Genomic DNA, 545000 nt, shown 5'->3' with positions numbered 1-545000 from the left:
CGTGTTTCCTTCCGTTTTTCTATTTTTTAACATCGTAAAAAATGCATGACATGAGGTCTGCCTTTTTAATACATTTTCAGGTGTACAATACAGTATTTTTAGCTGGTTGCACATTGTTGTACAGCAAATCTCTAGAACCTTTTCTTGGTCCTGCATGAATGTAACTCCCTACCCATTGAACATTTTCCCTCCCCCCAGGCCCTGTAACTACTATTCTGCTTTTCACTTCTATGAGTTTGACTATTTTAGGTACCTCATTTAAGTGGATTCATGCAGTTTTTCTCCTTCTGTGACTTATTTTACTTTGCATAATGCCCTCAAAGTGAATCCATGTTGTAGCATATGAAAGGATTTCCTTCTTTTTAAAGGCTGAATAATATACCACTGTATGTATGGACCAAATTTTCTTATCTATTTGTCAATTGATGGACATTTTGGTTGTTTCTACCTCTTGGCTGTGGGGAATAATACTGCATCTACACTCATCAGGAATATTGGCCTTAGTTTCCTTTTCATAGAATATCTTTGTCTGAATTTGGGATCAGAGAAATTCTGGCCTCATAAAATAGGTTTGGAAGTATTCCCTTCTCTTCACTTTTTTCGGGGGAAAAGTTTGAGAAGGATTGGCATTAATTCTTCTTTGAAGTTTGGTAGAATTCTCCAGTAAAGCCATCTGGGTTTTTCTCTGTTGGGAGGTTTTGATTACTAATTTAATCTCTATACTAGTTTGGGGTCTGTTCAGATTTTCTATTTCCTCATCATTCAGTTTTGGTAGGTGGCATGTTTCAAGGCTTTATTCATTTTTTTAGGTTGTCCAATTTGTTGGTGTATAATTGTTCATAGGAGTCTCTTGTAACCCATTTTATTTTTATGCTGTAGTTGTCATCTTCCCCCTCTCATTTCTGGTTTATTTGAATCTTCTCTTTCTTTTCCTCGTCTAGTTATAAAGGTTTGTCAGTTTTGCTGATCTTTTTCAAAAAACAACTCTTAGTTTTATTTTTCTATTTTTACTTCATGTATTTACCACTTTTATTGTTTCTATGCTCCTGCCAACGTTAGCTTCAGTTCAATCCTCTTGTTCTAAGTTCTTAAGTTGTAAAGGTAAGTTGTGTGAAGTCTTTGCCCCCCCCTTTTTTTTAATGAAAGCATTCACTGCTAAAAACTTTATCACTGCTTTTGCTGTATCCCATAAGTTTTGTGATGGTTTCATTTATTTCAGAACATCTTCTGATTTCTTCTTTGATCTATTTTTTTTGTTCCAAGGTGTTAATTTTATATATTTGTGAATTTTCTGAAATCCTTCTATTACTGATTTCTAGTTTCCTTCTACAGGGGTCAGAAAAGTGCTCAGAGCAATTTCTGTCATAGTTGATAAGACTTGTTTTATGAACTAGCGTGTGCTTTCTCCACGCGTGCTTGAGGAGGACGCACGCTCTGCTGTGGTCGGGGCGGGGGGGAGCGCTCCCTGTGTCCCTTCAGTCCATTCGTCAATAGTGTCACTCGGGCCCTCTGTTTCCTTATAGATTCTCTGTCTGGATATTCATTAACAGTGAGATCCTGAAATCTCTTACTAGTATTATGTTGCTGATTATTTCTGTCTTTAATTCTGTCAACATTTGTGTCGTATGTTTAGATGCTCTGATGTTGGGTGCATATGTATCTATAATCATTATAATTTTCTATGAATTGCCAGTTATGTATCGTGCTCTTAGTCTCTTGTGATCACTTCTGATGTAAAGTCTATTTTGTTGGATGTAAGTGCAGGTGCCCTGCTCTCTTTTGGTTGTTAATAGCATAGAATATTTTTCCCCCTCTTCTCACTTTTAGCATATGGCCCTTAAGTCTCAAGTGACCCTCCAAGAATAGCAGATTGTTGGGTATTGTTGGGTTTTATTTGTAAAAATTTATTCAGTTACTCTTTATCTTTTGATAGGAGAGTTTATTCCATTTACATTTACAGTAATTACTAATAGGAAAGGACTACCGTTGCCATTTTGTTATTTTTTCCTGTCCTGTAGTTTTTTGCCTTTATTTTTTCTTGCTGCCATTGTTGTATTTTATATATATGTATATATGTATGACAATGTACATTTAGTGATATATATAGTATATATATATATTTTGATTTCTTTCTCATTTTATTTTATAGGTATTTTCTTTGTGGTTACTATGAGACTTATATAAAGCATCCTTTAGTTATAATACTTTATTTATTTATTTTTTGGTGGGTCTGGGGATGGAACCCAGGGGCATTTGACCTCCGAGCTACACCCCCTGCCCCTATTTTTTTTTATTCTTTATTTTGAAACCAGGTCTCACTGGGTTGCGGAGGGCCTCACTATGTAGCGAACCGCGATCCTCTGGTCTCAGCCTCCTGAATGCTGGGATTACAAGTGTGCGCCACCATGCCCGGTTTATAATAATCTATTTAGCTGACAATAGCTTAGCTTGAATTACATACAAAAATTCTACTTTGTTACTTCTCCCTCTAATTTATGTTATCGGTGCCACAGTTTACATCTTTTTAATAAGGTATACTCAAAGCTAGATTTATAGTTATAATTATTTTTATATATATTTTGAAATTCTATACTAGTTTTAAAAGTGATTCATGCACTACAATTACAGTAGTACAATATCCTGAGCTTATCTATATATTAACCTTTAACCGAGAACCTTAAACTTTTGTGCACTTTTGCATTGCTGCTTAAGGACCTTTCATTTCAACTTGAAAAACTCAGTTTATCTGTTTTTTTTTTCTCTTCCTTCTCCTTCTCTTCCTCCTCCTCTTCCTTTTCCTCCTAATTCTTTTTTTTTTTTTTTTTTTTTTTTTTGGTGGTACTGGGGTTCCTGGAAGCCCTTCTACCTCCAGGCTACACTCCCAGACCTATTCTTACATTTTATACTTGGAAACAGGGTCTTCTAAGCCAGCGCGCGTGGCTGGCTTCGAACCTGCGCGATCCTCCTGTCTCTGCCTCCCAAGCGCGGGGATTATAAGCGTGCGCCACCAGGCCTGGCTTCCTCCTAATTTTTTATTTGTGGTACTGGGGATGGAACCCAGGGGTGTTCTGCTTCAGAATCACTCCCAATCCTATTTTATTTTTTATTTTGAAACAGGGTCTCACTAAATTACTGAGGGCCTCACTAAGTTGCTGAAGCTGACCTAAAACCGGTCATCCTCTTGTCTCAGCTTCCCAAATATTGGTACCACAGGTGTGTGTCATCACACCCATCTCAATATACGTTTGTTATAAGGTAGGTCTAGTGATGATGAACTTGCTTTTCTGAGAAAAATCTTCATTTTCCCTTCATTTTCAAAGGACAGTTTTGCCAGATACAGTATTCTTGGTTGACACTTTTTTTCCTATCAGAACTTTGAACATAACATCTTATTCTCTTTTGGCCTGTAAGGTTTCTGCCGAGAAATCTGCTAACTGTCTCATTTTGATTCCCTTGTATGTGGCAAGTAGCTCTTTTCTTGCTGTTTCAAGAGACTGTATTTACCTTTGACTCTTGACAATTTGATTATATCTCCGCATGGACTTCTTTGGATTCATCTTACCTGGAGCCCTTTAGGCTTCTTGAAGCTGGGTATCTATTTCTGCCCCATATTTGTCTATTATTTCTTCTTTTTTTATTGGATTTTAGTCTTTATTCTCTATTTTAAAATATTAAGGGCTATTATCCCATCATCTGTGATACAGCTCACAAGTATTTCCTCTCATTTGGGCCAACTATGTTGATTTTGTTTTTAATGATTTTTGCTCTTCGAACTTCTTTATTTTATATAATCCATATTTAATCAATATTTTATTCTACTGGCTGGGTTTTGAGTCATAGATAGAAATCCTATCCACACTGAAAAGTTAAAGTGAAGAATTCAGCTATATTTCCCTTTAGTTCATGTATAATTTAAGCTTGACATCTATATACGTGTTCTATTTATTTTTCATTTATTTATTTATTATTTTTTTGTGGTACTGGGGATGGGACCCAGAGGCTTTCTATCTCTGGATTATACTCCCAGTCCTATTTTATATTTTATTTGGAAACAGGGTCTCACTAAGTTGCCGAGAGCCTCACTAATTAGCCGAGGCTGGCTTTGAATCCGTGCGATCCTCCTGTCTCAGTCTCCTAAGCGTGGGGATTACAAGCGTGCACCACCACGCCTGGCTTACCTGTTCTATTTAAAGATCATTGTTTTGTACGGTACGAAGTGCAGTACTAGTTTTATCTTTTTAAAACAACTACTCAATATCACTTGTTGACTTGCCAAAATTTGCCCTCACAATGTGAGAACTTTCATCATACATTCAAGTTTCAAACATGCATAGACTTGTTTCTGAAATTCTTATTTCATTCTACTTGTTATTAGCTATTCATGTAACACTATTATGTCATCTTAATTACAGAGGATTTATAGTGTGTTTTCGTGTCTGGTAGGACTAGTACCTTTGCGTTGTTTTCTTCTACAGTGTTTTTCTAAGTATTATTTCACGTTTTTTTCCCCCCTATATAAAGTTCAATGTCAACTTGTTTAGCTCAGAATTCATTGGTATCTTTATTGGGGTTGTATTATATCTCTACATCAACTTTAGGAGAACTTACATCTGTATGATATTGACACATCCTATCCAAGACAGGAACTTCTGTCCACTTATTCCAAGCCTACTTTTCTGTATTCCAGGAGTATTTTAAAGTTTCCTCATAGGGCTTCTGCACATTTCTTGCTAAGTTTATGCCAAGTACTCAAACTTCTGTGTTGCTATTATTTTTCCTCTTCATTATGTCCTTCAACTGGTTATTATTTGTGCATATGAATGGTATTGGTTTCTATTATCTTAATCTCATATCCTGTGACTTTATTGTACTCTATTTTATTGAGTTGGTTTTTATCATAGATTCTCTAGGGTTTTCCAGGTATGATGTCATATAATCTACAATAGGATTTTTTTTTGGTGGTACTGGGGTTCCTGGAAGCCCTTCTACCTCCGGGCTACACTCCCAGACCTATTTTTATACTTTTTAAAATTTGGAAACAGGGTCTCTTAAGCCAGGGTGGCTGGCTTCGAACCTGCACGATCCTCCTGTCTCCGCCTCCCAAGCGTGGGGATTACAAGCGTGCCCCACCACGCCCGGTACAATAGGATTGTTTTACTACTTCTTTAGCAGGCTCTTTGCCTGCAAAAGTTCATTTTGGCTCACAGTTTGGGGGGTTTCGGTCCATGGTTAGTTGGCCCCATTGTTTTTAGGTCTATGAGTGGAAGGGGTCAGGATCCCAATAACCCCTCCGAGGGCACACCTCCAGTGACTTAACTCCTTCCCACCAGGCTCCACCTCTTAAGGGTACCTCCCAGGAGTGTGACAGGCTGCAAAGCAAAGCTCCAACACAGGGGCCTTTCAGAAGGGGGACACTTCTGAAAACCGTAGCAGAGATCACTTGCAGCCTGGACCCAGCAGGCCAGTAGCTATCAGTCCTGTTGCTTAGAAATGACTGGATGCTCAAGGGATTAGGGGATGGAGTGGAGGGACTTCTGGGGAGGCTGCTCGGCTCTGAGAAGTGGTGCTTCCAGACCTGCCATTTGTCAGCGGCTCTGCTTCCTTGACAGTCTCCTCCGCAGGGGGACGCTCTCCTGGACTGGCTAGTAGTGTGCCCTCACTCCTCCACTGAGTCTTCCTCTCAGTCCTTGGGCTTTTACTCACCCACCCCTGTCAGTTGTGGTCTGTCTGGAAAGCTCATCTCCACCTTCATTTAGGTCCAAGATTAGCTTTCAAATCACTTACAGCAGTGATTCCTTCAAAGTGGGCACGTTTTACTGCATGGCCTTATGTAGATGCAAAATGGTTAATATTCACAAATGGTTTTGCATAGGAACCTTGAGGATTTAATGATTATGTGAATGACTCAGGGTCAAATGAAGGAGCTCTGAGACCCCCTTTTTTGGCTCAGGATAAATTTCTCTTATGCAGCCCCTTAAGGGATTAAGTTAACATGTCCACATGGCCAATTGCATGATTAGTCACTTGGCAGCTGGATGTATACATGTGTCTTTAGGTGAATTTTCTTTACAATGAGATCATGAGTTCATATCTCACTTAGCTCCTTGTGATTTTAACAAGTTATAACACCCCTGGAACATAACTTTGTTCCCTGGACCAAGGCATCCCTGTAGCACATTTACATTTCTTGGAAGTATGGTTCTATAATTTGCCTTATTTTAATATCATATTTATCCTTCTAAACCTTCTCCAAGAAATATTTGATGGCCAAGTGTTACTTACCTAAGCATTTCAACCTTTCAGTCTCAGATTTCTAATCTGTAAAAAGGAAAACATTAGACCTTAAAGGGCCCGTGGAGGTCTCAGCTGGATTTGTCTGCGTGCGGCCTGGTCGCGGGCCCTCCTCACATCACAGGCATGGCGGCTGGATAGTGTCCCATCCCTCCTCTGCTCTCCGCCCAGGTGTGTGCACGGGTAGCTCTACTCAGCACATTGTGACCTTCGATGGGCAGAACTTCAAGCTGACTGGCAGCTGTTCCTACGTCTTGTTTCAAAACAAGGAGCAGGATCTGGAGGTGATTCTCCACAATGGCGCCTGCAGCCCTGGGGCGAGGCCGGCTTGCATGAAATCCATCGAGGTGAAGCATGACGGGCTCTCGGTGGAACTCCACAGTGACATGGAGGTGAGAGGTGCTTCTGGTGGGTCCCAGGCAAAGCGGCTACAGAGCTTCAGGGAAGCCACAAGGGACTGGTGGCGGCTGGTGTCAGCTGGTGCTGCTGCTGGGGACTCAACCTCCTGCCAGGCTAGCAGAGAACCACCTTCTTCGAAGGGGCTTATTGCTATCTCCCTCTTCTTGGCGTGCTCTCATATTGTTCTGGGCCCAGATTTGGAGGAGAGAATCAATTTTAGATAGCGTTAAATTATGAATTTAGTGCCAGTTTCTGGCACTGGTAGAAAACTGGGGTTGGCACCAGGTCTGTTTATCCAGTAGGCATTATGAGCCCAGTGCCTAAGGCCTGTGAGCTTTCCAAAGGGAAATATTTAGGGCCTGAATCAGGGCCTTTGAAAATATTTAGGTCCTAAACAAAATCTATGGCTCCAAAATTTGAAAAGGAAACTGCCAAACTGATATAAATACATGTTTGATTAAATGTTTACAAAAGGTTACATGATGCCAACTTCTTTACTTGTTCATTTGGAAATCATAAATATTTCATTGCGTGAAAACAACTCACAGGCTAGATTTTTCTCACTTTGCAAGAATTTCTGCACATGAACAATAATTGCTGAAAAATCATAGCTAGTCATATATTAAACGAGTAACTCATAGCCAAAAAATTTTAAAATCAAAGCGATAAAAAGCCCTTCCAAAATTTTTATAGCAAAAAATCATATTCATCGCTGGGTGTGAGTACATTTTAATATGTTTGATATGATACATGGTGGGGCCTCCAAAGAGCTTCTAGTGACGCACATACACACAAAGAGGACTTGAAGACATCCTGTTAGATGATCCTGGAGACTGCCTTGACAGGCCCGGAAAAAATGGTGACTTTGCAACCTATCTCCAGGGGGTTGCTCTTCCCAGTTGCACCACACAGACTCAAGGTTCTCTTTGACCCCTAGGTGGTCCAGGGCCAGGTGCTTGGCTTCTGTACTCAATTATAACAATCTGCCCTGCCAAGCTCTGCAAAGACACTTTGTTTCAGAAGAGCTCCTACAGATATCAGGGTCTATGGTCAACACTGCACTTGTGCCCAGTCTCTTGGTAACTCCAGGAAGAAGCCGGGACTGAGATTCTAGGATTCCTTGTTGCTGGATGGTCGATGAGCTTTTTCTTTTGCAGGTGGCAGTGAACGGGAGACTGGTCCCTGTCCCTTACGTAGGTGGGAACATGGAGGTCAGAATCTATGGTGCCATCATGCATGAGGTCAGATTCCACCGTCTCGGCCACATATTCACTTTCACTCCACAAAACAATGAGTTCCAGCTGCAGCTTAGTCCTAAGACCTCTGCTTCCAAGATGTATGGTCTCTGCGGTAAGAGCCCTTTCGCCATCCACTCTCCCTCCACTCCCCATGTTGGTGGGCCTCACTTGTACTCTCAGGGCCCTCAGATGCACTTCTGGGTCCAGTAACAGGCGCCCAGCAACAAAGTACAGACCCTGGTGGGCGCTGATGGAGGACGGCCCGGTCTCTGGCATTGGTGGGTTTTCAGCACCTGGGGCTGCCAACCTTGTCTTTTCTTGTTTCTCTAGGGATCTGTGATGAGAACGGGGCCAATGACTTCATGCTGAGGGACGGCACAGTCACCACAGACTGGAAGACGCTTGTCCAGGAGTGGACGGTGCAGCAGCCGGGGCGGCCATGCCAGCCTGTGCCCGAGGAGCACTGTCCCGTCTCCAACAGCTCCCACTGCCAGCTCCTCCTCTCGGGTCTGTTTGCTGAGTGCCACAAGCTCCTGGCCCCGGCCACCTTCTATGCCATCTGCCAGCAGGACAGTTGCCACCAGGAGCGAGTGTGTGACGTGATCGCCTCCTATGCCCACCTCTGTCGGACCAGTGGGGTCTGTGTGGATTGGAGGACAGCTGATTTCTGCGGTGAGTCCCCATAGGTGCCCCTAAAAATCCAGAAGCCAACTAACTGTAGGCTCTCTCAATCTCTATGGGCCTCAGATTCTGTTTCTGTCCAGTGAAAATCATAATCCCCACACCTCCTATTACTTGGGGTTCCAGTTACAACCAAATAAAATGGCAGACATGTACGTACCTTGACTGTAGAATTCTATGCGAATCCGAGCATGATCCTTTAGACTTTCTACAATCCAAACGAATGTGAGTTCAACGTATTAAACACACATGAACATCAGCAAGTGTGACTGTATAACCAGTCATACTGATTTAGAAATTCCACCAAACCATAGCAAAAACTTGCAGAACAGGCTGCACCTGAGCGGGGTTTTGAAGTGTGAGTGGCATTTTGTTGTGTGATGATGAAGAAGCTGCTTGGTTATGGATACCACAGGGTTACTCTGTAGATATTTTCCCCGCAAAGCCAGATCCCTTAGTTGGCTATAGCATTTATTTGTGGTATTTATTTGTCATTTAAAATGTGAAAGATATCAAGTGGATCTGAGATGAATCCTGCCCTCAAGGAGTGCTGGGTGAAAAGATCACTGGACCCGAGCCGGCTCAGTCCATCTCAGATCCCTCCTTCCACCCTCCCTCCGATCCTTCCTGGAGGTCAGTCTGTACGAGCACGCTGGGATCTCAGTTTATTATCCCAGACCTGTCAGCAGCCCTGACCTGGGCTGGAGGACTCGGGCATCCTGGTCTCAGCCCATCTGGACCTTGTCTGTCCCTTTGCTCTCTCTGGACCTCAGTTTCTGCGAGGTAGAATGAGAGCTGGGTGAGAAACTCCTGGGTTCCTTTGAGTCCATGTGGGTGCCCTGGTGCCTCCTCTCAATCTACCTGCACACCTAGGAGCATGTGACGGTGTCCAAGTGGCTGAAGGCACCTTTTCAATGTACTAATTAATCTGTGCGCATTCTGGCTATTTATTATGCATAAAGAGAAAACCCCTGTGCTCCCAATCCTTGGTGACCTCTTTGGGGCACTGTGAGAGTGTGAGGGAGTGATTAACAGGGTCCCAACCAGGGAAATAACCACATGGTTTATCTCCCAAAACCTTGCTTCATTGCTATAGATTTCTTATTTACTTCTAAGAGGATTTTTTTTTTTTTTTTTTTTTTTTTTTTGCGGGTCTGGGGATGGAACCTAGGGGCATTTGACCTCCGAGCTACACCCCCTGCCCTTTTTTTTATTCTTTATTTTGAAACCAGGTCTCACTGAGTTACAGAGGGCCTCACTAAGTAGCTGAGGCTGTCCGCAAACCTCGATCCTCCGGTCTCAGCCTCCCGAATGCTGGGATTACAAGCGTGTGCCACCACGCCCGGCTTCTAAGAGGATTTTTAAAAGCATCAAATATATCTGTATTCCCAAGAGAGGACCACAAAGCTTGCTAAGGCACACAAATTCACACAATTAGTTAGGAATCAATTCGGCTGTACGTAGCTGAGAAATAGACTCCTCGGTCCTGTGGACGATCCGAGGGAGGCGAGACCAGCTGGTGACAGCCCTCACTTGGGTAGGATCTTTTCCCTGGTGCCTTGAGATGGATCTAAAGTTATCCCTTGCCTGTTCATGGGGAAGGAGAGAAAAGAAACAAAGGCAATACACAGCTTTCATTTTTGTTATTTTTTTTTACACAACAACATCTCCTTATTTATTTACTTATTAGTGCATTGTAGTGATACATCATAGCCAGGTTCAGTGTCACACACAGGTCTTGGTGGGCGACCCTGCAGGCTCACCCTGCTGCCCACCGCTCCCAGTGCACAACAGTGAGACGCACAGTCACCCTCCATACCTGGCATGGCATGATTTCAGTGTTTCATCCGTCAGTTCTCCCTTGCCCCACCCACCCTTCCTGTCTCTTCTCATAATTCATCTGGTTTCTCTGCTCAATTATTGGACGTCCCTTGTGTTTCCCATTTTCTCTTTGGCTTCAATGTATGAGACGAAACATGACCTTTGACTTTCTGGGCCTGGACGAAACATGACCTTTGACCTTTCTGTTATGCTAGGGAAGTCGCCTAGCATAACACTCTCTACTTCCATCCTTATTTTTTCTGCGAATGACATGATCTCGTTCATCCTTCTAAGAAAAATGCCATTGTGTGTGTATACCACATTTTTGTTATTTATTCTTCTGTTGACAGACACCGTTGGTTCCATAATTTGGCAATTTGGATTATGCTGCTATGAACATGGATATTCATGTGTCACGACAGCATTCTGACCTTAATTCTTTTGGACTTTAATTTTTTTAAACATTTTTGGACTTTAATTTTTTTAAACGTTTTTGGACTTTAATTTTTTCTGACTTTAATTCTTTTGGAAGGATACTGAGGGGTAGTATAACTGGGTCATATGGTGATTCTGCTTCTAGTCTCTTGAAGAGCCTCCATACTGATCTTCAGAGTGGTTGTATCAATTTGTATCCCACCAATGGTGTGTAAGAGCTCTTACTGCCCCATCCTCATCAGAATTTATTATTGTTTGTATTCTTTTTTTTTTTCTTTGCGGATCTAGGGATGGAACCCAGGGGTATTCTACCTCTGAGCTACATGCCCAGCCCTATTTTTTATTCTTTATTTTGAAACAGGGTCTCATTGAGTTGCAAAGGGCCTCACTAAGTAGCTGAGGCTGTCCGCAAACCGCAATCCTCCTGTCTCAGCCTTCCAAATGCTGAGATTAAAAGCGTGTGCCACCCCTCCCGGCCTTGTCTGTATTCTTGATGATTGCCATTAAACATTCCTAGAGGTTGCCAGTAGGATATTATACTCCTTTAACAGTTCATTTGCTGGAACTTAGTCACATGACCACACTTAGTTGCAAAGGAAGTTGGGTGCGGCAGACTGGCTCAGCCAGGCACAATAAATCTGGCACTGAGTCCGCTCGAGACCGAGTTTCTCAGAAAGATGGGCAAAGGCTTGGGTACAGTTCTGCAGCCACTTATCTGCAGCGATTTTTTCCCTTTTTATGAAATAAAATCCTTTAAGTTCCTATTCATGGCGCTAAAAGTGGAGATTCCTTTCCGGGAAAAAATCTGACATGGACAAATGCCTCTAGTACAATTGACACTTTATTACAAGAACCCAGGAAAATTTATATCCTTCACTAGTGAGATTAATAGTAAAAAAAAAAAGAAGTGTGATCACCACAAAACAATAGTGAAGGACATGTAAACAAAGTAAAAAGACACTAGTCCGGCATTCAAGATTAGCTCTGGATCTTGTGACCAAATCCAGCCCCCTGTCCTTGATCCCACTGCCCTTGCAGGCAGGCGGCTCCAAAGGGCAAATTCCAGAAGGCACAGGCACGCCCAGGGCTTGGAGAATAGGCCTCTTATGGAATCTCCTTTAACTCTTTTTGGAACTTTCCGTTTCTAGGGCTTAGTCCATATGGCAGGCATGGGGAGATATGGCGATCCAAGGGGATGCGATGGAGGTCTCCCAGGTTTTGTCCGCATTGCCATCCAAAGTCTGAAAGCTTAAACAAGCTCACAAAACAGTTTAGCAGATAAACACCAAAAAGTAACATGAAGTTTTTAGATTTAGTTGTCAGATGTACTTCTCTAGCTGCTGAACACTTTTCTTCAAATGACAGGCTTATTAGAAGCCTATTCCTCTTTTAATAATTCATTTTCCTATCACAAACCCTCTGCATCTTCCTTTTATTTTCTGATTACCCTGATTCTCTTTCCCATTTGGGACAATCTTAGGATAAGCTCTTCTTCATACAAAAAATGCTTTCTTATTCTCACCATATTTCCTTTCTTTCACACTTATGCATTTATTATATCTGTCCTTTGTTCTGACATATTCATTTCTTAGCCATGTGGCACCTCCCTGTTTCGGGAAGTGCTCATACTGGGTGTAAAGTTCAAGAATCTTCCTGGCCTTTGGCTCTATTGTATTGGGCAGTATTAGCTGCTCATCAACTAGGCTGCTTTGATGTCACACACAAAGTTTATCTTCTCTGTATCTAGGCTGGATCACAAGGAGAGGGGTAAACAGAGGCACCAGTTGCCTCCCTTACAAGTTTTTAGGGCTAATGGTTAGCTGACTCTTAAGGCTTTTACTATAGGTTAATAATTAGAATGAAGGTCAGAGATAGAGGGGAAATCTGTGTTTGTAATTGCTGCAACTAGAATGCTTCCACAGCATCTGAATTCTGACTAGATTTTATTACCATTTGAGCAAAGCCGAGGGCGTTTAGAGGCTTAGACAAATTACTAGAAAATTTATTTTCCACGGGCTCAGTTTCTCTCATAGTCCTGATCTTACATCACCGGAGCAATTCGTGTGGAAAGTTAAAAGAATCATTACCAAAAGAATAATAGTTATGAAAGAATATCTAAGAGTGGGGGAGTACTTTGGCCAGAGACAACACTCTCCCTCGGGGCTCTGCTTTCCTTAAGCTTAGCCAGTTTCTTGCATGGGAATCACACGCAGATGCCGAAGAAGAGGCGGCAGTTGGGAAATGTAGTTTTTTTTCCTGCGTGGTTGTGAGCCCTGCTAAGAGTGCTGTTTCTGTGGAAGATGGAGAGGATGAGACATTGGTGAGAACTTGTCATCTCTGCTCTAGCAAGTTTGTCAGAGGATGGGCCGCCTTGAGTCAGCCATGGAGGGTCACCGAAAGTGACTTCTTCTTCCTTCCGCAGCAATGTTGTGCCCACAGCCTCTGGAGTACAACCACTGCCAGCATGGCTGCCCCCGGTACTGTGACGGCAACACGAGCTCCTGCGGGGACCACCCCTCGGAAGGCTGCTTCTGCCCCCCACACGACGTCATGCTGGATGGCAGCTGTGTCCCCGAGGAGGCCTGCACTCAGTGCGTTGGGGAGGACGGCATCAGGCACCAGGTAGGACCTCTGGCCTTCCATCTCCCATGGGATGGCTTCCTTGGCCCTTTCCAGCTTCCTCAGCAAGACCCTGCTGAAGGGGATCATTGAGGGGTGGAGAGACCGTATTGCATAATGGTTTTGGATTCAGATACGTGGTGGTTGAAATCAGTGTCTGTCAAATGCTATCTCTGCAGCCAAACATCCAAGTGTTATTACCGCACGATTGCGCTTATTTTCATTCTTGTATTCATGTGTATATACTGATTAGGAACTCAGGGGAAAAAAAGAAAATAATATTTTGTATGGTGTTTCAATCAGTATTCTCACTTCCCGTGAAATTTAGAGAAAGGATGGTTTATGGATCTGGAGATTTCAGACGTCACATAGATAGTCCACGTTATGTCAGCTTCCGTTCAGGAGCCAGGACTGAAGGTTCTCAGCGCATCCTGGTGGGGAGCAGAGAGAAAAGAGAGGCCAGAGAGACAGGTGCACTGCAGCTAGGCAGGCTGGGGCACACACCGTGCCTGGGCAGGCCCCCCGTGGCCGCCACCAAGTCCAACATGGCTGCCTTGCCTACCACGTGAAATCCAGGGACATTGTAAATCCAAATGATCACACAGGTGAAGTCTACCATTATTCAGAAATATTGTGCACCTCGGTTTTGCTTACTACCCGCTCTATATTAATTTTCTCAACGTGTTTCAAAGGTGTGCTTTGCAGATTCTTACCAGTTATTTGTGACCAACTTAAGTTTAAAGAACACTTAGCTAAACGTAGTTTAACAAGTCTCTTTATTGCAGGATTTTTTGGCAAATAAGGTATACTGCAGATATTTGAGAGGAGTTTTGCTTTTCCAACTTAATCGACTGTGGAAATTGTGTGTGTGTGTGTGTGTGTGTGTGTGTGTGTGTGTGTGTGTGTGAGAGAGAGAGAGAGAGAGAGAGAGAGAGAGAAATAGAGAGATATCTTGTGGATTAGAATTTCGTATGATAGCCGGGCGTGGTGGCGCACGCTTGTAATCCCCGCGCTTGGGAGGCGGAGACAGGAGGATCGCGCAGGTTCGAAGCCAGCCACGCTGGCGTAAGAGACCCTGTTTCAAAAATATAAAATAGGTCTGGGAGTGTAGCCCGGAGGAAGGAGGGCTTCCAGGAACCCCAGTACCACCAAAAAAAAAAAAAAAAAGAATTTCGTATAATACACTAGGATATCATATATTACTTATAAATATTCACAGTAGCCCTTTAAAGAACCAAGACTTAAAGAGCTTAGCAACTTGCCCATGAACACAGTCTGTAAGTGATGGAATTGAGAGCTGAACTCAGAATTTGAAGTTCTGTCTGACTTCAAAGATCTTGTTCTTTCCATTGGTCAAAATTGCCCATTTTGGGGGGCTGATTTGTTTGGGGTTCATTGAATCATCAACTATTTTAGCATTTTAGGAATTAATTAGTACACTTTGAAAGGTCACTCTCCAAATGTCCCCATCTTGATCTAAAATGGCAGGCATATCTCTTCCGAGTCGACATGATGGATATTTCTTGGATATTTGTAGGATGGATATTTGGGGCAGGGTGTGTCTGTGCGTGTATGGATGTAAATAGCAGCCCTGTCCTTTACCCTCAACAGTGATACTGCCAAGCAAGGTAGAGGTAGGAGCCCATTTGGCTTTTAGGAAAGAAGAATGAGTTCTGTGATCATGGTCTGCATCCAAGACCTAACTTTTCTATACTCACCAAAAGCAGTATCACTAAGTAGACCAGGTACGGCGACTGACCTCTGGCTTTAATCACAACAAGGAGAAGTTGAGGTAAAGCTGCCGGCCGGTGATAAAAACAGTGACCCCAGCAACTACATGGTTCTGCTCCTGACACTGCGGGCCAGAAATGGATCATTTTATTTAATTCTTCCCCAAGCTGGGTAGGATCCTTATCCTATGCCCTGTCGAGTGGATGTGAAGACCGAGGCTCAGATGGCACGAGGTGTAAAGCTGGATTCCTGTGGATAGGAACAGGTCAGCCCACAGAGATCCGCCAATGATCTCGGTAGAACCGCGAGTTAAACGCTCAGCTACCTGGGCATTCATGTACGCCCGGGCATCTGTCAGAGTTGCTGTTTGGATGGGTCTCCTCTCCTCTGGCTTAGATGCCGAGCTGCTCCTTCCTAGTGGACCCCATTCTTAATCACTGTGGAACAGACGAGCCAGGAGGGAAGCCCCATCATAGTCTCCCGCCAGATTTCAAATTGCCAAGCTAAATTACAGCCCCAGAGCACCTACAGAACTGCGCATTCTTCTCGCTGGTTTGCGCAGCTCCCAACGTCCCACAGGGTGCAAACGATGTGTAGCGTTTACCTACGGTGCTAGGGCTCAGTGGCGATTCGGGACTGTTTTTGCTGGTAGTGGTGAAGTGCTTGCTCTCTGAAGAAGGCAGGACAGGCCTCTCCTGTTCCCCTGGCAACGTGTGCTGAGAAGTAAGCTCATTTGCTAAGTGTTTGCGGGTCCATGAGTGTCAGATGTGGTCCAGGTCCGAGAGCTGGAAGCTTGAGGATTTTATCTTAATGTCATAGCATCTCCAACCCCCTTCCTCGGATCTTGTCCCTCCTCATCCCACTTTCAGTCCAACATTTCAGAACAGGCATTTGAGTTGCATAAGGAATCCACCCAAACAATGCACCATCTTGGATAAAGAAAGTCTTACAAATATATTTTTAAGATCAAGTAATATAACATTAGTCAAAAACTTTGTAGAAAACACAATCAGTTTTAGTCTTTCAGATAATATAGTTTAAGTGGGCCCCCCCCAAAAAAACCCTTATCCAACCACCTGCACGTTCAAAATAAAAATCTGATACAAAGAACATTTCCATTAAGTGAACTTTTTAAATGAAAAATAAAGCCCAGAAAGTCTCCTTCAGGAAAATGAACTGGGGCATACACCTATGATGTAACTTTTTTTGTGTGTGTGGTGCTGGGGATTGAACCCAGGGGCATTTTTACCCTGAGCTACACCCCCAGCCTGATTTTTTATTCTTTATTTTTGAAACAGGGTCTCACTGAGTTGTGGAGGCTGGCTGCGAACCTAGATCCTCCTGTCTCAGCCTCCCAGGTACTGGGATTACAAGCCTGCACCACCATGCCAGCTTATGATGTTACTTTGAAAGGTCAAACTGTTTTCATTTCTATATCTCTTATTTATCTTGTAAAATGCGCTCCAAAAATAGGAGCTTTTTGTAGGCTGGAGCTACTCTCCGTGTTACCTCTCACAGGGAGCTGCCGCTGGTGGGACACCAAGCTGGCAGGCCCTCCTTCAACTCGGGAAGGCCTGCGTCCTTCACGCAGAAGCCCGTTCTGCAGCAGGGATCCAGGATGACACTTCGTTTGCATCTTCTGTCAAATCCTCAGCTGCTGGCGGGTGGTGCCTGACTCCCTTGCATTCTGACCTTTCCCTGACTTTGCACTTTGAAGACTCTAGGTTTTTTTCCCACCATATTCCAGGCAGGCCATTCTTGTGGCATCTTTTTAAGTCTTGAGCTTCAGCCTGCTGTCATACCTGTTCTGACCCGATGGGTGGTAGCCACATGTGGCCTGGAGCCTGCAGGGGGACGGTCTGTGAGCCTTTGGCCTGGGCCGGTGCAGGCGCGCCCTCTGCTGGCCTCTTGCTGCATAGCTGGCCAGGCCTGCAGAGATACCTCTGGTGTGTTTAAACGTTTATTCATAGCTTTTTCAGGGGCCGTTACTCCTGTGCCCTGCCTTGGGCAGGCTTCATTAAAGCTCCCTGGGAAGATAGGGATTCCTGGTCGAACACCTGCTTTTGGCTATCTATGGTGGAATTGCACGGTATAAGGATAGCTGGAAAGTTATTCTTTAATTTAGATATCCGTGGTCCACTTTAGTGTGTGTGTGTGTGTGTGTGTGTGTGTGTGTGTGTGTGTGTGTATGTGTGATACAGAAAGAAAGAAAATAAAACCGAAACGTACAGAACAGAATCTCCTTTCTCATCTCTTTTCTTTCACCATTTTGACTTGCCGCCCAGCCCGCTGAGGCCAGCCTCCTGCGCTCCTGGCCCCGGGTCGTCCTTGCCTGGGGTCGTCCCAGCCGGTGGTCTTTTTGTTTTTCTGGTTCTAGTCCTTCCCTTCGCTTTCCTGCTCATGGTCACCAGCTTTGTTCTTACTTAGCATGCTTCTACTGAGGCAGGGTCCTGTTGCAAACCGTCAGGGCAGCACCTTGCCTACCAAGTGAAGTGCCAACTCCTATGGAGGCCAGGCAGGTGACAGGGCTGTCTTCAACCTGCCCACGACGCCCCGCCCACTGGCCCCGCCCACGCCCCAGGATGCTCTGCCCCATCACGCCCTGCCCACTGGCTCCACCCACACCCATGATGCTCTGTCCAACCCCGCCCCGCCCACCAGCACCGCCCACCCACGATGCCCCACCCACGCCCTCACGATGCCCCGCCCATACCGCACCTATGCCCCGCCCACTGTATACTCCTTCCTTTGACCCTCACCTCACTCCTTCCTGCCGGGCGTTCCTCTCCTCTTGCCCACTCCTCCCAGAGCTTGTTAGGTGCATCTTCGTGAGAACCGGGCACCCAGCTGTTGCGAAATCTCCCCTTGCACGCAATTGGCTCTTTTGCTTTTCATTTTTGGAAACAGCTCTATTGAGGGGTGACGTACACAGGACAAACAGCGTGGACTTACAGCCACAGGCTGACGAATTTTGACACAGATGTGCGTCTACCAAACCATCATCATAATCAAGAGGCTGAATGCACCACCCACAAAAGTTTCCATATGCGTTCTTTAAAATACATCCCCAGCCTCAGACAACTATAGATTCATTTGCATTTTCGGGAATTTTATATAAATAGAACCAGACAGTATGTATTTCTTTTTTTGGCCTAGCAGCCTTTATTCTTCATGCTTTTATAGTCATCCACGTTGTGTTTTGTTAGTTGATTATTTTTTATCACCAAGTAGTATTCCACAATATGCATGTATCACAGTTTGTTATTCAACTTTGCATAAATAAACCTTATTCCCTCAACTTGATAATTGGCTGTCTGGGGGCCAAGAAAGTGTGCTCAAACCTGCCCAGGTTAGGCACTGTGGCTATGAGTGAGAGGTAGGCACAGCACAGATGCTAAGACCATGATGTCTGGGACCAGAATGCTGGGTTCAAATCCCGGATGTGGTACCTGGTCAAGTAATTCTCAGTGCCTTGATTTCATCATTGTTAAAAAATAAAAAGAGAGAGAGAATACTAGTACTTACTCCATAGGGTCACTGTAAGGAAAATAAAGTAATTAATGTCAAGTCCTTAGGGAAGTGCCTCGAACACATTCAGTGGTATTACTGGAAGGTGCAGACATGGCAGTTAAAAACACAAATTGAATTCTGGGTTCAAATTCTCATTTTGTTGCTTAGACCACATAGCCGGAGCAAGCGCCCTGGCTTTCTTATTTGATAGTGAGGATAACAGGGCTCTGGTGAGAGTTACAGGAGTCATTTATATGAAGCTCTTGGAACAGTGGGCTTTATGTAAAACATTGCAGCTGCTGTCCTTAGTAGCAGATGCTCTTGAAACGTTAGCTGTGACTGTCTGCTGAGCAGAGGTGATGGAGCAGGCTTTGAGGACTTCATCCTGAAAGAGGCAGGGCACATTGGAGAAAGGCGTTCCACCTGGTCATCTCCGTGGGAAGAACAGCCAGGCTTGCTTGACCCGGGGGCTTTTCAGAGGCCTTTGAGCTACTGGATAAGGATGTGTTTATTCAGGGGCAATGTAGCTTGAATTTAATTTTAAGTTTAACCCGTGGCTGAGGACAGGAGACGGAGTCCTAGCTCTGCATCCCCGTTTGTAGAGCTGGTTGCTCTGCACCAAGCCCTGAGCTAATCCGGGGTCCCTGTCCTCACCACTGCCCTGGGAGGCAGGCCGGGCGCTCTCATCTTGTGGGCGAGGAAACTGAGGCAGGGGATGCAGCCCACACTGCAGGGCCCGTGCCGGTGACAGAGTTGCTCCACCCGCTGGCGGACCGCAGCTTAAGATTTTTCCTGCCTGGTGCCAGCAGCCCGATGACTGCAAGAGTCTTGCTGACTGCTTAGAAATCTCTTCAACTCTTCCTACCCTCGTCTTATTTCCAGAGATCTCTCCCCAGGCTACATCCCAGCTTCTCCTTTGGCCTGGGCAATGCCTGGCAGCGAGACACACATTTTCTTGCTTGGCGTGGATTTAGAGAAAGTCTTAAGGAAAGCTCCAGAGTTTTCTATACCTGTAGTTTTTCAGTCCTCCGGGTTTACAAAGCAGCCTGGCAGGGGGCCTTTCTCAGGGCCCCGGGCTTCTCCAGCTCTCCTCCCAGGGTCTCTCTGCTCACAGCTGTCCTGGCAGAGGGCTGGGTCAGGAGTTGGTCCTCACGATGGGGAAACTGAGTCAGAGGCAGGGGAAGCTGACTTCCTTGATGCCAGGCTTTGTACCCTGGAGCGCCCTGGGCCCCTTCTGAGCCTCATCTCCCCCTCAGCTGCTGGAGACCTGGGTCGCAGACCATCAGCCCTGTCAGATCTGCACGTGTCTGAGCGGGAGGAAGGTCAAGTGTACCTCGCAGCCCTGCCCCACAGCCAAAGGTAAGCCAGTCCTCCCTGCCTGGTGCTCCTGGAGGAAGGAGTGCTCCTGTGGGGGCCTCCAGCCACCCCGTCTCAGACATGGGAGACCAGATCTAAACGTGGAAGCACGGGGTTGGTTTCTCTGACCAGTCTGCCCTTTCCCTTCCTGGGCTGGAGGCCGGATCTGCGCCCAGGGTGGACACGCTCAGACCTAAGCCTGGCCACCTGCTCCCGTCTTAATGTCAGGCTTCAAGACACGGGAGCATGGATTTGGGGTGTCAGCAGGGCACCTCAGGGAGTTTTATTTTGTCCTGATGCCAGGGTGGGAACGTGCCAGTCTCCCACCAAGGGCTTGTGCTGGCGTCCAGCAAACAAGAACAGTAAGAACAGCACGTTGTCAGTTTCTCTGACTTTCACAGTCTTCCTCCTCCTCCAGCTCCCGCCTGTGGCCCGTGTGAAGTGGCCCGTCTCCAGCAGGACGCCGGCCAGTGCTGCCCGGAGTACGAGTGTGGTACGTGTCCAGCTTCCCCAGGTGGACGATGTCCTGGGTGCAGAAAGATGGACAGGTTCTCAGCACAGGCTGTGAGAAATGCAGGGGTGAGGGCCGGCTGCATTAAACAAACAAGCCAACGAACAAAACACCCCTGGGAGCCAGGCGTGGTGGCTCAGGCCTTAATCCCCATGCTGGGGAGGCTGAGGCAGCAGGCTGGCAGGTTTGAGGTCAGGGGGAAGTAGCTTAGGGAGACCTTGTTTCCAAATAAAAAATAAAAAATGGGGCTGGAGGTGTAGCTCAGAGATAGAGCGCACTGGGTTCAATCCTCAGCCCCACAAAATAAACACACACAAAACAAAAAAATCTCTGGAAAGTAGGATTTTTTTTCCTAGAAAAATCCTATAGTAGGGTATTAAATGCCAGATTCAAGAGCATTAATAAAAGAGTGGGGGTGATAACTGGGTGCTTCAGAGATTTACTAAAGAAAAAGCCTTACTGAAGTTACCATTTTCCTTTTCAAAAAGATTTTGCGAGCACGGGATAGAGGGAAGGCCGTACCCGGGGCCCTTTGATTTGGGCGAGGCGTTAGAGATTCCCACGGTAGGCTTGCACACTACAAAGTGCATGATGGGTTGAATAATGAACTCAGGGAATTTAGAGCGGTGGGGCGCTGGCTAGCACAGCGGGAATCCAGCCTCTCATCCCTGACCGGCCAAATGTGCTTATTAATCATATGCAGCAAGACCCAAAGCGTGGGCTCAGAGCGTCTACGGTGGTGCAGAACTCTGAGGGAGAGCAGGGAGATCAAGGGCAAGTCCAGGGCTCTAGAAAAAGAATTCAGCAATCTAAGAACGCGTTCACATTGACGCACTTTATCATGAACGACTAGACGTCTGGCAGGGGAGGGAGATCTGACTTGAGAGTGGTTTTTGTAAAATAGTTCTTAGAATGTTAGCAGCAGAGCAAGCTGGCGGGCCCCTTAGCTCACGCCCCCCATCTTACTGACGTGATTAAGCTCCTACAGCAAGCGTGCCAGGCGCTTGGCTTTCATTTTTCCATAAAATCCTCAGACTAACCCAGTTAGGTGGAGTTCCCAGCTTGCAGAAAGGGAAACTGAGGTACGAAGGGTTCCGACTTGGCTGAGATCTAGAAGTTATGTGTGTGTGTGCATCTAGCCATCTCTATCTCACGTGGCACCCCGTCTCTACCTCCATCTCCATCCCCATGTCTATCTGCGGTCACCATCTACCTAAAACAGAAAAAGAATGGTAGAACCTCAAGCAGTCTATGTGAGTATGAATGTGGGTGCCACCACGCACTAATACAGGAGCATCCTTACCACCTCACCTCACCTCACCTCATCCTCATCCTCATCCTCATCCGCATCCTCATCCTCATCCTCATCCTCATCTGCATCCGCATCCGCATCCTCATCCTCACTAAGCTCTGTGTCCTCTTCCCGGCCCTCAGCGTGTGATCTGGAGAGCTGCCACCTGCCGCCAGTGCCTACGTGTGAAGCAGGGCTCCAGCCGACGCTGACCAACCCCGGCGAGTGCAGACCCAACTTCACGTGTGGTGAGGCCTGTGTGTGTGTGTGTGTGTGTGTGTGTGTGTGTGTGTATGTGTGTGTGGTGTGGCTGTGTCTGCTGGCCCAGGGAAGCTGCCTTGTTTCCTGGTTTCCTGGGGACCATGTCCAGAGTATGGCCTGTCCCGTTTTCTGGCTAGCTGAATGTGGGTCTGAGTATGCTTAGAAGTGAGGGATGAAAGTCATACCGAGTTGAATCCTGTGGAAGTCTTCCCAGCTGCACGCAGCGGCAGGCGTCTCAGGTGTGGGTACAGCCGTGGCACGTTCTCCGCGGTTAGGTAAAGAAGCCGTGGGGCAGAGGGAGGGAGGCTCCAACCCAATCTGTCTTTACTCCTGTCTCCCATGTCCAGGGAGGGGAGGTTCCCTTGGCTGGTTTCCATCACTGAATCTTCTTCCCAAATCTAATAATTCTTTTCCCTCTCCATAGGTTTATACAAATACTCTAGTTTCAAGCATTAGTGTTGGGCTAAAGTTAAGACATGGCCTTCTGTATTTAGCTCCTGAGGGCACCCACTTTATTTAGGTAAAGTGGAGTTCTCATCCTGCCAATTTGGAATCTCACTTGAGGTCCTCCATAGAAAACTCTGTGTGTGTGTGTGTGTGTGTGTGTGTGTGTGTGTGTGTGTGGCACATTGTACCTGGAGGAAGCTGGCAGTAGGCACAGAACACGGGCTGGGGTTGGGCATTCATGAACGGACACTGTGATCTGACAATTGCTGACAGTCTTTCCTCACGCAGTGTTGGGGGACCTCAAGCACAGGGCGTCAACACAGGAGCCAGAGGAGGGGCTAGGAGCGTGCGCCCAGCTGGCCCTGGGCCTTGGCGATTCTATGTTCTGATGTCTCTGGGAATCGATACGTGGGGGCACCCTAATGTTTCTAGATGTTCACTGGAGGTTGGTTGATAGGGATGCGTGAGCAGCCTTCCCTCCTTTTCCATGAGAACCCCCAGCTTCACGTTCTTCCCTTCGATGCGCTTATTTATCTGCAGACGAACTGCTTTTGGGTATAACCCATCTCCCGTGGCCCCTGAACTGGGTGCACATGTGTCTGACTTCATCTCTCAGGTCTAGGGTCCCTGGGACCTCCGGTCATAGTTGAATACTTATACAGCTGGGCTGAGGGTACCACTCTGTGTTGCCCTCAGCCTGCAGGAAGGAGGAGTGCAGAAGAGAGCCCCCGCCTTCCTGCCCCCCACACCGGACACCGGTCCTGAGGAAGACCCAGTGTTGTGACGAGTACGTCTGTGAGTGCAACTGTGCCAACTCCACGGTGAGCTGCCCACTCGGCTACCTGGCCTCCGTGGTCACCAACGACTGTGGCTGCACCACAACCACCTGCCTGCCTGACAAGGTAGGGGCTGCTCCTGCGATGATGGCCCAACCCTGCTCCTCATTAAGATCCGCACCTACCCAGCCCGCCCCTCCTGCCAAGCCAAGCGCTACCCGGCCATCAGCATTCCACCCAGGCAAAATGGGCACTCAGCTAAATCAAGAGGCGTTTATAGCGAGCCTTCTGAGCATCCATCATGGCTAGGCGCCGAGGTGGCAGTGTAGGATTCCTCCCTTGAAAGAACTTATGTGTAGGTTGTTTAAGGAAATAACAAGATTGCACAGATTATTATTATTTAGAGATTATTATTATTATTATTATTATTATTTATAAATCCATTACTAATTCACTCATTTGCAATTGCTGTCAATACATGCATGCATCTATCCTCCCATCCTTCCATACTTCCATCTGTTCAATATTTTCAGGGCAACTACTGTGTGGTAACAGAACCAGTGCTGTGTTAAATACTATGGGAGAAATGTAAGACGCAGTCCCTACTCCCGATCCTTTTAGTACGTATGATGGTAGTGTATAAAGCAAGCACAATAAAGCGCAAATAGCAGTTTCTCGGGTGTCATAAAAGATGGGTGAGTGGGGAGGAGGATGGAGAGGAGGAGGTTCAGGGGTGCATCGAAGTGGGGCTTGAAGTGAACCTGAATCGCAGCAGGGAGACCCGAGCTTAGCCACAGCTACTGGGGTGCGGGTGAATGACAAGTGGTAGCTTTAGCTACCTCTCCTTGGAGTCCATCAGGACTGGACCAGAAGCTCATGTTCCTGGTACGCCCTCAACCTCAGTTCCTCTGTGGATGCCCTTAAAACTCAGCGTGTACAGGTTTGAAGCCAGCCTTGCTGGCTTAAGAGACCCTGTTTCCAAATAAAAATATAAAATAGGTCTGGGAGTGTAGCCCAGAGATAGAAGGGTTCCATCCCCAGTACCACCAAAAAAAAAAAAAAGAAAAAAGAAAAAAAAACACCAACAAAAAAAACAACAACCCCCCCAAACCATAAAACAAACAAACAACAAAAATAACAACAACAAAACTCAGTGTGTCACAGCACACAGTTTCTGGAGAAGTAGGAGAAAGTCCAGGAGGCAACCGTTGCTGCCTCTGTGTCTCTGCCTCTTGCTCCTCTTCCTGCCCCTCCCATCTTGCCTGTCTTCTGTTGAACTTTCTTACGTCTTTTTAGCCTATAGCAACCCCACTCCCATTTTTTTTTTTATACCTTTAGCTGATTGGAGAAGCTGGATCATGTATCTTAGAGAATGTCTCACATTCCCCATCTGGCCCAAAGCTTCCATATGGTGTTGCTTAGTGTGTTCCTCTGTCCCCTGTATTTTCAGTAAACCAGAAGGTAAGCCCAGGAAATGATTTACGTGCAAGCTCAATTTTGATGGGGCAAGAACAGGTGACAGATGATGCTGTGTGTTTTCAGTGGCATCATATCATTGTACCAAATGTACGTAATGTCCCACTCTAAACGAGAAGACGGGGTAGTGCCAACCTGTTTCTGCATCACAAGGTTTATCCCGTCAAAACTTTACCTAATAGTTTTAATACTTATTGCTATTTGTTGCATAAGTATCAGTACATCATCGGGACTTGCAAACTTGTGACTTTTCTCTACTTCTCTCATTCTTGTATGTTTTTCAGCTAAAATTACTCCATAAGAGAATTTTCACCCATCTGCTTTTGTTTATCCTGAAACAGAATTAACTTTAGGAAAGGCAGGATAAAGGCCCAGTTTTCTCCTTTACCAATTTTCAGAGTAGTGAGTTGATGCCCTAATCAAGGATGACCAAAGAGCTCTGCTTGTTTTAGTGTCCTGCGAGCACCCGGACGCTATGGATTTGATGTGTCGTGATTCTTTGCGATAGTAACTGGTTTTAATAGTCAACTTGTCCTATCCGGGGTAAATGGGGCCCCCTTGGAGCTGGTCCCGGAGCCCCCTCATATGTCACAAAAGCTTTCCTGTCTTCTGAGACAAGGGTACCAGGCCTGAAGGGGCATTTCCTGCCTAGTCCTTGGCTCACCCATTTCACCTTTTAGTAAAAACAGTATTCAGACAATACACTCTGGGCATCAGGAATGCTTTTTCACTCCTGGGTTGGCACTGCCTCCAGATATTTTTGGTGAACAGAGCTTAGAAATACATGTTTTTGAAGAGAATGAAAACTCCTAAGTTCATAGTAATATTTCTGATTTAAATTTAATTACAGGGTTTTGCTTAATTTATTTGATTTTATACTTGTATTATTTATCTTCTAAGTTGAAAGTTGTGGTTTTCCAGTGTGGTGAACATAAGTACTTATTTGTATTATACTACAACATAACTATAATAGTTAAAAAATAGCTGCTGATATTTATATTGCTAATTCACAACTACTGAAAGTGATTTAAAATTTCTTTGAGATTCTCCTTATCTTAAAAATATAGTTCATTAAGAATATACAGGTGAAAGCCTAGGCTTGAAAATCATTTGAAATAATCGCTTTCCCTGTGAGATGGTGTCCTGACGTGATATCCAGCAGATCTGATATTTCAATTTGCTTTTGATTTTTAGGGATTGCTATTTTTTTCTTTTTGCTTTAATATTTCATGATAAAACACTTAAAAAATTCTAATATCCAAAATACCAGAAGTCTTACTTCTGTTTCCCGTGCATTGTTCTCCCCTCCCATAATTTACAATAGTTTCTCTTTCCTTCCCTCTCCTCCCCGCCCTCCCCTCCCACTGTCTCCCCTCCCTTCGCTTCTATTCCTGTTCCTCATTTTTCCTTATTTCTTATAGCAGGGATTGAACTCAGGTGCATTCTGTACTAAAGTTACACCCCCACACTTTTTAAACATTAAAAAAATTTTTGAAACAGGGTCTTGCTGGGTTGCCAAGAGTCTTGCTAAGTTGCTGAGGCTGCCCTTAAATCTGTACTCCTCCTTTCTCATCCCTCCAAGTACTGAGGTTACAGGCATGCACCACCATGGGGCAGTTAAAAAAAACAATAATTAAAACCTACATATTTCCGTTTCTTCTCATGTATCACAGAAAGCATGGCATGTTATACATTCTGTTTCAAAATTTTCTTTTTTTTTCATTTAACAATACATAATGGAGATTACCCTATATCACTGTAAGAGATCAGCTGTATTCCTCGTGGTTGCATAGTATTCCATCACATAGATGCACCTTGGCTTACTCAACAAGTCCTCCGTTGATGGACTCTTGAGTTGCTTCAGTTGCTATTCCTAACTACACATGAACAAATAGCCGTGTGCATCTGTTATTGCGTGTTTTTGTTAATATCTCTTTGGGATACATCCTAAGAAGTGAGATTCTGGGTCAGATAGCAAACGCCCATGTACTTTTACTGAATAGTACTTCAGTCTTCTCCATAGGGATGGTAACATTTTGTAATAGGCGTCTTAATAGAAGAACAAGGTTTCTTTTTCAACAATTTCATCAAACGGATGCTAGAAGACCGAGCAGATATATGATAATGTTTTTTAAACATTTGCACTGCTTTTAAGTAAATGGGGGTGAGGATCTGTTCTGAGCAGCTTTGGAGGGCATGCTTCTGATTAACTTCAAAACCATCATTAAGTCTCCCCATCAGACAGCTCCTTCAGCACCTCATTCCTGCAAAACACTGTCTTGAGTGTTGTATGTGGCATGCCCCCGGGCATCATGCTTTTCAATTCCAGCCAGCCTGGGCAGTCCCATTTCCCACATCTCTTCCCCAACCAGGCACTTCAAGATAGGATCCAGGGCCTCGGACCCATCCCGCACTCTGTCTTTGCTTTTTACGCTCCTTGACGCTTGTGGTCCTCAAGAGCCACACATTCCTTGCACCTGCCTAAGCCCCTTCTACCGCCACTTTGCTCCTGAGCGCAGGAGGGCTGGGTTTGGATGTTCCACGTCCCAGGGCATACCTGGGTCTGAGGACTTGCACACAGCATTTGGGTGCCACAGTGCAGAGTCAAATGCATTTAAGGTAGTGGTGAGACCAGGTCAAGGCTGCCAGGGTATGATACCTCATCCTTTGGACCATGAAGGACTCACAAGGGGCCACAAGTTTGCCAGGATAAACTGCAGGTTACTTTTCTAAGGCCGGTGGGCAGGGAAAAGAAGAGGATGAAGCCTCCTATTAACATCTCTCTGTGTAGACAGGGACCCTCCTGGCTTTACTGATCGCCATTTCCCCAGCATCAGCGCACGCAGCTCTCATACACCCAGTGCTAACCGACCTCTTGCAAAACCTTGTGTTTGCAGGTTTGTGTCCACCGAGGTACCATCTACCCCGTGGGCCAGTTCTGGGAGGAGGGGTGCGACGTGTGCACCTGTACGGACATGGAGGATGCAGTGATGGGCCTGCGCGTGGCCCAGTGCTCTCAGAAGCCCTGCGAAGACAGCTGTCGGCCGGTGAGCAGGCAGCGGGCTGGGTAGTGTGCGGAGCTACAGGGGTCGGGAAGTGGGGCAGGGGATCACAGGAAGTGGTGACAAAGGCCCCTTAGTAACTGCTGGTTCAAGGGTTGCAAGAAGGAGGAAGGTAGGTCTGGGTAAAAAAGAGAAGCATCACTTTTGGTAGAATGGCCATTTTGATGTTATTTTTTCTGCCTGTCCAAGCAAGGGAGATCTTGCCATCTTCCAAAGTCTTCTTCAGTTTCTCTCTTTAATGTTTTATAATTCTCATTGTAGAGGCCTTTTGTGTCTTTGGTTAGTTTTATTCCTAGGTATTTTATTGGTTGTGTCCCAGTACTCCCTGTATTTCCTTCTTTCTGCCCATCTTCTTCAGCTTGTCATTGAAGGAATTCTTCTACACAAAAGAAAAATGTACTTTCTTATAAATCTCATTTGAACATGGCTTTATGGAATCTGGCTTCAGCCCTACCTGGCTTTTCAGGTCCCGGGCTTACTCCTGTTCAATCTGACTTACTCAGCCTTTGGCTGTCATGGACCAATTTCTCAAGAAGAGATGTGATGGGCTCGGGTCAGCTCACAGCTGGGCTGCTCTGTCCAGTCATCGTTGGGGCGTGGTGTGGTTAGAAACCTGGCTGTCTAGAGGCTGTGGTGCTAGAGAATCTCTGAAAAGAAGACAGGTCCAGAGGTCAGCAGAGTGAGTGGAGGAGGAAAGAGGACTGGCATGTTTGGGCCTCAGATGCTCCTTTTGAATCAGTATCCAATAATCTTATTGGATCACTATCCAGTGATGCAGGCTGTTGTTGTGAAATGTCAGCAGGGGCGCATGAGTGCATTTATTCATACTTGGGGCATTTCTCAGAAGCAGGAAGAGGGAGGGCTGTTCTTCTTGTCAGATAGAAGACAAAGATCTAGCTCAAGGTGTGGAGCTGGCCACAGTTCGGCAGCTTGTGTGATGCCAGGAGAAACTGGAGCATGCAGACTCTGAGCCTGCGCCTGTCCCTTTAGGTTAGTATAGCCGGCAACTCCAGTGTTGCAAGGGCCAGCATAGTCCAGGGAAGAGGGAGGAGGTCTTCAAACTTCAAACTCAGGTCGCCTCTGCAGGGGCCAAGCGGCCTGAGCTCCCTGTGTCCAGCCTCCCTGTCAGGTATGGCCATTGTACCACAAGGACCGTACTGAAAACTAAAGATTTTTTCCCCCAGTGGTGTGTATCTTCAGATTGGGTTGCTGTTAGACTGACTTAGTTGCATAATTAGTTGGGAAACCAGGGAAAATGAGAAGAGAGTAAAGAGAAGGGCCTGAGATGGGTATCCTGAGGTGGCACTGAATACTCACATAAGCTGGACAGTTAGAAGGAGGAAGGTAAAATAAAAAAAGAATGACAATATAGGATGAGCCCTGGCTGTACAGGAAGAAAATAGGGTTTCGGGGTGTATGTGGAGGGGAGTTTTGGAAAGATGGAAAGTTGTTGGCAGGGTCAGGGCATCTGAGCATAAGAGGTTAATGCGGTCTTTGGGATCAAGCTCTCTGATCCGGCAATTGTCGTATGGACAGTGCACTTGCCCACGGTGAGATGGAGCAGAAGACAGAAAGCACGCACACATCCACAGCACGCAGCACTTTCAGAGGCTTACAGAGGGACGCTAGGTCCCTAAAGCTATTAATCACTCTCTGCAGGTTCCCTGGGGTCTCTGTTTCTTTTACGGCATTTTGTATGTTCTGCCTTATGGTGTAGGGTGTGGGGATTGTATAATCCTAATTTGTTGGCCCTGGTATCTCATCAGTGCACCGTAAGTGGCTAGGATCTCAGCTGATAAAAGGCTGGGGACAGCTCACTGCGCGCTGCGGTGACGTGGGTAGGGATGTCGGTAGGTCCCTGGAGGTGGCGTGAACTTGAGCCCGGTCTCTGGAGTGGTTGCGCTGTCCCCAGGGAGGCAGTGTCGTGCGCCTCTTCTGATTTGGCCCTGCTCGTGAGTGTGCCTGGGGCGCCAGGCAGGCTTCACATCCACACACATCCTGCAGCTGTGGCTGCTCCTTCTCGCTAAGGACGCAGCTCCAAGCCGAGGCCTTCTTCCGGATTCTTTGCTCTTGGCTGCTGGGACGACCACACTGTCATGGTCTTGCCTGTTCTTTGCACGTGGCTTTTCAGAGGAGGGTTTCCATCCACATTCCTAATTGTTTGGCCAGATGGGAGGGCCTGTGTGAGGCAAGATGGGCCGACACACTCCCAGGATGCTGGACTCCCAGCCAGGTGTTCTGGGGAAGGCTGGTCTCTATTGCTCGTCCAGTAAGGAATACTGTACCCCTTAAACCACTAGGTAAATGCCAAGTCACTTGTGGAGGAAGTCCGCCTCTGCACAGTGGTGTGTTAAGTCAGCTTTCTGTTGCTGTGACACAGTACCCAAGAAAAATAACTTAAAAGGAGATTCATGGTTGGCTGGCTTACTTTGGGGCCTGTGGTGAGGCAGAGCGTTGTGGCAGAGAGTGGTGAAGCCGCTCACCTCATGGCAGCTGGGGAGGAGAAGGGGAGGGAGACAGAGAGTGAGAGAGAGGGAGGAAGGAGCTGGGGACCCAGTATCTCCTTCAAGGCCACACCCCAGTGACCTAACTTCCTCTCACTAAGCCCCACCTCCTAAAGCTTCTGCCATCTTTCAGAAGCACCACAGGCTGGTGACCAAGCCTTCAACACATGAACCTCTGGGGAACATTAAAGATCTGATACAGGTGGCCAGCGCTGTTAGGGTGGAGCCTAGATCCCAGGCATCCTGAGCCTTCTCCCCAGTCAACAATGTGCCCTTGATATGGCCACATTCAAGTTACTTAGCTGCTGCTAAGTGAACTCTGGACTGTCTTAACGCCCCTGTGCACTAGATCTTGGTCTTTTTATTGTTGTTGTTACTAAGGATTGAACACAGGGGCATTCTATCTCCAAGCCAAACCTCAGCCCTTTTTATTTTATGTTTTGTTCAAAACAAGGTCTTGCTAAGTTGCTGAGGTTGGTCCTGAAACTGTGATCCTCCAGTTTCCCAAGTACTAGGATTACAGACATCTGCCACAGCACCTGACCTAGATTTGGGATTTATAGTGGGATCCTTATAAGGGGAAGGATAGTCTTTTAATTGGTGTAAGACTGAACTTCATGACCCAGTGATGCTTTCTGACTACTCCTTGGCATGGTCCTGAGGCTGCTGGACAACCACCGATGGGAACGTCCAGCCCTGCTGTCTGTGTACTGAGGGCTCAGTACCCATGAGGATCAGGTAAGAACACAGGTGTCCCAGCCGCCGGCCCATCCTGACTCTGCTCTTCCTCTCTTCCAGGGCTCCACCTATGTCCTCCATGACAGCGAGTGCTGTGGGAGGTGCCTGCCCTCTGCCTGTGAGGTGGTGACGGGCTCGCCGCGGGGAGACTCCCAGTCCTACTGGAAGAGTGTAGGTCCAGGCCTGGGATGTGGGAAGGAGGGTGCTGATTGGCCGGCCTCGGAGCCCATCCTGCCATCCAGTGTTGGCCTCAGTTCATCTCACTCTCTGCCATTTGCTTTCCCCACAGGGAGCTTTACCAGCTGTTGGTATTATTCAGATGCCAGCTGGGATTTCCTTACCTCTTAGGAACTAGTTAAGGCTGCCTCCGACTTCCACTGTGTGGATTGGGGTGGGGGAGCCTGATGCCCTCCCTGACAGTTCCATGAACTCCTAGCAGACACATGCTGTCCTGGGAATCTGAGGTCATTGTCCTGGGAATCTGAGGTCATGTATCCCCGGAGTGGTTGGTTTAGGGGTGGTCTCCCCATCCTGTACAGCTTGTGTACCTGCTTCCCTCCAGAATGTCACAGCCTCTAAGTGCTGAAGTGCACAACATGGACACAGACCCCACACCCCTTCATCGACTTCCATCGAACCCCCTGGTGGTTTTAGGGAGGTGAAGAAATTTGGAACTAGGACAGTCGGTCTAGTCCCAAAGGCCCTTCCTTGGCTGTTTCTGCAGGGCGGGCATGGTATCTTGCCATGCGGCTGGCCCTCCCACAGCCCACTCGGGTCCTCACGCAGAGCAGCTTAGCTGTCTCCTCTGTGGACCCAGCTCCACATTTCACCCTGGGGCTGCTGATCAAGCCATTTTCCTAGTTCAGGATTATCTCCTAGGGAGGTTTGAGTCTTGATGCCAGAATAAGAACAATTAATTTCCTCCCATCAGAAGGCTGGATTGGGTAGTGCTGAGCCCCGGCAGCTTAGAGGGCAGAGCCCGGGACAATATGAGTCACCTGTATGTGTTTTCCCCTCTGTCTCCTTCCAGCAAGACATTTTGTTTAATCTCTCATGTCCTCTGTCCTCCCGAGGCTCACACAGCTCAAAACAATGCAGCCTGAGCCTGTCTCCTCCAACACGAGCCTCTATCTTACCCATAAGACTTGGGTGTCAGCAATGGCTTTGCTGTTGGGAATATGCCAGGGACCAGTGCAGGTGGGTGGGACAGGATCTCTGGCCAAGGCGCAGTAAGTGGCCCGTAGAGAAGGTGTCATGGCGAGTCAGATTGGGAGGCGAAGGGAATGGCTATGGCACCTGGCACTCATCTGGAAGAAGCGCGTGAGCAGGAGGCAAGGAAGTGGGTCAGGGCTGAGGAGGGCCGGGTACAGCTGTTCACACATCTGGATGCTGCCTGACACACAGACGGCACCCACCGCAGCACATGTCCAGGTAGAACGTCTTGGCGGCTTTTCTGAATATGGTCTTGGGCCCTTTAAGTTTGCTTTGCAGTGGAGTGGACCTCTGAGGCCAGGGCACCCAAGGGCACCCATCTGCAGGCCCAGATGCCTCGGAAACAGATCTCAGAGACCTGGGTGTCTGAAGCCAGTTCTCCCAGTCTCTTACCATCTTCTTTCTCCCCATATGAATGCGAGTAGCACTGGCTGGGACATGGTTGAACTTCCCTTCCTCTCTTCTCAGCCTACTCTGCTGCTGCTTGGCCAGAATGCCCTGGATCCCTGAGCTCAGCTCAAAGCCGAGCATGGCAGAGAGTGCCGCCTGGCTCCCCATGGAGCTCCTGAGCTCGTAGATGGTGGCTGCAGGAGACACAGGAGCCTGGCTAGCGTCACAATCAGGGTGACTTTGACCTAGACTGAGGGGCCGTCCTTGGGATGAACCCCGCTCATCCCTCTTACCCTGTGGATGGGACCTGGATGTTGAACTGGGGCTCACCTCTAGGACCAACCAGCTCCCTGTGAACATTATGCTGCCGGTGGGCCCTTGCACCCCAACCTTGCTGGGGTGCTTGACCACCTCTGCCCTGCAGGTCGGCTCTCACTGGACCTCCCCTGAAGACCCCTGCCTCATCAATGAGTGTGTCCGAGTGAAGGAGGAGGTCTTTGTGCAACAAAGGAACGTCTCCTGTCCCCAGCTGGATGTCCCCACCTGCCCCACGGGCTTCCAGCTGAGCTGTAAGACCTCTGCGTGCTGCCCCAGCTGTCGCTGTGGTAAGGCCCGCTGGACAGGGCCGGGGCTGGGCCTGGACCCGCCTTCAAGCCTCTCTTTCCTCCTCTGGCTCCTGAATTCTTCGATCTATTAGCAACTCAGGGAAATGGGCAGGATCAAACTCTTTCCATCCAACGTGTTTGTGAGAGCAGCTAAGAACAGCAAAAGACACACTTTCCTGAAGGTCACCGTGTGCCCTGGGTGGGGTTTCCATCTTCCCCATTACAGTCCTCAGGGTGTTCCTGAGTGTAGGGCTGGGACTCCACCCCGGCCCGCTGACTCCAAGGATAATTTCTCAGGTTGTACTGCCTCGCAGCCCAGGGAAGGTGTTCCAATGGCCGCCCCTTCACCCTGCCAGCAGATAAACAATTCAGCAGCCACCCAAAACACCTCTCTCCGCTGCCCTGCTCTCTCCCTTGGGAGAGTTTCTCTCAGGACTGAAAGTTCCAAGAGTAGAATTTCATTCTTTGATAAACCCAAACATCTTCCCGCTCATCCTTTAAATGTAAATTCACTTAAACAAGCCCCGCCCCCTCTAGTATGCAGGGTCGGGGAGAGGAGGCCATGACGGGCTCTGGCAGTAGGCCCCCCAGTTCCCTGGGGTTGGGCAGTGAAGGAGCAGCAGACTGCGGAGATCCGGGGCCTTGGGGCCAAGAGCTGAGTGAGCGGCACAGCCCGCCTGGCGTGGAGGGTGTTGCCACTCACACTCTGCTCTCTCCCACAGAGCCCGTGGAGGCCTGCCTGCTCAATGGCACCATCATCGGGGTGAGCTGCTGCCCTCTCCTTTGGAGCAAGAGCTGGGGACAGGGAAGGGGGCTCTGGGAAAGGCGGGTAGCCCAGTGATTCTAGGGTGGAATCGGAAGGTGCCCACGGGGCCTATTCCACTGCCAATAGGGCCCTGGGCCTCCTGCAGCCGGGCTAGGACAGTGCCCCACACTCCGGCCTGGCCTGCTGCCCCAGGCAGCACTCTGAAGTCACAAGCACATGTCCACGAGTCCCCATCTCCTGGCATCCTGGCTACCTCTTGGGCATGAAAATCCTCACTCTTAGTATCTCTGTACTTAAATGTGGGAGGGTAGGAGGGATGGGGCCACCAGAGGTAAGAGGAACACATGCAAAGGCTCCTGGGAAACACAGGAGGGGGCAGGCGATAGTAAAGGGACAGGGTGGGCAGAGGGTCAGGGTCAAAGAACATCGGGGAGGACTGACCCGGGTTCCTCTGCCTCCAGCCCGGGAAGAGCGTGATGGTGGACGTGTGCACGACCTGCCTCTGCACCATGCAGGTGGGGGCCATTTCTGGATTCAAGCTGGAGTGCAGGAAGACCACCTGCGAGGCCTGTCCCCCGGTAAGGCAGGGTGGGCAGGGACCAGGGATGCAGGGGACCCAGGCAATGGGAACCTATTGGGCTCTTTAAATGAGCCTTGTCTTATTTTTTGATTATGGACAACATTTGGCAACTATAAAGAAGAGACCACAAGCGGCTGGGGTGTGGCTCTGTGGCAGAGAACTCACCTAGCAGGAACGGGCCCTGCGTTCCGCCCCCAGCACCGTCAAGAAAACAAAACAAAGCCCAGAGACTAAATGCCATCCACCCGGTTGCATCTCTGGAAAATAATTATAAGTTGGTCTTATATGTTTTAGATATTTTCCCTATGATTTTAATATAAACACTACATTTGTGAGGCATATGACACTTGGGTTTACAGTTTCCTATCTTTTTTTTTTTTTTTGCTCTACTAGGGGCATGTACCCAGGGGCATTGTACCTCTGAGCCACACCTCCAGCCCTATTTTATTATTTATTTTGAAACAGGGTCTCACTTAGTTGCGGAGGGCCTAAGTACCTGAGGCTGGCTACGAACCTTCGATCCTCCTGTCTCAGCCTCCCAAGTACAGGGATTGCAAGCCTGTGCCACCACACCCAGCCTATAGCTCCTTATCTTTTAAAACATATTTTAAGCCGGGCATGGTGGTGCACCTTGTAATCCCCGTGCTTGGAAGGAAGAGACAGGAGGATCGCGCAGGTTCGAAGCCAGCCGCGCGCGCTGGCTTAGGAGACCCTGTTTCCAAATAAAAATGTAAAAATAGGTCTGGGAGTGTAGCCCGAGGTAGGAGGGCTTCCAGGAACCCCAGTACCACCCAAAATAAATAAATAAATAAATAAATAAATAAATAAATAAATAAATAAATATAAAACACATTTTAAGAATATCACTATTCTTTGAAAACATTAAAATTAGTCAATAAGTGCTTATCAGACATTTGTGATGGACGAGACTCTATACAATATTTGTTGACTGGCTGCATCTCAACAACCCACCTTTAATTCCTGACATTTAGGAAGTTTAGTTTATCCCATCCTGCTTTTTCCCAAGTCATGACTGTGCTTGTTCTGAATACTTTTATCAGGTGGATTCTGAGTGGCCCTTCGTCATTTCTGGTTTGGTATTTTTAAACCATCATTTTTTTTTTTTTTTGGTGGTACTGGGGTTCCTGGAAGCCCTTCTACCTCCGGGCTACACTCCCAGACCTCTTTTTACATTTTATATTTGGAAACAGGGTCTCCTAAGCCAGCGCGCGCGCGGCTGGCTTCGAACCTGCGCGATCCTCCTGTCTCCGCCTCCCAAGCGCGGGGATTACAAGCTTGCGCCACCCGCCCGGCTAAACCATCATTTTAAAGTATGTATCATCACTTAAAAAGTATATCTTAAAGCTGGGCGTGGTGGCGCACGCTTGTAATCCCAGCATTCAGGAGGCTGAGACTGGAGAATTGTGGTTTGCAGACAGCCTCAGCTACTTAGGCCCTCTGCAACTCAGTGAGACCATGTTTCAAAATAAAAGAATAAAAAATGGGGCAGGGGATATAGCTCGGAGGTCAAATGCCCCTGGGTTCCATTCCCAAACCCACACACAAAAAAGTATATCTTAGTTTATTTGTTTATAATTTTAAGGTCATTTTTAATTGAAACCTAAATATTATACATATTCCTGGGGTGCCATGTGATGTCACCTTTTTTCTATTTTTTATTATTTATTATTTTTTGTAATCATACATCACTTTGGAATACAAGACCTGAAAGGATATATAAGCACATATCATCCAATAAGCCCTCATCCAATCCCCATCGCATTCCCTCCCCTCCCTCGATCCCATGCTTAATTGGTGATTATCTTTGATATAATTGTTTGCGTACCTCATGAGTTTTAAAGAGATTCCATCCTCCTCATCCCCTCCCCTCTGATTGGTCACCTTAATTGCTTCTCCTTTTTAATTTTTACTTTTAATACCACCCCACTGGAATGTTATAAGCCTGGTGGAGGCAGCCGAGCTTCTCCCTCCAGCTTCCCTCTGTGTTTTGGGTTTCATCTATTTAATTAATTAAATTAATTAATTAATTAATTTATTTATTTATTTTTTGTGGCACTGGGGTTCCTGGAAGCCCTTCTACCTCCGGGCTCCACTCCCAGACACCTATTTGTATTTTTATTTGGAAACAGGGTCTCTTAAGCCAGAGCATGCGCCTGGCTTCGAACCTGCGCGATCCTCCTGTCTCTGCCTCCCAAGCGCGAGGATTACAAGCGTGCGCCACCACGCCCGGCCGGGTTTCATCTATTTTAATACATTGGTGAGTCAGGTAGAGTGGTCCATGCCTGTAATCCCAGTATTTGGGAGGCTGAGACAGGAGGATTGCGGGTTCATCAACTTAGTGAGATCCCCAGCAACTTAGTGACACCCTGTCTCAAAGTAAAAACTAAGGTCTGGGAGTGTAGCTTGAAGGTGGAAAGCCCCTGGGTTCAATCCCCAGTACCAAATAAATATGTAAGTAAAAAGAAAAGGAAATTCCTTAGGGAGATGAGTCCCCTGTGATCTAGATGCATGAAATACGGCAATAACTCATCCAGTGGGGACTTTTCCGGCTCAGCCTGGGGAAGCAGCAGGTAGGGCTGGCGGTGGGGGGTCGGGAGGTGGCCCTCACAAGCAAAGAGGCCCAGAGCAGGAGGGGACTTCTGGAGGGACCAGGACTGGGCGAGGGGCGGTGGGGGGGAGCTAGGAGCTTATGCGGGTGTTTTCTGCTGTTATGAGGACAAGGGGCATGTGTGCTCTCCCCAGCACTTAATAATGTCACACTCAAACTAAAATGCTCAAATTAAAAAAAAAAAGTATGTAGACTGCATGGGTCTATAGAAGATGTAGCTATTGCTTTTCATTTTTAAAAAAATTTTAAATATTTTTTTGGTACTGGGGTTTTTGGAAGCCCTTCTACCTCTGGGCTACACTCCCAGACCTATTTAATATATATTTTTATTTGGAAACAGGGTCTCCTTAAGCCAGCAAGGCTGGCTCCGAACCAGCACGATCCTCCTGTCTTTGCCTCCCAAACGCAGGGATTACAAGCGTGTGTCACCATGCCCGGCGTAGCTATTGCTTTTTAAAAAATAGTTTTTACTGGTGCTTTGTAATTATACATGGAAGTGAGATTCACACTGATATGTTCATATATGCACGTGTCATTATCTGGGATGCTCCCTCTTTCCCTCCCCCTGCGTGATCGAGAGGTTCATGGTGACACTGGATGCACCTGACATTCTATGGAGACACGGCTATTTCTGTAGCCTGGCTCAGAGAGAGCATTGCCTTGATTAGGAAGCCCATTATGTTCACAGGTCTGTATCATTTTAATCACATCTTCAGAAACATGGCACTCTTCTTTGAAATGCTTTTACAGAGAATTTCTTTTCATTCTTTGAAAAAAAAACTTGATGTTTTGGGATCTGAGGTTGAATGCATGTGTGTGTGTGTGTGTGTGTGTGTGTGTGTAAAACAATCCCCTAGCATACATCTGGGCTTTGATATGGAATAAAATAATGAAATGCTACTGTCCGGGACCATATGGCAGCACTTTCACCCTGGTTGTCTGTTGAACAAGGATCAAGGCAGTGACGAGACACAGACATCCACACCTGGCTGGCCAGAGGGGAGGGCCTGCTGGTGCCCACAGCACCCCCTGGTGCTTTCTACCTCCGGGCTATATTCCCAGACCTATTTAAAATATTTTTTTTGGGAACAGGGTCTCACTGAGTTGCTGAGAGCCTCACTAAGTAGCTGAGGCTGGCTTAGAACCTGCGTGATCTCCTGTCTCAGCCTCCTAAGCACGGGGATTACAAGCATGCACCATCACGCCTGGCCCCCAATGCTATTTCTTTATTTATTTACTTATTTATTTATTTTTTTATTTTTTGCGATACTGGGGACCTCCTCCTGTCACGGTGTGGCCCACTGAGGCTGCCTCATGGGGCAGCAGATACACCAGAGGGTCGGTTCCCCTCACTTCCCTTCTCGGCTGCTTCTCCCTTCCCTTCCCAGAGCCCCCATTCCCTGAAACCTATGGCTCTTCTCGTTTTTCTGTTCTTTCTTTTCTCATAACTGCTCCACTGTCTTAATCTTTTTTTTTTTTTTTTAATACTGGTGACTGAACTCAGGGTCATTATACTTGTGAACTACACCCTTACTCCTTTTTTTTTTTTTTTTTTTTTCCGGGCCTGGGGATGGAACCCAGGGGCATTTGACCTCCGAACTACACCTCCTGCCCTAGTTCTTATTCTTTAGTTTGAAACAGGGTCTCATTGAGTTGCGAAGGGCCTCACTAAGTAGCTGAGGCTGTCTGCGAACACGATCCTCCGGTGTCGGCCTCACAAATGCTGGGATTACAAGCGTGCGCTGCCACGCCCAGCTTCCTTTTTTAAATATATTTTTAAATTTTGATACTGAGTTTCTGAGGCTGGCCTTGGACCTGTCATCCTCCTGCCTCAGCCTCCCAAGGACTAGAATTACAGGTGTGCGCCGCTGTGCCCAGCTCTTTGCCTGTTCCACGTTGCGGTCCTTCTCCATTAGCCTCGGCCTTCTCACTTTCGTAAAGGTTTTCTATTTTCTTCCCCTCAGGCCCACAGGGGGTGAGGGGCCTTGCCTAGTCTCTTCTTGCACTCACTAAAAATGCCCAAATCCAGGCTCCCATGACATCTGGCCTGATTGAAGCTGGATTTTGTTTCTCTCTAACCACTCACATTTGTTCAGTGGTAACTCCATCTCCGTTCTCGTCCTCCCATTCCCCTCGGCCACTCGCCTTCCGTGCAGTTTGTAAAACACAGTTTCAAGCTCACAGGGGAAACGCGGCCCCACGGCCCGCACACTCCAGTGGTCTCCTTTGCAAGTGGCACACTTGGCCCGGGCCCAGTCTCCCCGCTTTTGTGCCGAGCTCCATCCTCCTGGATTCCTCTAACTGCCAACTCCCCGAAGACATGTCAGGCTCAGAGCTTGATTTACGAGGGGAGAAGTGTCTGAATTCTCTGCTGAGCAAAATTACTGACGCCTGCCCTTGATCTTGGGGTGCGTCTCCTGCCTGGAGGCTAGAGCTGAAGGTTCTCATTGGAAAGGCCTCAGGACCCTGTGGTGCCCTGGAGCTGATTGCTCTGCGTAGCCTAAGGAAAACAGGGATGAAAAGACAGCTGGGCGTCTGCAGATATAAACGTATTCTTTCAAAATGGGTGGAAGTAGAGAATATCAGGCTAAGTGAGACCAGCCGGTCTCAGAAAGAGAAGGGTGGTAAGTCTTCTCTCCTACATGGAAGCTCTAGGGATCACCTTTCTCTATTCAGATAGACGTTTGTTTTTCTTTCTGTGTTCTACCGTATTTCACTTAACACAATGCCCCTTAACTTCATTCATCTTGCTGCAAGTGACAGGATTTCATTCTTCTTACGAGCTGTATTTTGTGTATATTTCGTGCTTTGACAGGTGTCTTGGTTGGCTTAATATCTCAGCTACTGTGAACAGTGCTGTGGTAAATATGGCAGTGTCTCCTTGGTGTGCTGACTCCTTTTCTTTGGGGTCTGCACCCATAGTGGGATAGCTGGATCAGCTCATACGTCTATTTTTAGTTCTTTTTTGGTACTGGGATTGGAACCCAGGGATATTCTACTACTGAGCGATACTCTCAGCCCTTTAGAATTTTGTTTTTATTTTGAAGCAGGGTTTTAGTGTATTACTGTGTGCTGGCCTCGACAAGGACTGTCTTAGCCTCCCAAGTACTGGCATTACAGGCGTGTGTGTGCCACTATGCCTGGCTTATTTTTAGTTTTTCAAGGAACTTCCATACTGCTCTGTATAATAGCTGAGTTATAGTTTTCCTAACAGTTCACAAGAGTTCCTTTTGACACATTCTTGCCAGCATTTGTTATTATTTTGATTATTGATATTACCTATTTTATTTTTTTTTGCAAGTCTGGGGATGGGAAACAGGGGCATTCGACCTCCGAGCTATACCCCCTGCCCTATATTTTATTCTTTATTTTGAAACAGGGTCTCACTGAGTTGCAGAGGGCCTCACTAAGTAGCTGAGGCTGTCTGCGAACCACGATCCTCCAGTCTCAGCCTCTTAAATGCTGGGATTACAAGTGTGCACCCGGCTTGATATTCTAACTAATATCTCATTATTTACTCAGAGTATTGATTTACTCTTAGTACTTTATCTGTTATATCTTTCTCCTTTTATTTTCATCCTACTTGTCTATTCAAATGAAAAGCGTGTCTCTTGAGCCGGGCGTGGTGGCGCACGCTTGTAATCCCAGCATTCGGGAGGCTGAGACAGGAGGATCGCAGTTCACAGACAGCCTCAGCTACTTAGGGAGGCCCTCTGCAACCCAGTGAGACCTGGTTTTAAAATAAATAAAAAATAGGGCAGGGGGTGTAGCTTGGAGGTCAAATGTCCCTGGGTTATATCCCCAGACCCGCAAAAAAAAAAAAGTGTTTCTCTTTTAAATAGTAAATTAATTGGGTTCTGCTTTTTATTTTTTATTTTTATACTGGGGATTGAGCTCAGGTGCATTTTTACCTCTGAACTACACCCTCAGTCCTTTTTATTTTGAAACAGTCTAAGTTGCTGACCAAGTACTGGGATTATAGGCATAGACTACCATACCCGGCTGGGTTTTACTTTTTAATCCAAGTTTTGACAATATTCATTTTAATTGAGATTTTGTTTTATTCACTTGCATTTAGTATAATTTTTTGATATGATGGGATTTAAACCTACCATTTCGCTCTATCATTTTATCTCTATCTTTTTTGTTACTTATTCTACTAATTATTTTTTGTCTTTGGTTGAGTTTTTGCTTTTCAGTATTTTATGCTTACTATTCCTGTTTATTCATATTATTATTTTATTTTTTCTTATTTTTTTTATTGGTGCGATGTATTCATACATCATAATGGTATAATCATATTATTATTTTAGTGGTTACTCTCGAGATGACAGTATCCATCCTTGACTTAACGAGTAAATCCTTTCATTCTCCTATACCATGTTCAACTGTTATTATGTAGTTTATGTCTACCTAAGAGATTCGTTCCAGAAGGCATTTTTATAATTTTGCTTTAAACAGTAAATTGTCTTTTATAGAATTTGAGAAGAAAACTAAAAATGACTTTTTGTACTTATCTACATATTTTAAAATTTTGAGTTCTCTTTTTTTCTACATATCTGAATTTCCATGTTATTTCCTTTCTGCTTAAAGAAGAACTCTTAGAACTTCTTTTCATGTGGTCTAAATAGCAGTATATTCCTTAGATTTTATCTGAAACTGTCTTAATTTTGCTTCCATCCACTGCTGATAGAATTCTAGGTTGGGCTTTTAAAAAATTATGTTGTTCCATTGTCTTCTGGGTTGTATTGTTTCTGATGACAAGTCAGCTGACATATTTATTGTTCTCCTGTTTGTATTTCCCTCCTTCATATCAGAGTATTTACAGTTTTTCTTGGTTTTCCAAAGTTTGGGCATATATTGAAATTGTTTTGATTTATGGTACTGTGTTTTCTGGTTTTAGGATTTCCAGTTGATTATTTTTCTTAAAGTTTCTAGGTTTCTTCTGAAATTTTTATCCTTTTTTTTCCTAGCCATCATTTCTTTTAGATTCTTTATAGTTATTTAAACATTCCTGCCTGCTAATAGCAATATCAGGATCATTTATGCCCCTGTTTCTATTGAGTGATATTTCTCTTGGTGTGGATCAAGTCTTTCTATTTCTTTGCATGGGATTTTTTTTGCTATGTATTAGACATTGGTAATGTCTAATACAAAAATGTATTGAAAAGGATCTTAATTCTACTGTTTTTCCATAATGAATGTTAAGTTTGGTTTTAGCAGGTGGTTAGATTTTTTAATGGTTTACTTAATTTTTTATTTGATTTACAAACTACATTAGGAAAGACCTATGCCAGTATTTCTCTTAGTCCTAGGGTGAATATTTTAGTTCTCAGACATGATCTTTACTCCTTTGCCTTGGCCATTTATGGAATTCTGATGGACACCTGAGGTGTTATCCAGTCCCTCTAACTTGCCAGGGTTCCGACTCCAAGCTTTGTCTCTCCTGTGATGTATGGAAGCTGCAATTGCTGCTCAGACATTTAGCTTGTTCCAGTCATTGTTTTGTTCCTGGCTTCTTGCAGCTTTCTATGTACAGATGTTACTAAATGGGCCAACCAAAAATTTGGGAGAAGTTTATGTTTTAATCAGATTTTTCACAGTGTAACCCAAATGCCTAGTAAGAACGACTTAGAGGAGGAAAAACTTATTATGGCTCATGGTTTTAGTGTGGGTTTCTCGATTCTGAGGCAGACACATCATGGCAAAAGGGCATGGTTTTAGAATGCTGCTCAGTTTATGGCATCCAGGAAACAGGGAGAGAGGAGGAGTGGGTGCCAGGGACAAGATATGGTCCCCAAGGGCACACCCCCACTGACCTGCTTCCTTTAACATGCCCTGCCTGCCAATAGTTTCTGTGTCTTCCCAGTAGGTCATTCAAATCTTAATACATCAAATGGATTAGTCCACGGATAAAGTTAGAGTTCTCATGATCTATTTGCTTCCCAAAGCGCCACTGCAGGAATCTGCTGCACCGGGGACCAAGAGTCCAACACATGGGCCTTTGGGGGACACTCCAGGCTCATACCGTAACAGTTTACATGCAGATTTGGATGTTTCCTCTTTGAGACTGCCTTTTTCCTGAGGCTTTCCTCTTTAGTTTCCAGCTCTTCTAGCAGTTGCAAGCTGTCCTCTGAGTCTTGAGGCAAACACAAGTATAATTTTCTGTTTGAATTCCAGCTTTCTAGTACTCCACAGACTTCCCTGATGGGAAAAGCCATATGGTTCTCCTGTTTCGAAGATCAAAAAGCCTATAATTTATCCCTGATTTTGGTCATCCTCCAGGGTCTCTAATCAGTTGTTTTAATTGATCATGTATAATTGTGATCTGCAGGATGATCAGTTCAACACAAGCTACTAGAACCAGAACTCTACCCCAAGGCTTCTGAGCAGGAGAGTGACTTGACTAGACATATCGTGAGGCCGTCATTCTATGAGTGCATAGTAGCCTATAGTAGTGGGGCAAGCATGAAGGCAGGAAGACAAAATAAGACTCTTACCAGAGACAGTGGAATAGGATGACTCAGACTAGATGATGATGGGGAATACTGGTTACAACAAGCAGTGGGTGAGTTCGAGGTACATTTTTGGATAAGAGTTGGTGATAACTGGGGTGGGGGCAGATAAGAATAGTTTGAGCCACTAGCTCATGACACTGGCTTTTAGGATAAGGAAGACTGGAAAAAGGAAGCTATTTGGAGCCAAAATGAGACTTCATTTTGGATATAAGTCTCAAGATAATGACAAGATCAGTGATTGTCCAGTAAATAATTGAATTTATAAGCCCGAAGCAGGGGAGAGGTCAGATTTAATAGGTAGCATTGCTAGCTTGAACAAGATGTTCTTAAATGAACAAAAGACATGCTGTCTGTAAGAACTGGCAGAAGCTAGTTAGAGCTGGGAATTGTCTTTCTGGAGCTGTGGGATAGGAGAGAGGCCAGGGATGTTCTGGGGAGGTCAACTGTGGCTGCCTTCTTTCCCGGCTACAGGGTTATGTGGAAGAGAAGAACCAAGGTGAATGTTGTGGGAGATGCCTGCCTATGGCCTGCACTATTCAGCTAAGGGGAGGGCAGACCGTGACGCTGAAGGTAAGAGCAAACCAAACTTGGGTGTCCCCCCTTCAGGTCACCAAGGCTTTCTCTTTGGTGCTCTTTCTTCAAGAAAGAGGGACTAATATTGATATATTGGCTTCTTTTTTCTACTCTGTTTTGATTTCCTAAAGACAAGACATATGATTTGTAGGAGGCACAGGGCTTTACTTTGAACTCTTTGTTGCTCTCCTTGACCAGCATGCAGTTGGTGGGTGGCCTCATGATTTGGAGTTGATAGACTTTTAGGATTTTTCCCTAGCCTGGAGAGTCTGTGGGACTACATGGGCAAGTAGGGTGAATTCCCGGTGGGCATGAGGGTTGGTGACCCTGGCTCACCTTTCATTTCATCATTGATTGGCCAGTGTACTCTTGTTTATCTCCATCTTTTAAAGACCTACATGGTGGTCAGAATAGGGTTCTCTACGGTTGTAAAACTGAGACTCCCTTGCTATTCAGTATATTGAGCATGGGGCTTGTATACACTCGGTCTTATCCTTGTTCTATGGCTCTACAAATGGTCTCAGCAGCTCCAAGGAGTCAAGGCCACAGTTCGAAGTAGCATTGTAAGTAACCCAGACACTGAATCTGCTCTCTTCTCTCCCCCTCTTTCCTTTCAGCGTGACGAGACTCTCCAGGATGGCTGTGACAGTCACTTCTGCAAGGTCAACGAGAGAGGAGAGTACATCTGGGAGAAGAGGGTCACAGGCTGCCCGCCCTTCGATGAACACAGCTGTCTGGCCGGGGGAGTGAGTGACTGCAGCTCAGACCCGATTTTCTCTCGATTGTCTCAATCTTGACCTCCCCAAGTGCCAGCTCCCAGAGTAGAGTTTTTCTGAACAGCACACAGCCCGGTTTGTACATGATCCTCCCAGCCTCCAAGGCAGACCGCTGACCTAGCTTAAGAATCAACACAACTTCCAAATGCAAGACTGACAGAGGAAAAAATATTCTCCATAGTACTGGATGCTTGCTCATTTATTCATTTATTTATTTTTTCATCTTCCCGCGGTTCCCACCCTATCTCCTCCTTCCCCGTACATGGTATTGAGATTGGCACTGATAACTTTTTAAATGTTCATTGTGTCCACTGAAGTATTTTGTCCATCAAATATCCTCCCCCATCCGCCCTTTTCCCTTATACCCCCCTCCATTCTGCTGGGGTGACTCTTCTTTTCTCTGAATTCCCGTTTGTGTCCCAGTTTCTTCCTACCCTCCACATATGAGGGAAAACATCTGACCCTTCCTTTTTTGTGCTTATCTCACTTAAAATAATAGTCTCTAGTTCCAGCCATTTTCCTGCAAATGACATAATTTTGTTCTTCTACATGGCTGAGTAGAATTCCATTGTGTGTATATCCCATAATTTCATAATCCATCTGTCGAAAGGCACCTTTTTATAAAAGTCTGTCACTTGATGGAAGCTGAGTCTGTGATCTCTAAATAGGGAGAGATGAAACTGACTTCATTTTCCCCAGGAATGAGCATCCTGCTATCTCATTCTGGAAGAAAATTAAAAATGACCCAAACTGTTTCATCCTGGTCAGGTAGGGCAGTCGGCCCCCATTTGTCATGGGAGAGCACAGTTTACATCTGTGACTTCAAGCTCAGGGGTGTGAGTACAGTGCCAGGAACTGACCCAAGTGACCAGAAAACTGTCCACTATGAACTAACTGTGTCTAATGTGAGACTCTGCTGTTTTCTTAGGGGAAAATCATGAAAATTCCAGGCACCTGCTGCAACACATGTGAGTACACTATTAAAAGTCTTTCCTGGAATCCCATTAGACCAAGTCCAGGCACTCTGGAGTAAGCTTTAGTCTAGAAAGATATTTCAACATTTACAGTTGCCTGGCAGTCGTTATGCTCAACCCTGCAGGGAACTAGCTCACCTCGAGTATAGACTGCCCCTCCCTGCCTAATCCCCTTTTAGGTGCTCACAGAGCAATTTCTTCCCATCTCCCTTCCCAGCTCCTTAGCCTTTTATCTGCCTTTGCTACCCTAGAGTCTGTGGTACTCATAGACCCCCTGCCAGGCTCCCTGAAGACAGGCGCTCTCCATCCATGTTCTTGGCTGAGCGGGTACTGAGCCCACATCTCCTCACTGCATCCCACACCACCTTGGGGAGTCAGCCTTCTCACCGCTGGGGTCTGACCCAAAACTTAGAGAAGGAAATGTTTGCTGGGGCTCATGGTTTCAGAGATTCCAGTTCATGGGGCTGGCTCTGAAGCATAAATGGCAGCTGCAGCAGTGGACTGGTTGCCTGGAGGAAGGGATGCTGCCCTCACATCGTGGAGGGAAGCAGAGAGAGAGAGAGAGAGAGACAGACAGACAGACAGACAGACAGACACTGACCAAGGCCACACTCCCAACAACTTGCACCTTTCATCATTGCCCACCTGCCTATGTTACCACTCAGTACATCCATACAAATATTGATTTATCCACCGATGAGGTCAAAATCCTCATGATCCAATTATCGCACCTCTGGACATTTTTGCATTGCCAATACACGAGCTTTTCAGGGGACATTCTGCATCTAAACCGCAACAAAGAGAAAGGGAAGCCGGCAGCTGGCTAATGAGAACCCCCTGCGTGTCTCGGAGGCTGCAGAGAACACAGAGTGTGCTCTCGAGGGCCCGCGAGGCTGGCCCAAGTGTGCTGCTTCCTTTCCTAGTGTCACCCTTGGTTCACCTTGTGCAGATGTCACACTGGTTGGTTCTAATCATTCCCGGCAGCAGTTCTAGAGACTCATATTCTTCCCGCACATTCTTGTGTTCATGAGCACAAGTAACTTTGAACTACTTGTCTGGATTAGCATTTTTAGGTTTTGTTTTATTTTGGGTTCATGCTTATTTCCAAGCAGAGGAAAGGCAGTGCAAACACGAATACCTTCAGTGTTCGGTTGTTCCTTTCTCTCTTGATGGCTAACTCTGATGACCCCAGAAATTGCTGTGCCCAAAGCACAGGTTGAGGGAAGACATTCCGAAGGCATTTCTTTCTATAATTCCCCCCTGAATGGTTTAAGAATGTGGAGCCAGAGAAGATGGATTCTCTCTAGACATGCTGCACATGGAATTTGGTTAAGAAACTGTTACCTACAAGACTAGCAACAGGGGCCTTTGTGGATCCCTGTGTTCAGGAAGCTTGAGACCTTTCATTAGGAAAACAACCAGGCCTGGGAATTCCAATCTACAAGCAAAAGAATATCACATGTTGGCTTTAGTATGTTTTCCTTACTCATCCTCTTAATGTGGTTGTCAGGCTAATACATAGAGTTGTTGTATATTTATTTGGAGCTATCGCAGAATGGAAACCTCCCATTTTCTGATGGGAAGGGTGAACTGGTATTATATCTTTGAATGCTTGGTGGGACAAGAAGAGCTTCAGATCTGAATGCAACTAACTCTTGTATATAAGAAAACCCAAGTCGGCAAACTCAAGATACCAATATCTTGAGAGGATTCCATGGAGGTGCCTGCGCCATTGCCTCCTCTCTTACCCAAAGGCAAGGGGTGGATTTAATATCAATTTCTCAATTAATACCATTCTACTTATTGGCTATTTTATTATCCATGTCTTGTGGATCTACTTGGCGCGTGAGAGTATTTCTCTAGTTGTGTTTTTGGTGTCTACAATTATATAAAAGCAAGTCTCCTCCATCAGCATCAGCGAAGCGTAGTGTATCTAGGCTCCTTCTGGAATTAAGTTGTATCATTAAGTGAGTTAAATTCAGCATTAACTATATCTCTGGATTTGAAGGGCCAGGAGTGGCTGAGGTGAGTCAGGCCAACTTAATCCCCCTCCCTGCAGCTGGCTTGGGGTCTTTGTTGACTGTGAAATGGGCTCATTTCCAGCCAGGTGAGGGCCCGGGGCTGCAGAGCATCCCACAGAAGCCCAGCCAATCCCCGGTTGCATCTCTCACCTGTCTACAGGTGAGGAGCCCGACTGCAAAGACATCATCGCCAGGCTGCAGTATGTCAAAGTGGGAGACTGTAAGTCCCAAGAGGAGGTGGACATCCATTACTGCCAGGTAAGGCTCCCGGACTTTACTGAGGCCTGGCGGGAGGGCTCAGTGTCCTTGTTCGGACAAGAACATGTACTCGGACGTGTCTCTTCAGTTACATCCTAGAAGAATCTGGAAAATTTGCAAGGGGGAGAGGGGAAAGAACAGAAATTATTTCTTAAGTAAATATTTTATTAAAGTAAGAACTTCTTTTAAAATCTTTTCTTGGTACGTTGTAATCATACATCTTACTGGGGTACAAGATGGTGGAGGCATACATGCACACTTCACCTAGCCCTTCCCCAATTCCCACCCCATTCCCTACTCCTGCCTCCTTCTCATGTTTGGCTTGGTGGCTGACTTTGATATGTTTGTGAATGTAAGAAGAAAGATCCAACAAACATTTTAAAGAGAACAGAGAGATTTGGGGGAGTTACTTTTTTATGGAATCTGGGACTACGTTCCCTGAGTACCAGCCAGACGTGCATAGACGCTGCAGCTGGAGGGATTGGGGGTGTGTATAATAACCACAGACTAGAGGAAATATCATCCTTCCCTGAGAGCGCCCTTTTTAGATCACCTGGCTGTCCTGGGTGTGTCTGTGCAGAACAGCCTGCCTTGCTTGGAGGGCTGGGGAGGATGCAGGCCGCCCCAGAGTTCTGATACCCCGAGCTTCTCCAGCCTTGCCGGGTCCCACCTCTCTCTGCTCCATTTCAGGGCAAGTGTGCCAGCAAAGCCGTGTACTCCATCGACACTGAGAGCGTGCAGGACCAGTGCTCCTGCTGCTCGCCGACGCGGACGGAGCCCATGCAGGTGCCCCTGCTCTGCACCAACGGCACCGTCGTGCACCACGAGGTCCTCAACGCCATGCAGTGCAGATGCTCCCCCCGGAAGTGCAGCAAGTGAGGCCCGCCGCTGTCAAGGTGCCGCTCAGCCCCGCCAAGTCCTGCTCCTGCCCTCCCGGGCCCCTAATAAAGGCCAAGCTCTTATCTTGCAAAAGGCTGGTGGTGTATCATGTCTTAAACCTCGACCGGCAACTGTAGGCTGGGACTGAGTCCTGAGATGGTCTCGGGAAAGAGCAGACCCCTTCTATGCACACAGTCCAGCTCCAGTGTCTCCGGGAATGTGTGGGTCCCTGCATCCATGTGTGACGAGGACAAACCATACTGCAGGCCTCTCCTGAAACTCAGCCCAGTGGCCCGAAGTAAAACTGACTTGTGTAGAAACACGAAGTTCTCAGAGATGTGAGTTGAGAGTTGTGTGTGTAGCGGAGGGGTGAGCCCTGGAGCCAGGCTCCTGCCAAGATAGACATGGCTGTGGTCAGTGTGGCTGACATCAGAAGAAGGTGTTTGACCAGAGGTGACAAAGTTCCTGGGTGTCCGTAGTGGCCGCTGTGGGAGGGAGCCCCTGAGGACTGAGAGCCTGGAAACGGGGTGCTGGCAGGTGTGGGAGCGTGGTTCCACCAGCGGCTCAGCCACAGTAGTTGAGTCCCAGACGGGGCAGACCCGGGCTTCCCGCGTGGCCCTTGCTCAATAAGCCTGTTGCTGGCTCTCAAACTCAGTTTCCTCATCTGGAAAACTGTTATGGTAGTCTCACCCATGGAGTTGTGTGCGGATAAATAGACTCTGCCTAAAATAAAGCCTGAAAGTCCTTAGGGAACCATAAATTGCTCTGATCTAAGAAGGGACATGCATACACGTGGACAAGTCATCTCAAAAGGAGAATAAGTGACTCTAATGCTGACAGCTAAGCATTGGGATTTCCTTTTTCCTGAGAACCGCAGACGCTGAGTTTTGGGGCTTTATGTTAGATGCCAGGGTCCCACCACTCCAGATATGCTTAGTCGGGACAGCTGTAGATAACACCAAATATCCCCGAGGCCCCAAACCACAAGCTGGTATTGTCACACTCAGCTAGAGATTAATTCTCCTTAGAATGTATGAAAATCATTTACCTGCACACACTGGCAAGATGGTGGAGACTCTAGGTATGGAGAGAACACCCACGAGATGAAGGGGCGTCCTGAGCGTGCCACAGAGAGTTGACGGAAAGTCGACTTTCCTTCCAAATGCTGTGTTAAGACACAGGAGTGATTCAATTCCTCAAAGCACCAAATGATGGGGCTAGAAAAGGCTTAGATATCATCTCCCCATATCACCTCCCCAGGATGAAAGAAGCTCAGAGAACTCAAGTGACTTGTCAGAAGTCACACAGCTGCTGAGTGGCAGGCCCAGGTTCCCAGCCAGCGTGGGATGACATCTAGATGTGAACCCCAGGGCCACTCCGCCAGAGCCCCACAATTCATCCAGACCCCTGTGCTTACAGGTCCTGGCCTCGCTATCCTGGGGTCTAGTAACTGCTGCGTTTCTAGGATCCTGTCACTTCTGTACTGCCCACCAGAGCCCCACAATTCATCCAGACCCCTGTGCTTACAGGTCCTGGCCTCGCTATCCTGGGGTCTAGTAACTGCTGCGTTTCTAGGATCCTGTCACTTCTGTACTGCCGGGGACCAACCTCCAGAGGCCCCGCCTCACAGGAGCATGGTGTCTGTTGTGCTGAGGAGGTTTTCTGGGGAATCTGATGGGGTGGAGGGAAGGAAGAATGGCTAGAAATTTTATATAACTATTCAATAATTCAAAGGTTGTCATCTCTCCATCCAACTTTGAGAAGCCTCTAAGGTCTCTCTGGAGGAAACCAGATCCAAGGACAGGGAATTAACTGTCACTCTCCTGACTGATCGCCTAACACTCTGCCTGGGGACAAGGTGTTGCTGGAGGCCGGAGGCTGCCCCTCAGCTCAGGTGCCCAGTTCTCAGCAGCCTGTGCTTCGGTGGCCCAAAATTCTCATAGGTGTTAACCTGACATTTCATGATCAAGAAAAAAGCCAAAGCAGGCTTTAAAACAAAACAAACAACAGTAAACAATGACAAAATAGTGCTAGAGAGTTGGTAAAAGTTTGCAGGAAGAGGCAAATGTGTGGGAAAGTGTCTTCCTTTAACTTTTGTGTACAGATATTCCTAGGTTAGGGTCTGGCTCTAGGAACAAGGACCCCCCTTTTATGCTCACTCTTGGACTGTATGAGGCAGAATCCCCAAAATGAGTGTTTTAGGGGGGAGCCTCAAGGAAGGAGTACAGGGACTAGAGAGAGAGGGTAAAGGGATTGTTAAAGGGAGCAATAGTGGGAAATTTTCCAAACCTTTTGAGAGACAAGGAAGAATCCTAGAGGAGGAGAGGAAGAGGGGGCTGGCTCAGGATGGGGAGAGAAGTTGAACAGAAATGTTTGGAGCACAGCAGGCTGCCTGCTTTGGAACTCGGGTCATCTCTGAGAGGCAAGTCGCTTAACCTTAACACTGCAGTCTTCACATCTGTAAAATGGGCCCACTGCAGTTGTTATCATATAGAAGTATTTTAGGATTAAAATAAGTACTGTAAAGTAAAGCATTGAGAAGACTAACCAGCAAAGACAAAGTCCCACATAAACACCAGCTGTTATTACTTGCAGTGGAGGAATTAAACCCCTGGGCTGGGACACGATGCTCTCGGTTTCCCTCAGTTTTCTGTTGTTGGACATGTACTTTGCCTGCTGGTTCCTCATCCACCAAATGAAACACCCTCTTCCTGAGCCCAGCTTATCAGTGCAGGAGAGAAAGTTCCTGGGATTTATTGTCAGTGAACACAGACTACTAGACCTTAAAGAAATCCCTTTCACTGCAGGGCCCGTGGTATTATTGAACTTGTTTCTTTCTGTGCGTCTCCTAGACTTGTAATCTAGAAGAGACCTTTGGCGCCTCCTCTTCCATCCTCTGCTCATGAGCAGATACCGGAACTGAACTAGGGAAATAGCTCCTCTTGTTCTCTGAGGATGCAGCTCCCATAATCCACCTCCTGGACCCGGCTGGACCCTCCTAAACCCTGTGCTCCCCTCCCCACCCTCTTCTTCCTAATGGCCCAGTTACACCTGCCCTTTTCCGTCACCTTTTCTTCCTTCTTTAATCTAGAGCAAAGTGAATACAGCTGGTGGAGAGGTGGGGCAAAGCCCCATGTGTAGTGGAGCCCCACTGACCAGGGCACAGCGCCCAAACCTGCCTGCTGCCCAGGGCTATCCCTGGACAGCAGATGACCCTTCAGGGTGCAGGAAGGAGGCTTTGCTGGCAGGATTGGAAACTAATCAGCCAGACGGTTCATGGGCTAATCCGGCTGAATTTTCACACGCAAACCAGGTTGTGTGTGAGGTGCCTCCAGGGGTCCAGAGCGCAGGCAGCACTTAGGGTCCTGTAGCTGGGCTTCATTCCTCCAGCTGTCCCAGACTCAACAGGGTAGCAGTGTGCGCTCTTTGCTCGTGCTCCCAGGGCACAGCGGGGAGGGCTCAGCTGGGCCTCCTGCTGCAGGGCCTGGCTGCCCGGGGAGGGATGGAGGGGGAGGAGGCAGCGGCAGCAGGCAAGGGGCGGGCACGTCCAGACGGAGCTGAGCCGGGATGGAATTAGCCCCACAGCAGTCTAAGCCTGTGCAGAAGCCAGCAGGGCTGCGGGGCAGTTGTTGGAGCTTTGAGTCCCATGCACCCGCACCATGGCTACCCCCGGGCTGCCCGGTGAGTTTCCCCCGCCCATAGGACCCTGGTCCTGAGCAAGCAACCAGTTGTAGGAGGCATGGGGCAAGGAGATGCTATCTAACACCTATCCTGGGGGACTGAGGGCCCCAAGTGAACCTGAACCTGGTGCCAGAAGCCAACCCCCTCTGGTAGGGAAGCGGAGGGACACCTGAGGAATTCCAGAGGCTTATGAGAATCAGCAAGCAGGAAGGGAGGAGGAGTGGCCGCTCCTCAGTGGTTGGTTACTGATTCCTTTCTCCCTGGATCCTGTCTGTCTCTGTTACAAGTTCTTGGGATTAGAGTTGGGGGCGGGGAGTAAACAACTGGCCGGGCTTCAACTGAGTTAGTCACTACGGGACAGAACATGGTTGGCCTGGTGTCACAGATCCAGAGTTTCGTCTAGTCCTTACCTCACATCTCCCTTGGGGAAGGGCTCTGACATCAGTCATTTTATTGCAGGTACAGAAAATCCAGGGATTCCTGGCCCAGGGACCTTTCTTGGATGGAAAGCAAACTGAGGTGGAATTTCAGAGGGAAGGATGTTACCCTGCACCTGCCAAATGATACCGAGTAGGCAGATGTGTTTGGATGGGCTGGCCTTGCCCGGAATGGGATTTGGTTGGGTGTCTTCTTTCTGGTAGTTCTTGAGAGAGCCATGAAGTGGGGAGGTGCCGCTCTTGGCAGGGACAGTGGTCAGAGGGGACTGGGAGTGAAGTGTCAGTCATAGTCCTGATTCTTTGTGAGCAGATGTGATGTTCCCAGGGACCATGTGGACCCTGGCCTAGCCCAGGAGGTTCCTGTGAACAAGGTCAGCTCTCAGCCCAAAGGCAAGTGTGGCAGGTGGAGGCAGGATCTCAAATGAGGTAGGCGGGCTCTTCCAGGTGACTGCCACATTCTTGGTCCTTCCACCTCTCTGAATTTTGTCCTTGGGACCGGACCCTGGAACCCTTGCCTAGCCTTGTCCCCTGTCCAGGCTGCTAGACATCCAGGGACATCTCATGTTCTTACCATGCATTTTGAGAGCTAAGGCCCTAATAAGGTACTTTCTAGCAACCTCTTCTACTCTCTAAGTTTCCTTTGAACAATTCTGGGGCCATTTTGTTGGCTAACTGAGGAGGCTGTGGTATGAGGGGTAGATATGGCTTCCAAACACTGACTCAAGTTTGAGTCCAGTTTCTCTGTATGTCTTCCTTTACGTGGTAAGACTGGAGAACACGAGAAATGGGGGCTTAGAGTTATGTTTGCCATTTTCGCTAATGAGAACCTGACTTTCTGGAAATCCACCCATTTCGTGGATTCTTTTTCTGCTGGCTAAGAGAAGCTCATCTCAGCTTGTGCCGACATTCCTAGAAAACTCTTGGAGAGCATAAAGCTGGCTGCAAGGGGTGGGGATCCAGTATGAAACTGAAGTGACCTCTGTTTGTGATCAGGCTATGAGTCTTCTCGAAGGAGATGAGCTTGAGTGGAAATTGCATTAGGTGAAGGAATAGGTATTTAGGCGGCTGGAGGGTGATATAGCAAAGCAGAAAGATGTCATAGCAAGAAAGTGCTTGGGCTGTCCAAGTGGGAGGCCAAGAGGCCGGGGCAGTGACCCAGAGGGAGCAAGGGAGACTACACATGGTTTTGCAGTGTGGTCAAGGCTATTATTGCAGTGTGGTCAAGGCTATTATAAAGTCAAGGCTATTATTTATTAAGCAGCTCCTGTATACCAGCCACTGCTAGGTGATTTGCTTCACAGTAACATTGGGAATGAATATCATTCAATGTTAGAGACGCCTGATGTTCAGAGAGGTTGAGAAGGTGGCACACGCTTGTACGCCCAGCAGTCGGGAGGCTGAGACTGGAGCATTGCGTTCACGGACAGCCTCAGCTACTTGGGCCCTTCGCAACTCAATGAGACTCTGTTTCAAGCATAAAAAACAAAAACAAAAACAAAAACAAAAACAAACTAAAAAATAGGGATGGGGTGTAGCTTGTAGGTATAATATCCCTGGGTTCCATATCCAGTATCACACACACACAAAGAAGAATTGTGCCTCTTATTACGTGTTAACCCCTGGAGGATAAAGCCAGAATCCACACTTGGATCTGACCTTGGACTTCATATAATCCTGGACCAATTCACCTTGTTGCTTTTGTTTTGTTTCTAAGAAATCATTAGGAGGAAGCCTAGCGCCTGTATTTGAGAGTGGGAAATGTGGGTGGAGCTGGGGCCTTACGGGCGATACTAGTTTTGCAAGACCATTGGTTAAACATTGGGGCTCTATTCTAGGTGAGGGCCATGCCTTGATACTATTTCCAACCAGAAATCATCATCGTTTATTCATTTAGTGAGATCAAGCCCAAGCAGTCTTGGGAATTACACCAAAAAACTAGACTAAACTAGACTGGTTATTATACCAGGATAACTAGACTAAAAATCGCTACTGCAATTGAGCAAAAACTTACTTGTGAGCTTTCTGACAGGTCAGAAAGGAAATAGTAAAAAATTTACATGGCTCTCGTCTAATAAAAGGAGACTAGTTCGTCAATGTTAAAGTTTATAAAAGAATGTTATAGTGGTATTTATGTAAGACTTGGCTAACATAATGGGCTATAGTTTTATTAACAGAGTTTTAAAAAGAGCACTATCGATGGGTATTTATCATGTTGCTTCTTATTTTAAAAAGAGAGGCATTTCTTTTTCATTCTTTTCTGGTCCATTCTGCCCTGTTATATTTTTTAAAAATGCTATTTGCAGAGTTTTAAAAAGAGCACTATTTATCAGTGGATATTTATTATGTTGCTTCTTATTTTTAAAAAGAGAGACATTTCTTTTTCATTCTTTTCTGGTCCATTCTGCCCTGTTATATTTTTAAAAATGCTATTTGCAGATCTTTAGTTAATGAGTTAAACCTCTAATTGGAAAAGAAGTAACTTATGGACTAGAAAAGATTCCACTTAAGTACTCGCCCACTTGAGTCACTGCTTCTCACTCCATTTCCATGACTCTTGACCAGAAACTCTTCTTACTCAAGTCCCACCTGGTAGTAGCAATTCCCTGCAGTCAAGGAACATCATCCTTTAGCATTTCTTGAGGGGAATTTTTGCTGGTGACAAATTCTTTCAATTTGTATTTTTCTGAAATGTGTCTTTATTTCACCGTTATATTTTGTGTTAGTGGGGGCTTAAACTCCAGGGGCATTCTAATTCTGAGCTACACCCCCCACCACTGCCATTTTTATTTTTTGTTTCAAAACAGGATCTCAGTAGATTGCTGAGAACCTTGTACTATGTTGCTGAGGCTGGCCTCGAACCTGTGCTCCTCCTGTCTCAGCATTCTAAGTACTGGGATTTATCGGCATGTGCCACCACATCCTCATTTTGAAGGCTATTTATCTTGGGTTCAGATTAATGGTTTTGTAGGGCTTTGTTGTTGCTGTTTGTTTTTCATTTAGCACTCTTGGCACCACTCAGCTGTTCTCCATTGTTTTGCTAAGAGGCTAATATTAATTCCTATTTTAAATTTATTCACTATTTTACTCCCGTGTAATCTTTCCCAGTAGCGCTCAAGCTTTTATCTTGGTTTTCAGTTTTTGGTAGTTCAGCTATGATGCACCTGGGTATGGCTTTCTTTCTTTGTTCTCAAGCTTGTGGAACTTCTTGAATCTGGAAGTTATTGGATTTTGTTCGATTTCAGCCAATCTTTCTTCAACCATTCTTTTCGGTCCTGTTTTCATTCTCCTCTTTTCCTGGAACTCCAGTCACAAGTGTGTTAGCCTGTCTGATATGGTCCCAGTGCTTCCCGCGGCTCTGTGAAGTTATTTCCGCTCTGTTCTCTAGATTAGATCATTTCTATTGATCTGTCTTCGGCTTCACTGCTCATTTTTCTGCCGTCTCCAGTTTACTGTTAAGTCCGACCAACGAAGGTTTCGGTTAGCTATTGTAATTTTCTGTTCTAGGAATTCCATTTTTTAAGGTAACAGTTCAAGTATCAAAAACTTCGCCTGTTTAATGTATGATCCAGTAGTTTTTAGTATAGTCACAGAGTTGTGCAATTATCACCACAATCTAATGTTAGACCATTTTCATCATCCTAAAAGAAAATTTATACCTATTGGCAGTCATTCCCTTTTCCTCCCTCCCCTTAGTCCCCGGCAACCACCAATCTACTTTCTGTCCTATGGATTTGCCTATTCTGGACATTTTATATAAGTGGAACCATATGCTAGATGACATTTTGTGCTTAGGGTCTTCTACTTAGAAAAGGCCTTTAAAGTCCAGCATCAGAACGTATATCCATCCTTCATGCCTTCTCATGGCCGAATGATACGCCCTCGCCAGACTACACTGCGTTTTTTTTTTATCCATTTATCAGATGGTGGACATTTGTGTTTCCACTTTTTGGCTGCTGTGAATGATGTTAGAAACGCTCATGCACGTTCTTTTTTGTACACATGTTTGTATTTCTCTTGGGTCTATGCTTAGAAAAGAACTGCTGGGTCATACGGTAACTGCATGTTTAGCTTTCTTAGGACATGTTAAAGTACTTTTCAAAGTGGCTGTGCCATTTTACCCTGCTAACACTTTTTGAGGGTTCCGATTCCTCCACACACTGAAAAATACTTGCTATTGTTCATCTTTTGGATTTGAACTATCCTCATAGGTGCGAAGTAGGATATTATTGTGGTTTTGCGTGAATCCAGAAATAAAAGAAGCCTGTTACTGGTGATAGGAAAAGTGCCATGCTTAGCGCCCCATGAGCATGCGTTGGCCCCTGGCTACAGACATGGTGTGGACCTCAACCAAGGTTGCCTTCCATTGGGCTCCTTAATTTATAAAACATGCTTTGGGGTCTTGATCTCAGCACCAACTTAGGAATCAGAGGAGATAGGAATGGGTTCTAAACAACCCAAATAAAAGCAAATGCTGAGTCACAACATGTAGTTAATTTCTATCTCAGTGACTTGACACTGTTTATAGAGAAACTGGAGGCATGTTTATCTGTCATAACAAATAAGAAGGCAAGTATCTTCCTTCAAATTGATAGCATAGATGGGTGGCATTCCAGGAAGAGCCGTAAGAAGCAACAAAATTTTTTGGCCCCCTATTATTCCCCAAGTTCACCATTTTTATTTGTCAGCTTGCTGGTGCTATAACAAAGTGTCTGGGATAATCAAATTATAAAAACAAAAGGTATATTTTGCCTCATGGTTTTGGAGATTACAGTCCATAACCAGATGGTCCTATTACTTTGGAGTGGATGGCAGAGCAAAACCGATCACTTAGCCGGGCGTGGTGGCACATGCTTATAATCCCAGCATTTGGGAGGCTGCGACAGGAGGATCCGGGTTCGAGACCAGCCTCAGCTACTTAGTGAGGCCCTTTGCAACTCAGTGAGACCCTGTTTCAAAAATAAAGAATAAAATATAGGGCTGGGGTGGAGTTGTAGCTCCGAGGTAGAATACCCCTAGGTTCCATCCTCAGTACCATGGGGGCGGGGGAAGAAACCCTGTATACTGTTAATGGGAGTATAGATTGGCGCAGCCATTGTAGAAGAGAGTATGGCGAGCCAGGTGTGGTGTTACACACTTGTAATCCCAGTACTTGGGAGGCTGAGACAGGAGGATTGCAGGTTCACAGCCCACCTTGGCTACTTAGTGACCCTCTCAGCAACTTAATGAGACCCTGTTTCAGAATAAAGAATAATAAATAGCACTGGGGGTGTAGCTTGGAGGTAGCTGCCCTTTGGTTCAATCCATATATATATTGCAATGCTAAGGATTGAACCCAACACTGTTTTAAAGAAAAGTTTAGGCCTATCTACAAGTACATAGTCTACCTCTCCCTCAGGACCAGAATTAAGGTTGGGATCTTAGCTTCTCTTTAAAAATAACTAAATAACAGTAGTTCATTTCTAAAGCATGGGATCAATTGTTTCTTTCTTTCTGGTCCTGTGGGTCAAACCCAGGGCTGCATGCCTGCTAGGCAAGCACTCTACCACAGAGCTACATCCCCAGCCAAGAGTATCAGCTTTGAATTGATTCTAGAGAGGACTATCATTATTTCTGGCCCTTGCCAATTACCCACACCCAAAACTCTTTGCTCACAAAATGCCTTGTGATTATCTGGGCATGGTTCTGCACACCTGTCATTTCAGTACCTAAGAGGCTGAGAAAAGGAGGATCATAGATTCATGGCCAACCTCAAAAACTTAGTGCGAGCCGGGCGTGGTGGCGCACGCTTGTAATCCCCGCGCTTGGGAGGCGGAGACAGGAGGATCGCGCAGGTTCGAAGCCAGCCGCGCGCTGGCTTAGGAGACCCTGTTTCCAAATAGAAATGTAAAAATAGGTCTGGGAGTGTAGCCCGGAGGTAGAAAGGCTTCCAGGAACCCCAGTACCACCAAAAATAAAAATAAAAAAAACTTAGTGAGCTACTACACAACTTAGTGAGACCTTGTTTCGAAGAAATAAAATGTAGGGCTGGCTGGGAGTATAGCTTCAGAGGTAGAGTGCCTCCAGGCTTAATTTCCAGTAACTAACACACACACACACACATGCACACACGCACACATGTACACACACACAACAACAACAACAATAAACAACAACAATAACAACAAAAAATCTTGTGATTATAAACCCAGCTAGCAAGAACTTGTGCTTCCAGGAACGACGGACATTAGCTTGTGCAGGTAGGCATTCTGCCATAAACGACAAAACTGGACAATATGGACAAGTCTCTCATTTTTCAGTCACCAAACAACCATGGAAGTACAATCCTGAGAGAATAGAAACTCACAAATTTGGCCCCATGAAGACAGGGCATTGAATACAGCTCAGAAATCTGCAGTCCAGGTAGAGGAAGGACGTCCTACTGGATCGAGAGGTCAGAATTTGGAATAGCACAATGGCTGGAAATTATGGGACTGGGCATAAGAAACGAGGAATCTCGGTCAATGATGGACCCCACAGGTCTGTATAGGGGATCGTTCGCGAGCTCTTGGCTAAGAGTAAGGCTTCAAAATGCATAGGATGGCCTGGCGTGGTGGCGCACGCTTGTAATCCCAGCGTTTGGGAGGCTGAGACAGGAGGATCGTGGTTCACGGACAGCCTCAGCTACTTAGTGAGGCCCTCCGCAACTCAGTGAGACCCTGTTTCAAAATAAAGAATAAAAAAGAGGGCAGGGGGTGTAGCTTGGAGGTCAAATGACCCTGGGTTTCATCCCCAGAATGAAAAAAAAGATGCATAGGATGAGATATATGGGGTCTGTCAAAGAGAAGCTTCTATAGGAGACATCAGAACAGATACCGTAGAGGCCCAATGATACTGCGAGTTATTGCAAATTTCAAACACCCCAGCAGCGTGGTGAGATCTGGCTAATGTGCTTCATCACTCCAGACATGCAGCTGAGACCTCGGGGCCCCATTTTAGGAGCAAGAACCATGCACTAGAGACAAATTTACTCTAGATTGCCCCCCTAAAAACCAGCACCATCAACACCACCACCAACATCAACAACAATAAAACCCCAATAAGGCCAAGCCCTATAAAGATCAAAAAGGAGGAGAGAGTTTAGAGTTGAACCCTGCCAAATTAGAGTCTTAGGAAATATTTTGAATTTTCTACCAGATAAGCTCAAAGCTATCAGCCAGTAATTGCGTTTTTGCCTAGAAATTAAAAAAAATTTATTTTGACCTGCCTGATATAAAAAGAATATTATGTCGTTCACAATGACTGGCATACCACACAACTTACTAGACATGCGAAGAAACGGAGAAATGATCCGTGAAATAGATACAAAGGAAACAACAGAGGGCCAGGGGTATAGATTGGGGGTAGAACGCCCTTGGGTTCAATTTGTCACTGCAGCTTTGCGTTTGTTCATTTAAAGAAGGTAGAATTCCAAGGGGGCATGGAATAATTTTTTTCTGAAAAGGGGGTTATAAGCCAAATAAGTGGGAATTTATGTCTCTGTGAATAAGTCAGACAGAGAAAGAGAAATACTAAGTGACCTCACTTGTATTTGGAATCTAAAACAAATAATGAGATATGGTGCATGCAAGAGGACTAGAAAAGTGGGCACTGAGGTGGGGGGCAGTGGGGAAATGGGGAGCAATAGATTAAGGGCGTGGTGGTGCATGCTTGTAATCCCAGCATTTGGGAGGCTGAGACCGGAGGACCGCGGTTCGCGCACAGCCTCAGCTACTTAGTGTGGCCCGCTGCAACTCAGTGAGACTGGTTTCAAAATAAAGAATAAAATAAAAAATAGGGCTGGGGGTGTAGCTTGGAGGTCGAATGCCCCTGGGTTCAATTTGGGGTGAATAAATCTGGAAATCTATTGTGCAATTTAAGGATTACAGTTAACAATATTGTTTTACACGTTGGATATTTGCTGAGAGAGTAGATCTTAGGTACTCTGCTGAATCTTTCTCTAATCCCCAGCATCTCACCCAGATCCAAAAGCCTCTGTAGCCTGAGGGCGGGAGCTATGATTAGAAGAACCATCCTGGGGTTTAACCTCAGAGCCAGTCCATTTGGGGAAGACAGAAACTTGTCTTACCTTTGGAGAGATGAGAGTCAGAAAGAGACCGTCAGCCCTGGCGACGCTGAGGAGGAAGAGACGGTCAGAAATGGGAAATGTTCATGAGTGGCATGAGGCACCTTGAGAGAGCTCAGAGTATATTTAAGAGAGAAGTCAATCAACCTCACTAAAGTGGAGTGTGTGTGTGTGTGTGTGTGTGTGTGTGTGTGTGTGTGTGTTGCACATGCGGTCAGGGGCTGGGGAAAGGATTACACTTTCTCACCACTGCATCACCAAATTCTTTCATGTCCTTGAAATAGCAGAGAGAGCAAACCTGTTCAAAACAGGTTAGCGTCGATGAGGTAATAGACCACTTTTGATCAATTATGTTGTAGGAAGGCTATTTTCTCATGGCACACAGGAGGGACACCTCAACCATAATCTCATCAGTCACACTCCAAAGTCTAGGATGGGCTGCCGGTGAGTAGCTTCATGTGGGCAGCTCCTGCAAGTCTCAATCAGTGAGTTTTGTCGCTGAGTGAAGCACTTCCTGAAATGAGTGTTTTATTTTTTTCTCATCCCTGGTCTTAACTTTTAGGACCTTTGGCCTGAATGTCGACCACAAATGTTATTTGTAAGTGTGTGTAGCATAATTTGGTCAGTCTCTTTGGCTAATCGTTCCCTTTTCCCTCCTGATCTTCATCTTCTACTAGTCTCCCTTCTTTTTTTTTCATGAGATCCTTTGTAAAAGGCCTATTTAATTAATTAATTTATTTATTTATTAATTTATTTATTTATTTTGGTGCTGGGGATGGAACCCAGGGTCTTTCTACCTCCGGGCTACACCACCAGACCTATTTTCTATTTTATTTGGAAACAGGGTCTCACTAAGTTGCTGAGAGCCTCGCTAAGTAGCTAAGGCTGGCTTCGAACCTGTGCGATCCTCCTGTCTCAGCCTCTCAAGTGCTGGAATTGCAAGCGTGCACCACCATGCCTGGCTAAAAGGCCTTTTTCAAGGAGTGAGACATGTTAAGAATGTCCAGTCAGGAAGGGATTTACCAAGCTGTCTTGGCCCTCCCTGTTCCTTGTGCACAGTGCCATTCACTGGTGTGGCTGAAAGTGTGAACGTGAGAATTGCTGGTGGTCTTGGAATCTTACCTGTAATGTTGTTACAAATTGTGAACTCCACATGTTAACAGTGGGAGTTGGGGTGGCTATAGGATCAGAGAGAGCTGTTTAGATGAGCCTCAAGCACATGTCCTCTGGGGCCCTGCCTGACAGCTGTAGGCAGAGGGGAGGGCTTCAGCTTCTTCAGGTCCTCCAACCTCAGCTGCCCTCCCATCCTCCAAATCACCTCCTGATTGGTCTGCCTGCCTTCCTCATTAGTCTTCCTTCCTGGTGAGCACCTAGGACTTGGTGGAAAGGACCATATTCTGTATATCCACATATTCCCAATAATTTGTACAATGATTGGCAGGTTAAATGGCTCTGGAATGAATGCACAGAGTTGTGAAAGATTCTCTAGAGCATCCCCACCCTCCAGGGAACGGCTGGGTGTGCCCAGAGTGGGGCGTGCTGGTGTGAGCAATGCAGGGAGGGCAGAGTGGATGATGTTGAGAGATGAAGCCGCTTAGACAGGCAGGCAGGATCCGGCTCATGTAAGGCCCTGCGTGCCCTGTTAGACAATCTGATCCTCATCCCCAGAAGAGTGGAAAGCCATTGAATGGGACTAACTTGGTCAGATTGCTTCAAAATGCTAACTACAGCTGCAGAGTGAGCCAGAATGGGAGGGAGGCAAGACTATGGATGGTTGGCTTCTCTCCAGGTACAAGGTAAGCTTGCAAAGCCTGGGATGTCATCACCAGCAAAGGATGTGGGGTGCCACGGGGCTATTTTTGAGCAAAGGCTTCATGATGGCGGGACTAAGGAGGCAGACTTGCAAATGGTTCATTTTGTGTGGAGAGAACTGAGGGGTTGCCCTTCTCTTACTTGGGCTGATACAGAAGCTAAGGAAGGTTCTGTCCAGCAGAACCTAGGGGCAAAGGGTGGGGTGAGCAGTAGGGCCACTGGACCCCAATTGTGAGCTTGGAGCCTCAAATTTTGGCTGCTCTGGGTTAAATTCACTTAGGAAAGTAGGGTGAAACCTTAGCATAATTTTAACTGAAATGAAATCCATCCATCCTAAGGCACAGGTGGGCCAGGCGGGATTACAGTTCCAGTAGATCCACTGTAAGTTGAAGATATTCTAAGTAAAAAATACACTTACTCCGGGTGTGGTGGCGCACGCTTGTAATCCCCGCGCTTGGGAGGCAGAGACAGGAGGATCGCGCAGGTTCGAAGCCAGCCGCGCGCGCTGGTTTAGGAGACCCTGTTTCCAAAATGAAAATGTAAAAAGTAGGTCTGGGAGTGTAGCCCAGAGGTAGAAAGGCTTCCAGGAACCCCAGTACCACCAAAAAAAAAAAAAAAAATACACTTACTGCGCCTAACTTACCACATATCCGGGCTTAGCTCTGCCTCCCTCACCACGCTCAGAGTACTTATATCAGCTTACAATTGAGCAAAATCATGTAGCACATACCCTACTTTATGATAAAGCATAGAATATCTCATGCAATTTGCTGAATACTGTGTTTTTTATATTTTTTTAATTGGGGCCTTGTAATCATACATCTTAATGGGTACGAGATGGTAAAGGCATATATGCACACATCACCCATTAGCCTTTCCCCAATCCCCACCCCATCCCCTCCCCCTCCCTCCCTCTCATGTTTGGCTTAGTGACCGATTTTGGTATGTTTGTGAATGTACATCATGTGCATTTGAGATTTTCCCTCTACCCCTCTCCCATCCTTCTCAATCAGGTTGCCTTATTTATTAATCTTAAGGTTTCTTCTTCTTTGTCTAGAGCCCCTCCTATGATGCATTTTAAGAATACTATATTAAAAATGAAAAAAGAAAAACCCAGAATGGTTGTATGGGTAATGCTTCAACATCATTAGGTTGAGATATTGTTGATTATTATGCATCTGTGCATGAGGAAGGTTCCAGGCTGAGGCCTTCAAATCTGAGCATGCCCAGGTCTCTCTGGGCCTCTCAGGGGCTGCCTGTCAGTAGGACATCGCTGCCTGGGGGCTTGTTTGTAGCCTAGGAGAGTGTGGATGCTCTGTCTCCCCCGGGGCAGCAGCAGCAGCAGCCTTGAGATGCTGCTGATGGAACCTGCTTTTCCTTGCTTGGCCCTTTACACTTCACCCATCAGTAATGAGACAGTAACGATGCCAAGAGGAGAGCTTCGAGGAAAACCCGCTGCCTGAAAGTCTGGCTCCCTCTGGGAACCACCTCCCGGGGTTCTCTCTGGAAGGCTCTGGAAGCCTCTTACGGCCTTGTTGACTCACCGCACCTTCCTCCCTCGGCGCCTGGTGAACTCACTCCCTGCTCTGTCTCTGCCCAGCACGGCCCTGCCTCGCTCCTGCCTGTCTCTAGTCTCTTTTGCTTCAGTTTGTCTGCCGTATGAACTGCCTGAGCTTTTCTTACTTGAACTGGTCCTCCGTTCCTTCTCCCCTGTTGAGAAGGCCCTTTGACCTCTAATCTTACGCGGTGACCTTGACGATTCCTACCAGGCCGGCTGAGGGATGCTGTATGAGTTGAAGGGTTCAGATGGAACTCCTGCCTCCAGGGTCTCCCCTCTCCCCTCCACCGTGCACCAGGGCTCGGGTATTCCAACTGCGACCTCTGTCCCTATGAGCATGTGGGGCCAGCTTTTCACTTACATTATCTGAGGGTGTCAGCACGGCCTTTTTGTGTTTTGGTATAAATTTGCCTATTGGCCAAGATAGCCAGCAGTTAAATGAAGGAATAGGTTTAGGGTGACCCTCATGGAAGATGGGAAATTGGAGGTTATTAAAATAAGGGAACCAGAGCTGAGGAGGGGCCTGGCCGAGCCCAGAGAAGGCAATTCAAGGGTGGGCAGTGAGAGGTCTTTGAAAACTGGCACTGTTTTTTCATTTAGATCTGTGTCTCTGTCTGTCTGTAGCCTGTGTTTCTTTTCTTTCTTTTTTTTGCAGTGGGGATTAAATGTTTATCAGGAGTGTTCTACCTCTGAGCTACACAGCCAGCCCTATTTTATTATTTTTATTTTGAAACAGGGCCTTGCTAAGTCACTGAGCATCTTGCTGAGATCCTGAGGCTGGCCTTGAACTTGTGGTCCTCCCATCTCAAGTACTGGGATTATAGGTGTGTGCCACCACATCTGGCTTAACCTCTTTTTTTTTTTTTTTTCAAAATCTCTGATCCTGTTCCTTCTTCATGTGCCTCGGTTGAGGAATCTAAGGTACCTGCAGCCCTACTAGGTTGAAGGTTGAAGTTGTTACCAAGTAGAAGGGACAGAGTTCTTCCCTGGGTCCAAATGATCTGAAATAGCTAAAATTGGACCTAGAGGATAAAAATGTGTGCGGTGGCATCAAGTGAGCAAATAAGTCAATTTCTTTGGACTGATGGGTGGGATAGATAGTGGGTGCTGCTGCTACCCGGTCTGGGAACTTCAAGGAAGAAGTGGATGCTAGGAAGGCAGGTGGTGGAAGAGACAGGGAACAGCAGGGACCTGGAGCAGAACAGCCAGATGAAGCAGAGACATCAGGGTGGGAAAAAGTGGATGAAGGGGCAGGCACTGGAGCCCTGAAGAAGGATCCATAACCATCCCTTGCATTTTCCATAGCTCATGTACTACTAAGAAATCTAAATATTTTCTCTTGCTCTATCATCATACTTACTCTACAAAGAAAATATATAATAATGATCCCACCCCATAATCGTTCAACAATGGGATTAAACCTAAGCTCAGAGCCAGGTGTGGTGGTGCACGCTTGTTATCCCAGTACTTGGGAAGCTGAGACAGGAGGATCGCAGGTTTGAGGACAGCCTTGACCACATAGTGAGACTCAGAAACCTAGTGAGACCCTGTTTTAAACTGAATAAAATAAAAATAAAACAAAATAAAATAAAATAGGACTGGGGGTGTGGCTCAAAGGTAGAACTCCCCTGGGTTCAATCCTCAGTACCTAAAAATAAAAAAAATAAAAACTAAGCTCAGAGAAAATATATCCTTCTTCCAAAATTGTAGCAATGTCATGACTAGGAGCCCAAGGTGTCCGAGGATGAGCATGGCGCTTGCTTGTGGCACAGGGTGCTGGTGGTTAGTCCAGGGAGGCTGATAGATGGGAAGGGAGAATACAATGGTGAAACTGGTCTTTTTTTTCTCCACTGGCAAGTGTTACTCCCATGCAATCCCAAATTAGTCTGGAATTTACAGGTTGCTTTATTGGCTTGATGAAGACTGTGCACTGTGGTCCTGGACCACTCTGAGATGAGCTTCGGGTAGCTCCAACCAGTCAGCCATGACTACAACATCGCCTCTTCATTCCCTTCATTTCCTCCCCAACCTCGAAAATTGCAGACTCCCTTTGCCAAGTACCTCTGTGGATCCATGATGCTTCCCGGTTTCCATAAACCCAGCTGGTAAGAATGTTCAGGTCACTTTAGTTTCAAAGAGATGGGGAAGGGAAGGCAGGCAGGTGGGAAGAGGATTTGAAAATGCAGTTGTCCCTTGGTGTCTAGAAGGGATTGGTTCCAGGATCTCCCACAGATGCCCCAATCCATGGATGCTCAAGTCTGTTATGTAAAATAGTGTTAATATTTGCATATGTCCTCTTTATACTTGAAATCATCTCTTGATACTTATAATACATAGAACAATGTAAATGCTGTATAAATAGTTGCCAGACCGCATTGTTTCAGTAATGATGAGGAGAGAGAGAGAAAGAGAGAGAGAGAGAGAGAGAGCAAGGAGAGAGAGACCATGTTCAGTACAGATACAGGTCTTTTTCTCCCCAATTTTTGATCTGTGATTGGTTGAGTCTAAGGATGTGGACCCTACATCCACTGTATATAAACTGCCTTTTAGTTCAGGGTGAAGACATTAAACTCTGGCAGTGAGGAAGTGGATTAAAAGCTGTATAATTTTGAAAGGGCTCTCTGAGGGTGGCGAGGGAGGATAGACTGGGGGCATATGTAGATGTGGGGAGCTGCTGCCACCAAGGTGCATCTGCCCCTCTGTGTGTACTCAGAGGGAGGTCTTTGGTCACTTAATCTGGTCATTACTAAACTAGATAGAGGCTCTCTCCGTTCCTCTCACCATAATGTTCTAGGAGACTTCTGAGGGTCCTGAGCAATTGAAAGAAGGGCTAGTCACATATGGGGTGATTGGTTGGGAAGCTGGACAAAAGCTTGGGGTAGAAGAGTCCCTTTGAATGGACAACCAATGATCATCTTCACTCAGTGATGCCAGGCCTCCCTCTGGCAACTTTACCTATGTCCTTGTGGTCCTATACCTCCTCCTAATCCAGGACCACAGCTTGGGGAGCTTTATAGCTGTGACTAAGTTGGAAGAAAATTAGCTCTGTGAATAGCGTCTGAATATTCCTGATTTATACCTTATTCAGCAGCTTTTGGAAACAAAAAATGTATTACTTTTGATTTTCTGGGTCTTCAATAACCAGAACGGTAGTAGGTGGACCACAACTACACGAAGAGTATTGGGAGAATGTTTTCTAGGCAAAGAGATGAACACATGCATGATGTGAGCCAGGGGAGAGCAGGGCTTGGGCAAGTGGAGCTGGAAGCAGGGACCCAGCAGGACCCAGGGAGTGATGAGGTAGAGCTGAGGGCAGGGCCTGGCATGCAGGCTCTCACAGCTGGAGAGCAATGGGAGCCGCAGATGGCTCTGTACGTGATGGCGTCTTGGCCAGACTGGCAGGTTATCGGGACTCCCTGGCTGGCTTGGGGTGGAGGGATAGGGGTGGGGCAGAGAGCAAGAAGGCAGCTGGAAGGCTCGTTAGGAAGGCAGTGAAAAACAGATGGATTTTGCTGAAGTTTCAGAAGTAAAATTCATAGGATTGTTGATACCTGGACACAGAGTACCAGGGGAGAAAGCCTTTAAAGCTGCTCCTAGATTTCTGGCTTGCAGACGGAGAGAAGGGCGGGGCGTTGACAGGGGTGGGGACATTGATAATGAATCCTGTTGGGAGAAGACCAACAGTGTGGTCTGGGGCATGCTGACTGTGAAGAACACTGAGACATCCACGCAGGCAGGACAATGCGTGCATCTGAGCCTCACGAAGAGGAAGGGCTGCAGGTAAAATTTAGGAGTCACCAGTAACAGGTGGTGATGATAGTCTTGAGGCAGGCAAGAGTGATCAGGGCAAGAGGCAGAGTGGGGTGAAAGGGTCAGGTCTAAGCCTTGGGGAAATCCATCTAATGATGCAGAGATGTGTAAGCCACGCCCTCTGCCCTCACAGTACCCAGTCAGGAACACCCATCGATCTGCTGTTCAAGACAGTATGTGCCAAGAGCCAAGGCAGTGGTGAATGAAACAAAGGTGATTTCTAAATCGGACACCACATCCCATAGGCTGTATAAGGTGGCCTTGATTCTCACTGACCTCAACTCAGCTCTTCGAAGCTTCTTAAGGGGTCCTCTAGGGACATGTCCACCTCACCCATCCTTCCTGATGACCAGATTTGACCCAGATCCCCTCAGCTTTCATCTCAGGGTGCGAGCCATCCTTCTTGTGTCTCCCCACCTCTGTGCCATTTTTGTGCCAGGGAGTAGGGAGGTTGGCGTGAAAGCAGAGCCTGGCAGCTGCAGTGTGACAGAGAGCAAGCAGAGGGAGCCGGAAGGATGGCTAGAGGGGTCCTGGCAGTCAGCCTCAAGCCCCAGGTGGCCCCTTTAGTGCAGTCTATCCAAAGCTTTGGGTTGCCTGGGACTCTGAGCTAGCCTGGAGCACAGTTATAGATCGGAAGACAGCTGCTGAGGAAGGGTGGTCCTGGAGCCAGAGTCATCCTTAGCATCTGCCCAGTTGCATATCTGGAAGGTCTTGGGCTTTTCAGACTAGAGATTTGGTGGCTTCCTCTGGGGTGGTGTTCTTTTCTCTGGGGTAGAGCCCAAGGCCTGTCCTGGGTTGCTGAGGGAGAGGCATGTGGAGACACAAGAGAAGACACCTCTCTCTTAGTGTCTGGAGCTGGAGGTCCCCTGAGGCTCTGCCCAAATGCATGGCACCGCTGCCCTGCTGTGTTCTCTCCCATGGCTATTTGAGCCCATCCACCCTTCAAGACCCAGCTCCAGGCCTGATACCTCTGACTTGGACTTCTCAGCCTTCCCGATCTTCCACAACTTAGCCTGGAGCCTACACTATAGAAATAAGTTAGGAAAGCTTTACCCTTCTGGCTCCTGGTTGTGAGTCCAGTATGCAGCTCTAGCTTAATAAAGAGATTTTGTTTCTCAAGTGCAAGGACCAACTGTTCCAGGCTCCCAGCTACTGTCCAGCAGAGAGCTGAGCACATAAGGGGTAAAATGGTAACTGAAAGTTAGTGTTCTCACAGCTGTGATCCAAACGCCCTACCTAGTGGAAAGATTATTATTTGCATCTGGATATTTGAGTCTGTATACATGTGTATATACATATACATGTATGCATATACATATATACATACACACATACACACCTACCCACATGCACAGCCACATGCATTCCATTTTACACCAGCTGCTGACCAAGCAGAAGTTGGGGCTACAGGTCTTTAGGGCATGATGGTAGGGAACGGGGTTAGGTCTAAGTCCTGCAGCTGGGTGGGGCTGGAACACACACTGTACTTGGTCATGCCTCCAGGGACCCATCTCTGAACACGGTGGCCCCCAGTAAATGAGGTCCAGTAGTCATTTTAAATCCAAACTATAGCTGGGCGTGGTGGTGCACGCTTGTAATCCCTGCGCTTGGAAGACGGAGACAGGAGGATCGCGCAGGTTTGAAGCCAGCCACGCTGGCTTAAGAGACCTTGTTTCCAAATAAAAATATAAAATAGGTCTGGGAGTGTAGCCCGATGTAGAAGGGTTTCCAGGAACCCCAGTACCACCAAAAAAAAAAAAAAAAGAAAAAAGAAATCCAAACTATAACAGTAAGTGATGTACAAATGTTTCAAGAGAACCTTCAGAAGCGTCATTCATCCATCCATGTAGCAGGTGCTTAGGACTGAGCTGGAAGATTGAGATGTTGTTTGTGCTCATGTAGAACTTAAGATGAAAATAGGAAGAATTATCCTAACCACCACCTTCTGTTGCATGTCCAGAGGCTAACCCCTACTTTGGGGTGCTTGCAATGCATTCTTTTCCTGTTCTCACTTTAATCCTGCAAGTTTGGGATTTTCTTCATTTTACATCTGAAGAGATAGGCTCAAAGAGGTCACCCTGCTGGCGAGGACTGGCAGGCAGAGCTGAGGTTTAAGCCCAGTGCACTGGAGTCCTGCTTGGCACGAGTGCCTCTCAGAGGTGGGACTAGATTGAGCTGTGGGGCTTTGACAGCTCGTGGTCCTTTCTGTGTAAAGTGGAGCTGGAGAATCTGATCTCTTGTACCCTCTGATTCTTACATCCTGCAATTCTATCACTTACAGGGGCTCTTTCTCTCCAGGGGACACCATCTGGACTTTTCTGAAAAAGGGCAATACGCCTGCTGTGGGTTGTTGGAAGGTCTGCCTGGGGAGGCTGGGAAAGGGCTCTGGGATTCTGAGGGCTTCACTTGGGCAGCAGGTGCATGAAGACCCCCACAAGGGCTTTGGAGGGGTCCTGCTCAGAGGACACCTCTGCCCTCAGTAGGCCCATCCGGAGCCTGCCCTTCCTTCCTCTCTGGGGGGAATGGGGCTGGCCAGGGTGCCTGCTGGCCTTGCTGCCCCAGGAAAGGCCCTGAAGCCCAAGCCTTTAGCACTAGTTCAAGACATCTCGCCAGACAGTCACACACCCGCCCTGGCTTCCCTGATCAGCCACCTGCCTCTCCCCCCACCCTTTTTTTTTTTTTTTTAGGTACTGGGGATGGAATTCAGGGGCATTCTACCTCTGAGACACACACCCCAGCCCTATTTTTTAGTCTTTTTATTTTTGAAACAGGATCTCACTGAGTTGCTGGGATTACAAGCCTGTGCCACCACCTGCCTCTCCTTTTGCCCCACGCAGCAGGCACCCTGGCCAGCCCCCATGTTCCCAAGGAGAAATCAAGGACAGGTAAATGGTGGCTCAGTGGTGGAGTGCTTATCACTAAGGTTTGATTTTTTTTCATGCACATGTGGTTTGCCCTGTGCATCATACACACACACACACACACACACACACACACACACATACACATGCACACACATGCACAAAGAGATTAAGAGATCCTGATGTGAGCTCCAGGTCCGTGTGTGTATGAATGTGTGTGTGTGTGCGTGTGCGTGTGTTGGGGGTAGGGGGGCTTCCCACTTCCTTTCATTCCCCTGTGGCCAGTATGGCCTTGGCTAACTAGGGCTGCAGGAAACACGGGCCGTTTCCTTAGCCCCGCAGAGCTTCCCTCCACGTGCCTCGGTTTCTCTGCATTGAGGTCTGCCCTCATCTGAAGGTGCGTTTTCTTCCTTTGTTTTTCCCTCCCACAGATATCCCTCTGCTCCCTGGCTCTCCACGCCGGCTGAGCCCTCGGACAGTAGCCAGAGGGGGCCGGGGCCCCCCACATGGACAGCAATACCTCAAGGTGCCAGGACCCCGGGCCCCAAGTCCACGGGGAGGTTTCAGCAGAGACTCTGGCCAGGTTCCCAGTAGAGAGAGGCCCCGCAGCAGCTTGGTGAGTACTGGTGGTGATGGGGCTGCCCCGACAGAGGCCCCAGGGGAGCCTCTGGTCGGGGTTATGTGTGTGTATGTGTGTGAAGCCTTGGATTTTTACTTAGGGCTTATTTCTCTTCTCTCTCCAGGTCAAGGAACTTCCCAGAAATGCTGGTTCTCCTGGTCAGAGGAGGGTCCAGAAGGAAGAAGACAGGAGCAGCCAGGTGATGGATCCCACCTGTTGGTCCACAGACTCCCCGGCTGTCCTCCCGCAGGCCCCAGGAACCTGGCTCCTCTGCCTCTGTGGCTCTGCACCTCTCCCCTGTGCCTGGCACTTCATCTGGTTGCCCGGGTGACCTCTCAGGTGGCTGCAGAGGCAGCTGGGTATCAAACCAGTGAAAACAGAGAAACGCCCAAGGGAGGGAGGTGGGTCTCTGCCCCGCCCGCTCCATTCCCTCGGCTCGCTTCCCATCCGGAGTGGAAGACAGCAGGAGCTAGTTCTCCCAGCTGCTGTCACAGGCAGGGTCCTCACCAGTCGCTGGAGAGGAGGAGGAGGAGGAGGAGGATGTGGGACTGTAAGAAGCCGAGCCTTGATTAGATTCCCGTGGGTGGGCCAGGTGCTGGAAATTGGCCTTTGTTCCAATGGACCCAGAGAGCCTGCCTGTGAGTATTCTCTGTGTGTCCCTATATAGAGTGTTTGCAGACCTGCGTGCAGATTTGCAAGGTGAGTGTGTGGGTGTGTCACGGGGCACGTGGAGGGTTGTGTGTGTGTGTGTGTGTGTGTGTGTGTGAGGAAGCATGTACTTGGGAGGATACATGGGTGCACAGACACCTTCACACGTGTGCAGAAGTGTGGGTGCAGGAGACACGGGTGGAGGTGACTGTGTGTGCATTTGCAGGTGCTGTGCACACACATGTGCAGGAGTGGGCGAGGGGCTCCCTCCGGGGGCAGCCAGTGTGACTGTGCAGGGGTTTGCTGCTGTGTGTATACCATATGTGCATGAGCTTGTATGTGTGAAAGATGTCAGAGAGTGTTGCAGGCACCAAGGTCCACACTGAAGGCCGACTTTAGGCTGCTCCGTTTTTTTCCCCGGGGCAGTCAGGGCCTCTGGAACCGAGGTGCATGCTTCCTGATCTACTTCCTGGTCCCCTTCCGGCTCAAGGGCAGCCATCTATCCCTCATCCCTCACTCACTGGACCTCAAGCACCCTGTCCTATTCTCTCTGGCCAGGTCATCAATAACTACCTGGACACCAATGAGCCCGTGTCCTCAGAGGCCCGTCTGAGCCGCATGCACTTCCACGACAACCAGAGGAAGGTGGACTACGTGCTTGCCTACCACTACCGGAAACGCGGGGCGCATCTGTCCCCCGGCCACTCACTGGCTGTCGTCTCCAATGGAGAAACGGGCAAGGAGCGTCCCGGTGACATTGAGCTGGGGCGGCTCGATGCCCTGGAGGAGGAGAGGAGGGAGCAGCGGGAGGAGTTTGAGCACAACCTGATGGCGGCTGGGCTGGAGCTGGAGAAGGACTTGGAGGTGAGGCTGTCCAGGGTAGGGTCTCAGGGCGGGACGGGCTGCTGGCGGCTAGTGCAGGGGGCCTTGGCTTTGAAAATCAGACATTCTTGCCCAAGGACTTGAGGGAGAGTCTTGGTATTGCTGGTGCTTCAGCCAAAGTGATTCCAGGTGTGGTGGTGGTGATGCTTCAGTGAGCTCCATGGGATTTGGCCTGGTTAGAGTGAAGGCCGGACATTTCTTCTCTCCTAAAAGTTCTTCTCTATCACAGTTCTTTTGAGATGAAAACCTGGTTTGCACAGTGAACTTCAGCTCTGAATTCCTCTGTGGGGATATGGGGATCTCCTGTGCTAAGGAATGTGCTTGCTCAGTCCCCTAAAGACATTGACTTGGGACACTCTGGGGGAGCTGATTGGAACTTTTTTTTGGCTTGAGTGTGTCCCCTGCAATACTGAGACAATGCTTATATTAAAATTTTATTTACTATCGATCTGACATATTTTATCAAGTTGCAAGCTATATATAGTCTCACCTAGGGTCAATAGACAGTCTCAAAGAAACCATGGGAATCCATCCATCCATCCATCCACCCATCCATTATCCATCACTCATCCATCCATCCATTATCCATTATCCATCCATCCATCCATCCTACCATCCATCCAACCATCCATCCATCCTACCATCCACCCATTTATCCACCACCCATCCATCCTTCCATTCACCCATCCATTCTTTTTTCATCTTTCCTTCTTTCTGTTCATCCATGTATCCACCCACTCATCCTTCCATCTAGTGTCTATTCTTCCATACATCCATCCATTTCTCTATTCACATATACCACACTGATCCTTTAAAAGTAGTCAGTCCTGGCCATTTCTTCCACACTCATATAGACCCCTGTTACCCTCCCACACTCTCTCCTATCCCAGGCCACCAGACGTATCTCAGTTGTGGCACGATCTCCCTTGTCTTGTTTCTGTGTTGGTGTCCCCTTTGTCCTGGGTACCCTTCCCCAGATCTGCCTGAGCTTATCCACCACTTCAGGCCTCTGCTCCAATCTTACCTCCTTCCAGACATCTTCCCTGACCATCCTTGACAATGCCCTCACCCCATCATCCTCTGTCCCTTGCTTTACTTTTCTTCACCCACTTAGCACCTCTACTTAAAGTCACATGATAAATTTATTTGTTTTTATCTGTGCCCCCACTCGCTCCATGAAAGCAGGGATCATGTTTAATCTACTGCTGTGTTCTAAGCACCTAGGACAGAATCTGACACATAATAGGTACTTCATAAATGTTAGTCGAGTAAATAAATAAGTAGTCTCTCTAAATCTCAGGCCCCTTATCTGCAAAATAATAGATGTCTTGCTGGATCGTGGTTTTACATATCCCACCATTAGATGGAGCAATGAAAACATCTTGCACAATGTCTAGCACAGAGTAGGCACTCAATAAGTGCCCACTATGGTTATTTTGAGGAGCATGCTGAAGTTTGGGTGCCATTCTCATCTGAGATCTATTTTGTAAGACTGATATTAATGTTGTCCTTAACCTGGAAGGGACTCTTAGAGGTCATTCCTTCCTTCCTCTGTCCCCTGGTGGGATGGCATGTGTCTTGGCTCCCGGGCTTGTGGTGCCGACCTGTTACTTAACCAGATCCCTTAGGTGGGAGATGCTCCTCTTGGGTTAGGCTTCCAACTGGCGTGGAGAGAGTGGGCTCTCTTGGGGCCACTTTGGGCTTCATTTTTGTGGGAGAGTTTATTTTCACTTTTTGAAACCCAATGTGTATATGGGCCTCTGTTTGGAGTGTGATGAGATGGGATCTCCAAGGTAGTGGTGTGTTCTGAGAGGGGGCTCATGGTGCTCATTGCCATAGGAGCTACAGCTCACACCCTTGTTGCTGGGTCTTGGGGAGCAGAGGCCAGGGCTTTGCTCAGGGCTCAGTTGGGAAATAATATATACCATGTTCAAGAGGTAGGCTCCAAGGCATGATGAGATCTGTTCCCATCTGTCTCAGTTAGCAGTCTCACTGCTGTGACCCCAATACCTGACAGCCACAACTTAGAGCAAGAAAGATTTGTGTGCTCACAGTTCTGGAGTTTTCAGAGGTTTTAGTCCATGTTAGGTGGGGGATTTGTCTGTGGATCTCAGGGCATGGTGGTGGGAAGCTGAGAGTGCCCAAGGGGAGAGGGTCAGGGATATATATGGATATGTGTTATCTATCTATCTATCTATCTATCTATCTATCTATCTATCTATGCAGTTCTGAAGACCACAGTGACCCATCTCTGCCAGACACACCCTACCTGCCTACCTTGACAACCAATAAATTATTTAATTCCTCAATGGATTTATCCACTGATGAGATTAGAATCCTAATGATCCAGTCATTCCATCCCTGAGCATTTTTGCATTGCCAATACATGAGCTCTTTCAGGGTACATACATTCTATATCCAAACCATTACAATGTCACTATGCCTGGCTTCCACTAGTCTCAGGGCCTCTGACAGATTACTTGGATCCTTTTGAATCAAAGTTGCTTATCTATAAAAGTGAAACAATACGTCCTCCACTGGGTTTCTATAAAGAGGAGATAAGACAACTAAATAAAGTACTTAGATAACAAGACAACTAAATTAAGGATTTGGTAACAGTGAGTGTTACTGCTATTATTATTATTACCATCATTTAGACTTTCCAGGTTTAGCAAATAAAATGCAGGATACATAGTTAAATTTGAATGTCAGAACAAAAATAAATAACTTTTGTTTTGGCATCAGTATGCCCCATGCAATACTGGGGACACGCTTATACTAAAAACTTATTTGCTGTAGATCTGAGATTCAAGTGTAACTATCCTGGCTGCTGTTACTGGTACTGCTAGTGTCCCTGACCATACCTTTGCTGACCTCTAGCACATCTTGGTCTGGCTGCTCTTGGATATTCCTGGCTTTGGCAGGAATCAGGAAGGCAAGGAGAGGTTCCCTGTTCCATGGTCACGAAGCGCTTTGAACTTAACTCTTCACATGTGAGGTCCTGACAGAATCATAATTGTTACCTTTAGAAGAGAGAGAGAAAGAGAGAGAGAGAAAGAGAGAGAGAGAGAGAGAGAGAGAGAGAGAGAGAGAGAGAGAGAGAGAGAGATAAACCTGCAAGACAGTAGGTCTCAGCTATCTTTGTTTAAAATAGTTCGCCATTAGCTCTTGGATTGACTGGTGTTGGATGGACCATAGTTCATGGCCTGGATTGTTGTCCCTGATGTAGAACCACTGAAAGTCCCTCCCCCTGATCCCCCTCCCTGGCTTCAAGGCCCTCTAGCTGTTCCCCTTTAGGAAGACTCCAGATTTCTCAGCCTCCTCCAGTCCCCTCTGTCATTCTAGCCTTCACCACTCATGGGGCCACTGTGACCTACAGCCTTGCAGGATTCTCTCTCTGTTTTCTAAAAAGTGATGGTTATGATTGTGTTGGGGCCTCCCGTGGCACAGGGGCCTCCTGGGTCTGTGAAGGGACTTCTTGTTCCTTCTATTACCACCCCTCACTCCTCCATGCCTGCTCCACCCACAGGCAATCTTTCCAGTGCATCATGGTTCTGGAAGATGTATAGTGTTGTTCTTGCTGCGTGCAATTTTGTGTTCATTTTAAAAATAGACTTTATTGTTTCAAATGGTTTCAGATTTGCAGAAAAAATAAAACAGCACAGAGAGTTCACTTACACCTACCCTGTACCCGGTTTCCCCTATTATCAACATCTTACATGAATGGGGGCCATTTGTTACAACTAATGAAGCAATACTGATACATTATCATTAACTAAAAAGCCATGCTTTATTCAGATTTCCCCAGGTTTTAGAATTGTCCTTTATTCTAGAGCCCCTGCCAGGGTACCTCAGTACATTTAGTTGCCAGAGCTCCTTAGGCTTCCCTTGGTGGTGACAGTTTCTCAGAACTACGAGCATTTAAAATTTACATAAAAGGCAGTCTGTTCTATAGCTCATTCTGTTCCTTACTTTTTTACTCTTAGCCTTGTAACTTTTCCTTCCTTCCTTCCTTCCTTTCCTTCCCTACACCCCCAGCCCTCATTTCTAATGTTCATGTCATCATGCCCGGCTCATTCCATAATTCCTCCCCCAACCATCTTGGTTCTGAACACTGGTAAGTGATTCATCAGCTGGGGCCTATGAGGTTCTGAACAGTTCTCCATGTCCAGGTGCTCAGCCATGGCATTGAAGAGCATCCAGAGCAGGTGCCACCCAGGAGAGGGACCTTGTCTGCCTGTAGCTGGCGACAGTTTCTTCCAGGAACAGGAGCCCCACCTGCTCATCTGTCCCTGTCTCTCTGTGCTGGGCTGTCTTTTAGACTCTAGTTTCAGTTCGTATTTAAGGCCAGTGGAGAGGAAATGGGTTTCTACCTGGAGCCCATGAAAACACTAGCCACTTAGCTCTTCAGATCAAAAGAACTTGGCATGCCGGGCGTGGTGGCGCACGCTTGTAATCCCCGAACTTGGGAGGCGGAGACAGGAGGATCGCGCAGGTTCGAAGCCTGCTGCGCTGGTTTAAGAGACCCTGTTTCCAAATAATATAAAATAGGTAGAAGAGCTTCCAGGAACCCCAGTACCACCACCACCAAAAAAAAAAAAAAAAAAAAAAAAAAAAAAAAGAACTTGGCATCCACCAGATTCGAATTGATTGACTCTCATAGAACTCATTCCCCAGCCTAGCTGATATCTGGGCCTGCTTTGAAGGCTGATCATTGGTGTACATGTTCTGTACGCTGACATTGCTGAGTTCATATTTTAAGGATGAGTCTGCAGTTTACCAGGTTACAATACTGTGGTTTGCCTCTATATTTTCTTTGTGTTGGCCTTTGACTAGAATTTCATCTTGAGACATCCTTTGGAGATGCCGATGGGTAACTGTGACACTTGTGCCCTCCTCCTACTTCATATAATTGAGGGCTCCCCCTTTGAGACAGGAGCCCTTCTAAATGGAAGGCTAATCTAACAAGCTCAGGGGGTGTGCCAGGTGTGAGCTTACAGAGCAAGTTTCCTCTAGTCCTGGGAGGCTGTCAGGTAGGGGAGAAGAACAAGGCCTTTTCAACAGCTCTGGGAGATCCTACCTGCCCAATTCCTCTCACTCTTTCCAGAACCTTCTGCCTTGACCCAAAGAACCGGCAGGATAGAGGCAGACGCTTACATGAATGGGGATCACCGGGGTATCTGGTGGGAAATGGAGCCCCAGAGCTGGGTGCTGTGCAATGCATATGGAGGCCAAGCGAGCATGTCTCACACTTTGATGCAAGACCTTCTGTTACCCTGCAGGTCCTGCGATCCCAGTAGACATGGCCCACCACCCCATCTTTTTGGGCAGTGAGATCTTTGGGACTGGGAATGCAGGAGAGAGCATTGATAGGGAGGCCAGCTACACCCTTGCTCAGGGTCACCTTTCCTGGGATGAAGGCATCAGAGATCTGATAGCGGAGCTGGCATTCTTTGGGATGGTCTGGTATCTCCCACAGGCCTGAGGGCATCCTTGGCAGAGGGCAGTGCTGGTGGGAAAGCCCCAAGACCACAGCCTCACTCAGGAGTCTAAGTTCTCCTCCCACTTGGAATCAGGTGGGAACCAAGGAACAACCAAAATGCTTCTCTGTCTGCAGAAAGGCGACCCCTCCTCCAAGCCATAGAAAGTCTATGACCACTGACTCGCTAGACCTGGCGGACCTGGACATCTGACCTCTCAACTCAAGTTACTGCACCAAGGAGACATTGGGCTGTCATGTGTGACAGCACAATCTCCCAACAGGGCTAATTTAGGAGAGAGGACTGAATATTTTCAGGACACTGGAATATTTTTTCCTTCCTTCCTTCCTTTTTTCTTTTTGTGGAACTGAAGATTGAACCCAGGGCTCTCCTACATCTGAGATATACCCTCTAGCTCTGTTTTACTTTTTTATTTTGAAACGGGGTCTTGCTAAGTTGCTGAGGGCCTTGCTGCATTGCTGAGGCTGGTCTCAAACCTGCCATCCTCCTGTCTCCGCCTCCTAAATCCTGGGATCACAGCTTTGTGACACCACACCTGGCTTTTCTCACTTTCTCAAAACCAGCTGCTACTGTTTCTTGACTTCTGTTATCATTCCCTTCCCCGCCTCCTTTTCAGGAAGCCATTTTAACACCTGATTAATAGTCAATAGGAGACCATCTGTCCTCCAGGGCCTTTGGAAGAAGGTGGAGGTCACTTTGGGGAAAACCTTTGTCTTCAGAGTTTGAGGAACCTATGGTTTTAGGAAAGATAACTAGCTTCATCAGTGTCTTCTGTGTGCTTCTGCTTTTACACGGTCTTCATGAATACCCTAGCAGCGCGATTAGTCCCATCCTTCTAAAGAGATGAGCCCCAGAGAGGCTGAGTGAGTTGGCCAAGGAAACCTTGCTTCTGGGGGTCCTGCTGGGCCTGAAGCCCCATCTAAGCTTCAGATCTTCCAGGATCCTTGTCATCCAAGGAAGAATTGCCAAACACTTTAGAGAGCTTTTCTTTTCTCCCCTCCCCAGAATTCACAGAGCTTTTCTGTAGGGTCCAAAAGTTATATTTCCAAATTAGGAGGGACAAAGAGAAGGGACATACGGTGTCAGAACAGCAAGCCACCAGACCCTGGGCTCTTTGCCTCCCTGGAGGCTGCTGTGACCTCTAAAGTCCCAGGCCAGCCTGGGTGAACATCCCTCCCTACATGGCCTAATCTACTCTCCTAGATGAAACGCTGAGACTTGTCGCTCTCTTTCATATTCTTAAAGACCTTCATGTCGCGCCAGCTTCTCCTTTTAGATTCTTGCATTGGCTTTGTCTTTCTGGGGAAACGAGGACTTTGAGTCCCTAGGAAAACCTTGCCGTTTGGGTTTCTAGGGTGACAGTGTCCTCTGGAGCCTTCTTGCCCATTGCTCTGCCTCTGGCACCCAGAGAGGGCAGGCTTTTGGGTCCTGGAGTGAGGGGAACTTCTATAGGATGAGGGGGTAGCATCTTTAGGAAGGGCTGCAGCACCCGCAGGGAAGAACTGATGTGGGTTTTAATGATGCCCCGGTCCACCCTGCTCCTGGCGACAGCTCATTCAGGAGTGTGGGCAGCCATTGTGCCGCTGTTAACTCACACTAATGACTGGGGAGGGCGTGTTGATTTCCCCCTGGACTTGGGCGTGTTCCTGTCCCACTAACCCTCCCTCCCCACAAGAAGTAGGCTGGAACCTTGGGCTTCTCAACGGCCTCTCTTACCAGCCCCTGGGGGATCTTCAGCAACACAACAAAGGTGGCCCCAGTAGCCCTACCCTGGGGACTTCACAGCTGAGAGCTGAGCCACAGATGAGCAGGCAGGCTGGGACCTCAGAGCTGGGCAGACCTGGGGCAGCCTGTGGGCGGGATGCAGAGAAAAGCCAAGGTGGGTCAAGCTGCCCCAAACCCAGGTAGATAATTCATCTTCTAAGGAGTTCATAATGAAAAAAGTGAACATCCCATCTTTTCACCTGATGTTGGCTCCAACAACTGCACTGAGGCAGACAGAACAACTGTTGTTCCTTCTGATGGACCAGGGCATAGGCAGCACTGTCTACAGCTGGGAAGTAGAGAGCTGGACCTTGGACATAGGTCTTCCATCCACAGCTCCTCCTGTTCATTCTCTCTCTCTTTCCCTTTCTGTGGTCCTGGGGAGTGAACCCAGGGGTGTTTTGCCTCTGCGTCTACAACCCTGGCTCGATTTTATTTTGAAACAGGGTCTCACTAAGTTGCTGAGGCCCTTGCTATGTTGCTGAAGCTGGCCTTGAACCTGCGATTCTCCTGTTTCAGCCTCCCAAGTACTAATATTACAGACGTGTGCACAATTATGCCTGCTTTCCCATTCTCTGAAAATGATTCACCTTGGGGGGGGGGTCATGTCATGTTCCTCCTGTAAGAAATAAAGTGCGGCGGGTCCCATCGGCACACAGATACACGCGCGGGTTCCATTGGTGCACAGATGCACACGGGAGTCCGATATAAGTATGCCAAAAGCCTTTATTCGTGGAGAATCAGCCGCCAGCGGGGGCTAGTGGGGAAGAGCGTGCCTCTCTGTCTCTGTCTGCGTGTCTCTATCCGGCTTCTGTGTCCCTGAGGTGGCAGCATCTACCTTAAATGGAGGGGAGTGGTCTCTTCTGCGGAGTTCTGCCTCCTAGCTTCCGGCCCCGCCCCCTGCGGGGCAGCGGCTCAGACCTTTCACCTCCCTTCCATTGCAGCCTATGGAATTTACACTTAGCTCATCCACAGGCTGCCAGAGAATATGGGCTCCTCAGGCTTCTAAGGGGGGGTCTGCAGGATTTAGCACCTTTTCAGAAATGGGAAGTCGGGAGGGATTTGATGGGTATGCTCTTCTGTTGTGGTTTCTCCTGTCAGGTGCAGATAGAGGAACCCCCAAAGGGTCCAGAGTGGGAGCCCAGGGGCCCTTGGAGTTAATGTGGGTTTACTGTTGACTCCTGCACAAGCTGTCCATCCATGGTTACGGCATTGCGTGTGTTGCTTTGCACTGTGGAGTTGGGAAGGACAAATTCAGTCTAACCCCAGCCAGGGCTTGTGCGCAGGGTCTGAGTGTCCCAGATCTGCTTGCCAAATGAGTAGAAAAATCAGTGGTCATTTGGGGAGGTGACTTCTGCCCTTCCACACCTGAACTTCACAGCAGTGTGATGCAGCAGGAAGAACTCTGGCTGTGGAGAATGAAAGGCCAGCTTCGCTGATGCGTGTCTTTGTGCAAGGCTCCTAGCCACACTGGGTCTATTTGCTCATCTGGGATCTGTAGCCAACACCCTCTGTTTTAGTCCACTTATCTGTTGCTAGAACCAAAATACTTGACAAGTGCAAGTTAGAAGAGGAAATCTTTATTGGGGATCATGGTTTCAGAGATTTCAGAGGTTGCAGTTCATAGTCGGCTGACCCCAAAGCAGACATCATGGCAGTATGGTGTGGTGGAGGAAATCTGAGTTAAAACTCATAGGCAGCTGGAGGCAGAAAGTGACCAGAGACAGCTACACTCTCAGTGATCTGCTTCCTCCAGCCATCCCCCACCTGCCTAAGTCACCACCCTGCAAATCCATTCAAATCACAAATCGTTCAGTAGATTTATCTACAGATGAGATTATAGCACTGATTCAGTTGTTTCACCTCTGAACATTTTTGCTGGGTGGTATGTGAGCTTTTCCAGGGGAACATTCTATATTTAACTTATGCCGGTATTGCAAAATTGCTTTAATATTAATTTCAAAATATAAAAAGTAGTCAGGGCCTAGGTGCTGCACAGGCACTCAGGCAGGGAGGGGAGGCAGTTGTTAAAATGCAGAGTTCCCCTCACCGGAAGTGATTACCAAGTACACAAAAGGGTGGTAGCCCAGGGCCTTCATATTTTAAAGACAAGTTCACATAATAAATAACTTTTAGCAGATAGAGATAAAAAAGGCTAGAACTCCCCAAGGACATGGGAGGATGGCATAGGCCTTCACCAAGGAGGATATATACCATGTGACCTCTGGCTTTGTTCTTAAATGGGAGGATCTACACCCGCATCAGGGTCAGGATCAGATAGAAAGACTATCGGTCAAGCAGGATGGGAGATAATGCATCTTTATAAAAACTGTTCTTGTTCAGAAACTTCAGTGTCTTATTTTTAAGGCACTCCACTGTGTCCCTCTGATGCAGTGTTTTATTATTCTGTCCCTTCTTTCTACTTTTGTAATAATAAAATTTGCTTAAGCTTGTAGCAGTATAGTTCTGGCTATTTTTTTTTTTAAACTAGCTAAGAACAAGAACCCCAACATCGGGACACCGTTACACAACCCATAACACCCTCCAAGGCTGAAATGCTTCACAGACTGTAAAAGGTTGGAAACTAGACGCAAGCTGGCTCTTTCATTCTATTTCCTACCCCAGAAGCTGAGCTGATTTTCCTTTGCATTGTCTGAATGAATGATTTGACCCAAGGTGTGAATTAGGCTTCCTTAAGAGTGTCCAGGTGGGAAACAGGGAGAGCTCACTATTTAGGCAATGTGGTCTGATGGCTTCTTTTTTCTGGGATTCCTGAACAAAAGGATGCACAATTTTCAGTTGGTTAGATACCATGACTGTGATTTGGAATACCACTGCTTACTAGTTTTCATGATGCTACAGCATAGCTGTTTACTATCTGTCCTGTTATTTACTGAATAATTTTGTTAGATTGTTTCACTTTTGAAACTTACATGTGCTTTAAAAGAAAAATACTGTGTTGCTGTCAGCAATGGAGAGCCTCCCTATCACTTGATAACAAATACAGAGTAACTATGAAGATAAACACAACAGAAATAAAAACAACATCATGATGTCTAGCCGGGTTTTATTGGCTCCTGAGGGCCTGAGGCTGGAGCCTGCTCCTTCTTTGTTAAAGAAGTTTAGCTAGGGCCCGGCGTGGTGGTGCATGCTGTAATCCCCGCGCTTGGGAGGCGGAGACAGGAGGATCACTCAGGTTCGAAGCCAGCAGCGCTGGCTTACGAGACCCTGTTCCAAACAAAAAGTATAAAATAGGTTTTGGAGTGTAACCTGGAGGTAGAAGGGCTTCCAGGAACCCCAGTACCACCACCAAAAAAAAAAAAAAAAAAAAAAAAAAAGTTTACAGGGTAATTGTAAAGGGACTTTCTCATTATTGTAAAAGCATTATTTTATGCTATGTTGTACCTGTCCATAATCTGACACCCCTCGTTTCGTACTTAGGCAACGTTCCCCAAACATTTAGTACATCTTCTAGCGCTATGTTTGCGTCTGGATAGATTGGAGACTTGAGGGAAGAGATTGTATTGTATTCATTGTTTTTGGAACAGCATTTGCCATGTAGTGGGTGCCTAGTGATGCTTGTTGAGTTGACTCAAATCCTAACCCCTAGCAAAGACAATTCACTGTGGAGTTGTGCAGGGAGGGGAAGATCCCAGGGAGGGGGTTGTGGGCCAATTCTCTGATTACTGCTGTCAGGGCCTTGATGATTTCTGTGTTCAGGCTGATCTAAGATCTCTGATCTAATTATACAATCTTTTAGCAAAAGCTGGGTGTGATGGCACATGCATATAATCCCAATACTTGGGAGGCCGAGAAAGGAGAATTGCAGGTTTGTGGCCAGCCTCAGCTACTTAGTGAGGCCCTCCACAACTTAGTGAGACCCAGCTTTAAAATAAAGGGTAAAAACAATAGGGCTGGGGGTGTAACTCAGAGGTAGAATGCCCCTGAGTTCAATCCCCAGTACCACATACACACAAAAAAAATCTTTTAGAAAAAAAAAACAAAACAAGAAAGAAGTGCAGAAACTGATTCATGGGTTTCCCACTTTTTAAAAAATTGCTATGACACAGATTTATTTATATTGGTGCTTGGGACTCCTTCCTTCCTTTCATTCCTTCCTTCCTCTCTCCCTTTCTCCCTCATTTCCTTTCTTTTTCCATTCATTTTGATACTAGGTCTCACTAAGTTTCCCAAACTGGCCTCAAACCTGCATTCCTCCTGGTTCAGCCTCCTGTGTAGCTATCAGTTATCAAGGATGTGTACCACTGCACCTGGCTCAGGATCGAATTTTCACCATCCAGTTACCAGCAATCTCATTTTTTGTTATCGCTGGGACTGCTTGCTCTCCCTCTCCCCCTGGGGCCTCAGGGCCTTGGATGCCCCCTTTCTCATGTTCTTACTGCTGCTTTGAAGACATCAGTGATGACAAGAAGTATGTCAGCTGTGCTAGGCACATAAAGTAACTCATTTAATCCCCATAACAACCCCATACAGTATTTGCTACAACGGCCCCTATTTTGCAGATAAGAGAACTACAGAAACACAGCTTGGTTAGGGTCAAATCAAGGGCTCCAGAGCCCAGCCTGAGCTCTCAAGCATGAAATGTCCTGCTTTTCCAGGGCCAGTGCTCCTGCTGTCTGCCCTTGCGATGGGGAAGGGCGGCTCTAGTTTCCAGAACTGGGGTTTTCAGCTATTTCAGAAGGCTCGGGAGAGTAGGGTAAGGTGGTACAGGCCTGTGATCCCAGACACTTGGGAGGCTGGGACAGGAGGATTGCAGGTTTGAGGCCTTAGAAACTTAGTGAGGCCCTTAGCAATTTAGTGAGATCTTTCTCAAAACAGAAAAGAAAAACAGAGAAGAAAAAAAAAAAAAAAGAAATAGGGCTGGGAGTATAGATCAGAGGTAGAAGGCCCCTGGGTTCAGTCTCCAGGAAAACACACACACACACACACACACACACACACACACACACACACACACACAGTGTTTAGGAGAGGAGAAAAGAGCCTCCTTGAATACTTGAGAGTATTCTTTTATTTTGTTGTTGTTTCTATGAACCCTGCCTTCTTTGCAATGAGCCCAGGTGAGACTTGGTGAGCCGAGGAACTGCTGTCTCTCTGCAAATACCCTTTAGTCACTGGGGACAGTGTTTGTGGTGAGTCTCACTCTGCTCAGGACTGCTCAGGACTGCACCTGAGCCAGGGAGTGAATCTGGAGCAGGAGGCAGCTGGGAGAGGCTAGGGATGACACCTCAAGAATTGTCAAGAATGCCGGGCCTGGCAGCGCATGCTTGTAGCCCCAGCATTTGGGAGGCTGAGACAGGAGGATCGTGGTTCGCAGACAGCCTCAGCTACTTAGTGAGGCCCTTTGCAACTCAGTGAGACCCTGTTTCTAAAATAAAGAATAAAAATAGGGCTGGGAGTGTAGCTCAGAGGTAAAATGCCCCTGGGTTTTATCCCCAGTACTGCAATAAATAAATAAATTAATAAATAAATAATAAAAATAATTGCTGAGAGTGCCAGGTACTGTGACTACCAGGAGTCGGGGTGTGGGAGGCTTCCTAGGGCTCTGGCAGGGAGGCCACGGGAGCCAGTGTGAATCGTCAGCGCCATGCATCCTGGAGGAAGCAGGCTGGGACGATCATCAGATGTGTGCCCTGCACATCCTGCCCCTGCGCATCAGGAGCGATGGTGGTGGATGCTGGGACATCGATCCTGTGCACACTCAGCTTTCTTCTTCTGTGGCTCCCCCTTCAAATGCACTCTCCAGCCTCTCCTTCAGCCCCTCAGTATGGCTCTGCTTTGCTGCAGCTGCATTTTCAACAGGGATCAAAGCTTTAGTTAATGGTGATGTGTCAGGCACTGGCAGGTGGAGCAGAGCCCTAGAAACCACAACACATTGACTGTTTCCCTTTTAAAGGGCCCTGGCTGTGAACCCCCCCCCCCCTTTCCATAACCGGGCTTTCATAAGCTGCTTATATTGGAGCCTAATGCTATATGGACCAGACAGCATTTGGGGTGGAGCATCCCGTAAGCACATAGACCCACATGGGCCCCGGGATGAAGGATGAAGGATGAAAGATGAAGGATGAAGGATGAAGGATGAGGACTTGCCTGGCATATTTGGGAAGGTCAGCATTTAATGAAGAAAACAGAAGGTAGTAAGTTGTCCAGGGCCGCACAGGGTGACCCATGTCGACGTGCAGGCTCATCCACGCGGGGGCTAATTACTAAGGGTGCCTAATCTGCTCATCGCCGCCTTGGATTCTGGGTCATTCCCTCCTGTGGCTAGGATGCTCAGGAAATGGAAGCTAATTCAGTCATTAATCCGAGCCTAAGCCCAGTGGGATTACACAGATAGGCTGGGATCTCCCTCCCCCAAATGCAGAGTGTAATTCCCTCCAGGTCGTGGGGTATCTACTGTACTGTCGCCTCTAGCAGTTTGGCTGATTGCACACGGTGTGCACAGACCTATCTGTTTCTGCATCTCCATCTCATCTCTGTCTCTCTATAGCATCTCTAGCTGTATGTCTACGTACCCCCCGACCGTCTCACTGTAATGTCTGGAATCCGGACTGGTAGGGCGGGGAGGTTTCAGAAAGAGAAAGCTCTGGTGGAAAGCCACGTTGGAATGCCAGATTGAATCCGAATCCCAGCTCAACCGCTAAGTGACGTGTAACCTTGGACAGATCGTACGCTATCTCCTACTCCTGCGGTTTTCTCAACTGGAAAAATAATCGGGCCGACTTGTTTTGAGGAAGACTGGCACATCACAGAGTGGGAACTTAATATCTGCCAAGGGAACCACAGACGAGATGGTGTTTGTCACAGAGCCTAGCGCGGTGCCTGGCATACGTTAGAAGCTCCCTGTTAGCTGCGCTTCTCGTTTCTTAGTTTCAGATCCAAAGATCTTTCAAATACTTGTGTCTGTTTTCTGGCCTCCTGGTGACCTGCCTGTCAGATAGACATGCTCTCTTTTCCTGATCACTCCTTGTTCCTCTCTGGCTTGGCTTTTCGAACCCGGCTGAGACTCTGGCATCCACGGATGGTTCAGATTCCCTGGAACAGCCCCCCACCCCTTCAGCAAGACAGTGGCTTTTTCCCTTTCTTCTTTCTAGAGTCTCTGGAAACCTCTCCTAAGAGTAAGAACCGGTGTCAGACACCTCCCCAGGAGGCTGATGGTCCCCAGAATGTCTCACCTGGAGTCCCAGAGACCTTTGCACCCCTGGCCCACAAATAAATTCTTCCTTGTTATGCCTTTGTTGAGCTAAAAGAGTAGCCTGTTACCCTGACCATCATTTAAAAGACTCACATCAACATTTAAGTAGTGAATTCTTTTTAAAGTGAAAAATCAACCAGATTTATCTATTTTTTTTTTCCAGGTGTGGTAGCACATGCTTGTAATCCCAGTACTTGGGAGGCTGAGACAGAAGGATCACAGGTTCGTGGCCAGCCTCGGCTACTTAGTGAGGCCCTCTGCAACTTAGTGAGACCCTGTTTCAAAATAAAGGATAAAAAATAGGGCTGGGGATATAGCTCCGAAGTAGAATGCTCAGAGGTTCCATCCTCAGTACTGCAAAAAACAAATTATCTATGTTTTAAAAGCTGGGCTTTCAGGTATCACATTTGTTTGAAATGAGCCATATATGCAACTGCCTTACTTTGCTTAAATTGAAGAGATTACATCACTGAATACAAGTGCAGTAAGCACAGCCTATCCTATGAAACCTCTTCGAGCAAGAGAGATTTTATTTATTTATTTATTTTTGGTGGTACTGGGGTTCCTGGAAGCCCTTCTACCTCCGGGCTACACTCCCAGACCTATTTTATACTTTTTTATATTTGGAAACAGGATCTCTTAAGCCAGTGCGGCTGGCTTCGAACCTGTACGATCCTCCTGTCTCCGCCTCCCAAGCGCGGGGATTACAAGGGTGCGCCACCACTCCCGGCACAAGAAAGATTTTAAACCACCTCTTTTGGTTACTCATGCAGTAGCTCCGAAACTCAGGAGGGAAGTTCTTCTTAAGGTCTAACCTAAGTCCCCCCAGAGCAACCCTACGATGGAGAAGACGCAGGTCAGAGGCATGCATTTGATTGGCCCCACTGGGTTTAATGTACGTGGGGAGATGTCCTGGGAGTCTCATTTTAAGGCTCCCATGTCCCAGGCAATATAGCAATAAGAGGACTGGAAAAAATGTCTTTCTTATTGGCCCGGGGAGGGGGAGGCCTGGTCATCTGCACACTTTTTTCTCAGCTTTGTCTTTTACACAGGACAGTCCGTGTGACTTCCTCCAGATCTTGAAATTCAGTGTTTTCAAATGTTTTGGTTTGGGTTCCCCTACCGCCTGTCTCCTGCAGGCATCTGGAAGCCGGTCAACGCCCCACACCCTGCAGAATGGCACAGTCCTGGGGTGTCCGTCTGCAGGTATCTCGCCCAGGATCCACTTCTGGAACCGGCTGTCCCTGTGCTGGGCCTTCAGTTATCCTTGCCATCATCCCAGATCAAGTCTCCTGTGTTTTCTAGAATCTGACCAGGATCTCTCTTCTGCCATCTTGGCCCCTGGTCCACTTAGTTCTGGCCTCCAGGGAGGCCAGGAACAGCTGCTTGGCCCCAGCCTCGCCCCGGTCTTCTTTCCTTGGGTATCCCTTCCTGTGTCCAGCTCCTGAATCCCCCAGCAATTTCTTTGTCACCAGATCACATTGCAAACCCCTGTCCAAATGCTGTCTGGCCGCTTCCTGTTCCAGGCATCTCCCTCCCACCTGAGTATTTGTGTTTCTGATTATTTATCCCCAGATGCAACAGCCGCATTTTTCCAGGTTGAATTCGCTCCTTGTTACTTCCTGCCTGGGTTCTGCTCACATCTCCACGGCCCTTTTGTGGCCACCGATGGAGCCTTGCTCCATGGCGTGAAAACATGGATTTCTAGCACTTGGAAAGCAAACCTTCAGCCTGAGATGGGGAGAGCCAGTTACCCTGCTGAGAGGGCCCCGCCCCATCCAAAGTCAAGGCCCTCCCCGGGAGAATGTCTGAATTGATGAATACAGAAAGCCATCAAAGTGCTTCCAGCAGGGGAGTGACCTAGACAGAGGCCTGTCCCAGCTGCTCAGCTGTCTCTGGCTCTCCTGAGCAGAGAACAAGGAGAACGCCTTCCTGCCCTCTTGGCCTTGCAAACAGCCATCACCAGCTCTAATTAAATGCTCAGAGGATGGAGTGACCCGTGCCAGAAGAGGCAGTGGGGGAATGTACTATGTGCTTGTCCACTTCCCGCCCAGATCTCATCCCTGGGAAGACGGTTGTGCCAGGAGGGCAGGGGCCACAGTTGTATGCAGAATTAAAATGTAGGCCTCCCCCCTTTTCTTTAAAAGGGCGAGTTTATTTTAGCCATCCCCCCATTTAATTTTATTGTAAGCCCTTCATGACTCAGAATGTCAGAGTTGGAAGAGACCTCCGAGAGTCTTTAATTCGGGTCTCATTTTACAGATGGAGCCTGTTGAAGTTCAGTAACTTAACAAAAGCATTTTAAATTGTTCTCTGCTGTCTAGCGGGGTGCTAAGTACTAGGTGGCACGGAAAGTCGAGTCTCTTGTGATGGGGAGGGGCTCTGAAGTGGATCCTGGTCCAGGCCACTCTTTCTTCAAGGGGGCAGGTCTCCATCTATCCGTGTCTTCCTCATCCTGAATCGGAGCTAGAAGGAGAGGTTGGATGTGGGGGTCCCTCTTGGGCCCCCTCCCCACAGTGCTCTCGGTTGGCCTTGATTAAATTGAGATCCAGGGCTGTGATGTGGGGACAGAAGAAATGGTACAGTCCCACCTCCTCTGCCCCTTCACATCCTCTTCTTGCTCACCATGGCTTCCCGGTATGTTGCTCGTTAGCAGGGTGCCTCTGAAGATGCTGATGAATTTGCAGTGATTTTAAAATTCACCCAGGGACATAAACAGCTGCAGCCTGAAACCCAGACGCACACACTTGTGCGGCTCTGTCCACCCCCACCCCGCCCATCCTGCTTCCCTGGTCTGGGAAAAGTGCATCCACCCCGATCACGGAGCAGCACAGAGACCCGTGTGAATGCTCTGAACGAGCGGTCTGCAGAGGAAGAGGGATTAGCCGTCCCGTAGACTGGCAGATTCCACGCCAGGAGACGCCATGGTCTTAGCGGCACCAGAGTGAAATCTGAGGGACCTTCGCGCTCCATGTTTGCAGAACTCTTTGCGGAAACAGAAAACAGAGCTACTTCTCTCTTTTAAGAGCCTCTACGTCCCTGGGGAAGAAGGAGGAGAAAAGGAACACACATTTGCTGGTCACCTGAGTCCACGCCAGACTTATGTTTGTCATGAAGTAGAAATTATTATTAAATCGTTATTCCCTCTTTATAGAAATCGAGGCCTTTGGAGCTTACGCTGGGGCTCCAGTTCAGAGCTAAGTACTTTCTGTAACCCGTGCCTTCTTAATCCCCTGGTGCTATGAATTTAGCTGACTGAGGACCTCAGATAGATCCATGCTCTTTGAGAGGCCATGTGATTTTGGTGGTGGGGGCAGCCGCTAACCCACCGTTTCTGTTTCTGCTTTGAAGCTGGAAATCATACAAATGCAAATTGGCTATTTGGGTTGTTATTTATTTATTTATTTATTTATTTTTGGTACAAAGGATTGAAGTCAGGGGTGGTCTTTCTCCAAGTTATTTCACTCTCAGCCCTTTAAAAAAGTTTTTTTTTTTTTTTGTGGTACTGGGGTTCCTGGAAGCCCTTCTACCTCCGGGCTACACTCCCAGACCTATTTTTACATTTTTATTTGGAAACAGGGTCTCCTAAGCCAGCGCTCGCGGCTGGCTTTGAACCTGTGTGATCCTCCTGTCTCTGCCTCCCAAGCACGGGGATTACAAGCGTGCACCACCATGCCCGGCTAAAAAAGTTTTTTTTTTTTTTTTTTTTTTTTTTTTTTTTAATACAATCTTGAACAGAGTCTCACCAAATTGTTCAGGATCTCGCTAAGTTGCTGATCCTGGCCTTGAGCCTGCGATCCTCCTGGCTCAGCCTTCCAAGTACTAGGATTGCAGGTGTGTGCCACCACGCCAGACTAGAACTCTTAATAAGATGAGGTCTTTTGTCCTTTGAGATGTTATTAGAAATGACTATTTAAAGAGAGATTTGCTAGCCCACTGATCTGGAAGCATTGTCCAGAAACAGTCATTTCAATTGATGAGTTTGCTGAGCGCTTACTAGGCGCGGCCGCTGTGCTGGGAAGATCTGCTAAGTCTCAGCTCAAGCAGACGATGGGGGCGACGTTTTTTGGGGGCTGCACCTTAGCTTTGTTCAATCGGTTTTTAAAACCTCTCATCCAACTCTGTTACTCCTCTAGGTAAGGCTTGCTCACCTCTCCTTCATAGCTAGACTTTTTATTTATTTATTTTTATTTATTTTATTTTATCTTTTTTTTGTGTGGATCTGGGGATGGAACCCAGAGGCATTTGACCTCCAAGCTAGATCCCCTGCCCTATCTTTTATTCTTTATTTTTGAAACAGGGTCTCACTAAGTTGCTGAGAGCCTCACTAAGTAGCTGAGGCTGTCTGCGAACCGCGATCCTCCTGTCTCCACCTCCCAAGCGCGGGGATTGCAAGCGTGCGCCACCACGCCCGGCTAGACTTTTTAAAAACTAAACTTTTATTGAAGTATATCATATATCAGAAAAGTGCACAGACTATAAGCATATGGCTTGGTAAATATCACTAAGTGGTCACACATGTGTAACTACTGCCAAGATGAAAAAATAAATCATTTGTATTTCTCCAGAATTCTCCGTGGGCCTCCTCCCAGTCATGACCCCCAGCCCAAAGGTCACAGCTGACCTGACTTCCAGCATCACAGATGGATTTTACATGTTTTGAACTTTGCATAAATAGACAATAGTCTATATTTTGTGACTTTATTCGCTCAGTATGACGTATGTGAAATTCAACTACATTGTGTGTAGTGGACATTTATTCATTACTATATGGCATTTAATTCTTTGAATGTGCCACGTTGTACTTACCTGTTCCGCTGTCGATGGGCCCTGGGGTTGTTCTCTGTCTTAGGCGATTATGAATATTGTTGCCATGACCCTTCTTTTGTTGTATGTCTTTGGGTGAATGCCTTTCTGAAAGGGCAACCCTAAGCGTGGAATTGCTGGGTCATACGGTAAATGTGTGTGTGTTCAGCTTACTCGACACTACTAAAGGGGTTTCAAAGTGTTTGTACCGATTTATTTATTTTTTAGTTATATTTTGGTGGTACTGGGGTTCCTGGAAACCCTTCTACCTCCGGGCTACACTCCCAGACTCCTATTTTTTATATTTTTATTTGGAAACAGGGTCTCTTAAGCCATCACAGCTGGCTTCGAACCCGTGTGATCCTCCTGTCTCCGCCTTCCAAGCGTGGGGATTACAAGCGTGTGCTACCACGCCTGGCTTGTACCTAGTTTGAGTTTTCCTACATCTGTCAACACTTAATATTGTCAGTTACTCTAATTTTACCCATTCTGGCATATGGGTAGTGATATTTCTGATGGCTAATGAGATGAAAACCTTCTCTTTTCTTTCTTTCTTTTTTGATTTCTCTTCTTTTGTGAAGTGCCTGTTTGCATTTTTTGATCAGTTAAATACATGGATTCTTGCCGGGCATGGTGGCGCATGCTTGTAATCCCCGTGCTTGGGAGGCTGAGACAGGAGGATCGCGCAGGTTCGAAGCCAGCTCTACTGGCTTAAGAGACCCTGTTTCCAAATAAAAAGTATAAACTAGGTCTGGGAGTATAGCCTGGAGGTAGAAGGGCTTCCAGGAACCCCAGTACAGCCAATAAATAAATAAATAAATAAAATAAATACATGGATTCTTTGGCTTTTCCTTATTGGTTTGAAGGCGTTCTTCATGTATTCTTGGCTCAAGTCTTTTGTTGAATACATACTTTGCAGTACCTTTCTTCCATTCTGCAGTTTTCCTTTTTCATTTATTGTGTCTTTTTGTGGACAGAGATTCTTAATTTTATTTAGTTCAATTTGTTGGTCTTTTTCTTCATGATTAACACTTCCCGTGGGCTGCTTAAGAAATCATCACCTACCCAAATCACAAATATATTCTTTCTCTTCCATAACATTTATTGGCTAATCTTTTACCTTTTGATCTGTAAACCACATAGAATTGGCTTTTCTTTCTGGTTGTGTGTGTGCATGGCATGTACGTCAAGGTTATTTTTTATTCCTCTTGGATATTAGGTTGATCTAACATCACTTATTGAAAAGCCCATTCTTCCTCATTGCTGGGCAGGGTTACTTTTGGTACAAATCAGGTGTCTATGTGTCGGTCTACTTCTAGACTTTATTTCATTTCCAGTGGGGTGTGTGTATGTGTGTGTGTGTGTGTGTGTGTGTGTGTGTGCGTGCACACACACACATCCTCGTGCCTACACCTCATTGTCTTCATTACTGCATTTTATAATAAGTATTTATAGCTCACAGATTGTTTTCAAAAGTGATATCTAGTCGTGATTCCCATTGCTTTATCTCTTACTCAGCCAATTCCAATCTACCTCCTGTTGCTACCACGGTGACGCAAGGGCTCATGTATAGATGACCAGGATCCTGCAGTAGATTCTAAATCGCACAGAAACTTTAGTTCTGAGTTTCTGCGAGTTTTTGGCCTTGTCTCGAATACAGACCATCCTTTTGTGTTTTGGGAACTCTATCTTTGCCGACGCTATGCTTTCTTGACCCTCCCCTGCCTTTTCTCCAGCTGAGTGCTCTAGTCATTGGCTCTGATTTCTAAATGTTGGACTTCTTTAGCGCTGATTCCTATGCTCCCTTCTTTTCTCATTTTGCAGTCACTCTTGTAGTGATTTTTATTTTCTACATTTCTATTGCTCTCTTTATGGTAAGAGACTTCCCCAATTTATATTTCCAATTTGAATTTTCCCTAGAGCTCTCAACCTTGGATTATTTCTTTTAGACTTTTTCTTCAGTGGTCTCTTACTGAATCATCTTTTCTATCCATAGTTTTAAAACCTTCTTGTCTCTTCTCTGAGCATCCAGATCCCAGACAACCGGCATGTCAGACAAGGAATTTCATTTCTTTGGGATTCTGTTGCTAAAAATGTATTGTTAATAGTTTCATAATAATGATAATTAATTGTTAGTAAAACTGTTAATAATAATTGTTAATAAAATAATTTTAATAATAATAATAGAGGGAATGCTTTCTTTCCTTTAAAGGGTAATTGAAGAGATGAGTTATTCTTGTATTTCTTTACTGTCTTTAGAGAAAGGTAATAGCCCTACAAAATGTTAGCTATCATCTTAAGTTCCTATTCATCATCCATCATCTCCAGTGACACCTGTCACCATTTTACTAACCATCTAGAATAGTGGGGCTTAAAAAGAAGGGAAAACAGCCAGGCATGGTGACGCACGCTTGTAATCCCAGCATTTTGGGAGGCTGAGACAGGAGGATCTGGGTTCACAGATAGCCTCAGCTAATTAGTGAGGCCCTTTGCAACTCAGTGAGACCCTGTTTTAAATAAAAAAATTTAAAAAATGGGGAATGGAGCTGAGGCTGTAGCTCAGAGGCAGAATGCCCCTTGGTTCTATCCCCAGTACCTCAAAAAAAAAAAAAAAAAAAAGAAAGAAACAAAAGGGGAACTAAAGGCAAGAAATACCAAGCAAAACTGTCCCACAGCAACTGGTGCTCAGACTTGGATAGTAAACCCCTCCATTTATTTTCCATTAAGGTCCCCTCACAAAGAACATTACTCCTCAGAAACCCAGAGGTGCCAATGTGGAATCTCCAGCCTTGATGTTCTGACCAGAGGAGGGCAAGGGCACTGGACAGCAGGTCTGTCTGGGCTTTCTGATTTCCCCAGTCCTCATCAGAATCACTCTTGACATGCTCTAGGCCAGGGTTATCCATCCTATCTCATCAAGATGGAGTTTCAATGTCACAAGTGAATATGAATTTGGATTTTAATGAAATTTAAAATTCTGCATTCTGGAGGTCCATACGTTCTCAAATTTGAGCCTAATAAAAATTGCCTGGAGAACTTGATTATGATTATATCTCTATAATTTTATTAGTACTTGCCTTAGGGACTACTAGGGATACATTTATTTTTCACAGTCTTAGAACAAACGCTTATCTACTTCCGGTAGTGTTTAAAACTTACCATCTGATAAGTCCCTTTACTCTCCCCACTTTGTGTTGTAGTTGTAGCATATCTTATAATTATATAAGTCAAACATTCTTTCAGAATATATATATGTATATATATATTGTATAATACTTTTTGCTTTTAATTGTCAAACAAATTTTAAAGAAATAAAGAGCCAGGCACAGTGGTACAAACCTGTCATCCTAATACTTGGAAAGCTGAGACAGGAGGACAGAAGGTTAGAGGCCAGCCTCAGTCAGCAGTTCAGTGAGGCCCCATTTCAAAGTAAAAAATAAAAAGATGAGAAATTGGTAGTCGTTCTAATCATTGTTTCCTTATAAACAATGGGACATTCTACCTCTGAGCTGCACCCCCAGCCCAATTTTTTATTCTTTAAACAGAGTCTCACTAAGTTGTGGGCTTCACTAAGTAGCTGAGGCTGTCCTTGAACAAGGATCCTCTGGTCTCAGCCTCCCAAATGCTGGGATTACAAACTTGTGCCACCATGCCTGGCTCCTGGCTACTTTTTTTTTTTTTTTTGGTGGTACTGGGGGTGGAACCCAGAGGCTTTCTACCTCCGGGCTATACTCCCAGACCTATTTTATATTTCATTTGGAAACAGGGTCTCACTAAGTTGCTGAGAGCCTCACTAAGTAGCTGAGGCTGGCTTCGAACCTGTGCGATCCTCCTGTCTCAGCCTCCCAAGCGCGGGGATTACAAGCGTGCACCACCACGCCCGGCCTCTGGCTACTTTCAAGATACTTTTTTCTTTGTCTTTAATCTTTTAACAGTTTGATTATCTCCAGGTATACATTTCTTTGAGTTTAACCTGTTGTTGAACTTCCTAAATCTGTAGTTTAGGTCTTTCACTAATTTGGAAAGTTTTTAGCGTGTGTGTGTGTGTGTGTGTGTGTGTGTGTGTGTGTATGTGTGTGTGTGTGTACAGCATATATATCCATACATAAATATCCATTCATCCATAATACATACACATGTATAAAGCATATATATCCAATATACACAATATATCCATATGTATGTATATGTAATGTATGTGTACATATATATATATAAATGCATATACACATATGCATAAAGGTGGAGAGTGTGAGGTATGAGGAGGTCCAAATGCAATGAAAAAGGCAAACATGTCCAATGAGGTGCGTCTGGGAGGCCCAAGTTCTGCCTGAGCTGATACCACGTGCTGAAGGCAAACGGTGCCCTGTGGGTCACAGCAAGAAGGGTCAGCGGATGCCCAAGCCTGGGGGTGAATAGTGGGTATCTCATGCTGAGAGGAAGGCGGTCAGTGGAGGAAAGCAAGCGTGTGCTCAGCTTTGTGTATGAAGCCGTGTGAGATACTGTCTACCGGGAATGGACCCGATCGCGTGTCAATTCAGAGGCACCTCTGTGGATTCTTCCCCTGCTGCCTCCTCTGGATGCACCTGTTTCCTACGCCCTTTGCCTTTATTATGGGCCTCAGTGAATTGCACTGTAACCAAACGGCATGTTGTTCTCTATCCTGTGGATGGGGACTTTGTCTTTTCGGTACTGATCCCTAGTCCCTAATGCAGGGCTTGGTAAGCAATTGCTGGGTCAAATTATTTTCTATCCCACATTTTGACGTGTGCCTCTGTGAAAATCCTGGAAGACAGGGTGGCCAATAATCAGCTATTTATAAAGGCAAAGAGGTCTTTTGCTCTAATCTGACACGTCTACTTCTGAACTGTGGGTGAAAAGGCCTCTTCTAATGGGGTCCTAAAGGCCTATAGATAGTTGATCTTATCTCAGTGTGACAACTTGTTCTGCTGTGGCCCCTGGATTGGCATCGAGGTTGCCGGCATCTTAGAGTGGCTGCATAGTAGAGGAATGAACTTTGTGGCCATGGGAGGCCTAGCTTCCTTCCCTGAACCCCTGGGGAAAATTTTCCATACTCCCAAGGACTCATCACTGGAGGGAATTATCACTCCAGGGCAGACCTGGTATTCCCAAAATGCATGTCTAGGCAGAAAAGAAAAAGAAAGAATGGAATTTTAAGCTCCAGGGGCCGCAAACCAGAGAAGACCTAATGACTCCTATTTTCCATCTGGGTACTTGTGTTTGCTGGTCTGCAGTCAGATGTCTTTCCTTTCTTAACCTTAAAGGCCCTGCACCATTTGCCCAACTGCTATGAGTCCTCCAGGCCACCAGGAGGTGGCAAAAGCCTTCGAGAGGAATCTCACTAAGGGAAAGTATGCAAGGAGTCAAAGATCAATACCTCCTTTTTTTTTTTTTTTTTTTTTTTTTTTCGGTACTGCGAATAGAACCCAGGGGCATTCTACCTCCAAGCTACACCCTCAGCCAGATTTTTTATTCTTTATTTTGAAACAGGACTCACTGAGTTGCAGAGGGCCTCACTAAGTAGCTGAGGCTGTTTGCGAACCACGATCCTCCTGTTTCAACCTCCCAAATGCTGGGTTTACAAGCGTGCGCCACCATGCCCGACTAATACCTCCTTTTAAGAAAGGGTTTACTTCCGATAATTGGGAGGCTGAGACAGGAGGATTACAGATTTGAGAATTTAACAAGGCCCTCAACAATGTAGTAAGATCCTATTTAAAAAAAAAAATAGGTTTGGGGGTGTAGCTCAAAAGTAGAATGCCCTGGGAAAACACACACACACACATTCATGCACACACATGGATAACTTCTCAGTCACACAATGACTTAATTCTTTTTTTTTTTTTTTCATTTTCCCTCTACCCGGGAATCCTGCGTTTTCATTCCTAGGTTAATCGCCCACCAGGTGGCCGGCACCTCAGGACTCTCACTGTTACTGGGAGCTGTGTGAAGCAGAGGAATCGGATTCTGGCCCCCACTGTTTACTGAGAGGCACAGTCTGGGCAAGGAGACAGTGGAGTGTGAGTTAAGTGTGAACTGCATCTTTGTGGAGCTGCCTTGACTCCCGCCTGGGCTCCTGAGCACGCCTTACACCGACCCACGTTTTAGCAAGTGTCTTGTTATGTGATCACTTGTGTTACTGAATCGGGCTGATTTTGCTCACCGCGTAATATGCCAAATCACAGACGTGATGCATTTTGCAAAAGAAAGTTTATTGGCAAAGTGGCCAAGCCCGGAAACAGGAGGGTGAATCTCAAATCATCCTTCCAAGTACAGAGCTCAGGGGTACTTACGGAATAAAGAAATAGGGTGTCCTGAGATGTAGGAGAAGGTGATTGGAATTAAGGAGTGAGGTAATAAATGGTCTACGTCTGTGTAAACAAGCTTCATGGCTCTGCAGAGGACGCAGGTAATACTTGTTGGGGAAATGGCTGGGCTAACACGATTTGTTGGGGTTTTGACCCTCTGACGTCGAAAGTCACCTGTCAGACACTTGACAGACTCCAAAGATCAATATCATCAACCAGTTTGACCTAGACTAGCCCACCTCCACGTTTCTGAAAAACAGCTACAGGAGCCATTACCCGTGTGATCACACGTCAGGCGTCATCTATAGCAAAGCTAGCCAGGTTTCAATATTGCATTTTTTTATTTTAATTTTTTATGGGTGCATTGTAGCCATACATCTTAATGGGGTACAAGATGGTAGAGAAACACCTATGAGTATCACTCATTTAAACCTTCTCCAATTTCCACCCCCTTCCCTCTCCCCTCCCTCCTTTTCATGTTTGACTTAGTGATCGACTTTGATTGCGTTATTTTAACTGATTAAGTTTTAAAAGTAGTGGTGAGACCAAGTAACGAGAAGCGTTGGAAGCTTAAGGTTTATTCAGGTTATGCCCAGCCCTCCCCAGCCGCCTGTGAGCTCCGCGAGGGCCGGGATCGTGGCCAATCAACTCTGCACCTTTGGGTGTCGGCCATGGCGAATCAATCGCGTTAAACATTCATGCTTTATGGGCAGATGGACTTGGATTCACTTCCCTGCACAACAATCAAAAGTTTTCCTCAGGTCTCTTATAAGATTTTGCATTTTTCTTAAAAAAAAAGAAAAGACATACTGGTAGCATCTACCCCACAGAGCATATATAATGGTAATACATGTAAGCACCTTGGAGCTGAACCTGGCATATTGCTGAGTAATCCTTCCTTCCTTCCTTCCTTCCTTCCTTCCTTCCTTCCTTCCTTCTCCCCTCCCTCCCTCCTTCCCTCCCTTTTTTCCTTCTTGGGATTGAACCTAGGGACATTTTATCTTTGAGCTACACCCCCATCCCTTTTAGGGTCTTGCTAAGTTGCGGAGGCTGGTCTCAAACCTGCAATCCTCCTATTACAGCCTCCCAAACATTGGGGTTATGGGCATGTGCCACCATGCCTGACACCCATATTACAAGTACTAAAAAAAAAAACAAAAAAGCTCTTTTGCCTTTATCCCAAGAATCTCCATCCTTCTTCCTTTTCCTCCTTCGTTTGCAGGGACTCACACAGTGCTCAAAACAGCTAACTTCAAAACAATAGTTGTATGACTAAGAAAACAAATGAAGGGAGAGAACGACTTGTGCCCAGTGAGACAGCAGGTTGCGCCTCCCCAGCACAGTCCCCGTTTATGATTGGCATTATTGACTTGGCTCTGCTGTGGGGCAGGGAGGGCACAGCCCCGGGGACCAAATTCCCCTTTGTGAGCGATCTGGAGTCATACATTTTTTACTGAGGGCGCTGCTGCGGCAGGTCGGGTTACTTACTTAAATAATTGAATATTGGAAGATTTCACTTTCACTTTCTCCTATTTCTGTGAATCTGTCATTACACGTCTTTGGGGTTTAAGGTTGTTTTCTTTCTATGGATCTTATTAATTTCTCGCTCCTCTCTGTTCTTTTTTACAAAGATCCAAGCCTAAGTTTTAGGTATTATTACAGTGGAGACATAACAGTTACTCTGTGTATCTTCTTAAATGATGGTTAAATACATATCATAAGTTGGCCATTTTATTTTATTTTTTGTGGTACTGAGGATGGAACCCAGGGGCGTTCTATCTCTGAGCTACACCCCCAACCTTAGTTTTTATTCTTTATTTTGAAACAGGGTCTCACTGAGTTGCAAAGGGCCTCACTAGGTAGCTGAGGCTGTCTTCGAACGGTGATCCTCCTGTCTCAGCCTCCCAAGTGCTGGGATTGCAAGTGTGTACCATCATGCCTAGCAATAAGTCGGCCATTTTAGCTACTCTACAAGGCGCACTTCTGTAGCATTAAGCACAAGCACATAGCTATGCGGCCACCACTACCATCTATCCCCAGAAGGTTTCCTTCTTCTCCACGTGAATCTCTGTTCCCGTTAATCACTGCCTCCCTGCCCCTCTCACCATCCCAGCCCTGGCGCCACATTCTACGCCCGGCCTCTGGGGCTCTGTGTACTCCAGGTGCCACATATCAGCAGAATCATGCTGGGTCTCTTCTGTCATGTCCTTTTATTTTACTTAGTACAATGTCTTCAAAGTTCACGGCACAAGTTATAGCAAGTGTCAGAATTCCCTTTCATAGAAAACCACTTTATTGGGGGTCTAATTGCTGTACAGAGGAAGGGGCACATCCAATATGTGCAGTTTGATGAGTTCAAACATACGCAAACACCACCACCATATAATCATAATCCATGGAGGGAAACACGTCCAGCACCTCCCAAAGATTCTTTGTGTTCTTTTGCTTGTTTTATTTTGCTAATAAGAACACTTCACACAAGATCTACTCTCCATTTATTTTTATTTTTTTTTTTTGTGGTACGGGGGATTGAACCCAGGGGCATACTCCCTCCCAGCTATACTCCTAGCCCCAGCCCTATTTTACTTTTTATTTTGAGTCAGGTTCTCACTAAGTGGCAGAGAGTCTTACTAAGTTGCTGAGGCTGGCCTTCAACCTATGATCCTCCTGTCTCAGCCTTGTAAGTACTGAGATTACAGGTAAGCACCACCACGCTTCTTAAGAGGGATCTACCCTTTGAAGAAAATTTGAAGTGTACACACCATCTTGTTAACCATAGGCACTATGTTGTACAGTGGCCCTCTAGAACTTACTAATCTAACATGAGTGAAACTTTATACCCATCGAGTAACAACTCCCCATTTCCCCTACCCCTCAGCTCCCAGCAACCACTCTTGTATCTCCCCGCTTCTGAGTAAGCGAATCATGCAGTGTTTCTCCTTCTGCGATTGGCTTGCATCACTAAGCATAAGGCCCAACAGTTCAGTGCTGCTGGGAACGGCAGGATCGTGTTCCTTCCTGAGTCGTGTTGTGCCACGGTTTATGTCTCTGCTCCCCCATCCTAGACACTTACTTTGCGCCCACATTTTGGCTATTGTGAATAACCCTGCTGTGGACATGGGTGCTCCGATATCTGTTTCAATGCCTGCTCCTCCTTTCTGCTTCTAAACCTCTGTGGGAAGGTCAGGGCAACTGAGATTCACAGGCTGGGTCTCGATACCCTTCTCCTGGCCCGTTCCAGACTCCTGGGCACCTTGATACCATGACTATTCTTGTCATTGCTGCTTCTAGAGTGAGGAAGTGGCTCCAGTCTTCAGACAGACAGACAAACAGGCAGACAGACATACAAGAAAAAGCTTGCTTTGGCTTCGGATGGAGTTCGCCGTGATGGACCATTTCTTGAATACACATAGATGTGTGGCCAGGCCCTGTCATCCCGCTGGAGGCAGGAAGGGCTCGGGGACCCTTAGCCTTGGGAGGTCCTCAAATCATCCCCACCATGGCTCATTCAAGATTGAGTGGTGCTAAGGGGCATTACTGAGAAATCAGGGCACGATGTCCTCATGTTGCCCAGTGTTGAGGGGCCTAGGCTCTGGATTTAGACACCTCGCTTCACATCTTGGCTCTGCCACTTACTGATTGATATTCTGAGCAAGTCACCAAGTATTTTTTAGGTCTACTCCAGCCATCCCCCCCAAAAAAAATCTGTAAAGTAGGAGAAAAGAATATCATCTATTTGCTGAGTTCATGGGGAGAATTCAGTGGGATAATGCATTAAAAACTTTTAGTACAGTGGCTTGCTTATGGTATGTTGCTCATTAAACAGTAGCTGTTATTATTATCATCAATTTGGATCCTTACAGCCCCCTGCTTTGCCCACCCTCTGCCATCAGTTCATGAGCAGACAAGGGCTGGCTGTGTCTTTGGTGTATTTTCCATTCCAATGTTCTCTCTGTGATCCCCTGAGCTCAGCTGGGCAAAAGCTTCGACACCTTGTAAAGCCTCTCTTTCCTAATAACTTTCTAGATGAGTCAGGGGCCACCCTGGCTGTTTACACTTCCGGAGCCCTGGGGTGGAGAAGGGGTGGTGACTGCCACCGACTTTGTAAGCTTCCAGGCAGCCAGGCCAACTGAGAGGTCGACCCCACCAAAGGAACTTCCGTCCGACTTCCATGGAATCGGAATATTAATCTGACATGAGGCCAGAGCTGGCTGGACCAGAGGGAGATGAAATAGTAGAGCAAGAATGCAGCACTTGCTGGTAGAATCAGGCAGCTCAGGCTGCAGCAAATCGGAAGCAGATTGTTGGACATGGCTGTGATGGCGATGCTGGCCTCTAGTCTCTATTAGCAGACCTGCTCACCCCTTCACCAAGTGGTGGGAGAGAGTGGGGCTGCACATCTGCCTGCTGGCTTCCTTTCATGTTTGTTTCATTGTGTGTGTATGTGTGTGTATGTTTGTATATGTGTGTATATATGTATGTGTGTATATGTGTGTATGTATATTTGTATGTGTGAATATGTGTATATGTATGTATGTGCATGTGTGAATATGTGTGTATGTGTGTGTCTATATGTAAATATATGTGTATGTGTGTAGGCGTGTATGTATGTGTATATATGCATGTGCATATATGTGAATATGTATGTATATGTATATGTATATGTGTGTATGTGTGCATATGTATGTGTGTATGTATGTATATGGATATGCATATATGCATGCATGTGTGTATGTATGTGCATGCATGTGTGTATGAATGTATTGTGTATATGTGTATGCATGTATGCATGTGCATGTGTATATGTTTTGTATATGCATATGTGAATATATTTATGTGCATATATGCATACATGTGCATATATGTGCATGCATGTGCGTATGTGTGTATGTATATATGTGTATGTGTGTATATATGTATCTGTGTGTATGTATTTGCATGTGTGTATGTGTTTGCATGTTTGTATGTGTGTGTATATATGTGTATATATGTGTACATGTGTGTATGTGTGTGTGTGTTTTAGTTATTGGAGATTGAGTCCAGGGGTGTTCTACCTCTCACCTCCACCCCCAGCCCTTTTTATGTACTTTTAAAATTTTGAAACAGGTACTTCTCAATCTGCTGAGGCTGGCTTTGGTCTATAACCCTCCTGCCTCAGCCTCCCAGCACTAGGACTGCATGCATGCACCACCATGTCTGGCATGTGGAAGCCGTTTCCCATCCAGATGATCTAATAAATCCTTCTGAAGGCCAGCATGTTGCCCTGGGGCAGAGTTGGCGATGAGGACCTAGGTGGTCACTGTTTTCTTCCAGAGCGTGCTATGCAGTCCAACCTCTCTTGGAAAGGGTTAGCACATGAGGCCATCCTGGGCCAGTACAAAGATGGCCTCAAAGCCCCAGTATCGGACCTCCCCTTTGGGCCACTGAGCCAGTGGGCAAAGATTACTTTTCAGTAGGAGCCATTTTTCTTGCTAGCAGCAGTGAGGAGGGGTGGGGACACAGGAGAAAAGACAGGCCTTCAGGTGTGAAGCTGGCCTTCATATCAGCCTGCATATGAGGCTGGTCAGGTGCCCAGGATGAGCATAACACCTCTGAAACTGAGCTGCCCTTGTGCTCTGAATGGAGGCTGGTCATTTCATCCTCTTCGCTCATGAATTTACAATGTCCTGTGGTGGCAGCTAGAATCACTGCCCACACTGACTGTCATGTGGGATTGCCTTGCACCTTGGCTGGTGAGAGACCCAGATTCACAATGTCCTTCCCTTTATTTACTGCTGGGGAGGGCGCCAGGTAGTATAATATCGACATGTGCCGGGTCTGGAGGTGGATGGTCTGGGTCTCCCATCTCCATTATTTACTACCTGTGTGAATTTAGGGTACATTTAAATTTTTTTGTGTGCCTGGCTTTCTTTATCTGTAAAATGGGGCTTTTAAAATATGCCTAACAGGTCTGGTGTTGGGATTAAGTTAGATATTGCATGAGAAGGACCTAGAGAAGTGTCTGCCACACAAAGGGCAAACAATTAGTCTTTGTTATTATAGTTATGAATACATGGCACAGTTTAAAGTGTATTAAATAAAATCTAATATGTCAGCGTTAGAAAGGTCGTACCAGATCAGTCATCTGGCCCAAACTCATTTCACAGACACAGAAACCAAGGCCTAGAAAGGCAACCTATCTTTTTGTGTTGTCGTTCCATGACTATAGCAACACGTCTGAGATAATTAACTGACAAAGAGAAAAAGGTTTATTTTGGAGCATAGTTTGGAGGTTCTAGTCTGTGACTTGAGTGACCTTTTTGCCATCAGATCCATGGCAAAGCAGTGCACCATGTCAGGAGTGAGACAGAGCAACCCCTACCCCAAGCCAGGGAGCAAAAGGAGACAGCATCTCACATTCCCTTTGAAAGACACGCCCCCTGTAACCAAAGGGCTTTCCTGCTAGGCCCTGCCTCTTAAAGACCCACAGCACCTTCAGTAGCACCATTCTGGGACCAAGCCTTCAACACACGGATCTTTGAGGGATACTCTCCAACCACAGCGCTCTCCAACCCTTGCTTCCAGGCCCTGGAGGAGCAGGGACTTGAAGTGCAGTTGTGGGTTCCCAGCCTAGAGCTCTTTCCACACGCTCTTCACTGGGGGCTGGCCTTTCCAACCCTGAAGGGAGTTGTGCAGATTGTCCAGTGGTCCAGGCAGCTGAGCACACATCAAGTTCCTAGACATGCATGAACCCACTCAAGCATTTGTGCTATTTTCAACTGACTGAACAAGAGAAAGTTACCGAGGATACGTGGTAAATAGTAAAGTGACACTTCCAAGAGTGTTTATACAGAGTGGTTGTAAATTTGTGGGTAAATGTTGGGACGGAAGGCGTCTCTAGGTCTGGTTCAGCAAAAGGGTAGGTAGACCCTCCCCTGGGGGATAGGAGTGTCTCAATCTGGGTGAACCTCAGCTTTGGTGAAGTGCACGTAACCCCTGTACTTGAGCCTCAGGCATTTAATTGATCTAAGTCTTCAGTACCCAAGAGGGGACTAACTAGAGGCCAAGAAAGGGAAAACAGAGTCACTAATGAGATTTCAGGCTGGCATACACTGTGTGTGTTAGGGGCATTAAGGAATTTCCAATGGGCACATGGTGGGTAATTAACACTGTCCAGTGATCCGGGGAAGGGGGTGGGTGTGACCCTAGCAGGAGAGTGTCCCTGTCCACATGACAGCCTTATTTGCTCTCCTCTCTCCATACCCAGTCCTGAACCTTATCTACATCTTTAGAATGTCCCCTCCTGGCCAGCGTCTCTCCCTGGGGCAGCCCCGTGTGGTTTCATTGGCTCCAGAGGGGCCCCAGCAATGCCTCCTGGCTCCAGTTTGATCAAGGTCTCTACCTTTTCTCTCGGGGCCTCAGTCTGTTGCTGTAGACCTTGAATCAGGAAAACAAAGACGGCCCTGTATGGGGACGTGGGCGATGTGGCTCTGTCTTTTTCTCCTCCCTAATTGATCTCTCAGACCACCCAGCTAACGCCTCTTCCATCTTTGATGTTGGATTCCTCCAAACTGGGAAAAGAAGACCTGTCACATGACTCTAGTCCTTTGGCCAGGAGTCCCTCTGATGTCTGACCAAGCTGTAGATGTCCTCTGTCTAGCCAACAGGTCAGGGACCTGCAGCTGGCACTGTCCCTATTCCATGTGTCTGAGGAGAAGGGCAGAGCCTGGTCTTTCTGGTTTAAGGTACCATTAAGGTCTATGCTCTCAAGAAGTAGAGAGGCTAGAGCAGGTAGAAGTATCTTAAGGATAGAGTGTGAGGATGTGGAGAAGTGGGAACTCTAATACATTGTTGGTGGGATTGAGAATTAGTGCAACCACTTTGGCAAACAGTATGGAGGATCCTCAGAAGAATGGGAATGAACTTACCATATGATCCAGTGATGCCACTTCTGGGTATCTATTCAAAAGAATGGAACCCAAACTACCAAACCTACCTACCTATGTGCCTATCTATGTTCATAGCGGCATAATTCACAATGGCCAAACTATGGAATCAGCCAAGATGTCCATCAATAGATGAATGGATTACAAAACCATGGGATATGTATGCAATGGAATCTTGCTCAGCCATAAAGAAAAACACAATTAAGGGAAATGGATGGAACTGAAGAACATTATGCTAAGTGAGATTAGTCAGTCACAAAAAATAAGAAATCGGATGTTATCCTTAATATGCAGAAGCTGGGGAGAAAATGGGTCATAGGAGAAACTCTAGACAAAGAAGGAAATACTACAGATGAGCAAATAAGGTGACCCAACTGAGGGGGATTGCAGGGAGGAAGAGGGAAATTCCCTAATGTACATGATGTACATTCACAAACATATCAACGTCAATCACTAAGGCAAATAAGAGAAGGAGGGAAGGGAGAGGAAATGGGTCAGGAATTGGGTAAGGGCTAATTGGATGATGTGTGCATGTATGCCTATACCATCTTGTACTCTACTAAGATGTATGACTACAATGCACCAATAAAAAAAATTAAAAAAGGACAGAGTCTCATCTCAGGAAATCTCTCCAAACTTGAATTGCCCACCTGTAACCTGATGGCAGAAGCCTCTACTCAGTGTCTGCCTCCTCCTGGGGCTCATGGGTTCCTGATGAGGAATCATGTTAGAGACTGGAGCATTGTATCTTTTAGATCATAGGTAACAACTGCAATGACCACAAGGACACAGGTCAGACAAAATCTCAGCCTAAATCTAGCCTGCCTTTCCTTTGCCTTCCCATTCTTCAAAACCCTTGAAGAAGCTGGGCGTGGTGGCATTCGGGAGACCAGAGGATCGCACTTTGTGGAAAGCCTCAGCTACTTAGTGAGGCCCTCTGCAACTCAGTGAGACCCAGTTTCAAAATAAAGAATAAAAAATAGGGCAGGGGCTGTAGCTTGGAGGTAGAATGCCCCTGGGTTCCATCCCCAGACCCTCAAAAAACAAAAATAAAAACAAAACAAAACAAAAGCTCTTGAAGAAAGAGATTTCTTGTCCATTTTCAGTGCCACTCACCCTTCATCTTTCTCTTTCAATAGCTATTTGCAGTTTTGAATCCTCTTTCTCTGCCTTTTCTCAGCATCACCCCACCCCTCATCTGCCACCAAAGCCTGAAAGAGTTAATTCAGTTCTCCTGCCCTGGCCAGGGAGTTGCTATCTGCTAGTGGGGTCGGTCCAGGATGAACATTATTGAAATGGCTAATTTATCTCTATAGCTTCAGCCTTCAGCCTGGATGGAACAAGAACATCAAAAGTGTTCCAGACACATTGTTTGTTTAACAAAGGAACATTCTTTTAGATGAACTGTATGGCCGTTGGGTTTTCTGATTTGATTGGTTAATCTTCATAAAGGGTTTGGATTTCTCCTGTTAGAGCGGGAGGGAGGGAGGAGTCTGGGGGACCCAGGAGCCTCTTTAATTGTTATATCAATACCTTCTCGACTCTGATCTATTACTTCGTCAAAAGGTTTGACTTCTGTAACCTTGCGACTGCATCCAGAGAAACGGTTAAGGGTATAAATCTCACGCACAAAAAAGTGTGCTCTGGAGCCCTGGGAGAAGTTACAGGATTGCCCCTTCTGAATTTCAATCCTTTTGGCTTTGAGAGGGCTGTTGATTTTATTATTGATCATTGAGTTTGATCTGATGCGTTTCACAGAGACTTGGCTCCAGGGTCGTGCTGTTGGGCTGTTGGCTCTCGGGGAAGCTGTGATGCTCATGATGAGTTTTTCCATTCCCCCCGCCAGGAGGCAAGAGGTGGTAGGGTACACATACACTTATTCCTCCCTTCCTTCTGGAAAGTCTGATTTGGGTGTTTGCATATGTGGGGTTCTTTGGATTAGATGGTTTGTTTTACAAATTGCTCTTGACATCCTGCCAGAGGCAGGGGGACAGATGTGGTGACCTTTGGAAGACCTTTCTTGGTAAAATTGTAATAAAATGTTTTTTTTTTTGCATTTCTGAGGCCTGGACATTGCTCTTATATGCACATATATGTCGAATACTATATCACGTAGTCTGAAAGGGATGTTCTGAAGTCACCTTTGCTGATCTCTCTGTTCTGGATAGAATCATGACAAACCCAACCCATGATGCAGATAGTGGGATCTATATATGGTAGTTAGTCAATCTGGAAGCCTGCCCATCCATCCATCCATCCATCCATCCATCCATCCATCCATCCATCCATCCATCCCCAAATGCCTGCTAAATTCTAGGAGCTGTGCTAATTTTCTCCCTATTACTTAATTTCTTCTGGTCTTTTTATTGATTGAGGATAGAAACTCTTTCCAATCCTTTCTTTCCTCTATCTTTTGCTTTTGACACAGCTGACCACTCCTTCCTACTTGTTCATTTCTTTTCCTCAGGACTCCTGGATCTTTATCACAATTCTTCCCTAAATTTCCTCTGCCTTTATGGGCCTCCTTATTCTCTCTTGTGTGTTTTTCCCCCCTTACTCGCCATTGAAACATTTGTGTCCTATCTTCAGCATTCTTATCTCTTCCACTTTCCTTTTATTTTCCTTACACAGAAGTCACCCATATCTCCGGCTTGAGTTATTATCCACCTACACTTGGCGATTCTCAAATGCTCTCACTTGCCCTGCACTTATGCAGTGTGCTGTCACTGTATCTGTCTGTCTTCAGGCTCTTACCTCTGTCTCCTGAACAGAAATCCCTGGGTGTCCAGCAACATTTAAAACTCAGCCCGCTCATCAGTGAACTCAGAATCTTCTCTGTCAACCTTGCACCTTCCTTGTTCCCTGTCTTGGTGGCGGTCCTAACTGTTCTGTCATCTACACCAGAATCTGGCATCCTCCCTAGATGTCTCCCCCTCTCACATCCCGTTGGGCATCAGTCATGTCACCAAATCATGTCTGTGCCATTTCCCATATCTAACTCTACCTCTCCTTCTCCATTGCCCCCCTTCTAATTCCAGCTCTTATTGGATTTCCTTGAATATTGCAATTCCTCTTCCTTTTCCACTCCCTCTCTTTCCCCCCTCCTCTTTTCTGTGGTGCTGGGGATCTGAGCCAGGGCTTCACGCATGTTAGGGGAGAGCACTCCACCACCAGTCAATGCTCTAGCTCTTATTGCAATATGTTTTAACTGGTCCTATATATTTGCCCTTGGAGCCATCTTCATGTTGTGCTAGAGTGATTATTGTAGATGCCAATCTGAACCAGTTACGCCTAAAAGAGAGCTCACACTCCTTAAGCCCGCAGTGCTAGATTTTCATGATTTATCTCTCGCCCACCTCTGTCTTCATCTGAAAAGTGTCTCTCTTCTCCTGGACTTGCCCCAGAGGCTCCTGTCTCACCAACCACCTTGTGAGGCTTCTTCTCGCCGTCTGTTTCCCATGCTCGGCCTCCACCTGGAACACTCTTAATGTGTTGGTCTCAGCATCGTCCCTCCTACCCCCTACCCACCTTTATGCCATTCTGCAAATGTTGTCCTAATTTTTCTCCTTTTCCCTGCTAGATGGTGAGCTCTTTGAGGGCAGGGTTGGTGTCTTTTATCCCCATGACCAAGAGCTTCACACAGGTCTTGTACTTATAGGGGGCTCAGTATATGTGCTAGAGTATACAAACCCCCATTTATTTTTTCCCCCTTCTGATCTCTATCTGAGCCACACGAACACATCTGTTTAGACTATTGTCTCTGATCTCAACACATGTCAGACACCCACCAGAAAAGAGGAGGACTTCTAAGACTGGCTTTGTTTCTGGTATTTGGGTACAGTCGGCTCCTGCTACCCGCAGCTTCCCCTGCTGTTTTGAGTAATAGAAGACACATTGGTAACATGGATTTAGCTTCCCCTGGCTCCTTAGCCCTGTCCTCATGGCTGCTTCTCCTCCCTGGGCTCTCATCCCCATACCCAGGGAGCAGGGGCTGTGCACAGCTTGCTCTGAGTGCAGAGGATGAAGAAACATAGTCAAGTTCTTGCAAAACTTTCATGTTTGGAGCTGTTCCCCAGTGCCACTGTTAGTTACGATTGCTCATGTTCAATTCTGCTGCCTCTCTTTTAACTAAATATTAAGCCACGATAGAACACGATGAGAAATCTACTGCAAAATAAAAGTGTAAAAGTAATGCCTTTGTCCCCTGCTCCACTTCCCCCTGGAAAACTAAACTCTAAGGAAGCTGTTGGACAGTGTGGTTGTTAGGGGAATACCTAATCTCATGTCAGACACCCACCAGAAAACAGGTCTTCTAAAACTGGCTTTGTTTCTGGTGTTTGGGTGCAGTCGGCTCTTACTGTACCCAAACACCAGAAATCTCAGCACCATCCTCTCTACTTCTGTAAGTAACAGCATCCCGTTTTCAGCAAGTTTATATGTCCACATAGTATGCTCGTAGATAAATGTGGGGACATAATGCTCATCATAATTGTTGGCACACGTAGGGATCAATGGTAGATGGCTTACATTTTGATCAGTGATCTATTGGTTTTTACTGGATTCTCATTTCTACACTGAATCCAGCTTTAAAAAAATCCATATCAATAATCTTAGGGGCATGTATACTATAATTAGTGAATCCATTAATTAATAAATTTAAGAACTTGAGGCATACTTACTCTGACCCAGACATTGTGGTAGGGATGGCAGTACAATGGAGAACAGAATTGGGCAGCATAGTGTTACAGAAAGGCACTAAAGTCGGGCAGATCTGAGTGAGGATCTTGAGTTCATCATTTGTACTGTGTGATCTTGGTTAAGTTATCTAGTTTGTCTGTCCTTACTTCCTCCCTCCCTCTTTCTTTCTTTCCTTCTTTCTTTCTTTCTTTCTTTCTTTCTTTTCTTTTCTTTCTTTCTTTCTTTCTCTTCTTCCTTCCTTCTATCTTTCCTTCTCTCTATCTTCCTTTTCTGTGGTACTGGAGATTGAACCCAGGGCCATCTTACCTCTGAGCTATATCCCTATCCATTTTTATTTTTTAATCTGAAACAGAGTCATATTTAGTTAAAGTATGCTGGACTCAACCTATGATCCTTCTGTTTCTGCCTCCCAAGTACTGGGGTTGAAGTATGTGTCGTCGCAGCCAGCTTGTTATTCAACTTCTCCGAGCTCAATTTTTTTTTTTGTGTGTGTGTAAATGCAGATTATTTTTATTTCCCTTACAGTATTATTGTAAGAATTAGATAATACAGCAAAAATTATCTGGTTGATATACTGTCTCACACTTAGTAGACAGAGAGGGTCATAGTTATTGTTCACCATCACAGCAGATATTGTGATAAAATATAAAACTAGAACTCTTTGGTCGGCTTTAGCTTACATGGATACCTAACATTTACATTGCTGCATTCCCTGATACAATAGTATTATGGGTTGAATTTGAAAACTTCCCCAAAACTTCATGTATGGACCGTGCAGCCAGGTTTGGAGGTGGGGCATGGGATGGAGGGGGTGGTCCCTGGAGGTGTGGCCTTGGGGACTGTATCTGTCCTTTTTGTCTTTCCTTCTGGCCTTTTCTGTCTCTGCGTATGGCTGCTATGATGTGAAAATTGAGACCTTCCGCCATGCTTTGCTGTTACGGTTTCTGCCTTGGAGCTGCCGACTATGGATTGAACCTCTGAGATTATGAGTCTGAATAAACTTTTCCTCCTCTAAGTTGTGATAGTCAGGTGTTTTGTTTGCAGTGACAGAAATGCTGAATAAAATAAGTAGATGCTTTTATTATTTTGTAGGAAGGGAAATGGAAGCATGGGAAAGTTAAATAACCTGCCCACTTGCACAACTGGTGAATGGTGGGCTATGGATTTGAACCGAGGCAATCATCTTTCATATTACACCCTCCTGACCATCATATTATACTGCTTCCTCATGAGATACTCAGGCCAATAATATTTCTAAGTTGCCAACCATGTTAGTTTCCTAAGTCTTTCATAACAAATTACTTTGGTTTAAAACAACGAGTATTTATCTTCTCATGGTTCTATTGGGCAGAAGTCCAGGATGTAGGTGTTGGCAAGGCTGGTCCATCCTGGAGGCTCTGAGGGAGGATGGTCCACAGCTTTCTCTTAGCTCTGATGGCTGATGACAACATCTTTCATGTGCCTTGGGTTGTAGCTACATATCTCCAGTTTCTACCGCCATCTCTACTTTGCCTTCCCTGTATTTGTCTTCTCTACCAATCAAGATAACAGCCTCTGGATTTAGCATCATCCTGATACTGTACAATCTCATCTTATGTGCAATAACATGTGCACCAATTCCTTCAATTAAGGGCACATTTGAAAGGGTTTGAGTTTTTGGAGGGCACTGTCCAATGCACTATAAGAGAAAGCCATTTGCTCTTTACTTTAAAACTGGAATTGATGGGGGGATGTTTGTTTACTGTTTTATTCCAAACAGGCAGGTGAAGGAATTGAAATAATGCTTTCAGAGCTGATCATATTTTAGGACATAATTCCAACTGGTGTTTGGATTATGGGAGGACATTTTTCCTCCTTGGCTGGCCCTGGACCTGTCCTGAGGCACCAGATGGCCTAAATCCAATCCCTATATGCAGAGGCTCTTTGAAGCCAGGTATCTTTCTTTGCCCACACCCTTGTCCTGGGCTTCTCTCTAGGCAGTTAAACACCTCAAGTTCCTTCGTCCATTTTTCATCTCGTGTGACCTTGAGTTCTAGTACTGTCCTCTAGATGGGCTCTGACTTAGTTGACCTCTTGGACTGAGCCAGTGGGCATGGGATGGGGGTGGTTTCCTCTCTGTGTTTCTAGATGCAGCCTCGGTCACATCAGCTTCTTACAGGGGCCACGTCATGCTGCTGGCTGCAGGGACTGTGAGCTAGTCACAGCCTTGCATGGCCCTTAAGCTCAAGGGCATTGAGCGAGGCAAGGGGCAGGTGTGTCTGCACGCTCTCTGTTACCTGCATAACATAATAAATGCATTAGTGGTCGATGTTAAGGAATCTGTTAAAGGTTCAGATGAAAGGGACTGGAAGCGCCCACAGATGTGTGTCTCCTCGGGTTCACCCCAGTCCCTGGAGGACTATCAGTCGGGGATAGTGAGCGTGGGAGTGGACGGAGGCCTGGATCCAGGAGGTGGAGTGTCTGGTCCAAACTTTTGATGCTTCCTTTGATGTAGCAGACAGAATTCCCTTCAAGACCAGTGTCGAGGCCAGTGGGCCTGTCTGCCTTTCCCTGCACACTCTGGCAGGTCCAACCCACACCGGTGTGGCTGGGTTTTAACTGTGTGCCATCCTCCCATCAGGGCGGGTCTGCCTCTTACTATCTCCTGGTCTGTTCTAGTGATGATCTCCTTAGGTCATGTGATGTGAAACATGTACCATCAGACCAAGCCATTGACAAGAAAAGCATTTCTTGGATACCTATTATGTAAAAGGTTCAGTAATAGACAGAGTTCAAAGTTAGAGAACACAGAGCCAGCTCACAGACATGTAAACAAAAGCAGTCATGAGAGAAAGGCTAGATGGAAGTATGCTTATTAATAAGGCTGGCCCTAGATTAAGGGTTGGCAAATTATGGCCTGCAAGCCAAATCCAACCCACCGCCTATTTTTTTTTATAAACATAATCTTATTAGAATTCAGCTACAGTCATTTACTTACCTAATGTTATTAACTGCTTTTGTGATTCAACGTCAGGGTTGAATAGTTGTTAGAGAAACCAATGGCCTGCAAAAACTAAAATATTTATTACCTGCCCTTTCATAGAAAAGTGTGTTGACCTCTGTACTAGATAATGGCTTAGCAGGTGGGAGATTCAAATGAAAAAAAAAAAAAAAAGCATGGTTCTTATCCTTGGGGGCTTCCTGGATTTCTGTATGTGCAACAAACACCCAGGATTCAGCGGGTCCTAGATGAATTAAAGGAGCCGGCTGGGGGAGAGCTTTGGAGATGCATGCGAAGTTTCTGATTGGGAAGCTGGATGTTACAAAGCCTAGCATGTGGGCAGGGCTTAGAAGAAGCTGTGAGTCTACAGTACACCTTCACAGGTGCACAGGAGAGCTGGGGAGGATGAGAAGCTCAAGGCCAGAGATGAGGGGCTGTGATAATATGTACTTAAAGCCATGTTAGGGTAAGAAAGAGGGCTCTGTATCAAGCATCGAAGAGGCATTCAATTCTGGAGTGGAAAGACCTTCTAACCCAGCCCTTTTATTGCACAAGTGAAAAGGAATTAAGGAAAGAGAAGCGACTTACCCTAAGCTCACCTGGCTAATGAAAGGGCAGATCAGCTCCAAGTCCTATCCTGTGCTAACCTAGGGCTCTATGACCAAGTTGCAAATTGAGGCCTTGAATACTACCTTGTGGTCTAGCGGTATGAAGCCAAAGCCCCGTTCCCAATATCCACTCTCTTTTAAATATTCGGTGGCCTTCAGACTCTTACTTTCTTTTCCTAGCCTCTTGGATGGTCTCCCAAACTTTAAGTTATTTGAGAGCCGGCTTTGTGTCCGGATCCTCTCTGTGAGTTCCTTCCTGTTCATACTGGAGACGCCAAGAATGTGTGTAAAAGCATGGAACATTGAAATCTCTGCTGGCCCTTTTGCCACATGGGTAGAAGATCCAGGTTTCCATGGGCCTCTTTTTGTGTTGTGGGGTACTGAGGATAGAACCCAGGGATACTCTACCTCTTAGCTACACCCCCAGCCCTTTAAATTTTTTAAAATTTGAATCAGGGCCTTGCTAGGTTGCCAAGAGTCTTGTTGAGTGGCTGCAGTTGTCCTCTAAACTGCAATCCTCCTGTCTCAGCCTCCCAAGTCCTGGACTTACAGGCATGTGCCACCACACCCAGCACATGGGCCTCTCTTGGTTGGGGTGGGGTACAGCAATGTTGTTACCTCGCAGCCCTGGCCAGTGTTCCTAGGGCTGAGAGGCCCCGCTACATGACTGTTGGGCTGCCACTGAGCCTTGGACCATCTTTGCAGCTCCCCGGGCAGCAGATCACATGCTTTCTGTCCACCTGCAGAGCCTTTCCTCCAAAACACTCACCACCCTCGAACAAAGAGTTTCCTTACATGTTGAATATCTCCCAGGCAGCCCCATTAGCTCATGGAGGATTCAGTGGGGATACCATGCATCTTCTGTGATTGATAGAAACACCTCATTTGTCCTGATGTGTTGATGGAAAGCCTAGAGGAGCAGCCAGAGAGGACTCTCCAGCTCAGGCCCTCCCTAATCGCCAGGACATGCTCCTCCCTGGGGCCTGTGAGAAGACAGCCGTGCTGGATAGGCTCCAGCCCAAATTCCTCCAGCGAGGTAGGGATGGGGAATGCAGAGGGGTGTATGGCACAAAGTGAGTTGGACAGCATTTGCACACAGAGTCCCAAATTCATTTGTTGTCTGTACAGCGGCCCAAAAAGTTGCCCTTGGGCTAGTGGCTTATATGGCTCAGTAGTGGAGCCAGAGGACAATATGAAGCCAAGACCCTGGGGATACCAGGTGTGCGGGGGATGGGGGGAGAGAAAGAGAGAGAGAGAGAGAGAGAGAGAGAGAGAGGAGAGAGGAGAGAGGAGAGAGGAGAGAGGAGAGAGGAGAGAGGAGAGAGGAGAGAGGAGAGAGGAGAGAGGAGAGAGGAGAGAGGAGAGAGGAGAGAGGAGAGAGGAGAGAGGAGAGAGGAGAGAGGAGAGAGGAGAGAGGGAAGGAGAAGGGACGGGACTGTGAGCAAGCTGCCTTAGGCACTCTCAGGGAAAAATAGCACAGCTCTCACCCTGGCAGGGTCTACAGATCCCTCAGTCCTCACCCCTTTGTTTTTCATTTCCTTTATCTAGTCTTAATGACAGCAATGTAGATACCAGTCATTTACAGTAGCTTTGCAAATGAGGGTGAAGTGCTGTCCAGTTCCCTTTACCAAAAGTTGGGAAAATTAAAGCTGCCAATGCAAACAGTTCCTTATCACTGAGGGAAAATAACATGGATATGCGTGCCCCCCAGGGGGTGGCGCTTCCTGCACCTTTGCACCCTGAGTTTTCATAATGGTTCCACAAAGGATGTTGTTTTCCCCATCCATCAACCAGGGCTAAGAGTGGTTAAGTAACTACTGAGGGTGCACAGATGGGAAGTGGCAGGGCTTTCAGGTTCCAGAGCCTGTTTCTTTTTATTACATCATGGCTCCTCCCAGGACGGTGGGACTGTGCCTTCCCTAGGAAGTGTATTCTTTAGGTATTCTTTTAGCTTGTACAAAGCCTGGCAAAGCTGGCTCTCCTTGTAGGCAGAAATGGAGGTCTAGGTGGCATGATTATTTTAAAAATTAAGACATAATTTTTTTTTATAAAGTACTGCTGGGCATGGTGGGGCACTGTAATCCCAGTACTTGGAAGGCTGAGACAGGAGGATTGCAGGTTCAAAGCCAGCCTCAGCAATTGAGCAAGACCCTGTTTCCAAATAAAAAAATTAAAAAAATAGAGTGAGGGGTATAGTTCAGAGGTAGAATGCCCCTGAGTTCAATCTTCAGCACTGCACACGCGCGCACACACACACACACACACACACACACACGTAATTGGCAGATAATAATTATACATCTTTATGGGGTACAGTTGTTTTGTTTCATTTATATACTGTGCAATGGTCAACTCATGGTATTTCATGCTATGAAATCCACCTTCTTAAAAGTATGTAATCTAGTAGCCAGGCATGGTGGTGCACACTTGTAATTTCAACATTTGGGAGGCGAGACAGGAGAATCATGGTTTGTGGACAGTCTTACCTACTTAGTAAGGCCTCTGCAACTCAATGAGACCCTGTTTCAAAATAATAAAAAATAAGGGTGGTGGTGTAGCTCGGAGGTAGAATACTCCTGGGTTCCATCCCTAGTATTGCAAAAAAAAAAGTGTATAATTTAGTGGTTTTTAGTGTTTAAAAGGTATGTGCAAGATTTGAGCTTCTTCAGAAAAGCCCCTGGACCTTTACCTCTGTTCCTACCAGCCACGTGGAGGGCCCCGATATCTGCCATTAATCACTGGTTTGAGATGGAGCCTTTGAAGCCCCTATCGCAGTACAGTTGAGTGGAGTCAGATCTTTGGCAGCCTCTAAGGCCTCAAGAAGGTGGCCTCATCAGACGGACAGGGCCATCATTTGGTGGCTCCTGAGTGAGGGAACCTGGGTGACACTGTGAGCTCCTTGAGGAGATTCCAGGGTCTTCCTTACCTGGGAAAAATATTGAATGACAGGTAAGCCCATGGGAGGGAATGCACCAGGCAGAGACCCTTTAGAGCAAGGCGAAAGGCAAGTGGGGCTGTAATGGAGGGCTCTGGGAAACAGCTGGGTACCATGAGAGGGACCAAAGGGTTAACTGGAAATGTATCTTCCTCCTGTCTCAATGACCTAGTCCTGGTACAAGCTGGTTGACAGCTCAGCACTAGTTTCTGGGCTGCTCCTCTGATTCTACTGATGGCTGATAGAATAAAAAGAGTTTAGAAGACTGTATGTTTCCAACTTTATCAGGTCTCAGAGACATTCATGCAGCTTTCCTGAGTGTGTCCTAGGGAAAGACCTGTGAAGGAGTCTAGGTCGGACAAACTGGGCTTCCGGCCAGGGCCACTGTGGAGCTCCTCCTGGGCGATAAGTCCAGGAGACCTGGGTTTTCCACTACCCGCAGTCACCTTTCTGAAATTCCTCCATTGGTTTCATTTGTTCCACAGCGCTCTGGACAACTGTGCTTGGTGCCTGGGTGCTTGGGATTTAGTAATGAGCAAGACAAGGACCCAGTGTTTAAGGACTTATTCTTTTATTTGATCACTGTATCAGTCAAGGTTCTCTAGAGGAGCAGAAGCCACAGGAGATGTGTATTATGCAAGGGAACTTAGCAGATTGGCTTACACACTCAGAAGCTGTGTAGCCCCACGTGGCTTCCTGCATGCTGGAGAGCTGGAGGAACCAGCAGCTGATCAGTCCAAGAAGCTGCAGCTTTAGAACTTGAGAAACCAATGACCAGTCCAAGGTGGAAAGGTCTGGAAACTCCCTCGAGAACCACTGGTGAGATTCCATATTGGAAGAGTTGGGGTGAGCCCTCAGCTCAGGAACTCAAGATCTGCAGGGACCTTGGCTAACGGAAGAGAATTTCAACACACACCAGTCAGAGACATAGAAGGAGGTTTATTTGGGGAAAAGGGAAGGACATACACATTTAAGAGAGAATGTGGTCCACCTCAAGATGAGGAAGGCATTTTGGGGAGTTCAGCATTCTCTTTTAAGAGGAGACTTTCATGGGGGGGTGGGCTATAGAAGGTATGGGTGGATGAGCTCAGTCCAGTAGTCCAGTACTCAGTTTATGGTGGGCAGGTAGTCTGGACAGTCTTAGGGTGGATGATCCCAGGTTGACTGGGGTCCTCATTAGCTGATTGACAGATAAGCTGGAATATCCTAATTACAGGTTTCTTGTAGTTAACTTTAGGATCTATAGGTTTCTCAGGAATTTTGGGGAGAGTCAGGCCCAGGAAAGAGAACTGGTGTGTGGATTAGAGGCTGAAGCACTAAGTTCCAGGTTCTTACATTAAAGTTATATTTTACTTTTCCTTCTTGTCTGTCTCCTTTCTACCTACTTATTCCTTCTATCCTACAACAGAAGAGCTAAGGAGCTGGAGTCCGACATCCTCAGCCTATTATTGGACAGTGCTGCCCACATTCGGGGCAGGACTTCCGCCTCAATTTGCTGTTCCACATGCCAATCATCTCATTGACCCACCTGAAGTTTCTTGATTCTATGCATCTTTTAGTCCGATCAAACTGAGAATCCAGATTAACTATCACAGTCATTGAGAAAACATAACTATCCCCAGGAAGGGTTCAGCTTTGATCTTCTTTTCATTTATAACCCGTATAAATGCTTTTCAGAGTGTATATCTGAGTGCAGGTTTTGTTCTGGTGTAGTAGAAAGGATAGGGTGTGCTTTTATTATCTCTCTGGCAGTTTTCCTGCAAGTCAGCATCCAGGGTAAAAATGGGGCTATGATACTTCTGTACCACTTAGTAATAAGATCTCCCCTCGCTGTTGTAGTTTGTCGGGCCAGTCTGGAAGTTGTTTCTACTAGGGAAAAGGCCACAAAACCTCCAAGTCACTTTCAGGTATGTCTCGGGCCTATCGGGGTGAGCTAGATGCCGCCCGGGTTCGAAGGAGGCTGCTGGGGAACCGAGGAAGACGTTCTCTTCCGGAACTGAAGTCGCGCGCTCAGCGTGTTTCTGGGACGCCGGAGACCGGAAGCCGTCGGACCTCCCGCCCTGCCCCTCGCGCGGTCACGTCTCGCTGGAGCCACAGGGCCGGGGCGCTGGGTTTTAAGATATCAGTTGGTTTACCTTCAAGCCATTTCTGAGACTTTAAGTCTTATCCCCCAAATGGAAAACAGAGGGAGGTCGGTCCTTCTTAAGAGCTCTCAGCAACTGCTGATGGCAGAAACTGACCTCACCCCAGGGTTACTTTCAGTCCCTTGGCTCAGCTCAGCCTGGGCCATCTCGACCCTGGACGGTGTGTGTTGGCCGAGCAAGATGGTGTCTGGGCTGAGCAATGCGGGCCCTTGGAGGACAGCCCCAGCAGCGTCACCTCAGCCTGCCCCGAGGCCCTCCTGAAGCCTTTGGGTCACTGGGGCCACCCGACCAGCCAGGCAGAGCTCACTGTGAGTTGGTATGTTGCTCCGTGCTGCCACCATTTTGCCTCTAAGCAGGATGTGGTCAGCTAGAGTTCTGCAGGAGGACATGCACTTTTCATTCACTTTTTCTTCTTACATTGGTACTAACTTTAGATCAGTACAGTTTGCTTTAGCAGAACAGGAACCCCCTGGTTCTGTCCTTGGAGCGAACCAGAGCCATGCCCCCTGAGGCCTCTGTGGGCCTTCGCTGACATGTTACTGTTCCTTGCCAGAAATTCTGCCTTTTTGGTTGATTTGATTGGTTACAAAAGTTTATTTATTTATTTATTTATTTATTTATTTATTTATTTATTGCTACTGAGCATTCTAACTGAGCTCTACCCCTAGTGCTGTATGTGCATTTTTCTCCCCAGCTAGGGATTGTATTTTTTCCTTTAGTATTCATTTACCTTTATTTTTTTATTTTTAATTAATTTTTTTATTTTTATGAGGATCGTATTGAAAATGGCATACATTCAGACTGTGCTTGTTGCCCTCCCCTCCCCGCTTCCCCTTCCCCCTCCCAACAGTGAGTGTCCAGGTTGACCATGCTACATTCATACTTTTACACATATTCGGATATAGCTCCTCCATTAATCAACCTCAGCCTTCTTCCTCTCCTATCCTTCCATTCTACCTTTGCTGAGGTTTCCCCTCCATTATCTGGAGTCCCTCTGGTATCCCTAATAATCCCTAGTTTGGGCATATCAGAGAAAACATATGTCCCTTCTCTTTCTGTGCTTGGCTGATCTCACTTAACATAATATTCTCCAGGTCTTTCATCTTCTTGTGAATGACGTGATTTTGTTCTTCTTTATAGCTTGAACCAAGGAGTATTCTGCCTATGAGCTATACCCCCAGTCCTTTTATTTTTTGTATGTTTTAATTAATTAATTTGTTTGTTTTTTGACACAGGGGCTTGAACCCAGGGTCATTCTACCTCCAAGCTATACCTATGCTATTCTTTATTTTGTAACATGGTCTCACTAAGTTGTGGAGGGCCTTACAAGTTGCTGAGGCTGGCCACAAACCTACAATCCTCCTGTCTGAGCCTCCTAAGTACTGGGATTACAAGTGTGCACCACCATGCCTGGCTGTGTGTGTGTGTGTGTGTGTGTGTGTGTGTGTGTGTGTGTGTGTGAGAGAGAGAGAGAGAGAGAGAGAGAGAGAGAGAGAGAGATAGATATACTGCTGATGTAACCCAGGACCATTCTACTTCTGAGCTATACCCCCAGCCCTATATTTTATTCTTTACTTAGAAACAAAGTGTAGCACCATGCTAGCTTTATTATTTATTATTATTATTTATTATTATCATTATTTTTTTTTCTTGGGTCTGGGGATGAAACTCAGGGACATTCGACCTCCGAACTACACCTCCTGCCGTTTTTTTATTCTTTATTTTAAAACAGGGTCTCACTAAGTTATGGAATGCCTCACTAAGTAGCTGAGGCTGTCCACAAACCGCGATCCTCTGGTCTCAGCCTCCTGAATGCTGGGATTACAAGCATGTGCCACCATGCCTGGCTATTTTTTTAAATTTTGAAACAGGGTCTTGCTAGGTTACTGAGGCTGGTCTTGAACATACCATCCTTCTGTCTCAGCCTCCCAAGTACTGGGATTACAGGTGTGTGCCACAATGCCTGGCTACACCCACCCCTTTTAAAAATTTATTCGATACAGGGTCCCCTCAGTCTCCCAAGCTGGTCTCCAACTCGAAATCTTCCTGCTTCAGCATCTGGTGTCATTAGGATTACAGTCATTTGCCACTGTGCCTAACTTGGTTGCCAGAGTTTAATTAATGGACTCTAGAAATGGTTGAGCAGAGATATAAGGATGCCGAATCATGTATTTTATGTTAGCTATGAGATTTCATGCATCAGAAGTAAAAGGTAAATTATGTTCTCAGTTCCCGTTCCCCTCGAGTCAGAGGCTATCAGTGCAGTATGTACTTTAAAATTATAGGTTATAAGTACTAGTTTACTAGCAGAAATCGAATTCTACAGCTGGGTGTTGTGGCCCACACCCTTAATCCCAGTACAGGAATGGCTGAGACAGGAGGCTTATGCATTTTATTGCCGCTCTTCGATAACTTAGCAAGACTCTGCTTTAAAATAACAAATAAATTTGGACTACAGGTGTAGATTAGGGGCAGAACATCTTTGGGTTCTATCCACAGTTTGCACAAAGATAAATGAAATAAAATTGGAGACTAGGGATATAGTTTAGTGATACAGTCCTTGCCTAACATGTCTGAAGCTCTGGGCTCAATTCTGCAATGCTGCAAATGATAAAATAATAATATTATTTAAGTAAATAAATAAGTGCAATAAAGTTTATTTTAAAAAGATCTCCCCTCTTCAAGATGCTTTTGAAAAAAATTATTAAAAAAATCATCAATCGGGTATGGTGGCGCACACTTGTAATCCCAGCATTCGGGAGGCTGAGACAGGAGGATCACAGTTCGCCGACAGCCTCAACTACTTAGTGAGGCCCTTTGCAACTCAGTGAGACCATGTTTCAAAATAAAGAATAAAAGAATAAAAGAAAACAATTATCTTGATGTGCTGATTCTGTTAAAGTCATCAAGACATTTTCAATGTCATCTTCTAGCACACTGTCCTGGTGAGTATAGTATTAAATTAAAAAAATCTCTCTAGTTGGTGCTCTTGTACATAGTACCTTTGTGTGGTGCGTGACTTTTACAGCTGCACGTGGCCACTTTGGTTAGACTAACAAATAAGTACTAGTATTTGGTATCTGGCATCTGCTGCGTTTCTCATTCAGCAGAGCTGTTTCATCCTAAGTAGAGGATCTTAGTTTCTTTCAAGGAAAGCATTCTTGTAGAAAGAAGACAAGAAATTCAGTTCTTTCTGAGAATCTCTCTGCCTCTGCACTGGCTCACTCCAGGGTCCTCCCAGGAAGCTGTGGCTTATTATATTATATTTGCAGCAGAATGACTGAAAGGCTAGTTCTTCAGGCTGTGATGTGGAGAGAATTCTTGCCCTTCGCAAAATCAAAGGACATTTAGTGAGTGTGGGGGTAGCGTTCAGAGTTCGACCCTGTCATCTTAGAGGTAAGCAGAAATCTTACCTATAAAAAGCCAAGAAGGCTTAGGTATGTCATTCCCAAGGTACCACAGACAAGGAGTAGCAGAGCTGGCCTCAGCAGGTTATCAGTTCATCTCTTACCTTCCCCACGGCCCCAGAGAGGCGAGTACCACTGGAGCAGTGTGTGGGTCCAGAGGGGTAGGAAAGATGGTGGGCCTTTCTTTTACTAAAGACTTCTGAGAAACGTGATGTGTCCTGTTAGCTTGGGATATAATGAATCTGCTCTGCAGAGAAAGTATATCCCTGGGTCAGCAGAGTTGGCTTTCTCCCCCCTTGCCCCCACCTTTTATCCCCGGTACCAAAGTAGGCTGAGCTTCGGAGCACGCTTTTGGTATTTACTTTCTTCATCTGTGAAATAGCACACGTTTATTGAGAAATATGTTTTTCTTGGATTTACCAGGAGACTCTCGCCTTTCTTCAGAGGAGCTTGATTTGACTAGGGGCCCAAGGCAGTTATTAGAATTCTCTCCAGGGTGAACCTTATCCAAGTTCCCTGCACACGAGTTATATCTAATCTCCCAATTATTTTTCATGGTCATTGTTAATGAGGCTCTCCGCTGGGTCTCAGGGAGACTTCTGCCGCCTTGAAAAACTTTCCTCTGTACCAAGGCTAAGCTGGAGGAGCTATCATCACGAAAGGCATGCATTCGCCCTCTCTGTCTCTCTCCCCTAACTTGCTAGTCGTCCCCTTTGCCCTGGACTCAGAGTGACCTCTGTTTCACGTTCTGGCCTGAATAAGGGCTAACTAGACCACCTCTTCTGGATTCAGGGATCCCACATACTGGGCATTGCGAGAGCCCAGGGATAATGCCAGAGAGGCCTCGTATGTACTTTGGACCTATCTGGGGTTGGAGGGAGCACTTCTTTGTCATGTTGGTTGAGATGATGTCAGTGCTCACTTTTATTTAATGTCTACCCTGGACTTAGTGCTGGATTGGATGCCGAGAGGGACATGTTGAGTTGCAGAGCTGAATCTTTGTCCCCTGGAGCCCGAGAGGAGGGAGTCATGTGTGAAAAGATGGTATTGCAGATGAGATAGACGGGGAAGAGCTTGCTCTGGGCGGTCAGAAGGGCTTCTTGCAGGAGATGCAACTTGGGCAAGACCTCAGTGGAGGGTAGCCTGGAAGCCAGCCTTGGGCGATGCTGAGGGGCCCTGCTGGGGTCTCGGGGAGCAGCCCCCCACGGCCAGCACATTCTCAAAGTGCTCTTGCCTCCAGGCTTCTTAGCCCCCACTTCTTGCTTTCCTCTTGCCCACATTTTCCTTTGCCACTTTTCATCCATTGGTCCCCATGCCCTCATTCTCTTCATCTGTTTCCAGCTCCTCCGGCCCCTCCGCTGTCAGTGTTTCTGATCCCCCCGCCCTGCACAGATGGAGCTTCTTGCATTCTTCTGTATCGAGTCTCATTTTGTTATTTCCTGTCCCATATTTTCTAAACTCCCCCAGGTCCCTTCTCATTTATTTCCCCATCCTCTCTGGTGCTGTTTGCAACACCGTCCAGTTTGTTATCATCTGCAGATTTAATTAGTATAGTTGATGAACACCCCCTCTTCCAGACCAGAGTGCCGGCGGTCTCCACAGCCGTGTGTGCAGAGTCGTGGCTGTGGAAGGGCCTGTTTTGGCTGTGTAGTGGGGACATGTTCCAAACTGGCCTCTTACCTCATATAGGGGAAAAATGCCCCAGGAGCCAGGTTTTTCTGGGGGAAAAAAGAAAAGAATCTTGGAACTGGATTGCGCAAATCTCCTTAATTCAAATTCCTCTGGCCAAAGGACACCATCTGCAAAATCTAATTATTATTAGCATCGTTCACCTATTATGTGCCAGGCATTGTGTTAAGGGGACCTTCTGGTATTACCAATGGTCTTCAAAAATGCTATGTGAAGGCATTGAGACTTCTGATTATATTTCTTTTAATTGTACCAAAAGAGAAACTGAAACTCAGAAAGGTTATGTTACCGATATAGTCACAGAGGGAGGAAGAATGAGAATGGGGGTTTTAAGCTGGACCTCTCTGACCTCTTCCTGCTTCTGTACACCACTGCCCTGGCCCCTGGCATACAAACCACTGAAGGCTAATGGGTTATTTTCACGGCACTCTGGGAAGGTGGGCTGATCTGAATAGTGTGGGAAGCCCACAAAATTATTCCACTTTGTCTTTTCATTGTAGTAACAGGTCTTTTCCTGAGTGTTTCTGATCAGTTCATCCATATTAGATCCAAGATCTAGATTACCACTAGTTCAGTAGCCTTTATTCATAAACCATTTTCTTTCTTCTGTACCTTTGTATCTCTCAAAGCCCAGCTGGTGGGGCGGCGGACAGGGAACTAGTATGGTCATTGTGAACACCGGGATTAGTGCCAGGCCTGATGGATCTGCAGGGAAGCACAGTGCTTTCAACCTCAACTCCCTGAGCCCCGGGGTGCTGAATTTCAGTGGAATGCCATATATCTTAGAAAGGGGAATTTTTCCTTGTGTGGGGCTTTCTGGTATGCTCAAGTATGTTTGATGCCCTTCCCTTATCCACTAAGTGTTAGTGGAATTGAAAGGCCCCCTTCCCCAGTGTCATGCCCTGGAGGCTACCATGTCTCAAGGTATGTCCCTGGGGTCATGGTTGGGCACTCTGTGGTGTGTGTGCATGTGTCCCAGCCCTGCCCAGTTGCAGCATCTGGCTCTGGCCCTCTGGCTCTCTCTGACCTTTTGCTTTCTCTCCATTCCCCACTCTCATGCCCTAAGGTCCTATAGCTCTAGCAAACGGCTTGACACCTAGAGTAAAATAGACTCTCTCAATATAGATATAGAAGTAGATATATTGAAATCTCTAGATCTGTATGCAAATCAGTTTTCATATCTATATATCTGTCTCTTTATATTTATACACCCACACACATACATTGAAATCTTCAGATCTGTAAGCAAATAGACTTCTTTCCTCTAGGTTTCGTGTGTATCTGGTGTTTGGATTATAGTAGTGAGACTGCTGATTGCAGTAGTACCTCTACCCATTTCTAAGGGGGATGATTCAGCTCTTGAGGCCTGCACCATGGAAGCCATGTCAAGGCATAAGGGTGGTGCAGGTGCAGCAGTATCCCTCTAAAGCTCACCCAGGAAGCTTCTTGGAATATTTGGTTTGAGGAAAGTGTTCTTTAGCTGGTGAAAGTTTGTATCTGAAGCTAATGAAACCAGTTTGATGCAAGGCTGTAAATTTTTTTTGGTATGTGTTCAAAGTTGACCCTGCCTCTCTATTTCAAATCTCTGTTGTGAAGGATTAATGGCCTCTCAGAGAAAGGCCAGAACCCCATCTTCAGCAGACTGTCTTCTCTGACCCAGAGAAAGTCACAGCCCACTTGTTCTTTATTCTGTTTGACCACAGCCTAGACCAACCCCAGAACAGATGAACAGGCAGGACCCCCGATTGTATTTGTTGGTCTCACTGGAGAGCAGTGGGAGTTCCTAAGTTGAGGTCCACTGAGAAAGGAGGAAGGCATTTCCTCAAGGGATCCTTGGTTAAGGGCCCTCTCTGATCTTGTTGAAAATATAATGAATCTGGGTGGGGTGATCCATCAAGTTCACTCTTGTGAGGTTTGTGGGCAGCAGCTCCTTGTGCACAGTATGACCATCCCAACTCGCATCCCAGCCCTTGGCATCCTGGGGTCCCCATGCATCTGGCAGGCTGGGCTTCATATGCTGTGTCTCTTTCCTGTTGAGTCTTTCCTCATCCTATCCTTTCTTTTTCTGAGTCATCCACACCCCTCTTTGCATACACAAATTCCATCATAAAGCATTCAAAGTACAGCAGAGGTTTCCTCTCCTGCTTCACATTGGCTCCTGCAGTCCAGAACCCTTGGTTACACTGAAAGAAGAACAGCTCAAATTGGTTCAAACAACAAAGGGAATTTATAAACTCACACAACCAGAAAGCCATAAACAGGTCTGGTGAGGCTTGACCCAGCATCTCAATGATACCCCCCTTCCCAGACTCATGACTTTCTCTATCTTCCTGATTAACCTTTTCATGGTCCACTTCATCCTCGTTTACTCAATGAACCTTTGGCTGACTCAGGACTTCTCTTGATGGAGTGACTTGATTGTCATTATTCTCCCGGAGTCTGACAGAAAGAGAAAGCCACTTTCCCCAGAAACCCTGGCCAATATGTCCTTGGTTTTGACTACATGACAAGCATATCCTAGAACCAATCACTGTGGCCAGGGGTATGAATATGCTAATTTTTCAAGCTATTTGGGACTATCCTTGGAGTTGTTGGTGGGATTGATTCTACTAGAAACATATGGTGGGGATTCCGGAAGATGAGAAAAATCTGGCAACTATTGATAGGTGAAAGGGGAGACAAAGAAACAAACGACCGTCCATTGGTTGTCCTGGGTTGACATTAATCAACCCAGGCATGATGTTATTCATCTGTCTCTTGTGTTACATATCATTTATCTGGTTTTCAAAGAGATTAATAAGAGACCGTGTGTTAATATAAAGACTTATGTTTCTTTTGTGTGTCCTTAACTCTTAGCACAATTCTGAGCACATGGTTACTACCCAATAAATATGTGTTGAATTGAAATACATTAGGATGATTGACTCATAGTAAAAAAGTGGAGATAATCCTTAGGGGAGAAGCGAGTCATGGGGTGGGGAGAGGAGTGGGACACAATATTGGGGTGGGGAGTTAGTTACTGATAACATGAAGGTTTTATAAAATTGCCTTGAGAAGAGAAAGTAGGAAAATCAAAGAATCATGTAGGTTTTGAGTTGGGATAGACATTAGCGAGAGGGGCTTTTAGAGGCAATCAGGTGGGCTTTTAAGTGCCTGGAAATGTCTTTTTCTGAGTGGAGCATTGCTTTATGTTGGTTGAAGAAATAAAGATCATGAAGGAGACAATGGGCATTCCTGTCCACAGGTTTGATGACTATTGAACTTGGTGGTGCTCATCAGTGACCCTGTAATTTATTCTCTAGTTGGAGACAGTTCTCAATCTCCTCGCTGAAATGCCAATTCAGATGGGATGATGAGGCATGAGAAATAAAGCAGGACTGTCTCAGACCAACCAGACCTGTTTGTCACCTGAGTCTCTCTCAATTTGCAGCTGAGAGGCCCTTGGACCACCACTCTTATCTGCCTTGCACTCCCCGGGCAGCAAAGTGCTCTCAGCATCTTGGTGGGGGTGAGCAGGAGGCCCACACATTGCTGAGAGCTTGGAGTCTGCAGCTTCTGATTCCACTCTCAGGTCAACTGTGACAAAGAGGAAAGGGCAGCATTCTCCTCCTGGTTTGTCTATGACCTTTTCTCTTCTCTTTGGGACTGGTCCTGTGTGCCCAAAGCCCAGTTGTCTGTCTACTGGCCTGCCCAAGTGTGGGGAGTGGCCCTGTCCTTTCTTCCAGTATCTTCAGGGATTGTAGATTCTTAAACTCGCTTTAATTTTGGTAGACAATTTATCTCTGGCTACTTGGTTCTGAGTAGGCTTAATTTTTGCATTGCAAACTTCCAGGAGAAACATATTAATTAAATAATTCATCAATTCATTCTCTCTCTCTCCCTCCCCCTCCCTCCCTCCTTCTCTCATTGAACTCAGGGACATTATACCTCTGAGCTACATCCCAGCCCTTTTTATTTTGAAACAGGGTCTCAGTAAGTTGCTGAGTGTGTTGCTAAGTTGCTGAGTCTAACCTCAAACCTGTGATCCTCCTGTGTCAATCTTCCAAATACTGGGATTACAGGTGTGTGTCACCACTCAGTCTCACTTAGTACTGTTCAGTTACGTGTAAGAGGCTATTTTGCCTCAGTGGGCTCAGATGTGATTTTTCTGTACAGTGGGATTCTTATAGAGACCAAGGGGCATGGGCACCTGTACACTTCCAATACCAAGGTAGAGATTTGCCAGTGGCTGCCCAAAGCTTACTCTTTAAAAATTCAATTATATGTACACCATTTTATATAGGTACTTTATAATTTACAAAATGCTTAGACATATATAATTTCCTCTGATTCAGAGATAGCATGGAATTACTTTCATTTCTGAATATTTATTAATTAAAACAAATCATTTATATAGTTTGCAATACATCTTGAGTGAATATGTTTATTTAACATAGTATAGTTTAATAAAAAGTATATTATTTTGGTACTGGGGATTGAATCAAGGGACACTCTATCCCAAAGCTATACCCCCCAGCCCTTTTTGTTTTTTATTTTGAAACTATGTCTTATTAAATCACCTCGAACCTGAGATCTTCCCATCAGAGCCTTCCTAGTACTGGGATTATAGTCATGCACCACCATGCCAGGCTAAAAGATAATATTTTTAATAAAAAATGTGGGAAATTGTGGCATTGCCTTAAATTTTTGTACATTTTTCTGCTTTAATGTTATTGAGGTATAACTGATGTATAGTAAACTACAGATATGCGAAGTATCTGGTCTGTTGAGTTTTGACAAAGAGATATTCCTAGGACCCCATCACCACAGTCAAGATAATGAACACATTGCCACCCCCAGCATTTCCCCATGTCTTTTTGTCATTTTTCCTTCTCTCTTCCAAGTGGTGTTATTATCGACCATTACTACTATTCTAACATTGCTTCTCAGTCTCAGAGAAATGTGGTGGCTTGTTGAACCTTTTGCAGCCGGTGCATGGCAGAGCTGAGGCCCAAGGCCAGGTCCTTCCTCTGCTTGGCCTTCCCATGGCCTACCTTGTATGGTGAAAGTTATTCTCCATTTCTTCCAGCTGTGGGATTTATGAAGTCGAATGAAGTCCAGAGAACACTTCACTGTACTCTGTTGCTGGCTGGCTGTGCAGATCTACTTGGGGGTCCCCTGCAGTTCAGGGGTTAAGTGGGGAGTAGGCTCTGACTCCTGTTTCCTGGGTTGCTCCTTGCTGCTTCATCTTTAGCTGGACTTGGAGCAGTGGCTCCTGGATGGTTGTATTAGATAGTATCCTTGTTGCCATAATCCCAAAGCCTGACTATATACCTTAAAGAAAGGAAGATTTATTTGCTCACAGTTTCTTGAAGATTCTGGATTCAGTCCATGTGAGGCTGGGGTCTGGAGCTCAGGACGCGGTGTCGGGAAGCAGAGAGAGGGGGAGAGGGAGAGGGAGGCTCTGGTCCTCACACCAAGGAGGCTGGAAGCAGAGCAAGCAAGCAAGCGGATTCAAAGACACAAGCACCACCCCTAAGCCGTACCCCAGGGACCCACCTTCCTCAGCTACTCCCCACCTGCCTAGGTTACCACCCAGTAAGTTCATTACAGTGGATTTATCTGCTGATGAGATCACAGCCCTCATGATTCAATCACATCATCTCCTACCACCCATTTAAAAGCTCTTTAGGGGACATTCTATATCTGACTCTAACAGAGGCTCTTCTTTGGAGGGCAGTGATAGCCTGACCCAGAGCAGAGACTGTGGTGACAGGCCCAGAGACAATCTGGGTACCTCTCCAATTTGAAGCACAGAAATTTGCCAAGAGTGGCTAAGTTTCTATTTCAAAGGAACAGTGCCTGGGTTGTCCCAGTCTTTGGTTGGGGACTAGGAGAAGCTCTTTTAGTAAGAAGGGCCATGCTGCCAGGCTTCTATGGGTCTGGGACAGGGCTCAGTGGGCACTGGACCTTCTTTCTGCCTTTGCTGATCATTGACCACCCTCACTTTGGTCTGGCAGGGTTGGAGAGATGATTTTCTTCCTCTCACAAGACCACCAGGAGCAGGTTTTCAACCTTCCTCCCTGTGCTTAATGCCAACTTGTGGTATCTCTGGGAGGTCTCTGATCACAAATTGGAAGTTCCTGAAAGTTGCAGTGAAGTTTGGGCAGTAACACAGATAGATGTTGGTGGTTCTCCTCCAGAGCAGTGGTTAGGCCTGCTCAGATGGCAGATTCTTCTGTCTCAAGACCACTCCACACTCCTCCCAGCTTCATCATGATGAGAGCTGCTTGATAGCTGCAGGGATGTCGACCACGGTGATCCTGGGGTATGGGGCTCCCTGGGGACTCGCTCACCCTCACTGTAGGACCATGTGCCTATGATCCTTTTGATCCCAGCTGAGGTTGGTGATATCTAAGAGGAGTCCCCGAGTCCCCCCTTTGTCCCCTGCATTGCCTACATGTTCCTCTCCCCGCCCTTCCTCTGACAAACCCGTTTCTTAGACCGAGATGTGCTGCAGCTGATGTTCTCGGCTCACAGCAGGGCTGGGACCGGAGTACACTGAGGCCTCTGGGGTCAGCGTTGAGGTGGCTTGGCAGGACTGTGGGGAAGGAGGCTCACAGAGTATCGGTTTCCAGTGTTTGGCCAGGGCTGCCTCCCATTCACTCTTGCTCTCTAGAGGGAAGACGTGGTCTTGTGAAGCCACAGGCAATCTCTGGATAACAACAACAAGACATAAACAATCAGTATAATCTCACCAGGAGCCTGGAGCAGCGGCTGGAGCGCTGTTGGAGAGAGAAGGCCAGGGGTGGAAGTCCTCCCCCCCTCCAGCCTCATTCCTCCACCCTTTAGCTACCTAACCTCTTGTGAAGTGAGGGCTGCAGGATTGCTTGTCCCACATGGGCAATGTGGATGGACCCTGGGGCCAGGCAACCTGGGTCCCATTCCTGGTGTTGCTGCCTCTTAGCTCTAGGTCCATGACTGAGCACACCAGCCCGAGGGCTCTGGGCTGCACTTGTTGTTCTGGAGGGATGCTGGTGTCCTTGGCGGTCGCTCCAGCTCCAGAGTCCTGTGGCCAGACCCATTTGTTCCTCTGAAACGTTTCCATGTCCATAAGCTGGCTCAGCCCCGAGCTGTCAGCACAGTGATGTTGAATGGTATCATAGCACTCTGTTGCTTGACAAATAAAGATACAAAAAGCCTCCTTTTACATTGGAAATATCTTTTATTTTTTAGACTATCCCTGATTCTTCTCCTAAATGTTATAAAAATCCTGATAAGCTTGTAAGGCAGAAAGATTTCAGGCATATACAGTTTTAATTCAGTTTAGGTTGGATTTCATGAGCACCAGTGTGCTAATGTTAATGCCCCCAGGATGGGGAGCAGGGATCTGAAAATGCAGAGAGGTCTTGGGGCTACCATGGCCTCTCCATGGGAATGGAGAAGCCCTCTCTGGTCTTTCTACACTCATGATCAGGTGGATACTTGAGTGACTTCAGTTGTTGGCATGAGAGAAATATTCAGAAACGATTCTTAATGGTAATTGAATTATTTTCTCAGAACTGAATTAGATTTAATTCTGTTGGCCAAAGGGGTCACCAACTACTTTCTGGGGTATGTTTGTAAAAAATATATCAGTGAGACCCTGTTTCAAAATAAAATAAAAATAGGGATGAGAGTGTAGCTCAGAGGTAGAATGTCCCTGGGTTTAATTCCTAGTGCAACTTTTTTTTTTTTTAAGTTGGCAACTGTAGCCAGGGTGTGGTGGCATATGGCTATAATCCCAATACTTAGGAGATGGAGACAGGAGGATTGTAGGTTGGAGGACAACCTCAGTAAATAAGCAAGGCCCTCTGCAACTTAGTGAGACCTCGTTTTAAGATAAAATGTAAAATAGGGCTGGAGTGTAACTCAGAGGCAGAATGGCCCTGGGTTCAATCGCTAGTATGGCTGACGAGGACTCATTTCCTTTGATCAGAGTGCTCATAACCTCTCCTTGGATACCTCTCTCTGATACCAAGAACTGGAGAAACAGATTTTGTAGAGCTTTGGGAAAATGGAATTCTGGTGAAAGGCATTGCACAGTCTTGTGGTACATTCCAGTTGAGCTGGAGAAATTTTCTGCCTTGTCATAAAATGTAAAACCACATTTCTCATCCCTGGAATAGCTGTGTGTCACGGATGGGCCTGCTTGAGTGTTCCTGCATAAATGTTTGTGTTCTGATTTCTCCTTTTCTGCTGGCCAGAACCAAATTATAGTTACAGCTCATTTTAGATGAACTTAAATCTTAGTTACTTGATAAGATTTGGGAGCCTCTCCATGATATATATTATTTATCTATAAAGCCTCTTTTAGAGATGGGTCATATCCTCTGATCTCTTACGTTTGATGTCAAGTTTCATGATGTCAAGTTCATAAAATGATGTTTTCTGACCTTGTCCTACGATTCTGGAAATGCATTGTGGTTAAAGTCTGTGAATTACTTTGGGGCACATACACAGGATATTTGGGCAATCCTGTCGATAATTTTAAAAAGGGTAAGGCGATAAAGGAACGAGGATTATTCACTCATGATTTTAATCTAACAAGAACTGGGTTTCCCCAGCGAGGCTGCTGTGAACCCATGTAGTGCTGCACTAGGTGCTTGAGGAATACAGAAGAAGAATCCCCTGCTGTCCCTGCAGCCAAGAGGCAGTCCTTGCAGCTAGATAGAGCTAGTCACCTTAGTAGCGCCCTTTGCAGGCACATCAGCAGGAACTTCACCCATTTTATCTAACCCTTACAACAAAATTGTGATGCTTCTCATTCTTCTTCTTGTTCAGACAAAACCAAACCAAACAACACTGAGGCTCATTTGGTTAAGGGACTGGCTCAAGTTCCACGGGTATAAAATCCAGGATTCAAATTTTCATCTCTCTGAATTGGAAGCCCCAAGCTCTTTCTGTTTTCCTATGCCATCTTTGCTATGCCTGAAAAACCCTCAAAATCCAGAAACAGAAAAGAAAAGACACCAGCTAGGCCTAGAGAACAAGGAACATTCTTTTTTTTTTTTTTTTTAACCTCGATACACATTAACCTCCAATTTTAGATCTTGGGTTAGTAAAACAACAACAATAAACCCAAACAAAACAACAAGGCTGCATTTGGTGACGGTCCTGCTCACGACTTTTCATGCATTTATTTTTGTTTCTTGAGATGTAACCAGTCACACCAGCTAGGATTTCACTCGGGCTCTGATGTTTTTCTTTTTATAAGAAGGTGACAATATTGCATGACCCGAAAGGAACACGATGACCAGATGTTAGCACCGCAAAACTGCATTCCAGCTTTTATTTTCATGTCAAACAACTTCTATTTGGGGAAAATGGGGAAGCAGCATGATTTGCTGAAGAAAATGAATGTCCCTGCACTGGGAAACAATTTCCCATGGAGGATAAACTTAAGCGCAGTGGAAAGAGCTTCTCAAATCATAATGGCTACCCAAGGTAGAATTTTACCTTTCACATAAAAATCTAGGCGGTGGCATGGGGCTGCTACAGCACTCCGTGGAGTCAAACAGAGCTTTTCTCTTCACACTTTGCTGTTGCTGGCCTGATTTTTGACCTCAGGGTCTATGATACTTGTCCCCATGTTCCAAGCAGCAGCAAATTAAGAGGAGGGAAGAAGACGAAGGGAACAAAGGTATCTACTTGCTGTCATTGAAGAAGGTTACCAGAAGCTGCTCTGGATGTCCACCTGGCCAGAAATTACTGTTATAGAAATACCTCTCTGCGAGGGAGGTGTACTCTTCATTTTACATAGCCATCTGCTCAGTTAAAAATGCAGATATGAGAATGGCTGTCAGGGGACATCCAGCTGTCTGCCACCGAGGCCATGGAATTTGACCCTTGCTCTCCCAGCCTCCCTCAAACTTTGAACATCTGCACTCACTTACTGGACATTTGGCACCCACCCAAACCACCAAGTCTAGACCACGTTAAAAAGACATTCATCCCAATTAAGAAATGAAGACAAAATGTAATATATTAAAATTAATGATGTCTTGATTTCATTTTTGTGAAAGAGATGATACCGTTGGGCATCTTTCACCAAAAACAATATTTCTGGGGTGGTGATAGAGAGCCAGGCCTCCAGGTCAGCTTTGTAGATGGCTCCTTTTCTTATCCTTTAATTTGTATTGAATCACAGGAGCTTAAATTACAGTTAGAAAAGCAGCCCATGATTGATGACCCTGTCTCAGAGTCCTGGATATTTCAGCCAAAGGTGGACATTGAAATCAGGGAGGTTTCTTGCCAGAGACCCTCGGGTATTTTGTCAGAACAACACCACACTTGGAAGGCAGAAGGTTGAGTGTTTCATCTTAGGCCGCCACTCAGATTCTTTATCTACCCTTTGATTGGATTACAGTCTGTAAAACCAAGTGTTTGTATTCTCTTTCAACCCTTGGATTTGGGTTTTAACTATTTCTAGGAATATGGAATGTCTCTCTCCAAGGAAAGAAAAAAACCCCCAAACAAACAACAGGTAGAAGAAAAGCTGTCTGCATTCAAAAAGTACTTTGATCACACTCTCTGTGTAACTCTGGGACAGTCATTTAAATATCCCCTGACTTGGTTTCCTCGACTGTAATATACAGTTTACAGTCTTACAGATAGCATGGTTGGAAATGCCATATGTATTAAGCCATATAACCACCTGGCTCTGTTCAGTCACATCACACACACTCAATAAATAAGCATTGTAATTATTGTCATTATTTGCAGACTTTAGACTATGCGAGCCTTTCACACCATGGTTAAATCTTCTTGTGGGATCCTTGTTTATTTTTCATTCTTTCACCTTATTGATTGTGAGCTGTCATCCCTGGAGTGGGGTTAGATTCAGGATGTTTGAATTACTGAGCATATGTATTTTGGAGCCAACATTTAAACATAATCGACATAGCCTTCATTTGCATTCTGAGTGCCCTAAAATATGGTTTTATCACCATCTTTTAAAAACATATGTACCTTCATAGTCAGTGTCCTTTGGTGGGGAAAGTAGTGTTCAACGCACCATCAGTTTCTTTGGCTCCTGGCTGTGAGTTAACAGTTTCCGCTATAATCATCAACACTAAACTGAGATCTGGGGAGCATTATTGTTGAACAAAAACTGGTCTGTGTAATGAAGCCAGGGACTGATTTTCAAAAAGAACACCTGCTTATGTTTATTGTACAGAGTTGGTACCTTCTTGAAACTCACCACCACACATTCTGCATCACAAGTACCCAATAATTCAATAAAACCTTCTTTCTCCAGGAGCATGAGTGTTCAGGGGTAAATGGAACCACCAGCAGCACCTCTCTGTGAAGCATACTGGCTAGGACCTGATTCCCATTCTGTCCCCCAGTGGCTTTATCCTAAGGCAAGTGATACATTGGCCAGTTCTCCAGGGTCTCCTTATGGTCCCCTGTGGACTTTATGTTGATTTCCTATAGTCCAAGAAAGAATGTGCTATCCTTTGCGCCATATTCTCTCTGGACACAATATTTGTGATTAATTTCCGCAGATAGATAGTTTTAGAAGTGTCTCACTAATAATGGGATGTTTCAAGATTTTCCTACTCAGTTTTTGTCCTAATTCTTTAGTGATGGAATTAGTTAAATTAATATCAGAAAGCAGTTTTTCTCTGTGTGTATTTGCTTGGGAAAATATCAAGGTTTATTTGAACATGAGGCTGAATCCCTGTTGTAATCTGACAAATACTTATAATAGGCACAGCAACCCAAGCCAGATGGACTGCTCAGTCAATAAAACCTAAAATTCTAGAATTCCACTGTTTTTGCTTTCCGTTTCTTTTCAGTTTTGAGTGGCTTCAGCGCACAACACAGTCACTTGTCTTGGGACCTAGATTCAGGTTCTGTGTTCATACTGGAGCCCTGTTCGTGAGCTGCGATTGTGATGTTATTTAGAGTTGCACCGTTTGCGTTACTGTTCCTATCACCACGCACAGGCATGGGCGGGCCTCTTTTGTGATTTTGGACTATAACAGAACACAATAGTAGAACAGAAAACAAACTTGCACAGCGAACAAGGAAAACATGTGGATGGAGACAAATTTCAGGCTGTTGGCTGAATACTAGCAGCAGTGCACTGACCGGTTTTTATTAAGAGAGTAGTGAGATTTCTGTGAAAGTCAGAATTGCTTACAGTTCAGATCTGTGAACAAAATTGTTTTGACTTTTCTTTTTTGTCTTTTTCTTAGAAGTCCCAAACTCCTAAGAACCACACTTTTGGAACACTACCCTGTTTGTTTGTTTGTTCCTTTGTGGTATTAGGGATTGAACCCAGGGGCATTGAACCCAGTTACACTCCCATCCCTTTTTTAAAAATTTGAAACAGTCTTGGTAGGTTGCTGAAAATCTTGCTAAGTTGCTGAGGCTGGTCTCAAACCTGTGATCCTCCTGTTTCAGCCTCCAAATACTAGGATGACAACCATGCACCACCACACATGGCTAACCTGTGGCTGTTGAGAGCATTTCTGAAACAAAATGGATGAATTGGGTATGGGCAGGAAAGAATTGGTTCCTAGTGAAATTTAAGAGAAACAAAAATGAGGAATTGAAGGAACTAGTCTGGGCTTCTAGAGTTGGGGAGTAGGAATTTAAGCTATGTCCTTACAAGTGTTTCCATTTCTTCTTTCTTTGTGTCTTGCAGAGTAAAAGCCAGGGATCCGTCTTTGTCCGGATTCACGCCCCGTGGCAGGTGCTGGCCAGAGAGGCAGAATTCTTGAAGATCAAAGTTCCCACCAAGAAAGTATGACCATGTTTCTCCTGGGTTCTGGGCCTTTCGAGGGCTGGATGGATGCAAATAGTTGAGGAATAGGGCCAGGTGGGATGTGGGTTTTGCGGAACTGAAATAACACTCACGTCCCTGGGGACCCTAAGTATGCGGCCCTAAGGTGAGTGAAATGGGGAAGAGTTGGGGACGAGAGAAATCCTTCCACCCCAGAGCACTGCCTGGGCTAAGCTTCCTGAAAAGCATTGGCCTGCTCCATCTTCCTTGTTTCTGTTATGCCTCTGTTCCTGATTTTCTTGGGGCCTCAGAATTACCAGGCACTTCTCTAGAGTTAGCACTGCAATGAGAGCAGACAGCAAGCCATGTCAACTGGGAGGGCCGTCTGTGTTCAGGGAAAACAGCATCAAACTCACTGTGGAGATAAGATTCTACTGAAAATTGTGTGATGGTGGCTTTTCACTTATCTTTTCCATAAAACAGGAGGTTCTTAACCAAGCGAGCTGATTAATATCATCCAGGAAGTGTTATTCCTGTGTTCATACCAGTGTCCCACCTCTGGGACTTTGACCCAGTTGACTGGTGTGGAATGAGGTTCTCCATTTGTATTATGAAAAACATATCCCCAAGAGGTTCTGATGCGCACCATGGTTGAGAGACATATACTTTTCAGTTAGAATAGTCTATATGTAGTTTTAAAATCCCCACAGGGGCCGGGTGTGGTGGCGCATGCTTGTAATCCCTGTGCTTGGGAGGCGGAGACAGGAGGATCGTGCTGGTTCAGAGCCAGCCTCACTGGCTTAAGAGACCCTGTTTCCACGGGCTGTTATATTGTAGCCCGGAGGGAGAAGGGCTTCCAGGAACCCCAGTACCACCAAAAAAAGAAAAATCCCCACAGGGAATTCCTAGGTGACATGTCTCCTTTTATAACAAAATCCAGCAAACATCTCTAAGGAGAAAGGAAGCATGTGCCCACAGATTTCCCATTCTTTTTTTATGTGTGCATTGTAGTCAAACATCTTAATTATTGTACAAGATGGCAGAGGCATGCATGCACATAGCACTTACTTGCCCTTCCTACTCCATCCCCTCCCTCCTTCTCATGTTTGGCTTAGTGATTGACTTTGGTATGTTTGTGTATGTACATCATGTACTAGATGGCTCTGGCTCTCTCTCTCTCTCTCTCTCTCTCTCTCTCTCTCTCTCTCACACACACACACACACACACACACACACACACTCAACATTGTTTTACAAGTGCTTTGCAAGGATCATCTTCATCCACCACCATGACCGCGATTTTCATATTTCTCATCATTGATGGCCCCCACCTTTGTTTCATTCTGCACTCCCATTATTACTACCTTCTCATCACCACTCCCACTGCTGGCAGCATCAGTTATAGCCAGCAACACTGTGTTAGTAAGTTTTTCATCACTGTGTTAAAATACCTGAGAAAAACAACTTAAAGGAGAAAAGACTGATTTTGGCTCACAGGCTTAGGGGTTTCAGACCATGGTTGGCTGGCTCCCTTGCTTGGGGCCTGAGGTAAAGCAGAACAGAATAGTAGAAAGGCGTGTTGGAAGGAACCTGGTCAGCTCATGACAGGTAGGAAGAGGGAGGGAAGGGGAGAGAGCGGGGAGGGGGAGAGGGAGAGAGAGAAAGAGAGTGAGTGTGTGTGTCAGGAAAAATAGTTCCCCAAATCGAGCTCTCCTAAGGCGGTTGTCTGCCTGAAGCCAGGACCACACTGATCTTTTTTCTTCATTTGTACTTGGCTTCATATCCTTCATGTCCTGGGTTTAGCTCTCTGGCTCCTCCTTCCACTGCCTTCAAATGCAGGTGCCATATTTGTCCTGGGCTTCTGCTCCTCCTCCACTGAAGTTCCCAAGTCTCAGCCTTGGATGGAGGCTTCTGCTTTCCTCTGCTGGGGTCCTAACTTGACCAAATCGTCCACTTTTCTTTCTTCTAATTCCAGTGTATTCTTTTCCTTTCTCTGGTTCACCTGAATAGCTAGTGGGTTTTTTTTTTAAATCTCATTAGACTTGTATCTTGTTTTCTGTTCTAATCTCTGCTGGCTGATCCTTGGAAAGAAGGTGAGCAAACTGTGCTGCCTCCGCCTCTGCCATTTCTGCCTCCCAGAATGATCCTCTTAGCAAGGACCAGACACCTAGAAATGTGGGTCCTTCTGCCCTCCCCAACTTGTCTGTTCTTCTTCTGCTCTCTCTTTCCCGACCTTCCTTCTTATCATGCTTTCTTTCCCTTTCTCTCTATTCCGCCCATCTAATTCTCCTGGCCTCCTTCTCATTCTCTGCACACCCAACCATACCTCCTTACCTCTTCCTTCTCTGCCATCTTTTCCTCTTTATTTCCAGGCTCAGTCCCCAAGTCATTTCTGCCCTGCTCCCTCTGGTCTCTGCTCTGCCCCTTTACAGACTCAGACCTTAGAGTATAGTTTTGCACCAATGATGAGGATCAGAGTTTCAGATTAATTTTTACAGACATATATGCATCCTACCCAACATGCCAAGTTATTTCTCCTCGTCTGCTTTGAAGACCCACTGTGAGGTCAGCTATAGCCCCTGAATTGTATGCACACTAGCCACCTGGAACTTACCATCTGTAGTTTATGTGGGATTTGCCCTTGGATTTGCAGGTGAATTGATTTGGATGAGGACACATTACGAAGCAGCCATCACTGGGTTTCCTCCTCTCCTCCCCTCCCCTCCCCTTCTCCCCTCTCCTCTCTCCTCTCCTCTCCCATCCTATCCTCTCCTCTCCTTTCCTCCCTCTCCTTCTTTCCTCCCCTCTTCAGTACTAGGAATTGAGCCTGGGTGCTCCTTTTCTTTCTTTTTTTTGTGGTACTGAGGATGGAACCCAGGGGTTTTTCTACCTCCGGGCTATCCTCCAAGACCTATTTTTTATTTTATTTGTAAACAGGGTCTTACTAAGTTTCTGAGAGCCTCACTAAGTAGCTGAGGCTGGCTTCAAACCTGTGCGATCCTCCTATCTCAGCCTGCCAAGCTCAGGGATTACAAGCGTGCGCTACCACGCCTAGCCGCTCTATTTCTTAGCTATATCCCCTGTCCTTGTTATTTTGAAAAATTTGAGACAGCATCTTGCTAAGTTCCTTTTTCATTCTGGCAGACACTGCACTGCTTGAGTCCTCAATACAGACTTTCAGCCTTCCTTCATGTTTCAGTTGGCATTCTCATTGCTGTGGCCCAAAATACCCGATGACCACAACCTCGAGGAAGGAAGATTTATCTACTCATGTCACTGGAGGTTTCAGAGATTTCAGTCCACGTTAGGTCAGTGTCTATGGAGCTCAGAGCATGGTGGCAGGAAGCAGAGGGAGCTAAGAAGGGAGTCCATGGACGTACACACATCTGTAATATCTCCTAAGACTGTACCCCCAGTGCCCTACCTCCCCCAGCCACACCCTACCTGCCTAGGTTACCACCCAGTAAATCCATTACAACATAGTTATCCACTGCTGAGATAGGGCCCTCATGATTCATTTATGTCACCTCTGAACATCAATACATGAGCCCTTCCAGGAGACATTCTATATCCAAACCTTAACGCTACCAACTTATTTACCGAGTGATTTGGGAATCACTCAGTGGTTTGCTTATCTGAGATTGGGCATAATAATACCTGCCCTATTTTTCCTAGAAGACAATTGTAAGCATCTTATTCTTAATGAGTTTTGTTCAAAAGCAGGGGTATATCATTACATCTGTTTTCTCATGTAATTTTTATGTGTCTATTCATTTCCTAGTTCCCCAGTCAACTTCCTTCCTGACTAAACAGGCAGCCAGCACTGCTGGAGCTCCCACTGTGTGAGGTCTTTGGAGAAGGGCTGGGGCTATAGAAGCAGCCCGGCCCTCAGGGAGCTGACCATCAGGGTGCAACAGGAAGAGTGCACAGACCCAGACTCTGAGCAGTGAGCAAAGCCTATGTCTGTAGCTTCATCAGCAGATCACAAATTCCATTTATTGGTGTGGTGGGCCAGGGGGCTGGGGTGAGGCTGAGCTAAGTGGTCACTCCAGCCGGCTGCAGATAAAGCAGGAAGTGCTTTTCCCTAACATGTCTGCATCCAAGACTCCACACAGGTGGGACTTTCTGGCACCCTCTGCGAGTTCAGCCACATGGCCCCAGATCCTCTTTGTGTGCATAGAATTCGGGGGCTATAGCTGACCTCACAGTGGGTATTCTAAGGAGATGAGGAGGATATATCTTAGCATGCCGTGTAGAATGCATATGTTTTTAAAAATTAATCTGAGACTCTTATCCTCGGGTGGGATATAAGTTAACCCCCAGTTCCTGCAGTCCATGAGGGGAGTATGGAGCAGGGTAGTCTCAGTCTGTGTGTGTGTGTGTGTGTGTGTGTGTGTGTGTGTGTGTGTAGAGTGGGATTTGTTCAGCCCTGTGACATTTTTCCTTTTTTGATGGGTTTGGGAATTGGGTAAAATTAGAATAAACCATATTTACAGCGAGCTGCATCTGGTGGGGTGGTGGGATGGGGATGTGAAGGAAGAACAAGGAATGGTGTGTGATTGGTTAAGCATCCTTCAGGCCAACGGGGGTTGGATCATAACCTAGAAGGGCCCAGAGAGACTGAGAAGATGGGGAGGAAGTCACGGAGTGGAGATCTCAAACCTGGACCAATCCATCGCCATGCGTCCAGGGACTTGGCGTTCTGAGCACAGATATTAACTGGGAGGGGAATCTTGGAAGGAAGCATTTGTTTTCCAAAAACAACAACAGAAGAGCCAGCGTTCTGTGAGGGACACTCAACATGTATGCGCAGGGGAGGTGGGAAGGCTTGGCCTTTGGTTCTGAGCAGCCTGAGGTGGTTTGAAATGGGTGCTGTTGGAGGCAGGTGTTTTTGCATGTCTGCTCATGACCAGGTGGCCCCCCAGGCCTGGTGGTCATCATCTCCATTTATTTCTTGCTCACCCATTTACTATATGAGTGAACACCCCTTTCTCACCCTTGACATCCACGTTCCCCAAGCCCCAAGGCTGGAAATGGATGAGGGGCCCATGTGGAGGGTTATTGGAGGGAACTTTCTCAACAGTGGAATGCTAATCCAGCCAAAGTCCACTAAGTTTGGAAGTAGTGACACGTGGCATGCCTGAAATGAGGGAATCTCATTTTTGTCCAGTCAGTCAAAATTTTTGTGGTTATTTTTAATTCTATTTTTTTAATTTTTAATTTTTGTGGTACTGGAGATTGGACCCAGGGGCATTCTACCTCCAAGCTACACCCCCAGCCCTATTTTTTATTCTTTATTTTGAAACAAGGTCTCACGAGGTTGTGGAGGGCCTCACTAAATAGCTGAGGCTGACCTTGAACCTCAATCCTCCTGTCTCAGCCTCCCAAGTACTGGGATTACAAGCATGCGGCACCATGCCCAGCTGTTTTTGTGGTCATTTTTAATAGAGCAACTGATACTGCAGAGATCTTGTTTGCTGTCCCCAGGATCCTGTACAGACTTTAGCTCAGTGCCCTTTGCATGCATGTAAGTGCTGTCAACTTCTAACCAGTCAGACGGTTTTAGGAAAGCAAGCATAGAGCTTACCCAGCTCCCAGACGTGAATAGTAAGTACCAGGGAGGCTGGTGGGAAGCTGCAGTGTTAGAGGTAGCATGCCCCGCACCGAGGCACACCATACGTCATAATCACTCTCACTGCTGTTGATGCTGTTGTTCATGGAGACGTGCGGAGGGTGGCATAGCTGGTGCTAGATCATCAGACTGTTCCTTCTCTTTTTTTTTTTCCTCTATCCCTTCATAGCGTCTGCAGCATTGGGGAAAGAGGCCCTGTCCCTTTACTCTGCCAAGGCAGCCAGAAGCCCAGTCATGGACTCTGTGGAGAGGCAGAAACAGATGGCCTTTAGACTACATACTGGGGGATTTCTGTTTCCTAGAGCACGGGTCCTTGGGGCGTCCCTAAACATGATGGTTCCATGTGCAAGGTCTGCATTGTCATCCCTGGGAAAGCCAGCAGGAAGGCTGCTCAGGGCCTGCCGTGCAGAAGGGAGCTCAGAGGCAGCACTGCAAGGGAGGGGCAGAAGGTGTGACAAGACTGGTTGCTCTGCAGTTGGCCCTGCTCTCATGAACTTGGCTTCAGTTGATTCATACCTTGGTCTGTTTTTCCAAAGGAGACTTGAGAATGGAGTATAATAAAAATGAATACAAATGGATCATTTTTAAAAGGAGAATCATGGATTGGAGGAAGTAGAGAAGTACAGGGGAAATAGTGATAGTAGAAATTAAAAAATAAGGGTGACTGATCCAAATGAGACCAAATGTCATTCTGAGCTTCCTGGTAGCCAAAGCAGAAAGGACTCTAGCTCACAGCATTTCTAGAAAACAGGCAAGTGGTTTTTTCAGAGGAGGCATGTTGCTAAACTATCATGTTGCTAAAATATAATTTTTATGTAGGGGGCATGGATAATATAAGGAATCGTGTTTACAGTAATAAATTCATATAAGATGCTGAAATGGTCTTCCTATGGCCATTTCTAAAACTGATTCTGGATTAAACCTAAGGATGTAATATTAAACTGTAGTTCAGGGAGGGCTGTCTAGAAAAGTAACATATGCAAATTTCTGATCAGCTAACTTGACCAAAAATGGAAAGTTAGAGCAGTAACATATCTGCTACTTTAATTTCATGTTTTGAGATACTTGACTCTAATAAACTGTACTTATTAAGAGACAATTCACCTCCTTTTCACTAATGGAAAGCACATATGACCATCAGTTAAGACTTTCTGATCAGTGTGGGGACACTGAGCTGATATAATTCCAATTAAAAAAATAAAGAAGCTTCAGGTATTTTAATTAGATTGAGTGGCCCCTTAAGAGGAAAATATGAATCCCATTAAGCTTTATAAGTGATTGAAAATGGCTCTCAATATCTGACAACTGTCTTTCTAGAGATTCTGGTTCTGTAGCTGTAGCTTTTGCAAAAGTCTTGCAGGTTGATGCTCCTCCTGGCTCACTGCTTGTCCAGGACTGCAGCACCTCTTGCTTATCAGCCATCTAGATTTGAGGCTTGTATTAGTCAAGGGCCATGGTGCTCTAGAAACACAGAGATAGAGATAGATAGATAAACAGATAGAGAGGCATTGAAACTCTAAGGGTTGGTTCATGCAGTATGAAGTCTGAGAAGCCCCATGGTCTGTACCTGGTGAGCTGGAGACCAAGGAGAGCCAATAGTGTGGTTCTAGTCCAAGTCCAAAGGCCTGAGGATCTGGAGCTAATGGCATAAGTTCCTGTCTGAAGGTCTGCAGCCTTGAGACCCAAGAAGAACTGAGGACATTTTGGTTCAGGTCTGAAGGCAGGGAAGATTGGTATTACAGCTTGAAGCAATCAGTTGGGGAGCCCCTCTTACTAATGGACGTCAGCCTTTCTGTTCTAGCCAGGCCTTCATATGATTGGATGAGGCCCACCACATTAGGGAGATATCCATTGCTTTTTTCACACTGATAAGAAATTCTTACTGATGGTCATATGTACTTTCCATTAGTGAAAAGGAAATGAATTATCCATTAGGGAGAGCAGTTTGCTTTCTTCAGTCTACTGACTCAAATATTAATCTGTTCCCTAAATTCCCGTACACATATACCCAAAATAATATTTGGCTAAATCTCTGGGCACCCCTGGCTCAGTCTGGTTGGCACATAAAATCACAAGACTTGTACTTTGAAAGTCATTAATCCTCTTTACACGAAAGAGTAGTATTCGGGAAGATATATGTCTAAGTCCTAATTTTGGAAACTGCAAATGTGGTCTTATTTGGATAGAAGAATCTTTGGAGTAGTAATGAGTTAAGGATGTCAAGATGAAGCCATCTGGATTTAGGCTGGGACCTACATCGAACGACTGCTGTGCTTATGAGGGGAAGGCAGAGAGAAATTTGCAACAGAGAGGTATGCGGGAAAGAAAGCTAAGTGATGAAGGAGGCAGAGGCGGGGTGATGTAGCGATGATGCAGCACAGGCCAAGGAATCTGTGGAGCCAGCAGGGCTGGAAGAGGCAAGGAGGAATCCCCTAGAGCCTCCCTGGTGGCAAGACCCACTAACACCTCGATTTTTTTGTGGTGCTGGGGAGTGAACCCAGGGCATTCTACCTCCGAGCTACACCCAAGCCCGATTTTCATATTCTTTATTTTGAAACAGGGTCTCACTAAGTTGCTGAGAGCCTCATTAAGTAGCTGAGGCTGTCTTTGAGCCACGATCCTCCTGCTTCAGCCTCCCAAGTACTAGGATTATAACTGTGTGCCACCATGCCCAGCCTCCACTAACATCTTGAATTTGCCCCTGGCTTTCACAGCTGTGGGGAGTAGATTTCTGTTATTTCGAGCCACCCAGCATGTGGTAATTTATTATGGAGGCCCTAAGAAAGGAGAACACCCTTCTGTTGCGCTGGAAGCAATGAGCAGACAGTTCGAGACCTGGGTCTTGTAGGCTGGTTGATTTGCTCTGCATCCAAAGATTCATTCTGCAACTTCCCAGGTAGCTGGCAATAGGCTTCTCAGTTCACTGTCATCGGGTCTTGGGGTGTATGGAGGCTTCGTTGTGATGGACCTTCCTGTGTGACCTTGGCCTTTTTATGACTGATTCCCATAGTCCATTTCTCTTTGGAGAGGCTTACCATGATGTGGATGGAGGAGATCCAGGGTGGCCACTGCTAGGAAAGGCTGTTTGTTCAATCCAACAATCATTTCCCCATTTATATCTCTATTTCCAAAGAGAGTCATTGGCTTAAGTAAAAAACTTTAATGCTGGTAAGAAGGTCTGTGAATAAGGAGATTAACACGTTTTAAACTTTTCTCACCTTTTATAACTCTCACATTTGATTCTGAGGAAAAAGGTCTATAAAACCACTCTGAACACTGCCAATCAAAGCAAAGAATCTTAAAATCAGAAGATTTGTAGCCATAGGTATAGAAGTTTTTTAATACTAACAATATTACTCAAATAAATATATAGCAAATAGTCAGTTTATATCTACATATTTAAATTAACTGAATTTTAGTTAGTGATCAATGCTTCCCCTGTGCTGGGTCAGTTCATTGGAACCTTACGTTCATTTGTTTTCCTCCTCACACAGTATGAAGTAGGTACTAAATTGAGCCTCACTTTACAGGTGAGGAAACCAAGGCTCAGAAAGTTAAAACTTTACCCAGGCCACACAGTGTGAAGGGCTGACCGAAGGACTCAAAGCCATGTCTGTCTGGTTGCAAAGTCAAGCTCTTACTCGCTCAGTTTAATGAAAAATTCACACTGGACTCATTGTGGTTTAGAAAGGCACTTTGAAAAGGACATTCTGGAGAACCGTAGTCTATGTTTTTACAGAAAAAAAAATAAAAATGGTCTAACATACTCAAGAAATGCCATTGCATTTTACCTGACAGATGGAAAGTCCTGAGAAGTCCTGCAGTGGGGAGAATGGTTCAGTGTTGTTCCGCCTATTACTTGCTGAACATCCAGTAATACTCTGGGGAGTCAGTGTTCGTGGAACCCTGCTCTGGGGTGCAGAACACGCTCTGGGGAATCCCGTCTTCTATGAAATGGCCGGGTTGGGAGAGCAGCACATACAAGTCTTTACCTCTTGTTGCTCTGGAATAGCTTAGTGAGTTACTACCACCCTGGATTATAGCTGCGTCACCTGTAAAGCCAGGAAGGAAGTTGGATGTTGGGAGTGTCATTAGTGTCGAGGTCACCTCGGTCCAGCTAGGGAGGGGCACAAACTGCCCACCCAAGTGAGAATTGTTTATTCGCAGACAAGTTTCCAAGAACCAAATAAGATAATAACTGGGGACCCCTGACCCATAAGCAAAGACCCTCACAGTTTCCTTGTTTACCCTTTCCTTCCTTGATGCATCTGTGACTACCTTGGTGTTCTCTTCTGACTCACCTATGACTGTTTTGTTATATCATGTGATTAATATTTTTTTATAATGTTTTTGTTATGCCCTCAATAAAAACAAGCTACTGATGGGAGGACAGCAGGAGTAGAGACATCTCTCTCCTCTCCGACCTCCTCAGCTGCCATGTTGACTCTGTTGTTATTTATGTGAGAGACTGCCCCTCATCAGTCAATGGACATCAATGCCATCTGCTATAGGTGAACCCTAAATTCTTTATCATAATTTTAAAATGCTGAAGCCCACATGTAAATCAAAAGCTACTTTGTGAATTTGTTATTTTTCTCCTGTTATTTTATCTTGTTTGTGTGGTATTGGGGATGAAATCCAGCGGTGTTCTATCTCTGAGCTGTACCCCCAGCTCTATTTTATTTTTTATTTTGAAATAGAGTCGCACAGTGTTGCTGAGGGTCTCACAAAGTTTCAGAGGCTGGTCTCAAACCTGCAGTCCTCCTGTCTTAGCTTCCCAAATACTGGGATTACAGGTGTGTGCCACCATGCCCAACTCTCCTCTGTTACTGATATTTGTGGTGGGGCCTGAGACAGACACCTTTTGGGGTCTTTCACACTCTAATTGTATACAAATACCTAAGAGTAAAGATGCTCTGTATGCACCTGTTCAATCTGCACCGTAAATGAGGCACTACCCTTAGTCTGGAGCTGCAGATCCTGTATCTGTGGCTGCCCCATCTCCCTTAGCCTGGTAACATCACTGGGCTGTCTCTCAGTTCTACCTGACCTACCTGGATCGCTCTCTTCCAAATCGTATCTCTCTGTGGAGCCTATGTTGGACTCCCTGGTGTCGACTCTGGTCAACAGCACAGAACTTCCCTCTTTCTTCTATGAAGTCTTTCTCAATGCTTTAAAGATTCTCCTTGGTCCTACAATGATCTCCCTATTTCTTTCTGAATAAACAGCACCCCAGCCCACATCTCTCTCCTCTCATTGACACTCTTTTATTCCTTAAGCCTGAAATTATCTCACCTTTTCTGGAGACTTCATCAATGTATGGTGAAGAGTCACCTTGCCCATTGGCTTTGAGTGCCTTACTCTGAGTCTCCAAATGAACCATAAGTCCCTTAGAAACAAGAACTATATTTCATGTTTCTTGTGAGATCCCTGCAAACTCTAGTTCCGATTTAATCACTCCTTGGAACTATTTTGAGTAAATCCAGAAAGTAAAAACTGAGAGACTCAATGAGTCTTATGAAGGTGGAGGATGTGGGGATCCCTGGTCAAGGAGGGAAAAATTACTGCCTGCCTAGCTATCCAGATGCCTCCCTGGACAGAGTCTTTGTGTTATATAATCAATAACTTCTAAATGAGCCAGAGCTCTGCTGTGTACACAGGGCTGGCTGGCTGTAGGTGGGGGCCTTCCTCTTGTCATTGCCTGTTCCCAAACATTTGTTTTTAATAGAGGCGCAGCTGAGAGGGAAGGGTTTCTATTTCATATCTTTATGTGCCTTTGGTGCATGCTTTGATTACTATTTAAATAGGCTGCAAAGAGTGCAGAATGTTTTGACTTTTTATTCTTTTTGTTTCCTTTCTTCTTCTCTTTTTTGGTGGCACTGGGGATGGAACCCAGGGGCATTCTACCGCCATGCTTACACCTCCAGCCCTATTTTATTCTCTTTATTTTGAAACAGGGTCTCACTGAGTTGTAGAGAGCCTCAGTAATTTGCTGAGGCTGGGCCATGAATCTTGGATCCTTCTGTCTCAGCCTCCCAAGTACTGGGATTACAAGCGTGCATTACCATACCCAATCTCTCAATTTTCTATAACACCTTCTCATCTTCATAAGCCAAAGGAAAAAATTGGTGGCACCTAAGTGCAGTGGTTCCCGGGAGCAGACTGAGATGGCACCTGGCTGTGTGCCAGCCTCACAGATGGGCCTGGTCACATGGGGCTTCAGTATAGTGAAGTTGAAAGTATGGAGCCAGGTGTGGTGGCCCACCCTTGTAATCCCAGCACTTGGGAGACAGACAGGAGGATGGCGGGTTCAGGGCCAACCTTAGCTATTCCGCAACTTCATGAAACCCTGTTTCAAAATAAAGAAGAAAAATAGGGCTGAGGGTATAGCTTAGCGGTAGAATGCCCCTGGGTTCAATCCCCACTACCACAAAGAAAATAAAAATATAAATATGATGTCATAGGGAGTGAATTTAAGCTTTGTTGTGTTTAAACTAACAATGGGAAAAAATTAAGATACAATGGTGGTTTCCGTTTTTTAAACCTTCAAATCATGTCTGTCTGAATTGGAGTGGTACCTGCTGACTGGGGCTGACAGGGACCTGGACACTGGACCTGGAGCTGGTGGGGCCAGGGGTGGAGGGCGTGGCTAGGTGGACCGTTGACTCTTCCAGAGTGATGTCAGTTTTGAGAGTGAAGATACTGTTAATAATAATTTTGGCTGCACAAGAGTAGTAAACTGGGAGGGCCTTGAAATGGCCCTGCAATAGGGGCTGTGAGAGCATGGGCCCCACTCGGCCATGGCCACCCCTGTGGGTGGGTGGGAAGGCATAGCAGAGGAGAGGCAGAGAAGTGGGCAGGGGGCTGGTCTCCTGTACTCGGGCTCCTGGGCAGAGCCTTGGCCCAGTAAGAGCTTGTCAAGGGGCATGCTGGCTTACAAGGGCTTCCCAGACCTGAGGGTTAGATTGTCAGGAATTTTGCAAACTGGTTATTACCACATTGTCATCTTAGAATTGGCTTTGATGAAAGTATTTACACAGGGGAAACTTGCCACTGTTATGTGTCAGCTCCTCCTACTTGCACCCCTCAGCCCCAGGAGGCTGTCACACATGTACCAGGGTCCCACTGATAGGACCCCAAGACAGGGAATGAATGAGCCACAAAGTCAGAGTGGGACCCCCAGCCCCATCTGTCTCATGGATCATGGTTGGCCGGGGGGTGGGGGAGTGGAGCCTCATGTTGTTAAGTGATTCTGGCCCTGGTCCTGAGAGGGCCACTGGGCAGAGCAGGGCAGGGATGACAAAGTCTTTGTCAGGGACTCTGAATGGATCCCGGGCCTGTTGCCTCCGATGAGCAGTTGGTCTCCCACTTGCTTACTCTGCTCCAGCCAGAGGTCATTGCTCCTTCAAACACGAAGCCTGATTCCACTGGAGCCTTTCTGCTGGTCATTCCCTCTGCCTGTAAGACCTTCAGATGTGCATAGAACTCACTCCCATACTTCACTGGGGTCTCTTTTCAAACATCCCTTCCTCAAGTAGGTCTCCTCTGACTATCTTGTGTGTAAAATGGTCACATTCTCCTCCAATCTCCATCCCCTTGCATTTTTTTTTTTTTGTGGTGGTACTGGGGTTCCTGGAAACCCTTCTACCTCCAGGCTACACTCCCATACCTTTTTTATTTGGAAACAGGGTCTCTTAAGCCAGTGTGGCTGGCTTTAAACCTGCGCGATCCTCCTGTCTCTGCCTCCCAAGTATGGGGATTACAAGCCACCACCATGCCCGGCATCCTTGCATATTTATTTATTTACTCTCACACCCCACGCTACCTGACATGTAGCCATGCCTTTGTTACTTTGTTTGTTCTTGGTTGCATGGAAAACTCAGTGAGAGCAGAGATGGTGCTGTGCTTTGTCAACAGCAGCTTTAACAGTGCCTCACATACAGCAGGTGCTGCCTAAAATTGTGTGCACGTATGTCTTCACCATCTTGCATCCCACTAAGATGTATGACTACAATGCACCAATACAAAGTTAAAAAAATATTGAGGGTTAATGAATGAATGTGTCACACTGTTAGATCTCAACCACTGGTCATGGTTTGCCAGGGCACCTCTGGCCTAGCTTCTGAAGCTCCATCCAAGGGCAACAGGAAGGAAGACTGTGACTCCTTAAGGGCATCTTCAAGGGCTGGAGGGTGGGGCAGCATGATGGCACATATACCATTAGCAGCCAGCCCTGATCTGGGTTCCCAGTAGCCTCTTCTGTGATCAGAAAACATTTAGGAGTCTTAACTATACCTGAGACGAGGCTAGGGTGAGTATAGGAGGCCGTGGCCTTGTAGACAGTTACCTTTGTCATTCATTTATCACCCATCTTTCCATCCACCGATCTACTAATTGATCACTTGATCCACTCATCACATATCCATCTGTCCATCACCCACCCATTCACTCATGCATCTACCCATTATCAATCATTCCTCACTCATCTTCCATCCATGCGACTATCATCCATCCAACCATCTGCCCATTCATCCTTCATCAGCCACCATCATCCAACCATTCATTCATAAAATCACCTGTCCATCCATCCATCCATCTATCCATCCATATATTTATCAATCATTCATCAAGTCATCTGTCCATCCATCTGTCATTCATCCATCCATCCATCCATCCATCCATCCATCATCTCTCTGTCCAATAAAATTTGAGTGCCATTATGCACCAGATGCTCTGTTGATGGCTGGTGATATAATAATGACTACAACTGCCCCCATTGCACGTGGCTCCATCTCCATCTTTGGTATGGTGGCTTTGGTATGGTGAGGATTCAGGCATTTTATGGCTAGTTTGAACTGGGAGGCACCCAGGAAAAACAAGATGGTGTATGATGAGCATCAACCAACCAGGGAATCTCATTTAGGTGGAGGTGGGTGAAGGCACCGTCCGAGCTGAGGGCCGGATAGGAGTCTGGCAGGTGGGGAGGGTGGTGAGAACATCCCAGAAGAGGATTCTGAAGACCATGGCCTGTGTGAGGAGCTGAGAGGAGCCAGGGTGCAGGCAGCACGGGCAGGGAGTGGAGGGGCCGAGGCTGAGGAGGGAGGCAAGAGGCCTGACTCCTAAGGGGTCTTGTCAGCCGTGTAATTTTACGAGTTTGGATTTTATCCTAAAATGTAAAAGCAAGCATTCATTCACGTGCAGAGGATATGCTGACGACAGAAATAAAAACTGTAAACAAGTGCAGAATCAGACAACAGAGAGTGCGCCTTTTGTAAATATATTACCGACCACATTCAGCGTTCCAAGTGGCAGGAAACTTCCCTCAGGCACAGGTGGCAGGAGGCCCTGGCCAGCCTCTTCTCTTCATTTGCACACAGAAGCTTCCCTGTGGGTCTTATCAGCCTTCCGGGTGCAGTTGCCATTTTGACTGGCAAATGGCTTAGCACCCACATGCATGGATAAATGTGCTTACTGAGCGAGCACAGATGTTGAGCCGCGTGGAACGCCTCACATCCCCGCTTAGCACGCACACCGCAGATCTTTGCAGACACCAGCTGGGGTGGAGAATGGCAGCGAGTCCTGCTGCATCCCTGCCTTCCTTCGCTCCAGAGCCTGCCATTCATGTCCGGCTAGTGCCTTGCCTTCCACACAGCCCAGCCTCTCCATGAAATCCAAAGGGAGCAGCAGGTCCTCGAGTTAGGGCTCAGACCAGCCCTAACTCCCAGGACAGGTGTGAGGCCATAAACATTAACAGTGGAAGCAGAAGAAACTTCTCTCTGCCTCCCCACCACTCAGTATCAAGTAGTGCTAAGAGTAAGAATAAACAAAGCACAAACCAATAAAAAGAGACAGACGATCTGGATGAATTTCTGTTGACACCATACTCCTGGCTGGGCCACACTGTCCACCTTTACACCTGGAGTATATTCCTCCTGGGTTACCTGTCCTTCAAGGAAGAGGTCCTTGAAGGCTACTGCAAGTGTAAATGATACGATACAATTGTTTAATCCAGATTATATTGCTTATATTTTACACTGTTACACTTTCCCCCTGATCTTGGCGGTTATAAGCTCTCCTAATATGCGTGTGACATTGGGCACTAGGAAAGCTTTCTGAGCTTGCCTCAGTTTCCTCATCTGTAAAATGGGGGCAGTGATTTGCATACTATCTGAAAAAGACATCCCTGGAGTCCTGGTTCCCTGAATACCAGGAAAGCACATGATTTTAATGCAGAGAGGAAACAGATCAGCTCTCAGACCACACAGCTGTGCCCTCTGGAGGGGAGAGGCTGAGAGAGACAAGGAGGGAGAAAGAAACAAGAAAAAAAAATTTCAGTAAAGCCCTGAGCCTGTGACAGTGAGGCCAAAGGAAGCTTTTATGAGAACCACATTTGAGCCTGGGAATAAAAAAAATAAGAGCAACATACTTTAAAAATTATTTATGATTTTAAGCACATGAAAGGCGTATCGTGTACCCAGGGAGGGCATAATGGGGAGCAGCTGGCTCACATGTGTTCCGCCATTTCTGAGGATGTTCATAATCCTCTGATGTCCAAGAATAACAGTAATAATGATGCCACTGCTGATTGTATTAATAATAATACAGAGGACTGGGATGCCTTTCCGGGACTCTGTAGAAGGTAGAGAGAGCCTGGGCTGTTGGGGTTGGTGGGGACTGACCGAGAAATGCCAGCCTGAAGCCCTGCCAAGGATCAAAGAGTGTGAGGTTCAGGAAAGGGCCTTCGAGGGCAGAGTTGGTAACCTGGGCTCCAGGCCTGATTCTGCCACTGACTCTGGCAGTTCCCTGCTCTCCTGCCTGAGTTTTCTTACCTAGAAGGTAGAGATGGCCCTGCTACCTGGCAGGCCCACCTTGCAGCGTTTCCATGGACACAGGTGAAGTGTCACTGCCGGAGCACCCGGATGCACCCGCCAAGCATCCTGCGGGCTGTGGTGGTGGAGTCACCCTCAGTCTCGTCTTTCTCCAGCATTTGGCACAGCTCAGGACCTGACCCCCAGGAGGCGCCTGGAAATATTCATGCTGTGAATGAATGCTTCTTTTCCATCAAACGTTTAAAGTCATAGAATGTGAGACTCAGTCATGCTTTCAAAATGACTTAGTCCAGTTCCCTCTTTTACGATTTGTTAAGTGGGTCTGGCCTACAGCTCGGTCTTAGGCTAATGACCTGCCCCCACTGAGGAAACCTGAGTTCACCCCGTGCCCCATGAGTTACAGGATTTTCCTATCTGGCTGGGGCGGGGGTAGGTGCCATTCCCAGCCCTACCAGATATTTTTTTCTCTGGTCTGGAGTAATTTCCTCACATCCATGCTGCTAAATACTCCAGAGAAACCTTGAGCAGACCGCTGTGCCTCTCCCCTCTCAGGTGTTCTGCCCTGTGAAATTCTAGTTTCTCAGTCTCCCTTACTCAGGGAATTTGCTTCCCCTCCCGTCTCAAGGCAGGGACCTGGCACAGTCACCAGATATCACTACCCTTTGCTATCTGATATTAAGGATCTTTGTGTGTGTGTGTGGGTCTGGGAATGTAACTCAGAGGTATTCGAACTCTGAGCTACACCCTCTGCTCTAGTTTTTATTCTTTATTTTGAAACAGGGTCTAAGTTGCAGAGGGCCTCACTAAGTAGCTGAGGCTGTCCGCAAACTGTGATCCTCCTGTCTCAGCCTCCTAAAGCTGGGATTGCAAGTGTGCGCCACCACAGCTGGCTGATATTCAGGATCTTAAAAACACATTGTGTCTGGGTGTTTTCTTTCAGGTGGGTAGATCAATCTGGTCCCTGTTACTCTGTCATGGTGAGCAATAAAGGGCCCCAGTTTTCTCTTTAGAGGAGAAGGAAGGGAAGGGGAGAGTGTCTTACCCAAAGTCACACACAGCTGGTCAGTGTCACCAAAGCCCTAGGCCATTCAGAAATCCACAGTCTATGGGGGAGATAGACCAATAAACCAAGAATTAGGGACAGATAAGCAAATCAAGGAAAGTAAACACGGTGAAGTTTATGATGTAGGTCATTCACAGAGTGCCAAGGGAGCAGGGCAGAAAGTGAGGGGCCAAGGAAGGTTTCCTGGGAAAGCTGACACTTGAGGGAGTCCAGGAATAGGTGGAACACCTACAAAGGTATGAAGGGAAAAGCAGTCCCTTTGCTCCAAGCCTGCTGTGCATGGCATTGTACAAGGGGGACGCCTGCACAGGCTCTTTAGTGGATATGTATCTGGCTCCACCCCTCATTATGACTTCTTTATGACCTAAGTCTGCTTAGTCTGGGGACATCTGTGTAGGGTCTCCTTGTTTAGGGCTGTAGAGTTGATGTTACCAGGAGGTTTCTGGGGGACTTAGACCCTTCTACATTCTTGATGTTTTCCCAAAGTCCAATGCTGATGTTACTCTCAGAGATTTGGAACATCCCCCATAAAAAAAATGTTCAACATTCTTTTCTCTTTCCTGGTCTCGCTAAAGACATAGTGCAGTGGGGGGAGGTCACTCTTTGGGAACTGCTTGGACATTCCCAGCTTACCTTTTTTTTTTTTTTTTGGTGGTACTGGGGTTCCTGGAAGCCCTTTTACCTCCGGGCTACACTCCAGACCTATTTTATACTCATTTTTTTAAATTTGGAAACAGGGTCTCTTCAGCCAGCGCGGCTGGCTTCGAACCTGCGCGATCCTTCTGTCTCTGCCTACCAAGCATGGGGATTACAAGCGTGCGCCACCACGCCCGGCTCCAGCTGACCTTTCTGCCGAACCAGAATTGGGGACAATGCTAGATTTTAAACCTGTACCTACTAAATGCAGGCATTCCTGGCTTCAGCAAGGCTGGGCTGCTGGATGCCTTGGCACCTGCTGGGGACCAGAAGGAAAGCCTTTCAGGAAGCCAGAGCTTTAGGTCTGTGACTTTATTCCCTAGCTGGTTTGGGTTAATTTCTTCCAGGGCCCATGATCCAGTCTGAGCTCTTCCAGTGGCAGCAACTGCTGCTGTCAATGATGGGTCTTCAGAGACTAATGGAATCACTTATGAATTCCATCAGTCATTGATTTAACCAAAGATAGGGACATTTTGGACAATATCCTGCCCTCATGGAGATTATGGTTTGGCAGGGGCCACCTGGACACCGATCACATCCTGATTCAAACAGATGTAAAGTTACAATGGCTCCAAGTGCTATGAAGGAATTTAAGCCCATGAAATACTGTAAAGATAAGGCTGGGCCTTGTGGGGAGGCCAGGAAAGACTTTCCCCAGGAAGTTAAAACTGAGTCACTCCAGTGTAAACAGAGTTGGTGAAGGCAGAGGCACAGATGAAGTGTGTGGGCTCAGCATGTAGCAGAGCTGGAAAAAAGGGCCAGAAGCTAAGTCCTAGGAACAAAGGGACTGTGGAGCTGGTAATGGTGGGGAATTCTGTAGGGTCCTACGGGCCATGTCAAAAATTTTGGTCTTCATTCTTAGGTAACCACTGAAAGCTTTTGAACAGGCAGGCAACATAACTGCATTTTGCTTCAGAAAAATCACCCTGGCTCCAGTGTGGAGGTGGGCAATGGTAGGGTTCCCAGCTAAAGTACAGGACGCTCCGTGTATTAGTCAGGTTTCATCACTATAACAAAATACCTGACACCTGACACAGGCTACTTATGAAGAAAGGAGAAGGTTAATTGGGCCCACAGTTCTGGAGGTTCACAGTCAAGATCTGGAGGCCCCAACACTTTGAACTTTGGTGAGAGTGGCATATCATGGCAAGAATTCTTGTGAAGGTGCCTGTTCACATCTCAATCTAGGAAGAAGATGGGAGAGAAAGAGGGAGGGAGGGAGGGAGGGATGGGGAGAGAGAGAGGAAGAGGGAGAGGGAGAGAGGGAGATAGAGGGGGAGAGAGGGGGGAGAGAAGGAGAGAGGGGGGAGAGAGGGGAAAAGAGAGGGAGATAGAGGGGGAAAGAGAGACGGAGAGGGAGAGAGGGAGAGAGAGAGGGAGAGAGAGGGAGAGGGAGAGGGAGAGAAAAAGGGAGAGAGTGAAGGAGGGAGGGAGAGAGAGGGAGGGAGGGAGGGAAGGAGAAAGAGAGAGAGAGAGAGAGAGAGAGGGAGGGAGGGAGGGAGGGAGGGAGGGAGAGAGAGAGAGAGAGAGAGAGAGAGAGAGAGAGAGAGAGAGAGAGAGAAACTTCCACAATCATTTCTTGAAGGCACATCTTCAATGACTAAGGACCTCCTACTAGCCCTACCTCTTAAAAATCCACAAAACCCCCCAATAGCCACCTTTCTTTATATACAGACCTTTGGGGGGCACTCATCAAAACCCTAGCACCCAGTTAACTTGAATTTTGGATAAACAATGAATGCTTTAGTTTAAACCCATCCAAAATACAAAGTGAGACATACTTATACCACGATTATTGTTTTCCCAGTATAAATTTTTAGTGGATGTTCCAAATATTGCCCGGGACATGAACAAATGTTCATTGTTTATCTGAAATTCAAGTTGAACTGGACATCCTGTATTTTTATTTGTTAAATCTGGCAACCGTAAGCGAGAAGAGATGTGGGGATATTAGCTATTGCTACAGCTGTAGCTGAAGGGCCTTTGGGCTGGGATAGTGGAGGTGGGAATGTGGAGGAGTGGACAAAAAGGAAGCACTCTTGGTTGTCCAGGTCTGCTATTCCCAGGTGTGTGCGGGGGGCAGAGTCCACTGGTTTTACTCCCATTCTGGACCTTTAATTTCCACGGTCATGTCATCAGTAGATACATGGCTACGGGTATAATTAACACTGTAGTCTCAGCTCAGGGCATGTGCCTGGTCAGAACTTTCTTCTGAATGCCTGTCAGATATGTTTTGGATCAGGGTGTGGGGTCATTTTTCTGCTCTCCAGGCTGGCTCAGAGATGCCGCAGAGGCGAGCTTTTTGCACTGCAGTATGTAAAGGAGAGGTTGGCAGGCTGGTCAAGAGGGGCAGCAGAGGCAATATTAGAAGTTGCACAGTGTTTCTACCCATGGCTTGTGCTTTAGCCAAAGAAGCAGTAGAGTACTCAGTCGAGAACATGGGCTTTGAAAGGTGGTGCAAGAATCCCAATAATTATGAGCTGGCCTGCACCATCTGTGTGATGTGGAATGAGATCTTCACTCCGCTTGGCATAGCTTTAAGATTGGCATGAATGTGCACGCGTATCTATGTTCACAGCTGCACAATTCACAGTCGCCAAACTATGGAACCAGCCAAGATGTTCAACAGATGAATGGATTACAGAACTATGGGATATGTATATAATGGAATTTTACTCAGCCATAAAGAAGAACAAAATTATGTCATTTGTGGGGAAATGGATGGAACTGGAGATAATTATGCTAAATGAGATTAGTCAGTCACAAAAAGTGAAAAATCAGATGTTCTTCCTAATATGTGGAAGCTAGGGAGAAAATGGGTCATAGGAGGAACTCTAGATGAGGAAGGAGAAAACATAGATGAGCAAATAAGGTGACTTAACTGAAGGGATAGAAAGGGAAAAGAGGGAGATACCTAATGTACACTCACAAGCATGTCAGTCACTAAGCTAAGCGTGAAAAGGAGGGATGGGGGACGGAATGGGATGGGAATTGGGGAAGGGCTAAATGAGTGGTGTGTGCATGCATACCTCTACCATCTTGTTCTCCATTAAGATGTACGACTATAACGTACCAATTTTAAAAAAAAAGATTGGCAGTAATGTATATAAAGAACCAGGCACATAGGAGATGCTTATTCATTTTCTTGAGATCTAGAAAGAACCCCCTTGTTTCTGAAAGCGGGCTCGCTCTTCACACACAAACTCACTCGATTATCTTCCCAGTTCACGGCTCTGTCTAGTTTTGCCACATTCTAACTCTTCCCTTTTGCCGCGTGTGGCAGAATCTCCATGTTCTGGGCTCCCTTGGCCTTTCTGAAGTGACTGTCATTATTCCCCATCAGAACCCTGATCTGCAAAAAAAGCAGCCATGTGGTGGTCAGCTTTCCATTGTTGTATAGTAAGTGCCTGAGAGACTTCAAAGGGAAGAGGCAGCAGGGCGTGGAGACAGGAGGATCGCGCTGGTTCGGAGCCAGCCTCGCTGGCTTAAAAGACCCTGTTTCCAAATTTAAAAAATATATAAAATAGGTCTGGGAGTGTAGCCCAGAGGTAGAAGGGCTTCCAGGAACCCCAGTACCACACACACACACACACACACACACACACACACACACACACAAAACAAAAACAAACAAACAAAAAAACCAAAGGGAAGAGGCGTTGGTTCATGGTTTTAGGTTGCAGTCTATGGTTGGTTGGCCCTGTTCTTTGGACGTGTGGTGAGGCAGCACACCATGACAGGAGGGCCTGGTGGAGCGAAATTACTCCCCTGTTGCCTGGGAAAGAAAGAAATAAAGAGAGGATAGCACCATGCTGCTAATTAAGCCTTTGACATATGGACTCTAAGGAGAAGCTTAAGGTTCAAAGTAGAGTAAGTCCATGTAACTCTCTTTAAATCCAGTGTGAATATTTCTACCTTTTTTTATGTCTAGAATGTTGTTGCTTATGTCTGTTCAAGCTTTATTCAGTATTTATAAGGTGATGCTAAGAGAAATGTGATAAAAAATTAAAGTATGCACAGAGTATCAAATAAATGCCTGTCACTAGGGAAATGGCTATACAAATTAGGATTCACATTTACTGTGCAGTACTGTGAACTTATTGGGGTAACTTGGCCAGGCACGGTGGCACACATCTGTAATCCCAGTTCTTGGGAGGCTGAGTGAGGAGGATCACAGGTTCAAGGCAAACCGTAGCAATTTAGATATCCTATTTTAAAATGAAAGGTAGAAAGGGCTGAAAGTAAAGTGTCCCTGGGTTCAATTCACAGTATCAAACCAAACCAAACCACATCAAGAACAAACCCGAGACTTCCGGGAAGATGGCGACCGAGAAAAGCGGGGCTTAAGAGCCCCGCTAACAACCAATCTCCATTACCACAAAATCAGCGCCTTTCATAGCCAGAAAACACCATCACCAAAGAAACAAAAAAATCACCAGGCTCCAGAGAGAAAGCGGACTGAGAACAGAGCTCAGAGCCACAGAGGAGATACACCGGCCTCACTTCCGAGGACGCGGCAGCAGCGCCATACTGCTGGCAGCAGCGGCAAATTCACCGGACGGCTACAGCAAGCCGAGGTGAGCCGCTGCGGAACAGCCGGGCAGGATCTTTCGGCGCAGGGAGCATCTAAAGCTCCCAGTGGCTGAGCTCAGCACACGCTGCAGGGACTCAGAGTGGAACTCAAAACCAGAGAAGAAAAAACACGCCAGCCTCACGGCTGAGGGTGTAGCAGTGGTGCCATATTGCCACCGGCAGCAGCAGCAGTGAATTCACCGAGTCCAGTACAGCTACATCTGCGTACTCAAGAACAGTGAGTCAAATTGCGGGCCCCAGAGGAGAAATCCCAGTACTGTACTTCCTGGGACTCGACCCAGTAGGGGAGTGGCGGTGGCAGAGATATCACACCATAGGAGAACGCCCAACTTGGCACCCCCCCCACATGGTCTAAAGCAGGCTTGATTGACTCCCTGGGTCTGAGACTCTGTGATACAACCCAGTAAAGGAGTAGTGGGGTCAGAGATACTACAGACTCAAGATCCAGAGCACCTTAAGCGAAGTCATAGTGACCCAAGGGAAGAACCCAGAGAAGGCACAAACTTCCTAAATCATGGGAAAGAGGAATAACACTGGAGCAATGAATGCCCACAACCCCACAACATCAGAACCCGATAAAACAGAAAATCAGAGATTTCTAGAAGATCAAATCAGGAAAATAACTGTAGAAATAATAGAGGTGCTTCGAAAAGAACTCAGAGAGAGCCAAAAAGAGATAAAAGATGCAATTAATGAAATAAAGGCCTCAATTCAAAGTACAAACAACCGATTAGACCACATGGAGAACAGAATCTCACTCTTAGAAGATGATCATTCCAAAAAATGAACGCATAGTTTCTAATCTAGGAAAAAATATCCGACAGCAGGAATCTGACATTGAAGAAATATGGGCCCATTTTAAGAGAGCTAACCTAAGAATAATTGGAATAGAGGAGGGAAAAGAAAGTGAAACCAAAGGAATAAACAATCTCTTCAAGGAAGTAATAGCAGAAAATTTTCCAAACATAGAGCAAGAGGTTGATACACAGGTCCAGGAAACTTATAGAACTCCCTTTAGACAGGATCGGAGAAGAGGATCCCCATGCCACATAATTGTCAAAATGACCAATGTGGAAGCCAAGCAGAGAATCTTAAAGGCAACAAAAACAAAGGGCCAAGTGACATTCAGAGGCAAACCAATTAGAATCACTCCAGACTTCCCAAACCAAGTCATGAGAGCCAGAAGGGCTTGGAGTAACATATTCCAAACTCTGAAAGAAAACAACTTCCAGCCAAAAATTTCCTACCCAGCAAAACTTTCTATCAAATTAGATGGGGAAATAAGAAGCTTCCATGGCAAACAGAAACTGAAGGAATTTATGTCTTCAAAACCAGCGCTAGAGAAAATACTCAAAGAGATTAACTACAAAGAAGAAATAGGTAACACACACCAGAACCAGAGAAACAAGAGTTTCCAACCAACAGACAACTAAGATTAATTATCTGTGGAGATTCATTATTTATGTTAGTCTTTTACATATCTCTAAATTGTATTGTTTGCTTTTATTGTTTTTAATTTTTAGGATTTCTAGTTGGAATATTAATATACCTTCAGATATAGCATTTGGAAATATTTTATCCCATTCTATTAGTAACTTTTAACTCTGTTTACATTGTCTTTGGATATACAATATTTTTTTATTTTTTTAGGGAGTTTGTATACTCTTCTGTTGCCTGTGCCATTGAAATCATATCCAAGAAATCACTGCCAATTTCAATGTTGTGAGGTTTTATGACCCAGATTTTCTTCTAAAAGTTTATAGTCTTAAGATTTATATTTAGGTCTTTTATCTAATTTGAGTTAATATTTGTATATGGGATTAGGTAAGGGTCCAATTTTATTCTTTTCCATGTAAGTATTATTTTTCAACAATATTTAGTTAAAAGATTATTATTTCCACCACCAAATGTTCGTGGAAACCTTGTGAAAAATAACTTGACAATATAGGGAAGAATTTAGGCTTTTATTTAACTCCAATGGTTTATATATCTGCCTTTAGAACAGTACTACACTGTTTCAATTATTGTAGCTTTTTATAGTTTGAAATCAGAAAATATATATCTTCTAGCTTTGTTCTTTTTCAATATCATTTTGGGTATCTAGAGTCCATATTCCATATTAGGATAGATTTTTTTTCTGAAAAATAAATATATAAATATATGATAGTTTCACCTAAAAAAATAGAAAAAAATATGCTCTGGTAAGAAAGAAAGCAAAAAGAAATATTGAAATGCTATCTTTAAGTCATCAAAAGCTTGGTATCAGACAAATGAAACTGTTATGTGAGATTATCATTTTTAATTTTGGATAAATTGCTATAATACTAGATGTCAACCACTAAGCCAAGCATGGGAAGGAGGGATGGGGAGAGAATGGGGTGGGGATTGGGTGGGGGCTGACTGGGCGATGTGTGCATGTATGTCTACAAAAGTTTGTATCCCACTATGATGTATGAATACAGTGCACCAATAAAATAAAATAAAAAAAAGAACAAACCCAACAACAGCAATGAAGACAAATAGACAAACAAGCTCCATATGAACTAGCCTTAAAAGTTCTTTATGATATGTTGATAAATGAGAAAAGCAAATTGTAAAATAATATATGAAATATGATCATAGTTGTTTAAAAATGGATTCAGTTGCTGGGCATGGTGGTGCACGCTTGTAATCCCAGCATTTGGGAGGCTGAGACCGGAGGATCGCGGTTTGCGGACAGCCTCAGCTAATTAGTGAGGCCCTTTGCAACTTAGTGAAACCCGGTTTCAAAATAAAGAATAAAAAAAATAGGGCTGGGGGTGTAGCTCAGAGGTTGAATGCCCCTGGGTTCCATCCCCAGACCTGCAAAGAAAAAAAATGGATTCGGTTGTCTATCTGTCTGCCTGCCTGCCTGTCTGTGTGTCTGTCTATCTATCTATCCATCTATCTATTTATATGAAAAATTTGGGGTAAAATATATTCCAAACTGTTAATAGTTATTTCCTTTGGAGAAGCTAGGACTAACTTGGAAGTTAAGGGAAACTCTTAATAGTTAGTAAATATACTTTTATGGTTTTGGTTTATGTGTTTACCAGAACTGTGTAAATTTTATAACTGAAATTAAATCAAATTGCATTTTAAAAAAGCTGGGCATGGTGGTGCACTGCTGTAATCCTAGCACTTGGAAAGTTGAGACAAGAGGATCACAAGTTTGAAGCCAGCCTCAGAAACTTAGTGAGACTCTGTTTCAAAATAAAACTTAAAATGAAAAAGGCTGGGGGGTGTAGCTCAGAGGTAGAATGGCCCTGGGTTCCATCCCTGGTATAAAAAAAAAAAAAGAATAAAAAAGCATAAAAAATTCTTAGAAGAAATAAACTGTGGTTATGTTTTAGTTGTGACTTTGAGAAGGTTCTTTTTTCCTTCTCTATTTACTACTTTATTAAATGACAACAAAAACAAAACGTTACCTGTCTGTTAAAGCCAACTGAGATACATCACCTCCTATGAAACCCTTTTTTCTTTCTTTTTTGTTTTGCGGTACTAGGGATGGAACCCAGGGGCATCCTACCTCCAAGCTACACCCCCAGCCCTATTTTTTATTCTTTATTTTGAAACCGGTCTCACTGAGTTGCAGAGCCTCACTAAGTAGCTGAGGCTGTCCTCGAATTATGATCCTCTTGTCTCAGCCTCCCAAATGCTGGCATTACAAGTGTGTGCCACCGCGCCTGATGGATCCTCTTTTCTGATTCTATCACTCTATGTGTTGCCTCTTTCCTTTCAACCCCCAAAGCACTTTGTAAATCTCTGGTGGCCTTTATCTTAAGTCTAGCTCATGAATGTTTTGTAGGTGTCTTTTTGCCCAATCAACTCAAGGAATTGTGATAGAGAAGGAGAGCGGCTAATGAGCCAGAAGGTCTGGATGTTGGCTCTGGTTCCAGTCATCTACAGCAGCACACAAGATTCCCCCCAACTTAGCAGCTCAGTCTATATACCTCACGACTTTCTGTCTTGAGCAGAGGCAGGCTAGGCCTACTGTGCTGCGCACGGTAGCCACTGGGTCGCTTGGTGGCTTGGGGTCCAAGGGGTTCACTCGCACTCCTGTTTCTTGGCAGGACAGCTGGGAGGCTGGGCCCGGCTAGGTACCTTTCCTTCTCTGAGCTCTCTGAGGACTCCTCTTTGGGCATTTTACAGTGTGTCTCTGGGCTTCAAGGGATCAAGGCAGAAACCACTGATTTTTAAGGATTGAACTGGTAATAACGTCTATTCCGCTCTACTCTGTTGGTCGAGTGGCCACAGAGCCCACCCATATTCAGGGAGGGAGGTGGAAACAGAGAGATGCTACATCTTGAAAAGAGAACTTGTTTAAATAGTCTGTGGCCATCATTCATTTATTACAGCTTTGCTATGAGGACGACAACCACTGTGTCTCAATTACTGCATTTGCAAATTAGAAAGACCAAAAAGTTAAATGCAGGCAAGAAGCATTCTGTACATAGAATAGTACGTAGTACTATTTGTACTATAATTATTAATGATTATTTCAGTACTACATATTTGCCTTAAAGCAGAGACTCATTAAATGTTTAATACTTTGAAGGTGAACTTATTTAAACACAGACATGTTCTAAGAGAAACACACAAAGAAAGTGGAGCTGGGTGGCCATAGACTTTGTATTGGCTGCACAAGTCAAATCCCATCCATGCAGCCTTCGTTGACTCGCTCCATCTGCTGGAGCCCTAATTTCCTCATCATAGTATGGAAGACATATTATCTACTTAGGTCCTCCTCCTCCTCCTCCTCCTCCTCCTCTTCCTCTTCCTCCCTCCTTCTTCCTCCCCTCCTCCTTCCTCCTTCTCCTCCTTCCTCCCCCTCCTCCTTCCCCCTTCTCTTCCTTCTTCCTCCTTCATCCTTTCTCACTCTCCTCCTCCTCCTCTTCTTCCTCTTCTTCTTCCTCTCCTTATCCTTATCCTTGTCCTCCTTCTCCATCTCCTTCTCCTCCTTCTCCTTCTTCTTCTTGTACTAGGAATTGAATCCAGTGTCATACTACCTCCGAGATATACTCTCAGCCCTATTTATTTTTATTTTGGAGCAAAATTTCACTAAGTTCCTGAGGGTGTCACTAAGTTGCTGAGACTGGCCTGGAACCTGTAATCCTCCTACCCCACATTCCTGAGTACTGGGATTACAGACACACACCACTGTGCCTGGATTATACAATAAACCCTTACGTATTTTTCCAGTGAGGATATGGTGACTGTCATATAGTAGGCCTACTGTTTCTCTTAAGATGATGTGACAAAGTCGTATAGAAAGCTTGGGCTCTGGTTGATTCTCTGTACTGATCCCCTCCTCAGCACCCATAATAGAGACAGAGTCCTCATAAGAGCGTGGGGAAGTGAAGTGTTCTACTTCTTGTTTCTCCCAGTCTCCTCCTCTCTCCAGTGTGTCCCCATCCCTCCATGGACTCTGCCCCATGCAGCTTTGGTTGCAAAGTCATTTCTCTAAGTGTTGCAAGTGGCTGCCTTTTCAGACCTGTGGCTTTGTTTTTCATAGATGTACGAGATCAAAGCGGGAGGAACCATTGCAAAGAAGTTCAACGCCATTCTGCAGAAGCTGAGCTCACCCCTGCAGCCCAGGGTTCCAGAGCATAGCAACACCAGGATGAAAAACCTCTCCTACCCGTTCTCCAGAGAGAAAATGTACCTGTGAGTATGGAAGCCTCTGGGGCAGGTGTGTGAGAGGGAATGGGAGGAGGGATCTCAAATGCTGCTCACAAAGTGAGTGCCCTGTGTCCAGGAGAGAGGGCAGGGAGCATGCTCTGACAGTGACACACTCTCACTCCCTGTGCTGTGACATTATCTCAAAAATCCCTGGGCATTTGTCAGCGGAAACACCTGCCATTTGGTCACAAATGATAGGTAGAGAGCCAGGGAGCAGCCAGCTGCATTCTGTGGGATTCTGTGAGAAAGCTGCCAGACACCTGTTTACCTTCTGCGGGAAAACTCCTGCCCAGCTCCCAGTCTAATGGGGTTTCGACATAATGTGATAAACCAGACAGGAGGTGGACAGAGCTTCTGGATTTCTCTATTTCTACCACCTGCTCATGCGCTCATTGACTCAGAGGAGAATTCCCCACCCCAGTTCCCACCCAGGAAGAGTGAATGAAACCTCTTCACATTTGGCCAACATCTGGAAGGGGGAGGCACGGCTGGGAAGTGAGAGGTGCAGCAGCCAGGCACCAGTTCCCTCTCGGAGCTAAGGGGGAGATATGTAGCTGCCAGGAGGGACAGAGAGCTGAGTGGGAGGGGCAAGGAAGGGGCACGGGGAAGTAGAGAGAGCAGAAGGGTTTGTCCTTTGGAGGGGTATATCTGGGCAGCAGTATATCTGGGTTCACTGGAGAATATTTCCCATGCATCTGCGCTGTTAGATAATGAGCTTCCCAATAAGTCCCACCCTCCACCCCTGTAAGGTGACAGAAGGTGACTAGCTTTCTTTACAGACAGGAAGTGAGGTCTGGGGTCAGTCCAAGGTCACATGGCTGTCAGTGGCTAAGTGGGACCAGCAGGACGACCCCTTGCCTGCTTCTCTTTTTGGACCCTGGCTTCTTCCACATTCCCCTCCCATGGGTCTTCGTTCATGCTGGTGCTGCCCTCTGGACAGCCACCTCCTACACAGTCCATTCATGTGCCCTCTGCTGTCCTTCAGATTCTGATCCTCTGGACCAGAAGTCCAGAAGTTGGCTCTCCATCCTTGAAATTTTGTGACCATGGTGTGCAGAGAGTCATGTTCTACTCTGCCTCAGGTGTTTGGAGACCCATATCACCTCTCTGTGGCTGGTGGATCGTGGGGGCCTGAGGGCTCTTCATTCATCTGTGTGTCCTCTAATACCATGCCCTAAGCCCAGGGAAGACTCCATCGGGGCCTTTTTTGAGCGCAAGTTCAGTGTATGAGGTTTAGAACAGACATAGGTCTTGTATAAGGAAGAGTTTGCTATCTAGTTGACGAGATGGCGGTGTTAACATGAAATGAAATACTGAAAAACAAAAAGACTTATAATCCCAGTAGCTAAAAACTAGACTCCGTGTGTGTGTGTGTGTGTGTGTGTGTGTGTGTGTGTGTGTGTGGTATTTTTACTATTTTTATCCGTGCCCAGGTATTTTTTCTGCATGCTTTCATTTTGAAAACTTATCACAGTATACTATTTTTCTAGCATGGTATAATCTTTTTCTCTTTGCAAACTTTTTGAAATTAGAATTTTCAGTGGTGAAATGATAATCTGTCATTTTGATTTCTGAACAGATTTTTATCTTTACAGTTTTTATGATAAATAGCATTGTGATGAATATTTTTATTTATGTAATTTTTTCTGCTCAATTTATTCCTTATGATGCATTTCTGTGATGATGAGCTTTCAGAACTACTTTGTCAAAAAGGGTGTAAATGATGTGAATGTGTTTGAGTGTGTTTTTATATGTTTTATCACGTTGCTTTTTAAAGGTTTGGTCTGGGCTGGGGGTGGCAGTGGTCTTAGGGCAAATGTAATGAAATGAATTTGTCATCTGCTTTCTTGGTGTCTTTAGGTACAACATCCAGGAAAAAGACACCTTCTTTGACAATGCCACCCGTAGCCGCATTGTAAGTAAAGGGTGTACAGGGTTAGGGAAGGGGGCTCGAGAAAGGCTGAGCACCTAGTTGGCTGGGTGTTCTCTCACCCTCTCTGTTGCCTCTCATCAGTATTTGCTTGGAGTTGCCTAGCAACTGAGAGGCGTATCCAAGAGCTTCCCCATGCCAGAAGCAAGAGATAGCCAACAACTTCTCCCACTCACAGTTTAAGAGGAGCATCTCTGCTAAAGTCCTTGGTAGAATTATAAAACATGGGGGGATTTAGAGTCACGGCCGAGCTGGGGGGACGTTAAACTTGTCCGACTCTGAAGTCACCAGCCTATTCAATGAATAAAAGGATAACATTAATAACTATAGCTCATCTTTTATAAGCTTTGTGCCTTTTATATCAATGTTTTGAACTGTGTGAGATGTTTGATTCTAACAAAAACCTGTATATGGCCTGTGTTCCTGTGTCCCCATCCCGACATAGTTGATATAGTGTCTCCATTTGCTGGCTGGTTTGTTATCTACCACTCGAGAGGTCATTAAGCTTCTGGGCAGAGGAAAGAAAGAGGGCCCCAGGCATGCTAGAACTTACTCATGTCGAATGAAAACCGTGAAAGTGAGATTCTGCTGACCACTAGTAAACTTAAGCTTCCACTGGAGGAGAAATAAGGATTAAAGACCTGAAAGGACCACTAGCCAACTGATGATAAAAAAAAAAAAAGGATAAGAGAAAAGGGACAAGTGACTAGAAGAGGTACAGAAAAAACCAAACAAAACATGGTCTTGCTTTCAGGATGTGCAAGGAAACATCTGAGGTCCCTTGGCCTACTATTTCAGGAAGGGTTAAAAAGGGACATATGATTTCTCTTTTCTTCCTATGGAAAGAAGCGTAAACTTTGCATTTTCTTTGATGCTATTACAAGCCAATTAAATCTCACTGTGGCTTGGGTCCCACGACTGTGGAGGGAGTTACAGGGTGTTGTGGAGATTACCCGATAATTGCAAAGTGCCTGTAAAATAATACAATACCATATAAATGCTGTTCCTAATTATTATTGCTGTTGAATTACTGCACTGTATTAGAAGCAGAATTAAACACTCTTGGGCCCTATTCTGCTGGAAGTTATTTATTTACCACTCCCTCCGGTCTGGCTGGAAGATGGCGTGTGAATAATGGTGAATAACATCTTCTTGTATTCATTCACCTCCCCTTCTGGAAGCTTCTGTGATAAAGGTGGAAAAGAACTTTGGGTTTCATCCTGGGGTCTACTCTACCCTGGATTTATGTCTGAGGGCCTCATCTGACTGCAAATGCCTTTCTGTCCCCACCCTCTTTGATGGTGACCAGCCCAGCTGTCTGTCCCGGAGTAGATGTTCTTACCCAGCATTTCCTCATACCTGGGCCTCATGGCTCAGATATGGCATGTACCAGGAGCTCACCAGTTGACCAGCAGGTGTACATGGATCCACCTATGTCCCAAATTTTTCTGCAGGAGCCATCTTTTCCTTCCCAAGTAAGAGATAAAGTTTCTGGTAGCCCCCCAGGCTAGCAGCTTAGTAGACTTCACTGGGCATGTGGACCATTAGCAGGCAATAGTCACTGAGCAGTGGCTCACCAGGTTCCCGTGTCTGAGCTCCAAGGCAGGACTCTCAGAGCAGGTGTAGGCTGTGCTCTGATCAAGGAGCCAGGATGCGGACCCAGGAGCCACACTAGAGAAATAAGAATACCAGCAGGGCATGTATAGGCAGCCCTTTTTTGGATGACCAGGCACACACATTGTCTGTGGACTCTTCAGCAGCTCCCTCCATCTGGGGAGGCAGTCTCTGAGCTCCGTGCTCCAGGGTGGTGAGAAGCACATCTCCCCTGTCTCCTCATGACCTAGCCTTCCCTGATGTTCCTCCATGTGGGAAGCAGACACTGTCCTCTGTGGGGATGTCCAGCCCTGGAGAGGGCTCTGTGCTCCAGGCTTGCCTGCATGTTGCTCTTACCTCCTGTAATGGCAGTCCATTTATAGCCTTTTATTTACTTATTTTTTCAGTGATGCGGAAGGTGGGCGGTGGGGGTATGGGAGGAATTAAATTCCTTGCTTCCCCCAAAGTGCTCAAGTTTGAATGTGTCTGGCAAGCGGTCCATGAGCTCAGCACATGTTTGGTCTGCTCCTTCCTCCAAAGGAGGGGACGCCGGCAGGGATACAGGCAGTCTAGGAGCTCACAACTATGCTGTCCTCTTCTTTTAGGTGCACGAGATCCTGAAGCGAACAACCTGTTCCAGAGCCAACAACACGATGGGTAAGGAGCCCTTGGTCCCCCAACCCTGAGCCAGAGCTGCCCTTTCAAAGGCAGGGAACGCAGCCATCAAATCCTCACATGAAGGAGCCACATGCTTTGGCTCAGGCAGAGAAGTACCACCTTGGCTTCCTGGAGCAGGGGCTCCCCATTTCTAGGTGGCATTGAGGCTGTTCCCAAGGCTACTGAAACTTTTCCCAGACCCTCATCCCAGGGCTCTGGTCTCCCCTTTCTTTTCTCTGTACCCCCTGTACTTGCATTTTCTTCTAATAATTCTGCTGCTCCAATCTTCACCACCTCTGATAGCTTTTAATAGTCACCCAAAACATGGCCATTTGTAATTTATTTTTAAGAGGAAAATCACACCTCAGAGGTCCTTTAGTGTGTCCTGATCACCTTATATATGAATAAACAAACCCCCAGAGAGGGCAAATGACTTGTCCAGGGCCACCCAGAGAAAGATAGTAGGGTCAGAATGGGCTTTTCCTAAGGACAGCATTTCCCTCGGCCAAATATGACTGAACATGTTCACCTTAGGGTTTATTTTTCAAATAGTGGGAACCTCTGTACCCGAGGGGCTTGTGGTCTAAGGCAGGCCATCTGGATTCTGGCAGATTGCATAAGAGATGTACACGGTGGCCAAGGAGATGTCCATGGCATTTGGCTGCTCTTTGGACAAACACTTCAGGCCTAGGACCCACGAACATCCTTTCCACAGGAATCTATCTAGTGGGTCCGACTCTAGTGCCAATCTTTGCTCTTGAGGTGGCTTTCTGTTGGAGAGAATCCAAAGCTACTTGGGGTCAAGTCTAGCCAATGGAGGAGCACCAGCAACCATGACAATAATAATAGTGCAGAGCTGAGTGCTTACATGCAACTCGGGATACTTCAGCTCCAAGTGAGTGGAACTCAGGGAAGAGGTGCAGAAGGTTTCCTCTCGTGGTAGGATTTTTAGGAAAGTGCTTAACTTCCCAAGGGGGCAGTTACACATGCTCAGGTTTTCCTTGATGTATTCATCTTGCTACTCGATTCCACTCCACTTTTAAAAACGTGAATCTTCCATACGGTGTAATTTGCCCAGGGCTTGGTGCTGAAGAGGCGAGGATAGAGGAGTGTTTGAGGTAAAGGCCCCAGCCCTGTTCCTTGGAGCGCGCAGATGCACCTACTCCAAGCGGCCATTTTGTCCCAAGGGCAACCAGCTGAGTCAAAATATACAAGATTGAATTTTATGATGCCTCAGAGCTTCTGTCGCCTTTATTTATCTTCACTTCTTCATAAGCCCACTTCCCAGTTTTGCTAATGTGATACTATCTCTTTTACCTTCCCCTGTTTGACTTGAATCACTTGCTCCCTCAGATACTATTGGTGACTTCCCACTCCCCCTCTTTCATGGCCCTTTTCTTAATCTTTGTCTTTTGTAACTTTCCATAGCCGCCCGTAGCTTCTTTACTGAGCCTTATAGTTGACATCCAGGCAAGTGTTAACCTCAGAGTTTCTCATAGTTGACGTCCAGGAAGGTATTGCTGAGCTGCCAAACTGCTGCTGTCTCTTTCTACCTCATGGACTTTCTTTGATTCCTTTTCCACATTTTAGATGTCTTCTCCAAGTTCCTTTGGCCTTGCCTCTTCTCTTCCCCACCCCAACGCTCCCCTTCCTTTTCTTCTCTTCTCTTCCCCTTCTCTGTCCCTTCCCTCTTCTCCCTCTCTCCCTCTCATTTCCTCTACATAGATTACTTGCAACCCTATGTTTTCATTCTTGATTCTCTTGCTAATTCCAGTCCAGCATCTCCAACTCCTGGACACTTCCATTTAGATGTCCATCAGAACTTCCATATGTCCAGTTCTTTCTCATATTTTTCCTCTCCCTTTCCCTCTCTCTTCCCCCTACTTCTCTCTCTGTTAATGTACCAGTGGCCTCCCTGTTTTTCTTCTGCAGCTTCCTTTGCCTGGATGTTCTTTCTGTGTTCCTCCCCAGCCTACCTCATGGCCATCCCTAGATCAAGTCACTCACCCATTTGTTCTCCTGTAATGCCTTCTGCTCAGAATTCCCATCAAATTCTATCTATTTCTTGCTTGTTATTTATGCCCATGGTATTGACTCCCAAGACAGAGAGTCCTGGGGATTTCTGAATCACCTTTAAGGCCCCAGGGCACCTGGCCTTCTGCCTTACACATTCTATTCAGTTGGCGTGAGTTAATTTAAAAAATGTTAAGCCTGCTAGTCCCAAGTAAGTTTCTGACTATGTGCATTTATGGACAAATGACTTCATTTTTCTGTAATTCAGTTTCTTTTGTATAAAATGGAAAGGATTATATCTGCTTTGCAGATTTTTATAAAGGTTAAATAGGCAGCTATTAGTTGTTTCCTTAAAAATTAAAGTTCTAGATTGTAGGAAGGTCACTAGAGGCTTTCTTCTTTAGCTCTGAACATTTTATTTTGTTTTTCCTTCGAGAAGTGGAGCTTTTGTTGTTGTTGTTTTGTTTTGATGTCTCAACGTCAAACATCATTAGGATTCTGTTGCTGTTGAGTCGTGTTCAAAAATTTGTCTTTCCCTATTGACGTTCCAAAACATTTACTGAGCACTTGCTCTGTGTCAAATGACGCTATAGAAGCCAAGGGATACCAAGATGAATTTGTTCTATTTTCTACTCTCGAGGGGCCCTTAGTTTAGCCATGCAGACAGACATGTATACAGATAATTATGAGATAATGTGGCAGGTGCTGTAATACACACACACACGAGAGCTCAATGGGGACACAGAGCACCAAGCAATTACCTTTCATGCGTGCTTCTAAGTATCAACAGCCATGATCTAATATGAGTTTTATAGCTCCCGGGGAAAGCAGGTATGTCAGTAATTATCATCTCCAGTTATGAATGGGTACCATGAATTGAGCCAGGGTTGTCAGAAGTGGGTCTAGAATGTGGTGGTCTTTGCTCCAGTCTTATCTCTGCTCCTTCAGGATACTATGAACTAGGAGTGGAGTTAGGAGTAGCAGCTGCTGCTGTTTTAGCTTTGTAAAAGGGACACATGACTCAACATCTCTGCTTCTCAGCAGAGGAGAGCCCTAAGGACTAGCTTTCAAGTAGTTTGACTTTAGCCTGTGAAAATCAAGTACTTTTAAAGCTCTTTGGCTAACTTATCAATCTTCCTTAAAAGATCAGAAATACTGAGGAGTGTGTTAATACTTCAAGGCTTCACACTAGCAGGGATCTTTGAGCCTAGGGTAAATTTAGATTTTATCAGCTTTCTCTCTGGTTTTTATAAAAGGTGGAGGAGAAACACAAATGGCTAAAATAGGCGTAATTTCCACCAGAGCACTGTCATTTTGTGAAAAGACGGGGAAAAAAAGAGAATAGAATTGTACTTGGGGGTATTTTCATAAGTCCTTTGCCCTTGGTCATTGCTTTTGTGATGAGCTTACAAAGTTTTATTTTCTTTCCCATTGTACCTAATTCAAAATGTAGAAAATGAAATAGATAGTGAAGGTAAGAATTCAGCCATGCTCCTGTCTAGTAGCATTGCTCTTTTTTCCTTTGTAGAAAACATAGTTTTATTGCTTGCCTACTTTTGCAAAGCATGGACCTCTATCCAAGTTGTATGCACTGATTTATTTATATTTCTGCCTTGTTCCACAAAATTTCTGAGGTGGCTTACAAGGAAAACAATAAAACAGCATAATATAAATAATAAATTAAAAAATAAGATCCAGGAAAAACACAAATTAAAATAGAATGTCAAAACTAGGAGGAAAAAATAGACGACAAATATTCAAACCATAAGGTCTTTGAGTTTCTGTAGTTGAGCTGCAAATTTAACCCTGACCTAGAGAGAAAGAGAAATATGGTCAGTGTTGTACCTTTTCCTGCCTGCAATAACAGCTTTCTGTGTATAAATCCTGAAATCCATCAAACAAGTTCCCTCTTTCTTATGTTGAACATATCCACATATATTCTCAACATAAATGCATACATAAACTTTTCTGGGTGATTCAGGATCATCATTGAGAACATAAGTACTTTTGATCTTTCCTCCAGGATTATAAACTTATTATTAGAATTAGTTGACCCATGCTGATCTGATTTCTTGAGTTCTCATTTCTGGTAAACCTCCCTCCCTGAGTTGTGCTATTTCAGTTTTGCTTTGCAGTGTGGGAGACAGAATAACATGCTCATTAGAATTTTGGGTAAAGTGACAGGGAAAATAATTTGCAGGGGGATCTGAAGGATTCTGCTGTGGATAAGGCATATGTAACACGAGGGAGAGCAGGTTTTATTCGATCTACATTAGCTGTTTATGGATTTTTTTCTTGCTTCTGAGGGATTTGTTGCAAGATCTAAAATAACCAGCTTTTGCAACAGAAAGGAGAGTCCTCTACAAATAGGATAGTATACTAACCAAAATAATGAGGACTTTGTGCGTGTAGAGCTGCATGCTTTTCCAAGTGCGTTTGTACTCATCTCATTTGGTCTTCTAAGTTGCCATGCAAAGTGGGCTCAGCAGATGTTAACTGATTTCACAACAGGGACATCAGCTGGCATGCCCGCAGCGGGAGATGAAGAGCCAGATTGAGAACCTGGGTTTCTTGGCTCTACCTTCGGTGCTCTGTATGTCAATCAATTTGTAAGTGGATAAAGTTATTGGAGAGGTTTCCCAGTGGAGGTGGAAGCTGAGCCCTTCCCAATGTAACACCCACTAACTCATTCCACAGATATTTATTGAGCATGTGCCTACTATGAGCCGCTCATATTCTAGAACTGGCAAATAGGGTAGTGAGTTAAAGAGACACAAATTCCCACCCTTATAAGGCTTACATTCTAGTTACGAGTCAGAAAATAAACCAATAAATAGATGGATGACATGTCATGTGGAATATATATTAGGAAGAAGTATAAAACAAGGAAAGGAGATAGAGATAAGGTGGGAGTGGAGGACATTCTAGGTAGGGCAGGTGGAGAAGGCCTTTCAGATGAGATAATATTTGAGAAAGGCCAGTAAGCTACATGGTTATCTAGAAAGAGAGATACACACAAGAAAAGCAAATAAGACAGAGGAGCAGATGGTAGTGATTCCAGAGTCAGTTGGGGGTCCCAACAGGAGCAAGTGGCACACTCAGGATGATTCATTGTGAGTGTATATGGAGGGACCATTCACCAAGGCCTAGGCAAGGAGTTGTTATTAATCTGGAGCTATCAGTAGCAGGTGTAGTAATCTGGAGCTAGTGGTCGCAGATCTCTTGCCATCCCTAGACCCTAGGAGAGATGGATCACCAGAACATGGAAGGATGGATCTAGATGGAGAAGTGGCCTGTGCATGTAACTCTTTAGGCAGAAGGCCAAGGCTCTACATCTCCCTCCCTCTGTCCCTACATCCCTTCTTTCCTTCCTCTCCTGTGTGTGATTGTTTAAAATTAATATAAAAAGACAAAGCAAGAAGAGTTGACTTTGAAAAAGTAAGAGTAGACCTGGCATTTGGCGGCCATCTACTTTTTAGCCTTCTAGGTTTCTTTCATAACCCTCCAGAGGGACAGCTCAACTTCTCCCTGTTATTTACCTCTGAAAGTGAAGTATTATGGGCTGATGTACACACAGTGTTCAGAGTGAAAACTGTTTGCAAGCAGGGTTTTGCCTGGTGCTGGAAGTGTGGGCGCGATCGTAAACGTGGTCTAGCCTTGCAGTGCCTCCTTAATCAATGTCACGTTTTTCAAGGTCAGCCTTCAGGCCCTGGAAGTTTATTCTATCATCAAAATGACTTTCAAGTGTGCTTTACCGTGGAAAGAAACCCAAGCCTCCTTGACCATATCAGACGAGGACAAACACCTTTCTGGTTTCTTCATATGGAAGTTATTATTGCCTTTTCACGGACAGAAAATTACAGATTGATGGAGCTACATTTTCATGGACATTTTGGTGTCAGAGCATTTAAACAAATGTATGCTTTGGGCATCTCCCCTCCCACTCAGGAGACGATGTCTTAATTATTTTGACCGAAGCCAGACCGTGTTGTGTGTTGTAAACATCTGGTTTATCATTCATCCAGTCGAACTGGTTTCTATTTTGTTAGAAGAAAAGGCTTGGGATTAAAGGCATTTAAGTAATTAAGCACACGTCAAGACAATTTGGTGATGGGTAAATATAGTCTCTGTTAAATGCACCGTCTGGGGTCTCTGGTTTAGATTTACGTCCGGCTGCAGTGCAGGGATGAAAGTGGAATGCCGGAGGACCGGGCCCTGTTCTGGGGAGGGGGAATCAAAACCAAATGGGTTTTCAGGAGTTAGGCACCATTCCTCTAAGTGCCTGTCCCAGTGGACCAAAGTTTCCTTTGAGTTTGGCCTGCAGGGAGTAGAGTCAAGGTGTCCGTCACCCAGCAGCACTTGCAGGTTTAATGAGACTCTCTTTGGGAGGCAGAAGGTGAACTCCTTTGCTTCGGTTGTTCCTTTGTGCCCAGGAAACAGAGATGTCTCTGATGTGAAATGCTAAGCTTCAAGTTTGGGGTGATGGGGTGTGTGTTTTCAGGTACCAGTGATGGGACCTGATTCACTGTGGTCATGTTTCTTGGTCCTGATACCTCTGGTTGCAGAGAAACAGTGATGCTGAGTCAGGTTGTTTCAGGCTATTTAGAGGTATGTTCTCTGCTGGCCAATGAGGAAGCATAGCCTTTACCCTTGGGGGTTAAGAGTTCTAAGCAACAGGTGTGAAATACCTGGTGATTTGAAGGAGAAATGGGCACAGAGACTTTGGAGATTAGCAAGGGGCCCTGAGAGATTATGCTTCGAATTGAGGTGCTATTTGTCTTTGGGGACAGGAAGAAAAGAAAAATGTCTTCAAAGCTTTCTCATTCTTCCTGGCCCCATTTCTGGAAGTAATAAAACAAAAGCTTGCATCTCTCTCTCTCTCTCTCTCTCTCTCTCTCCTCTCTCTCTCTCTCTCTCTCCCTCTCTCCCTCTCTCTCTCCCTTTCCCTCTCCCTCTCCCTTTCCCTCTCCCTCTCCCTCTCTCTCCCTCCTTTCTTTCTCTCTTTCTCTCTCTGTCTAGAGCAATAGGGAAATACTGTAGACATGATCCTTAAGAAGAAAGCTTTGCCATCATGGCCAGATGGATGATGCATGATGGAACCAATTAGCCCATTTTTGCTGAAAAGAAAGAGGGAAAAATCAGAATTTCAATTTTCAAAGCGAAGATTCTTTTTTAAAAAACGTTTGATTATTTTCTTCTCCTTTCAAACTGATTTCCATGCTTGTTTGGGGGTAGAGTCTTGGTCTCTGAAGTCTGAGGGTAAACCAAGAGGCCAAAGCAATCCCTGCTCTTGGATGAAGCTGTGGATGGGGAATATTTTTCAATTCTCCTCGCCCTCCCTCCCCTCCTTTGATTTACTCTCTCCTCCCTTCCCCCAACAGCTACTCATTGGGGCTGCCCAGATTATACCCACGGGTGAAAGAAAACATTCCAGTTACATCACTGGGGCTCTGGATTTCTGAGTTAGGACAACTCAGGTTTCATAACAAGAATCTCTGCTCCAAGGCAAAGGACCATTTGCCTGGACTTCCTGTCTTGGGAGGCAGACTAATCAGCTGGAGTCTAGAGTTTCTTCATCAGCAAGGGATGCCAGACAAAAGCAGGGAGGAGGTCTCTGCCCTCTGTAAACAGGAGATATGAGTGACTTTTACCACTGTCATCTTTTCCACACTCACAGCATGGAAGATGCATGAGAGATGCAGATGAAAAAGGAATGCTCTCTGACCCGGCCCCTTGTGGGAAACTCACAGCAACAAGCAAACAATGTCCTAGAAATGAAGCCAGCCACCTGCTTCAGGCTGTGCTGCACACAGGAAGCTTTATTTATTATGGGGGGTAGGGTGCAGTGTTACCCCTTGCCCCATGATTTGAATTTCTTAGGGGGTACTGGGGATTGTTCTCATGGGTGTTATACCTCCAAGCTGCCCTCCCAGCCCTTGTTTTAGTTTTTGTTTAGAAACAGAGTCTCCCTAGGTTGCTGAGTCTTGTTAGATTGCTGAGGCTAGTCTTGAACCTGTGATCGTCCCATCTCAATTCCAAGTACTGGGATTACAGGCATGCATCACCATGACTAACCTGATGTGAGATACTTTTGAGGTTCTTTCACCTGGGCTCAGGAGTTCAGGTTGTCAGGCTAATGCCTCCAGGCACTCTGCTTATGTGCTAAGAAATGCTGAGAAATACCAGAAGAGCTAAGTAAGGTGAAACACCTGTCTAACTTCTTCCATGCAGTTTTGGGACTGTCTTCAGGGTACCTACAGCTGCTGTGGCAACCATGGGCCAGGAGTGCAGCAATGGGGTGGGGTCATCCCTGGGGTGTGGTCCTACCTGCCTGTGGTGCTTCAGCCTTGATTCCGATTCCGTAGCTTTGAACTCGCCCCTTTTCCCCAAGCTCCCTCCCAGCTGTGGACCCCTCCCTTTGATTACTGTAGGGTGGCTTTGCATCGCGGTGGTTAGGCCTCTTGAACTGATTAATGATGTTCTGAGTGAAAATGTAGTCTTGTGAGTCAAACAAATCTGTAGCTCGGCCAACCTCCCAGGCACCCCTCCCCCTCTCTGTACTTCCTTTACCCACGCTTGGCTCCTCTCGCCACCCTCCCTTTCAAGTTATTTCTCATATTTTATGTTCATGCCAAAGGGTAAACAAAGTCAAAAAAGGACTTCTGGCCCTTTGGTAACATGGAAGCACCAACACATGTCTTTCAACTCATTGGAAGAGTTGGTCATCCATTGAGCACCCCTGTTGATGCCCATGTGGGTGCCATGGCACCAGCATGGTGGCCTCCTACATCCCCAAACTATGGTGGATCTGGGCAAGGTTTGAGAAAAAGGGGGCCGATGAAGGAGGAGGGTTGTTTGAGGTCCTCTTCAGTCTCTGAATATGTGGTTGGGACTTTGGGTGGGAACAAGAGGAGGAAAACTATTCATTGTATTGAGTAATTGTCTAGATTTGTTATCCAATCTTATTGCATATCTAGAACCATCCAAATGAAGATTAGTATTGGACATCATTAGCCTTTCTCTCCAAAATCAGTTATCTCTTTATGTCAATACTGTCTACAGTCTCTCTGTAGAAAGAGTGGCTCAGTGCTGAAAGTGTGTGCAAGACAAGGGAAATAATGTGTACCATAAACATCCTCCACTCCTCCCTTCCCCATGATTAAATGTGGGTCTTTTTATGGCAAGAGTCTTGGTACTATGAGTTGATGAGATATAATCCCTCCTACTTGGAAGGCAATGACTCAGGATAGCCTATCCTGACTCAAATAGACCACCGTAGAGTCAACAAATAAAACCAAGAATAAAATAAGCTTAAATAATAAAATAAGAATAAAATAACAATGACTTTATGCTGAGCTGAAGTTTTTGTTGTGAGCATATTAGACTCAGAGGGACAGGACAGCATTTATTCAATATCTTTTTAGTAGAATCTGTTATGTGCAAGTGGTATGAGATATTTTTGGGATTAAAAATGGAATCCTTTATGTAGTTTTTTTTATTGGTGCAGTATAAGCATACATCTTAATGGGGTACAAAGGTAGAGGCATACCTGCACGTATCACTCATTTAGCCCTTCTCCATTTCCCACCCCATTCCCTCCCACCTCCCTTCTTCTCATATGTGGCTTAGTGATTGATTTTGATATGCCGTTAATGTACATCATGTACATTGGTGAATTCATCTCTTACTCCCTCCTATTCCCCTTAGTTTTTAAGCTCTGATTTTAGAACAACTTTATACTTTAAAAATTATTGGGAAATAACAGGGCTTTTATTTAGGTGTGTTCCATGGGTCAGCATTTATTGTATTTGGAGTTAAATCTAAGTATGTTTTTTAGAGCACCAGAATACACAAGCACAGATCTCATTAGCCGCTGGGGCTGATGTCATCATGTATCACAAAACCCTATTATATACTTGTGAAGGAGTAAGAGTGAAAAAGCAAAAAAATTTTTAGTACTATTATAAAAATAGTTTTGACCTCATGATAAGTTCACTGACGGGGCTGCATGAATTTTAGGGATTAGAACTGCTATCCTACTGGCACCAAACTCAGGGATGCTATGGTCCAGGAGGGCAGGGCCGTCACAGACAATAAACAAATACTGCTTTCTGAAGGGACAGGTAGGTGCTAGGAATCTGAGGTTAGGTAAGGTGGAGTAGAGTGGGCTACTCGGACACTTGTTTTAATCATACTTTGATAATCAAAGTTATTTTCACAGCCATACGTATGCTGTCACTAAACACAGAGCTTCCCAAGAGTCTTGGTATTGGTGTAGGTTGGGGTTATTGGATTGGAGAAATATAGATCTTCACAGAAAAGAAGAATGTGAAGTTTGAAAGTATATTTTATATTAAAACGTGACCTTGTATTTAGGAAGTGAAAAATATTGTTTTTATACTAATGACCAAAGCTTAACAAAACTTCTAGATTAGAAGAAAAATAGAAGAAAATGCAATGATTCTCAGCTGAGAATGGGGCAAAGGTTTAAAATTGATCACAGAAACAGGTTCAGGTGAGAGCCTCCTGCCCTGGAGTGACTATTCTCATCTTCCTGTCTTCTGCAGGTATTAACTCTCTGATAGCAAACAATATCTACGAGGCTGCCTACCCACTTCATGATGTAAGTACCATTTTTCTTGGCATGTTCTCTCTAGTCTTCCAAAAGTTGAAAACCACAAGCAGTGCAGTGGGTGACTGTGTGCAAGGCAAGGCAGGAGAGACTCAAGACATTGACATACCTTGGCGGACTCTGGACTACTCACAGCTGACAGTCATGACTAGTGTGTGTGTGTGTGTGTGTGTGTGTGTGTGTGTGTGTTGCTAAGGGTGAAATCCAGGGGCTATTTTACCTCTGGGCTACACTCCCAGACCTATTTTATATTTTATTTGGAAACAGAGTCTCACTAAGTTGTTGAGAGCCTCAACAAGTAGCTGAGGCTGGCTTTGGACCTGTGTGATCCTCCTGTCTCAGCCTCCCAAGTACTAAGATTACAAGCGTGCACCACCACACTCGGCTCCCAGTTTGATTTTTGCCAATGGTTTCAAACTGTCTCTCCAGTGATTTCTCCAGAGGATGAAGGGAACTGGCTTTTCTTAGAGCTTTTCCTATCTCTGCCTTTTTAAAAATGAAAGTGTGAAAATACAGACATAGCACAAGCTAATGAAGGGAAGAGATGTTGGTGAAGGTGGATGGATGATCGCAGAAGGAAATTCAAAGGCCTGGGTAGTGCATACCTTGAGCCATCACTGAAATGATCCTTAGCTGGGAGTGATGTTATAGATATGTAATGCAATGATGTTCTTCAAGACAGTGTTTAAAGAGCTTAATTAAATGCCTAACTCCCCATCCATCTGAAGTCATGCCTTTAGCAACTGTCACACAGCGGTGCCATGGAACACTGCGGAGATACAGAGTCATCTGAGACTCTCAGGCAGGGATCTTCTCCTTCCTGACATCTTCTCTGTGACACGTACACAGCCAAGTTCTGCCAATTACAGACCAGGCGAGCACATCAGTGATGTGCCAACCCGTTTACAGGCATGGGCTCTGGCATTGCCGTGCGTAGGCACAGGCTCGTCTCTGCAGCACATGGGGGGAGCATCTTTGCATGAGAAGCTATTCCAGTAAAAGTTGTAAGCATGGCTGACTAAGAAAAGTGGAACACTGGCCTCTCAGCACGCTGTGTTTGGCCTTCATTAAATGGAAATGAAAGAAAGGAATGGCATTAGAAAACCAGAAGAGAACATCCTCTCTCATTTGGCATCTGTTTTTGGCAATTCTGCTGGCTTTATCTGGTATTCCTTTTTCTCCTACAGGGTGAATATGACAGCCCAGGGGACGACATGAATGACAGGAAGGTAAGCCTGCTGGGTGCATGTGGGCGCCTCGGGCCCCTGAGACTAGGCCTAGGTGTTTGATTTACCTGCATATCCATTTTCAACATTTTTTCTATAGCACCTCTGCCCACCAGGCATTTGGAACCGTGAAGGCCACTTCCGGGCATCATTATGACTATGTGTGTTGGGGGTTGTTCCTGGAAATCAGTGCCTGGGGACCAGGGATGCCAACCATCGTGAAATATATCCAACAGTTCCACAAAGCACTCATCCCCCTGTCCAGTGGCAAGAGAGTACCAATGGAGAAACAGTGTGGTCCCAATTCCTTATCTCACAGATGTAGGACCTGGGGCACAGAAAAGCCGCACACCTTGCCCAAGATCACACTGTGAGGACATGCAGGGAGGGGGCTTGGAAGCCCTTTCCCTCTCACATCCTCCATCCCTGTCAAAAGTGCAGGATTATCCACACCATTCTGACTTCCTTTTTTGGTTTCCTTGAAGTCATCTTTCTTAGCCTCTAGGCAGGCAAGTGAAGTATAACCACTATCGACTTATAGATGAAAAAGTTGAGGGAGAAGGAGGCGCTGTCATGCAGTGTAGTCCAAGAAGCAAGAATTAGAGGGTACGGTTAGGGGAGGGGCAGTGGTTCCATTAGAAGGATTCTTCCGACGGCAGGCACAGCTCCTGACCATGCAGGCTCTCCTAGATCTCCACCTGTGTTTATTCTGTGTTTATTCTGTGCACTGTTGGGTCATGGATGTGCCCCTGCCCTCCAGCCATGGCCCAGCACCATAAAGGATGGCCACAGATACATCCATGGGCCCCTCATGCCACCCTCAGCCTTCAGCAGCTCCAGACAGCAGAGGAGGGTGGGGGAGGCTGGGAGGGTGAGGAATTGCAGCACAAGAAGTTCCCCTCCCCCAACCCTGTTGTCTGGAAAATCATTCATCCCCCAAGTTGCCTTTTGAGCAGTCTTCTTTTATCCTGCCTATTAGTCCCTGTTATGAAGTGTTAAGTATTAAAAACATAAAAGGTCTTTTCCAGAAATACTGCCGTGATTGCTTACACATGTCCCCTCTCTGCCTGCCCAGGGAATCTGCTGTAGTATTTCGATGTCTTAACCTCATCTGTTTCCTATCTGATGCTAATAGTCTCGGTGTTTAATTTCCTGAAAAGTCCCGCATCTGATTTAAAGGAAAAGGAGGAAGCATTTCTCCCCCAAGTCTCACCTCTCTCACCCGACCATTTTCTGTCCTCCCACACTTTAATTTCATGTTCCTCCCCTTTAAATGGTGATCACCATCTCCTGCCCACCTCAGAAACCTCCTGCTGGGTGGTGGTGACCTGAGCCTGTCCAGGAACATTACAGAGACCAGGAACACACAGTAACTCATGGGAGAAATCAGACAGCATGCTGATATCCGCACTAGTGGAGAGAAGTAAATTGCAGATTATCTCAAATGTTTGTGCATTTGCCTTTGGAATGATATTTTATTATTAGTAACAACAGTGACAATATATTTTTTTGGGTGCTGGGGATTGAACCCAGGAGAATTCTACTTCCAGGCCATACCCCTAACCTTTAAAAAATTTTAAATTTTATTATTTATTTATTTATTTATTTATTTTCTTGCTACTGGGGATGGAACCCTTCTACCTCTGGGCTACACTCCCAAACCTATTTTATATTTTATTTGGAAACAGGGTCTCTTAAGCCAGGGGAGCTGGCTTCGAACCTGTGCGATCCTCCTTTCTCTGCCTCCCAAGCACGGGGATTACAAGTGTGCACCACCACGCCCGACTCAAAAAATTTTAAATTTTAAACAGGGTGTTGTTAAGTTACTGAGGCTGGCTTCAAGCCTGCAATCCTCCTGTTTCAGCCTCCCAAGTACTGGGATTATAGGTGTGTGCCACTGCACCCCCCTAGTAATAATACCTTTTAATAAAAAGTTTTTCTCCTATAAAATGATTTTCCAAGCAATTCTCCTCTTTCCATGGGAGAGAGGGTAGGAGCTGGGAGACGGGAGAGACCTGCCAAGATGAAGTTGCATCTTGGTTAGTTCCCAAAGTTGATGTCAAATGGGTGTTCTGCAAAGGGGAGCATGTGTCTTTGAAGGAGAAGGGGGGCCCTTCTTGTAGCTTTTTCCTTGGGGTATGCTGGGCCATCCCAGCATCCTTATTTTTCTCTGTCTGGAGTATGTCGAGAGAAGTGAGCTTTGCAATGTAGAAGGATGATAGAAACCATAAGGGAGAATGCAAGCTTTTTTTTCTCTCTTTTTTTCTGTCCATTTGTGTTGGGAAACTGATCCCCAGCCCAGACAGGAGACTGTTTGCAACACTCATAAAATATTGTAAATTCAGGACCAAGACCTTGGTGTCTAAAACTCAACCAGAGTTCTTCCAGTCACTACCAAGTGGGTGGTCTCTACAATGTATCCTGAAGAAGAAAGAGCAAAACCCTTTGTATATACACCCATATTTACTTGCTTTTATGACTTTGTGATACTCAACCAGCGTGCCTCAAGAGGGCTGCAGGAAGGACTTTGGCTAGGTGTAAGGCAGGGCTTCCTGCACTTGGGGCTTGGGGGGCTGTGGCATGATAAAGGCCTCCCTGGGGATCTTCGGGATGATTTGCAGTGGTCTCCAGAACTGTCCATCTGCCCAGATGCTTTCCTTTGCTCTCTCCTTGCTATCTGTGGCGGTTCCCATGATCTCCCCAAGGCCCAGACTTTTTAGGCAGACTCCAGGCTAGCCTAGAGGCCCTGGAGGATGGTGAACTCCTTCCCTCCAGCTTGCCTCATGCGATTGTGCAGACTCGATGACTCAGCTTCAGGTAGGAGCTGGAAGTCTCTCTCCCCAACTCTTGGAGGGTAATTAAGAAGAGGCTTCCTCCCTCTGGAGAAGAGGTTTCCTGCCTTCCTAGAAGCCAGGGCAGCAGGAAGAGGGAGCACCCTGGGGTGGGTGGAGTCCTCCTGGTTTCCAACAGCTGCTTTATTTCCCACTTGCTGAAGCTGTCTAGTTTTCTGAAAGACCCCAGGGAAGTGACTTTCACCATCTTCTGAGGGCTGTCTGTCCTCACTAGCTCCCCGTGGTTTCCTTATCACAGCAATGGGATGTGATTGCCTTTAGAATCTTTTAAACCCTTGGCTCTGGGTTCCCCAGCCTTTGCAGATGGCTGTTTCCTCTAGTGAATGGCTAGTAAATGGCTACCTCTCAAGAGAGGTGTAAAGAGAGTTACTCCTGTATAGTAAGAGCCCACCCACCCTTCAGACAAAGAAGGTACTTTTCTATTTTGGGTTGACTTCAGGATTTATTTGCCATAATGCACAACTTTCATTTTGATATACGGACATGTTGAGACCTAAATAGTTGGTGTTATTTGCAGGATCACTGTGGGATCTGGGGATAGAATTCAAACTGACCCCCAGCCAGTACTGGAGAGTGTTCACAGTATTCCTAAGTGATGGTGGAGTTAGGAATGAAACCTTGATGTCCAAAACTCAACCCATGTTCTTAAGTCAATGTGGGTGGCCCCTACAATGTAGATATGGTAGTCTATTCAGGCCCACTTCTGTCCCATGAATGCTTCTGAGGTGTTTACAGCTGCATTCTTTCTGACCATCTCATGGCTAGGTGCTCTCTGAGCAGCTGCAGCCTAAGAAGGGACCACAAGTCTCAAATACCTTGCTGTTCCCTAGCATTGCAAAGGGTCCTTGCAAAAGTGTGTAACACCCAATTTCCTTTGTAGTCCTAAGGAATACTTAAATCAATGCCCACTGTCACCTGTGATGCCCTAGGGAGCCAAACCTGCTGCCTGTGTGCTTTGAGCTATCGGGTGGGGCAGTCCCTGTGGGTTGTTTCCTGTCATAAAGGCTTGGGGTTAGGCAGACACCACCTGGAATCATGTCCTGGGTCTCTACAATAAGGCACTATCCATCAGGAAGGAGTTGCAGTCTCTCTAATTGATTTGTAGGCTTGGCTGGCTGGTGAAAGGAGGGTATGGTGCAATGTTATAAGAGAAAGTACATTTGCTGCGAGCTGCATTAGAAGATTCTAGAGACTACAAGTTCAAAGGGACTGTTACAAGTTACCGTACTTGTCCCTCCACTTTCTTCATTCCACGTTCAGGCTTCTGGAGCAGAGACTTCAGAGCATGCCTCCCTCCCGTCATCCTGATTTCTGGTCTTTTCTGGGCTCCCAGAGCCTGGAGTTTATCATGATCCCCTTGGGCATAACCAGGTGTGATCGAACAATTTTAGAGGTAGGTGGAAAGGGTCTGCAGCACTCTCCACCTCCCTCCCAGCCACTCCTGCAAGCAACAGAGGGTGTGGGCTGGCCTGGTCAGGTCATGTAAATGTCCAGGTGTGACTGCTGTGCTGCCTTCCAGATTTGCTGCTCAGTGGCTTCAGCTCTCTTTTTTTTGGGCTGCCTCGTGATTTCCTCCTCTGAATCTGTTCAGCCCTTCAGTACCTAGTGCAAGCAACTTTCTTGGCTCATCATTGCCTATATCTATAGCCACGCCTATAATGTTGTGCTTGGAGGATACTGCACTGAGACTAAAAACAGGTCCAGAATCCAAGAAGGGAAAGATTCTGGGGTTGCCTCTCAGGGTGGGCTGGAGCTGACTGGGCCATCCTGGCTTCCTGGGGTGTTTTAGATTTTCCTCTCTAGCAGTGGTAAATAGGTGTGCTGAGGCTTCGATTTGGGCCGTTTATGTGACCTGGGTAGGAATTTGCTTTGAAAACCAGAGCCTATGAGGCAGGCAGTGACGTCCCATGGCTCTCGAGGGATGTCTTGTCCTCGTCTTCTGACGCAAGCTGGCATCCCTTAGGGCCACAAGTGATGTTACTATGACAACCAGATGCTGGAGAGGCAGAGTTTGCACTGGGGAGACAGAATAAAAACACAGGGCAGTAGAAACACTGAAGATGGGGGAAAGGAAGAGATGTACTAATAACAGCAGGAGTGTGATAGGAGGTACCACCTTGGAATGGGCAGAACCAGAGCTCATGCATTCAGATCTTCCTCTGCTGTCATGCACCCCATAAACTCTGTGTCTAGACTTCCTCCTTTGCAAATGTAACTGCAAATGTAGTTTGCTTCATCAGTCAGTAATTTCTGATTGTGTTTTACAGTTTCTGGGAGTGATTATGACAATAAAATGCTATAGCCATTCAGTAGGAATACCAGTTCTCTTGTCAGTTTTACTATCTTTAAAAACTTTTAGTTGAAAAAGGATGGCTTCCTGTAGGCGGAGGCACAACTGGATATTCAAAATACTCGATTCAAGAAGGCTCTCCTTGACAGATTTTTTGTAAATTCTGTGTGATATATAAAGGAATGTGATGTGTAAGGCACCTAAATAATGTAGCAAGATAGCAACTGTATTGTGAGTCTGTCAGTTCTAGACTTCTTACTTGCTTAAGCAATATCTATTCAGCATGAATATCAAGGTGAGGTCTGATAGTGGTGCATTACTAAATGACTTTATTACCTCATAGACAATCACAAGGTGGAGCTGATCAGATATTTCTTTATTTTCATTTATTTTTATTTTATTGGTGCACTGTAACCATACATCACATTGAGGTTTAGCGTGATAGAAATATGCATATATTTAGTACCAGTTCATTTTCCTCCAGAACCCACCACATTCCCCAATCTCATTCATAATTTTGAAACCAGTATTGATCATAAATGTACATGGATTGCTTGAATTGATTTCTTTATCAGGCCTCCTTCCTTCCTCCCCACTTTCTTCCCCAAATCTCCTTCCCACCATTCTATTGGTATGTCTCCTGATTTATTCAAAGTCTCTTGTTTCCCAGATAGATAGTTCAGGCTAAGTGTTGGGAGATGTGGTTTGCTCCTAGGATGTGCACATGCTAGTTCTGCCAAAGTTGTTACAAATTCTTACAGGAAGGCATGGCCTGCTGTGTTTGGTGCAGTGTCTCCCCCTGAGGTCTTGCTCACACTCCTTCCCTGGAACCTTCAAGTCACTGAATTCAACCATTCTCATATGACCTGACCCATCAGTAGCATTTAACACCACTTGTCATTTTCTTCTCTTGGAAACTCTTGTCTTGGCTTCTAAGACTCCACACACTTATGCTCTTTTTCTATATAACCACCTGCTCTTCCCTCCTCTTACTGGTTCTTTATCATCCCCTTGTTCTCTAAATGTGTGTCCAGATCTAAGGTCTCTTCTCTACTTTTTCTTCTTGTTTGTTTATTATAGTCATAACATAATAACTTCTTAGATCATCTCTTCTAACTAATACCTCCCAGATTTGCATCTCCAGTCTGAACTCCCCTTTGCACTCCAGATTTTTATACCCAGCTGTTTACTCAGCATTCCCATGTGGATATCTCAAAAGCATCTCAAATTAATGTACCCCAAAGCAATTTTGGTTCTATCTCTCTTAATGTATTTTCCCCACAGTCTTCTCTATTTCATTAAATTATATCACTATTATCCAAGCACTCAGGCCAAGTTCTAATTTTCTCACATGCCATCAACTACTTTTCGCTATGCTTCCCAACACTACCATAGTTTTTGCCATCATTTCTCACCTGGACCATTCTAGTATTCTCCCTATTGCTCTGCTCAGTTTCAGCTTTTCTCCACACAGCAGGCAGAGTGAAACTATACTATCTAAGTCAGATTGTTTCTTCCCTCAGCTACAGATTTTCCAATGGCTTCCTTTGAAGTCCAAAGATTTTAGTATGGCCTACAAACTTGTGAGTGGTTTGGCCACCCCGATACTTTATGGCATTATCTCTGATTATCCTCTTTGTGCTTACTCTGTTCCAGCTACATGGTTTCCCTGTTCTTCCTAGGACATATACATTTGCCTGTGGGTCTTTGTACAGAGGCTGAAACATCCCCCCCTTTCCTTCTGGTCTCACCTGTAATATCACCTCCTCAGAAAAGCCCTCCCTGGCCACCCTATCTAAAATAGCATCATACCCCATTTACACACACACACACACACACACACACACACACACACACATATATGTATATATATATATACACATATACATTTACATTTATATATATATACACTCCCTTACCTTGATTTATTCTTATGAAATTTATAAATTTAATATGTAATATATTTGCCTCCCACACCAAGTGTAAGATCCTTGATAGCAAAGACTTTGGTTTAATGTTGTATCAAGGGTCTGGACAGTGCCGGGCTCATTTTACTAGACTAGGCAAAAAAGAACAAAAGGTTATGCTTATTAGGTACAAGACTAGCCCTGAGTGTGATAAAGGTGACTTGTAATATTTGTGGAAGGAGAAGAGAGTTTCTTTATCCTCCTGACTTGTGAATGTTTCATGAGTCTTTTCCTGGAAGCTGGGCTTTAGGAATATGTTACCTTGTTAGGATGAATTAAAGAAGATGAATAGTTGCCTGGTTTCATCCCTAATTTGTCTCCATGTTTTATTTTTTGTTTGTTTGTTTTTTTAGTTGCTGTATCAGGAATGGGCACGCTATGGAGTGTTCTATAAGTTTCAGCCTATTCACCTCATCAGGTAAGTTGTGAGAGGGGACATTGGGGAGAATTCTCAAGGTGCAAATCCTGAAAGATAGGTGGTCAACCCTCCTGACCCCTTGCAGCCTGTTGTTCAGGCAGAGGGCTCTGCTTTTCTGGGGTGTATGATCCTCTGCTCTGTGTCCTGGGGTTGGGGAAACCATGGAAGGGTAGGTAAAAAATGGAGCCTTTGTGGAGCAGAAGATAATGTACATTGATGTCCTATTTCTTCCTCTTCAGATCCTCAACATTGGTCTCTATTTTCCTTCCTGTTATTTATGGGTGAAAAAGTTGTCTTTTTCATTTTTATTTTTTAATTTGTCTTGGGGGAGGACCTGAATAAAGTAGAACCTTGGGCTGTGTCCAAATGACTGCAGTGTTGACTAAGGAAAGGAAAACCCTAGAAGAGCACATGGAACATAAACTGGCTGGCTGGACAGGGAGTGTGGGCTTTGTATAGCTTCTCTGGAAGGGGGTGAGGAGGACTGGGTCTTGGAACCCCTCCTTTTAGGGTTGCTTCAGGGTGATATTCTGTTGCTGTTGCCTTGAAAATTCTCCCAGCTTCTATAGAACGTTTATGAGAGCTGTTGAAAGCACTTACTAGAACACCTAAAATGGATTAGGGTTCTAGAAACTCCAATGCTCATAGAGCCCAGCCTCCTGGCTGGCTGGAGTGTTGGGTGGTGACACTGGGTAGTGGAGAGGAGTTGGATGGAGAGTCAGGAGACCTGAGTTTCACTCCAGAGCTGGCCACTAAGTACTGTATTTATTTGGTTCAGCCCATTCCTACTTCTTGCTTTGATCATCAGAGTCCTAATGGTCATAATTTGGGAGGCTGACCTGAGGAAATCTCTGAAATATCTAGGAAGAACATGCTCATTTAGAAAATGTGGGGGTGGGGGGCTGAGCATAAAGGAGGAGGCAGCATGACTGCTACTTGGTCATTTGTGGCTCTTCCAATGAGCTAATTAGTCAGCCTGCAAATACAGAGAGTATTCCTGGCTGATTACCCTGGCCTGGGATTGTGAGAGGGCAGCCTCCAGAAAAAGTTACTCCAGAGGGAGTGATTCCAACTTCTTGGAAGAAGAAAAGAGCCCAGGGCCAGAGTTTGGGCAGGCTCACCTCCTACGCTGAGCTGTGACGTTCCTCCCAGGGAACTGGGCAAAAGCAGGTGTTTGTTCTGGCTGAAGACTGTTAAGTGCAGTGCTTGGGTTCACGGACAGGGGTGTGGGGTGTCTGTGACCCAGGCTCCTCGCCCAGTGCCTCTGTTCCCTGGCTGCCTCTTTGCGGCATGGGCCACCTAGACTGTTCTTGGGGCCACACCAAAGCTGCTTCCTTCAATCTTGGTGGGCTTTGATCTTTCTTTTTTTTTCTGGATCTCAAGTGGCCACCCACCTCTGTCACCTGTTTTGTCTAACTACCCGTTCATTATTTAAAAGTATGAACGAAAAAATTTTAACAATTCTCCCTACCAGAGAGCCCTAGCTTTTCCCCCAGACACTATAGGTGACTTGCTTGCCAACTAAGTGGGAAATGGTTCCAAAGCACACTCAGTTTTGGCCACCAGAGCAGCCTCAACTGGGGGAAGAGTTGATCTTGGAGCAGAGCCCTGTTCTGGGGACTGGGAAGTTTGGAGAGACCAGATCTGTCTAGCCAGAGCACAGGTTTCTGGGGTGGAGATGGAGGCTTGCAGATAAGATAGTGGAGGGTGTTCCCACAGTCCCTGGGCAAGGCCAGCAGCTTGTGTCTGTAAGGCTGGGAAAGTCTGAACCTGGAAGGGTAGGGATGGGCATGCTGAATGCCAGGTAGTGTGTGTGTTGGGAAGATGGGTCAGGTTGTTGTATCTATCCAGTGGCACAAAGAAATCTCTGACCTCAAGAAGCTACTAGAAAGAGAAGATATATCAATGAGGCTGGTGTGAGAGAAGAGGCAGGGGACATAGGGGCAGAGGTAGGTGAGCCATGATAGAGAATCCACCGGCAGGTGCCTGAAGAACTCATGGAGGGAAAACTGGGTGGCATGTGTGGGAAGCAGCTCCGCACACTCAGCAAACTCCACACCGAACTCATCATTTTTGCCTCTTTTTCCAAATGTCCCCACCTTGCTTTCTCTGATTCTATCAACCCTCTCCTTCTTCCTCTTCATCATCCCCTGGCCTTGGGACCTCAGCGATCCTCTTCCTCTCCCTTGCCCCTATCTGATTGACTCCAAGTCTCGCGGGGGCTCCTTCAGTACCAGCTACCTGCCCTGCCTCTTTTCTCCCACCGTTCCTGCCACACCTGCCACAGAGTCCAGCCTGTAGCTCCCTTTTCTGATCCTACTTCCTAGGGCACTCTGTTCGTTATAGCACTGAACTCCTTTTCATCCAACAGAGCCCCAGGAAATAGGAAGGAAATACTTTGGCCAGTACAACTTCTACAGGAAGTACAAAGCATGATGCTTTCCCCACACCCTTCACCCCGTCTCTACCAGCTGCACCATCCTTGCTGCCCAGCAGGCTGCACTGTGTTACTGCTAATGGGTTTCTTCCAGCCCAACAGGGTTCTCCAGCCTGGATCTAGAAACACTGGGGCCCGAAGGCCTGGCCAAGTGTGTGTGTGTGTGTGTGTGTGTGTGTGTGTGTGTGTGCGCGCGCACAGAGACCCAGGTGAATGAGTGCAGCCCAACTCAGTAGATCCTTCTGGAAACTTCCAGCCAGCAGCACTTGCTCCACAGAAGAAACACAGTTGGTGGCTAAGAATTTGTGGAAATGAAACTTGAAATGGAGCAAAATTGCTCTTCTAGCTCCTTGTGGGAACATCAGAGAGTCGGCCTACACTGCTCTGGTTCAGTGCTGTGTGAATCCAGGAGGATGACAACCTTTATTTTCTGGTGAAATTTGGGGACCTGGGGCTTTTAAGAATTTTGGGTTTCTGGTCTAATACTATTCACTAGAACGAGTGTCTTCTCATAGGCTGATTTTCGTGGCGGTTATGATGTGGATGAAGCAAAAATATTCTTGACGTATCTTCTGAATTTAACTCCTAACTATACTTGGTTGAAAGAGATGAATAAAGCTTTTTAACTTTTTAAGCATCAACTGTTGTTGCCTGTCAGAGGTGAGAAAGAGAGGGTTCTAGAAGTGCACTAGGCCCAGGGGGTTGCAACCCATTGGCTTTGGGGAGTTTACCAAGGGGAGAACGCAAGGGGAGCATTCACTATACTCACAGGCTTACAGCCTGAAGAGGGTAGTGGTTCTTATTCAGCACCACTTTTAGGGATGCTTCATTCATGAGTGGGATTTGCTGCAGTTTAAGCCTGGCTCCAGGCATGGGGCCCATCCCTGTGGTAGTTTTGGAGTCCTCTTAGAAATGTCCCAGCTTGAAGCCTTGGGATATGGAATAGCTTCAATGATAATCTTAATGTGACTCTTACAGGGGGTCATTTCAAGAGACTTTGGGCGGCCCCACACACCCATATTGCTAAACAGATCCAGAATCCCAGTCTTCCTTCATTCCAGCCCCATCCTGTCAAAGGAATTGGCTCTCCCTTCTCCTGCCCCCAGGCATAGATCATCGTCCTTGCTAGTGTCCTCCAGGATTGCCACCAGCAGGCTGTGTGATTTGCATCCCTCTTGGTCCATTTCTGCCCTCCTGAGATGTGACCCATCTAAGTCCCTCCAAGTGGGAGATAGGGGAAGCCACATTCTTTCTTAGAAACTTTTCTTTGTATGGCAGGCTTTGGAAGGACTGGCCACAGCTAGTTTTTGAGAGAAACAGAAAGAAAAATGTCAATCAGTCCATGATTAATTACTTTTTGATCCTTGAAGGGGATATTGAGCCCTCCCCCTTTCCTCCCTTCTTCCCTCCCTCCCTCCCTCTCCCACCTTTCCCTCCCTCTTGGCTACCACAACATAAGCAGTTTCCTCTGCCATGATGCTCTGCCTCACTGTTGACACAAAAGCAGTGGAGCCAACTGACCATGGACTAAAACCTCTGAAACTGTAAGCCAATTAACCTTTCTGCCTTTTTAGATAATTGTCTCAGTTTTTTTGTCACAGTGGTAGAAAGGTAACACAACTTGTTGTATAGGTCAGGTCTAAATATTTGAAAAAAGCTGTTCTGCCTGGATTAGTTCTCATTAATCTAAGCGTTCCTTCCTGTGCCCCAAACACCCCAGGCCTTTCCATATTTCCTCATGTGATACAGACTTTTGACAGCTTGAGCCTTATCATCGTCCTCCTTGGGACTTGGTGGCCTGGATACTTCAGAGTAGGTGCTTTGCACATCCCTCCCTTGATGTGGAGAAGCCAGCATGTGCTATGCACTGTCAAACTCCATGTTAGGAACATAAAGACTAATTAAGAATGGCCCCACTTGGGAGAAGCTTAAGTTCAAACAAAAATCTCCATACTTGCAGATGACTACTGAGCTTTTTCAAGAATGAAAAGATAAGCTGATGGAGAGAACTTATAAAAAGTAACCGTGAAACTGTAGAAAAACAACATACGAAAAAGATCATGAGGAAACCTTGGCTCCCAAGCAAATCCTCTGTGATGATGGGTTCAGGGGTATCAACAAAGATTGCTGGAGGTGACCGACTCTTTGGAGAACCGTCTTGTGATGTTTTTTAGCACCACATGCCTTTCAACGTCTACCAAAGCATTTTAGAAACCAAACTGTGATCCTGTTGCTTAGTGATTTACTAAAGCAGGGCAAAGCCTCATGTGTCCAATTTAGGCTCTCACACCTAAAGAAAACTCTACCAGGCTACGAATATCTCATAGAAAGGAAAAATAGTTAGATTGAAGATTTGGCATATCGTCCATGGAGACAGACTTAAGCAATCTCCCTAGGAAGGAAATGGAGAATAAGTGAGGCTGACACTTACTGAATTAGAGAATGAAGAGAATGGCCACAGAGGTCTTCAAATCCTCATGCACTTGTCTCAGCACATTCCTTTGGGTGAGGAGCAGTGGGTCAAGAATGACAGCTCGGTTTGGGCTTTGGCTTTGCTTCTGGTTGATGTAATGGCTGGGGTGTCCACTCTCTCTCAAGCCTCCATTTTCTCAGCTATGAAGCAGGGATCGTAGCACCTGTCCAACCTCCCATGACATTACTGTAAGGATTAAGATGAAGTGTTGTACAAACTTTGCGATGATTGCTGGAGGTTTGCGTAACTAAATCTGTTGTTGTCTATTCCCTGGTGGGGGATTATAATATTCTCTGAAGTAGCAGGATTCTACGTAGTTCATTCTATGCACTTTATCTGTGTGGCCTCTGCCCCATAGAAACCCTGCGAAGTGGACACTGACACCTCTGTTTATGATGAGGATACTGATTTCAGTGAGTTTACGGCTTTATGCCACAGAGAAAGCTCATCTGGGACTCAAACCCAGGCCTGTCTGCCTCCAGAAACTATTTTTTTACACATGTGGATGAAGATGCTGCAGAGCCTAATCCAGCTGTTGCCAGGCTAGCTGGGTTTCCAGCTGCCCAGTCCCTTTAATTGCTGATCTCCTCTAGCACACCATGGTGTAGTAAGCACAGCGCCTGGCCCGTGGTCGACCTCTGCTCTAGGAGGGGGTCATCTTTATAGAAAATCCACTTTGTGCTTAACAGGAACATCATGGCGTTCGCAGGGCCATGGGTTTGATTCCTCATTTCTGTTTTTTCTAACTCCTTCCATGTCTGCAGGCTCTTGGCCTTTGCCTGTCTTTCGCCAGTGGAGTAGTGCCTCTCCCTGACTCTAGCTTGCTGCTTTTTCTTGGTTGCAGCTTCAACATTCAGGTACCCAAGCCAGTTAGCACAAAAGACAAGTAAGGTGCTTATTCCACATCTGTCTGGAGCCTGGCTTCTGCTAGGTGCCGGGACCGGCGGGTGGTCGGCCTCTATAGTGGAAATGTTTTTTTTTTTTTTTTTTTGCTTCTCAGCACTTCTGAAGCACAGGGCCCCTCAGGACAGGGCCAGGGTGAGGGTAATACATACAACAGGGCATCTGTCTTTGCTGTGAAGAGCTGCACTCTGGCCTCCTTACTTGTTTGGGGAGGTCACAAGAAACCCAGCCTATTAAAGATTTTTCTTAAAATAGAGCTCAGAGTTAACAAAGCAAGAGTCGGTCTGTGTATCAGAGGTCTACTGGATGCAGAGCTCTGTACTGGGTGTCAGGGCCTCAAAGAACAGGGAGAATGGGGAGCTTGAAGTACATTGATGAGACACAAAGTTTTCATAAAAGAAACTGTGTGATGTAGGTCACAGAGCCATACAGTCCCACCCAGCCGAGAAGTTCAAAGCCATACAGAGCAGCGAGGTGGTGAAAGGTTTTAAAGGGCTCAGTAACTGGCTTTGGTGTGATCTATTAGAGAAAAATGACACAGGTGAGTTTTAAGTAGAAAGCAAAGGCTTGAAGGATTTGATGTCAGAAGGAGATGTATGAAACACAGTTGGGAAATTTGCAAGATTTGGGTTAAATCATGTTGGGTCAGGAGATATTGAAAGAAGACACTCAAGCTGAGCTGGGCAGTGAGCACCCGTGATCCCAGTGCTTGGGAGGCTAAGATGGCCAAGGATCTCAGGTCATGCCAGACTTAGAAACTTAGCCAGACCCCTAGCAACATAGGAAAACCCTGTTCCAAAATAAACAATAAAAGCAAACACACACACACACACACACACACACAAAAAAAAAAAACAAACAAACAAAATTATGTCATTTTCAGGGAAATGGATAGAACTAAAGAACATTATGCTAAGTGAGATTAGTCAGTCACAAAAAGTAAAAAAACGATGCTCTTCCTAATTTGTGGAAGCTAGGGAGAAAACGGGTTATACAAGGAACTCTAGACGAAGGAAAAACCTTACATAAGCAAATAAGGCAACTTAACAGAGGAGGAAGGAGGAGAGGGAAATTCCCTATTATACATGATGTACATTCACAAACACATCAAAGTCATCACTAAGCAAATCATGAGAAGGAGAGAGGGGGAGGGAATGGGATGGGAATTGGGGAAGGGCTGAATGAGTACTGTGTGCTTCTCTGGGATACCATACCATCCTGTATCCCATTAAGATGTATGACTACAATGCACCAATTAGAAAAAAAGGGATGGAGGTGTAATGCAGAGGTAGAATGCCCTACATTCAATCCCCAGTACAAGAAAAAGGTGGAGAGAGAGAGAGACAGATGGACAGACAGACAGACTCAGAGGGCAAAGAAAAAAGCACTAGGGAGTGTGGGAAATAGTTGGAGGAGATATATGAGACAGTGCAGGGGAAGAGGGCTAGACAAAGGGATTGTGATGGTGGAGAACAGTACAAATCCTTTTAAGTGGCTTCTCTGAATTCAGAAGAATGGCAGAACAGAGGGTTCTGGGAAGGGGTTCAGGATGCAGCGTGCTCCTGACTGTGCAGGTGAGAGTGAGCAGGCCGTGGACCTCTCATGCCTCATTTGTCTTCTCTCCTGGGGCCAGCCAAAGCTCCTCTCCCAGAGAGGTGCGTCTCCTCCTTCACAGAGGCGCTAGCTATGCGACAGCAGTGCAGTCCCATCTGCAGGAGTCAAGGACCTCAGGTAGATCTGAGGGACTGATCTTGCCCTGGAAAAAGTGCAGGGACTGGCATGGGGCTGAGTTACCATGGACACGGCCCAACTGTTTGATCCCGGGAGCCACTGTTTCACCACGTGTCTCTGGAACCCTCGAGCGCCCCACTCTTGCTAATGATATTCCCTGGAGTGATGTTCTCCACCCACACCACATGGTATGTAACCAACATAAACAGAAAGCGTCTTAACACATTGAATAACATTGGCGGAACACACGTTACAACAACCACCGCGAGATAGCTAAATTTAATTAGCCCGGCACACCCAGGCCTTTTGCACAGGCACATGCCTCTGTTTTAGAAACGGAAAACCACAGTAGTTTGTGGGTCTGGAAGTCACAGACATTAAAAAGGAACAGAAAAAAGAAAAGAGAAAAAACCACGAAAAAACTTCAAGATTTGAGCCAGGGAGACTGCTGTCCTTCAGTATCAGGGGATTTTCTCAAGGTACTGAGAAAGGTTGACAGTTGGTGACTGCCAGGAAGTGCTGTGTGCCCTGGTGTCTCAGTTGGCTCAGATGGGGATGGGAAGAAGCTGTGGGACTCAGCCTCCTCACTCAGCCTGCAGAAGGGACTCGGTGTTTCTGGCTTGGCCTTGCCACTTTCTTGTATGGAATCCACATTCAATTGCAGGTAGTCCAGAGAGAGAGAGGGAGAGAGGACTGGGATTTAAAACTTTTCACTGGATGCTTTTTTCCTGGAGAAGAATAGGGAAGGTAGGGGCACCGACATAATTTCCAGCTGTTAGCAATTCTAACAAAAATGGCAGCAATTCCTTAGGTTGAGACTCTGCCCAATTCCTGACCCTGGGCAGAAGTCAAGCTGCTCTCCAGAGAGAAGCGAATCAGCCATGTGCGAAGGGTGTCTCTGCTGTGCTTAGGGCCACTGAATCCTCTGAAATCCTCCCCGTCCCCACCACGGGCCTTGGGTAGAGTTCTCTTGCGGAGGTTCCCTCCCTTTCACTCTTGTTCAGTCTTGGTTGGGGTACTTTGCTTACCGGTGTCTGCTTCCTTTTTTCCAGTACTGTGAGCCCCACATCCCACTTGGATAAACTAGCACTTCTCTGAGGCTTTGACTTTTGGGGATTAAGGAGGTTCCGTTCTCTGATGATCCAGCAGCCAGTCAGAAGCATTAGGAGTGTCTCTGTGAGGCTGATGTGAGATAATAGTTGACCTCTTACCACCCAGTGAAACAGATTGGAGAGAATATATACTTGAGTTCAGTTGAATCCAGTATATTTATTGGATTCTTCTCTGTGCTAGGCCCTATTTTGGGGGCTAGGCTTAAATTGATGGACCAATCTTGGGGGATTAGATAATTTTACTGGGACACTTGCCAGTGAAAGCAAGTGCTATTGATAACGATGTACTAGTTAGCTCTTGTCACGTTAATCCTGCCTAACAAAGCATCCCAAAGCCAGCAAGCTTTTATTATTACTTTTGCTATTGTTGTCCATGTGTCTTCAGATTGAGTGAAAAAGCTTGCTTAAGTATGGGAAGGGCTTAGCTCTGGGTGGTTTAGCTCTCCACAGGCCTGCATATCTTGGTTATATGGGCACTTACCTGGGGCATGTTCCTCCACAGTGAGTCAGGAGAGCACAAGGAAAGCAATAGAAACACATTATATTTTTAGAGATTCATGTTGACATCACACTGCTTTCATTTCATTGGCCAAAGCAAATCACATGGCCAAACATAAATCCAGGAACTGGATTCCTTTCTGCTTAAGCTCTTTCTTAAGCCAACAGGATAGTGACTGAACACCAATCTACTTGAACACACTAAGACAACACACGAAGACAACAATCTGTTCTTGTGGCCCATCTTGGCAGACCTTATGAAACTCATGATCTAGCAGGGAAGATAAATAATTTATAATTAATCCTAAGTGTGAAATAGGTTGCTATAGGGGAGGATGTAAGAGTATAATGGAAATGCAGATACAGGGGAGTCCAACCTAATTAAAGGTGGCTTTCATGAAGAAGTAACATTTAAACTAAGATTTGATGGCTGAGTCAAAGCAAATATGAACCAGGTAAAGATGGGGGGGGGCAATGATGCAGCTACACCTAGATGATACTATTGTGTAGCAGGCGTTGTAAGTCTTTTGCATTTGCTGTCTCACAGTGACCCTTTGAGATAGATACCATGGCCCTCATTTTATGGAAAAGGAATTTGAAGCACAAGAGGTTGTCAAGTGCACCAAGGCCACACAGCTTGTAAGTACTAGAGGTAGGATTTGAACTCCCAAGTCGGGTTTGCCACCATGGACGCTGCTCCTCTGTTGATGGAGGGAGCCTGGGAGCTGGAACACTAGCCCACAGTGGTGATCGTGAGGGGGCCAGGCCAGGGGCAGGTGGTGGAGGATCCTGTGGGTTGGTTAAGGATTTTGGACTTGATGCTGAGATAAAAAGGTTGCCGTTGAAGGTGTGACGTCATATGATGCTGGTCTTGATCAAGTTGCCTTTCACTTTTGAAGGATCTAGGGCTTTTCTGTGCGGGTCCTGGAAAGGAACTGGGGTTGTACTTTCCATGTCTAACAGGATGGAGGGGTGAGGTGGAGGGTCTGGGGAGAAGAAAGACTTCTCCCAGGTGTCTTTTGTCTTTCAGAGAGGACTTGTGGGCAGTCTGAATGCCATGAGTCTGAGCCTGGAGCATCTTTTTCCTTTCTTGTTCTCACCTCTCCATGTCCTATCAACCCGCCGTCACACTTGGTTGTGATCCGGTGTTGAAGGGTCTCCTGCCATCACCAGTGATGGTTGTGTGAGCAGGAACATCCGTGGCCATCACCCGTGGACCACTTCCCTCTGTATGCGTTGCCACAGCAACCTTATGAACTTAGCACAGTCATTGCTCCTATTTAAAGATGCAGACACTGTAGCACAGAGTAGACAAGTTACTTGCCTCAAATCCCAGGCAGTTTAATGCTGGCACCCATTGTCTTAGCTGCTTTGTTGCACTTTCAGGAAGAACAATTGCTCAGAAAAGATGCATTGATGATGCCTCCAGGAGGCCTGAGGCTCAAGGTGAGGGATGGTGGGTGTGGTCACACATTCAGATGTGATAAGGACTCTAGGAATGTCTAGGACTAAACAGACCAGGTTCCTTAAGAGGGTATTGCCATAGATTATGAGGGCTTAGGAATTTTAGGTCTGGGTGCATTATTGAAAGCCAGACTCAACCCCTCACTTTGTAAAAGAGGAGCTAAAATCCTCTAACAGTCTTAAGGAAGCAAGAGGACAAAGGTGTTATGTCTAAAGCCACTCTCATGTGAGGAATCCTTCATTTGTATCCCTAGAACCTGCTCAGATTTAATGAGACAGCTGTGACCTGAGAGGTAGAAGGATGTGTGGGATTAGAGGTGGAAGTTAATGCTTCAGGTAGGTACTTTCCTCACCTAAAATATAAATATAGGCCAGGTGATATATAATACCCTTTCCAGGGATAACTTTCTATGGTCCTACAAATATAGACTCTTAGTCCTTCAAGCTGGTCTGGGACAAGGTCTAGGGTCTCACAGGGAGGACCAGTACAACCAGGAACTGGTGTGCAGGAGTCTGGACCCAACTTCTGGATGGCATCCTTTGGACTCACCACCTAGGGCACCTCATTCCTCAGTTTCTGGATTTCTCTCTTTCTCTCCCTTAACTGCCCCTCTTTGTGGACATCCCCATCTCTGTTTTCTTTAGCCTTTCTGGCTTTGCTCACATCTGGAGCATTCTGTACAATGATGAGTTTGTTTTTCTGTTGGGACACATGGTGTATATCAGAGGCACTTAAGAAGCTCTGGACAAGTGGAAAAGTCTGCATGGCATCTCAGGGGCCTCTAGCCTGGAGTGCGGGTGGCAGCTGCATGGCAGGGACCTGGCATGAGGACCATTTGACTCTCTGGGGAGGCCCAGAGGCTCAGCCTGGGGACTGATTGGAAGGGCCCCTTTGCCTTGTTGCCACGGGACACTGCTGTTCATGGTAACCAAAGTCTTTTCTGTACATCCAGTGACATGTACCAACAATGTGTCACCTACATGTGGAATGAGGTGCTTTGTCTGTGGAAGGTGATGGTGATCTCCCCAGCATGGGGTGGCAGGAATAGTGATCAGTGAACACAGAGGAAATGCAAGGTGGGCTTCCCATGAGGATGAGCTGGGAACAGGTTCAACCCCATGTGCCCTGAACACAGCTCTCCTTGCTGTCTGGTATTATTCTCCTCCTCCAGCATAGGCTGTTCATTCTCAGTTCCTAGGCTTGGCCGGGATGGAGTTAGGGTGAAGATGCTTTGGGCAAGAAAGACAATATCTATAGAAGAAGACAGATTTTGCAAGAGTGATTCTGAAACCACACTTGTCCTCCTGTTTCTTGCATTTTTTCTCTCTTGTGAACGGGAGGGTGGTGTGGGCGGATCCAGCTCAACATTCAGCTGTAGCCTGACTCCTGGCAAGGTATTGCAGAGCTTGAAAGGCTCCCTTGATGCTATCTCAGCCCTTCTACAATTCCAGGGCCAAAGAAGAATTTGTCTCTAGTCTCCCTCTCTGTCTCTCCCCTGCCCCCTTGAAACTTCTCCTCTTTCTCTCCCCTCCATTTTTCTTTTTACTTTTTTTTTTTTATTACCAAGCCATCCCAGCCACTCTATTCCCATTCACTCCAGTGACATCCTACAGCCTTGGGGATAAGTCACTACCATCTGGGCCTGCTGGTGGTTGTCTTGGAGAGTGATAGAAGGTATTTATGGGTGCAGGGCAGGGGCGGAGCTGGGGAATGCCAAGCAGAGTTCAGCCTGGAAGGTTGTTTATGCTCTAACTCCAGCAGAGAACAGCCCTGTCTATCCATGGCTCAAATTAAATTACAGATGCCCCTGAGCTTGGGGTTAGGAACATAAACAACTGGTGAATTGTAGACTTCAAGCAATGAGCAAACTCGGCAGGGGAGAGGCCTGGTAAAGGGCTGGCCAGCGATGGATTTTTCCAATTGATGTCTTTCCAAGAGCCTTCTCTGACTTCTTGGATTCCAGTACTAGAGCATTTCTCCTGGGTAGCACATCTGGGAGTGTGGCTCCTCTTTGGTGAGGAAAGAGAAGAGGGAAGAGTTCCTATTCTTTCTTCTATTTAATATTCCCTGCTTAGTGGGATGGGATTTAGAGAAAAGGTAGAGAGCTAAGTAACAGGTCTGGGGAGCCCCATGAGGGAAGGCTCTGACATTTAGATTCCTTCTCTGAGTGGATTCCAAGAGTCTAGTATAGGATGCTGTGATGAGGGCACACGCTGGTCTGCCTGGCACATCTAGTGAGGAAATGGCAACTGTCTGTGTGGTGTGACCAGCTAACTCATGAACTCACTTGCCATTCAGTCTGCTCAATGATTCAACAAGCACCTATCCCTCAGCCAGGATTGCTCCGGGTCATGGTAATGAAAAGCCCTGACCTTCAAGGAGCTTGTAGTCAAGTCAGAAAGTGATAACTTGGCTAACCGACTTCAGATGCATGATCAAGGAGGAGACAGAGCAAGTACAAAGAGCTCCAGGAGGAACCCAGGAGGGCATCAGAGTCCATCTGAGGAGGCCTTTTGGAAGATGCAACGGCTGAGCTGAGTTGAGCAAGGGGCTGATATAAGTTGGTGTAGATGGAGGGATGGGCTTCCCAGCCAGGAAGAACGGTATGGGTTAAGTCACGAATGGGATGAAAAGGCAGTCAGTCATTCCAGGAGCTTCAAGTGACTGAGAGTGGCTGGAATGAGGACTGTGTTTGAGGGTGGGGTGGATGTGTGGAAGGAATCAGATCAGGAAGCCAGCCTCAACTACTTAACTAAGAAAGCGAGGTGGAAGATGTTGAAGTAAGAAACTGGAAAGAAACCTTATGGGGGAATAGGAAACGTTTCCCTTGAGTCCATTTTCCAGAAGAATCCATTGTGAGTGCAAAGCAAGGCCTTGTGAAGAAAGTAGGCTGGGCCCCTGTGAAGGAGAGAGTGCCAGGTAGGGGGAAAGATGGTGGCTTCTTTAGAGATAAACCTGGAGAGAGGAAACTGAGGCCCTGGAAAGACAACTCAGAAGCCCAAGAGCAAGCACGCAGCTAATCCATGCCAGCGCTGGGTCTTCTGGGTGAAAGCCAACAGAAGTTGTGATTGCATAGCCTTGCTCAGGGGACCTGTCCTGACCAATTTTTTCCTTTTTTTTTTTTTAAAAAAAAAAGTTTATTGGTGCATTGTAGTCATAAATCTTAATGGAGAACAAGATGGTAGAGGCACACATGCACATATCACTCATCTAGCCCTTCCCAATTCCTACCCCATTCCCTCGCCTCTCCCTCCTTCTTATGTTTGGCTTGGTGATTGATATGTTTGCAGCTGTACATCCTGTAATTCAAGGAATTTCCCTCTTTCTACTCTCATCCCCCTCAATTAGGTTGCCCTAATTGCTAATCTATAGTTTCTCCTCCTTCGTGCATTTCCAACATTACCTGTTACCTGTGGAAATGAGTGGCAGGAGTATTCATTGGCGTGTTGACTTAAAATCCACATGCAGCTAACAGTCACAGCCATCCTGGCATTTTGCCATCATGGCTTCTGAGAGCTGGATTAGCTAGTTTGTGTTTCATCTCCTGTTCTCTCTTCCCTGAGGGTAGAGATGATAAAGAAAAGATGCAGGATTTTGATTGCCCAGTGTCAGTCGGGGGGACTCTGTCTTGGGGTCTACTTACTAGCTCTGGGTCCTTGAGAATAGGAGGCGTACTCACTAGATTGTCAGTTGATACACACCTGGGTAGAGTAGTTACCTTAAAAGATAGCAGAACCAAAATTCAAAACGTTTGTGACAGGACAAAACCTTGAGCCCAAACCAACCAGGTGTAATTTAGTAGTGGTAGATGTAAAGTTTGTTAATATCATGCAGAACAGAAAGATCTGGCTTGGTAGACGCTTGCATGAAAGGTTAGGTACAGCCCAGCTGAACATGAGCTCTCTGTGGCAAAACAATCAGGGACTCATGGGATGCACACTATATGGGGGGCCAACACGTTGAGCAGGCAGTTGACCATGAAAGATGGTGCTCAATTCTGAGCATCCCATTTTAAGTGGTAGTTTGACTCTAGTGAAGATTCACAGATGTTGTAAATGGGTGAGTCCAGGGAGGATTTTAGCCAGAAGATATGTTTTAAAATTTTGTTCAAAAGTTGTTTTAAAAATATTAAATATGAATATTTTCCAGTGAGGCCCAGACTCTCTAGTTACCTGCAGCTCCTGCCATCTCTTTTTGCTTTATATCTGAGCCAAAAGCTCACATTCCCAGCATTCTGCTTAGACTTGTGACCCTCAGGTTAAAGCAGTGGTTCAAAACTCTAGTACACTGGGATCACCCAAGAAACCTTTAATATGAAGTTCCCTCCCTCTACATCTGGCCGTGATGGAGTAACTGGAATAGGACTGGCTTCTGAGCTATCAACAACTGGAAACTTGGTAAATATATGCATCTAATAATTCTTTTCAAATATGATACAAGCAGGTCATCTCTGAAAGAATAAGTTTAGCCCTGCAGTGACTCTAAACATGTACACACACACACACACACACACACACACACACACACACACAGTGAAAAAAACTTAAATTGCTACATTAACAGCTACATTAGTATGAATGGCCTAAACATCAGCATTAAAAGGTAAAAGTTGTCAGATTAAGTAAAACTGTAATTCTCAATTATATACAGTCTTTTAGAAACATACCTTAAATATAAAGGCATGGGTATGTTAAAAGTAAATGGGTGGAAAATATATATACCAAATAAACACTTATTAAAACAAAACTGTAGTGGTCATATTAATATCAGACAAAGCAGACTTCAGGACAAGAATATTATCAGAGATACAGATTATGTGATAAAAGATTCAATTCAATAAGAACAATCTGAAATGATGTGTGTGTGTGTGTGTGCGCGCGCGCACGCGCGTGTATGTGTGTGTGTAGCAGATCTTCGAAAATTGACAAAACAGAAAATAGAAATAGACGATTTAATATTTATTTTTTTATTTTCTTGCAGCACTGGGGATGGAGCCCAGGGGAATTCTGCCTCTGAGCTACACCCCCAGCCAGATTTTTTATTCTTTACTTTGAGATAGGATCTCACTAATTGTGGAGGGCCTCACTAAGTTACTGAGGCTGGCCGTGAATCCAGATCCTCCTGTCTCAGCCTCCCAAGTACTGGGATTACAAGTGTGTGCCATTATGCCCGGCTAGAAATAGACAATTTAATTGTACTTGGTGATTTTTAACTCTCTTGGTAACATAGCTGGTAGACAGTTAGTAGGAGATTGGACACTTGAGCAGCATTAATAAATGAACTGTCACTATTTGTAGGATACTGCACTTACACTGCTATAACACCTTATTCCAATGTGCACATGGATCTTTTACCAAGATAGACCTTATTCTAGCTCATAAAACAAGTTCGAATAATTTTAAAGTTCCAATAATTTAAAGTTCCAATAATTTTATATGTATATAGCATATATTGTCAGACAACTATGGAATTAAATTGGTGTTCATTAACAACAACAAAAAATGCCCACAGATCATTTTTCCCCCTACTCCTCAATTTCTACAGAACTATGTCTCATTCATCTGTTGCAAGATGACCTAAGCCAATTCAGCCTTGCATAATTCTTTTTTTTTAAACAACAATGGTTTCCAAAGTAGTTTTAAAATAAATAACAGCTATTAACCAACACTCATTAGCAAATGTGAAAAAAATAATTCATATAATGATTCATATAATAATTCATAGTTCATATAATTGGTTTAGGAATCCCACTTACTATACCTTTATATTGTCTGACCATCTCATTGCTTGAAAGATTTACTCTGGGCAAACACCTCAATTTTTTAGCACTTTGTTACTCTTCTAACTAGCGTCAGGAAAGTAGAATTCAGAGACTCAGCTAGACATAGGGTCATTTAGGGGTTTAGCCTAAGGCATCGTCCCTGAGGACAAAAGATGCAGGCCTCCACAGATACTCATAAGCAAGGGTAGGGATTATGTCTAGACCATTCATATTTGAATACCTCCAATCTCACATGAATCCTTTTTAGACATTCATTATGATGGTCAACAGGCCATTGATTTTGCCAATGAAAATTCCATTTCTGACACTGCATACAGATTAATGATGTATTTTATTTTATTTTAAACAGTGTTGGGATCAGACCCAACTCTTGCATTCTAGGCAAGTCCTCTGAAGTATACCCCTTTCTCCCACTGTAATTGTTCACAGCAGCAGGGCAGAAATGTAGTAACTGCTTCTCTTTTAATTAATTCATTAATTATAATATGCTTTAATTGGTGCATTATAGTCTCACATCATAATATAAATCATGTTGACATTGACATGCATATATGCAGAACTCAGTCCCCCCATCTCCCTTCTACTCAATACAGAGTACTGAAATTGACATTGGCATACTCATATATGTCCTCATAGTCAGTGGTAATATTTCTATTAATGAACCTCACTCTTCCCCCTCCCCTTCTTTAGACCGCCTCCCTGGTTCCCCAGAGTTTTCTCCACCACTGTCTGGAGTCCTTCTTGTATCCCGATTTCTCCCTAGCTTCAGCATATTAGAGAAACCTTATGACCCTAGGTATCCATTAACAGATAAGTGAATTGCAAAATTATGAGATATACACACAATGGAATTCTACTCAGCAATGAAGAACAACATTCTGTCATTTGCAAGAACATGGAAGGACCTGGAGAGCATTATGTTAAGTGAGATTAGTGCTATTGATTTGGCTAGTAGCTACTGCTTCAGAGCATGGGCTTCCTGGATCAAGAAGAGCCAGCTGACCCTCAGCCCTGGGCCTTCCTGATGACCACCTGAGCCATAGCTCCAGTGGACTAAATCAGTTGCCTCAGACTTTATATGATGAAGTATTTGAAAGAAAATTCTACACATTGCAATATTTTCCTAGACGGTGCCCTTGTCTTTTAAAAGTGTCCAGGGAAATGTGCCCACCGGCCTCCCCTTGCAGCCTCTCCTAGTGTCTCACAAAGTCATCAAGATTTCCCCTTTTTCCCTTCTGGAACTGTTTCCAGGAGCAGATTCAGTCTTGTTTTCAGAGCCTCCTTCACACTGTGCTCAGCCCCACTGCCTGCCCTTCCTTGTATCTCTGATGGAGGACTGCGATTCCTGAGGGCAGAGAGTGGGTTTGGCTGAGCTCCCCAGTTGGTGCATTTTCAAGGGGGGGCTCGTCCTGCAGCCATGTTCACGCTGTTAACTTTCTCTCTGTGGTTATCATGCTAATTGTCTTATGCTCAGATAATTATTTCCAACTATCGCTTTGTTCACTTGTAGTTCCCCTGAAACCAGAGGGAGGACTGACATGCTGATAGCTTGGATGTGCAAATGGAAGTTTCTGTTTTGTTCTTTGATGACTTTTGTAACCTAAGAAATAAGATACCACCCCTTAGGGTCAGGGCACGGGCTACAGAATAGGCATAAAATGAGAGAAATTGTTTTTATCTGTGTGTGTGTGTGTGTGTGTGTGTGTGTGTGTGTGTTAGATTGGGGATCGAACCCAGGAGTGTTCTACCTCTGAGGTGCACTCTAACCCTTTTTATTTTTTGTTTTGAAACAGAGTCTTGTTAGGTTGCTGATAGTCTCACCAAGTTGCCGAGGCTAGTCTCTAACCTGTAATCCCCTGTTCTAGCCTCCTAGGTGCTGGGGTTACAGGATCACTCCACCACACCTAGCTATTTTAGATTATTTTTATTTTAGTTTTTAGTTTTTATTTTTTGCTGCAGGTTTGGGGATGGAACCCAGGGGCATTCGACCTCTGAGCTATAACCCCTGCCCTATTTTTTTATTATTCATTATTTTGAAACAGGGTCTCACTAAGTTGCAGAGGGCCTCACTCTGTAGCTGATGCTGTCCACAAACCGTGACCCTCCGGTCTCAGCCTCCCAAATTCTGAGATTACAAGCGTGCACCACCACACCTGGCTGATTATTTTTATTTTTTATTTTGAAACAATTTCAAACTTACGAAAATATTTCAGAAAATCATATAAAGAACTCTCTGTTGTTAGAATTTGGAGTCATCAGTTCTTTGATTTGTCATATTTATTCTTTTAGATGATTATGGATATATGTGAATATTATGGCTATGATATATATGGATCTATAAGAATATATGCATCTGTGTCTATATATAATATGTAAATAAAAACAGACATATTATTATTGAGCTATTTAAGAGAATGTGACATGCATCACCCCCTTTATACTTAAATATGTCAACATGTAGTTTCTAAAAAGCTGTAATTTTTCTCAGTGTGATATTTGAAATCAGGAAGTTTAATACTGATACAGTGCCATTAGCTAGCCTACAATCCAGATTGAAACTTCAGTTGCCCCAATAATATCCTGTATTAAAGTTTACCTTTTTCAAACTAAGACCCAACGTAGGCCCACACATTGCATTTATTTGGTATGCCTCTGAAGTCTCCTTTAATCTGGAGTTTTTTCTTTGTCTTTCATGACATTGCCATTTTTGAAGAATAGAGGATGGTTTTCTACATGGTCCTTTAGTTTGGACTTGTCTGATGTTCTTTTGTGAGTGGATTCAGATCATGTCTTTTTAATAAGAATCCTACGCAAGTGTTGTGTGTCCTTCTCCCTCCCTCATAGCTGGGGCCCTGTTGTCCTGTGTCCTTCTGGTGATGCTAGTTCTGACCACTGGGTTATGGGGTATCTGATGGATCCTCCCCTGTAACATGAATGGCTTACTGTCAAAATTAGTAGTAATATATGAGCATAAAATCAGTAGTAATTTATGAGCTTCGAGACATACTTTTCTTGTCAGATTTTCACACATTACTTTTAGCATGCAGTCATTGTTTGGGGATTACCAGATGTACTAGGATAGAATGTTGAAGGAAGAGAAACTGGAGGAACTCCTTACTAAAGTCTCTGTCTTGTTCCCTTAAGCCATGGAGTCTTCCTGAAAAAAGAAAAGGTCTTTCGGATTATTTAATTTAAAATAGAGAAGGGAGATTAATATACTTTTAAGTGACAAGGTTTGTGTGTGCTGTGTAGGGAGCACAGGAGACTGAAAATGTAGAAACGGGAGAACAAAGGCTGGTTAGACAAAGGGGAGTGAGCTCTTGATTGTCAGTGCACAGGGAGTCTCTGTGGTTAATCAGATTGGCAGCCAACCAGGTGCTACACCTTAGATACAGAGTCTTGGATCTAGAGGCCATCTGATTGAACCCTTTACCTCTTGGTCAGGAATCACCAGAATGGTCAGACTCTTCAATACTTTCAGAGGAGAGAAACCATCATTCTCTCTCAAATAATGCAGAACTCAGAAATTGTGAAAGAAAAAGAAGGAAAAAATAAAACAAAAAGAAGAAAGGAAGGGAAGAAGGAAAAAAAGAAAAGAAGGAAAGGAGGGAGGAAGAAAGGAGGAAGGAAAGGAAGAACACTGAATGTGGTTCCTACCTTTGGGAAACTTAGGCTCTTCTTAGAGACTTCTCAAATCACCATTCCCCGTCCTCATCAGAATGTCACCAGTCTGTCCAAAGTCGGTCAATGTGTTTGGTTCCCTGGGCTCTAAATGTCTTTCTCTCCTCAGTCTCTTATGGCACACAAGTTACTTGGCACTGGATGTTCACTGTCCCGTTTATGTTCACTCTGCCTATGTACTTTCATGCAGAACTGGTCTTGGTTCAACAGGACCATATCATGGATCCTAAGAGCCTGCTAACTTTAAGATACACAATTACAGCCGGGCGTGGTGGCGCACGCTTGTAATCCCAGCATTCGGGAGGCTGAGACCTGGAGGATCGCGGTTCGTGGACAGCCTCAGCTACTTAGTGAGGCCCTCTGCAACTCAGTGAGACCCGGTTTCAAAATAAATAATAAAATTTAGGGCAGGGGGTGTAGCTTGGAGGTCAAATGCCCCTGGGTTCCATCCCCAGACCCGCAAAAAAAAAAAAAAAAAAAAAGATACACAATTACTTCACGCAATATTTTAAAAAGAGAATATTTCCGATGACACTGTGCCAGACCATCTGTTGTCCTTGCATTCTGGTTTTAGAGATGTTGAGATGTGGTGAAAAGTGTGTATCTAAACTGATGGAATCAGTGGAGAAACCCATCACTTGTGCCTGCTCATTTGTTCACTCACAATGACTAAATACAAAATGATGTGCTACCTTCTGTGAGGAGGTACAGAGAATTCCCTTTATCACAGAGCTGAAAGCGAAGAGAACTAAAATAGGCCAGGCATGGTGGCACATGCCTGTAATCCCAGTACCTGGGATGTTGAGACAGAAGGATTGCAGGTTCAAGACCAGCCTCAGCAATTTAGGGAGATTCTCAGCAACCTAGTGAGACCCTGTTTCAAAACAAAAGGGCTAGCTGGGAATGCTGGTGCACACTCGTAATCCCAGCATTTAGAAGGCTGAGGACAGGAGGACTCTGGTTCATGGACAGCCTCAGCTACTTAGTGAGGTCATTTGCAACTCAGTGAAACCCTGTTTTAAAATAAAGAATAAAAAATAGGGCTGGGGTATAGGTTGGAGGTAGAATGTTCCTGAATTCCAACCCCAGTACTGCAAATAAAGGGGGACTAGGGTATAGCTTGGAGGTTGAATGCCCCTCTGAGTTCAATATCCAGTACCACAGACATGTGTATACATATGAGAGGGGGGGGGAGGAGAGAGAGGGAAAAAGGAGAGCTCTAAAATATGGAATTGGAACACTTGAGTTTGAATGCTAGTTCTATTGTTCCCCAACTTTATGAAATTTATTTAACCTCTCTATTTCTCAATCCTAATCTAAAAACTGGAGTTAATAATATCCATCTTGTCATGCCATTGTAAAGATTGAAAATATTTAAAAAGTACCTAGCTTAGTATCTGACATGTAATGCCAGTCTTACTAGAGTAGGCACTCAACAAATAAAAATCAGTAGCTCAGATTGTAGGTGTATAATATGCCTTGTTAGAAGAATGCATTACAACTGGGCATTCCTTTTGATGTCTACGTTATATTCCCTCTGTCTAATGGAAGCAGTTCAGCTCATTTCCAGTGGAGATGGAGAACAGCTAGACAGCATCCCTTGATAAAGTCTGAGAGAAAGGTGGAGTTGCCCTTACACAACCGTCTTAAAACTGTAGGGAGCGATGCGTCGCCTCACCCTCGGAGCGCTTGACATTTGGGGGCCATTTCTGTTCGGTCCCTTCTGGCAAACCAAACGCCTGCTACCCCCTAATTGCAGTTACTTTCCTGGCTGTGAACATTAATGACAGGGCTGGGCGCCACTTGCCATTTGGATGTGTTGACCAGCTACAGTTCTTTTCCTAGCAAGTTCCAAGCTTGCTTCAAACCATACTACACATTTTGGTCCCTGGAGGTTCTCTCTCTCTCTCTCTCTCTCTCTTTTTTCCTTTTCTTTTTGTTTTGAAATCTGTATGTGTTTTTCTGGCATAAGGAAAGGAAGATGGGGGTAGGGATCTGGAATCAAATCCATATGTTAGCAATGTGTTGGTCCTGAAATAATAAGAATGACTTTTTTGAGAAGGAGCTTCTGGGTGTCTCGGGAGCCATTTCACGAGCCCCACCTTGGCCTCTGGGTCTGCTCCACCCACGTCACCTCTGGCCGGGATGTGAGAGGGCCCGGGTCACTGGGACCGTTGCTCTTGTGCACTCTCTCAGCAGGTTCCATCTCTGTATCCTCAGCAGTGCAGTCGAATGGCTAAATCTTCACCTCTTTCGGGGAATCAGTGAGGCCATAGCTCATTATTGCCACTCGAAGCCTCCCTTTTTATCTAAAGACCATACATTTCATCATGGGAAGTACCAAGGACACTTGGTGAATGTGAGCTCTTGGAAAGGAAAAAATATGTATATGAATGAATATATGTAAAATATATGTCATAAACATATGTATTACATGCATATGTAATGACTATATTTGTATGTATATATACCCACATATATACATATATGTGGGTATATTTACATAAGATGTGTGTGTCCTTTATATTTCTTCCAAGTTCATGTTGGTTTCTACATTTGGTCACTTTTAACCACATGCTTTTCTTTTCCTTTGATTCATTCTGTGTATTTTTAAAGAGATATTTAGTTTTCATTTGTTTGCACACAAACTGCCATGGTTCCTGGGCTCTGAAAGAATGTTGGGGAAGTGTGAATTAAGAAGTTGTGACAGCCGGGCGTGGTGGCACACACACTTGAAATCCCAGCATTTGGGAGGCTGAAACAGAAGGATCTCAGTTTGCAGAGAGTCTCAGCTACTCAGTGAGGCCCTTTGCAACTCAATGAGACCCTGTTTCAATTTAAAAAAAAAAAGGGCTGGGGTGTAGCTCTGTAGAAGGCCCTTGAGTTCCATCCCCAGTACTGAAAAAAAAAAAAAAGTTTGAGCTTGAGCTTTCCCTCCTATCTGGAAGCTGAGCTCTTTGGAGCTCCCAAATCCAGGGCTTCTCTCCTGGTACTTGTACTGGTGCTGTAGGTATGGGCTTGTCCTGCACCTCGGGAGCCATGCTGCAGATCTAAAAACATGTGGCCTTCAGTGTGAGCCTCGGGTATTGTTGAAAGTCTGCCACCAATAACAAGGCAACAGAACCACGATTGTGCTTCAGAGCAAAGAAAGCTGAGAAAGCTTGTGGGGACCCAGGTGGCCCGTATGTAGGCTCTTTCAGAAAACATGGGACATGATGATGGACATGGGCTGATCCCGAATGCTTTATTCCTGAGTGTCTCTGGTTTGAACCAGTGGAGAGTTTCTTCACTTGCCACAGCAGGTGTCCAATTCATCCGTCCGTCCATCCATCCATCCATCCATCCATCCATCCATCCATCCATCCATGCTTTCCACAGAGATTGGGAATGACAGAGGAGGCTCCTGCAATGCCAGCATGGGCATAAAAAGATCCTGTTCAGTGCTGGCAGCCAGGCAGGGAGATGAGATACAACCAGTTAAACCGGCAGGAGAGAAAGCAGCAGAATTGAAACAATTGCTCAGGCAGCAGAAGCCAAGAATGTGTAGAAACCCCAGGGTTCACTCATTGTGGCTGTTTGACTTGGATCAGATGTTGAACACCCATGACCTCCACTTTCTTCTCATGGGCTGTTTGGGAAGATTGCTTGTGCCAGGGCGCATGCAGGTACTTTATCAAGTGTTGTGAAAATTCTCTGTTCAGTTGAGAGTCACAATAAAGCAGTGGTACAATGCGGAGGAAATGAATTCTGGGATGTGACAGGTAAGGTAGGAAGACATTTGTTCTCTGGCAGTGTTCATGGTTGATGTGCAGGACAAGGAAGAAGATATAGGGTGAGCTCTTGGGGAGATCTTTTCAACTGACTCCTGTATGGCATGCCTAGCACCGTTAGCCACAACCAGGATATTTATGAGTGGGGTTGGTTTTTGTTGGCTTCAACAGCTTTTAATAAAAGCTGCTTTTATGTCAGAGTGTTTAACCCGGGTGTTTGTGTTCATCACTCCTGCTCACCACCCCAAAACTGTGCTGGTGATGGGCAAGCAAGGGGCTGGATGGGAGGGCCTTCACAATAAGGGAGCGCATGTCTCAGAGGCTAACGAGGCCCATTCTGGAAGGGTTATAAGGACAATCATGCTCTGAAAAACTCCTAAAGGAAAGATTTATGGTGCTCAGAATAATGCATCTTAGGGTTTGGAAAGACAGTTTAGAAGTCTTTCATCTGTATTCTTCCACAGTTTTTCAATGACTCATATGACTATATGACCTTTTGGATTCAGATGAGACAATGGAGATTGTTCCTGTTTTGCAAGATTTGCTTTTCTCTTTCTCTCTGTATGTGTACAATTATTCTTATTCTCTTACCCATGAGTGATACTCTAGTGGTGGAGAAGGGAGGCAGAATTAGCAGTGGAAAATAGGAACAAAATAATAGGGACAATAGAAAAGACCAAAGACTCTCAAAATAGATAGGCTTCAGTTGGAAAGCTACATGTGTAGCTAACTGAATGTGTGACTTTTGGAGAGAAATCTTGCTTCATTCAGAATATTTTTTTTAAACTGGGGATTAAATCCAGAGGCATTAAATCCAGGGGCACTCTTCTGCCTTCTTGCTATATATACCCCTAGCCCTTTTTATTTTATTATTTTTGAAACAGGATCTCTCTAAGTTGCTGAGATTGGCTTTGAAACTGTGGTCCTCCTGTCTTAGCCTCCCAAGTACTGGGATTGTAGGTGTGCACCATCACGCCCTGTGAGAATTTTTTAAAACTATAATTTGGTGGAATACTTTCTAATGCAATATAAGAGGCAGTGTTTGTGCTTAATGCAGGGAGGGAGAAATAGAAATCATCGAAGTAGAATGCCCAGGGTCAGAGCTGGCAGGGTTATTTTTAAGGTGAGAAATCCATTTTGAATTTGGAAGGAAAATGACCAGATGTAGTTTCATGCTCCTGAGTTGGCCTGGGGGAGGCCTTGGGCTGTAGAAGCTGAGGGTGGGCACAGCCTGTGTCTTGGGGATGAGCAGCCCTGTCCCTGGGGGGGGGGGGCTAGGCTCTGACTCACCTGTCAATCAAGTTCTGGCAAGGTGGCAAGTGTTCTTTGAAACCATTATCTGTGTCCGTGAGCTTTTAGGAAAAGCTATGCTTTGTACCAAGCCCTTCTGCATCAGTCTTTCAACATAAAATATAACCTTCTCCTTAGCACAATTGTTCCTCATCATAGTGCTGGCTGTTATTTTCCCTAGAGAACGTTGAAGGTCACCTTTTTATCATAAAGGAAAAAGGTAGCCGGGTGTGGTGGCACACGCTTGTAATCTCAGCATTTGGGAGGCTGAGACTGGGGGATCACGGTACTCAGACAGTCTCAGCTACTTAGAGAGGCCCTTTGCAACTCAGTGAGACCCTGTTTCAAAATAAAGAATAAAGGGGAAAAGGTGTTTTATTTTTCCACCCTCACATCCCTTAAGAAATAGCAAAGTCAAAATAATTTTTCAACTGTTCTCATTGTGGTCTCTGGCCCCTTCTTAAAATAATGGAGTGAGGAGGCCATGTTAATTCATGCTGCAGTCCTCTGGTTTGGAGTTTTTGTTTTTGTGATACTGGGGATTGAGTCCAGGGGCATTCCACCTCCAAGCTATACTCCACCCCTATTTTTTTATTCTTTATTTTGAATCAGCATCTCACTAAGTTGCAGAGGGCCTCACTAAGTAGCTGAGGGTGGCCATGAACCTGATATTTGTAATAATTGAGTAAGATAAGGTAAAGTGTCATGCACCTGAACCAGGGCCAGTGTGTGGCATCTGTACAGGTTATTCACTGAGCAAGACACCTGGCTAATGGGGTCCGAGGAGGATGGATGTATCTCGTGACCACTTACCAAGTTGAGAGCTTTAGAGCCTCTTTTATCATTCATATTATAGAATGCTGTGGCCCTGCCTTGGACAGAACCTTTTGGGGTTTGACTTCTCCTCTACCAATTAGGGCTAATATTTGAATCCTTGTCATTTGAATCCTTATGCTAAAAGAGTCATGAATGTTTGAGGGTGCTCTCCACTTTGTCTGAACTGGAATAAGAATCAGCACATGTGATGGGGACATGATGATGATGTTTGCAAACAGTCCTGAGTATTTGCCACCTACCAAGCGCTAGTTTAAGCACTTAGGATGTAAGTTAGTGTGCATAAATCTCGCCATCTAAGATCCAGTTTCAATCATGACCTGCCTTATTGGTGGCGGCGATTCTGGACAAGTCTTATGATCATCCTTAGCCTCAGTTCCCAAATCTAAAAGTCAGAGGACCAGTAACTTCCAACTTCATTCATCCTTTTTAACTTTTGAGCCTTGTATTATTAAGGTCCTGGTAGGAAAGAGGTGGTGGAGGGATCAGGAAGTCAACTAAGGATGGAAGCACCCCAGAGATCAGTAGCAGCGGGGGACCCCCAGGAGCGCCAAGCCCAAGGGGGCAGGAGGAGAGCAGAGCCCCCGCCCTGGGAGGGCTGTGCTGGGGCCAGCGTAGGGCAAGGCCTCTGAGGGGCTCCGGGTCCTGCTGCCAGCCCAGGGCTTTGCAGCCAGAGATCTGGCAGGACCCAACACCTCACTTTCTTTATTCTCTCACTCTCTGACTGCTGCTTAGGCTCCTATTGGGAACATAGAAGCCAAAGAGCCAATGGCCCCAGGGATGCTGTTGCAGACCCTAACTTCCCGAGGCACAGAGCAGGAGGAGCAGGGGAGAGTGGGGGTCCACACAGCCCACATTCAGAGAGCATGTGCCCAATACCCCGGACCACCTTAGGAATTAAGTTAATATTATATGGTATCTTATGAGGACATGCTTTTAAGTAGAAATATGATATATAATATCTTTATATATAGATAGATTTATATTAGTAAATTCACTTATGGTATTTTATAATATTCTCTTTAAATAAAGACAAGTTTAAGCTGGGTGTGGTAGTTCCCATCTGGAATCTCAGTATTTGGGAGACTGAAACAGAAGGATCACAGGTTGCAGCCAGCCTCAGCAATTTAGTAAGACCCTGTTTAAAAATAAAAGATAAAACAGGCTTGGGGGCATGGGTCAGAGGTAGAATGCCCTTGTGATTAATCCCCAGTACCAAAAAAAAAGAAAGAAAAATGTATTCTTTTTAACAAGTGTGATGCATACTGTTCATGATATAACACTAAAATATGCAAGGAAAAAACCAAGGTGTCTTAACTAATACATTTTAAAAATAACAGAGTATATTATCTTTGGTTTGGCAAATAATATGTATAAAAATAAATTTAAATTTGTCATTCTATTATAACCTCAGTTTAAACAAAGAAGACTTACCTTTATAGCTTGAGATTTGGGATGTTTCCTTTTTGGGTTAAGCATTTAACTAGCTTATTAACTAATATTATCTTTAATTTCCAAATGATGAGCTAAAATTAGGGTACTAAGCCAGGCGTGGTGGCGCACGCTTGTAATCCCCGGGCTTGGGAGGCGAAGACAGGAGGATCGCACAGGTTTGAAGCCAGCCATGCTGGATTAAGAAACCCTGTTTCCAAATAAAATATAAAATAGGTCTGGGAGTATAGCCCAGAGGTAGAAGGCTTCCATCCCTCGTACCACCACACACACACACAAAAAAAAAATTAGGCTACTATTGTAAGGACTTCTCTATAGATTACACTTGTGGTCGTGGTGGGTCAATTCTTAATTCTCAGTAAGTATAAAGTCACTTGGATACAATTGATATAATAGTCTTTTCTATTTAAGGGGTTTTGTAATGGTAATTTCTTTTTATGTTATGTAATAATTTCGATTAGTTATGTGCATGTGTTAGTTTTCCATTATAACAAAACCCTAAGATAATTAGTTTAAAAGGAAGGAAGCAGGTTCCTACAATCCCCTTAGAGAACATACCCCAATTATACAAATACCTCCCTCTGGTATCCACTTCTTAAAAGTTCTACCATCTCCCATGTATCATAGGCTGGGGATCAATCCTTTAACACATGGGCCTTTGGGGGACATGCACGATCCAAACCCTAGCATTGAAACTTATGGATCTGTGTGAATATCATCCAGAGAAAAATTTATGGTTTTTTTCTTACCATTTTTATGCCCTGCATTAACATATTATATCTCACTCACCATCAGTGTGCCTCGTGTTTCTATCTTTATTTAAAGATCCATTGTAGGTGAAAGAAATATTTAAGAATGAGAATAAAAACAATGTAAAATGCCCAAACTGCCAGGCAATGAATGATGGTAGAAAAAAAAATGATCAAAGGACTAGGCACAAGCATGTGTCTCCAATCACCACTTGATACATGCTTGGAAGCTCTCATGCTGTTCACTAATAAAAAGAAAATGTTTAAATATCACTTTATTTATTGATTTTTTACAAATAGAAATTGGAAGAGATACAGGTCCATTAAGAAAGCCCACATACAGGATCTGGAGGGTCCCCTGGGTCTCATGAACAGTGGACCCCAATGAGCTGGGGTGGAGAAACAAGGGGCAATCCTGCTTGGCCTGTAAACAGCAGGGACTGGCACCAGGTTCTACATCTAGACAAGAAGACTCCCAAGTCACCGTTCATGGGCAGAGCCTTCTGCTCCTCTCCCACCATCAGAAAGCAATTTTACCTTCACCTGCACCTAGATTCTACTGTGTGAGTGTGTGTGTGTGTGTGTGTGTGTGTGTGTGTGTGTGTGTAGAGGTACTGGGGATTAAATTGAACTCAGGGGTGCTATACTTTTGAGCAACACCCCCAGCCCTATTTTATTTGAAAAGAAGATCTCACTAAGTTGTTTAGGCCAGCTGCAAACCTGTAAACTTCCTGACTCAGCCTCCCAAGTACAGGGATTGGAGGCAACACACCTCACTAGATTTTACCTTATAAAGCAGATGGACAAGAGGCAACTCTTTGAGAGAAAAGAGACCATTCAAATAGGAAGTTTGAACTTTGAATTAACCAAGCATTTATCTCAGTCTGTTTTTAAAACCTGAATGAACCGACACATCTTTAACTGTACCTCTGAATCTAATCTCAGTCTTATTAACAATTCTTGACTATTCCTATAAGTCTTCAGGAAGCATTAAAGTGGTATGTAGAAAGCCTTCACTCAGGGCTCAGCACATGGCACATGCTAAATAAATAAATGTCTCTTTTCCTCCCTTCTCTTCAGTGCTGACTCTGTATCAAACATAGTCCACTTATGTTAGCTCAGAGAGTTGAGGATAGAGGAAAAGAACATCGACAGCCTTGAACATGTAAACCATGTTGGACCACTTCTTACTGGGGAAAGACTTTTGCTGGCTTCCTGGCTTCTATAGCTGGGTATTTCCAGGATGTCTTAGAGAGGACCAACAATTGTGAACTTTAATTCAAGGCTCAGGACTTTCTCTCTCAGGCATTGCTGCAACCTGCCCACAGCATGGCTAAGAATTCCAGATTTGTCTTCTGAGGAGGTGAAGATCGCATAACAGCTTTTGTAGAGGCAAGAGGGAAGTGTGTGGCTGCCATCCTGTCTGGCTATGTGGGCTTGGAGGAGTTGCCCCCTCTAGCTGGCAAGGCTGATTCACAGGAATATACCCCGTTGATATTCTCTGATGATTAACAGTACCTTTGAAATGTATTGCTAATTTTTCTATTGGGGATTCTGCCCATTGCTCACTAATAGGCAGAAGTTCTTTATGTATTCTGGGTACACACCCTTACTTGAATAGCTGTATGTGAACATCTTTTCCTGTTATATAGCCTGTTATTGTTTTTTTTTTCACTCCATGGTAATGTGTAATGAACAGAAATTGTTCACACTAATGGAATTTCCAAATAATATAAACAGTACCATTCATCGCTTGTTGGCTATGTCTTCATAAACCATACTCACTTGATTTTAATACTAAGAAAATTTGAAATGGTAAAGTGAAGGTTAGAGAAATGGAGAGAGTTTTCCAATGAAGGAAACAGCAGAGGTGTTTCATGTCTAGTACTTGCTAGGGTAGAGCCTGGGTTCTGTGGTCTCTGTTATACCCAGAAGGGACCAGCAGAGAGCCCACAGGCAATCTCCAGTCCTCCCACATCTTTGGTTTGACTTGCACAATTTTCTTCAATTGGATTAGTTGCCAACATGTAATTTTTTTCTCTCAGCTTTATTATTTCCTTCAATCTGCTTCCTTTGGGTTATATTTACTCCTCTTTTTCTAGTTAAAGTACAAGCTTACATTACTAATTCAAAACCTTATTTTTAAATACAAGTATTTAATGCTCTAAATTTCCCTCTAACCCTGGATTCAATGTCATCCCACAAAATTTGATGTGTTGTGTTTTCATTTTCACTCAGTTGAAAATATTTTCTAATTTCCTTTGTGATTTTTTCTTTGATCTATGGGTTGTTTAGAAGGATATTGTTTAATTTCCAAATATTTGAGAATTTTCCCAGATATCTTTCTGTTGTCAAATTTTAAGTTTAACTTAGTTGTGGTCAGAGAACAAACTATTTATTACTTAAGTCCTTTCAAACTTTTTAAATTTGTTTTATGGCTCAGAATGATTTATTTTGATAAAATGTATTGAATGTGTTTTTTTCTATTGCTTGGCACACATCATTCTATAAAGGCCTATTCAATTGAATTGTTCTGCAGTGCCTTCTGTATCCTTACTGATTTTATGTCCGTTTATTCTTTGAGTTACTGAGAGAAGAGTATTGACGTTTCTGTAGATGGTTCCTAACTTACAATGGTTTGACTTAACAATTTTCAGGTATATGATTGTATGAAAATAATGTGTATTCTGTGGAAACCATACTTAAAAATCTGATCTTTTCTCTCATTGGTGGCATGTGCAGTATTGTTCTCTTTGTGATGTGGGGCAGTGGCGGTGAGCGCTCTTGCAGTCAGCCATGTGAGCATGGGGTAAGCAACTAATACACTGTGTGCTTGTTGCTAAGCTAGGGTGTTTCTCAGAGGTACAATGTCCCTGGGTTCAACTCCTAGTACCCCAAAAAACTATGGCTATGAGGATGGGGTAAAGGGAGATTTGGTTTTATGGCCTATCAGTTTTAGGCAGACTGTTCAATTAAGGTTTTTCCAGCATTTCTGTTCTCCGTTTAATCCACAGTCAAATTGCACCTTTTGTTTGTGGACATTCTCAGATGGGAGGGTTTCCTGCCCTTCCCCAGTGGTAATAGACTTATAAATGCAATTTTGCAGTATCATGGGCCCAAGAGACTGCCTAATCCTTCCTCAAGGACAAATGGCCTTTATGCAACCCCTTTCCTCCTCTGTCTTTAAAAGCAGTGGATCTTTGCCTGGGTCCCTTCCCTCATTGTTTAAAACCTTTGATTTGAAGGCTAGAGATGGCCCTAGAAACAGATGAGCTTTCATGCCTGTGTGAAACTAAGGAGACTCCCTCAGTCTCATTCTTTACCTTACCTGTTATGTGTATGAGGACCAGGAGAAGCTCTTGGAAACAATCTCGTGCACAAATGCAGGTTGTTTTTTGCATCTGGAAACCTAGTTATTCTATTCTGCTGTACCAACATGTATACAGTCTTTCAGAATTTTACAAGTTCTAATTATCCCCTTTTATTGTTCTTGGGGGCATCTCTTTTACCCATGCTCTGACAAATGCAAAACTCTTCTTATGTCCAATATTTCCTCAAATGGATTGTTATTAAGAAAAGATTCAGCTCACTTGGTTGTCTTTCAACTTCATCTTTCTGATGATCTCAAGAAAACTTACAATTCACACATTATCCAGATTTCTCTAGTGATGGTGAGAATTACATTCTCTTGCAATTGTCCAAATCTAAAGTAGAAACTAACTTCTGGTGGTGAGTAAATAAATTATGTTCACTGTTCACCTTACCCTTTAGTCCTTCCATCAAAGTGTGGGAAGGCATCCCATTTCTACCCTGTATATATTATGTCACTGGCTCTTGAGAAATGAAATATGTTGTTTCTTTGTAGATTTAATTCTACTCCTCTGGGAGCCATAATCATTATTTATCTAAAGGGAAATTGCTTTTTAGAGGTTTAGTATGATAATTTATAGTACTAAAACAAAAATGTGGATAGGCATTTTTTTCTTTGTAAAAGAAATCACTTCTCAGACAAAAAATTTATTAACAAAGTAAAAATTTTAACATAGAAAAAGATAGACATAAAGTAACATTAGCAAGATGATAGATTAGGTGGTGTCCAGCTCTTGTCTTTCCATAGAGACACTGTTTTAACAATCACTCATGGTTATGAAACCTCTGGTGTTCAGGTAAGAGATTTTAGCAACTTGGTGAAGCCCAAAATCTAAAATAGTTATATTGACAGGCAAGCATAGACCCTTTGATAGCAGGCTCATGCACCTGAACCTCAGTAGAAGACTTATCAAGCAAGGACCTGCAACAGTTTTATCTACTTGTTGATCCAGTGACATCTCCCTTTTCACCCACAGATCCAGTAGTAGCTCTGCCTGTGTGCCTACCGTACTCACTTGTGCTTCTGGTGGCATGCCCATTGCCTCCAACTGGGTGACCTGCTGAAAGATCCACCCACTCTCTCACAGACTTGTAGTAGTCCTTCCTACCCATTTAGCCCAAAGGCAGACTAACCTGCATGCGGATCAACCGCAGCCACACTCATCTAAACCTACTACTGGACTCTGCCAATAGGCCCACCTGTGCATGGTTTTTGCAGCAGGCCTACCCATGAACCATGGCAGCAGATGCAACTTTAGATTTGCCTAGTGACTGCTCGCTGGCTCACCTACAGACTCTGACCACTGACATGCCCATCATCTCTCACCAGCATAACTGATAAAGATCTTTAACAGATGAAACTATTCAGTGAGAAGGGGAAGAGGCGACCACTTCTCAAATGCAGTTATCAATGCAAGGCCACAGGGTCACATGACAGATACTACCAAAGGATCTTGTTTAAAGCATTAGTAACTTGCCCTCAAAAAGTTGACATACACAATCTACTTGAAATATAATTTAATATAATTATCTTAGAGAATATCTTTAAGAATATCTTAAAGTGAGCTGCAAGAGAGTACAAACAGACAACTTAAAATCAAAATAAGGAGCATGATATGTTAATAAAATGAGAACTTCAACAAAGAAACAGAAACCACAAAAAACCTAAACTAAAGTCTTAGAACTGAAGAATATAGTGACAGAACTGAAAAAAATTCAGTAGAGAGTTTTTACTAGTTGACTCAATCAAGTAGAAGAATCAGTGAGCCAATCCCAATCAGCAGAACAAAAAATAAATAATAGGAAAAAAGGAAAAAAAGAAGTGAAGAAAACAAAGCCTAAGGTACTGATGGGGCACAATCATGTAAACACGCATATGTATTATTAAAGTTTCAGAAGGAGGAGAGAGAGAAAGAAAGATGAAAACTTATTTAAGGAAACAATGTCTGAAAATCACCAAAATCTGGGGAGAGGAATGTACACTCAGATCCATGAAGCTCTGAGATACCCAAATAAGTTTTACCCAAAGAGGTTTATCCCAATCCACCTTTGACTTACATTCTCAAAATCAAAGGGAGAATTTTGAAAGCATTAAGAGGAAAGTGACTAGTTACATACAAGGGAACCCTTATGAGGCTGTCATTGTCATTTTCAGCAGAACCTTGCTGGCAAGGAGAGAACAGAATCGAGTATTCAGAGTACTAGAGGCGGGGGTGCTCTGACAATCAATAATGCTGTCTTTTGTCAAAGGATAAATCAAAAAGAAAATTAGAAACTATTGCAAGGTAAATAAGAGTAAAAATACAACATCTCAAACTTACAGAATGCAGCCAAAACAGTACTAAGAGGAAACCATGTCAATAAACATCTACACTAAAATGAAGATAAAATGAAGAAGAGAGATCTCAAATAAATAATCTGACTTTATACCTCAAAAAGCTATAAAAAATAAGAAAATGAGCCCAAAATTAGAAGAAGAAAAAAAAATAAAGATAAGAATGTAATTAAATGTAATTGAGGATAGAAAAATGATTTAAAAATTGATGAAACCAAGATTTATGTTTTGAAAAGATAAACAGAACACCAAAATCTTCTCTAGACTATCTAATAAAAAAGAGAAATGACTCAAATAAAATTAAAAAGATGAAACCTTAAAACTGATGCCAAAGAAATAACAATGTTCACAAGGCACTCTTATGAACATTTATATACCAACAAATTAAACAATCTAGAAGAAATGTATTAAGGTATGAAACATACACGCTATCAAGACTGACCCAAGAATAAACAGAAAGCATGAACAAAGCTAAAACAAATAAAGAAATCGGAGCAGTAACCCAAAACTCTCAAGAAGAGCCCAGAACTAGGTATTTTATGGGTGAATTATTCTAAACATTCAAAGAAAAATGAGTACCAAGCCTTCCTAAACTCTTCCAAAAAAATAGAAAAAGTGGAAAAATTTCCAAACTCTTTTAAAGACAATCTTTATTATCAAAGTCAAAGATATCACAGGAAAAGAAAACTAAAGGCCCATGTCTCTAATGAACATAGATGAAAAAAATCCTCAACAAAATACTAGCAAATCCAATTCAATAGCACATTAAAACGATCATACACCATAATCAGATAGGATTTGTCCCTGGGTTGCAAGGGTGATTTAACATACATTATTAATCAGTCAGTGTGATAAGTCCCATTTAACATTGTAAATGTCACCTTTTGGAAACATCAATCACATGATTATCTCAATAGAACAGAAAAAAATTTTTTTTACAAAGATCAACACTGTTTCAAGGTAACATTTCAACAAAGTAGGTATAGAAATTACTTAACTAATAAAACACATATAAATCTCAAAGCTAATGTCATATTCAATGGTGAAAAACAAGTTTTTCTTTTAAGATATGAAATGAGGTAGGGATGTTCATTCATGTCTCTCCTATTCAATATAGTAGTTTATATACTAGCCAGAACAATTAGATAAGAAAAAGTAACAAAAGGAATCCAATTGGAAAGGAATGAATAAAACTATCTCTATTTTCAGAAAATATGATACTAACTATAGAAAACCGTAAAGATGCCACCAAAAAAATGTTAGATAAAATAGAGTATTGTTTCAAGATACAAAATCATCATGGAAAAGCTGGTTGAATTTTTATATACTAGCAATGAGCTGTCTGAAGAGAAAACTAAGAAAAATATCTCATTTATAATTACATCCAGAAGAATAAAATACCTAGGAATAAACTTAACCAAGGATGCTGAAAACTATAAAACATTAATGAAAGAAACCAAGGGAGACAAAAATAAATGAAAGGCCACCTTGTGCTCATAGATTGGAAAATTGATATTGCTAAAACATCTATACTGTCCTCTATTCAATAAATGGTGTTGGGAAAACTGGATGTCCTGCTGTAGGGAATAATATTGGATCCTTATGTTATACCATACCAAAAATAACTCAAGATGGATTAAAGACTAAATGTAAAACCTGAAACAATAGAACTCTTTCAAATAAAACACAGGGGAAAAACTCGTGATCATATAACTTAGCAATGATTCTTGCATGTGGTATCAAAAACCAGGTAAGGAAAGTAGAAATAGACAGGAATTTATCAAATGGACAAACTTCTACACAGCAAAGGAAACAATAGTCACAGTGAAAAGACAATCTAAAGAATGGAAGAAAATATCCACAAATCACATATGTGGCAAAGAATTAATCTCCAAAAATATAAGAAAGTCCTAAAGATCATTAGTTAAAAAAATACACATAAAAACCCAACAAAAGTAGGCAAAGTACCTCCAAAGTGCAGGAAATTAAAACAAGAATTAACAAGTAGGATGTCATCAAACTAATAAGTTTCTGCTTATCAAAGGAAACCATCAAGAATCTAAAGAAAAAGCCTACAGGATGGGAGAAGATCTTTACCAGCCACCACTCTGATAGAGGGCTAATATCCAGAACATACAAAGAATCCAAAAGACTCTACACTAGTAAAACAAATAATCCAATCAAGAAATGGGCAACATTGAGTAGACACTTCACAAAAGAAGAGACACAAATGGCCAATAGATACATGAAAAGATGTTCAACATCATTAGCTACCAGAAAGATGCAAATCAAAACTATGCTGAGAGTCCATCTAACCCCAATCAGAGTAGCAAGCATAAAGAAGTCAAATAACAACAAGTGCTGGCGAGGATGTGGGGAAATAGGAATTCTTTTACATTGTTGGTGGCAGTGCAAACTAGTGTAGCCACTATGGAGATCAGTGTGGCAATTCCTTAGGCAAGGTATTTAAATAAACACTTAAGCAGCGAAGACACAGAAATGACCGACAAGTCATGAAAAGGTCCTTGACTTCATTAATCATCATAGAAATGCAAATCAAAACCACAATGAGATATCATTTCACACTTGTTAGAATGGCTATTGTCAAAAACCAAAAACATACAAGTAAAGTGAAGAAATGGGGAAAGTGAATCATTCTTCACTGTTGGAGGGAAGGGAACAATATCTATTGTTCATGTATATCCATACAGCCAATACGGGTTACAAGTGTGGAGGTTTCTTTAAAACTTCATTTGATCCTGCAGTCCACTTTTAGATGTATAGTCAAATAGACTGAAGTAAAGATCTTGAAGAGTTATCTGCATTCACATGTTGCCAAAGTGTGTGAAGCCCATGTGCATCTCTACAAATATGTAGGCAAAGAAAATGTGGCATGTGTGTATGATGGGATACCATTTGTCCTTACAAGGAAGGAAATCCTTCCATTTGTGACAGTGTAGATGGCCCTGGAGAGTAACATGCTAAGTGCCCTAAACCAGACAAGGAAGGTCAAACACTGCGTGATTTCACCTCTGTGAAGGATTCGAATCGCCAAACTCATATCAAAATTCTCACGCTCATTATTCTACTAAAGAATAGAGGAGTGGTTACCAGGGGCTGAAGGGGCAGGGATGAGAAGGTGTCAGTCAAAGTGTACAAAGTTTTGGTTAGGCAAGGTGTATAACCTCTGGAGTTCTATTGTACAACACAGAGCCTATATTTAGCAATACTGTATTACATAATTAAAATTTTGCTAAGAGGGTAGATATTATGTTAAGTGCTCTTAACATAAAAAAATAAAATTAAAAAAGGAGGCAGAAGTAAACTTGAAAGTGATGGATATATTTATGGCCCAATTATACTAATGGTCTCATGGGTATATACTTATCTTCAAACTCGTCAAGTTATATAAGTTAAATATGTACAGCTTTTTGGACATTAATGAAATCTCAGCAAAGCAGTTAAAGAAAAACCCTACAAAATCACCCACAATTTCATAATCCAAAGAAACCATTACTAACACATTATTGAATTTCTTACTGTCATTCTCTGAGGGGTAGATGTATGTTTATTTGTATGCATAAGTATAAATGCCCAAATATATGGTTTGTACTTTTTTTTTTTTGTGGGTCTGGGGATGGAACCCAGAGGCATTCAACCTCCGAGCTACACTCCCTGCCCTAGTTTTTAGTCTTTACTTTGAAACTGGGTCTCACTGAGTTGCAGAGGGCCTCACTGAGTAGCTGAGGCTGTCCGCGAATTGCGATCCTCCAGGTTTCAGCTTCCTGAATGCTGGGATTACAAGCGTGCACCACCACGCCCGGCTTGTACTTTTTTTGTTTAAAGAACCTGATTTAAAAAGGTTTGCTTTGTGTAGTTTGAGTAGTATGTTACTCATGAAATGGTAATGTGTTATTTATGTTCGGCAAAAATGTTAAAATTTATGCTGTATTTTCAGTCCACTGTTAGGATTAGATTCATTCTGCAGCTATTTGTTGCACATGAGCAGCCAAGACAGGTGTGTGTGTGTGTGTGTGTGTGTGTGTGTGTGTGTGTGTGTGATTCCAATGTAATTCACTTCATTCCAGAAAAGCTCAGTTGTTGGCTGTTTGTGCTAAGGTCCATCCCTCCATTCCTTTGTATTCATTACAGGAAAGAATGACTCTTTACGCTGACCGGTTGTTAGGCATGGAACATACAGAAACAAGCAAAGTGCATACTTTTCTATTAATATGTGTTTCATTTTCTTTTTCCAGAAAGTATTTCGGAGAAAAAATCGGGCTGTATTTTGCCTGGCTGGGATTATACACGGCGTTCCTCATCCCATCTTCTGTAATCGGGGTGATCGTCTTTCTTTATGGGTGTGCAACGATCGAAGAAGACATTCCTAGGTAAATCTGTTTTAGAGAAAAAATGCTCGGTTCCCATATGTTAGTAGTTTGGGGTTTCCTCCTAGTTGCAAGGACATTTCACACGCCTCCTTCCAAAGTCCTCACCCTCTGTCCTTCTTCCCTCCCCACACGTGTAGCTTCCCTCCAGAGACACATCAGGGAGCTATGCATTCTGGGAAAGGCTCCAGAGCCATGCTGGGTGTGGTCCACTTACTTTCATAGTGAAGCTTTTCCCCAGCTCCAGGTTCTGAGCAGGTGAATAATACCTGATTAAAAAAAAAAGTCATGCCAGAGAAATAATTTTTCCCCTTCATGATTTTTCCCCCCTCTACTTTAGTGTAAGAGCCAAGAGAGGGTACACAGAGTGACAAGGGGTAGAAATGACATGTCTGGGTGGTTAGAATAAAGTGCTGTGAGGAAGCAGATTCTCTAAAACTCGGAAAGGTGAGTCTATGATTTAGGAAGTCAGAAACTGCAGGAAGGCACAGGCCCTGTGGTCAGGCTCTTGGAAAGACAGGATAGGCCAAAGGCTCGTCCTATTGGGTAAGAGACACACTTTAGGACGGACAGTGTTACACATAAGCTGCGTGACTGGACTGCTTGCTAAGTCTTAGTTTCCTGGCTGTAAAATGCTAATAATAATTCCTAACTCATGGTGTTGTGAAGATTAAAGGAGGCTGTCTGGCGTATAGCAGAGCATCAGTAAATTACTGCTGAATGAATCAAAAGTATATAGAAAGAGTACAAGGGGTAAGAATTTTGCTTAGTTTATATTTAGGATTTAAACTACTTGCTATCTTCAGAGCTGTCCTCACAAACTGATGAATGGCTAGTATATTTTAATATCCCTTTGGCTGCAGATTGTAAGAATACAACTTGAACTAGATTGAGCAGAAAGGAGAATTTGTTACAAAGGTTCCTGGGTGAGTCAAGGAGTCCAATGGGTGGCCCAGGGAACACTGGAATAGTCTCTCCTGCTTATTTCTGGTCTCGGGTTCTTTCTAGTATTTATTGGATTTATTAAATGTGTGGATCTAAACATAGCTACTAACAGCTCTTAGAACTTTATCCTCAATTGATGGCAAATGAAAAAGTCCAATTGGCTCAGTATGACCCAGATGGAGGTCCTGGACTGATTGATCATGGCAGTGGGCATAGTCAGTCTGTAGCAACATGATGTTCCTTCAACAGCCAGGTGGATGTGGACACTGAGAAACCACAGGTGCACACCATATTTGGAGGTGGTTGAGGTCCAGTGACCATCCTGAAGGAAGGGTCAGGAACCCGCTGTGTTCAGGAAAAATTATCCATCCCTGGCAGAAACCGGGAGGCTCTTCTTGTTGCTCTCACTGTATGAAAATGGTCTTGCAAATCAGATAAACTGGAGGTGACATTATCAGTGTGTAGAATAAAGCTAAACAACTTGGCCTAAGAGACAAGAACTTGGCTATTCTTATGTGTCTAGAACTCCAGGTGGTGAATCAAGTGTTACTGTGTGGGAAAAGATTGGTTATTAGGCTCCACCTTCCCCAGTGCATCTGGCAAGAGGGAAGAAGTAACAGAAGTAACATTCATCAAATATCTGCCTTGTGCCAGGCATGCTGCTAGGTGGTTTTTATGTCCTAGTTCTTTGATCCTGTAAGACATCAGTGTTATAAACTCTATATGATAAGTATCATTATTTTCACTTAGAGATGGAGGATCTCATGCCAAGTGAGGTTACATGAATCGTCCAAATTTAACTGCTAATGGTTGACAGGCTGGGAGTTGAACTCTGTTGTCTCCTGCTCTGGAGTCTTAACTTTCCAAAACCTTTTGCAAGAAGCAGTGAAGTCTTCAGAAGGCTTTAGCCCTCCTTGGCAGCCCTGTAGCTTCACCAGGGCTAGCCTGGCTATGATCTTTGAACACATGGCACTTGCTTTCCTTGCCTAGTTGTGATTCCTAGAGATCTGGTCCCAGGTCGATCAACACAGGAAACCCCCATAGCATGCATGAAGAGTCAGAGCCAGTGTAGCAGGTGGGTGCCAGCGTGCCAGTTTACATCAGGACTTAGAACTTGTGTCCTGGGTCCCCATGTGGGGGTACATGTGGTAGCAACCACTGCAGCTGGAAGTAGCTACGGTCTGCACATGCTGCACTGAGCTCTTTGTCCCCACAGAGGCACGCACACCACATTCACATACACTCATGTACGCACAGGGATGCACAGATGTAAAATAGTTATTTGCTGATATATCACATCACCCGTCAGAGCATGCCACCATGTTCTACCACCTGTGAATAGCAATGCATGGGTGGTTGCTAGTTCATTTTTAAATAAACTATTATGAGATAGGATAGGATAGCACGGAATAAAATATCACTATTTATTACAACTAGGAAGGACAAATTTTGTTTAGTGAGATGTATTTCAGATATAGCTGTGTCCGTGAAGGTAAGACTGTACATATGTCTGCATAATGGAATCTGATATAAAACTTTTCAAATGTAAATAACAATTAAATAATTTGAGCTATTGCTGTGGTGCACACTTGTATTCCCAGTAGTAGGGAGACTGAGATAGGAAGATTGCAGGTTTGAGGCTAGTTTCAGCAGTTTAGCAAGTCCCTTAGTAACTTAATGAGACGCTGTTTCAAAATAAAAAATAAAAAAATAGGGCCAGGTATGTAGCTTGGAGGTAGAATGCCCAGGGTTTCAACCTCCAGTGCAAAAAGAAAAAATAAAAAAGAAAGAAAAAAAAAGTTTGAAGTTGACTGAAAACTGAAATTTTGGTTGTTGGTTTTCAGACTCAAGATAGAGTATGGCAAATTGAGAAGGTGTAAATAATAGAAAGAATAAACATTTTATATGCTTTTTAAAAAATAAAGAACTGCTCTTCAGACACAGTTGCATACCCATCAAAAGATGAATTTTTATGGGCTTGATGGAAACACAAAAATATCACTCCTCATCAACAAAAGAATGTTTTCTAAATCCTAAGATTGAACCTAAAAAAAAAAAAAATCCTACTTTTAAGGACGTGTGTTGTCTATCAGCCTGGTAATCCTAAACGTGATTAAAAACTTGAATTATTTTGGGAGGTTGTTTTAGAGGTTGCTGGTCTTGGCGTCAAGTCTGGAATTTATTTTTTTAAAGCTTTATTTTAAAAACAAAATAGACTCACAGCAAGTTGCAGAGTATAGAGGATCTCGAAGTATCCTTCACCTAGTTTCCTCCGATGTTCATGTCATCTATAACTATAGTGTAATTTCAACACCAGAAAACAGACATTGATGATGTGAGGCATTAAATGGCACTTTTTATTTCCTGATACCTTTGATAGAGTAATAATTTCATGTGTGCATGACACCCATAGAACGTCGTTCCCTAAGGGACGGTTTTATTTGCTAAGCACTTATCTATGTGGATAGGGAATGCTGGAACATTTTTAAAAAGCTGATTAATTTAAACAATATAGGGAATAAAAGTTGGTTGCTTTTGGTCTGAGACCTTCATAGCAGATGTTTTTTCTGAATTTCCTGAACAATTGCCTCTTTGTACTTTCCCTTGGTGCTGGCAAAGCCTGCCTTACCAACCCATGAGCGATGACTCACTGTTAAGAACCCCACTTGTTTTAGGGTCTTGGTTCAACTTATTGTCAGGCCATTTATCAGCTTTCTTATGCTTTCTAGAGAAAATGATAGACTGAAAGAATATGCCTTAGATTTATAGCCGTGGTTACTTCTCAGTAGAGAGCTGGGCTGTTTTGTGCAGCTGGTGAGTAGCACTGGCCTGATGATGTCAGTTCTAGGTAGGCTTCTTCATCTTCAGCTTATCTAGAGGCTGCCTCTTGCTCTCAGGGAATACAGAATCATTTTAATGTCATTCAGATACAGAATGTCTCCAGGATGCTATTAAAAATTGCTGACATTAAAAAAACAAATAGATAAAAAAATAAACCCAACACAGAGCAAGCATAATGACTTCAAATTTAAATGATAGCTGCCATTTTACACTATTGATAAATGTCTGCACTCTAAAAAAAAGATAATTACACAATACTTAGTGCTTAGCAACAAATTACTTTTTCACTTGTGACTATTTTGCATTGATTAGATTTAGCTAGGATTAGGTTGACTAGGATTAGCTCCTCCTTCAGTCTATGCTTTAAAACAAATAAATAAACAAACTATAAAAAGTGAAGTCTAATGCATGTACTTGAAGGATAGTGTCAAGGTACTCATATGGTCCCAGATATGCAAAGCAAAGCTCTTTGTAAGAATTTATACAAATAATTTTCTGTGTAAATCTTTTTTCTAAGAGAGTACTCTCCTCTCTAAAAGTAGCAACTTCTCACCCACGCCTTTGCCTGACCCAGAAGACTTAAATAAACCTTGCTCTCTAGTGACCAATAAGAACATGCCCAGGTGAAACAAGTACAGCTGAACTTATTACGAAGCTATTACCATTTAATATTTTTGATGTGAATGAGTCATTTTCATTGACACATGCCAACGGAGAGCTTAGCAGCCAGTCAGGGGAGGAACCAGGATTTATCCTTAAAGACCCAGAGTTTCCATTCTCTCACACAGAAGGTCTTTCCCTGCCGGGAACTTCATAGCTCATTAAAAACAGAAGCCTAGGAGCTGGGACTTGACAGAAAGCGACAGCCCTCAGTAAATCTCCCACTCTTCAACTTCTTAATGAAGGGGGAAATAGACACAGGCGGTCCTTGACGCCACCAGTTTAATGGAGGCACTTGCTTGACACAGGGCACCAGCTGTCTCACCAGGAGCCTGGCTTCCCCTTGTCAGCCCTGCTCTGCAGCACCCTCTGCTGCCTCCCTCCATGGGATACACAGCTGTGGTTTCAAGCACAAGGGTCCCCTGCCTCCATCGCTGTGGCCCCAGCTGCTCTGGGAGCACAGCCAGTTCCTTGCTTTAATGAAATCTTGAGTTCCCCACCCTTTCCCTCAGACCAGGAGCTTAACCATCCACCTACTTCCACAGGGAAATATTGCACACCAGTGTGATGAGTTCATTCATTTTCCTACCAGTATATAGTGTGAAGGGGTATTAAGGAAGCCAGTCAGTGCTGGGAAGACTTTGGGTCTTATCTATAAGCATTTATATAAGCCTCAACTTACTGTAATTTCAAATATACTCAGCAGTCCAGAAATGCACTTGAAATAGTTAAGAATATAATCCATTGGAGACATTTAAAACTCAAGCTTCTCTCTCCAAGTATGAGGGATCTAGGCCTTGGAAGAATTTACCTTAGTTTTTCATTCTCCCGAATTCGATTTCATGATAATGAGAATTCTTATTAGGTTGAAGTTATTGATTTCTAGTCTACAAATGGCTATGCAGATAATGTTCTTAGAGAAGGGCTTACAACCCAAATCTACTGCATTCCTTCTCATGTGGAGTCTTCCGGAGGTGAGGGCTTGTGCTGGTCTTGCAGTATGCTCGGGTTCATTTCTGCTGTGGCCAGCCCTTCACACCTGTGAATCAGGAGTAGGTTTAAGAAGACAGCCTGGACTTGAAGACCAGGTGATGCATCCAACTCCAGGCAGGCAGGCGATTTATCCATTCGTTGGTGTGTACCTCAGCCTCACAGATTCAACACATTTCCCAGGGACTTTCTAAGGCATCACTCAATGCACAACATCTCTGACAGATGACCATTGATTTCTGGGACATGTCTAGTGACAGAGAACTCCATATTTCAGAAGATGGACTATTTGTCTTTTTTGTTTTTGATTTTGGACAAAATATAAGAATAACATTCTCTGGGTGAAGAATCCAATCCCAACTTCTTTGACATTTCTTAGTTATTGACTTAATAAATCTACATAGATCTGGAGATGTGAATTGTTTGGGGTGATTTGCCTATAAGGGGCCCTGCTTGAACTCCCTCTGACCTGGTCACCTCTGTCTATTGCAGCAAAGAGATGTGCGACCAGCACAATGCCTTCACCATGTGTCCGCTGTGTGACAAATCCTGTGACTACTGGAACCTTAGCTCGGCCTGCGGGACTGCGCGGGCCAGTCACCTGTTTGACAACCCAGCCACCGTCTTCTTCTCCATCTTCATGGCTCTCTGGGGTAAGCGTTCATCATGGGGTTTGCTGATTTGAAGGCTACCTTTAAATAGGCACAGAGACTAAACTCCAAAGCTCATAGCCTTTACTTTACTTATTTCTGGATGTTTTCTTTATTTCCCAAGAACTTATTAATAACTTATTCTTAAAATAACTTATTATTACTTTAAGAATAATGTTCTTACTTGTTTGTGTAAACAGACATATCTTTCATGGTTGTATCTGTTTTCTCTTAGATATAGTACAGTACATACCACACACACACACACACACACACACACACACACACACACACACACACACGGAAATGTACACTCCTATTCTTGAGAATGAGAATAACCTGGAACAACCATCCCATGGTAACAGAACATTTCTAAAACAACACACCCATGTGCATTTTTTAAAATGGGACCAGGTCAGCACACTTTGGGTCATTTGAATAGCCACCTGTTTGTGCTCACTATTGAAGGTGCCATTGGATCACAGACCAGCAGGACCATGATCCTGCTCTAGAAGAGGTTTTATTTATTACTGTCTCCAAGGGGCCTGGAGGACATCCCAAGAAGAGGCCCTGAGTCACACATTGCTAAGACTGTGAGGAGGGGAGGAAGGGGTCAGTTCTCAGTAGTAATACTGGAGAACAGGAACACACATTTTCTTCATCCCCTGTGGGGACTTGTGCTTGGGTAGAGACCGAACTTGGCTGGGAAGATTCCCACACTGCTAGCCCTCCACTACAAACTTCAAGGGGTGCTCTAGTATCTGTCCTCAGGGAGAGCCATGCTCCCCAGGAGCATGTGGACAGTGATCAGCCCATCAAACATTGGAGCAGCCAATAGAAGGAAATGGAACACGAGGCCTTTTGGCCCTGGGATTGTCCACAGGAAGGGTTGGTAGAGCTAAGTGCATTTGGGCTTGCTGCCTGGTAAGTGATGGGCGGCTCTGTTTCTTCATCATGCAGGGTATCTTGTAATTACCCTGACATTCACTTGAACTGAGTTGGAACCTGGAATACATATTCATTTTTTGAGATATTACAACTCTAATTTCCATTAATTTGTCTTATGAATACTACCACCATGGAATAGCTAAAGCTTAGTGACTCTGGGCCCATGACCCTCAAGTACTTTCCTAAGACACATAATTGTGGTTTTTACTTGTGCTTCAAAGTCTCCAGCCCTAACAAGTGCCTTTCAACTTCTCTCAAGAGCTGTGATGAACAGATAACTCTACCTTTCCTAAGATCCTTAATAATTTACTACTCCTACCTCTGGATAGTACAAAGAAGGTGGGATTATGCCCAAGATTCCTGGCATAGGACAGATTTTTAAAAACAGGCTTGCTATGTTTTATGTGATTATGTATTTGGTTACAGCAGCCAAGAGCCCTAGGCATGATTGCCTACAAATTGCAATTAAAAATTATAGCAGTGCCTCTCATTACCATGATTATTATGATTAGTGGTGCTGTGTTGGGTAGGCGTGGGCCAGGGCCCAAGCCTGCCAGGAACAGTCTGAGAAGAAGTGGTTCTGTGCAGAGAGACTTGGGCTTTTGGTGGCAATGTAAATGGGGGTATGAAGACCCTCCATTTACATTGCCTTTGGAGTCTCATGACTCTGGAGGTCATGAGAATACTAGTCATCTGGACCTGAGTCTGCTGTTAGACCCCTGTAGTTCTTTAAAATTGAAGCAACTTGAGGAGAGTGAAGCCCTATTGAGGAGGGGAAGCAAAGAGATAGGGTTTCTAAAATCCTTTCTGGATAGAGGTGATAGACACAAAGATAGGGGTGAGGCAGCCCTCAGTGTGTTTCAGTTCTGCTCCTTATCAGCTGTGGATCCCACAGGGAAAAAACGTGGACCTAGTACTGTGTACGCCCACCTTCCTTCTGTATGTGCACCCTCCTGCTGTATGCACAGCCCCCTCAGCACCACAAAGAGTAATAGAAAAAGGAGAGACTTTGCCCTGTTCTCAGACACTGACATCCCAGGCCAGTGTTAGCGTTGGGAGGTCAGGATGCACTCTTACAAATAGGAAAAAAAAAGCTTCAAATCCAAGGGAGAAAATCCACACACATCAGTGTATCATAATGTGGCTGCAAGTAAATAAATGTAGTTTTTTAAGTGAGTCCACATTCAGCCAATATGTGGCTGTTTGTTATGCTCAGTTCTGTGTTGTGCCCAAGTTAAACACAGGCAGCTCAGAGCCCGGAAAGAGTTTCCAGCCCTGATATAGGATGACGGACCTGAGAGAGCAGCCAACAGTCAAGCAAGGTGTGCAGGGAGTGGTGTGCAGAGCTGGAGGGATGGGCTTGGAGAGCACACATCCTTCTCTTTGTAATAGGAGTGTGGAAGAAGAGGAGAAAGGAAGAAGGAAAGTGATGGGAACAAGAATGCTGGAAAAGGTGTAGGAAGAAGGAATTTATGTACAGTTGAGATGAGGCTTATCAAGAAAGCCACACACTTCTCCATTTTTATTTCCTTCACCCTTATTTTCTCTTATCTAACTCTTTCCTCATAATTAATTTTGGTTAACAAAGGACCACATTTCAATGGTGGTCCCATACAATTATATCACTTAGTGACATCACAGCAGTTTGTGTGAATATACACTATCATGTTCGTGCAATGACAAAATTGCCCAATGATGAATTTCTCAGAATGTTTCCCCCTCATTAAGGGATAAAGGACTGTGTATCGCTAGGCTTTCAAGGATGTGGAATATTCCAAGCAGCTCCAGCTGGAAGTAGGAGACATGGTCTAAATGCTTTAAAAAGAACTTATAAATTTGAAATCTACAAGTGTATCTCCCCCTCCACTGGTGAACCCAAAGGCTACTCAGAATCTACTCTAATTGAGTTTCTTTCTTTTTTCCCAAGCTACCATGTTTCTGGAAAACTGGAAGAGACTTCAGATGCGGCTGGGCTACTTCTGGGACCTGACTGGGATAGAAGAGGAAGAAGTGAGTTCTCCTGCACACTCCTCTGGACCTTCGCGTTACTTTGACCCTGGAAATAGACCGTCTTGAGTGACATCAGCCAGTTATGTTTGCTGTCTCATCAGCAGTTCCTGTCTGGGTCTCACATTGGTCGCTTTTGCACTTCGCCTCATCGCTAAGCCATGGTTGATATTCAGTGAGGCCAAGAGTTCAGTGTTCCCCCTTCTTTAGAGCTATAAGATCTTTGGTAACCAGGTATGGTGGCTCACACCTCTAATCCCAGTATTTGAGAGGATGAAACAGGATGATTGCATGTTTGAGGCCAACCTCACTAACCGATAAAGACCCGGTTAGAATTTAAAATAAAAGGGCTTGGGGTATAGCTCAATGGTAGAGTGCCGTGAGTTTAATCCCCCATAACATAAAAAGAGCTGTTAGATATTGGGCTGATGGATAGTCAGACATCCCAGGACCCCACTCTGGGAAAAGAGATGGTACCAATTGCAAGAGAAGAAGGCAAGAAATAGTAGTTTTGACACCATGAAGCCAGAGAACAGGAATTTCTCTCATGTGGGCAGGTTATGACAGAATCCCTATCCGTGTCTACTAAGGGTTATGGGAAAGCTACACATGCCAGATGAGGGTCACCACTGATGCCTTGGGAAGTAGAGAGAACCACTAAACCTTTAGAGCATGAGAAAGAACTGTGTGTGCAGCTGGAGCATGAGCTGAGGGTCAAGGAAGACTCTTCTAGAACCTAGTCTTCTGGGCAGATGATAGTAAAAGAATGTAAACCAATCAGCCTTCCCTGAGAACCAGTGCCCCTGTCTTGCTGCTGGTGATCTGATGATGGGCAGTGTGTCATGGTGGTGCATAGTTTTATCTTTAGGACGATCCTCCTTTCTCAGACAGCAGCCCCAGGCAGTCTTCCACCCCCTCTCTTCTTCCACATCCAAGTTCAGCTGGCCCCCTCTGTCTTGACCATTGCAATTTTCAAGAGCTCCTGAGATCATAGACCACCATGGATGAACTGAAGAGCAGATATGACATCAGACTGGAACTTCTGATATGGTGGTTTTAATGGATGAGATTCTGGAGGCTGTATCTAGAAGGACTAGCACATTTAGTTGCTGAGTCCTTAGTCACAAAATCTGACTATAAGTAATAGAGCAAGACTTCTCTTTGCTCCCAGACAGTATCTGATGTGCTTTGCCTTGGATTAGAGATTATGGGCTTTGTGGTTCTGATATTTTGTGAGTAATTAAGCAGAATCTCCAATTTAGTTGTTTTCAAGCCTGTGAATTTAGTGTGTCATTAGTTTAGTGTGTCATTATCTCTTCTCTTTAATTCTCTAATTAGTCAACTTGCCTCTGAGCAGATGGGCTGGGAACTGGCAGGGCTTCAGGACATCTGTATGGATTGGACTGGAATCTATCAATCCAGGTTGTGATTGAAAGTTCCAAGAGGAGAGGTATAACCGTGTAGTTTTCCACACCTACAATAATTGATTGTACCCCTCCCATTCTGTTATCGTATACTGAGTACTCTACTTCAGTTTGATGTGTTAAGCATAGAGCCTGAGATTAATATCATCATGGATTCTGGGGCAAATGAGAAAATGTATGTATAGATTCTTCCTTTATAGAAGATTCAAATTATTTATGAAGATAGGCAACAGATAATAATAAAGGCAATTGCATTTCTTAGAGATAATGCCTAAACTGGTACTCCCAATTACACAAGTCAGTTTGCTTGTGTAGTTGAGATCTATTTGTCCTATCGGTCCCATTTGATTTAACTAAAATATGTTGAGATAGGGTTAGAGCCAGGTGTGGCAGTACACACCTGTAATCCCAGTACTTGGGAGGCTGAGACAGGAGGGTGACAGGTTCAAGGCCAGCCTCAGCAACTTAGAAAGGCCCTATAAACTTAGTGAGACTCTGTTTCTCCCCCCACCTCCAATTTTTTTTGTGGTACTGGAAATGGAACCCCGGGGCATTCTACTTGGCATTCTTTCAAGCTAGATCCCTAGTCCTAATTTTTTAGTCTTTTTATTTTTGAAGCAGGGTCTCACTGAGTTACAAAGGACCTCACTAAATAGCTGAGGCTGTTTGTGAACTGTAATCCTCTGGTCTCAGTGTCCTAAATGCTAGGATTATAAGCGTGTGCCACCATGCCTGGCTCAAAATTTAAATAAAATAAAATAGGGCTCAGAATCAGAAGTAGAATGATCCTGGGTCCAATTTATAGTACCATAACACAAACAAACATAAAAAGATATTTTGGTTTCCATTCTTTTGGGTAGATGCCCAGAAGTGGTATTGCTGGGTCATATGGTAGATTCATTCCCATTCTCCTGAGGATCCTCCATACTGCTTTCCAAAGTGGCTGCCCTAATTTGCAGTCCCACCAACAATGTATTAGAGTTCCCACTTCTCCACATCCTCGCCAGCATTTGTTGTTGTTTTTTCTTTTGGTGGTACTGGGGTTCCTGGAAACCCTTCTGCCTCTGGGATACACTCCCATTCCTATTTTTATACTTTTTTATTTAGAAACAGGGTCTCTTAAGCCAGTGTGGCTGGCTTCGAACCTGCGTGATCCTCCTGTCTGTGTCTCCCAAGTGCAGGGATTACAAGCGTGCGCCACCACACCCGGCTGTTTTTGTTTTTAATGATTGCCATTCTAGTTGGAGTTTTGGGTAGTTCTGATTTGTATCTCTTTGATTGCTAATGATATTGAACATATTTTTCATACATTTATTGGCCAAACCAAACTACAAAACTAATGCATGTATATCTATGTTCATAGCCCCACAATTCACAATTGCCAAACTGTGGAACCAGCCAAGATGTCTATCAACAGATGAATGGATTATTGAAAACTGTGGGATATGTACACAATGGAATTTTACTCAGCCATAAGAAGAACAAAATTATGTCATTTATAGGGAAATGGATGAAACTGGAGAATATTTTGCTAAGTAAGATTAGTCAGGTACAAAAAGTAAAAAATTGAATTCTCTCCCTAAGATGTGGAAGCTAGGGACAAAAGGGGGTCATAGGAGAAACTCCAGATTAGGAAGGAGAAACCATAGATGAGCAAATAAGGCCAACCTTAGGGGATGGGAGTGGGGAGAGGGAAATTCCCCAATGTAATGATGTATATTCACAAACATATCAAAGTCAGTCGCTGAGCTAAACTGAGAAGGGGGAGCTGGGAGGGAATGGGCTGGGAATTGGGGAAGGGCTATGAAAACTGGAGTCCTTGATTTTCTGAGTCTGGCTTAGCATGATATTCTCTAGCTCCATCCACTGTTCTGCCAAGGACATATTTTCACTCCTCTTTATGGCTGAGTAAAGCACAATTTTCTTTACTCAGTCATCTGTTGACAGACATCTAGGCTGGCCTCATAACTTGGTGACTATGAATTGTGCTGCTCCCAACATGAGTATTCTTGCATCTCTGTAGAATGCTGACTAATTCTTCTGGATACATACTGAGGAGGGATAGAGCTGGATCAAATGGTGGTTCAATTCTACTCTTTTGAGGAAGTGCAGGACATTAGTTTTTACAGGCAAAAACTGTTCTGTGGGAAATGATAAGTTTAAGAAAATTACTTTGCAGAACTTTTAATATGCTCATTTCAACACTCAGAAAGGTAATTCATTGAGCAACCTTTTGCAATCTTTTAGACCCTAGAATCCTTTCTTTTTTTAAAGGTAGAACTCACGTGAAAGACACTGTAGGAAATGCTGTATTGGAGAATGAATGAAGGTGAGACACAAAATCAAGTGAAATTCACAGCATTTAGTGATTTTGGGGAACTCTGAATAGTGTCAGTTACTGTGAGAAGCACAAAATAGAGGAGGTAGCCAATCTTTATGTTAGAATAAGAAGGTGCTTACATGAAAAACAGCTAGGGAATAAGAGAAAAAAATAACATGTAATGAAGAGCCATGGTGTGTGTGTGGCATAAGCCATAAAACTCTAGGAATTCAGAGGAGGAGGTTGGTAGGTATGTTGCCTCAGCTAGCAAAGGAGTCCTGGAGAGGTGGGGTGACCCTCAAAGATGGCTGCTGCTGGAGGACTCTAACAAACAGCTAAACAGCCTCACATCACCTGCTGCTGTGTGTCGTGCTTGTGAGCCATTTCTGTCATTTCTCCACTGTCATGGCTTGCCTGGGGAAAGCCAGAGAAAGGTCAAGAGCTAGCTCGTTGGCCTCCTGGGATCTCTGACATATGGGCAGTGATAAGGAAGTGTGTGTTCTCTGAACAGGGGAGCCCCTGGTGAGCCAGCACCTGAATTCCTGTCCAAGAGCTCAATGACTCAGGAACACGAAGTCCTCATACCTCTAGATCTTTGTCCCCAAACTGAGAGCTGTGGGGAGGCCCGCCAGTGAGGCCAGGTGTACACTGTTAAATTGCCTTTGAAGCGAGTCACGCATCTTCCTGCCCTAGCATCTGCATGGGTTTGACTTGACCATGGTTTTCTTGATTAGTTACGTGCTTGACCCCGTGCTGGGTGACTCACAGTTCAAGTTCATACAGCCAAATGGCCCACTGATGTCTCTTGAGCATTGGTCTACTTGCCAATGAGTTAATCCCCTTCGTTGTGCAGGAAACAGGTCCAAACCAGCAAGTTTTAAGCTTCCCTGTGGTCACTGTTGACTTTGAAGTTTATTGGTCGCCATGTTAGCTTACGGCACAGTGGAGCAGAGGAGAAGGGTTGTTGTTGTTGCCCTGACTCGCAGCTGTGGGGGCACATCTGTTTCTTCAGCTGGGATTTGCCTCCTTGAAAGTGAAGGTGGGAGGTATGAGGATAGCTGGTGGGATGGCCAGGTGTAGACCTCTGCCCTTGTCAAACTGCTGCACAAAGCGCACGGCTTCTCTTTGTATCAGCTGCCCAGTTAACTTTTCCTCTCTCCTTTCTCAACACTGGTGCCATCCCCAGGAGCGTGCCAAGGTTTGGTTTTCCATGTGACAACAAGTGTTGTGTGTGCCCCCTCTCACCTCCCACTTTGTGTTCTTTATCTAGACTCCTTGTGATTTTATGTGGTGTGACACATGTCTGCTAGTGCCCAGTCCAAAGCCCTGACTTTGATGTACTTGTCGTGTCTGGTTATTTCCCGCAGGCCAAAGTCATGCTTCTTTCTGGTTACTAATCACTCTCTGACTCTTTGTTTGGTTTAGGAACACTCCCGACCTGAGTATGAGACCAAAGTGCGAGAGAAGATGCTAAAGGAGAGCGACAAGTCGGTGGTCCAGAAACTGGACGCCAATATGACTGAGGGTGGCGATGAGGTAAGATGCTGTGCAGATGCTTACAGGCTTCTTCATCTGTTAAGATTCCGTTGTCTTGTTATTAAGTGAGGAGAGACGAGGCTGTAAGAAGTGGCTGATGAGGAACAGGATGGACTGTGGGCTGCAAGCCTTTTTCATATCCGGTAGTCAGAGCACTTGGGTAACAGATCGTCACCATGGATTGATCAGCCTAGCTTCTGGTGGTTCTATCTAGTCAATATCTATCATATAACATGGCTCTGTGGTACCATGGTGCATGGACTATTTAGGAAAGGCACCTCTCCCGGGAAGGTATTTTGGAAAATAAACAAATGATATCAAGCCTGGTTCCTCTGTATGCTATCACCTAAGTACTAAGTAAGAGTGACCACCACCACCCCAAGCCCCACAGGGTCAGCTAACCCTTACTGATGCCTGATCCATGCGAGGAGCTGTTCTAAGGGCACTATATCATCTCATCTTATTCTCACGATCCATTTGGAAGGCTGGTACTATTGTTATGTAGATGAAAACACATGAAAGAAGTTCTCTCTGTGGAGTAAATCACTTGTCAGAGATCACACAGGCAGTAAGTGGTGGGTGGATCTGGGATTCCAACCTAAGCCTGTGAACCTCACCATTACATCATATGGTCTTCCAGATGCAGTAGGGAATTTACGGGTAGAGAGAGAAATGGCTTTTAGAACCAGCAGAAGCAAATTCATGTATGTGTTTGCTTGGGACACTCACACCACATCCCCTACATTTCATTTTCCTGGGTGAGCCTCCAAAAGTGGGAACATGATGATGACCACGACCTCTCACATTTCTGAGCTTCAGAACTGCTGCAACCTGTAAACACTCGGAGTGCACATGTGTGTGAGTGAGGGGGTGCACTTTGGCAGTACCTGTCTCTGGGTGCCACCCTTCCTTGAAATCAAACATGTATGTATGTGTTCATGTCTTTCACAAATCTCACTTCTGGAAAAAAAATCAACAAGATCGAAAAGTCTGTTGTTTTTGCCTGTGTCTTGTCTCCATTTTGGTTTTGAATTCAAATTTCATTTCATTTTATATTTTTTAAGTTGGAACCATTTGGGTTAACATGCAAATTTATGCAAGCACCAGAAGAGAAGAATGTAGTGTTTGTGAGCCCAAAATACTAGCAATTTTTTCCTTAAAAGTCAGAACTCAACCAAGAAAAAGAGAGAACACCTCTCAGTTATTTTTTTTCTCTAGACAAAGAGCCAGACCAAGACCACCAATTATTCAGGGAAATAATGAATTCTTTCTTAGGAAAGACTAAGTATTATAGCCACCCTCATCATACAACAGGCATTCTGTATTCTCGCAGCTTCAGCAACCCTAGGCAACTTTCTTTCTCCACCCAAGAGCAATATACAATGAATAATTTTATGGAAATCACATGTAACTTTCATTGACCACTGACTCACTTAATTTTAATTCCATAGACAGGAATGACAAAGAGCTGGACTTGCATACATTGAGGCTGTGGTTCTAATATAAACACACACACACACACACACACACACACACACACACACACACACATATATATATATATATATATTAGGTCAAATAACTTTCAGGAACCATGAATAATTAAAAAACATCTGAATGCATTATGAATGATACATATGTTTATGTTTTAGCATTCAACATCTATTTTCATTACACTGTTGAGTCTGCAAAGCTCAAAGCATTTAATCTCTTATGAGCACTGGTAGGAAATGACCTTCTCAATGAGCAGCATTGGATAAAATGGCCTAAAATTTGATTGTCAGGATTGTTCTTGTGTTCCTGCAGTTCCATTCATATTATGAATGCTTCTGTTCTTGTTGTAAATCTAGTCATTGGTAGCATATAATAGCGGGCACATGTTAGCTCTCTCTGAGGGGAGGGACACAGCTTTCACCTATAGGAAGAGTTGTGGCTAGTACTCACTGCATGACATGGCTCTGGGGTACCATGTGTGTGGCATGTTTAGAAAAGGCACCTCTTTCTAGGGACAGACAAGAATTCAGGATTAAAGTCTATTTTTTGAGGTTTTTTTTTTTAATTCTAGATCTTAGTTCTCTATCAGAGGAGTAGCTGGGAAAGATGTTCTCTCATTCTGTAGGCTCTTTCTTCAGACTCTTAATTGTTTCCCTTGCTATATAGAAGCTTTTTAATTTGATGCCATTCCATTTATTGATTCTTGGTTTTATTTCCTGAGCTTAAGGGGTCTTGTTCAGGAAGTTTCCATCAGTGCATATATGTTAGAGAGTTTGTCTTATATTTTTTTCTAGTAATTGCAAAATTTTTGGTTTAATTTCTAGGTTTTTGATCCATCTTGAATTTACTTTTGTGCAGGGTAAAAAACTAAGGTCTAATTTAATTCTTCTACACATGGATATTCCATTTTTCCCAGTTTCAGTTGTTGAAAAGGCTATCTTCTTAACAGCAAAACAAACAAATATACAAAAAACTCCACAAGTAACCCCATTAAAAATGGGCATTTGAACTGGATAGACACTTCTCAAAGGAAGAAATACAAATGGTCAACAAGTTCATGAAAAAATGTCCAAAATCATTATCAATAAGGAAGTACAAATCAAAACTACAATGAGATTTCATCTAATTCCCGTTAGAATGACAATCATCAAGAAAACAAACAATAATAAATGTTGGTGAGGATGTAGAGTAATGGGGACTCATACACTGTCGATGGGATTGTAAATTGATACAATCACCATGAAATCAGTATAAAGTTTCCTCAAAAGAGTAGGAATGAAACCACCATATGACTTAGCTATATTACTCCTCAGCAGCTCTTCAAAATTAAAGTTAAAATACTGTAGTAATACATGCATATCCCCAGGTTCATATACTCACATTTATAACAGCACAATTCACAATAGCCAAATTATGGAACCAACCTAGGTGTCGGTCAACAGATGAATGAATAAAGAAAATGTGGTATATATACACAGTGGAAAGTTACTCAGCCCTAAAGAACAACAAAATGTGTCATTAGCAGGACAGTGGATGGAGCTTGAGAATATTTTGCTATGAGATCAGCCGGTCCTGGAAAGTCATGGCTTGTATGTTTTCTCTCATATCTGGAAGCCAGAGAGAAACTAGGAAATAAATGGCACTTCAGTCAAATGAAGAGAGACCAGTAGAACGGTAGAAGGTGACTGAGGGGGAAGGGGAGAGGAAAAGCCAGGCTTTAGGAAGGAAGCAGCTCAAATAATGTTGCGTCTCTACAGGACACAGTGGTATCACTTCCAACGTCATTGTCATGTGTGGGGAGGGAGGAGGGAGAGATGGGGGTGAGAGAGTAAAGGCACCAAGTGCTGTGTGCCCGTATGGATGTATTGCTCTGAATCGCACTATGACGTATAGTTACAGTGGCTGATCAGAGTATATAAAAAAGAATATAAGTTTAGCTGATGGTTTTGAATACTTGCTTAGCCTAGAGAGTCACCTTAATTTTGCATTCACTGTAACCCTGAGACTTCATATTCCTTATTCCTTCCTTTCTTGCTTTCCTTTCTGTCAAATGATAAAAGGCTACCATCTATTGAGGACCAGAGCGGTCCTGGCAACTTCCTCAATACCACACCAGGAGCTGTGGGAGCTGGTAATCAAATCCAGCTCTACTTAATTTCCAAGTCCCATTGTGTAATATCTTTTTAACTCTGAAGATATTAAGTCCATTTATGCTTTAAACATTTTATTGAGATTTAATTTGACTCTAAAATTTATCCAATTAAAGTAGACAATTCAGTGTTTTTTAGTGTAATCACAGATTTGTGCAACTGTCCCCACAAAGTTTAAAACATTTTTATCACCATTCCCTTCCCAAGAAATTCTGTACCAAATAGTGGCTAAGACCTTGGCAGCAATTAATCTACTTTTTGTCACTGTAGATTTGTCTATTCTGGATATTTATAAATATAATCATGGAATCATTTAATGTATGGTTTTTATCTTTTTTTTTACTTAGGAAAGTTTCTAAAAAATTATCCAAGTCATAGCACATATCAGTACTTCATTCTTTTTACTGCCTAGTAATATTCCATTATTTTGAATTTGCTTCACTTTATTCGTCAGCTGATGGATATTTGAGCGATCTCTATTTTTTGGTTGTTATAAGTAGTGCTGCTATGAACATCTGTGTATGACTTTTGTTTGTCTATATGTTTTCATTCTTTTGGTTATATGCCTAAGATTAGAATTGCTGGGTCATATGTTAAGTCTAATTTTAACATTTTTTTTTTTTGCAGTACTGGGGATGTAACCCAGGGCCATTCTACCTCTGAGCTACACCCCCAGCCATATTTTTTATCTTTGTATTTTGAAACAGGGTCTCACTAAATTGAAAAAGGCTCATTAAGTAGCTGAGGCTGTCCTCAAACCCTGATTCTCCTATCTCAGCCTCCCAAATGCTGTCATTACAAGCATGCGCCACCACGCCCAGCTTAATTTTAACATTTTGAAGAACCATCAAAAGTGGATGTACTGCTCTCTATTTCATATCTCTACTTCCTGACCCATACTTCTTACCTTTGTTTTTAATTTTATTTATTCTAGCAATGGGAAGTGGTATTCATTGTGATTAGTTTTAATTTTCTTAATGACCAATGATATTGAGCTCTTTTCATATGCTTATTGTCTATTTTATGTATTCTGTAGAAAAATATCCAATTGAGCCCTTTGCCCATTTAAAAAATTGTGTTAAATCCAGGTGTGATGGCACATGCTTGTAATCCCCATATTTGGGAAGCTGAGACAGGAGGATCACAGGTTCATGACCATTTGCAGCTACTGAGTGAGGCCCTCCACAGCTTAGTGAGACCCTGTTTGAAAAATAAAAAGTAAAAATAGGCTCCCTTCCTAATTATCTTGACACTTACGGAATTCTCAGTATGTGCAAGGCTTCACAAGTATTATTTCATTGAAGTCTCAAAGCTACTCTGATTCACAATTCACGGAAAGGAATACTGAGACTTAGAGAGAGAAGTCATTTACTTGGTATAATATGTTTCAGAAACAGTGTGTGTCAGGCAACCTGACTCGAGAGCAGTGCTTTTGACCTTGAGTTCCTGGGTCTCTCTAGTATTTCCTTACACAGAACTTCACACCTAAATGGTCATGCCTGGTTATTCTTTCCTAAACTGAAGTCAGACAGGACTGTGGGATTTGTTAGAAGACAGGTAAGAAACAAACTTGCTACCCTGTTAGTGGTTTTGTATAAATTTAGGTGAAGTGAGGCTCTGTTTCCACTGAGGACAAAAGTGGGTTAAATTAACTCACTTTATAGCAAGAGGGTCAACAGATAGTAGAGGAAATTCAGAAATATAAACACACACACACACACACACACACACACACACACACACACACACACACACACAGAGTGTTTCCCAGAAAATAGAGTCTGGAACTTTTAGTAAAAGAATAGGCTGCCTTTTTTTCCCCCCCTTTGGGTCAGATGGAACTTTTCCTGAAATAGTCTATCCTGGATAGGTTAGAAGGTTTTCTCCAATTTTATTATAGAAGGCAAGCTTTTTTTTTCCTGTTCGCACAAGATAGTGGAGCTCTAAGGAAAGATGCTAATTGTGGCAGGACTGAGTAGTAGAGCTGGTCTTTACTGCTTATCCTTCTGACGTAGCTCCTACTTCTAGCCCATGTCTCCTTTTCTTTCTTAAACCTTGAATTAACTAAAGTACACTCATAAAGCAAAGCACAGTCTATGAAGAGCAGTAGAAGGGAAGATGATATGAACTAGTTATAAAGGTATTAAAAGAAGGGGTGTTCAGGCAAAGGGGGTTAGTAAGATTAGCCGTGATGGAGAGTGGCTTTCACTCTTAGAACTGGAAGGATAAGAAGAGAGGTGGGATTCTCAGAACTCAGGAGCCAGGACTCACCCAACGGTAGCTAGAATCCTGGAGGGGGAGCACTTCTGGGGATAGCCTCCAAAGTGCGTAAAAAGTAGGGGAGCGATCCCTCAAATTTCCCCTTCCTATCTTCCAGCTTCCCATCTGCATCTCCCATTGGCCAACTGTAACCAAAAGTTAGCTTACTAGTTATTCTGGGAAATATGGCTTTCAGGGGTCAGTACCCTGCATCACAGAGTGGAGGAAGGAAGGGTAGTGAGTGAATCTGAGAGTATCTGGCAGAGGACTGGCACAGAAGTTCAGCCAACACATGAGACTAATGGTAGAACCTCCTAGTCACAGACCACATACAAACTAAGTCCCTGCTTTGGAGAACTGAAAGGCTGTTGGGGAAGAGAGATAAAAATTTGGAGAAAATCACAAGAATGCTCATCATTGACATCACAAATGAATGCATGCATGATCAGTTGTTCAGACCATTTTTGAGCTGTTGAACTTGAGAGTACTTGTGTGAATGAGGTGGAGACAGAGGGGGAGAGGGGGAGATGGAGCCTTTGGAATGACACAGGTAGAATCAGATAAAACAAGAAAGGAGGGAAACTATGCTCTTTGTGTCAAGATCCAAGAGCATGAAGCAAACTGGGGGAGGGGGTGGAAAATGTGGGTCTTAAAAGAGACTTCCCCTATAAAACATTTCACTAAAAGGACTTTAAAACAAAATCCTTTTTAACTAGTCCCAGGGGTTACCTCATGGAACATGTTGTCACCCAAATATTTGACCCAGCACAGATGCAGACAGAAGTCCTCCCACCTCTGCCTGGTGCTGCCTGCGATGCTCCACCTAATGAATGTTTTATGGGGAACACTGAAGCGAGGGGGAGCCTGTGCCAAGAGGAGGCCTGTGGATAGATGGGTGTTAATTTACTGCTCAGCGCACCACCCTGGGGACAATTATTTCAAAAGAAAACCCATCTAAAATTAAGGCATTGAAACATTTACGACAGATGCCTCTGGCAGGCACGACAAACAGACATGTGGAGTAAATTATGCATAAGTGTGCGGCCTGTGCGGCCTTTGCTGGGGTTGGGACAATAGCGACTGGATGAGCAACTGTCAGAGTATATAGGAGAGAAGGGAGGCCCAAGGAGCAGGATGGTGGGTGTTGAATGATGCTCTTACCTGGGCCAAGGAGGATATGGTCCAGGCTCTCCAGGAAGGCCCTCTGTGGTTCATCAGAGTATTTTGTAAAGCAGTGTTTCTTTGGTCTCTCTTGTGAAGGCACTAAATGACTTAATTCTCACTTGGGGATGAAAACTAAAAAGAGTCTAAGTCATTTGGGCTCTTCTTAGGGGTCAAGAAGGTTGCTCATCGGCAAAGAAAAATACTGGGGCACAGAAAGGGACTCAGTAGAGGTGAGGCTGGAGCCTGGTTCTGCTGCTGAAATCTTTTTACTTGCACCTGTGCCTAAAGTCTGTAACCAGTTATCCCTCAGATCTGAGTGTTTCTAGAGTGCTCACTGTTAAGGGCTGAGTTATTGTTGGGGACATTCCGAGTTGTTTGGGACCTGCGCTCTCTTCTACCCTGCTACCCAAATTGAGGAATGAATGCAGGAGAGAACCCTGGCTCTAGCCCAAGCCCAAGGACGTTGGGAAGGTATCGGGTTCCTTGGTGCTGAAATCAGTCCCTGAGCCCATTTGATAAGGGAGGGCAGCCTGAGGATTAGTTTGGCTCTGAAATCTTTGTTTCAAAGGCATTTATCTTTGCTCTGTTTGAGTTTCTCATATTTGGTAATAAGGCCAAGAAAACAGTGTCACTTCCTGGCTGAAAAATAGCTTACAAATTAGAATTGTTACTGAAGGCTGCCTCCTGACAATTTTATGTACTACCACTTTTTAAAAAATTACTTTTGCTTTTAAATGATTGTTTATGGCCCTGAATTCTCTTCCCTCTCTGTCTCCCCTCCCCCTCTCCTCTCTCTCTCTCTCACTCACTCTCCCAACCGATGACTCCCTCTCTCTGCCATTTCTCATAGAGTAGCTTCCATTTCTCATCTTGTTCCCATCGCCACTGAGGCAATTCCAAACAAGAGAAATAGGTGTGCAAAAGAAGAGAGAAATGGGTGGGATCAGGGAATTGAGGTGGGGAGGCCCTGTTAGATTACTGGATGGGCATGCCTTCCTAGGAGACCTGGAGGACCTGAATTTGGAGTTGGCGTCTGTATCTCTTTTCCTCATCAGTGGAAACCAGCCACATAGTTCTATCTACATGAAATAAAGCCTGGGAAAAGTGGTCCTTGGCTAGTAGCCTCCAACCAGAGCTCCAGAACACCAAAGAAACATTCTCTGCCACAGCATGGAAGTGTGATGGGAGTAGGTAGTAGCATGTGAGGCTTAGACTCTGGGAAGATGGTAGGCGGGGTCAAGTTTGTGAGAATCTACAGGTAAATGTCTGTAGGAATCTTAGTGGGTGACAAGCACTCATGCGCTGGCCCCACAAGTGCCCCAGCTGGCTCTTCCAGTAGTTAAGTCTCCTTCTTTGGAGCTAGGGACTGATGAACACTCTTGGAACAGAATTTTTTTTTTTTTCACATTGCATTGTAGGTAAAGTTTTTGCATGTGGGTGCGTTAAAATTTTTATAGTTCTGTCTTATGATAACTTAAGTAATATATGTAAACGTTAGGCCAGGCGTGGTGGTGCACACTTGTAATCCCCGTGCTTGGGAGGTGGAGACGGGAGGATCGCGCAGGTTCGAAGCCAGCCGCGCTGGCTTAGGAGACCCTGTTTCCAAAAATAAAATAGGTCTGGGAGTGTAGCCCAGGAGGTAGAAGGGCTTCCAGGAACCCCAGTACCATCAAAAAAATATATATGTGTGTGTGTGTGTGTGTGTGTGTGTGTGTGTGTGTGTGGTGTGTATGTATGTATGTATGTATGTTTTTCTTGAAAAAATTCCTGACAACAGAGATAAAGTGAAAGTCTCCCTGAACTTCATCTTTTTCAAATATCATTTGTCTCCAGAAGTAACCACAGTTATCAATTTGGTTTGGATCCTCCAAGACTTTTTCTTAGGGATTTTTATTTTATTTTATTTTATTTATTTTTGTAGTACTGGGGATTGAACCCAAGGGCATTCTACCTCCGAGCTCCACCCCCAGCCCTATTTTTTATTCTTTAGTTTGAAACAGGGTCTCACTCAGTTGCAGAGGGCCTCACGAAGTAGCTGAGGCTGGCCATGGACCTACAGTCCTCCTGTCTTAGCCTCCCAAGTACTGGGATTACAAGTGTGTGCCACCATGCCTGGCTATCTTTCAAGACTTTTTCTTAGGCATTTTTATCATGTGTAAATTGATATTTGCTTTGATTATGGGTTAATTTACACATACAGAAGAAAGTCACAGACAGATAAGTTCATCAAACCATGGTTCCTAAACTGTGCCCCAGGGCACCCTAGGATATCATAGTGAATTCACGGAAGTGGTACTAGTTTTTGAATACCTTTGAGGGGAGCCCAGCAATACCTGAGATCATTTAGGCACCACACAGCATGACTTGAGCAGTGTCAGCGTGGTGAGCACTGTACGTCTGTCATTGTCACATCTCACATGCCACTCACTGACGCTGAGTTTACATGATTGAAGCACAGGAACTACACAAGATAATTGTGCATCTGGAAGCATCACTGGTAGCCAATGCAGTCACAAAGTCCAGAACCTGGGGCGTGTCCAACAGGTGCACACATCCTATCAGTAAGTCAGTGAGGTTAAAAATGAAGTAGCCAGCCGGGCGTGGTGGTGCACGCTTGTAATCCCTGCGCTTGGGAGGCAGAGACAGGAGGATCGCGCAGGTTCGAAGCCAGCCGCGCGCGCTGGCTTAGGAGACCCTGTTTCCAAATAAAAATGTAAAAATAGGTCTGGGAGTGTAGCCTGGAGGTAGAAGGGTTTCCAGGAACCCCAGTACCACCAAAAAAAAAAAAAAAAAAAAAAAAAAAAAAAAAAAAAAAAAAAGAAGTAGCTGGGTGTGGTGGCCACGGCCACACTTCTAATCCCTGCACTTGGGAGGCTGAGACAGGAGGATCGCACAGGTTCAAAGCCAGCCTCAGCTACTGAATGAGGCTCTCAGCAACTTAGTGAGACCTTGTTTCCAAATAAAGTATAAAATAGGTCTGGTAGTATAGCCTAGTGGTAGAAAGCCTCTAGGTTCCACCCCCCAGTACCACCAAAAATAAATAAATAAATAAAAATAAAAATAAATAAATAAAGATGAAGTAAATATTTATATTAGTGTATATTTTCTCCCATGGTAAATAAGTTAAGACATTAAATCTTATTAAACTATTTGAACTTAACTCGATGAAACTTAAACAGAACTGTTAAGTCAGCCTGCCTGCCTGCCTTCCTTTTTCTATTTATTTTTCCCCCTTTTTTGTGGTGCTGGGGATTAAACTCAGGGATATCCTATCTCCAAATCCTTTTTATTTTAAAACAGGATCTCACTAAGTTGCTGAGGCTGACCTTGAACTTGTGATAATCTTGTCCTGGCTTTCTAAGTACTGGGACTACAGGCATGCTATACAATGCCTGGCTTGTTAAGATTTCTTTTTAGCCTAGGGGTATGTTCTCTTTCTATATTTGTCTTCTCTCTTTATGTAGGTGTCTGTGTGTGTGTGTGTGTGTGTGTGTGTGTGTGTGTGTGTGTGTGTGTGTTTGTGTGCATGAGGGGGAGAGAGAGAAAGAGGGAAAGAGAAGAAGGAGAAGGAAAAAAAGAAGAAGAAGAGAGGAGAGAGAAGGAGAAGGAAAGAAAGAGAGTGCGTGCACTGAAGATTTTTGGTCATGGAGGTCATGGACATCTTTTTAAATCCTTAGGACACTGCTTTCCATATAGTCTCCAGGGTGGCTTGAGTTTCATGGAGAAGGATGCCAGATGCCAGAGAAGCATAGAATGTATCCATAAACATCTCCCCGCATGGAGTGTGTGAATTACTCTTCCAAGTAGAGACTCCTCGGGTGGCCTGGGCCATCACATGGAGGGCTCTGGCCCTCTTCAACTGACAGCCCATTCTCAGCATCAGAAGCTCTGGCTAAAATAAGACCTTCAACTCTGCTCACTGTATACATTTCTACTGGCCTGGGTCTAAATTAAGAAGTTACAAATAAGGAGTGCTCTGAGCCCCGAGTTATGGAGGAGAAGCTAGAGAGAGACAGGCAGCCCATGAAATGAGAGATAGCAGGAGAGCAGCACGTCTTGTCTTGGAGCTGAGGCTGGGTACCTTCAAGAAGACATTTCAAATCAGACCCTCACAGCTTCTCAAGAAACACAAGACCCAAATATGCTCAATGACTGGGGATGCTGGAACAGTGCACTTGCTTAGTAGAGCCAGCACATACCATCGGAGGTGTGGCGTCTGCCACTACTGACTTGCCATTTGGACTTTTCTTATGGCAGTTGAAGTGATTTTCCCGTATATGGCCTGAAACATGTAGATTAAATTCATCTTTTGTTGTCAGGGCCAAGATCGGTATTTGGCTCCCCAAAATTTACTGGAAGCACACACACACAAACCCTTCAGGTTATCTTCTCTCTTCTCTCTCTCTCTCTCTCTCTCTCTCTCTCTCTCTCTCTCTCTCCTCTCCCCTCTCCCCTCTCCCCTCTCCCCTCTCCCCTCTCTCTTTTCTTCTTCTCTTCCCTTCCTCTCCCCCTCCCCCTCTCCCTCCCCTCCCCTCCCCTCCCCTCCCCTTCTCTTCTCTTCTCTTCTCTTCTCTTCTCTTCTCTTCTCTTCTCTTCTCTTCTCTTCTTTCTCTTCTTTCTCTTCTCTACTCTCTCTCCACCAGAAACCCAAGAGTGTTGATGTTGAAAAGATTCCTCTGGAGTCAAAAGGTAGTTTTTGGTTCTCAGTGCGTTTTGATATATATATATTTACATGATGGTCAAAATTGGATTGTCCTTTCAAGGATGGGAAAGCATGGGCCTGGAGAACATGCCCTTCTGGCAATTATTCAAGCTAGAGGAGGTTGCAGGAACTTTCTCTCCATAGCTGCCATGCCCTGCTTAGCCAGGTTCTAGCTGGCGAGAAACAAGCCTGTCACCTAAAGCACCTGCAGCCCCATCGCTGGTTGACTTCGTTCCTTCTGAGCATTATTTCAACTTTCACAAAGAATAGAGAACTAGGAAGGAATAGGGGAAAGTCCTTAGTTTAACTCTTCCAGATCATTGCCTCCCTGAGCCAATGATTCAAGCACAGAATTGATTTAGGAGATGGAAACCCCCAAAATGGAGTGAGGCAGGGAGATGGGAAGGCAGCCAGCCATGGCGCCTGGCCAGCCAGGTTGCACCGTGGGCAACTACAACTGGGTTTCAACCAGAGTTCTGAGAGCTAATGCAGACCATGTGCTTTAGAGTTTCTCTGCCTTAGGGGTGGGTGTCTTTGTTTTCTGCAGCTATAACAGAAGACCTTAGACTTGGTAATTTATGAACAGCAGAAAGTTATTTCTCCCAGTCCTGGAGGCTGCAAATTCAAGACCAAGGTGCCAGCAGACCTGACATCATAAAGGCCTGCTCTTGGCAGCCAAGATGGTAGCTTATTCCTGGGTTCTGCTCCCTGGAACCTCGTTTATAAGAAAGCACTAATCCATTCCTGAGAGTGGGGCTCTCATGACAAACACTTCCCCAAAGGCCTCACCTCTTGCTACTGCCATGTGGGGGTTTAAGTTCCAGCATGAATTTGGGAGGGACACATACACGAGCACACACACGCACACATATGCACACACAAGTAGCAATGAGAGATCTGGGTCTATACCAGCTCCTATCATTCATTCTCTACTGAGAGCAGCTCCAGGTGGGAGTGTGAGTACAACTGTGTGTGTGTGAGAGGGAGAGGGAGAGGGAGAGGGAGAGGGAGAGAGGGAGAGAGGGAGAGAGGGAGAGAGAGAGAGAGAGAGAGAGAGAGAGAGAGAGAGAGAGAGAGATCATGAGAGCACTCTCTTGAGCTTCTGGTCTGCCTTGAAGCATACACAGGGCATGGAGAGCTCAGACCATCAAAAAATCTTGGACAAGGCAATGCATATGCTTTTGGCAGTTTGAAGTTGGATCCAAATCGCAGTGCTAAGCATCTAAGGATTTGGGGCAGATGCTGAAAATACCAGGTGTCTCCAAGTCCTAAAGTGCATGCGTCAACAGGTAGTGAGAGAATCCAAGATCTAGGAGTTTAGCAGAGGTGCACCAGTTTAGAGATGTGCACCAGTAGGCATCCTTATATATTGAAGAATATGTTTCAGAACCTGGAGCCCACTTACATTCATTCTCTTTCTGAAGTTATTACTATTTAAACACATTGGCTTTTAACATTCTTCATAAAATCAAATGTCAATATTACTAGAAATAGCAGCCTGAATCTCTGCAAACCTTAGGCTCACCTTACCCCCATTGCTGGACTCCCCATTTATTGATCATTTACTCTCCTCACCTCCCTGGAAAGAGATGTGTCCCTATAGCCCCCTATTATTTCAAAGGAGGTGACCCAAATGAGATTGTCACAAGTCCAGGCTGCTAACTGTTCCTGGGTTATATCTTTGGACTTGGATTCAAGTAGTTGATTTAATCCATAATATTCCCAATAACACACCATCCATTTCTCTCTTTCACTTTTTTAAAACATTTCAAGTCAGATCAATAAGTATGTTTTATAGTTCTAGAGCAGAGGCAACATTCTGAAGGTCCCAACAAACCAAGTATGTATGCCCCCCCCAAAAAAAAACAAAAAGAAAAAGTAATGGTGAGAAGTAGGAAAGGAACTTTAATCAGTAGAGCATAATCAAGAAGGCAAAGTGAAACCCAGCATCTCAAGCCTGTCTTCGTGGTGCTGACAAGAGCTGGAGGTGAACATAGAAGAAGACCGGGGCAGGGGCGAGAGGCGTGCAGTGTGGGCTGCAGTGTGGGCTGGTTGATCGTTTTCTCATTCTGGTTCTGTGAGGTGGATCCAGAGAAGCCCTCATGACTTGAGGGGGGCTCTCAGGATGCAGGATATTTATTCATCTAATCTGTGATCCTGGAAGGGGCATAACAGGAGGCTTCTAAGCACAAGTCCAGGGGTAAAATGCTGTAAAAGCTGAGTTGACTATCCCTGCAAATCTTGGCTCAGTCTTGAAGGGGGGATGAAATAGGTTTGGTAACTTCAAGGCTAATAAACCTTGTATTATCAGTTTTTAGATGAATATTCCTTAAATGGTTCACATGCCTAAGTGCAGAGCTGAGCAGGTACCCTGACCCAAGGGTTAAGATGACAAAGGAGACAGATATGAAATGAAGGCAGAGATACCAAGCTTTATCTTGCAAGCCTAAGAAAAGAGTCTCTGATTTTTACCAAGACAGCTGCTCTCAGTCCTTGTTAAACTAGGCTACCACTTGCTATGAAATATTGCTGTTCCAGGCAGGTCAGATCTTAAGTTCAAGGTGAAATGTACACTGTAAACAGGGTCAGTGGAGGTGCTAACTCCAAGAAATAGGTCTCATCAAGGGGGAGATACTAGCTGGGCGTGGTGATGCATGCTTGTAATCCCTGCACTTGGGAGGCGGAGACAGGAGAATCGCCCAGGTTCGAAGCCAGCCTCCCTGGCTTAAGAGACCCTGTTTCCAAATAAAAATATAAAAATGGGTCTGGGAGTGTAGACTGGAGGTAGAAAGGTTTCCAGGAACCCCAACACCACCACCAAAAAAAAAAAAGGGGGGGGGGGAGATACTAAGACGGCATTAAGTTAGTTACATGTCTTTTCCAGTAGTCAAGTTTTAGGGATTGGAGCAGCGTGATTCAGGGAAGAAGGCTATCATTGACTTAACTGGGATTCTACATTGGTAATCTCTTTATATCAAATCTCTCTGAAAGCTCCGTTGGGGCCTTTCTTATTTTTATTATCTTGGCTTTGGGTTGAAATCCCTGAGGTCTGATTGAGAAGAGCCCATCTGAAATGCAATTCCATGGGCTCTGGGCAGTTTGGACATTCCATTGTCTTCGACACATGACTGTTTGCTTGCCCTCCAACTGATAGGAGGTGGGGAAATAAAAATAATACCCCAGGCCTTGAGCAGTGTGGGAGGGCTCTGCACAATTCCCACGTACTCTTCACGCCTGTTGTTCCCACTGTCAGAAACTGGCTGCAGTGCTGCCTGCACCAAGTGCTGGACTTTGCCAAGGGACAGTTTTCCTAATCCACAGATTGTCCAAAGTCAATTCCTCATCTAGGAAGCTGGTGCTGTGGCCACACCCACAGTTTTCTGCATCATTAATGCATTGATGCACTGTCTAGGGCCTTTGAGCCTCTATTGGTTTCCATTGTACCTTTGGACCATCAATGTGACTGTGCTGAGACATATTCATAACCTTGGAGGAGCTAGGACCTAACCAGGGCCAAGAAATCCTCCCCATCAGTGGCCTGGAGTCCATCCACCTCTGGATGGATCCAGCCTCATGATTCCCTGGGAAGGCCAGGCGTGGCGAGGTTAAGTTGGCTTGTAGAGATTTGACATCCAATTCACTTTTATTATAACATTGCATGGTCTACCAGCCAACTTACATAAATTTTATCCAGGATTTTGGGCATCTGCATTGAATTTAGAGAATTTGTGGCAGGAAGTTTGCCCTGGAAATGTACTCAGCCGAATACTTCCACTCCTTAGCATGGAATGACTCCTATCCAAGAATTTCAGTGAGCTTGTCTATAAGCATGAATGAATTAATCCTCCTGACACCACTGTGCACTCTTAGCCAGCTGCATTATTTCAAGGGAAGTGACCAGCCCAGGGATCCATAGTGACTCATCAAAGCTTGTGCTTACAACCAGAGAGGCCGGACTTCAGGATGGATGGAGCTGGGGCCATTCTGGACCCTTCTCCTCCCAGGGTTTCAGTGTCAGGATGGGGTCAACAATTAGCACAGTAACTCTGGGGATCTGACCACTTTAACCAGGAATATATACATATACATATACATATACATATACATATACATATACATATACATATACATGTGTGTGTGTGTGTGTGTGTGTACTGGGGATGGAATCTAGGGGCATTCTATTTTTGAGCTACACCCCAGCCCTGTTTTTTATTCTTTATTTTTGGAAATAGGGTCTTATTGAGTTGCAAAGGGCCTCACTAAGTAGCTGAGGCTGTCCTCGAACCATGATCCTTTTGTCTCAGCCTCCCAAATGCTGGGATTACAAGCATGCACCACTATGCCTAGCAACCAGGACCATATTTAATTATTTAAATAACATTTTTTGATGTATAAAAGGAATATGTGTTCAGTGTAGAAAATTCTAAAAAAGAAAGCAAAATATAAGGGAGAAAAGAAAATCTGTCAGAGTGTGTGTGTGTGTGTGTGTGTGTGTGTGTGTGTGTGTGACTGGGGATTGAACTTAAGGGTATTCTACTACTGAGCTATACCCTAAGTCCTCTTTCTCTTTTTATTTTTTTTTTAATTTTGAATCAGGATCTTGCTAAGTTACCATGTGTGGGTTTTGAACCTGTGTTCCTCCTGTCTTAGCCATCCAGGTGCTAGAATTATAGGCATGTACCACCGCATCTGGTTCATCTATTATTTTTATTCCTTGAAAAACTATTGTAAACCTCTTTTTAATGTATATTGTTCATTGTTGAAAAAGCATACTAAATACTTAATTTTGTCTCATGATATTTTTACTTTGTTTCAGAATCTGAGTTCCCAATATTATTAGATGCTATTCATGAGTATAGACTATTTTTCTGTATGTGTGATACTGGGGATTGAACCTAGGGACATTCTACCTCCAAGCTATATTCCCAGTCCTAATTTTTATCCCTTATTTTGAAGATCTCACTAAGTTACGGAGAGCCTCACTAAGTAGCTAAGGCTGGCTGCAAACCTGTGATTCTCCTGTCTCAGCCTCCCAAGTACTGGGATTACAAGCATGCACCACCATGCCCAGCAAGTATGATCATTTTAATAATTGCATAATATTTCATCATATGGATATATTATAATTTTTATAGCCCTCACCCTGTGGTTGAACATGTGATGAATATACCTGTGCTTATAATTGGAGGGGGGATTTGGGGCTATTTCAAGAGAGTTTTTATCACTATGATAGATGACTAGAAGCCCAAGATCTTTTTTGATAATTTTTTAATTAGTGCTTAACAACTGTTTATGATAGCAAGATTCACAGTACACCTATATGAATATATAGTCGTATATGCACATAACATTATTTGGTCTGTCTTTTTTCCCCCTTCCCTTGCATGAAAATTAGGAGAGAGACCAGTACAATAGTGGAGAAGGCAAAGGAGGGAGGTATGAGAGGCCTAAGATCTCCATCCAGTTCTGGGGCTTCTAATGGTGCATACTTTTGTGCTTGGAGTGCAAGCGTATATAGACATGGCCTTGGCATGTGGCCGGTGCATGGAGGCAGCTTGCATGTAACTGCTTCTCTTACTGATGCTCCATTGTTCTCCATGAATGAAGGTGGGTGGGCTCCCTAGTCCATATCCGGGAACTCTCCCGCTGGGCTGGCCCGGGTGCACCCTCTGGAGAGAGCAGGAGACCTTTGCTCTCCTTGCATGTGTGATGGGGAGAACACGCTATGGAGCATAGGTGAGTCACTCTCTGAGGCATTGGGGGTCCGCTTCTGGCCAGAAAGCCACACATATCCCATCCTGGGAATGGGTGGGTCGCTTGTATCAAATCCTGGAACTTTCCACATCTTCCAACCCCATCACTAATGTGGAAAAATGGTTCTGGGGCAAGAAACGCATCGCAAGTGCTTCTCCACTGAAGATATTTCATCAGTTGAGCTAAGGCCAGGTTTTGGCAGGGGAGTCCATGGGACAAATTGTGAGCTGTGGTTTTCAGCTCCAAGGAAATGTTGTCCGGGTTGGTAAATGATCATCCAAAAGAGTATGAAACTCGCTTTGATAACTCGAACTTCTGGAAACAATTTAGAGGACAAGTAGGGTCAGTCTGATTTCCCAGAAAGGGAGTTTTTCTTGTTGGGATGCTGGTTTTTATTTTTTATTTTTTTCAGCCTCACAACATGTACACATAAACAGTGTTGGCCTATGGAAACTATTATTAATCCACAGGATAGCACTTTATAAATGTTTCAATATGCTGTTCTTTGCTTTGGTACCATTTTTCATTTCATAGTGAACTCTTTATCAGTGGTCATTTTATCTTTCTGTGGTACCTAGGGTGCCTTCACACCCTTTTGATGAATTATGAAAATGCTGTATTAACCTAAAACTGAGCTAAGCTTTGAACTTGAGATGCATTTCAGGATTTCTGTACCTCGTCCCAGTTGTATGTAGTTCAGGATCGTGGTTCTTAACTATTTCATACTGATTCTTCACTGGGTGCCTTTGAAATTTTTTAAAATGTAAATCTTTAAAATCAGAGCTAAAATAATTATAAAGGAATCTCAGTATAAAGGAAAATGAAAAAGGAAAAGGAGAACGAAGAGGAAGAAGAATAGGAGGAACAAAGAAGGACCGATGATTATTACTATTCATGGATAACAATAAGCACCATTTTAAAGTCTCTCAGTATCTTTTCGCCTTTATCCCACAAATGAAGTGTTCTCGGCTATATTGGGCTCTCTGGAGACCCAGGCAGGACACAGAGCTGGCAGTAGCACCAAGCTTCTCAGACCTGGTGCTTGGCTGATATTTCTTGGACTTGGTATATAATCTAACATGTCCTTAGCTCCAGTTAGAGGTCCCAGAACCATCCTCCTGGCTTATTCTGTCCTTGTTTAATCCAAGTTTGGATAATAGAAAGGGGAGGGAGTCTTTGTCCCACGTTTCTTATTTGATTTTCCTTTAGACTCAGAGACTTAGATAGGTAATCAGAGATTTTGAATTAGTGTCAATTTGCTAAAATGATTCCATGCCCCTCAAACCATTGTCAAATGAAAGTCACTCTGGAATGATCTGGTTGGCAGATAATCTACTTGTGGGATAATGAAAAGACTGGACCAGAACTTTAAACAGCTGGCAGTATACAGAAGACCCAGTCCTAAGAGAAGCAAGGCGCTTGCTCCGAATCACAGCTCTGGACCTGGTCCTGACACTGGATCTTGTTTCTTTTCATTTAAACATCTCTGCTGTATTACTTCTCTGGCAGAACTGGGGAGCTGGCAGACAGAGGGAGGGCCAGAGATGGGCCACCAGGATGATGGGATGAGTGTCTTCCTTCCAGCTGAGCCCAGAGGGGAAGGGTGGAGATGGGAACACGGCCCCCCACCTCTCTTAGCCTATTATGTTGGATGGGGAGAAAGTATTCTAGAGTAGTCTCAGTTGTCCTTGTTTTGGATGGAGCAGAGGAGTTTGGTGACTTGAGTCTAGAAGGCAACTGGGCCTCCAGTTTGAGTCATTCCATAGGAGATTTGGAAATAACAGTTCCATAAACAAGCTGAGAGTTCCTGCTTCCCAGAGCCTGCTGTGTGTCATCTTCCCTCTTCCAGGGAGATCTAGAAGCCTCCTCTCTGTGCTGACCCCTCTCTGCCATTTAATCCATGTGTTGTCACAATTCTTAGACTAATATTGACACATGGAGTGAAGGGGATTTGGCATTCTTCTTAGCTACCTGCTACAGTGTCCCCAAGTGAAAACCATGTCTTAACTGACTGCAAAGGAAATGTTGAATACTCTGTGACCAGAGAGACCTAAAAACACTAAGGTTTATCTCATATCTACATCCTTGGGTTAAAGTATACTTGTTAAAAAATATATAAAAGAAGACATGAATGTGTTTCACTCTTGCCCAATGACATCACTCTTTTTTTTTTTTTTTTTTTTGTACTGGGGATTGAACTCAGGGACATTCTGCCTCCAAGCTACACTCCCAGCCATTATTTTATCTTTTATTTATTTTGAAACAGAGTCTCACTAAGTTCCCGAGGCTGGACCCAAACCTGTGTCCTTCTGTCTCAGCCTCCCAAGTACTAGGATTAGAGGTGCACGCCACCATGACCAGTGGAATAACACCACTCTTGAAAGACCCAGCTGTCTAAGCCAGAAACCTTGGGGGCTCTTGTGAATTTCTCCTTTCCTCTTACCCTCCACACCTAGAGAGCCCCCTCTCTGCCAGGGTCTGTCTGCTCAATGTCTGTTGCGTTTCTTCTTTCCTCGGTACCCTCTGAGTTCAGGCTTTCGTCACCTCCTGTCTAGACTGCTCCAGGTGCTCCTAACTGGTCTCTTCACCCTTTGTCAGGACCCCACCCAGCCCAGCCTCCCATTCTGTGTCAGAGGTCCCTCCAGAATGTACATCTGATGATCCTCTGATGCTCTCCATAGTTTGAGAGATGATTTTCAAATGTCTTGGTTTTACCCACGAAGCATTACATGACCACCTTAGGAACTGCACTTCCCATTCCCCTCTCTACCCCACCCCACCAAGAGCCCTCTCTGTCAAACTACTGCTCTCTCTCTCCCCCTCTTCCCTTCTCCTTCTCTTTCTTCTCTCTCTCTTCCTCTCTCTCTCTCTCTCTCTCTCTCTCTCTCTCTCTCTCTCTCTCTCTCTCTTTCTTCTCTCTCTCTCTCTCCTTTGTATGTCTTTCTGTGTCATGTCTCAGTGACTGAGTAGATGTAGATCTCTTTGCTTGGGATATGCTTTCTCCTTTCTACCCTAGAAAACTGAGAGCTACAGTCATTGTCTTTGGGAGACATCCCTCAGTCCCCAGCAAATTTGCCTTTGTATTCATTTCCTGGGATTGTTAAAACAAATGACCTCAATCCAGAGAGCTAAAACAGCAGAAATATATACTCTTACCATTCTGGAGGTCAGAAGTCCAAAGTGTCTAGGGGAGAATCTCTCCTTGTCTACTTCAGGTACTGGTGGCTCTGGACAGTCCTTGGTTTATATCTTCTGAACCCTGATCTCTGCCTCTCTCTTTATATGGCCTGCTCCCCTGTATCTATCTATTCTCCATTCTGTCCAAACGTTGGTCATTATATTTAAGGCCCACCCTAAATCCATGCTGATCTTATCTTGGGATCTTAAACTCAGTTACATCTGTGAAGACTTTTATTTTTTCCAAATAAAGTCGCATTCTAAGGTTCTAAGGGTTAAGACTTGGTCATATCATTAGGGGGCCACTATTTAAAACATCACAACCTTGTAGGAGGGTTTTTCCCATAGACATTTAAAAATATTAATTGATGCCCCTGTTTCTCTCTCAAGATAAAATTTTTTTGAGGACAGGTGTTCTGTTTGACCTTGCCTCTCTGGCGTCTAGCACATGACCTTGGCACTTCTCAGTGTGGGACAGTTCCATTGAATGTGAAAGGTAATTACCTAAGGGAAGACTGTAGGGACTGTTCCTTAGTGTGGCCTGATTCAGACCTGATTGGAGGTGGGATTTGGACAACATGACTTTTGGAAAGCCTATGCTGTCAAGGAACCTGCTTCTGCATGTACATGTTTAGGTTAAGTGATTTCAAAGTCTACCCAAAGAAGGCCTGAGAATGTTACAAATCATACCAAGGAGTCTGAATTAGTCCACCTACATTCTAATGTATATTGTCTAATGTGTGATGATTATGGGCACATTTTTTAGCCATATGGCTGAAAGAGAGCGGTTTAATATTTCTGAGCATGTACAGGCATTTTCTGGATTCCCTATATTTCAAATGAGATCTTGACTTTCAAAAGAAGAATAGGTCTTAGGGAACTGGCCAGTAAATTACAGTATCCTACATTAAAAAAGATCTGTAACTTTTATTCTCTGGGATTTGACTTTTTTTTTCTTTAAGCAGAATTGGTAGAATGTGTCCCCAGCTTCCTGATTTTCTGTTCACCTGTGGTTAACATTTGCCCTTGAAGTCAGAACTCTTAAGCAGACATTAGTCTATAGATGATGAATGTAGCCCTACAGTGTACCATATATGTTTCCAAAAGCCTAGATAGGTAAAGTCTTTTGAAGATATCATAGCACTTCAGACCCTGAAGCCTATGCTGTTAGGAGGGTTTTCATCTTTGAATGTAAAAGGCATCTGGCAAAAACACCAGCTCCTGTTTAATTACTGCTTTACTCTCTGGGTCCCCTTCTCAGCCCATATTAATAATTTTGTTTATGAGAGACATTCTATATCATTGAATTGCTCTTTTGGAACAAAAGGGAGGGTGGAAACTGATTTTTTATGCTGGGCAAACTACTTACAAGAGACTTAAGAGTTCGCAGCCATCTCTGCCCTGCATCAGACAGAGAAGAGATGGAAAGCTAACTAACTTTCCATCTAACTGCTAACGTCCCCGATACAACAGTCAGGACCTGTCCCCTCTCTCTGTGGCAACCACCTGTTACCAACTGGCTTGCTTTCTGGGAGCAAAGCCTCTATATTCTTGGGTTTTCAGAGGGAAACAATCCTCCATGCTTTTGATTTTGTGTATAGGAGGTCTTCCTACCTGTACGGAAAATTTGGAATCCCGCTAAACTCACTTTTACTTTCTGATCCCATCTTAACCACCTTCCTCACTCTCTGCCCATTATTTTCCTTCTTAAGGAATCCTCACCTCCAGTTGTTGCCCAGCTCAGCCCTGGACACACAGGATGTTCAAGGCTCCACCATCTCACTCTATTCTCGCTTTCATCGTATAATGTTTCTAATTCCTACTACTATCCTGGAACCCTAAACCCTCATCCAACCCCCATCCATTTTCTTTTGCAGGTTCATTCATGGCCCTCTTGCCTTCTGGCCCAAGATGCTACTTGTTCTTATAGAACCTTTGGAGTGAGGCATGAGTTCTGGTTGCCACTCAAAGACCCCCGTACCTCAGCTGGGTGTGGTGGCGCACGCTTGTAATCCCAGCATTCAAGAGGCTGAGACAGTAGGATCGTGCTTTGTGGACAGCCTCAGCTACTTAGTGAGGCTCTCTGCAACTAAGTGAGACCCTGTTTTAAAATAAAGAATAAAAACTAGGGCAGGGGGTATAGCTTGGAGGTAGAATGCCCCTGGGTTCTACCCCAGTACTGCAAGAAAAAGACCCCTCTACCTTTCTGTGGAGGTTCAGACAGCCCCTAAATTTCTCACACTTGGAGGTCAGGAAAGAGGACAGTCCCCTAAAAGTGATGCTTCTAGAAAATAGTAATAGAGCCAGGTATGGTGGCGCACACTTGTAATCCCAGCATTCGGGAGGCTGAGACCAGAGGATCGCGGTTCACGGATAGCCTCAGCTACTTAGTGAGGTCCTCCGCAACTCAATGTGACCCTGTTTCAAAAAAAATAAAAGACTAAAAACAAATAGGGCTCAGGGTGTAACTTGGAGGTAGAATGCCCCTGGGTTCCATCCCCAGTACCTCAAAAAAGAAAAAGAAAAAAGAAAATAATGATAGATTTTCATAATTTGACCAAATTATGAATGAATCCAGGTTTATGTATGGGAAATAAAAAACCCGGGTTACGCTCAGTGTGTGAGGATGCTGAGGAGGAGCACTGTACCCCACATGGCTTACTGGGGAGGCCTCTGACTCATTGGCAAACTCTGGAATGAGTGGAACCTGAGTCTGGCTCGGTATTTGATCCTCTTCTGGTTGTAATAGTGAGAAGGCTTGGGTTCATGGAAGTGGTTGAAATTAAAATATTTTGCAAAAAAATACTGAGAGGAAGGAGAAAGGTCAAGGGGAGGGCAACCTCATCCCTCTTGAAGTGGGTAGCGGGCTGGGACCTGAAGCAAGACACGCCAAGACGCACGTGCATATTTGTTTGCATGACTTTGAACCTCACTATGATGTATAATTACAGTGCACTAGTAAAAGCATTAAAATATCTTTGTGAGCACCTGTTATGTGCCAGGTACCGCTGGGAGCTGTGGATAACAAAATGAGCAAAAAGGTTCCCCCACTTTTATGAAGCTCACAGTCTATGGGGAAAACAGCAATTAAACAAAAAACAATAATTGTCTACCATGGTTTTATCCAGTGACACAAATGGTGTAAGAGAAGAAACGAGCTTAATGTAAAGACTGGAGGAGGAAGGCTGTGCTGATGGATTGATGTTGACCAAGGCTCCAAGGGTGGGTAGAAGTTAGCCAGCACGTACGGCGCCCCGGACTGAGTGCCAGCCCCTGCTTGAAGCACTTTTCACCTGTGCAAGATCAGACTTACAAGGCAGGCCTCCTTGTTGTCCCTGTCCTGCACATTAAGAGATTAATCCGAATATCTAAGCTCGCAGGACATGAAATGGTACAGCCTTGGCTCGGCACCCAGGCAGGCTGAACTACTTAGCTCTGCCACTCTGAGCAGGGAGCAAACTTTGCAGGTCCAGGAGGTGAAAGACCCCTAGTGGTGGAGCATAGGGCCGAGTGTCAAGGAGAGCCAGATGGAGCAGAGCTTTGCAAACCTGGCTAAGCAGGGGACTCTTCTTCATACCAATGGACCTGGCAGCAGGTTTCCATGTGAAGGTGCTCTGTGAAGTGTGTTTGGGTTGTAACTCCATGGTCAGGGGCTCCAGTGGGAGTGCTCCAGCAGATAATGACAGGTTCCTCTAGAACAAGGAAGTCACAAGAGACCCAGGGGGTAGACTGCTCTTGGTTTGGTTAAGGGAAGGGAAGAGAATCATGTGTAGGTGTCTAGTCTGTGCAGCTGGTAGGTGGTGATTTTGTTTACTAAAATGGGGAGAGTGGAAAAGAAACAGCTCTGGGGAAAAGATCAGGAGTTCAACTTTGGACATGTTGAGTCAAGTGTTTATAAAATATCCACTTGGATGAGGCATTTGGGGAGTGGGGTCCGGAAGTCAGAAGTCTGGGCCAGAGATAGAAATTTGGCACTCAGATGGCATTTGGTACATGGGAGTGGAAAAACTGAGGATGCCTTGTCTATCAACAAGGATGCCACTATTTAGCAGGTATCATTCAGCATAAGATGAACAGGAGACAGTTTACCGGCATCGAACAGAGTGATACAGATCCCATGAGGACCATGTATGGAGGGGAAGGAGAGAGCAGCAGGGCACTGGGAAGCTTGGGCGTGCTAGAGACATTTTCAAAGTAAGCCCTGATAAGAGGCAGAGTTTGAATAATTGGATTGATGTTCCAGAAAGCTGATTGAGTGACCTGGGAGCAGGGGAGAGGCATGTTAGACCCTCAGAGGACTTCAGAGCCCTGGATTTGGCCAGACAACTGGCTTCTGCCACTTCCTAATGGGTTTGTGGACTTTGCAACTTTCAAAAGGGCAGTTTAGGTACTTCTTCCACCAAACTGGCAGAGTGCTGGGGATGGTAAATACAAACCATAGGTCTTAAAGCTCTGCAAATTTGGCAAGCTATATTGTTATATAACATTCAGGATCCAGCATAGATAAGTCATTTTTCTCTAGGTCACCTGGCTGGCAGGTACATCGATCAGCCTTCTGGCTATCAGTGAGAAGAAGAACCATTGCTGTGGACTGCTAGTGCCGAGTCCTTGGGCAAGTTACTTAACTGTTGAATCTCAGGCTCCTCATATATAACACAGGAGGCAGCACCATTAACTCCAAGGGCAGATATTTCTAAGATATTTCAAGAATCTTTCTAGACCCTGAGATTGTAGTAGTGAGAGAAGCAATGTGCCTATTCTTAAAGAAAGCTCCTTCTACAGCAAGGAAAGCTTGTTCTAGTGGTCAGGGGCCAATGACCGAGACAAACAAAGAAATCTATAATGTGTCTGAGGGTAATAGGTACTATGATGAAACAGAAAGCTGGATAATAAGTAGTATTTGAGTAGATACCATCATGAACTAAGAAAGCAAATAGCATAGATATCTGGGGAAAGAGTATTCAGGCAGAAAAAGCAGTGAGTGCAAAGGCTCTGGGGCAGGCAGCTTTGTGATGTATTGGGGGAATAGTCAGGAGGCCAGTGTTACAGACCTACAGACCAAAAGAGTAAAGGGAGAGGGAAAGGGGTGATGTTTGAGAGGTGGCTGGAGACAGGAGTGTGTCAGGTCTCTTCAGCCACAGTTACAACTTTGGATTTTATTCTGAATGAGATGGCAGCTGTGTTGGGGTACTCTTTGTTTATTTATTTGTTTGTGTTAAAGATCAAACACAGGGATCTTCTGCCTCCAAGCTACACCATCAGCTCTGTTTATATTTTTTATTTTGAAGGGTCTCCCTAAGTTGCTGAGGGCCTCGCTAAGTGGCTGAGGCCATGCTCAAACCTGTGACCCTCCTGTCTCAGCCTCCTACATACTGGGATTCCAGGCCTGTGCCACCACACTAACTTGCATTAGAGTTTTAAACAGAGGCACAAATTATTATATTTGTCCTACTGATAGAATATTTGTGAAGGGCAAATGAGGTAATGAGTTTGAAATTGCTTTATGAACCTAGAAGTCAGATTTTCGAGATCATTTTGGGTATCTAGAGTCCATATTCCATATTAGGATTGATTTTTTCTGAAAAATAAATAAATAAATGTATGATAGTTTCACCTAAAAAAAGAGAAAAGAATATTCTCTAGTAAGAAAGAAAGCAAAAAGAAATATTGAAATGTTATCTTTAAATCATCAAAAGCTTGGTATCAGACAAATGAAACTGTTATGTGAAATTATCATTGTTAATTTTGGATAAATTGCTATAATACTAGATGTCAACCACTAAGCCAAGCATGAGAAGGAGGGATAGGGAGGGAACGGGGTGGGGATTGGGTAGGGGCTAATTGGGCAATGTGTGCATGTATGTCTACAGAAGTTATTTTTTATACCATTATGATGTATGAATACAGTGCACCAATAAAAAAAAAGAATATTTCCAGCAGCATATAATTGGCAGGTCATTGTTGACCCCTCATAAAATGCATTGTCCCTGACTCCCCAGGGTACCCCTCAGCGTATGGCATCCTGAATCTTCTTCAGCAGGGTACAGTGTTGTTCTAGAATTAGGTTGAACCCCTGAGCAATCTTTTATTTTTTTTAGGTACTGGGGATGGAACCCAGGGACATTCTATCTCTGAGCTATACCTCCTGCCCTATATTTTGTTCTTTACTTTGAAACAAGGTCTTACTGAGTTGCAGAGAGCCTCACTAAGTAGCTGAGCCTGGCGGTGAACCCACAATCCTCCTGTCTCACCTCCCAAGTATTGGGATTACAAGCCTGCGCCAGCACACCCGGCCCCCTAAACAATCTTAAAGATATTCCCTTCTTTGCCAGCCACAGGGCCTCGCAAAGCTCCGGGTCTTGACAGCATAGGTCTTGGAAGGAGCTTCAAGAGCCTGTGATCTTAAATGGCAGAAAGAAGGGAGCTGGAACAGTCCCAGGCAGTTGGAGCCCAGGCAGTAGAGATGCCATAAATTAAACACAGACCTTCTCTGCTCAGGGCTCAACTAAAAAAGCTAACCCATCAGGAATTAAGAGGAAAATCCAACAGTTTTGAGAGGTTTTGGAGAACGCCAGTACTATCTAGTTAGGAAGCTGAGTGGCCAAAAACAATAGAGTTGGAATTGATACGAATTCCTACTTATTTTCGCAGTATTAGGCATGCATTAAGGCGATGTAAGAGTGCATGAAGTGGGGCACCCGGAAGGGACCTAGCTTTGCACGCCCGTCTGGAGGGCCAGCTCCCAAGGATGAGTGCATCTGGCTGGGGTGGGCATGGCCCTTTTGGGTGTGGACAGCCTCCCGTGGGCGAGGAGGGGAGCCAGGCTGTGGCTCCTGCTGGGGAGCCCAGGGATGGAGTCTGACGCCTGTACCTTTGCTTTTTGTCAGAGGGGTTGTATTCATTCTCTTCCTTTTTTCTCTTTCCTCCTCATTTCTTTCTTTTTCTCTTTTACTCTCCCCTTTTCTCCTTTTTGTCATGAGCAGAAGACATTGACTAACACTTGATTTTCTTTCTGTTAGATGTATAATGCTTCATAAGATCACTACCCAAGTATTACATGCCCGGAGTACCTGCCCGATGAAACATCATTATGGAATTGCCATTCCCAATAAAATATATCCTATGTGGCTACTAAGTGGTCTTCAAACATCATCTACTCTTAAGGAAATAAAACATCGCATTTTTAATGAACTTTCTGTTTAGTTCCAACTGTAGAAAAACCATAATGAGGTACAGTCTGTGAAATTATGTTCCTTACCCTAAGATATGAATTTTTTAGATTTTGGAAGTAACTGACAATTGATATTTCAATTTTGATTACTTGAAGTAGATGAGTTTTCAAAACATAGCCACCCTCAGGTCTATGTATTTTTCCAATAATTTTTGTTATAATTTGATGCTGCTTTATTTGCATTTCCTTTACATTGGAATCTTGGCTGACTCAGAAATTAGAACTTAGCCAGGCATGGTGATACACGCTTATAATCCCAGCATTCAAGATGCTGAGACCAGAAAATCCTGGTTCATGGACAGCCTCAGCTACTTAGTGAGGCCCTTCCCAACTCAGTAAGACCCTGTTTCAAAAAATAAAAAGAAGCCAGGTGTGGTGGCACACGCTTGTAATCCCCATGCTTGGGAGGCTCACGCTGGTTCAAAGCCAACCTCGCTGGCTTAAGAGACACTGTTTCCAAATAAAAAAAATATAAAATGGGTCTGGGAGTGTAGCCCGTAGATAGAAGGGTTTCCAGGAACCCCAATACCACCAAAATAAATAAAATTAAAAAGACAAAAAAAATAGAGCTTGGGGTCTAGCTCAGAGGTAGAATGCCCTTGGGTTCCATCCCCAGTACCACACACACACACACACACACACACACACACACACACACACACACACACAAATAGAAGTTTTTCTCTAAAAAGAGAGAAACCATAGGGTGCAATTGGAAGTGAGTAAGGAGATATGCACTGTGTATTTAAGTAGATGTACATGTCTGTCTGTCTATCTGTCTCTCTCTTTCTGTCACACACACACACACACACACACACACACACGCCCACGTACCCACACGCTCTTCTGGGAGTTTCCAAGGGCACAATTGGGTCCACGTAGTGGAAATTTCAGGGACGACAGATTTCACATTCTTTGGGGAATAACTTTTTTCACTCTCAAATCTGCCCATCAACAGAATTGGCTGTATCATAAAGTTCAGTAAAAGGTTGTGTTTTTTTTTCCAGGGCTTTGTAAATACCAGAAGCTTCCGATGACAGGGCTGTTATATATAAAGTATTCGCTGATGCCTGCCCATTTAAAATCCATGCTATAATAAAAAGTGAAGAACAAGTTGCTCCTTGTGGCACATGGGAACGTGTGACCGCTGAGCTGTGAGTGATGGGTGGTGATGTCGCAGAAGCCACATGGACGCGGAGGGTATAGATTGTAACCCATGGCTGTGGCAGTCTTGCTATTGCAGGGATCATGAGGAGTCTCAGATGCTAATGTATTGTAGCAAGCAGCTAATTCTTTGAAACATTTAACTGTAATTCTGCAAATGTACTGAAAGCCAGAGTCTTCCTTCTCCTCTCTCCCTTTTATCATTAATAATAATAATAATAATAATAATAATAATAATAATAATTATTATTATTATTATTATTATTATTGTTATTGCTTTTGCTTTTTGTTTTTTGGGGGTTTAAGATGGATATACTCCAAAAAATGCTACTCATCCTTTCTAAGTCAGAGACTGGGCATTCTGAATGCATAATCTCGTGAAAGAGATCAGATCGATCACTGGTTGTCGCACAGACGGACGGACATTGCCAGAAGCCCTTGGTGAGGGACTTCTGCACTGGGTGGATAGAGGGACGCTGGAAGATGCTTTAAAGTTGTAAAATATTTTTGTGCACACAGAAGAATCTCAAGAGTGAGCCAATGAATACATGTGTAACCAGGACACAGATTTTCCATAAAGAACATTTTATCATAATTTCATCTGATCATTTAAAATTGGCATTATAAATATAATTGGAGCATATGTGAAGCCCATACTCTCTCACTCTGCCATCTTCTTCCAAAAGGTTACACTGTTGTTCTGAATTTGTCTTTACCATTTCCATGACTTATATAAGTAGCATATAGTATTTTTATGTGTTTGCAAATTTTATTTTAGGTTATATCAAAAATACACGTTATTTTGTAGCTTCTTTGTTTTTGCTCAGCCTTCCTTTTTTAAGTTATCCATTTTGATATATGTAGCTTGAGTGCATACATTTCAACGGATTTACCATATTCCATATGCTATCATTTATCCATTTTCTTCTTTAAGGTTCCTTCCATGTTTTCTAATACCAGGGATATAATTTTGAATCTTCTTACACGTGTGTTTGGGAACATTGAAATAAGAATTTCCTTGGGAAAAGAAATACTCTCTCTTAGAGTTGTACATATCTTCACGGAATATAATCAGATTGTTCTCTAAAATGATTGAATTAACTTATACTTCTCCCAGAATTATATGAAAATTCCTATTTCTTACTGACCCTTTTTTTGTGGTACTAGGGATGGAACCCAGAGGTATTCTATCTCTAAGCTACACCCCCAACCCTAGGTTTTATCCTTTATTTTGAAACAGTGTCTCACAAAGTTGCAGAGGGCCTCACTAAGTAGCTGAGGCCGGCTGTGAACTGTGATCCTCCCATCTCTGCCTTCCAAATGCTGGGATTACAAGCGCGTGCCACCATGCCCGGGTCTCTACTGACTCTTGCTGATAACAGATTTTATTTTATTTTTTTGCCAGATAGTGAATATGTAATGGCATTTCGTCATAGTTTGTTGTTTTTAATTTAAACAGTCAAATGTAGATATTTTCATTTTGATTTGTACCTTTTTGTGTCTTAAGAAATTTCTCTCTGCCTCAGAAGATCATAAAAATATTCTATATTTTAAACCTTGGAAAAGATTGTTTTTCCACACGAATCTTGGAACTGCCTGGAATTAGTTCTAATATATTATGTGCAATAGGAATCAATGTACATTTTTTCCTACATGATGGTTTTATTTTTGCATTTTCTGAGTTACTTGAAAGACTAGACATCTTTCCTGTGCTTATTGGCCATGTGATTTTCTTTGTTTTGATTTGCTAGTTTTTCCGTTGAATTGTTGGCTTTTGATTTGTAGGAGTTATTTATATTTTATGAATAGTATCCATTGCTAGTCACATGTGTTACAAATATCTTCTTCCTATCTATAGCTTGTTTTTACTATGATATGGAAACTTATGGAGAATAGGTATCATTGTTTTGATTATTTGATAGGATTTATTTTTATCTATTTTGAAGCAATTTATGTGGTGCTCTTTACTGATTTATTAGATCAAGAATTCCTAATTGTGATCCTGAAATCTTCTGTATGCCTACATAATCAATTACTGGCTATGTTGGGCTGAAATCTCCCCTAGGAGGGAAATTTATTAAAACTGATCATATACCATGTCAGGTCTGAATATGTGGGTCTCATATAAACATGTTTCACAAATTTTTTTTTATAAAATTACGTTCTTTAGCCATGATGCAATTAGCATAGAAACACATTTCAGAGAGATTATCAAAATTACCTCTATATATTTGAAACTGTAAACAATTTTCTCCACCCAAAAAAACTCCCATGAGTCAAAAAAGAAATGAGAAAACAATTGGTGTGTAGTGATGACTGTCAAATATTGAATTTATTTATTCCTTTATATTTTTTTTGTGGTACTGGGGGTGGAACCCAGGGGGTTTTCTGAGTTACATTCCCAGACCTATTTTATATTTTTTTGGAAACAGGGTCTCACTAAGTTGCTGAGAGCCTCACTAAGTAGCTGAGGCTGGCTTCGAACCTGTGCGATCCTCCCGTCTCAGCCTCCTAAGCGCGGGGATTACAAGCGTGCGCCACCACACCCGGCATATTTATTTCTTTAGAACTAGTAGATTGGTATATTTATTTAGAATTGGCTTTTCCATATTATAACACCATTCAGCTGTGCTTAAAGAAAATATTGCTTAATATATTTTATAGGAATCGCTATATTTTTATACAACCAGAATTGGAAGTATCTTTTACATTTTCTGTGTAGACAATCACATTTCCCATAAGTAGTGACAATTTTGCTTTTTTTTTTTCTTTTGCATTTCTTACATTTTTCTTCTTTTTCTTCTTCCACTGTATGGCCAATGTTTCTAAGTACAGTGTTGAATAGAAATGTAGGTTATAGGTGTTCTTGTTTTATTCCTATTTTTAAATGGAATGTTTTAGATAATTTACCCATAAGTAGGATTTTTTTTGCTGTGTTTTCTTTGTTGGTATCATTTGTCAGATTAAAGGAAACTCTCGTTTATTCTTATTTGTTAGGATAATTTAAATTATATTATTCAATGATTTTTCTGCATGAATTCCAATAGCCATGTGGCTTTCCTTCTTGAACCTGGGAATGTACTGAATGAACTTCATTAATAAAACTCTCAAGTTAAACTATACATGTATTTCTGATCAAAACCAACTGGTTATCATGTACATTAGTACATGGCTATATTTGCTTTCCTTATATTTCATTTGGAATGTTTGTGTCTAGATTTCTTAGTGAAGCTGACCTAAAGCTTTCCTTTCTTGTCCTGAGTGTCTGGATTTGATGCCAAGGTTGTTCAAGCTGCATGGCATGAGTTTGAAGTGTTCAATCTTTTCCTGGTCTCTGGAATACATTATAGAAGGGCAGGAGTATTTGTTTCTCAAGAGTTTGATAACACTCATTTTAAAAAATGTCAAGGCCCACTGCTATGTTCTGTGGATAGATTTTCTATTTGCTGATTGGCTTTCATGGTCTTGCTGTCTTCAGATTCTCATTTTCCTTTTGATCCCATAGTGTTAGCCTGTGTTGTCCTAGGAAATCATCCGTTGCATGTAGATTTTTACTTCACGGGTATAAAATTCTTCATAGAATTCTCATAGAATTCTATTTGAAGTTACTAATCTTTGCTGTGGCTGTAGTGCTAGTGCCTTTGTGATTCCAAACAGTTTTTTTTTTTCTCATTCAAAATCAGATTGGTATGTTTATCCATTCTGTTAATCTTTTCAAAAAACAGATTTCAGGCTTATTTATAATTTTTATTGTTTTTCTTCTATTCCATTTATTCTAGCTCTTCTACTTATTACTTTTTTCTTCTTTCTCTTGTCCTATGCTGTTGGTTGCTTAATTCACCAATTTCCAGCCTCATTTTTTTTAAACTAATAAAAGCATGTAAATAAGCCAGATACAGTGGTGAATGCCTGCAATCGCAGCATTTGGGAGGCTGAGATAGGAGGCTTGCAGGTTGAGGCTAGCCTCAGCAACTTAGTGAGACCCTATTTCAAAATAAATTAAAAATAGGGCTGGGGGTGAATAACTCAGAGATAGAACACTCCTGGTTCAATTCCCAGTACTGAAAAGAAAGAAAAATGAAAGAAAATTATATGTGTGTTACCAGTTACCATATTCATTTGCTCATTCTTTTTGATCCTTAATTCAACGAATAATTTAGATGCCAAACATTGTTCTAGGTCCTATAAATTCATCTGTGAGCAAAACAGTAAAAAAATAAGTGCCCTTAGCCAGGCCTGGTGGTATATGCCTGTCATCCCAGTACTTGGGAGGTTACAACAGGAGGATCACAGGTTCGAAGACAACCTCAGTAATGTACCAAGACTTTCAACAACCTAGTGAGATTCTGTTTCAAAACAAAAATAAGCCGGGCGTGGTGGCGCACGCATGTAATTCCCGCGCTTGGGAGGCGGAGACAGGAGGATCGCGCAGGTTCAAAGCCAGCCGAGCTGGTTTAAGAGACCCTGTTTCCAAATTTTCAAAAGTATAAAAATAGGTCTGGGAGTGTAGCCCAGAGGTAGAAGGGTTTCCAGGAACCCCAGTACCACCAAAAAAAAAAAAAAATGGGGCTGGTTCAGAGGTAGAGTACCCCTGGGTTTGATGTCTAGCCCCTAAATCCCCCACCAAAAAAAAACCTTGCCCTCATATTTTAAGCTTTTTAGATGAGTTCTTTATTTCATAAGTAATTTAGAATCGTATCTGACATTTTCATTGCCATGAAGGTGCAAAGGTTTATTTCTTGGCTATTTCTAATTCCATGTTGTTTACGGGATGTGGCATGTCCCATACTGATTTATTTTATGTTTTGCTTTCTTTTTTTTTTCGCTTTTATTTATTTTTTATTGGTTCACTGTATTCATACATCATAATGGGACAAAAAAAAAAAAAAAACTTTTGTAGACTTACATGTACACATCGCCCAGTTAGCCCCTACCCGATCCCCACCCCGTTCCCTCCCCATTCCTCCTTCCCATGCTTGGCTTAGTGGTTGACATCTAGTATTATAGCAATTTATCCAAAATTAACAATGATAATCTCACAGAACAGTTTCATTTGTATGAGACCAAGCTTTTGATGACTTAAAGATAACATTTCAATATTTCTTTTTGCTTTCTTTCTTACCAGAGAATATTTTTTTCTTTTTCTTTTTTTTTTGGTGAAACTATCATACATTTATTTATTTATTTTTCAGAAAAAAAAATCTATCCTAATATGGAATATGGACTCTAGATACCCAAAACGGTCTCGAAAGAGAACAAAGCTAGAAGACGTATATTTTCTGATTTCAAACCATATAAAGCTACAATAATTGGAACAGTGTAGTACTGTTCTAAAAGCACCATTGGAGTTAAATAAAAGCCTAGAGATAAATTCTTCCATATATTGTCAAGTTATTTTTGACAAGGTTTCCACGATCATTTGGTGGAGGAAATAATAATCTTTTAACTAAATATTGTTGAAAAATAATAATTAAGTGAAAAAGAATAAAATTGGACACTTACCTAACACCATGTACAAATATTAACTCAAAATAGATAAAAGACCTAAATATAAATCTTAAAACTATTAACTTTTAGAAGAAAATCTGGGTCATAAAACCTCACAATGTTGAAATTGGCAGTGATTTCTTGAATATTATTTCAATGGCACAGGCAACAGAAGAGTATACAATCTCCCTAAAAAATAAAAAAAAATATTGTATATCCAAAGACAATGTAAACAGTTAAAAGTTACTGATAGAATGGGATAAAATATTTCCAAATGCTATATCTGAAGGTATATTAATATTCCAACTAGAAATCCTAAAAATTAGCAACAGTAAAAGCAAACAATACAATTTAGAGATAGGTAAAAGACTAACATAAATAATGAATCTCCACAGATAACCAATCTTTGTTGTCTGTTGGATAGAAAATCTTGTTTCTCTGGTTCTGGTGTGTGTTACCTATTTCTTCTTTGTAGTTAATCTCTTTGAGTATTTTCTCTAGCGCTGGTTTTGAAGACATAAACTCCTTCAGTTTCTGTTTGTCATGGAAGCTTCTTATTTCCCCATCTAATTTGATAGAAAGTTTTGCTGGGTAAGAAATTTTTGGCTGGAAGTTGTTTTCTTTCAGAGTTTGGAATATGTTACTCCAAGCCCTTCTGGCTCTCATGACTTGGTTTGGGAAGTCTGGAGTGATTCTAATTGGTTTGCCTTTGAATGTCACTTGGCCCTTTGTTTTTGTTGCCATTAAGATTCTCTGCTTGGCTTCCACATTGGTCATTTTGACAATTATGTGGCGTGGGGATCCTCTTCTCCGATCCTGTCTAAATGGAGTTCTATAAGTTTCCTGGACCTGTGTATCAACCTCTTGCTCTATGTTTGAAAAATTTTCTGCTATTACTTCCTTGAAGAGATTGTTGATCCCTTTGGTTTCACCTTCTTTTCCCTCCTCTATTCCAATTATTCTTAGGTTAGCTCTCTTGAAATGGGCCCATATTTCTTCAATGTCAGATTCCGGCTGTCGGATTTTTTTTTTCTAAATTAGAAACTATGCATTCACTTTTGGAATGATCATCTTCTAAGAGTGAGATTCTATTCTCCATGTGGTCTAATCGGTTGTTTGTACTTTGAATTGAGGCCTTTACTTCATTAATTGCATCCTTTATCTCTTTTTGGCTCTCTCTGAATTCTTTTCGAAGTACCTCTATTATTTCTACAGTTATTTTCCTGATTTGATCTTCTAGAAATCTCTGAATTTCTGTTTCATCGGGTTCTGATGTTGTGGGGTTGTGGGCATTCATTGCTCCAGTGTTATTCCTCTTTCCCATGATTTCAGAAGTTTGTGCCTTCTCTGGGTTCTTCCCTTGTATCACTATGACTTCACTTAAGGTGCTCTGGATCTCGAGTCTGTGGTATCTCATTCCCCACTACTCCTTTACTAGGTTGTATCACAGAGTCTCAGACCCAGGGAGTCAATCAAGCCTGCTTTAGACCATGTGGGGGGGGGGTGCCAGGTTGGGCGTTCTCCTATGGTGTGATATCTCTGCCACCGCCACTCCCCCACTGGGTCAATTCCCTGGGAGTGCAGTACTGAGATTTCTCCTCTACGGGGCCGCAATTTGACTCACTGTTCTTGAGTGCGCTGATGGAGCTGTAGTGGACTCGGTGAATTTGCTGCTGCTGCCGCCGGTGGCAATATGGCACTGCTGTCATGCCCTCGGCTGTGAGGCTGGCGTATTTCTTCTTTGGTTTTGAGCTCCGCTCTGAGTCCCTGCAGAGTGTGCTGAGCCCAGTCCCTGGGAGCTTTAGATGCTCTCTGCGCCGAAAAATCTGCTGAATTCTGCCCGGCTGATCCACAGAGGCTCACCTCGGCTCGCTGTCCGCCGCTCCTCTCTGGAGCCTGGTGGGCTGTTGAGTGCATTGTTCTGGTGCCATCTGGTGAACTCGCCGCTGCCGCTGGCAGTAAGGCACTGCTGCCTCGTCCTCAGGTGTGAGGCCGGCGTATTTCCTCTGTGGCTCTGAGCTCCGTTCTGAGTCCCCCTTCTTTCTGAGGCCTGGTGCTGCAAGGGAAGATGGTGCCCACGCCACTCTGCGCTGCAGCTCCGGCTGCAGCACTGCGGTCTGGTTTCTTTCTGGTGTCTCGTTTTTCCAGCCCTCTTTTTCTCTGTCCCTTGTAATTACATTTTTTGTTTCTCTGCTGATGGTGTTTTCTTGCTATGAAAGGCACTGATTTTGTGGTAATAGAGATTGGTTGTTAGTGGGGCTCATAAGCCCTGCTTTTCTCTGTTGCCATCTTCCCAGAAGTCTATGTTTTGTTTTCTGACTGAGAATACTTTTTTTTTTTTTTTGGTAAAAGTTTAATGTGTGCTTAAAAAACGTGCCGACCGCATATCTTAAGATTCTTTTCAAGTGGAGGATTCAAAGGTTCCATGCTAGAGTCCAATAACCCTGTCCGTCCGGCCTGTTGTTCAAAGTCATAGTTAAAAGGGTCTAATTTGTGTGGAGCCTGTCAGGAGTGGCATTTGGAGTATTCTCTATTCTAACACAAGAGTTTAATGAGGATTGTTCCCTTTTTTTTTTTTTTTCTAAAAAACAGTAGGGCAGAACATCATGGAATATCCACAAAATCTGTTCGTGGTCAGCTGCAGCTAGCAGTGAAGTAGCTTCCTGAGCAGTTGATTTCAGGCAGTATGTAACTCCAGGGGCCAGGTTCTCCATGGCCCCAGGATGCCACCTCACACCCAGGACTCAATTCTTATTAGAAATCCATATTCCTGAGCCTGGCGTGGTGGCACATACTTATAATCCCAGTACTTGGGAGGCTGAGACAGGAGGACGGCAGTTCACGGACAGCCTCAGCTACTTAGGCCCTTCGCAACTCCATGAGACTGTGTTTCAAAATAAAGAATAAAAACTAAGGTTGGGGGTGTAGCTCGGAGGTAGAAGGCCCCTGGGTTCCATCCCCAGTACCGCAAAAAAAAAAAAAAAAAAAAAAGAAAGAAAGAAAAGAAATCCATATTTCCTTGCTCTGCCATAGATTCACAGAATCCAAATCTCTCCAGACATAAAGCTCTGAAATTTGAATTCTTCACACATTTCCAGATCAATTCTGACATATGGCCATGTTTTGAAACCACTTCCTGGCTACTCTCACCATTTTGTAGATGGGGAAACTAAGGCCAGCAGGGTTCTGTTCTCTAGTTGATGGCACATGAAGGGAAGATTCGGCTCCTTTAAACTTGTCCCTCTGTAAATTCTCTGTGGAGATACGGGTCTTGGGCCTATTGCTTGCCTTACGAAGCATAGCTCCATGTGTCTATGGACCTGGATAACTCATCCTTTCCCAGGGAGAATCCACATAGAGCTCGTATCTGACTTTAAATGTTCTCTCTGTCCTTCTCCTCTGTCTTTGTATCTGTCTGTGTCTGGCTATCTCCCTCTCTTGAATAAAGCCGTCTATTAAAGAATCTATGCAGAGATAATAGGGCTTTGGGGATTGGTGTGGGCTGTCACCAGAATTCTGCAGGAGAGAGGGTTTTAGAGTCAAATCAAGCTGGTTCAAGTCCCAGATTGGTCACCTTCTGGCTTTGTCATATTGAGCTGAGACTTAGTCCTTCTTATTTTTTTATCTATTACAAAAGCTTAATAATATTCACCATGTAGTGTTGTTGAGGGGACTTAATGAAAGCATGTGTGTAAAGTATGTAGAACATGGGAACAATAATGACAACACCACCATACATTGACCAGGTCCCCATTCTACAGCAGGCACAGATAGATCGTCTGGAGACGCACCCAGGAGACAAAGTCCCTGCCTTCAGGGGCCTGCGACCTAGTGGGCAGAGACAGATCACACTGAATAAACATGTGGAATGTATTCACTAGCAATGTGTGCCATGAAGAACACACGGGGAGGGAAACATGAAGGGGCTGGAAGGGTGGTCAGGGATGGTCTCTGGGCAGAGACTTGGATGAAGTGAAGAGCCGGCCAGGTCATGGAAAGGGGAAAGGACTCCACGCAGAGGAAGTGAGTTCAGAGCCAACTTGTTCTACAAGAAGCATCTAAGAGGCCAGTGTGGCTGGGAGAAGAAGTGGTTGGAGAGGAAATCAGGAGGAAGGGAGGCTGGGTCAGCTCACAGAGGCCTCTGAACCGGGAGGTCTCCAGATGTACTCTTAGTACTCTAAATGAGTTGAAAGTTCACCAGGGACTCTCATCAGAGGATGGCAGGCTTGGACTTGCATATTGGAGTGTTTGCCTTGGTTGCTTAGCAGAAACCAGGTTAGGGCAGGCAAGGGAAAAGAGGGGACCCAATAGGGCTGTTGCAGGGGTCCAAGGGAGAGATTCTGGCTATATTTCCCAGGGGAATCCTCAATATTTGTTGGTAGAATGAGTGTGAGGTGTGAGATAGAAAAGCTGAGGACGATGTCAATATTTTTGTTTGAACAACTGTAGAGTGGGAGAAGGGGACTGAGTGATTGGTTGAAGACACATTCCATTGTGATCCATATGGAGATGAGAAGAAGGCGCTCAAGAGACCATATGAGCTAGACAGTCATTGCATTCAGATGATTTTTCAAACCTGAGATCCATTGTGCTCACCAAGTGGAGAAATGGAGACAGAGAGGAGAGCGGCCCCCAAATGAAGTCTGGCTCTGTCTAAAGCTAGAGACTGAGATGAAAAACTCATTGAAGTGGCTGAGTGGCCAGTGAGAAAGGATAAACACCTAAGGACCAAACTAATGCATGCCTAACTATGTTCATAGCCGCACAATTCACATTGCCAAACTATGGAACCAGCCAAGATGTCCATCAACAGATGAATACATTACAAAATTATAGGATATGCACACAATGGATTTTACTTAGCAATAAAGAAGAACAAAATTACGTCATCTGCAGGGAAATGGATGGAACTGGAGAACATTATGCTGAGATTAGTCGGTCACAAAAAGTAAAGAACCAGGTGCTCTCCCTAATATGCGGAAGCTAGGGAGAAAATGGGTCATAGGAAGGACTCTAGAGGAAGAAGGAGAAACCAAAGATGAACAAATAAGGTGACCTAACTGAGGAGGATGGGAAGGGGGAAGAGTGAAATTCCCTAATGTATATGATGTACATTCACAAACATATCCATCAGTAAGCCAAATATGAGAAGTAGGGGGCGGGGACTGGGAGGGAATTGAGGAAGGGCTAAATGAGTGATGTATACATGTATGCCTCTGCCATCTTCTACCCCATTAAGATGTATAACTACGATGCACTAAATAAAAAAAGAAAGAAGGAAAAGCAATAAAATGCTTGTGCCAGGAGGTCAGCCAGGAGAATGGCCAAGGAAGGGTCATTAGCTACATCCACTGTGGCTAGCAGCAAGGATTAGACAATGTGGCTCCTGCTCACAGTGCTGGTTTTCCCTTTTCTCCTCTCCCAGTATCTTTTCTCCTTTATCTGGGCTATTCTTTCACTTGGTCTGCCTAGGATCTTCTGGCTTGGTAATGGGACAGCCTCTTGCCATCACTGCAGACAACCATGATGACTGGTGTCTCACTACAAAATCTGCAAGCTTTTGACGCAGGGGTTTCACAGTAAAATTTCATAGGAGAAACATGAAACCCCAATCTGGGAGTGGTTGCAAGGAACTGAACTTAGACTCTTGCAATTATCTGTGGTTGAAAGTGGCCAAAACCCAGGCTTGGAGATGGAATCATTGAGCTCATACCAGAGAGAAGGGGCTTAAGTGAACCCAAGGATTTGTGGCAACATAAATTCAGAAGTTGAAAGACATATCCTTGAATTTAGCATTCACTGCCAACTCAGTAACAACCAACTAATAAGTTAACAGAATTTAATTACCAGCCGAGTATGGTGGTACACAACAGTAATCCTAATACTTGGGAGGCTGAGACAGGAGGATCACAAGTTCGAGGACAACCTCAGCAACACAGGGCAACTCTTAGCAATCTAGCAAAATCCTGTGTCATAATAAAAGATAAAAAGAGTTGCAGGTATATATCAGGACAGAATGCCCCTGGTTCAGTCCTCAGTACCACAATCAAACAAACAAAAGCAAAAACACACAAGTATTCTATCTTATATTACAAATCTCCAGCTTAAATGTATATATTTCTTGAATGCCTTACACCAAGAAAATAAGAAGGGGAAAACCTTAGAGCCATCCTTGATTCTTTTGGTTTCTTCATACCTCACAGTTGATCCATTGATAGGTGCCTGGCTCTACTTCTAAATATATCTCAGATGAAAACCCCTTTCATTTAGTTTATTCCTGAAAACCTCATTCATGCCTCTGTCACTTCTCACCTGGGTTATTGAAAGAAACAGCTGCCTTTCTTGTCTGACAACCTCATTCCCTTATAGACTAGACTCCACACACTAGCTGGGTGAGATTTCTGAAGTATAAATCAGATCACCCCACATGCTCACTTAAAACTTGCCAGAGGTCCCCCCCATCATGATCTAAGAGATCCCATAAAATCCGATTACTGTTGCTCTTTCCCTCTCTGTTTCTTTTTCTTCACCACCTTGGAAGTATTCAATCATCTGTTTCTCAAAAACACCCGTTCATACCCAATCTTTCTGGAAGGTTCTTTCTCAGTGCCCCTCCATGGGCTGGGTGTCCATTCTGTTATCAGCTCATCATGACCCCAGGAATGTCTTCCCTTGCCTTATTATACTGATTGTCCTGCTCTCTCCTATTCAGTTGGGCCCCGTTGCCCCTGTTGGAACCTGAGATGGTCCTATGTACTTGCTTCTCTCCTTACTGGCTGGCTGTCCTCTAGTGTGTAATCCTCTGTCATGCCTGTCATTGCCATTGCTGCCTGTCCAGGGCATTGCATAGAATTTAGTAGGTATTCAATAAATTCCTGTGGACTGACTGATAATCTGAATTTGTGAAATTATTATAAATCTACTTTCTGATGTTCACTAGTTTTCTGATTTTCATTGATGTTTATTATTATGCCCAAGAGAAAGTAACCTGTTCCCAGTGTAATAAAAGGAGGTGATTCTTCCTGAGTCCATGAGTCAGTTGAGACCTGGAGTGGAGCCCTAAGGTACCCACTTTTCCAAAGTAGGAGTCATGGAGTGTACCCCATTTCAGTCCTCAGCCTGTGTGCTTCTCACCAACCAGTCCCACAAGGGAAAGTGATTTGGGGTGCCAGAGTCTCCCACCTTGGAAAGCCGTGCTCTGGATCTCTTACCCCAGGGTGACTTGGCTGATGCCCCAGCTCGAGCTATAAGAGGCCAGGCACAGAGCCAAGGTGAGTTTCATCCTGTTGAGGAAGGAGACTTCCAGGAATCCACACAGCTGGCCAAGTTATGTTAACACGAAGCTGGCCAAGAGCTTTGGCTGCCTCATTTTCCTCCTGGAAACCCAAAATCAGTAGCAACTAAGGATTCCCTAATTTCAGAGCATCCACTCTTATTTGACTTTGTTTTATTAAAGATATGTGGCTTTAGGGGAATCTTGAGAGAGGTGAATATTGAGCTTAGAGGCAGGTGGTTCCAAGGCCATGAGTTTATTGAGGAACAGCTTCATTATGAAGTCTAACCAGTCAGCTGATCCTCAGAGCATGGATCTTTTTGAATCACTGTAGAATTGTTTTTGCCCTGCTATGTCAGGTTGTGCAAGATCTTCAAAGGACTGGTTACTGCAAGTGGTCTGAGACTTATACATGTCACAGCTAAACTCGCATTGCCACCTGGGGAAGTCTCTATAGATGTTTGTTTTAAGCCAGCATCTTGCACCAGAAACATATGAGCTGCCTTGCTTTGGGAAAAATCATTTCCTATTAAATGCAAAGAAGAAAATAAGAACACAAAATATAAGTTCAACAACAATTACTGGGATGCTTACTACGTACCTGACACTGGGCTTTGGGCTAAACGGAGTCACATCTAAGCTGAGCCACAAGGAGTCAAACAACCATGGCAGGGTAGTCATCACTTAACCTACCCCTTGCTATAGGTCTAAATTCATTGCAGGAGTCTAAATTCGCCTGTTCATGTGTCGTGCTGGGATCAAAGGTGAGCAGGTCTTGGAAGTTGGACAGCCAAACTCAGAAATCCCAAGTGACTTTGAAAGGAAGGTAAGAACTGGTCATAAGAAGGTGCCAGAAACAATGGGGACTTGGAAGCAGAGCTTTGGCCACTATGGGTGAGAGTACAGATCATGGCTTGAGAAGCTGAGAGACCCAACCCATATTTAGAATAGCAGGCCCCAGATTCTATCAAGAAGACACTAAAATGAAGCCATTTTCCCACATACAAAAAAACCTTGTCTCTATGTTCATGGCTTTATCACTCCTTGTCTACTCCTGGGCTTTTATTCTACCACGATTCTCATTTGTAGTTATCGTGTCTTGAGACCTCAATATCTCCTTGCTCCCTCCCCCAAATGAGGTCAAAGGTTCTACTCTCCTAATTAAACTCTTCTTCAAATATGTACCCATCTTTGCTGGGCGTGGTGGTGCACGCTTGTAATCCGCGCTTGGGAGGCAGAGACAGGAGGATTGCGCAGGTTCGAAGCCAGCCGCGCTGGCTTAGGAGACCCTGTTTCCAAAAATAAAATAGGTCTGGGAGTGTAGCCCGGAGATAGACAGGCTTCCAGGAACCCCAGTACCACCAAAAAAAAAAAAAAAAAAAAAATGTACCCATCTTTGATTACCTTGCATTTGGCACCAGTCTCTCCCTTTTGCTCACTATTTTTGAAATTCCCAGTTGGATTTCCTTTCCATCCATTTGATCCTTTCATAATAACTTAGGAGAAGGTTTATTTGCTTATGGATCTGGGGATTTCAGAAGTCATAGTCCACATAATGCTGGCTGCCAAGCAGGAACCTGGGTTATGGGTCTTCAGGGCATGATGATAGGTTGCCAAGAGAGAGGAAAAGGGTCAGAAAGAGGGTCAGGGCCTGTTGCTACAGCTACACACACAGGCAGGGAGCGCGCGCGCACACACACACACACACACACACACACACACACACACCACTACCCAGTCACACCCCCAGAGACCCACCTCTGAACATGGCAGCCTCCAGGGCATGAGGTCTGGGAGACCTTTTAAACACACAAACTATAACAGGTCTCTAGAGCTCTTTAGTCACCTTCCTAATTAATTTATCCTGTGGCCCTTACTTTCTCCTTCCTCTTTTTTTTTTTTTTATTATATCCATTTTATACCTAAAGAGACCAGATTGCCTTGTTGAAGACATTGGCCAAGGAGGACTTGACTTTGTCATACAGACCCAAGGAAAAGGACACCAGGCAACTGGTGTGTGGATCGTCCTGCAATGTATCAGGCAGGAGGGGCAGAATTTAGCATTTGAGAATCTTTGACAACGGAAAGTCTTTCCCTTGAGTCAGAGTTTTTTCCTTAGCAAAATGAAGGGACTGGGAATGAGCAAGAGGCCAGCCAGACTCTGAAGAGCTGGGGTCACCCAAGCCCCGTTACACTGGGAACAATTCGCAGGGTAATAAGCAAATCTGGATTAAACAGTCCCTTAGACTGGGATAAAGCAGCATGCCTAATTGAGATGTTCACCTTTTGGGTCTCAGCCCTTTCTATCCAGTTTCCCAAGGATTTGAGGGGAAACAGATAGGATTAGCCAAGAACTTAAGCCTCCCATGAAAGGGAGTAATAGGAGTCAAGCCTTTGTTTGGAGACAACTGGGGCTTTAAGGATTGACTGGGAAGAAAAATCCTTTGTGATGATTATAGCCACAGTTTGGGGTTAATTAAGAGAGCCCTGAGACAGGAGGATCATGGGTTCACAGCCAGCCTCAGCTACTTAGTGAGGCCCTTTGCAACTCAGTGAGATGCTGTTTTAAAATAAAGTATTAAAAATAAGGCTGGGGATGTAGCTCATTGGCAGAATGCCCCTGGGTTTAATCCCCAGTACCACGAGAGAGAGAGAAAGAGAGAGAGAGAGAGAGAGAGAGAGAGAGAGAGAGAGAGAGAGAGAGAGAGAGACGTGCACACAGACCACCCTCTGGTTAAGCAGAGCAGGCTGACTAGTTCTCCTCCTGAGGTTGCTCTTGCCTTAGGTCTCTTGTAGCACTCAGCTGGTCTTTGACCCTTGGGCTCCTATTCAGGCCCAGCTTCCTTTCTTTTACTAATTTCCCAAAGTGTGTTCCAAAGCCGTCCCCACTCCCCAAGATAATAAATGCGCCGGCCCCACTGCGACTGGAGGCAGCTTTGGCACCTTCCCCACCACAGTTTGTTTCTGGGTTTCATTTTATTCTTCATTTCTGTTCCCCCACAAGGTCCTAATCATTGGAATCGGAACCTGGAAAAAGAATAGAGGTTGGAGTGATGATTAATACTCTTTTTTAGTGGTCTTGTTGGATTTTACCAGATACTCATGATGATCATACAACGGCTCTTACAATCCATACCTTCCTGGAGTGCTTTTAACTCTCAGCACAGCAAAGTCAGGAGAAGGAGCCAGTGTGGGGTCCTGGGTCATACGACTCCTTCATTTTCCTTTCAGCAGTCCTCTGTTTGCTGTGTACCCTCAGGAAGCTTTCTCTCCATCTCTGAGCCGTTCCCCCCATATGTTTAACAGAGGTAATCATGCTGGTCCCCTCCCTGCCTCAGAGGGAATGAGAGGATGAATGAGATCATGTCTGTAAGAGTGTGGAATTCCTCAGAGAAAGGTACTATGGAAATTCACAGATGTTGGGTATTTGTGCAGCACTCCAAGTTCTTGGGAAGTGGAGCCTCGTGCAGAGGACACCTTGCACGCCACTAACATTTGGCATAGAGCCACAGCATCTACAGCATGCGAGCGGGACTGGACGTCCCGGCCTCCGTGCAGCACTCCATCCACCAGCCAGGCTGACAGATGCCAGCCCGACCACAGAGATTCTTAAACAAAGAAATTGCACGTGCTTCCCTGGAAGTATACCCCATGTCCCAGGGTCTCAAGAATCCTCCCTTTAGGGTGGTCTTCCCAGCATGGAGCTACACTTACTCTCACTTCCTTTCCTTCCATATTCAATGGGGTTGAAAGAACTCACGGTGGTCATTTATGCATTATTTATTTAGCAACTATTCTCAGCCAGCCACCAGATGAAGTGGTGAACACAGCGGGTCCTCACAGAACTGAGAACTCAGTGAAAAGGGGAATGGTTAAAGAGGGTGTAACAGGAAATGTGTGTGTCTAATAGGCGCATGCATGCAGTTACCAAGCTTCAAGCGGTTGGTTATCAGCGTTCCTTGACTGTGCTCTTGATCCAGGACATGCCACGTGCTTAGCTACCGGTTAAAATGTTTTTTTTTTAGATTTTGTAGGCAGCCTTCCCTTCTTCACTTTCTATTCCACACAGTGATACACAAATCACTCTTTCCCTCCACCCATGTTTGGGTGAATGTACACACACCCACGTGAGTCTTGGGTCTCCTCTACTAGGGCCTGGACCTCCCACTTTTGCTGGCAAGAATATCTTTGTCCAGTGCTCACATTTTCAGAAGCACAAAGGAGGCCTTGGTGGATCCAAATAAGGCCAATGCAAAAAAGAAAAGAAAATTGAATTTCCATTGTTTGCACAGGTAGGACATAAAGGCTCTTTATGGGATCGGTATCATAAATCCCCAGGAAAAGAGTATTGCTGCCATTGACAACCACCCAGCCTGCCCAAAGTCAGATCAGATAGCTATGTCATGGGGGCTTTCTGCAGCCCTGCCAGGCTTAGGTGCCACAGGCAAGCAAGAAAATTGCTTCCGCCAGAGCCTGAGGGAGGATGTATGGTCTTTAGTATTAATGCCCTCAGCTCTCCATTAAGGTGCCCCTGGGTCTTCAACAGAGTAAATCGCTTCTCTTCTGATCTTCCATGGTGCTTAAAGGGACTTCTGTTTTATTACTACTAACAACCAACTCTATCTGGTGGCACTGTATAATGGCCTGAGTTTGCTTCCCCTCCTTAAAGGAGTGACCATGTCTCATTTGTCTGTGTGTCACCCCTAATCCAGCACATAGCAAGTGCTTAGTAAATATTTGGGAAAGCAAGGAAAGCAGGAGTTTTATATACAGAATTCCACATAAGGGGAGCTCTGGAAATTTCTGTCCAAGGTACTTTACTTTGTTAACGCCACACAGAGATGTGTGTAAGAAAGAGGTATCTTTGCAGATGATGTAGAAAGTAGTGCTCACTTGAGGGGCCAACAGATTTGGCTGATAGCCTATGCATAGAAATAGAGATGCGCTTTACATTTCTTGGGGATGCAGTAGAGAACGACGTGAGGGACTCTGCAGAGAGAGGGGAACTGGCTCCTGCCATTCCAGAGAGCTACCCAAGACCTGCTCCTGTGGAGTGTACTCACCTGCTTCCTATTACAGGTGCCCTGACCTCTGTGGAGGACACCAAAGACCGCCTCTGCTACCGGACACCAAAGCTGTCCCTTTTGGGGATGGGAAGAGGCTGGTCTCAAAAGAATGATCTCTTCTGCCACTTGAGGGGAGTGCTGCTCCAGCCAAAGGACTGGGGACATGCCAGCTCCTCTGTGGGAAAAGAAGCCAATTCCAGAAGCCAGGCTGGGGGAGAAGGCTGCTGTTGCCACTCTGTTAGCCAAGGCAGGCGGCTCTCAGTCGAGCTCTCCCTGAGGTCTCCCCTCTCTGCTCCAGTTAGGGGGTGCGTGGAATGGTGAGGGAGGGCTGGGGCATGGAGGGAAGGGCCTGAGCTGACTGAGAGGGGTGCTTTGTTCTGTGGTCTTGCTCCTCCAGTTTATGAAGACCATAACAAAGGCCATGTTTCTACCCTACAAAATTCCCTGCAGAATTATCACTTTTCCCAGTTTTCTTCTAAATGGCCAAGTTCAGAGACAGCCCCCGGAGCCTGACTGTGCTAAGGCTAGCCCCTCTTCCCTGATGGCTTAGCAAATGCTAGGAACCTTCTTTGCTTCTGGTCCCACTGGCCGGCTCAGGAGTAGACAGGACCTATTTTCATAATCAAGTCAAGGCGGGCATAGGAAGTAGCCAGACACACAAGTCTCTGGCATCACAAGAGAACTTCTTGACTCAGAGCTAGACTTTTGCCTACATTATCTAGTTTAATTCCCTTGCATCAACCTCTTTGAAAGCAGATTAGTTATGTACATTTTTATAGAGGGACACAGTGACAATTCACCAAAGTGAAAATGCACCAGAATCTCCCATGTTAAAAATAGCAGAGTCACTGTTTGCACCCAGGGTCCTTGCTCCAAAGCCTGTGCTCTGAAATACTCTTTCAGCACCAGCCCCTCTGGGATCTCCAGAGGGAAGATGAACTTTAGTAGACAACATGGGCCTTATTCTCAGATGAGTCCTGCTCAGAATGGGAGTCAGTATGGCACATAGGAAGAAGTCACCCCCAATACATGCAGATTGGTGGTAGCACGCCATGTCCCACACGCTCAGAGGCACATGTAGGGACTGAGCTCATATGGAATATGTTTGGTCCAAGGAGATTTCCTAGAAGTGATGTTTGTGAGGAAGGCATTTAAGGCTTGTTCAAGACAAGCAGAGTCATTGAAAAGAAGTGCCCCATGGTGCCCAGTGATGTTCTGAAAAGCCTCTGTAGGTAACTGGATCACTTTTAGTGAAGACTACCAGCCCTCCCGTGGCCCCCAAGAGACAGCTCCCTGCACTGTGTCCAAACTCTACACACTGTTTTCTTGTTACTCAGCTGTGTCCCCCACTGAATTATCAAGTCCACAGTGGCAAAGACCTTCTTGGGTGCATTATTGTCTAGCCCATGGCAAGAACCCAGTCAGTATTTGTTGAGTTGCTGCTCCTATCACTCTGAGAAATGTGGTCCTAGTATTGGCAGTAAAACCAGAGAGCAGCTGGCATTTGGGATATGGGTGGTGGTGGCTGCCAGATCTCGGTGCCACATTGTGAGCCAGCCAAGGAGCCGCAGGGCTCTGTGGAGGTGTGGGAGGGACACCTGGCACAGAGGGCCCCAAGGCAAACACTGGGTGGGCCTGTGCTGGCTGTACCTGGGGTGTTGGTGGGGAGGAGGGTTGTTTTCAGTCTCCCCTCTCCACTCCCTCCTGTCCCTGCACACATCTGGCACAGTAAATGATAGATGTTGGAACTCTGTGCCACACTGAGGCAGAGGGAGGACCCAAGAGGAGCTAACTTGAGAGAGATGGTAGTAAAACTGGACGCAAGACCATTAAGAGGTCCAGCCTTGCAGGGCCAGACCAGCTATTCAGGCTGGGTGCTCACTGTCCCCAACTTTCACACATTCCAATGTCCTCCTCCACAAAGCCCTCTCTGAGCTCTTCCTTTGTCCTCCTCTCAAATTCTCTTATGTGTATCATCTGCTTGATTCTTTAGGGTACCACTGCAACTTTCATATGAGCTAAGGCACGTGAGCTACCACTGAGACTGAAGGTTAAAATCCAAGTTGTCTGGGAAAATTCAGCATATGTTAACATCACCATTAAAGTTGAAAAATAGAACAGGAACACCAGTCACAGAGGTGACTCAGTGACCCCCCCCCCCCAGTGTCTAACTTGTCTATTTAAATCTGTTCTTACTGGATTATTGGTAGAGTCTTCACTTATCTGAGCCTTGTCTCTGGAACTAGATTAAAGTCCCTTGGGGAAAGAGATGTACATTACATGCCCTTGACATTTTTTAGGCTTTTGAAGGTCTGTACCAATTTATCCATATTTTGGATGGTGGGAGACAGACATAGGAATCTTTCCTCTGTTACTTGATTTTTTTTCCTCTTCAAAAATAAGATCATTTGGGCTCTTTCCTGAGCTCTGTTTTTCAACTTTAATTGTGGGATTAAGTAAGGAGAAGACTTATGATAATAATAGGGCATTGTGCTGGAGATAGAATGTCTCATAATCCAGGGTGTAAATATCCTTCAAATTACACAGGGCCAGAGCCCGGGTCTAAGAGCGTAGCAGAGAGGAAACTTCCCTGGAGGACAGTGGTGATGTTACTATAGCCCTTGGTGCCTTGTGGGGGTCTCTAGGTCTCTCTTCCTACTTTCTCAAGGGAGGAAATGAACAATCCAGTGTCTTTTTTACTTTCCATCTATTTCTAAATAACATAAAAATTTCACACAGTCCATGCTGATGAGTGGCTTTCTTGTGTGCTCAGAAGTGATATCAAGCCGGGCATGGTGGCACATGCTTGTAATCCCCGTGCTTGGGAGGCGGAGACCGGAGGATCACACAGGTTCGAAGCCAGCCTTGCTAGATTAAGAGACCCTGTTTCCAAATAAAAATATAAAATAGGCCTGGGAGTATAGCATGGAGGTAGAAGGATTCCATCCCCAGTACCACCAAAAAAAAAAAAAAAAAAAGAAGAAGAAAAAGAGGTGATATCAACCAGATGGTCAGCTCCACAATGGTAGAGAGCCATGGTTCTTCATTTCATTTGCCACCTCAGTGGGCATGGCTATAGACCCACAGTAGCAGTTTAAGAAATCCTTAGTACAAGGGCAAGAGATGGCAAGTCCTCCTCTGCCACCTGCTCCAGGCATGGAGGTCTTGCAAACAGGTCTTTTCAGGTTCTTTCACGGTGCTTGTTGGCTCATAAGACCTGATCTGTGCTGGAGACAGAATATTCCCAGGACATTGGAACTGAACAGCATGAACTGCAGAACATTTACCCTTGCCTCCTGCCATGGCTACCACTAGCATGGCGATCCAGGTCCCTGGTCACCACTGTCACATGAATCTTACACATTCTTCCCCTTTGCCTAGCTCTGTTTTGAGAGAGAAGTGAGGAGTGAGGAGAGAGAGAGAGAGAGAGAGAGAGAGAGAGAGAGAGAGAGAAATATCAGAGAATATAGACCATAGCTAAAAACTACTCAAAAGACCAGAATACCAGCTCACTACTACTACTACTTCTACTACTACTTCCTCCTCTTCTTCTTCTTCTTCTTCTTCTTCTTCTTCTTCTTCTTCTTCTTCTTCTTCTTCTTCTTCTTCTTCCTTTTCAGTACTGGGGATGGAACTCAGGGGCATTATACCTCTGAGCTACACCTCCAGCCCTAATTTTGATTCTTTATTTTGAAACAGGGTCTCACTGAGGTGTAAAGGGCCTCACCTTTTAGCTGAGGCTGTCCTCGAACTGCGATTCTCCTGTCTCAGCCTCCCAAATGCTGGGATTACAAGCGTGCACCACCACGCCCAGCTTACCAGATCACTTTTTAATTTTGATGAATTTAAGAATCTGAAACCAGGGGAGGAGGCCTAGAACAAGAGGCATTTGACTTTTAGCAAAGAATTCAAGAACCACTGACCTAATGCATCTCTATACATCCATTTCTACCCTTCTTCCTTGACTGAAAGAAAACTTGATCAAAGAGAAGGAATTGGTGCCGGGCGTGGTGGTGCATGCTTGTAATCTCCATGCTTGGGAGGTGGAGACAGGAGGATCTCGCAGGTTCGAAGCCAGCCTTGCTGGCATAAGAGACCCTGTTTCCAAAAATAAAATAGGTCTGGGAGTGTAGCCCAGAGGTAGAAGGGCTTCCAGGAACCCCAGTACCACCAAAGAGAGAGAGAGAGAGAGAGAGAGAGAGAGAGAGAGAGAGAGAGAGAGAGAGAGAAGGAATTGGTATTATTTAAAACATAAGCTACTGGTATCACACACTTTAATCCCAGTGTTTGGGAATCTAAGACAGGAGAATCACAGGTTTGAGGCCAGACTCAGCAATTTAACAAGATCCTATTTAAATATAAACAAAACCAAGTGGGACTGGGGGGTATATCTTAGAGGGAGAATGGGTTTTCCCAGTACCAAAAGAAAGAAAAGAAAAGAAAAAAAATAGCTACTAAGTAAAGCAAAGGGTACATTTTCTCTTTTTTTCTTATTATGTCCTCAACTTCTCTGTTTTCCAGCACAGTCTATTCCTAGCCTTTGGATTCATGAAGGAAACTGATTCTTCTGTATTCTTGGGGTTTATTCAAAGGAAAATATAAGCTTGTGAGTTGAAGGCAAGTGAGAGAGAGGTAAGGCTGTCAAGGGAGAGATGCAAGAGCTTAATAAATAGTGCATTGACTCAAAAAAAAAAGCTATCACAGAGGTCTATAAGTAGTGATGGACTCTCGGGAGTAAGAGGAGGATATGAAGCTCGGTAAGGAAGGAAGAGGTCAGAGGAGGAGAACACACTTCCTCCGGGGTGGAGTGACCCAGAGAGCAGTCGGGCATTTGTTCATTAACTCTGAGTGGGACTTGCACTTTTGACATCATTCCCAGGGATGTGAGTGGGAAACAAAGGGGATCAAGACTTCTCAGCCACTCAGTCTCTTCCATGCCTGGCCCCAGCTCCAAACACTGTCCTTAAGGAGTTTCTCTGCAGGGACAGCCTGCTTTGGCCTCATTCTGATGGGAAATTGACTATTCCTCAGGCCCTCTGTCTCATTCTGACTCTCCTGTCACTGAAACCACAGTCCAGAAATCCACAAAATGCATAGAAAATGTGAGAGGTAGAAGGGACCAAAATTCCACAGCACCAGTTCTTTCTTCACTTTGCAGAAGAGACACCAAGATAAGCCTGCCCAGGGCAAGCCCCCAGTGGCTTATTTCCTCTAACCAGGTCCCACTTCCCAGTACTCTGTTAGCTATCAATGGAGTAATCCATTGGATGGATTCATACACTGGTGAGACCAGAGCCTCATGATTCAATAGTTGCCTAAAATCTCCTTCCCCCAACCTTGCTGCATGAGGGACCATGGTTTCCACCCATAAGCTTTTGGAGATGTTCCAGATCTCATCCATCATGCTACCAGTGGGTGCCCACGTTGTTCTCAGAACCCACATGGAGGAGGCAGACCCTCACGGGGTGGTTTTCCAAATATGAAGTGAAGGTAGCTGGCCTGCTTCACTTGAGTATTGTCATTTCCATCAAAGCATCTCCATTTATTCCAGCCATTCCTTACCTGACAATTTTTCTAAATTTTCTCCTATTTAGGTCACCCAGATCTTTTTTCATAAGAGAGTCTCAGGTAAAAATTCCCAAAGCGGGTATAGGTGGGCTCTTATTTTTCCAGTTAAGCAGCCATGTTACACCTTTTTTCTGAGCTCAGATCCAGCAGACCCCTAAGTCTCATTCACATACACAGTCATCAGTATTGACTGGATTCACCCACAAACTTTTCTGACCCTACCTGCAGGTTCCCACAGTTGTCCAGTTAAAACTCACCGTATTGTCAGCCAGTCTTGCTTGGCAACTGAAATCTTCATGGATACCGTGATTGTCAACCTGTGTTTACCTGCTCTAACCTGTGATATCTGTAAATTTAAGCTTCTCTTATCATTATAAAATAACTAACCAGAGAATGCAAAGCAGAGTTGCCTACTATCCAATATCTTCTTCATTGTTTTATTAATCGATACTCCTTAGAAATATTTACCCAATCAATTTACAATTCCAGCTAATCTCACACAGCGCACATGATATCCACATAGAAGATAGTGTTCAGTCCACCTCAGCCAGGTGTTCCAGTAAATCCCTTGAAACATTTTAACCTCAATCCCCAGGGTTTGTCTTCATATGTCTTTCGACACAGAAACTGGGGCCCTTATGTCTCAATCTTTGCTTTGGCAGAGAAAGGGCTGACGATTTGGCTTCCTATCCCAGAGCCTGGTTGGTGCCACCCAGTTGGTACCCTGAGGATTTCAACCCAAGCATGGGCAGGCTTGGAGCCAACTTCTAGGCACCAGTCCAGAGCTCTGGTTGGACGGCCCTTCAGAATTCCTAGCATAAATGATCTTGTCACATCTGGTGGAGGGTGGATTTGTAGTGATAAAGCTATGCAGCCAGTGTTCCAAGCAGAGTCTTTCTAAATTAGTGTCAGGACATCTCCAAGGCCACCCCAGGAAACTACACCTCACAATCAACCAGCTACAGCTATCCAGGGGACACTACCTCTGAATGAGGACTGAGAAGTAGAGCTTCTCAGAGGGGAGCCAGCGCCATCGAGGTGGGAGAGGGGCTGATGGCTAAGGGGAGGGAGGCAGCCTGTCTATATTCTCACTCTTTCCCTGGGTAGATTTTGTTCTTCCCTCTCTGATCTCCTCTAGTGCTTATCTTGTCCACATTCTGCAGGTTTGTTTTTATAGCCTCTTATTCATTCTGAAATATTTCTTCCTTCCCTCCCATCCTTCCTTCTTACTGTCCCCTCTTCCCAGCACTGGGGACAGAATCCAGAGCCCGGTGCATGCTACACACATGCTCTACCCCTGGTGGCTCCACTTTCTCCACTGCTCACCCCTCCACAAGATGCCAAAGGGCATCAACTATGGGAGAAGTGGGAGCCATCGAAGGATATTGCCATTATGTTAGAAAAGAGGGCACCTGGGAAGAGGACCCGTTTTCCATTGAAGCAGAGTTGGGATGAGCACTTCTTCTTTCCAGGCATGTTTTGGATGGTGTGAATCCTCCTTTGTGGTCATTCATTTGGGTAGAGTAGCCAAGCCCTCCCCAGTTCTCCGTGCTGTGAGAGGACATCCTGTGGCGAGGGATGAAGGTGAGTGGGACTTTCATGACCTCTGCTCTTTAGAAGAGGGAGCGGTGTGGAGAAGTCCCTGGCCCACTCAGGCACTTAACCAGGGCCCTTGTTGGAACCAGAGCATGTCCCCTCCCCTTTCTGCAAAGTCACCTTTCGCTAACAGGAGAAAAGAAGAAGAGTGGAGAGAATTAGCAGATGCTGTGAGATTCCTCTTTTCAAAGCTCCACAAGGGTCATCACACCTCTTTTTTTTTTATTTTTTTGGTGGTACTGGGGTTCCTGGAAGCCCTTCTACCTCTGGGCTACACTCCCAGACCTATTTTATATTTTTGAAACAGGGTCTCTTATGCCAGCACGGCTGGCTTCGAACCTGCGCGATCCTCTTGTCTCCGCCTCCCAAGCGCGGGGATTACAAGCGTGCACCACCACGCCCGGCCATCACACCTCTTTATAGTCTCCAAACTAGAGATAGAATGATGTTTTCTTGCTACTCTGAAACAGCTTGACCCTGCTGCCTTTGGGGCATACTGCTTTGCATTTTCCATTTGTCTCCAATTTGTCCTCTCTGCTTCTTCTCCTTTCTACTGGGTGCCAAAGGCCTTCCCAGCACCATCCGACCACTGCCTGATGGCTCATGGAACCTCTTGCTCTTCCTGAACCATACCTTCAACCCTGACCAGTTCTTCTAAGGTGCCTATAGTTCATTCATGTTTTTCTTCTTTTCCATTTGGTGTCATCTTTATGTTTTATTTTATTTACTTTGGGGTTTTTGGAGTACTAGAGATTGAACCTAGGGGAGTTCTACCTTGAGCTACTGCCTCAGCCCTTTAAAAAATTCTTTTCTTTTCTTTTCTTTTTTTTTCTGAAACAGGGTCTCGCTGAGTTGCTAAGGACCTCACTAGGTTTCTATGGCTGGCCTTGAACCTGAAATCCTCCTGTCTCAGCCTTCCAAGTACTGGGATTGCAGGTGTGTACCACCACGCTTGGCATCTTTACATTTTGAAATGAAAAAAAAAAAGCCTTATTTTTACTTTCATAATTTTATAAGTGTACTTAAAAATAACTTACTACATATCTCTCTTCTTACAAAAAAATCTTCACTGCAGAAAAAAAATGAAACTACAGATGCCTTTTTAGGAAAAAAAAGAATGATCATTCCTATTTGATTGCCGGTAATAATTTGCATAGTTCTTTCTAAACTTTGTGTGCATTTGTATGTCTGTGGGTATAAATCAGATGGAATGTACTGTACATTTTGTGATCTGAGCTTGTCAGTTAGTAGTTATTCTGAATAGTTAGGCTCAGCCTTGCTCTTTGGCATGATGGTTCTAAGATCAGAGTGGGGCCCTTGTGTGTCTATCCTCTGTCAGTACAAGGACTGCCCAGCCTCTGCCTCTGAGGTATGCCATGGCTGAGTGTTCATGAGATCTTCTTTCTGTGGCTTGATGTCTTTCTGAAGCATATTCTTACCAGAGTGTCTCAGTGATCAAAGGTAGGTCCTTGCTGACTCTTGTTAGCAATGCTGATTCCCCTTTGTTCTCTCCTGATTCTGTGACTGGAAAGATCAACATGTCTCACCCCCCAGTGAGGAACAGAGACCCAGACAAGGAAGAAGAACAAGAAGATAGATGCACAGAAGTGCCATCCTGAAAGATACGCTGTGGCTCTTGTTCCAGGAGCCCTTTGTCTACAAGATGTCAGATGAGAATGAGTGTGATATAAAGGAAAGTGGAGGCTGAAGGGGATCTAGACAGATCTTCTAGCCTTAGAAGAGTAGTTTGTTTGCAAGTTATCATGGTCTGCTCTCTGTAGTCTTGACAATGGGGCAGGCACGAGTTGCACAAATGGCCAAGACAAATGAGACTGTAGAAGCGGGTGTGGTGGTACACACTTGTAATCCCAGCATTTGGGAGGCTGAGACAGGAAGATTGCGGTTCACAGACAGCCTCAGTTACTTAGAGAGGCGCTTTGCAACTTAGTGAGACCCTGTTTCAAAATAAAGAATAAAAAATAGAGCTGGGGGTATAGCTCAGAGGTAAAATGCCTCTGGGTTCCATCCCCAGTACAGCAAGAAGAGAAGGAAAGAAAGAGAGAGAGAGAGAGAGAGAGAGAGAGAGAGAGAGAGAGAGAGAGAGTCAGAGTTTCTTCTTGAAGGTACCATAGTATTTGCATATAATCTATACACATCGTCCTGTGTACTTTAAAAGATTTCTGTATTACTTAACAATACTACTACAATTTAAATGCCTTGTAAGTAGTATTTATACCATACAATGACAAAACGTCTGTACATGTTCAATGCAGATATATAGTTTTCCAAATAATTTGATCCATGGTTGAGTGACTCAATGGATGCAGAACCCACAGTTATGAAGGGCCGACTGAATTCCTGCAGAAAAAATTGCAGGAAGAGTGTAAAATGGAGTCACACTGAGGTAGGCTCAAGTTCCAGCTTCTCAATTACACTCATCCATCTGTCCACTCATTTATTCAATTACTATTTCTTTTCTTTTTCTTGTTCTTCTTCTTGTTCTTCTTCTTGTTCTTCTTCTTTTCTTTTCTTTTTTTGTGGTTCTGGGGTATTCTATCTTTGAGCTACACCACCAGTTCTATTTTTTTTTTATTTTTATTTTTTGGTGGTACTGGGGTTCCTGGAAACCCTTCTACCTCTGGGCTACACTCCCAGACCTATTTTTATTTTTTTTATTTGGAAACAGGGTTTCTTATGCCAGTGCAGCTGGCTTCAAACCTGCACGATCCTCCTGTCTCCACCTCCCAAGCGCAGGGATTACAAGCGTGCGCCACCACGCCTGGCTACGAGCCCTATTTTTTATTCTTTACTTTGAAACAGGGTATCACTGAGGTGCAAAGGGCCTCACTAAGTAGCTGAGGCTGTTCATGAACTGTGCTCCTCCTGTCTCAGCCTCCCAAATGCTGGGATTACAAGCGTGCACCACCATGCCCGGCTCAATTACTATTTCTTGAGGGCAAGGCATTGTTATGCATCTGGGGAGCTCAATAGACAAAATAGAAAGCCTTCAGTTTTTTTCTGAAAAGGCTACAATGTGGGCTTAGCAATTCAACTGTCTTCTTTCAGGTCTCCCACATGCATTCCTAAGAGTGATGGTAATGATGCTGAGGTAAGTTTCATTTATCCAGCACTAATAATCTACCAGATACTCTGCTAAGCATCTTGTAAGGATAATCTCAGTTATTCCTTGTAACTTTCCCAGGAGACTGAGGTTTGTAAAGAAACTGAGGCTCAGAGAATTGAAATAATGGCCCAGTATCAAGCAACAGAGCCCGAATTCAAACCCAGCACTCACAACTACACCACCAGTGTGGATCCTCCTACACAAGTGATGGAGGAAGCTGGGAAATAGCAGCAGAAGATGCTGGGTGTCTCAACAGAGCTCTGCATGTTCCCAGGGATGGCATCTTCTAGGAAGAGGTGGCCCTGCTGCCAACAGAAGGCTGTGACCTGGGAGGGAGCCTCGTGCCAGGCGCTTTCTGTGTTTAAGACAGTGCCGCTTGCCAGAGACTGTTAAGTTGCATCAACTCTGGCTGGCTGGGAGAGATTTCCCAGGGCTGTATGTGGGGAGGGCTGACATGTTTATGTGGAGGTAATGACTGAGTTGGCTTCTAAAGGAGAGATCAGGATGAAAGCCCAGTTTACTGTTTGGGGACTTGAATTGAGACCCCAGGGGTGCCTGGAAAAGATGCATACCTTGCAGCTTAATTTAGAAAGTTACCCTCCCATGTAATTTTGCTTTACTTTTCTTTCTTTTGCTCATCAGCTATTGCAAACTTCAAATGATTTCCACCATAGAAAGGAGGGTAGAAATAGTCTATGTCTGAAACAACAAATTCCTAGGGAGTTCTCCTTCAGTTTGGGAATCTTGTGCGTGTGTGTGTGTGTGTGTGTGTGTGTGTGTGTGTGTCCTTCTTCATGAAATAACCCTCTTTTGCATGTGGCTGTGGCACAACTTGAAGTGTGTTTTCCTCTGGATTTAGACTAATCCCAGGCCAGGATTAGAGCCAGGGGTACTCTGGTTGGTGAGGATGTCTCAGGAACAGATAGGGAAGAAGATTGTCCCAGGAGAATCAGAAGTAGATTAGGAAATGCAGACTCCTCATTCTCATTCTTTCCCAAAACCCTGCTGCCATATGACCCTGCTTTTCCCGGTCAGCTCTACGAATGGCCCTTGCCAGCAGGTAATCATTAGAACCTATGCGATCTCCAAGATGAACATGGAATACCAGGAAGCCATTAATTTTGCTTCTCTGGCAGGAGAGTAGGAAGCTACCACTGGCTTAAGAAAGGCTTATGCTACCAAAGTAAACTACCGCTGGGCTGCCTCTGAAATGCCCCCGTTCTCTGTCTCTTTATGATGAATCTCTTCCAGGTACCATTAAACTGGAATTTAATGTTCAGATTCGACTGATGTTTATTTTATGAAGTGGCTACTAGGAGCCAAGTCCTGGGCCAGGGCTTTGGCAGAGGAAGGGCCGTTAGTCATTTAAAGAGCGAAGGGCTCAACGTTTACCTTACGCCATCTCTGAGGAAAGGATTTGCCAAGCAGACAAGTCGCGTGTGCGAGATTTCCAGGGGAGATTTTAAACGCCTCAAGAGGACAGCTGCTCCCTCAAAGCCTTCCAGGGCTTCATACATCCTCCCTTATGTGGCGGTCCGCAGGTCCAGGAGATGGACGAGGCCGTGCAGAGGGACTCGGGACCAAAAGTCAGCATGACTTGGTTCTACTTCTGGTTCGGTGCCAAACTCACCATGTCCCCGCTGTGGCAGTCCTCATTTGTCCTCCTTTACCCACGGTAGCACAAGTCTCTACAGAACCTCACTGAGCAAGGTGTGAAGTGTGCCCCTGGGGTACAAACGGGAGGAACTGAGGATGAACATGCACGTGCATTTGCTTCCATACACGCAAAGACATTCTGTAAGCCCACTCGACTGGCTACCCAGGGCCAGGGAGAGTAAGAGTGAGAACTAGGCAGATGGGCAGAGGTAGAAGGAAGGCTCCTCACCACAAATATATTCTTTTCTTCAACCATAGGGACCTGTTTAGTAGCTAAATTTATGAAACAGGCCCCCTGAAAGTTAAACATAATACTTTGTAGAACTTCCAATAAAAGAGGAGTTACATTGGCATTTTCTGTTCCAATATGCTAGATGTTGGCTCTTCCTGGTCATGATTTAGCTTTCAAAGTGCTCCCAAACTCTTTGAAATTGTTCATTTCTAGCCCCTTCCCTGGGATGGAGGGCACTCCTTAACGCTCGGTCACTGGGCGCAGCTTTGCAGTGTATTGAGTATCTTCTGCTTTCTCTACTTTACCCCTGAAAATACTTGTGTGTGTAGGTGCATATGTGTTCACACAAATGTGTACATGCCTCCCCTGCTCCCTACACATATATAGGAGCGCATTCTCTTAAAGCTGGCTTCCAGGGAGACTCTGCTGGGCCCAAACACGAGCTTCAAGACAGCGAGCCTAAGCACTGAAGGGCCTGCTTTTCTAGCTTCTGCATATCAGAAACAGCATCTGATTTCTTACTTTTGGTGACTGACTAATCTCACTTAGCATAATGTTCTCCAGTTCCATCCATTTCTCCGCAAATGATGTAATTTTGGTCTTCTTTATGGCTGAGTAAAATTCCATTGTGTACATATCTGAAAAAGGGTCATACTTTTTTTTTTTTTTTTTTTTTTTTTTTTAGAAAAACTCTGGATGAAGAAGGAGAAACTCTAGATAGGCAAATAAAGGCAACCTAACTAAGGGGCTGGGCTGGGAGGGGGAAGAGGGAAATTCCCTCATGCACATGATGTACATTCACTTACTTATCAAAGTCAATCACTAAGCCAAACATGAGGAGAGAGTGGGGAGGGAATTGGGGAAGGGCTGAGTGGGGTGTACATGCCATGCCTCTGCCATCTTGTACTCCGTTAAGATGTATGACTACAATGCACCAATAATAATAAAAAAAGAACCTGTTTCTCAACACAAGGATTCTACTTTTCAAATGGAGGGTGTTCCAAAGGGCAAAGACTGCAGACTGTTCCAGGGCCTCTGTTATCATTAACATAGCTCCCGCCTACCAGAGACATAAACAGCCTCCCAGAGAATTCCCTGACAACACAAAAAGCCTCAAAAGTGGACCACAATTATAGAGCCGGGGTTGACTATTTTTTTTCCAATGTCTTAAAGTTGCTATATTTTTACATCCTTGGATTGGGAGGCAGGGGCATGGTTTTGGGTTCAAGCTTTTGTTATGATGATTGTTTCTTGGCTCTGTGAAAAGCCTGAAAGAAAACACTACTGGAATCTGGTGTGGTGGGGAATCTAGGGATGAGTTAATTGACACAGAGACAAAGATAGAATGCAAGGTGGAAACTTGGAGAAACCTTAGGGGCTGGCCCTTCTGGATCCAGCCAGGAGGAGAGCCATGCCAGTGATGTATGTGGCTGTCCCATATCACACCACGGGCACTCATGGCAGTTTCTGGGGCTGGAGAGGTGATGGTGCTATGTTTTCCTAGCTCTTTGGTACATTCTGGTTTGGTAAATCAATGTGTTGCTGCAAGACCTCAACAAAAAGTTAACACAGAGGATAAGAAATCAATCCATTTCCCTTAATGGATAGGGAGAGATTTCTAGGACACGAGCTTTGGCAAATATGGTCATAATAAAAAAATGATTGAATATATCTCCAGGCTTTCGAGTACTGTTGATGTCACTGGCACTCTGGTATTTTTCACTTCAAAGAGTTATTTGGAGGAAATTGTATATACATCTCGGGGCTGAACTTCCAAACAAATGCAAACTGCAGCCGGTCCCAGGGCTGCAGACAGTCATGTCCCTTCGGTGGTCTTAGAGAAATGTGGGTCTCTTCTTGCTCAACTCTGTCTGCTTTCTCTGCCTCTCAACCCACAGAATTCCTTCCTTTGCAGAGGGGGGACCTCTCTTTTCACTGGAGTTTGTGATGATCTCTTTGTTTCTTTGAAATCTTTACTAATAAATTGAAAAAGTGTTATTGCGGCTGGGTTTGAAAAAGTCATCTAAGGGCAGATCTGTGTGTTGTAGATAATTTAACACCCTTTGTGCCCCTGGGGCTCAGAGAAGTTTGCAGATGATGATAGTGACTTTGAATAACTCCTTGAATGTTTTGAAATGATGTGTAGAAAGGAGTCCCTGGCCCAGGAAAGAGTGGAGGAGAGCTGATTTCCCTTGCTTTCTTTCAGTGGCCTACCACCTGTGGACAGAAAACTATGCCTTGTAAGAGCTCCTTTCTGAAGGCAAGTGTGGTTCTAAATGGGCAGGTAGCAGCCACACATGACAGTCATCCTCCCAGGGCTGGGGAGCTGGGGAGTGGGTAAAATTACATGGATGTAGAGAGCCTGCATCCTAGACCTGACTCTGCCTCTCACATCCTGTGGAACCTGCAAGTTTCTGTAGCTCCTGAGCCCTAGTCTTCCATAGAAAAAATAGGGCTGATAAAATAATCTCACACAGTTGCCAAAATTTTTTTAAACACATGTTAATATGAAGCACAAAAATATGGGACATTTGTGTAGTGAACCTTCATGCACCCTCATCCAACTTCAGTAAGCTTCTACTCCTGCCAGTCTTGTGTCATCTCTAGCCACATACATGTCCTCTTCTTCACTATTACTTTCCAACACCAGAACATGAGGACACCATGGAATGAGATAATGGCATAGAAAGAGTTTCCCCTAGAGCCCCTAACACAAACAACATGCTTAGAAATATCAGTGGAATCCAAGCTTCGAATACTATGGGCTTTACAATTATTGCCTTCTGTCCCATAGAGAGTGGCCAGAAGGCACAGTATTTCTCCGTGTCTTACAGAGGAGAAGAGCTGATCCCTGGACAAGTGACTCATCCAAGGTCGCACAGACACCAAGGAACGTGAGCCTATCACTAGAACCATGTCTTCCAATTCTCACACATGTGTTTTGGCTTTATGCACTGCCGCCTCTGTGTAGATTTTTTTTAATTTTTCCATTTGGATATATTTTTAGGGAGGAACAGAAGACCTGTAAAATTTTATGTGGGCTCACAGTTTACAGAGCACCTGTTTTCAGGGATGTAATAACCATGAATTCATAGACACAACGGTTTATGTCTGCAAAGGATCAGCGAATCCATTCAAGTTCCTCGCACAGTGTGTTTCTTTATACCCTGATTGCCAGAGAGTGAAAGATAAGTAAGATACCATTGCTTCTCTCAAGAGCTCAGAGTCTCATATGCCCTGGGACCCTTGAATAACTGAGAGGGTGAAACAATGGGATGAGGGCACGGTGACTGACTAATTTCACTTAGCATAATGTCCTCCAGTTCCATCCATTTCCCTGAAAATGATGTAATTGAGTTTTTTTAATGGCTGAGTAAAAATCCATTGTGTACATAATCCACAGTTTTGTAATCCATTCATCTGTTGATGGACATCTTGGCTGGTTCCATAGTTTGGCTATGGTGAATTGTGCAGTTATGAACATAGATACACATGCATTACTTTGGTAGTTTGGTTTCTTTTCTTTTGGGTAGATACCCAGTAGTGGTATTGCTGGATCAAATGGTAGATTTGTTCCCATTCTTCTGAGGATTCTCCATACAGTTTTCCAAAGTGGTTGTACTAATTTGCAATCCCACCAACAATGTCTTAGAGTTCCCACTTCTCCACATCCTCGCCAGCATCTGTTGTTGTTTGTGTTTTGAATGATGGCCATTCTAGTTGGAGTTAGGTGAAATCTCAGGTTAGTTTTGATTTGCATCTCTCTGATTGCCAGTGATGTTGAGCATTTTTTCATGCATTTATTGGCCATTTGAATTTCTTCTTTTGTGAAGTGTCTATTTAGTTCATTTTCCCATTTTGTTATTGGATGCTTTGTTTTCTTAGTGTTGAGTTTCTTGAGTTCTCTGTATATTCTAGATATTAGTCCTCTATCAGTGGTGTAGGTGGCAAAAATCTTCTCCCATTCTGTTGGCTCTCGATTGAGATTCTTGATAGTTTCCTTTGCTGAACAGAAGCTCTTCAGTTTCATGCAATCCCATGTATTGATTCTCCTTTTAATTTGTTGTGCCTTTGGGGTCTTGTTGAGGAAATGTTTGTCTGTGCCTATGTGTTGTAGTGTTGGACCTATGCCCTCTTCAAGGAGCTTCAAAGTCTCTGGTTTAATTTCCAAGTCTTTGATCCATCGTGAGTTGACTTTTGTACATGGTGAAAAAGTGGGATTAACATCCAATTTTCTGCATATGGTTAACCAGTTTTGCCAACACCATTTGTTGAAGAGGCTATCTTTTTTCCAGTGTATGTTTTTGGCCTCTTTGTCAAAAATCAATTGGCTGAAAGTGTGTGGACTTGTTTCTGGGTTTTCTATTCTGCTCCATTGGTCTATATATCTGTTCTTTTGCCAGTACCATGCTGTTTTTATTACAATGGCTTTGTAGTATAGTTTAAAGTCAGGTATTGTGATTCCTCCTGCGTGGTTTTTGTTGCTGAGAACTACCTTGGCTATTCTGGGCTTTTTGTTATTCCAGATAAATTTAAGGACTGATTTTTCTATGTCTGTGAGGAATGATCTTGGTAGTTTAATGGGCATTGCATTAAATCTGTAGATCACTTTTGGGAGGATGGCCATTTTAATGATATTTATTTTGCCAATCCATGAACATGGAAGGTCTTTCCATCTTCTAAGATCTTCTTCAATTTCTTTTTTCAGTGTTTTATAATTTTCTTTGTAGAGATCTTTTACCTCCTTGGTCAAGTTTATTCCTAGGTATTTTATTTTTTTGTGGGAGATCCTGAGTGGAAGTGTTTTCTGAATTTCTTTTTCAGTGGATTTATGGTTGGTGTACAGGAAAGCTTCTGATTTTTTAAGATTGATTTTGTATCCAGATACCTTGCTGAATTTGTTGATCAGTTCTATAAGCCTTTTGGTTGAGTTTGTTGGGCTTTCTAAATATAGTATGTCATCTGCAAATAGTGAAAGCTTAAGTTCTTCTTTTCCTATTTGTACTCCTTTGATTTCCTTTTCTTGCCTTATTGCTCTGGCTAGAGTCTCTAGTACTATATTGAAGAGAAGTGGTGATAGTGGACATCCTTGTCTCATTCCAGTTTTTAGGGGAAATTCTTGAAGTTTTTCCCCATTTAATATGATGTTGGCAGTGGGCTTATTGTAGATTGCCTTAATAATGTTGAGATATGTTTCTTCTATTCCAATTCTCTGCAGTGTTTTTATCATAAATGGATGTTGAATTTTATCAAATGCTTTTTCAGCATCTATTGAGATGATCATGTGGTTTTTGTCTTTGATTCTGTTTATATGATGAATTACATGGATTGATTTTCGTATATTGAACCAGCCTTGCATCCCTGGGATGAACCCTACCTGGTCATGGTGAATGATTTTCTTGATGTGGTTTTGAATGCGTGTTGCTAGTATTTTGTTTAATAGTTTTGTATCCAAGTTCATCAGAGATATAGGCCTGTAGTTTTCCTTCCTTGAACTGTCTTTATTCGGTTTGGGTATTAGTGTGATGTTGGCTTCATAGAATGTATTTGGGAGAGTCCCGGTTTTTTCTATTTCCCGAAATAGTTTGAGTAGTATTGGGATTAGTTCTCCTATAAAGGTTTTATAGAATTCACTTGGGAAACCATCTGGTCCTGGGCTTTTCTTTGATGGTAAGCTCTTTATTGCTATTTCAATCTCTTTGATTGTTATTGGTTGGTTTAAGTGTTCTATATCTTCTTGACTCAGTTTAGGAAGGTTGTATTTATCTAGGAAGTTGTCGATTTCCTCCAGATTTTCCATTTTGTTGGAGTATAGTTTTTCAAAGTAGTTTCTGATAATACTCTGGATTTCTATGCTGTCAGTAGTAATGTCTCCTTTTTCATCCCTTATCTTCATAATTTGGGTTGATTCTCTTTTTTTTAGTTAGGTTGGCTAGTGGTTTATCAATCTTGTTAATTTTTTCAAGAAACCAGCTTTTGGTTTTGTTGATTTTCTGTATTGTTTTTTTATTCTCTATTTCGTTAATTTCTGCTCTAATTTTAATAATTTCCTGTCTTCTGCTGGCTTTGGGGTTCAATTGTTCCTGCTTTTCAAGGGCTTTGAGGTATGTCATCAGGCTATTTATTTGAAGATTTTCTGTTTTTCTTATGTGAGCACTCAGTACTATAAATTTTCCTCTTAATACTGCCTTCAAAGTGTCCCAGAGGTTTTAATATGTTGTTTCTTTATTTTCATTTGTTTCTAGAAATTTCTTGATTTCACCTCTTACATCTTCTATGACCCATTCTTCATTCAAAAGTGTGGTGTTCAGTCTCCACATGTTTATGTTGTTTCTCTGGGTCTTCTTATAGTTGATTTCTAGTTTCATTCCATTATGGTCTGAAATGACACAGGGAAGTATGTAACATTTTTTAAATTTGCTAGTGCTCATTTTGTGTCCCAGGATGTGATCTATTTTGAAGAAGGTTCCATGAGCAGCTGAGAAAAATGTAAACTCTGCTGTAGTTGGGTGAAATATTCTATATGTGTCCAACAGGTCCATTTGGTTAATGGTGTTCTTTAGTTCTGAGACATCTTTACTGACCCTTTGTCTGGAAGATCGGTCTAGTATTATGAGAGGTGTGTTGAAGTCTCCCAGTATTATTGTGTTGGGATTTATGTGTGACTTCATATCACAAAGAGTTTGATTTATGAAAGTAGCTGCCCCTATGTTTGGGGCATAGATGTTGATTATTGTTATTTCCTCTTGCTGGACTATTCCTTTTACCAGTAAAATGTGACCTTCTTTGTCTCTTCTAATAAGTTTGGGTTTGAAGTCTAACTTGTCTGATATCATAGTTGCTACTCCTGCTTGTCTTCGAGTACCATTAGCATGGATTACCTTGCTCCAGCCCTTTACCTTGAGTTTGTTCCTATCTTTACTTGTAAGGTGTGTTTCTTGTAAGCAGCAGATGGATGGATTCTGGCTTTTAATCCATTTTGCCACTTTATGTCTTTTTATTGGGGAGTTGAGGCCGTTTACATTCAGTGTGATTATAGAGAGATAATTTTTAATTCCCAACATGTTAAGATCTTATTTCTGTTTGAGATACTGTTTATTCTTCTTTGCTTAGTTGTCTGCTGGATGGGAATTCTTGTTTCTTTGGTTCTGGCGTGTATTACCCATTTCCTCTTTGCAGTTAATCTCCTTGAGTATTTTCTCTAGCGCTGGTTTTGAAGACATAAATTCCTTCAGTTGCTGTTTGTCATGGAAGCTTCTTATTTCCCCATCTAATTTGATGGATAGTTTTGCTGGGTAGGAAATTTTTGGCTGGAAGTTGTTTTCTTTCAAAGTTTGGAATATATTACTCCAAGCCCTTCTGGCTTTCATAACTTGGTTTGGGAAGTCTGGAGTGATTCTAATTGGTTTGCCTCTGAATGTCACGTGGCCTTTTGTTTTTGTTGCCTTTAAGATTCTCTCCTTGGCTTCCACATTAGTCATTTTGACAATTATGTGGCGTGGGGATCCTCTTCTCTGATCCTGTCTAAAGGGAGTTCTATAAGTTTCCTGGACCTGTGTATCGACCTCTTGCTCTATGTTTGGAAAATTTTCTGCTACTACTTCCTTGAAGAGATTGTTGATCCCTTTGGTTTCACCTTCTTTTCCCTCCTCTATTCCAATTATTCTTAGGTAGCTCTCTTGAAATGGGCCCATATTTCTTCAATGTCAGATTCCTGCTGTCGGGTTTTTTTTTTTAATTAGAAACTATGCATTCATTTTTAGAATGATCATCTTCAAGAAGCGAGATTCTATTCTCCATGTGGTCTAATCTGTTGTTTATACTTTGAATTGAAGCCTTTACTTCATTAATTGCATCCTTTATCTCTTTTTGACTCTCTCTAAATTCTTTTCGAAAGTCCTCTATTATTTCTAAAGTTATTTTCCTAATTTGATCTTCTAGAGATCTTTGGATTTCTGTGTTATCAGATTCTGATGTTGTGGGGTTGTTGGCATTCACTGCTCCATTGTTATTTCTCTTTCCCATGATTTTAGAAGTTTGTGCCTTCTCTGGGTTCTTCCCTGAGTCACTACGAGTTCACTTAAGATGCTCTGGATCTCGTGTCTGTGGTATCTCAGTCACCACTACTCCTTTACTGGGTTGTATCACAAAGTCTCAGACCCAGGGAGTCAATCAAGGCTGCTTAGACCGTGGGGGGTGCCAAGTTGGGCGTTCTCCAGTTGGGAGTTGTGACTATGGTATGATATCTCTGCCACTGCCACTCCCCCACTGGGCTACACTGCTAAAATCTCCGACCCAGGGAGACTATCTGTGCAAGTCCCTGGGAGTGCAGTACTGGGATTTCTCCCCTAGGGGCCGCAATTTGACTCACAGTTGTTGAGTGCGCTGATGGAGCTTTAGTGAACTCGGTGGATTCGCTGCTGCCGCCACTGGCAATATGGCACCACTGCCACGCCCTCAGCCGTGATGCGGCGTATTTCTTCTCTGGTTTTGAACTCCGCTCTGAGTCCTTGCCAGTTGTGCTGTGCCCGGCCCTTGAGAGCTTTAGATGTTCCCTGCACCAACAAAACTGCTGACTGCCGCCTGGCTGTTCAGCACCTGCTCACCTCGGCTCACTGTCCACCCCTCCTCTCAGGCTCCTGGTGACTGGTTGAGTGGGTTGGTCTAGGGCCGTCCGGTGAACTCACCGCTGCCGCCAGCAGTAAGACGCTGCTTCTGCATCCTAGGCCGCGAGGCCAGAGTACCTCCTCTCTGGATTTGATCTCTGTTTTGAGTCTCCCTCCTCTCTGGAGCCTGGTGCTGCTAGGGGAGATGTAGGCCGCGCCGCTCCGGCCACTCTGCGCTGCAGCTCTGGCTGCTCCGCACCACGGCTCTGGCCGCTCCGGCTGCTCCGGCCGCTCTGCACCGCGGCTCTGGCTGCTCTGCACCACGAGTCTGGCCACTCCGGCTGTTCCGTGACGCGGCTCTGGCTGCTCCGGCTGCTCTGGCCGCTCTGCTCGGCTGCTCTGGCTGCTCCGCTCAGCTGTTCTGGCCACTCTGCTCCGGCTGCTCCAGCCGCTCCACTCCGCAGCTCCGGCCACTTCGCGCTGCCGCTCCAGCCAATCCGTGCTGCAGCTGTGGCTGCTCCGGCTCTTCTGGCCGCTCCGCTCGGCTGCTCTGGCCACTCTGCTCGGCTGCTCTGAACCGCGGCTTCAGCTGCTCTGCACTGCGGGTCTGGCCACTCCGGCCGCTCAGGCGGTTCTGCGACGGCTCTGGCTGCTCCGGCTGCTCAGGCCGCCCCACTCCGCGGCTCCCCCAAATCTGCGCTGCGGCTCTGACCGCTCCGCCCCACGCAGGCGCGGCACTTCAGGCTGTTTTTTTTTCCGGTGTCTTGATTTTCCAGCCCTTTTTCTCTGTCCCTTGTATTTACCGTTTTTATTTCTTTGCTGGTGGTGTTTTCTGGCTCTGAAAGGCGCTGGTTTTGTGGTAGTAGAGTTGGATTGTTAGCGGGACTTATAAGTGCCGCTTTCCTCCGTCGCCATCTTCCCGGAAGTCCAACTTCTTGTATTTCTATCAGGCATTTTATGTCCTGGCAGTTTTCTTCCAAGTTGCCTGCTCTTTTCCCTTCGCCTTCCCAGGCTCAGTCTTTACTATTCTGTTTCCCTATCAGAAGACAGTCAAAATGTAACCATCATCCCTAACTTTGGATCCAGCTTGTGTGAGGTCCTAGAGGACCCTGGCTGCTCTTTGTCCAGGGCCTGGAGATAGAGGAAGGATGAGAACAAGGGCCAAGGAGAGGGTGAGCGCTTCTGCTCAGTGGTGGTGTTTGTTCATTATGTAAAGAACCACTCTGTGCATGTTCTGACAGCCAACTCCAGCCACTCTTGGGGTTGAGCATTTGAGAGCATTTGAGATCACTGGAAAAAAAAAAAAAAACTCCCCCAGCCAGCAACACAGGGAGGTGGCTCTGTACCCTGCAGTGCAGAGCAGCAGGCCTGGTTGGAGCAGCCGAAGCTGCAGAATCTCCCCGACCGTCATTCCCCAGCGATGCAGTGAGTCAGGGCTGGAGAACAAGAAGACAAGGTGGGTGCACTGACTCCCTGGGTGGCAGGGCTTCCTGGAGGTGGACACACAACTCTGTCCCCCTGGCTCCTGTGGGCAATCAGGAACCAGCCAGCTTCTCTCTTGTAGGCAACAAATAAAGCCCTCCAGTGGGCACAGAATGTCCATCTCTGGGTGGGTTCTGCCAGTCATGTTTCTTTTTAGGAAGAGAGCCATGAGAGGGAGGGAGAGAGTTGAGAGTAAGTAGGTATAGAGGGGTGTCCTTCCTGATACCGAAGCTGGGGATTGTAGAAAGCATCACCATTGGTCTGACAGCCCAGCAGCAGAGGAGGAGGTAGATGGCATAAAACTAGAATAACTGGAGATAGATGCTCGCCCTGGACCTGTTGTAGTTTAAGACTCAGCGGCAATAGACAAAAGTGCCTGTAGCCCAGGTAACATAAATGATGGACAGATGTGTGGATGGATGGCAGAACATGCAATCCTGGACTTCTGCCTTCCTAGGAAGGGTCACTGTCCTGTGAACACCCAGAGCTGCAAGCATGCATATGTGCATGCATTTCCTCAGATTTTTTCTCAGGACATAAAAGTTAGGGACTCCTCTACCAGGTTTCTAAATATTCTGGCCATGTCTGTTTCACGGCAACAACTCCTCTGTGCTGTAGCTTATTACACATCTGTCTCTCTCAGGACAATGAGAGAGTCCTAGGACCCAAAAGCTATGGCGGGGTCCCTGACGCACTAGCAGATGCTCCTAAAGTCATTGGGAAATGACCTGTTAGTACTTCTCAATTGCCTGGCAGATGGGGCCACTGTGTCCCCAGTGCTATCAAGTGCCCTGCCCTGCCCAGCCTATCAGAGTATCTGAAGCCCTCCTGAGAGGCAAGTAATTCCTTTGAATGCAACACTGACCCGAGAGCTGGAGGAGGCTGATGAATTCTGTTCCGGGGCTGCGGCAGTGTGGTCTCTGCAGTTGCATTGCATGGTAGAGGTTTGAACTCCTCTTCTGTGCCACACGGGGTGGAGGGTGACCACATATAGAAGTTTCTGCAGGTCTGAATTACATTCATGGGCCCTGCCCCATCCATCCTCCTTCTCTGACCTGCACATACTGTGGGATTCAGTAGCTCTCTGCATGCAGCGCCTCGGCCCCTTGTGTGCCAGCGAGGAAGGAGGGAGCTGGGCTGAGATGCTGCTGCACATTCGCCCTCAAAACCACCATCCTCTCTTCCTCTTCCATTTCTTTCCCTTTCTAGAATTTTCTTCTTCTCTTTGGCTTCACTTTCCTTCAGTGCCGGGGCCTGGTATATGAAAGCCCACATTCATGCCCAAAACAGACTTCTGCCTCTGTGTTCTGTCCCGGATGCCCTTGGCCTCTCAGGACAGAGCAGAATTCTGGTCACAGACAGCAACAAACTCCAAGAAAGGCCATGGGGGCCATTTCCCTTGTCTGTTTCAGGACTAGCCATGGAGTGCAGTGCGTTCTGGTAGATATGACCGTGTGTACAGGCAGTGCCAGGCTCAGCTCAGGAAATTATTCTGTCTTCCTGAAACATAATGAAGGGTTCTTCCCTTGACTGGGACTCCTGGGTTTGGGGAAGAAGAACACCTGCTTCCCCTTGTTTTACTCAGCTTTCTTTATTGGGGTCCCCTCCCATTTGTTCTGGCTCCTGATTTTTACTCTAAAAGCAAGAGAAGGAACCATTATTCTCTGTAAGTTAAGAGACTCTGAAAGCAGGAGGATTGCAGGTTGGAGGCTAGCCTTAGCAACTTAGCGAGGCCCTTAGCGACTTAGGGAGACCCTGTTTCAAAATTTTAAAATAAGGCAGATAATGCTGGGGATGTAACTCAGAAGTGGAATGCCTCTGGGTTCCATCCCCAGTACCACAAAGAGAGAGAATATGAAGGCAAAACCAGAACAAACATTGCACACTCGCGCAGTGTTACCAGATACCACCACGAAGGCTAATTGCAGTGTCCCTCTACTGCTGCCAGTTTACTCTTGTTGCAAGTTTGCTGAAAATAGTTTCTTCTGTAAACCTCCTCAGGAACAAACACTGTGTTGGCTGTAGGATTGATGCTACTAGCAAAACAATGAGCCACGTCCCTCTACTCTTCTGACCAGAACACATGGGTACTGGCAAGACTCATGAGTTATTCATTTGCACATGAAATTGATTTCAAAAGACCCAACCTTTAAATACAAATTACCAACACAGTTTAAAATGTCACTTTTTTCCACACTGAGGATCCTCTGTCACCTTTGCTGTTGGACAGAAGGCAGCGAGCGTTGCTTGAGGTGGAAAGGTGATATTAAGGTGTTCTGTAGGTGAGCCTAGCAGTGATATTAAGGCTGGCCTGTATGCTCAGCACTTGGGAAGCTGAGACAGGAGGATCACAGGTTTGAGGCTGGCCTTAGCAATTTAGAAAGACCCTCAGCAACTTAGTGAGACCCTGTTTCAAAATAAGAAGAAATAGATACAGTAGTGCTGAGAGTGTTTCTCAACAGTAGAATGCCCTGGGTTTAATTCCCTGTAAATAAAACACACACAAACACATTTTGGGCATAATAGAGAATTTTACCCCCTGCAATTAATGGAATGCAAGGAACTGCTTCAATGGAGGAGCATAATCAGGAACCATGTCTTCTCTCACATGGCAAACAAAGGGCTGGAAAATCCTTGTTTCATCTGAGCCTCCTGATGTGGCCAGTGACCAGGAAGTGCTCTGCCCTCATTTCCTTCCCATGAGCCTCCACGATAGGACAGAAGCTCTTAAATGTATCTCTGGGCTTGGGTTGAAGCAGTGTGTGCACTAGTCCAGGAGTCAGCTGCCGGGTGGGAGGAGACGAGGAAAGGGGCGTGGATGGGAGCCAGTTGACCTGGTGGCTGGACCAGCACAGCAGCTGACATGGGGGATGCTGTGTTGACACTCTGTACATGAGGGGATTGTGGCCGAGCTGGTTTCCACCCTGCGAGCTCCTCCTGGAGAATCTTTTCACAGAGACACAGGCTCTGGGAATACAGTCCTGGAGCAGAAACCACAAGGGAAGGGTGAGTGCTGACGAATAGTGTTTCCCAAAGTAAGCTCAGCTTCGGCATCACTCAAGGAGATGAAAATAGACTCTTTAACCCCCAAGATTCTAAGTTAGCAGGTCTGGTCAGACCCAGGGATTGGTGATGTATTTTTATGGCTCCTTCTAAGAGATCTTGATGATCAGCTAATGGGCGAGCCAGTGACATTGCCTCAGGTGGGCCAACCTGAGCCTCATATGGCAGCTACCTAGCATCTCTACAGCCTGAGCTACTGGGTGCTGAGCCCCCAGTGTACTTCTTTCCCTTCTCCAAGGCTCATGACCTGCTTTCCCAGGCCCCTCAGCATAGATAGGTGTGGACAGCCCCTTAGACAGTCATCATGGTAAAGAGGGGAATAGGTACAGACGAACATGCGGAGCCACGGCCTCCTTCCATTATTTCATTCAATAGAAAAGCTAATTGTAAGAAGCACCATGAATCCTTTGCATTTTCCTCTCTGGTTTTCCTCACATTTACAGGAGTTAGCTTGTGTAAAGAATAGGAAAGAAAAAAGGAAAAAATGAAGTTTCTGTTACAGAAAAGGATGGCTTAGATTACTAGAAGAAGGCATAAGACCAACTCTCCTGTATAAAAGCACTAGCAGATATGTCCTCAGTAAGACCTCCAAAGCTCAGTAAAGAAAACCAAGAATCAATAAATGAAATGGTATCAAACTGAAAAGCTTCTGTGCAGCAAAGGAAATCATCAGGAATCTGAAGAGAGAGCCTATGGAATGGGAGAAAATCTTTACCACTTTCTCATCTGAGAGAGGACTACTATTTAGAATATAAAAGAACTTTAAAAACTCAAACTAAAAAACCAATACAAATTGCAATTGAACCAAATAGTCCTTAAAAGAAGAAACACAAAAGGCCAATAAATATATGAGATGTCTAATCAATATAGTTAGTAATCAGAGAAATACAAATCAAAACTATGCTGAGATTGCACCTAACTCCAATTAGAATGGCAATCATCAAGAATACAAACAATAATAAATTCTGAAGAGGATATGGAGAAATCAGAACTCTTACATTGTTGGTGGGACTGCAAATTAATACAACTACTATGGAGATCAGTAGGAAGGCTCCTCAGAAGACTGGGCATTGGGCCACCTTATGACCCTGCTATACTACTCCTCAGTGTCTTTACAAAAGAGTTAAAGTCAGAACACTATAGTGATACATGCATGTCACTGTCTATAGCAGCACAGTTCACAGGAGCCAAATTATAAAGCAACCTAGATGTCCATCAACAGATGAATAAATCACAAAAATGTGTTCTATACACACAATGGAATCTTACTCAAACATAAAGAACAACAAAAGTATGTCATTTACAGGAAAGTGGATGAAATTGGAGAATATTAGGCTAAGTGAAATCATCCAGTCTTGGAAAGTCACAGATCAAATGCTTTCTCTCATATGTAGAAGCCAGAGAAAAAACAGAAAACAAAAGGAACTTTAGGTAGTTGGGGAGAGAGGCCAGTAGAATAGTGGAGGATTCCCAGGGAAGGAGGGAAGTGGAGAGGGGGGAGGAAGAAGGGATGAGAGAAACTTCAAATTCGGCATGCCTCTGTATGAAGGTTTCACAAACAACCTCACTATGATGTCCTTGGAGAGTGGGGTACACCTGAGGGGAAACACACCAAGACCTGTGTGCATGTTTGTTTGTATGACTTTGGACCTCACTATGGTGTATAATTCCAATGCACCAATAAGGGTATAAAAAACGGAATTGCTTGGTAGGAGATGGAGTTTGAGGAGAGGCAGAGCACGGACTGCATGAGCCCTAGGAGGTCAGGGCGCAGTGTTTGGACATGTTCTAAGTCCACAGTCATTTGGCATCAGGTATCTGTGTGATCTTTATAGATGGGTTTAGATACCAAGGATTCACACATACCTTTGTTGATGGCTGCAGCCCAGCTGCCCCCTTTTGTAGACAGGAAGCCTGGAGAGAGACTTGCCTGTCCTTGGCTCTCACTAGATGCAGCCCATCTAAGACACACATTACAATATAGAAGGGTCGCCCCTTCTATATTGAGCAGGGAGGGTCTGCCTCCAATCTGAATCTAGGTAGGACATATGATAGAAGAGCTGGGATTAGGGGAACGGAGGAAGAGATGACCAGCTCAGTGCTGGAACCCAGGGAGGGCCAGACAGACAGTGGGGAAACAGAGGTAGTGAAGGAGCATGCTTTCTGGGAAGCCCAGGGGACAGAGAAAATGAGCTCTACCTCAGGGAGCCAGAATGTTTTTCTGCAGCTGCTGCAAAACCAAGCAGTGGGAGGAATAAATAATGTTTTCCATGGTAGCCACAAATTACACTGCGTTTGCCCTGGCTTTAGACAGGCTTCCAGACTTAGGTGCTGGGCCGCGTGACTGCCTCCTGCTCTATTGCCAGCATTTCCCTCCAGGACTGGAGCCCTGCTCCTAAAAGTTTCTGCCTCTGGGAGGTTCTAGGGGATGGTTTGAAGCAAATCCATAGGGCAGAGAAGTGGTAACTAGGAGCTCAGTCCCAGAGAGATGGTGAGCACTTGGACTATGGGGACCAAGACTGTCCTGAGCTGATGTCGAGGCCACGGAGCCATGGGACATGCATGGCCCATGAAAGGGGTATGCGGCAGAATGCTAGCCTCACTCTTCTACTCAGTCATGAAGGCTTTCTGGAGAAGGAGGAATTTTAGGAGAAAGACCTGCTTGGTGGGTATCTCTGCTGCTAGAGTAGGTGCTATTTTGTGAGAGGTTTAGAGGTTTTAAAATCTCACCCAGCACAGAGAGCATTGCACAGCTATGTTTGAAGAGCAAGTGGTACCAGGTGATAGAATGGGGCCACAGTGGATGATGGTTGCATGGCTTTGGAACAGGAAGAGCAGACCCTGGGTCTGTGTTGTAGAAAGCATTGGCCACAGTGCACTTGAGTTTCCTTCTTAGAGAAATATTACCTATGTCATTCCGGTTAGGATGTGGGTTTCTGATGGGTGAAGCAAAAATGACAGTGGGGGTAGTGGTAGTGGTGGTGATGGTGATGATGATATTAGGTAATGAGTTCTGGATTCCAGCTCTCTGCCAGGCACAGATCTGTGCACAGTCTATATGTTATCTCACTTTGTTTTTATAGCAGCAATCTTATACTGTCAGCACTGTTTTCAATCTCTTTATAGACGAGGAGAAGGGGGTACAGAGAAGTTGCCAGCATGTCGAAGGTCACACAGTCATTAAGTTATGCAAGCTGGAAACTGAATCCAAGCAGCTGCCTCCTGACGAGACTATTGTACAATATTCCTGGGGTCCCACTGGCCCTTCCTATTAATTGAGGGGATGCTCAGTTATGGGAGAAAAAGAGTAAAAGGGGGATGGGGGAAGATAAATGAGCAAAGGATATTTTGTCTCAAATGTAAATCTATGGTCCTGTTACACAGGTTGCTAGCCCCAGCCCTGAGCCTCATTACCTCTTTCTCTCCTTTGTTGTCCCAAACAGGTAAGTAGAGGGTCAAGGTGGCCTTAAGTCACAGGCTAGGAATTCACTGTATACACCCTATTTGCTTATCTCTCATTTATTCAGTGAAAGCAGTCCGAAACCTATCTCTGCTCTCTGCTATTCTGTGAGTGGCTGAATTTATAATGTTGCTGCCTGACTTATTCATCTCTACCTGAAATTACATGGAAGTATCCTACCTGTCTGAGGTAATTGATGCACACAGTGGGCTGGCTCATAAAAATTCACAAAGCTCATTAACCTGAGACCTTCAGCCACATATGGCCAGGCTGTCACTCTTCACCTCCTCCCAGAACCCAGGGACACTTGAGTTTCCTGGATTCTTATCTCTGACAGTGTCCCAGAGACCATCACATGGAAAGTATCCTGTACTTCCACACACTGTCCCTCTCCCCAGAGTTACATCCTTGCTCAGCACGGCCTTTTCCAAGTCTTCCATGTCTTTAGGCTTTCTTTATCAGCCACATCAAGTCATGGACACATTTAACACTGAGGAGCCTCAGGAGTGGTTATATTTGTCCTGTATTTCTAAATTCAACGTTTTTTTCTTCTTCGACACCCCCCAAATAATTGAGGGAACATAGATACAATATATGAACAGTCTAATAAAAACTAGTCGGACCTGATTCTAGACTCTCATGGTGAGACACATGATTAGGACGAAGCTGTTGGTGATAACCATGCTGCTTGGTTTCCTGGCTCTCATAGGCTTTCCAGAAGTGGGGGGACCACAGCCTGCTTCCCTGGAAGCTCAAACTCAGTTCACTTGGCATTTGTCATCTTCATTCTTTTTTTTATTGGTGCATTAAAGTCATATATCTTAATGGTGTACAAGATGATAGAGGCATTCATGCACACATGACTCAATTAGCCCTAAACTATTTCCACCCCATTCCCTCCCCCTCCCTCCTTCTCATATTTGGCTTAGTGATTGACTTTGATATGTTTGTGAATGTACATCATGTACATTAAAGAATTTCCCTCTTTTCCCCTCCCATCCCTCTTAGTTAGGTCACTTTATTTGCTCATCTATGGTCTCTTCTTCCTCATCTAGAGTTCCTTCAATGACCTATTTTCTCCCTAGCTTCCTCATGTTAGAAAGAGGATCCAGTTTTTTATTTTTTACTTTTTGTGACTCATTAATCTCACTTAGTATAATGTTCTCTAGTTCCATCCATTACCCTGAAAATGACATAATTGTGTTCTTTATGGCTGAGTAAGATTCCATTGTGTATATATCTCATAGTTTTGTAATCCATTCATCTGTTGATGGACATCTTGGCTGGTTCCATAGTTTGGCAATTGTGAATTGTGCAGCTATGAACATAGATGCGGATGCATTAGTTTGGTAGTTTGTTTTGGATAGATACCCAAAAGTGATATTGGTGGATCATGTGGTAGGTTCGTTACTATTTTTCTGAGGATCCTCCATACTGTTTTCCAAAGTGGTAGCACTAATTTGCAATCCCATCAACACTTTTTCCTTTTTAAAATTTAATTTAATTTTTGTGGTATTTTGAATAAGGTCACTCTATCACTAACCTACATTCCCAGACCTTTTAAATTTGATTTATTATTATTATAAGGGACTGAAAACTGTAGACTCAGAAGTTGATGCTGTTTCATGTGGCTTCCATACCTTGTCCCTGGTCCTTTTCTAGTGACTCATCAGGTTCTCTTTTTTTCTGGACATAGAATCTAGATCATCTATTTTGAAACCAAATTTGGACTCTTAACTCGAGATCCCTGATTTCCTTGGCTAGGAGTTCTCTGGAGTGGGTCCCAGGGAAGGGTTGTTGGCAAATGCCTCAGGAGAGCCTGCAGCTGGGCAGTGCTGCAGCTGGTGCGGCTCTGTCTTACTTTACCTTGCATCTGCTCTTGACAGTCATCTTGTCCCTGGCCTTCGCTAGATTCTGACGCCTTCTTAGGTTATAGTTTTTTTTTTTTTTTTTTTTTCTGGAATTGGTGCCTAGCTCTTCAATTCTGAAACCAGATCTGGATTCTTGACTCTTTAATGTTGATTTCCATAGCAAGTTTTTGTTTAATAGAATTACCTGGGTAAGAGGTTTGGTCTGTGGTGTTGTTGAGCATTTTCAATTGCTCCTTTGTGAATTTGGTATGATTGCACCTACAATTGGTTGGCACAGATTTTTCTGAAGTGTTGTCTTGGGCCATGTTGGAGAAGAGTCCTGGTGTCCAAGCACCCATCTTTCAGGCCCATTCTTTTTTTTTGAACGGTTTGGAGAGATCTGTACTGATTTTAATGTTAGCCTAACAGGCCATCTCTTCTCTAGAGCCTTACTTTAAGTGCATTAAAAATATAGAAATCTAGGTCAAAAATCTAGAGGCATCTGTATACTGCCCCCTCAAGAAGTTGCAGTATAGCTCTCTACCCTGTAACTGTGGACACACAGTGAAAGTACAGAAAGGGGAAAAAGAAACTGTACAATAGAGAAATCCAACAGACCCTACCTCCACCGGGAAATCAAGGTTAACATCATCCGTTTTTTCTTTTTTAATTATTTTATTTATTTATTTTTGTGGATCAAATTGAAAATGGCATACATTCAGACTGTGCTTGGTGCCCTCTCTCATTCCCCACTTCCCCTTCCCTCCCTTCCAACAGTGAGTGTCCCGGTTAACCATGCTACATTCATACTTTTACACACATTCAAATAACATCATCCTTGATAGGGCGTATTATAGTCTGTACTTTTGATAGGAGGTGAAGGTAGCCTAAATCTCTCATATCGAGGACCTTTCCGCAAAACACTTGACCAGTACACCTCAAAACTGACAAGGTCTTCAACAACAAAGAATGTCTGAGAAACTTTCACAGTCCAGAGGAGCCAAAGAGGACCTAATGGCTATATATATATATATATATATATATATATATATATATATATATATATATATATGTTATATGGACATGAGGCAAAAACTAAGAAAGTATGAGTAAAGTGTAAACTTCAGCTAATAACTTTGTACAATACAAATTCATTAGTTGTGGAAATTGGACTGTACCTATAGGAGAAAATGACCATAGGGTATGTAGGATCTCTGAATTTTCGGTAAATCTAAAACTATTCTGAAATAACATGCATTTAAAAAACAAAGCAGAGGAAGGACCCATCATATGCTATTGATGGAAATGCAAAATTTCACAGCCACTTTGGAAAACAGTCTGGCTGTTTCCTATAAAGTCAAAATACAATTACCGTATGACCCAGCAATTTTACTAGTTGATATTTGCCCAGGTGAAATGAAAACTTGTATTTGCATCAAACTGGTACACAGACACTCAGAACGACTTTACTCAAAATCACTAACAGCTGGAAGCAATCCAAGTATCCCTCAAGTGGTGAGTGGATAAATGGACTGCAGTGCACCCACAGAGTGAAATATGCACTGTTCTTTAAAAGGGGACGAGCTACACCACGGATGAACCTCTGATGCACTGCTCTCAGTCAAAGAAGACAGACTCAAAAAGGCTGCGTACCATGCAAATAACTTTATATGACATTTTGGAAAAGGCAAACTAGAGAGACATAAAGCAGTTCTTGTTGGGTTCTAGGGATTGGAGTAGATAGACTAGAAAGGGCCATGGGAGCGACTTTGGGAAGTGATAGATTGTTCTGCATCTTGGTTATGGTTACATGATTCTATCAGAATTTGCAGAACTGCACACTTACACATGTGATTTTACTATGTGTGTGAAAATGATACCTTCAGAAAAAAAGTAACCTCAGGAATGATTGCCACTTCTCAAAATACCCATTCTTCAAGGGTTTTGTTTAAAGAGTATCTCTATCTAAACAAATTTAAACACCTATTATTTTTTCATTGATTTCATTTCTATACATCCACTTTTCCAAAAGAACACATGTGTGGTTTTCTGAGAATATTATTTTCTATTTGGAGACTCATAAGTAGGAGCTGTAGTCCAGGGCCATAACATGCAGACAAAGAAATAAGCCCAGATGACAGTGAGGCTCTGGCCTGAACAATGGTGACATTAGCTAAGTGCTTCATAATCACCTGCTTTGATGTAATCACGAAGCGGATCAGACCTCACTTTTGTGTAAGCCTCACACTTTACAAAGCCGCCTCACATGAATTCTCACGTGGTCGACACACTCTCCCTGCCACTTAGGCGAGCCAGCGGTTGTCATCTCCATTTTATTTTCATGGTGCTGGGGGATTGAACCCAGAGCCTCAAACATGCTAGGCAAGCAATCTGCCACTGAGCTGCACCCTTGGTTCTGTCATCTCTATTTTAAAAGGAGAGGGAGATGCTACCAGCTCTCATCTCTATGTGTCTGAACTCTCTTGGCCTTCTCTATACGTGGGTTAATCTTAAAGTCATGATAATTGAGCATACTAGATATAATTATTTGACATCTTTTATCAATAAGGAATATAATTATTTACAGATAAGGAAATAGAGGTTCTTGGACTTTCCCAAGGTTATTGGGGAAATTTTAAGTATTAGAACTACATGTAATATAAGCTGAGGACCTATTAAGTATTAGAGCCAGAAGTTCAAAGCTGATACTTTCTGGTTTCCTTTCTACCATCCCATATGCTGGTGACATGATGTATATAAAGAGTGTATTTAAGTTAATGCCATAAATATTCACCATTTTTTCTAGTACTAGAAATTGAACCCAGGGACATTCTACTTTTATGCTATATCTGTAGCCCTATTTTTATTCTTTATTTTGAATCAGGGTCTCACTAAGTTGTAGAGGGCCTCACTTAAGTAGCTAAGACTGGTCAAACCTGTGATCCTCCTGTTTCAGCCTCCAAAGTATAAGCATGCACCACCATGCCTGGCTTGAATATTCACCATTTTAACGTACTAGTGAGTGCTGCATATTAGAGCCACATTACTGTAAGTAAAAAAAATAAAATAAAATAAAAAAACCCTGCTTTTCTCACTGTTTTCCCTTCTAGTAACTTCGGGAGCTTGGAAGACAGTCTGTAATCTTGGTGTTTCTCTCTGCTTCTTGTGTTTGGATAGTAACTCAACACATGAGCACTGTGTATATGTTGGAAGCTATGCCTTCCAAAATAAAAAAAAGAGCTCATCACTGTAAACATAAGGATTTTTCAACAAACACGATAATGTCTACATCAAAATGAATAGTTTTCCAGGATTGTTTCTTTGAGAGTCCATCCAATTTAATTGCTTTTTAATTTTGTCTCCTTTTATGCAAAATAATAATGCCACTTTCCTCATCAGGTCTGGCTCTGAAATCATTTTTCTTGTGTCCTTGGTGTCTCTGAACTTTTTCTGGGCAGACTGAGCCTTCTCCTCACTGTGTCCTTAGAATCTAGCCTGGAGAAGAGCCCATCCAAGGTTCTCAGACTGTGGGATTGTTTGTTGAGTGCAACTGAACCAAGATCCATCCATCAGGACCTTAACTCTAATTAGGGAGGACTTGGGAAGAGGCCCTTTGTGTCTTCTCAGTCCCCATCGACCGACCCATCTTTGTGTTGTTTTTTTTTAACCAATACCTTAAAGGAAAATACTTTTACAAAAGTAAGACACCAGTGCAGTGCTAGTGAAACTAAGGATTAATCCTGGAGAGACATGAAGGCAGTTCCATGCCCTCTTGGCACTTGACCTAATTAAAAAGACTGTAAATGAGTTTGTCCCCGTCTTAGAAATAGGCTCACATGCTCTCATCTCTTCAGAATGCTCATCAGTTGTAGTTACCTTATTATCATGCAATGTGAAAGTCCAGGAGTCCAGAGACCTGAGTCTATCACTGTTATGACAACCCCAGTATAGGACTTGTTTACATATCTGTAAACAAAAGTGCTTGTTGCTCAGTGACTTTGACCTGAACACTCATTTCCCTCACCATGGATTAAGCCATTTCAGCCCTTTGCTTAGTCCCAGATATGCAAAGCAAGATGCATTGCTTTTTGCTGGTCCCCATAGACTCTTGAACTCTTGGGTGTGCGGGTGTCGCCATGGTTTCATTAGTCTATAAGGCCCCCCCAGGGAGGGCAGTGATCAAAGGGACTTTGTTCTGTCCTCACTGTGCCTGGCACCAAACTACACATCACGGGCACACATCGGAGTTTCAGAAGGCATCGCTTAGGCCAAGAAGGTCTTCAGCTTACAGTACAAGCTTTCAAAGGCTAGATGGCACTGTTGCTAGAGCCAAATCAGGTGTGTCTGAAATAGCCTGTGGTGAGGAGGAAAGGGAATAGAGATAGAACGAGAGGCCATGGAGCACTGCTTGGCTGAGTCTGACCCAGACTCTTGGCTCACGGTAGACACAGCAAGTGGATCCCTGCCTGAGCGGCCCGGTGCGCTTGGCTATTTTCTCAGCACCTGCACCAACTTGGCTTCAGAAAATCTTTACAACAACTGTGGATGGCAAGCAGACGGTTGCCTCAAGCCTAGTTTTACAGAACTGTAGCTCAGAGAAACCAAGGTCCTGGCCCAAGAGTGAACAGCAGTTAGACACCCGAGTCTTTAGCCCTCATGCCTGTTGGTGTCAGGCCCTCAGAGTAAGCTGGAGGACCGTGGTTGGTGATGGGGGCTGGGTTGTCGGGTAAATAGTACCCAGACTAAGGGGAGGGAAACACTCACCATCAAGTTGCTCAAACAGCTCGGCAGCACCCGAGCCTCCAAATGTCTGTGTCTGTGGCCAATGCAGAATCCAGGCACTCTAGAGGAAGCAAATGATACTGTACGCAGGTACTTTGAGGAATAAAGAGTGTGGGTAATTCCTGCAATTATTAGGATCCAAGGTCAGTGGTTGATGATTAATTTGAGGAATAGTCGTTTTATATATAGGATGTTTCCTTGGGGTTGGCTGACATCTGACATGTGTCTGGCTTTTCCATGTTTACACATTCCTTATTATTAAAGCAAAGAAAGTCATCCTGTGCAGGATGCAGAGCAGGTGTCACAACTGCGCCCACTTTACAGATGAAGAAATAGAAGTTAGAAATGTGAAAAGACATGTCTAAGATCATACAGCCGACAGGAGGTTGAATTAGAGCTTCAGCCCAGGGAGAGGCTGAAATCAAACCTTGTCCTTTTTTCTACTCTCATTTTTCTCAGCTCATCATAAAACTACAAAATCAGGCCAGCTGCTGCTGCACATGCCTGTATTTCTAGTACTTGGGAGGCGGAGACAGGAGGATTGCAGGTTGAAGGCCAGCTTCAGCAACGTAGCAAGACCCTCAGCAGCTTGAGAGATTGGATTTAAAAATAAAAATATAAAAAGGGCTGGGAATGTAGCTCAAAGGTAAAAGGCTTTTGAGTTCAATTCCCAGTGTCATTAAAAAAAAAAAAGAAATTACAAAATTTGGAGGTCTGCTGTTGATATAAAAAGTCAGGCATCAATGACTAGGAAAATCTTCATAGAGTAACAATTAACAATATGCACAATTTAGAGAAAATCTGTTTCTATTTCTCGTGCCTTCTGATTGTCTCTTGCTCCTTTCTCCCCAGGACGATGAAGATAAACTGACATGGAAGGATCGGTTCCCAGGGTACCTGATGAACTTCGCCTCCATCTTGTTCATGGTAATGTCCCCAAGGGACCACGGGCCTGTGACTGTGCATGTAGATCCTGTTGTGTGAGCACCGAGGGTATTTTGTTCTATCATGCTCTGGGAAAATTAGGGGCGGCTGACTGTGAAGCCGCAGTCCTGTATAGAGAAGTGTAATTCTATCCAAAGTGAGGCCACTGACCACACATGTTTCAAGTTGGAACTTCCAGGGGGTGGGTAGTAAGAGAATGCCAAGTTGTCAGACCACGAACCTGAAGTAAGAAGGCTGCAGAGTTGGGACAACCTGTTTGGGCCATGGGTGGCTCTCTCTCTGATGGTTCCTGGAATGGAATTGTGTCTGGAAGCGCAGGAGACAGCCAGCTCTGATTCTTCAGTGGCCGTGTAGGTGCTGCACTGATTTCCCCATGTTCTGTGGTACAGTTTGGTAGAGCTGTTTGCAAGACGCAGGTGTTCTCGGCTGTGTTGGGGAAGCCAAGAGAGGAGCCTGGGGTCCGTCCCCAAGTCAGACGAGTGTGGCTATTCATCCTCAGGAGCTGGGATGGATCAGACAACAGTAAGTTTTTCTTAAAAAGATCTAAGGAAAAGTGAGCATCTAAAGCCCACATTAGAGTCAGTAACACCCCTGTTTCTCTCTAGGGGGAGATTCTTTGCAATGTTCAAGTGTAGATCCTTGGTTTTCTACAAAGGAAAGCATGTATTTGCATCTTGGAGCATTTCGAAGGAGGATTATGCATTCGTTGTACAGCGGGAGAGGGTCACTTATTCCAAATATTAGGACTGGAAGATCATCCTAATTTTCTGGACCCACTGGCCAGAAGTAACCGACCCTAGCTTGAGGTTACAGGTGCTTTGTTGCTATCGTGTCTACTGAGGGAGCAACCATGGCCCGGTGTCAGACGTTGAGAAGGAAGCGTAAACACCATCTTAACTCAACTCATTCTGCAGGTGAAGTGCAGAGTTGTCAAAGCTTAGCAGCCTAAGTTTGTTTTCTTCCCATTGCTTTAACAAGTAAGAGAAATGTAGAATTTATTGAGGAATATGTGGTGAGTTGCAGTGTGTCATGCTGGAAGGATAAAAAGTCTAATTGAATGTTCCCTCAATATGCACATTTCTATCAAAGAGTATATTCATTCATTTAAGAAATATTGAATGGTGCAACTGTTCTTATTCACTGGACCAAGCAAAACACAAAACAAAATAATCTCTCCTATTTATTATCTACAAGTAATAAATAAGTAACCAAATAAGTAATATAGAATTCCATCTCCAGTAGCGATGAATTAGGATATTTGTAAAATCCAGTATTGCTGAAATTAATGAAAAGAATTGGACAAATATATTTTCCAACCTTGAAAGGCTGACAGGATAGTAATAGACTAAACATATATTAGGTTAAAATCTAAAAGGAAATGAGAACGAAGAAGGCAAGCTCCTTGGTACTTGGTACAGCTGATTTTATCTCAAGGACATTTTTCCATCTTGAAAAACTTAGGCTTTGATTTTGCTGGTTCTTTTGTTTTTGTTTTTGTTTTTTCTGCAGGTCTGGGGGTGGAACCCAGGGGCATTTGACCTCTGGAGCCCCTGCCCTATTTTTTATTCCTTATTTTGAAACCAGGTCTCACTGAGTTGCAGAGGGCCTCACTAAGTAGCTGAGGCTGTCCACGAACCGCGATCCTCCAGTCTCAGCCTCCCGAATGCTGGGATTACAAGTGTGCGCCACCACGCCCGGCTTGATTTTGCTGGTTTTATGGGATCCAGAAAGATAGAAATCAGGGACTATGGCTGTTTTGAAGTGGGAGAATATATTCACACCTGTAACTCAAAGAATCAGTCTCAAAAGATATCAAGAGTTACAAGACAGTGAAAGAAGACAGTACAATGAAAACCTTGACAACGACTTGAATAGGTACTTCCCAAAAGAGAAAATGTAAACAGTAAGCCCAAGTAAGAGTACTCAGTATCACTAGTCATCATGAGAATTTAATTTAAATCATAGTGAATATCATATAAACCCAACAGATAGCATGTCATTAAAAAGTCTGTCAATAATAAGTGTTGAAAAAGATGCAGATCAAAAGACACTCTCATACCCTGCTGGTAGGAGTGAAAGATTTTAACAAAAGACACTTTAGGAACAGTCTGTTATTATCTAGTAAAACTGAAATTTATAGCCTGAAGCCCTGAAATTCTACTCCCCTGGTACATGTCCTAGAAAAACTTGTTTTCATGTATAGTGAAATACATGTGCAAGGCGGGTGTGGGCGCACGCTTGTAATCCCCGCAATTGATAGGCTGAGACAGGAGGATCGCACAGGTTCGAAGCCAGCCTCAGCTACTTAGTGAGGCTCTCAGCAACTTAGCGAGACCCTGTTTCCAAATAAAGTATAAAATAGGTCTGGGAGTATAGCCCGGAGGTAGAAAGCCTCTAGTTTCTATCCCTAGTACCACACACACACACACACACACACACACACACACACACAAATACATGTGCAAAAATATCTATGGAAACACTGTTTATAATAACCCCAAACTGGAAATAATCCAACTGCCTATTCCCACTGGAATGGATAAACAAATTGAGGTATATTTATACAAATTGAGGTATGCATAGTCACGAAGATGAGCAAACTCATAGTCATACACAACAACAAAGATGGAAAAAAAGACAAAAGAATATATACAGTCTGATGTACTCATTCCAAATTCAGAAAAGACAGCCCTAAACTATATTGTTTAAAGGTACATACCTAAGTAACATAAATATAAAGATAAGCAAGAGAATGATTTTGTCACAAAATTCAGCAGTGATCAGGTCTGAAGGAGGAGCAGAAGAGAGCTGGTGTGTTTGCCTAGGAGGAAGGCACGCCCAAGTACTGGCATGTTCATCTGGGTTGTACTGGGTTTGCTTTAGTCATTCAACTGTGTGTGCATGCATGTGTGTATGTAAAAGGAATGTTTCTGTATGTGTGTGTGCATGTATGTGTGTGTGAGTAAAAGGAATTTTTCTGTAGGTTCACAACAAACCTTAAAAAATAAACAAAATGCATTGCTAGATAGGTTGGTCGAGAACTGGGTGTGATGGAGTACTCAGTACCACCCAGTACTTGGGAGGCTGAGACAGGAGAATCGCAGGTTCAAGGATAGACAGCCTTAGATAAGTTGGCTGACCAAGAGTGGGGTGTGGTGGATCACAGGTTCAAGGCCAGCCTCAACAACTTTGTCAGATCCTCAACAACTTAGCAAGACTGTTTCGAAATAAAGAATAAAATAAAATAGGGCTGGGAGTGTAGATGATCAGAGGTAGAATGCCCCTGGGGTCAATCTCCAGTACCACAGGATAAATAAATATGCAAATATAATACAAGGAACCAGAAGGCTGGGCCCTGTAGGCCAAGGCAGACACCTGGGCTGGCTACCCGCCATACTGATACTGGAACCCACCATGGGGGGTCTTGCAGAGGAGTGATGTGAGCTGACATACATTTCAAAAGGGTCCTTGTGGATGACTCCGGTGGTGAGGCAGGTGAGGGTAGGAAGGGGGAGATGGAGTAAGAAGCTGCTGCAATCATTTGAGAAGTGTGGAGGCCTGGTTGGGGTAAGAGTGAAAGGTGGTCAGGTGCCAGCTTTATTTGAAAAGTAAACTTGAAAGAATTCGATCACACCATGTAAGACTGAGAGAAGTCAAGGATGATGCTGGAGCTTCTTTACCTTGAGCAACAAGAAAGACGCCCTTCTCCCTACCAGGAAGGGGCGAGAGGAGGGTCCCATAGTTGACCCCCTGGATGGGTCTGAATCTGGAGCTCAGTATCTCATCTAGGTTGGAGACCTAATCAGCTGTGGATGCTATTTAAAGCCACGAAATTGCAGATCACAAAAGGAAGGAGAGTAGACAGAAAAGAGGTCCAAGGATTGGGTTCCAGAAAAGTATAGAGTTGTAATTAAGGAGCTTGAGAGGGAAGAGCCAGAAAAGGAGGTTGAAAAGGAATAGTGAGGGGAGAGTAGGGGGTCCTGAAAGCCGAGAAAGAATCTCAAGGAGGATGGCCATTCTTTGTATCAGATGCAGCTGATAAGTCGGGGAAGAAGAAACTGAAACTAGAGCTTACCTACTGGCTGGGAAAAGACCTGTATCATCATATTCATCAACAGCAGTAGCAACAAATCGGTCACTGGACCACCCTTTAACAAATACTGAAAGCTAACTAGGTCAGTGGTGGGTCATCTTGCCAAATTTTCTTTCTTAAATTTCCATAGAGGCCTCCTAAAGCTAGACTGGAAGATAGGCTTTATTTCTATTGCTTGGAAATAACTTATGATAATCTCTCTTTTTTTTAATGCACTCCAATGCACTCAATTCTGAATCTTGATCATATAAAACCTTTCACCTTTGTGCTCACCACCCCCAGCCCTAGTAAACTTTCTTCTACTTTTCTACTTTCAAGTTGATTCTTTGGTTTGTGGTTTCCACCTATAAGAAAGAACATGTGCTACTTGTCTTCCTGTGTCTGGCTTATTTTGCTTAACATGGTGTCCTCCTGTCCTATCAGTGTTGCTGCAAATGACAGCATGGTGAGCGAGACTCCATTGTATATATTGCATTTTCTTTATGTATGCATCTGCTGATGGACACCTAGGATGATGAGACTGAGCATTTTTTCATATATTTATTGGCCATTTGTATTCCTTCTCCTAAAAAGTGTCTGTTCAGATCACTTGAAGTATTTTCACTTTTTTCTCCCACTGCTATATCCTTGACATCTAGAACTATGGCTGGCAGATAGGAGGGGCTTCAAACATTGGTTAGAATGACCAAAGGGGTAAATGAATTAATTAAGTGGTGTAAAAGGCAGCATATTTTGTTAATGGCAAAGGTGTGTGTGTGTGTGTGTGTGTGTGTGTGTTTGTGTGTGTGTAAGTAACTGGGGATTGAACCCAGGGGCCTTCTACCTGTGACCTTGATAAGTTCCCAAGACTGACTGTAAACCTATAATCCTCCTGTCTCAGCTTCCCCAGGACTGGGTTTATAAGTATGTACCATCACACTTGGCCTTATTTCTTATTTTCAAAGAGGGTCTTGCTAAGTTGCTAAGACTGGCCTCAAACCTGTGATCCTCCTGTCTTAGCCTTCCAAGTACTGGGATTATGGCGTGTGCCATTGCACCTGGCTTTTATTTTTGTAACTCTTGAGTGAGCTGCTGCAGCATATCATGCCCTAGGCTGAGCCCTCTTCTACTGGATCAGCAGCGATTGCTTCTGCCCTGTGCATTTCTACTTCTCTTCCTTTTCTCTTTTCTTTTCTATTTTTTTCTCCAAATCCATCCCCAAATTTTTCCAGGGACTTTTCTCTGACTCTTCTGCTCAGCTCAGAACGCAGCTTTTGCTCTGATTAGCTACGCACAGGCTCGCCTGCTGTATGCGTGCAGAGGTCTTCTCAGTTTCCTTCAGAATGGAAGTGTTAGAGCATGAGGAGGAGGCCATCGCCCCTTCCTGTCTTGTTCATAGTGTCAAATAGGACTTTGGGGCCTGGCTTAATTTGCAAAAATATTTTTTTATGTCGCAAAGGTAAAGTTAGAGATTAAGCATCAAGAGCCACAGTGCCTATGCTAATGTGACCATGGACAGGCAGGAAGGTCACCTGTAGCTGGGGCTCCTCCAGCCTTACCACTCCTAGGAATGGCCTGAGTGATAGAAGGGCATAACCCAAGAGCAAACCGCTTCCAGTCTCATATGAGAGACCTATCACCACATGCAGATTTACCCAGAACAGTGGTTTACACAATGTCAGACTTAACAAACGAAATCAATAATGCAGACTTGAGTTGTGGGCAAGATATCAAATTTAGTGGAGAAGAGTTGAGTTCTAATCTCAGGATGGGATTGTAGACTTGGGGATCTTGGATCGGGGTTCAAGCCCTGGATCATTCTGAAGTCTCATTTAAAGAAGGCATATCTTGCCTGGTTGTTGTGGGATTGGTGCAGGTGAAGATGAACATTGAATAAGGACATCCAAGGGCACAACAGGTCAGCTGGTGCTGCCTCTGCTGACGATATCACCCATAAGATCTCAGCTCTGTCATGGCGCCTCCCCTTGTCCATTCAAAGTGTTGCTTCCTGGGCCTCTGTTTCCTTATGGCTATGGCCAGCAGCAGTGAGTGGGTGATCCCTACAGGCTAAAGTCATTTGGTTCTGTGATCTAGGAGGTTAGGGCTACCACCCAGGCCTTGCACCTTGAGCAAATCTCTTCCCTTTCCATGTGTGCTTTCTTATCTGCAAAATGGATTTGACCTGGGTTGGTTCTCTTCAAGCTATACGGCTTGAAAACTCTGAACCTGGAGATACTTTCAGAAACACCAAAGGAAATGTTTGGAACCTGATTTCTTTTGTGGGGTTAAAAATAAAACAAAACCAGAGAAAGTAAGACTTCAAAGAACAATCAGAGGCTGGGGAGTTGGAGATGGGGCCGGGGGAAGAGAGGAAGGCAAGGAAGGCTTTCCTAAATGAGCACAAGAGCGCTTCTTGGACTTGAGTAGAGATTTTTTTTTTAGGAACTGAGGATTGAACCCCAGGGCATTCTACCCCCAAGCTATACCCCCAGCCCTATTTATTTCAAAACAGGGCCTCACTAAGTTCCAGAGAGCCTCACTAAGTAGCTGAGAGGCTGGTCGTGAACCTGTGACCCTCCTGTCTCAGCCTCACAAGTACTGGGATTGCAGGCATGCACCTCTATGTCTCGCTTGAATAGGAATCCTGTTAAATGCAGATTCCAAGTAAGGAGGTCTGGAGTCCTGCGTGTGGTTCTACATTTCTATCTAGTCCCCAGCGGGTGCAGCAGGTCTGGTTCGTGGACCACACTTTGAGTAGCAAACATGTTCTTCTTTCCCACTTAAGCAGCTGGGCCTCTTTAGGGAAGCCCAGAAGTCGATCTCCTCACCTTTGGGTCTTCCATGCCCCTCCCCCAAAACCTGCAGCAAAGGATGTTTTTGTCATTTTTTCCCCTTAGTTTTTCCCCCACTCACAAATGCACATGTTCACGTGTACACACACACACACACACACACACACACACACACACACGTTCTTACGACTCGTTGCCCCGGCCTCCACCGCCTCATCAATACTTCCATCCCTGGTCTTCACTGCAAAAGTGATTTTGGAGGAAAAGAACCTCACACCACATTTTCCAGGCCCTTACTGTCTGGCGATGACAATCCCAGAGGAGCAGGAAGTGAAAAGTTTACATCAGTGGACTGGGGTGATGTCATGTCCAGGCGTGCCCACCTCGTGGTCACCCCCTAGTCCTGCAGGCTCCTCCCTGCTGCTCCTACTCCACCCCACATCCAAAGAGGGGCCTCCTCTGGAGTGTTTTTCCCATATGCCCTCTCCTACACACACACACACACACACACACACACACACACACACACACACATCACTTTCCTGCCTTTCCTACCAAGGGCTTCTTTTTCACACACAGTGGTCCACAAGGCAAATGCTAATATTTTTAAAGCACTACAGTATGGGGGGCTGAGTCTGCTGTCACCACCCCAGGCTTTAGCAAGGCCATCTGGCACTGCCCAGAGGCCCAAAGATGCCCACACCTAGACATGTCTACAACCCTATCTCAGCCCACCAAAGTGTCATTCCGTCACACAGCCCGCAAAGCACTGCCCACTCCTGGCTCCCTCCCTCCCTGCCAGAATGTGTAGTCCAGCCCAGTTTCTGTTTCCAGGGGCCTTCCATCTGCCCCTCTCTCTCCCTACATTTTCTACTTGTCTTCCCATAACCAGTGCCCCTGTCTCTTGTTTCCTAGAGGACGCAGGATCCAAACAGCCCCCTTTGCAGAGAGAGTCCCAGAAATAATCCCACGTGACTGGAGCAGATGAGAGGCAGCTCTGAGCAGGGCATGCCGAGCAGTTGCCTCTGCCCCTGACCCTTCCGAGGTGTGCACCCTGGCACTGTCTTCTCCCAGCACCCTTAGGTGTCCTGTAATGGTCCTTCCTTGGTCATGATGAGGAGGGGAGGGGTGTGGAAACATAGGAAATTAGTGGGTTGTTGAGCTGGAGTAGGTCTAGGAGAGCCCCTTCTAATTCCTAGGTTCTACAAATAGGACATGGAGGGACCTTAGACGTCAAGGGGTGGAACTTCCTTATGGAACACAGAAGAGAGAGGCGTGTGTGCACCAAATGAGAAATCTGCTTCCTCCATTGCAAGTAGCCCGGTAGAGAAATCGTATAGGGTTTTTTGTCCGTGCTGAGGACTAAATCTGAAAGTATCACTCCTGACTGATCTTCCTTTCTTCTTTGGCAATCTTCCTGCCTTTTGATTGGCTGTCACTCATCCATTCTCAGCCCAAACACCTCAGTGGCTCCCTATTTCTCCTCTTGGATGGTCCAGTTAAATACCAAGTCTTTTGTAAATATTCCCTCACCACCAAATCTGCCTGCTCTCCTGGACTCTTGAGTCCTTTAACAGCTATCTTTTTTATCACTTAAATATACTCTTGCATATTATATTCTATTGTTCAAAAAGAGTTCATCTTATCTCTATAGTGGATTGAAAGTTCTCTAATAAAAAAAATTCCTGGGCACACTATATACTACACAATGTTCAGAGATTTTATTTAGATGTGCACGTGCGCACGCGTGTGTGTACGCGTGTGTGTATTATAGACTGTTTGGAATCTGACTAAAAAGTGAAGATACTCTCCCCGGAAATGTGTACCCACACTCAGAATTCTGCAAAAGAATTTGGCGAGTTTGCAATCCCCACATTGCCCATAAGCAACCACAGTTCAATAACACCTGATGCAGGAAACAGTACTCTTGGCTGAAAAAATAGTAGGTGCTCAGTAACCGCCTGCTGATGTGTGCCTCTCCATGTTTTCACGGCCAGATCGCCCTGACGTTCTCCATTGTCTTCGGGGTCATCGTGTATCGGATCACAACCGCAGCTGCTCTCTCTCTCAACAAGGCCACACGCTCCAACGTCCGGGTGACAGTGACGGCCACAGCAGTCATCATCAACCTCGTGGTCATCCTCATCCTGGATGAGATCTATGGTGCTGTGGCCAAGTGGCTCACCAAAATCGGTACTGTGCCTCAAATCCTGTGTTGGTCTGGGGCCTCCTTGAATGTAGTCAATTCAGTGCACCAAGGTGTTTGGTGGTAATGACCCCAGATGTAAAAAGGGATAAGAATGGGGTGCTTTAAACAGTGCGTTTTAATTGCAGGAAGGAGGAAGAGCAATGCCTATGTCCATGTAGGTCCTGGTCCAATTCCCTGAAGGCAGGAATCCCCTGGGAAGCCTGCTTGATTGATCCTCCTCTGTCCCATGTTCACTGCCTCATTTTTTGTGACGGGGAGTTCACTGTTCCCTGAGGCTAATCCCTTGGGTCGATTCTCTTTAGCCTAACTTAGAAGCAAGATCGATTCAACACTTCCTGTTAAACATTGTGGAGTTTTTGCTCTGCTCATTTTCCCAGCAGCATTTAGAAAGCAGAGGAAAGCCTGTTGATACTTGAGCCCAAGAGGGTCTTATCTATCCCAGAAAATCCACACATTCCCCAGGCACTGTGCAGACTTCAAAGGGGGTGTATCAGGCTTCTCAAGCTTCAAGCCAGTGAGAAAAATGTGGTGGCCTCTGCATTCAGACGTGTCATTTGAGCCCCAACCTGCTGTTGTCTGAGCCCCACGTTCTGGCATTCACACTCACTAGATGGGGGAGGGCTGGGAGCCAGTCCCTTCCTTTCCTCGCTGTATTTATTCTGGGTGGCCTGGATGCGCCCCTTTCCTCTTTGAATTTAGAGATTTCTCTCTTGACACAAGGATCTGGGAGTCCCGGTCTCTCTGACCTCCTGAGGAAGTTGAGTTGACAGTATGATGTCTTTAGTTTCCTGATCAGTCAAAAGTTGGATACTTAATAAGATGACCACTTCCTTCCCATTAGGACTGGAGAAATCCAAAAAGCGTCTTCATCTGCATCTCTCTCCAGCATGGCCTTCATCCTTAGACTGCCCATGGTGGCACCTACCTCCCGTCTCCATGTTGATTGAGACAGTTAATAGACAATTCTGCCTGCCACAGGCATTAGCATATTTATAAGTGTGATCTGTGTTCCTTCATAAGCTTTTTGAGAAAAATAATAATTTGAGTCCAATTTATTTTCTGATATACTGTGTAGAATTCTGTGGGAGTGCTTTGAAATATGGGGCATCCAGTATTTCAAGGGGCTCTGAGGAAGCATGGACATAGAGGGACCTACCTGGAGAGCTCAGAGAAACGTCAGACGGACATGTGTGGAGGGAGGAGGGAGAGGGCAGGAGGAGACGTAGGCGCCTGGCAGAGAAGATGAAATGAGGAGCTTGTCACTGAAGGGAGCGATCACATCCCTTGGGCTCAGGAAACACCCACGTAGAGGTGGCATGTGGGCCACATGGACCTCCAGGAAGAATTTTGGTGACTCTTAATTCCAGCAGAATGGACAGACTCAAGCTTAGTATTGGGATAAACCACAGGATGCATTGCATGTTGAGGAGACAGAGGAACCCAACATGGTGGCCCAGGGCACCGTGGAGTAGAAACTGGGTCTGGGGAGCTGACTGATACCTGATTCTATATTTTGGCAAAATACCTTAAATGCCAGACTGAGGACTCTGCGCTCATTTTCCTAGACATCAGAGAAACATTTTATGGAAAGCTCAGAGGGGAATCCAATAAATAATTCCATCCTCCTGGCATGATTACTGAGCCAGGAGAGAAACACAATAAAGAGAGAAGCAGACAGAAGTCAAGGCATGAGCTTTAAAAGGATGGAAAAAGGCAGCATTGGAGGAAGTAGCTTAGTGAGAGAGTGAATTAAGCTTCCTATTTACTGGATTCCCAACAGATTGACCCTCTCTGTGCCAAGTCGTGGTGCACAAGGCAGTCCTGAGAAGCTTAGGGCACGGAAGGGTACAGAGCACCCACTTTTACGGGTCTTTTGTTCCCAGGGGAGGGGCATAGGTGGCAGGTGGGTGAGAAATACCAGGGTAGCTTTCCAGAGGGACCAGTAAGACGAGCTGTTCCTCCTTCTCTCAGAAAGGAAGAGCAAAGTGAGGAGACAAACTAGGGTCACGGCTCCTGTACATGGAAAAGACAGCAGCAGTGTCCCATCCACCAGGCACAGTGGTGCACACCTGTAATCCCAGTACTTGTGAGGCTGAGACAGGAGGATTGCAGGTTCAAAGCTGTAGCAAGAGCCTCAGAAATTCAATAAGACCCTGTTTCAAAACAGAAAAAAAAAAAAAAAAAACGAATGAAAAGGGCTAATGGTGTAGATTAGAGGTAGAATGTTTCTGGGTCAATCCCCAATACAAAAACAAAAAATAAAATGTGTTCCCATTCTTATACCTGGTCCCAACCCAGCACCACTGATGGGTGTTTGAAGAGTGTGATGTGGTGGAGGTGTCTACTTGCAGAATTCCTCAGGCAAGGGTATAGGATGCAACAGAATAGGGAAAGCACGAAGACCGACTGTTAGGGAGGTGATTGAGGGTGTGGGCAGGAAGTGAGGGAAAGACAAGCAGGAAGGTGATGATGTAGAAATGTCTTCTTCCTGTCCATTTGGGTTTTATTTTACTTACACAGCTCCAGTTAGTTGTAAAGACGAAAGACAGAGTGGTCGGCCATCAGAAACTCATTAAAAAGTGCTTAGCAAACACCTCCCATGTTCAAGGCTGTGCCTTAAAACATTTTTTCATAAGCAAAACAGGCCCCTGTTTCCCCTTTGGGAAGCTGTTTCTGTTGTTTCTAATGGCATTCACTGCATCTCTCCCAAACTCAGGATGCCCCAGCTTGAAAGCCAATGGCCAGTACTTCATAAGAAAGCCTACACCCTGGAAAAGAGATGCCATTGTAGCAAGGACATCTCATTCCTCATGGTGGCAATACTCAGAATGTGTTTTTAACTCTCTGATTTTTCTTTTAGCCCATTTTATCTTTGCACAAAAAAACTACATATAGCTGGCAAGGGAAATATTATAATGTCATTTTACTGTGGTTCAAACTCAGATTCTTCCTCTAAAATGCAGATACTTTTTGGGCTGTTCTGGTGTAAGTCTCCTACTGAATGTGTAAAGTCATGTATTGAGTTTCTTCTCAGGAACCCATATGGGCTTCATTCTGGGTTGTCACTTGTCTTAGACGAGATGCTCCCAGAGGGCTTAGAGAGCTGCTGTTGCATAGGAGGAGACCCAGTAAATTCAAGAATCCAGTGGAAGCATCTTTGAGTTTAGACCTGCTTTTCTCTCCCTCCCACCCCCAGTGGCATAGCATTGGGCAACAGGGACTTTTCTGGGCCACATTTTATGGATCCTTCCATTATCATTTTCCTCCCTCTACCCGTGAACCATCACCTGACAGGTGTTTTCCCAGCCTAACAAAGATGCTCTTGTCTTTAGCCTCTGTCTTGGAAATCCTTGCATGGTCATGTTTTCTTAAACAGTAGATTTGGGGACATCACCACCAATCAGCTCCCCTCAGAGAGCTGCCTTTTGCCTGTGCCAGAAATAAACCTGTATCGGAGCCTCTTACCGCCTTCTTCTTACTGTCTTCCTGGACCTTCCCCAACCTACTTATTCCAGGCCGCACTTGCGTTCCCACCCTGTACCTGGCTCATACTGCTGTTGCTGCTGTAACCATCTTCAGCAACCCTTCCTGGAAAGGGCCCCTCGGAGCTGCCTCCTCCATGAATCCTTGCCTGATCACTCAGCCCTCAATCTTGCCTGATCGCTTTCCCCTCTCTGAGCTCCTCTGACCTGTCACTGATCCTCCATCTCTTGTTCATGGAATGTCTACTTTGTGCCAGGCACGATTACAGCAGTAAACAAGAGTCAAGTCCTTGCTATCATTATGCTTGTATTGCAGAAATAACAGATAGACAGTAAAGAAGACTACAGAGTAGGAGTGACAGTTTGCCCAGAGAGTGGTTTGGGGCCCTGCATGACGGGTCACGTGGTTGGTAAAGGCCTATCAAGGTAATAATACTGTAGGTAACACCTGAACGACACAGGGGGAATCGACCACATAAGGATCTGGAGGGAGAATTCAGGGAAGATGGGCAGTGAAGACCAAAATTTTGGTGGTAGAGAGGAGGAGGGATAAGTTTGGAGGGTTTTACCTACACTATATATTAGATGTCAGTCATTTACTGTTTTATCTTATTGCTTGTGTTTCCACGTGTTCCCACCACTAGAGTAGACTAGGCTAAAGCTGGGTGTGGTGGCCCACACCTGTGATCTCAAGACTTGGGAGGCTGAGACAGGAAGATCTCAGGTTTGAGGCCAGCCTCAGCAATTTAGGGAGACTCTCAGCTATTAGTGAGGCCTTGTTTTAAAATAAAAATAAAATAGGGTTGGGGGTATAGTTAAGAGATAGAACACCCCTGGGTTTAATCCCCAGTGCCACATTAAAAAAAAGAAGAGACTAGGCTATCTTCAGATCTGGGTTGTATAACCTAAGTAGCTTATGCGTACTTTTATTTTATTCCACTTTATTTTACTTTATTTTATTTTATGTGTGTATGTGTGTGTGGTACTAGGGATTGGACACAGGTGTATTCTACATTTGAGCTACATCTCCAGCCTTTCTTTTTTAGACAGGGTCTCACTAAATTGCTAAAGTTCACCTCAAACCTGTGCTTCCCCTGTCTTGGCTTCCCAAATAGTAGGATTCCAGGTGTGCACCACTGCAATGCTCTTGCTCACCCCGTGTGCCCAGTGTGGCTGGGCAGGGCACTCTGGTGTGTACAGTCACCCAAGGACCCAGACCGATGCAGCCCTGAAGGACGCCGTGTCAGAGAACCCGAGCCTGAGGGTCTGTGGAGCCTGGCAAATGCTTCCATCTGGAAGTGCCGTCTCCCATCTGCTCGCAGCTCACTGCCTAGAACCAGCCAGCTGATGAAGCCCGTAGAACTCTGTGTGGAAGGTCATTGCCATCACGACCAGTCGTGAGCACAACGGGTCTCTAGCACGTGCTCCCACCAGCCCGCAAGGCCCTGAGAGCAGCAACTCTGTCTTCCATCTATTTATGTATCCTGTAGAGTACCTGGCTGCTGGTAGATCTTAGCACACTTCTGTGGATGCCACTCTAGGTGAAATACATCTCTCTCTTCACCCAGGCATGCAAAAAGGTTTTCTTTTTAAGAAATGCCCACAGGCGAGGCATCCTGTAAGCCATTTTAGAGGCCACCACCAGTATTCACATATACACTATTTCAACTCCACTGGCCCACAAAAAGACCCGAGGATGTATTGGGAGGAACAAGGCAGAGACAGTTGTCCTGATAGGACTGACAGGTGCAAAGAGGGTATCAGAGGACTGGTGTTTCCTTGGTGGCAGAGAACGCTTCCACTAACAGGGACAATCCTGCAGAGTAGATGACCAGCATGCTCACAGGAAGAGGCAGGGTTTCCGGGTTCCCCAGGCCCCGTGGGACATAAAGCTGTGGATAATGACACCTAATGGAATAAGAAGTCTGCCAGGCTTAGCGGCTTCTTTGCCATTCTCACGCTGGGTTTAATACCCGGCTGGCTTCCCGGCTCAGATCTCCTGAGAGTCAAGGAAGCTGTGACTCTGTGCCCCACTGGCCAGGTGCAAACAGATGGTAGAAACACCCCCAACAAACCCTCAAGTGTCTCCCACAGGGCTGGATGATGGAGGGCCAGTTTTCTAGGAGCAGCCCGCAGTAGGCTCAGGTATCGGGTTTAGCTGAGATTCCTCTTTGCCCCAGATATTTATGACAAAAGACAAAACTTGTTAAAATGTCTTGAGAAGGATCAGCCAGCAGTAATTATCTCCCTGCCTGCTTTAGTGGTGATGGTAGCTGGCTTGGGTGCAAAGCATGCTATAATCTTGAGGGGAAGTGGATTAGGCTGAAGAGGTCTAGAGAAATGGTTGACGCTTCAGAGCCTTGTCTTGAGAGAGAGCCCAGCCAGCCGAGGCACAGTGTACGGAGTGCATAGCCATGTTCAGCAAGTAGCAGTACTTGGAGTTGGTGTGGATGGGGTGGGGATTCCAGTGAATGGGAGGTGGGGTCTGTCTTAGTTCCCTGTGCTAGATCCGTGGGCTGTTCATTCCTGGAGGGGTCACGGGGACTAATTATTGACAGGGTCCAGATGCTGGGAGAAGAAGCAAGCAAGAGCTGGGCAGGACATCAGGATCCCAGACACACAGGCCAAGGGGACAGGACTCGGCGAGGTAGAGGAGGGGATTCCTCCTGCCCTCTCCGTTGAGTCTCTGCAGATTATAAAATGGGGCTTATTGCAGATGCTCCAGAGATTATTGACTCAAATCAACGTGCCCGATTCGTATGAAATGGTGCAATGTCTGTGAGATGGTTGGACATTGCTGATGGCCTGTTTCCAAGTGTCACTGTCCCAGAGGCTCTCAGGTAGGTGGGGGGGGCACAAATGAGAGCCAGTGGAGAGATGAAGACAAGGACTCGAGTTGTGTTGAATCTCACCTGCTTTGCATCAGGTACTGGTTGGCATCACGCATACTCTGCCTCACAGAGTTTTCACAGTAACACTGGGAACTGGTCATTTCCCTCATTTTATTTATGAGACTGAAGAGGTTTAGAAACTTGACTGAGTCAAATGATTACGAGGGGGGGAGATACATGCATACATGGTCACGTACTCATAACTTACCCTGTTCTAAGCACTTTCCAGTATCAGTACTGACACTCTTGATTTATGATGGGATTGTGTCCTGATAAACAATCCTATGTTGAAAATGTTGTAAGCTGAAAATGCACTCAATGCACCTAACCTGCTGAACAGAGTAACTTAGCTGCACAGCACACCGTAGGATCATGGGGTTTCCCACATGGACACTTGGCTGGCTGGGAGTTGTGGCTCATGACCACTGTCCAGCATCACAAGAGAGGTTTTTTTTTTTGTTTGTTTTGTTTTTTTTTTTTACTATATACCTTTAGCCCTAGAAAAAGATCAAAATTCAAAATTTAAAATATGGAGTACAGAGTATGTTGGCAGGTTCAACAAGTATCTTACTTGGAGTTGGTGTGGATAGGAGTTTCTCTTTTGTGAGTATTGTTCCCCAACGAGTATTGTTTTTGCACAATGAAAAGTCAAAATCTCACCAGTTGGGCTATCATCATTTGGAAACCATCTGTATATTTAATCCTCAAAACCGCACAGCAAAGTACAGTAGGTAATCTTAACAGTCCCGCTGTAAAGATAAGAGACAGGACACTGCGAGATAACAACAGAGAAGTAGCGACAGGCCCCGGGTCACAGCTGGTGAGTGGTGAGTCTGGCCTACATGTCCTTATTACTATCCTGCAATTTTTAGCTGTCCTTGTTTACAACTCAGGAAAATTTAAATTTGTTGGAAAGACAAATAAACAAAATAAAAATACAGTAAAGATTCAGAGAGAGTTAAAATGCAGAGCACCCTACCCATGAATGAGGGATGATTGGGTGCCTCTAAGAAAGGACGAACTAACAAAGTGGGTCCGGTGCCCATTCAGAGAGGACTGCGGGGAGCACTCTCAAAGTCCCGTCACCTGCCTAAAGTAGCCGTAGGCAAACTTGTGAGGACATCGAAGCTCCATGGACTTAGCAAGCTTTAAAAAGAAAGAATTTAACCTGGTGTGGTGGTGCACGTTTGTAATCCCCGTGCTTGGGAGGCGGAGACAGGTGGAGCACTCAGCAGCAATGAATTTTATGTCTCCTCCATGAGTGGAGGCCCACAGCCTCACCATTTAGAGCAGGGTCTGCTGTTCTGAGCACATCACGGCCCCCAGCACAGCACAGAGGAGTGCGGTGGCCAGGTGCGCTGAGCTCCCTAGGACGCGCAGCTAGGCTTCCCGCCCGGCTCTGCTCGGCTCCCTCCATCACCCCCGGATCATTTTTCTTACAAGGTATGTTGTTAAGAGTTGCCCAGCATGCACGGCTTAAGTGGTCTTTTCTCTCATCTCTTCTGGGATGTTCTTCCAAAAATCACTTTTCTTGCGTGGTGTGTGCCTCCTTGTCATCTTCACTGCTATGCATAGAATCTGCATCAGATTTATGTCCTTTGACCCATCTGAGCTGGATTCTGTTTCCCAATGGATAGTAGAGGTTAGTCAAGCCAATAGCCATGCTTGAACGGTGTGCCCATCCCTCACTCCTGAGGATTTCATTGCTGTGCAGTTCTGTTAACCACTGGCTCATCCCATTCCACAGAAGAGGCTGGACCACTGCTGAAGGGTCCCTCCACGCTGTAGGTCCAGGGTGCTTCTGGGAAGATTGATCTCCCTCCTGGGGATGGGCTCAGTTGAGGGGCCCCTGCTGTCAGGGTTTCCCACTCTCAGAACACACACACACACACACACACACACACACACACACACACCCCTCCAGGATGACTCCACGCAGACCCAGGGCTCCTTTCTCTTCCTGGAAACCCTCCCCAGAATCACACAGCTTGACTTCTTAAACCTGCAAAGCACAACTGATCCACTCAAGTCCTGTTTCACCCTTTCCTGAGGAAGGTGGCCCTTGGTGACTCCAGGGAACCTCACCACCCCCCGGAATGCCAAAGTGCTGACCCCTGACTTTCAAAGAGGGCTCTGTGAGGGGTTTTCAGGTAACCCACAGGCACATCTCCACTAAATCTCACATGAAGCCACCTGGTTATGCCATTAATAGTAAAAGCAAGTGCTGAGCCTTGTGCTATTCTAGTGCTTTCCAGAATTATTTCTCTTGGTCTTCACAATGAATATTTAAGAAAGGTGTTTTGGAATGAGGCTCAAGAAAATAAGTTCATTTACCTGGGAACTCTTTGCTGAAGGGTGTCCTGACTTCTAGCCCAGGACTTCCTCTGTTCTCCATCATAGCCTTGGAAATTGCATCACAGAACTCGGAAGACCAGAAAATGGTCTTGGGAAATGAGGTTCTGATTCCTCAAAGCTGGCTGTGTACTTTGAAGGAGAGTTCTCAGTCCAGACGAGGTTCCAGCCCCTGGGGTCACGACTCCTGAAGATTAAGCACAGCGGACCAGTGACTCAGTATGTCCAATTTAGAGCTCTTTGGTTTTCCTCCCACACTGTTACCTTTTACCATTCTTTTTACGGGTACCAAGAACTGGTACCACCTGCCACTCAGTCAGGTAGCATTATTGTGTATCTTGTTTCCAAATGCAATTCAAATCCAAGCACATCGTCCAAGTTGCATCCTCATATTGATCACTCCGCTTCTACGTGGTCCTTCCACTTCCATCTCTCTCCCTCTTCCTTATCCCCTAAGAGCTCATTCTCTATGATTTTAGAATTTACTTCCTTGGTATCTTATTCATGCTCAAAAACCCAGCATGGCTTCCCACTGTGCAGCCCAGGGGGCCCCTGGTGAGCTCCCACCCTCCCCCTGCCTTTACTTATCTTCCCAGGTCAGAGTCAAGTCATTTGGATTTGTGTCTTTCTGTATATCCTTGGTTTCCTTCAACCAAGTCTATGCCCTTGCTATCGCCTCCTCGAGAGCTGACAGCTGCTCTGTGCTGACCCTTCTGCCACAGCTGAGCAGTCACCTTCTGGGCCCTTTCCTGACCACTCCATTCCACCTATAATAGCCCTCCTGTCCCCCTGCTCTCCCCTTCCCATCTCTCTCCCTGTTCCTTTAGGATGCATTGCTCCCCAACATGATGTCCTTTGTCTCTGTCTAGAGGGTAAGCTCCAGCTGGCAGGGAGCTTATTGGCTGCTCCACCCTGTGCACTCCCAGTGCCCAGTGTCTGGTGCATGATCATCACTTGAAAGATAACCAATGAAAGAAGACAATGACGGGAAACACAAAAGCACGCCTTTGGGGCTGCCTTCCCCTGAGAAGACATGCAGGGCAGGGAGAAGGCTTCCAGACCAGTGCAGACATGCATGAGATGACCCCCCTGGAGTCCTGGGAGTGTCTGTGACTAGAGATTGACACACCTACCTACCTGCTCCTCTCCTTGCCACAGGGAGAGGGTCTTCACAGGGCAGCTGAAACATTCCAGTGGGGGAATCTATGTACAGCATGGGGCCCTCTGAGGGTGCTCGTGATTGGTCCATAATGGAGCACTGCACTCTCGCTGGTCTCTCTCCATTCCTGTCTCTCTGTTCCTCCCTCTCTCTGTCTCTCTCTCTAGCTTTTGCTCTCACTTTCTCCTCTCTCTCTGGGTGACCCCTTCCTGCTTAAGCATCCTTTTCCTTAAAATGAGATGCCCCAGGGGCACTGTCACCTTGGGTCAGGCTGCTAGATCTCAGTGTCTTCCTGATGCTGAGGGAGGTGGCCCTTGTGTTAAGCAGGCGTATCTCAGGAACACCATCCAGAGAGAATCCCCAGTCCAGGCTCCCTTAGGCGATACACTGGCTGTCTTGTACCCAGCTGGCTGGTTCTCCTAGGGTGATTCCCTCCCCATGGCTCAGAAAGGACAACAGCATTATGCCCTAGGCTCAGAGAGTCCCTACACCCACCCACACACAAACAGAGGGAGTACCAGATGGTTGGGCTGTCCAAAAACACTGCTGTTTACAGAAGCTCCATTGCCTGGAGGAGAGGCAGGGACAGGAGCAGGCGCCTTTGCTGGGCTCAGCCAGGAAGGCTCTGACTCTCCTCGCTTCTCCTCGAGCTGAGCCACGGCGGTGCTGGTTGCAGGACACACGGGCATTTCATCATTGTGTTTTGTCACCATCGTTATGCATCTGCTGGGTGGGCTGTTGGGTAAACCAGTTAGGAGGAGCTGTTTCTCAGGACTCAGGTTCTGCAGCCGGCACCTTGCTGGCCATGTTCTTTCCATATGATCAGGAGGGAGCTCCGGGGACTTTGAGCCCTAGGCTGGCCCCTGGGATTAACTCGGGCTTTCATACTAATTATTTTCCAAGGCAGCTTCCAGCTGGGTCATTTGCACTCATATTTTTTCATGACACAAGGCAACTGAGGGTTAATACTCTAAAGAAAGGGGGTGGGTAGGTAACCGCTTGCACAGGCATGCTCTCTGATTGCCCATTCCAGTTCTGTGGGAATCTTCTCCCACAGATTGAGGGTAGGTGAGACCCTCAAACGATTTCTAATTAACCTTGGGGGGCTGTCAGGGAGAAGTGGGATTCTAGAAGCACATAACTGATGGAGAGGGGTCGCCTGCCTACCTACTCACACTGACGCTCCTTCTTTATATCCCCACAACGATGGTTCCTATAGGCACTTTATTTGGAGTTGTATGAAGCACAGCGCTGGTTCGTTTTCTCATGGGGGTCTCAGGTTCAGACCACTCCAGAGGTCTGAGACTTGAAGGGGATCCTGCTCAGAGGCCTGAAATGCAGATTTCCCTGCCTGACCTGCACACATCATCCCAGCCCAAGTGGATTCTGGGAATACTTCTTCACATTTTCAGCCGCACAGTCTCTGTCATGGGCAGGCCGAGCTCCCTATTTTGGCTGTTGAAAGAGATACAAAAGTCAGATGCCAGGCCTTGGCGCCCCCACCCCCACTCCAAAGCCCCTCCCTGTCCCTCACTGTGAGGTGTCCTTGAGGTCCCCCATTCCCAGAATCCTCAGCCAAGTGTACACCGGGGCCACAGGACTTCCCTGGGGTAGGAGCACCCAGCTGATTTAGTGGTTTATCAAGTGGATTTGGGTTGTTTATTGGAAATGCCCATTATTTATGGTGGCTCGTGGCCCTAAAAGCAGAGGCATACAGGCTGCTTTTAGAAATAAGACTAATAAATAATAGCGGGGTCCATGATTTATCAGTATGGAGGAAGGGAGCCCCTCATTTGTTCCCAGTTGGAGCAAAGCGCTCTGAAAACAGCAGATCCTCTTTGCAGAGAACTTGGAGGGAATTCCTGTTGGTACAGGGATATCTGAGCACAGACAGTTCAAAGGGGATTGTAAAAGGAAATTAAAGACATGTGCCCCTCCATACCTCGTCCTAATCCTCTTCCAGAAATATTTACAAGATACATTTTCCACATTTTCAGACCCTCAGACCTGATTATTTACTTTTTAGGTGATACTGGTTTTCATTTTTCTTGCCCCCAAAATATTTAAGGGAGATGAGTTGTAGCATCATTGCTTTTCAGTTGAATACCTCAGGCACATTGGCAGAGGCTCAAATTCTGATTTTGAAAAACAGCCACGCCTGGAGGTGCATGTTAGTGATCTAAGTACTTGGGAGGCTGAGACAGGAAAATTAGGATCCCAGGTTTCAGGCCAGCCTCAGCAACTTAAGGAGTTCTTCAGCAACTAAACAAGAACTTGTTTCAAAATAAAAAAATAAAATAAAACTGGAGGTGCAGCTCAAAGGTAGAGTACCCCAGATTTAATCCCAGTACTAAAAAAAGTAAGGAAGAAGAAAGAAGGACAATGAAAGATATCCTACTGAATAGTGAGTCTTTCCTTCCTCTTCCTCTTTCTCTTCTTCTTCCTCTTCTTTTCCTTTCTTCCCCTTTCTGCTTTACCACATCCTTTCAAGGACAAACCCAGGAGCCATTTTTTTTTTTTTTTTTTTTTAGGCACTGGGTATGGAACCCAGGGTTATCCTACCACCAAGCTACACTCCCAGCTCAATTTTTATTCTTTATTTTTTTATTTTTTATTTTTTTTGGTAGTACTGAGGTGGAACCCAGGGGCTTTCTACTTCTGGGCTGTACTCCCAGACCTATTTTATGTTTTTATTTGGAAACAAGGTCTCACTAAGTTGCTGAGAGCCTCACTAAGTAGCTGAGGCTGGCTTCAAACCTGTGCGATCCTCCTGTCTCAGCCTCCCAAGCATGGGGATTACAAGCGTGCGCCACCACGCCCAGCTTATTCTTTATTTTAAAACAGGGTCTCACTAAGTTGTGGAGGGCCTAAGTAGCTGAGGCTATCTGCAAACTGCAATCATCTTATCTCAGTCTCCCAAGAACTGGGATTACAAGCGTGCGCCACCACACCTGGCTCTCCAGGAGCCTTTAATGAATCTTTACTGTAGGTTTTGTACAGAAGCAAATAAGGTTGTCATACTACAAACCATACTGCAGAAGCTGGGAACAGTTCCACTGGGTATCTCTTACTCTTGTCCTTTGATGCAGCTGCCTTGTGGCCCTGCCCATCCTTCCCTTCCCAGCACACTGGCTCCTGTCTTTTCTGAGTCCTGCATCTAACCCCAGCAGCCCCTCTCATATCTCAGGTAGGGAAGTCTAACTCTTTGGCTGCTGCTATTTTCTGGAACCTTCAAACCTGATCTGCTCAGCAAAGAAAGATCTCTCCTTAGGATTTGGCTTCCTGGGAACGTGACAGGGAATTTTTAGTAATATGGCAAATATTTTTTTGCTCTTCCAAATATTTTCTCTGAGTTTTAATTAACTAATTAATTAATTCAATAAATGTGCTTGGCAGAGTTTACCTGGCAACAGCTGTGGTTGGCCCAGATGTATCTCTGACTTTTCTCATTAAAAAAAAAGCCTTGAAACTTTTTTTTTGTCACAGGGGTGGGTCAGGAGCAGGAGAAAATAACAGTGCTAAGAACCATAAGAGGGCTCACTGCTATGAGATCTTAAACTGGAGTTACCTTAGATACCAATAGCACACATTTCTACCTGGATCTCAAAATTGTGTCCTGCAGTCAGAGAAGCAAGAATCAAGCTGAGGAAGGGGACGTGAAGTCATGGGCCCCAGGGAGACCCAATGTGCATAAATCAAACAGGGAGGCACTGTCTCCTTTGCTAGGGCAGGAATTGTAGTATGGAATTAGAGACTTATGATCTAGGGCACTTGACAGCATGTGTGAACTAAAGAAGAAATAACTATCTGGGGGAGGTGGCCATGCCTTTAATTCTGGTACTTGGGAGGCTGAGACAGGAGGATTACAGGTTTGAGGCCAGCTTCAGGAATTTAGCAAGATTATCACAATTTAGTGAAACCCTGTGTCACAATCAAAATAAAAGAGTTCGGGGGGGGTAAATCTCATAGATAGAATGTCCCTGGGTTCCATCCTCACTATAAGTAAGTAAATAAATAAATAAATAAATAAATAAATGGAAGAAAAGAAGAAGAAAAAACAGAAGTGGCCTTGTTAAATGTAAATGACTGGTACAAGTCATAATCCAAATGATTATTTGGCACATTAGTGTGAGCCTTCCATCTATGGTTATTCTATCCAGGCATGTGAAGAAGGAAAAACCCACAAAGCCCTCTGTCAGCTGAGGGATGTCGTGGTTGGCTTTCCCAAAGTCATCTCCTATAAAATTGTGATGGTATCTCCAAAGTTTGTGGCAGGCAATGCTATTGCCAAAGTAGCACTGCAGGGCCTCTAAGCATCTCCTCCTCAGAGCCCCTCCCTGGCTCCTGACCTTGCCTCTGTCTATGGTGATTCCTTAGTAGTCCTCTGCTTATATTCCAACCTCCACTATGTTGCTGAGGTCTAGGCCAGAGTCTCCCTCAGTTGCTCTCCTATTGTCCTAGGCCAATACTATGTTTTACTATTGCATCTCCAGCTTAGAAGGTATTTTTGTCAGCATTCTCACTATCCCAACCCAAAATACCTGACAACCATAACTCAGAGAAAGATTTACTTGCTCGCAGTTCTGGAGGTTTCAGGGTTTCAGTCCATGTTAGGCCAGGTCATGTCTGCAGAGCTCAGGGCATGGTGGAGGGAATGAGAAAAAGAGAGAGGAGGAGGGAGAAAGGGAGAGGGAGAGAAGGAAATGGGGAAGGGGGAAAGGACACACATAGTCCCCAAGGCCATACTCCTGGTGATCTACCTCCTCCAGCCACGTTCTACCTGCCTATCGTACCACCCAGAAAACTCATTATTAGACTTATCCACTGACAAAATTAAAACTCACGTGATGTAATCATTTCACCTCTGAACATTTTGCATTGTCAATACAGGAACTCTTTAGGGGGCATTCTATACCCAAACCATAACAGATAGTTCCTCTGAATCTTTCAGCCTTTCCTGCTGCTCCCAAAGATTGCTTATTTCTTCCAGTTTTGGAAGATGTTCTGCCTAGAGGATGTTATAATAGCCAAGTGACCCAGACTAAAGCATATCAAGGTGCCATACTCAACACTTTGTTTCTCAAAGTATTTCTCCCCAGCGGGTCAACAGGTGCTCAGACCTTGGTCTTTTGGCTCCAGATGTCATCAGGATGACTTTGGCCTGCTGGGGAGCACTGCCCTACTTCCCCGGGGCCCATGCTGGGGCAGACCTTTCTCTTTATTTAGAAATCTATGACTGGTACCTCAGGACTGGGCTCCTCTAAATGCCTACGTGTATTAGTCAGTTCAACACCTTGAGTTGCTAAGGCATTTCTGTCAAAATGTTACAGATCTCCACGATTTATTTCTTGCTCCCTTCATAGTTTGGCCAGCTATTGGGAGGGTATCCTATCATTTGGTGGTTGGGAAATCTGAATTTTTCCTTCGGATGATGCTATTTTGCTTTATGCTCCCCTTGGGCATGAAAGAAGAGAGACAGAGATGAGACCTCACAGGCTATGTCCAGGGCAAGGCTTGGAAGCACCACTTCCAGTCCTATCTCACTGGCCACGGCTCACCAGGCGGCTATCCAGGAAGATGGGGGGAGTGTGATGGACATCTGGCCAGTGCCTGCCTCAGAATCTCACGAGGAGGCACTGGAGGCCTCCCACAAGCAGGCCCCCTGGGCATATGCCCTCACATTCCAGGGTCCTTCTCTCTGCTACAACCCTCCCCGTGTATGGATTTTTAGGATTAAAATCTGTGGGCAGTTGGAGATGCTCAACAAAGTAGCACTATTGCCTGCGCTTCTCAGTCCCGTTGCTTTTTCTCCAGCACTTTGTTCTCCTGCCAACACCTTGTCTCAGCGATCTCCAAGCTGCATCTTCAACTACCAAGAGCACCTTGGAGGCTCTCCAAGACTGGCACGTGCACACGTGCCTGCGTGCGTGTGTGCGTGCGTGTGTGTGTGTGTGTGTGTGTGCATGTCTGTGTGTGTAGGCAGTTTAGTCTTTCACCAACGCATGGTTGCTACACATGCAGTTGTATGGGGAGGAGGAGAAACTTGTCACTAGTCATCTCCAAATAATCAAGCTTGTGATCCAGCTTTGACAATGAGTTAAGGACTCGCTGTGCTGCATAGGAAACCAGATCGCAGCAAGGCAGCCTTCTTCTCCAAGGGCCCCTCCTGCCAAGAGAGGGGAGATGACACCCTCCTGCTTCTAGTTAAATCCAGAAGAGACTTGGCAGTGTGCAAAAGGTTTTCCACCGAGATCTTGCTCAGTGAAGCCCCTTGAAGGAAAGAGTGAAGTCTACACATGTTGGCACAGTGACAGACACCCAGTTGGTGCTCAACAAAAGCAAACACTTCAAAGAACATACTTTTAAAAAATGACTGATATTTCTTAGGTGCTTCGTGTTTAGCTGGGGGTGGTGAAAGAGAACACCTGATTCACACAGTGCTGGGTCAAAGATCCTGCTTTCAAAGTGAGTTGTAAGAACTGTCTTTAGAGGTAGGCAGATCTGAGTTCAAATCTTACCTCTACCACTGACTTGGCCATGTGAATTCTGAATAGGGCTCTGACCTTTCTGGGCCTCTATAAAATGAAGGTTTATACCTACTCACATATATAGGTGAGGATTAAATAAAAAAGCAAAGGCACACACTTATGTACAGTCTCATGTGTAAAGTAGCCGCTTCTGGGTAGTACCCACATCCCTTTAAGCCACCCGCAGGTCACCTCCAGATAGCTCCCCTCCACACCAGTGGCTTCCTGTGGCTCTTTCTCTGTTGATGTTCAGTGCTTACAGGATTAAGCTCAACCCGTGAGTAAGACAGCCTGTGAGTGCCAGCAGGCTCACCCCAATGGTGGCCTTCCCTCAGTGAAGCACTCCCACTTCTCACCCCTCCATGTGTAATTCTGAGGATGCCTCACATGGTTTTGTAGAAGGTCCCCTGGTGGGATTGGGCCCCAACTGCCCGTTGCATGAATCTTTCAGCTCCGTTGCCACAACATCAACCTGTGTATGAGCACCCCGACTGCTCCCCTCCCCTCTCTGTATCTCCTTCCTGTTCCCTCACCAGGCTTCCAAAGCAAACCTCCCAAATAAAATATCTAGTCCTGAATCTTGAGCTTATGGGGATCCAAGCCTGTGTACATGGCAATCAGCGATGGCTATTAATGTTCAAAGGGCACAGATATAGGTAGTTAATATAGAGAGATAAAAACACTATAAAGAAAACAGAAAGAAATTGACTGCCACGGAAGGCATCTGGGAAAGCTACTGGAAGCATCTTATGGGGAAGCATCTGGACGTTAAAGGATGAAAAGGATTTGTCCAGGAGGAGACAGGTTAGGGAAGGATGTTCCCAAACCCAGAACAGGGTCTTGGGTACATTTCTTCAATGATTCTTCCACAAGCCACCTGTGACTCAGGCATTAGGCAAGTCAGGTAGTTGCACACGCCACTCCATCTGGATACAGAGCTCTTTGCTGGCAGGGCCCTGGCCTGTGCCCCTGGCTCAGCACACCTCCTGGCTGTACTTACCAGCCCACCTGATAAAGGGTTAGTACTTTTCTTTCTACCCCAGAAGTGTGGCCTCCTACTATGATCCTATTGTCTGTAGCCCCAAACTCATGCTGAAATCCTAACCCACAAGATGATGGTATTAGGAGTCAAGGCCTTTAATAATTGATTAGGCCAGGAGGGTGGAGTCTTCACAGATGGGCTTAAAGCCCTTACAAAAAGGCCCCGGAGAGACACTTACCTCTCCCATCCTGCGAAGTCACAGCAACAAGGTACCCAGAAATCAGCTTTTGCCAAACACCAGATCTGCCCTGATCCTGACTTGCGGGCCCCAAGAGCCAGAAGAAATGCTTTTCTGGCTTTTATAAACTACCTGGTTTATGGCATTTTGCTACACCGGCCCCCTAAAATACCCTGGAGCCCTTTATCTCTGCCCAGCCATTCGTCATAGTCTATGGGGTCCCTACCACGCATCCAACATAATTGTCCACTGGACCTTCCCAGGTGTCATGAGATCTTCTGCTTAGTGTACCTCAAGGACCTACGAATGGTCCTCTAACTCCCCTGCTGGGACTTGATGGGACACTCTGGAACTGTGGCCTGTGGGCTTGGGACGCCAGACACGAATATTTTTTTGTTCTCTGATGAGCCTCCATCATTTTGGTGGACATGAGGTATCTCAGTATATTCCAAGGACATACAGATGTTCTCCTGCTAAAAATGAAGGGAATGAAGAAAAGCACTCTCTGCTCTAGTTCAGTGATTACTAATCAGAATTACTGTGAATTACTAGTTCAGAGATCTTTGTTCCAGTGAACTCTTACAGAAGCAGAAATTGGGAGCAATGTCATGGCACCTTCTCTACTCTAGTTCCAGGGTTAACGAGTCATTTTAGTCAGGGACCTTTGTTCTAGTACAGTCTATGGAAGTGGATGTTCATCATACATGTAAAAGCTGAGTCCCCTTGCCGGGCGTGGTGGCGCATGCTTGTAATCCCAGCATTTGGAAGGCTGAGACCGGAGGATCGTGGTTCGCGGACAGCCTCAGCTACTAAGTGAGGCCCTCTGCAACTCAGTGAGACCCGGTTTCAAAATAAAAAATAAAAATAAATAGGGCAGGGGGTGTGGCTCAGAGGTCGAAAGCCCCTGGGTTTCATCCCCAGACCCGCAAAAGAAAAAAAAAAAAAAAAAAAAAGCTGAGTCCCCCTAATGGAGTAAAAGATGGTGATTGGCCACCCTATCTACACATGCCCTTCTTTGAGGTGTGCACTGTGGAACCATTGCTTGAGTGGCCAGGTGGAGGGAGGCTGCAGAAGAAAGGCAAGTATTATTTGTACCCTTTTGCTTTCTATAGTTTTCAGATCAACTGCCAAGCCTTTGGGGGCCTCCCAGATGAATTCAGGTCTAATGTGTGAGAGATGGGTCTCCTGGCCTCTCCTTTGGGAGTTAATTGAGAGACAATGGCTCCGGTCAAGCTCAAGTCTCAGGAGAGGTGAGTGACCTCACCCTGGCTCATCAGCCGTGCTCTTCTCTTGCAGAGGTCCCCAAAACAGAACAGACTTTTGAGGAACGCCTGATTCTCAAAGCTTTCCTGCTGAAGTTTGTCAATGCCTACTCCCCCATCTTCTATGTGGCCTTTTTCAAGGGGAGGTGAGTATAACAGTGTCACACATGGGGAAGTGAGTTGTCTCTAGTCCTGGGTCCTCTGCTGTCAGGACAAGTAGGACCCGTCTGGCTCCTCTCTGCCTCACACCCTCAGTCCTGCTCTCTGCCTTGGTGTCCACCCGGTGCAGGAATGTGAGCACTAAATCCTTTTGAATTAGCGTCTTCCTCTTCTAGTGACCAGAGTGACACAGCAACTCACAGACATGACTCCCAGCACTCAGATGTGCTATCCTTGCATGCACAGTTTTAGTAGAGTGAAAAGATACAGACCCAAACCAGCAAATTAGAGCAGACATAGGCCGAGGACTAGGAAGGACTCGATCACAAAGCTTTCGTGGCCTTAGGACTCATCAGCATCCTGGCACATCAGTGTCTATCACCAGTTGGGCAGCTCACCTTGAGTTTTACTGGGATTTATTATCTATGCACGATGGATTGAATCATTCACCATGTGACTGAGCCCAGTGTCTAGTCTCCCCACACCTCTGTTGAGGTCACATTGCTGTCACATGCCTCAAAGCCCCAACCAACATTGTTGATCTTTCTGGCATCTGGCGTCAAGTACCCTCATCTTGAGAAATCTCACTAGCATTAATATATAGTCCTACCCGGACTAACAAAGATATTCCTCTTTGTTTTCCTATCTGGAAATTCCAAAGATTTAGGGGCTCTGTTCAAGAACCAGGGACAAAAACCAATATAATTCTTTGCTACACACAAAAAAAAATCTAGGTATAAAATCACTCTGATAAGTATTTTATTGTGGACAGGCCACCTGGGATATTTCCCATCAAATGTCTACCAACTGTATCAGGCAAGCTTCCCTAGAGCTAAAAACTCATCAAACACGCAGTATTCCCAGGAGCTGTCAGTATCCGCATTTGATCATTTCTTATAGATGTGTTTGTAGTCACAGGTTCAAGGCCAGCCTCAGCAACTTAGTGAGACTCTGTTTAAAAATAAAAAGAAATAAATAAAAGAGGCTGGGGTATAGCTTCCAGGTAGAATGTCCCAAGTTCAATCCCCAGTACAACACACAACACACACACACACACACACACACACACACACACACACACACACACAAGCAAATTGCACACATGGTATTTCAGAGGTTCTAAATCTTTTAGATAAATCTATGGTATATTAGAAGAGAGAGTCCTGGCAATAGCACCACTCTGATAAGTGCTATAATAAGGTGTAAAGTATTAGGGGCTAGAGATGTGGTTCACTGGTAGAACACTTGCCTAGCATGTGGGAGGTTTCTGGGTTCAATCCCTAGTACTAGAAAGAAATTAAAAAGATTCAGAGGAACCTTTAATTATAAACAGAAACAACAAGAAGACTCAGAGAAGGAAAGATGAAAATATTTAAGTGGAACCTTAGAGGGCTGGATAGGATTTCAGTAGGTAGGTGAGGGGAAGATTTTCAGGTAAGTAGATCTCTTTTGATTACCTGTCTGGCTCCAGGACTGGCTTTTACTTTTCTAATTCTTCCACCTGCCCAGTCTTTTTATTCCTGAATAAAATAGACTCTACTTGGAAGGGGAATGAACCAAGCTACTTCCCTTATTTGAATATTCTCAGTAAAAAGTCAAGATTACCTTTTTTTTCTTTGATCCCAGGAATCTTTGCTCACAACTTTAATCTCACTCCTTGTAATTTTCTATGGTGTGTGTGTGTGTGTGTGTGTGTGTGTGTGTGTGTGTGTGTGTTGCTGGGGTGGAACCTGAGGCCTCACATGTGCTAAGCAAGTGAACTACATTAGCAGCCCTTGCCCTTAATTTCCTGGGAAATCATAACTTCTCAGCAAGGAGAAGAAATCAGAATTCAGTTCTTGACATTCCTAGAAGGAAAAAGGTGTACAGAAAACACACTTAGAAATAACCCAAACTTAGCCAGGTGTGATGATACATGCCAACAATCCTAGTATTTGGGAGGCCGAGACAGGATTTTTTCAGTAACTTAGCAAACCTCTCAGCCACTCAGTGAGACCCTGCTTTAAATAAAAGAAATTTTAAAAGGCTGAGAGTATAGCTCAGAGGCAAAATAACCCTGGGTTTGACACCCCCCCCGCCCCGGTAAGGTACCCACATACACACAAAAAAGAAAAGAAATAATTCAAAATCACTGTGTATATGCTTAAAGGTTACACACACATCTTCCTGTCCTGCCTCATACTCAGCCTCAGCCCCTGCTCAGTTTCGCCCCTGTCCCCAAGAATTTGGCTGGGCTAGAGGTGATCCTAGGTACTGCTAGCTAATGACAGGGTGTGAACTCCTGTTCCTGGTTGGTGCTTCCCAGGATGACACTGGGTAGGGGCATTCTTGTATGCAGGAGAATGTCCTCGAGCAGCCTAGGCCAACACTGTCTTTCTCTAACTCTTCCTGTATGTTTTGCTTACAGGTTCGTGGGCAGGCCTGGAAGCTACGTCTATGTTTTTGATGGTTACCGCATGGAAGAGGCAAGTATAGCTGCTGGCACCCCTGCCTGGCTCGGAGCTGGCATTCTGCCTGGCCCCATCCTCATCCCCATCGCAGCATTCCCGATGCCCTCGTGTCTCTGGCTCCACTGGCCTCACCGCTCCTTTCTGTGTCTTCCCCTTCTGCAGTGTGCTCCGGGCGGCTGCCTCATGGAGCTGTGCATTCAGCTCAGCATCATCATGCTGGGGAAGCAGTTGATCCAGAACAACGTCTTTGAGATTGGCGTCCCGTACGTACGAGGCTGCTCTTCCCTCCCTTCGCTGCCAGGGGCTGGCCCAGAACGTGCCAGACCTCCTGCCCCCGTCTCATGGCCTTTCTTCTCATCAGACAGCTCGGTTGTTTATTCTTTTCCTGCTTACCAATAACTTCCCCACAGGGAAGTCCCTTTCTACTGACCATGTCTGCCATCTGATCTGGGATATCTGTGGCTCAGAAAGATCTGCCACTTGCTTAAATATGCATAAGCAATAAGTGGTGGGCGGGCTCGGGATTCGGAATCTCAGACTTGTTAATGCTATTAGTCCTCCCAGCAAATAAGTGAAAAGACACTCAGGACGGTGGAAAGATGAGTATGAAAGTTGACGCATGAGGAAATCAATTAGGAAAGACTGTGAGAAGAAAAATGTGTAATAGATCATCTTAGAAGGGGACGGATGTGGAGTTGGTGAGACAGAGAAGGGGCCGGTTTCATTTGGATTCTCCCTCCTTTCCCCATGATTTTGTGCACATTTCAAAGAAAGACTTCTATCTATTGCTTTTGTGTGGAGATAGCCATAAAAATAAAAAGGCCCTAAAATTAAAGAAGATGGGACAGGCTAAAATCTACCTAAGGTCAAAGAAAGATATAACCTCTGTCTTTCCTTTCTTTGGCTTTGTGATTTTAAAGGAGAATCTGTTTCAGGGGTGTTTTCAGCCAAACCAGTGTCGGAAGCCAAGCAATGACAGCAGCCAGGGAGCTCCAATAGCCTAGGCCAGTTCTCTCGTGAGCCACTTGCAAGACTGACTATTCTGGGGCACAGTTGTCAAAAGGTCCTCATAGAGTTGGTTGATGGTTGTGCAAAATACTATTTCCCTGTTACACATTTACTATGCACATTATACCAATAGTTCTGAGAAGTATTCCAATAAAGGCATTTGGGCAATTCCTTTCTTTACAACTATATTTGTTCATACTATTGCTCATGGTTCTTAACTATAGCCATTGGAATTTCTTTTGGCTAGTTAAGCAGGAAAATAATTTATTTAAGAATAAAATGGCATATATATATATATATATATATATATATAGTGTGTGTGTGTGTGTGTGTGTGTGTGTGTGTGTGTGTGTGTGTGGTACTGGGGGTGGAACCCAGAGGCTTTCTACCTCTGGGCTATACTCCCAGACCTATTTTATATTTTATTTGGAAACAGGGTCTCACTAAGTTGAGAGCCTCACTAAGTAGCTGAGGCTGGCTTCGAACCTGTGTGATCCTCCTGTCGCAGCCTCCCAAGTGCGGGGATTACAAGCGTGTGCCACCATGCCTGGCTTTACTGGAATATTTTTAAGGGCTAGAAAATTGAGCTCTGAACTATATGAGCAGGATTAACACCGTCCACACTAAAGGAGACCTTTTAGGGAATGCAACTGCTTCTACCTCTTGCCTCTTATGACTCAGATGCAGAATGAAAATCATATGAAATGGCCCTTGTCTTTCCAGAGCTTAGATTTTTAGTTCGAGAGACAAAATAGCCTGCATGTGTTATGGGTTACTCTATGTAACCCATACTCCATTCAAAGTCAATCATTGAGCCAAACATGAGAAGGAGGGAGGGGGAGGAGATGGGGTAGGAACTGGGAAAGGGCTAAATGAGTGGTGTGTGCATGTATGCCTCCACCATCTTGTACTCCATTAAGATGTATGACTACAGTGCACCAATTAAAAAAAAAATAAAGAAGAAGTTAAGGTCAGGAGTTTGGGGGCAGTCAGAAAACATTTCCAAAGCCACATCTGTGTCTTGAAAGGAGACTGCTGCTATCATTGTAACAAGACGGTCTGCCACTATTTTTTAAACAAACAATACACGAATTCTGGTTTTATCGACACCTTCTGGCTAGGGGGGCACTACAGATAGAGAAGACAAGCTTCAAAGTGACGGCAGTTCCTCGCCAGTGATATGGCGAAGGTAAGGGCCAGGGTCCCTATATATCTATTTAAAGCTCACTGCATCCAAGGCTCTTTGGGCCTCTGAAAGATATATGGCCCCGACCTCTTTGTGTAAAACTATACATTATACACCTGCTTTCCTGGAAGACTATCTATCACTCTCAGGAAATTCCCTAGAGGAAGCTACTCTTGATCTTCCTCAGAAATAGATTTACAGGGCTAATGTTACAATGCAGAAAAGTTGGCTTACCTGGGATGAAAACTCTTCTTCATGAGAGCCTCTCTTCAAAACATGAGAATCCTCAACATTCTCTCATTATGATATGTTATCCCAGCCCTCCGCATGGGTCTCCCATCACATACCATTAATCGGGTCGTACACTTCGGCTACTTTTCTGCCCACCAACTGGGACAATCTCGGGTGGTACTTGGCCATGTGCTTTTCTTGGAAGAGCCTTGGCGGGAACATCAGTGTCTGGGGCCTCATTCCACCTCCCTGCCCAGTCATCAGTTGGAAAATCATCAATTTCAAGAAACCAAAGCTTTGCCTTGGAGCACTGCCCTGCTCCCTGCTTTCTGACCAAAACCCAGGCAGTGATACTCAAGCAAAGCCAGTGAAACAGATGGCTCTTGTACTCTGGGAGCTTAGCATCTTAGAGAGACCATTTGTTGTGGACAAACAACCAGAAAACACACAGATGACACCCAAACCACATCTGTCTTCTTTGATGCTTCTCGGCCAGGCTCTCTGTTCCCCCTCAAACATCTGGAGAAGACACCTGCCCTTCCAGTACCTTGTTATTCTGTTCTGGATGGAGCTGCAGATATGTTCTGGGCATGCCATGACCATTTTATCATCCCTGGACATCTGCACTACCTCTTAGCTCATTCTCTCTGGACCCAGAAGGCTTTTATAGAGTTTAAGAGAGGCAAAGTCCCAGGCACATGTTTGGACATGTGTTGGCCTGTTCCCCACATATCAACCCCATCAGTTCCATGACAGATGAAAATAACATATGGTGGTTTGCCTTAAAGGCTAAATTTTCTTGATTTTTATACTTGATGTTTAATACTTCATGTGTTTAAAAGTATGACACATTTTAATCAGTGGTCATTACATAGTAACTCATAAGGCTGTGAAGAACTCACTTCTTTAAGTCTTGATGTCTGTATCTCTTGATGAACATAGTGGAATTATGAGCATCTCTAGGTGCCTTATAGGTCTGGCAGCTTATGAGCCTCTCCTCTGCTGAGCCAAGCTGGTCTCTTCAGATTCCAAATACAAGGCACTGTGGGTTTTTTTTTTTTTTTGGTGCATTGTAGTCAGACAATATGCTTCCTCATTTCAGTTTCTAGTCTGTGAAGGGACACATACAACATAATTATGCAGTTAACTTTAGAGATGTAGAATAAATCCAACACTCTTTATAATGCTACAGGTTGCATTTTTAGTTTGGTCCATGAAATTGCTATGAGTATAAGCACTGGACCTTTCACTTTTCACTTAGAGCATATTCTCAATAAATTAGAGCCCTCCCAGCCAGAATCCAAGCACCTGGCAACATCCTTATGTATGTAACAGATGAAAACCATGAAATAAGCAATAAAAAGAGAATCTTTCTTAGTCAAAAGGAAAGCACAGTTGAGTCAGTAGGGAAAGAGTAATGTCAATTATAACAATTATAGCCCGTGGTCTTTAAGAGATCTCTGTAGGGCAGAAATTTAGCGGCCCAACTGATCCAGATTTAAATTCAGGTGGTACAATATACTCGCTGAAAGGAAGCAGGTGGGAGCTGCGGGAAGGTCACCAAGTGTTGTGTGAATGTATGTCTCTCTCACTCTGAACTTCATTATGATTTATGGATAAAATGGACACATAAACACTTAAATAAAAATCAAAGCAAAAAGTAAAAATAGTGGAATGTCCCATGCAAAAAAAAATAAGATTTGCATCTAACATATGTAAAGAACACAGTTTAGATAAATGCTCAGATATCTAGAAAATGCAGACACCAGAGAAAGGAAGATAGATCCATTCTCGAGAGTTCTAGGTAGCCAAGATTTTGGCGTGTGTTGTGGACTGTTATAGGCATTGCTTTGTAAATGTTACAAGTTTAGTGATGAACACTGAAAAGATCTAACGTAAGGACAGTTTTTCTCTTCTGCTCTGGGCCCAGTAGCTTTTGAGTCACAGAATACCTTGTCAGTACCTTCAAAGTCTATACCAAGTTGTTCCCCAAGGGAGACAAATACTAACTTGACAACTCAGATTTGACTTTTGTTCTTTATCTGTGGTACTGGGGATGGAACCCAGGGGCATTCTACCTCCGAACTACATCCCCAGCCTTATTTTTTTAGTCTTTTTTTAATTTTTGAAACAGAGTCTCACTGAATTGTGAAGGGCCTTGCTAAGTAGCTGAGGCTGTACATGAACCACGATCCTCTGGTCTCTACCTCCCGAATGCTGGGATTATAAACGCCACCATGCCCGGCTTGCATTCTGAATAGCATAATTTTGGCAAAGCACAGCAAAACAAAACATGATAACAAGATAGTTACAGCATTGATTACCTTTAGCTTAAAATTCTTCGAAATTTTTTAAATATTAAGACTATCTAATCAACCTTTTCTAGTAGTTCAAATAGTGACAATTCTCCTTGAGTTTGCAGTGTTCTCAGTAGAGTACCTATGTGTATTTATTGCAAGAAATAACACAACACAATTTTTATGGCCTTGAGAATCTTACAATCTAGCAGGCTTCCTGGATTAAAATACTGCTTTTCAATTTTCCATTCATCTGTGAACCAACTTTTAAATTTTTCCTGATATCTACCTAAACAGCTATTTGCATATTAGTGTTTTCTTAGATCAACACACTTTTAGTCTATAATATTTTTGAAGATGAAAACAAATACTATTCAGCCGGGCGTGGTGGCGCACGCTTGTAATCCCCGCGCTTGGGAGGCAGAGACAGAAGGATCGCGCAGGTTCGAAGCCAGCCGCGCGTGCTGGCTTAGGAGACCCTGTTTCCAAATAAAAATGTAAAAATAGGTCTGGGAGTGTAGCCCGGAGGTAGAAGGGCTTCCAGGAACCCCAGTACCACCAAAAAAAAAAATACTATTCATTACTATGAACAGCAAAAAAACATGAGAAAAATGTGAGAACATAATTAGATAACCAATGGCTTTATTTTATACCTAAGCTTTGGTAGCCAAAGGTCTGTGTTCTCTTTATTAATAGGAAGATATGCTTGCCTAAAGATGATCAATGTTGTAAATGTATTGTTACTAAGGGTTTTTTTTTTTTAACCCCAAGTATTCTTATTCTTACTAGTAGGGTTTTCTTTTGGACTCTAATTAGATTGAATGAGAGCAGAAAAGGATATAACTCTTTCTCAGGTGTTGTAATGAGATGTGATCCCAAGTGCAGAGACTTTCCAAAGGCATCCCATGATCCCTACCTCTGAATCTGGAGGGTGCCCCAGACAGAAACACTAAAGAAGCCCCACATCTCCCACCGGGCAGCAGCACCCCTCCCCTTGATGGGCCTGGTTCAGAGACCCTGGAGGTCGAAAATGAAATGTTTCTAAGGAAGACACTAATTCAAAGTCAGCTCTAATACCATGATAACAGATACATCCTGGTTGTGTGTTCTGGGGCCTCACACAGTTAGGACAGATACTTTCTAGAGAGGAACTGAATGGTGTAAACATTACTGCCCCCAAACGATCAGAGGCAGCTCTTTCTGAGACGACTAAGGACACGGTGAACCACATGGAAGAACCCGATCTTTTTATTACTGCTTATTACTTGTGTCCACTGGTAGGATTTCCCTCGCCCCCAAAACCCCATCTTCCCATAGATGTCTTTGAAGAAGAGACTTTGGATCTAAGGTGTGTAGTACCATGAAGCATGCCACACCACAGCCCGACTTTTTATTTTTTTTCTTTCCTTTTCCTTTTTTCTTTCTTTTTCTTTTTATCTTTTGCAGTACTGGGGATGGAACCCAGGGGCATTCTACCTCTGAGTTACAGCCCCAGCCCTATTTTTTATTCTTTATTTTGAAACAGGGTCTCCCTGAGTTGCAAAGCGTTAAGTAGCTGAGACTCTCCATGAACGGCAATCTTCCTGTCTCCGCCTCTCAAATGCTGGGATTACAAGTATGTGCCGACTCTTTACTATAATTTGATCTCAAATTTGGCTCCTGTATACATTAAAGCAAAGCTGGAAATGAGCCCTTTATCATCCAGAGAGATGGCTTTTTTTTGCCAGAGTAAATATCAGCTTTTCCATGTGCCAGGTTCTCTCCTGGGAATTCTTTGAGATGGACAAAATAGATACACGGGTCAGTACTTCCGCTCGCAAAATACCTCTCCATCCTTATTCTTTTTTTTTTTTTTTTGTGGTACTGGGGTTCCTGGAAGCCCTTCTACCTCCGGGCTACACTCCCAGACCTATTTTTACATTTTTATTTGGAAACAGGGTCTCCTAAGCCAGCGCGCGGCTGGCTTTGAACCTGCGCGATCCTCCTGTCTCTGCCTCCCAAACGCGGGGATTACAAGCGTGCGCCACCACGCCCGGCTTCCATCCTTATTCTTACTAAGAGCACCAGATAACATCCCAAAATAGCTGTAATAGACAGTATAATTTCATATACTTTCTGCTTTTTTTGTGCAAATGCAATAAATATAACAGTTCAAGATATAAAACAGTCTCTCTTTAAAGACACCAAGGGAGGTCTGTGGTCTCCTCAATGACAATGGAGTCTGACCATGAACCAGAACTTTAAGGAACAAATTTGAGCCCTATGTGGTGTCAGATAAAACCAACAAACCAACAAACAACAACAACAACAACAAAACGCTCAGTGGTTGATGTGTTCTTTGTCTTCAGCCCATGTAGGGCTAGGTTCTGCCTTCTTTAGTGAGGTTAAATCCCCAAACTTACTGGCTTACTGCCCACTTTTTTTTGTGTGTGGTACTGGGGTTCCTGGAAACCCTTCTACTTCCAGGTCAAACTCCCAGGCCTATTTTTATATTTTTATTTGGAAACAGGGTCTCTTAAGCCAGCGCAGCTGACTTCGAACCTGCGCGACCCTCCTGTCTCCGCCTCCCAAGCATGGGGATTACAAGCATGCGCCAACATGCCCGGCTACTGCCCACTTTTCAGGAAAAAAAATTACTGAGTGCCCACCGCCCCACCATGCTTGCCTCCACACACTTATCTTTATTCAACACCCTTCAATTGTACCTGAGGTTACTGCTGCCCCCTTGGACCATTCTAGAACTCCTCCCTGGGAGGCTATCTCTAACTTTGGGAATGTATGGGGTAAGAGATCATGGAATTGGGTCTGTAGGGATCGACTGGGGCTCACATTCCTGTGGCAACAAGGGACAGAGTGTGACAGTGGCCCACAGTCTGGGTGTGAGCCCAGAGGCACAGCGCGGGGAAAGCTCGGAGCCTTCCAGAGAGTTTCTGAGTCGTGTCATTAAAAAGGGATGGAAAACACTAGCAGATGAAAAGGACAAGGGGGTGACATCAAAGGAGCTATTTTAACAAGCAAAGGCATCATATGGTCGGAATCACAATCCAAAGTTTTCCCAGTGTCCCATCTGTATGTTATACAACTTGCAGGATTCTGCTCTGGAGCGTCTTCTTTATTGATTTCTGTAATGGTCATCCAGGAAGGAAACTTCTGGGAATGATGGGTTCATAAGTCTACAAAAGTATTTTCTTTATACCACTATGATGTATGAATACATTGCACCAATAAAAAATAAATTAAAAAAAAAAAAAAAAAAAAAAAAAGAACCTTCTTTTGGATTTTTCCTGGTTTTATAAATTTTTTAACTTTAAAATTTTTTTTTACCTACTCATACTTGAAAAGACTTTGAAGTCCCTCCTTTGCCACCTTGCCCAGCAGACCCCACACTTGGCCTTCTGCTCTAGGACAGCTCTTTCTTGTGCTACGGCGGCTCCTGTCCTCCTACCCCAATCCCCACCTTTGACATCCCTTGGGGCTCTTTATCATCCCTGTGCATGGCCCAGGCTTCAGCCCCTCTCTCCATGGAGTTCCCCAAATCTCTGTCTCCAGCCCAGATCTACTCTCTGCATTCTGGGCACCTATATACAGTTGCCTACTCGGCTGGCTTCCACCCATGTTGGAGTTATTTCAGATCTAGAATTTCCAGGGTTCATCTCTAGTCACAATAAACTTCTTGCTCCTGCTGGACAATGTGGGTCAGAGACCTTTGGGTCTGTTGTTCCTTAAGCAGAGCTGTGGCCAGTGGTCGCCCCTTGTCTCTGGGATATCTGCTGCCTATTCCTGAGCCTCTCAGATTCTGCAGCAAGTGCTGGCTTGCTTTTCTCCGCCCTCCTCCACTGTGGCCACTAGCTTTGCCAACTCCTTCACACACGGCCCATCTCTCAAGATATTCATTAGCCACCCTCACAGGCTGCTGTGCCCGTGGCCACTTTCATCACTCTCTAGATTTATATGGTCTTACTCACTCTTGGTTATTTGAGTGGCATCGTAGAAGGGAATAGGATATTTGCTTGTGTTCAATTTTCCACAACCCAAACCACTAATTGTTCTTTACTAAAACCACGAATTGTTCTTTACTAAAAACTGGGCCCAGTTTTCTGAGTGCTGGCATCTGGAAGAAAAGTCTACGTTTGTGTTCTGGTTCTAGATTCCGCCTCTCTTAGTTGTCATTGTCGTCCTCCTCCTCCTCCTCCTCCTCCTCCTCCTCCTCCTCCTCCTCCTCTTCCTCCTCCTCCTCTTCTTCTTCTTCTTCTTCTTCTTCTTCTTCTTCTTCTTCTTCTTCTTCTCCTTCCACTCCTCTTCCATCCTGACTCACAGACATAGTCTCAATCATTTTACATTATTTAGGCTCAGAATCTTTAGGCTCCATCTAGTCTTTCTCAGCTTTTAACCCAGAAATGAGGTTTGCTGTGTGTGTATGTGTGTGTGTGTGTGTGTGTGTGTGTGTGTGTGTGTGTGTGTGAGAGAGAGAGAGAGAGAGAGAGAGTGTGTGTGTGTGTGTGTGTCTAGGAATTTAAGGAGCATTCTACCAGGAGCATTCTACCTCCAAGCTACACACCCAGCCCTATTTTTTTTTAATTTGTAAGCAGGGTCTCACTAAGTTGCTGGAAGCCTCCCTATGATGCTGATCCTGGCTTTGAACCACAACTTTTCTGACTCAGCCTCCTAAGTACTGAGATTACAGGCTCGTGCCTCCACGTCTGGCTTTGCTTGCTCTTTTATCATGATTATATACATATATATATATATATACTTTTTTTTAATTTTCTGCTTCTAATGGATCTCAACTCATTCTTTAAGTCTTCCTGTGATAAGGATGCTGATGTTGATGGATAACGACGGACACCTTTGTTGACTTTTTAGCATATGCCAAGCTCTAAATTAAGCATGTCACATAGATTGTCTTCCTTAATTGACTCTCTCGACAAGTTAATATTTATTTCTTTATTTTAACAACATGAAAACTATATGTTAAAGAGTTCTTTCTTGCCTCTGAAATAAAGTTGGTGAATTGAGATACTTGGTCTTACACAACTGTTTTCTCCACTGATGATTAGACTTTTATCTACTTGCTGGCAAATGACATTAGAAAAGACACTATTTTGAAGTATTAGACTTTTGCTAGCTGTCAGCAGCAATTCTGAACAATAGAATGAGATGGCTGATCATATCTACCTGCACTGGGTGGTCTTGGGTGAGGAATGTTGGGGTGGGTGGACAGGATGCCTGTGGGATAAAGCATGGACTTCAAAATCCCTTTGTGCTCTTCAAGGCTATGATTCAGATTGTTCTGCTGTTAATTATTCCAACTGTCTCTTGGACACGTCCTCGTGGATTGATTTGCAGAAGTGCACTGGCTCTTTCGCTTTTTTTCATTCTGTATACCTCATGCACCAGTGGGAAGTGTGAAAACACAATACCCTCCCCCATATATTAGCAGTAAGTACTAAAGTGATGTCAGTCCTCCAGGGTCAGTGCTTACTCTATATAAACAGTGTCCTTAGGACTATATAAAAATCATTTCTTAATTCTTATACTAACTCTGATAATTTGGGCCATTATCATCTTGTTGTCATTCTAGACAAAAAAATAGCTTAAATGTTGTTGTCTTCATCAACTCCTGCTACCATAACAAAATACCATAGGTCAGGTGGCTTAATCAATACAAATTAACTTTCTTCTAATTCTAGAGGCCAGAATTTCCAAGATCAAGGTCCAACAGGATTGCCGGGCGTGGTGGCACATGCTTGTAATCCCCGCTCTTGGGAGGTGGAGACAGGAGGAGGATCACGCTGGTTCGGAGCCAGACTTGCTGGCTAAGAGACCCTGTTTCCAAATAAAAAAATATTTAAAAATAGGTCTGGGAATGTAGCCCGGAGGTAGAAGGGCTTCCAGGAACCCCAGTACCAAAAAAATAAAAATAAAAATAAATAATTTAAAAAAAAAAGGTCCAACAGGATTAAGTTCCTGGTGAGGGCTCTTTCTGGTATACATGGGACTGGCTGTTCTCTCTGTCCTCGCATGGTGGAGAGAGAGGGAGGGAAGGAGGAATGGAGGGAAGGATCTTAGGACCCCACCCTTATAACCTTATTTAATCTTTTTTTTTTTTTGTATGTGTATGGTACTGGGGATAGAACCCAGGGGCATTCTGCCTCCGAGCTACACCCCAGCCCTATCTTTTTATTCTTTATTTTTAAATAGGGTCTCATTGAGTTGCAAAGGGCCTCCCTAAGTAGCTGAGGCTGTCCACTAACCACAATCCTATCTCAGCCACCACTCCTGGCAAAATTTGATATAAAAGTAATCTCTCCTTTCTCTCTCTCTCTCTCTCTCTCTCTCTCACGCACGCACGCACGCACGCACGCACACACACACACACACACATCTATCATTTATCTATCTATCTATCTATCTATCTATCTATCATCTATTCTTGGAACCAGGACCAAGATGGCTGAAGGTTAAATGTTAATTTTCTCCTGCTTCCTGTAGATCTAAGCATATCTTTCAGTGGCCTGTGGTGACTGTTCCATTTCTTTCCCAGGAAACTAAAGAAACTATTTCGGAAGCTGAAAGATGAAACAGAACCTGGAGAAGCTGACCCTGACCACTCGAAACGCCCGGAGCAGTGGGACCTCGACTACAGCTTGGAGCCTTACACTGGGCTGACTCCAGAATACATGGAAATGAGTAAGAGCACGGTACACCTCCTCCCACTGCCTCAGGGCGTCTGTGTGTGGAAGGAGAGAGTGGCCATAGCTCCCACCCTTTCCTGAGTTTCACGGCACTAAGTGTTCCCTTAGTGCTACAGGAAAGCCAAGAAGCACAGGGCGAAAAGTACACTGGATTGGGAAACAGAAAAAGCCCTCTTGCCAGTTTGACAGGCAATGCCATAATAATGCCTTCTTCTCTGTGGGCCTTCTCCGCTCATCTGGAAAATAAGGTTTAATCTCTTGAGTCACTTCCTATGGTTTCTGTTATGAAGTTGAAAAGGAGGAGATGGTGAAATACAGAATTTAAGAATACAGTTTTCAATGTGAAAAGAGTAAAGTAGACCTATGATACTTGGGTCAAGGAGCCTGTCTTTGACAAGGAGAATAAAGGGAAGTCCCCACTCTTCTCAGGAAGACCTGGGTAAGATGATGCCAACTTTGCAACATCAAGCTGAGGATGTTTTGTAGAGGGGTGGGAGGCAGGTTCCTGGTGGCAGGGCCTCTGGTTGTTTTGCACAGGGCTTGCACGCAGGAGCACAGAGCAGCACAAGTGTGTAGAAGCTGATCATTTCAGATGACACTCGCAAGCTAGGAATCCTCCATTCAAAGAAGGATACCAACTTTAGACCAGCTGCCTTCGAACTCTTGGTCACTTGAGAACGATCCTGATTTTCTATTGGGGAAGACATTTGAGAAGCCTCTTTCTGGGACTTGAAACTAATGATTTTGAGGAGTAGAATACCAAAGATCAAGAGCCCAGATATAGCATCTAGACATTTTTTCCATCTAGAGATTATAGAGAAATGTCAATCAGAGCCAACAAAAGAATCACTCAGTATTTAATTCGATACTTAATAGTCTTGCATCCATTGTTGTATTTGCACAATGGCTCCTGACCTTATTGACTGTTCACTTTTAAAAGGGGGATATCAATGCCTGTCTGTGCACTAGGCACCTCACTCGGGATTTTCAGTGGATACTTATTCTGTTCTGTTGTAGGAATGTGCATTTGTATGTTAGAAGTGGAGGGATGGGCAGGGTTTAGATTCTATAGCCATGAAAGCTCTGTTCTACCCCTGGGGCATCTGTCTAAAACTATAGGCAAAAACCGAGCTTTGCATTCTAAGTCAGCTCACCAGAGGAGAAACAACCCTGATGTGTGCTTCAGGAACAATTGCCAAAGAAAATATGAAGACCCACCCAGTTTATGGAAATCCTAGTTCCTGCACGCTTTTCATGTTTCGTTAAGTGCTACCTCTAATCCCTTGCCAGCTCTGAGCCAGAGATTTGCACAGAGGTGGCTGCTCATATTTCAGATGCCATTCCATATCACCATCCTCTCACAGTCAAAGAGAAGAAATGCTGCCTGAGGGACTCCCGTTAAGAATCCTGGAATTCTGTCTACTTTCCCCTCCAGCCCCATTCGCCACCTCTGCCACCAATTATCTGTGTAGATGCCCATGCCTGATGCCTGTTATCCAGCTGGCTAGGTCAAAGCTTCCTTTCTGAGTGATTAAGAACAAATACCCTTGAACTGTACTCCTTGGGTTCAGATTCTGACTCTGACTGACTAGCTGGGTGACCTTGGGTAAGTGGTTAATCTTTGTGTGTCTCAATTGACTTAGCTCTACAAAAAAGGTAATAATATCTACTTCAAGGAATGCTTGTGAGCATCTGTGAATAAATATCTGTGAAGCTCTTAGAAGAGTATTTAGCACATTTAAAAACTATATTAAGTATCAGTGTTGTTTCTTTGCATTGTCTTAAGGCCCTAGGTAGGCAGAGAATTGGGAAATTTTCTCTACTTTTTTCATCTGCTGTGTGGTTAAATATCCATCCATTATATAGTCTGACTGGGTTAGTTGCAAACAATGAGGAAAATCCAAAGAGAATTAGAAAATTTGATAACTATTGGAAGAAATTCCCAGCAAGACGTTAAGAGTGAGATTCATACCATAGATTAAAAGAAAAAGAAAAAACTCAGCTTCTTACAGGTTCCAGGTACCTAAAACAACCATAAACATAGCAGAAAGTTTCAAAATAAAGAAAGGAAGCTGATGGTGCATGCCTGTATTCTTAGTACTTGGGAGGCTGAGACTAGAAGATGGCAGGTTTGTTAGCAAGACCTATTTTAAAATTAAAAGAGGGGGCTGGTAGTATAGCTCTAAGGTAGAATGCCCCTGGCTTCAATCTCCAGTATCAAAGAAAAATTTTTTTTTTTTTTGCGGGTCTGGGGATGGAACCCAGGGGCATTCAACCTCCGAGCTACACCCCCTGCCCTATTTTTTATTCTTTTATTTTGAAACCGGGTCTCACTGAGTTGCAGAGGGCCTCACTAAGTAGCTGAGGCTGTCCACGAACCGCGATCCTCCGGTCTCAGCCTCCTGAACGCTGGGATTACAAGCGTGCGCCACCACGCCCAGCTATCAAAGAAATTTTTTTAAAAGTAAAAAAAAAAATAAATAAATAAAGGAAAATGTCTTCCCAAACTCCTCATTCAAACCTTACTTTTAAAAGCATTTTGGTGCCACTTTTAGAATCTTTTTGTTATAAAAAATAAAATTTTTAAAATAAAGTTATATTTTTTAAATTTTATCATTATATGAATAAATACTTCCAAGTTATCACATACTATTAAAAACTAGTAGCTGCATAATGGTCCCTCTAATAAGTATAGCATAGTTGATCTATCTCCTGCTGAAAGGCTGGGAGGCTGATTCTCCAACTTTCCCTCTATTTTAATGATCCACTACAATATATGCTAACTTTGTGCCTGTAGTATTTTCCACATTTAGTATCATTTCATCAAGATAGATGCACACAGGTGTGATTAGTTGGTTTAAGACACATTCACTATATAGTTCTTGATTCATTTTACCAAGCTGCTTTCTGAAAGGATCAGACCAATTTACCTAGTCACAGGCAGTGTATGAAAATACCTTTTCAGTGAATACCCTTAAGTTCTCAGTATCCTGAAGTCATGCGATAGGAAAGAGTAACCTGTGCGCAGTAAGCTTGAGATTTCCAGCCGCCTAGGTTCAACCCTGTTCCACCTGTTGACCTGAGCATTTCAGATTTCTACTTAGTTTAACTTTCCAGGGTGCCTCTTCTGTGAAGTCTTTCCAGGCCCAGCCCCAGTTCATCCTAAGAAACATCCTTATTTATTTGCTCTCCCATCCTAGCACCGAGTGTGGTCCACACACTGATGAGATCTTACTGAATCACGGTATTATGCTCATAATAATGAGCAATAATACATCTGCTTGGTTCTTTCTGAAAAGCAGCGAGGAGGGACAAGGGCATGGCTCATTCCTTCTTGTATCCCTCAGAGTGCAGCACATTTTTTTTCTTTTTTTTTTTTCTTTTTGGAGGTACTGGAGTTCCTGGAAGCCCTTCTACCTCCGGGCTACACTCCCAGACCTATTTTTACATTTTTATTTGGAAACAGGGTCTCCTAAGCCAGCGCGCGCCGCTGGCTTCGAGCGATCCTCCTGCCTCCGCCTCCCAAGCGCGGGGATTACAAGCGTGCACTACCACGCCCGGCTAGCATGTTTTTTTAATGGAACTTACTAAGCCCTTCATGTGTCTGATAATCAAAGATGAATGTGTGAATAAATGGAAGCAGTTGTTAATGAATGGAGACGATCTCAACAGAAGTCAGTATGTAATAATCAAGGGAAGGAAGTGTTGATTTCGAAGCAGAACTTGGTGGACTATGGATCAGAGATGCTCTGAAGAGGTTTCCCAGTCTAAGAAGGAGTTCCCCCCTGGTTCTGAGGACCTACATATCAGTGATAAGAGTAGAGAAGAGCATTCTAAGGCCAGAAAGTGCAAAATGATCAGGAGCAACAGTTGGTTAAAAAATATCCATTTCAAGCACTGCGTCACTGTGAGCCTCACTGTGAAGTATAGTGACAATGCACTAATAAAAGTACAATCAGATGGTAGCTGTAAGATAGTGAAGGTTTAGATACAACAGGGACTAGTGAAGAATTCTAAAGACTAAACAAATTTCCACTTTGTATCAGGAGACAGAGGAAGTGATTGTAAAATCTTGACCATTATGGTGACTACAAATCTTTCATTGTCCTTGGGGAAATTGGCAGAAGGTGCAGGAGAGGGTCATATTGGTAAGGAAGGAATAGGGAGACAGGTAGACTCATTCATTAATTCATTCCCCCATCAAATTTTTATTAAAGCTCCTAGAAGGAGGAATAAGTTTAGAGACCAGGACAGTCTCTTTACCAATCCACACTGATGGTGATATTGACTTAGTCAACAATTCCATTAATATTAACACATCCTGGAAGAGGATGCAGCCTGGATCAGCATGGGTTTTCCAAGCTGGGTTCCACAGCAATTAGCAATTCTTGAAGTCATTTTGCTAAAAGCCTGATCATTTCAGAGAAATGACTATTTTGTTCCATCTTTTATCTAAATGTAAGGACAGTACATTAGTCTGACTCTGTCAGACTACCTGCAGCCACGCGGGGTAACTGTCATTGGGGTTAGACTCTGGAGTCAAACCACTGGGCTTCCAGTCCTAACCCTGCTGCGTGGTCAGCTCATCAAACCCTAGCTCTGGGTTTGATCTAGGCCCTAAAGTCATCTAGGCCCAATTTTCTCATCTAAAAGGTAGGTTTAATGACAATTTCACCTACCTCATAAGACCGTTCTTAGAATTAGGTGATGACTACAAAGTAGTTTAAAAAATAGTAAGTTAGGTATGAATTCTCGATGACATTAGCCACTATCAAGAGTCTAGATTTCTCACTAATCTAGAAAACTTTGGTTTTCTAAGCGTTTGAAGCCCCTGAATGTGGTGAGCCCTGGAGGTTCTTTTCATCCCATTAGTGTTAAGATTTCACAGGAATGTTTAAAGAAGGAAGATACTAGACTCAGAGGCAAACCTGAGAATTTTACTCTGAAGCCTGAGCTATAAACACACTGAGATGTTTGTCCTTTTAGAGGATTCTAAACCCTTAAGGCTCTACTTAACAAGACTGGTATCTCAAATGGGCTCTTTTTGTCATCTGTTTATTTAAATTCCTCATGCTTTTGTTATTCTAGTCATCTAAGACATAATCACCATTGTCTTCCTACCCCAGGAATTCAATTATCCCCCCCTTAAAGCTTTGCCCCAGCTTCTTAAATGCAATCCAAACCTTCAGGCCCTCAGGCCACTAATGTGGGTGGTGAGATGAATTTCTTCTGTCACACACTCATCAGGCAAAATCTCATTTTTCTTAGTCATGAACTTAAGTCTTGTTAAACCCCAATAAAAAGGAAGGTGTGGGGATGATTGCCTGTTGACTTAAGCTTTACTTGAAGTGAAAGTCAAATAATCACTTTGAAGATCCAAGGGCCCTCGTTTTCTTCTGCTCTTTGGAAATGTCCACCAAGACCTGTAAGAATCGCCCAGCTTAGGGGAAATGCACCCATCCATCAGACACCAGGACTTCAAAGCCCTTGCAGCCACGTCCAAATTGTATTATGAAAGTGCAAGTTTGAGCTCCTGGGTTCAGGAGAAACATCCATGAATTGGTATAGATACTGTCTTAATCTCTCTGACTTCTTTCCAACTTTGTATCAACTGTAGCTGAGGAAGGGACTGTTCAGTATAATGCTGAGACTGTTTTTATTCATGGATCCTCCCCTCTACTGACTCTGCCGCTACTAGAATTTAGACTTCCTATGGAAGCCCTTTGTATTACTGCAAATTGTTGGGATGTACCAGGGCAAAGGAAAACATGGCCTAACAGCAGGAAACAGGCTTTATTTAGGAATAAAACCTTGAAGGAGACAAGTGACCATGGGGTAGAGCCCATGAAAGTCAGAAGGCAGCCTCCTTACAGGCTAGGGGCTTTTTATGGGGAAAAGAATGGGGTGGGCGTGCAGGAGTAGTCGTGTAAACTGCCAGCCGGTGCTAGTGGACAGGGCATCTTAGAGCACGGCAGTGGTCAGGGGCATTTTTCTTTCTTTGTCCCCTTGTTCTTGGTCCTCCTTCAGCATGAGCTCTTGGCCAGACCTCACAGCCAGACCTCACCACACCCACAATCCTGCCTTGCATCCTTGTTTGTGTTGTTGTTTTGTCTTTGCCATTTTCTTTCCATGTTTCCTTCCCCCTTTTTTGGAATAGCTTTTCTGAAATGAAAATCAGAGCATATCGTATCCTATCTTCTATTTAAGATCCCTCAATGCAGCAGGAGCACAGTGGTGCGTGCCTGCAGTCCCACACTAGGGAGCTGAGGCAGGAGGATCTCAGGGGCCGAGCCAGGCCGAGTAGCTTAGTGAGACCCTGTCTCAAAATGAAAATGAATCAATAAAAAGGGCTGGGGATTTAACTCAGTGTAGAGTGTTCCTGGGTGCACACACACACACACACACACACACACACACACACACACACTTCAAGACTTCTTTCTTTTGAGATAAAGTTCATATTCCCCAGTGTGGCACACAGGGACATCCATGAGCTCTTTCCTTCCATCACAGGTCCACATATGCATATCTGGTTGACTCATACCATGTCTGCATTTGCCTATAACATATCTACTTTTTGTAACATATATATATATATATATTTTTTTTTTCTATTGGCCTACAATTTCTTGCTGAGTTGTTTAGGTTGGAACACACCTGCTTTGGGGAGCATTTTCATCTTCTTCCATCCTCAGTCTTTCCTCCTCCTCTCTTCTATACCTGTGCCCTTTAGAAACTGTAAATGTTTTGAAGACAGGGACTGTGTTTGTCTTTTGTACTCTTTACCACTCAGCACAGTTTCTAAAATATAATAAGAGCTCAATAAAATGCTTCTTGAGTGATGAGCTTCATGGCTCCCCTACCCTCAGTGACAGAGAAGTAGAAGCCTTGTTTCTCCTTTGCCCATGATATGTAGGCCTCCCTCTTTGCCAAGGGGCATGCTAGATACTTCTTTATATGCAGCAGTTTTCATCTTCCAAGACCAAGGTAAACCATGCTTATTATCAAGGTTTCCCTCAAAAAAAGAGAAAAGACAAGAAAAGTCATCTCCAGCAAGAAAAACAAAACCAAACAAAAAAAGAAAAGAAAAAGCTACCTCTGGTTTTAATTTACTCCTTTTTTTCTGAGATTAGCTCCTTTGTGGAAATGGACTCAGAAGAACAAATACTCTATGGCTGAGGTTGACTTGACTTTATTTAGCCAAAGACTTGGCTTTAACCGCAACTCCAGTCACATAGCTTGCCTCTGCAGCGCCCCCTCCTGACCACTGCGAGGCAGTGCTGCACTGGGGACTCAGTTACACCTCCAAGCCCTTTTTATTTTACTATTTTATTATTACTATTATTATTATTATTATTATTATTATTATTATTATTATTATTGGTACTGGGGTTCCTGGAAACCCTTCTACCTCCGGGCTACACTCCCAGACACATGGTGGAGCCCTCCAGGATTCCAGAGCAGAGACAAGATGGGTAGGCCGACAGGAAGACCCTCACCATGGGGAAGGATCGCACCACCACCACATCGTGCTTGTTTCTGAGAGGGGACAACCCTAGCCCTGCAGCTTGTGTTTAGCCATGCAGAGATGTGTAGCAGACAACTGCCCACTCTCCTCTAGCTCTCAGCCTATCCTTACCTCTCCCAGGGACCTAAAAACACCTCAGGTGTGTTTAGAGATTTGGCTGAAGCAGAAAAGGGCCAGGAAGAGACTGGGCAATTAATTTTCAAGTGCAGGCTTCCCAAATTGCAGTGCCTTGCCCAAGTTCCCCCCACAGAGTAGCCATTAAGAACATGCTAAAGAGACCTACTAGGGAGTGACTGAATAAAGAGGGTATCAGTTTATCTGTCTTCAACTCTCTCCTCTCCAGGCTGATGGAGGCGCGCTTTGTAGCAATACAAGGGCCAATTCTCACTTATTTATGGGCTGATAATCCACTGGGTGGATTAGCAAGAGTGCTGGTTATCCATATTTCTCCTCCTCCTCTTCCTCTTCCTCCTCCTCCTCCTCTTCCTCCTCCCCCTCCTCCCTCTCCAAATCCTCCTCTCCTTCAATTTTTCTGCCTCCTCCCCTCCCCCAACTCAAGCCTTTGTGTTCTCTTTCCCATGAGTAATACAGGGAAATAAGAGAAGGTGTAATGTGAGCCCATCTGTGTAGCTCCTAGATGGCAGCCCTGGGAAATAGCTGAGAGAGAGAGAGAGAGAGAGAGAGAGAGAGAGAGAGAGAGAGACAGACAGACAGACAGACAGACAGACAGACAGACAGTCAGACAGGCAGGCAGACTGAAGTCCAGGGTGGGCGTCAAAACCCTATTGGAGGTGCCAGAGTTCCGTTCAGCCATGCTCCTGGACAGCTCGGAAGCCTTGGTGACAGGTCCGTTCCACCATGTCTCATTTCTCTGCACTCTTGTCTTTGATATAAAAGCCCCTTCACAGCTGTCACCTCTTTTGTCTGTAGCTGATCATGGTAGGACAGAGTCAGCAACCTCTCTCCTCTCCATGCTCTTAGAGCATCAGATTAGACTTGGGTGAGAATCTCGCCCTGCCTCAGATATACCTTTGTTTGTTTGTTTGTTTGCAGTATTGGGGATGGAGCCCCAGGCCTGTGTGTGCTAGGCAAGCACTCTACCACTGAGCTACATCCCCAGCGTCCAGCTCTTTGACCATGGAGTAGTGTGGTCTGGGGCATGTCATCTCTGTGGGCCTCTGTTTCTTCTTGCATATGCTAGGGAATTGAACTAGAGGATGTGCTTTCCCTTGTTATGATGCAAACCAATAGTGTGTGGGCAGAACTGTGCAGTGTGTCACAAGTAGAGTATGACTACTAATATTTTAGAATTAAAAGGTAGAGCTCACCCTGTGATCCCAGGACTTGGCAGGGTAAAACAAGAAGAATCACAGGTTGGAGCCCCACCTCAGCAACTTGGCAAGACCCCGTTTCAAAATAAAAATAAAGCCGGGTGTGGTAGCACACACTTGTAATCCCCGCATTTGGGAGGCAGACACAGGAGGATCACACAGGTTCGAAGCCAGCCTCGCTGGCTTAAGAGACCCTGTTTCCAAATAGAAAATATAAAAAATAGGTGTCTGGGAGTGTAGCCCGGAGGTAGAAGGGTTTCTAGGAACTCCGGTACCACTAATAATAATAATAATAATAATAATAATAATAATAATAATAAAAATAGTAAAATAAAAAATAAAAAGGGCTCAGAGGTGTAACTGGGAGGTAGAAAAAATATATAAAGTAAAACAAAGTTATTGATGGCCTCCCTCCCTCCAATTCCTGGATGTGGTTTTGTTTTGTTTTGTTTTGTTTTGTTTTGTTTTGTTAGAAACATTTCAGCATGCAGCAAGAGAAGTGACTGGTACACAAGATCATTTGTCACTCAAAGTCTTAAGAAGAAAGAATTTCAAACCACCGGGCCAGGCGGGTTCTGGGTCCCTGCTCATGCTGGTGGGCGTAGCAGCTGGCCTTGCACCCCAAAGCTAAGAGGCCCAGGGAGGATGAGAAGTGTCTCGGGCACCCCAGTGACTCAATGACGGGCCTGAGACTAGAGTCCCTTCCCAGACCACTCCAGAAGGGACTCATCAGGACCTCTAGGAGCCTGGGCACCCTGGAGGGATGAAATGGTCCTGGGGCGAGGGTTCCTCCTTCCTTCCCCAGGGTCCAGACCTCCCCATTCTAGAAGGACCCTCATCTTGGCCTTTGAGCAGTACCACCACGAGCAGGGAAACCCAGGCTGCACCCTCTCTCTGGTGTGCCTGACACCCTGATCCCCAGCCCTGCTCTCAGCTGTCAGCTTCCTTCCCCTGATCCCGGGACCACCCATGCAGACAGGAAGTACCAGAGCCCACTCCCGCCTCTTGGTGAGGCAGGTCCTCCGCAAGGAGAGATGTATTATTTACATTTTTCTAAATTGCGCTGGAACCTGGACCCCTAGGCTTGGGGGAGGGGCTGCAAGGTGAGGGGAGGCTGGGGGTGGAATGGGGGAGGGAACGACCTCTGAAGAGGAGTGGCCAGCTGAGGGGCTGGGCTGGCTCCAGACAAAGAGAAACCTGAGAGGGAGGGATTAGGCTGGGGAGACCTGTGCGGGGCTGGGGAGCTGGAGCTTTTGAGGGAATCTCCAGTATCAAACCCTTTGCCTGAAGAGCTTGCTAAGAAGGGCTTCAAGGGGAGCCCCATCCCCCATCTCTGAGGGGAGAAAGGCCAGCCCCCCGTAGTGCATGTGGCGTTCCTCAGGGCTGCCCCCCACGGTGGGCCCCCCCCCCCAGGCTCCTTGTGGCAGGCCCCTGGCAGCCGGCTAGGGCTCTCAGGTCCTGAGAAGGGATCCTCTGGCTGCCCTTTAAAACTCTGTCGTGTGTACACATCACATTATCTTTATCCACCCCTCTGTTGAGGGGCAGCTGGGCTGGTTGGGTAATGTAGCTGTTGTGAATTGTGCAGCTCTAAACGTGGGTGCCCATGTGTCACCACCGGCCCTGAAGAACAACAAAATTGTGCCTTTTGCAGGAAAATGGACAGAACCGGAGACAACATGTTAAGTGAGATCTCAGCCAGACTCAGAAAATCAAGGGCCACATGCTTTCTCTCATAGGTGGAAGGTAGAAAAAAAAAAAAAAAGGAAAGAAAAGGCACCTATGTAAATTGGAAGAGCCAGATAGAGTAGTGAAGGGGGCAGGGAGGGTACCAGAAGGGAAGAGGTCAAACCCTGGTATGTGCCCGCAGGAGCATATCACTAGGAATCTATCATGGACCAGGAGGGAGGAAGGGACTGAGACAGGAAGTAGAGGCAGAGAAAGATCAAATGATGGCATGTGCGTATATGAATAGATTGCTACAATTCTCACCGTCATGTGTGATCCCAGTGCACCAGTAAAACCTATTAAAAAGAGCCAGCCTGGTGGCCCACGCTTGTAATCCCAGCATTCAGGAGGCAGAGACCCAAGGATTGCCATTTGTGGACAGCCTCAGCTACTTAGTGAGGCTCTCTGTAACTTAGACCCTGTTTCAAAATAAAGAATAAAAAATAGGGCAGGGGGTGTAGCTTGGAGGTCGAATGCCCGGAGTTCCATCCCCAGTATGGCCAAAAAAAAAAAGTATTAAAAAGAAAAGAGAAAGCTCACAGCAGAGCTGCAAGCTAAGTTCTCTGGGTAGGAGCAGCAGTTACATGTTTCCTACAGTAGAATTTGGCAGGAAAATATAGGGCCCAATTTAATTCTGTGAGCAGGAGTTTATAGTGACAAGTTCCCAGATGAACTTTTTGATAAGGTTTTATCGCCACCATGTCTAGATAAGTAAAGGATCCAGTTGTCAGTTGTTCACACCAGAAGACCGAAGGCCTTTGTTCTTGACGTCTCTGATTCACACTGAAGCTCTGTGAGGGCAAGGTTCCTGTCTTACCCGTCCGCAGCACTTCACTTCAGGGGCTGATATCCAGTGGGTGCTTCACCAATGCTTGCGAGAGAATCAAGGAATGAAAAGAATTTTGAAAAGTGATTCTACAGAGAGGATCTTGAGGACAAAAGACCAGCTAGGCCCCGCAGAGCTTCCCAGACCCCATTGCTGTATTGCTTTCTTGGGGCCACTCTACCCCACCCCTTGTGGTTCACAGACTCTTTATTTTCAAGTGTGCTTGTGGTTAGTGAATGCTACTCTCCTAAGAGCATATCTCTGATGGCAGTATCAGTAGATAAGCTTATAAAATGATCTAAGTAGTTCAGGAAAAATATCCCAAGTTAGTCATCCCAAGTATATTGTATAGCTTTGTAACAAATACCCCAGCGTCTCAGTGACTTGCAACTGAGAAAGAGAACAAAGAAAGATGGAAAGACCTGGCTCTGGGGGTTACTGAGGACCCACCCTGGAATGAAGGAGCAGAATGGATTGACACTTCTGATAGAGGGGTGACTTAAATGACACCTAAGATTCCTTTCAACTTGCAGTTCTTTGGTCATGGATGGTAGGGACCATGCTGGGTAAATTCCAGATTCCCAACAGATGCTGCATGCCAGTGATGAGGTATTTCTGAGTACCTGCAAAACCATCAGCACTGAAGCCCACACTTTCTGTGACGCTGGGCGCCAAGCCTGTGTGCTATAAGCCAATCGCTCAAAGAACTAGGAAAATCCTTTCCCTGGGCCATCCTGTTTATTCGAACTGAGTCATTCCACTGGATAATTGGGCGCCTGCCACCTTCTTCAAATGGCATTTAAACACAGTTCAGACGGGATCAGGGGCTTGTTCCAACATTTCTGGGAAGTGGGGTGAGTCTCAGGTCGCTTGTCTACTTTTGCTCTTGAGCATGCGTTGCTGGGCATTTCCTGTATTGGGGTCCCTCCTTCCACGCATGCTTAAGAAAGAAATAAGCAAGACTGTATCTGGATGCTACACCCCTAAATGTATTACAGAAAAAGATTACACAGAAGGTGTCTGTGGTGTTGGAGGAATGAATGAGTGAGCAGAAGAATGAGTGAATGAATGAACGAGTGGGAGGTATCCTTTAACTTAAAACTCATGAAGAGCTATACTTCTTCCCCATTTCTTTTCTTACTTTAATGACCAGGAATCTCAGAGTGAGCCTAGTCACTCCACCATTATCTCGTGGCTCCCCAGAACTCACCTATTTATTTTACCCTCTTTTCTGTGCTTTGTAAATTTTTTTTTTTTTTTTTTTTTTTTTTTGCGGGTCTGGGGATGGAACCCAGGGCCATTCAACCCCCAAGCTACACCCCTGCCCTATTTTTTATTCTTCATTTTGAAACAGGGTCTCACTGAGTTGCAGATGGCCTCGCTAAGTAGCTGAGGCTGTCCTCCGTGAACTGTGATCCTCCTGTCTCAGCCTCCCGAATGCTGGGATGATTACAAGCGTGTGCCACCACAAATGGCCTGTAATTCTCTTTTTATAAAATTCTATAAACCTTAGGAATGGATTGTGGCTTGGGAGCTTTTTCCTGACTTGACTCGTTTCTTTGCCCTTCGGATCCCCTGGCTGTATGACCCCAGTCCACATGGGTGGATGGGAGGAGGGAGGAATGCCTGGCCGGCATGGACAGAGCCGGTCCTTGCATTTGTTCGTTCGATAAGCATTCACTGGAAGTGAGCCAGGCTGTTTGAAGTGAGGTGCATCCAGAGATCTTACTAGCTCAGCTCTCCCTAGTTTGATGGCGGAGAAAAGTTAGAGCCCAAGGGGCCTGGAGGATTTGTCCCGGGGTGCAGTCACCTTGCTGCTTGAACTGCTACTTCCGGCCTGCCTATGGCCGCTGTGACTGCTAGGGGTTTCTGATCCGTTGTGCAAACTCCATGCAGGTTGAAAGGGAATTCCTCATGTTGTCTTTCTTAAGTAGTTTGTGGATTTTGATCAGTAGAGCAGGAAAGATCTTAACTACTAACCATATAGCAAACCTCTGTGGCTCAAATACCTCTTTTCCTTGTTCTTCAAGTCAGGCCTAATGGTCACGAATTCTATGAAGTTTCCTTGATCTATAGGTGAAAGCGAGTTATTCCTGCCCAGGGCTCCCTAGCACCCTGTTACTGCTTCCATTTTTGTTCTAACTCCTTGATACTGTCTTGGCCTGTTTACATGTCTGTCTTCCGGACGGCATGCTTTGAGCTCTTGGGAGGATAACAGAGTGATCTATTTGTCTTTATCTGTTTTGTGTTGTTATAACAGAATACCCACGAGTGGGTAATTTATAAACAGCAAACGTTTATTTGGCTTTTGGTTCTGGGGACTAGGAAGTTCAAGGTGCTCCAGCACCTGCTTTCATGATGCGTCATCCCATTATGGAAGGCAGAATGGACCTACGGGCACAACAAGCCACTCTCACGGCCATGGTGGTGCACACCCGTAATCCTACTTGGGAGGCTGGGATGGGAAGATCCCAGGTTTGAGGCCAGCCTCAGCAACTGATCAAGACCCTCGGCAACTTAGTGTAATTCTGTTCAAATTAAAAAATAAAAGAGGGATAGAAAATTAGGTCTGTAACTTGGAGATAGGATGTCCCTGGGTTCCAGGGGACCTTCCTCTTGAGAAAAAAATCTGCTCTTGCCAGATGTAGTGGTGTATGCCCATAATCCCAGTACTTGGGAGGCCAAGACAGGAGGATCACAGGGTCAAGGCCAGCCTCAGCAACGTAGCAAGATTCTGTTTCAAAGTTAAAAATAAAGAAAAATGGGCTCGGGGTGTAGCTCAGAGGTAGAATGTCCCTTGGGTTCAATCCTCAGTACCAAATAAATGAACAAACAATGAATAAGTGATAAGCCCACCCCCATAATCGCTATTCTAGTCTTATGAAAATGACATTATCCAATCATGCCAGCCGAGACCTCAGAACAGAGTCACCTCTTAAACGCCCCACCTGGAAACACTGCTGTGGTAAGGATTCCATTCTAACACAGGAACTTTGGGAGATTTATTCAAACCACAGCACTGATGATAATCTTTGTTTCCCAGCAAGGAGCATGCAGTTCAGTATGTAGAATGAGCCCAGTAACTCCTTCTTGAATGAATGAGTGAATGAATAAACGAATGAACGGTGAATGGCGGCCATCGGGAGCTCTTAGAGTCCGTCAAGCTTCTGCTGTTTGCCCAGGCTCCTGAGGCCCAGGCCGAGGATGCGGCGCGTGATGGTCTCACTGTCTCTTTCTGTCAACTCTGCCCATCAACACTTACAGTTTCTTTTTTAAATGCCAGACACTTAAGTGCAGAACATAGTTCTCTTGCTTTTAGGACAAGAGGATCGCTGGGCACAGCTGAAATGCAGGCTGACGAACTAGACAGCGATAGCCTTCTCTAGCTGTGCTTTTCTACTAGTATTTCTAGAACTGCACTGCTTCTGGCAGAATCCTATCAGAATCTGCCTCCTACGTGAGAAGACAAACAAGGCAGTGTGTTCCATGGTCATTCCCGTGCCTGGCGCATAAGTGGCTCCCAAAAAAGAGGATTTGTTTTTTTTTCAGTACTGAGGATTGAACCCAGGGGCATTCTACCTCTGAGCTACACCACCAGCCCTATTTTTTATTCTTTATTTGGAAATAGGGTTTCACTAAGTTGCAAAGGGCCTCACTAAGTAGCTGAGGCTGCCTGCGAACCTGCAATCCTCCTGTCTCAGCCTCTGAAGTACTGGGATTACAGGCATGCACCACTTCACAGAGCTAAAAGGGAGGATTTTTAAGCCTCCAGTTTTTAGTTTCTTTAAGTAGATTGCATTACTTTTTTTTTTTTTTTTTTTTTGGTACTGGTGATGGAACCCAGGGGCATTCTGCCTCCAAGAGACACCCCCAGCCCTAATTTTTTTGGGAGGGACATGTCTGGGGATGAAACCCAGGGGCATTTGACCTCCAAGCTACACCCTTGCCCTATGTTTTTTTTTTATTCTTTATTTCGAAACAGGGTCTCACTAAGTTGCAGAGGGCCTCACTAAGTAGCTAAGTCTGTCTGCGAACCGCAATCCTCTGGTCTCAGTCTCCCGAATGCTGGGATTACAAGCATGTGCCATCACGCCCTGCTCTCCCAGCCCTATTTTTAATTCTTTATTTTGAAACAAGGTCTCACCAAGTTGCTGAGAGCCTCATTAAGTAACTGAGGCTGGCTTCGAACCTGTGCGATCCTTCTGTCTCAGCCTCCCACATACTAGGGTTACAAGCATGCACCACCACACCTGGCTTAGATTGCATTACTTTTTATGAAACTACAAAAAGTGTTTTGTAAAAAAGTTATAATCATTTTCATCAGAATGAGATTGTTTTTGCTCCAATGTTTTTTGAAGTCTCCTGTACAAAGGACAGCGATGAGAGTTGCCGTGTGGCGGTGTGGATGTTCCCTGTCTTTGGCAGTCCTCATCTTGATTAAATGCAATGCATTCCATTCACATATTTTAGTTTTTTTACTTTTGCATCTTGCAGGTGTGAGTTTCATAACTGGCCAAAATGAAGCTGATGTTCTTGGAAAATATGTTTTTGAGGTGATAAGGTCCTGGAGAAGATGCTGAGGATTCAGAAGAGCTAAATATGGTCCCTGGTCTGAATGGATCATCTAGTGTGTGGTTTGAATAAACAGGGTGGGAAGGAAGAGGAGAGGAGAGGAGATGCTCACGCCCCTGAGTCCACTTAGGCGTGGTGGCGCACACTTGTCATCCCAGCATTCGGGAGGCTGAGACAGGAGGATCGCAGTTCACGGACAGCCTCAGCTACTTAGTGAGGTCTTTTGCAACTCAGTGAGACCCTGTTTCAAAATAAAGGGTATGAAAGAAAGAAAGAAAGAAAGAAAGAAAGAAAGAAAGAAAGAAAGAAAGAAAGAAAGAAAGAAAGAAAAATAGGGCTTGGTGTGTAGCTCGGAGGTAAAATGCCCCTGAGTTCTATCCCCAGTACTTCAAAAAAAAAAAAAAAAGAAAAAAGAAAAAAAAGAAAGAAAGAAAAGAAAAAGAAAAAAGACGAAGGAAGTTTAAGTTCAGAAGATGAATATTCATTCACTTTGCAAAATAGCAGAGAAGTAAAATTAAAGAGAGTAGTGGCATGTGTAAAGGTTCAGAAATGTACAACTGGCTGGGAATGGTTGAAAAGCAGGCAGAGTTAACTTCCAACATTCCAGCTAAATATTAGCCCCAAGCACAAAACGTGCCCTGGGAAATGAGTATGGAGAAATAAGTTGTGGTTAGATCACAAGGGGCCTTGAATACCAGGTGAAGGATCTGGACCTGATGGTGTGCGTGTGCGTGTGTGTGTGTGTGTGTGTGTGTGTGTGTGTGTGCATGCGTGTGTGTGTGTGTATTATGTGTGTGCACACACACACATATATATATTTGTATGTGAACATGTAAACAAAAGAGTGGATGTTTTCCTCACTCATTTCAGCACTTTCACACATTCAATTTTAAATCGAATGGGTGAAAATTCAGAGTTTGCTCCCAAGGACATCTTTCCCCAGCCCCGCAGTCCATTCTTTTCTGCCTGCTCTTGGGTTCTTCATTCTTGAGCAGACTGTCCTGGGACGTCTTTGCTGGCTCCTGCCTGTATTGTTTAGCCCACACCTCCTTGTTATTCTAACCTAAGCCCAGGTAATCACGATGATTTTAATTGCCTCCAGCGTCAGGCAGTAGAGGGCTGGCGGTTATTTTAGAAGGTTCTTGGCTACTGGAGAGAGAGAAGAAAAAAACCAAGGGAGTTTGTGCCCAGAAGTATTTCCAGGCTTTATGCTTCCAGTTCAGCATTTCTGCAGCTCTTTGCAGCGGGCTTTGTAAAGATTTAGTTGAAAAATCAACTTACGGATTCTCCTCTAATTGGCTTGGCCAGGTTTAATCTGCTATTGGTCAGGCCAAGCTGGCTTCTATTATGCAGCCCGCTGAGGATTTCCGGCGTCGCTCTTATCCTAATGGAGGCTTGCTGTTTTTAGAAACAAACCCTGGTGTTGGTGAAGGCCGGTATCATCGTGTCCTGTGAAATGAACCCAGAAGGATTCCCATCTGATACAGCATTTCAGACCTTTGACTGAAAGGAGCAAGCCTTGGATCTGGCATTGGCGTGCTAGTGGGTTATGGTTTTATGTCTTTTTTTTTTTTCTCCCTGAGATTAAAACAAAGCTCGCCATTTGTTTCTGCCTTTCTGGAGCAAATCCTGGAAATGCTCAGGGTACCCAGCCTGCGCGGGCACCACCTGCAGCTAGGGTACAGCGGCACAGAGGAGGAGACAGGAGCACTGTCCTGCGGGTCCAGGATTGCTGGCCTCCACTTCCGAGGCTGTCCAGTGCTGACCACACAGACTGAGTCATGTCGCACAAGGAAGGAGATGAGACCTTTTGTTGTGGGGTCAGAATCATTGACAGGAAGTACTAGCGTGCGTCAAGCCAGCACCGGAAGATGACGTGTTGAGAGAAGAGGGACGACAGAGAGCTTGTGTCTGGAGAGTTAGTAATGTAAAAAGGCAAACAGTCAGGACGCCCAGCGGTGCTGGGTCACTGCTGATGCAGTTCATAGGAAAGGGAGGGGGCAATGGAATGTCCCATTTCCCCATCGTCACCCAAGGGTGCTGGGCTGCTTTTCTTTTCTTGCATGGTACTGGGGATTGAACCCAGGCCTGCATGCATTCTAGACCTCTGCTATGAAGCTACATCACCAGCTTTTTATTATTATTATTTATATATTTATTTATTTACTTATTATTTTTCAGTATTGGAGATTGAACCCAGGGGCATGGTACTATGGAACTTTACCTTCAGCCCTTTTCATTTTTTATCTTGAGACAGGGTCTCACTCATTCTCCCAGGCTGGCCTCAAAACTGTGATCCTCCTGCCCCAGCCTCCTGAGTCACTAGGATTATAGGCGAGGACCACAGCACCTGGCAGGATGTTGGCTTTCGGAGTGCCATTTGTTGAGTGTAACGGCGGCTTCTGTGTACATTTACTGTACACAGTAAACTGCCCTTTCCACTTCCACCGATCTTCTTGCCAAACCCTGCCTGAGGCTTTAGAGAGCTTGCACAGCCCTGTCAGAGGAAGTGACTTATAATAAGAGCATATTTCCCTATTAAGCTGAATTCATTAAAATCAAGAAGACCGACTTTGATGCCAAAAATACAGCTATATCCATATAGGTACTTAAATACAGACATGCGTTGTACAGATTTTAGAAAACAAACGCAACATCTGTTTTGTTTTTCACTCCAAAGTGACCCCTTAGCAAATCCTCATATAGAAGACGCCATAATAGATCCTGCATTTTGAACTGTCTCCAGGAGCTTGTTTCTGAAAATTTCTCCAACTCTTCCTGTCCCCATTGGCCAGCCAACTAGCCAAAGGCCCACTTTTTTTAAAATTAATTAATTAATTAATTAATTATTTGTTTTTTATTGGTGTACTGTAATCATACATGATATTGGGATACAAGATTTGAGAGGATATACAAGCACATATCATCCAATTGGCCCTCATCCAATCCCCATCCCATTCCCTCCCCCTTCCTCGATCCCATGCTTGATTGGTGATTATCTTTGATACATTTGTTTACGTACCTCCTGAGTTTTAAAGAGGTTCCATCCTCCCCCATCCCATCCCTTCTGAGTGGTCACCTTAATTGCTTCTCTAGAGGGCCCTTTCTGTAACTCGACCTCCTCCTGTTACCCCTTTCCTCCTAGATTTTGCTAGTTAGGGGAAGCATCTGGCTTTTACTTTCTGTGGTATTTCTCTGTGCATGCAGCATTGCAAGTTCCGATCCCACTCTTGACGGCCCCTGTAGAGGTATGGCCACCTGGAGGACTCTGATCCCGACCTCGCTGGCTCCAGCACTATCCTTGCCTCATTGGAGGCCTCGATCCTGGCCTTGCTGGCCCCCACACCAACTTAACCCCTCGGCTGGCTCTGATCCCAGCCTCAGAAGCCCCAGCACCAGCCTTGCCTCACGGCAGGCCCTGAACCCAGTCTCGCTGGCCCGCCACAGGCCCAACCCCCCGGCAGGCTCCAATCCAGTCCTCGAAGGCCCCAGCACCGGCCTTGCCTCATGGCTGGCTCCGATTCTGGCGTCGCTGACCCCGGCACCAGCCTAACCTCTCGGCAGGCTCTGATCCAGGCCTCGGAGCCCCAGCACTGGCCTTGCCTCATAGCAGGCTCCAATACCAGCCTCGCTGGCCCCGGTACCGGCCTTACCCCTCAGCAGGCTCTGATCCAGGTCCCCAGCACCAGCCTTGCTTCATAGCAGGCTCTGATCCTGGCCTCGCTGGCCCCGGCACTGGCCTAACCCCTCGGCAGGCTTCTATCCTGGCCTCAGAGGCCCCAGCACTGGCCTTGCCTCACAGCAGGCTCTGATCCCAGCCTTGCTGGCCCTGGCACCGGCCTTACCCCTCGGTAGGCTTTGATCCCGGCCTCGGAGGCCCCAGCACTGGCCTTGCCTCGTGGCAGTGTCCGATCCCGGCCTCGCTGACTCTGGCACCAGCCTAACCTATTGGCAGGCTCTGATCCCAGCCTCGGAGGCCTCAGTAGTGGCCTTGCCTCATGGCAGGCTCTGATCCCAGCCTCAGAGGCCCCAGTACTGGCCTTGCCTCATGGCAGGCTCTGATCCTGAGCTCTCTGGCCCTGGCACCGGCCTTTCCCCTCGGTAGGCTCCAATCCCGGCCTCAGAGGCCCCAGTACCAACCTTGCCTCATGGCAGGCTCCGATCGCGTCCTCCCTGGCCCCAGCACCGGCCTAACCCCTCAGCAGGCTCCGATCCTAGCCTCACTGACTCTGGCACCGGCCTAACCCCTCTGCAGGCTTCAATCCTGGCCTCGGAGGCCCCAGTACCAGCCTTGCCTCGCGGCAGGCTCTGATCCTGGGCTCGCTGGCCCCAGCACCACAAAGGCCCACTTTTGACAAGTCTGAGCCTTCTAGTCCAAATGCCTTGCCACCAAATGTCACCTGCTGCTTTGAGCCTGCATTAAAGACAACAGCATTAAAGACAACAGCAGCGGACAGAGCTGTATGAGCAAAGTCAGGGATCCACTTCTGTGAGTCCAGCAAACTGTCAGATTAAAAGCAGTTGGGCGGGTTCTCTGTGTAGTCCATCTCTCTGTTATTTTTGTTTATTTATTTTGCAGTAGTGGATATCTCAGGCTTCATCCTACCCCTTTAAAGGTTTTATCTTGAGAGAGAGTCTTGCCAAATTGCTGAGGTTGGCCTCAAAGGCACAGTCCTCTTACCTTCTAAATAGCTGGGATTACAGGAGTGTGCCAATGCACCTAACTCCCGTGTGTATTCTCTTCTGAAATTTCTATTGCAGTTGGCTTATCCGTGTGTGTGTGTGTGTGTGTGTGTGTGTGTGTGTGTGTGTGTGTGTGTTTTAGCTGGATATAGGATTTCAAACCTTTTCTAAGAGGACAAAAATCACAGCATTATAGCAAATCAGACCAGTGGGAAATTTAAACCATTCCATTTAACTTATCACTGACATCATTGGAGCAGAAAGGCTTGAACAAAGGCATATGGCTGGTTAGACAATATCTGGGTCTATAATTTGGGTCTCTTGATTGTCCTTCAGGGCTTAAACCTTATGTTTGTGTCTGTTTAGTATATAAGTATGTAGTATACATGGCAACCATCTGTATCTGTCAGTGTTTATTCCAACCAGAACAAAATTACACATAATGCATAACATCATTGAACAATTATTAGGTGTCAGACATTGCTCTAAGCACATCACACTTGTACCACTATTTACTCTTATGAGAAACCTATTAAGTGGGTATTATTATTTTATTATCTCAGCTTATAGTCTGAAACACAGAAAGTTTAATAACTTGCCCATAGTATGCAGGAAGCTCCAGTTTGACTGTGGCTTTCCTGGGACTCAGTGTCCATCAGCAAGTATGTCCTGGGCTCCGAGTGGCTGGAGCCCTTGCCTTACCAGTGGGTGAAAACAGACACGTGAGTTGGTCGATTGCCGCAGCACATGGAGGTGACTATGACAGAAGCTTGAACACAGGACGGAGGGTGTCAGAGGAGAGGAGGAGGCTTCACCAAGGGGGTGGCATTGAAGCGGTCCTGGTGATGCATAGACATTTGCAGGTGGAGAACTGGTGATTCGCACAGAAGAAGAGAAGGGCCAGCGTGTCAGAGAAAAGTCCAGAGCATGAGACAGGAGCAGGGTGGTTGTCGGGGAGATTCTGGAGATAAGGCTAGAGAGGCAGGTGGGAACAGATTGTAAAGTACCCATATGCCCAGATAAGGAAATTGGATTATATTTAATAAGTAGAGGAGAACCCATAGAAATTTTTGAGTACACATAGGATAGAGTCAGAGGACGGGCTGTCTGCTGGAGGCGTGGGAAGACCGGTGGTGAGGGAGGCATGGGCCAGGCTGGGCCCAGACACCTCCCAGCCGTCTGACGGCCCCCAGCATCCTCACGCCGTTGCTGTGGCTCTGTATGCTCTCTCTCACTCAGGCTTCTTGACGCTCTGCAGGCTTATCCTTCTAGAAGGTGCTTAGGTATTCAACATGGAGATTTTCCCACCCAGGGCAGAACTGAACTCTGCCTCCTTTGATTCTCCTTCATCACTAGCACCGCCTCCTGTCTTTTATGGAGCACATTAAGAAACAAATCTCTTCCCCTCTAAACCCAGATCCTCAAAGCAGGACCTGACCTTCACCTCCTGAAATACTCGGCATAGTGCCTGGCATTTAGCAGGCTCCCTATAAGTGCACAGTGAATGAACACATTTTCTAGACAGAGGCAGTGACTACAGTTAAAGAATCCAAACGTGGGAGGGCTTTTAAAGTTCCATCAAGGGTTGCAGACTATAGCCCGAGGGCCAAAGCCAGCTGGCTTTATTTCCTGCTTTTGTAAACAAAGTTTTATTGGCACACAGCCCAACCTCTGCATTTATGGGTCATTGATGGTTACCTCCATTCTACCATGGCACCTGTGTCTTTGTGACAAAATTCACAAATTTGGGCCCACAAATCCCAAAACAGTTGCTATCTGACTCTTTCTGAGTAAGTTTGCGCATCCTTGAGTTAGACAACCAGGATTAGTGTGTGGAGGACACCGGCTGTAGTAAAGAGAGTCAAGATGTTTCCTATTCGCTTATCTCCATACTCTTTCTAATCCAGAGTTTTGCTCCCAAGTGACAGCAGTGACCCATGGCCTGTAGGTGCTGGAAGAATCACCTGTGGATGTGGTGCGGGAGGAAAGGGGAGAGCCTGGGGAGAGAGGGCGGGGGGCTGCGGAATGGGGAGACTGACACTGCTGGTCACACTCGTTCGCTCTCCTAGTCATCCAGTTTGGCTTCGTCACTCTCTTCGTGGCCTCCTTCCCCCTGGCCCCTGTGTTCGCCCTCCTCAACAACGTCATTGAAGTGCGGCTGGATGCAAAGAAGTTTGTGACTGAGCTGAGAAGGCCAGATGCTGTGAGAACCAAAGATATCGGTATGGGCTCCACTTAGAGGCCGGAGGGCCCAGCTCCTCCCTGCCCGGCTCTCCCCACCAGCCCCAACTATGCCAGCCAGGCATGGTGGAGGCAGGCAAGGTCCTTGCCTTTATCTCTTCCAGTTTCTCATCTTCACATCTCGAATGCAGGGAGGTCTTTGGAGGCTGCCTTATCGACCTCAACCCATCCCCCAAGCTCCCAGACAGGGGACCACCTAAGCCTTTCCAGACAAGCCTACTCCTGGTGGTGGTGGTGGGCGGGGGCTCCTCTGGTCACTTGCTTACAAAATGTCACCCTGAGCAGCATCTTGTCATTGCTGGGCTGTGGTGGGAGTGAGCCAGACACCCTCCTTTCTGTCTTCCAGGAATTTGGTTTGACATTCTCTCCGGAATCGGCAAGTTCTCTGTTATCATCAATGTAAGTGCCTTGAGGTCAGGACGCCCTGGCTCTGGGGGAGGTGCTTTCGGATGGATGGAGGGACTGAGTTCTTCAAAGCAGGAGAGCAGGCCTGGTTCCCTCCCGGCCCTTTCCATTTGCAGCTTTATTTAAGACAGCCTCCTGGTTAATGGGGCCTGCATGCCTTGTAACTCATAATGCTGTCACCAGAGCTGTGCAACTTCAGCTTTTAATTTCACTAAGAGAGAGAGAGGTAATTATCCATCAGAATGCATACCTTGGCCTTAAGAGTCAAAATCAGATCTTTCTCCAGAGCCAAGAATAATGAGGAAAGAATTCAACATATCTATCCATCTCTTTCCTTTCTTTTTCTGCTCCAGAGTCAAACAATACCTGGAGCATCGCCCAAGCTGCAATTCCTAATTATGGCTGCTCCAGGTTGTCATTGCAAGGTCTTAATTATCCCCATGGACTGGGGCACTGCGTAGATTAAGACGTGATGTGGAAGGAGCGGGTCCTACCTGTTGTGACCTCCTCAGCTGCCTTGCCAGACATGTCTGCATTGCAGAGGAAATCCTGCTGGACCTCAGCCAACAGCCCCTTTGCTTTTGCATTCTGGATGGACGGTGGCCAGGCAGGGCCTCCTGTTCCACCTCCTAAGAAAATATCAGCCAGCCCAGTGCACATCAAGAAAGCCACGATCCGTATTTCCTTGACAGAGAGAGGGGGGGGGTGATTCTAGCTCTGACCTAATTAGATGCTAAAAACACACAAAATGATTGGAGAGGTGCAAGGAGAAGCATCCGTCCAGTGCATTCTGAATGTTTTGAGGCAGGAAGCACACATCTTGAAGCTAAGAAATAAAGCAAAACAAGTCAGCAGTTACTTAGAGCCGTGCCAACTAGTAAAGAGGTCCTCAGTGTTATCACTTTCCGTCTGTACCATGGAATGACACGAAGCTTTACTCCCCTGACCTAAGGCTTGTTTATGCATCTGCAAAAATGGGCACAAGAACAGCATCCACAGGACAGGTGTGGTGGCACACACCTTTAATCCTAGTATTTGGGAGGCTGAGAGAGGAGGATTGAAAGTTCAAAGTCAAGCTTCAGCAACTAGGTGAGGCCCTTGGCAACTTAGTGAGATCCTGTTTCAAAATTTTAAAATAAATAAATAAATAAGGCCTCAAGGTCGCTTGTGGGTTCTCTCTCTCTCTCTCTCTCACACACACACACACACACACACGAATAGCGCCCACCACATAGGATCACTCTGAAAATTAAATGGGATAGCCGGGCCTGGTGGCACACTCTTGTAATCCCCGTCCTTGGGAGGTGGAGACAGGAGGATCGCGCAGGTTTGAAGCAGCCTCGCTGGCTTAAGAGACCCTGTTTCCAAATAAAATAAAAAATAGGTCTGGGAGTGTAGCCTGGAGGTAAAAGGCCCCTGGGTTCCATCCCCAGTACCACCAAAAAAAAAAAAATTTAAATGGGATAAAGAAAGGTCATAATCAATGCTCAGTAAGTTGTAGCTATGATTATCATAAGTGTGTTATTCATTCTCAAATATGGTTATGACCATCTACACTACATAGACTTTTAAAAAACACTATCTAAACTACATTTTTAAATGGGCTTTAATTGTTGGTACAGAACACAGTATAAACACCTGCCAAAAAGATTTAAGATTTTCTTTGCAGAAAGTATCCTGCGTTCAATCATGTGATCATTCATTTGTCATCTGGTTTGCTCCATAGACATTTATTAGAGCACTTAGATATGCCAGATGCCACGTTGGCTACGCATGGCTCAGCAGAATCTACTCCTTTCCCCTGTGTTTCACTTTTCCTGAGAAAAATGGATAAGAGAACAACTTCTGTTATAGCATGTACTATAAAGTGTTCAGAGCTAATGGTCAAGTAGAGGGAACTGTGGAGTCACATTCCTGAACTTGTGGTATTCCTCAGAGGCAGATGTATCTGGCCATTCAACTTTCTTGCCCCTAGTGTTGAAGATGCACTCTCATGAGTGTTGACTTCTCAGAACATCTGCATTCTGTCTGGGCTGGGCCAACAATGATGTTCATTCAGATGTCTTAGAAGTGGATAATGCTTCCCGCACTCAGTGGCTTAAACTGGCTTGGTATTCTTTGCTACAGTGGCTGTAATTTACTCTCCCAACAGCCATCATCTGGTGGATTTACTAACAAATATCAAATATGGAAAAGCCAGGCAAGTAGTAGGAGCTCAGGGGTGGGGAACTGAGCGTGCTGTGTATGGCTCCGTGTCATCGAGAGCAGTACCGCCTGATGCACAGACAGCTCTTCGATCGGATGGACTCTGTGCCATCCCGACAACATCATCTAACTCCTTCTCAGCACCTGTGGTTCTGTTCCTTAGGCTTTTGTCATCGCGGTCACTTCTGACTTCATCCCCCGCCTGGTATACCAGTACTCCTACAGCCACAACGGGACTCTGCACGGCTTTGTGAACCACACCCTCTCCTTTTTCAATGTCAGCCAGCTGAAGGAGGGAACACAGCCAGAAAACTCACATTTCGACCAGGAGGTTCAGTTCTGCAGGTAATCAATCTTGAGCAGGAAGGCCACAGAGGACCAGGAGCAATAGATCCAGCTAATTACCTAGGTGACCTGGAGTTTCATCATTCCCCCCTCTCTCTGTCTCCTCCTCCCCACCAGTTGTTATAAATCAGCTTGAATGAATCAGCAAATGTTTACTGAGTGCTTTTGGCTGGACACTATGGAGTAAACCTAGAACTGTGTAATCTTGTCCTCCTCTTCAAGAATAGGAAATAGCAAATAAATCAGTAATCATATGGAATTTTATGTCTCATGGATCATGATGAGCACAGTGGGTGGTTGGAGAAAGGGAAGATTACTTGGGAGTAGAATGGAAAATATGGGGCTTCCTAGAGGAGCTTCTGGGACTTGTAGGATAGAAAGGGAGAACATTCTAGAATGAGTAAGTCATGGTGATAGAGATGGATTTGGGGATGTTAGATAATCACTTAGGGACTACAGAATATAGTGAGCAAGGATGATGTTTGAGGCATAATAATGGAGAATAATATAGGAAATTCAGTATGCGCAGAAACCTCTAGTATAGTATAACCTAGAACATTGTTGAATCTGGGTAGGACAAAGTGCATACACACTGGGAAGTCTCGAGTTCGGACAGGAATTGCTGTGCGATACAGTAGGAAGGTAGTGGCCTTTGTAGTGTCAGTAAGTGATAGGATGAGGGGCAGGTTTAGGAAAATTGATCTTGTCTCAGAGAAGAAGATGGACTAGAGTTAGGAGGACTCGGGGAGGACCTCTGAGCTGCTGCATCTTGCACAGACCAGGGTGGCAGAAGGAATTAAAAGGGAGAAGATGAGTTATTGTTGTATGATACACTGCAACACTGGTAACAAAGACACTATAGGTATGGGAGAGAGACCGAGTTTAAGATATCTCCAAATCTGGGCTGAAGTCAGATGACTGGGAAGTTGTGATTGCCTTGACTGGGGCAGGGAGAATGCTAACACTACCTAATGTGATTGCACCTGTGATGAATTCGACTTCAATCGTGTTTAAAACACCGGTAGGAAATCCAAGAGACAATCCTAATTCCTAGACCTAAGCTGGAATTCTGCAGAGGCGATTGAAAGCTATGACATAGGGATCATTGAAGCCAAGGAACAGAAACTCTTCACAAATAAGCCAAGGAGGGAAAATGAGGAGGAGAGGGGCAAGATAAATTACTTTCTCAACCCTGTGTACCATGGTTAAATGATTTGCCTTCATCAAAGATCATAAGTATACATTTAAAAAACAGTAACTAAGCCAGACGTGGTGGCACATGCTTGTAATCTCAGCATTTGGGAGGCTGAGACAGGAGGATCTCAGTTTTTAGAAAGCCCCTACTACTACTTAGTGAAGCCCTTTGCAACTCAGTGAGACCCTGTTTCAAAATAAAGAATAAAAATAGGGCTGAGGGTGTTGCTCAGAGGTAGAATGCCCCTGGTTTCCATCCCCAGTACTGTAATAAATAGATAAATAAAATTTTTTTAAAACCAGTTAACTACAACAAAAACAAAAGCCCAGGAGAGACTATTGTGGAACCAGTGTAGGTGCTCACTCAGACCATCCACTATAGTCTTTCAGTTTCTTCATCAAAGAAGTGGTGTATTCTATGATGTTTGCAGCAATGGTGACTGGCACTGTTGTCTTGCTTTTCTACCTGGAATACCTTGGTATCCAAGGTCCGACATCTGTAAGATAGCTGCTTAGGCAAATTGCAAACAAGAGAAAATGATTTGATCTTCCCAACTCGGATGGCTGAGTTAAACAACCCTTACAAATCTATTATTTTAAAAGAAGAGTATCCTGGTCTCAGGAGCAGTAACTTTAGCCAATCAAGAAAAGATGATGAATCAGGGACCAGACCTAAAAAGAGAGAAATCTGAGTCTGCTCTTGCAGGACCCATGAAGACAGTCAGTAGGTTTCCACTCAACTAAACAGGCACAAGAAGTGATTTAACAATATCATTTTTATAACTGGAAGCAATTATGAAAATTACCTTGATGGAGTTCCTTTTTCTACAAAACATTCTACAAAGCACCTGAGGCTTAGAAAGCTGAGGCATTCTCTAAGATTATAGAAGCTTCTAGTAATCTTGAACTAAAGCTCATATCTCCCAGGAGTGCAGGCCTCCATTCTCACACACAGTGGGAAGCAACACCAGTGTGACCTGTGTGAACCTGGGGCTAACACTATTTCTTTAGTTCGTCTAGAAGCATATGTCAGTCCTAGAGCCCACAGGTCTCTGATCTGGCCCCCAGATCATTAGATCCCACTTTGTGGATATGTTTTTCAGATTTAGCAGGGGCTGAGACTGACTTGAATAAAAAGAAACTTTAATAGCTCCCTTATTGAAAGTTGAGGGTGGGTATAATTGTAGACAAAGTTTCATTCAATCAAATAGGTCCAAATCCAATCTTTTTTTTTTTTTTTGTGGTGCTGGGGTTCCTGGAAGCCCTTCTACCTCTGGGCTACACTCCCAGACCTATTTTATACTTTTTTTATTTTTGGAAACAGGGTCTCTTAAGCCAGCACGGCTGGCTTCAAACCTGCATGATCCTCCTGTCTTCGCCTCCCAAGCACGGGGATTATAAGCATGCACCACCACACCTGGCAAATCCAATCTTTCTCCATCTCCCAACTCTATCTACTTCAGTCGATGTCGATTGCATTTTCAAGCTTGCTCCATGTGACTTCCATCAGCTACAGTGAGAAAGCAACGTGAATAGCCTGATTCTGCTAAAACAACAGATTCTTGGGGTGTGAGGTAGTATTAGTACATGTAGTATTATCAGTAGTCCATGCAAGTAGATGCAAGTACAGATCATAGCTTGTATCTTACCCATTAAAAAAAAAAATCCTCTGCCACTAAGATGCAGCTTACCAGGAGGTAATGCAAAGGAAGTATACTTTAGTGTTATTTTTCCACCAAGACAATGTATCTGCAGAAAATAAATCACCCAAAGATCAAACTGCAATGACATTTGGAACATTGATCATTTTTCCTTACCCTCAATTCCAGTGGGGATTACGGGATCATTATGTAAATATGCGGGGACCCGGCTGCAGATTTGTTGGTTCTATAACAGAGAGCAAGACACAGTGCCTCCCTCTGAGAAGTCCAGATGCAGCAGATGAATAAGGAAACAAGCAATTAAATGACAGCTTCCATAACTGACAGCGGGGTAAATGCAGAGAGATGCGGGTGCTTGAGGAGGACCCATTGGCCTAACCCAAACTTAAGAATCCCAGGGGTATTTAGAGGGCGAGGGAACCAGAAGAATAAAGACCACAGAATGGCTAGAAAGATCATCCTGTAGGAACTCCTCATCTATCTATGTGGCCAAGTCAGTCTGACTGCTGGGTAGGATGGTGGTATTGGGGTGTTCCCAATACCACCCCAATGACTAAGGAGGTCCAGGGAGATCACTGTATTCCAGAGAGATGGGGAAAATGGAAGCCAGATTAAGAAAGGGGTGCTCACACTGAGATGTGTGAAGCCTCTCGTAAGGTCATGGGCACCACTGAGGGGATTAAGAGAACAGTGATGAAATCAACCTTTTCATGGGTCTTATCTCTCTGACTACAGAATGAAGACTTGGGTTGCACTGCAAGTAAAGAGTACTTTAAAGTGTAATCAGATATCTAGAGAATAGGGTCAGCATATGACCTAGAAATATTATCAAAAAGGTATACTCTAGGGGCTACATATCCTAGATCAATAAGAATTGTCGATGGGAAATCTGTACCTTAACTGAGTCCTACCCACTAGGAGAGAAAAGAAGGAGAGAATGAATGGAGAGGGGACTGTGTGATGGAGAAACACTTTGAGAATTAGCCCTGGAGCCAGGGTTTATAGTCACTTCCATGGTGGGAAATGAAGTTTACCCTGATTTCCAAGGCAAACAGTGTTGGGAACTCACTGACCCTTCTTATTCTTAGATTTCAGTGACCTCTGGAGATAAATGTGGTCAAATAAAACTAAGGCCTTGGGTCCCAGCCTGGCTTTGCCAGGGACTGAGGTATCTTAAAAAATAGCAGTAAAAGCTAGGACAAGTCTCTGGTTGCCCATTTGAGATTCTGAGACACATTCCCAGAACTTCTTGGAGCAATGCTTGCCCCAGCTATCTAACTGCTCCAGAAGGACTGCTCCATAAAGCAATCCCATGACATCAAGCTACAGGCATGGTTGCGGCCATTTGATAGGGTAGAGAGGCCAGACAATGGCTTGGGTCTTGGCTCCTCTGGAAGGAACCAAAGAGCTCACCAGTGTGGGGCCTGGCAGGGATCTGGTCCCAGATCTCGAGGAGCCCACATGGGCATGATCAACCCAATGGGTCTGTTTGGAGGTGTCGGGCATCCCAAAACAGCATCCTCAGGTGGTTCCTGCCAGATTTTCCAGCAGGGCCTAAGTACTTCCACATCCCAAGGTCCTGTGAAAAGTCTTTGAAGAGGCAAGCTTCCCTTCCCACCCATGGCTTCCTCACATCTGTTCCATGCTGACACCAGAGGTAGAGTCAGCTTTTCCAGGTGTTGGTTTCCCTGATCTTTACCAACCGCTGGATAGACATGGTTCTCATTAGCTCCTAATTGCCTGTACTGTTTTCCTTTGCTACAATGCCAGTTTCGGAAGGCACTTTTAAGTAGCTCAGATGGTATGAAAATATGGTATGTAATTGTATTCAGCATTAACATGATATCCATTCCCACTGGGGCTACTTTTAAAATGTCCTTGTGACCACCCTTTGGCGATGAGAAAAGCATTTACTAACTGATTCATTATACAACTAACACCTTATTTAAAAAGAAAAGTCATTACTGATGGTAGATGACCAACCCCTCAGTGGGGACCTTTGATGAGTTATGGCAGATGTCACAGCCAATGGCCACCTGCAGGTGAGGATGGGGTAGGAAATGGAGACACCTGAGCCAGAAGTCTCTTTTTCCTCTTCTGTACCTCAGTTTTACCATCAGTAACAATGAAGGCTTTGGAATAATAAAGATTCCTTTCTGTTTTGTAGAAAAATTTAATTACTCATGTAATATGTCAACTTGCTCCTTTAAAAACTCTAGACATTACAAGTAAGTGCTCCAACTCTGTGCTTCCTCCAGCCTAACCCTTGCCGGATCCTAGGTATCTTATCAGTAATAACCAGGGTGATGCGTGCATTTTTCCTTGACATTTTTCTATGCATTAGTATATTATGGACTTGTGGAACCTTTAAGGTATTGTTTTGTGGGCTTGTTTAATAAAATATAGTTTGAGTTAAGGGAAGCCTTATTTCTTTAAGTAATGTATAAATTCAACTCCATATGATTTTTCATAAAATTAGATCACTGTTAATGCAATCCTAAAGCTAAAATATACTGTTGACTTTGTACTAGTGTCTCTTATTACTTGGGTGGCTGACCCAATAAATACTATAATTTTGCTCTTCGAAACCCAGTATAGAAATGTGTTTGTGTCACCCTTAATATTGTGAACAGTGACATTCTTTCCAGATAACACAACTCTTGGTTATAAAAGAAATTCTGTGTACATATAAAAGACTCTCCTCTCAGCCTTTCTCTCCAAGGAGAAGCCATCATGTCCCTTTTCAGTGGAAGCCTCCAGAAACCACCTTCACATATACCACTTAGTAAATTCTCAGAGGAATTTCCTTTAACATTCACCCATTTGTTCACATTCAGGGTGAGAGAGCTGGAGCGCACCTACCATGGACTAAGTGCCGTGAAACACATCATGCTGGTTCCATTTGTGGAGGAGACTGTTGTGCTTCAGAGATAGGAACTAACTTACCTAGTGTCTTGCACTTAGTAAGAGGCACAGCCATGCCCAAGTCCACACTTGCTTTTTGATGCTCTTGTTGTCTCATTACTGAAAGCCCCTCTTTCTCAACAGACTCAAGGGGGAACCCTCAAAGTGAATGCTAGGGCCTACAGAAAATACAGGAGGCCTGGAGAGGTGAGGCTGAGACCTAGGAAGGTCTCCAAAACTGTACCCCTGAGGTTAAATCCCTACTTCCCTCTGGAGGTCACAACCAGCAGATACAGGGAGCTGACCAGATATGATAGTTTACTTGGTGCTGTGGAATTCAAGGGGATTTGAAGACCCAGGCCTGGGGGAAAGGCTTGGTGTTGGAGGGCTTTTGACTGATAGAAATGGACCAGAAAGAAGTTCTGCTCCCCTGGTCTCAGGGCCTCCACCCATCAGCCTATTTTGAGCCATTTACTTGGGCATAGGTCCTAAGAGAAGCCCCTGTGGCTGTGTCAGTGCCTGATTCCCTTGGGTTTTCACCAGAATCATGGGGAACTTCCAGGGGCTGGTACTTGAGGGCTTAAGAATCCTCCTGGGAAGCTGTGAGGAACTAGGAACAACAGTCTTTGTTCTCTGTCCTCTTGTAACAGAAGTGCATTTCATAAGTCACCTTTAGTAAAAAGAGAAAGAGGAGTTACTGGAGATTAGCATCCTTCATCTGAAAATCTCAAATCTGAAATTCTCCAAGATCTGAAATTATGAAATGAAAAAAAAAAGATATGAAATGCGGACACAATGTCACAAGTGGAAACTTTAAAACCATGAAATATTGTTTCATGGGCAAAATTATTTTTTTAAATATTATATAAATTACCTTCCAGTACATGTAGAAATTTATGAAATTTAATATAAATATATGAAATTTAAATATAAATGAAATATAAATGGATTTTGATTAGACTTAAGACTAATCACCAAGATACCTCCTACGTATATAAAATATTCCAAAATCTGAAATCTATAATGCATCTGGTCCCAAGCATTTAAGATAAGAGAGATACATTCTGATTTTTTAGGTTCCTCTAATGTGCCAGGTAGTGTACTAAATTATTTGCATTAACACTTGATATTCTCATTCTCGTGAATATTCTCATATTCAATGTTCTCATTTATAAAACAGGCTAAACTGTCTATCTCAGAGTTGTTATGCAAAAGTACTATGTCGAGCCAGGCGTGGTGGTGCACGCTTATAATCCCAGCATTTGGGAGGCTGAGACAGGAGGATTGCCGTTCATGGACAGCCTCAGCTACTGCTTAGGGAGGCCCTTTGCAACTCAGTGAAACTCTGTTTCAAAATAAAGACTAAAAAATATGGCTGGAGGTATATCTCAGAGGTACAATGCCTCTGGGTTCCATCCCCAGTACTGGAAAAGAAAAAAGGACTATGTCAGTCAGTTTTCCATCACTATAACAAATACTTGACATAATCAACTTATGATGAGGAAAGGTTTATTTGGGCTCACAGCTTTGGAGATTCCAGTCCATGTTGCTTCAGGTTTGTAGTGAAGAACTACATCATGGCTGGACTGTAAGATGGGACAAAACCACTCACTTTATGTCCAAGAAGAAAGAGAGAAGGAGAGGAAGGGTCTAGGGTTCCACAGTCCCCTTCAAGGGCACACCCATAATGGCCCACAGACTTCCCACACTGGGTCCCATTTCTTAAAAGTTTTTATCATTTCCCAATTATAGCACTATCCTGGGGATAAAACCTTTGACACATGGGCCTTTGGGAAAATTCAAGATCTAAATTAGAGCAAGGACACAGCAGCAAAGGGGTGGACATGACATTCATCTGCTGACTCAGAGGCACACACCTTCCTCAATTCTGAGCCCTGGGCTGAGAAGGAAAGCAGATGGCATACCAGGATCGCAGCACTGAAACAATCAAGTTCTATTAACTGCCTCTCTTTTGTGAATATAGCTATTCTTATGTTTTTGGTAAGTTTCGTTGTTTATTGGTACATTGTAATTATACATCACAGCAAGGCTCAAGATAAAAACACGCATGCAGCATTGGCTGTGTGTTTCCCATAAGTCCCCCCATAGGTAGTTTTTACACTGATATAAATTACTTCAGGTATGAACAAAGATTATTTGTAGAGCTACCCTCATCTTTTTATTTAATTAGTGTTTTCTAGTTACTTGCTAAAAGCATTTGCTGCACCTGGCTTCTTAGGATAAAAATGTTTTAAAAATTATGAAATCTGAACTTATTAACATGTAAACAACCAATTATTTACCCCGTGGCAGAGGCTTACTGGAATCAATGTTTTTCAAATGATGAATGATGGGTCATGGGTGGATTATGAAGTCATTTCAATGGGTCAAGAACAGCATTTTAAAAAAGCAGATAGGATCAAATGAATAGAACAATTAGTACATAGAACACAGCAAGGATAAGTATATTTTTGTGATTTTTTTCAATAATTTATATGTCTATGTACATCAATGTAAACTATTTCTTACTGTATAGGTCATAGTTTTATAAAAGCTAACTTTGGAAAGAGGTACGTAACAGATGCAAAATTCACTAAATAGCTCGCTGTTCTTTTCTGTGGAGCGGCTTTGTCTTTCGTACCTAACAGAGCCACCTGTGATTTATCTGCATCAAGGTATTTTCGAGTAGAGCTTTCTGGACAGATCTCTGTGTTAACCTTCCCCCAGATTTTCTATTAGACGGATGTGCCTATTAGATTCAGAACATGCTTTGGACACTCAGGGAGGGCCAAGTGACATTTTCAAAAGCTGCGGTAAGTTAGTAGCCGAGGTGGAACCAGAATTCGATTATTTATGGATTCTTTTCAGACTGGGGGGAAAAAGAGTAATGAGCAACGAGTCTCCTACGAAGGTCAGCGAGCAGCTGTTCCCTCCGAGATGCAGCTAGAGAGGAAAAAAGGAAGGGACTTTTGTTGTGATCAGAGGGATTGGGCTAGACCTGGAGAGACACCGACCCATGGTAAGGGTCAGGGGAGAGAGAGAGAGACAGAGAGACAGAGACAGTGAGAGAGAAAGAATGTGTGTGTGCCCTGCAGGTGTGTCAAGAGGGGCAGGGCCACTTGCTTTCTGTCATAACATCCTTTTCTGGGGGCAGAAAGGGGCTAGGTGAATGTTAGTACTTTCCCACCCCAAGAAGTCCTTCTTCGTGTGGCTACACTCTCCTCTCCCATTAGCAAGGATAATCTGGAGCTGGCTGCGTTTCTGTCCTCAGCCACGGATGGATACGACGAATCCCGTGGTGCTCTGCTGGGCTTCAGTTAGCGCTGCTTTTCACCCGGATGTCAAACCAAGCTTGCAACAGCTGTGATCAGCTGTTGGAAGAGGGGGAGTTGGCTGGAGACAGGGAAGGAAGCTCCTGGCCTCTTGCCAAACCCTGCCTGAAAACTTAAGTGTCTCCCATCCCGTTCATCTCGCTCTGCTGCTGACTCTACTGCTGAGCCTTTTTCTCTTTGTGAGCACCTCTTCTTTCTTTCTTTCTCTTCTCCTCTTGTCTCTCCTCGGACCATTGGAAGCCACGGTGCTTTCACATGGATCTTTTGGGGCAGCTGTTTCATTTAGGGCAGGAAAAGGGACCAAAGGGAGCCCCCACTTCTGAGCCCCCCTAGCCTGTGCAGCTGTTGGTCAGGTGCTCTGTGATAATGGGAAAAGCCTGAATCCAGCCAGACGTGCGTTCTTGCCCTAACCTCCACTCTGCTGGCCATGAGACCCTGGCTGAGTACTTGAACTTAACTCTGAGGCTCAGGTTCCTCCGGTGTTATGCAGGAATGGCCATGCTTGCCTGGGGATGTTGTCATGGAGATTACACAGCTTCTAGAAAAGCCCTCTGCTCAGGGACTGACATACACTGAGTGTTCAGTGTATGACGGGTTTCATCCCCACTCCCTTCATGGACAGAGGCCCTACTCTGCAGCCACACATACTGTGTTGTGGCTTGATACCACCCCAGGTTAGGGCTTGTTGTGAGTTGGAGGAAATGAGTCCGTTTTAACACAAATCATTCCAAACTGTGGGTAGAAAGGCAAAAGTGAGGGACAGCCTAAGGCTTCTCTGGGTGTCTGAGAAAGAGGCGTGAGCTCAGGTTAGACACAGGACATTTTGATTCTTTAGACCACATGGACAGATCATGAAGATGGCTGACACAGAATACTGACCAACTGTGATGATTACTGACCCTTCCGCTCCAAGCTTACCCGGCTCTCTGCTGGGTTGGATCAGTTGGATTGGTTCAACAATGTGGCCAAGAAGCAAGGCCAGCCCCTCTGGTAGCCAGAATCCTGGAGCAGCTGGCTGGGGAAGCCTAGGATTATCTGCTATGCCTGCATCTTTCTGGAGCCCCAGGCTGCTGTGGAGCACTAGACAAGGAGTCTAGGAAGTCTCCATGCCCTGTTAGTACCCACAGACTAATAAAAATGGGTGCCAAGATGGACCCATTGGCCTGGGTTACTGTCATGATCCCTGGGCTCCTCTGGGAACTGAATGCTGACACCAGAGCTAGCTTTTGGGGATGCTGGAAAAAAAGAAGAGAAAAAAGACATTTTTAGGCTAATGTTGGCTTTTTCAGGCTTTGATCCTTTTATTTCATGTATATTTGTTGGCTGGCCCATAGATTTTCTCCTTTCTGTCCTGTTTTCCAAATCTGAGAGCCAAGAGCTTGCCTGCTATTCTAACCTCTCAGATTTCACCCAGAAAAGGACTGTCTTTTTCTCTCTGTCCTCCAAATCTTAACACCCATTTCTCTCTGGACAGGTTCAAAGATTACCGAGAGCCACCATGGGCACCAAACCCATATGAGTTTTCTAAACAATACTGGTCTGTCCTGTCTGCCCGTTTGGCTTTTGTCATAATCTTCCAGGTGAGTTGTTCAGACAAGGAATAGAATTTAGCATCCATGCTGTGGGGGTAAATAACTACCTGCCCACCCTTTACCTTCAGGTTTTCACATACGGTCTCTTGGTATCCACAGGAAACTGGTTTTAGGATCTCCCTCAGATACCAGTTCAAGGGTGCTCAATTCCCTTTTATAAAATGGCATAATGTTTGCATAAAACCTAAGCATATTCTCCTGTATACTTTAAATCCTCTTTAGATAATACAATCTAAAGAATATGTAAATAGGTTTTATACTGCATTTTCGGGGAGATAATAACAAGGAAAAGTCTGTTCATGTTCAGTCCAGACACCGTTTTATTTTCTAGTATTTTTGAGCCACAGTTGGTTGAACCTGAGGCTGCAGAACCCACGGATATGGAGGGACAACTGTACTCTGTGACACAAGGGGTCTTCACATGTGGCAGAGAAAAATGAATGTTCCCGTCCCTAGGTAAAGCCAGAGGATTCCCAAGAGGGTCTTTTAATGCCTGGCCTTTGCAGAAAGAGAAGAAAACCTAGAGTAAGGTTACCAGACAGATGTGGAGTAAGTTGCAGGGTGGAGATAATTTCCTACTTAAACCTAAGATGAAGAGAGGAAAGTGGGAAGGGCAAGTGAAACCAGAGTCTCTGCCCTTGTGCAGACAAACAGCCCATCTCCTCTCTGCAGCCCGAGAAAGGGCTCAAGTTCTTCTTGCGCTCTGGGGTCCGTCCTTTGTTAGTGTTGTTTAGCCACTGAGACATCTGGTACGAAGGGCCCCTGAGCCATCTAGCCATCCCTGAATGAATAGCAAACTCTAGCCCAGTGATTCCTATCTTTGACAATACCCAGGGCTCCAATTGCGTCGCTGAGATTCTCTGAGCTCCGGGGCCCCCTGATTCCCACTCGGGGTCCTGCCAGTCTTCCAGTGGGGCCAGAGAACAAGCCCAGATCCCTTTCCTCCTGGACTCCCTCAGGCTTTTGTATTCCCTGAAGGCAGATCTCTGGAGGGCTCTAAAATATCCTGCCCCCCAGACCCCAGCTCAGGAAGCAGAGAAGCCCATCGGCTAGGCTTTCACCCAAAGAAGACAGCCATTCTTCCTCTGCAGAGATGGGGCGATACATTTGAAATTTTGCTCAGACATCCCCCTGCTGTCCCAACCACAGGAGCCACCTCATTTTCCATATGCCACGCGTCGCAGGCCACTCACACGGTCGGAGGTGGCTTTGAGGAAAAGTACACAACTCAGTGAGGCAGCTCTCCAGCACCTGAGGTGCCCATGAGGCCCCCAAAGCAGCCTTTGGACCCCCAAACCTTCCCTCAAGCATCTAGGAGCATATACTGTTCAAGGGCTCAGTCTGCCTTGGAATCTCAGAAAGGAGGGGAGACATGAGCATGCAATCGGCAGTCAGAGGAAAATATCACTCTTGGAGAAGTGTGTTGGGTAAATGTGGGTGGAAGTGGCTTGTGGAAATGGGTAAGACTCAGACTATAAAAGTAGCTGGTCTCCATTGGGCCATGCCCAGTACCATAGTCATGTACTCATTCATTTAAACCAGAAATGCTCCCAAGAAAAGACAGTCCTTGCCTACCTGTGTATCCGAGGAAAGGGATGTGGCTCAGCAGCCCAAAGACAGAAGCCCTGTGCACCTGTGCACAAAAGCGTAGAGTAAGCCAGGAGCACTGGTGTGTGCCTGTAAGCCTAGTGCTTGGGAGGCTGAGACGAAGATCACATATGTAAGGCCAGTGCACTGGAAAAAGAAAGGAAGAAAATAATGATAACCATGTCTCAGAGATGCAATTCTTTTGATACCATTTCAAACTAAAATAATTAATAATAATAATAATAGGGCTGGGGGTGTATCTCAGTGTTAGAGTGTGCCTACATCCAAACCCAGGGCCACACACATACAACCTAGAACTGAGCGAGGAGAGCTGAATGCAGGGACTCCCAGAGTGGCCGTGATAACAGGAGCAGAATAAAGCAGATGTGAGTCGCCGGTGGGGTTGGCAGAGGCAGGAAGTCAGTGCAAATACCAAAGGCCCATCTTTGATGCAGAGGACAGGGAGAGCCAGCTGGAAGGAGGAGAGGGGCAGCTGTCACAGGGGCAGCTCTGGAGAGACCACTGGCTCTGTGGCTACTTCCCAGGGGGCTCTGGGTCAGGGAAGACCTGGAGGTGTTGAGGCCAAAAAGCAAGGGCAAAACACGCGAGGATGGAGAGTACAGCCCAGGACCTACTGTAGGGAAGAAACAGTGGCTGCCGCTCTCTTGCCAAGCCTCGCCATAGGCCTGCCATCACTGCAGAGATGTTATGTCCTTCCTTCACTCACTAATTCATACAACTCCAGGGCCCACGTGGGGCTCCATTGATTTTACCAACGGGGCACCACATACCAATGAGGGCGCTGAGGTTCAGGTACACTTAGTGGTCCAGATCACCCAGCTAGTAAGTTGCAGAACCAAATTCAGCACGGACACATTCTGCCGAGGCTCTGCTACTCTAGAGCCACCATGGGGATGGTCACTTTCTTGGGGCTAGAATCAGCAGTGTTGCGCCAGTGTCCACCGTGTCCCACCCAAAGCACTGCGCCACCAGGTCAGGCCTCTCCGCTCACACCCTCTCCTTGGCTTTCCACAGAACCTGGTGATGTTCCTGAGCGTCCTTGTGGACTGGATGATCCCAGATATCCCCACGGACATCAGTGACCAGATCAAGAAAGAAAAGAGTTTGCTGGTGGACTTCTTCCTGAAGGAGGAACACGAGAAGCTCAAGCTCACTGATGAGCCGGCCCAGAGGAGCCAGGGAGGCCATCGGAGCCGGAGCCGGGCAGCCAGCTCTGCGCCCTCAGGACGGAGCCAGCCGGGCAGCAGGGCATCCTCAGGGTCCCAGCACACTAACGTGTGAGCAGCCCGCCACTGCGGAGGAGGCGGGGCCGCAGCGAGGCGCATGCGCACAGCAGCACTGCCCACACCCAGGTGGCGGGGCGCGCTTCTTATCTGCTTGGGTACGGTTTGAGGGTGTCTAGAAGACCTGTAAAGAGAGCGATAGATATGGGAGAAAGAGAGAAAAAGGAGAGAGAGAGAGAGAGAGAGAGAGAGAGAGAGAGAGAGATTATTAAAAGAAGGGGAGATGGAGAAAGAAAATTAAAAGAGGGGGAGATGAGTCCTGGAAGAGAAAAGTGATGCTGTTTCTCAGAAACTTCACGTTTGAGTTTCTTTTAGGTTCTCTTTTGAGCTGTATCCTTGCGCGGGTTTGGTACTAAGAATCTCCAAGAGCTGTGAGCTTTCCCATGGTTCCCTGGGGCTCCCTCGCCCACTTTGCATCATTTCAAGTGACCACAGGCTGGGCAAGGAGCCCCGTCTTAGCCTCCAGGTTACCTGATCACCACCCACCCCTTCCTTCCTGCTCTCACTCCAAGAAAACCTCGCTGAGCCACTGACGACTCGGGCTGTCACAAGCAGGGCCGATTGCTGTGGGCGCTGGAGCCGATGGTGAGCTAGGGTTTAACCGGGCTTGTCTCCAGTTCATGTTACAGGACCTTGATGTTCAGTGCAACCAACTGTCATTTTATGCAAGTTCAGATTTAAAATAATAAAATAAATGGAAACATTCTTTTTAAAGATGTATCTCTTGTCTTGGGTGCCTTGACTCACTCCCTTCCTTCTTTCCATCTGTCCCTTTTTCTTTTCTTTCTTCCTCCCTTCCTTCTTATATTTCCTGTGAATATGTACTGAACTCTTCCTTGATGCTAAGCACTATTCCTAGACTAGAGATATAAAAGAGAAGAAAAAGGCAAAATCCCCACCTCATGGAGCTTGCATCCCGGAGAGAGACAGACATTATCTAGTATTTTAGCTAGTAATAGGGCAGTGGGGCAAATACTAGGTGGGACAATGTGGACAGAAAGTGTGGGGTCGCAGGAGGTGAGGGATTCTGTCTTTCTGTATGAGAAATAATGACAAACCCCAGCTGGTAAAGAGCTTACATCTCACGGAGCTAACACAATCATATGACAGCCGCTGCCCAGGCCTCTGTGGTGAGACTTCCATGCAGAGTTGGAAGTCAAGTCCAACTTGGGTCATCATTGTCATTCACCTATCTCTGCCCCTCCTGCTGTGCAGAAACCAGCTTCATGGCAGCCACATCTGCACCTGTCCCCAGTTCCTCGTAGGTCAGTCTGACCAAAGTCCAACTCCATGCCTAAATGAAAGTGACAAGGAGAGTCATGCTTTGGAGGAGACAGGAGCCTCGTTGTCCTGATGTTTCAGCTCAGCTGGTAGAGGGAGGGCCTCTGGTAGGGGCTGGTCACCTGTGCTGTCCACACCATTGTTTCTGGTTCCTTCCTGGGCATGCAGGATTTCACTGACCACCAGCCATTGCTCTGGGAGGTGGCTTCTTTGTGGGGATAACAGGACCTAGATACAGCTCTTAGAACAACAATTATGTTCCAGGCCACTCATGTACAAGCAATTCTATAATTACTTGTGATTATGTTGCACCCATTATGTTACAAACATTGTGAAATATGTTTGCACACCACTGGAGTCTAAATTTGAATCACAGTAGCATAAAAATATTACACCCTACTGTGACTCAAATTTAGATTCCAGTGGTGCCCTTCACAATTCAGTGAGACCCTGTTTCAAAAAATAAAAAGACTAGCCAGGTGTGGTGGCACACGCTTGTAATCCCCGCGCTTGGGAGGCGGAGACAGGAGGATCGCCCAGGTTTGAAGCCAGCCTTGCTGGCTTAAGAGACCCTGTTTCCAAATAAAATATAAAATAGGTCTGGGAGTGTAGCCCAGAGATAGAAGGGTTTCATCCCCAGTACCACTACTACTACTACTACTACTACTAATACTAATACTACTACTAATAATAATAATAATAATAAATAAAAATAAAAAGACTAAAAAATAAGGCTGGGGGTTTGGCTCAGAGGTACAATGTCCCTGGGTTCCATCCCCACACAAAAAAATTACATCCTTTTATAACAGACTTTGCTCATTTGGAAGGAGAGAGGTAGGTAGTGGGAGGAAGAGCTCACTTCAAGGAGTACTTCAAGGAGCTTTGTGATCTGTATACCCCGGACCCATAGTGAGAGGATGTCCCCAGGATTCCTACCAGCTGGGTGTGCTGGAATTTTCAGGAGACAGTGAAGGGCCAGAGTCAAGGGTGGTCTCCATCACCAAGATGCCCGCTCAGCACCAGTGAGCCACACCCATGCCCATTGGCTGCCCACATTGTTCAGGATACCACTTCTTTTTCCTTCTCCTTTTTTTAAGTTAAAAGACATTATTTTTAATATGATCATAAAGATAAAACTTGTATACCAAGAAAGATTCAGACAGTCCAAACAATGAAAACAAAATAAATTTACCACCAGCCCCCAAATATATAATTGACAATTACAATCTTCCAGGCTCTCATTCTCTCTCAGACACACACACACACACACACACACACACACACACACACACACACACACACCCATCATGCTATATGTGCTGTCTTTTTTTATAATTTACAGATGCATCGCAATTATACATGACAGTGAGGTTCTCTGTGTTCAAGACACAGGCTCACAGCTCTTTGTGTATTTTGTTTTACATCCCTCCCCACTGCCCCTTCCTCCTTCTGCACACAACTCACTGAGATTGGCAGTAATCACGTGCGGCCATGGTATTATCTGAATTGTTTTCTTTCCCAGCCTTCCTATTCCCTTTCCTTAATTCTCACCACTAACTCTCTTCAACTACTGATCTATCTTCGCATGACTTAAAGTCCCCCGTATTTTCAATTTTCTCTCTACCTTTCACAGATGAGAAAAAGCTTACCACCTCTGACTTTCTGAGACTGACTAGTCTCCTTTGTTATCTTTTGTCACTTTGTATATTTCATTAATCCTTTAATTCTAATAAGAATAGATTCATTCTAATGTAAATATTGAGCCTTACATAGCAAAAGTTCTAACTTAGACACCCAAGATCTATCACTCCACAAAAGAAAGATTCCCACCTCATATACCTAATATGCACAGATAAACTGTGAAAATAAGCTGGGCATGGTGGCTCATGTCTGTAATCCCAGTACATCCAAGACAGGAGGATCACAGGTTCAAGGCCAGCTTCAGCAACTTAGTGAATCCCTGTTTCAAAAGACTGATGCGTGCATGTTTGCCTCTACCATCTTGTACTCCATTAAGATGTATGACTACAGTGCACCGAAAGAGAAATCTTAAAAAATGAAACAGAGCAGAGGCGGTCGTGGTGGCGCATGCTTGTAACCCCAGCATTCAGGAGGCTGAGACCAGAGGATCACAGTTCACAGACAGCCTCAGCTACTTAATGAGGCCCTCTGCAACTCAGTGAGACCCCGTTTCAAAATAAAGAATAAAAAAAAAATAGGGCAGGGGGTGTAGCTCGGAGGTCGAATGCCCCTGGGTTCCATTCCCAGATCTGCAAAAAAAAAGAAAAAAGAAAAAAGAAAAAGAAACAGGGCAGCCAGGCATGGTGGTGCATGCTTGTAACCTCAGCATTTGGGAGGTTGAGACCAGAGGATCACGGTTCATGGACAGCCTCGGCTACTTAGTGAGGCACTCTGTAATTTAGTGAGACCCTGTTTCAAAATAAAAAATAAAAAAATAGGGCAAAGGTTGTAGCTCAGAGGTCTAATGCCCCTGGGTTCCATCTCCAGACCTGCAAAAAAAGAAAGAAAGAAAGAAAGAAAGAAAGAAAGAAAGAAAGAAAGAAAGAAAGAAAGAAAGAAGGAAAAGAAAAGAAACAGGGCTAGAAATGCAGCTCAGAAGTTGACTGTCCCTAGATTCAAACCCAAGTAACCAAAAAACAAATAACAACGACAAAAATGAAAGTAAACAAGGTAATGAGGTCTATGACAAAGAAATAGAGCTAGGGAAGGGGGTTAGAGGGGAGGGGAAGGGCTCCATTTTATTTCCATATACAGATGTGTCTTCTGCTTTTTGCATGTCCTGCCCCACCCCATCCTTTTAAACACTTAGGTGTAGAAGCTTGGGGTGGACGAAACTCAAGCCCTTGGAAGTTGATCAGACAGAGCCATCTGGGAAGAGCTACTGGGCATGATGAAGGGAGATCTAATCTGGCCATCAACAGGTTTCATTTGGAAAAGATTCAACTTTCTCCCCCTCTCCCACTGCACATGAATTAGGAATTTATTGATTTACCCCCATCTGCAGATAAGTGGCTGCAGAACTGCACCCGAAGCCTTTGCACACCTTTCTGAGAAAACTCAGTCTCGAGCAGACTCGGTGGCCATATTATTCCCAATTGAGCCACATAGAGGCAATTGACACTTTATTACAAGAACCCAGGAAAATTTATATCCTTCACCAGTGAGATTAATAGTAAAAAAAAAAAAAAAAAAAAAAAAAAAAAAAAAAAAAGAAGAGAAGTGTAATCACCACAAAACAATAGTGAAGGACATGTAAACAAAGTAAAAAGATTAGCTCCGGATCTTGTGGCCATATTATTCCCGATTGAGCCAGTCTGTCGCACCCATCCATCCCAATCCCAGATAATCTCAAAAGCAGGAATGTTACCAGCAAGACCAGCAGGTGTGTCCACGTCAGGTCAGGCTAAGAAAGGGAAACTTTCCAAAAACACCTATTAACCTGGGTAGAGTAATGTAGGCAGAATGTTAATTTAAAAATGAAATAATCAATAAAACTCTCTCCCTAAGATATTTAAGGAAATAACACTTTTTTTTTCTTAAATTCTGCTATAACACGCCAAAAAAGTTAGGTGAAATCCTGAAATACCAAAGGAAAAAGAAGAAATAACTTATTTTATTCCCCTTCTCCAGAAGTAATAAGAGTTAATTAACCTTTGCTTAAAGTTTGTGTTCCCATGGTATCTACACAGTCATATCCATTGATTTTAAGTAGGATCCACTTGGTTTAATTTTAAAAGGTATACATATTCACGGAAGATTCAGAAAAGGTAAGAAAGCAAAGTGTAAATTAAAAGTTCAAACCACCCACGTTTTCACCTCCAAAATATAATTTTCAATCAGCCTTTCCCCCCCCATACGCAGTTGAGATTACTCTGCACATGCTGACGTTTAGACTTAGTTACTTATAAGAGCAACCACCAGCCCTGGTAGAGATGATTCTGCAGAAGGGCTTAATGATGAACATTACCTGCCACTGAGTGGGTCACCAAATCTTTTCTTATGAAGAAGAGAAACTAATCTTGATGGTTGGCTGAAATAAACAATGTTGAATATGTGTTCTTTATAAAAAAAAAGGGAAAAGAGCAAAAAATACAAGGTGAGATATTCCTTCCTGCTTTTCTTCCTCACAACCCTGACAAATCATCACTGTCTGTTATAATATCGTGTAGGAAGATGGAATTATGTTATTCTAATTAAGGCTGTGTTTGTTGGGCACTGGGGTTTGAATATGTATATATTCTTATACCTCCAGCTCTTTTTAGTTTTGTTTTGAAACAAGGTCTCACTAAGTTGCCGAGGGTCTTGCTAAATTGCTGAGGCTAATCTTGACTCTGCTATTCTCCTTTCTCAGTCTCCCAAGTACTCTGGGATGACAGGCATAGGGATCCAGAAAAATTAAGCAAATTCTTGCTCAATAAAATGGCCATGATTTTGTTGTTCTATGAGATAAATGGGAGTCTTTTGTTTTGCTAAGGCTCCCAACATTATCTTCCAACCTTGTAAAAATATTAGCCATTATTTTAAAAAAAGAGAAAAAGGAAAAGAAAGTGGATGTACCTGTTCATAAACAACTCTGGTCATAAATTATACTGGGTGATTGCAGTGGACTGTGGAAAGCATTTCTGGCAGCATAAGAACAAACAGAGAAACCAAGAGCCCAATCTTTGCCCTGTTGTCTTCTTTGAAATATATAACTAAGCAGGGTTTGGACTTAAGAATGAATTAAGAAACCAGGAGTGGTGGCACACCTTTAATTCTAGTACTTGGGAGGCTGAGCTAGAATTGCAGGTTCAAGGACAGCCTCAGCAAGTAGTGAGACTCTCATCAACCTAGTGAGACCTGGTTTCAAAATAAAACATAAAAAAAAAAAATAGGGCTGGGGTGTAGCTCAGAGGCAAAATGCCCCTGGGTTCAATCCCAGTACCAAAACAACAAAAAAAGTGAATTAAGAAAACTCTTTTCTATTTTTATATTGTCAGATTAAACCCTTGGTTGGCTAGAGTACACTTTGGGTAAAGACAACAAAATTAAGGTAGAGTTAAAGAAGTCATCAAAATCCTTTTAGGATTTAGGTGTTCACTGGTTACTCTCAGTAATGACAGGATACCTGTAATCCTAGTACTTGGGAGGCTGAGAAGGGAGGACTGTATAGGTTTGCAGCCAGTCTCAGCAACTTAGCAAGGCCCTCAGCAACTTAGTGAGACTGTTTCAAAATTTAAAAATAATAAAAGGGCTTGAGGGTGTAGGTCAGAGGCAGAATATCCAAGTCCACTGCCCAGTTTAAAAAACAAAATTGCCGGAAGTCGAAGGGAGCTTCCTCTTCCAGGGTCAAGGTTGTGCCCTGGCCCTGCTGCTGCTCAGTGCCTGAGCACTTAACCCGGAAGGGCCGGCCTGCCTGGTCCTGCTTCCTCCTAGGTTACCTCTGAAGGGCTCCGCCAGCCCCAGAGCGCCCTGGACCCTCTCCTGCACCTTCTTCTTCCTGGACCCTCCTGTGAGTGGCTCTGGAGCGCGCTCCTCAGGAAGCCTCAGGTAAGGAAGCTGTGCAGGCTCTCTCCTCTCCTGGGCGGCCTTCCAGAGAGCCTGACCTGCGAGCCAGCGTCTGTGAGCGGCGCACTCGCTGAGCATGAGCGTTTCTGAAACCGCTTTCATGTTGGAATGATGACTTGGCTGCATTTACCATTCTCGGGTCATCGTCCTTTCACTGAAAATACTGTGGCTATGGCAATTAATCCAGCCCTTCCAGGGCTTCAGAGGAGGAGCCCCTGGAGGAAGCCTGATTGATACTCCTTTGTAAGCCCCCCGTTCTGCTTTTCCTTCTGCTTCGGTGCTGGTGGAGTTTTAAAATGCATTCTTACCATTCGAAAATTTCACTGAGATGTGTCTCCATGTGGGTTTCTTGTATTTAATGTAACATATATAATGATCATGGGATCTAGTCCGCATAGCCACTTCTCTTTCATTTTTGGCTCTTTGAAAAGTGTTCTGATATAGAAAGGGATTCTAGTATATGCATTCCAAAAGTACCGGTTACTTCGGGAAAGCACTGAGGTTCTAGGTCAACTGTGGTACTGGGGATTGATCCCAGAATCATTCTACACCCTGAGCTACACCCCAGCCCGTCCGTCCGTCTGTCCTTCCTTCCTTTCTCTTTCTTCCTTTCCTTTCCTTTTTGCAGTAGTGGGGATTGAACCCAAGGGCATTCTACCTTCGAGCTATACCCCAACCCTATGTTTTATTCTTTATTTTGAAACAGAGTCTTACTAAGTTGCAGAGGGCCTCACTAAATAGATGAAGCTGGCCATGAACCTGTGATCCTCCTGTCTCAGCCTCCCAAGTAGTGGGATTACAAGCGTGCACCACCAAAAACTAGCAACTGGCCAGGTTTTAATCCTCATGCCCAATGTCCTCTTTCTCAACACTTAATATTCTTGTCTGATTTCCCCTATACCTCAGGGGCATGGTCTGCCCCATATACCATGCCACTCTTTTCTAGCCCTAACCCTCTTCCCTCTGTATCAATCCATTTCTAACCCCCAGCATATTATGCAAACAGCATCTTATAGGAAGCTTTCATGGATAATCCGGAAGAGGGGGAATAGCCCCCCTAAACCACCTGTGGCTTGTCCTGCACTCCTGTTCCAGTGATGCCCTGGCCTTTGCCCACAGTGTATATTTTGCAAGGTGCATTCCTTGGGTAGTGAACCAAGGGATTGGACCTGTAAAATGCTAACGTTGTTCTGAGCCTTGCAAGTGTAGGTACCCTACAGAGTCTCGCTGTCTCAAGTTACCATTCTGCTCATCTATTGCAGCACAGGCTCTGTGCATCTGTATCTGAGGTACTCTAACCCAGATGAGCCAGTAAGGTTCCACTCTTGCCCCTCCCCCAATAGCTTTATCTGATCTGCTCAGCTACAGCAGAGGGCGCCAGAGAGCAGAACCCACCCCTCGGGCTCAGCCGCATGGGTTCTACAAGACACAGCAGATGTTTCCTCAGAAGGAGCCCTGTTTGCACATCTGGCCCTCCTGCCGCCCTTCCTCTTCTGCCCTGACCTCTTCCACAACACAGAATGGCAGTGCCCCCAGGGACATATCCCTCCAGAAGCAAAGCAGAAGACACAGGGAAGCCCGCTTATCATCTGACCTCCCCATGACTTGTACAGCTTTATCTCCAGAAAGGAGAAGCACAAGGCAAATCCAGATGGGAATTTTAAAAGACAGCTCTACGCAGGCGTCCAGGAACCTTCTGCCGGGGCTCCCCACCTTCCTCTCACTTCCTGTCAGCTTGACAGAGAAGAACAGCCAAGCCAGGATGTCTTCCTCAATTAGGGGATCGAAGCCACAGGCCCCAAGGGGAAGAGGCATTCTTTTGACAGGGATTCCCACATCAGAACCTGCTCCTCGTTTGCTTCCAGCACGATAGACTCTGCTTGGCCCACGTGGAATTCTGCAGGGAGCCCGTGTCAACTTCTATCAAGAACCACATCTGCTTGGTGTGAGTGAAGCTGCTCATTGAGAAACTGATGAGGCCCCCAAGACAGGCTTCTCCATCCCTTCTCCATAGGCCTCACCGCTCTGCGCTCAGAAACGTTCCTCGCCCCTGCCCTGTCGGCTTTAAACTTGGTTGTCTTAGCTGCCAATTTCAGACGTCCCGTAGCCACCTGTCTCTTTTGATTCTTCCTTTCTTGCATCAATTTATTGTCTGTTGTCTTTTCATAAGACAGGGATTTTCCCCCTGTTGGCTTCTCAGTGGTCTCTGTTTCTTTCTAGAAACCCCTCCTAAGCACCTCTCCATGTCTATGGGCAATACATGGAGTTCCATATGCCTAAAGATGGTTGTACTATGGGCTTTGTGAGAACAGAACTTTCCACACTTTCTTTTTTTTTTTTTTGTGGTGGTGGTTCTGGGGTTCCTGGAAACCCTTTTACCTCCTGGCTACACTCCCAGACCTATTTTATTTGGAAACAGGGTCTCTTAAGCCAGCGCGGCCGGCTTTGAACTTGTATGATTCTCCTGTCTCCGCCTCCCAAGCATGGGGATTACAAGCGTGCGCCACCACGCCTGGCTTTTCTACACTTTCAGTGACCTTTTTTTTTTTTTAAAAAAAATGTACTCTAAATTATGAAATATAATTAGGTACAAATGCAATTGTTTCTTTGGCATGAAAGTAGAAATTACATTAAAATACAGATCTTAGACTAATATCACAAACACCACAAACTCCTTAAGAAATAACTTTATTTTTACCAGTTGACTCACATCTTTATTATATATATATATATATATATATATATATATATATATATATATATATATATATGGTACTGGGGTTCCTGGAAGTCCTTCTACCTCCAGGATACATTCCCAGACATATTTTATATTTTTGAAACAGGGTCTCTTATGCCAGAATGGCTGGCTTCGAACCTGCGCAATCCTCCTGTCTCCGCCTCCCAAGCGTGGGGATTACAAGCGTGCGCCACCACACCCGGCTCTTTATAATATTTTGATATTGTCTCCTGTGCATATTTATTTGGCTGCATGTTTTTGGATTGCCTTAACAGTGTTTTCAGTAAGGAGAAGATAAAGTACTTCCAGTTTAATCCGCATTAGCTTTCTATTCCTTATAGAAAGGTAGAAAATAGATACATAGAAAATTTTATTTTATTTTGGCTCAGTAATTTCACATGAATCATTTTTTGGGGGGATACTGGGTATTGAAGCCAGGGATGTTCTACCTCTGACCTACACTTGAAGCGCTTTTTATTTTCTTGTTTTGAAGCAGGGTCTCACTAGGTTGCCGTTGGTCTTGCTCAGTTGCTGAAGCTGGTCTCAAACCTGCAATCCTCCTGTCTCTACCTCCCAAGCAAAGAGATTACAGGTGTGCACCACCACGCTCCTGCCAATTGCATATGAATCTTAAAATTACTATCAAGTTTGGGAAAACGTCTGTCAATTTTCTTTCCTAAACAAACTCTCAGGTTTGAAAGCATTTTCCTTCCATTTTAAAAGTTGTTTCTCCTCCACAATTCATACAGCCTTTTAGTATTTAGTATTGGGAATCTTAGAAAGTGTCCTTGAGGCTAAACTGTATCCCAGCATCACTGTAAATTTACTTGTCATCACTAACCTTGTCTTAATAGTCACGAAACTGAAGCCTGGACAGGTTAAATGTACCCATTTCAAACACCTGTGCGACGCCCGCAGTGGGGTTTGGATTCCAGGCTGCATGTATTGGGGTGAAGCTGTCTCCCTGGAACCTGACACTCGCTGCTGGAGGCCCACACAGAAACACCTGCGACAGGGAATAGGAATACTAATGATAATTGCCACCCGTGGAGCAGCAGATGGAGCCACTTTCTGGGCTAAGAATTACAGTTTCATCACCTTGTTCAATTTTCTGAAGCTCTTGTGAAGAGTTTGGATTCCCTGTGTTATGCTTTCCAGGGACAGCCACACCTCCAGCATGGATGGCAACTCCCTCTTTCTTCCTATTATTCCTTGCTCACTTACACAGTTTTCAGTAGAGCTCAAGAAGGAGCTCCCCCTTGAGGCCCCCTACAGTAGATTTGTCCAAGGTGCCCAGGGCTCACTCCATGCCAAAGGAAGGCTTTTAGAGACCCTCCCCCTCAGAGATGCCAGGAGAGTACTGAGTCCTCTTTGGCGAATGCCCCATGGGAAATTCTTGGAGGTATCTGCTCACTCTTGGGGCACCCGCCCATTGCGCGTCAATGCCTCTGCTGAACAGATTGCTGATCACAGGTCATGGCCTGCACTTGGGCTCCACGGTCATTGGCCCTTGTGCTAGAAGTTCCAAATCTTAGAGGCCTCTTGACCTCACCAAGTACTAGATCAAGCACAGCCCTTCTGTGGGAACTCCCAGAGCCAGTCCAGACTCCCATTCCATGCTGGGACCTCTCCCTGGAGGCTGATCCACTCTGATAGAGGCCAATTTGGGGTGAGGAGTTAGGGCTCAGAGTGTCTAGAAGAATCAGCCCACTTCCTTTCTGGAAAGCAGCCTCCAAACCAAGATGGATCTGAGTGGTGGCCTTTCCCCAGAGGCTCCCCCTCCCCCTCCACCCTTCCACATTGACAGAAAAGGAAGCCTTCTTTTTGCCTGGAAGGCAGACTTGGTGCATTCCTCAAGGGAAGGGACTCTGAATACTGTCTTGCGTGGTTGAGGCACTGAGGCTCAGAGAAGCTCTGACTGTGCCCTAAAGTTCAGCATGAGTAAGTGGAGAAACTCGAAGGCAAAATGCAACCTCTCCCACTCCAGAGCTCATGGAGAATGGGAGAGGAGGCACATTCCCAAAGGCTTGATGGGGATGGATGGTGGTTCATAAAGCCACGAGGGAGCACACACTGATGGAAAAATGCACTCTGTTTTGGAGCCAGGTTTGGGCTCTGGTTCCTGCTCTTCCACTGAGGCAAGCTCCCTCATTTCCCTGAGATGTTTTCCCACTCATAAGGTGGATTTCCTCCCTGCCTCCTCCACTGGGCTGTCCCCATAAGCCATAGAACATTAGACCAATACCAGGACTGGTATTACAATGAACACATACATGTGTAAGAAGATCAAACTTGATCACCAGTGACGAAAAGAAGTTTATGTCCAGAATAAGACCCACAAGTAGGGACTATTGAGGCCAGCAGTAAACCTCAGGTCTGGGTGGCATTGTTCCATGAGGGTGCTTTGTTTGCAGGAAATGAAGCCTGGGCAAGCTGGGGTAACCTCCGCAGAGGGCAGGTATTGCCTGGTTAGCATCCTTGACATCATCACACCTCTTAAACTTTGTTCTGGAGACTGGGTTTCCAGAGGAGTAAATGATTGAGGAAGGCCTCAAATGCAATTGCCGCTGCCCAGGAGTCAGTAGGTAATCGCTGTCTTCTTCCTCCCACTTCAGTTAACACGCCTGAGCTTTTAAGCCAAATCTTGCTTTGATGTTAAGTATGCCATGTTTCTTTAATTTTAAAAAAATTGCACTGACTCCATTAAAAACATACCAAGTGATGACCAAATCTAGGTTTCAGTCTCTAGACCATGATTTTTAGAAAAAAAAATACATTGAAGTAATTTTTCATGGTTTTTATGGTTTCTAAGGAGTGGCTCCTTATAAATATCAACCAATGAAAACAGAGTTTATTGTGGGCTAGGGTAAACTTCTGGGTTGGAATGCTTTATCAAGACTACAGTCTACTCAGAAAAGAAAACTGGCTTTTCTCTTGATCTTTGAATGATTTCTTCAACTAGAATTCAAGATGGTGGCTCTGGGCATAGCACTGCTTGTCAGGTATGACCCCGGACGCAGTGATAGTCCAAGATCACTGCACCCCGAAATGCCAAAAGACCTTGAGAGAGTTAGCAATGGAGACAAGTGCCTTGGCTTTCTGACAAAGTATGTTTCATCTATGGGTGAAGGTCTGCACTCCCAAATTTAGTCCCAAGAAGAGTAGAAATGAGGAATCAGATGCATTGAAGACATCAACTCAGATGAGAATTTACATTTTGAAAGATATTATGTAGCCATTTATCTGCCCCTATTGGTGAGAGATGAATTGTGTGTGTGTGTGTGTGTGTGTGTGTGTGTGTGTGTGTGTGTGAGAGAGAGAGAGAGAGAGAGAGAGAGAGAGAGAGAGAGAGATTTGAACTTACTAGTATAATAAGATAGTTAAGCTAGAGAGAGGGAGAGATCAGAGACTATTCACAGTGTGTCAGGTAATGGACAACACAACAGGATGATCAAATCACCAAGTTCTCCAACAACACAGAGATTATGTTGGTCCACCTGGATGCTTAATTGGACCCACTGAGTATGTGATTCCTGCTGTCTGAGCAGTCGTAGTACCGCTCCAGGCTGGCTGTGGCTCCCCACCTTGGCCCTGCCCACCCCTCCTCTCCTGCTCACTCCATCCATACGGGGCTGAGGTCTGTTCCTCACCTTCACCATAAGTCCAGGGCTCCTTCTGCAAACATGTCAGTCTTGTTGTCTCTTGACTCTGGACATTCCTTCCCTGGTGCTCCTTAGGACTAGAAAGGAGTCTCTTAAAGCTGCTACTGTCATGCTTACTGGCTTAGGGTTCCACCAGTTCCCCCATTAAACTCCTTCTCAGTCACCTCCATCATCCCAAGAGGGGAGCTGCAGTCCTGTGCTGCATAAGCATGATTGGATCAGTGACAGTCTACATGTACAACAATGTCCCATAAGGTTACTGAAAAATTATTGTCACTTATTATGTTTCCTGGGCCTTTTTGATGTTGTTTAGACACACAAATACAATTGTGTTGCAGTTGCCTATAGTATTCAGTAACATGTATAGGTTTGTAGCTTAGGAGCAAAGGCTATACCACACAGCCTATGAGTGGAGTAGGCTATCCCACCTACCATGATGTTTACACAGATAAAATCACCTAATGATGAATTTCTTGGAATAGATTTCTTCTGTTACGTGGTGCATGACTGCACCTAAAAACTGAGTTTGGAGTTGGAAAGGGCATGGACAAAGGGGGTGGGGGATGGATATCGATAGGTAATAACCATTCACAGGACCTGCTAGGTACCAGGCACACCAGACTCATTATTTCTAATCATTACAACAATCCCAAGTTAAATATTAATGCCATTTTTATGGATGAAAACAGCCAAAGCGAAAACTTGTCTTAGAGGCTGGGCTGTTTCCTGGATGCCAGCTTGCCATTAATTTGTTTCCCCTCTATTTCCACAATTTAATCATATAAACCCTTTTACGTGCCCAACCCCAATCTGCTGTCGCCTCTATTCTGTGTTCCTTCCCTGGGTCTCAGCTGCATTTGGAACTGTCGCTTCTGGTTTGCTGCCAGGTTGCAGCCCACAGTTTTAAGTTGACCTTTGGTTCCAGGATAGTCACTCTTCAGCCACACCCCAAATAGCCAGCGCTGTCTTTTATCCTGTACTTTATAGACCCTCTCCCTAGCTCTCCCCTCTCCAAACCCTTGCAGCTGTGTGTGGGCAGTGGCAGGCCCAGCATCTAGGACTCACCCCAGGAAAAGTTGCAAACAATTCACTGGCTCTCATGGATGCCCTCCAAGAAGGGACAGTAGACAAAGTTCCACAGCCCGGAACCTCGACATGCCATCAGGGTTGGTGCCCAGTAAAGGTTGATTGCCAGAAGGAAGGCAGGAAAAGAGGGAAGAAGGTTAAAAAGAAAAAGTGTGGGGCTTGGATTAGCAAGTAAGAGTGACCGGCCACTTTCTCATTTTTATTATGCTCAAATGCCTCACTGTTTTGTTTTGTTTACATTTTTATCACTGCATTATGATTGTAGGTAATAGTGGGATCCATACTGAGACCTTCACATATGCATATAGCAATATTTGGAATGTCTTTCTCTTTTTCGCTGCACCATAAAGGATCAGAGCTGACATTTCTCTGACATGCGCCAGCAGGACCTCACTGGAGACTAAAACATTGAAATAATCGTGTACCATCCTAATTCTTCTTTGAGGTTCCCTGATCCTCCTTCCTATAACACTGGAAATAAATACAGAAGGGATTCTTGTCACAGCTGGCAGCCTCGAGACCCTGTGATTGGTTAGGTGTCCAGACTTGTACCAAGTGTAACATGTTAAGTAGCCAAGGCTGGCCGTGAACCCGGATCCTCCTGTCTCAGTCTCCCAAATGCTAGGATTACAAGCGTGCACCACCACAACCACCTATTTGTGCTTATTAAGTTATCAATTCCCAGATGGATAATCCCAGAAGTCTCATCAGTTCCTACTTGCCCTCTACCAAATCCCATTCCACCCAGAAACTTGCCTTCGGTAGCTTAGAATCACCGCAGAGTCATTCCTCTTGCAGAGCCAGGCACTAAAGTCACCATAGGCAGCCAAGATAAACAAGCCCATGAGGAATTTACCTGAGTTCATTCCAAAGGAAACAAACAGGGCAGCTGCCTACCTTTGCTTTGATTGCGGGACCATAGGGAGATCCAAGATGGAAACCTTGGGCGTCTGTCAAGTTGGCTGCTCTGTGGAAACCTTATCAAAAATTTGGACCTTCCAGATTTCATGAGAAGACAAAAGTTTATGTTTCTGATTTCTCAAGTCCCCTCTTCCCTTACCCTACCTCCCCGAATCTTAGACTCTTCTGAAACAATGAGGTTATTCGTGTTTCTAATCTGATCCTGTGGAAATGTACCAATCAGAGATAGCCCTTCACCATCTTTTAGAGATAGGTCTTCTATCTTTATTAGGTTTTTATTTTTGGAAGGGAGGGTGCTGGAGATTGAATCCAGGGGCTTCTACCTCCGAGCTGCACCCTCAGCCCTATTTTATTTTATTTTTAAATTTTGAAATAGGATCTTGCTAAGTTGCTGAGACTTGCCTCAAACCTGTGATCTTCTTGTCCCAGCCTTCTGTGTACTGAGATTACAGCCGTGCACTGCGAGCGGGAGCCTGGCTCTTTAGTAGATTCTAGAGAATTTACTCTGAGCCAGTTGGAGTCAAGGGTGACTGAATGGGTAACTTGCTTTTGCATTTAAAGCAACGTATGGTTTCCCTACACCACATAATGGATTTAAATGCCAAGAAGTCTACTTTAATGAATACCTGCTATCTTCTCTATGCAATAAATCTTCCCCAGGAGTGTGAGGACAAAGCTAGCAGTATTTCCTCTAACTAAGGTGAATACATTCCCATCCTCTCTCTCCCTCCTGCTGAGAAAGGATTCCATGACAGTAACATGCACCAGCTCTGACCCAGTTGGTGGAAGGAGACGTGACTCAGAGACACACTGATGATACCAGTAGCTTGTGGTTTCTCTGGAGGTCACCTTTTATTATCCCCCTGCCTCCAGGCCAGGAAGCATCTCAAACTTACCCCAGACTGGAATGCTAGAACCCAGACGGGCAAATGAGCTCCAAGCCTGGAGTAAATTAGTCTGAGATAAAAGGAACCTATGCTCTGAGTAAGACAGAACTAGGACCAGAACAGATAGTACCAACCGGTCTTCTCCCCTCCTTATCTTGCCCAGGCCAGAGGGGACCAGCCTCGAGGCTGGTATCATTATGACCTCGGTGAAGGCTGAGAATGGCATCAAGAATATGTGCAAGGAGGCAAAGGGCTAATTATTTAGAATTAAAATTCAAAATATATATCATCATAAATTATTTTTAGGAACTAGAGTTCCATGGCTATGATAAAGTAGGTCTGGTGCTGCGGGTTGCCTTGGGTAAGAATCAGAAAAGATGGGATCTGGGCCCAGTACTAAGTGCCAACATCACAAGTCCCTCAAAGACACTAGTCTCTCCTACTAAGGCCTCTGCACCTAAGGGTCCACACATGAGGACCTTTACTGTTAGCCAGGTGTGGTGGTGCATGCTTGTAATCCCTGCGCTTGGGAGGCTGAGACAGGAGGATCGCACAAGCTCAAAGCTCTTAGTGAGACCCTGTTTCCAAATAAAATATAACATATAAAATAGGTCTGGGAGTATGGCCCAGAGGTGGAAAGCCCCTGGGTTCCACCCCCAGTACCACACACAAACACACAAATCTTTACTGTTTGCACGAGGAAGAATTTTTCCTCTGTCCTCTTGGACTCTCGGCCCATGGGCTTGTGCTCCATTGCTCCACCTGAACAGCTCTTGTCAAGGTTCCCAAGAAGCTCTGCGTGGCTCCATCCAATGGTCAGCTGTCAGTCTTCATCTTCTCTTTCTAAAGCAGTATAGTCATTATTTTTTCCATCGGTACGTTATAATTTTCCACGGTAGTTGGATTCGTTGCTACATATTGTACATGTACATAACATGCTTCAGTCTGTCTCCATCACAGTTAATCATTAGCAGCATCTGGGGCTGTTGACTGACTCATTTTTTTTCTAACTATGCTTTCTCCATCTGTCTGTCAAGGCATCCTTCTTGCTTGATTCTTCTCATTCCTCCCTGACTATTTTTTCTCTCTCGCTTTTCCCTGCTTTTCATACCTCTACTCCTGGGCTTATTCCTCAGAATTTTTTTTCTCTCCCTATCTCTTCACCATTATTTCTTACGTGGTCTTGGTTTGTTTTTGCTTTGTTTTTATTTATTTAGCTTTGCAGTATTGGAGATTGAACCCAGGCCCTCACACATGCTAGGCAAGGGCTCCCCCACTGAGCTGCACTCTTGGCCCTTTTTCTTTTATTTTGAGACAAGGTTGAAATTGCCCTTATGGGCTTTGAACCTGTGGTCCTAAGTAGCTGGGATCACAGGGTGCACCACCATGGCCATCCAGTCTCAGGGTTTCAAAAGCAAACTCCAGACTTGAGTGTCGTAACTGCCTTCTTAACATCTATGAATATCTTTTTTTTTTTTTTTGCCAAATTTCATTTGTACCAAACCAGATTCCTCCTGCAGGATTCCCATCAGAGTAAACAGCAACTTGCTTTCTACTTACTGAGATCGAAAACCTTCCCTTCCATTGTCTCTCCCTCTAATGCCTTAGTCCAAAGGGTCCATCTTTCATCCACATGCTCCCAAACAAAGATTGAAGGCCACCCACAGCTTTCCTTGTGTCTGCCGATGGAAATTCCATGCGTCCAGTTGCTCACATCAAACACTTTGGCATCATCCTTCCCTCCTCTCTTTTACGCACTGTATTTGAATCATCCGCAAAAACCATCAGCTCTGCTTTCACACTACATCCAGAATCTGCTGGTCCCTTCGTCCCGTCTTCATCACTCCCAAGCTGCTGCTGTCTCTGCAGGATTAGCTCAGCAGCCCACTGGTCTCTGCTTACACACTATGTAAGTAGTTTGTTATCCTGTATTTAGGGAGTAATGACAAGGAAAAAAATCTATGCATGTTTTGTACAGATATGACTTTTCTCAAATTGTTTGAATCCAAGGCTCCTCTCCCAGAGCTGTAGGAGCTGAAGATATGGATGGCTGATGGTATTCATCCCCAGAGTTCTATCATCAGTCTGATAGACCATATACCTACTTGATTACTTTTTGTCCCCTGTCATCTTCTCTCACCAGAATGTGAATTTCAAAAGGGAAAGGGTTTAGTTTTTCTCTTTCTGCATCTCTAATGCTTGCATCTAATAGACACCTCATGACATTATCAGATGCACAAATAAATGAACACCGTGACATTAAATACAGCCAACAAGTAGTACTAACCATCCCTCTTCTGGGCCAAGGCTCAGAATAAAGAAGAACTTGCAGAGATTCAGAACTACTGAGAGCTAGCATGAGCTGTTTCAAAGAGAGGATGTGCTCTCGAGTTTGGGATCTGCACCCAGGACATCCAGCCTGGGATTCTCCTTGTGCAATCAACACACTTGACCTCCCAGGCTGTGTATCCTTGTCTGCAGGATGGGTTGTGGTGACAGGGTAACCAATGTGCTTTTCATGATGGCCAGCATATAGGAAATGGGTAATAATTGTTGGTCTCCTGCCCATACCTTCTCTTCTCCTACAGGGGTGTGATGATCTTTGGGTGCACATACAACTTCAAGGACTAGAAAGAAGGTGGAGACAAAGACTCAGGAAGGGGCTGGAGGGCTGGGGGCAGGAGTTGGTGCGTTGCCCGTGCTGGGATAGCTCCCTGACCTGCTGAGCTGAAGGGCACAGAGCAGGTCCCCATCTGTGCCACCAGGCCTTCTGTGATGCTCTGGGAGAAGTGACAAGAGCCAACCCAAACCTTGAATATTCAAAGCCTGGTCTGGTTCCCTGGCACAATGGGCCAGAGCAACAAACCAGGTGACAGCTTTTCTCCTTAAATCAAACTCTGAGTTGATGGGTCTTTTGGAGCTGAACTGATATGGTCGGGTGGGACTCCATAAAGAAGCCGCATCTTTTTGTTTGAATGCAGGGGGACTATCTCTAAACCCAGAATTTAAATCCAAAAGTTGATGCCCCCCTATGCATCTTAGGGTAGAGTAATGTGGAGAGGAAAAAGACAACTTTATCCTTCTATTTTGACCATGATCAACAGTCACATTATGAATAGTGGCTCTTATAAATTTGTCATCATAGACAGTTTTACATTGCATTCCAGTTGTTACAGATATAATATCATTCATACTTATCAGTACTTTGAAATAATGGTTGATTTTAGAATCGCTGTGCTACCTTGTTATCTAAAGCGTGACTAAAGAAATGTCTATATGATTGCCATGTTTGATAAGTGATAATATTTAATATCACTGACTTCATTTTTATCTCTACGTGTTTGATTACATTCAATGTGTTCTATAAACATTATTCTGAGAAGGGTCTGTGGCCTTCAAAAGACTGCTAGAGGGACGCATGGCTCAAAACCTTTCTCTGAACCATCTTGAAGAGACAGATGTATGCTGCCTGGTGTGTGTGTGTGTGTGTGTGTGTGTGTGTGTGTGTGTGTGTTCGTCCATGTTCCAGCTCCAGAAGAAAAACATTACTCTAATTTTAGGAACATTGTCCACACGTCAAACCTTGATCCTTTCTTCCTGCCACAGCACCAGGTTGCCTGGAGTCGGCGTACTGGAGGATGCTCTGCCACCTGTGATGGCCCGGCCCTTCCCAGACCACAGTGGAGTCGCCTCAGCCATTTCCTCTCCCAAGTGGCTGGCTGGGCCAGTGCGGTCCCTCTTCCTGGGCCTTCTCCCTGACATCATCCACCCGCAGGGCCACACTGCCACTGAGCATCTTCCTGAGCTTTCTGATTCTCTCCCCATCTGTTATTCACAGGAGGTTTGAACTTCTTTTTAAGCTTTGAAAACATCACTCCATTTGGAAAAGCAAAATGCAGCACCCTCAGCTGAAAAGTTGGAAAGAACCAGGTCCCCATATCGAGCCATGGGCGATTCAGCAGAGCCCAGGACACGTGGACAGCGCCTGCCTCCGGGCTGTCTTTCTTAACTCCTGCTTCTCTGGCCATGTAAGCAGAAGTCATTGGCCTGAAACCACTTGAGAAGCCACTCTGCTCTCCTTTTAATCAGCTAGATCAGGTCAGTGGAGATAAGAGACAAAGATGGTGGTTCGGAAGTGACCAAGGAAACCTCTAATGTGGAGCTGTGGAAGGCCAGAAAGCTCCATCCCTTGTGTCCATCTTGAAGGCTTGACCATAGAAGCAGGACTAAGCAGTAAAGATGCAGACATGTGCTGAGCACATAGCAGCCCGGCCCTGGGAATGCGATGATAAATACAGTGGTGTCTCCTCCAACTCTGGAGGACACTAACCAATGAAAAGAGAACAATATGAGAAGATATATTAGTGGCAACTCTGTGTGTGTGTGTGTGTGTGTGTGTGTGTGTGTGTGTGTTACTAGAGAGAGAAGCCAGGGGCATTTTACCTCTGAGACATCTGAGACACACCCCTAGCCCTCATTTGTTTTTGAAGCAGGGTCTCGCTAAGTTGCTGAAGGCCTTGCTAATTTGCCAAGACTGGCCTTGAACCTGCGATCCCCCCGTCTCAGCCTTTCAGGTCCTGGGATTATAGGCATGTACCACCACGCCTCAATACTGATAATGCTTTAGCTGCATATGACAGGAACCCAGTTTAGATTAGTTCCAGTAAAAATGCTTTAATGATTTATTAACTAACTTTAATGTCATCAGCTTTCCTCGTATCAAAGTCATGACTGTAGTACCCATCCCCATCCCCATCCCTGAGCCCCAGAGGCTTACATTTCCAAAGGTTCCATTTTTTTTCTTTTGAGGTCCTGGGGATGAAACCCAGGGCATTGTACCTCCGAGCTACACCCCCAACCTTATTTTTTTATTCTTTATTTTGAAACTGGGTCTCACTGAGTTTCAAAGGGCCTCCCTAAGAGCTAAGGCTGGCTGCAAACCGCGATCCTCTGATCCTCTGGTCTCAGCCTCCCAAATGCTGGGATTACAAGTGTGCGCCACCACGCTCAGCTCAGAGGTTCTTTTTTTCTTTTTTTTAAGTCATGTTTTCTGGCCTTTATATGGCAAGAAGGCTATAGCTCTGATTTGTTCTATCAGTTTTCATTTCTCCACCAGGATGAGAGAGAAACTTTTACTTGTGGAGTAAAGCAATTGTAAAGCCCTGCTTCAGTTTAGTAGCACTTTACATATATACACACACATACATGTTACATATATTATAGATATATATGCAACATATATACACATATAAATTTCAGCTTGTATTGGTCACATTCTCACAGTCAATTTCACTGGCCAACATAGTCGCATACTCAAAACTAGTATTAGCGGTGGTGAAAGGAAGCCGGGTATGGTGGCGCGCGCTTGTAATCCCAGCACTTGGGAGGCCGAGACCAGAGGATTGAGGCTTGCAGACAGCCTCAGCCACTTAGTGAGGCCCTCTGCAACTCAGTGAGACTCTGTTTCAAAATAAAGAATAAAAAATAGGGCAGGGGTGTAACTTAGAGGTTGAATGCCCCTGGGTTACATCCCCAGACCCGCAAAACAAACAAACAAACAAACAAACAAACAGTGGTGAAAGGAATTAGTTTTGAACCCAGACTCAGCTTCCTTATTTGGAATGTCTTGAGATATTAGACGATATCTTAGGTCTCTTTCCTTCTATGATTCTCTGATTCTAAAGTATTCTCTTCTGCCCTTGAATCACAATTTTTTGGTTGCAAGTGATAGACAACCTTAACTCAAGTGTTTTAAACAGTAAGGGGGAATTTGTTATTTCCTGACAAGAAGTTACAGGCTGCCTGACCTGAGTAGTAGCTTTATTAGTGTATTTTATTGAGTTTTACAGCCTTCTCGTTATGTGAGAATATCTTCGTGTATGCTCAATATATATGCATTTGAAAAAAATATAGATCTAGCAAATATGCTCCCAAAACAAAGCAATGACATCAACTTTAACAGACAAAATGGATTTTAAGAAAAACTTCATCAAAAAGATCAAAGGGATATACTGTATATTGGTAGGCAAAGACAATAAAGTAATCTCTAATATAGATAATGCCCCTAATAATAAAGCCTGGACATTCAAAAATTAGAGAGCTGAGATACAACCCTCAGAATAAATGCATAAATCCTTTCTCATAGCAAGTAATTTTTAACGCGCTCCTCCATGGAACCGGTCAACCAACAAAAAAAGAAAAAGACATGGTAGATTTGAATTACACAATTAATAAGCCTGAACACACATATTTCACACCCAATAAATATAGACTACATATTCTTTTCAAGAACACACGGAGCATTCACAAAGTCAACATTGAACTTGGGTGACAAAGGAAGCTTCAGTAAATTCCAAAGGGCCAACATCACCACCCGCGCTGGGTTCTCCGACCACAACGCTCTAGAAGAAGGAGCTGTTAACAAAAGGATCGCTTTCCAAGATGCCATATGCCTGGAAACTGAAAAGAACACCAATTAACAGCCCTTGGGTTAAAGAGAACATCATAAGGAAAGCTATAAAATATACAGAAACGAACAAAATAAAGGTACCATATATCAAAGTTTGTGAAACATTACCTAAATCACTTCTTAGACGGGGATTTATTACTTTAAATACATTTATCAAAAAGCCAGAAAGAAGAAAAACAAATGAGCTAAGCCCTCAACTCAAGAAGTTAGAGAAAGAACAGTTGCAGTTGAGTAAATGTGCAGAATGAAGAAAGAAAAAGGAATTAAAATGGGGGCAAACCCGAGCAACAACGCAAAGAACCGAAAGAGCAGAAAAGTTTCGTGAAAAAGTTTATACTTCTGGTGAGTCTCCGGCAAGACATCCATGTCTTAAAGGAAAGGAAAGAAGGTACAAATGAAAGTAGATAAAGTGAATGAAAAAAAATAACCAAAGATACAGCAGGGCTCTAAAAACAATTAAAGACACTTGCTAGTATAAATAAAAATTTGAAAGCTTAGGTATGGTTAGTAAAATTTTGATAAAGCAAAACTGATAGAAAAAAGGGAATAGATTATTATAGCTAAAATGTTGAGTGTTTCCCCAAATTCATACATGTTTAGGCAAAGCCCAAAACTCAAAATAAGTTTTATAGGAGAGTGCTATTAAACTTAAAACAGCATACAAATAATCTATCATATACAAGTTTTCTGGGGGGGGGGGAGAGAGAGAGAGAAAGAGAGAGAGAGAGAGAGAGAGAGAGAGAGAGAGAGAGAGAGAGAGAGAGAAAGAGAGAAAGAGGCAGATAGAAAGAGAAAGAGAAAGTTGCCCAACTTTCTCTGAGCCTAAAATAACCTTAATTTCAAAGTCAGCAAGTAGTAATTCAAAGGACTCCTTTCATTTCTGAGCATATATATGACAATTCACCCCCCAAGTATTTGCTAATGGAACCTAGTGGTGTTTAAAAAACATCATTGCTGGGGTATAGCTCAGTATAGTGCATGCTTAGCATGCATGAGGCCCTGGTTTCAATCCCCAGGACAAACAAACAAAATATATCATAATAAAATTATTTTCAGGAAATAGTAACAAAATACAAATTTTTTTCCAAAAAACTGATAAAATTAATAAAGGAGAAAAAATAATACTATTCCATCAATACATACAGGAAGAGCATTAAATAAATCTCAACACCTTTTGCAAATAACAGCAAAAATAGTAATAGTTCCCAGAAAACCAAGAATAGAAATCTCTTTACCTGATTAATAGTATATACCAAAATCATCCACAACATTATTTTCAAAAAGGTACTTTAGAATATTCTGTTTAATCCAAGGCTCAGTACAAGAAATTCCCATCATTACTTCTACTCTTTAACAGAGTATAGATTATTTCTCATCTGAAATTCTTAGGATCAAAACTGTTTCAGACTTTTTTCAGATTTTTAATATTTACATATACACAAGGGGATATCTTGGGGATGGGACTGGGTCTAAACACAAAATAATTTATATTTTGTATGGACCTTATATGCATAGTGCGAAGGTAATTTTGGTGAAGTAACTTAGTGAGACCCTGTTTCCAAAGCAAACAAACAAGTAAATAAATGCTTCAAAAAATATTTTTAAAGGGTTGGGGTGTAGCTCAGTGGTAGAATACTCCTGGGTTCAAACAGTACCATTAAAAAAAAGAAGAAGAAAAAAAGAAGCCAGTTGTGGTGGCGCAAGCTTATAATCCCAGTACCTGGGAGTCTGAGACCAGAGGATCATACAGTTTCAAAGCCAGCCTCAGCTACTTAGGCTTTCAGCAACTTAGTGAGACCCTGTTTCCAAATAAAATACAAAATAGGTCTGGGAGTGTAGCCCAGAGGTAGAAGCCCTGGGTTCCACCCCCCAGTTTCACACACACAAACACTATATATATATATATATATATATATATATATATATATATATATATATGTAAATGAGACACTATTAAAATATTTTTTAAAACTAGAATGAGCTTTTAAAGTGATTCGCAAGAACCTCATGTAGATATGTTAAAAGCCAGAATAAATAAGAAAGAATTAAAGAAGTGTGTCCCGATCATGAATTCTTTATAATTCCATGCTAAATCTCTTAAGATTTTTTCGAGAAACACACACAAAATGATTACAATGGGTATATCAAAGAGCCACAAAGAATCCAATTTTGAAAAAGAAAAGGCAAGTGAGGACAGTGAGTGTACTGAATAGAAGAATCTGAAAACCCTACAAAGTAACTGTTTGAATCTAGAACTCAAGCCCTGGTCACCAGGGAGTGTGAACAAGGAGTTGGATGCAGACAAGGTACTAAGTACTAGGTACTGACCCCCAGGCTGAGGATTAGAAGGAGCTACGTGGCCGGTGCAACAGCAGGCAGTGGCCGTCAAGACCAAGACTTGCAGGGGCACACAGCATCATGGTCAGGTTAAAAACAAAAGTAAATAAACAATAAATAAGATGAATGAATAAATAAAACTAAATTTAAAAAAAGAACTAGGAAGCTCACGGCACCATGTCATTTATGTAGCTGAAATGTACAAGTGTGCACACACACGCTCACGCACACATTCTCTCTCTTTCTCTCTCTCTCTCTCTCTTTCTCTCTCCCCTCTCTTTCTGAATATATTAAAAATGAATATATTCATTCATATTGAATGAATCAGACCAAATAACGGTATATGCATATGTGAATATTCACCATGACTCTCACGATCATGTACTATACAATGCACCCATAAGAAATGTTTTAAGAAAAAGAAAAGAAAGTGCCCTTCTATTAAGGTTTATATAAGCATTTTAGGGATGGATGAGAGGACTGGGGATTAAGGATAAAGTAGGCAAAGATTAATACAATCAGCCCCGTGAGAGCTTTAGCGGGGGCATAGTTAGCCACACTCGGGGTGTCATGACCAAGCATAACTTTAATGCTTCATGCTCCTTCCCGATCCCCAAGCTCGGTGGTCCAAGTCTCCAGAGGCTGCCCGCGTGGAAAGGGGCGGTGCTGCGGTACCCACGCGTGGCTTCCATTTGCTCTGCAACCCTGAGAGTGTAGAACAGGATGGTGGCCACAGCCCGCTGTCTGAGGCTGGCCCCTGACTCCCCAGCAGAGCTCCGTCCACCAAGGTGGTGTGGGTCCTCCTGGCCCAGGACTTACCCTGCTCCATCCCAACTACCTGCTGCTAGGTTCAGCTGGGGCCTCTCTCAGGTAGTACTGCCCCGACTGCTGCTGGGTTCTCCCGCCCTTGGGGACCACAGTGTCACCTACCCGGAGCCTCTTTTTTCTCTTGCCACCTGGAGATGGCTTTCCGCACCCTTGCCCTTGGAATGAGAGACACTTCGTAGCCCTGTCTCCTGGCTCACACGCAGCCTGGCCGTGGGCCTTGTGTGGAGTCTGGAGCGTACTTGACTTGGTCCAGCTGCCCCTGTGCTCCAGCTGTGTGGGCCGGAGCATGGCTGCGCTCGGCCTGAGCTGTGTCTCTTGGCACTTTGGAGTGTGTTGCTTTCTACTAAGGTCATTCTCCGCAGACACACTTAGTGTCCCCTGCTAGACTGATAGGTCTCAAGGGACCAGGCTGCCCTAACTCCAATTCCTGAGAAATGTGTGTGTGTGTGTGTGTGTGTGTGTGTGTGTGTGTGTGTGTGTGTGTGTTTGAGATAGATGAGAGAGAGAGAGAGAGAGAGAGAGAGAGAGAGAAAAGAGAGAGGGAGAGGGAGAGAGAGAGAAGAAAGAGAGAGGGAGAGAGAGGGAGAAGAAAGAGAGGGAGAGAAAGGGAGAGAGAGAAAGAGAGAGAGAAAGAGAGAGAAACTGTTCTCTGTTTTCTTACAGAGAAAAGAAAGACTTTCTCATCCTCCCTATCGATCAGACTTGACCAGGTTCTAGTTGGAACTGGTTAGAAAAACTCACAAAACTAAAGTGAGAATTTACAAAAGCCCCTTTGGGTATACTTTCCCACCTAACTATCTCAGCCTCCCGGTGGCCAAGGGCCTCACCCAGGGTCACATGGAGCCTGGCATGGTGATGAATGCACGCCTGTAATCTCAAGAACCTGGGAGGCTGAGGCAGGAGGATCAGAGGTTCAAGACCAGCCTTGAAAATTAAAAAATGATAGGACTACAGTATGGCTTGGAGGTAGTAAGGCCGCTGTCCCCAGGGTTCAACCCTCAGTACCACTAAGGAAAAAAAAAAAAGGAATACTACAACAGAGGCCTTGCAGCTAACAGGTGGCAGAGGCAGGCTGCACCTCCCTCTTCTGATAGACCTCAGATGCTTTCAGTTGGGCCAGGCTGGCTGACAGCTGCCTGGTTCTCACGAGTGGCCGGCACACTGTGTCCCCCTGGGTTCCAGCAACCTCTCTGGTGCTGTCTTTAACCTCGTCCAGCTCAGCAGAAGCAAGATGCCTCCAGGCTGAGCTAGGCTGGGAAGGGGAAAAACGCCGGACAGCTTGAAAATCCCTTTTCCCCAAACAGGTTTTGTCCCAGGAGTTCTCTCTTGGACTACGGGGAGTTGTTCAATGAGACAGCCCATGTGTTCTCTGTTGCACAGGAGTGATGTCAGCCGTCAGCATCTCTAATTGTGTTTAGACAACATTACAGCAGGGGGATGGAGTCTAGAGTCCTGCTCCATCCCAGTCACACAGGACAGAAGGAATACACGGTCATGGTCAGGGTCCTGTGTCCGGTCCCTCAACAGTCCGCCTCACTTACCCCAAATGTGCATGTCTGTCCCGCATGAGCACAGATAGCAAAGACAGCCTATGGTGGAAAATAGGATCCCTGCCTTCCTGGTACCCACCATCCCTCCCTCTTACCAGCCCAGTGGGTAATGGTAGAACAAACACAGTTCCAGGCTGGGTCTGGTCCAGGCAATCCCCAGTATGAGTTTCCCATGGCTGCTGTAACAAATGACTGCAACCTTGCTAGTTTAAAATGATAGAAAATTGTTGCCTCGCAGTTCTGGGGCCAGAAGTCTATGATCAGCTTCACTGGGCCCAAGCCGAGGTGTTTGTTGGCAGAGCTGCTGTCCCTGTGGAGGCTCTGGGAGAGGGGATCTGGTCTGCATATTTCCCAGAGCCCAGTGGTTTGTGACCCTATCGATTTCAGCCTTCAAGGTCAGCACCCTCCAAACCTTCCCCTTCACATAGCCTTCTCTGTGTGTCTTTATATCTCTCTACCTCTTTCGTGTGTGTGTGTGTGTGTGTGTGTGTGTGTGTGTGTGTGTATGTATTTTGCTGGAGATGGAACCCAGGGACATTTTACCTCTGCGTGACACCCCCAGCCCTATTTTTTTTTTTTTTTGAAACAGGGTCTCACTAAGTTGCAGAGGACCTCACTAAGTAGCTGAGGCTGGCTGCGAACTGCAATCCCTGTCTCAGCCTCCCAAGTGCTGGCATTACAAGCGTGGGCTTTGCCTTATTCTTATAAGAACAAGTTTGATCACATTTAGACCCAACCTAGACAATCGTCTCATCTCCAATTCAATATTCTTCATCCGTTCACATCTGCAAAGACGACCCCCCACTGAGGTAACATTGACAGGTCCCAGTTATTAGGGTGCAGATATGTTTGGTGGAGTGGGGGAACTGCTTTTATTTACTTCTCTCTGGGCCTCACTTTCCCCGTTTGTGAATAAGACAGATGGTTTTGATGACCCCTGAAGCCCTTTGGGTGCTAGGACTTTCACCTAACCTCACCTTACACCCCAGTTGGCTAGGGCAGCCGTTCCCTGGTCCTGTTTCTTCTATCAGTCCTGGACCCCACGTTTAGGGCTGATGGGCACACTCTCCTGCCCATCCAGGGCCATTTCCTGAGGGGGTCGCAATTGACTGAGGTGTTGGGGGCCGCTCACTGAAAGGTGGCCTTGAGCGGTTGTGTGTTCTCACGTGGTGCCTGTCAGACCTGTCAGCCCTGTCTGCCTCAGCTCAGACCCGCCATTGAAGGGGGGCTTTCAGGCCCAGAACTGTAAGGAGGAGAGAGGAATAGCAGGGGGGAGGGCACAGAGGCAGGGCCCTTGCCCTGACCCCCGCACCTAATGCTTGCTTACCTCTGATCAATGCCCTCTGCAACACTTCGGGGTGGATCCAATGCCCACCCCATGACCCCTTCCATCTGCCCCAGCTGCATGGCACTTTGCAGTAAATACATGACCTCACGTCTGGCAGCCTGGCATTCTGGAGACTGTCCAAGGAGCCCAGGCAGGTGGGGAATCCCAAGTCCCTCTGTGGGGAGGAACCACTACGCCAGGCTGAATAGGCAGCCCTTTTGGGGGGGGGGCAGTTTCAAGGCTGCCTTTGCAGGCCGGCAGCAAGCCCTGGGCTCTGACCCTCTCTGGGTCCCACCCGGGGCAGCCCCCTCCTTTGTCATGTTGCCCATGGTCCTCTTGGGCTGTGAGATGACCTCCTGTGGAACCCCCCTGGCATCTCTGCCTCTTCTCTCCTTCTGCCTTGGCTACCTGGACTCTTAGTCCACACCCCCAGCCATTTTCCAATGAGAGCTCTGTTTCTGGGGGTCCTGGAACCAGCCAGTACTATGCTAGCTGTTTTACACATGCATTCTAGCTCATTGCTCAAAACAGCAACTCAAGATGGATGTGGTGGTTCATGCTTGTAATCCCAGCATTTGGGAGGCTGAGACAGGAGGATTGCAGTTTGCAGGCAGCCTCAGCTACTACTTAGTACAGCCTTTTGCAACTCAGTGAGACCCTGTTTCAAAATAAAGAATAAATAGGGATGGGGGTGTGGCTTGGAGGTAAAATGCCCCTGGGTTCCATCCCCAGTACTTCAAAAATAAATAAATAAATAAATTAATTAATTAATTAAATAAAAAATAAAAATAAAGAGCAATTCAGGCAAGTTTGCATCCCCCCCATTACAGATCAAGAAATAGAGACTCAAATGAGCCCTGGATGGGCCAAATCCCTCCACTTGCTGAGTGACAGCCTGGGATCTGACCCTGAATTGGCCCAACTCCAGCTCAGGACCCTCGCCCCCCTCCACCTCTGAGCCACCCCACAAGCCTTTCTTGTCCCAACCCGATGCGTCTCCCCTCTGTCTCTTTGCCAAGCATGTCTTTCTCCACCTTCCAAACTTTGATCACCTCTCGCCAACGTCATTAGCCCAGCAAAATGATCGACCTTTTCCAACGGCCTCCCTCTTCCTGGCTGCATTACCAACCTACGCCTGTCTTTACTGTAAGATTTCCCTGAAGACGTTGGGCTCATGCTGACTGATGCTGGGCAGCTTTGGGGCAGGTCCTGGGCCTTAGTGTTCACATCTGTACAGTGCTGAGCTTGGGCACATCTACTGTCTGGCTCTCCTCTGGTCCCTTCCGGGATGCTGAGTGCCTCCGGCTGGAAAGAGAACAGGAAGCCAGGGCCAGCTGCCACCCCTCACCCTAACCATCCAGTCTTCTGAGGAGCCAACACTGCCTCAGGTCTGAAAGGCTCAGGAAACCCATGAGTGTCACTGTGGTCCGCACCTCACAACGCCAGCCCCCGTCTCGGGGCACATCCTGGACACTGGTTTCCGGCAAACCTTCCTCTCCTGGTTCTGATTAGCATCCTGGTAAAGAGCACTGTCTTTGGAGCCACGTGGACTTTTTCACCACCACTCTAAACCTGGCCTTGAGGCTCTCCAACCTCAGAGGTAGAATGCCCTTAGGTTCAATCCCAGTACCGTAAAAAAAAAAAAAAAAAAAAAAAAAAAAAAAAAAGCCAGGCGTGGTGGCGCAGGCTTGTAATCCCCGCGCTTGGGAGGTGGAGACAGGAGGATCACGCTGGTTCGGAGCCAGCCTCCCTGGCTTAAGAGAGACTCTGTTTCCACATAAAAATGTTAAAAAATAGGTCTGGGAGTATAGCCCGTGGGAATGTATCCCGGAGGTAGAAGGGCTTCCAGGAACCCCAGTACCACCAAAAAAAAAAAAAAAAAAAAGGCAGCATGGCACCATAGTTAGCATATGGTAGGGTTGGGGTTAAAGGGAGCGCCTCATCCTGACCTCCTCTCCAGGAGGCCCCAGAGCATGGGATGCACCAGTCCTTGTGCCCTGCTGCCCACTCCTGCCCGAAGGGATGGCTCTGAGCCTCTTCTCCTGCCTTGGATCCTGGCTGCCACCCTGTCTCCAGGTTAGAGTCCAGCTAATGTGTTTAGCACTTTAGATGTGGGGATGGCGGGGGCGTCTCTGCAGCATCAGTCCCACCCTCCCTGCCCTGTGGGGCCGTGACGCACTGCCAGCCTCAGACCCGCCCCACGGGGCTCTGCAGGTTCTTGCTGTCCTGCCGCATTGTCCCATCTTTTGCTTCGTCCCCCTGCCCACCTCGCTGCCAGCTCGCTCAGTTTCTCTTTGGCCGATGGACCAGTCAGTATTCGGATGAAGATACAGCCCTGGGGGGACACCTTATCTGCTTCTCTATGAAACAGTCAACCGAAGAAGATTCAAGACCTCACAAGCTGTTTTTAGGCCACACTGGAATTCATGGCAGACCCAAGGGCGTACACAACATTATAAGCACTAATACCATTGCAGACTAGTTAGCTCAGCGAAGGTTGGGTCTTTCTGGGGTTAGGTGAGAATTGTAACATGAGAAGCATGGGTCAAGTCAAGGTGGTATAATAATCCCACAGGTTGTTGGCGATAGAAACTAACCAAGCCCAGAGAAAAGATAAAAAGATAAAATTTCTTGATTAATTTTTGTCTGTTTATTTTGGGTAATGGGATTGAGCCCAGGAGCATTCTATCTCTGAACCTCATCTCCAGCCCCATTTTATTTTTATTTTGATACAGAGTCTAAGTTGCTGAGGATTTCACCACATTGCTTAGGCTGGCCTCAAACCTGTGATGCTCCTGACTCAGCCTCCCAAGTACTGGGATTATAGCTGTGCCCCATTACACCCAGCTCAAAGGATTATATATATATATGAAGTCCAGTCTTTGCATCTACGGCAGCAGCACCACCCCTATACCAGAGAAGCTCAGTATTCCTCCTACTCGTCCAGGGAACTCACTCCAGTTTCTATAGGAGCTTCTACCCACAGACTGAGGAGATGCAGTCCCGATTCTGCAAAGACCCTAGAGACAACCCAGACGCTGGGGCTTTGGCATGGCTGCTCCTCAAAATAGTCACAGGTGCTCATAAAAATACAGATTCCTGCATTGTGCTCACGCCCATTGATTCAGTCTCCAGGATAAGAAGCCCAGGAAAGTGAGGCTGTTTAGAGACCCCAGGTCACTCTCTGAGCACCTCAGACTAGGCCATCCCTGCCTTCGCCGGTCCTTGTCCTGAGGTGTCATGGAGGCTAAGAGGTGAGGCGACTGGCTTGGAGTTAGAGCCAAGCTCAGTGGGACTGGGTAGCCCCTCAGAGAGGTCACCCCTTTGCCCTTGGAGAGGCCGGCACAGTACTGCGCACAGGTACGGCTGCGGCCACCAGAGCTGAGGCTCCCTCGAGGTCGACCCGGCTGCTGTAGGTCTCATCTTTCATCTTAAGCTGTGGGTGGTCCTGCAGTTTCTACCTTCCCCCGATTCCGCCCAGGGGGGCCTGCTGGGCTCTGCCAGTGGGCTCCGAGTATGGGATCTTTCCAGCTAATTTTGCCTCCAGGAGAACAGACTCTGGAAAATAATTCCATGTGCCATTCCAATTTTTGAAACTTTTTAGACGTGTCTGCATTCTTCTGTAGGGCTGAACTCTGCCGTGGACTCTGCGTTCCTCTGGGGACAGGCCATTCGGGCTGACAAAATCTTGAATTACCAAGACCATCTTTTGCCTCTTCTCCAAGGCAGGCAGCACTGGCGCTGAGCATCACAGTTCATATTTTGAATCCAGAGAAGCCAAGAGACAAAGAGTAGCATCTCAGTGGGACGGGGTAGAGCTGGTATCAGGATCTCTTAATGCATTACTTCTTCATGGTTACGAGGCTGTCAAACAAGGACGATCCACATGGCATCCCAACGCAAGGAAAATATTTTCTGCATCTGATTTCATCGTAAAGAAGACAATATGTCCCCGTAGCTTTTATGTGGTTTTTCTGTTTTGAGGATGAAACAAACACCAGCCCTCCCACCCCAAATACAAAATTAACATGTTTCATAGTGTACAAAATACTTTCACATGTAATATCACTCAGCCGTCAGAATCCTACGAGATAGGCATCATTCTATCACCGGTGCTCTCGTTCTGCAGACGAGGAGACTAAGGGCTCGGGGAATTCAATTTTCCCCCAGCTCACCACTGTTTCTCTGAAGGCAGAGACCCCCTTCTGGGGTCTACCCTGCCTGGGTGGTCCCACGTGGTAGGGACCCTGTCTTCCCCTCGTGCCCTCCCTAATCAGAAGGCAGTGTCTGTCTGTCTGTCTGTCTGTGTGTGTCTCTCTCACCAGCAGGGTTAACTCCCTCCATTTCAGCTCTAATTCTGACTCCGGTTTTGTAGATGACAAACTCTTCCAGGCAATGCTGATGCTTTGACGCATTTCCCCCAACTGAAAACTTGGTCGGGTAGTTACTGTCTTCCACGTTTGGGGAAATACGTGGAGACTGAGACTATCTTATACAGCTTCCATTCATTTCCCCAGAGCTATTCCCCACCTGCTTGGTCCTAAAGCTGACCCATCTGGGCCACACCCAGGGCTCCCTGGCCCTCGGAGGCTGTGGAGCCCAGCTCCTGCAGAATGGCAACGGGAGATGAGCTGGGCGTGGGGCATGATGGCACACACTTGTAATCCCCGCGCTTGGGAGGCTGAGATAGGAGGATCGCGCAGGTTCGAAGCCAGCCTCAGCTACTTAGTGAGGCTCTCAGCAACTTAGTGAGACCCTGTTTCCAAATAAAATATAAAATAGGCCTGAGAGTGTAGCCTGGAGGTAGAAAGCCTCTAGTTTCTATCCCCAGTACCACCAGGAAAAAAAAAAAAAAAAAAAGCTACTGGAGATCTAAGGGCCGGCAGGGAAGGTTCAGATAAGCCTTAGCTCCTCTTCCCACTCAGGTCCCAGTGCCTGTCAATCATTTCTCTCCCCAATCCCTTCACTCCTCTGCAAGTTTCCAGAAGCACCTCCTCCCACCTCTTCTAGCCAAGAGGTGGGAATGGCAGTGCCCAGAAGCCTAGAGAAAACAGGGCAGCCTGGTGATGCAGGTCTTTATTATGATACTGATTTGTTTTTCAGAGCAGCAGCTGAAAAGTACTGTGAATCTGAAAAGTAGGTATAGCAAAACTCATTAAGTAGAAATCTTTCCTTTGATCCCAACTGAACCTCCATTCAGTATTTTATTTTCCTCACTTTAATGGGAGCAAATTGATTCAACAATACTTTCAAAACCTACTCCTTTTTCTTAACTTTTTCAAGGGAGAGTTGTGTGGCTGGGAATGGGGGCACGCGCCCATAATCCCAGTACTTGGGAGGCTGAGACAGGAGGATCACCACAGGTTTGAACCCAGCCTCAGCTACTTATGAGTCCCTCAGCAACTTAGCAAGACCCTGTTTCACAATAAGAATTAAAGGGGTGGGGGTGTAGCTCAAAGGTAGAATGCTTCTTGATTCAATCTTTAGCTTAAAAATAATTAAAATAAAAGAGTTGTGAGTTACAATAAATGAGAGGAAATAACTTTAACAATGTTTGGTGAATGTTAAACTTTAACAAGAAATATAAATGTGCTTTCTTAATTTAGAAATAAATAAAAGAAAAGTATGATAACTGAAAGTATATGCAATATGTTCAAATAAGACTAATACATATCAAATAGAAGTTAAGATTTTAAATGTCATAATTTTACATTTGAAATAGAGATATGAAAATTAAATAAAGTTCAAATTTTTTAACTATAGAAAATTGTAGTAATGAATATACATCTGATTTTTAAAAAGTAGTCACTGATTTGACTCTTTAAATACTCTGATGATTTAAGTCCTATTGAAATTTCATCTGAAGTAGTTATAATTACCATGCAATGTCAATCATTTATAATGTAAAATTGGTATTGAGTTTGGATTTTCTAAAATGAATTTATGTATTTTTGCTTGGTGTAATCTTATCCAGATTTAGAATAATATTATCATGCTAAAGAATATTGGTGAGCTGCATTTAGCAATTATTTGATAGTCATGTGGTCAAGAGAAATTGTGAAACATAGTCATTCTTTCAACTGAATGCCTCTGGTAAATAAGTAGATACTGAAAATAGTATTAATGAATTTGCTTCTGGTTTAAGCCAGGAAAGCAAAATTATAATAGATTCTGGTTTTGATATAAATAGAATATTTAAGCTTAAAATAATATCCTAGCTGGACATGGTGGCACAGGCTTGTAATTCCAATACTTGGGAGGCTGAGACAGGAGGATTGCAGGTTTGAAGCCATCCTCAGCAACTTAGACCCTATTTCAAAATAAAAAATAAAATGGAGGGGGGGGTTGGTGTAGCTCAGGGGTAGAATGCCCCTGGCTCAATCCCTAGCCTCACACATACACACAAAATAATGAATAAAAAATAATATCCTGAGCTATATAGACTTACTTTCAATACTTTTAAAACTCCTTCAATGTTCCAGGAAAAAAATTACTAGAAATGGACAGACACACATTTTTGCCTTTTGCCTCTGTTTCCAATATGGCTTGGTATGAAACTGTGAGATCTTGTTTTTACTTAAGATTTTCATATATCGTTCAGTGTTTTATTTTTGTTTTAGTTTTTGTTTTTTTTTCCTGTGGCACTGGGGATTGAACTCAGGGGCATTCTATCTCTGGCTTATAGTCCAAGTCCTTTTTGTTTTTAAACAGAGTCTTGCTAAGCTACAGAAAATCTTGTCACATTGCTGAGGCTGGCTTCTGAACTGTGATCCTCCACTTAGAGGAATGCACCACCATGCTCTGCTCAGCATGGATTTTTAAAATCGTTTTGTATACATTTTAACTTGAAAAAATTTGCCTTAAAGATTACTCATGCGATTGCTAAGTTTTGGGTGCTTTCTTAAATTTTGCACCATATCTGTCTCATCCTGGCTCTGGTTAATGGGACCTTGCGGTTCACTGTCCTAGGGTACTGGCCTCAGGGCACACTTGTTGTGTGTGTGTGTGTGATACTGGGGATGGAATCCAGGAACATTCTGCCTCCTAGCTACACTCCCAGCCCTATTTTAAATCTTTATTTTGAAACAGGGTCTCACTAAGTTGCAGAGGGCCTCACTAAATAGCTGAGGCTGGCCGCAAACCTGTGATCCTCGGGTCTCAGCCTCCCAAGTACTACTGGGATGACAAGTGTGCGCCACCACGCCTGGCCAGGCCACACCTTTTTAAACAGTGAAGTTGTCCCCACCTATCCATGGATTCACTTTCCGTGATCTCAGCTGCTCATTGTTGTTCTGATATAGACTATCCCCAGGAAAAGCCCATGGACTATCAGTGCAGAAATAATCAGAGATGAAACACTTGAATCATCAGGATTCTAATTTCATCAGTGAACAGATTGATGGATTCACAATTTGAGTGGATTTATTGGGTGGTAAAATAGGCAGGTGGGGTATGTCTGGAAAAGTGTGCGTGGTCTTGAGGACTATATACATCCATGGGTTCTGTCTCTGCGCCTCTCTGTCTGTCTGTCTCTCTTTCCTTTCAGCCTATGAGAGCAGCTCGGCTCCATGCACCCCACTGCCACCGCTGCCATTTATCCATTTATGTTTTGGAACAGGCCCTATGAGTGCAGCTTCTGAAACCATGGGCCTCAATAAACGTTTCCTTCTCTAAGTTGTGTACATCGGGCATTTGGATGAGAGCGGTGAGAAATCTGACTGAAACACCCACGGAGCCACGGTCCAGAAATGTGAAGCGAAACTTTCAGAAATAAGAATTCATAAGTAGTATTAAATAACTTTTAGAACAGTATACTCTTATTCTTATTATTGATAATTAGTCTTATTATTAGTGTTAATCTCTGATTGTGCCTAATTTGTAAATTAGACTTTCCCATAGGTGTGTGTGTGTAGGAAAAAGCATGATCTATATAGGATTGTGTACTATGGATGGTTTCAGGCATCCTCTGGGGGTCTTAAACATACCTCTTATAGAGAAGGGGCATTAAAGTACCTAAGCGCACTTCCCACATTATCAGATTAGACTGTGCCTCTGCTTCCTGCTGGAGTTCTAATACAAACATGTGAAGGCATTCCCTTCAGATCATACTACTAGCGTGTAAGAGGGCCAAGGCTCAAATCCACTTCTGTAGGAGTTTAAAGCTCTTGCCTCTGTGCTGAGCCTTCCCTTGTGAGAACCAGGTCGTGTGTAAAACAAGGCTGTTTCGGAGTCGGCTAGCTCATTGAGGTACCTGCAAGGTCCACTCTAGTCCAGAAGTGGAGCCTTGGCTTGGGCAGGTTCTAAAAGCTGTGCCCAACCCGGCTGGGCACACCGTTGGCTATTTTCCTTGTAAGCAGATGCAGAGACTCCACCTGGGAGTCCCCAGGCTTTGGGCAGGCTGGCTTCGGGAGAAGTTTTGATGCTGGATTAATTTTTTTCTTTTCCAAGTCATCTTCTAATTGAAAACGACTCCACGCAGCTGTCAGCCCGGAGGCCTAGGGTGTCTGCACCCTCGCCTGTGCCAATTGCAGATCCTTCTCATGATGACCTCAAGCACATAAGCCCAGGAAGACATTAACAACTGTTTATTTGTGCCTGACAAGAAGGCCTCAGAGAGTGCAGGCCTTGGGGCTCCCAAAGGCTGGAAGTGCTCCTAGGAAGCCAGAGACCCACATGCTCAGAGCCTGTTCACAGACAGAAACAAGTCCCACCCTGCCCTGCCAGGAGGGGTGCAGGCAGGATGGAAGGGGATTCTCGTCCCATGTTTCAGTAGCTAGAAAATACCACGTGCAGGAGTTTTGCTTCAAAAGTTATCAACAAAATGACTTTCTTTGGCTGCAATTCCTGGGCAGAATTAACCATCATGGCTGGAAAGCAAAGACAGACTTACCTTTCCTGGGGCTTAGTTTCCTTACTGGTAAAATGGAAGTAACTATAGTACCTGCCTCTTAGGTTGGGGCAGGGGGAAGAGATGGCTTTGCCTCTCTTTAGAAGGGAAACAAAGGCTCAGAGAAAAGTGAATGGGTTAGAGTCAAATCATTGTTATTAATATTAGGATGCAGTTGGATTTAATGTGTTTTCTGAATTCTAAGAGTAACGATTGAATTATGCTATAGACTTGCCCGTTGACTTAGTGATTATTTTACAAAATGAGATATTGAAAAATATTAGGAGAATGACTGTGAACACTTGGCATTCATCCTGTAAGTATTTGTTATATACTCTTCAAAGTCCATAGTATATGGTAGCACACAAGGCAGCCAAGACCTCTGCGCGCAGGCAGCTCATAACCAGCCACAAAAAAGCAAATAGAGAAATATGTGATCTAAGGCGGGGGCAAGCACCATGCAGAGAATGAAGGCAGGGTAAAGGGATGGGGAGTGTGTGTGGTGGTGGGATGGGGAGTGGTGGTAGCAGGTGACTATTTTACTCCAGAGGTAAGGAAGCTCTTTATAAGGAAGGCAGAAGGAGATGAGAAATTTAAATTTTATTTTCAACAGGATTGGGGGTTTTCTGAGTTGAGGACTAACATACTCTGGTGTATGTTTGACCAGGATCTTTCCACTCGCTGGCTAGGATAGAAGAAAAGTGGGAAGGAAGAATGGAAGAAGACCAGTCATGAGAGTTTTGTAGAACGGCAGGGGAGAGGCACCGATGGGTTGCACTCGGATGGTGATGACAGCGGTGCTGAGCACTGGTCAGAGTCTGTATATATTATAAAGGTGAAGGTACAGGATTTATAGTGGATCCAATCATTTCTCAAAAGCCCACCTCCACCGTGCTGGAGACCCAGACCTGAAGATGTAAACTTTTAGAGGAATTCCAGAGCCAAACCTTAACGGCAGCCGATTCCCACTTCACCTGACAGCTCACGCCACCAGGATAGAAGGTGGGAGGTGTTTGTCTATATGAAGTGTAGAATGTGTGTTCTTATTCAAAAGACTGATTCTTTGGGTTATGAGTTCAGACACCATGACTGACCCCTGTAGCTGATACTTTTTGCCATCCAGTTCTTAAGAGACCCTTAAAAATAAAATTAGATCATGTAGGTAATTGCTTGTATGTCTTTATATGTAGGAGCTAGCATTTGGATCTTAAATGTCTCCCAAAAGTCCATGTATTAAAAACTTGGCCCCTAGTCTGGTGCTGTTGGGAAGCAGTGGCGCTTTAAGAGGTGCGGCCTAGGGGAAGGAAGGTAGGTTATTGGTGGTGTGCTCCTGAGGGGACCTTGGGACCCTTGTTCCATCTCTTTTTCCCTCTTTGCTTCCTGGTTCCCATGAGGTAAGCAGCTCCCGCCCCCTACACATGTCTGCCATGATGTGCAGGCTCACCACAGGCCCTAAAGCAACATCTGACTGTGATCTGATGGTCCTTTTAGTACCTTTGATACTCTGAGTACATTCTTTTAGCCAAAGCAACCATGAAGCAGTAAAAATTGAAGGAGTGGGGGAATAGGCTGAGAAAAGTGTGAGAGGATTAAGGCAGGACAGGAAGGGTGCCCTGAAAAGGCGACCTCTAACGTGACTACCTGAAAGAGAGAGCACTCTAGACAGATAGACCAGCTGGTGCGAGAGCTCCCTCAGCACGCCCAGGAGGGAAGGGGCTGTCTGCAGCATGGCCTAACCTGTCACCTCTAACACATCCCAGGTTTTGCTCTGCAAACAGAGTTTACAAAAAAAAAAAAAAAAAAAAAAAAATTCTTTTTTTTCTATTGGAAAACGGACTATTTGCACGGCTGTCAGGGGAATAAACACGCAGGTCCTAGTGTCTCTATGTTTTCCGAGGAGCCAACGTCCTGGTGTGTGGGGCAGGAAAGATCTGAACCCTGGAACCGCATCCAATTTCCCTCAAACCCCGGTAACAAGATCTCATTGACTTGACAAGCAGGCCCTCTCCCCACTTCCCTCTGGCTCCCCTTGTCCCCCCTCCCACAGCCCTGCCCCCTGGAATTCATGGGCAGAACAGCTGCACTGGGGGCTCAGTTTTCAATGAAACAATAAAATACTCCTGTGTGTCCCTAAGAGCATGGCATTTATGGCTGGGGTGGGCTGGCTCCCTTGCACAGACGCCCCCTCCCCAATTCCCAGGCTCGCCAGCCCAGACGCCCACATGTCCCACAGCCTGTTTTTAAACCTCTGGGAACTGCTGCATGGGTGCCTCAAAATATTCCCGCCCTGAATACAGTGGTGGAAGGGGGGGGGAGAAAAAAGACCCCAAGACCCATACACCCAGTGCCCAGGAGGGACTTAGCCAAGGGGAGACGAGACAAATGCACTTTCTCCTGTCACAGGCCATACAGCAAAGCGCCCTCCGGGACACCTCCCCCTCCCCCAAAGCCCCACCACCTCGCCCCATAGTCTCGGCTACCTTGGATGAGCTGTCTGCAATCTTGTTTCAGAGATGGAAAGCAAGCGGGTGTGGTCCACATTCCCATCAATGCGCACCGCCCCAGCCCCTGTGCCCTCAAGCTCGTAACACCACGCGAAGTCCTGGACTTCATCAGTTCCCCATCTGCGCAGCTCGTACGTTTGGACATTGAGGGCAGACATCCCCGGACTTCTTTCCAAGTGCCAGAGTGGAACTCCCATGCCGGGGGCGGGGAGGGGGGCAGATATTGCAGGCTTCCACGCGGGGGCGCCGCACGCCAGCCCACACAGAGGCCTCAGTGGTCAGCCTCTGCCCTGAGGCACTGAGTTGGTGCAATTATTTTGCACATTTCATGCAGTCTTGTCTTTATTGCTTTATAAAAATGAGTGGAAAGCTAGGGTAGAAAGCGCAGACCTCATAAACATAAGATAAACGAGACAAAGATAGGAGTTATTAGGCATGCCCAAGGAAGACCAAAGAAGCCACATTCAGATGCTCATTAGAATTAGCCTGATCGACGGTTCCAATGTACGCCAGACACGCTTCTGCCTTGGGGCCCTCTACCCAGAATGCTCTTTCCTGGAGTTTCCACATGGCTGGCTCCCTCACCTCCCTTCCAAGTCACTGCTCAAAGCTCAGCATAATCAGTGAGGCTTTTCCTGATTCAAAAACAAAAACAAAAATGAAAACCCCCACAAAACTGCAACCACTCTACCCCCCACTGCACCCTGGATCCTCTGTACTAGACACACTCTTTCACACTCCCCAGGCCATCGACTCACCCTGATTCAATAAACTTTATTATTATTATTATTATTATTATTATTATTATTATTTTTTTTTTTTTTTTTTGTGGTGGTGGTGGTGGTACTGGGGATGGAACTCAGGGGCATTCTACTTCCGACTTACACCCCCAGCCCTATTTTGTATTCTTTATTTTGAAACAGGGTCTCACGGAGTTGCAAAGGGCCTCACTAAGTAGCAGAGGCTGTCTGAGAACCGTGATCCTCCTTGTCTTAGCCTCCCAAGAACTGGGATTATAAGCGTGCGCCACCACGCCTGGCTAACAGACCTACTCTTATTGTGTGAACTGACTGCCCATCTCTCTCCATTATTAGCATGTATGGTACATGAAGGATACACCCCAGACACCTAGAAGTAGCCATAAATCTAGGAGGTGCTCAACAAATATCTGTTGAGGGAATGAATTTTGAATTGTAGCAGAAATAAGCAAATATGCCCAATATGTGGATAGGATATATTGCAAACAATTGTGTATAAATGTGAAGATAATTATTATTTTATAATTTCTTTTAGATCTCTGGAGAAAAAAGTATTCCTACGCCATGCAAGCCTGATGACGCTTTTGAATATCTGACTTGGTACATAATTTCAGAAACACATGATAGATACAGGACAGCTTTTTAAGAAGCTGAACTCTGAATTGGAGGGAGCACAGGGTAAGGGCAAGATCTGAGCTGGAGGGTAAAATCTGGAGAGGTTTCTTAAAAGATGTGATCTGCCTTTGTGGTAGATGATACTACCCTGGGCCAAGGTTTGTTGGAGGCCTCTGCCCATCACAGATGGCCATGCAGCCAGGACCAGTCTATAATAAATGTCCACTAGGGTTTTTTTGTTTTTTTTTGGTGGGAGTAACTGGGGATGGAACTCAAGGGCATTCTACCTATGAACTATACCCCCAGCCCAATTTTCTATTCTTTGTCTTGAAACAGGGTCTCATTGAGTTGCAGAGGGCCTAAGTAGCTGAGACTGGGTGTGAACCCGGATCCTCTTGTCTCAGCTTCCCAAGTACTGGGTTCACTGGGTATTTGCTTGTTGGCCTTTGGAGACAATCAGCCAGGAAGGAACTGGGGCCATGTCTCATTGGTAGGAGCCCCTCATTGATAGGAAACAAGAGATGAGACAGGACCAGACATGTGGTAGTCCCCCAGGTGAGAAGCAGAGGGGGCCAGGCCCAGAAGGAGCCCCTGGCACACAGACACGAAGGGTAAAGTGATTTTATTACCAAGAAACAAAGTGTAACAAAAAATCTCAGATCACACTAAAAATATTAATTTGTTGAGAGGAGCAGGTAAATTCCAGTAGAAATGAGGCATTACTAAGAGAAATAATGAATAGGCTCTTGGATGATTATATAATTCAGTTAAAAGAAAGGAATGAATTATATGTTCACTTTGGAAAAAGGATTTTCCTGCTTTTGCTGATTCAACATAAAACATTAACATTGACCAAGATGTAAGAGTGTTATGCAGGGACAATTGATTGCAGATTGGTTAATGAATGTTGGCAATTCAAAGTGCATTTAAGATTAATTATTATGTTAAAAGGAAAATGAAGGCTGGGGGTACAGCCCAGGGGTCAAACCCTTACAGAGTATGTACAAGGCCCTGGGTTCAATCCCCAGCACCCCAAGAAAAATGGAAATGTTCTGACCCTTTTTTTGTGTGTATAACTGGGGGGTGGAACCCAGGGCTTTTTTTCGCCTCTGGGCTATACTCCCAGACCTATTTTATACTTTATTTGGAAACAGGGTCTCACTAAGTTGCGGAGAGCCTCACTAAGTAGCTGAGGCTGGCTTCGAACCTGTGTGATCCTCCTGTCTCAGCCTCCCAAGTGCTGGAATTAAAAGTGTGCGCTACCACGCCCGGCTGTCCTGACCTTTATCACCTGTTACATGAAAGGCCCCTGGATGGTAACTCAGGGCAGTACCACAGCTCACACAGGGTCAAGCTACACACATGTGCTTGGGGCTTAATGTTTTGGCTTTTCTTTTCTTTTCTTTTTTTGGTGCTGGGGTATTCAAACTTTGAGCTATACCCCCAACCCTTTCTTAAAATTAATTAACTTAGTTATTATTTTACATTGTGTGGTACTAAGGACTGCACCCAGAGTCATTCTACCTCTGATATTTTCTCTTTTTATATTTTATTTTGAAACAGGGTCTCACTAAGTGGCAGAGGGCCTCACTCTAAGTGGCTGAGGCTGGTCTGTGATCCTCCTGTCTCAACCTCCCAAGTACTAAGATTACAGATGTGCACCACTGGGCCCAGGAAGCATTTTGACATTCATAATTTTTTGTGTGTGTGGGTCTGGGGAGAGAACCCAGGGACATTCGACCTCCAAACTACACCCACTGCCCTATTTTTTACTCTTTAGTTTGAAACAGGGTCTCACTAAGTTGCAGAGGGCCTCATTAAGTAGCTGAGGCTATCTGCGAACTGTGATCCTCTGGTCTCAGCCTCCCGAATGCTGGGATTACAAGTGTGCGCCACCACGCCCGGCCCTCATAATCTTTTATGAATAAGAGGTCCAATGTTTGCCTTTTGTCCTGGGCCCTTGACAGATGGCTGTTCTGGACCAGATCTGACCCAGGTTCTGATTACAGCCCATGTGAGCTCTAGCAGGTCTTCCCTTGAGAAAAAGCGGGGAACAGGCACTCCATTAGGAAGAAACAGGATGTAGAAAATAGCCAGGGAGCCCTGATTAAGTGTAACCCAGAATTCCTTCCCTCCTCATGAAGAAAAGAAGAGTTCCTGGTGTCAACTATTGAGGACTGAGCTCTAAAGCTGAGGCCCGTGGGTGTGAGCAGCGGCTCTGACTGGGGGGGAGTCAGCACCTCTCCCTGGGGCTGGGCACCCTCATCCGTCAAAGGGGCAAGTCATAAATTGAAGGGCTCGGATTCCACGTGTGCTCAATCTTGTTTCTCTGGCATCTCTTTCAGGGGAGAGTGGGGAGAGGCTGTTGTGCATGATCAGCATGGGGTCAGAGAAGGATGCATGGAGGTGCAGGCTGGGGAATGACCAAGCAAAGGCCTGGAGGCAAGGAAACGCAAGTGAGGTGTGAGGAAAAGGGAGAAAACACAGGAGAGGTGTGCTTAGTAAGAGGAAAAAAAAAAAAAACCCAAGCCCTAAATTACCACAAGGCACACAGTCCCTTCTTTCTTTTCTTTTCTTTTCTTTTCTTTTCTTTTCTTTTCTTTTTTTTTTTTTTTGGTGGTACTGGGGTTCCAGGAAGCCCTTCTACCTTCGGCTACACTCCCACGGGCTACACTCCCAGACCTATTTTTATACTTTTTTTATGTGGAAACAGGGTCTCCTAAGCCAGCGCGCGCGGCTGGCTTTGAATCTGCGAGATCCTCCTGTCTCTGCCTCCCAAGCGCGGGGATTACAAGCGTGCGCCACCACGCCCGGCACACAGTCCCTTATTTCTGCAGGATTGTGTCCAAGATCTCTAGCCTGGCTCATTGGGCTATGGTGTACTTCTTCTTTGCATCTTCTCTAAGCCCCAACAACTCAAACCTAGACCTCAATTCCCACATGCACTTGGCAGTATCTGGGATACCCTTTCTTATTTCTCCATCTGCGTCAGTCATCTTCTCAAGGAAGCCTCTCTCTCCCTTGTCTCACTTAGATGAGGTAAAGAACCCTTATTGCCCAGGAGCAAGCCTTTGTGCCCTCATGCCCAGCGGTGGAGATACTGATCTCCTTGTGTCTTTCCCTCCAGGAGGCTGGGCTGCAATCCATATCCACAAGAGGGGAGGAAGGAGGGTCTGACACAGAGCAGGTGCTCAGGGAGGGTGTTGGATGTAGCCAAAGATGCTCAGCTCATCAGAGGTCCTGCGGTGGGACCAGGGTTCTAGGACTCACACTCCTGGCTCTGGGTGAATGCAGCAGGCTCCTGCTTGTCTACACTGCATCTCTCCCACCACTATTATTCTACAGTAGCAGTTAATGGGGTCTGAGGGCAGCCAGAAGATGATTAGAAGCCAGTGGCAAACAGCCCATCCGGTTTTGAGCAGGGGACCAGCACAGAACAGACCCTCAGGGCTCTTGCACTGTGAAGATAAACTGAAAGGACCAGAACAGGGCCAGTGCCTTCCTGAACCCAGCAGGAGAGAGGCGTGAGGCTGGGAGTCAGATGCTGCAGAAGAAGCCAGGACCCTTCTCTTCCCTCCTCCTGTGGTGCTATATGCTTTTGTAGCACAGTGTATTTTTGCAAGGATTTTAAAAAAGCTTGTAGATTTGGTCTGAACTTAGGAATCAAAAGCACTGGAAGAACTGTCTTGGGCTACAGTGGGAAGAATTTGTGCGAGAAAAAAGGGATGCTTTTTAAAACTTTGTATTGGTACACTGCAGTCATACATCTTAATGGGGTACAAGATGGTGGAGACATACATGCACACATCACCCAGTTAGCCCTTACCTGATTCCTGCCTCATTCCCTCAGTTAGGTCTTGCTTGCTCAGTTGGTATTGCTGGATTCCTATTCTTCTGAGGATCCTCCATACAGTTTTCCAAAGTGATTGCAATAATTTTCAGTCCCTAAAAGTGATAGCGGCCATGGGTGGTGTCAGGACAATGTATGTGGGTCTAGCCTCTGAATCCTCCCTGCCCCCAGCCTGCCATCTGAGCTGGAAGGCACAGGCCCATTCCCTCGAGGGAGACAGCTGATGCTCCTGAGAGCTTCCTAGAGGCCAAGCTTACATGTCACCCTACCATCCTGATGGGATCTCTGTGAGGTAGGCAGAGCGGGTGTTGATCCAGCTGGACCATTTACTGACACCTGTCAATCAGGCCCATCAGTGACTTTCTATTACCCTGGCTTCCCTGGGCCTTCCCTTAGGGTCCCTGGGAATTCATTATTATTCAACACTCAAAAATAAGCAAAAATTAGGCCGGGCGTGGTGGCGCATGCTTGTAATCCCCGTGCTTGGGAGGCAAGACAGGAGGATCGCGCAGGTTCGAAGCCAGCCGCACGCGCTGGCTTAGGAGACCCTGTTTCCATATAAAAATGTAAAAATAGGTCTGGGAGTGTAGCAGGAGGTAGAAGGGCTTCCAGGAACCCCAGTACCACCAAAAAAAAAAAAGCAAAAATTAAAAAGAAATAGAAGAGGCCCCCAGGACCCTCTGATGGCCATGATGAAAGAAATGTCTACCTGTGGAGAAAGCCAGGTCTCTCGGAGGTGCCTAGGTGGAGGTGCAGATGGTAGTGGGCAGAGCAGATGCCAGATGAGGTCTGCCGGGCTTGCCAATGCTCTTTGGCTGGCCTTCTTGTGACAGTGTGGAATTCTAGAGTGTTCTGGACTGGATGACGGGAGATCTGGTTGTCTTCCCAGCTCTCCCCTACACATATTAGTTGTGTGGCCTTGGCTGGGTTGCCTAACCTCTCTGAAGTCTAGCTGGCTTCATAAGTTGGGATTGGATGTAGTGTCAGTGACTTTTCTGGACTTTCTCAATGCCTACCTGGCTTGACCCCCTTCTGTACACCATCAGGGCTCTTTCTTGTCTCTGACACTCACTCCTAAGGTAGCCTAGGATAGGTTCCATGACTCTGTTTGAATCAGGAATATTTGTATTCTCTCTTTTAGGGAAGGAAAACCAAGGGTTGTTGAATCCAAATGACTTACCTGCAGTCTCAAGAAAAGTCCTAAAAGTCGTCATCTTGATGATGCTGCAGATTAAAAGAGAGTTCCCTTGGTGTGCCAGAGGCAGAAACCTAGCCATGGGTTGGGAGAACCTTCCCATCTATCTGCTGAGGGAGCTGCCAGCAGGAGCCGGAGGCGCAGGAATTCAGAGGGAGTGGCCCTGCCTACTGCCTGCTCCCCCAGGCCTTGGCGCATCTGGAGGGGCAACAGCGGGCCCGCCCCGACAGCAGAGAGTGACTGTACCGTGTTCCCCTGGAGTGGAACAGGTTTGACAGGGTAAAAGTCCCTCGGAGGACAGAAACAGCACGGTGCATAATGCCTGCCTCTGTTACGGAGAGAGAACCAGGCATCGGAGGTCTCTGATGAAAAGCTTCGCCCAGGGCTGAAGGATGGAGAGGTGATTCATGAACTGGTCCTGTTTGCACTTCAGGTGCCAAAGCTTGACTTCTGAGTTTGGGTTAAAGATTCTGTCCCCTAATTAGGACCGTTAATTGCTCAGAGTCTATGGAAATATGTTTGATTTCCCTGAGGCATGCTGACATTTCATGCTTTGGATTTCACGGCAGCGAGCATTTTCACCATGAAAACATAATTACGCAACACCGGCGTTGCCCTTCCCCGCCGCTCTCGCCTCATTCCCTGGGCTTTTGCTGTGCTAGACTTCTACCTGAAATGATCTTATCTACGTATGCGTTGATTTCCTGCCATACCCTCTAGACAGAAAGCTTCATAAAGGCCTCATCTGCTCCCATACGTCGTTACACTAATCCATACCTAGGAAGGGAGTGGGCATGTAGCTGGTTTCCATTCCTGTTTGTGAAATGAAGGCACGGTTGAATGCATGAGTGACTCTTAAATCAATACATGATGTCCTTTGTCTTAGGAGTGTAAACACAGCCCTGGTTCATGACCTTGAGTTTGGTTTCTCTTGAGTTTATTTATTTTTTGTTTATTTATTTATTTATTTATTCATTCATTCATTTATTCTGGGGATTGAACCCAAGGGTAGCCTCCCTCTAAGTTACAAACTGCCCCTGCCCTTTAGCTATTATTATTATTATTATTATTATTATTATTATTATTATTGAAACAGGGGCTCCTTTAGTTGCTTAGGATCTTGTTAAATTGCAGAGGCTGGTCTTGAACCTGTGATCCTTCTCTCTCAGCCTTCTAAGCACTGGTACTATAGGTATGTGCCATCTTGCCCTCCTTCAAGTTTGATTTAGAACTATTACACCCCCAGAAGCTCTATGGCCATCTTCCTAAGGTCTTTCTTTCTCTCTTTCCGCATCCAATTGTTTATCAGATTATTATGGTTTGGGTTCAGAACGTCCCTCAAAGGCTCATCTGTTGAGAGTGTGATTCTCAGTTCCGAGGTGGGGCAGAGCTGGATGACGTGGGTCCCTGGGAGGATAGCCTTGGGGTATATATTCTTGCTCACCTCTGTTACTCTCTCCGCATCCCTCCACCGTGATGTGCGAGTGGCATTCCTCCACTCCACCTTGCTGCTGTGGTTTCTGTCTTGAAGCTGACCAACTATGGACTGAACCTTTAAAACTGAGTCCAAATAAACTTTTCCTCCTTGGAGTTGTTCTTATTGGGTATTTTGGCCACAGAGATGAGAAAAGCTGACAAAGACACAAGTCTTTCTGGTTGCATCTTAAAAACGCCTCTCTCATCTGGCATACTTATTATGTCTACTGCTTTCTGTGTCTTCAGCCTAGGCCTGCAGTTGTGTCCTTTTCTGCCAATCACTGCAGCACTCTGTCTCTAGTCTGTGCATCAACTGTCCTGCCACCAAAGATATCTTCTCAAAAGGAGAAGGGTGAAAAAACCCTGCGGGCTTAATAAACCAGTGATCCTCATATGTGCAGCATCACCTGGGAACTCCTTAAAAATGCAAATCCTTCAGCCCCACCCAGACCTAATGAGTCAGAAACTCAGGTACTGGGGCCCAGCAAAATGTCTTCTCAAGCCCTCCAGGTCATTCCGATGCAAGCTAAAGTTAGGAGCACCCAAACCATCCAATCTAAACTTCATGGCCCTTCCCACCTGGCTTTGAATTAGTCCATCTCATCTTGACTTTTCTCTCCAGCTTTCCATGCCCAAGGTTCTTATCACGCCAAACCTTGTACTTTTCTCTACATACCTTAGGTCCTTTCACCTTCTGCACTGTTGTAAGCTGTTCCTGCCCTGACTGTGCCAGCAAGGTTTAGTGCTCGCTTTCTGGGTTCCTGAAGTCCTTTTGTTGACAACCTAGTTACGACCATTTTTATCTGACTTTCTATCAAATCATTAGAGGTGTTTTAAAATAGAGCAAGCTGGTAAATAGGTGCTTATCACGAGGCGTGGAAACTGTCGAGGTACCCCAGGACACCATGGCATGAGGCCCTATCCTTTCTAATCACTGCTCTTCCAAGAGGGATGGCACCTCTTGTGCTGAGTCCACAGAGTTGGGCAGAGCGCCCAATACCTCCTAGGCATTTGACAACATTTTTTTTACAGTGTCAAACGAACAAAAATAGATTTCTGCCTTATAAGGGAGCACAGATGACTGGATCTGAAAGTTCATATCCAAATCTGAAATTCCTGTCTTCTGTCTCTTTGCAAAAGCCTCAAACTGATAATATGGGAGTACTAATCATTATACTTTAGGCAGAAGCGACAGCTACTTTCCCCCTCATCCAATGATTCTTAATTATTGATTAGAGGATGCAGGTTGTGGGGTGGGAGACCGATGCCTCTTCCTTACTCTACTGAAAATCCCTGCTCCATTGAGCCACTGAGACCAAGTCTGTCATTGCTGTAGGGTAGAACAGTTGTTGGAATCCCTACTTTGTCGACCCTATATTTTCTCCCTATATGCTAAGCTGTTATAGTTTGAATATAGAATGTTCCCTGGAAAAGCTCAGGTATTAGTGCTGCAAAAAATTTCAGAGGGGAAATATTTGAATCAGGGCTTTACTCTTACCAATGGATAAAACCCACTGAAGGATTAATAATTTAAAGAAACTTACTGGGTAGTAACTTGGGCAGGAGGAGGCAGATCACTGGGGATGTGGTTTGGGGACTATCTATTTCTAATCACTTCTTGCTTCTCTCTTTTAGCTTCCAGTCCCCATGATGTGAGTGGTGCCCCACTGCACTCAGCTGCTGTGTTGTAGGCCAGCCATAAACCAAAACCTCTAAAACCCTGGGCCCCATTAAAAACTTCTCCCTCTACATTGTGCTTTTCAGGTATTTGGGTCAGAGCGGTGAAAGTAATGACTAGAACAAAGTGCGTATTCCCTCACCTTCAAACCCTTTGAAATGTGGCGGCCGTGATCCCTGGAAGCATCATCTCTACTACTTCTTTATGCACATATTTAGAAGCGTGGGCTTTCAAACTGTGCTTGGGTTCCTATCTGGACACATCTCCTTATCAGCAACATGACCCAAGGCAAGTTCCTTCTCTCTACCAATGTCCTCAGTTGCCCGGAAGGGTTAAATTTACCAGGGTTGGCATGAAACTCGATTGAGATCCATACATAGTACCTATTATGAAGGAAGTGAGATAACAGATGGCCTTTATTATTATTGTTACTATTAATTCTTTGATCCCATCTCATCTTCTACCCCCAAACTCCCAACATTTTCTTACAGTTAGGGTTAGATACAGAATAGCCCCTTGAAGAACTCATAAATTGGTGTTTGGGGCTGATGTAATTGAGTCTTGAAGATTGTAACCCCAGAGTGGAAAAGGCACCGTAATGGTTTACCTGGGTGGCACTCAGTAGGCTGGCAGGGTGTTGCTGAAGGAGGTGGTGGCTGGGGATTGCAGCCTTGGAGATTATATATGAGTCCTCCTTCCTTTGTTATCTCTTGCTTCTATTCTCCATGAATAGCCCGTGTGCTCTCCCTCCGCTTCCTGACACCATGCCCTGAAATCCCTGGTCCCCAGCCTCACATGGACTAAACCCGAAACCATAAGAAAATATAAACGTTTCTTCTGAGTTTGGTGGCCAGGTCTTTATAACATGGCTGGAAGAAGGGGGAGAAATACTTACCGGATTAGAAGGCCCACAATCCCAACTCCTTCTGTTTTGGCTGGCAGATGCTCCCTGATGTCTTCTGTTTGTAAATTTTCCACCCTGACCGGCCCGTTATCTACCTCAAGCATGTTTGTTTTCCATATGCTCCCCAGCTGCCTATTGGTTTGGTCTCCTTAAGGTTAAACTTGTGTTCAGGAGCATTCCTTCTCAAGCATTACCTTTTCTTGAAAAAATGCAATACATCAATGGTTAGAATATCAAAGCAGCTATGCACACACATGCGTGCACACCCGCTCAGCTACACATCTCCATGTGAAGGGCCACTGAACCCATTAGGCTGTGTCGCACAAGTTCCCAATAAACAAATGTTTCCTTTGCTATGCAGACTTCTGTAATGTAATCAACGATGTCTTTACTGAACACTACAACAATTCAACCCAAACTCATCAGTGGCAGTCAGTTCTTCCAAGAAAATGCTCTTGAGGTCTCTGGACCATTCGCTGTCTCTGTCTCCTTGCTCTCCCCACCCCGACCTCTGACCCCTGACCCCTGACCTGTTCTGTGGTTTTATTCTTCTAAGCTGGGCCAACCTCCATGCGGAACCAAAGAGAAACCTAGGGGTTGAGTCAAAATAGAAGCATTTGCATTTCAACTTGTGAAATACATGTGCCTTTTGAGTCTCCTCCGCTCCAGCCCACTATAACTCGAGGAGGGCATACTAAGGAATTGGGTCTCCTTGGACTTGGCATCTTGAGGAAGAAGACTCTGCTGGAGAAGGTTCCAGCTGACTCAGACTTCAGTGACTGTGGCTGATCCTGGGTTTGTGGATCAGAGCAAGTGTAAGGCCCTTGGGCCAGGGCTGCAGAGGGAGGCATGGCTGTTGCAAATGGTTGGCTGTTTCCAGTTTCACGGCACCCTGGTTGAGGCAAATCCAGGCATGGCCAAGGACCTGGCATTGGCTGTGCACACCCGGGGCAATCAGAGATTGAAGGATGCTGGGGGATGCATCTTCCTAGTGAAGCCAGACAAGTCTCCAGTGGCCATAAACTGACTGCACAGACTCCATTCCTGCACACATGTTCGAAGGTGATAAAATAAATGCAGATGGTCTCTTCCAGCCCCAGAGGAGGGCGTCTACGTTGACTAAACGAACTCTAAAGCACAGCATGGATACACATGCCCTTACACACAGGAAAGGGAGTGGGGGGAAATCTTCAAAAATGCCAAACAATAAAAAAATCAACACCAACCTGGACAGAGCATTGTTGAAATTGGAAGAGAGATAGGGAGAGAGGGAGGGAGGGAGGGAGGGAGGGAGGGAGAGAGAGAGAGAGAGAGAGAGAGAGAGAGAGAGAGAGAGAGAGATGAGAGAACAAGAACAAAGCTGCACCATACATTTGTACAACCAACACACACACACACACACACACACACACACACACTTAAGAAAAGCACTAGGCATAACTGCAAGCAAAATATTAAATTTCACAGCATGGAAGGATTAGAATACCTTTCCTGGTGTGTCAGTGGAGAAGGATTATAAGCCCATTACTATGGCTGTGGCAGTAGTTTAGTTAGAGATCTGCAGAGAAACATGGGCAAATGCTACCTTAAGGTCCATCATCCATGAGGTATGTGATAGGTGCACTTTAATTAGGATAAATCTTCTACAGTAGAACTTGGAAATCTCGCCACCAGAATTCCAAAAGGAGGGATCCTGTAACCCTTCCAAAAGCCAATCATCAGCATCATCATCAACAACATTTAAGGGGGAGATTTTATGTACCAGAAAAAAGATGATTTTATTACATTCCAAAACAATCATATAAATCAGGTACATGCCTATTTTACGGACCAGTAAACAATGGCACAGAGAGTCACTTGCTTAAGTTCGGTCTGTAAGTGGGAGGAATCGCAGGGACACAAGCGCAGGCAGAAAGGGGCCCCTCAATGGGCTTCTCAGCCCTGCATTCTCTAGGGAAGTGAGGACCACCTGGTCCAGGCGCTCTCTCTCTTCAGTTGAGTCTCATGATGCCTACATTAGAGACAAAGGACTCGTCCAAGGCCAGGCAGCTTTTGACAACAAAGCTGGCCCAGAGTCCGCTTTCTCTTACCCAGTCAAGTTGTTCACACTATAATAACCTTTAACAACCTCTCTCTAGTTGACGAGGTACTAACAAGAAACTAAGCACTAAGCTCAGATCAAAGAGAGGGTGGAATTGATCTGGATCCACCCACCCACCCTCCAAGGCCCTCCTACCTCAGAGATGGGTTTCTCTTTCAGCCTGTCAAAATGGCAATTGTGTACTTTGGATGGAAAAAGGCCTTTTTCCACCATGAGGAAGGCTTTCCTCTGGGTCCAGAAGCTAACATGTTGACTTTGGCAGCCCTGGAATGCCCTCTTAGCACTAGTACAGTCACTGAAATGGAGCCGAAAGATGCTTCCTTGCCCAGCCTGCAGGTAGGAGCTGCTTTCTAGGATATCTCCATCTTTTCCAGGTCCACGGTCTCCTTAGAGCTGTACTTTTCCTAGAAGGATGCTGCTCCAGAGTTGCTCTTGACATGTTTGCAAACTCCTTGTTTTCAAGACAGGGCCCAGGACTTGGCCCTGCTCTTTGGGGCCCTTGTCTTCCAAGGCTAGGGCCTGGGGCTTCTGTCAGCCAAGCCCATCTTCTCCTGCAGCCAGATTTTTTGAAATTTTATTTTGTGGAACTGAGGATGAAACTCAGGGGCATTCTACTGCCGAGCTATACCCCAGCTCTATTTTTTTATTCTTTATTTTGAAACAGGGTCTCACTGAGTTGCAAAGGGTCTCACTAATTAGAGGAGGCTGTCCGAGAACCGTAATCCTCATCTCAGCCTCTCAAATGCTGGGACTGCAAATGTGTGCCACCACACCCAGCTCAGATTCTTTATACAGTTCTTTTAGAGCGGAAGTTTAAGAGGACCCTAAGATGGCAAGACCTAGGCAATCTGTCTTGCAAATTTTTAACAGGTTGTTCCCAACTTCCCAGAATCTACTGTCAGCCAGAGCCTTGACCCTCCATTTTTAGGCCCTTGTACTCAGAAACTACTTTCCACGATCCTGCAGTGCTGGCTATAAATGTCCAGACTCAGTTGGGCATGGTGGCACAGGCTTGTAATCCCAGAATTTGGGAGGCTGAGACAGGAGGATGGCAGTTCGTGGCCAGCCTCAACTACTTAGTGAGACCCTTTGCAGCTCAGCGAGACCCTGTTTCAAAATAAAAAGAGTAAAAGATAGGGCTGGGTGTGTAGCTTGTAGGTTGAATGCCCCTGGGTTCCATCCCCAGTACCACAAAAATAAATAAATAAATAAACAAATAAACAAATAAATAAATAAATAAATGTATGTCCAGACTCCAGCCCCACAGATGCCCCCAGCTGCAGCATCCTCTAGCTTGCTGCGGGGGGGGGGGGGGTGCTACGTTGTCAATAGAAGCTGAGAAAAAGATCCACCAGTCATTTCTCTATGATGACCTGAGAACTGGACCTGGTTGATCTTCAGATCAGGAAGGAAAGGAGCGAGGAACCCTCAAAAGCCTCCTCCATTCTAGACCGCTCACAGCGGGTACTAACCAGCACATCAGGCTTCCTGGGAGTTAGGCCAGGATCCTCATCCTGATCCCAGGAAACCCAGGATCAGAGAGCCTTCAAAACCTTGAGGAGCCGGGCGCGGTGGCGCACGCTTGTAATCCCCACGCTTGGGAGGTGGAGACAGGAGGATTGCGCTGGTTCAGAGCCAGCCTCGCTGGCTTAAGAGACCCTGTTTCCAAATAAAAAAATATAAATTAGGTCTGGGAGTGTAGCCCGGAGGTAGAAGGGCTTCCAGGAACCCCAGTACCACAAAACAACAACAACAAAAACAAAAAAAACCTTGCCGAGCTCACAGGAGAGGAACCCAAACTTGAATCTGGGTCTAATTTAAAAACCCAGGCACTTTCCAACCACTCACGTGGCTGGAGGAGGGGCCGCTGGGCCAGCGGGGGATGCTGTGGGCAAGGGAATCCATAATGAGTAAATTTATTTTCTGTGTGTAGATTATTCATGAGCCATTTCAGTTTGCTTCTGGATAGCTATATAATTATTCTGTTACAGTCCCATCCCCAGCACCGCAGAAAAAAAGGAAAAAGAAATTATGGTTACAAATAGAAATTTTTTTTTCTATGTGCCTAAAAGGATGGAAACCGCTTACCAAAAGCAAAACAAAACCAAAGCCAAAAAGAAAAAAAGAAAAAAATCCAACCTTCAAACACCCCCCTGCCCCAAAGAACAAATATGCTGAAAAGAAACTTCCAAAATAAAAATTGCCACGTTGGTTGTCATTGGCACAAGTTATAACTCTTAATTGGCAAGACCAAGAGAGAAGAGAGGCGAGTAATTGGCAAGACCAAGAGAGAAGAGAGGCGAGTACGGACCTGATAACGTGCTTGCCGGCCAGGACGAAACGCTGCGCTCAGAGCTATGGGGCGGAGTTGTCAGCGAAGGCATAAGAGTTCCTTTAATGAATTAATCCAACAAGGAATATTCCAGAAGGGGGATATCCCCGTGTTTACACACAACTCTGACATCATCTGATTTTAACAAGTTTACTAAAACGACAGCCATGGCTTTGGCAATACTGAATGCAAAATACTGGTGTACACAGATTTTACAGGGCGGCTCCTACCTACGAGCGAGCCGAATCACAAAACAAGGTTAACAGATGGGAGAGGCCTAGGGAAGGCAAGCACATTGACTTTATTGAGAAAAAAAAGCTTATATACTGTAGGGTTGCTGAAGTTTAATAAATAAAGGTCAACTTATAATATATAAAAACAATATAAACATTTATATGCTACATGCATATCATATAATTTAAAGTAATAATTTATATACGGGGAGAGATGCCGATTCATGTTCTTCCGATTTTTCTAGACAACGCGCACACGCAGGAAGTGTCTATTCGGATCCAGCGCCAGCCTATGAGTTTGTTGTTTTCTGAAGTCAGTGCCCGGACGTAGGTTTGGGAGGTTTTGCACTGCGAGTTCCAGTGTTTATCGTCGATGCCCCTGCAACCGTTTTTGACCGGCCTGGCTTCTTTACATCTCGTTTCGTAAAAATATTGTTTGACGGGAGAGTTGCCGGTTTTGATCTCCCCCAGCACCGTGACCTGGTGTCCTCGAATGTCGATGGCTGACGACTTGTCGGTCACCCACAGGCTCTCACTGTCACACACCGAGTACTCCCCTCGGTGACTCTTGTGCTCTGCGTACCGTTTCCGCCGTGATGTTCTGTTGGCCGCCACCGGGTTGCCCACATAATCCTCCATGAGATACAACGGAGGGGGCTCCAAAGGGGTGCTGTCACTCAGCAGGACCCGGGGGGAATTGTAGCGTCTCTGTTGCCGCAGCAGTTCCGTGTCGGTGGCGATCATGGGCTGGAATTCTGAGCGGGTGGGCTCTCCCTGCTCCGGCTCTTGGGGGGCCTCTGCTTTGGGCAGGGGGCTCTGGTAATTTTCCTTCACATCCACCACCTGCTTGGAGAGCTTGTTTTTCAAAATATCTGCCTGGATCAGCTTAATAATCAGAGAATTGAGCGAATCTTCCGGCAAACTCCTTTGGTCCATGTTGTTACCTTGGATGCCACGAAGATAAGCGAGAAATATCACATACAACAAGATGGACATCACCTTGTTCACCTGTAAGAGCTGAAAAGGAAACACAGGGGTTAGCAGTAGGCTGAGGCAGGCTGGCACCAGCCACCCGAGGCTGAGAAAGAAACCCTGGGTGGGTGCGAGAGGGAGCGCACCACCATCACCCATAAGCAACAGAATTCCTCTCTGGACACTGCGAAGGGGCTAGTTCTTTCCCCCACACCTGAGGAGTATGAAGAAACCACCCCAGATGCTGCCCCTTTTCCTAGACAGAAAGCACCAACTGCATTTGAATTTGATGTCTAAACTATACTGCACATTCTGGGATGTGTGGACCAGGTCCTAAAATTCTTCAAATATCCCTTGAGCCAGGTGTGGCGGCACACACCTGGCATCCCGGTACTTGGGAGGCTGAGACAGGAAGATTGCAGGATCGAGACCAGCCTTAGCAACTTAGCGAGATCCTGTTTCAAAATAAAAAATAAAGTCAGGCGTGGTGGTGCTCGTCTGTGATCCCAGTACGTGGGAGACTGAGGCAGGAGGATCCCAGGTTCATGGCCAGCCTCAGCTATTTTGTGAGGCCCTCTGCAACTCAGTGAGACCTTGTTTCCAAATAAAAAAATAAAATAGGACTAGGGGTATAGCTTAGAGATAAAATGCCCCTGGGTTCCATACCTAGTCCCACATAAAATAAATAAATAAACAAACAAATAAATAAAAGGGCTGGAGGGGTAGCCCTTGAGTTCAGTCCCCAGTACCACAAAAACCCTAAGCAAACAAACACCAAACCATGAGCTTGGAAAGACACATCGTCCACTCTAAGTTGGCAAACTTTGAAGACTTTAAACCCGAGAAATGCAGATGTACAGTGGCATCCCGGTATCAGCAGCGGAGTCTCGTAATCATCTCAAGAAGCAGGATTCTGTTACTTCCTGACCCCGGCCCTCGAGGTCATTCAAAGGCGTACGCTAAAGCTGGGGACTGGGGTCGGTTGCCCCTGTCTTGTGATATCAGAGCCAGGCTCATCCTGGTGAGGCTGAATCTGGTGAAGTCTGTTCTGCCTTTGCAAATAAACGTGCTGGGCTACTACCCACACTACACGGGGGCCTGAGTTTGAGGGTGCTCTACCGAGCTGAGTTCTCAGCTGGACATGCATCCCCAGGCTACCCAGACGATCCGATCAGCCTCCAGGGAGCCTCTGTGCAAAAGCACTACCTGCAGAAGATGGAGGATCTGCAAAACCCAGCTCAAGTGAACAGCCCAGCCTTGCCCTGAGCTAGCAAGAGTCACGGTTGGCTCTTTTTTTTCTTCCTCCTGTGGGTTTTTTTTCTTAAGATTCCATGACAAAATGTTTGTTTCAGCGTTCTATTTCTAATTCGACTCCCTCCTTAAGTGGCACTTGAATCGATCAGCGCTCTCGTTCTGTTGCCATAGTGGAACCTCGATGCGTGGCTTCTGTTGGGTCCCTGTGGAGTTTCGACGCCGAGCCCCAGGTCCCTTCCTGGCTCGTCTCTCCCTCCCTGGAGCCGAGCCCAGAGTTTTCCGAGGGTGAGCACTAGAAGGAGGCTCTCAGGTAGAGGGGGTGGCCAGGCCAGCGATGCCAACCTGGAGCCTGCTTCCTATCGCCTCCCTGGAGGTGATCATTCTTTAATTGGCGCCTCACTGGTCCCCAGGGAACACGTCGTTTCCTCTTTAATGTTCTGTCTAAACATGGAAAATAGAAGCCCTTCCCTTGGTTCACCTTGGGCAGGTTCAGAAAGACTCCACAGAATCCAGGGGGGGAAATAGAGAGGAAGTAAACTAAAAAGACATAAAAATTTAAAAAAAAAAGCCATCCTGCTTCCCAGCACCAATGTCTGAGCCTGCTCCCAGGACACACACACACACACACACACACACACACTCTCTCTCTCTCTCTCTCTCTCTCTCTCTCTCTCTCTCACACACACACACACACACACACACACACAGAGCCTCTTCCCCTGTCTTGTCTCCAGTACTGTTTGCGCTCTCATCCCCAAGGGCCGACCACATGGCAGGCACTAAGCTTGAACTTCTTCCCCTGGCTCTTGGCCTGACGCTGTGATAAGGGGATCTGTCTTTCTTCCCTGGGAACCACTCTCTGGACAAATGACTTCTTCAAGGTCAAAGCTAAGAGAAGGATTCCAGCATGGCTACCCACCCCTGGAGATTGCACTAGGAATTGTATTATCCCAGGAAAAATGTTTCCCACAGGATAATTAATATCTCTTCCATGCTGCAGAGAAGTGACATTTCCTTCAAGCAAAATTTGAACATCACAAAAACATGCATTTGAGAATCACCCCCCCCCAATAATACAGCTGCAATAAAGTCATGTGGGACTCAGAGTCTATCAAGAAACATTATTCAGTCTTCCCAAAGCCTAGGCACTGTAAGATGAAAAATTGCAGGATATCTTCTCATGGGAAAACAAATCAAAGACGGTGGTGTGGGGTTCCAGGTAATATAAGAGTTGACCACAGGTTAGTAAGGTAATCAGAAGGGCAAGTTCATAGGAAAAATGTTGGAGGGTGCTGATGGACTTCAGATAAAAAGAGATGAGTCTTTGTAGATGGTAACTTGAAAATGGAACTAAAGATTATTAGAAAAACCACATAAGAAGGATTATCGAATCTTATGCTCTCATTTTTGTGTTAGCCAGCTTTCAGTGACTATAATGAATACCCAAGATAATCAACTAGGGAAGAGAAAAGGTTTCCTTGGGCTCGCAGTTTTAGAGGCTTCGGTCCATGAGGTTTGGCCCTGTTGCTTTGGGCCTGAGATAGTACAACATGGGAGCAGCACATGGTAGAACAAACCATTCATGGCCGGAGATAAAAAGATAAAGGAAGAGGCCAGGATCTCACAATCCCTTTCTGGGGCCCCACCACTAACCCTCCCCCACTGGAAACCACCTTTAAAGGCTCTACCATCCCCCATTAGCGCCAAGCTGGGGGTCATATTTCTAACATGTGTGTCTTTCGAGAACATTATGCACCCAAACTACAGCAATTTTTTTCTTTCTTTTTTTTTTTAAATTTCTTTTTGGTTGTTGTTGTTGCTGCAGTACTGGGGATGGAACCCGGGGGGCATTCTACCTCCAAGCTACACTCCCAGCCCGATTTTTTATTCCTTCTTTTGAAACAGGGTCTCATTAAGTAGCTGAGGCTGGCTACGAACCTGCAATCCTCCCGTCTCAGCCTCCCAAGTACTGGGATTACAAGTGTGCGCCACCACGCCCGGCTCTACAGCAATTTTAATGATGAAGAAAACCAAAGCTGCCATTTAAAGAAGAGGAGAGACACACGAAGTGAGAGGGGTTCTTCACACGCTGGCCCCGACTCCTCCTTATCGTTGTCCTAGGACCGAGCTCACACACCCATGCTCTAACCCCACACACTCTCCTGTTGAAATTCTACCCATTCTTCAGCGCCTGGTTCCTAAGCTGACATTTCTGTGAAGCTCCTCCAGATCCTCAAAAGTGTCAACTACGTCGCCCTTGCGTTCTCTTGGCCTGTTCCCCAGATGGCCGTTGTGGCTGGTCTCACATCCCTCATAGCACCAGGTGAGTGTGGTCCCCACCCATTCCTTTACCCACACCATTTCTTAGCATCACATCCGAAGCCTGGCCCCGATCCTTTGCAGTAAGCAGTGGGAACAGATCATGTACAGGCTGGTAGTTTCTAAACTACTTGCAAGGCTGCATCAAAACCACGCAGGCTCTCCATTTTGATGGTCTGCTCTTAGACTTTTTATGTCATGGAAAGAAAGAGAGCCCAAGGATGTTGCTGATACAGCTCCCCCAAATGCACAAGTTTCAAATTGGAAAGGGTGTTAGATGACCTCCTCAGTCTTCCAGGCAAGGAAACTGAGGCCTGGCGGAGTGGTGGTGAAGTCAGATTTCTCATTAATGGCAGAGAATGATGGGGAACACCTGGTTCTTAGGCTCAACCAAAACCGGGTGGCTTGTGTGTATTCGGGTTATTGTGAGGGGTAAACGATAAACTCTACAGGAGCATTTTGAACAGCACTGCACACAAGCAAGTACGCTAGAAACGTTAGTGGGATGTGAACCTGAGTTTTCTGTGGCAACAGGAGGGGCTGCACACCTGACCTTGCCGCACGCATGCAGACAAGGGCCATGCATCTGGAGAATTCCTTTCTCTACATCTGGCTCACAGCAATCCGCACCAGTACGGTCTCTACAAGGATTTCTCTCAGATGCCATTCTTCAGTGCTCATCTTTTGTTTGTTTGTTTCTGTTTTTTTTTTTTTCCCCACTGATACTAGAGATTGAACCCAAGGGCATTCTATATCTGAGCAATACTCCTCCAGTCCCGTCTTTTTTTTAGTTCTTTTTTTTTAATTTTAGAACAGGGTCTTGCAAAGTTACTGATGGTCTCGCCAAGTTGCCGACGCTGGCCTTGAACCTGCAGTCCTCCTTTCTCAGTCTCCCAAGCACTGGGATTATAGACCTGTGACATCATGCCTCGCTTGCCATTGCTCGTAAGGGCTCGGATCTCAGATCAGCCACACTGGTTGTGGGAGAAGAAAAAAAGTATCCTGATTTGGAAGTAAGAGAATAAGAAAATTAAGAAAGCAAGTACAGGAATGTGTGAAATGGTGTTTCTGAACATTCTGGGAAAGAGGAAAGGCTGAGTCTGCTATCTGGTTCCTTTTTGGTCACCAGGATCTTTATTCCCCACCCCATATCCTGGGGGGAAATTTGTACCCCAGGGACTACTTCCTGGAGCAGGGATGAAAACAGGAAGTCGGTATCAGCTGGACCCAAGAAAGGCACAGCAATAGATGTTTCTGCTTAAAGTGACTTCTCTAGAGTTCACAGTTCTGCAACCCCCCGCCCCATGTAAGCAATGCCCTACTGTGTTAGTATTACCAGGATGTAGATGAAAAGCATTATCTTTTTCCTCCACACATCTCTGATGCGCAGCGCGGGGCTGGACACGTGCAGAGTCTCCAAGTCTGCTCACTGAATGAATGCCTGCGATGACCAAAACCTACCCACGGCACTGCTTACTGGCCTAAGATCCCGCAGGAGCCCCTGCCAAGCCTGGTTTTGGAAGCCAATCAACTCTGCCTTCTTTTCCCAAAGAAAATACAGGCCCTGGCTCTGAAGCAGGCCATGGTCCCCAGGCTCTTCTTGGCTATAATTAGAAAAAGACCTGTTAAAGACCTCAGTAAAACCTCTTTCCTACACTCTCCCTGGTGCCCATTCCCCCTGTCAGACTTTTCCAAGCTCCCCACCAACGTGCACATGCTATTTTCCTTGCTTAGAAATACTTTCCCACATATGGTGTTTTCTCAGTCCCTGGAGCAACATTCCTACAAGGTTTCACCATCCCTCAAAATACTCAAAAGAGAGCAATTTCTGATTCCTCCTTTTTGGCTCCGTTTACAACACACACAGAGGGTTTCTGGGTATCCAGGCAGCAGCTGAAGTGGAACGGGAAACGGAAGAGAGTGGCACAGGATCTGAGCCCACGGGAACCTGCGTCTGTCCTGCCGCACGCTGAGATGGGGCTGCACCCTTCGGGTTCCGATTCACCTGTCCAGGACTAGCGTCCCTCCCACAGGAGCATACTCCTGACCACAAAATGACAAACTTTTTATTTTATCAAGAATAAAAGCCCCAGGGGTCATATGTTGATGTACACGAAATCCTCAATCCTGATCACTACCTAACTGAGACTGGTATATATTTCGTGGTCCTGGAGATTGAAGGTAGGGGTATTCTACCTTCGAGTTATACCCCCCAGCCCAATTTTTTATTCTTTATTTTGAAGCAGGGTCTCACTAAGTGGCGGAGAGCCTCACTAAGTAGCTGAGGCTGTCCTCCAACCGCGATCCTCCTGTCTCAGCCTCCCAAGCACTGGGATTACAAGTGTGCGCTACCACACCTGGCTTGAGGTTGGTATTTTTACATGTCCCATTGCGGGTGGTTAAACTGAGGCACAGGAAGGTGAAATAACTCGCTATTAGCAGAGCCAGGCTATGAGCCTGGCAAATATATTTGATTACAGGCTGGCACTAGGGTTCATGTTCTTACCTATATAATAGTATGCTCTTTGTCATCCCTACTCTCCTTCAAGAGAATTTATTTCTAGGGGTTGAGTGCCACCCCAAGAGGCTGGAACCCTGGGCAGAACCCTTTGAGGCCGCCGCTTTTTTGTTTTCTCCTTGCTGTATTCATTATGAAGCATTGTTTGTGGAAATAAACAAGATCGAGTTGACCCCTGCCCCCCCTGGGCCTGAAGCTCTCCAAATCCAGATCCTCTGGCGGTCACCAAGGTCACACGCTGTCCGGGACACCATGGCACTGGACGTACCAATTCATGTCCTGGGTTCCTGGCCAATCCTGAAACTCTGGGTGACCAAGCAAGAAGGCAGAGAGGCTGTGTTTTGCTTTCCTCAGAGGACTCGGCCTTTAATTCTTCCAAATTTTTGAATATGCTAACCAAGATATTTCATTATTTCTGCTACAGCCGCGTCCTCTGGAGGCAACTGTGCTGTCGGTCTGGGGTTAAAGAGGACACTGTCCAGCTGTGTCCAGAAGGGCCTAATTCTCCAGAGAATTTCCGTGGCTAGGACACGGTCTCTGACTAATGCTAAGAGTTCCAAAGACTACATCCTGCCAGATAACCTTAATATCTAGCTCAGGGAGTGGAAAGGGAGAGAGGTGGGGAAGCGATAGATTTAAATTAGAATGACCCAAAGGAAAGGAATGTGGGGGAAATATTAAACGAGGGCCATAGGAAAGACGGGCTCAGCTGGCGTCCCAAATCTTAATTGCAACATCAGGTCACGTGGGCTCTGTCCTGACCACGGGTCCCGTGGCCTCCACATTGGCCAACGGGGCTCCAGGAAGATGTTCCGACCCGCCACAAGACTGAGAACTGGGAGACGCGCGAGCCTGGAGGAGCCTCTGGCTTCGGTTAATGTCTTTATTAATGATTCCAAAGGAAATGATGTCTGATTAATTAAAATGCCCAGGTGATGCCCAAAGGGAAGGGTCGGTCAACGCCGGTGAGAAGAGACCAGTTAGGCTCTGACACCCATGGGGGTTGGCAACCTGGAAATATTGTGGCTCGATTTAAATTGGAAATACGTGGGTCAACTCACTGGGGGCCGGGGCAGGGGGGTCCAAAACCAACAAGGGAGGGGAGCGCTCAGCTCATAAAAGGGTGAAAGGAGGGAGCGCCTTGCTATTGCTGCAAAGAGCCAAGGAGACATGAACGCACATGCTCGGGGCTGCGCGGTTTCCACAGAGCCTTCTTCCTGCCCCTCTACCTCTGAGTTCATCTCCTTACCTCTTTACACACCTCTGGAAAGAGGAGGTCACGCTGACACTTTCTGTCTCATGAAGCACAAAAGATTCCAACCGAGAGAGCAAAGAGCAGAGGCACTATCAGAGAGTAGACACTGGGAACTGCTGCCAGAGCTGCGGCGGGCACGCTCTGAAGTCACAGGTCGTCAGAAGCAACCGGCCATGCCTTCTGCCTTTCTTTGGTGAGAGCTCACTTGAGAATCTCTGAACGCTGGGTGGGTCTGCAGCAAACAGGTGAAGGCAGAGCCAGGGATGTGGATTCCTATCTGATCCCGGAAAATCCTCCATTCTACAGGGTTTCCCTTTGTTAAATCTCAGGGTTCGGTGGTGCCCGCTTGTAATCCCAGTACTTGGGAGGCTGAGACAGGAGGATCGCAGGTTTGTGACCAGCCTCAGGTACTTAGTGAGGCCTCCTGCAACTTAGTGAGACCTTGTTTCAATATAAAGAATAAAAAAAAAAAAAAATAGGGCTGAGGGTGTATCTTGGAGAAAGAATGTCCCTGGGTTCCATCTCCAGTGCTGCAAAATCAAACAAGCAAGCAAGCAAACAAACAAAAAACTCGGGGTTCAGACACTAATGAACATGGTCAACTCTGGGTCTAAGGTCAGAAAGCAAACAAGATCCTCAAGTTTCACACAAGGCTGCTTCTCCAGCTGACCCAGGCACGGGGTCAACAAAGATGGCATGTACGAGGAAAGTAAAAGAGAGCCTCAGAAGGTTGAGTCGCCTCTCTTACAAAGAAAATACTACAACTGGCCCCTCCTGGAGGCCAGACATTGAGCCGAGACCCCTGACTAGACGAGGAGCCGATATCCCCAAAGAAAGCTGCATGCCTGAGACAGAGCTGGAAAGAGACGAGCCTGCTCTGCACAGCTGCTGGAAGAGGAATTTTGCATCGTTCAAAGCACATCCTCCTCTGGCCCCAAGGCAGTGAGAGATGGAAGGTACGGACTTGTCAAAACAGCTTGGGCCCGCAGCTCTGAGGAGGAAGCCGGTGCACCCACCCCCCAGGCCAAGGAGCCCGCTGGCTTAGCCCACCTTGGCGGAGAGATCTGAAAGGAGCTTGGTATGTCAACACCAGCCCCGGGAAACTCGGATTTACTTTATCCTTTGCAGACCACTAACTCCTATTTCATAGCCAGAAGGTGGACGAGGAAGAAATGGCAGAGAAAATCCGAGTCTACCCAGTTACTGGCCATGATGGCATTACTTAGTAAATTTAGTTTGATTTCTTTTAGGCATTCATACCGCTGTGCACACAGGCTTCCATGCATGAGCTTGTACACACATATATACATGCACATGCGTGCGTGCACGCGCGCACACACACACACACACACACACACACACACACACACACAAGTATGCCACTCTTCATGATGAGGATGGGTGGATTATAATCAGGATATTTTCATATTGTTCTGTTTTTTTCTTTTTTTCCCCTCTGGGCCGCCTTCTTCTTCTTCTTCTTCTTCTTCTTCTTCTTCTTCTTCTTCTTCTTCTTCTTCTTCTTCTTCTTCTTCTTCTCCTCCTCCTCCTCCTCCTCCTCCTCCTTCTTCTTCTTTTTCCTCCTCCTCCTCCTCTTCCTCCTCCTCTTCTTCTCTTCCTCCTTTTTCTCCTTCTTCTCCTTCTCCTCCTCCTCCCTGGGGATGAAACCCAGGGGCTTTCTACCTCCAAGCTACACCCCTGCCCTATTTTTTATTCTTTATTTTAAAACAGGGTCTCACTGAGTTGCAGAGGGCTTCACTAAGTAGCTGAGGCTGGCCTCGAACCTGGATTCTCCTGTCTCAGCCTCCCGAATGCTGGGATTCAAGTGTGCGCCACCACGCCCGGCTTTTCTTCTTCTTTTAAAGATACTTTTATTGGTGCATTGTAATTACACATCATGACAAGATTCAGAGTGGTAGAAACGTGCATGCACACTTCTGAGACAATTTGGGGAGTATTTTGTTTTGTATCTGGGTTAACTCCACTATCGAAGTGTGAAAACACTCAAGGGAAGGGCGTTCCATATACACAGACTGGTGGATACAATAGGTATTAAAGAATAACTTTAGTGTAAGAAAGTCAGCTGCCTCAAGTCAACCTTTTTTCTGCCTCCAAGCTACATCCCCAGCCCCAGCCCTTTTTTTTTTTTTTTTTTTTTGTGGTACTGGGGTGGAACCCAGGGGTTTTTCTACCTCTGGGCTATATTCCCAGACCTATTTTATATTTTTTATTTGGAAACAGGGTCTCACTAAGTTGCTGAGAGCCTCCTCACTAAGTAGCTGAGGCTGGCTTTGAACTTGTGCAATCCTCCTGTCTCAGCCTCCCAAGTGCAGGGATTACATGGTGCACCACCACACCCGGCTCTCCCAGATCTATTTTATATTTTATTTGGAAACAGGGTCTCACTAAGTTGCTGAGAGCCTCACTTAGTAGCTGAGTCTGGCTTCAAACCTGTGAGATCCTCCTGCCTCAGCCTCCCAAGCGCAGGGATTACAAGCTTGTGCAACCATGCCCATGCCCTATTTTTTATTCATTATTTTGAAACAGGATCTCACTGAGTTGCAAAGGACCTCACTAGCTGAGACTGCCCGCGAACTGCGATCCTCCTGTCTCAGCCTCCCAAGTACTGGAATGACACCCGGATCAACATTTGTACTTTATATGTATGACTCTTGTTTGAGTTGGGTGTCTGTGTCAAGCATGTACCTTGCCTGCAAGAAGCTACATGTCTGCAAGTGATACTATCACAGGTAGGGGCTGCTGAGTAATTGATTATTAGTAATTATAATAAATACTAATGACAATGCTGTTGATGCTGAAATATCTAACTGGTCTTCCCAGCCAAGAAAGGGTCTCAAACTGGCAGGATGAAGACACTAGCTTTATCTTGAGAGTGAGAAGGTAAGAAAATGCATGGCTTCCATTCAATGCACACTCTGGTGGCCTCTCCCAAACCAAGACCACAGCTGGCTTGGCAGTGCCCGGCCCCTGTTCTGTGCATCAACCATGGCAGTAGATCAACAAACCATACTGGTTTGGCTGCAAGAAGACTTGGCTGCAAAACGTGTGGTCCGATGGCAGTCTTCTTCCCTGAGCTCGGCATCAGGCCTGTGTCAATACAGCCCTGCACTGCCCACTCACTCATGGTCAGCATCCTTCCACGAGGATGAGGTGTTTGTCGAGATGCCTTCTCCAAGGGGACACACTGTCTGAAAACCATGGAGACCAAAGCTATCTTTCACTGTGCTGGGGTCTCTCCCTCCACTCAGCATGGCCAACCATTGCCCTGAGCACGTTTACAGACTGGGAAACTGAGGCAGAAGAGAGAACTGTTTGGTTTCTCTCTCCTCCCTCCCTCCCTCCCTCCCTTCCTTCCTTCCTTCCATTTTATTTTCTGCGAAACCAGGGATAGAACCCAGGGGCATTCTACCTCCAAGATACACCCCCAGCCCTATTTTTTATTCTTTATTTTTAAACAGGGTCTCACTGAGTTGCAAAGGGCTTCACTAAATAGCTGAGGCTGTTACTGAACTGCGATCCTCCTGTCTCAGCCTCCCAAATGCTGGGATTACAAGCATGCATCACCACACCTGGCTCCTGCCTTTTAGTTTTTGAGAGTTTTCCTTCCTTCCTTCCTTCCTTCCTTCCTTCCTTCCTTCCTTCCTTCCTTCCTCTCTTCTTCCCTCCCTCCCTCCCTCCTATTTCTTTCTTTCTTCTATCTCTCTCTCTCTCTTCCTCTCTTTTGATTGAACCCAGGGGCATTCTGCCTCCAAACTGTATCCCCAGCCCTTTTTTATTTTTTAATTTGAAACAGGGTCTTGCTACGTTGCCTAGGCTAGTCTTGAACCTGGGATCCTCCTGTCTCAACCTCCCAAGTACTGGGATTACAGGCACGCACCCTGGCTTATTTTGTGATTTTCTAAGTCTGTTCTCACCCACTCATGTAGTGATGCTGAGATGTGCACACAGGAAGAAAACACATCTTTAACCCAAACTGAAGTGCGTGGCAGGCACTTAATAAACACTGTGACTCCAATCCCAGGCAGTCGAGTGACTTTCTGGGCAGCGGGGAAAGACTAAAAACCAACCCGGAGCTTGTCCTTCGAAAGCAATTTTGGCATAAACACTCTGAACCCAAAGCTGTCTCTAATCACAGACACAAGTCATAATGGTCCCTTTTAACAACGGCGAACGTTTACTGAGCCTCACCATATGCGAGAATTTGCGGAACACTTAACATGGATTATCTCAATTAATCTTCACAGATATGATTATTATCCCCACTTTGCATCTGAGGAAACTGAGGCTCAGGGGGATTAAGCAATTTTGCCCAAGATCAGACATCAATGGAGAAGCAGAGCCAGAATTCCAGTCCATCTGTGTGGACCCCACAGCCCTAACTTTTAGCCAGTATTGCACAATAGCTCCCAATTCGTTCCCAGTCCAAGGCACCTGTCACTTCTTGCGGCGTGCTAGGCAGTGAGCACCATGCTGGAATCAATGCTTTTTTCCTTTGTTCGAGAAAGAGACATTCAGGGCGGGTCCCCTGAAATGTAAAGGGAGCATTCTACCACCTCCGGCTGGCATCACTGATACACTGCGGCTGAAAAGCGGATCTACTGTGCATGCGGCTAGTGGGCTCCTTTCTTTAAGCCTTCCTTTCTCATATTTAAAATATTCCTTTCATTTAGCTGGGCGTGGTGGCGCACGTTTGTAATCCCAGCACTTGTGAGGCTGAGACAGGAGGATCACACAGGTTCGAAGCCAGCCTCAGCTACTTAGTGAGGCTCTCAGCAACTTAGTGATTCCCTGTTTCCAAATAAAATATAAAATAAGTCTGGGAGTATAGCCTGGAGGTAGAAAAGCCCCTGGGTTCCACTCCCAGTACCACCAAAAATAATTAAAAAATATTTCTTTCCTGTTTCCTTATTGATGGCAAAGAAGACCAAGAACCTGGGGATTCTTTTTAAAACATGGCTGGAGTTTTGAAGGTGAAAGGATTTCTGGTGTTTATAGATCACAGCGTATCTGTGGTTGACGAGGGGGACCAAACTAATGCGGACTCTTGGCACAACTCCTGCTTAGACTTGTTAATAAAACCAACGCTACCACAAACCAGCTTTGTGCCTACAGGAGAATCACTGGTTATCATGGCGTCTCACTTCTCACTGGCAGTTCTCCAACATGGGTGCTACGGCACAGGTCTTCACTGTTCAGTTGTGTCTTGTCTATAAGCAACTCAGGCTCCCACATACTGAATAACAATCATGCCCCCAGTTATGTGACAATCAAAAGAAAAAAAATCCTACAGTTTCCTAACTGCCTTCTGGGGAGACCTGATTACTCTTAGTTAAGAATCACATAACATAATGCCTGGTAGACTTGTTTTTGGGTCACGGATCTATTTTAGAATGTGATCCAAGATTAAAAAAAAAAAAAAAAACAAAAAAAAAACTTTCTTCTAAAAAACACACAAATGCATATAAAGAAATTTTTTTTGCAAAAAAAAAAATTCAGGGTTCCCTAAAGATTCCATACAAGGCCAATAGAGCCTAGGTTATGAGTTGTTGAACTAAAGTACTTTCAAAGGCTCTCTCTAGCTGAAATAAATACCTCTGCGTCTATCACCCTAAGCCAACTCTGAGTCATTTTTCACCAGTTGAAATGAGCTATATCAGCACTCTCAATTTCTGGTCCTCTCTGTCTGTGTGCCTTTGGAGCTATGGAGCCAGGACCTGGTATCTTAATCCTCTAGAATTCTCTTCTCTCTCTCTCCTCTCTCCCCTCTCCCCTCTCCCCTCTCCCCTCTCCCCTCTCCCCTCTCCCCCTCCCCCTCCCCCTCCCCCTCCCCTTCCTCTTCTTCTTCTTCTTCTTCTTCTTCTTCTTCTTCTTCTTCTTCTTCTTCTTCCTCTCTCTCTCTCCCCCCTCTCCTCCTCCCCTTCTTCTTCTTCTTCTTCTTCTTCTTCTTCTTCTTCTTCTTCTTCTTCTTCTTCTTCTTTTTCTCTCTCTCTCTCTCTCTCTCTCTCTCTCTCTCTCTCTCTCTCTCCTCTCTCTCTCTCTCTCTCTCTCTCTCTGTGGTACCAGGGGTTGAACCTTGGGGTTCTACCTCCACACTACATTTTCTACCCTTCTTATTTATTTTGTTTTAAAGCAGGGTGTCCCTAGGTTTCTGAGAGCCCCACTAAGTTGTGGAGGCTGGCCTTGAACCTGTGATCCTCCCGTCTCAGTCTCCTAAATCCTGGGATTGCAGGCAGATGCTACCACACTTGGCTCTCTAGGATTCTTGCACCAGGGAGAGGAAATGGAGAGGAAAGGGACTTGCCAAAATGAAACAAGGACTTCGTGGAAGAGAAAAAAACTAGAACCCAGCTTTCTAGAGAACCAGCCCGAGGCTGCTCATCTGGAGCTGCACATGGAACAGCCCGGTGAGGAGCACGGGGATGAGCAGCTCTGCACATCTGCCAGGAGGGCAGGGATGTTGAAGGCTGCACTCGAGAAGGCTGGGCTGGGGCCCCAGCAGCCTCTTCCAGACTAGGAGGTAGCCTATGAAGGTGGGACCTTCCCATTTTTCTTTCCATCCCCTATTCCCATCTCTATTCTTCTTCCTTGCAGAGGTATTCGGGTAGCATCGCCTATGACATTGACAGGCATCAAGAAGGTGTTTTTTTCTTCCTTCCCTGTAACCTCTCACTACTCTGGAGGACTTCATCTCCAATTTGGTGGTTTTTGGTCCCTTCGATTCCCCTGCATCTCAAAGTCCTCTAGACTGGCATCCTCCGAGGTGTTTGAAAATGTCACTGTTTTCAAAGGGCTTCTTGCCACTCCAGGAAACTCTCATTGTGCTTGAGGAAGGCCGTGCGCTGGCAATTGTTACACAGCTTTTCAAGCACAATGTGGTACAGGGTGGCCGCAGGGTGCTGGCCTCAGGAGACACCTCTGGAAACTCAAGAGAGGAGGTTCACGCACAAACAAGGACCTCTCTTGATAGACCAGACAGCAAATGTGGTCAGACTTCTCATAGGAAAGTCTACCAGAGCCGGGCATGGTGGCTTATGGCTATCTATCCTAGTACTTGGGAAGCTGAGACAGGAGGATCACAGGTTCAAATCCGGCCTCAGCCACTTAGAAAGCCCTTTAGTAATTTAGTGAGCCCCTGTTTCAAAATTTAAAAATAAATAAGTAAAATAAAAGGCCAAGGGTGTAGCTTTAGAGGTAGAATGTCCTCATTAAAAAAAAAAATCCCTCGTATCGCCCTCCAAATAAAGAATAAAAAGTCTACCAGAAATCACACTGGCATCAGATATTATGCACATGTATGTTGATGTTGCTAGTTTAAAACATGGCTGCCTGTTTTTGACAGCTTCTCCCATGTAGCAATGGCATTATGCCCCTTCCTTTGTATCAGGGTGGACTCAACACTGTTTTGATCAGTAGAGTATAGCAGAAGCAATGTTACGTCACTTCCACAGCTAGGCCATAAAAGATCCCGAGGCTTCAGCCTTGTTCTTGGAGCCCTGAGCTGCAGCACGAGTCATCTAAGGTTCCAGAGGCCACTGTGCTGGAGAGGGTCCCCTGGACGGGCCCAGAAAAGCCCAGCCTTCCAGCCACCCTGCTGGGGCCCTGGTCTCACAAGTGAAGCCGACTGGATAACCCAGAGCCCACTGGCCCGCTGAATGTCACCAAGTGAGCTCTGTCAAGGGCATCTGGCGCGGCAATCACCCAGCTCAGACCTACCCAGATTACTGACCTGCACAGTCAAGAGAAATGATAACATGGTTGTTGTCCTAAGCTAAGTGTTGGGGTGTCAAGCAATCGCCCACAGCTGGAGGAACGACTGGAGATTAGCAGTGTTGACCTCCAGTGTCAATAAAGCATTTCATTACAGTGAGCAGAAGGTTCCGCGTAAATTCCTGGATGACGGATCTAAATGGATCTAAATGGATCTCTAGGCTCGTTACTGAAGCACAACCAACTGCTTGAAGCCGGAACCCTGAAGAACATGGAAGTCCTTTGGGGTGGTCAGTTTCCTAAATCCAGCTGAGGTTCCGCAACCCTCATGGGCCTGAGTAAACAAGACAAAACAGAGGCCTGGGGTCACCCTGAACAGAGAAAGAGAGACAGACAGACACAGAGACAGAGACAGGGAAGGGCCTTTGTGAACAGAGATTTCAGCTGAGCCAGAGGCCCCTGGACAGGTGGCATTTTTACCTGGCCAGGGAAAAAAGAGAGGGGCTGTAGGGGCCAGGCCTTAGAAAGCCTCCACTACTGTTTCCAAGGCCCCTGCACTTAGAATCAAGTTAGAAGCTGCCCCTCCTTGCAGCGCCGCCCCAGCTCCTAACATCTCTGCACTGCCTTCCATTTTTTTCATCTGCCAGGGAATGATGCAGGTTAGTGCCGCGGACATGACAGGCGCCACAGCAGGTGCCACAGGGAAGTGCTCAAGTCTGAGCACTCAGTTCAAATAGAGCTTTTTGGAAGTGCCACAGAGGTCCACAGAGCAGGCCATGATCCCACAGCCCACAGTCCTGGTGCCCTGTCCCCAGAGAAGCTGTGGGCCCTGCTCAGTGGCACTGTCAGCAGAGGCTGGGAAGGAAGGACTCAACGTAATGCATGGGCTGCTGGCAAACTGGCAGAGAGGGGGAATGAGAGAGAGAGAGAGAGAGAGAGAGAGAGAGAGAGAGAGAGAGAGAAGAGAGGAGAGAGAGGAGAGAGAGGAGAGAGAGGAGAGAGAGGAGAGGAGAGAGAGGAGAGAGAGAAGAGGAAAGAGAGAAGAGAGAGGATAGAAGAAAGAAGAGAGGAGAGAGAGGGGGAGAGAGAGAGAGACAGAAACTCTGTTATGCACATGTGCACATATGTGTGTGTAGTATTTGTATGTCTGTGGTGTCTGATATATACATTGTGTGTGCTGTGTGTTTAGATAGGCATATAGGTATAAATATCTCTGTGTGGTACATGTCCGAAAGTGTGTGTGTCTATATTGTTGCATACGTGTGTGTGGTGTCTGTGTGTGCCTATGTGGGAAATGAAAGTTGTATGTGCTGTGTGTATAGATAGGCATGCAGATATGTGTTATGAATATCTGTGGTATACGTCTAGCAGTTCGTGTATGTTTCACACATGTGTGTGGTACCTTGTATATCTGTGTATGATATGTAAATCTATGTGCTGTGTGTGTCTAGATATATATATATATACAGGCGTGCGCCATATATCTGTGTGTGGTGCATGTCTGGAATTGGGTGTGTTTGTGTGTTGTGCATATGTGCACATAGGTATGTGTAGGCTTTGTGTATACATACATGTATGTGATATGTAAGTCATATGTCGTGTGTGTTGTTTATGTTTACGTAGTATGTGGGTGTGTGATATGTTTGTGTGTGACATGTATCTGAGAGTGCATATGTGTAGTGTCTGTGTGTCTATGTGTGATGGTCGTGTGTGCTATGTGTATTTAGATGTGTATGCAGGTGTGTGGTGTACATGTCTGTGTGTGGCATGTATCTGGGGGTTCATGTGCGTCTACTGAGATATGTAAATGTGTGTGCCTGTGTATCTAGCCATGCATGTGGAGGTGTAGTGTGCATGTGTGGCATGTCTGGGAGCTCATGTATGTGAGCATGTTCTGTGCCTGTGCACCTGTGTGGCTGTGTGGTGTGTTGGGAGAAGGCTGCTGAGAAGGAAAAAGGCCACCCAGGTAGAAGGAGGCTGGGGACCCCTCGTGGCCTACTGTGGTGCCCAGCAAGTCCTTGGCGAGCTTCCTGGCACCTCCTAGAGGTGCTCTTGTCTAGGGTGAAGGACCAGGGGTGAAGCTCCTGGACTCCATTCCAGTGCCAGCTGTTTGCTTGTACCAGGGCTCTGAAGTGGGCCCTGGGACAGACCCTGGCTCTGGCTCCTTCTCACCCGCAGGGCACTGGGGCCGCCCACTGAGCGAGGCCCTCAGCACCAGGGTCCTGCCCGGGCCCCAGGAACTGGAAACGCACGCGTGCAACCGACAGGCAGGAAAGGCAGATAGAGAAAAGCTCCCGGGTCAAGTTTGCATTTCTCATTATTTCTCCAACCCTTCTCAAATTCCTTTTGTTTAGAGAGCTCCTTGCGTTTTGGGAGGCTCCCCTCCCCCACCCCACCCCCTGAAAAGCCCTAGGAGCTCCTCCAGCCCGTAACCCTTCCGGATAACACGTTCCATATGTCGGTCAGTCACTCTCTGCACGAGACGTTTGCACTCAGTTTTCCTGATCACCTCCTCTGTGGTCTCCATACCACTGCGCCCCAGAGCGGTCCTCCTCTGCCTGGTCTGGGGCCCTCTGTCCCAGAAGCAGGGCCTGGCATGGTGTAGGAGGATCCTCTGCTTTCTCTCAGCATCCCTGCAGGTCTGCCTCCCAGGGCCCTGCGTGGGCTGCCCCTGCTCAGCCCACCCTCCCCAGACAGCTGCAGGGAGACCCTCCTTTCAAGCACCGGGGCTAATTGAGCAGCGCTTGCCACGTTATTTGCTTAGAGCATGCTTTTATAGCCCGGCAACACAGCATGCTATTGTCTCTCTTTCCCACCCAGGCTCCCCCTCCTCTGTGGCTACCACCGTGGTAAATAAAGGCTGCGGAGGAGATTTTCCAGCACAACTTCCGGTGCTTTTTGTGTAGCCGTAAATAGATGTTCGGTCCCACCCTGCCCGACTCCTATCCCAGGCACCTCCGCCCCATTCCTCCCATCTTTCTGATATGGTTTTTGGTGATTGAGCTTGACAGCTTCATGCCAGTTGTTGAAGGTTGCCCCCAAACCAGAAGGTGGGGGCTTCAGCAGCTCGGGAGGGGCTCAACTGCTAGGCCTGAAGATGACTTTGAATTGGTGGAGGGAGCCTGAAAACTGCTTGTAGATCCTCTTCCCTGGAAACACAAAGGTCCTAAAAGTTTGCAGATTCCTAGGATTGCTTGAGGGATCAAGCAGAGGCCCCTTGGAAAAGGCAGGAGACAGTCCCTCAACCTCACAAACAGAGGCTAGAAACAGTGGCCAAACCAGAAGCCCCAGGGGCCAGATGGGGACATTAAGGGTTTCCAAGAAGATACACAGGTCTCAGTCAAAGACACATCTGGGATGTATGTGGCAGGACTATCAACTCAAAGGGAGAAGGAATGACAGAGTGAGCACCTACACTGTGTTGGGGACTGCAATTTTCTTTTTTCAGTACTGGGGATGGAACCCAGGGCCATTCTACCTCTGAGCTACACCCCCAGCCCTATTTTTTATTCTTTATTTTGAAACAGGGTCTCACTGAGTTGCAGAGGGCCTCACTAAGTAGCTGAGGCTGTCTGCGAACCACGATCCTCCTGTCTAAGCCTCCTGAAGGCTGGGATTACAAGCCTGTGCCACCACGCCCGGCAGGGATTGCAATTTGAAGCTTACATCCCACTGTCTCTAGCTTTTGGGAAGAGACAGAGTTAGGAATATCACAAAGAGAAGACCTTGGTATTTTGCACTTCTTCGTGAAGGCTGTGCTGCAAGTTGTGACCACTAGAGGTAAACCCACAACCAGCTTCCTGACTTCCAAGCCTACACTTCCCCTAACAGATCTCTCTCCATTACCAAAGTCCTAGAGTCCCCAAAGACAAAACATGTAGCTGGGATGACTAAAGAGAAGCAGGAATCCTTTATCCAGCTGTTGAACGTGGAGGGAAGGTGCCCGTATCTACAAAACGCAGACTGACGTTTACTTTATTCTCCCAGTACCCACGATGCACCACTTGATACGAAGTGGATCCTTGCCAAAGGTGGACCACTGTTGGCTGCAAGAATGTGTCTCTTGTCCGGGGAGACAGAAGGGGCCTGTGATCTTCTCTCTAATTCTAACTGGAGAGAAGTCCCCCAGCCTCACCTACTACCTACTGTTTTTCCCTCGCCCCCAATCTTGGCTCCGTTTAGTCTGCAGATTTATTGTATTCTGGAGATCAAACAACAAGTTAAGCAAAAGTGGGTGCTAAAAAAACAATCCTACTCAACAATACCTGCATTAAGAAAGCGGCAATAATAATGAAGGAAACCTGTTTGATGATGGGTTTGGATGAGGTGTGGGGGCCGATGAGACAAATGAATGCATATAATTGGAGGAATCTGACCTCAGAGGGCCCAATTATGCTGATGGGCTTGACAAGAAAACCTGCAATTTGGAGCTAATGAATGGATTAGCGAGAAGGATAAGATGGAACCCAAGGATGTGCAGGAATGTGCCCTGACACCGGGATGGGCATGCACCTTCCGGAGCAACAGGGACCTAATGAATTAAAGTGTCAGGAGGCTGGAAGCCTGGTTCTTCAACTGCTGGACTGCTGGGCAAAATGCCGGGGCCATCCATTTCAGAGAGATCTATTTTGGTTTACTACAAAGAACACCATCGCGGATTTCTGGGCGTGCAGTCGAAATGACCAGATTAACTGGATTTACTAGAGGAAACTGCAGAAGAGTTCCTTCGAGACCCAAGGGTCTGTGATTCTACGTTCACAACGTGAAGGCAAAATGCTTCACAAGCGGAGGCAGCCTGGGCCCTGGGCCTGCGGGAGCAGCTAGTGACCTCCACCATAGCCCGGAGTGAGTCATTTGGCTGGCGGGGAAGGGACCATGGCTGCCTGTGGTCAAGCCGAAGGGTCTGGAAATTCTTTTTATTACTGGCATGGATTCAGAACCTAGCCCTTTTGATCCTATAACATGATACATTCTAATTCCCCTTGGTGGTGTTAATAATGTAGTTGGCTGATGCCACGCTAACGGAATTTATGAGGCGTGGACTCCTTCAAGAAAAGGAAAAGGTAATGATCATAAGCCATGCAGGTGGACCTCAGTGTGGACCCTATGTCTGCTTCTGAAAAGGCTGAATGCAAATCAGGCTGTGTGTGTGTGTGTGTGTGTGTGTGTGTGTGTGTGTGTGTGTGTGTACTGAATGATATTTTAAAGATATTAGAAAACTTGTAATAAAAATCTTGTGAATTTCTACTGGAAGCAGTACAGCTCTCCCTCTGCCCCTTCCTTCTTTTCTTCTTCCTTATTTTTTGGGGGGGTACTAGGAATTGAACCCTAGGTTCTAGCTCTGTGCCAGAATGCGCTAAGTTCCTGAGGGTCTCACTAAATTGCTGAGGCTGCCCTGAAACCTGCCATCCTCCTGTCTCAGCCGCCCAAGTACTGGGATTTCAGGCACACACTACCATGCCTCTCCACCACTTTTCAACTTAAAACTTTTATACCAAACTAATTTTACATCAGAACAAAGTATACCTGTAAATGTAAAGTACCTATGCAGTAAATTCATTACAATTCCATCATGAACACATATGCTTTGAGATTAAAGTCTTCAAGGGAATGAATGAGACAAGGGAACAGTCATCAGTAAGGCTGTCAACTATCTTGATGCCCTGTTAATACACATTATTCCCTCTGGCTAATTCCTCAGGAGACTAGAAATCTGGAAGAAGAAAAGAGGCAAAAGAATTTTCTTCTGGAAGTTCCCATTCCTCTACCATTCCCATTCCTCTGTCCTTTCACCTAAATGATCCCATCCTAAAATCCCATAATATATGACACCCCAGTCTCCTTTTTAAACATCCTGATAAGGAACGGAGAAACCAGAAGACAAGCAGAAACCATGCACACTATACTCACTAAAGGCTCAAGAATAATTATGGTATCATTAATGATGATCGCTAACATTGTTGAGAGCTTCCTCTCTATCAGGAACTGGGCTAAGAATCTTATAATCGCAGTCTAATTTAATTCTGCACTCGCCTTATCAGGCAGGTTCAGTAGTTCACAATGTTTTATCTGAAACTTTTAATCCTATAACTTAGCACATTTTATCATACTTAAAGCCCACCCGGGGGTCTGTAGTAGCAGCTCACGGTTACACTGCATTAATATTCCTGCTGCAAAATTATAAATTATTCGCTTAAGTGAAATAAAGATAATGTCAAGGCTAGGGATGTGCATTATTCTATTTCATAAATGAGGAGACCAAACCCAAATGAGAGAGAGCTTGCCTCCGGTCTCACCATGGCCCACGCAAGTCTGATATCAAAATCTGCACTCTCCAACACGAGATCGGACCCTGATATTCTTCCCTGGCTAGTAAGAGCATGAACAAGCTTTGCAATGGTTTTCCAAAGATGACAAATTAAACTGTGATTGCATAAACTTTTTTATGTTTAAAGAATATTTTTCCTTAAAACAAATTCTCCTGGAAAGATTATTTTTCTTACTACAAAAGCAATACATGTGCACCTAGGAGAAAATTAAACATTCAAAAACCTACAAAGAAATCTACCAGTTCCTCCAAGAGTCTATGAAATATTGGTGTCCAGCCTTTTAAAAGCACACACTAAGCTTTTCTATGACTTTAATATACATCATTCTGTAACTTTCTTATTTTACTTCATTGCAATTTAAGCAGTCTCCCACCATATTAAACCTTACCTAAATAAAACGCTAATGATTATATAAAATATTGTATATCGAGGTGTCATGAGTTGCTGAATGACACTCCCTTGTTGGGCATCCATTATTCCCAATTCTCCACTCTTGGAAATGATTATTACTCTCTCCCTATGTCTGAGTTCTTCTCATGGCTCACTCCTCTGGCCACTCCCTCAACCTCTGGTCACATCTGCCCCACACATCCCTATCTTCAGTTCAAACATCTATTCTCCCGTCCTGTGCTACCCTGTGTAGAGGGCAAAGCACGGTGTATGTATTGTTTGGTGCCAAGCAAATTTTTTGTTCTCAGGATCAGCTCAGCCTTTGCTGTGGGTCAACAATTTGTTGTTGCTCTTCTCTTTCTTCCTATGTCCAGCCTTTCTTTCATTCCTTATAAAAGTTCCTGTCTGATCAAGCCTCTTATAACAAAATACAGGAAACCTTGCCTTCCACTGCATAGAAAAATCAATAATACAGGAGTCTGTTAGGTAGAAACTTTTTCAACTTTCTTTCTCCTACAAATGTACTTGAATATATACAGTTAGGGTGACCAGATACTTCGTTGTCTAAACCAGGACATAAGGACATTTTGTGTGTGTGTGTGTGTGTGTGTGTGTGTGTGTGTGTGTGTGCTACTGGAGATTGGAGCCATGGGCACTCTACCTCTGAATTACATACCCAGCCCAGCTCTATTTTATTTTTTATTTGGAAACAAAGTCTCACTAAGTTTCTGAAAGTCTGAACTGCAGAGGCTGGGGCTTTGAATCTCTGATCCTCCTGTCTCATCCTCACCACTGCTGAGATTACAGACATGTGTCATCACACCTGGATCAAACCAGAAAAATTTTGAAGCTGAGTGAAACTCAGCCATAAGACAGAAACTCCCCTCTTCCTACAACCTGTTCTGCAAGATGCTTTTCAGGTGCAAAACCCTACGATCTGACCTGAAATGACCTTAGAGCCTGGTAGAACCAAACATCTTCATTTAGTGGAACCTGAAGAAAGAGAACATGGACTTGTGGACCTAGATAGAAGTGGTCCTGTCAACAGCTGCAGACAAATCAGAATAATGGAGAGACCCCAAACTCCCTAATTAAAAAGTAGCCACAAGTTCCATGTGGACCAGATAGCCCATGTGAACTACTCTTGCCAAGACTTCCCCTTCTACCAGTCAGCCCTCTGACTGAATCCTGTTACTCCAGGCTGCTTCAAATCCTGTCTCCATTGGGAGGGACAGATTTGAGCATGCCTCCTATCTCTGTACCAGTCAGCCTTCAATAAAACTCTTTCTTTTTATAAAAACCTGGTACCAAAGTATTGGCTTCATAGTATTGGGCAGCAGGCCCTTGCCTCATATCAAAAGGTGGTGCTGTTATAACTTTTGTTGAGCCAACCAGTTTTTGGTCACCCTGAGTATATCCCTCACTTTCTCTGAGTGGCAGTCATTCTTGTCACTCTTCCCGACACCAAAGGGTTCTACACCAAAGCTCTGGGTCCCATTTCTAAGGAGCCTCACCACCATCATCATCACCACCATCACCATCACCATCACCACCACCACCACCACCAGTGCCATCACTACCACCATCACCATCATCAACATAACCATCACCACCATCACCATTGTCAGTCAACATCACCATTGTCAACATCACCACCACCACCACCATCATCATCACCATCACCACCACCATCGTCACCACCACCACCACCACCACCATCACCATCACCATCACCACCACCACCACCATCACTATCATCAACATCACCACCACCACCACCATCACTATCATCAACATCACCACCACCATCACCATCACCATCACCATCACTATCGTCAACATCACCACCACCACTGCCATTAGCAGCATCAGCATCATCAGGTCTCCCATCCTAACCACATCATCAACCTGATTCTCTACACATTTCCCCTCCTTCCTATATAATATTCCAGTGTTGTCAAGCTCAGAAACAAACAAACAAACAAACAAACAAACAAACAAACAAACTTGTGGTCTCTACTTATAACTTCCTGATCTCTAGCCAGGTATCAGGGAAGAGCACCACAGTCCTTAATTCTACTTAATCCTTTGCTATTATCATCAACAGCACCATGTCCTTAAGGAGACAGCACCCCCAGGACCCCTCTGAGCTCCCCATATCAGACAGGCCACAGTCCTTCCTTCCTTGACCTCTGAGCCACTGGATATGCTGATTCCTTCAGGGACAGTGCCCCTCAGAGTTTCTCCACTGCCACTGAGGAGCTGTGTCCCAGTTCTCTGCCAGTTTCACTTCTCCCTTGTGGTTAGGAATGCAGTCTCCTTCACCCTGCTTATGTGCACATCCGTCCATGGATCACACCCATGTCTGGGCATAGACCATCATGTTGAACTCCCGGCCTGGAGATACACTTGCCTACAAAACAATCCCGCTGGGCAGTTTGGAAACATCTCAAAGGCTCTGTCTCCAGAGCTGAAGCCACCATCTTCCCCCAAACCCCGCTCCTCCTCCAGATACCTGTATTTTACCTTGAGAAAGGGCATCACTGAAGATCATGCCTGAGTTCTCTCGCTTCCCTCTCCTCCAAGGTAAATTCATCTTTAAGTCCAGTTGATTCGGCCTCCTTCTAGTTTTCAAAATACACCCCTCTTTCCTCTATAGCTGGTGTTCTCTCCTGCCTGGTGTTATGGCTTTGTTCTGAAGTGTCTACCAGAGCTGGAGCTTTGGGGAATGACTGAGTTCTCTGACCTCATCAGTGGATTAACTCACTGATGGATGCATGGATACTGGAAGGTCAGAAGTAGTTTGAGGAAGTAGGCTACTGAGGTGCCCTGGAAGGGTTTATCTCTCTCCTGAGATTGTCTTCCCCTTTCCTCTCTTTCACTCTTTGCTTCCCAGCTTCCATGAGCCAAGCAACTTTCCTTCACCACACCCTCACCCTTCTGCTATGACTCTGCCTCCCCCAGACCCAGAGTAATGGAGCCGGCCCACCATGGACTGAGACCTCAAACCCTGAGACAAAATAAACCTTTCCCTCAACTTGTTTGTATCTGGTATTTTTGTTCACAGTGACAAAAAAGGAACACACTTGGATTGCATCAGTAGACTGTTTAATGGCTTCTTACTTAGCCCTTTCCCAGCCTCCCTATCATTTCTTCTGCACACTGGAATGAGAAGATCTTTCTAAAGTTAAACCAAATTAGGTCACTCTCCAGCTAGAGGAATTTCTCTTCTCTGTAACCTTCAAGACAAAGCTAACATTCCTCAGCATGCCATGAAGCTCCTCCTTGGGCCCCTCTCCCTGGCCCCATTCCCTGCCTTCTCTCACACTGTACACCAGCCACCGTGAGGAACTTGAATCCTCCAAACACTCCGTATGCGCTCTCACGTCAATGAAAATTTCCCTGAATACCCCCATGCCTCCAGTATGCTTTTTCCCTCTCTTTCCCTGGCTAACTTCTCTTTACCCATCTGACTGCTCACAAATCACCTCCCTGAGAAAGACCTCCCCCACACAGGCACCATCTTTTTTATAACCATCCTTTTGCTCAGCTATCTCTCCCACTTAACTCTGAGGTCTCTTTGTATGCAGTTTCTATAACTTTAGCATCTGCAGTGATGCCTGGCTCATAGCAGAAGGACATGAAGAATAAAACAGTCACTAGATCAAAGGAATAAAGCTCTTAAGGAATGTGACCATTGATGCCTCTGTCCTGGCATCATAATTTCTTCTCTCTCTCTCTCTCTCTCTCTCTCTCTCTCTCTCTCTCTCTCTCTCATCAATTTTATGGTCACTCCATTCCAGAAGCTCTTCCTATGGAGTACCTGCACCTCTATGTAGTCAGAGTCAAGAGTGATGGAGTGGCTAGGGTAAATCAGAAAGGGACTGAGCTGAGGTTGTGCATGTGAGGGCAAGTTGGGAAAAGGCGTTTCTGGATATCCTGGGAGATGAGGGATCTCGCCTACAAAACTGCATGTCTGCAACTGTAAAGGACTCAGATGCCTAAGACAAAAATAAAGATATCAATTCTAGCAGCCCCAGCCCACCATCTAGGGCGGCACGTTTGCTTCACTTTGGGAAGAAAAGGTGAGGGGGCAGCAGCTTTCTCATACATAGAGAGGAACACCTCGTAGTAAGGTGGGAAGGTACCCTTACAGGAACCTTTTGGGCCTGTTTCTTCACCTGCTAGACTAGGATTCCTCCAGCAAGACTTTCTGGACCCACTCTGGCATAAGATCAGGACAAGGCTTGAAATTCCTAGAGACAGAAGAAAAGGGACAAGACCGATGAACCTGCAAATAAAAGCAGGTGGGAACCAACACCCAAGGAGCATCAGTCAGCTCTTCTTTATTATAACAAAGTACTTGAGATGAACAACCTCAGCAGAGGAAAGGTTTATTTCAGCCCTCAACTGTGGAGGGTTCAGTCCATGGTGGGCTGGCCCACTGCCTGGGGGCCTACATGGAGGCAACACAGAAGACACACAGTTCACAGCAGCAAGAAACAAGGAGAGAGAGGAGAGAGAGAGAGAAAGAGAGAGAGAGAGAGAGAGAGAGAGAGAGAGAGAGAGAGAAGAAGAAGAAGAAGAAGAAGAAGAAGAAGAATAAGAAGAAGAAGAAGAAGAAAAGAGAAGAGAAGAAGAAGAAGAAGAAGAAGAAGAAGAAGAAGAAGAAGAAGAAGAAGAAGAAGAAGAAGAAGAAGAAGAAGAAAGAAAAGAAGAGAAGAGAGGGAGAGGACGCAAGACACCAGCATTCTAAATTCTCTTCCATGGTCCCAATTACCTAAAACCCTCCCACAGGGCCCCACACCTCTTAAAACCTATTCCAACTGAGCATGGTGGCATGTGCTTGTAATCCCATTATTTGGGAGGCTGAGACAGGAGGGTTACAGGTTCGAGGACAGACTCAGCAAGTAGTAAGACTCTCATCAACCTACTGAGACTTCGTTTCAAAAATAAAAATAAAACAGGGTTGGGGTGCAGCTTGGAGGTAGAATGCCCCTGGGTTCAATCTCTAGTATAATAATAATAATAATAATAATAATAATAATAATAATAACAACAACAACAACAACAACAAAAACCTCACCACCACTAACATCACCACCACCACCAACAGAACAACAACAACAAAAAACCCCAACAAAACCTCTTCCAATAGTGCCATACTGGAAACCAAGCCTTTATTCCATGGGACTCTGAGAGACATTGCAAATGTAAACTATATCATAAGGGGACCTGTAAAGACTATTTTAAAGCTCAAATACCTCTTAGTGAGGGCTGAGAAGTCAAAGTCCAAGCTGCAGCCAGGCCTTGGGAGGCTCCCAGCGGGCCAGGGAACTCAGCATGGCTCCATGTAATGACTGGATGTCAAGTTTGAAGGCCGGGCTCACATCTTGCCCATCTCTGCAGCCCGAGTGCCCAACACAGTGCCTTGCAGCACACGAGCTGCACAGTTAAAAGTGTGGGTTAAAATGAATTTACTTCCCAGAAGCTATACACAGGGTGCACAAAAGTCAGTGGGAAAAGAAGCTTAACTCTAGTATCAGTTTTTCTTCAGTTGTTCCAAAACATGAAATGGAGGGAATTCTTCTGAATACATTCTACAAAAGAAGCATTACCCCAATATCAAAACCAGATAAGAACATATTAATGAAAGATTTTTGGCCTTTAAGAAATTCACTGGCCGGACGTGGTGGTAGTCATGCAATCCCAGCATTTGGGAGGCTGAGACAGGAAGATCGTGGTTCGCAGACAGCCTTGGCTACTCAGTGAGGCCCTTTGCAACTTAGTGACCTTGTTTCCAAATAAAGAATAAAAAAAATAGGGCTGGGGGTGTAGTTTGGAGGTAGAATGACCCTGGGTTCTATCCCCAGTACCACAATAAATAAATAAATTAATTAATTAATTAATTTACTGAATAAAAGGTCTGGGGAAAAATCCATTTTTTTTCCAGGCATCAAGAGAAATCTGTGCTCACTGTTTTTCTAGAACAGAACACACAAAAAAGTCCAGCTTTGAGAATATCTCTGAGCAATCTCAAAGCCACTCTCTACTACGGTGGCTTCCGTCACCCTTTCCAGGGACACTGAGCCCAGGAGGGCAAGACAGGTGAACCTGAGAAGAGATACCAGCAGAGGTGGTCCAGCTGGCCTTGTAAACGCCTTTGCCCCTTAGCATCATGGGAGATCAGTGCCTCCCCTACCCCGCAGGTCCCAACTGTAGCCATAGAGGATCCAGTGCAGAAAGAGGGACAGAGAATGAGCAACCACTTGTGGTATTTAGTGGCTCAAATGTCAAAACTAGTAACTCCTGACATTTACTCTGTTGTGTCTATTTTTGAGTTGACCATTTCAGTAGCCCCACAAAATACAAGGACAAATATTTTCTTTCTTTTCAATTTAAGAAAACTGAGTCTCAGGAAGGTTAAATGATTTGTAAAATGACCAAGAACCAGGCAGGTGACAGAGATAGGGACCTCTGAAGGCCTGCTTTCCCCCCCCCCCTAAATACTTAATCCTAGGATATGCCTGGCCATGACTTCCCTTTTCATCACACCAACCCCCAGCCCTCTTTCCCCAACATAGACCTGAGATTGTTACCCATTCCATAAGAGCAAATCCATGCAGAGAAATTTCAAATTATTGCTATTAATACAAGTTTAAGAATCAAACCCTTTTTTTGAACCTGATTACATACAGATGGCAGCCTTCCCGCTGCCCAAAGACACTTCTTGCCAGGTGGTATTTTCTTGATCTGGACCTCAGGTGTCACATTTACCAAAATAAAAGCAGGTAAACATTGGCAATATGCAGACAGAGGTTTTAGTCCCACCTTACCCCTGCCTGTTTTCTGCCTTATACGTGTCATATGACTCTGATTCAGACTTGTAGGGAGTATACACTGCCCTGGGGATCTGATTCTCTCCTCTCTCCTGCCCCTTCCACCACAAAACAAGACAGAAAACTCCCAGGATGGCTAAAGCCTGCCTTCTACTTTCTGCAAGCAAACAGAAACTTCCCACCAGGAAGTTCGTCCCTGAATTCTCTGGAGATCCAGATATCTATCCCTACTCACCGTTCTTTACCCAGGCCCTCTTCCTGTGCTCAGAGAAGTGCATCCTAAAAGCATAGTCACAGAAAGATGACTCAAAAAACAACATACTGAGGCTGACCAATCCGAGGGCCCCTTGGAAGGGCCATGCCTCCCCTCAGCGGTCCACACGGGAGCACTGGGGATCTTCCCTCTGTTTCCCCGAACCCTTTTCCCGCGATGTCCATCCCTTCTCTTTTGTATGGTCTTGGTGAACACAGAGTACTGGTACGATCATATTTTAGTGTTACTTCATATATATTAGTACATCAGAGTTTCCCAAACTCACAGTACTTCTGTGTGACAGATGAGGAAACCGAGGCCCGATAAGACAAGGGACACAATAAGGTAACTCACTGGTGGACAGCACAAGGGAAATATGAATCCAGGTCTCCCTGCTCTTGTGGATTGCTGTTTCCAAAGGCCGTCTGGTCTCCATTACTAGCCTATGAAACAGTCTATAAAAGCCAAAGGAATTTCTAGTGCTTGGAAAAACCTAAAAGCCAGCGAGTTCATTTTTTCTCAACACAAATTATACTGTGGACAAATAAACTGTTTAAAAATGTTTATTGCAAGCTCTGGTAACAGGGGAGAGGAGAGGAGGCCAGTAACAGGAGAACATGAATTGAAAGTTGTGTTGCCAAGAGGAAGGGAAGAGGCCGAGCAGGTGTTGACAGCCTGCCCAGCTTCTGTGAGTATCAGCGGTTGGGGGACATGCCTTTTTGTATTTCAAAAATAATAGAGTTGATCACAAATCATCAGGGTTGCAGACTTATCTTATGATCAGTATTTTATTGCAGAGAGACCTGGAGGCGGGGTGGCATGTCCAGCCGATACACTTGGCTTTATAGGTGAGCCAGGTACTCTGGCCTGTGGGCTCCCAGCTGCGCTGACAGGTATGGCCAGGTGGGGGGCAGAGGGGAAGGAAGAGTAGTGTTTAGTGCCATATAAGGCCACCGTCCAACCCCAGGCCTGGGAGAAGGCAGGGGACACGGATACCAGGGACAGGAAATGAAGAGGAGGGCATTGTCCTCTGCCCTGAAACCACGGGAAGATGAGGTAGCAGGCGGAATTAGCAACAGGAACTCCACGAATGGTTCATTCAGGTTACAGCTGAGACTCCAAGAGGAATGCCCCAGGGACACAGATGTCCCTGGTGTCCAGACCATGACACAGGATTCAATTAAGCTTCAGGGTGAGGGGGTGTGTTCCTGCTACAAGACCTGGATATTCTAGACTTTCCCTTCTGGAGCTTATGGTAGTTAATCCAGCTTCCTGCTCTCAGTGGAGATGAGAGAGAATTCATGGCCTTACGCGGCAGAAGGGGAAGAATCCTGATCGTATAATTCCTCCCCACCCCAGGAAACCCTCTGAGCCAAGAGTCTCTCTGAAAATGACACAGAATAGAACAAAAAAGAAATGGGGTCCCTCTGTTTTTTTGTTATATGTTTTTGGTACTGGGAATTGATTCCAGAGGCATTCTACCTCTGAACTACACCCCAACATTTTATTTTATTTTTTAAATTTTGAAACAGGGTCTGTCTAGAGTCTCAGTAAGTTGTTGAGGCTGTTTGTTTTAATAATAAGAGTCTAACTAAGTCAACGAAATGGGTCACTAGGAAAACCAATGAATGCCTTGTAAGTAAAAAATTATCTAAACAAATGCTAAGAAAAATACATCATGATTCAAAATTATATTATTTTTGAAATGTGAAGGAGAAACCCCTTCAATAAGATTTGTGACCTTCAAGGAAGGTTTGGTCAGTGTTTCTACATCTTGTCTCCCTGGTGAGGCATGGTTTAGTTCAAGATCAATTATAAATTCCCTGCCAAGCTTAGTGGTGCATACCTATAATCCTGTACTTAGGAGGCAGAGACAAAAGGATCACAGGTTCAAGGCCAGACTCAGCAACCTAGTGAGAACATTTCAACATAACAAAGAACACAGAGCAAGGTGTGTGGCCAGAGGTAGAATGCCCTTGGGTTCAACTGCTAGAAACCCCTTCCATCCCATGTTTATACACAGCCTGTAGCTGAATGGAGATGTGCAAGTTTCTTCTTAGGTTGTGCACTGTATGATAATCACTGCGCCCTAGAGAATGTCACGGTGATCTGGGTTCTGAAAGAATCCTAGCAAGCAGTTTTCTTGCTCTACATGTGCTGACATCCCGAATTTCCCTGCACAGAGCATGGCTAAGTTCTGCACTTCCAACCCTCTTCTCCAGCCTGGTATCTGAGAAAATGGATCTTCAGTATTATGCTCTGATTCCTCCACACTATGACTTTAGTAAGTAAAGCTTTTGAAACCCATACACATACACACAAAACTTACTCTTATATACTGTTGGTTGGAGACCAGTATGGCGGTTCCTCAAAAGACTTAGAAGTGGAATCACCATAGAACTCCACTGTATCACTCCTTGGTATCTTTCCAAAAGAATTAGAGTCAGAATACTATAGTGTTATGTGCATATCCATGGTTGCTGCAGCACAGTTCACAGCAGCCAAATTACAGAACCAGCCTAGGTGTCCATAAATAGATGAATGGATAATAAAAACGTGGTATATACACACCATGAAATTTTACTCAGCCAGAGGGAATGAAATGATGTCATTTGCAAGAAAACGGATGGAACTAGAGACTATTAAGCTGAGTGAGATAAGCCAGTCTCAGAAAGTCAAGGGTTTCTTGAAAATATAGAAGCGAGAGAGATAACAGGACACAAAAGAGACTTCACATGCATGAGGAGAAAGACTGGTAAAATAGTGAAAGGGGAGAGGAAGTTGGGAAGGGGAAAAAAGATGACTGAGGAAGAAAACAGTTCAAATAATATTATGTTCATATATAAAAGAATCACTACCGATCTCACTGTACGGGAAGGAGAAGGGAGGATGGGGTGGAATTGGAGGGAAATATAGCAAGCAATGTGTGCATATATGTTTCTAAACTTTGAACCTCACTATGATGTATGATGTACTAATAACAAGGCACCACTAAAGGTTTATATCAAAAACACTCGTCTCTCTGAAGCACCCCACTCTGGCATTAAAACCATGACACTCTAGAACTATCAGCCACAGATTTGCAAAATGGGTTCAGCCATCCAGTTGATTTCTCTTTTCTAGGTGGTATCCACCTTTCCCCTTGACCCTAATGTTGGAGCAGTGGAGTCAGCAAAGCCTCCTCTGTCACTCAGAGAAGTGTTTCCCTAAGTCCTGGCATAACCAGGACAGCATAAGGATTAGGGCAGTAGAATTCAGTAAGTGGTAAGTAGACTGAGATTTACCACTACGTCGCCGCTTCTGAGTTCAAATACATATCGTCTCCTTTGGTCTCCATGGATCAGAGCTTCCTCTTGGCTGCCTCATATCTTTTCTTCAAAATTAGAGGAAGGACTTACAGAAGGAGAAGAATAAACACCAAAAACGCTCTGTAGCACTGGCAAGGCGTACCTCAAGGGAAATGTGACTCCTGGCCCCCAATCATGACTCCATTCTTTCGTTGAGAGTTTGAATGGGGCACAGAAGAAATCTGCCTCCGTTTTTAGTAGTTGTTTTGTTTTGTTTTGTTTGACCCAGCATTAGGTTAAGTGTTCTTAAAGAGTAAAGAAGCTCTCTCAGGGTTATCCAAGTGAATCCAGCTTATGTGAGTGCACTAAGATACTGTTTTTGAGAGAGAGAAAAAGCAATTATGGACATGATGAAAAATCTCTCTCACCATATAACATGTCTCTCTCTCAACATATAACATTACACGTCATATATACACATATACATGCATTTAAGTGTGTGCGTATAAAACAGCCCAAGAGGTGGAGGATGCACCGTGAGTCACTCGATTAAATCAGAACAAACTGATTATGTTGGCTGAAACCAGTTTATAGGACCAAGGAAACTGGAGAACAGAGAATAGGACCAAAATATTCTTTCAGAGAGGAAATCTCACCAGAGGCAATACCCAGGGGTGGGGAGGTGCAGCGGGGAGGTGGGGCAGGACGATGATGATGACGGTGTTGGGAAAAGTGGAGAAAAGGTGATTCTCTCCCATGTCAAGGGTGTTTGAGGTACAGGGAATTGTGAATCTAGTGAGGACAACCACAGAACAAACAGACTTCTAGGAGGAAGGGCGGAGGGGAATAGGAAAGGCCACTAAAGATTGGTCTGTCCATCTTTCTGCCGCTGCGCCCTGGCAAATAAATTCACTTCTGATTCGATGATTGAATAGCGAAACACACCTCATTTTTAACTGTTGGAATTCAAGCCTGGATGTACATCATGTGCAGGTTTGACAGAAGTAAGATTAATGGACAGGTCTAGCAGGGTGCATCAAAGGAATCTCTTGAGACACAGCCATTTGAAGAGGGGGTTGGGGAGAGAGAGATGGAAAAACCTGGCATTTGGCCAATCCCTTGGAGAAGAAAAGAGGAAATTCAGAATTCCAAGCTTCTAAGCTAGTCAAAACCACTTTGAGCCACGGGTGACCACGACAAAATCAGAAGGCAGAGTACAGTAAAGCACAAGGTCAGGCTCACCTGGGGAATCTCCCCAAATACATGCTTTGAAATCCGGTGGCACTAAAAAAAAATCATCACAGAAAAGCAGGATTTTAGCACTCAGAGGAACTTTGGATGCCACGTTATCCCTCAATTTTCATTTTAAAGCTTAAGAAATCGAGGCCTTTTGGTTGCCCAAGAGTTCACAGCCAACTAGAGGACAAACCCAAACTGGGTTTTGTGCCTCCAATTAAAAGTTTCTACCTGTCTTTTTATTTTTTATTTTACTTATTTATTTATTTGTGTGTGTGTGTGTGTGTGTGTGTGTGTGTGTGTGTGTGTGGTACTGAGGATGGAACCCAGGGGCATTTAACCTCTGAGCTATACCCCCTGCCCTATTTTGTATATTTATTTTGAAACAGGATCTCACTAAATTGCAGAGGGCCTCACTAAAGCTGAGGCTGTCCATAAACCACGATCCTCTGGTCTCAGCCTCCTGAACGCTGGGATTACAAGTGTGTAATCCACCATGCTGGACCTTCTACCTGTCTTTTTTTTACATTCAAATTTTATGTTGTTTTTATGATAGCAACTGAGTCACCATCAATCAAATAATAAGGGACACCCCAGGAGATATGTCCTGAAGATATTTATAAAGGAGGAATACCCAGCATGCGAAGAGCTCCTTCCTACCAAGTACTCTGTTCTTGTTCTCTCTCTCTCTCTCTCTCTCTCTCTCTCAGTATTGGGCATTAATCTGAGGAGGATTCTACCTCTGAGCTCTACTCCTTGCCCTTTTTGTTTTGAAACACAGGCTTGCAACGTTGTTGAGGCTGGCCTTGAACCTGTCTTAGCCTCCCAAGTACTGGGATTACAGATACGTGGATCACTTCTCTTTTAATTCAGTGCCCTCATTCCTATCCCTGAGTTGGCAGAAAGACAGAGGAAAAGGTCTGTTAAAGGTGAAAGAAAAGAAATGCTAGGATCATCTCTGGAATTCCTTTCCTAATGATTCAAAGAGGAGCATTGTACAGCCCCCTCTTCCAACATATGACAGAATTTCTATGGTTGGCCGGTTCCTTCTACTCTCTCCCTTCCCCCCATAAACAAAACCCACAAGTACAGAGAGTTCAGATTCTATAGTCGCAAGGCAGACTGCTGTCAATCCTTCTGGAAAAACCCAACTTTCAGCATTTCTTGCCTGTTTATTTTGAAGTGGAGGAATTTTTCATTTTCAAGTTTGAACAGGAAACTCTGCCCAGGAAAGATGAAGACCAAAAAAAGCAAATAGTATTTTAGTGAGGAGGCAGTAGTTTCTGGATCGATTTCTTTGCCACAGCGGAGCAGATTTAGAGTCAATTCCCCCTCTTCTCCCTTGTGCCCATCACCCCCCTCCTGCACATATGTGTGCACACGCACACCCCTTCTGGACTGGATTGATGCCTAGGAAAGTCTGGATCAAAAGGAGAAATTTTCAGAGGAATTGAGGGAACAAGAACTTGTCATAAAGATGCCCCTGGGGCTGGTAGGACATTCTTCTAGTATTATCCTTACAGGCTGCTTTTAGAATTCAAGTGTACAGAGCTGGGCGTGGTGGCACACGCTTATAATCCTAGCATTCAAGAGGCTGAGACAGGAGGATCACGGTTCAAGGACAGCCTCAACTACTTAGTGAGGCCCTTTGCAACTCAGTGAGACCCTGTTTCAAAAATAAAGAATGAAGCCGGGCGTGGTGGCACACACTTATAATCCCAGCACTTGGAAGGCTGAGACAGGAGGATCACAAAAGTTCGAAGCCAGCTTCAGCTACTGAGTGAGGCTCTCAGCAACTTAGGTGAGACCCTGTTTCCAAATAAAGTATAAAATAGGTCTAGAAGTATAGCCCGGAGATAGAAAAGCCCCTGGGTTCCACCCCCAGTACCACACACACACACACACACACACACACAAAAAAAAAAAAAAAAGCAAGAAAGAAAGATAAAGAATGAAAAATGGGGCTGGAAGTGTAGCTCAGAGGTAGAATGCCCCTGGGTTCTATCTCCAGTACTGAAAAAAGGAAAAGAAAAAAAAAAAGAGAGAAAAGAAATTCAAGTGTACAAAGCAGGGCTGGCCCTAGTTACCTTTACTCTCCTTGGACTATGCTGAAGTAGAACACCATGGCTTCTCTCCCCAGAGCTCACTTCACCGTGGCCACAGAGCCACAGGACTCAGCCCACCATTCAGGAAGAACTTCCTAATGTGCTACAAAGAATAAAGGGATTTTCTTTAAAGCTCTGGTGCCTACTTGTGCCTGAAACAGGCTAGAAGTATCTCAGCCTGGAGACTGCAGCCCAAGGACCACTTCCAGGTTCAGCTTGCCCTAAAGGTTCTTCGGTGGCTTTGAGACACGGAGGGATGAGCACGGCTGAGGATCAGGGCACCTGCCTTTCAGCCCCAGCTTTGTGACTTACAGGCTGTATGGTCTTGAGCAACTTCGGGTAGCTCTCTGAGCCACAAGAGTCTTGCTAAAAGGAGGAGCTTCTTGTGGAAATCTTTCTTAAATAGCTGCTTCAGGAGCATGGTTCCCATTAGTTAGACACGGATGCTGGCGTGAGATCCATGTCGTGCCTCTGTACACTCCTGCTGTTGCTGTTCCCTAGATGGAGGGGTTTAGTGGGGTCACTGGCCTGGGACTCAAGTGATCTAATTTGACCTGATGAGCCACACAGTGCAGGTGGAGGCGGGGGTGTAGTTGGACCAGCTATGGGTCTTGCTTTGCCATCAACTACTAGTTTGACTGTGGATCAGTCACATCATTTCTTTAAGCCTCAGAATTCCCAGCCAGAAAATCAAGTCATGTTTATGAGAAACTACAGAGGCATTTCCTGGTATGTGCTTAGTGTACCCACTTCCTGAAGCAGAGCAGGCATTTGATAAATAGTAGTTCTTTCATTTAGGAAAAGTCCTACCTTTGACCTCAGTTTTCCCACTGGTACATTTCTGGGGAATGAACTCTGCCTTCGCTCTGCCCGGCATCAATGTTGTAGAGATGAAATAAGACAAATCTCCATCTTCAGGGTGTTACTACCATAGAAGGCATGCACGAGAAGCTGTCCTCAGTAGTAGACACCGCATCAGATGCAAGTGGTGTCACCTGCACACAGATCCTGTTGTTCCTGCATACAGGGCAGCCAGTCTTTCTGCTACCTCAAACCTGGCTCTCCATGAAGACGGGCCCAAGGATTCCAGCCTACACTGGCCGATCCCAGCCCCGGTGGTCACTGCCCAGGAATAGAAGAGGATATGTTCTACTTAGTGAAGTAGGGAGCAGCCTCGGACTGAGGCAGGAGATGTGAGCTTTGACAAATGGATCCATCTCCCCAAGCCCCAGTCTCCACCTTGGCAGAAAGAGACGACAGCTCTGGGACTGTCTATTGCAGGGGGGCACCTCTCAGCCTCAAGTCATGAAAAGTGCCTTGAGTCAGTGCTCAGAATCGTGATTGATGGTAATGATGACTTCATGTCACGTGTGAATGACTTGCTCTCCTCGTGAGGCTGTAAGTGGGTCAAGTGCTCAGGAGTGAAGATCTTGACATGGTCTAACTTACATTCCCCATCTCGACCTTCCAACCTGGGATGAAGGACCTAAGCACATAGGCTGCTTAATACATTCATATAATAATTTATTCTTTTACTTTTCATTTTTTATGGTACTGGAGATAAACTCAGGGACAGTTGACCTCTGAGCCACCCCCAAAGCCCTATTTTATATTTTATTTTGAAACAGGGTCTCGTTAAGTTGCTGAGAGTCTTGTTAAATTGCCAAGGCTGTCCTCGAGCCTGTGATCCTCCTGTCTACACCTTCCAAGTGCTAGGATTACAGGTGTGTAAATCATCATGCCTGGCCATATTCGTTTAATAACGAATTGACATAAATTCATAAAAATGAAAGCAAGTTAGAAGATGGTCGTTTTGAGTAGCAGCAGAGATTCTTCTTTAGGTTGGTGCCACAGTCTCCTGAAGTGGTTAATGTTACTGAGTCTCAAGGCCTCCCACGGCTCACTGGCCAATCATCTTCAAGGGATGGGGATTGGCAATCCATATTTTAAGATAATCTTCCACAGTAACTAATAAAGATCAGGTCTAGAACCACTGCTCCGCTCCACTCTTCTCGTCTACCTAGAGATGGACAGGAATCTCTACCCCACACAATTCCAGCATGGTGCCCAGCACAGGAACCCATCAAAAAGTGGTCGTCAGCTGGGCATGGTGGCGCACACTTGTAATCCCAGTATTGGGAGGGGGAGACAGGAGGATCGCAAGGGTTCAAAGCCAGCCTTAGCTACTTAGTGAGACTCTCATCACCTTATGGAGACCTTGTTTACAAATAAAAATATAAAACAGGTCTGTGAGTGTAGCCCAGAGGTAGAAGCTCCCTGGGTTCTATCCCCAGTACCACAGGAAAAAAAAGAAAAAAAGATGAAAAATAGAGCTGGGGGTATAGCTTGGAGGTACAATGCCCCTGAGTTTAATCCCCAGTGCCACACACACACACACACACACACACACACACACACACACACATATTAAAAAAAAGTGATTGCCAAACTGAGCTGAGATTCCAAGTTGATGGTGCTGCAGTTGATCTTCCATTGGGAACTCCTATTATGGGAAGAAGCAGCTGTACTGTCCACCTGAATCCCATTTCAAGGAGTTACACCAGTATAAGGAAATACTCTTTACTCTGATAGGGAGGCAGATAAACCTTTTGTCAGCTCCCTTTTCAAAGAGGCACACAATAAATATAAAAAGAAATCCATGATTCTCTTATCACCTTTTCATTATTATCACAAAACGGTAGGACTAGAATGGGCTAACCCAACTTTCTAATTTTTCAGATGTGAAAACACATCCGGATAGAGCCAGTCACTTGACAAAGGTCACCCGGTGAGTTATATACCAATACTGAGGTATAATGAGTAAAAGACTGAACCACCCACCAAGACACCACACCACAATGTTCTGAGTGGCCACAGGAAGCACTCCTTCTTCCTCTAAAACCCAACTTCAGCATGAAGAAGAGTCCTTAGTCCTGGCACAGATCACTCCTCATCCAATCTGCACCTCCCCGGGCTCCTTCTCTACACTCTGTGATTCCTTCTGCCCATCACCCGGACCTGCTCCATCTGTCCACCCACAGCCCTGCTGCAAGACATGGTTCCAGTGTGACACATGCTACCTCTTCAAATGTCACCTGCCTCTTAACTCCTAGGCATTTTGAGGGTCGCCTCACCTCGGAAGCACTTCTATTTTTCCTTGTCCTTTGTGTACTGGCTGATTCCTCGTGACAGTGTCTAGGCTGGGTAAGGGCAGCGACTCTTTACACCTATCACCTATCAACATGTTTTGGGGCACACATAGGAGATCCATATGCATTTGTTTAATTAAGCTCAATCTTGTTCTGATACCACGGCCTGGGTCCTGCCTCTCATTCCAGAGGGAAGGAGACAATGCCCCTGGGTTGCCTTTGGTATGAAGTATCCGGATCGGAATAGAAAGATTAACAAGGCAAAACAGAAGAGAGAATTTGAAGCCGTGTGAAAAGCATATCCCTTCCAATAGGAGAGAAAGAAGAGAGATGATTCACAGGGTGAAATGCGCCAGATAGCCCAAGAGAGGCGATTTCAAGTCTCTATTCCTCAGGATGAGGAAATTTATGACTGCAAGGCTTTCGTTTGCTCAAGAGATATTCCCTGGGGCCGTGGCTCTGAAAATGACCTCTTCCTAGGCTACACCATCCCACCGCCTCAGGGAAGGCATGCCTGGGGATGTCCGACAGACCACTCTCCACTCTCCTGACACCGGACTGCAAAGAAGTGTGGTAAAATCTCTTTTGTATAGTTATTGCTTCCACCAGTGGAGATATATAACAAAAAGGAATTTTCCAGACAGTGATCAGGTATTTTACTCTCTCTGGCACACTGAAGATGCTCTGGACAGCCAGCAGGCTACACTGGCCTGGCATCCATCTGCACGTGGTTGTGCAGGAGCGCACAGGCAGCGAGTGCTTAAAGCACTGCGAGCACGTCATAACACGTGGGTGTGAGTGCTGCCTGCCCAGGGTAACAAGGGAGCTTTATATTAGTGCAGGAAAGAGAGATTTAATAAGAGTCTGAAGAATGTGAATCAAAGTACAGGAGACTTAGAGGGTCCAGCTGTTCTCCATCTGCCTTCACTTAGGACGTTAAAAGAAGCCTGGGTATAAAAAAAACACCCTCACTATCTATTGTCCTGCACATGGGTGGCAGAGGACGGTGGCATAATGTGTCAGTGTGACTTCAAATAAGTACTTGGCCATGATTTGCTGAGAGCTTACAATGTGCCCGGTGCTCTCCTGGGAAACCGGCACTTACGTTCTCTTAGATGTTATCTTACTTAACCTTGAGCTCAGGATGTTACAATAAGCATTGTTTTCTTATCGTAGAGGAGGAAATTTAGGTTATATAGAGTCACTATTAAAATTAATGACTCAAATTCAGGTATTCTAGCCAGGTGTGGTGGTACATGCCTGTAATCCTAGTACTTGGGAGGCTGAGACAGGATGATCACGGTTCAAGGACAGACTCAGCTGTTTAGCGAGGCCCTTTGCAACTCATGGGACTCTGCTTCAAAATAAAGAATAAAAAATAGGGTTGGGGGTGTAGCTCTGAGGTAAATGCCCCTGGGTTCCATCCCAAGTGCCAGAAAAATAAATAAATAAATAAATAAATAAATAAATAATAAAAAGGGCTGACGTGTAGCTCAGAGGTAGAATTCTTTCAGATTCAAGCCTCAATCAAGAGAGAGAGAGAGAGAGAGAGAGAGAGAGAGAAAATGAATGCATTTTAACTCTAAACCTAACATTCTTTTCATTAAACGCAAGGTGCCAAATGAGTGAAGATCTAAGTTTCAGGTCAAGTTGATTGGGACATGTCTATCTAGAGACCTGTGTAGAGGATTAAGACCTTTTAAAACTCAGTGGGAAAGAGTACTGTGATTGATTAGTGATGCCTGCTATGGGAGGGAAAGAGTGACATGATTGATTAGTGATGTCTGCTATGGGTAGAGGTTTGGGAATTACAACACAAGTGTTGCAATTAATTGTCAGTCCTGTGAAAGGACAAGTTGCTCTATTGTACTTTTATCACTAAGCCCATTTTCCCATTACATCCCCCTAAACATACCCTTCAAATACTTCCAGCATTGTCTTGATTTTCATTTCCCAAGTCTTCCAAATTCTTCCCATTTTTCTTTAAATGGCTAGCCACCCCCTGCCCCAAACAAATCCTGGATCAGCATGGCTTACGGCCATGAAGTTCCCTTCTAAGGGCTTCTTCCTGCAGGCTGTCCCAGTTTGACCTTCCTTATTATCCAGAGAGGCCCTCTGGAGATGAAAAATATTCTCAAAACACAGAGAGGGCATGTTCTACGTGACCCTTGAAACCGATCTCCTAGAGTGATCATTATCAATGGAGGGCTACAGCTGAGGGCACATGGAGAGTGGAGTCAAGAAAAGTATCGTGGGTGAGGACTTGGAAGGAGGGTGGCTGATGCAAGACAAAGCTTGGGGGTGAAGAGGCAGAAAGAAGGCATCTGAGAAGTCGCTTTCAGAATGTAGGCAAAGCAACATTTCCTGCTTAGAGCAGGGAGCCGAGCGGCGCACAAAGCAAGTTTAATGACCAATAGAACATTGAGTTGAAAAGTGATTTACTGCCTTGGACAGCCAACCATTAAAAAATAATTAAGAGGAAAGGGGGTAAATGTATCTTCTTCATTTTAACCATTGTCTTAATCATTAAAGTGATTCAGATTCCTGCTGCATACGGGACTGACCACAGCTGAGAACCTGGAGAAACCAGATCCTGCCCTGGGCCCCCTTTAAAGTGATTAAACGTGTATCAGACCATGCTGGACCCCCTGACAGCAAAGACGTCATGCTTGGAACAGCAAGCCTGGAAATGCTCATTGGGCAAATCAAGACCTTAAAAAATAATTACAGTTCACACATCCTGAAGCAATAATGACTTCAAAACCCCCTTCGCATGTGATTTATACATAAGCATATTTCCCCCTTGAACCTTCTCCCCCATTCCCATTCTGCTCACTCCACCCAAATCCAAGTGGTTAGAAAGTCAATATTCCTAGGTCCTGCTAAAACGTCCAGATGGAAAAACCCTGGTCCGTAGGGCCAGGAGGAAAGGAACTGCTAACACCACCTGCCATTAAAATTCTTGTACGCCCAATTGTGCATGAATGCAAGTATGTGTGTGTATTCCAAGAAGTTCAAAGGAGAAAAGAGAAAAATTAATTAAGCCTATACCTCTCTGCCAAGGAATCAAATGCTCTCTGGGGCCTGGTATTGAGGCAAAGAAACGCACTCCTACAGTGCTGCTGGTTCTGATCCAGTGTATTGTGGAAAGTGAGATTAAATCTGGGGTGGGGGGGTCCCCAATTGACCTAGCTATTCTTTTGTTTTTGTTATCTCTGGAAAGATGCTCCAGGTTATGGAAGGAAGTGATCACTAACTGTGCGTCTACTATATGCCAAGCAATGGTTTGCAGAAAGCTAGTAAGGTGCATACAGAGGGGGAGGAAGCCCTTGGGTGACTGGCCTTGTGGGGATAAAAGAATGAAATCGAGACCAGTTCTGTCTCCGTGAGGTCCCCGGGTGGGAGGGGTGATGGAGTGAGGCCAGGAAAAAGGAAATGACAAGAGGAGACGCTGACCCTTGGCGACAAAGAACAAATCAGGATGAGCATCTGGGATGGCCCAGCAAGCATTTTCTCAATGTCAGGCTGAAAGACACACACAGCAAGTGCACCGGGGCTCACGTGCCTCAGAAGAGGAAGGAATGGGAGGCCAGAGACCCCAAAGAGAAGGCAGCTGACGAAATGCAGCCCTCACCATCCCTGCTGAAGACATCGGCTCCAGGACCACAGCCCCAGCTGAGAAACAACGGCCAAAGCACCTTGATAAGGGGGCCTGGGACATGGGCTGAGCTCTGCTCTTTCTCTCAGTGCAACTGCAGGCGTAAAGAAATGGAAATGACATTTCACAGCCAGGCAGCGGTCCAACACGCATGTTCTTCCCTCAAGATAGCCGAAATAAAGAAAGAGCCCAGAAGAGGATGGAATTGCTTATAAGACCTCCGGGAAACAGCCTTTTGCAGGAGCGGGAAGGAAATCAGGTGGTGTAGCATGTCTAACATCATTGAGAAGGAAGGACAGCTGTGAGCCTTGAGCTTTCCCAAGTCTCTTCTCAGGTGCTTCTTCCCTAGAAAGAACTGGCTGCCTCTGGAGAGAAGAGATTCCAGGAAACTTCATCAGGGTCAAGGAGGAAGGGTGTGGTCAGCTTCCTTCCTCTGACCTTCTCCCATCAGAGTCTGGAAGAAGAGGAGCCCTCAGCAGAGAAAGAGCACTTTCTGGGGAGCCAGACTTGGTGTCAACTTTGGGAAGAATCGCCAGAGTGGCACTCACTGAATGAGAAGTGGGAACATAAAGGCAATCCAATCAATAAAGAGGAACGAGGCTAGCAACTTCACGGTCAGCGTCAAGTCACCCTCCCCAGGCGCACAGTGAGTGGGATCGTCTCTGGGCTGCCGCGAGCCCACACTGAAGAGTGGGTTGTCATCTTATAAAATGGGAGAAGGAGCCGGGCGTGGTGGCGCAGGCTTGTAATCCCAGTACTTGGTAGGCAGGCTGAGACAGGAGGATCGCTCAGGTTTGAAGCCAGCCTCAGCTACTTAGTGAGGCTCTCAGCAACTTAGTGAGACCCTGTCTCCAAACTAATATAAATATAAAAATAGGTCTGGGGGTGTAGCCTGGAGGTAGAAGGCTCCCAGGTTCTATCCCTAGTACCACAAAATAAATAAATAAAAATAAACAAACATTGGTCACAGAGAATAAAGTATTAATTTATCTACCTGCCCAAATCATTTCAGAGCCTGTGTTAAGAACTTTCAAAGAAGGAATAAGCACCTTGTGGAAAAGAATTAATCCTCATTCAACTTTTTGCCTGGCTACATTGTAGCACGGAATAAATATTTGCCAAAGCCAATGCCTTAGTCACCTGCTTTGGAATTCATAATGTAATTCCACCCCAAGGAAAGTTTTTTTCCCTTAATCCTAGACCCAGTCTTTTATCTTATTCCAGGTTTCTGTTAAAAAAAAGAGAAAAAAACACAAACATTTCCTTCACTCATCCATTCATTCAACAACTTATCTGTTGACTGCTTACGGTAGGTTGGGCACCCTATTGGGTGTGGTGGGCATGCTTTGATGAACAAGTAGGAATTGTTCTTGCCCTCAAGAAGTTTGGCCTCAAGTGAGAATGGGTTGAACCAATAGTCACAATAAGAAATGTTGGGTGTATTAGTCAGTCACAAAAAGTAAGAAATCGGATGCTCTCCCTCATATGCAGAAGCTAGGGAGAAAAGGAGAAACTATAGATGAGCAAATAAGGTGACCTAACTGAGGGGGATGGGAGGGGAAGGAGGGAAATTCCCTAATGTACACGACATACATTCACAAACATATCAAAGCCAATCACTAAGACGAACATGAGCAGGAGAGAGGGGGAGGGAACAAGGAGGGAACTGGGAAAAGGCTAAATGAGTGATGTGTGCATGTATGCCTCTATCAACTAGTTCCCCATTAAGATGTATGACTACAGTGAACCAATAAAAATAACTTACAAAACAGAAGTGTTGGGTGCAGAGACACTGCAGCGTGTCATGGAAGCCCATGGCAGAGCACAGCATAAAATAAGGTTAGGGAGAACCTCTGAAAGAGTGATGTTCAAGCTGATGGCTGAAGGGAGAGAAAAGTCAGGCAAAACAAGGGTGGGGAGCAGAGAGAGGGAGGGTCCGGGTAGCCGGAACAAATACCTAGGTGCTGATGCTCGGAGGCATGACGGTGCGCTGTGCATGCTGGGAAATGATAACAAAGCCTGGAAGGGCAGAGAGGAGAAAAAGAAAGGGAGGGAGGGAGGGAGGATGATCAATTTTGACACTCATGTTAAGGACTCAGAGGTATTGAAGAGGCACTATAAAATTACAAGCAGGAGAACAACCCGAATCGCTTTGCAAAATGTGGAGAACCGCAAGAGATGAAGGCAGTTCTGATTAGGGTTTGTGGCAAAGGAGATGTGAAGTTTGGGGAGATCTCATGAGACATTTTGGAGGCTCAGATGTTGAGGATTTGGGGGTTGCATGTTATGGGACATAGAAGAGTGAGAAAGACTGAGGATGACTCCCAAGGTTCTGACTCGACCTTGTGTAGAGACAGATGGCAGCATTTATTAAGACCAGAAACCACTGAGGAGATTCATTGGAGGTGAAAAGATTCAGGACCAAAAGGGACCCCCTTTCAGTTTAAAGCACACTGAGTTTTAGGTACATCTGGGGGAGGATCTATGGGACAGCTGGAGACATGGGTGTGTAGCTTAATGGGTCCTTATCATCCTGCATGTGCTGAGCTATAGGAAGGGAATCTTACACAAACCTTCCTCCAACTGCTAGCTACTCAGCAGATTCAAGCCAGAGCTCTGGCCCATGGAACCATGGCGAAAGGGAGAAGGGAGAAGGGTGGTGGACGTAGGACCTCAGAGCCCATATTTGGGAGCCAATCTCATGCAGACATAAGAGACTGAGAAGATGCTCAAAATTGACCATGGAGAGCTTATGTAAAGAGGAGAACCAGGTCAGATAAAGGAGAGGAAGAAATAACACACACACACACACACACACACACACACACACACACACAGAGAGAGAGAGAGAGAGAGAGGAGAGAGAGAGAGAGAGAGAGAGAGAGAGAGAGAGAGAGAGAGAGAGAGAGAATGAATTTCCAGAAAAGTCGACATCCTAGGAAGGCCGAGCCAGATGAAGCCAGAGAAGGGTTTGAGCTGTGTCAGTAGCAAAAGGTTTCTAGCACTGGGCAGGAAATAGAAAAATGGGGCTTCCGTAAAAGAAATTGGGCTGTAAAGAGGAGTAGCACCATGGTAGGAGCTGCGATGGAGATAGCCGGGGCAGAGGAATGCCAATGGCCATCAGCACCCAGGGCTCCTTGAACTTTTAAGCAATGACCTCATTAGCTAATGTCTAACTTCTTACCATGCACAGCTCAAATCCCAATACACCACAAATTTTACAGTTTCTGTTTGTTCTAAAATTCAATGCCGGACATGGTGGTGCACGCTTGTAATCCCTGAGCTTGGGAGGCAGAGACAGGAGGATCGCGCTGGTTCGAAGCCAGTCTCAGCTGGTTTAAGAGACCCTGTTTCCAAATAAAATATAAAATAGGTCTGGGAGTGTAACCCGGAAATAGAAGGGTTTCCAGAAACCCCAGTACCACCAAAAATAAATAAATAAATAATAAATAAATAAATAAATAAATAAACTAAAATTCAAGCACCTCAGCAATTTCTCCTTGTGCTCATTCTATACCCTTGTAGCAAAAGGAGTTAGCTAATGATTTTGCCCCTCTTGTAGGTGAGCAAAATCAGGTGCAGACCCACTCCAGCTTGGGGAGTGAAGATGGATGGTCGTTCTGCAGCCTCTCCTCCGCCCTTGGCCATCTCTCCTGGACTATGAGCTGCGGCTATGCACTGCGCACTTGTGCTGGTCAGAGCAGTCATTTCGGGACGCTGGGTCAATTCAAACTCAAATCATTTAACCGGAGAGAGCTTGTTCTGTTTCCCTGTCTATTCCAGGAAGCCTGGTGAAAGTCTTGGCAAATATTAAGAGCTCAGACACTGAATCTGGTCCTTGTCATCCCACGTGTGTTGAGCTACAGGAAGGGAACCTTACACAAACCTTTTTCTAACAGCCAGATACTCAGCAGATTCATGCCAGAGCTCTGGCCCACAGAATCATTACAAGAGGGACAAGGGTGGTGGATGTAGATGCCCAGAGTTCATTGCCAGGGATGCAAACAGAATGTACACCACCTCTGCACAGCACCTGCCTGCCCCAAGGAGCCAGCTTCAGCCCTGCCTCAGGCTGCTAGGTGAAGCTGGATTAAATAGCATTGGCAAGGTTCCACACAGAGTGGAAGAATCCACAGCTCCTGGTGCTCAGTAAATTTTAAAGGTGAGAAGAAGCTAAAGCATGCTGCAAAATCACACAAGTAGGCTACTGTGGAGTCCCTGTTCACCCATTAATCACTGCCTAACTATGTCATCTTCAAAAGAGTGGTACTGCTTGACTAAAGGGCATTTGGAAATGTGTTTTGGAAGTGTGTTTCAGGTTGTCATAGTGACTGAAGGGGGCCGATGCTACCAGCATTTAAAGCTGGCAGTGTATCCTGTACCCGTACCTAAGAACTTTCTTATCCCAAATAGTGTCCCTTCTACAGAGAACTTGATTCCAATGGACAAAGGAAAGCCTGCCATTGAGTGAAGAACAGGGTGAGGAGTATAGCTCAGAGGTAGAATGCCCCCGGGTTCTATCCCCAGCACTGTAAAAAAAAAGATAGAGCCTGCTTCTTGCAGGTCAGCAGTATGCCTCCAGTCCAGCTGCCGAATGCTTGGATCAAGACAGTAACTTCTGTGGGTCACACCTATGTTAGCGTTTGGGTTTGGACTGTCCCTCCAAAGGCTCATGTATTAAAAGCATACCCCCAGTGCAATGATTGGTGGTGGAATAATTGGCTCTAATTTTATCAGTGGATAAAGCTACTGAAGGATTAATCATTGGAACAGATATGCTGGGTGGGAACTTAGATACATGGTGTGTGGCTGGAGGAGCTAGGGCGTGGGCGTGTGACCCGGGGGACTCTGTCCCCTAGTCACTCCCTGTTTCTCTCTCTGCTTCTGGCCATCACTGAATTCAGCTTCACTTTCATCTCTCATGCTGCGCTGCCATGATGTCTGTCTTGGAGTAGCCGACCATGGACTGTGCCTCTGAAACCCTGAACCAAATAAACTTTGACTTCTCCGTAGTGTCTGTGTCGGGTATCTTGGTCATCATGCCAGCAAAGCTGTCTAAAATAATGTTTCCTCATCACCCATACAAGGTGCAAGCCTCAGCCTCTCACTACAGGGGCACAGGTGGGCTACACGAGATGAACAGGGCTCGAGGCTCCTGTGTGTGTGTGTTTGAGAGACACAGAGATCTTTTTGCAGGTCTCTGTATATCTGCATGGTGCTGTGGTGAAGTACCAGATTCCTGGGGCAAAGACCCTATAAAGACTCGATAAAGGCAGCTCTACCGAAATGTGAGCCGCGGCCAAGCCTGGGCACTTCTGTGCCGCCCCTGCCCTGCTTTGGGGGAGATCTTCCTCTCACCTCCCGACTGAATTACGGTATATAACCCAGACCTTCTCAGGCTGAGTTCAAGAAGCTTGGCATAGCCTCCCAGAGCTGACAGCGATCGAAGACAGATGTGTGCAGTCAATGAGCAATGGGAATCACGAAAAGGAGTAGCAAGCTTCCATGTGGAGAGAGACGGGAGCCAGGAGGGAGCAGAAGGGGCAGCTTAAAGAGACGCAGGCAGGCGCCAGATGCGTGCTGTGTGACCCTGTGGACAGGGCGGCCTCGCTCCCAGCTCCAGGATGTTTCCAAAGGAAGAGGGGCTGTGCGCTGCAGGGGGCCTGGCCAGAGCTCCATTCTCTCCACACATTAGGTTCCAATGGAGAATTCTGTTCTGGCCAGAAAGGGATCCCAGAGAGCACTATCTAACTCCCAGTCTCACCCTTGGAGATACTGAGGTCCAGGGCTGTTAAATGGGAGGCCAGAGGCACGCAGCTCACTGGCAGGGCTGGCATGGGAACTCCCTGTCGCCCAGATACCCTGCACCTTCCCCCAAATCTGTCAATGTGCCTTCCAGCACTCTCTATGCCTTCCACACTCACCTCCGCCCTCTGCTTCCCAGGACCCTCCAGCCAACCTCAAGCTCCCTGCTTTCTCCCCGTAGCTCCCAGACGCTCTGGACTTGCCGGCAGAGTGGCAGGATTTGTGTTGCTTTAAAAAGTGAACCGAGCCGGGCGTGGTGGCGCACGCTTGTAATCCCTGCGCTTGGGAGGCTGAGACAGGAGGATCGCGGTTCACAGACAGCCTCCGTGAAGCCCTTTGCAACTCAGTGAGAGACCCTGTTTCAAAATGAAGAATAAAAAATAGGGCTAGGGGTGTAGATTGGAGGTAGAATGCCCCTGGGTCTCATCCCCAGCACTGCAAAAAATAAAATAATAAAAATGAATAAAAAGTGAGTCCAGAAAGGTGAGATACCTTCCTCCCTGGACATCCTTGTTACTGAAATAGGTAAGATCCTGGGCTTGGAGGTCCTGCTCCGACTCATCTTCAGCCCGCCTGTTATAGGTTGAACTCTGTTTGCCAAAATAGATGTACTGGAGCCCTAACCCCACAATGCCTCCGAATGCAACGTTATGTGGAAATAAGGTCTTTAGAGAAGTAACCAAGATAAAAGGAAGAGGTCATTAGAGTGGACCCCAATTTAATGAGACTGGTGTCCATATAAACATAAGAGCAGACAGCCCCAGAGGAAAGATCACAGGAAGTCAGGGGACCTCGGGCTGGGTCTACAGCAGCTATCAGATGCCAGGACTGAGGCAGGACTGCCACTCCAAGCTTCATCTCAATTTTGGACTTCTGGTCTCCAGAACTGCCAGGCAATAAACTCCCGTAGCCTCAAGCCACCCAACACTTTGTCAGGGTAGTCCCAGGAAAGTCCTGCACTTCCCAACTCTGTGGCCTTCGGGGTCTCCTGCATTCCCTAGGGCTTCTCTGTGGTCCACGGTTGACAATATAAGGCTGAGGTTTTGTTAACAGGCCCCAGAGGACAAGCTGCATCATGTCTACCTTGGCTGAAAAGAGCTGTTGGAATGTGTCTAGGAAACTCAAACTGGACCCAGCATCTTTCTCCCTCTTCTCTGTAAAGAAGGCTTTCGGAAGGTCTTGACTGCCAAGCTGCTCCTGGTGCTGTTGGGCCTGGGAGACCTTCGTGACAGATGGCCTTAGGATATGGTCAGCTGGGGACAAGATCCCAGACAAGTGGGAGGCTTGGTGGGGCATGAGGCTAGGCAAATGGGAGAAGGAAATCCTCTAACTACCCAAAACATCTGCCAGGGGAAACAAATGCAGCTAAGCATGGATCAAAGACATTTCTAAGTAACAGAGAGAAAAGTTTTACAATGCAGTGCACAGAGAAAGCCAAGCTGTCCGCCAGGCTCCAGTTCTTCCTCAATGGAATAAAGAAACTGAAAAGGGGAGAGAATCCAAGAAGGATGGAAAAGAAACGTACGCATGTGGGCAGATCTGGAAGCCAGGGAAAAGCTCACGCTGTAAAACAGCGGGCTTTACAGAACTCTACCAAGTTCTTAGGGAACGGGAGATAGAGGGATAGGAAAACAGTAAGAAGGAGCTGGTGTCAGAGACTGGAAAAAAGCATTGTAGGTCACAGGTCACAGAGCTAAATACACCTGCAATGGGCTTTGAAAGTCAAAACAACAGAACATACAGGTGGGTGTGGTGGTGCAAACCTGTAATCCCAGTACTTGAGAGGTTGAGACAGGAGGATCACAGGTTTAAGGTCAGCCTCAGCAACTTAACAAGACCCTCAGCAATTTGGCAAGACCCTGTTTTAAAATAAAATAAAAAACATGTCTGGGGGTGTGGCTCAGAGATAGAATGACCCCAGGCTTTCTCCCCAGTACCAAAACAAAAATGAACATAGATATTAGTAATACTTATCATCTATTATTTATTCTTTAAAATTTTTTATTAAACAAAAATTTTTATTTAATTTATTTAACAAAAATTTTATTTAACGGCACCATTTATTAAATATTTCCTATCCACCAGGTACTGTTCTGAGCATTCTATATGTATTTACTATATTTTTTTTATGGTACTAGAGATGGAACCCAGGAGCTTTCTACCTCCGAGCTACACCCCCAGCCCTATTTTTTTATTATTTATTTTGAAACAGGGTCTCACTGAGTTGCAGAGGGCCTCACTAAGAAGCTGAGGCTGTCTGCGAACCATGATCCTCCTGTCTCAGCCTCCCGAATCCTGGGATTACACCATCACGGCCAGCTTGTATTTAATATTTTTTCCTCATGCAATCCTATAAAGTAGTTATATTACTGTCCCCATTTTATAGATGAGGAAGTTGAGCATGACAGATGTCGAGGTATCTTCCTTTAAGTCATTCTGCTAATAAGTGATGAAGCTGGATTCAAAGCTGGGTCTCTGGGTTCTGGTCCCCAAATTCCTTTCCAAGCCACCATGTTAGATGCACACTTAGCTGAAAGGATGGACTTGGGTGGAGAGAGAAGACAGGAGGAAAATTATCTAGAAGTTAGATCAAGAAAGCACACAGTGGCTAGGCGTGGTGGCACACACTTATAATCCCAGCATTCGGGAGGCTGAGACCGGAGGACTGCAGTTTGCAGACAGCCTCAATTACTTTGCGAGGCCCTTGGCAACTCAGTGAGACCCTGTTTCAAAAATAAAGAATAAAAGATAGGGCTGGGTGTGTAGCTCGGAGGTAGAATGCCCCTGAGTTCCATCCCTGGTACCACAAAAAGAAAAATAAATAAATAAATAAATAAATAAATAAATAAATAAATAAGAAAGCAAGCAAGCACATGAGTCTAGAAAACCAAACTAATGGAGCACTGGGCAGGTGACAAGGTTTCTGAGAAGCCGGTGTTCTTCACTGGGGCTGCCCCATGCTGGGGACCCTGGACCCTCTCTGCTATCCCGTGATACCATCTACCTAATTTCCCACTCAGGAGAGGCAAAGCTTTCAAGGGTCACCCACCACCTTTCTTAAGTGCTCACCCCAGAGTGTGTGCATGATGTCACTGTCAACACGATTCATATTATTACGTGAGGCTATAACGCACCAATAAAAAGCACACAAAAATGTGTAGAATATGTGAGCAAAAAAGTGTCCATACCAAAAAATAAATATATAAAAATACCACCAACAAAAATTACCATTAAAAATAAAATGCTGACATCCTTAAACCCAGAAAGCTGGCTAACTTCTAGAAGTCAGTTCGGAGAGAATAACCAGATTGTGTGGATAAAAATGTGCGCAAAAGGTTGGCAACTGCAGTAAGGAAACTATGACCGAAACTGAGAGGAACCATATTGATGACGTGGTGGAACTGGGGCACGTGATGGACTAGTATGCGGTGAAAACCACCTCATATAGAAATATTTAAAGTTTTGGGAGCCGGGCATGATGACACATGCTTGTAATCCCAGCATTCGGGAGGCTGGGACAGGAGGATCATGGTTCGCGGACAGCCTCAGCTGCTTAGTGAGGCTGTTTGCAACTCAGTGAGACCCTGTTTCAAAATAATAAAAAAAAAATAGGGCAGGGGGTGTAGCTCGGAGGTAGAACGCCCCTGGGTTCCATCCCTAGTACTGCAAAAAAAAAAAAAAAATTTTTAAGTTTTAGGAAAATACACACATTGCAATGGAAAATGGAAAATGCCAGGTATAAATTAGTTGTGTAGTATGATGAGCCTCTTTATTTAAAAAGAAGAGAGAGAGAGAGAGAGAGAGAGAGAGAGAGAGAGAGAGAGAGAGAGAGAACTGCAAAAGATCTATACTGTAATGTTGAAAGAATTTCTAATAAATTGTCTTTATTTTCATTCCATTAACATTTTCTCAATTCTATATACTGAACTTATATTAGACCAGACATCTACTGCATAATCATAAAACAATGTTGCCTGATACAACTATTTCTAGAAGAACCTCCCAAAGTTTTAGGGGTCTTTTTCACTTCCCACTGACTGAGTATAAGAAAGGGGGAAATTCTCGTCATCCCAGTCGGCTCAATGGTACTTCTTTGGTTTTCATTTTAATCTCGGAAAAGCCAAAACTCTTGAATCAAGATGGGAAATGTTTTGCTTTCAGTTAAAGAACTAAATATGTTAACTATAGCTGCTGATTCAAGGCCTATGTGAAAGAGACAGTCGGATGAGGCCACCATGCAGAGGGGTTCTACAGCTTTCTGCATCTGGTCAATGACTATAAGAAAAGTGAAAGGCACTGGAGAGAGGGGTAAAAGAGGAGACAAGGCATTATTTTTAAATAAATAAGGCAGCGTGAGGTACTGCTGGCTAGGATGACCTAGACTCTGGAATACGAAAAGAGTGACTACAAGCTGGGTGTCATCACTTGCTGGCCATTCAATGGGGGCAAGTTGCTTGGTCACTCCACAGATATTAACTGAGCAACTACCCTGTGCCATGGAGTATACCAGATGTTGGAAATGTAGCCATAAAGGAAGGAGGCACATAATGCTCTGGCTTTGTGGAGTTTACATTTTGTCAGGGAGACCAGATCGTACGCTAGTAAGACAATGAAAATACATGGTTGTTGGATAGTCTTAGGTGCGATGTGGAAACACCTGTTGAGACCTCAGCTGCCTTGTCTGCAAAACAGGAAAGGATAACAAGATGGCTCCTCCATGGAATATTGTGAGGTTGTGTGAGTTCACGTTTAGAGTGCTGAGCGCAGTTCTAAGCTCAACAATTATGGACCATCAGCGTTCCCTTATTTCTTTCCTTTTTTTGAGGGGGAGGGGATTGAACCTAGGAGCATTCTTCCTCCAAGCTACCCCCCCAATCCTTTTTCTTTAAATTTTTTTATTGTTATATTGAAACAGGGCCTTGCTAAGTTGCTATGGTTGGCAATTCTCCTGTCTTGCCCTCTTAAGTCCTTGCTATCCTTTTAACATTAAAAAAGCTAAATTCATTTTTCTTTGTTGTATAACACAAGAAAATGATAGTAAACAGCTATAAACCCAAACATGGCTGTCATCTCAGGACTTGGGAGGCTGAGACAGGAGGATGGCATGTTTGAGGCCAGCTTCAGCAAGAGGTAGGAGGCCCCTTGGCTCAATCTCTAGTAACATCAAACCAAAAAAAAAAAAAAAAAAAAAAAGAAAAGAAAAGAAAAGAAAGAAGTAAAGAAGAAGAAGAAAAAGAAATGTGTCTGCAACCTTTCAGGAATTGTAGAGGCAAAAGCAATGAGAAAATTAAGTCAACAATGCAGTTGCAGGGTGTTGAGGTTTTAATGGATAAAACTAAGTGCACAAATTTCGCTTTGGGTTTTACCTGCTCCCAGGAAGTCAGAGGAATTCCTCTGATCACTATTATACAATAGAAATAACTTCTGTTTCTTTGGTACATCCCACTCCAGAGTGGAGTTCAGCAGAAGCTTATTAGATCCGGGTCTCACCTGCAACAATACCGCTCTACCATGATTTCCTCCGCCGTGTTTCTGAGGGGGGTTAGGTATCCAAATGTCCTCCTGGAAGCCCAGGAGAAAGGAGTCTGTCACTCAACTGAGTCTGTGAATCTCTGGGGCCATTCTGGACTCATGAGACTGAGTACGCTTCTCCCAGAGCCTTTCGGGGTAACCGTAGAACACAGTACTTACTGGCTCAAGGGCTTGATCCCCAGAATGCAAGGGTGACCCTGATCCTTGCCCCAACCCTGAGCCAATGGTCAACAAGTCTCCATGGAAGGAAAGAAATGATACCCTGGCTGGGCAGAAGGAGTAGCTTTCATTTATTTAATTATTTATTTACTTATTTATTGTGGTAGTAGGGATGGAACCCAGGGGCATCCTCCCTCTCAGCTACATCCCTAGCCCTATTTTATTTTTTATTTGGAAACTACATCTCCAGCCCTATTTTATTTTATTTTTTTTTTATTTTATTATTATTATTTTTTAATTTATTTATTTTTATTTTTTATTTTTTTTGGTGGTACTGGGATTCCTGGAAGCCCTTCTACCTCCGGGCTACACTCCCAGACCTATTTTTACATTTTTATTTGGAAACAGGGTCTCCTAAGCCAGCACGCGCGGCTGGCTTCGAACCTGCGCGATCCTCCTGTCTCTGCCTTCCAAGCGCGGGGATTACAAGCGTGCGCCACCACACCCGGCTTTATTTTTTATTTTATTTATCAGGGTCTTCCTCAGTTGCAGGATGCCTTTCTAAGTTGCTGAGGCTGGCCCCGAACTTGAAACCCTCCTGTCTTAAGACTCCCGAGTACTGGGATTACAAGCATGCGCCACCGTGCCCAGCAAAGCATCCTTTTATACGCTTTAGAATCCAGCCTCCTGAAGGGGAAAAAGTCCTCAGAGACTAGGAAACAGCACAAAGAGATTGTGTGTGTGTGTGTGTGTGTGTGTGTGTGTGTGTGTGTGTGTACCAGCAAACACATGTGCAAGCATGTTGTAAATAACTAACTGTAAGGCTTAAATCAGATAAATTATCCACGGGGTCTCAGGAACCAGTAGCTGCTGACTGGCAGGCCTCGCAGTGGTTAAGTGATTTGTTTGTACTTTACACCAAAGAAGACAGCGTCTGAGCGGTTCACCGCTTATAATTAGGGCTGAGTTTGCAGAGCTCTACAAACCCGGGAGTTGCAAATGTTAAGGATTTCTCTGAATCCCTGACTATACTCTAGGTAAGCTCTTTTCCCCCCTGGGACTGAAATGGCACAAAACAGATATCGAATGCTGAATCCAGAGGAAGACTTCAGGACTCCTAAACACCACAACCGCTAACGCAGAAGAGCCCCGTGAGGCGCGGCACGGTGCTAAACCAGAAACAGAACCAGGTGGTGGGTGTTGCAGGTATCTTTGTATCGCTTTGATTCTCATTATGATATATAATTATATGGCGCCAATAAAGGCATATAAAACATTCAGTGCAAGAAAATGAATGACATCATGTTTGAATAAGAAAAGAAGATCCCAAAAGGAGTTTCTAAAAAAGACGAATATTCTTAGGGGGAAATAACACAACTCCAAAACAGAAAAAAAAAAAAAAAGAGAGACAAAAGCCATTGCGTGCAATTGGCTTTTCAGCCCCAAATCACAATGCCCAGGGAGGAAGCCAGGAGGCTATCCTGAGACATGGCTTCTATCAGTGTTCTGCATAAATTCCCTTTCTTTCAGGGATATCAGCCAAGCTCCAGAAGCTCCACGCTTCTATGGATGTGGGTGTCTCTGCCTGTGCTATCCTCACCCCCTACAATTTTCTCACCTGACCCAGTGGTCTCCTTCAGAAGTCTCTGGAATTTCCACCACTAGTATATGACCACTGCCATGGCCCTCCTCATTGCTATCTTGAGTATTTTTTAGTTAGGTCTCTTCCCCTACACAGATCACGTGCTCCCAGAGGTGAGGAACTGTACATTTTTGTCTTCCTCATTTACACGGACCTCACGATTACCTCACCATATCAGGCACTCAGAAGCTAGTCCCTGAATACAAGGTGTTTTAAGAAGCAGAGTTTATGCCCATGAGGTAGTGGGCAGAATTCATTTTTAGATTAGATAAATGGAGCATACTGCACATTCTGACTGCTTTTCTTTCTCTCGTGCTCTGTGGAATGGTGTACGAGTTCTCCGGCGTGGAAGGGCATTAGGAACCCAGCGAGAGCAATGGTGTGTCTTCCTGGTGCTTTGATCATTCCTTCTTCCGTTACATTTTTCTTCCATATTCTACCATCCACGGTGCAGCAAATCGTTCCAGCTCTGCTTTTAAACAGACCCTAAATCTCCTTGATTCTTGGCCTCTCAGAAACGAAAGCCGAGACTTTAGAGCCATGACCAGTATTCATTCTGCACATCTTTAAAGTTATCTAATTAAACTTTCTAGGGGAAAAAAGAAAAGCTTTTAAAGAAACCACAAACTTTCCCTCAAAGACCAGCTCAACAAAGACAGACCCATTAGTGTTAAGAGTATTTTTGCCAAACCTTGGGGCCTCTTGTGGCTCTTGGAGGTTGGCCTGGTGTTCAGTTCAGTGTTATCAACATTTCTTGAATGCTGTGTTAGGTTCTGATGGATATAATGGTGACTAGAATAGAGCCTTTTAAGAGAGTACACAGCTTCACGGGCACAGTGATAAACCAGAGGTATGTGTTGGGCTTCAGGGAACTCTTCTGGATGAACAAGAGAACCTATAATATCCACCAGGCAAGTGGGCAGGAAAAGATTTCAAGCATTAGTATTAATATGCATAAAAGCAAGGGCTCCCGGGAAGCAGGACGCTCAAGCGTCAAGTGTGTATCCTGCAGGGGACGAAGGGGTCATGCTTCAAGAGCTTGGGCTGTGCTCTACAGATGTGTGGAGAGTCTTCTACCACATCTTATCTATTTGGATGTAAAAGTATTCAGTAGTACCAGGTACGTTCACCATTTCTCTAAAACAGCCAATTATATGTCAATTAAAAAAATCCCAACCAACTGTAGGAAATACAGAGAAGAAGAAAAGTCCAGAAAATAGCTTAAGACCTTTGGGAATCCATTTAAAAATTAACCCAAGCCAGGTGTGGTGGTGCACGCTTGTAATCCCAGCATTTGGGAGGCTGAGATAGGAGGATCGCAGTTCGTGGATAGCTTCGGGCACTAAGAGAGGAGCTTTGCAACTCAGTGAGACCCTGTTTTAAAATAAAGAATAAAAAAATAGGGCTGAGGGTGGAGCTTGGAGGTAGAATGCCCCTGGGTTCCATCCCTTCTACCATAAAATTTAATCTAATGATGAGATTAAAAGCTACAATAAGCAGACTTCCACTAGCGAGGCTATGTGTTTCTTGCAGAAAGACATGCTGTTTAAAGGAAGGATGGATGAAACCCAGGCAGATAAATCTACTCCTAAGGAGAGGGGGGGAGGTGAAGTGTGACACACGGGGGAATGTGTGAGGTTTGGAGTCAGAGGAGTCAGAGAGCTCCAGCTTCTGAGTATGCCCCATAACATCTCTGAATCCTATCAATAAAGTCGGGGAATCATGTCTGTCTCATAGAGTTGCACTGGGGACTAAAGTTATGCACATAAGGCACCTAGAACATACAAAATCTGGGCTCATGACCCCATGTGCACGTAAATAAAATACTGAGCAGACTTTTTAAAAATGATCACATCCAAAATGATCACAGTGGGTCAGAGGTGGGTTATCTAATTACCTAGGGTTGAAAAATCTAAATCTTGACCATGGGGGATATTCCTAAAGCCTTTACTCTTCAATCTTGTGTTCACCCTTTAAAAATGCAGGGAACTGGAGGGAAAAAGTTCACACAAATTGGAAATTGTAATTATGCACATTTTGAACTTCTCTAGAAAGCTTCCTAGAGAGATGTATATGGTCTGCATTTGGAAAAAGAAGGTACACGACTGGCATTTGCGGCTGGAAGTCACCTTCTTGACTCCGAGTGCTGTCACTCTACATGGGAAGAGGACGCACCATGCCTAACTCCATGGGTGCCCAAGACTTCCTGAACTGTTACATAGAACTCATGTCATGCTTGTCTGCCCCAGAAACAGTGTTGACTGAATTACCACCTGAAGATAAAAACCAGGGATGGTCCTGGCCATGTCTAAGGTTCAATAAGAGCCAATCCTAACTTTCCCTAACTGGGTGTTCCACATGGTCTACTCATCCTTCACCCATGTCAATCTGCATCTTGTTGACTGTCTGTCCCTTCCCTTGACAAGAAGCTCCTAGGATTAAGAAGTCTGTCCTACACTTCAGTATGGGGACCATGTGCAGCCCAGAAAGAGACTAACCTCCTCTAGACTGACCTGATCGAAGCCCACCTAAGAATCATCACATGCCCCATACCCATTTTCAGTTATGAGATGATAGTGATTATTTTAATGGATAATTTTGGGGTATGTGCTCAGTTCACAGGCTAGACACTAAGATACAGCTCACCTTTACTGAAAGGTGGAGCCTCTGAAGCTGAATTTTGGTTGTGTGACATGACCTGCCTGGCTCAGACTCAGGTTGGGCTGGTCAGAATCTCTTCATAAGGAATTTGAAATTGAGAGCCCCTGGGACAGTAATTTGGGATGTCTAAAACAAGAAAGAGAAAGAGATATGGACACACAGATCAGAGCTCATGTGATTGTGCAGATAAAGGATGGTCTCCTAGATCCTCACTTAATGTCTCATGAAGCCTCTGCGTAGTTTCCACCCTTCGCCCTTGGATTCCTTAAGATGCTACTATATTTTTTATTTTACCCTAGGGTTAATAATATTTGAAACAATAATCTTAGGACAGTAATGGTTAACAGTCATTGGACCTTGACCATATTCCAGACTCAAGAGAGCTACTTATATATTGTTTAGGATTCTCATTAGCCACCGTTATCCTTTTATCCTTAAGGAAATTGCCTGAATCTTATAGATATTATCCAGGTCCCATAGCTAAAAAGAGGTGAAAGTAGGATTTAAAAATGAAATAGAACCTCTGTTATAATGCACAGTTATCAAACAGCTTATCTCTCTAAAACCAGGTGCTGTGATGGAGCAGGCCCTGTGCTCAGGAGTCTCACTCTTTTTACCATAACTTTCATTGCTTTTTTTTTTTTTTTTTGAACTTGACACCTTCTTTAGAACTTAGAAAGGATTCCTGTTTCAGGGAGGCAGGCTAGGTGAGTACTCTCACTCCTGTACTATATCTGCATATGCAAAATAAAACTAAAATAACTAATAAATTTACTCTAATACATTTATTAGAATACATTTATAACTGTTGAAGTTTAACAACAAAAATGGGGGACTTTCATTAGCCAGGAACTCTTGAGGAATCCCTTAAAGAGGGTGTTTCAGTCAGCATTCTAACTGCTGTGGCTACAAATACCTGACAACCACAACTTAGAGAAAGGAAAATTTATTTGCTCACAGTTCTGGAGATTTCAGAGGTTGCAGTCCTCATTAGGCTGGAACATTCGGCTGGAAGAAGTCTGCAGAGCTCAGGGCATGGTTACAACATATAATCCCCAGGGCCACGCCCCCTACTGGGGGTGGGACCCACCTCCTCCAGTCACACTCTATCTGCCTATGTTACCGCCCATTAAATCCATTACAATGAATTTATGCACTGCTAAGATTAAAGTGTTCACAGTTCAGTCATATCACCTCTGAATATCAATACATGAGCTCTCCAGGGGACATTCTCCATCTAAACCATGGTAAATATTCAGGAAGCTGCAGACAAGTTAAGAAACATACTCATGTTTAAGGTAACACAATTCACCATATCCAAGTTATGGAACCAATCTAGGTGTCTATAAACAGATAAAGAAAATGTGGCATATATGCACAATGGAGTTTTACTTAACTACCAAAAAAATAATAAATAAATAAAATTATGCCATTTGCAGGAAAATAGATGGAACTGGAGAACATTGTGCTGAGATGAGTCGGATTCAAAAAGTCAAAAGTCATGTTTTTTCTCTCAAATGTGGAATCTATAGAGAAAACTGGGAAGAAAAAAGATGTCATAAAAAATAGGAAAGTGACGAATAAAGTAGTGGAAGCTGGTCAGGAAAGGGTATAAGGGAAGAGAAAGAGGAGACATAGGGAAGGAAATAGGGAATAGGGGATGGAAAAGGAGGTTTGGGGAAGAAATAGACCAAATTATGCTATATGAGTGAATCACTGTGAAGCTGGATATTGTGTATAATTATAATAAGCTACTATTTTTAGTGTATATATATATATATATATATATTTTTTTTTTGCAGTAATGGGGATGGAACCCAGAAGCATTCTACCTCTGAGCTGCATACCCTAGCCCTATTTTTTAGTCTTTATTTTGAAACAGGGTCTCACTGAGTTGCAAAGAGCCTCTAGTGTAGTAGCTGAGGCTGGGATTACAAGCATGTACCACCACGCCCGGCTAGTATACATATATTTAAAGTTGATGGCACCAAGCACGGCAACCACAACCAAGGTATGTAGGAAGATGTCAGAGATCAGCTAACAATCAGAATAAGCAGTCCCTAGCCCACAGAAGCCAGCACCATGAAAGGAAACAGCAGATCTCTGCCACCATAAAACCTCAAACCCAAGGAAGCCATTAAAGGAACCACCAGAAGAGAATTTAAATATTTAATAATGTCACAGACAAAAAGCACTGTCTCCACAAAAATGAGACTACGGATGCTTCAAGGGGATTTTCATAATGACAAGAATGTAAAGAAGGAGGGACCAGCGCAGCAGGGGAGGTCATCCATTAGATTTGTCACTACATCCATTATGGTGCCAGAAGGAAATTCTGTTCTGCAGACGCAGATGTAGCTGTGTGAGAGGAGTGCACGCACAGCTGGAATCGAAGCAGGGGACCTGCTCTGCAGAAGTGGTGGGCAGCCCGCACTAATTATACTCAGATTTCCTGGACAGCACATTTCCTGCCCAGCGCATGCCCCTCTTAACATGACAATACCCTGAGTCTTAGATCCTCGATGATCTCAGAAAGAAGTAGAATAATGTACTATTCTTCTTTCAAATCATGGCTGTACCTTTCCTTCCCATTTCTTACAGTGCCCATTTCTTCCTGAAGCTTGCCTGAAACTCTCAGGTTTTCTAGAGCACCCAGATTCTGCAGTATCATGTTAGGGCAACTCTTTCTCAGCCTGACTTTGGGGGGAGCAGAGCAATGTGCTGTTAGCAAAAGAAGGTATTACATTAAACCACAATAAATCTTCATAACTTGCAGCTTGAGAAGCACATCCCTATACAGCGTCGTATCTGAAATCCCACATCCACTGTGTTAAAGAGCTAGAGTTTATTACCCCACTTTACAAAAGAGAACACGGAAACTCTAAGGCTTGCAACTTATTAGTGATCAACGGAAGCCAAACAGAATCCGAGCTCCTTTGCTTAAGTATGAATTCTCCATATATTTGACTATCATGTAGTTTAGACTCCTTCACCATTAGCTCTAAGACAGAAATAGAACACTTTCTTTTTAAATTCCTGTGCATAATCCTACCGGTGGATTATTGGAGGACCACTTTTTAATCCTCTTAGTAATTGTATCTAATATCCCTTAAAGCCGGAGTCAACTTCCTATTTAGTTTGTCATTCCTGGTCAACATGTCCTTCATTAGACTCTGGAAAACAAAATAAACCACCTACAGTCTATAATCAGTGCTTTTGTGTATCTCTTTTCCCTCTTGGGAAAACATTAATGTCCCTTGATTTAAAAAAAAAAAAAAGCCACAGCAAAAGGTTATTGCTGTGTGTTTAGGATGGGAAGAAGGTAGCAGGTACCCATAGCCAAGAATGACTTCAGTTCTACCTACATGCTGTATGCAGAGAAATAGCTGTGTGGGTTTTTTTTTTTTTTTTTTCTGTTCTTCACAGAATTTGTCTCTGTTGGTGATGTGCAGTTTACCCAGTAGTACCTCATGTAGAACAAGGCTGTCCCCACCTCCCTGCCCACCCTGAAGACTATGGCTGCAGATCTAGCCTGCCCTCTTAGACCACCATCCAGTCCTCATACTTATTAACATAGTTCATTCCAACACGTGCCAGCTCATATATTTTAGTTCTCAAGTAGGCCAAGATTTCCAAGTCCAAAATCCTTTCAGCAGTGATGGGTGCTGATGTTCAGCCCCAGTAGGACTGACCGTATATACTTTTGTAAGAGACATAACATCTCTTTTGTAAGAGATAGAAGTATCTTGTGTACAAGACAAAAATGAGAAACCCAGGGATTGCAGTGATTCTACGTGGTCCACCTGATGGGTCGAGAATGTATGGCTGGAAAAACTTTTGTTAGGCCTTGTGATGGAGTCTCTTTCTCTGAAATTCTTTTCTCCAGCCCTCCTGCAAGCCCTCAGAAACACAAGTAAAAGATCAATTGCTTTCTCAACATGGAAGCCTTTGGGTTATGACATGTGCTCAGGTGGACCTTTTGAAAGGACCAGCCCAAGACTAGAGCTTGGGAATAGACAACCTGGAACAGGGAGAGGAGACGAGTGCCTTCTTTCCCACTGAATCACCAGCATCAGAAATCAATTGCCTTAGCTAACCCCAGAGGAGACCATGGGACTGCTATGTAAATTTCCAGGGAAAACCTGTGTGGGAAAGCTGACCTTTCAAAGACCACAAACCATTTCGCATAAGCAATGCTTTATGCAAACTGTGTCTTCCAGCCTGGTATGCTACCTGGCCAAAAGGGCTGTTGGGAGAACTGAGGGGCTGACACCTAGTTACCTACTCATCATCAACGCCCTATGAATCCATGAATCCTTTCCTCTCCTTCCCCTCTTATCCCATCACTCATCTTCAATAGCCCCTCCAGGAGGTGGAGGATGATGGGTATTTCAGAATCTGCTGAGAACCTATCCTCTTGGTCTCTGATTTCTGGGACAAATGCTGAATGGGTAGGAGTAAAAAAGCTCAGCCCACATTAGCTGAACACCCTGACCTAGAAGAGGAATTCTCACTTGTACACCAAGGAACAAGTAGGAGAGCGGCACCTGCGGAGCCGCAGGGAATGGGCCAGACTAGGTTAGTGTCACGAGTCAGGGGTTCTCAACCTGGGCTGCACAGAGTAATCACGTAATGGGTTTTCAAAGCTCCCAACCCTGGACGTGCAAATTTAATTGGCCTGAAAACTAACCTCCCCAACCACCTGTAACCTGAGTTTAAAGAACTCCAGGTATAAGCTGAGAATAGCATAGTAAGAACATAGGAAAGTCTTTGTTAAACAAAGACCGCTGAGCTGATACCAGACCTTGGAGATGCACTGGGGTATACAGAGAAGACCTGGAGCATTCCCACCCCCCAAGCTGCTGCCATTACAGGCGGGATGTGAGGATCAGTGTCACACACACTATCCTGGTAGACAATGACCTTGCACGAAATTACCCATGTAGACACACTGCTGGCAAAAGGGGTTCTGTGGATTTGCTGATTTTCAGGAGATTTTTGTTTTGGAGTGATTTCTGATTTAGGAACTGGTTATCTCCCTCTACGTTGGTTGGTCTGGGATCCAATTCCAGGAATCCAGAAGCCCTTCAGGTACTCCATAAACTTCAGCATCTATCCATATTCCACTGTGAGCCTAGGAAAAGACCCACAAGGCAAAGCAACTTCCTCTAGAGCCAGCCACTGCCACAGGTTTCAAACTTTCTAGGGTGTATTTTGAAAAACCATCTTCTTCTTGATTCTGATAAAATCGAATTAAGATAGAAATGCATACAAGAAGGAAAATGACTGGAAGATTTCCTCCACGGCCAACCACCTTCAACTCTCAGCATTAAGAGTCACTATCTTAATCTCCTGTCTCCACAAAGCCAAAATTACCTTCATCAATATATTGCCTCTTATCCTTATCCAGGCTACCATAATGCCCCCTAGAGCCAGCACTGGCGGCAGTAATCAGAGATCAAATCGGGCTTGCTGGTCTTCCTTTGCATCTCTTTATTTGTTCATTCCTTCATTCTTCTGATAATCTAACCATTAGTCATTCCTTTCCTTGAGGAGCTGTTTATTAAGAGCCATCTTCCACCCTGCAGCCCAAGAGATTCTTCTAGAAACACAAGTGTGACATGATGGTGCACTCCTCTGCTGACTCCAAGTCTCCTGGAGCTCCCTTTGCCTTTGGGGTAAAGAACAGTGCTTGGTGGGCTCCTGCCCCTGATCTTACACTGCTCTCAGACAGAGCACCACCCACGGGGACCTCTTCCGGATCCCTAAACCCACTTCTTCTCCCTGGGGCCTCTTCTTCTGAAGCTCCTTCTACCTGGAATTTTCAACTCCCTCATCTTGCTTTCACCAATGACTACAGGTGGAATCGCAGGCCATCACAAAATGCTCCAGTTATTTCCTGGGTTGTTGGCCCCATGCTCGGAACTGATTATCTCCCTCTACATGGGTTGATCTGGGATACTTTCCTTTGGTCTCTATCCCAGCCCCAGCTCACTGTCTCTTTTCCCCCAACAGTCATAGACATCATATGATGAGAAAAACCAGACAAATACCTAGAAACCTTCTCCAACCCCTTTAAACTAATTTTTCTTAGTTAAAAAAGAACTGAACTTCTCTAATAACCCCATTCTTGACTTGCTTCTGTTAAGTGGTACCCCAAAGGACTCGGGAGATGTGCCACACACAGATGTCAACTTCAAACAGTAGCTCGAAATGGAGATGCGAACACCAAAGGTGGAGAGGCTGGGAAGATGCATCCCTTATTCATCTAAGAATCACAAAATATAACAAAAATGGTGGGTGGAAGTGTATGATGGACTGAGGTCTTGAAACCAGTAAACTCAACCTAAATTCAACTTGACTTTCTAGGCTTGCTAGTAGACCACAATATGTTCTTTTCTTTGCTCTCTCTCTCTCTCTCTCTGTCTCTGTCTCTCTCTCGCGCTCTCTCTCTGTCTCTGTCTGTCTCTCTGTCTCTGTCTGTCTCTCTCTTCTACTTCCTGATGTGCACACACAAACCCCTCAAAGACAAGAACATGAAATAAACACACTGTAAATTTCCCTGGTGACAATTTAAATGCTAAGAGAAAGAGGAAATGAGAGAAAGAATTGTTGAAAAACCATCTCCTTGCAGCCATAAATGTCTCAGATGCTTAAGAAATAAAGCAACGGCAGGATGGATTCTAACATGAGGGGATTACAACTTGAGCTATTACCAGTGCCAGGAGTGATGCGATTTCTTTCAGGGGAACTCTCCTTGACCTCAGCACCATGCAGAGGTATTTTTAGAAAGAAAGTCTAGGAGAGATGTGGATGGAAGGAGCACATGGAGCCACGTGGAATGTGTTCATCCCTGGTATTTGAAAAGCACCTGAAATCCCCCTGGGGAAATCCTCTCTCCCACTGCATGTCAGGGGGCATCACAGGGTCTGTGTATCCAGGGCCCCTCTCAACATGGGATTCAATGGCTCGATTGCTCCCTGAAAAGCTGGATACCAGGAATCCCTTCCCGCCATGTACAGTGTGGTACAGGATGCAGGGCTGGGGAGGGGAGGGCCCTAGACATTGAGAACAGTCTCATTTTGGAGAGGAAAAGGCCAGATCCCTGGACTCCAGCCCTCCATGTCCCCCAACTCCAAATTCAGAGCCTGTCCCAGGACATCGCCAAGCTTTCTGGAGCCTCTTCCCAAACACAGGGGCTACTCAATATGGATCAGGTCAAGCCTTCCTCACTACTCTTTCCCTGTCACCCTACCCTACATGACCTTCCTGCAAACTCCCAAAGCCATGGCAGTCCCTGCCACTCATCTGCACATATCGAATATATATTGCCACATCCTACTGTCTGTTTCTCTGCGCTCCCAATGAGACTGCACATTTTGATTCACGTGGTAGCTTGCAGGGCCTTAGGAAGACACAGGAGAGGCCCGATGGTCCCCTTGAAATAACACTTTTGTTAAGCAGATAATAAAACCACCTACCAGATGTGTTATGCTTTTTAAAAATTCCCTTCTAAATCCTAAAGAAACTACTAAATAAGGACCTGATGTCTATTTCTCATTGGTGCTTGGAACCATTATAAACAGGATGTGGGGGAGGGGGAGAGAGAGAGAGAGAGACAGAGAGAGAGAGAGAGAGAGAGAGAGAGAGAGAGAAAGAAACAGACAGACAGACAGAGACACACACAGAGAGAGAGAGAGAGAGAGAGAGAGAGAGAGAGAGAGAGAGAGAGAGAGAGAGAGAGAGATAAATGACAAGGCTCTCCCTGAGCAGAAGGGCCTTGGAGGACAAAAGTGGACAGTAGATGGCAGTCTGTCCCTGTGTCAGACGTGGCCACAGAGACAATCTATTGCAGGGAGGCTGGAGGGAGAAGCAGTGCTCTGAGGGAGACTCACCCTGCCTCACCTTTGCTGACTACAGCCCTGAGCAGGGAGACTTCTAAAGGTTCCCAGGAGCTCACACCCCTACACCTCTGCCAAGCCCCAGCCCTGCACAGCAAGGATCTTTCCTCAAACTTTCCTGAAGAAGAAGCAAGGGCTCACAGGACAATGGGCTCTGAGCGTCCATCACCCTAACGTTGGCCTGCCACTGGGAATTCAGGAATACTAAAACCACTGTCCTGCAGAGGCAAAGCAGCCTGCACCTCTACCATCATTGACAAGAAAATGCAATGCCTGCCTTTCTAGACCTGGAAGCCAGGGCCTCCTCACCTCTATGCCTTCTCCAATGTTTATCACTCAGCCACCAAAGGGATTCTTATTGCAGCATCTTTACATGTATGTTTTAAACGCGAGGCAGTTTTTGAGTGTGTAAAGAGGGATGAGTCTAATTTATGTGCAATGACACCCACTTCTCCATGATCAAGAGTCCAAAGGACAAAAGAACTAAGAGGAAAGGTCCAGAAAAAGAGAAGAGTTCTTTCTAGAGACCAAGCACCGAGCATGCTTGACCTCAGCCTTGGCTCATAGAAGAGATACAGAGAACTCAGCTTTGAACCCTTGGCAAGACGTGCCACCTCTCTGAGCCCAATCTGCGGGGGCTGTCCTATCACTGCTACACAAAACAAACTCGCCAGTGACCACTCAGGTGTTCATTCACTCGCACATTTCTGTGGCAGACACCAGTCCAAGTGCTGGGGACACAGAGATGAGAAAACCAGATCTCTTTCTTTGCAGAGCTCAGATTCTAGTGAGAAGATCGGAATGCAAATAAAACAAGGGCTGCTAAAATGGTATAACACAGAGAGTCTGGAAAGGGAGCCCCCCACCCCCAGGGCTCTCTGGGGGAGGGCAGGGGTGGCTTCCCTAAGAAGGAAATGGTTAAGCAAAGGTCAAAAGATGATTCGAACAGCACTGGCGAAGATGGAGGAGAGAGCATTCTGAACACAGTCTACACACAATATACAATTTACAATCCCTGATGTGGTTGCCAATCTAAGAAAAGGCACACATTTCAACTACTTATGCAATTGGGACATTCCCTCTCCATGTAAGCCCTTTCCTCACCCATCTACCCAGAGATTTTTTTTTTTACAAGCCCTCAACTCCAACAATTTAATGAGAAGGCAGGGAAGACTTTAGTGATCACCCAAGCCAGTAGCCCTTTACTCAGTCATCTAACGGCTAAGGAAAGCAAGAGACCAGGTATGGCTCCCACAGAGTGTTGGAGGTAGAATCTGGCCTCTCTGCTCATAGTGTGGGATCTTTCTGACTTAGCTTACTGAATTCAGCTACCCGCAGACAATTTCATCCCACATAAACCTCTCCCCATGCTCCTAGCTCCCAATCCAAGAGCCGCCACAAATCTGGCAAGCTGGCGTCTTCAGCACTTTATAAACATGCACTCATCCATATGTTCAATAACTTATCTGGCATCGCATAACTTAATTTCCTCCTCGACTCCCTTCACATTTCTGTATATAAGTCCTCCAGGCCAGCAGGGATACCTGGAAATCCCAGACATGGGCCATGGTGACGTGGAGGGAACAGCGGAATCATGGAACATCTGAATGGTCACAAGGGGCAGGATCCTTCTGACCACTGCATGATCCCAACTCTTTCCTTTTCCAGAAGAGATAACGGGGGTCTATGGAGAAAAAAGTGATCTGGTCAAAGTCACACCACTAGACTGAGTCCTTTGCAGGGGAAAAATAAGACCAGAAAACCAGTTGGGTGTCAAGAGGCTGGACTCCTTCCCAACCATGGGATTCACTTGTTAGCAGAGCAGGTGATTTCTGAGGCTGCGTTTTCCACTTGAACCCAGTGCTGGTACCTTATGAAGCATCAGGATCAGGTCTGCTGGACACAGGTAGAATGGATACCAGACTAAGAATTTCAAACATATTCCTCAAGGGACAGTGTGGAGCCAGAGGGAGAGGATATTTTTAAATAATGGGGGTTTAGACCTAGAAATAGAGGGAGTAAGAGAGGTAGTAAATTACCAGGACCTGGCTATAACTTAACAAATAAAGCTGTATCATCTATGTGAAGAAGAAAAGTATCAACCTACATGTCAAAACTTTTAACCAAAACACACAAGTATTTCTAAGCATCTACAATCTAACAGGCATTAGGCTAGTGTTCTATATTTATCTGTACAACATAAATGCGTTTAAATAGCAGAGCAGAGTCATCTCTCATTAATTGTCTCAAAGATGAGTATGTGGTAGTGGCAGTGCGGAAATTGGTCCAGTAGAAAGAACAAGAGCCTGCAGTCATACCCTTCAGAGGGCAACATCCACCCAAGAGCCCCTTTGGTTTCTTTACTTCTGCGATTGCCCAGGGAATGGCATGCAGAAGCAAACATCAGGGTCAGAGGACTCTATAGGTGCTCTCATCTGCATCTAACGTAGCCTACGGACCTTTGCAGCAACCCCTGCCCCCAACTACCCAGCAAGAAATCTACTTTAACTTTGGCCTCAGTATAAGTAGTGTGAGATCCCTAACCTATTACAGAAAGTCATCTTCTGAATTTTGCAGAGACCATATTCTCTTGTACTTAGATTCCGGGCAATCAATCCCTGGATCCAAGAATGCTGGGACCCACCACCTCTAGTGGGCGTGTGGATCAAAACCAGATGTCCAGCTCCCATCTTGTAGAGGTTACAAGGAGGCAATTGCGGCTTAAATCAATACACACATTCGAGAAGGGCAAATTCCCTTGTCAACAGAAAGGGAAGTAAGGGGGGAGGGCTTATGGAAGCTAAGACAGATCAGACACATGCTTGCCAGCAGGTGGCTAAAAGACTTAAACATTTGTCCTGCACATGAAAAAGAACCTTCAGGTGGAGCAGTTTAAACTGTGGGGTGACAAACTTTGCAGAAGGCTATTAAACCAGCTCCCATCTGGATAATATCACAGAATGCAGAAAAGACAGTCTGATTGGCAGGTTTCAGTAAGGCAAGCCAGCATATCAAGGTTCAGTTGTGCAACTATGGGTATAAACCTTAACCTCAAATCACTTCAGTGTCCCCACCTGTAAATGGGATTATTTGGGGGCATCGAGATCATGCCATATAATATTGGTAATAGTGCCTGGCACCCAGTAAGTATTCAAATATTAGCTATCACCATCACCACCATCATCATCAATTATCATAAAGGTAGGCACTGTCTCAGGCATTGACACTGAAAGATCTTTGAATGGAAGCTGAATGATTGGTACTTGGTCTACCAGGAAGCTGAACCCAACCCTCTTCAGCTCTGCAGACTACATACCATGCAGGCTAAGCTAATGTCTTCAGCATTCTTAGCCAAAACAAAACATTCCAGCAAATGTTTTTGTGTGAGCTTTTTTTGTCTTTGACTCGGCCACCTTCCAAAGGTAAAAACAGGAACTCATTAGGGGTGTGCACCTAGGTACACTCCAAGTAGAGCATATTGGCACTTATTAAATAGAAGGAAGGGACTACTGTTGATCCCTACAAGGGTGAAGTTGGAATAGGATTTTGAGATCTTCTAATTCAAGCCCTTCATGTATAGGTAGGAAATCACAGTCTGGAAAGAAGTTCCAGGGTCACACAGAAACAGGTAATTAATGATAGAGCTCAGTCTCCAGCCTGGTCCCCCACCTTGGAATCAGTAGGCCTCCTACGATCTCCTGCTGCTTAAGATCACCTACTCCTGGACGTTGTTGAGATCAGCAGTTACTCCAACAGCTCTGGTCTTGTATGTTCAAGAACCTTGCATCTTTAAAAACAACCTAGCTGAACAAATCCATAAGACTTGGGGCTTGATAAATGTCTTCTCTAGAAATATTGCTAGCTAATGAGCAATCACAACAGACCACACCAAATGTCACTTCAGCTAAACCACATAGCCAAAGGCTTATTATCCTGTGAGGATGCCCAGAGCCCCAGCCAGCACTCAGTGGTTCCCAATCAGTATTTGTTTGAAAAGACTCCGGCACAGATGAGGCTATGAATGGCAAATGCATTCTGACTATAGTGGGGGTGCGTGCAGTCTCTAGCCTCTTGGTATTTTTAGATAAAATAAAAGGCTGCTTTATGGGAAACCATCAACAATGACAAAGAATAAAGCTCTTCATCCATCTACATGGCTCTAAACAGGTTTGAAAGTGAGTCCTCTTAAAGTTTTCCGTTTCTCTTTATTTTCCATTTTTCTGCCCAGACTTGATCTTAATAGAAATCTCTTCAGGCAAGGATGAGCTAGTACTGACCCTAGCCTCATACTATTGCGTTGGTCACAATCCTCATATATAAATGTTTTAAAAGATACTGTCCTTAATGTTTTCCATAAACTGGTCTGCTTCAGAGAATCAGTATGATGATAATTCAGTCTGAGCCAGGTATCCATATACCTTTCACCCGTAACATAAGCGCTACACATGCCTCCTGCCCACTAGGGGAATCTCCTGCATTCCCATGTCCCTCATATGTGTACACACATATACAACACACACACAAACACACACACGTGTATCTTCTCCCTCTGCACACGCCTGTCCGTGCACAAAGTACATCTACAGACCTTATCAACGGCACCATACTGGCCTTAGGCTTGTCTCCAGTAGAAATTTTGGTCCTTTTCCAACAAAGTCAATTTTAAATAAAACTAAATCCCAAACCCTAGCAACGGTCATTAGTTCAATATCCCCTAACGTCAGAAACTGCCTGCCTCATTAAAGAGTAAAACAGCAGCTTGGGGTCTTGAAAGCAGGGTACTGGGCTTTAAAAGATCTTCTCTGTGAGGCCAGATCCTCTCTCACTCCCATCCAGCACATAGATTTACATTTTCCCTATTTGGGGTGGGAGCCCTGAAAAAGCTCAGGAAAAGGTCTGGAGGAGGCTGCAGCAGAAGCTGCCTGCTCAATTAGGCATCCTGAATGGAGGGGGAGAGGAGAGGCCTGAACATCTGATACATCTGGGAGAGGAGCTGCGGAGATGGGAAATGTTATGTAATTAAACTCTGTTGGCCTGTCCCGCTTGGGGAATGTGAGACCCCTCAGCACTGACCTCTTCCAATCAACTTAATTGGCCCAATCTCGCCAAGAAAAGCAACCGAATTGGTTTAGTGCCTCATGGAAATAGCTTAGCTCCTGACTATTTATGGCCACTGAACTCAAAGATGGGAGCCTTGACTCTGAGCCAGGAGTTGACAGCATGTGCTAACTTCTGGGAGGACTGGGAGGTTTCAGTGCCTCTGTGTCTCCAACTCTGTCTCCAGGGAAAGTGGCTGTACCCAACTTACCACCCTGAGCCCAAAGCATCTCACAAATCCAAAGCTCAGGCTTTCCCCTTTCCAGTTGGGCTCTTGCCTGCCAAGGACCCGTAGTCTAGAGAAAAGCAGGCCTTGACAGTAATGCTGCTTGGCTGCACTTTGCTTCTCTTTTATTTAAATGGCGGTGTATGCCAAAGACGGTTACTATTTTCTCTGTTCTCAAAGTCATATTTGTTCTGGAATTGTGATCTGTGTAGTTGGTGTTAAAAACAACAACAAAACACAAACAACAATAACAGGGAAATGTCTGTCTCTGATCATCAATAATGGATTTTTGGATTGCCTCTCTTCTGAGTAGTTCAGAGACAGTTCAGTTCTTCTGCCTCCAGATCATGAATGGGTAAACTGAGGCAGTCACAGGAAGCTTTGTTTGCACAGTGGGTGAGCAGGGGAGATGAACTGGCCTCAAGACAATCAACTTATATTGTAAATGGGAAGAGGCAAGGTCCCATTATCACAAAGGCTTACATACATGCCAGCACTCGTGTCCAATTACATTTCATCCGTACAGCTTAACACATCACGCTTTGATGGGAGAGAAGTGACTTTTCCTTCTCATTCCTTCTTTATCAACATTGCCATTTTATAGAAAGAGAAATGGAGAGCCAGAGACATGGGAACAATTTTTCAAAGTCACAACTGGTCCAAAGAGGCCGAACTGGATAAAAATCAAGGCATCCCCAGCCGAGAGTATTCCCCTGCCATATCTGCCCAGAACATCTCTTGCAGAGATGAATTCCCTTTAAAAATAAGGTAGGATCTCAAAATAGCACAGCTATAATTCTATGAAGTTAAAAATGCCATGAGTCAAATAAAGTCTCCCATACATGCCCCCTCCCTCACATGCTTGGAATCTCATCAAATGCGATTCCTTATCCTGGTCCAGGCAGGCAAATAATATCTGCATCACAAACTCATACTCTTATCTCAGCTTTGACCCAGTTACCTAAGTGATTGTCTCTAGATAGGAACCCAACTGAGCTCCACCTATCTTCCTCTCACTCCTCAAAGCCTACAGCTCCTCTTGTATCTAGACCTTTTCCATTTCAGATACACATCTGAGCATTCAAGACAAGGTTCCCCGGACGTATCAAATTCTTGCAAAAATATACACCGTATACCCTCTCAAGATCCAGAATGATTATCGCTCTATCCTGATGGCTGGATTTCCCCCTGGTTTATTTTAGGTCTCAGTGTACACACACACACACACACACACACACACACACACACACACACATTTAGGTTAACTTTAAACTTAGAGCCCAGAAAACATCAAAGATGAGCATCCACTCCCAGCCCACATCTTTCCTGAGCACCACTTCACTGTTCTCCAGCTCTAAGTATCCAAGCTCATTCCCACTAGTAAGGAGGCCCTGCCCACCCTCAGTAACTCAATCCTCAAATGGATCAGGACCTGGGATTCTGAGCCCCACCCCACACTCCCTATAAGAATCTGTTACATCTACCTTTCAACCCACACAAGTGCACCTCATTCCTTACTTCTCTGTCCCTTTTACAAAACCACAGATATATTTCCAGTCAGATTCTGTTTAGTCCCCAAGCTCCATAAACATCTCTAGAAACTGAATTACAGACCTTGACGAAACCAACAAGCACCGAGTTCTCTCCATATCTGGCACAACTGTGGTAGCCAGCTGAGCCGGGAGAAGAAATTTTTCCAGGGCTGTGTGCCATGTGTCAGCACCCACCAGTGGACTGAACATCTTCCAGTAGACACCCCATTATTTATTATTATTATTATTATTATTATTATTATTATTATTAATTTGCAGTACTGAGGATGGAACCCAGTGGCATTCTACCTCTGAGCTCCACCCCCAGTCCTAATTTTTATTTTTTATTTTGAAACAGGGTCTCACTGAGTCGCAAAGAGCCTCACTAAATAGCTGAGGCTGTCCACGAACCAGGATCCTCCTGTCTCAGCCTCCTGAATGCTGGGATTACAAGCCTGCACCACCACACCTGGCTATCCCATTCATTTTAAATGGTGATAGTGAATTCTCCTATTAAGTAAAAAAAGAAAACCAATTATGGGACATAAGACAACACGTATCTCTGTAGCTAGGCATGCAAAATGGATATTCTTGTTCTCACTCAGGTTCTGTGCACACATCTTACCCTATTCCCCACCCCACCCCCTTAAATGTCCATGCATCATCCTGAGCCCTCTCCAATTCCCTGTTCTCTAGAACAGGAGGATGGCAAAGACCAGCCCAGCATCCTTCCCTCAAGTGCCTAGTCCCTCCACCAGGACCTCTGAGCCCAAGCAAACTCATAAAGTTCACAGTCCACGCTCCTCAAATAATCCTAAGGCATCCAACCTTGTACACACATCCACCTTTCCTACACACACACACACACACACACACACACACACACACACACACACCGGCCCTCCCACACCACACCCACTCCGTGTGTCTGGGCAGGCACACGCAAGCCATCTGCCTTCTGAGCTCTCCACACCGCACCTCCCCTTCAGCTCCAACACCCTTGGTAGGCACCGATTTCTTATGAGCTACACCTATGTCTCCACCAGCTCTCATCTCCCGCTATGCACACAGATGCCCATTCTAAGGCGCCCGCAAACTCGAGCCTCCAAGCCCCCTCCCCAACAGCAGAATGGAGCCCCACCCCCACACTCTCATACTCACACGCCGAGAGACTTTGGAAAAACCTTCCCCATCTCTGGCCACCCAAAGACCTCCAACTCCAAATCCTCTAAACCCAGTTTTAACAGAGCCTCCACCAACACAAAACTTACATGCAAAGACCCACAGACTTTCGACTTTTCCTCAATGCCGATTCCAGGAGCCTACTTTCTTTTGCTCTCCCCCAGGCTCCCGACGCCACACCCAGATCTGTGAGCTCCAGCCTGCGGCAGAGGCCGCTGGATTCGAGCCCCTGAATTCTACCTCTCAACTCGCTTTGTGTCGCGCATCAGGTAGCAGGCAAGAGTTGCAGACAGGGGCGGGCAGGCGAGTTTGCTGGATAATTTCAGAGTCTTGTGAAAACAGAACCGATTGCAAAGTTCCCTCTAGGTCACAAGTATCTCCCATCTGGAGCGCGCTTGGATACTTCCCTGGTTCGCACTTTTGCAGGGTGGGTGGGAAAGGGCACCGTTTTACTGAAACGCCGGTTTCCCAGCACCTTAGGCTGAATTACAGACCTCAGACTGCGAGTAACACCCACCCCTGAGAGAGTATCTCCCCTCCCCCAGCTGGCCCCCGCCCCCACCGCTTCGCACACATAAACAAGTCCTCTGCTGCAGACTCCGAGCTCTCCAGCTCTGAGCCTGCCGGTTCGTGCAGTGTCCTAGAAGCGGCCCCCTCTGGGACTCCGAACCTGCAGCCGACCCAGGGGTCAAGGCCAAGCGGTCTTTTGGGTGTTTCGTTTACTTGTAATCCCGCTTGGGCCTGGATTCCAATGAGACAGACTCTTTCTAACCAACAGTGCCCACACCGTTCTGATCAGGGGTCTCAGTCCGCATCCCAAGCGCACTGGAGGAAGGCAGAAGCCAAATTCCTTAAAAGCAGCAGCGCCTCCTGGACCCTCACCCACTCGCGTGCGAAAGCAACAACAAGCAGAGCCCCCCACCCCCATCCCAGCACCTCGGCCACCCCACCCCTTCCTTTCCGCACCTCTAATTCTTAAGCGTGCCCGATTTCATTAGAACATCCACTCCGCAGATCTCTGGGGCTACGGGGCAGTGTGGTTCGTTGGCTGTAGGTGGTTTTAACTCCGACCTAACTCTGGAGTCTCCAGCTCTCCCACACCATCGCTCCGGTTCCTAGAACCCGCTCCAAGAAACTGCGAGGAAATCCCCAGAGATGGCTGGGCCCCGGTGCCCGCCGCTCCCTGCAGGGGCCCCAGATGTGCGGGCTGAAAGCGAGCTCCAACATCTGCGCAGAGACCCGGGGTTGGGAAGCCACCGGGTGGGTGCTGGCCAAGCCGGAGATCGTTTTGGAAAAGAGCTTTCTTTTCCGGGGACTCCAGTAAAGGTACTTCGCGCAAGGGAAGGAATCCCAACTCCTCCCACAGAGAAGTGGCTGTCCAGGTCCGGAGCTCCGCGCCCCCTCCCCCAGCCCGTGCCCTGGCCAGCGCGGTGGTGGGGCCCGCGCGTAACCCCGCGCCGAGCCGAGCCGAGCGCCCTGCGCGTGCAAGGGACCCGCGGACGCACCTCTTCTTCCCTCCCGGGGTCTGTCTGCTACCCCCTTTTGTATGCCGGAGACTTCTCCGCGGAGCAGATGGATGGGTTGAAGGTGTGTGTGTGTGGGTGGGTGGGTGGGGGTCTTGCTGAAACCCTTTCCTGCCCATCCACGGTTCTATTTCCATTTCCCCTCGCCTCCACCTCCCCTACCCCCCTTTCCAAACCAGGTCCCTTAAACCAGATCACTTTCCCAGACTGAGAGCGGTTTCTCGGGCAGCCGAGGGACTAGAGGGGGGAGGAGGAGGTTGGGAGGTGTGCGCGCGCGCGTGTGCGCGTGTGTGTGTGTGCGTGTGTGTGTGTGTGTGCGTGTGTGTGTGTCGGGGGTGGTTGTGGTTGTGCCTCGGCCTGGGCAGATCTCAGCACAAACTTTGAGGCAGGCACCAGCCGGGGAAAGTAAGCGCTTGCGGGCGGTGCGATGGGGGTGGGGCTGGGTGTGTGGCTGGGAGCCCCCCCCCCACCCCCGCTCTGCTCTGGTCCACTGGAAAATCCACACGCACGTGCCCCCCACCACCCCTGGACCTGCCCGCCCAGCACGCCCGTCGCCTCCCCTTACCGTGGCCAAAGTAACCATGGCATCCGTGTGGCTATTTCCAGGGACGTCGACATGAAGAGAAAGGTGGGCGCGAGCTGGGTCATTCAAAGTCTCCCCCACCCCGCCGCAGCCGCTACCCAGCAGGGGAAGAAGGAGGAGAGGGAGAAAGACGAGGGAAGAAAGTTTCGCCGGGCTCTCTCGCGGGGCGGTGCGCGGAGCTGCTCGGTAAGGAGAGGAGCCTTCAACTCTGAGTCCCGCGAACATAATCTGCGCGGTTATAACCAGCCAACCCGGCCAGATGGCTCCGCGCTCAGCGCCTTAACCCCTTGCGCGCCGCGCCGCCCGCCCCCGCGCCTTCTTGGTTGGCGCTTAGCAGACCCGCGCCCCAGCGGGCTTCGCTGTCTCTACCCGCGCGAGGACTGGGTCAGGTCTCCAACCCCTCTTTAAAAAAAGGAAAAAAGAAAAGAGGTAAAGGAAAAATAAAAACCTTCCAAATTAGTCCTATTTTTCAGTACCTCCTACCCTTAATTTCTTAAGAGATCCAGGGAGGCGGAGGGGAGAGGAGAAAAACCCGAAACATTCAATTTATCACTATATTTTACACATTAACGTCTCAGCCGGTCTTCTGTATTCTTTCTCTTGAAATTTTCCTTTTGATCGTCTCCTAACTGAAGACGTGCTTTACCAAGGCAGAAGGGCCTTTCTTGCCCCTTGGCTTGGGCGGGGTGCGTCTGAACCTTAAACTCCTCCTCCAAACCTCAGACCCTTCCAGCTGCGGATCTCACCCCACCCCCTACCAAGCCCACCCGTCACTCCTCCCCCACTCAACCAGGAGAAAACGCCCTAGGACAATTGCTGCCCGCACCTCGCTACTATGGGGGACCAGCACCCAGGGCGCCGGGCGGGCAGTCGAAAAGAAGGTTAAGTCCGAGAGGTATGGAGAGGGGTCAGGGAGACCGAGGGAGGGGCGGCTGGTGTGTGTGTGTGTGTGTGTGTGTGTGTGTGTGTGTGTGTGTAAGTGTGCGAGTGAGCGTTCGAGGGAGAGGGGGGGACGGGCCGGAGCCGCCCATTTCACGCAGTCTGCAACTTCTAAGCCCCTTCTTTCCAAACTAGGGCCGGGTCCTGCAGCTGGAGCAGCGCGGGAAACCCAAAGCGCCAGGGGGAAACCAACCTCTTCCCCGACTCCCCGAAAGTCCCGGACGACGCTCACTCGCCCCCCACCGCTGGATTCACCGGAGGAAAAGAGCCCAGAGACGGGGCACTATCTCTAGCATGGAGATGATTTTCCCACTTGATCCGAGTTCTCTCTGGCCGCGTTAAATGATCTCGGTGTTGCCCGTTCGCCGTCCAGGAGAAGAGGGAGGGAGGGAGGACGGTGGGGGAAATATTACTTAGGGGTCTAGGAGAAATCGAGAGCCTGGGAGTCCAGCCTTGAGCCCTGGACCCCTCCCGCGACCTAGCCTGGATGGTCTCCTCCACGCCCCGCACCCCTTCCTCTCCTCTCCAGCTCGGCCGCCCCTCTCAGCCCCTCTGGCCCCGACCTTTGACTCCGGCGCGACTGGGGGAGGGGGAGCTCATGGCCCACCTCCTCTTCGCTCTGCCTATGGAGGAGTCTCGTTCTGCCACCCAGTCCAGATTTATTCGAGGGTCCAGGCTCCAACAACGCCCCGTGCATGGGATTGTTTGAATTTGGTTAAACACCAGAGTGGCACGGATCTTTTGAGGCTGCGCGGCTAGAGGAAAGGTGGGACCGGACCAGAAGCCTGGGGGTGGGGTGGGGGCTGCGAACTAGATAGATTGTACCTGCCTCATCATTATCCTGTATGAAGGGGGCTGCCACATCGAAAACGGCCCGAAGCGCCCGCCGAGGCCCTGGGCGTCACCTCCCGGAAGGGTCTGGTCTTCCTTCGGTAGCTCCCCTCGTGCTAAAATATCGACGTCTTCCTCCCGGCCAGATGAGGCTGCCGAGTTTCCCCGTCCACGCGGTCACAGGGCACCGCGAAGGTTTGGATTGGGCGTGCCCTGTGGGGTTCTGCTTTTCTCCCTCCCCTCTGGCCCGCCTCCCTGCCCTCCCCCACTTCCCGCATTTGCCCTCCCCCCCTTCCCGCTCTGGTCAAAGGAGGGATTCAGGCCCCAGTTTCAGCTCCACTGGGCCAAGTTTTAGGGACTCTTCTCAATCTCCTGGTCCTCCAGGATTCTGAAGATTGCAAGGGGGATTACAAAAAAAAAAAAAAAAAAAAAGAAAGAAAAAGAAAAGGTGTTTGGCTCCGGCTGCAGCAAGGAACGGGTTAAATACGTGTTCGGGGCTGATCTGTTTGCAGCTCTTTGGTCACTGGCAGTCTGGAGGGAGGAGGGGAAGAGGGGCGAGCTTAAATGAGAAAAAATCAGAAGAAACGAAGAAGGCAGCAGAGGCCTTGCCCTGGCCAGCCGCCTTGCTTTGCCAGGACCGAGGCAATCGCAGGAAGAGTTTGCTTTGTTTCCCAACTCTAGGAAACTGGCGGGGCTGCCTGTGTGTGCAATCCACAGGCCTGGTAAAATGAGAGGTGACACCTTAATCTTACCAAATATGTGTGGTGTCTTAGAGGGGGGAGGAGAAATGGACCAACCCCCAACCTGGAGCCCAGGGCAGAAAATGCACTTTTCTCTGTAGGAATCTTGTTTGTCTACTACAGAGTTCAAGGTTATCTCTTCTAAGAACCCACTCTTGGATCCTTGGCTTTCTAGGAGCCCTGTAAGGTGATTGAGGAGGGTAGGTGGAAAAAGTAGGAGAGTGTATTTAAAAACAAATAATTATTAGCTATAATACAGAATTATTTGGAAAGTGCAGAGCACAGTGGCTTCTAAGCATATCTGGGTCCCCCCCCCCCAAAGAAGTTCTTTTATTTTATGGAAAGGCGAGAGTGGTATAGATAGCTAAATCTAAGTGTAGAATTTGGGTCGGGGGAGAAGCTGGGGAGTTTATGCTCCATAGACTTTCCCTGTCCAGGGAGCGGTGGTCCATCCAGAAGGTCTTTTTTGATTAGCTGGATCATTGTCTCTCTCCAAATTCTAAGTCATGGACTTAGCTGCCCATCTGTTGACTGTATTTTTAGGTCGCTGGACTTTCTTTTCCTCTCTGCTGCATCTGAGCGTAAGGTCCTGATTCCTGAAGGGCGTCTGTGAGAGTAGGAACCTGATCTGGTTTGTGAAAACCCCTCTTGAAACCGCTCTTCTGTCGCAAATTTGTATAGCCTGCCTTCGGCCCACCCTTATCTTTTGCAATAGCGCCACTCTGTGGTTGAAACTCTGAACAGAAACAAAACGGAAATGCTAGGATGAATTATCTCTTTGCCTTGTGAAAAACCGCCTTTCCCTAAACTTTCCATTCAGTGGACTGTGGAGCGTGTCTGGGGAGGGCTCAGTGTGAGGCGGGGGAGGGGATTTCGCGAAGCCTTACGTGGTTAATTCATTGTGACATACTGACCCAGGAAATGAGAAAATTAGACAGAATGGCCTCCAAGGACCTGTTCCTCTGTGACCACACGTGGCAAAGATAAATTTGGTTACCCCCCCACACCACATGACCATGTAGCTCACCTCCAAGGTCTTTTCTCTTTTATTGCTTTTCTCTCCTTTGAAATGACTTACAGACTCCACCTTAGCTAGTCCTAAAATACATGCAGGTTGCCTCTTTTGCTGCTGGAGGGTGCTGTACTTTGGCAGAATGGTCGCAGCCACTGTACTTTCGTTTGCCCTTCCCCATCCATCTCCACCCATCCCTGCTCACCCAGACAGCTGCTAGAGCTGATGGAGCCAGAAAGGCTACCTTTCTGAAACAATTAAAGTGAGAGCAAAAGGTGTTTGCTCTGGAAATGGGAGCTTAAGGGTCAGGGAAGGTTGCTCTGACTACCAGAAGATTGCTGGCTACCCAGTCATTACGGTATCCGCATCAACTATAGTATTATCAATCAACAGTCTGCTATCATTCCATGCAGCAACTCCTTCCAGCTGCCCTAGAGTCGTGCATGAGGCAGGAGTCCCCTTTCTGTTTTTCAAAGTGGGCACAGTTGTCCCTGGAAAATGAGTGCCTGAGTTTATTCAGCAAGCCCAGGTCTTCTCTAAAGTTTCCCGACATGCTAAGAGAGCACAGCTTTGCACCAAGGACCAGCTTAGATTTCTCAGAACAGAGCAGGGGATATGAGTGGTGGAATTCTACCAGCCTCCACATACCCACTTTGCATTTAATAAGTGAGGAAACTGAGGCCCCAGCTTTTCATTGACTTTTCTCCAGAGTAACTGGAAAACACACACACACACACACACACACACACACACACACACACAAAAATAAATACATAAACAAAAGGCATAGTAGATCAGGAGCTAGAATTCACTAGAAGGGCTGATTTTGTGGTCAGACCAACCTGGGTTCTGTACCGCCTTTACCTAGTAGAGATGCCATTGGGTTGGCGCTCTGACTTGTCAAAATCCATCTGGAATTGGTGAAAATAATGCCAGTCTCACAGGAATATTATGAAGGCTGAAGGGACAAATTAATTTAAAGCCGTCTGCACAGTCCCTGGGCGCCGGCAAGCACACATTCCTAAGCTGATTGTCCTTACATCAAAGCACCGCCACCTCACCAACCCTGCGATCTCACTCTTAAGAAACTTGACTCTGGAATGGCCATTTGTCATTCGTGTGCCATCTACATTTTGTTAAAGTAACTTCATGAATATATATTTTCCCCTGTGGACCAAGACAGCCAGAAATTAGTAGAGTGAAGCAGCGGACATGTACGGAATTTATTTAATTTCCTAATGTGGACCGCAAAGACCAAGAGAAACATAATT

At 45.2% G+C, this 545000-nt stretch overlaps 3 protein-coding genes across 4 annotated transcripts in view; 2 read left to right on the top strand and 1 right to left on the bottom strand.

The window, feature by feature from the left end:
- The window catches only part of VWF (von Willebrand factor), a gene marked incomplete at both ends in the record, with an annotated part of 145522 nt that extends 96194 nt beyond the window's left edge, over positions 1-49328 (top strand). Inside the window, 18 exons of the mRNA XM_080705966.1 lie at positions 6463-6683; positions 7848-8040; positions 8259-8600; positions 13288-13487; positions 19982-20084; positions 20500-20574; positions 22027-22131; positions 23288-23493; positions 27741-27890; positions 31208-31318; positions 33174-33354; positions 34077-34117; positions 34582-34698; positions 44319-44417; positions 45038-45166; positions 46125-46164; positions 48352-48449; positions 49140-49328. Of these exons, the coding sequence (XP_080562092.1) occupies positions 6463-6683; positions 7848-8040; positions 8259-8600; positions 13288-13487; positions 19982-20084; positions 20500-20574; positions 22027-22131; positions 23288-23493; positions 27741-27890; positions 31208-31318; positions 33174-33354; positions 34077-34117; positions 34582-34698; positions 44319-44417; positions 45038-45166; positions 46125-46164; positions 48352-48449; positions 49140-49328 (2600 nt within the window). The remainder of the gene's footprint in view (positions 1-6462; positions 6684-7847; positions 8041-8258; positions 8601-13287; positions 13488-19981; positions 20085-20499; positions 20575-22026; positions 22132-23287; positions 23494-27740; positions 27891-31207; positions 31319-33173; positions 33355-34076; positions 34118-34581; positions 34699-44318; positions 44418-45037; positions 45167-46124; positions 46165-48351; positions 48450-49139) is intronic.
- A 22696-nt stretch (positions 49329-72024) lies between these two features.
- On the top strand, positions 72025-407884 carry ANO2 (anoctamin 2; the record flags this gene model as incomplete). 2 transcript variants are annotated; one of them, XM_080706316.1, is made up of 24 exons in its annotated part: positions 72025-72204; positions 73414-73719; positions 138416-138514; positions 166840-166991; positions 168867-168921; positions 171135-171186; positions 181767-181822; positions 183019-183060; positions 190520-190584; positions 228722-228856; positions 234782-234942; positions 237815-237897; positions 243064-243174; positions 326367-326441; positions 335321-335516; positions 354460-354571; positions 356992-357049; positions 357197-357297; positions 368301-368446; positions 391186-391338; positions 391704-391756; positions 394131-394312; positions 404878-404983; positions 407618-407884. In XM_080706316.1, the coding sequence occupies 23 exons, from the start codon at positions 73474-73476 to the stop codon at positions 407882-407884; spliced, it is 2706 nt and encodes a 901-aa protein (XP_080562442.1). The 2 variants fall into 2 exon arrangements, with proteins under 2 accessions (XP_080562442.1, XP_080562441.1); XM_080706315.1 differs by lacking the exon at positions 72025-72204 and adding an exon at positions 72825-72845.
- Positions 407885-463294: 55410 nt separating this feature from the next.
- NTF3 (neurotrophin 3) lies at positions 463295-542010 on the bottom strand (the record flags this gene model as incomplete). Its single annotated transcript, XM_080706444.1, has 2 exons — positions 463295-464089; positions 541972-542010. 2 exons carry the CDS (start codon positions 542008-542010, stop codon positions 463295-463297), a joined length of 834 nt encoding a protein of 277 aa, XP_080562570.1.
- Between the last annotated feature and the right edge of the window lie 2990 nt (positions 542011-545000).

Source organism: Muscardinus avellanarius (genome assembly GCF_963383645.1).
Source record: "Muscardinus avellanarius genome assembly, chromosome: 11".
Classification (NCBI taxonomy): Eukaryota; Metazoa; Chordata; class Mammalia; order Rodentia; family Gliridae; genus Muscardinus; species Muscardinus avellanarius.
This window is presented reverse-complemented; position numbering and strand designations above follow the sequence as displayed.